This window comes from Diabrotica virgifera, chromosome 4, assembly GCF_917563875.1.
Source record: "Diabrotica virgifera virgifera chromosome 4, PGI_DIABVI_V3a".
Lineage (NCBI taxonomy): Eukaryota > Metazoa > Arthropoda > Insecta > Coleoptera > Chrysomelidae > Diabrotica > Diabrotica virgifera.
This window is the reverse complement of record NC_065446.1, coordinates 79576204-80046141: the sequence shown is the minus strand read 5'-3', so window position 1 is coordinate 80046141 and position 469938 is coordinate 79576204. Positions and strand designations below refer to the sequence as shown.

The 469938-nt window shown below is 33.3% G+C and overlaps 3 protein-coding genes and 1 long non-coding RNA gene across 5 annotated transcripts; 3 read left to right on the top strand and 1 right to left on the bottom strand.

Moving 5' to 3' along the window:
• Positions 1 to 22453: 22453 nt before the first annotated feature.
• LOC114325785 (ribosome quality control complex subunit NEMF homolog) lies at positions 22454 to 78070 on the bottom strand. The gene is made up of 14 exons (XM_028273913.2): positions 77864 to 78070; positions 77638 to 77809; positions 74806 to 75142; positions 71312 to 71475; positions 68078 to 68455; positions 67728 to 67957; positions 63723 to 63965; positions 59201 to 59335; positions 47439 to 47746; positions 43786 to 43951; positions 40268 to 40428; positions 40091 to 40215; positions 29903 to 30165; positions 22454 to 22691 (listed from the first exon to the last, which is right to left on the bottom strand). Exons 1-14 carry the CDS (start codon positions 77917 to 77919, stop codon positions 22493 to 22495), a joined length of 2937 nt encoding a protein of 978 aa, XP_028129714.1. The 5' UTR covers positions 77920 to 78070; the 3' UTR covers positions 22454 to 22492.
• Positions 78071 to 85033: 6963 nt separating this feature from the next.
• On the top strand, positions 85034 to 363125 carry LOC114325783 (unconventional myosin-VIIa). 2 transcript variants are annotated; one of them, XM_028273911.2, is made up of 23 exons: positions 85034 to 85214; positions 145000 to 145106; positions 171135 to 171197; positions 255961 to 256228; positions 258085 to 258275; positions 262562 to 262939; positions 269705 to 269947; positions 273062 to 273254; positions 278079 to 278392; positions 287281 to 288023; positions 292396 to 292729; positions 303061 to 303261; positions 304626 to 305036; positions 310796 to 311155; positions 316648 to 316877; positions 319823 to 320009; positions 325578 to 325742; positions 325798 to 326566; positions 327828 to 328113; positions 338426 to 338646; positions 346921 to 347216; positions 350555 to 350794; positions 360976 to 363125. In XM_028273911.2, exons 1-23 carry the CDS (start codon positions 85187 to 85189, stop codon positions 361327 to 361329), a joined length of 6582 nt encoding a protein of 2193 aa, XP_028129712.1. In that variant the 5' UTR covers positions 85034 to 85186; the 3' UTR covers positions 361330 to 363125. The 2 variants fall into 2 exon arrangements, with proteins under 2 accessions (XP_028129712.1, XP_028129713.1); XM_028273912.2 differs by lacking the exon at positions 303061 to 303261.
• Positions 363126 to 374883: 11758 nt separating this feature from the next.
• LOC114339666 (uncharacterized) lies at positions 374884 to 376536 on the top strand. The gene is made up of 2 exons (XM_050649187.1): positions 374884 to 375024; positions 375602 to 376536. Exons 1-2 carry the CDS (start codon positions 374894 to 374896, stop codon positions 375834 to 375836), a joined length of 366 nt encoding a protein of 121 aa, XP_050505144.1. The 5' UTR covers positions 374884 to 374893; the 3' UTR covers positions 375837 to 376536.
• Positions 376537 to 377986: 1450 nt separating this feature from the next.
• Positions 377987 to 385807, top strand: LOC126883555 (uncharacterized). Its single transcript, XR_007697709.1, has 2 exons — positions 377987 to 378429; positions 378913 to 385807. It is a non-coding gene; the product is annotated as an uncharacterized LOC126883555 (long non-coding RNA).
• The last annotated feature ends 84131 nt before the right edge of the window (positions 385808 to 469938 follow it).

The window sequence follows — 469938 nt, the reverse complement described above, 5'->3', positions numbered from 1 at the left end:
AAGTCTTATGAGTCACACTTTGAAGTTATTCCTACGTATCATCCACAGTAGAACAAGGAATAAAAATGAAGCAGATCAAGATAAAATGCAGTTTGAATGTAGAGATTAATTGGGAACTGGAGGAGCACTTTTGTACTGAATATTTTAAGACAGAAATGTCTAGGTCAACATAAAGATGTATTTGTTGTTTTTCATTGATTATGAAAAGTAATTTGATACGCAGTATATCATCACAATTCAATTAAAATATTAAGAGATAACAGAGTCGATAGCCGCGACGTCAAGATCATTGAAAAATTATATTGGCATTAAACAGTTATAAACAATTATAAGTATTCGTACTATACAGTGTAGTTCGACAGAAGAGTCAGGAAATCAAGCAGCTATCCCCATTGTTGTTTCATTTGTATTCAGAGGGAATATTTAAACCGTTTTGTGCAACTTCGAATATAGTGTAAAAATTAATTTAAAACTAATAAATACCATCAGATATGCAGATGACACAGATATATTGAGCGATTACTGAAATGGATTGCAATGTCTTTTAAAATCTATTAAAACCATGTAATGAGAAATGGGACTAAAAATTAATTGTTCTAAAACAAAATACCATGGTATTTGGTCGCTTACCTTATCAAAATACGCAATTATAATTAGATGGAAAACCAATACAAAGAGTAGAATAGAAGAGTAGACAAAGAATTTTAAATAGCCAGGTTGTTATACAATTAGATGTGAATTGAATAATTAGATCCAGATAAAGAGATAAAATGTAGAATTGAAATTACTCGTGCAACTTTTTTAAAAACGAGATCACTCTATGTAACGATAACTTGAACTTCGAAAAAGCATGATTAAATGTTACTTATGGTCAGTTCTCTTATATGGTGTCGAAGCATGGATCTTAAAAATAGCTTCTATTAACTGCTTAGAGGCTTTTGAAATATGTTTGTATAGATGAACACTAAAAATACCACGGACGGCTAAGCAGACAAATGGAACAGATTCCAACAGAACAGAGGCTACTATTCAGCTGGCTTAAATCCAGGAAAATAGCAGAGAGTAAATTGTGATACGAAGAGTCGAACAACTGTTGAGAATAACTCAAACAGAGAGGACTTGATAAGTCTTCTTAGATAAGACTTCGTTTGCTGCTAATATAAATGTGTCATCTGCGCATCTCGGCCTACTCATTTTTATGCCTCATGGTGATTCCTCCATACCGTTCTTCTATGTAGTACTTTTCTCATTATATATTCAGAATATATGCTGTATAATATTGGTGATGGTATACCTACATGCTTGCCTAGTTCCTTTTATTTTTGGTTTTGAACACATTTGAATATATTCAGTATATTTTAACTTTGGCTGAGTTTTTTCATACAGATTTCTTATTTAGCTTAATTAGGTAGTTAGACACTCCCATATATCCCATTATACTCCAGAGGAGATCCCATTTTACTGAATCGAAAGCATTTATGTAATCCACGAAACAGAGCAGAATTAGTATATCTTGTCCTCCCGCTTTTTCTATTATCTGTTTGATTTTCACTATCTGCTCAAGAGTCCTTTTCTCTGGTATGAATCCGCATTCTTCCTCGGCAGTCTATAAAGTAAAAATATTTATTGCCCTAATATATTATACAGCCCTAATAGCACACGACGTCCTTTGGACGTCCAAAATAGGTCCATTTTTGGTCCTTACGTCCATGGACTATAAACGGACGTCCTTCGGAAGGAATAAATATGGACGTCCTTTGGACGTCCGACGTTGGACGTCCTTCGGACGGAATAAATATGGACGTCCTTTGGACGTCCGACGTTGAACGTCCTTTGGACGTCCATACTGGACGAAATACGGACGTTTTATGAACGCTTATATATTATATTGGACACATTATACCAATTAACGGGATCAAATAGCAAAATAATTCAATAAAATATTAACTTAGGCGTTAACTTTACGTTAATGAAATACAGTCAAACCTGTCAGTAACGGCCACTAAAATGAAAGAACTATTGGCCGATATAGAAAGGTGGCCGTTATTGCCAGTTTTTGTAGTCTAGATATACAGTAAAACTTGTGTTACTGGCCACCTGTACTAACGGCCAGTTTAAAAATTCCCCAAACCAATTATATCTAGACTACAAAAACTGGCAATACCGGTCACCTTTCTATATCGGCCAATAGCGTTTTCATTTTTAGTGGCCGTTACTGACAAGTTTTACTGTAATTGGTTTGGGGAATTTTTAAACTGGCCGTTAGTACAGGTGGCCGGTGTTTGCAGGGGGCCGGTAACACAGGTTTTACTGTAGTTTAAATCGAAAAGATTAAATCTTAATTCAAAATTGTATATACAATTATTACAATTATAAACTATAGTTTAATATCCAAAACATGTTTTTGATTTTATGTAATGTAAAGAAAATCTTATTTGTAAATTATTGGTTACAATGTTTAACAATAGGAAATATTCAAGAATAAATAAAATAAAAGTTTAATCCTAACAACACAAAACATTCCAGGAATGTAGGTACTACCGTTCTATTCCGTGAACATCTATCTGATTAAATTATGGGTGGAAAGTTACCACAAGAAGATTTTGTACAATGTCTTCCTGGAGGGGTAAAATTTTCCATTACAAGATTTTAAGAGAGGCCATTTACTGTTCAATTTGCGTTCATTTTCAAATTTGCCGCGCGAATATCTATGTAGCGTCGCGTGGTCATTGGTCATCACATTTCATATAATTTCATTTTCATAAGGCGCGTTCCAAGTGACATGAAAACCGTCCTTCGTACTGCCCTCGTCATGCGCATTATAAAAAATGCGTTCCAAGCGAACATGAACGATGATTGGTATCGTACACCGTGTTGTTCCAAGCGATCCATGTACCGCTTCGAAATCGGTAACTGAACGGCCCTTTTGATACATGCCTTCAAGCAGAAACTATTTGTACTGACTTGCGCAGTTAGGATTGTTTTCATTTTTACTGGTCACTGCTATGAGATCAGCTGATGATTCAATAATAGAATAATCCACAATTTACGCTATTAGTACCTGTGAATCTTGATTTCCGTTTAAATAATTATTAATTCTTTTTTTTTTCAAATTAATCTTATAAAAATGGATAATTTATTATTTTCTTTTTTCATAGAAGACAACGATTTAATGTCAGATATCGATTCTGGGGAAGGTTTTGAAGCTGAAGTGATGTTTAATGAACATGTTAAGTCCACTTTACATCAACAATAAATTGAACAAGAAATTGACAAAGTTATTTAAGGTCAAATTTGGCTTATACAAAACACAATTCTACATCCAATTTTGCCGTGAATAAAAAGAAAATTGACAAAATAAAACATATCCAATTGTTCTATTTCATCAAATTATTTCACTTTCTTTTACAAACCATACATTTTGTACTCGTCAATTTATTGTTGATGTAAAGTGGACATTAGAAATATTAATTTCTAACCATCTAGCAAACTACTATTATAGTGGTACAGTGGTACTCGCACTGAAAATGGCTCAGGCGCAACTCGAACTTGAAATGGTACACGAATTCGTTCCAAGAGGGTTATGTACCGGTAATCGGATCGAGATCGAAAGAAAACCGTTCAAGGGCGATTCTGCGCATTAAAACAGTCCAATCGATTTCGTGGCGGTTCAAGGGATCGTACAAATGTGTCGTCTTGGAACGAACCTATAAGATAACCGATAACCTAAAAATTTAGTAAAAATTTTGATTGGAAAAAAATGCATCGATAAGGGGGTGTGGGAAATGGAAATTAGTGGCTTTTTTGCTGTACTGTGTGCTAGTTTTTGCTCTGGGCTCTGGCTGGATCTCTTGTTTAAACAATTTTGTAAGTATTATAAGATCCGTTTTCAATTTTCTTTATTCTTTATGAAACGAATCATTTATGCATGCATATTATTACCTGTAAATAGTATCTATATCTTTTGATTTTTAATTGTAAAGAATAGAAAAATTACCGTTCATTTTAATTTTTTTTAGAATCAGCTGAAAGTGGTCTACAAAAAAAAACAAGAAGGAAATGTATAGCCTTGTGGCTATGATAAAGGCAAAAGAGAGATATAAAAAGTGTATTGGCTAGTTGGAAGAAAGTCCACATTGTCCATGCATAATAAGTTATTACTTTATCAACAAATATCAAGAAGATAGCAGGAAGTCACGAGCAACACGAGCAATTGAACAACTTCATAAGTTCAAGACTATCGAGGAAATCCAGCTCCTCGATACTACTGGGCAAACTAGAAGATTGAAGAGGACAAAGCCTTTTGAACTAGTTTGAGTGATAGGTGATAGTGAAAAACGGAGCATAGTGCTTGTGTGCTGTGCCTGTGTATGTTAGAATAGTGCACGATCTTGTTAGATTAGATAAGAGACGCTATGGGGTAAGCTCTTCATTTTAAGAAACAGTAGTCATTTAGGTTAAATTAAAATTGCTCCTTGGTCAGTTATGACCAGATTGTTTTTTTATGTTTGGCAAAAAAGGACTTAAGTCAGAATTGCACATTGATAATGTTTTGATGATTTCTGGACCAGAAAAAAACTGTTGTAGATGTAAACTGTATGTACAGTAGAATCTACTACAGTACTGTAGAAATCATCAAAACATTATCGATGTGCAATTCTGACTTAAGCCCTTTTTCCCAAACATCAGAGAATTGTAATGTACAATAATTCTCCTATCTGCTTTTTCATGAATTTTGTAGGAGACGAAAAACCATTTTTAGGATCATCTGCTTTCACATGTAAATTTTGACATGTTTTGTAGTAAATAGATAGTTGAATTTACTACAAAACATGTCAAAAAATATATGAAAACAGGAGGTGACTATAAAAAAAGTTTTTAGTCTCTCTTACAAGACTCATGAAAAAACAAATCGGAGGTATGTCACATCTGTGACTATATCCAGGGACTGTCTAAAAAATATACTTTGATGTCCCAAGAACCAAATATAACCTACAGTCCATCTAATTTACTTACTGTTGCACGTCATTATCTACGTCATTATCTACGCCAGAGATCTAAGTTGACATAGTTGCCAAAGTATAAAAAGATCATGAATCCATTTTAAATCAAATATATCACATAATTATTGTAAACGTGGATTATACAACAAAACAAATTAATATTCAATGTAAATAAGTAAAAACTTAAGAAATAGAGAACAAGAATTAAGTTATAATCTTTTAAGATTTGCAGTGCAAGCGTTTTTGCACTGCATTGTTAATAATTAAAAAACGGCTCCGAACTCTTGGCAAAAAGCCGGTAGGTTTCTTTGTATAAGTATGTCTACAATAACAACTAAAAAAGTTGTCAGATACCACGATGATTATTCCAAGTCGTTATAAAATTAGGTGAAATTTATATTTTTATAGTAGAGGATCTTTTTATAGTAAAGTAAATAATAAAGACAGTAAATATAATAAATAAAACAGATACTTATAGTAAAGAATATAAACAAATATGAAGTGTCATCACCACAACTGTCAAATAAATGTTACCAATTTATTCTAAAATGTCACCTTCGTTGGATTACAGTTACAGTGTGATCCATTTATCCATTTATACAAATTAAATGAAACATATTATTGTGTATTTCTTTAGGTTAACATTAATAGAAATCTTCAAATATTATTTCTACGCGTATATAATAAAGTATGTCTAGAGTCTGTATTTCCAGTGTACTCAGCAAAGTGATTCTAAAAAAGAACACACCTACCGCCTAAATATGTCGTGTTGGTATCATGCGACCTCACAGACTACGACGCGGATGACGCACAACAGTTAGTAAATTAGACGAAGTATGTAGATATATACAGTACGTAGACCAAAAATAGTTTGATTGGACCTAACTTACCTTAGTACAAATGTGCACACAAGAAAAGTTGCAGCCCTTTGGCTGCAACTATCTTACGAAAAAACTATAGTAAAATTTGGACACCCCATAAAAATTTTATGGGGGTTTTGTTCCTTTAAACCCCCCCAAACTTTTGTGCACGTTTCAATTTAATTATTATTGTAGTACCATTTAAACACAACGTTTTAAAAACTTTTTTGCCTCTTATTGCTTTTTCGAAAAGTCAATTTTTATCGAAATATTTTGAATATTTGTCAAATCCACCACATATTTGTATATGGTTAAGTACGATTATGGAGACTTGGTAATAATATGCAGACTTATTTATGCTTTACATTTTTAGGTATATTTTGAACCATATTAAAAAAGAAGCCAGATCTCGATAAAATGTGCCTTATCGAAAAAATACAAAGAGGCAAAAAAGTTTTAAAAACATTCTGTTTAACTAATGGTACCTCAGTAATAGTTTAATTGGAACGTACACAAACAGTTGGGGGGTTTAAAGGAACAAAACCCCCATAAAATTTTTTTGTAGACATGTTAAAAAAGAAGTCGCAACTCGATAAAAACTGCCTTATCTGAAAAATACTAAGAAACAAAAATATTGAATTTAACTAATGGTACCTACCACAATAATAAAATTGAATTGGAACGTACACAAAAGTTTGGGAGGATCTAAGGGATCAAAACCCCCATAAAATTTTTATGGGGTGCACAAATTTCACCATAATTTTTGTTTAAGATATTCCTGCCATAATACTGCCACATGTCCATTTTCAATAAAAAATCGCTAATAGTTTTCGATATAATCGAAAAAATCGATTTTCATTTTGTAATTTCAAAGGGCTGTAACTTTTTTTATGTGCATATTTGTACTAAGGTAAGTTAGGTTCATTCGAACTATTTTTGGTCCCAGAATATGTGATTTAATTTATGACCTGTATTTTTGTTACACCCTGTATATACAGCCGATTACGCACCACCTTAAAAATTGGGCATTTTTGATGTCTCGAATTTCCTAAACCTGTTGTTGCATCTAAGTGATTTTTTTATAATATTCTAGCCTAGGCCCTAGGCTATAGGTTAAGTACCTCCTTATGCTTGTCATGCACGGGGAGCTATACTGTAATATATATTATATCACATCGCTCTCTATAGTAATGAGTGAGCCTGTACATACGGAACCATTTGTTTCCTGTCTGCAGGCTCACTCATTACTATAGAGAGCGATATGATATAATGTACATATATTACAGCATAGCTCCCTGTGCGTGACAAGCTTAAGGAGGTAACCTATAGCCTAGGCTATAAGATTATAAAAAAATCACTTAGATGAAACAACAGGTTTAGAAAATACGAGACATCAAAAATACCCCATATTTAAGGTGGTGCGTTAATTTCTTGGAGAAGTGTATTGTAATTTAATGTAAATAATGTAATATCCAATAATTGTAATTTAATATAAGATGTAATATAAGTTCCTTAAAAAATATATTTTTTATTTCCCACGACATTAGATGGATGTTCGGCAGCAAGACATTGGACCAAACTGGGACGTCCTATGAAGGCTCAATTGACGTCCACCGAACGTCCCTTCGGATGTTAAGTGGACCTCCATTGGACGTTTGGCAACGTGGCATTTGGACCAAAATTGGACGTTCTGTTAATGTCCAATTCACGTCCCCTAGGACATCCGGTTAAGGTCCAATTTACTTCCGATTAAGGTCCAATTTACGTCCGATTAAGGTCCCATTTACGTCCGATTAAGGTCCAATTTACGTCCTATTAAGGTCCAATTTACGTCCGATTAAGGTTCAATTTACGTCCGATTAAGGTCCAATTTACGTCCGATTAAGGTCCCATTTACGTCCGATTAAGGTTCAATTTACGTCCTATTAAGGTCCAATTTACGTCCGGTTAAGGTCCAATTTACGTCCGATTAAGGTCCCATTTACATCCCATTAAGGTCCAATTTACGTCCTATTAAGGTCCAATTTACGTCCGATTAAGGTCCAATTTACGTCCGATTAAGGTCCAATTTATGTCCTATTAAGGTCCAATTTACGTCTGATTAAGGTCCAATTTACGTCCGATTAAGGTCCAATTTACGTCCCCTAGGACGTCCGATCAAGGTCCAAATTACGTCCGATTAAGGTCCAATATACGTCCCCTCGGACCTTAGATGGACGTTCGGTAGCGCGACATTTGGACCAAAATAGGACGTATAAAGGACGTTCCTCGGACGAAAACGGACGTCCAATGGACGTCCCCAAAGTCCGTGAAGGACGTCCAATGGACGTCCATTGGACGTCCTTGTGCTATTAGGGAGGGTGTTTGATAAAGAATGGGCCATAGCTTATTAACCTTAGATTCGTGAGGTTAAAATACGTCGATTTACGCTAACTTACCTTAGTACAAAAGTTGATAATAACCGAAATACAGGGTGTCAAAGTTAAACTTTTATTTTATTTATTTTTGAATATTTCCTGACAGGCATGGGACAACAACACGAAATTTGGGAAGTGGTGCTGGTATTTGTACAATCTACTAAATTATGTTAAACAAACGTTTCTGGCTACTACCAGAGGCGTACGACGGGGGAACGTGAATGGTTGACCTTTCCCAAATTCTACGCTACTGGCGGAATTGCTATTATTAGTGCAATTTTTTTATTCTCCAATACTTTCTATGTAAAAAACATACTCTTCATTCGTAACGATAAAGCCATTAGTTTTCGAGATATTTGAAGCTAAAAACGAAGGAGCATAATACAATAATCAAAATAAGTGTGCCTTTTCATTTTTAAATTCAATTATCTCTAAAACTAATAGTCCTGTCGCCAGGGGGGGTACAACGGCCTCGTTAATTCAGATGGACTTACTCAAGTTTTTTTTATGTATTTTGACCCGTAGAACACGAATTTTTTGGGTAACAGTTGATCCGGATGTCGATAAGATTGTTATAGACCAAGAACTTGAGGAATCAAATAACAGCGATTTTTGGCAAAACAAAACAATATTTTGTATTTTTTGGGCCATTTTAAGTAAAAAATATTTCTACAAGTTTTTTCGTAGGATGCACAGTTTTCGAGATAAACGCGGTTGAACTTTAAAAAAATCGAAAAATTGCAATTTTTGAACCCGAATAACTTTTGATTAAAAAATAAAATAGCAAGTCTGCTTACCGCATTTGAAAGTTTAAGTCAAATTATATCGGTTTTGATTATTTGCGTTGGTAAAAATTTATTTTTTTATTGTTTAACAAAGCTATAAACACGTAGGGTTTCCCGTGCTTTTACATGCGTTTTAACGCATGTAACGTAGAAATAGTCTTGATTGCACTAGTACCTATTCTACCTACTCGTTCGATTTTAAATGAGAAATCATAGAAACATCACTCACGCACTAGTTGTTTGTAGCTTTGTTTAACAATAACACAATAAATTTTTAGCAATGCAAATAATCAAAACCGACATAATTTGACTTGAACTTTCAAAGGCGCTAAGCAGAACTGCTATTTTATTTTTTAATCAAAAGTTATTCGGGTTTAAAAATTGCAGTTTTTCGATTTTTTGAAAGTTCAACCGCGTTTATCTCGAAAACTGTGCATCCTACTAAAAAACTTGTAGAAATATTTTTTGCTTAAAATGACCCAAAAAATACAAAATATTGTTTTGTTTTGCCAAAAATCGCTGTTATTTGATTCCTCAAGTTCTTGGTCTATAACAATCTTATCGACATCCGGATCAACTGTTACCCAAAAAATTCGGGTTCTACGGGTCAAAATACATAAAAAAAACTTGGGTAAGTCCATCTGAATTAACGAGGCCGTTGTACCCCCCCTGGCGACAGGACTATAATGACTTTATTGTTACGAATGAAGAGTATATTATTTGTATATAAAGTATTGGAGAATCTAAAAATTATGCTAAAATAGCAGTTTCATCAGTGGCGTAGAATTTGGGAAGGGTCAACCATTCACTTTCTCCTGTCCTACGCCTCTGGTAGTAGCCAGAAACGATTATTTAACATAATTTAGTAGGGTGTACAGTGCCTACACTTTCTGCCAAGTATCACACGGATATGTCAAATTATTCTAAAGTATTCTTTTTTTTTTAATAATTTATTCTTTATGTAAATCTTTAAGAACTATGTGTGCCCTTTACTATAAAACTATTTGACATATCCTTATGGTACTTAGCAGAAAGTGTAGGTACCGTAAAATGGGGTGTAGTTGACCGCTGGGGTGAATTTGACTAAAAAGTTCGAAAATGATTCAAACATGCTTATTTTTTTTTGTTATTAATATTAGTAAATTTTATGCTAATTCTGTTCATTGTAAATGTATGTTGAACATATTTTATTTAAAAATTAATAGTTTTTTCTTGTATATACCAAAAACGCCGCCTCGAAATTATTAACTTAATTTGTAAGAAAATGAATATTCTTAAACTTTGTTATAAAAATCATTATACTAAAAATATTATTGGCAATTGTTGGTAATATTTCAACGAATCATTAACTGTAGATAAAAACACCAGTTATTAATTTTGAATGAATTTTTAAGTTTCGTTACAATCTTCAAATTTGTCAACTTGTGCATTTTCGCTTAAATTTGGGGTGAAGTTGACCGCCGGGGTGAAGATGTCATCAGGTCAAAACTTGCAGGACCTACATTGAATCGACGCTGCTTTATTCGTAGTTTGAAATGCGGACGGGAGCTGACGCGTAAAATATTTTTAAAGATAATTACCTACTTATCGAAATAAATTTGTAAAATGCCGAGGGTGTATAAGCATAAGGATAAGAAGACCATGAATTTGCAGACATTCAAAGTAATATTGCTGAGGAAACAGAATACTTTCACATTAATAATATAGAAGCAAATTCATGGGTTGTAACAGAATATCAAACCAAGAAGAATATTAAACATTTTGTAGGACAAATTTCAGCGATTAAAGATGATGAAGCTAATGTTAATTTCCTAAAACTCTCAAAATTGGGAAAATTTATATGGCCTGATATTCTTGACGAAGACAATGTTCTTGCATCTAAGTAACATAAAAAAGTATTAAATGCGCCAAAAATTTGCCGAAGGGGCGAGCTGTGTTTTGCTTTGGACTTGTCTGCATATAATTTTAAATAAAGTAACTTTCCTTATGTAATAAAAAGTTGATTAAAATGTTTATTATAATTTAAAATCATTTTAGTGTGTTTATCTTCATCCCAGTTAACTAAAAATCATTTTTATTAAGTAAAACCATAGACAGTCAACTTCACCCCTTTCGGGGTGAAGTTGATTAAAGAAGCAATTTATTTTTTCTAAGTTTGGTTTTTTAAAATACCCGTTGTTTTATCTACTAAAATTAAAGTTAAGGCTTATACACATATTATGCAAAAATATATGATACATTTTATTTTGTTATTTAAAAGATATCTTTAGTTGAAGTTGAAAAACGGTCAACTACACCCCATTTTACGGTACTGTACACCCTACTAAATTATGTTAAATAATCGTTTGTGGTTAATACCAGAGGCGTACGACAGGGGAAAGTGAATGGTTGGCCCTTCCCAAATTCTACGCCACTGATGAAACTGCTATTTTAGCATAATTTTTAGATTCTCCAATACTTTCTATGCAAATAATATACTCTTCGTTCGTAACCATAAAGTCATATTCGTTTTCGAGATATTTGAAGTTAAAAATGAAAAGGCACACTAATTTTGATTAATGTATTATGCTCCTTCGTTTTTAGCTTCAAATATCTCGAAAACTAATAACTTTATCGTTACGAATGAAGAGTATGTTTTTTATATAGAAAGAATTGGAGAATCAAAAAATTGCATTAAAATAGCAATTCCGCCAGTGGCGTAGAATTTTGGAAGGGTCAACCATTCACGTTCCTCCGCCGTACGCTTCTGGTAGTAGCCACAAACGTTTGTTTAACATAATTTAGTAGATTGTACAATACCAGCACCACTTACCAAATTTTGTGTTGTTGTCCCATGCCTGTTAGGAAATATTCAAAAATAAATAAAATAAAAGTTTAACTTTGACACCCTGTATTTAGGTTATTATCAACTTTTGTACTAAGGTAAGTTAGCTTAAATCCACCTATTTCGAACTTATCGCCTTTTGAACTGCTTCCTTTTCGGGTACCTGATTCTTCATGTCGTGGACTTCTGGACATCTTTTTCTGTAGGTATCTACTTCTTGTGGCACCGTACCTACTTTCCTTACCGGTTGTTGCAAATACCTGGCTACTACCTGATCAGATGGTCGAGGTTATTTTTATCTCTGTACATCCTCTGTATTTGATTTCTGGCGAGGATGTCTCTTGTTTTTATGAGTCTTCTTGTGGCTTGGTGGAAGAAGTATCTGGTCCTATTCTCGGCCATCTCTCTCAGTGGTGTGTACTGGAGCCTTTCTTGGATGGTTGCATATAAGACACTGCTTTGCAATGTTGCGTTGTCTATTAAGCGGTAACACGCTGTTTCAGTTCTTTCTAGGTTCCTTCAGTTGGTTTCTGTCGTTGAATTTCATGCTGGGACTAGTTCGGCTGTCTCTGGAGTAGAAAGTTTTTTATCCGTTCATTGATTATATGTAGCTGGCTTTTGATTGCATGAGGAATAAGAGCCATGGTTTTATAATTGCTGCATATGGTTACTGGCCCTTTTTTTATCCGTTTTTACTTCTCCGTTATGACTTGCTGGGACTGAAGTTGAGGCTTGAATTCTCGGGACAGAATTATAATTAATCAATTAGCCTTCTTCGCAGTGGCGACGCGTGACTTTTTCTGAAGTGTTACCAAAACCAGATGCAAAAAATCTTATTTAAAAAAAATGAAGATATGGCTAAATTTATATATACACTCACCGGCACAAAATTCCGCCACAGAAAATGTTTTATTAATTTTGACAATCTATAACTTTATTATTTGTACTTCGATTTTAAAGATTCTTGCACGAGTTTGTAGGTACATGTATTGATGTCAATTGCTATTATTCCGGTAACAAACATTTTTTGCTTAGATGGCATTATACGGGGGTGGATGTAAGCGTTGTTTTTCTCCTAACTTTAAAAAATTCTGTGGAAAAATTGGAGGGCTGATTTTGTTTCATACTCCTTTTGTATTATGCTGGAGGTATTACTAAGGTCTTGTTTTTTGAATTATCGGAATATCTCTTTTCTTGTAAGAGCTGTAATTAAAAACACTGCTTTGAAGGTTTATTTAATTAAAAATATCAAACGCACTAAAATTAACAAAACAAAACAAATTTAACAAAAAAAAACAAAACAATTCAATAGCGGTTATGTCCACCTCTTGCAGCAACGACTGCTCGCAATCTGTTTAGCATCTAATAAAGATGTGTTTTCCTTGCCTGGGGAATATCCCGATATTCCTCTACCAGGGCCATAACTGTACCAAATTTTCTGGAGGCCTAAGATGACGGCAAATAGCTTTTTTAATCATCCCATAAATACTCAATATGATTGAAATCTGGGCTGCATGCGGGCTATTCTAATCTTATCAATCCAACCTCAATTGTATGAGTCAATCAGTGTTTTTATTTACAAAAAGTGGTACAGCTCTTACAAGAAAAAAAGTCATTCGGATAATTAAAAAAACAAAATGTTGGTGATGCCTCCGGGAAAATATGACAGGACTATGAAACAAAATCAGCTATTCCATTTTTCCACAGAATTTTTTAAAATTAGGAGAAGATACAACGCTTCCTTTCACCCCTGTACAATGACATGCAAGCAAAATTTTTTGTTACCGGAAGAATACCAAACAATATGAATACATGTACCTACAAACTGGTGTAAGAATAAGACTAAGTTTTCACTCTAATGGCATACAACATATCCCACCAGAATGAAAACAATGGGAACCTTCTCTGGTTACACCTCCGAGGCTTCTACAATTTGCAAGCCATACGGATGCTGAGACTAAGGAAGATGAGGGAATTCTACAATTTACAATTCACGTCACATCTGCTGAGCGCGGTAAAGTTCCAACGAGACTGGTTCCCTTCATACTCCACACAGAGTAAATGTAAATAAAAAATGAATAACCATTTTCAATTTCGTTGCAAAACGAAAATACAGCCGAACCATATTCCAGTCCAATCAGAGAGTGCTGCAAGCACCTCTACCGGTTTCGAAACTTATTAGTCTCTCATCAGGAGGCACATATGCTGCTCTCCCTGATCCAACCAAAACAAACCCCAGCGTGCAGTCCCGAATTGCAACGAACGAAATGGCATAGATGCCCTAGCGGCAACTGCTAGCAAAAGACTAAGTTTTCACTCTAATGGCATACAACATATCCCACCAGAATGAAAACAATGGGAACCTTCTCTGGTTACACCTCCGAGGCTTCTACAATTTGCAAGCCATACGGATGCTGAGACTAAGGAAGATGAGGGAATTCTACAATTTACAATTCACGTCACATCTGCTCAGCGCGGTAAAGTTCCAACGAGACTGGTTCCCTTCATACTCCACACAGAGTAAATGTAAATCAAAAATGAATAACCATTTTCAATTTCGTTGCAAAACGAAAATACAGCCGAACCATATTCCAGTCCAATCAGAGAGTGCTGGAAGCACCTCTACCGGTTTCGAAACATATTAGTCTCTCATCAGGAGGCACATATGCTGCTCTCCCTGATCCAACCAAAACAAACCCCAGCGTGCAGTCCCGAATTGCAACGAACGAAATGGCATAGATGCCCTAGCGGCAACTGCTAGCAAAAGACTAAGTTTTCACTCTAATAGCATACAACATATCCCACCAGAATGAAAACAATGGGAACCTTCTCTGGTTACACCTCCGAGGCTTCTACAATTTGCAAGCCATACGGATGCTGAGACTAAGGAAGATGAGGGAATTCTACAATTTACAATTCACGTCACATCTGCTCAGCGCGGTAAAGTTCCAACGAGACTGGTTCCCTTCATACTCCACACAGGGTAAATGTAAATCAAAAATGAATAACCATTTTCAATTTCGTTGCAAAACGAAAATACAGCCGAACCATATTCCAGTCCAATCAGAGAGTGCTGCAAGCACCTCTACCGGTTTCGAAACTTATTAGTCTCTCATCAGGAGGCACATATGCTGCTCTCCCTGATCCAACCAGATATAGGGCATCTATGCCATTTCGTTCGTTGCAATTCGGGACTGCACGCTGGGGTTTGTTTTGGTTGGATCAGGGAGAGCAGCATATGTGCCTCCTGATGAGAGACTAATAAGTTTCGAAACCGGTAGAGGTGCTTGCAGCACTCTCTGATTGGACTGGAATATGGTTCGGCTGTATTTTCGTTTTGCAACGAAATTGAAAATGGTTATTCATTTTTGATTTACATTTACTCTGTGTGGAGTATGAAGGGAACCAGTCTCGTTGGAACTTTACCGCGCTGAGCAGATGTGACGTGAATTGTAAATTGTAGAATTCCCTCATCTTCCTTAGTCTCAGCATCCGTATGGCTTGCAAATTGTAGAAGCCTCGGAGGTGTAACCAGAGAAGGTTCCCATTGTTTTCATTCTGGTGGGATATGTTGTATGCCATTAGAGTGAAAACTTAGTCTTTTGCTAGCAGTTGCCGCTAGGGCATCTATGCCATTTCGTTCGTTGCAATTCGGGACTGCACGCTGGGGTTTGTTTTGGTTGGATCAGGGAGAGCAGCATATGTGCCTCCTGATGAGAGACTAATAAGTTTCGAAACCGGTAGAGGTGCTTGCAGCACTCTCTGATTGGACTGTAATATGGTTCGGCTGTATTTTCGTTTTGCAACGAAATTGAAAATGGTTATTCATTTTTGATTTACATTTACTCTGTGTGGAGTATGAAGGGAACCAGTCTCGTTGGAACTTTACCGCGCTGAGCAGATGTGACGTGAATTGTAAATTGTAGAATTCCCTCATCTTCCTTAGTCTCAGCATCCGTATGGCTTGCAAATTGTAGAAGCCTCGGAGGTGTAACCAGAGAAGGTTCCCATTGTTTTCATTCTGGTGGGATATGTTGTATGCCATTAGAGTGAAAACTTAGTCTTTTGCTAGCAGTTGCCGCTAGGGCATCTATGCCATTTCGTTCGTTGCAATTCGGGACTGCACGCTGGGGTTTGTTTTGGTTGGATCAGGGAGAGCAGCATATGTGCCTCCTGATGAGAGACTAATAAGTTTCGAAACCGGTAGAGGTGCTTGCAGCACTCTCTGATTGGACTGGAATATGGTTCGGCTGTATTTTCGTTTTGCAACGAAATTGAAAATGGTTATTCATTTTTGATTTACATTTAATCTGTGTGGAGTATGAAGGGAACCAGTCTCGTTGGAACTTTACCGCGCTGAGCAGATGTGACGTGAATTGTAAATTGTAGAATTCCCTCATCTTCCTTAGTCTCAGCATCCGTATGGCTTGCAAATTGTAGAAGCCTCGGAGGTGTAACCAGAGAAGGTTCCCATTGTTTTCATTCTGGTAGGATATGTTGTATGCCATTAGAGTGAAAACTTAGTCTTTTGCTAGCAGTTGCCGCTAGGGCATCTATGCCATTTCGTTCGTTGCAATTCGGGACTGCACGCTGGGGTTTGTTTTGGTTGGATCAGGGAGAGCAGCATATGTGCCTCCTGATGAGAGACTAATAAGTTTCGAAACCGGTAGAGGTGCTTGCAGCACTCTCTGATTGGACTGGAATATGGTTCGGCTGTATTTTCGTTTTGCAACGAAATTGAAAATGGTTATTCATTTTTGGTGTAAGAATCTTGAAAATCGGAGCACAAATAATAAAGTTATAAATTGTCAAACTTAATCAAAAATTTTGGGTGGCGGAATTTTGTGCCGGTGAGTGTAGCTTCTATAATATCATTTTGTATATCACTTGAAACTCTCGAAAAAACAGATGTTTCTAGATGTTGACAAAATTTTTGATCTTTTTTGGCAATTAATGTTAACAATTCCCTGTAATTGCCTGGATTGTCAGAGTCGTCGCACTCAAAATGACCACGAAACGCTAGTTCTTGTTTGGCCCAAAAACATACAGTATCTATTATAAGTGTGCTAAGGATATATACCTATCTATTTTTTAACAAACTCATTATGTTTAGCAATATTTGCTTTAAAAGCTTGGTTAAGAGAACTTTTGATTTTTGTTTTGCCAAACTGAATAAAATTGGGTATACATCTTACATGTAGGTAACGGAGAAACTTCATGTCTCCTTTTTAAAAATCTAACACTATTTAAATCGTGAACCTGGTCCACACATTTTTCTGTAGAAACCAGAAGACATGGCCAACAATACAGTATATTTTTCTTGCAACCATAATATTACCAAGGATTTTCACTGTACCAACTAAATTTAAAATATCGAACTACTTTTGTTGATTCCTTTTTAAAGTTTTTTAAAATAGGTCTTTCATTTTTAATCTCATTTTTTTCTTCAAAATTATACAAGGAGAATTAGTTTTCAAGTAGTTGATCGATTAAGAAGCGACACTCATCCATGGTTAACTGCGCGCACACTTTTTATAGGTACTGTCACCAATTTTAAATCTGTTAACAGCGCTACTTATACACAGCGCGCTTATGCCGTCGCTTCTTCAAAAATTTCAGTCACTAGCCGGTCCCGAGCGCCAGCGTGGGTATATAACCATTGTAACCAGAAATGATCTGATAACAGAGTATTATAAAGTGCAACTGAGTCACATAAACTCGCCAATATTTTCGTGTCTACGAGTAGTTGGCTATTTACTGAGTTAGGTACTATTACCACATAATATAATAATATATTTCTATTGGTAAAAATATTGTCATCGTCATAAAATATTTATTTGCAAGATTTTTAACTGTTACCAATGGTAACAGTGGTTACATGGACGCTTCGCCAGTGCTTCTTCGGTCCATCTTTGGACATAGGCCTCCACAATCCTCTTCCATTCTTCTCTATCTGTCGCTACAGTTATCCACCTAGAGCCCATACTTGCTTCTTGATATCATCTGCCTATCCCATTTGCAATAGAACGAGGAGTACGACAGGGCTGTATTTTATCTCCACTACTATTCAATATTTACTCTGAATGGGTATTTAAAGAAGCTTTAGACGGTTGTGCGAAGGGAGTATTAATAAATGTTGAATGGTTGAATAACATTAGATATGCAGATGGTTTTTTCCGATCATCTGAATGATGTACAGATATTAAGAAATCGTATAACAGAAGTCAGCAACAGATACACGGACTAGCTCTAAACATAAAGAAGATCAAATTTATGACAATTAGTAAATAACCAATACTAAACGCTCAACTTACAATAAACCAACAGAATATCGAAAGAGTTGACCAATATACTGTTATATTTCTATTTGATATGAAAATTAAATTTTGATAATTATAAACAGAATTCTATTTAATATAAAATATTTTCAATTTTCTCAACCACGGGCATATAAATTTAAAACAACCTGTATACAACAAATTGTTATATGTAATTTTAAGAAGTGATTAGAATAAGCGTACGAAACTCGGAACAATGTGCTTAGAATAAACAAAGTGAATGACGCGTACCATTATCGTTTCTTCGCGGAAGGTCGATCATTAGCCTATGCTAAATAAAACTCAGTGAAATAGATGATAGTTCATTATCGTTTTTCGCGGAAGGTTTCGATCATTAGCCTATGCTAAATAAGACTCATTTGAAAGAGAGAATAGGTCATTAAAATTTGTAAATAGTTAGAAAGTATTTTAGAATGGGAATTAAATATTTTCTTTTGAAATCCATTAAGCATATTTAGAAAGATTAAAAATTGGTTTTGAGGAATATTACGAATGAGAGTTGGTGGTGGAAGATTGATTTGTGAATTTGGAAGGGATATTTAGAAAGTAGGGGAATGAATGACAAAGTGAGATCAGAATGTTTTGAGCTGTCGAGAAGTGAAGTCGAGTAGTAGACGGTAGTGTTCGAGGAGTGAGAAAGCCGGTGTAGTTCCGTGAGTGTGGAGTATCTATCGTGGAACGAGAAGTAGGCCATGTGGAGAGTAAAAGAACCTCCTTGAGCCCAGAGTGTCCCGGTAGCTGATAGCAGTTTCGAAAAAGGTAGAACACAGCATCACGACAAAAGCAGGAACGAGAGCTATTCGAGCTAGTTTTTCAAAGGAGAACATCACTGGAAGCCAGGACGAGGTTTGATCGCAGCCAAGGATAGCAGGAAAGGGTTTTGTGTGAGGACATTTTCAGTTCACCAGGAAAAGGTCAGTCTCATTTGTTTGGACATGAATGTATGGGTTTTTCGTATTAAATTCCATATAAAAAAATTGAATAACATAATCAATCATATCAGAAAAGCTTCATCAAACTTAAATAGAGTTGTTCCTAATAACTCCTAATAGTTAAATGTTAATAAAAACTTTCAATTGAAAACCAAAAGGAAATAAGATTCCCATTTGTAAATGTTATGTTTAAGAATAATAAGAAATAGCAAATATTAAGCATTGATTGCCTTTTAAATAAAATAAAAAATATTTTGATTATAATTGTAACCCATATGTGTATTTTTTTTACTCTTTTCTTTTCTATCCCGATTAGGAACCATTAAGAAATATTTAGAAGCCACGGAAGTAAGTAATTAATTTATAATTCGCCCTGAGATTGAAAACATATTGATATGTGATCTGGTTAATTAATTAGATTAGTATTAATACATTGATTAAATTAAGTAACATATAAGAATATTATCTCATATCAATAATCAAGATCACATCAATACATATCTGGGCACGAATTTAAATAGCCAATGGGACCACTCGACAGAAATTAAACAGCGAATAATAAAAGCGAAGGCAGCATACGTTAGAATGAGACCCATTTTCAACAGTCGAGATATATCATTAAAAACAAAATACCGTCTGTTGAAATGCTACATATTCACAGTTCTGCTCTACGGAATGGAAGCGTGGACACTAACTGTTGCATCTATGAATCGGCTCGAAGCTTTAGAAATGTGTGGTGTTATAGGCGTAGCTTACGTATATCCTGTGTTGACCGAATTACTAAGGTGAAAGTCCTGCGTAGAATGGGGAAAGAGTGTAAAATTCTCAGAACCATCAAAACAAAAAAATTAGAATACCTAAAACATGTAATGAAAAATCAAGAACGTTACGGCCTTCTCCAACTGATTCTCCAAGGGAAGGTAAATGGTAAAAGAGGACCGGGAAGAAGACGCATTTCCTGACTTCAAAATTTACGAAAGTGGTATAACACGACTACTACTGAACTGTTCCGTGCTGCGGTAAACAAAGTCAAGATAGCCATGATGATCGCCAACATCCGGAACGGATAGGTACTTTAAGAAGAAGATCCCATTTGGGGCCTTCCTCTGCCTTATTTATATTCCCACGGTCTCCAATTTATAAGAATTTTGTTTCATCGGGCTCCTTTTGGTCTTATATTGTGTCCGGCAAATCTCCAATTCAATTTTGTAACTTCTTGTCTAACATCCCTCACTTTTGTTTTTTCTCTTATCCACTATCGTTACTCTTTTTATCCATTAGTCTTATGTGCAACATTTGTCTTTCCATTGCTCTTTGCGTTTTTATGATTTTGTCCATGATTGCTTTTGTAAACGTCCACGTTTGGGAACCATAAGTGAGAACAGGGAGAACGCATTAATTGTATACGTCGGTCTTAAGATGTTGTGGATATCTTTTCTTTTTAAGGATGTAGCCTAGTTTGCCAAATGTCGCTCATGCCAGTCTTTTGATCTCTGCTTGGGACAAATAATTAACTTTTTTTTTAAATGGTTCATGACATTCATGGCAGTTTGTTATTGTTTCAGTTCTTGGCACACGTTATTTATATGATTATTTTATATCTGATGCATATCAACTTATTTAATAGGTATATAAAAACAAATATGTATATATTTCAGGGTTTTTTTCAAGGAAATAAACAGATGTAACAAGAAAACAATTTCAAAACAGAATGTAACTTCGCAGGTATTTGTATATTTTATCCTGTTTTCAAATGTAACGTCATTATTATACTCTTTTATGCATTTTTTATCCCGCTTTAGAGAATGCAAGATCCGCATTTCAAAAAATGGCAAAGTTATTCAAATGTCATGATTTGTCGATACCCATAAAAGTCAGGTTACTACGATGTTATATCTTTCCTATACTGTTGTACGGAGTTGAGTCGTGGACTCTCACAGACGCCACCTGCAAGAAAATTGAGGCTTTTGAGATGTGGCTTTATCGTCGAATCCTGTAGATATCTTATACCGACCACATTACTAATTAGGGTGTTTTGCTGAGAATGCAAAAAGAAAAAAAGCTGTTAATCATAATAAAAACAGTCAAAATCGAATACCTTGGTCACATCATGAGGAACAGTTAAATATATGGACTGCTGCAACTAATCTTGCATGGAAAAGTAGAAGGAAAGAGAGGACCAGGAAGGCGAAGGATTTCCTGGTGAAAAATCTACGTACGTGGTTCAATACAACCACTACAAATATTTTTAGAGCAGCAGTGTGCAAAGTACAGATTGCCATGATGGTCGCCAACATCCGAAACGGATAGGCACTCAAGAAGAATTATTTATTTAGCGTATGGCTATATTACAGTTTTTGTATAAAAATAAAGATCACAATACATTATAAAAAAAAATAATAATTAATTTTTATAAACGAAAATTTAGTTGATAAATATATTGAATGGAGTCATTGGTCGCCATTAAAAAATCGGACCAATTGCCACTGTACGATATGATGGGGCATTCCTCCACCAAATGCTTAACCGTTTGTCTTTCCGCACCGCAATTTGGAGAAGGTATTTTCCCCATCTAAAAAGTGAGTCAGAGCACCTACCACAGTTGGTTCTAATTCTATTTAGTGTCGCCCAGCTCCGTCTTGGTTGATTGAAACCCTCAGTCTTGCTTGTAATACATAGCATATTTCGGATGTCAGGTGGAGCATTCTTCTCCCAATCTTCTTGCCAACGGTCGGTTATTTCGAAATTCCTTTCAATTAGCATCCTTGCAGAATCCAGATGGTTTTTTCTTGAACGAAGCCTACTTATGTCTCTGTCGTTAATACCAACGTGAGAGCGGAGCACAGGATCGGCGTCAATTTTTCTATACTCCCTGACAAGGGCATGTTCTCGACGGATTTGTGAGGGGGCTATGTGGCTTAGTGCTGGTAGCCAATACGTTGGCGTGGCCTTGATTGTACCTGATATAATACGCAAAGCCTGGTTTAGCTGGGTATCAACACATTTGGTGTGTGGGCTGTTGAGTCATACCGGTGCACAATACTCTGCAACGAGGATACACGAGTCCCAGTGCTGTCGACCTAAGTGTAGTCGCTGAGGAACCCCATGTGGTACCGCATAACTTTTGTATAATATTGTTTTGTGTTCTAAGTTTTGCAGTCGTTTGTAAGATGTTCTTTAAAGCTTAGCGTTCTTTAAAGAAGAAGATTCCGCTTCACTCATTGCTCCTGTTTTTGACCATTGCCGGTTCCTCACTAATAGTTGCTTGTTGCCCATAAATTATTAAACAACAAATAAACTATAAACAATTTATTTAACAATACAATTAAAAAACTATTTTTTTAAATTCTGCAATTTTGGGGCGGAAAGTTTCACTTTTCCTGGTATGTTTCTGGCAAGTTGTTCATCTTTGACAGCTTTAAGTATATCTTTCTCCCTTTGGGTTATCGAACGATCCTTAAGGAACATGGCTACAGCTGTACGAGCAGCTTTTCCTCGTTTCGCCGTACCTGGTGTTAATTTGACTTTGAACCTTAAAAAAATAGAAATTTTACCAAATACACATAAACAACAAAATATAAACTACATAATAAGTTCAAACACTTTTTTGGCACATACATAGATAGTCATCGCTATTTGGTTAACCCACGATTTAAAGAAAGAACATATAATTAATAGGGCTTTTCATTCACAGTCATTTGTTTCGAGCTTTTGTGATGTGTCACATAATATTAATATATCTACGTCGTACGTTATTGGTATTACCAATGATACAAACCGAAGACGTATGACGTAGATATATTAATATTATGTGACACATGACAGAAGCTCGAAACAAATGACAATCGATGAAAAGCCCTATACGCTCTGAGCTTCGCTGGTGTCGCTCCTGGCGGATTACTAATTCAACTTTCACCGGTAATTTTTAAATTTATTATTTAATTGTTATCGCTTAATATTTACAACGCAAAAAAGTAATTAAATTGTAATCGATTTTTTTAAGATTTTGCTAATCATTTTGACGTTCTATTGATAAAATATGAATTTCTTACTTCGGATACTTTCACAATTATCATGTAGATGGCGCTAAGATTAATACATTAATTTATAATTACATATTACGGAACATTAAAAAAACTTAAATTCAGTATTTAAAACGTAAGTATATTTAAGGTAAAAATATATACCACAGCTTTGACCAACTAATATTTTTTATAAGTAATGTTTTTAATTTTAATTTTAAATTAATCACTTTGACATTTATGTCAAATTTCCGGTAAACGTTTACATACTTGCCACTACTGGCGCTCGCGAATTTGTAAATATCCCCTCTACGTACGAGCTCACAGCGTATAAAAGGAGATCATAAACAATTACTAGCTGTTCAATCAGTTTTGCGACTCGATAAGAGAGTGCGTTCCTACTAGTCTAATTTTATTTTGTTGTTGGTACACTCTTCATTTCAATCTATCAATGCATTTGTTGTTTACAAGCCATTTAGTATCGTCATGTCACAGTATTTTTTTACAATGGTAACAATCAAGTATCGTGCAGTGATTGAATTTTTATTTTTGGAAGCAAAGGAAAGACCCCGCAGAAACCTTATGGGAAATGGCTCTCTGTCAAATGCTCTGAAACTTTGGATTCTGGTAGTCTTTGATGTGTAGAACAAAAGACTAACTGGGCGCATAGCTCCAAAAAATCATGGTTTTAAGATGTAAGCCTCTGAAGTTAGGTACAGTGAGGAGTGAGGTTTGAGCTGGAATAAATTTATTTCCTCGAGAATGGGCTACTCTGGAGATAAATTACAAATCAGGTAGATTTTTATTTTTAAATTATAATTTTTTGGCATATATATCATACTAGTGACGTCATCCATCTGGGCGTGATGACGCAATCGATGATTTTTTTAAATAAGAATAGGGGTCTTGTGATAGCTTATTTGAAAGATTATTAAATTCTCTATTCAATAATATAAACATTAACAATATTATTTATACAGGGTGCCCAAACAAATTTTTTGAATTAAATTTATTGAGACAAAAAGAAAAATGTACACAATTTATTTAATTCGAAATACATTTTACTGTTGTCTGAAACCAGGAAATAATGTTTATTTGATAAATAAATATTGTGTTTCGCTTAAATTCAATATTAAAGCTGCCACCCTCCTGTCTCTTAGCAGTTTTAACTTTTAATTTAACCGAAAGGGGTTGTGTGATAGCTCATTTGAATGGTTATTTGATTCTCTATTCACTAATATAAACATTAACATAATTACTTATACAGGACTAGCAAGGACTACCAGAACCCAAAGTTTCAGAGCATTTGACAGAGAGCCATTTCCCATAGAGGCCAGGGTAATAAGACAAAAATATACCCTGTTCGTGACACTTCAGCAGCCAGGGTACTGAAGCGATTTTTCGACAGGTAATACCTATAGGGACAAATTATAACTATTTCCTGCCTAGGATCTGGTGGCCATTTTTATTTATAAACAATTAACTATCAAAAAATGGCATTTCTCCCTTATTTTCAAATCAACGGAAAACAGTGAAACTTTGATTTTTTTGGTACAAATATCTTAGAGACTTTTCAAAAAGCTTTAAAATGACGTATTACAAAGTTTGATATACTCATTTATTGTTAATATAATTGCGACAAAAGGTTGGAATTGCAAAAAAAAATATTTTCTCAATAACTGTTGTAAAAATTAGTGTACAGTTTTGAAATTTTTGTCAAATGAGGGTTCTTTGATGCTTAATATGTGATATAAATTTCAAAGCGATTCATTCAATTGTTTGAATTTTATTCAAATTGTTTATTCCAGAGAGCATTTTTTTTGCAATATCATAAGTCAGAAAAAAATGACCTTAGAACCAATCCACAGGTGTCAAATGAAAGAGCATGAGCTACATTTTCAACATGGTTTAAAAAAGTGAATAAAAATGCATTTATTAGTAATAAATAATTATGCAAAAGTATCGTCAATTTTTCTTTAAAAACTTTTTGAATAACTTTTTCCAAAAAAATTAACTTTTTACCCTGTCTTAAGTGCACAACTACCAAGAAATGTTATCTATATCATAATTGATAAAAAATTATAATAAATAATAATATGTATAATTTCTTATATAACAAAATAAAAAGTTTATAAGGAAAGATTTACGATACTTTTGCATAATTATTTATTACTAATAAATGCATTTTTATTCACTTTTTTTAAACCAAGTTGAAAATATAGCTCATGCTTTCATTTGACACCTGTGGAATGGTTATAACGTCATTTTCTTCTGACTTATGTTATTGCAAAAAAATGCTCTTTGGGATAAACCATTTGAATAAAATTTAAACAATTGAATGAATCGCTTTAAAATTTTTATCACATATTAAGCACCAAAGAACCCTTATTTGACAAAAATTTCAAAGCTTTACACTATTTTTTGCAACAGTTATTGCGAAAATATTTTTTTTTGCAATTCCGACCTTTTTTCGCAATTATGTTAACAATAAATGAGTATATCAAACTTTGTAATACGTAATTTTAAAGCTTTTTCCATAATCTCGAATACTGTTGTTTATTTGGGTTTATATGACTGCGGACACTAAATCCATTCGCCAAATCTCGAATATATTTGTACTAAAAAACCCGTAAGTTTCCCTGTTTTCCATTGATTTGAAAAAAAAGTGAAAAATGTCATTTTTTTAAACTTAATTGTTTATAAATAAAAATGGCCGCCAGATCCTACGCAGGAAATAGTTGCAATTTGCTCTTATATAGGTATTACCTGTCGAAAAAACGCTTCAGTACCTTGGCTGTTCAAGTGTCATGGAAAAAAACCTTATTAACCTGGACTAATAAGGTTTCTGCGGGGTCCTTTGTGAACGAATGTTGAAAGTACATCTATAAAGGAGTCTTAAATTAAAACAGTGGAAAGATAGGTTGCTGAATTTAAAAGTGGCCGTACAAGCCTTGAAGACAATCCACGTCAAGGACGTCCAAAAACAGCAACAACGCCAGAAATCGTCGAAAAAATACATGATATGACTAAAAGAGATTTAGTAGAAGCCGCATTCACTAACAATGGAACAAAAACACATTCGAATAAGACTTTTCGAAAGGATAAAGTAGATCTTATGCGTTGATTCATCACTATGGATGAGACTTGGGTATATCACCATGATCCTGAATCAAAACAAGAGGTTAAAGACTGGTATGAGCTAGGTTCCTTACCTCCGAAACGAGTTCGTGTCCAGAAATCGAACAAGAAGGTGATAGCATCAGTTTTTTGAAACGCAAGAGGAATTTTGATTGTGTAGACCGGTCTAGTTAGACTCAAAAATAGGAGTGAGGTTACAATAATTACCATCAAGCTGAAAATTGGCAGGATTGTTCAAAATACCATCATAAATGAAATCTAAAAAGTCATAAATCCGACCCGAGCTAAAAAATTTACGCGGGGTCAAAGGTCACCAAATATGGTTTTTAGCGATTTTTAGCTAAACGGTAAGTTTTATCATAAAATTAGTTCTAACAAAAAATGTAGATTAGATAATTATCTATAAAAAATATCTTAATACTTTTTTCCTAAGAGACACCGTTTTTGAGATACAACGATTCAAAGAGTTGAAAGAGTTCTAATCGTCATAATATGCATTAGTACACCACGTATATACATCATTGAAGCTGTAATACAAGTAAACATAATATTCTATCGGTCAACTTAACTTATAAAACACATAATAATATAAGATATTATAAATATGATAATGTTTCAACTATACAGCTTGCGGTCTACCGAGGGATGCAACGTATAAGCTGTACAGTGCCACCAAAAAATCTTTACAAAAGTGAATGTAACGCGAAAATAATAAGAATTATTATTTCAATTTTACGGCTTATTCCCAATAAAAATAGTTGATATGACAAAGTACTAACTTCCGGACTGAAAATAAGTGTTAAAGCTATATTTTTTAAATAATGAATGGGTTGCATGTGTGAGTCCATACTATTGTAGTAAAGAAAAGAGAGACGTTCTCACAAACAATTTATTTTACAACTGACGACCGGTTTCGCTGTCTACACTTTGCACAGCATCTTCAGGTCCCGGTTAAAACAAAATTAAATGCTACAAACAACAAAAAACCAGAGTTAGTTAAGTGGTCTGGTTTAAATCAAAAGTTAATGATCAAGCCAATATCAAAGTACATATATTTATGCATACACATAAATACCCACATGTACGTACGTATGGTGTGTAACCCTCACACTCACATACATGCACGCATTTATATGCAGTGGTAACAAAAGTATGTCAAGTATAAGATATATACTTACGTTCCGGTATAAGGGAAGAATATAGTAGTAGTATATATTTTTTAACCTATTTCGTGTTATTTTAATTGTTATAACAAAAATGTCAGAATATTGTTTTATTTGTGCTAAAATTTTAAGTGAAGGCGAAATTGTTGCCGTTGAACGTGGTATAAAAACATTAATCAATGCAAGTACTGAAAGAGCTGATGAATTTTTAGAATTTCTTATAGAACAGAAATCTGTGACCATACATGTGGAGTGAAGTTTTTAAAAAAACTAATTCAACTCCACAAGAAGTTATTTCCAACGGAATTAGCTTTTTTCTCTCTATGTATGGAGCGCCTAAAAAAACTACGTGCTTAGATAAGTTTCGATATGCATGTTTCTTTAAAAATACTCGAAATAAAAAACAAGTGCAGTTATCTTGCCTTCCTCCAACCTCAGCGGCTGCTCATCAACATCATTTTCGGGTATATTACCAAGTTCAAGTGTGGCTTAGTTATCAGCTAGATCCAAAAGACTGGGGATGGAAATTAGTCGACAGTTCATTAGAACCAATTCAAACTTTACTTCTACCTGCGCCGGAAAAACTCCTGAACACAATTTTTTGCAACTGTAAAAAGGGATATAGCGCTAAATGTGGTTGCAAAATGTTGGACTGTTTTGTTCGGTAGCATCCACTAATTGTCAAAACCGGTCGTGCTCCAAATCACCAACAATTGAGGATTCATTTGATTCTATCGAGGAGCCATGCGATGTGTCATTATTGGGGCAATTTACTGGCACCCAGGATGAACAAGAAGAAGAAGAACTAGAAGGTGAAGAAGAAGAAGAAGAAGAAGAAGAATAAGAAGAAGAAGAAGGAGAAGAGGAAGAAGCATTAGAAAATTATGAACCAGTTGGATAAATTTCCCTTTTTTTATTTATACCGCTTTTTATAACTTTTATCATTTTTAACCCTTGCCAATATCAATTAATTATTCAATAGCTTCAAATTAAACAGAATCATAACAGATCCGTGAAATAGGCCTACTGGGAAACCACGTTAAAAAACGCGCTAAGTATAACACTACCTCATAGGTGGTGTGGAAACGTGTGCGCATATTATGACGATTACAACTTTTTGAATCGTTGTATCTCAAAAACGGTGGCTCTTAGGAAAAAAAGTAATAAGACATTTTTTATAGATAATTATCTAATCTACAATTTTTGTTGGAACTAATTTTATGATAAAACTTACCGTTTCGCTGAAAATCGCTAAAAACTATATTTGGCGACTGACCCCGCGTAAATTTTTTAGCTCGGGTCGGATTTATGAGGACTTTTTAGATTTCATTTATGATAGTATTTTGAACAATCCTGCCAATTTTCAGCTTGATGGTAATTTTTGTAACCTCGGATTTGTAAGTTGACCGGAGTAGTGGATTACTTGAAAACTGGTAAACAATAAATTCTGAATATTATTGTAACCTTTTAGACCAGCTAAAGGAAAAGATTCTCAAAAAAAGACCTGGTTTGAAGAAGAAAAATAACCTTTTTCATCAGTACAAGGCACCGTGTCATATGAACATTTTAAAAATGGTTAAAATCCATGAATTAAAGTTCGAATTGTTGGAAAATTCACCATATTCATCACATTTGGCCCCTAGCGACGTCCATCTGGTTAAATTCCTAAAAAAATTCATGCGTGGAAAGCGTTATTCATCATCAAATGATGAGATCATAACAGCTGCGGAAGCGTATTTTACAGCCCTTGTATGTTTACTAATAGCAGGTACTGTACGAGACAATTAATAAAATCAAAAACAAGCAATAAACACTAATTATTACAACACCTGCTAATGAATTTTATACCTTCTGATAGCCAATATTGAGAGAAAGTGGAAGTTCTCCATAAGCGCAATACAATAATATTATACACAAATTCAAATTAAATTGGTTGGTAAATATTTCAAAAACAAAACAAAGGATATAGGTAATAACAAATAAAAGGTAAAAACTTACAATCAAAGCATCAACGGCGAAACCAATACTATTTCGCATGTGTACACTCGAGTGGTCTAGATGCATCTCATTCCTTATATCATAGGGGAAGAATCTTCGATTTCAAGTATGGTACCCGCTCGAGCGATCTCACATTCCAGAACTGCGATATCGATAAGAGGAACACAGGGGTAGCGGAAAAGGGATATGATTTCGAACTATTTAAACAACCAAATCAATTTTATGGGAATTCGAACAGCCCTCCTAGATTTCTTTTCAGGAATGGAATTTATACATTGGAATCTCGTTGGAACAAGTGCAATGATGTTCAGAGAGACTATACATTATAATAAAGTGTATTTCAAACCATAAAATTGTGTTTTTCTTATCGAACCACAGAACTTATTGAACAACCTAGTAGCTTAAAATTATAATATACATACTTATAATTTGATAGAGTATTATAAGGTGCTATGACAGGAACTGCAAATAATAATTCATCCTCCGCAACAGGTACTCCGGTTAGAGCATCGATCATATCTGTGTCAGCTTGAACTACCGTTTCGTCGTCGTCTATATCTTCGTTGGGTTCCTTGGGTGTGAAGTTTTTGGGTCCTCTTTGAGCTTGTTTCTTAATCTTTTCTATAGCTTCTTTATTTTTCTTCGTTTTCTTTGTTTCTTTAATCTCTTTACCCATACCTGAAGACTAAAAAATCATCTTAATGAGTAACATATTTTTATATTCATCATAGAAAATATTCAACAAATTATTACCTAATTTTTCTCACAGATCTAAAAAGTAACCTTGGCATTATAAAAAAAAATAAATTCAAATCAATTGTCACTTCCTCCTCCCACCTTTACCGTGTCCTTACTTTTAGTCTTACGCCCAGCATTTTACTATCTATACTAAATTTCAATAAGAATGCAGTGCATATAAACAACAATTTTAGTTGTTAAAGGTGTTCAAAATTTATCTACTCGTTCCATAGTAGCAGTATATTATTAACACCACTTCATGACTTTCTCTTTTCTCGATTATTAGTTTTTATTGTATAGTATATAAATTGTTGTAATTACTAAATACATAGATAGTGAAAAAATAATAAAATTAATTAAATTAATGAATAATTTACGCGACTACACAAGTAACTGTTATCCAAAAATACATATTAAAAAAAACATCTCGTTAGTTGTTGATGACGACATCGCTGTCAACTAATGTTTACATCGGCGTTATCTAACTGTCCCACGAACTACCTGGGCCCATTAATCCCAAGTACCTGCTGCCCCATCGCCGAGAAAGTTGGGAATTAAGTCTTAATGACCGGAAATTCCAAATTTGATTATAGTTGAAAGTAAGAATATAAATATTTTCAGTTATTCACTTCAGTTGCAAGTATTTTACGGTATAGTCTCCAGTTTTGTCCGTTAGTGTTTAACTTTTAAATGGCGAATCCAACGACTATGTTTAGTCAAAGGGAAGAACTTTTATTATTATTAATGAATATAAATATTCAAAGGCCCATGTCTCCAAAGATGGAAAAGTTAGATGGCGATGCATCAAAAAAGGGTGTCAACAAAAAGTGTACACAAGGAAGGTGATTAAAATTACGTTATTCTTGAAAAAGCATCGGTGGAGCATAATGATGCTCCAGATATCCACGTTGACCGGCAAATTTTTAGTAATTCTACAAAGAGGAAAGCTGTAGAAAATATATGTGGAAGACCTTTAAAGATTGTCCACAAGGAATTGAGAAAGGAAAATTTCAGCAATTTACCGCTGACCACGAAAGACATTTCTTGCGTTCGAAGAAATATCTATGATGCAAGACGAAAATCCACACCATCATTGCCCAAGTCACAGGAAGAAGTTCTACAAGTTTAGTGAACTTAAATTTAAAAACAAATACAGGTGAAAATTTTTTATTACCTACGAAAAATAATTCCGCAATTTTTAGTTGTTTCACAAATCTTTACTTTTTGTGTAATGTAGGTTCTTTGTATGTAGATGGAACTTTTCAATACTGTTCTAAATATTTTTGTCAGATGTTTACTATACATGGCTACAAAAATGGTTTTTATGTTCCTCTAGTATTTTGTTTGTTACCAAATAAATCACAGCAATCGTACAAAAGTACTTTTGATACATTAATAACAAAATGTACAGATATGAATTTAAATTTCAAACCGAATAATTTCTGATTTTGAAATAGTTAGTGTGCCCCGACATTATTATTTTTTGTTGCAAATTTCATTTAACACAAAATTCGTACCAAAAAATTCAAAATTTAGGTTTGTCCTCGGAATATAAAAATCAAACTGTTATTGGAAGATATTTAAAATTGTTTTTCGGCATTCCTTATTTAGATCCGAATGATGTTGGTGACTTTTTTCTGATGAACTTTTTAATATTATGCCAGAAGATGACAGAGTTTTGCAATTTTGTGATTACCTAGTTGATAATTATTTAACGGAAGATTCAACATTTCCACCTTACATGTGGGCTTCAAATTCATCATCTCTTATATTTACCACAAACGTATGTGAATCCTTTCACTCGAAATTTAACGAATGTTTTTATAAATCACATCCTGACATATTTAAGTTTACAGACATTTTGTTAAATTTTTAAGCCGAAGTATATGTGAAAATTAGAACTGCACATAGATTCGAAAAAAACTTGATAAAACGGCAAAAAGAAAAGTTGATTTTATTGAAAATAGGCTACATGAATATTACGTTAATCAAAACATTACTAAATTAGACTTCATTAAGTTAGTTTGCAATTATTATGCAGCTAACTTTTAAAATCTAAAATATAGTGTTCACTCTTACTTATTTTAATCACTAATCAGACATTAGAATTAAGCATTGTTATTGTTTAACTGTAGCTTTTGTTATTGTATATAAGTTAATGTAGATTTATAAATAAACTTTATTCGATTATATTGTTATAGTTTCATTATTTAATCATTTAAAATTTTCGCTCATGCTTTGGGAATTGGGTTCCTTTTTGAATACAATAAAGTAAAATAAAAACTATATATGTTCACAAAAATATTATCTAAGTACCTAGGTAGCGTGGGGCAGTTCGTAATCGCTTTTAATCCTACTATAAAACTGAACCCGTTAAAGTCTAGGTAGCGTGGGGGAGTTCGTAGTCGCCCGTTTACATCTAGTGCATAGCTTATGCGAATAAACTGTAGGGCTCTTTTCGGCAATTCGACGGCCTCCATTTTCACTACAAGCCTGTGAAGTTTAACGAATTCTGAGATCGGTGCCTATTTGAATAGTTAGTAGAGTTCAGGGTTGTATCTGGATCTGATTAATATGTGCAAATAATTTCCTTAGTACTTTTCTTTCAAAGACTATCAGATTTCTTTTTGTATTTCCTGTTATCACCCATGTCTCTTATGGTCTGATAACAGTTTTGTAGAAGCTGATATTCGATCTCCAGTGTGTGTTTTTGGAGCGGAATATATAGGCGAGTGAAAAATAAGCTTTGTTTCCCTTTACTATTCTTTGAATTTCTGGTTTTTCTGTTCCGTCCGTCCTTAATGCAACTCCCAGATATGTTAAACTTTCTACCGTTTGAATATCTTCCTCTAATTCAACTATGCGCCTGTTTCCCCAATTCTTGCCTGTATTACTTTTTTATCTTTTGGATATATACAGTCGGAAAAATGAAAGAATACCCGTGAACGATCACATCAACCACTTATTTTGCATTTGCTATCTTTTTCTACAACAAATGTTTGTTATTTATAGAAAAAGACAGCAAATACAAAATAAGTGATTGATGTGATCGTTCATGGGTATTCTTTCATTTTTCCGAATGTATTTCTAGTCCCTTCTATTTTGCCCAGATTTTAATTATGAATATATTTTTGCCGCCTCTTCCATCCTGCGAGACATAATACTGATGCCATCGGCATATACGGCAACTGTATTGTTTTATTTGTTAGGACTTTAGCTCTACCTATATTCAACTGTCTTATCAGAGAGAGAAAGAGAGGTTAAATTAATATTGTCGGTACCAGCCCGATCTTAACTATTGAAAAGTTCTCAGTGATCCCATTGTGTATTCTAGCCGTTGCTGTTGACAATTCCATTGTTGATTTTACTATTAGTCGGACGTATTTTGGTAATTTCCAATAATCCATTTGTATTTTCGATATAATGCTCCATTAAATATACACCACATCCAAACTTATAAGCAATCATCTGATATTTCTTCCTATTTCGTGCGTATTTAAAAAAACGAACACTCGAAGTCAAACAATATTTAGTTAAAAGCAATTTAATAACAAATACATAACAATTAAATAAAACAATAAACTATTTAACAAACAAATTGAAAGTAGTTGTTTTAAAGTCAATACCATACAAAATTTCAATGCTAAACGAATAATGTTTAAATTGTTTTTATTTATTTTTTTCTTGTATTTTGTGGTAGTCAGTGTTATCACCTCTAGTCCTTAAGAAAGCTTCAGTTTGCGTGGGCACGCTCCTAATCAAATTATCAACATTTTGTTGTGGTAGGTTGCTTCAACCTTTAAGCGCAGCTTATACTAGCCGTGCGGTGTTTTGTGGATTATTCCGGCGAGCTCTAATTTTTCTTTTAAGCATATCCCACAAATACTCTATAGGATTAAGCTTGGGTGAGCAAGCAGGCCACTCTAAACAAGGCTGCTTTAATGATTTCTGTAGTCACTCTAATGGTATGTAGAGGTCCATTATCATGCAATAAAATTAAATTTTCTCCTGTTGCACCTCTTCAGAGCCTGACTACAGGTTATCAACATACCTGTGAGCAGTTAACGTTGATTGGATGAAAATTAAAGGAGTTTTTTTACGGATCACAATTCCTCTCCAGGACATTACACTTCCCCTTGTATATTTGTAAACAGATCTGACAGTTTTCGTTCTTGCTCGTCTTCCTCGACCTCTAAGTACACGATTTCGTGGATCATCTGATTTTACACAAATCGTGACTTTTTTTGAAAATAACACATTTTGTCAATTTCCAATGTTCCAGTTTTGGTGGTGAAGACACCAATTCAGGCGATCAATATTGTGCTGCCTGGCTAACTCGGGAACCCATAACTGTCTCCTGCTGTATACTTCTTGGTACGAACTCTTTTTCTTATCATTTCAACTGAAACAGTTACACCTGTAGCTTCCAAAAGCTGCCTTTGGAGCTGCACGTGAGAGATGGTTGGCTATCTTCCATCTGATTGGACAATTAAACGATCGTGGAGATCCGTTATTACTTTTGGCGACTTTCCCTTGCTTTATTTTTCAGCTTTCCTGGTTCCTGTTACCTAGCATAGGTTTTGGACAGAACGCCCTGTATTACGCCTAGCTCTACAGCTATGTCCCTCTGAGAAGATTACTTTCTCCACAAGACCAATAATCTTTCCTCGTTGTAAGTTCTATAACCCCACATGAGGCATATTTTCGTTTTTTAACGCAAAAGTTAGTTTATTTATTTTCGTTCAATTTGCAACTCAAGCAAATAACCTAAACCGTACCGAGCTGTACTATCTGATTGTCTTATAATATATTTGTTTATTTTCAATAAAAACCTTTATTCTTCGCAACAAGTTTTTTCAAATGAAATAAATATTACTTTGAAATACATGGTGATTACATACACTGTGTCCGTAAAGTATGGAACAAATTCTTTTTTAGCTAAACAGAGCATTTTAATAAATAATCCTGAAACACGTCGATTTTTTATTTTAATTTACCGTATTTTAAAATAATATTCTAATATAAAGGGTGAATTACTTTCGAGTAATGACGTCACCGTCATTTTTTTTAAATGGAACGCCCCCATTTTGTTTCAATTTTCGGATTACTTTAGCTGAGCTGATTCCAAAAATGTATCACATGTTGATTCAAATTGGTACAGGGTGGACAAAAATACAATAGCTTTGTGTGTGTTCATAAAGTAACGCGTTAGTTAAATTAACAATATTATCAAAAATACTTATTGTATTTTTGATATTTTAATTAATTTTTGATTTTAATTAATTTTTGATATTGTTTAATTTAATATTTTAATATAATATCAAAAATTAATTAAAATTTAATATTATGAGTACACACAAAACTACTGTATTTTTGTCCACCCTGTACCAATTTGAATCAACATGTGATACATTTTTGAAATCAGCTCAGCTAGAGTAATCCGAAAATTGAGACAAAATGGGGGTGTGCCATTTAAAAAAAATGACGGTGACGTCATTACTCGAAAGTAATTGACCCTGTATAGTAGAATTTTATTTTAAAATACGGTAAATTAAAATCAAAAATCGACGTGTTTCGGGATTATTTCTTACAATGCTCTGTTTAGCTAAAAAAGAATTTGTTCCATACTTTACGGACACAGTGTATAAGTTTGGGTGTGTGTGTATATGTACCAATTACACTAGAACAGGGGTTCTCAATCTGTGGTACATGTACCATTGGTGGTACATTTCATTTTTTTGCTTAACAACAACATTTTTGTTTATTTAGTAATATTTTGTATTTTGACAACGGCACCCGATTTGGGCGTCGAAACGTTAATAAAATTATTTTTTTCATTTTAATTGTGGCTTATTTCCCATATAAATAATTAATCATAAAAATGCCACAAGGAAATAGCTTCAGAACAACATTTCATTAGGTGCGGTGGTACACAAAACGCGAAACCACAGCCAAAATCCAGCATATTTGTAGTTAATTAAATTACCTACGTCCATAGGTACTCCATTTAGGTGGTACCAAAAATAATTATAAGCATTTTGGTGGTACATGGCTCAAAAACATTGAAAACCACTGCACTAGAAGATTAATTGCCAAGTTTTTAAATTATTTATTATCTGTCATAAAAACATAAAAAAACTGCAAAAACTATCGAGGAATCAGCATTATATCGTCTATGGGCAGACTTTATGGAAAGGCCATAAAGTAAAAATTAAAAATACATATAAAAGAGAAAATCGGACAAGACCAGGCAGGGTTCACAGTAGGAAAAGCATGCTTAGATCAGATATACACGGTCGAACAAGTAATAGAAAAAAGAATGGCCAAAAATAGATATGTCCACCTGGCTTTCGTAGATCTTAAGAAGGCCTAAGCCTCGATTCCTAGAACCAGGTTAGGCAAAAATCAAGGTTTTTTCAAAAAAACCAAAATAACCAGGTTTTTTGTTTAAACCAGGTTTATTTGGTTTAAACCAGGTTTATTTGATACAAAGTATCATAAGTCTAAATACTTTAAAAATTAATAAATTATTTTATAAAATAATAGTAATAAACAATAAAAAAAATGATTAAGACAACTTTTATTTTTATTTACACACACAAAAAATTAACATAACAAAAAACATCTTCAAACGTATCAAAACATATTCAAAATAGCTAAGTTCGAAAGTAAAAACTTGAATTTATTTATCCTAATTTTCTTCATTTGCGACAGCTGTATAAAAAACTTTAAATAAAAACACCAGTTTGGAGGCTCAATAAAGAAACCAGGTTTTTTTTCTTAAAAAAACAGTTGATTTAAACCATGGTTTAAACCAAGGTTTTAAGCATGTTGGTTTAAATCTGCCAACCCTGCCTAGAACCAAACTATGGGAAGCAATGGAAGACATCGAAGTTCCACGAATATTAATAAAAGCAGTAAAAGCACTTTACAAGAAAAGCAAAGTAGCTATCAAACCGGACAATAGAATATGCAGTCCTTTTAAGACGATAAAGGGACTGCTACAGAGTTGCTCCACATCCCCTACCCTGCTAAAAATATTCATGGGAAAAACCCTGAAACCATGGAAAAGAAAAAACAAGGAATGGGCATATCATTAAGAAACTAATACCTGTATACCCTTGACTTTTGTTGACGACCAAATTAATAAAGATCGCACAAGACGAAGATTATGATGAGAAAAATGGAACAGGAATATACAAAGAATGGGATGGAGAATACAGAAATAAAACAGCTGGAAATAGACGAAGGTAAACAAATTAAAGGAACAGACAAGTACAAGTATTTAGGTTTCATAATATCAAGCAAATGAATAACTGAAGAAGACATAAAATATAGACTATGACAAACAAGAGACTGCATACGAAAATTGAACCCGGTACTGTGCGATAAGATCATCAGTATAAACACAAAAAGAAGAATGTATAACACCATGACAAGAAGTATCTTCACTTAAGGTATGAAAATTGGATAATAAATAAGAAAACTAAAAACAAAATACGACTAACAGCGCAGTGATGGAATTCCAGAGAAGGAGAAGCTGCAGAGCAACAAGCAGAGATAGAATAAATAACATAGAGATTAAGAAAAGAATGGGAATGACCTCAGGATATAATAGACTATGGTAGTTGGGGGTTGTTAAGTTGGGGGTCGATTAAGTTGAACACTATTTACCAGACATATATTTATTTGCCAACACTAAATATGCCAATAACGAGTTGGTGGACAAAGTCTATATTCTAACTACATTGATGTCTAAATAATGAGTGATGAATAATGAATGATCTCTCCTTTACTTTCTCCGTATCTATAAATAAACTCTCAATTGTTTTGTATTGATTGACGACACCGTTGCGACCGTGAAATACTCATAATATCAAAATCGCTGACTTGGGCGTTCTCGAAAACGAGTGGCCTACATTGCGAAATCAATGTCACCTATTTATTTACTATAAACAATACTTGTAGATAATGTTTGCGTAAGACCTTTAAAAATTAAATCGATATGGATTACTCTTATTTCTTTTGATGATAATATAAATCCTGTATAAGACTACATAGAACAGAAGAGATTAACCTGGTACATACATGTTAGAAGAGCAGACCAAAAACATTGGATAAACAAAATAACAGAGTCGGGCACGATAGGAAGAAGGAAGAGCAGCAGAGCCCGGAGATCTTTCACAGATAAAGTGGACGAAGCAATGGAAAGAAGAAATCTGCAGGTAGGGGCCTGTCAAAACGAAAATAACTGGAGAGAACTGTTGAGTGAAGGAATACAGTGAAAATTCTACTACTAGTCACCATAGATCTAAGAGCAAAGACCAAAGTCATAGACGTCATTGAAAGAAGCTGTAACTTAACCCATTAACGCCCAAGTTTTTTTTTATTTAAAAATCTTTACTTTTAGGGTCAATTCGATGAAAATCTTAATAATTTAATCCAAAAAAAAACAAGTTTTTCGGTTTCCCGTCTTTTTTTTTAATTATATGGTGTTACCATATGGTAACGCTGGGCGCTTAAGGAATTTTTAGGATCGTTGACACCAACATTTTTAATTTTTTTTAAATATTTATTTGAGAATATTTTCATCGTCTGGTGAGGTATCCTATAAAACAATTAACACACAAACCAACGTTGCATTTCTTACACATTTTTCGTCCAGATGTTGTACATCTGTCTCCAGCACATCGCCTTCTACTGCTTGATGTAACAAATGGTCGACGCGATCAAAACGAAGATCTGGCAAGTTATGTCTATGTAGACTAGGTCTTCCTGTATATAAGGGACGACTTCCATATCTTGAGAGAAGAACTTGGGCCAATTCTCTCCTAAACGATAGCAAGGATATATTTTTTTATATAAATGCCATGAATTATGGACTGCAAATTCCAACAACCATGTTACAATTTGCCAGTACCATTTTTTACTGCAAATTGCTACTCGGTATGAAACACCTTGACCCATCCAGTCGGTACCCACCATATTTTGTTGTATTCAGCAATATAGTGAGGCCGACTTACTTGAATGTGGCCTTTTTCTTCATGAGAAAATCTTTTTACCGTGCCCAATGCTGAACCATCACAACTCGTAGATGCTATTGTAACAACACAGTTATCTTTCCATCGCACCAGTAACACTATCGCTTCTGCTAACAAAAATCCACGACTGAAAAAAAAATAAGATTATGACTCCGTAAGCGCCCACCGCAACCATATGGTAACGGCGTACTTTGACTATTCCTACCGAATTCGCTACATTTAATTGTTGATAAAATACAAAAATTTATAATGAGTTGAGGTATAATAAATATGGGATATATAAATTCTAGTGAAAATAGTTACTAGAAGACTATCAAAAATTGCTTACGCAAAACGGACGTCCATCTTTTTCTATAAATTTAAACCACACCGTCATATGATTATCTCTCGACGGTTGAGAAAAGGCTAAAAAACGAATCCGTTACGTTTTATAGGTGCCTGAAGTATTCCTAGAAACGATAGTTCTCAAAATATGTGGCTGATTAATTCCATGGGCATACCGCAGAATTTTTAAAAATTATGTGTTTTACGTTACCATATGGTAACGCTGGGCGCTAATGAGTTAATATGGAAATGGGCTGGACACGTTGCCAGCATGAAGGACGGAAGATGGATTCGCAATCTAGTTGAATGGAGACCAAGAGTCGATAAACGTAGTAGAGGAAGACCACCAGCACGATGGCAAGACGACTTACGAAAGACAACAAAAAACTGGATACAGAAAGCACAAGATAGAACACTTTGGATACAAACAGAGGAGGTCTATGTCCAGCAGTGGATCGAGAGAGGCTGATGATGATGAATAGTCACCATAAATAAAAAAAGCATTACCTGCAAAATTTCCATTCTCAGCTTTCGTTCTTCGTCGTCTTGATCTTTATATTTTTCCTTGATTTTCTTTAACTTTCCCTTTTGACCTCTCTTAACTTGTTGTTTGCTATCTGCTTTCGTATCAACTAAAACGTGCATATCAACACTACAGTTTACTCTATTTTGCTTACTACTTACCTTTTTCCTCCTTTTGCGGTTTTTTATTTTTTGATTCGCTATTACCCCTATTTCTTGTTTGGTTTTGTTTTATCACAACTGGTTGGTTATCACCCAAGTACACAATATTCTCTTCGTTTCGCTCTTCCTCCATATTTCTGGATGTCTGTGTGACCAGATTCCTAAAAGAAAACAAAATAATATATTATGATAAACGATACTTAACTACGAAGAGCATATGGACATGCAACACATTGAGGAAGACACTGAAAATATAGAACACCCGACGATGGAAGAGGCAAAACAAGCGATACGAGCACGGAAGAATGACAAGGCTCCAGGTATTGACAACGCCATCTTTGAACTATATAAATTAGGTGGTAAATTACTATACTGGGTGGTGAATCGTAAAACGGGCCATAGGAAACTCAATGTAAAATTCTAAACTGTTGAATTCCTGCTTCCCTAATTATTTTACATCAAAAGCCATAAGAGAATATTTGTAGAGAATTAAAATCTGTATTAAAATCAAAAGTTAAAATTGTTCTACGATTTAAATGCATTCCAAAATTTTGAAAAATATAATACATTTGCCACAGTAGGTATGTGTGTAAAAGTTAGGCCACACGTTACTATTAACTGACAGTGCTCACACCGTTGACTGAATAAAAAATCTTTATTATTAATACTTTCTCCGCAACTGAGGGTATCTTATCAACTGTATTGTTTTTAAACAATAAATGATAAAATAAAAATATTGACAGTTCAAAAATGTGAAAATAATAACTTCATTGTGACACATTATTGCACTGTGTGTGGCCTAATTTTGGGCTAAAAAATTGAAAAATGTATTACATTTATACAAAATTTTGGAATATGTTTAATTCGCAGAACAATTTTAACAGTTGTTTTCAATACAGATTTCAATCCTCTACAAATAGTTTCTAATGTCTTTTGATGAAAAATAATTAGGGAAGCAGGAATTCAACAGTTTAGAATTTTACATTGAGTTTCCTATGGGCCGTTTTCCAATTCACCACCCGGTATAAATTACCTAGTAGGACAAATGCATGCCCTCATAAACAATATTTGTAATGATGAAAATACCCCTTCTTCTTCTTAAGGTTCCATCTTCTATCGAAGGTTGGATATCAACACGGCAATTCTTATTTTACTTACAGCAGCTCTAAACAGTTGGTTATATCCCTAGCGACTGGGAAACCGGGATTTTATCATCATAATTGACACGACAATCCTTTGTAGATATTGGCATACTCGCAGAAAAGTCATCAGTCCCTCTAGCGTCTTCTACCCGGTCGTTCTCTACTTCTTCTGCTCTCTGGGTTTGAGAATGTCAATCTCTTCGTATACTCACTATCTGATATCCTAGCAATGTGACCGCCCATCTTAGTCTGTGCACCTTAATAAATTTCACAATATCTGGATTTGCGTACCACGGCATAGCTGGTATAAATTCTAGGCGACATAGACCGTTTGCATTTACGGCCCCAAAAATGTTTCGAAGTATTATTTTGTCAAAGATACACTTATACAAAGTGAATTATTTGTAAGAATTAGAAATTTGTAAGTATTTAACATCTGAAGATCTGGAGAAAATGGGAATTAGTGGCACAGGACCGACAATTATGATGGAAAGCAATAGTAAACGCGACAAAGACTCACGAAGAGTTGTAACGCCATTGATGATGATGATGAAGTATTTAACATACGTTTATTAGGGAAACCAAACTCAAATTGTAGAAATAGAGGTAAAATGACTTCATTGTTGAAGTTATACTTCTTTACGATCGAGGGTGAAATTTTATACTTAACTGGCGCATGCGCAGACAGACAGTATGTAGTTCGTTGCTAATCTTAACAATTATGTATGTATCAGCGCAAATAAGTCATTATAAGAATATATTAGTGTTTTTAAAAAATGTATTATTTATTATAATTTTTGTGTCTTTGGATTTGTCTTCCTCGGGAATAAAATATTTTATAAATGTAAGTATACAGGGTGATTCATTAAGAATGTCCAATCTCTGAGATGTAGATTCTAGACCTCAAAATATTAAGATTTAACCCAAATCATTTAAATAAAATGTGGCTCGTTACTGAGTTACAGGGTGTTTTATTTAAAAATTTAATAACTATTTTTACCCAGGGCTTTAATACTATTTGACATATCCTTGTCATACTTGGCAGAAAATATAGGTACTGTACATCCTACTAAATTATGATAAATAAACTTTTCTGTCTACTACCAGAGGCGTACGACAGAGGAAAGTGAATGGTTGACCCTTCCCAAATTCTACGCCACTGGCGGAATTGCTATTTTAGCACAATATTTCGATTCTCCAATACTTTCTATGCAAATAATGTACTCTTGATTCGTAACGATAAAGTCATTAGTTTTCGAGATATTTGAAGTTGAAAATGAAACGGCATAGCTATTTTGATTAATGTATTGTGCCCCTTCATTTTTAACTTCAAATATCTCGAAAACTAATGAGTTTATCGGTACGGATGAAGAGTATATTGCACTAAAATAGTAATTCCGCCAGTGGCGTAGAATGTGGGAAGGGTCAACCATTCACTTCCCCCTGACGTACGCCTCTGGTACTAGCCAGAAAGGTTTATTTAACATATTTTAGTAGGTTGTACAATGTCTACACTTTCTGCTAAGTATGATAAGGATATGTCAAATACTTTTAAAATACTGGATACAAATAGTTAATATTTATGTGATAGGGATGTTTGATTTAAAAATTTAAAAATTATTTGTACCCAGTGCTTTAAAAGTATTTGAAATGGCCGTATCATACTTGCCAAAAAGTGTAGGTACTGCACACCTTACTAATTTATGTTAAATAAATAAGGATATGTCAAATAGTTTTAAAGTACTGGGTAAAAATGGTTATTAAATTTTTAAATAGAACACCCTGTAACTCAGTAACGAGGCACATTTTATATAAGTGATTTGGGTTAAATCTTAATATTTTGAGGTCTAGAATCTACAACTCAGAGATTGGACATTCTTAATGAATAACCCTGTATTTACTTTAAATTTTAAAGTATTTTTATACCTCATTTGGTCTTATTGAATTTGTCAGTATCAGTATGCATGAGAAATCTTGTAAGCTGTCAAAGCAAAGGGAGTTTGGCTCGGTGGTAGCGCGTTCGACCGGAGATCGAGAGGTCCCTGATTCAATTCCGTGTGTTATCTTTTTTTTTATTTTTAGTATTGTTTTAGTAAAAATTTTTGGAAAGTAGTAAGTAAAAATTAGTTTAATCTTTAAATACAAATAACCTGTTGAAAGTATATTTATTTCGTTGAAATCATATATAGAAGTATAACTTCTTACGTGCGTACAAAGTACACACATATTCTTTTCTTATTTCTGATAGAGAACAGTGTAAATGAATGGAGATGCTCTGAGAGATTTACATGACAGCGCAATAAATGAACAAATAAAATCGTTACATACACATTAAAGTTTATAAATATATAAATAAATGTACTTTAACCTACTTACTTGTTTCCCGAAGAATGTTGAATTTTGATCTGAGTATCGGGAAATATGGAGCTTTCTTCATCATCTGAATCGGGTGATACCTTGTCGGATTTTTCAACATCTATTTCTTTTGATTCTTCCGATATTTGAATCTCTTCCTGCTTTGAATCTCTAAGTAATTCATCTTCTACAACAAAAACAGTGGATTTAACAAAAAAATTAATAAAAGATGTAATAAGCTCGCCCTTTGATTGTCCTAGCCCATTTTTTTAACGTTAAAAAAGATCCAAAAAACAATAAGTTTGGCAACAATGTTGAACTTCTCTTGGACTACTTTCGACAAGATATTTCAGAGAGCAAACATCTCTATGCTCTTTTAAATATGTTTCTCTCAGTTCCTATACTGTATATTTCTTTCCTATACTGTATATCTAATAAAACATGTGTGGTTTTCCACCCTACATTTTTCCATAAGTGCGTCTGGCTACCATTAAACTAGTCACTGTTGTTAGCTAATAACTTGGTATTCGCGGTGTGCAAGTACTTGGAAGGGAATTGAGAAACGATCGTGCGCGAATAGCGGAGAAATATTGCAACTTTCTTAAATAATTCATATTGTCAATTGAAATTGTCAAATTGACGTACATTTCATATCTACTGTCACTGGAGAAGAAAAATTATATGTTGCTCCACAATATTGATATGATATGCAATTATTATATAAAGGTAAATTTAATTAACTGTATTTTGCTGGCAGTACTGCATTTTAATAACTAATTTTATTTACTACATACAATTGTTTACGTTTTAATAACATAACCTAAATCTTATTTTTTCTTCTTGTTATTTTTTTGGACTATGGCCTTGACAATTATCCAGTAACCAGGACTAATATAATTGGCCAATATAATTAAAAGTGCGAATAAAGTTGCAGAGCGTAGAAATAGGTGTCGCTTTGCCGAACTTGCACGGTCCCACTAGAGTGCAGATAAATAAATACGTACCATCCATCTATCCATTGGCACTACAGCCCAAACGGGACTTGGACTTGTTTCAGCATCTTCAGCTTCTCCAATCATCTCGATTTACTGCTTTTTTTGAAAAACCTGCTAAAAACCAGGAACGAGTTTTTAGGCGTTTAGGTTTTTGGCATTCTCATCTACTTCTTCCCATCTCTTTTTTGGTCTTCCAAGAGGTATTTTTTGCATTTAGAAATTTTCTAGGGATTCTGTTCTCATGCATGCGGATCACGTGCCCTGCCCACCGTAATTACTGCAATCTAATGTATTGTGCTAGTGCTGGTTCGCTATATTGTTCATATATTTCTTTATTATATCTAATTTGCCAGTTGTTATTTTCACTTATTGGGCCCACTCTCCTACGTAATATTTTTCTTTTGAACACGTCTAATGCATTGGCAGATTTCTGTGTTATAACCCATGTTTCACACCCATAACTTACTACGGGCTTGATTATTGTTTTATATACCCGGAGTTTTGTTTTCCGGTGTACGTCTCGCGATGTGAATATGTTGCCCATCGCGAAATAGGCTTTATTTGCCAGAATAAGCCTTCTATTTATTTCCGGTTCTTCTCCATTATTGGCGACGAGGTCCATTCTTAAGTACAGTGGAACCCCGATAAGTCGGCCCCCGATAACCCGGAAGTCCGGCTAACCCGGAGCGATTTTCATCAGACAAACATTTCAACAATAAAAATGTACTGTCCGTTGCAAGATAATTCGGATGGAATTCCCCAGATTATTTTGTGCTTGATATCGGCCCAGTCTCTTAATCTGGGGAATTCCATCCGAATTATCTGGCAAGGGATAGTATGTAATATAATATTTGAGAGATATTGTGTATTTGTGTAATTTGAACTATGTATACGATAGTAAAAATGACTCATGGCACACGGCTTCGGCGGCAGAGCGACGGTCATTGTCTCGGATTTATCGGAAACAACAGGCACATGTTATTCCTTTATTTATTTCAAACTGTCTTAGCATTGTTTAAAAAAGACTAAAAGACTATTTAAAAAATTATTTTTTAAACAATGGTCTTAGTTTTCACTGTTAATAACATCGTTCCCATTGTGACTGTATTGTGTGTAGTATAGTCTTGTATTGTTTGCTTCCGTTTGCTTAGGTTTGTGTTTGCGTGTTTTTAATAATTTAGATGTGTAGATACTGTGCATATACAGAGAGGATCTAAATTATGGAATAAATTCATTTTCTCTAAAATGGACGACTTTAAAGAAAAATCCCGAAACAGGTCGATTTTAATTTTCAAATTACAATTTTTTGGCATATTATATTTCATACTAGTGACGTCATCCATCTGAGCGTGGTGACGTAATCGATGATTTTTTTAAATGGGAATAGGAGTCGTGTAGCACCTCATTTTAAAGGGTGTTCAATTCTCTATACAGTAATATAAACATTAATATGTATTTATACAAGGTGGCCAAATTAATAATTTTTGAATTAAATTAATTGACGAAAAAGAAGAATCTATGCAATTTATTTAACTCAAAATACATTCTATCGCCGTCAGAAAATAGAAAAAAAAATGTTTATTTGGCAAATAAATTTGCTTTTCGCTTAAATGTTCAAACTGCCAAGAGGTAGGTGGGAGGCTGTTTGTGATTTAATTTAGGCGAAAAGAAATGTTTATTTGTGAAATAAACATTTTTTTCTATTTACTGACAGCCGTACAATGTATGTTGAGTTAAATAAATTACATACATTCTTCTTTTTGCGTCAATTAATTTAATTCAAAAATTATTTTTTTGGTCACCCTGTATAAATAATATTATCGTTTATATTACTGAATAGAGAATTGAACACCCTTTCAAATGAGGTGCCACATGACCCCTATCCCCATTTAAAAAACTGATTGATTGCGTCATCACGCTCAGATGGATGACGTCACTAGTATAGAATATATGCCAAACAAGAGAAATCGTCTATTTTAGAGAAAATGAATTTACTCCATAATTTAGATCCTCTCTGTATATATTTCATGTTATTTCAATTATAACGGAGTTTATCTGTAAGTATACCATGCTTTATTAATTTTTACCATATTCTCCGGCTAACCCGGATTTTCAACAACCCGGATCGGCCGCAGTCCCGATTAATCTGAGTTATCGAGGTTCCACTGTACGTGAATCTATTCATGTGTTCTATATCGTCTATAAAGTATTGTTGTTGCACCTACCTATTTGATCTGGTTTGTATAAGTAGTTTTGTTTTATTTGTATTTATGCTAGCCCTACAACTTCTGCACTCTGTTTCAAGTCAACGTAGGTTTCTTCCGCCGCATACTTTGTTCTGCTCATTAATTTTATATTATCTGCGTATGCTGCTAAAATTGGATAGATTTGTTTGTAAATATGTTATTTCCGCTCACCATCAACCGTCTAATTACATATTCAAGAACAATATTAAAAAGCGTTAGAGCCAGTCCGTCACCTTGTTTCAGTCCTTGCGGTATCATAAACACATCAGTGATCTGCCTTTGACAACATACACGTGCTTCTGTTACTATCATGGTCATTTGCACTAGTCTGATTAATTTTGACGGTATGCCAAATTCTTGCAATATATTAGGTAGTTTTGTTCTATCTACTGAATCACAGCCTTGCTTAAAATCTAAAAAGAGAAATACGTACCATCACTTTCATCTAATATTTCCACCTCGACTTCATCTTTGCTCATCTCACTATCTGCTACACTGAGTGCATCCTCTTCATTTGCAGTCAGCACTTTCCTCTCTCCTTTGTGTCTTTCGATACTTCCATCTTCTAAGCGAAACAGAAAACTCAATCCAAGAATAAGATGAGCAGGCGGTAAAAAGTTCTTTTTTCCTCTTATCATGAAACTACCAGTGGTTAGGTATTCACCAGTTGGTGCTGTCTTGCTTACTTGATCGCCCCACACCCAGTATGCATTTGTAACTACTTTTGCTTCCCAGGCAACACTGAAACAAGTAGTACATTTAATTTACTCAAATATAATATGATGACAAAATGAACAAAATGAATGCATGCATAATATAAATGCCCTAAACGAAAAGATCGTTGAAGCTATTCGAGAGGCTCAAGTAAAATGCTGTCCTAAGAGACGCCAAGACGAAAAAATAACCGCTGAAATAAAACAACTAATGGAAACTAGAAGAAAAATCAAAGGAAACGATAGAATTGACGAAGAACTGCGAAAAATAAAAAAAAGTATCAAAAGCTATAAGGAAAGATTTAAGGGGCTATCCTAATGTAAAAGTGCGAAATTCATATACTTTTTTTGGGAATTTCTAAAATAAAAAGTACTGTAGCAATCGTTATGAAAATTTGCATGAGCATGAGAAGTATATATGTAATGTAATGTGTAATGAGAAGTATATGTGTAAGTAAATTTGCATGAGAAGTATATGTAAAACAATTTTTATAAAAAAAATATTGAAAATTAATCGATTTATCCGCCATCTACTGGCACCGTGAAAATAAAAACATAGCTCCACTGCTACAGTGATTGGGACAAATAGAGATCCTGAAACATAAAATTTCAAAGTCATTATTGAAATATAAGATATTTCCCATACTATCAACTAGGATTATCCAAAAATATTAAAATTTGGAAAAATGATGAAGTGTTGAAATTTGTTTTTAAATTTGCTAAAACATTTTCAGTTTCAAAAACCGCCAAATTGACATTTTTATCCGATCAAAAAACCCCTAGTTGATGGTATAGAAAATAATTTATATTTCAATAATAACTTTGGAAATTTTATGTTTTAGGATCTCTGATAGTCCCAATCACTGCAGCAGTGGAGCTATGTTTTTATTTTCACGGTGCCAGTAGATAACGCATAAATCGTTTAATTTTCAATATTTTTTATGCAACTTAGTTTACATGTACATACTTCTTTTTATAATAAATGCTCATGCAAATTTTCAAAACAATTGGTACATTACTTTTTATTTTAGAAATTCCCAAAAAAGTATATGAATTTCGTACTGTTACACTAGCCCCTTAAAGAAATTTAAGAATGAGAAAATCCACCGAATTATAGAAGAGAATAAAAGTCTGAAAGTCCTGAGAAGACGCCTGAACAATGGAAAATGCGAAATACACAAACTAAAGAACAAAGAAGCTGTCCCAACATCAAATAGAGAAGAACTACTAACATAGTTAAAGACTTCTATCAAGAACTATACACAAGTCAAAGAGAAGACCAAACGAACTTGGAAGCCACCGCCTCACGCAAAATTATTAACCAGGGTTCAGAGCCCATGCCAGAGATCACACTAAGCGAAATCAACGACCGATGAAGAAGATGAAAAACAACAAAGCACCAGAAGAAGATGGAGTCATAATAAAAGCTATACAGATGGGCGGACGTGTTTTCCTTAACCAAATGAAAATTTTGTTTAACCTTTGTCTAACAGATTGTTGCATACCGGAAACATAGAACAATGCAGTAACAATTTTACTACACAAGAAAGGAGGCAACGTGTACTTAGAAAACTATAGACCAATGAGCTTATTGAACCACATCTATAAAATGTTTACCCGAATAATTATGACAAGACTAGAACTTGGATTTCAACCAGCCCCGAGAACAAGCTGGCTTCCGTTCAAAATTCGGAACAAACGATTACCTACAAGCAGTAAAAACCTTAATAGAAAAATCAATAGAATATAACAGATCACTAGTACTTATCTTCGTAGGCTTTCACAAAGCATTCAACACCGCGGAACTAGACAGTATTATAACTGCTCTGAACAACAGTATGCGCAATGAACAATGCGCGTAAAGCTACATGATACCACCAGAAATATACATATCAAGCGAGACTCTCTCACCTAAATTATTTATAGCGGCCCTCGAATACGCCTTTAAAATGCTAAAATGGGAAAATACAGGAATAAAAACAGATGGGGAAATGATCAATCATCTGCGTTTTGCCGACGATGTAGCACTTATCACCGAAGATCTGGGTGAATCACAACAAATGCTACAAGAATTAGAAAGCGTATGTTCAACAATCCTGTTTCTATGAGCTGTATGGTCTTAAATTCTATCACTAGGGTGCTCACCTGGCTGTAGACCCCCTCCTCCCTTATCCGGGCTTGGGACCGGCAACAGTTCTATCGAGCTACTCGATCCACCAAACAAAACTGCAGGCGGAGACGCATCAGAAACAAGACCTGATACAGCCACAACACAAAGACTACTGGAAACGGCAGAGATGAGAGTACTGAGAAGAATTACAGGAAATACGCTGAGAGATCGAAAGAGGAGTGAAGACATTAGAAGACAATGTAAAGTACAGTGTATAAACGAATGGACATTAAATAGAAAAAAAGAATGGAGTAACCACATAACCAGAATGGGGGAGACACGTGTTGTCAAAATAGCAAGAGATAAATCATTAATCGGTAGAAGAAGTATCGGCCAACCGCGCAAAAGATGGAGTGACAACCTTCCATAGAGGTATCAATCCGCCAACGAACAAGCAAAATTGCATATAAAGACGATGTTCAACAATAAGTCTAAAAATGAACCTCAGTAAGACCAAATTTATGACAAATTTAGTTCCCAGCTAACATAAGGGTAGTTTTTATGCTAGAACCGGACAGGAAAGAGTTATGTCCCTCAGGCCAATGAGTCTGATGACATTTGTACTGAAGACTCTAGACTTTGGAAAAATTGCTTAATAGGCACATTAGTATAATAAGTATGTTCTGGAAAAGTAAGGGAATGCTGGTTCTGAAGTCCTAGAAAGAACATTCGACAACATCTACGAAGCAATTACAAAGGAACTTCGTCTAAAAAGAATAGGTGAAACGAGCTGCAGACGGATAATCAGCAAAGGTCGCGAGAGGCTGTCCACGGGGGTTTTATCTTCTTTCTTGTGAAATCTTGTCATGGATAAGCTGATGAAACGACAGGTAAAGTGTCCTGATCCACACCCATGTCATCTTAGCCGATAGCAAATTTACTGACACAGTCATAGATAGACTAAAACAGGCTCTGACCCCTGATTATAATTCAAATTTCGACTCAAAACAAGTCGCAATCAATATGACGACGTTGAAAGGCGACTGTGCGAGCCTTGTGGATTTTGGCTGAACTAATGAAATGTCATGAAATAGCGACTTATCGAAATTAATTGCGACTCCAAAAATGTGGTTGATATTATAATTTCGAGTCGAAATTATTGTGACACGGACATGAATGAATGGCCGAAAGCGAGGTTAGGTTTAGTTGAGGAGATGTGTTTTGTTTGTTTCTTGCAAGGAAAACTAAAGCAAAAGGTATTAATATGGCTGGGTTTTATGGAAATTTGCTGGTTTTGAAGGAATTAGATAGAATAGTATTAAATTAGAAATATAATAATTGAGAATGTTCACAACTTGAACTATCAACTCAATGAAAGATGTAAGGTAATAATCTGGGAAAATTAGTATAAAACAAGGAAAATTATGTACCAGCTATTTTAATTGCTGGACATGCTGGAATCAAATCTTAAGATTTCATATATTAGTGATATAGCTATGCAAAGTCCGCAGAAAGTGGGCTATTTGGTTTATAAACAAATTAGCTCTCCGAAATCTTTGTTTTAATTGTTACTCTGTAACTCAGAAGATTTTAACGTTAAGGCTATGGGTACATAATTCGCAAATATTTTACGTGTATCCCTACTTTTTCTGTCTTTACACGGCAAATTACGCGTAGTAAAATTCACACTGGTATGGATATGTAAACATTACTAGAATGTCATTCTACTTGAAAATGTCATCATTAATTTAAAGAGATGGGTTTTGAATGTTCTTGGATAACTGTTATTTTTATAATTGGAAATTATTAATTCAGTTAATAAATGTGATAATTTTTTCACTAACTATGTATTCAGTGATTGTAATAATTTATTTGTACAACAAAGACTAATACTTAATCGAGAAAAGAGGAAAAGTGTTAAAGTGATTTTTTAATAATATACTGTAGCGTGATTAGTGTAATTACTTCTAATTACAATAAAACTAGCGGTTCGTAATTTATATACGACTTTATTTATATAAGTTACAGACGAATTTATCTTATACACTAAACTTATTCACAAAATATGCCCGTATTTATACCCAGTTGTTATTCTGGAACAATCGACTCCCATCTCGAGCTATCGGCTTGTTCCGCCTACGTGACGTACCTTCCAGAATTCTCCGGCGAGGCCTAGCACATCCGATTACGTCATTCTCGAGGTGTTTACTGTTATACGGGGATCGGCCAAGATTTCTCTTCCGCTACACTGCTCCCCTCTTAAGATCTGAGCGTCTCGATCAGCAACTCTAAATGAAGGCCCAGGATGGCGGAATCTACACGACTCTCCAGCTCTGCATACACCCTTCAAGAAGAAATAACAGTCTACTGTCTTTGAAGGGTACGACATCTTCGGGTTCATGCAACACACAGTGATTTGTACACCAGTTCCTCTGAAGACCACTTCAAGCATGCTTCTCACAATCTTCCAATCCAGATTTTCTACTGCATGGCCTATTTTTGGTAAAGCCAAATTTTTGATGTCATAATTACACACGATTTTCTTCAAATTAGTTAGAGCACGCCATATGTTCTCGTAGCTTGGCGTGTCCGTATAAGACTTTCTGGTCACCATATACAGCAAAGATCGAGGACCATCTTCCAATCGCAGTACTCTTCCAATTTTAGGTTGTTGATTCCTTAACTCGTCCAGGCGGCCGAACTTTCTATTGAATACGGACGAGATTCCTTTAGTCATCTCGAGGTCTTGGGCAACACAGTGGACCAGAGAGACGGTTTCTGGAACACCAAACAGATCTTGCTGAACTTCTGTGGTCACGCCGAATCTAGCACTCTTTCTCGCTGCGTAATTTGACATAAATTGATTAAAACTTGGCTGTGCGACATCTTTCATCTCCTGTTAGAGGACTCGTGCTTCTTCTGTTTCATTTGAGCCAGCATATGGTGCAAGACGATTTATGTGAATAATTTTTGGTTTACCGTTTGGCAACTTCTTAATTCTATATATTACGTCATTTATTTTCTTCTTAACTTCATATGGACCTTCCCATTGTCTTTGCAGTTTAGGACATAAGCCTCGACGACGTTGCGGATTATAAAGCCAGACAAGATCACCTACTTCGAAGCTTTCATTCTTGCATCGAGAATCATATTGATCTTTCATTCTGTCACTGGCTATCTGGATGTGTTGTCGGGCAAGTTCATGAATGTTGTTCATTCGTAATTTCAGGCGGTCAACGTAGTCTTCGCCTGCAACATGTTCCTCGGAAGGTCCGCAGCCAAACTCTAGGTCGCAAGGCAACCGAACTTCACGACCCAACATCAGGCAGGTTGGTGTTTGACCTGTAGTTTCATTTACGGCCGAGCGGTAGGCCATCAGGAATAAATGAATGTGTTGGTCCCAATCTCGCTGATGTTCAGATACAACTTTGGACAAGTGTTTACCCATCGTTCGGTTCATCCTCTCGACCATTCCATCTGATTGAGGATGCAGGGGTGTTGTTCTGGTCTTATTGGCACCAATCAATTTACAAACGTTTTGGAAAAGAGCTGACTCAAAGTTTCGCCCTTGGTCGGAGTGGATCTCCAAGGGAACACCAAATCGGCTGAAGAATTCTTTAACAAGTACCTCTGCAACGGTAGCAGCTTTTGATTTGGTAATGCATAGGCCTCGGTCCATTTCGTAAAATAATCCATGGCTACCAGGATGTATTTATTTCCAGCATCAGTTTCTGGAAATGGACCTGCAATGTCGATTGCTACTCTTTCCATAGGACTGCCAACATTGTACTGTCTCATGGGTGCTCTCTTTTTACCAACTGGACCATTACCGGATGCACACAGTTCACATTTCTGGCACCATCTTCTTACATCATCTTTACAGTTCACCCAATAGAACCGTTCTCGAACCTTTTGCAGAGTCTTCGTAATACCAAAGTGTCCACCTGATGTACCGTCATGCAACTGACGCAATACTTCTGACACTTTACTTTTAGGTACAATCAACTGAAGCTTAGATTCTGTACCATCATCGTTCTCAAAGGTTCTGTACAGAAGATCATCTTTTAGTATCAGGCAATTCCATTGGCTCCAGTAGGCCTTGACTTCCGGACTACATGCACTAATGTTTTGCCAACTAGGTCTCTCACCTCGACGCATCCAATCCAATACTCTTTTTATACATGGATCGTCTTCTTGGGCTTCTTGTAACTGTTGTGGCTGCCATTGCTCATTAACGACGGTAGTTCGTCTCACAGGGCAAAGCTGTTCATCTACTTTAAGCCGGTGATTACAACTTTCACTGCATGGCCGTATCGAGGAAGCATCTGTATTTGAACCAACTCTTCCAGCCCTCTTCATGCGTCTCTTCGGCATCGTGTCACGAATCACCCTCCGTACCATTTCCACCAAACGTTCATCTTTTCTCTTATCGCCTTTTTCCACGGTTATTACTCGATTGTTTCGTGAAGCTTGGCTAGCTGCTTCGTGTTCCAAGGCAATAGCAAGTGCTTCATCTAAAACTTTCGGCCTTGCTAGTCGTAAAGCTTTCTGTAGTTCATTATCTTTCAGCCCATTGACGAAGGTATCTACTGCAATTTCTTCTAAAACGCTGTCTGGCACCTCTGGATAAGCCAACCGCACCACACGAGCCACATCTGCTTCAAATTCTTGCAGATTCTCACTTGCTCGTTGACTTCTACTTCGCAGTTGTGCTTTGTATACTTGTTGTAGATGGGCATCTCCATAGCGTTTTTCTAGACGAGTGAACAAGGTCTGGTAACAATTTTCTTGACCCTTGGGAATTGACCTTAATATATCTGCAGCATCACCTCGTAAAGCAGCAGTCAAGGAAACAGCCTTTTCTTGTTCGGTCCAATGATTGGCGGTCGCAATAGCTTCAAACTGTCTAAGATATATGGACCAAGAGGACTTTCCATCAAATGGTGGTAATTTGAATCTCATATTATGCGACGTTTCGTCTCTCGGTAGTTCATCTTTCACTAAAGGATCTAACGTTGCTGCATTAACTGATGGTTGTACTTTTGTATCGGTTATCCTGCTCTCTAGCTGTTTGATCTTTTCTTCTACGGTCTCTACACTTTTCTGCATCTTATCGAATGTTCTAGAAACTTCTTCAAATTTCTCATTGTTCTGTTTACAAACTTCTTCTAGTTTTTCGTTGTTTTGCCTACAGACCTCTTTAATTATTTGAGAAGTCTCATCGAATCTTTTAGCAACATTTTCGAATTTCTCGTCGCTTTTTCTACTAACTTCTTCAAGTTTCTCGTTGTTCTTTATAGAAGTTTCATCGATCTTTTGAGAAATGGTTTCGAATTTCTCATTATTTATCTTAAAAGTATCATCGATCGTTTCAGAAACAGTTTTTAATTTCGATAAGATTGCTTGTTCTGCTGACTGGAAGTGGAACGTCTTTGGGTCTTCTCCGTTCTTCGTGAGGACATCCTCGAGTCGTGCTTGTAGGACTATCTTGAGCCCACTGCTGTCCAGATCCCGTTCCTCGAGCTGTTCACGGAGCTGTTTTACTGTAAGTTCTCGTAGCAACATCTTTGGTCGGCACACACGTACTTTCCAAAATGTCTTTTAAAAGTCTTTCCGAATACCGAACAATCAACGCACTTTAACTATTCCCGACGAATAAAGTCCAAAAGTCTTTTAAAGTCTTTCCGAATACCGAACAATTAACGCACTCCGGTTATTCCCGACGAATAAAGTTCAAAAGTCTTTTAAAGTCTCTCTGTAATTCACTTATTTATATCGCACTAAGTTTACCGAACACCGACACCAACTGTAGCGTGATTAGTGTAATAACTTCTAATTACAATAAAACTAGCGGTTCGTAATTTATATACGACTTTATTTATATAAGTTACAGACGAATTTATCTTATACACTAAACTTATTCACAAAATATGCCCGTATTTATACCCAGTTGTTATTCTGGAACAATCGACTCCCATCTCGAGCTATCGGCTTGTTCCGCCTACGTGACGTACCTTCCAGAATTCTCCGGCGAGGCCTAGCACATCCGATTACGTCATTCTCGAGGTGTTTACTGTTATACGGGGATCGGCCAAGATTTCTCTTCCGCTACAATATTGTTATGGAACGCTTACAATTTTGAACATCCTTAACAACAAAATACTTGGTTCACAGAATATATTATCCTGATGTATTCTCTGCTTGGATCTTCCACAAATAATACACAATAAATAACTTTTTATTAAGTTCACGTCTTAAATCAATTATTTATCAAATGCACTATATTTCAATAATATTTAATCAATAACTCAACATATTCCCGATGCAATGTCAAATATTTAAAATTGTCACTGATTGTCAGTGTCTGACTGACAATATATGCTGACAATATTATATTCGGCTGAGTGCGTTGTAAGACAAAGATAGATTTGGAAAATATTACCACGGCATTGTGTTTATTTTTTTCAAATCCTGAAAAAACCAATAAATATTTTTGAAAAATTTAAAAGCAGAATGAAAGACTAAATTATTACCGAGGGCCGAAAGTCCCTTAGAATAAATAAAAAGTTTATTTTGAATGATATGTTTGAAATTAAAAATCACACTAAATTTTCTCTTAGTTTTTCACCCCTGTAACTTATTAAAATAAACATTATAGAAGTTCTCAGGGACTTTCGGCCCTCGCTAATAACGTGATCTTTCATTCTGCGTTTAAATTTTTCAAAAATACTACTTATTAGTTTTCTCAGGATTCGAAAAAAATGAATCCCCATTTGAATAGCATTGCAGCCGAAAATACGTACCAATCCTCTTAAACCAAAAACACTCACATAAAAATTCACTGTAATTTAATTCTGCACAGACATTTTTTTCGATTTCCTTCGGCGGAAATTTTCCCCGGAAAATTCGGGTTTACCAAACAAAATCTTTAATTTTCAACTAAAATTTTAGGGAAGTAATTATTTATCAATAACTTGGTGACATAAATCTTTTTTGTTATGAGTGTCTTGAAGATATGAAAATTTGTATGTACAAAGAGGACCGGAATAAAAAGGTAATGGTTCAAAGATTGAAATCCTGTTGTTTATAACTCTGTCGCAAATGCTCAAATTTGACCGGTTATACCTGGAACCACTCAATTCGATGTTTTTTCCTTCGAAGAAGAAGCCGTGCCCTTTTCAACAGCGTTAACTTAATTTAATTTAGTCTGATATTTTCTGAGGGGTTCCATTTGTTTATAAGCCAAAAAAATGTTTCTTTATAACATTCCTGAGACCGCTCGAATAGTCCAATTTCAGTTCTGTAAAGTACGTTGAATAGGTATAGAGCTTTTTTATACGAAAATCATAGTTGTTCTGGTGTATCATAATCTTTCTGGTTATTATATGGGAGCATCCATAAACTACGTCGTAAAAAATTAGAACTTTTTAATACACTCCCCCTTCGTCGTAATTCGTCGTTTAGAGACGACCCCTCCCCCCATGTCGACGTCGTCGTTGCAACTCACGACCCCCCTTTCATTGATTTAAAAAAATCAATATTATTTCTGTTTTTTCTTAATCAAATAGGGGGTAGGCGTAAAATCTTGGTCCAATGCTATTTAAATGCATTAATTTTTTCGAATCCTGAGAAAACTAATAAATATATTTGAAAAATTTAAACGCAGAATAAAAGATTACATTATTACCGAGGGTTGAAAGTCCCTTAGAATAAACAAAAGGTTTCTTTTGAATGAAATATTTGAAATGAAAAATCAGACAAAATTTCCTATTTTTTTTTTCACCCCTGTAACTTATTAAAATAAACATTATAGATGTTTTCAGGAACTTTTGGCCCTCAGCAATAATGTAGTCTTTCAATCTGCGTTTAATTTTTTCAAAAATCTTTATTAGTTTTCTTAGTATTCGAAAAAAATGAATGCATTTAAATAGCAGTGGACCAAGATTTTGCGGGGTAAGCTTTCTTAACTGCATCATATAAATCTTTCTATTTATTTTGTTTTGATTTCGATGCCATTTCTTCTACAGTATAAATACGACTTACTAACTAAATAGAAAACAATATTTTATTTCTATCCGTTCTTTCAGAACTGTTGTTTCACACACAGTATGCAGCACATAAATGAACTAACAATTTAATATTTTTTTGCTTCCAGACGTTGTTCTGTATATAGAAGCGACTGTTTAAACCCGAAGAACAGTGTCTTATTGTTTGTTGTCTTGTATAAAAGTGCTACCTAATATATTATTTTAACGCCGTGACTGATAAAAACGAAATGAAAAGTATGCGATAAACGTATCTATAATAGAATTATTCTTTTTAATTTTAACAAAGGTATGTTTATTCGTAAACGTTTTGTTTTATTTTCAATTTCATAGCAAAAACTATACGTGTTTATATGAATATGTGATACTTTAATGCTGGTAGAAGCTAGTAAAAAATTATTTTTATAGACACAATAGCGACAAATTTAAATATACCAATATATTAAACGACGTCGAATGGGCACTCATACCCCCCTCACCCTGTCGTACTCCGTCGTAATAAGCAAACCCCCCTCCCTCTTCTCAACGACGTAGTTTATGGATGACCCCTTTCGACCGAAATTTTTTAATTTACATTTTAATTATTGTTAAGCTATTGGTTAGATTATCGCCGGCCTCCTGATATATAATCTACTAGGTATAAAAAAATCTTTCATATTACCAATTTATTTAATTTTTGATAAATAATTACTTTCCTAAAATTTTAATTGAAAATTGCAGATTTTTTTTTTTGGAAAACTCTGATTTTCCGAGTAAAATTTTTGTTGAAGGAAACAGGAAAAAAATAACTTTGTGCAGAACTAAATTGCGGGGAATTTTTATTTGAGTGTTTTTGGTTTAAAGGAAAAATCTTGGGAGTACAGAGCGCTAATTGAAAAAAAAAAGAAGATTTGGGAGTGCTAGTTTGTTTATAAATAAAATAACACACTTTCTGCGGACTTGCCATACCCCATATTACTAATATATGTAATCTTAAGATTCGATTTTAGCAATAAAATAGCTGGTAAATAACTTTTAACAAAATGACATTTTTTCAATAATTTGCCCAGACTATCAACAAACGTTGCGGTGGTTGCATAGCCAATAAATCCAATAAATAGGAGAACCAACCCAAATTCTGAGCAGTGTCAAAATGATAACGTTAATATCCCCAGTTGGAACTAATATCGAAATGAATAAGAATCGCTATAAATTGCATCTGTCATTGCGGAGTCGAAATTAAATTGCGGCATCGAAATGAATTAGAATCAGGCCCCTTATTGTTCCTTTTTGCTATTTTTCAGTTATGGTGCAACTGCAGTGACACAAAATGTAAACCATTTCTTACCTGTAACATATAGCCATTATTCCCGCTTCATTTAAAGTTTTTGGAGGTATCGGGTTGCCAGTTGGATTCTTTATGATAACGCTACTGGCACCATGAATGTCAGCGTGAACATAAGCGTCTGTTGGCTTCATATATCTGTAATATATAATAGACATTTCTCATAATTACTACAGTCATTCGTAAACAAGATTTCCGTACACTGCTCTGAAAGAGTGCGACGCCGACGTGCTGGGAGAAAACTGGCAACACTGACTTCCACATCAACTCTCCCTCTCTCATGCCCCACCAGTTTCGCCTCGCTGCATTGCTCAGTGTCGGCATAGCAGCCTTCGACGATGGAGGACCCGTAGTGATGTTGATTATAGTTACTTTCGAGTATTCGTTACAAATCGTTACTTTTGTATAAAGTAATCATTTACAGTATTCGTTACTTTGATTACTATGATTACTTTTGTATTTGAGTACCGATAATCATATCGAGAATCGTATTTATCAGTAGGTAGGTATTTTGTATAGGTATTCCGATATAACAACGACCTTCGCCGATGTTTAAGGGATAAAAATGATTTAATTACTGTGATTACTTTTGTATTTGTGTACAGGTAATCATATAGAGAATCGTATTTCTCAGTAGGTAGGTATTTTGTATAGATATTCCGATATAACAACGACCTTCACCGATCTGTTTTTACTCGCTGGGATACGATTGATAGAAAGTGTACTGGTTGTAGATACAATAGTCGTTACTCGCTCTGATACGAGTGGTACGAAGTAAACAAAGTACAATGACCGGTACAAAAAACGGCCAACCCAAAAAATGGATAATATTTGATGTCTTGAATTTCCTAAACCTGTTGTCCGATTTAAATGATTTTTTTAATATGTTATAGCCTTATTCTTGAACAAAATTTCTGTAATAATATTCTTGCTGGACAGGTAAACTATCATTGTATATCGGATGTACCAATCAAACTGTGTTTTATTCTCAAAGTTCACCACACTTTATGGAATATTCTAGCATTTATAAAATACTGAAATCAAAACTGAACTATAGCCTCAGGTTTTAATAAAATTTTATTTTTTGATTCATTCGCTTATGTTGGATAATAAAAAAGTTAGGTACTTTAACAACTAGCAATGTTCTTAATTAATACAGGGTGTTTCTAAATAAGTGCGGCAAACTTTAAGGGGTAATGCTTCGTTTCCGAGATACTGGATGTTGAATTATTTTCTTACAAACTGACGGAAAAAAATTTAATAATTTATTTAAATAACAGCTTTCGAACTCTGAGCTTGTCAAATGATATTTCTCCTAGGTTTGATTTCATCTAACTTCTTCTACACTTGGTCGAACTATAACAGTTTTGTTTTTGGGAGAATTTTGATAACTTATAATATGCACGTTAACATTTCACTTCAATAGTAATAATAGTAATCTTTTGAAAATTTAACTTTATAAAAAAAATTTAGTATCTTAACTTTAAATTCATTTAACCTACACATGGCTTTTTAGTCATTTTCAATTTTTTAGTTAATATTTATGAATATAGAGGTCGCATAAGATTGTCGTTCCTTCTTTACCATTTCAATAAATGACAGTCTTCCTCAGCTGATCTGCTGTTCACGTGGGCTCAAAATGGTCTGACTCAGCCATGTTGCCTTGATAAATTAATAAAAGAATTTAGATGTGATTCTATTCACTGTAAAGGGTTATTACCCTATATCTGTGGCTTTTGCCCAGTATTCATGTTTTTTGTTGTGTTGTTAAGCAATTGCTCTTCTATGAAGGTATTTTAAGAGGACGTAAGTTTTTCACTCATTTTTTTATAGGAAAAAAAAAATCTTATCTTAAATATGTCCTTTTAGGAAGCTCTGATGATGACACGTTATGTGCTGAAAGTACTTAGCTGATATAAAATATATTTTTTTACACACTATCAAAAGTTTTTTGAAAACATACACCTGTTTGCCGTTTTGACCTATTCAGAAGTGTGTACAAGTCTTGCAGTCTTTTCCAATTGATTTATTTATTGCTCTAAAACCGGTTGAGATATGAAAATGAAATTGGGTATGATTTAAGATACAGGTATTGCATATTTTTTGACATGCAATTAAGAATTTTATATTCTCCATTGGCGCGCATACGGGTAATATGACGGGTAATATTACCCGCATGCACGCCAATGGTGAATATAAAATTCTTAATTGTATGTCAAAAAATGCGCAATAACAACCTCTTAAAACCTGCCAAATTTTATTTGCATATCTCAACTGGTTTTTAGAACAATAAATAAATCGTCAGTTTGTAAGGAAAAATTCAACATCCCGTATATCGGAATCGGAAACGAAGCATTTGCGGGCGTATGTTTATAAGCAAACGGTCAATATTTTTTTATGCAGAATTATTCCTTAAAATGTGTCGCACATATTTGGGAACACTCTGTATTAATGAAGAAAATGTATATATATATATATATATATATATATATATATATATATATATATATATATATAAATCGGTTTTAAAACGTCTTGCGACGTTGTCCGATGCCTAATTTCCATGACACTCTATCATCCCATTGGCCCTCTCTAAGATCTCTTGCGCTCATCGCCTTCGTTACTCCCTCTCTCCAAGATTTCTTGGGTCTTCCTCTCTTTCTGCGGTTTGGTGGTACCCATTGCATAATTATTTTAGGGAGTCTTGAGTTATCCATCCTCTGGACGTGTCCGTACCATATCAGCTGTTTTCTTTCTATGTCTGTTGTTAGAGAGCCGTCAACCCCCATTCGCTGTCTTATCTCATCATTACGTATTCTCTCTCTGCGTGACACTCCTACTGATCTTCTAAAAGCGTCCATTTCTACTGCCTCCAGTTTTCTTCTGTTGTTTTCGGTTATCCGCCAAGTTTCTGCTCCGTACGATAGACTGCTTTTAATAAGAGATTCGTAGATATTGTGTTTTCTTCTTTTTCCTATTTCATGATTCCACAGTACGCTGTTTAGACAACCTATTGTTTTTCTGGATTGTGTTATTCTTCTCTTTATTTCTTCATCATCTTTCCCCGTTGTGTCAAAAACGATTCCTAGATATGTGTAATGGTCGCAGGGCATGATGATTTCATTATTTTCTAATGTGATGTTCGATAGTTCGGTACCTATTGGCAGGTATTTTGTTTTTTCTGTATTAATTTCTAGTCCCCACTTTCTATATTCTTCTTGTAATTTCCTTGCCATGTACTCTAAATCATCTTTATCGTTTGCTATAACAACCTGGTCATCAGCAAACTGCAATGTATATAAGCAAATCTCTCCAAGGTCTACGCCCATGCCTCTGCATTTTCGTTTCCACTCTTTCAATGCTTTTGCAACATATATTTTAAATAAGGTCGGTGATACACAGCACCCCTGACGTAGACCTTTATTAACCAGGAAGCTTTGCGATAATCTGTTTCCAGTTTTTATTTGTGATGTTGATGTGATGAAGAAAATGGCTAGTGGTTAAAGTACCTAACTTTTTTATTATACAACATAAGCGAATGAATCAAAAAACAAAATGTTAAGAAAACCTGAGGCTATAGTTGGGTTTTAATTTCAATATTTTATAAATGCTAGAATATTCCCCAGGGTGTGGTGAACTTTGAGAATAAAACACAGTTTGATTGGTACGCCCGGTATACAATGATAATTTACCTGTCTAGCAACAATTTTATTACAGCAATATTGTTAAAAGATAAGGCTATAAAATATTTAAAAAATCACTTAAATCGGACAACAGCTTTAGAAGATTCAATACATCAAAAATTACCCATTTTGTGGGGTGGCCGTTTTTTGTGCCGGTCAGTGTAGATACAATAGTCGTTACTCGCTCTGATACGATTGGTAGGAAGTAACGTAGTAATCAGAGTAATCAAAGTAGATACAATAGTCGTTACTCGCTATGATACGATTGGTACGAAGTAATCAGGGTAATCAAAGTAATCAATTCGTAAGTAACGAGTACTTTGTAACGAATAGGTAGATACTTTTTCAACATCTCTAGGTCCCGGTCGCTGTTACCGCCAATGTGAAATTCATGCTGTGAAGGCAAAATGGATTTTACCTATTGACATTCATCGTCAGTTCACATCTGTTCAACATGTTCGTAAATGGTGTGAAGACCGAACGGAAATTCACGATGAAGATCGGAGAGAAAGGCCTCCTTCTCTACGCATACTCTACATAAACTTCGATTAACTAACAATGAAATCATGTCAATAGGTGAAATCCATTTTGCATTTAAAAATCGTATCACAGCATGAATTTCACATTAGCGGTAACAAAAACCGTAACCTCCACCTTCGCAGGCTACTAGGCTGACATTGAGCAATGCAGCGAATCGAAAGTGGTGGGGTAAGAGACAGGGAGAGTTAATGTGTAAGGCAGTGTTGTCAGATTTCTCCTAGCACATTGCACTCTTTCTCAGTGACATAGAGAACCTTTTTTACTAATGTTTCTCATACGTGAAAAATACTACGAATACTCACCTTTTTACTATAAGTTCATTTTGTTGTTGATCCCTTCCACCGATAACGAGGTAATTTTCAGAACTGATGAACCAGAAGAATTTTTCAAACCAGTAAGTCTTTCGAGCCTTATTAATGTTGATTATTGTTTGAACTTCTTTCAGAGTTTGTTTTGTTTTCTTTTCGGCAGATTTTAAAGCTTTGCTTTGTGACTCTATCGTCTTCTGTTGTTTCTTTGCCGCTGAACGTTTCTGATCATAATACCTAAAATTAACAATACATAATAGTATAATGAAGAGCATATACAAGTAACACACATAGTGCATGTGATGGAGATAAACCTGTAAGACTTTGGTAAAATAGTTGGCTGATTTGGGCTAAGTATTGGAATAACAATAGACTTGTTCCATTGTGATGGAAATTTATGTCATATCATCAGGCCCAGCTGCAGTATTTCTGGTATTAGCTAAGGCAGATATTAGCTTGTGGGTAGTAAAAGGGGAATTAAGGGATCTACTATATTTAGATGATATCTGATTATTTGCTTGTGGATATGTTACGGTTAAACTTCGAAAATGGTTAACCTCAACATAAACCGGTTCATCTTGACTTAACCGAAATGTAATGTTAATGCCGTACGAAATTCAGATTTATTGACATTAACAGGTTAATTTTGAGTTTAACTATTCTCCTTGGTTAATGTTGAATAATGTGTTAGAAAATAATACAACGTTGCCAATTGTATAAAAAAATACTTGATACTTATTCAAACATGACAAACTTCCGTGACACGTTGCATAAAATATTAGCTGCCTTACAGTAGCACTTTTTTTAACCACATTTGGTTTTGCACGAGCATCTTTTGTATCATTGACCACCACATAGAGATGAAGTAGCTGCAATATCACGAAGAGATTTTTCAACAACTGAAACTTTTTCGGTAGCAATAAGGGGAGCCGGACATACACTGAACTGATTTCTTGTAAATAACTGTGGTAATGTGTCCTTTTCTGTCCCGATTTTGTACTACATGTTATCTTCAACTGTCGTAACAATGCCTAATATATTCCTTGCATCAGCTCGTCCTCTATCAACATCGGGGACAGGTAATCTAATAGTATCACCAACTTTACAGCCGGTAATAACTTATTGGAATTTACAAAAATTGAAGAAAATCTTCTGTGTAAAAGGTATATTTATTTAAAACCCCAATAAAGGGCTACATTAAAAGACAGAACGTTTTCGCTCTAAAGAGAGCATCATCAGTGTTCTAAGCAAGCTCTACATGCTAAGCCACCAAAAATACATGGGTTAAAACCCTTAAAACGCCGACCAAAAGTCTTACATTGGCGTGTTATATATTATACCCTGGCGATGGGTGAAATTTAAACAAGATATACCTCAAAGCATCATATGACTATACCACGTGTATGTGGGTGGTTGAGTTGATTTCTCCGTCTTCACAAAGAGAAAGGTAAAAGCCAACAGGAAATTTTTTCTTATGGATTTTATTAGAATTTAGTTTCATTTTTTTTTGCTTGTTGAAGCAAACCATCTTTTGCTTGAAATCTATTTTCGATAATAGATTTCTTTCGGCAACATATTAGGCACCTTAAATCATTTTTATTATTTTCGTTAATTTCAGCACAACAGTTTGTATGAACAAACATATTGCATGAGATACTGACCCAACCGTTCGAACATTCAAACTCACAAACACCACAACAAATTAGACGCTTATTTGGTATAAGATTCTCATTTAACGTTTCGTTAAATTCATTTGAATCTTCAAAAGTTCCTCCGACTTCTGGGTTAACTGGAGTAAGAAGATTTACAGAAGACCAGCAATTGCTTTGTACTTCGTTTGTTTCATCGATTTCTGTCGTAACTGGGGGAATAATATTTACAGATGTCTTGGAATAGTTAGTTTCGTTTGTTACTTCATATTTGTCAGCGACTTTTGTGATAACTGGAGGAATAATGTTTACAGAAGAGCTAAATTTGTCATTTTCATTTGGTTTGTTTGAACTGGTTATAAAAGTTGTACCTGTAAGTAATAAAGAAACGAATAATTAATAACAATAATTATTTACTACCCATAGCTTTACAATTTACCTGTGGTAGTTCTCATATCATTGTTATGAGAGTCCGATGAATTTGTTCCAGCAACGCTGCTAATATTATTGCCACCTTCTGCACTATTTACTTCATCTAATAAATGTTGAAGATCTTCTTCTGTATCTATTTCATTAATATAGTCCTTTGGAAAGATAAAATCCGATAGACCAACTTTTATTTTCGACCCAAACATTGCTTCGTAGGGAGACTGTTTTATTCCTGCATAAAAGGCCCTGTTTTTCATTAATTAAATAAATTTAAGGCCTTCAGACCATTTAGATGTATTATTTGTTTGCATCCACGTTATTAGCATATATTGTCCTTTTCATGAGCATTTTTCAGTGCGTAACAAATGATAGGAAAAAGGGTAAGTCCGTGATAATACACATTTATGACATTTATTCTAACATGACATTTTAGTTAAATCTGACAGTTGTCACATTTTATTTTTAATTTGGAATAAAAACAAATCAAATGTGTTTCTTGCATTTATAAAATGGTATTTTCTTTGATTTGTATAGTCTTATAAATTATACAGATTATATTTGTAATATTATCTAATTAAAAAAAATTATTTTTTTTATTATGGCGCCATCTATCGACAACTAGAATAACTAGAATAAATGTTGTAAATGTCTGTAATCACGGACGTGCCTTTTTTCTGTCACATACAATTTAATGCGTTAGAAAGAAATCGAAAAACTGTGACGCACTGAAAGATGATCATGAGAAAAATAATATCCTGAATGTCACGATTAGCCCTTTCGACGCCCTTGAGACTGACCATGCCGGGGCTTTCCATGAACAATTTTTAAATCAGGCCACATATTTTTCAGTTCATTTATTATTGTGTTAACGAACTCACGGCCATTATCAGATTGGAGTATTGAAGGTGCTCCAAAAATGCAAAAAATTTCTACCAAATGTGTAGCTACTTCATCTGCCTTCTTTGAAGTTAAAGATCTTAATTGCACGAATTTTATAAGGTGGTCCTGATATACAAAGATGAAACGAAATGGTCCATCAGCTTCGGATTGCATGTCGATCAAATCAACTTTTCATTTCACCGACTATTCATTTCAGAAAATATCATAGGTTTTACAACAAGGCCTTTTCTTTTTGAACTGAGTTTTTGCTGACAGGGTATGCAAAATTTAAAAAAAAGTGTTACTACTTCTTGTGTTATATTTTTGTATTTATCATTTAAAAAATTTATCATTCTTGTTCTTCCTCCATGGCCAATACTTAAATGTGCTTCATAAAGAATATCAAATAATTGATAATATAATACGTAATATAAAAATGTCTCCTTACCTTCTTGCAAAGAAACAATAAGTTTGAAATCATTTCCCACATTCACTACATCGTATTTGGCCAAACGTCGATATGACAACACTGTTTTCTTAGCTTGTCGTTTTGCTTCTTTCACTTGATTACAAATTAAATAATATTTTTCACGAGATAAATAAGCACTGTTGTCATCCCTTTTTGGGGAAATAATTTTATCAAGATTCTCGTAAAACCGGTCTTTAAATTCATTGGACATATTGAATACTTACATTTTCACTTTGAAATAACTATACTTTTGCACGAATGCCACTTGATTACGCAACATTAACAAGACACATGTGTTAATGTCGAGATTAGCCGGTTAATGTCCGATTGAAGGCTGAAGATCGTTTATCATCGGACATTAACCAACTAGACTGGTGAATCTCGATATTAACTGGGTAATATTGAGATTAACATTAACCTGATTTCGGACGTTAACAGTAACATATATATTTCATAAGCAATATAATATTTGGAAAATCCGACTATTTTCTATGATAAGTCTAATGCACAATTTAAGTGAATACCCTTGTATGATTCTAATATTTAAGAATAAGAGTAAAAAGGACAACTTACTTTCTTGCATTAGCAAACGCGGACAATGCTAAATCCACATCAACAACCATTGTGGGTAAGGCATCATTCTCAACATCAGAATCATTGTCATCGAATGGATCAGCATAAGGATCACACAATTGTAAAGTGATGTGGTTTATTTCAAGTTTCAGTTGTTTGATGTGCTTTGCTACGGGATCTCCTTTGGATGCAGCTTCTTTTACCATATCAGTGATATCTTCCCATGATAACTAATTACAAATAATGACCAAAATTAAGAATAGTTATGGCACCAGGACAGAAGATTGATAAATATGTGATACACAAAAATTTGGAAGTAAAAGGTACAAAATACATGAAATAAAACATACCTGATTTGCTAAGAGAGTCTGTATAGCTACAATGGATTTATCTACCAATTCTTGATTTCTCGTAATCAATTCAGCTTTTTGTTTATCGACAGCTTGAGTTTGTTCCAAAGCCACCAACCTTTGATCGTGATCTTTCCTTACATTTTCCAATTTTTTCATTGCCTCCCTTTCCTGCTGAACAGCTTTAAGCTCTATTTTTTGACTTTCCAGCGAAGAGAAGAATTCATCTATCGCTTCGTTAAAAGTTGGGAATTCTTTAAAAGGCATTTCTTTGTGCTGTTCAAAGAGCATCGGATGAAATTCTTGGTTTTCATAAAATTCGCCATTTGGAGTTGTGTCTGATTTAGCTCGCTCAATTTTTTTCTGAAGAATATAACCCTACAATATAACAAAATTTAAAAATTATAGTAATGAAGTCAAATAAATGTCATACTCCAACAAAAAGGGAAAAATATCGTGACACGTCAAAATGGCCCGGTCAAAACAGCCCCGTCTAAAAAGATTGGTTACAAAATAGCCCCGACAAAATAGATCGCACACAAGACAGCCCCGGCTAAAACAGCCCGACAACACCCCCAATAAGTTTTACCTTTTAACGGAGTACCATTTATTTTAAATCACTATTCTAATTGGGAAATAAACCACAATTTAACTTAAAAAATTATTCTATTAACGTTTCGACTTCGACTTCGGACGTCGTTGCCAAAATATCAAATATTAATAAATTGAACAAAAATATTCTTGCTTAGTAAAAAAATTCTTCTAATAATTTAATTTAATTTGACTCATTCATATCGACAATTCAGACATAGAATATGATGCAAATGAAAGGAATAAATTCGTTATTTCGTAAACCGGCGACGTTAAAGAAAAATCCTGAAATAGGTCGATTTTTATTTTTAAAATTACGATATTTTGGTAAAGTATTTTTCATGAGCATTTTTCAGTGCGTAACAAATGATAGTTACATAAACACATTTATGACATTTATTCTAACATGACATTTTAGTTAAATCTGACAGTTGTCACATTTTATTTTCAATTTGGAATAAAAACAAATCAAATGTGTTTTTTGCATTTATAAAATGGTATTTTCCTTGATTTTACAGATTATATTTGTAATATTATCTAATTAAAAAAAAATTATTTTTTTTATTATGGCGCCATCTATCGACAACTAGAATAACAAGAATAAATGTTGTAAATGTCTGTAATCACGGACGTGCCTTTTTTCTGTCACATATAATTTAATGCGTTAGAAAGAAATCGAAAAACTGTGACGCACTGAAAGATGATCATGAGAAAAAGAACATATATGTCATACTAGTGACATCATCCATCTGGGCGTGATGAGGTAATTGATGATTTTTTTAATGAGAATAGGGGTCGTGTGCTAGCCTATTTGAAAGTTTATTTAATTCTCTATTCAGTAATATAAATATTTACATACTTATTTATACAAGGTGTCCAAAAACTTTTTTTTTAATTTAAATTATTTGACAAAAAAAAGAATGTGTGTGTACTTTGTACGCACGTAAGAAGTTATACTTCTATTATATGATTTTAACGAAATCAATATACTTTAAACAGTTTATTTATATTTTATTTAAATATTAAACTAATTTTAATACTCACTACTTTCCAAAAATTTTTATTAAAAAAATACCAAAAATTAAAAAAATAAAAGAATAAAACACATGTAAACACATTGAAAAATTAAACAAAGAAATTATTTCTGAACAATAATTGTTGACAAAAATTTTAACTAAATACGTATTTTCTGAAAAAAAAAATATAATAAATATACTTACAATCATAAAATGTATAAAAAATTAAAAAAATAAAAATTTGCATTGAGAATTGAACCTGCGTCTAAAGGTTGTTAGATTTTGAACTCACCGCACGCAGACTTAGCTAGCGAGACATTTGAATTATGTGGGAAGATATAGCAACTAAAGATTTTAAACTTTTTTGACAGTTGCTTATTCTCATAGTTTAATTAAATAAGTTTGATTCTTGCGGAATTAAAATATTTAAATACAACAAAATATAGGCTAAAAAAGCAATTTATTAGATATGAAGATTGGTAGAAATTGTATTGGTAATCAAATTATGTAAATCAAAGCATTACCTACTAATTAGCTAGGTACCTACATTTTACAAATAGGTATGTAGGTCCTAATCTTTTATTACAATACTGAAACATTTAAAATTACGTACCTGTTGCTTTTAAAAACTATTTAAAAAGTCACTACAATTATAAACTTGCTTTTTGTGTTTGTCCTCACAACAATAAAAACTAATATACTACATACAATTTGTTTACCCGCAACCATTGACGTATTAATAAAATAACCGACATATTGAACAAGTGTTGACAGGTCATTGTAATTACCCAATCAGAGGACGTATAACGTTTAAGCTGCGCCGGGTACCAAGATATTGATGATTTCGCGCACATATAAATTTACTCCCAACACGTCTAAAGAAGTATAACTTCAAAAAAAAAAAGAAGAATGTATGTAATTTATTTAATTCAAAATACATTTTACTGCTGTCAGAAATTAGACAAGAATGTTTATATCACAAATAAACATTGATTTTCGCTTAAATTAAATGTTCAAACTTACAAGAGGCAGATGGCTGGCGGGAGCTGGCTTGAACATTGAATTTAATCTAAAAGCAGAACACATTTAATCGAAACAGAAAACAACACAATCAAATTCTCATCAACACAAGATAACTGGCAACAATACACATCCGGCAGTGGATGCACCACCCAGTTTTACTATTTTAGAAATGGGTGGTATATTTTAGAAGTAATGGATTTTGAAAAGAGCTATGAGGCGTTACTTACAAGGTCATAGCTCTTATCAAAATCCATCACCTCTATGTATATTCTTTACTTTGTTTTTTCTTTTTGTTTTCTTTTCATATAGTGGTTTTCTCTTCCCAAAGTATAACAAATTTTTGAATGATAAAATTAACTTGAAACACAAAAATTTGCTTGTAATAGGAAATAAAAAACATTGTCCCGAAAAATTAAAAAGAAAATTGCTGGAATGAAAAGAATTATGTTTTATTAATCATCATACCCAAACGTGAACCAATATAACTAAGATAATTTTAATTGATTGTATGGTATAACATGAATACATGAATATGGTATATAATTTATGATTGACCCTACCATATCTCTAAGTTTATACAGTTAAAATATTACAAATACCTTACCTTTGTCTGACCAGCTTTGGAATTTTGAAAAATATTTTCGGCGTCTAAAATCGCTTGAAAAACTTTATCAAGATTATCAACAGGATCGAAATTCTTTCCAATTTTGGTAGAATTTGGAAAATTGTGCTGAACTAGGACATGTTCCAACAAAGCAGGACCATATTCTAAAAATTTAAATAAAACATTAAACATAAAACGAAAGTATGCACAGTAGATATAGTTAAATGTAAAAAATTATCCAAAGGAATTAGAAATACCAAGATGTATTTTTTTCCTATCAGACTGGCATCCGTGAGACTTGATTATAACATGCAGGGAGACACCTAATAAATAGGTTTAGAAATAAATGGGTTTTTTTTAACACGTTACTTGCGGGAACAGTTTTAAAATTACTTCCTATTTGACAGAACGTGGTCTTAAAGACCTTTCATAAATCTTCTTATTTGGCAGATAAGATTTTTTTAAAACTTCCCCTGCTGAGGCTTGTTTATTTTTGAACCATTTTTAGTGTTATTGGTACCGTTTACAATCCTTATAGAGTGCTCTAGTCGAATTATTGTAAAGAAATAAAACATGTATGAGGTTGATGTGACCTCTTACTCCCATAAAGAACGATTTTTACCCATTTGACAACTATGAGGTCAAATAAGCCTCATGTTTTCACGGCGTCGCCATCTAATTGTCTTAACGGCATCTATTTACAAATGTTTTAAGAAAACTACACCTTGGCAACAATAAATGTTTAAACTATCAAATATCCCGGAATAATAAACTATAACAAAGTTATTTTAAGATATCTTTCAGTTGTTTTTTAAATAAACTAATTTTGGAGTCAAAACATTAAGGGCCGGTTGTTCGCACTCTAATCAAAAATGGAATCAACTGATCATTATCAAATGTTTAATTACTATTATTTTTCTCATGAGCATCTTTCAGTGCGTCACAGTTTTTCGATTTCTTTCTAACGCATTAAATTGTATGTGACAGAAAAAAAGGCACATCTGTGATTAGAGATATTTATAACATTTATTCTAGTTGTCAATAGATGGCGCTATATTCGAAAAAAAAATTATTTACGAATTATACAGGGTGTAACAAAAATACAGGTCATAAATTTAATCACATATTGTGGCACCAAAAATAGTTCGTTTTAACCTAACTTACCTTAGTGCAAATGTACACATAAAAAAAGTTACAGCCCTTTGAAGTTACAAAATAAAAATCGATTTTTTCCAATATATCGAAATCTGTTAGAGATATTTTATTGAAAATGGACATGTGGCATTCTTATGGCAGGAGCATCTTACAGAAAAATTATAGTGAAATTTGTTCACCCCATAAAAATTTTATGGGGGTTTTGTTCCTTTAAACCCCCCCAAACTTTTGTATACGTTCCAATTAAATTATTATTGTGGTACCATTAGTTAATTTCAATATTTTTAAAACTTTTTGGCTCTTAGTATTTTTTGCAGTTTTTATCAAGTTGCAGCTTCTTTTTTAATATGTTTACATAAAAATTTTATGGGGGTTTTGTTCCTTTAAACCCCCCAAATATTTGTGTACGTTCCAATTAAACTATTACTGCGATACCATTAGTTAAACACAGTGTTTTAAAAACTTTTTTGTCTCTTTGTATTTTTTTGATAAGACACCTTTTATCGAGATGTGGCTTCTTTTTTAATATGGTTCAAAATATACCTAAAAATGTAAATCACAAATAAATTTTCATATTATTACCAAGTCTCCATAATCGTACTTAACCATATACAAATATGTGGTGGATTTGACAAATATTCAAAATATCTTGATAAAATTCGACTTTTCGAAAAAGTACTAAGAGGCAAAAAAGATTTTAAAACAGTGTGTTTAACTAATGGCACTACAATAATAATTAAATTGAAACGTAAACAAAAGTTTGGGGGGTTTAAAGGAACAAAACCCCCATAAAATTTTTATGGGGTGTCTAAATTTCACTGTAATTCGATTTTTCAGATACTACTGCCATAAGAATGCCACATGTCCATTTTCAATCAAATATCTCTAAGAGATTTCGATATATTGGAAAAAATCGATTTTTATTTTGTAACTTCAAAGGGCTGTAACTTTTTTTATGTGCACATTTGTACTATGGTAAGTTAAGTTCAATCGAACTATTTTTGGTCCCAGAATATGTGATTAAATTTATGACCTGTATTTTTGTTACACCCTGTATAATATATCTACGAATATAATCTGTACAATTTATAAGACATTACAAATCAAAGAAAATACCATTTTATAATTGCAATAAACACAATCGATTTGTTTTTATGCCAAATTGCAAATAAAATGTGACAACTGTCAGATTTAACTAAAATGTCATGTTAGAATAAATGTTATAAATGTGTATTATCACGGACTTGCCTTTTTTCTTACATTTGTGACGCACTGAAAAATGCTCATGAAAAGGACTTTATCAACTTTGATTGTGTTGCTGAAATGTCACTAATTGATTAGTTATTATTTGATTATATTATATTACTTATTGATTGATTATTTGTTGCATAAACGTCAATTTGATTGACGTTTATGAAACGCATCACAATGAATGATTAGTGTTTTACATGTATTTGATATCTCGATTTGATTCCCATCAAAAAAATTTATTACGGCCAACTGATTGGCGTACGAACAACAGATTTTGTTATTTTATATTAAGGGGACTTGATTATAATCAACTTCTTGATTAGCATTCAAACAACCGGCCCTATGAGGTTAATAATTAAAAATTCTTTCACACTAAAAAGCCTACTAATCAACTTAAATCTCACAAAAATCTCGCCAAAAGCTAAAAAATTGATAAAAATCACATTATAAACATATGTATTACAACAGCGGCCACTATCATAGTGACGTCAACAGAATACTGCCTACTTCTTAATATGTTTAATGTACACGAAAAAAAAATGAACAATGAATGTATAATTCATGAATTTTTTTACAAATATTTGTATTTTTGAGTTTTATTTCAATAATAAAATAAAAATCTATAAAATTTTCATGGAACTTAATTATGAACTATTTACCATCTAGAAATTGTGAAAAAGGAATATTGTTGGAAAGTTTTACATTGAATTCCCATAAAAAATATTCAGTTTTCATTTATTATAACAAAACAATTTTCAAAAATACATTATATCCTCTTCAGGGTCATATATGCTCCGAATCTCCAGAGGAGAAAGTTTCTGACGAGGTCTATTAAATAGACCGCCATATTTGAAGTCCTATAAAAATTGATTCCGCCTTATACGAAGAACTTTGATGGGGCCAAATAGACCTCGCCCTTCAGGTAATGTGTTAAGAAAAGAAGTTTGATTGAAGCAATTTCAATCACTTCTTAATTTTATGATTATTTCATGTAAAAATTACATTGTGATACATAGTGTCACCCAAATATAATATAGTATTATCCTACGTATACCTCATTTTGTAGATATCTATCATGAAGAACTTACCCAAATTGGAAACAAGAACTTTCTTTAGTTGGTCTCCAGCTTTCGCCTTGGTTAAAACTTCTAAAAGTTGCTCTTTAGAAATTACGCCACCTTCTCTAGCCCTGCCTTGTGGATATTTTTCTTTTACAGCAAATTTTAATTTATCCCCTTCAACATGAGGTCTAAGGACATACAAAATTGTGTGTTCATAATCTGTCAGTAAAATATTACCCCTATCGTATAATTCCAAAATGACGTGGTAGGCAGCTTCTCCAGTTCCAAATTGCAAGTCTACAATCCTATCTGTTCCCAGTTGCATCAGAGACTCCAAGCGTTTATTTTTTAAATGTTTTCTCATCTAAAAGTACACAAACAAAATAAACTACCAATGTAATTCATCAAATATGGCCTAAAAATAAATTGTAAGACGCCAAAAATTATGATCAGTCTCTGACTGCCAAAATTATGATCATCTATCTATATAACTTTAAGCCTTCGAAATTCTAATGCAAAAATTGCCAAAATAACATTAGGTAATTAGGTACCAAACTCATCACAACCTGAACCATCGGATATTCAGTTTTGTTCATTTTGCCCTCACTGCAAAAATAGGAAAGTAACAAAAATTGTAATTCTTGTCATCAACCAATAATTTGTCCAGGGCATTCTTGTATACTTGTGTAAAGTGCGGTGCCGTAAATTATGAAGATACAGAGATTGATTAATATTGGTTTAATGCCGATCATTTTTTTCTATATCTTATCATATTATTATGTATATTACAGTTGAGTCCGCGAGTCTTTACCCGTGCGTCATCACTTAAAGCATACGAAATAAGTCGGAAATCTATTTCACGCCACAACAACTGACAGAAAGTGGCTACTGTTCCGATTACGGGTTTTATTATAAAATTTTGACGTTATCAAATATATAGAATGTCAAATGTAAGTTTTGCTTCAAAATTTTTGCGCAGAATTACAGCTACATTTGAAGTAGCTTAATAAATTCTTTTATTATTATTGATTAATAAATAAATAAACAATTTATAAAAAAATCCAATAACATATTTTATTTTTGTTATTTTATTCACTTTGACGGAAATCTAAACACAGTCATTTCTTTACTGTGTGAATGACGTTAGCTTTGTATGTTTTAAATATTAATTGCCTAAATATAATTATTTACCTTAAAATTTCAAAGCCCAATATAAAATTAGTTGTGAAAACAACTGTTTGTGTAATATAAAGAAACTTCAAAACGCAAAAATTCAACAAAAACCGCAAAAAGTTCAACTGACTGACAGCCACAAAATTAAACAAATCAGAAACGTCAAACAAATTGTTCTTAAAATATGAAAACTTACCGAATCGTCTTTTTTTGTACCTATCTCTTTTCAATGCACTGAGTCTAGATGGTTCATAAAAATAACATGTGTTGTTACTTAATAACAAACGGCAGCTAGTTTGTCATGAGTTTCATGATTTGAATTATATTACAATACCAAAAAAGTTACATGCAATATTATAGTCAAAAATATAGGCCTCTACTGTAAGTAAAATTAACTCGAAAATATCGACCTCATGACAAAAACTGTTAAAAAGAAATTGTAATAATTGTAAATACGATTTATTTGGAACAATTTCAGTTCCTACCATTTTTGTCGAAAAGTTAAAAATGGCGGAGCTATTGAGCAAAACAGGTTCTCCTTTAAAATCAAGATGGCGGCTAACGTAACGGAGGAATTCATTCGTGATTTCGTGATTTGACTCCGCTAAAGATCAGAAAAATAAAATTTTGGGCAGCTCGGCATTCAAGGTCAAATGCTATCCCGACTGGACTAATATATACTTTTGAGTCTGATATTACTGCATGTAACTTTTTTGGTATTGTAATATAACTCAAATCCTTCTAACCACTTAAAGTCCTATCTTTTGGCTATATGTGGGCAAATTTTCAGCCAAATCGATGATGATGTACTTTGGGAATGGAGGAAAATGTAAAATACGGTATTCTAACGTTTTTCCACTTTAAAATTTGATCAAAAACTTGTTTTGATTCAAAGTAACTTGTTATAATGCCATATAATGACATTTTTGAGTCCTTTCTATTAAATTATTATGTTTTTTATTGATACTTTATGACAGAAAATGCAAATTTGTTTAAATAAACACCAAATCACTGTAAAATCGCATAAAATAACATTTTGAGAAAAAAAGAAGAAGATTTTTTGACCTTAAATATCTTATTTTTACGTCCCGCAGAAGCTATATACCAATTTTCAGACAAATCGGAGATCCAAAATTTTTTGCCTGAGTGATTTGACATGGAATGTACCGATATATTATTTAACAAAAAAAAGTTTAAAATCTGTTTTAAAAATTTTATTTTATAAATAATGACAAAAGTTGCATATGTGAGAGAAAATCTCATGCGCGGCCACTCACGTACAAACCTACCTAGCAACCAATGCCGGGTTATGGGTCTCATTATAATATACACCACACAACTAACATAACTATTCTCCAGAGGCTAAGATAAGACAAAGAAATTATTAAAACCGTAGAGAACAGAAAATAGGCTTACTTCGGCCACATTATGTGTAATAGACATACCTACATACCACTGACCTCTACAGTTGATTCTACAAGGTAAGATTGAGGGCAAGAGAGGCCCTAGACATAGACATATATCGTGGTTAGCAAATCTTAGGAAGTGGAATGGTCTAATGTCAACTGATCTATTTCGAACTGCTGTGAATAGAATAGGCACATTTACAAGAAGTAGTTCTTTAAAAGCACATGCTTTACTTATAATGTACTATCGTCGTACTATTGCAATGATCATTTTACTTACTTTCATGCTGAAACCAGAAGGAGCAATATTTTTAGGCCATTCGAAATTAGTTAGATGGAAGCGATTACCAGATTCAAGTAGTAACACTTGTTTTTCTTCAGTCCTTTGTAGTCTTATTAAGTAAGTCTTGTTATCAATATCATATATATTATTAACTCTCATACCAATAAGCCTAAAAAACAATGAAAAAATAGATATGGTACATTATAATTTTATGTATTCTTACTTTTGCAATTCTTCTGTAACACATACGATATCGTATGTGTTAAATCGAGTCTTCATGGTTGGTTAAGGTGGAAGATGGAAAGAAACAAAAATTTAAATAGTTTTTAATGTGAATCCAAAACCATTCCCAACAAGTTATTTATTTTATATTTTGACTGACTTTTTGCTGCTGGCAAACATAACATAACCTTCATTTGACATTTGACTTGTCAACTTGACAATCATTTGACAACACGCTACACGCTACCAACCTACAAACCACACATCACACTGACATGGAACCACGTTGTGCTCTGTACATGAAACTGTCACTCACTCAACACTCAAAATTCAATAGGAACGGCTTAGGCCCGAACGCACACACACAGCAGTCCTCGGGACCTCTAAAAAGGGCTCAGCCTTCATCAGCTATGTTGCAAAATTTTACCCCGTTAAAGTATATAGGTAAGTAAAATTGTATATTGGTCGTTAAAGGCCAATATACAATTTATTTTTCGTCATGAATTACAATACACATTGGGCACTTTTTGGTTTACTAAATGATTTTTGGCGTTATTTTTGCATTGACACACGTTGTCATGTTTTTATTGGGACCGTGCAAGTTCGGCAAAGCGACCCCTATTTCTACGCTCTATACTAAAATTCGTCCTGGTTACTGGATAATTGTCAAGGTCATAGTCCAAAAAAATAATAAGAAGAAAAAATATATATTCAGGTTATGTTATGAAAACGTCAACAATTGTATGTAGTAAATAAAATTAGTTATTAAAATGCAGTACTGCAAGCAAAATAAAATTAATTAAATTTACCTTTATATAATAATTGCATATCATATCAATATTGTGGAGCAATATATAATTTTTCTGCTTCATTGACAGAAGGTATGAAATATCAGAGATATGTAAAGAAAATAGATCAGGCTAGTCAGTCATATGCATATGCCACTCAATGCATCGGGGTGTAACGCCCATAGATATAACAGAATAGATTAGGCCAGTTCGAAAAATAGCGTAACGCGGAACAGTTCGGGTCGGTGGTCTATCTATCTCTCTCTACCGGCGCTTAGCTTTCTCTCTCTAGCATATGATGGCCGCCGCCTGTGTGTCACTGTCGTTCCGTTATTCCCACCTCTTGGTAGATACGCTCACACTCGCACGACAGACAAAGATAGCTAGCCCATCGTACTTAATATCGGCGTTACACCCCGATGCATTGAGTGGCATATGACTAGCCTGATCTATTTTCTTTACATATCTCTGGTAACGCCGATATCAAATACGGTGGTCTAGCTATCTTTGTCTGTCGTGCGAGTGTGAGCGTATCTACCAAGAAGTGGGAATAACGGAACGACAGTGACACACAGGCGGCGGCCATCATATGCTAGAGAGAGAAAGCTAAGCGCCGGTAGAGAGAGATAGATAGACCACCGACCCGAACTGTTCCGCGTTACGCTATTTTTCGAACTGGCCTAATCTATTCTGTTATATCTATGTGAAATATACGTCAATTTGACAATTTCAATTGACAATATGAATTATTTAAGATAGTTGCAATATTTCTCCGCGACTCGCGCAGGGTCGTTTCTCGTTTCCCCTTCCAAGTACTTGCACACCGCGAATAACAATAATGACCCATATGTTATATAACTACATAACAAAATAAATAGAAGGATAGAATGGCAAAACCGTAATCTTAAGGCCGCGTCTCACCATCAAATAATTTGATCAAACAGTATGAGCAAACTCCGGAAGTACGTCAAAGTGACGTCACAATTGCAGTTTTTTGAAATTCTAAAAATCTGTGCTCTCACTATCAGTCTAGTTTGATCAAATTTTTTGTATTGAGTTGTCTAACTTGTTTGTACTTTATTTAAAATTAAAATTTTTCATTATTATCCACAATGAACACTCAGGATGTGACGTCACTAACTGTCACTTTCAGTTTGCTCAAACCAGTTTGATCAAATTATTTGATGGTGGGACGCGGCCTTTACCAAGACAAAAGAAGAATAAAAATGGTTTAAAGTTATTGTACCCTCGGAGATCGGTGGAAAAAATTTAAACCCAAAATAACAAACTTCAGTTTGGCAACACTCTGTGAATGTTAATAGTAACATATCCCTTTTAAGATAAACAAAACTGTAATTTAGTCCAGAAAAATTAATATATTTTTGCGCCAACAAAAATGAGAATTTTCAACCAAATAATGTTTCACATATTATGATGTGCAAAATAATTTTGAATTGGTTTCTGCTAATGAGCTTGCCTTTTTGTAATTAAAGTAGAAAAAACTTTATAAAAAAAAAAATATTATCGTCCAGTTCTCGTCTTATTATTTTCACTGCAGTAATATCCGTCGACTAATTTACAATGATTAATGCGATGTTAAAACATTTTATCGTTAGCGGCTTCTGGAGTGTCTGAGACGTATCTAATTTCATTGATAAAATGCACAGTCCCACCGATTTCCACTTGAACATTACCTATGAAAACAAAATAAAAAATATAATAAAACTAACAAGATCCTACTGTGAATAAGTTGGAAAAAAAGTAATGTACAGGAAGAGATTTATCAAAGTCAAGACGCAGAAAAACCGCACTACTAAAGAGATATCTTTACATGTTTGTATGGTGCTTCTCGAGAGGCTTTTTTCAGTGCGACACAAGTGACAGAAAAAAAGGTACGTCTGTGATAGATAAACATGTATAACATTTTTTCCTGCTGTTGATAGATGGCGCTATAGTCGGAAAAGAAATGATTTTAGGTATTTACCTATTATTTACATATCTATACCACTATAATTTAAAGTTCTTCTCAGTCTTTCAGTGTCATTAATGACGTAATATATGATTTTAAGAATGAAGAGAATCATTATTCTCCAAATCAATTATACTCCAAAAAATTTTCCAAAAAAATGAATTTTTTTTTGAATAACTCTATTAATTTTTTAATATCAGGCACATCCAACTATTTGAAAGGTAATTTCAAGAGTTATAAAACTGTATTACATTTTTCAAATACTTTATTTTTTAGGATAATAGTAAAGGGCTCCTGTTACATTGTTCTCGTAGTAAAATTTAGGCTTAAACGTTTCTATCTTCGTTATTTTGATTTACACAGAAATCAAAAGACAAGTAAAATTTTTGCTAATAAAAAAACTAAAATTCCGTTACCTATCATTTTTTACGTGTGTCGAGTATTGTTGGAGTTATTATCAAAAGCAAATAATTTACGAAAATTTCAAAAATTTTGATTTTTTTAAATCATATTTAAAATAATAACTCCAACAATACTTAACTTTTTCTACTGACTACAAAACCACTGACCAATTTTCGTGAAAATCGATGAAGGTTCGCCGAATTTGAAGGTAATCGTTGATTTTTACCGTCAGTGACTGCACTATACAAAATAAATTTCAATTTACTGATCTAAATGTGCGTAATTTGGGAGCTCATAAATTATTAAAAATATGTAGTCGCCAAATAATTAATTTAATGCATTTTAAGTACAATTTTCTCTTAAGCCGGGAAGATGGGGTAGTCTGCTTGCGAAGGGGTTGTAGCTAAATAATCGAAATGCACGTGATTTAATAGTTTATTCTCAGAATATATAAGCTATAGGAATTATATCCGCAATAGGATATATTTTAAGTTTTCTCAGCATTTTTCTCTTAAGTTAAATCAATTAAAGGGTTGTTTGGGGTGAAGGGGATGAGCTCAAAAATCGAAACTATATCATTTCAAGAGCTCATAAATAGCTCGTAATTCTGCCGCAAAAATTGATTAAATATTCCTATTTTTAAGTAGTGGGGGGCTGACTCAGCCCCCCCCATTAAATATTAAATTCCTGCTCAGTGGAACGAGCTCAAAATTTTTAATTTGCGGAATATGAGAGCTCATAAATAGCTCATAAATAAGGGCTATTTGTTTTTTAATTTTTGCAAGTGGGGGGCAGCTCAACACGGGTTAGATCCGCTTATTACGAGGTAATTAGTCCAGCATTTCAGTTCTAGTTATAGAGGGAGGCTACTGTATTTCAATTGATCAGTTCGATTATTTTCAAGTCTTAGTATTTTTCATTGGCTTCTTAATTTAGAAATTTCACTATTTGAAACTATCAGATAATGACAACACAGCAACAACAATATTTGTCTGCAACATAATCGACCTTCACCTGTCTTGAGGATTCCCAGATGATGGAATGAAAGGCGTGGGTTTATCGGATGACCGCTGCGATCACCCGATATGAATCCTTTAGACTACTTTCGATCGAGTCACTTAAAAACACCGTTTATAAAACAAAATCTGTCAATATTCAGGGAAAAAAACGATATGATTAGCGTAGAAATAAGAATTGAGCAGGCAGGTATGTTGCAAAATACATTGCAAATATTTTGAGCATCTGGTGTAACTTCCCTTACTTTATATATATTTTCTAAAATTCTCTATTCCTCTGCAACTAAATGTGAACCATATTTTAACAGGACAAAAATATCTAAAAATATCTTCGCAGATTTTCTACGCTATGATTTGAATAAATCTGTTACTGGACCAGTTCCGATAAACTATTTTTACTAATGCACTGAGAATAGACACTGTTTTGGGCTTTCTGTTAAGATCATCATCATATCATTATCATCAATTTTAGCCCTGGCTTCTCCATTGTTGAACGCACGTCTCCTCCAGATATTTCCATCTTCTTCTGTTTTGCGCATCTGCTATCCAATTGGTCACCATTCTTTTGAGGTCGTCGGTCCTTCACGCGTTGGGAGCCTTCCCCGGCTTAGCTTGTCTGCCCGTGGTCTCCACTGAAGCAACTTATTTGTCCATCTGTCTTCTTTCACAGGGCTTTTCATCGATTGTCATTTGTTTCGAGCTTGTGTCATGTGTCACATAATATTAATATATCTACGTCATACGTCTTTAGTTTGTATCATTGGTATATACTACGAATAACGTACGGCGTAGATACATTAATATTATGTGACACATATGACAGAAGCTCGAAACAAATGACTGTGAATGAAAAGCCCTATTCTTGGAACATGTCCCGCCCATCTCCATCTTTGCCTTGAAATACGTTCGATAATAGTTATTCCACTCCGGTTCGTATATTACCAACTCTTCCTACCAACTTCCTCGTTTTTTATTCTATTTCTTAAATATCTTCTGTTAAGATATACCTACATTTAATGAAGATTATTCAGATTAAATGAGATTGTTGTTAATGTATTATTTTAACATATTTATGGGGAAATAATATAAATTCAGCTGTAACTCCGAACTCCGAAATTATATATTATGGGGGTTCCTGTTTAAGATTTTAAAGTTACACCCAGCCCCCCTGCAGGGGGAGGGGTCGCAAGTCATGTTTGGTGGTATTTGATAGGTTTTTGAAAAATATTAAATACGTATTTTTTGGTTTTTCATTTCGAAGTGCATTTCGCGAGATATTAGACCGTTTCTATAATTTACCTATGGTATCACGATAATTCGTTTTTTCCGATTATATCGCCATCTATCCACAATTCGAAAAAATCTCAAGAATAAAAATTGCTTACTTTTACGTTTGTAAGGAATCCACCTCTATAATAAAACCAGGGGTTTCTATTTAAGATTTTAAAGTTACCCCATGTCCACCTCCAGGGGGTAGAGTGGGGGTCATGTCTGGTGTCATTTGGTAGATTTTTGAAAAATATTAAACACGAATTTTTCAGTTTTTCCATCCGATGTTCATTTCGCGGAATATTCGACCATTCCGCTACTTTTGGGATACTCTGTATAAATTGAGTACAATAAATAGTCGATTTGCTAATCTGAGACATAGACACAACTTTGAAGATGCTTGGTTTTGTAGAACGTAGTCTTTCTGATTTTAATAATATAAATTGTCTTAAATCTGTCTATTGTGCATTAGTTAGATCAATATTAGAATATTCAAGCTGCATATGGACACCCTACTACAGATGCCACATCGATAATATATAGAGAAAGTCCAAAAAAAATTTCTAAGATTCATTGCACATAAACTAAATATACCATCTGAAAATATCAATTATAGTGAAATTCTCAACTTATTAGATCTATCATCACTGGAAAATAGAAGATCATTTCTTGATTTAGTTTTCTTATATAAGATTGCTAATGGATTGGTTGATTGCTCAACACTTCTTGAGAAGATAAAATATAGAGTTCCTCAATGTAATACTCGTAGTAAAGAACTATTTTTTGTAGACTTTCATTGCACCAAATATGCACAGAACAAAGCAATTGGAAGAATGTCTAAGAGGGCCAATAATATCGATATTGACTGTTCATTGACTAGTTTTAAGAAAAAATTGAAAAAATGCTAAATTGTATTTAAGATGTATGTATATTTTTAATTTTTCAGTCTTTATATAGTGATATTGTTCTATATTTTAATATGTATTTATGGTTGTGATACTACCTATACCTATTGTGATAAATGGTATTTTTGTAAATTGGATTTTTGGCCGTAAATAAACTATTTATTTATTTAACTGTCTACTGATGTTAGTAATTTCTTTTTTGGGAAGTTGGGTTGCTAGATGTGACTGGAAATTATTACACAACCAAACATACCTGCTCATAGCCAATACTATTAATAGTAAACAGACATAAATAACATAAACCTTACGCCAATCAATAATTATTTATTTACACCATTATAATGTATTGATAACAAATGAGAAAATTATTAATTGTACAAAATAAAAATATTTTGAAGAAATAAAATTCCACAAAATTTTATGAGTTATACACTCCCACTATTTACAATAATTCCTCTTTTTTTTAATGAAAGCTTAAGTTGATTTCAGCAGTTATAATAGTGTGAACTGTGAAGTAGGAAATTTTGTGTTGTATGCTTCCTACTTTGAATCTGTCAAAATGAATCTCGGCTAAGCGAATTTAGTTTATAATAAACCACAGTTTAATGCTTAAAAGAATCTATGCCTAAACAATTTCCGTAATATATGATGCGCTCCATACTTATGACTCACCCTGTATGTATTATTTTCTTGACTCAGCCTAAATATAGGTGACCAACATTTCATTTGCAGCAGCTTCATATTCCACGAACCGGGCTCGATCGGAAATGTCAGTCTACAAAATTCCGAGATTGGATTAGTCATAGTCAGTCAGCGGTGATCGGTGATCGGTCTTGGAGGTTTTGACAGTTTCAACTATTATGTTTCTGCTCGTTTCCTCTGATCTTATAATGTAGTTTGGACTTGTAGTGTCGTTTTTTTAAAAATTCATGAATGAAAATTTGTGTTAGAATGCTCTTGGATTAAAACTTAAACATGGTCGAGCTGGATTTTTCGTGCACGGGTAAGTTTACATCAAAAACTATTAATTTGCTACCACCCTTTAGTGAGGGTATGTATTATTGATATTTTGCATGCTTGGTTGCAAAGAAAATTGTTTGTGATCTTAAAATTTAATTTATGAGAATAAAAATGGGTATTTGCAACGAACTTATAGTATTTGTTTGGAAAAATTGGTATTTTTTCAAATGAAAAGGAAAGTCTTCAATATTTGTTACAACTTTGATTTATTTGTACAATACATATAATAATTCTATGAAAACATTATCCTCTGTAGATATTTCTATAGGCGATAACATTTCGACACCAAGATCAACCCCCTCAATTCTCAATAATATATTTCAGTCACGTATTTGTTTTCCACCCTTATGTATTTTTACAATACCTAGGTATGCGGTATGCAGGTTAATAAATTAAATTAATTTGTATTAAAGCTTTTAAGCATAATAAATTAGATTCAGAATGTCAAGTCTTAGAAATGGGAATCAAATAAGGCAAATACATATTTCAAACTTGTCTTAATAAATTTTTAGGGTTGTTAGGTTTAGGTTGTTTTATTATTTTTCACACATTTTAATTTTATAATGTCCTAGGATTTTTAATTTTCCAGAAATAAATTTTTTCATTTGATCATAATTTATACTTAGGCAGAGGCGGCTCTAGCCCATGTAGCGCCCGTGTGCAGTCGATGCCTTGGCGCCCTTTGGTAGACGCACGTCAAAATGGAATAGTCGAATAGGTACCTACCTAGTAGTAGTACATAGGTATTAGGTACGCTTATAATGTAAACAAAATCCAGATGCAAATAGTGTAATATTAAATTATGTCGGGACCCAAAGGTATTCACAGCGCCAGAACAACCTACCCAAATGTATTAAAAGTATTTAATTAAAAATGAACTTCTTTATCTATAAGATCAGCAGGTAAGGTTGGAAATAGGTTGAGGAAATTTGACAGCTTTCGAACAGACAAAATTTGACAAAAGAGCATGAGGGAGGGCAGGTGTGAAAAATTCTGCTATTGCCTCGACTTCTTCTGCTTCAGTTTTCGCAGTATTAATGAACTTCACAAAAGCATACTCATTGTGTAATTCAGACAAACTTATTTTTGCAGGATCCATCATTTTTACGGCTTCTGACAATACGACATCTGACTTTTGAAGAGCTTTGCTAACTATATTTTATCTTGCTTAAAATTTCAAACTAAATAAGCAAAGAGGAGATGAATTTAAATAACTTAATTTTTGCCAATATTGAATTTGCCATATTTCTTGACTTTGCATCTTTGGTGTTATCAGAATATATTCTAAACAAGGCATCATACATTTTTCCCAGATTAAAACGGAGAGCTTTTACTGCTTCAACTCTACTCTCCCATCGAGTATTTGAGAGAGGTTTTAGACTTAAAGTTGGCACTTCTTTAGCAAGTATTTGCCAGCATGCTGTTGACCTAGAAAAAAACATAAACTTGTACAATTGAAAAGAAATTGACAATTTCTAATAATTTAGCTGTGCGTTTTAGGCGGGCGGTAAATACCTACTTTGTAAAATTATGTTTCATAGTATAATAAACAAGTCTTAATTATCTTTCAAATCAATTTCCCCGACGTTCACATATGAAAAAAATGGATATACGGATGGGGTGCAACTGCACCCCGCACCGTCGTTTACGTAAGAATCTAAGCACCGCCTTACGAGGGTTAATCGATTTAAAGCATATTTTATGTTGAAACAATGTAAATGATCCGCTCTTTGGCGTTCGGCGCCCCCAACATCCCGACGCCCGTGTGCACCGCACACCCTGCACAATAGGTAAAGCCGGCTCTGTACTTAGGTGATGAGTACCTAAATTAAAATTTTTAATATATTTTTCATAAAGTAGGTACATATTTACATGATACTCTCTCATCACTCTTCACATAAACTATAAGATAAGGTATGGTATAACCTACTAATAATATCCGTTTTTAAAAAGGAAAATTATTATAAAATTGTAAAATGAATTACAAAAATTAGCTAAGTAGAAACTGTATTGATCCTAAAAGATTTTTCCAATGGTTGGCCATATGTCATATGTTTTGAGTGTGTATCCTGTTAAATAACAAAAGTTGTCTTTATTTTTTTATCAGATAACATTTTTTTTTGTTTTCTAAACTAACCATGTAATTTAACAGAAATGTGCAAAAAGTGCATTAATTTATTCTGTAAAGCAGTGGTGTAACAAGGGGGTTTTGGGGGCTGTAACCCCTCCTCCATTGGGATGTACTTGAGCTCTATGCGCTTAACACCATTACTATTTTATACCCCCTAGAGACCCTCCAGTAGTTGTAACCCCCATTAGGATCATCCTGGTCCTGGTTATACCATTGCCGTAAAGACATTGTGTTTTTGTCTTTCAGTGAAAATGGGTCCATCACCTATATATCAAGGCATAAACAAAAAGATAGATAATAAATTAAATCATATATTCTGGGACCAAAAATAGTTCAATTGAACCTAACTTACCTTAGTACAAATGTGCAAAATAAAAAGTTATAGGCCTTGGAAGTTACCTAAATAGATTTTTTGCAATATATCGAAAACTGTTTGAGATTTTATATTGAAAATGGACATGTGGCTTTCTTATGGCAGGAACATCTTAACAAAAGTAACAGTAAAATTTGTTGAACTTATTTAAACACAATGATTTTAAACATTGAAATGAACAAAGGTAGTTGCCATGAATTTATAATATTTGTTTGGAAAAATCAGCATTTTTTCAAATGAAAAGGAAAGTGTTCAATATTTGTTATAACTTTGATTTATTTGTACAATACAATAATTCTGTGAAAACATGTATCCTCTGTAGATAATATTTCTATGATAACATTTCGACAACAAGATCAACCCCCTCAGTAATAGGTATATTTCAGTCATGTATTTGTTATTTTCCACTCTTGTTTTTTTTTACAATAGATATACAGGTTAATACATTGAATTAATTTGTATATTTTAAGCAGAATAAAATAAGATTCAGAATGTTCAGTAGTTCAGTCTTAGAAATGGGAATCAAATAAGGCAAATGTTTCTTAAATTTTTAGGGTTGTACCAATTATTTTATAATTTGTAGATGTTTATGTTTATGTTTATTTAATTTTGTAGATATAATTGTTTTCATTTGATTCTAATTTATACTTAACTGATGAATAAATTAAAATATTTAATACTCTTTATATGCGTATACAGGGTGGAACAAAAAGATAGGTCATAAATTAAATCACATATTCTGGGACCATTGAACACAAAATTGAACTTAACTTGCCTTAGTACAAATGTGCACATAAAAAAAGTTACAGCCCTTTAAAGTTACAATATGAAAATCGATTTTTTCCAATATATTGAAAACTGTTGAGAGATTTTATATTGAAAATGGACATGTGGTTTCATATGACAGGAACATCTTAAAAAAATATCAGTGAAATTTGTGCACCCCCTAAAAATTTTATGGGGGTTTTGTTCCCTTAAACCACCCAAATGTTTGTGTACGTTACAATTACATTACTGTTATGGTAGGTACCATTAGTTAAACACAATGTTTTTCAAACGTCTTCGCCTCTAGTGGGTACTTTTTTGATAAGCCAGTTTATATCCAGACATTTTGAACATTTTATAAAATCCACCGCATATTTGTAAATGGCTACTAAGTGACATTATAGAGACCTGGAAATAATATGAAAATTTATTTATAATTTACATTTTGTTATGTATTCAGAAATGTTAAGAAATGTTCAGAAATATCCTTATTAAAAAAGAAGCTGCATCTCGATAAAAATTGGTTTATTGAAAAAGTACTAAGGCCAAAATTTTTAAATACATTGTGTTTATCTAAACTAAAGGTACCACAAATACCACAATAATAATTTAATTGGAATGTAAACAAACATTTTCACTGTTACAGTTTTCAGTATATTGGAAAAAATCGATTTTCATTTTGTAACTTCAAAAGGCTGTAACTTTTTTTATGTTCACATTTGTACTCATGTACAGCTGGTTCCAAAAAAAAACTGATACGACTCTTAAAGCGTATTTTGTAGAAAATTGAGCAGTGTATTTTGAAGGATGACTACTTATTATTTACATGCTGTCAGTGTCACTGCCAAATCTTAAAATTTGTCAGATAACTTATTCTGTTCAACCTCAAAAAATGGCTGTTTGTTTGTTTATTTTATAATTTGTCTGTCATAATAAATATAATATAATGTCAGACCTATCATACACTGCTCAAAATGATCAAATCTTACTAAGAGTCGTATCAGTTTTTTTAGGAACTAGCTGTAAGTTAGGTTTGATCGAACTAATTTTGCTCCCAGAATATGTACAGTAGGAAAAATAAAAGAATACCCATGAACGAACATATAAAACACGCTGTATTTTCCTGTCACCGTGCCACACAAAAAATTGGCCAGCGTAGGTACATGTAATAATTATTGTTACATGTCCTTGCACTGGACAATTTTCTTTGTGACACGGTGACAGGAAAATACGGCGTGTTTTATATGTTCGTTCATGGGTATTCTTTCAGTTTTCCCACTGTATTTGATTTAATTTATGACGACTTACCTTTTTGTTACACCCTGCAAAATACTCTCCACTCTTCACATAAACTAATTAAATAACAAATCATAATAGACCAGGGCAGATCTGTTTTGAGGTGGATGTGCTTTGAGGTGCATTTGGATTTTTGCAGATAAAATTAAGTGACAACTTCAGTAATTATAATTGACTTATGCTCCTTCTCAAATATGCCCGGAACATTAATACAAAAATTAAAATATTTCAAAATTTCGAAAAACATCGATTTTTTTCAACTTTCATTGCTTATAACTTAAATACGATTCATTTTGGAACAAAGTTGTACCAAAATAAAATAAAGATAATTTCATTTTGTATGATATACGACTGGTTGAAAATGTCTTAAATTATTACTTTTTCTGCAAAATAGCCATAAATACAAAATAAGGGGCAAAATAAGCCTGTTTTTATTCAGTGTTTTTCAACCACTTTGGTTGCACTTAGAACCTTCGTAATTCGTGTAGAAAATTCTTACAACATACTTAATCCGCCCACCAAATTTCATTAAAATCAATATAATAGATTTTGCATAATAATTTTGCAATCTAAATTTTTTTTTAAAAGTTCAAATTTTTTAAAAATGTTCTGAACAAAAAGTAGATCATTTAAAAGTTTGCTAATTTTTTTACACATCAAGAGGCGCTCTACCTATCTAATAAACTTTACAGAATTAAAATCGGATTATTTAAGCGGCCTCAGCACTGTTTTAAAGTTATAAACAATTTTTTGGCTTATAAACAAATATAGTGAGGACGTTTGAGTTGGAATAAATTCATTTTCTTGCGACTCCGGAGATAAATCCCGAAACAGGTCGATTTTTATATTTAAATTATAATTTTCTGGCATATAATATATCATACTAGTGACGTCATCCGTCTGGGTGTGATGACGTAATCGATGATTTTTTGAAATGAGAATAGGGGTCGTGTGCTAGCTTATTCGAAAGGTTGTTCAATTCTCTATTCAATTCTCTATTCATTAATATAGACATTAACATAATTATTTATACAGGGTGCCCAATTTTTTTTTCATTGAGACAAAAATAAGAAAGTATATAATTTATTTAATTCGAAATACATTTTACTGTTGTACTAAAACAGAAAAAATGTTTATTTGATAAATAACTGAACAATGAAATTATTCCAACTCAAACGTCTTCACTATATTTGTTTATAAACCAAAAAATTGTTTATAATTTTAAAACAGTGCTGAGGCCGCTTAAATAATCCAATTTTAGTTCTGTAAAGTGCATTAGATAAGTAGAGCGCCTCTTTATATGTAAAAAATTAGCAAACTTCTAAATGGTCTACTTTTTGTTCAAAAAGTTTTTAAAAATTTTTAACTTTTTTAAAAAAATTTAGATTGCAAAATTATTATGCAAAATCTATTAAGTCGATTTTAATGAAATTTGGTGGACGATTTAAGTATGTTGTAAGAATTTTCTAAGCGAATGACGAAGGTTCTAAGTGCAACCAAAGTGGTTGAAAAACATTGAATAAGAATACCTATGCTTATTTTGCCCCCTTATTTTGTATTTATTGCTATTTTGGAGAAAGGTTAATAATTTAAGACATTTTTAACCGGACGAATATGATACAAAATTCAATTATCTTTATTTTACTTACCCACGACTTTTTTTCAAAATGAATCGGTTTAAAGTTATAAGCAAAGAAAGTAGAAAAAATCGATGTTTTTCGAAAATTTTTAATTTTTTAATTTTTTTATTAATGTTCCGGGCATATTTGAGAACGAGCATAAGTCAATTATTATTATTGAAGCTGTCACCTAACTTTATCTGCAAAAATCCGAATGCCACCTCGCACATCCAAAAATAGACGTTTTTTCACAGATCCGCCCTGGTCTACAAGGTTTTTAAAAAGGAAAATGTTATGAAATTTTAAAATGAATTAGAAAAATTAGCTCGGAGCTTAGTATTGATCTTAGAAGATTTTTGTAAAGCTTGGCCATATGTTTTGAGTGTGTATGATGTTAAGAAAAAGAAAAGGTGTCTTTATTTTTCTTTATTAGAGAACTTTTTTTTTCTAAACTAACAATTTAATTTAACAGAAAAATTGTATTATGACATAAAAATAAAACGTAGAATAGCAATGACTAAAACTACTTTTATGAAAATGAAGTCATTTCTGTGCAATAATCATCTCAGTTTAGAACTAAGACAAAGAATGGTTAAGTGCTGTGTTTGGTCTGTACTATTTATGGTGCAGGAGTGTGGACACTAAAAGTATCTATCATGAACATAATTTATTCATACGAAATGTGCATTTATAGACGGATGCTGAAGATACCTTGGACAGCAAGAAAAACTAATGAAGAAGGGTCAACAATCTAAGGAGGGTCAACGAAGATAGAGAACTGCTAAAGACTGTTAAACACTAGAAAATGTCTTATCTGGGATGCATAGTGAGAGGAAATCGATATAAACTATTACAACTGATCCTTAAAGGCAAAATAGAGGGCCGTAGAGGTGTGGGAAGAAAACAAGCTTCTTGATTAAAAAATATTCGTGAATGGACAATGGACTCAGATATCAAATTCAGGACAATTATTGTTCTGTATTGCAGAAGATTGAGAAGCCTTCGCAATGGTGATCGCCAACGTCAGATAATTCTGATAGGGTACGTGTAGAAGAGAAAAAGAATTAAAAAATAAATAATTTTTATTGTTGATAGATGTCACAATAATGTGAAAAATGTTGATATCCTAAGAAAATTATGGAAACACTCGTATTACACTGCCAAGCAAAGAAATCGGGTCACTCCATGAAATTACTTAACCCGGCACCTGCCACGTGGCTTTGCAAGGCGCCAACTGCCACGTGGGGTGCTCACAGCACCCCTTAAAAATTTTCTGTGATCTGCTTGTTTAAAAAACAAAATAATGTGTTGAGTAACACAAGAATATAAAAAACATGTTTTATTAACTTATTAGCCACTAATATGTTATAAAAGTTAAAAAATAAAATGAAAAAGGTGTTATAAGCAAATTAATAAGTACCAAGCGAAAATAAATGAAGTCAAGTAAAATATCTAAAAAAATTAAGATTTAGTGAGTATAGAGTCTATATTAAAAATTTAAATCAGTTATTTCAATAAAAAATGTAAATTTGACCTGTTTGACCAAAAATACAAAAAAGATTTAAAACTTAAAGTGCCAGATGATGACACCCCAATTCAACTTTATAGGTCTGGCAGGGCCCCCGCTACCATATGTGCAAAGTGTGCAATGCACACGGGCGCCATCCTCTAGGGGCGCCAAAACCCGGGGTCAAAAATTGCAAAAAAAACAAAAATTAATTTTAAAATAAAAGTTAAGAAATTAAATAGGATTAGATATAAATATACACGAAATTTTATTAATATATCATCCAGTTACTGCCGATTCACATTTGCGAGAACATGTCGGAAGTCAGACATTTTAATTTATTTTGTTATTATTTTATTCTGTTTGTTTCATGTTGATATTTTAGTCTACAAATAATCGTCCATTTACTCACGGTTTTTGGTGTGAATTTTAAAGAACCGCTTAAATTGACATGAAATTTATCATATACATAGCTAACAAGAAAAGGAGTGATATTGTGCCGATGTGTGCTTTTGTCCTGGGGGGTAAAAGGGGTATTCTCAGGGGAATACGCCCGAGAATACCTGGGGGTATTCTCGGGGATGAAAAAACATACGTTCAAAATAAGTCCGTAATTGGATAAACTAATTCTAAGCAACTTTTGTTCTATAGAGATTTTCACTAAGTCAATACTTTCCGAGTTATTTACGATTACGAGTGAATATGTTCATTTGTCTACAAAAACCCCGTTTTTAGAAGATTTTTCGAAAATAACTCAAAAACTAATTATTTTATCGAAAAATATATTCTTAGCAAAAATATAGCTTACAAAAAAGTGAAAAAAAATAATTTATATATGAAGGCTGCAAACCCAGTAGAAGCAGAGTTGTAGCTAATGAAAAGTAGGTTCTTATTCATCAAATTCCAAATCTAATATTTCGACGTGAAATAAACAAAAAATTAAGCAGATTTCGGGGAAAACTCATTACAACTTCTTTAAAGTGCTTAAAAACTTTATTTTTGATAAAAATTCTAGCAACAGGAACATGCAACAAGCAACCTTTTTTGGTAAAACAAATCGTAAAAATCACCCCCTCATTAGCATTCCAATTGAAATTAATCGTTACCGCTTTACCATTTACTTTTATAATATGTATTATTTATATGATCTGTTAGTTTCATCGGTTTAAAGGGCTCATTTTTGAAAAAATTTGGAAAAAAGGTAATTTTTTTTTAATCTTGAAAAAATTCCTTTTTTCCTAACAACTTAAAAATTATTGGTGATACCAAAAAATTTCAAGCATTAAAAAATGTAGGTTTTGCTTTTCTGAATATTTTGGATGTTTTGTTTTCCTGTAAGACAAAAATTGGTTAAGATATGGCTGTTCAAAGTTTGCATACACTTGTGATTAGTGACTCGTTCAAGCCCTCTTAAGTACAGCCTTTTGGGTGAATGGACTATATATATGACTTCTAAAGTTCAGTTTTTTGTTTTATTTCAAGCACCTACCTACCTTCAAAAAATAAAATAAAAACATGATCCAAAATGCCTTAAGGGGCGCCAAAATACTTTTTTGCGCACAGGCGTTAGTAACCCTTACGGGGGCCCTGAGGTCTGGATCCCGCGTATGAAAAAAAAGTTGATTAATAGCAAGCTGAAAATTTGTTAATAGCTTAAGGGTGTCTAGTTGGATAAACTTTGATATATGGGAACACTGGAACAGGGGCAGTTTTAATTGTGGAACAGGTTAAAAATTTGGAACGGTCAGACCACGAAAACGGCACATTTATTTTGTCCGACAGAACAGACTTAAACTCTCCGAACAGAGATTAAACTCTCGTGCAAAAATCAGACTGCTATTTATCACCTGTCATAATTCCTGTCATTTGACATATTCTACATGTTCCACTCATTAAAACGCTTATTTGGTGATAAATAGCAGTCTGATTTTTGCATGAGAGTTTAATCTCTGTTCGGAGAGTTTAAGTCTGTTCTGTCGGACAAAATACATGTGCCGTTTTCGTGGTCTGACCGTTCCAAATTTTTAACCCGTTCCACAATTAAAACTTCCCCTGTTCCAGTGTTCCCATATATCAAAGTTTGTCCGACTAGACACCCTTAAGCTATTAACAAATTTTCAGCTTGCTATTAATCAACTTTTTTTTCATACGCGGGATCCAGACCTATTAGAGCTATAAGTTCAGAATGATACTAAATAACCACTTCAAACACTAACACATCTATGTTATATAATATTATAGAAAGCTACTATGACGCACAGCTCGGTTACCAAACTTGAAATACCAAATATTTGATAAACATGTGTTATGGGGTGCTGGCAGCACCCCACGTGGCAGGCGCCGGGTTAACATGTTTGATGTCTCGAATTTTATAAACCTGTTGTGCGATTTTAGTGATTTTTTTAGTATGTTCTAGCCTTATTATTTAAGAATATCAATGTAATAATATTGTTGCTAGATAGGTAAATGTCATTTTATACCGGGTATAGCAATCATACTGTGTTTTTTCCTTAAAGTTCGGAACACTCTGTGGATATGGAATATTATAGCATAGATAGAACATTGAAATTGAAACTCAATTGTAGCCTTAGACTTTCTTAACATTTTCTTTTCTGATTCATTTGCTTATGTTGGATAATAAAAAAGTTAGGTACTTTAACAACTAGCCATGTTATTCATCAATAAGTACAGGGTGTTTCTAAATAAGTGCGACAAACTTTAAGGGGTAATGGACAGCCTAAGTCTGACGTCACAGATGTCACAAAATTGGGAGGAGCTTATATTGACTCCAAACAATTTTGTTTGCAACGTTAAATTGTCATAAGGATTTTTTCATTTATGTGCTTTGTCTGGCAAAGTAAGACTTCATTTAGGTATTTCGTTAAAGAAACGTGTTAATTAACAGATTTTTATTCGTTTTTGCTCAGGTGGTCTTTATTCGTTAGTGGTTGAAAATAAACATAACCTCAAAACTGTTTACGTTCTTATCATTGCATTAAATTAACTCACCTGGGCAAAAACGAATAAAAATCTGTTAACTGACACGTTTCTTTAACTAAATACCTAAATGAAAAGTGTTATTTTGTCACACAAACCACGTAAACAATAAATGAAAAATTCCTTATGAGTGTTTAACCTTATAAACAAAATTGTTTGGAGTCAAATATAAGCTCCTCCCAATTTTGTGACGTCAAGACTTAGGATGTCCATTGTGCATGACAAAACGGTTGCATGACGGTTTGCTTTATAAACATATGTCCACAAATGCTTCTTTTCTGAAATACCATTTTCATAAAATTCTGCCGCCTGGGACTTCAACCAGGTGTTCAACGCTGTCCCGTAGCTCCGCATCGTCATCAAAGCGCTGCGTTGCAAGCTAGGTCTGCATTGCTCGAAACAGGTGGTAGTCGCTAGGTGCAAGATCCGGACTATACGGCGGATGAGGAAGAAACACTTCCCACTTGAATGGAACAGACAAAGTTCCATCAGTTACAATGCTTGTGCGCCCACTTCGTTCTTCATCGCGCACATGCCTTTCTACATAATCTCTCAACCAATTCAGGCACTTATCATAGCGGTTAACTAGCTTTGAAACACCATTGTCATAAAATTCTACCACTTCAGACTTCAACCAGGTGTTCAACGCTGTCCCGTACCTCCGCATTGTCCTCTAAGTGCTGCGTTGCAAGCCAGGTCTTCATTGCTCGAAACAGGTGGTAGTCGCTAGGTGCAAGATCCGGACTATACGGCGGATGAGGAAACACCTCTCACTTGAATGGAAGAGACATGTTCATCAGTCACAATGCATCAGTCACCTTTCCACTTCATTGGTTTGGCTATTTTCGAATTTAATGCATCATTGCCGCACTCCACCTTCAGTGATCACATTGTTCCCATAAACAGCACAAATTTCGCGATAAAGGCTATAGCGGGATAAGATGGTCAAAAATGCCCCCGCACCGATCAGCGCCGCTACTTATGTTTTCGATAAAGGATATAAAATTATGCCCTCATGCAAATTTTTATCTTCCCAGAGGTCCTAAAACCTCTTAAATCGAGAAAAGAAGAATTTTTAGGCTTTATTTTTTTGTAAGCGCAATTTTAATTTAAAAAATCTGAAAAAATTCAAGAGGATGTATATTTTGAATACAAAACAGCCTGATTTTTTTCAGATTTTTGTAATAAAAAATGAGCCCAGGAAAATTTTTTGAAATTTTCAAAAAAATTTTAGGTTATGTAAATATAATTTGGCCAACTTGTAGATAGTATTTTTTTATGTGTTTTTTATCGTTCTTTTGAATGGCAGAGGCATAATTTTTAATATCTGAGCGGAAAGAACGAAAAAATTGAAAAAACCGTTTTTGGCTGTCTCGAGATGCATCTCGGGAGAGCCAATTTTAGGATTTAGGATCCTGACTACAACAACAGATAAAACGCTAAAAGTGTGAATTTTGTCATAAAATTTGGTACGTGGGCTTATAATAATATTTGGAACAGCTTTTCCAAATAACTTTTTTCGATATCTCTAACGCGAAGCAAATCGAATGCATATCGAAAATTCACCCTGTTTGTGGATATAATATTATCAATTTGATAATTTATTGCAGCGGTGCTCAAATGGTCGATCGCGATCGACCGGTCGATCGCCAAAGTTTTTGAAGTCGATCGCGATTCACGAAAAAAATACAAAAAATGGAAAAGATGGGAACTGCGCTAACTTACCACACGCGCAACTTTACAACTTTTTATAAAATAGAAATGTGCAATCAAAATTTTTATTTTCTAAATTTTCGTGGGTAGGAGTTTTCTAATGCGACCGATATTATAGTGATAATTACATTGTTGTCAGATCTTCCGTTTTTCTAAAAATCTAATAAAATTTTTTACTTCAATTGGAATACCTTCTATATTTTCTGCGTTTTGAAGTCCTTAAAAAATACTAATTATTTTTCATGTTATATTCCCCATACCTAAAGGTCATACTTTCGGAGTTATTGCTACATTTATAAAAAAAATTTAAGCAAATTATAAAAATCAATTTTTTCGGCCCGGATAGACATTATTTTACGTTCTTTGGACCATTGGGAACAAAAAAGTTCATTTGTAATTTTTCCCTAAAGTTAATCGTTTTCGAGTTATAACCAATTTAAAACTGAAAAAAAATCGAATATTGACGATTTTCAAGGTTCAACAACACAAATCAAAAATATTATTTTTGTTACTACCCAGTATACAAATTCAAGTTCAAGCCTTATTTTATCAGTTACCAATAAATAATTTAAGCTTGTTTCATTCTAAAATATTGTTTTTTAGTTGTTAATGCAGCCCGATCGCCCGTCCTCTCATATGCGCTTCACTAACAATTATTAAAAAGCAATGTTTTAGAATAAAACGGGCCAAAAAAGTTTATATCGAGCGCCTAGAAGAAGGGTTTAGCTTGAATTTGGGTACTCAGCAGTTTCAAAAATAATATTTTTTATTTTCAAGGTTCAAAAACACAATTTTTGAACCTTGAAAATCGTCAGTATTCGATTTTTTTCAGTTTTAAATTGTTTAGAGCTCGAAAACCATTAACAGAGAAAAATTACAAAAGACCTTTTTTGGGTCTATAATATGAAAATATAACATAAAAAATAATCGGTATTTCTTAAGGACCTCAAAACGCAAAAGACATACAGGGTGTTCCATTTGAAATAAGAAAGTTCATTAGATTTCCAGAAAAAGCTGAAGATCTGACAACAATGTAATTATCACTATAAAATCGGCTGCATTAGAAAACCCCTACCCATCAAAACCTATAAAAATCGTGCAAGACGTTTCCGAGATAATTGAGGGTTTTTATACATAAAACTCATTCTGTATATTATAATTACATACTATAATAATAATATGTTAATACGCATTAATTGGCTCAATACTTCAATGCAATCAATTTGAACTTTTTATGATAAAATTAGTGAATTAGTCAGTATTTCGAATGTATATTTTGAATCAAGGTATAAAAATACAACTATATTAGTTGCAATAAATTATCAAATTGATAATATACAGTGTGTCGCATTTAAGATGAAGACACCCCTATATTTCGGCCATCAAAATATATACAAATTTGAAATTTGGCACAGTCATACAGGTTGATGGTTCACAATTTTTAAAATACATAGTCAACTGAAATTTAAATTTTAAACGCAATCTACTGCGAATCCACAAACTGGGTGAGTTTTCGATATGCGATTCAATTTGCTTCGCGTTAGAGATATCGAAAAAAAAAAGTTATTCCAAATATTATTATAAGCCCACATACCAAATTTTATGACAAAATTCACACTTTTAGTGTTTTTTCAGTAGTTGTAGTCAGGATCCTAAATCCTAAAATTGGCTGTCCCGAGATGCATCTCGAGACAGCCAAAAACGGTTTTTTCAATTTTTTCGTTCTTTCCGCTCAGATATTAAAAATTCTGCCTCTGCCATTCAAAAGAACGACAAAAAATACTATTTACAAGTTGGCCAAATCATATTTACATAACCTAAAATTTTTTTGAAAATTTCAAAAATTTTTCCTGGGCTAATTTTTTATTACAAAAATCTGAAAAAAATCAGGCTGTTTTGTATGCAAAATATACATCCTCTTGAATTTTTTCAGATTTTTTAAGTTAAAATTGCGCTCACAAAAAAATAAAACCTAAAAATTCTTCTTTTCTCGATTTAAGAGGTTCTAGGACCTCTGGGTAGCTAAAAATTTGCATGAGGGCATAATTGTATATCCTTTATCGAAAACATAAGTAGCTGGGCTGATCGGTGCGGGGGCATTTTTGACCATCTTATCCCGCTGTAGCCTTTCAATTGGTATGTTATTTTTAGTCAACAATAACCGTATTATCGCACCCCACAACTGGCGGGGTTTTCGATCGCGGTCCACATTTAAAAAAGCTGTTGTAAAATAACTAGAAGAGACAGTGACTTTGCGCTAGCACGGCTGGGTAACTATACTGACTGAACACTAAACGGAAGAAAGCCACGATGCTAAGTTGGCCGCGCTAGCCCCGCCCCTAGCGGTTACAGATCAAAACGTAACAAAGTTTCTAGATAGCCCTCGTATTAACACAATAGTTTATATATAAGGGGTATATTGATCAAATAAAACAAGGAAATGACAAATAATGTATTATTATATGCCCCTGATACAAAACTATTAAGAGTTCTCCTTTCCTTGGCTTACACTTACTCTTACTACTTATTTTGTCCATTTCTGAATAATAACAATAATTTTATATATTGCCATTAAAGCTAAAATTCGTTTACTATAGTCCATTTTCCATTAATTCTTCTTACCCTATGATGTAAACATTATTTGGTGATTCAAATATACCCAGAATTGCATTTTAAGTATGTATTACTAAAATTATGATTCACTGTGCAGGAGTTTTAATTAAAAGAAAATCAATTAATAAAATGGACTAACTACAAAAAGCACAATATTGAAGTGGGCACTTTTATGACTATATTTTAATGAATAGTATTTATAGACTCGAAAATGTAATGTTTGTTATACAGTGTGACCCATTTAGATTGGAAACACCTCTATAAAATTTGAAGTTGTTAACCGATTTTAACCAAATTTTTTTTAATGTCATGTAATAAAAGGTCTATTGCGGGACAAAATATGAAATATTTAGTTAAATTTTCAGGGCATTCTACGATACTTTTTCTTTGTCAGTGGCGTAGAAATTTTTTTAATAAAAAAATCGCTAATACAAATTCTCCATTTTCGACGAAGAAAAAGTGTCGTAGAATGCCCTGAAAATTTAACAAAATATTTCATATTTTGTCCCGCAATAGACCTTTTATTACATGGCATTAAAAAAAATTTGGTTAAAATCGGTTAACAACTTCAAATTTTATAGAGGTGTTTCCAATCTAAATGGGTCACACTGTAGGTATTCCTTTGTTGTTATTGATTTGTTAATGGAAAATTAAGATATATATTTATGTATATTTTATTTTCACCCATTTTGAAAAAATGTGAAAACATTGAACTATCCATGTCTGTTTGTCCCATAAACTTTATAAACGCAACTCTTCCCTCCGTCATTATATCAGATAGAATGACAAATGAGTTGTCGAATGAAAGCTTATAACCCAAAGATAGTATTTAAGGTGAGAAATTTTACATCGGGCTTCCAGTTTTAGAGTTGCAATCGGAAGTACTGTTTTAAAGTCGCCGAAATAGTACAAGCGATATATTATTCTACGCTCGTTAGCCAGACGAGAATAAATATGTACTTCCGGTTTATATAGTACTTTATAGTCACATTATAGTCGCAGATGTAGTACATGTGATATATCAATCATCGCGTATTGAAAAGTCAAGCTCGAATATCTAGTTCCGGTTTTGATAATATCATTTCCGATTAAAAAGTTCCACCGGAAGTTTGGAAAAAATGACTCAAAATTAGTACAATCCTATTTCAATTGACGCTCGGGCCTATATGGCCCGAGGTATATACTATATACGTTGACCAAAAGCGTTATTATCTATAATACCCGTGGTGCCCTTAACGTTTAATGTCCGACTAAATTCTTCTTTAAATACAAAAAATTTGAATGAATTTTGAATTAATTAGTTTTCAAATAAGTACATTTAGCAGCAATAGTCGTAACGTGATTGTGGTTACCATAGTTTTACTTAGGTTTTTATTTGTCAACTTGACAGTATTTAACTAGTTATTTAAATTTAATGCCCAAGGGCGTTATTCGAAGGGCGTTTTTCAAAATAACGCCCTAGGGCACAGTGGCGACGCGTGACTTTTTCCAAAACCAGTTGCAAAAAATCTTATTTAAAAAAATGAAGATATGGCTAAATGTATTAATGTGATCTTGATTATTGATATGAGATAATATTCTTATATGTCATTTAATTTAATCAATGCATTAATAATAATCTAATTAATTTACCAGATCACATATCAATATGTTTTCAATCTCAGGGCTTTTTATAAAATTAATTACTTACTTACGTGGCTTCTAAGTATTTCTCAATGGTTCCTAATCGGGATAGGAAAGAAAAGAGTAAAATAATACACACATATGGGTTACAATTATAATCAAAATATTGTTTATTTTATTTAAATGGCAATCACTGCTTAATACTTGCTAGATCTTATTTTTCTTAAACATAACATTTACAAATGGGAATCTTATTTCCTTTTGGTTTCCAATTGAAAGTTTTTATTAACATTTAACTATTAGGATTTATTAGCAATAATTCTATTTAAGTTTGATGAAGCTTTTCTGATATTATTTATTATGTTCTTCAATTTATAATGTGGTATTTAATACGAAAAACCCATACATTCATGTCCAAACAAATGAGACTGACCTTTTTCTGGTGAACTGAGAATGTCTTCACACAAGACCCGTTTCCTGCTATCCTTGGCTGCGATCAAAACCTCGTCCTGGCTTTCAGTAATGTTCTCCTTTGAAAACTAGCTCGTATAGCTCTCGTTCCTGCTTCTGTCGTGATGCTGTATTCTACCTTTTTCGAAACTGCAATCAGCTACCGGGACACTCTTGGCTCAAGGAGGTTCTTTTACTCTCAACCTGGCCTACCTCTCGTTCCACGATAGATACTCCACACTCACGGAACTACACCGCCTTTCTCACTCTCCGTACACTACCGTCTACTACTGGACTTCACTTCTCGACAGCTCAAAACATTCTGATCTCTCCTTTCAGTCATTCACCTACTTTCTAAATATCCCTTCCAGATTCACAAATCAACCTTCCACCACCAACTCTCATTCGCAGTATTCCTCAAAACCCATTTTTAATCTTTCTAAATATGCTTAATGGATTTCCAAAAAAAATAGTTAATTCCCATTCTAAAATTACTTTCTACTATTTACAAAATTTAATGACCTATTATCTACTTCAACTGAGTCTTATTTAGCATAGGCTAATGATCGAACCTTCCGCGAACAACGATAATGACCTATTATCTATTTCAACTGAGTCTTATTTAGCATAGGCTAATGATCGAACCTTCCGCGAACAACGATAATGGTACGCGCCATTCACTTTGTTTATTCTAAGCGCATTTTCCCGAGTTTCGTTTAATCACTTCTTAAAATTAAATATAACAATTTGTTGTATACAGGTTGTTCTACATTTATATGCCCGTGGTTGAGAAAATTGAAAATATTTTATATTAAATTGAATCCTTTTTATAATTATCAAAATTTAATTTTCATATCAAATAGAAATATAACAAATCCCCGCCTTGTATTCGATAACATTTATCTGCATTTTTAAATAAATTTTCTCGAGGCAAAACCAACTCCCTGTATATTTCCTTACTTTAATCTACGTCTTATACCCCTTCTTCTTGTATTACTCTAATTAGTCCCACCTGTAGAGTAATTGTTTCCTTATTTTCAGTGTCCTCATCCTGTGTTAGAGTGTCGGCTATTATGTTGTCTTTCCCTTTTTCCCATATACATCTTCTGTCTTTTTCCTCAGATTTTTCACATACTTTTACCGTGCATTCTGCATCCTCGTTTTCATATGCCTCCTCTTCAAATGCCACTGTTTCGATTATATCTTTTTCGCTTTCATTTGTTAGCTTTATTTCTTCTTCTCCTGAGATCATCTCTTCTTTTGAGGAATCCCAGTTTTCTTTTGCTTTTGATACTCTCAATTTTTCTTCTTCTGGGCTCAACTCTTCTTTTGAGGAGCCACAGGTTTCATTTTCTTTTGTCTTTTTCTGACTTTTTCTCCCTTTTCTTCTTTGTCCTTGCTTCGTTGCCAAATTCATTTCCACTGTTTGTTCTTTACCTGATTTGTCCGTATTTTGTTTCTCCTGTTCCTTGTCCTGTTCTTCTTCTTTTTCTTCTGTTAGATTCATCGTATTATTTTTCAAATCTATCACTACATGTTTTTCTGCCAATTCGTCAACTCCTACTATCATGTCATGTGACATGTTTGGCATTATTACACATTGTAGTGCATACATCTTCTTACCCAGTCGTACCATTACTCGTATGCCTTCATTTATAGTTGCCAATGTCCGTTTGTTTGCGCCCACTAAATTTACCCTAGGTATTTTGTAAATTAAATTTGTTAAGTTAACTTCTTCTATTAGTTTTCTGTTGACCAATGTTATTTCAGATCCAGTGTCTATCATAATTTTAATTGGTTTCTCGTTGATAAATCCATCCACAAATTTTAAATTAACTCCATTTTTCTTTTCGTTGTTTCCTGCCAATTTAATAAACTCCTTGGGGTTACAAAAGATTCCTGTTTGATTTTTGGTTTTTAGTGAGCGCCGTCGTGAAAAAACGCCGGTTGCTCATCGTTGTGTATATTTTCGTCATAATGTCTCTCTCCGTCATATTCATCTGTCTGGGTATTATTTACTTCTCTTCTATTTTCTCTTGGTCTGTCGGATCTGTTTCGGTTTTCTCGATATCCCTGTTCGTTTTGTCTACCATTATTTCTGTTTTCTTGATTTGAGCGTGTGGTGTTTCTATTCTGGTATTCTCGATTTCTGTCCTCATTCCATTGCCTATTTCTTTGTTCATAATTTCCTCTTCCGTTGTCTCTATTTTCGTTTTCCCTTCTGGGATTAAAATCTCGTCTTGTATAGTCCATCCTATCTTGATTTCTATCTTTGTAATCTTGTGTTTCTCGGGGCCTGTAATCTTCTCGCGACCTTCTTGATTTTCTTTCTCTTAGACGTGATTCTCTTATTTGTAGGAATTGGCATAAACTATCTATGTCTTTGTAGTTTTGCAATGTGATATGGTCTTCCAGCGTTTCTTCGAAATGTCTTGCAATCAGTTCGACTAATTGTTCCGATGAGTAATTGTATTGTAAATGTTTTGCGTTATAGTAAATTTGTAATGCATATGTCCTTTCTGATATACCCATCCTATCATTGTATTTCCCATTTTGCAATTCCTTGTTAATTTCCAATTGTTGGACTTTTCCCCAGAAATAATTCAAAAATTTTTGTTCAAATTGTTGCCAACTGTCAAATTCTTCTTCTTTGCAATCGAACCATAGGCTTGCTTCATATTTTAGATGGTTTCTGATAGTTTCTTTTGCTGTTTCGAAATTTCCGATGTGCTGTATTTTCTTTTTCAGGCTATTTATGAACGGCACTGGGTGTAATCTTCTTACGTCCCCGCCAAACCTTATCTTCACGTCATCTGTGCTATGTATAACCATTTCTCTTCTTTCTCCGACATTTTGTTGAGTATTGATTTCCGCAATCTTTCTTTCCACTTCTTCTATGTCTGCTTGAATAGCGTTTTGCAACTTGTTTTCCAAACTTTCCATTTCTTTTTTCTGGCAATTCGTTATCTCCTTTATTTTGCTTTTGATTTCTTTAATCTCTGTCTCTTGTTGTCCCATATCGTTCTTGATTATTGTCAAACATCCTTTTACTTCCTTTTCATACTTTCCTATGCGTTCCTCCATTTTCTTGTTGTTCTCTTCTATTGCTTGTTTCATTTTTTGTTGTGTTTCATCCATTTTTTGATCCAATTTTTGTTGTGTTTCATCCATTTTTTGATCCACTTTATCCATTTTCTTTGATGCTTCATCCATTGCTTGTTTTGTTTCTCTTTGATTGTCATCCAGTTTTTGTTGTGTTTCATCCATTTTTTGTTGTGTTTCATCCATTTTTTTTGATGTTTCTTCCTGATTTTTATCCATTGTTCGTTTTGCTTCATCCATTTTTTGTGACTGGAGTTGCATAAGTTGTAATATCTTTTCTAATTCTGACAATTCTTTTTTTCCTGTTTCCGTGATTGTTGTGTCTAAAATATCTTCTTGGTCTGAATTATCCTCTTGATTTGAATGTTCTTTTTGTTTTTTATTGTCTTTGCTTTGGCTTCTTGTCACAGACATTTGTTTTCAAGAAGTACTGTCCCCGCCAAATATGAAATTTTACTAGTATGTTACCAAGACGACTTTTTCTCACCCAAATATTATAAATTGTCAATAAATATATCAAATGTAAATATCGTAAAAGTAAATTATTAAATCAGTTATGTAAAATTTGTACCTAAAGAGATCTAAAATTTTATGTTATCAAATGTAAGTATCTCACTTTTTACCACAGGCATATAATTTTTCAAACACCGGCTTTACTCTTTCTATCCTTCAAATTTGCCACTAGAAATACTTTTCAATGCTTTCCACGTTGGACGACAGTTGATGTGATCTTGATTATTGATATGAGATAATATTCTTATATGTCATTTAATTTAATCAATGCATTAATAATAATCTAATTAATTTACCAGATCACATATCAATATGTTTTCAATCTCAGGGCTTTTTATAAAATTAATTACTTACTTACGTGGCTTCTAAGTATTTCTCAATGGTTCCTAATCGGGATAGGAAAGAAAAGAGTAAAATAATACACACATATGGGTTACAATTATAATCAAAATATTGTTTATTTTATTTAAATGGCAATCACTGCTTAATACTTGCTAGATCTTATTTTTCTTAAACATAACATTTACAAATGGGAATCTTATTTCCTTTTGGTTTCCAATTGAAAGTTTTTATTAACATTTAACTATTAGGATTTATTAGCAATAATTCTATTTAAGTTTGATGAAGCTTTTCTGATATTATTTATTATGTTCTTCAATTTATAATGTGGTATTTAATACGAAAAACCCATACATTCATGTCCAAACAAATGAGACTGACCTTTTTCTGGTGAACTGAGAATGTCTTCACACAAGACCCGTTTCCTGCTATCCTTGGCTGCGATCAAAACCTCGTCCTGGCTTTCAGTAATGTTCTCCTTTGAAAACTAGCTCGTATAGCTCTCGTTCCTGCTTCTGTCGTGATGCTGTATTCTACCTTTTTCGAAACTGCAATCAGCTACCGGGACACTCTTGGCTCAAGGAGGTTCTTTTACTCTCAACCTGGCCTACCTCTCGTTCCACGATAGATACTCCACACTCACGGAACTACACCGCCTTTCTCACTCTCCGTACACTACCGTCTACTACTGGACTTCACTTCTCGACAGCTCAAAACATTCTGATCTCTCCTTTCAGTCATTCACCTACTTTCTAAATATCCCTTCCAGATTCACAAATCAACCTTCCACCACCAACTCTCATTCGCAGTATTCCTCAAAACCCATTTTTAATCTTTCTAAATATGCTTAATGGATTTCCAAAAAAAATAGTTAATTCCCATTCTAAAATTACTTTCTACTATTTACAAAATTTAATGACCTATTATCTACTTCAACTGAGTCTTATTTAGCATAGGCTAATGATCGAACCTTCCGCGAACAACGATAATGACCTATTATCTATTTCAACTGAGTCTTATTTAGCATAGGCTAATGATTGAAGACATATAAGAGACCGATTTTATTGTCACGAATACTTATTATGATCTGCCGACCAGGAGACTCTATACATGGAAATCACCAGCAGACAACCAACATAACGTCATCAGAAACCAAATTGACTACCTTCTCATCTGCAAACGATACCGAAATTCCATAAAATCAGTAAAATCATACCCTGGAGCTGATGTGAGATCAGATCACAACCCAGTTGTAGGAAGGTTTAGAATTAATCTAAAGAAGCCTGTGGTTAAAACTAAAGTAGAGACGATACAAGTATCTCGTTTGAGAGATCCATCAACAAAAGAGCAAGTCACACTAAAAATTAAAGAAGAGCTCACCAAAATAGAAATTATTCCTACTGAAGATGCGAACAGGAAATGGCACATGTTAAAAGATGCTCTTATCCGCACATGTGAGACAACACTTACACCTAAACTAATTAAGAATAAAAATGAATGGATGACCGAGGAGATTCTAGATCTCATGGAAGCAAGGCGATCTTATAAAACCAAAGACAAAAACATGTATAATATTATACACACAGAAATAAGGAGAAAGATCAGAGAGGCAAAGGAAAGATGGTATAGTGACAGATGCGCAGAGATTGAACAGTTGGTAGAGAAACATGATAACTTAAACCTTCATAAGAAAATTAGTGAAATAACAGGCACTAATATTAAGGAAAAATACACATACTGCTGGATAACAACGGAAAAATAATTATAGACGTCGGTGAAAGGCTTAAAAGATGGCAGGAATATATTCAAGAGCTATTTAAATACGAACGGACTGAAATAGTACTAGAGCAGGAAAAGTTCGACAACGGCCCAGACATAACAGAAGATGAGGTACTAGAGGCGATAAAGCGAACAAAGAACAACAAGGCAACAGGTCCTGACCAAATACCTGTAGACATAATACGGTTAATAGAGGACCAGCAAATTGGAATATTGGTCGACTTATTTAATACAATATACAGTACAGGAATCATTCCCAGAGATTGGCTGCTGTCAACGTTCATAACACTGCCAAAAAAACCAAATGCAAAAGAATGCCAAGACCACCGGATAATAAGTTTAATGAGTCATACACTCAAAATATTTTTAAAAATTATACACCGGAGAATACATAACAAACTTGAGCAGGACATAAGCGACACGCAATTTGGATTTAGAAATGCAATGGGAACGAGGGAAGCCCTGTTCGCTGTAAATGTACTTGTGCAAAGGTGCATGGATGTTAATCAGCCAGTATATATGTGTTTCTTGGATTACAACAAAGCCTTCGATAAGGTCAGACATAACCGCCTTATCGAATTACTTGAAAAGAAAAACTTAGATATGAGGGACATCAGGATCATTAGTGCTATCTATTATAATCAGATCGCTGTGGTAAAAGAGAACAACGCCTTTTCAAATGAAATACGTATTGAGAGGGGCGTCAGACAGGGCTGTGTCCTGTCTCCTACTTTGTTCAATTTGTATTCAGAGGAAATAATCCAGGAAGCACTAGAAGACCTAACCACGGGAATAAAAGTAAATGGTCGACCAATCAATAATATACGGTTTGCCGACGACACTATTTTATTAGCCGAATGTCTTGAGGATTTACAACAAATGGTTGACAGAGTGGTAGAAGTCAGCCAAGAAAACGGACTGTCCCTAAACACAAAAAAGACACAATTTATGGTAATCACAAAAGTTCAACAGCGCCAAGAAAGCATAACAATACATGGAGAACAAATTAAAAAGGTTGAAAAATATAAATATTTGGGTACAATAATTAATGAAACTAATGAGTACACAGAAGAGATTAAAGCAAGAATAGGACAGGCAAGAAATGCTTTCAACAAACTAAAAAAAGTACTCTGTAGCAGGGACATTACAATTTCTTTAAAGATAAGACTTCTGAGATGCTACGTGTTCTCCGTATTATTCTATGGGTTGGAGGCTTGGACATTAAAGAAGGATGTTTCGGACAGATTAGAAGCCTTCGAGTTATGGGCCTACAGAAGAATATTAAGAATAAGTTGGGTGGATAGAGTCACGAATATCGAGGTGTTGAGAAGAATGGGAAAAGATAAAGAGGTTTTAAATACAATTAAAGTCAGAAAACTGCAGTATCTGGGACATGTTATGAGGGGCGAGCGTTATAACTTGTTACAATTGATAATGCAAGGAAGAATACAGGGTAGAAGGAGTCGCGGAAGAAGACGCATCTCCTGGTTAAACAATTTGAGAGCTTGGTTTAATTGCACTTCTGCTGATCTCTTTAGAGCAGCGGTATCGAAAGTGCGAATTGCCGTGATGGTTGCCAACCTTCTTAGAGGAGATGGCACATGAAGAAGAAGAATGATCGAACCTTCCGCGAACAACGATAATGGTACGCGCCATTCACTTCGTTTATTCTAAGCGCATTTTCCCGAGTTTCGTTTAATCACTTCTTAAAATTAAATATAACAATTTGTTGTATACAGGTTGTTCTACATTTATATGCCCGTGGTTGAGAAAATTGAAAATATTTTATATTAAATTGAATCCTTTTTATAATTATCAAAATTTAATTTTCATATCAAATAGAAATATAACAGTATATATAGCTTCAATAATATCATTTTGTATATCACTTGGAACTCTCGAAAAAACAGTTGATGTTTCTAGATGTTGGCAAAAATTTTTGATCTTTTTTTGCAAATGTTAACAATTCCCTGTAATTGCCTTGATTGTCAGAGTCGTCGCCCTCAAAATGACCAAGAAACGCTAATTCTTGTTTGGCCAAAAAACATACGGTATCTATTATAAGTGTGCTAAGGATATACCTATCTATTTTTTTTTAACAAACTCATTAGGTTTAGCAATATTTGATTTAAAGTTAAGAGAACTTTCGATTCTTGTTTTGCCAAACTGAATCAAATTGGGTATACATCTTACATGTAGGTAACGGAGAAATTTCATGTCTCCTTTTTAAAACTCTAAAACTATTTAAATCGTGAACCTGGTACATCCATTTTCTCTGTAGAAACCAGAAGACATGGCCAACAATACAGTCTAGTTTTCTTGCAACCACATAACCAAGGATTTTCACTGTACCAACTAAATTTAAAATATCGAACTACTTTTTTTGATTCCTTTTTAAATTGTTTAAAATAGGTCTTTTATTTTCAATAATCTCATTTTCTTTCTTCAAAATTATACAAGGAGAATTACTTTTCAAGTAGTTGATCGATTACGCAGCGACACTCATCCATGGTTAACTGCACGCGCACTTTTTATAGGTACTGTAACCAAATTTAAATCTGGTAACAGGGCTACTGATATACACAGCGCGCTCACGCCGTCGATCCTTCAAAATTTTCAGACACTAGTTGGTCCCGAGCGATAGCGATGATTTAACCATTGTAACCACAAATGAAACTCGTAACAGAGTATAATAAAGTGCAACTGAGTCACATAAACTCGCCAATATTTTCGTGTGTCTACGAGTAGTTGGCTATTTACTGAATTAGGTACTATTAACACATACATATATAATAATATACTGGGTTGGGCTAAAGAATGGAACCAAGCAAATATCTTTGAAACGAAAAGAACAATCTTTTTGAAACTTTGCATGCAAGTACAGTGACGCAAAACGCATCTGTTGCTATACTTTTTGTTACTAGTTCACTTCCGGTTTCACCGGAAATACCCTTAACTTATTTATTTTAAATGGGACACCCTGTATATTTTTGCAGATTTTGAAAGAACTTATTATTTTTAATTCATACATACCAAATTTAGAAGAAAAAAATAGTTAAAAAGTGTCTGTAGATAATTTTTTGTATTAAAAATAAACGAGTACTATTGTCCATACTATAGACTAAAACTATTGTTGTATTTATTTGAATTTAGCATAGTAGGTAACTGTTACTGAACTAATTGACAGAAATAAGTTCTATTCAAAATGGTTCATTTAAGTGAAAGAGATCGCATTGAAATATTATATTGGTCATGGTGATCGTGTTAGAACTCATGACGAGGTGTGTAATATTTTTAATGAATTGAACGAAGTTATTAAACAAATATTGCAATTGATTTAGAGGAATCACCTCAAACTATCATTTTCAACATTTTAAATGATTTTTTTTATTTTTATTATCGTTGGTCTAACGTAAATAAATTAACCTATTTTTTAACTGTAAAGAGATTTATTTCTTGTTTTAATAGTTTTTTCTTCCAAACTTGGTATTTATGAATTACAAATAAAAAGTTCTTTCAAAATCTTCAAAAATATACAGGGTGTCCCATTTAAAGTAAATAAGTTAAGGGTATTTCCGGTGAAACCGGAAGTGAACTAGTAACAAAAAGTATAGCAACAGATGCGTTTTGCGTCACTGTACTTGCATGCAAAGTTTCAAAAATATTGGTCTTTTCGTTTCAAAGATATTTGCTTGGTTCCATTCTTTAGCCCAACTCTGTATTTCTATTGGTAAAAATATAGGTAAATGGAATTATGCATCGTCATAAAATATTTATTTGCAAGATTGTTAACTGTTACCAATGGTAACAGTGGTTACATGGATGCTTCGCCAGCACCGGTGCCCATATAAAAATATAATGTTGCACATTATATTTTGTATACTTTGGATAACTATATATAGTTTAAAGCACCCGAAAAGCTAGGGGGCCACGCCCCCCCCCCTTCCCATGGGTATGAGCGCCAATGTTCGCCAGTGCTAGGGCATTATATCATATTTAACTGACTTCGAAATCATGTCATTATTTGTCAAATAATATACCAGTCGGACATTAATTCAATTTAGAAATTACTTGTTTCATTATTTCATTACTAGAGCAATTTACTTTTCTACTGCTCTAGACAGTAGAGTGGGAGTGGAGTATTGGCTGTCGAATGTCTAGCGATAATGGGTGCATTCAGCAGACTCAATCGATGACTAATCGCTTAGTGATTTTCTGCTGAATGCCACATAAATTGTCGATTAGTTATCATTCGATGACTTATCGGTCGCCATTTTAAACATCGGTTTTGAAATATGATTACTTAGCAAATCAAAATAAGATTGACGTATGACGTGTGTAACACGTATTTTTAAGTTAGGTATCTTTAAAAAAACATGAATTGAAGGCTGAAAGGCATATAAATCACGCTGATAAATATCTGAGCTGCTTTGTTGGATTATTCGTATGTACCTATGGTTTACCTATGTCGCAAGAAATTCAAGAATTTGAAACTATGTATGAATTAAACGGGGTTATCGATAAATTACCATTTCATAATAATTTTCATTTCTGTTCTTGAGGTGTCTTTCACGTATTTGCAAATCATTTTGAAAAATGTGACAGTTGTCATAACCTATTTCGTATGTACATGAAAGTATACCATTCAGAAGAATCGTTAGCGATTACACATCGCTAAGTAATCGATTAGTCATCGCAGTTTTCTGCTGAATGCAGCCAATAATCCAAAACAATCGCAAATTCGTGAAATATACTTTACTTGTTTAATTTTTTTCAAATAAAATTATAAAAATTAAATAACATAATTGAAAAAATTACAGCAAACGACTCAAGACAGACATCCAGTCACCTGTTTGTTTTTCTAAGTAAAAAATAAAAGACCATGAAGTCCCTTCCTTACAAGCAGATGGTGCTGCTCATCCCATTCCCTAAATAATCTTGTCTCGACAGAGAGTGATAAAACCGGCAAGAGTAGCACGTGTCAGACAACCAGAGGCGTAGAATCGAAAACATGAAGGCATGAGTGATTACAATTTGACAGATTGTTTATTTGAAATTATAAATTCACCGCATCGATCATTTATTAAAGCCTACAGACGCGTATGGCGTAACGCTGTACGCTGCGTTTATTCGAGACCAACGCCCTAGGTTTTGTACATATGCGGGCGCTTTCGCCGCGTTTTACCCGTTTAACGCCTGCTTGCATGTGTATCGGCGAATGTTAAGCCACAATGACGACCTCTCCTGGATTTTGGCGGAACTAAAATTGAGGCTTTTTTCTTTTTATTGCCCTGCTATAATCGGGGTTTTTAATGTCAAATCGTTGTCAGTATTTTCGAAAATCAATAAAGTGAAAAATTTAGTAGTCCCATTCAGACACCGCACACATCTTATGCAAAATATAATGTCACTCAAATTCAATAAAATGTATATGAATAGATTCGTTTTAAATTAACGGTCAATTCTTATCATTGCGCCAACTCTTAATTATGATTAATTACGGCGCAAATTGCAATTAAAGTTTATCGAAATCACATTTTTGGAGTCTATAAATCTGTCAGTTACAATCACCTTGCTCTGGGTGCTATTCAAAACAGCTTAAACCCCGCTGGGCCCAAGCGGATTAGTGAAACTAATCCGCTGATTTATGGAATACCGATAATTTGGGTATTTTAAAATATTTTTTCTCTCTCTAACTTATGTACGTACCCATTTCTTTCAGATTTATTTATATCAATTTCTGATCTTATTACTGAAAATACAGAGTTGGCGCAATGATAAGAATTGACCGTTAATTTGAAACGAATCTATTCATATAAATTTTATTGAATTTGAGTGACATTATATTTTCCATAAGATGTGTGCGGTGTCCTTTACTCCAAATATTCTGCAACACAACATACAAATAAGAACACTTTTGATAAAAGGTTTGTAAGCTTTTAATTAAACCTTTTGTATTAAAATTTATTAATTATATTATAACGATTTGACATTAAAAACCCCCATTATAGCAGGGCAATAAAAAGAAAAAGGCCTCAATTTTAGTTCCGCCGAAATCCAAGAGAGGTCGTCATTGTGACTTGTAGTCGAGGAAATGAAGCTGAAAAAATGGCAAAACCTCGCAGTTTTTCGTCCAGCATCGATTTGTACAAAAATTTGGGTTTAGGCTCATTACACCCTCTAGTTCATTTTCTATATTGAACCGTTGTACGCTTTTGGTTTTTTAAGGGTGAAAATTACCCCTAATTGTAAAAAATTGTAAAATAACATTTTAAACTTTAATATTGTCAACATTTGGTTCTTATTAGTTACATAATGATTGTTTTATGCTTTAAAATATACTATCATAATATTTAAACCCTTAAAACCACCCTTGTTGGAGCTATATATAAAAAATTTACTTATCCTAAAAGAATAATTTCGGCTTGCATCGATTTACAAAAAAATTTGGGATTAGGATCATCTTACCCTGTACTTCATATTCTATATCATGCTTAAGAATGTTGATTATTTTTAGGGGTGTAAACTACCCCTTATTATAAAAAATTATATAAAAACATTGTAAACTTTAATATGGGTAAAATTTGGTTTTGATTGGTTAAATAATGATTGTTTTATACTTTAGGATATAATATCATAATATTTCCACCCTTAAAAACCACCCTTAATAACATTACAGTTTTTATAAGCAGATATTTTAATAGATCTATACAGAAAAAAAAGTAGAATTAAAGAATTACAAAAACATTGATTTACACAAAAATACGAATTTACAAATACGTACAAATACAAATACAAATAGTTTTTTACTCATCTTTCAGTATACGAACCGGTTCTGTGGTATTATACATACATACATTCAAATTATCCATAAGCGGACTATCCGAATTTTTCGAAAAAAAAATTCGTTTTATAAACATAGCTTCTTAATTTTTGGCGATAAAAAGTTTTTTCCAAAAATGACTTTGTAGGATTTTTGAAGAGTTATAAGACTGTGTGAACTAAACTTCGTAAGATCCCTTAGTTTTTAATTAGGGTGGGTTTAAAGGGCTCGAATAAGGGGGTGTTTGCTCGTAAATAGAGGTTTTAAACAGCCATATCTCGCTAATTGTTCACTGCAATGAAAATCTATACACAAGGAAGTTTTAGTTATTAAAAAAGCTACAATTTAGTAGTCCATCATTTTTTCCGTATCTCCAGTATTTTCGGAGATATTTTGAAGTAAAAGGTAAAGATGGGAAATTCCAAAAAATTAATTTTTCTTTAAACTCCAATTTTTCTAAAATTAGGCCTTTTAAATAGGTCAAACTTCTTGGGTGCATTTATAATACAAATTTAAAAGGAATTACAGAAAGGTGAAGACCAATTTTTAATTAGGAGGGTAGTTAGGGGATTGTTTTCACTGATTTTTTCATAGAGAAAAGCAGGTACCGACCTTTTTTTGATCATACGTCGCTTAATTTTCAGGCTAGAAACTTTTTATTATTTTTTTTTTGAAAAGGGTAACTGTATACTTGAAAAAAGATTATTTAAGTTTTTTTCGAAAAATGCAAAGTTTTTCCGTTATTTTACTTTGAATATTTCAAATTATGCATTTGACGAAAAAAGCTAACTTTTAACATGCCGTATCTCGGTTTGTATTAGTCTTAAAGATATAATAGAAAAAGGATTTGGTTTGTGTTACTAAAAGATACAATTTTGATATCTACAATTTTTTGATTAAATGCATATTTTTCGAGGTATTCTCAAAAAACCCTTTAAAAAAGTCGATTTTTTCATCGAAAAACTGTTACTTTCAAGCGCGAATAACTCGAAAAATATTAGTTTTACGAAGAAAATGTAAAAAACATTTTTTTCTTGGAATTACTTTTTACATCGATTTTCATGGTTAAAATGTAATAAAAAATTCCCGCCCCCGAGATGGGGTGGCAACCACCCCCAAGGTTTTAGCGTACAGCGGCATGATATAGAAAGTGATCGTTGGACTATTCCCTGCCTTCTGTGAAAATTTCAAGTAAATCCATGCTGGACGAAAAAATTGCGAGCCAAAATGCTTCATTTCCTCGACTATTAACATTGCCAATTAATAGGTAATGGATTTTAGGAAGAGCTATGACCTTGAAAATTTCACATAAACTTGTACTAAATCGGCAAAATTCATATAGCTCTTGTCAAAATCCAATACCTTAATAATATAACTATAATAAATATTTTCGATTCTAAAATATTGTAAAAGACTTTAAAAAGTCTGAGTAAGAAAAGAGATATTAAGTTATATTCTTTGACATTTTCAAGGTCATAGCTCTTCCCAAAATCCATTATATATACGATACCATTTGTTCCTTGGTAACTAGAAACGGTAACATCAAACAAAAATAAGGCTCCTTAAATGTTACGTGTACTCAGTGCTTCTATACGGAGTCGGAGTAGAAACGTGGACATTGAAGGCGAAAATTCTATCAAAACTTCAGTCTTTTGAGCTATGGTTGTACAGAAGGATCCAGAAGATGCCATGTACAGACAAAGTCACCAATGAAGAAGTGCTGCGGAGGATCAACACAACCGCAGATTTGGTCAACATCGTGAAGCGCTGTAAGCTGCAGTATTTGGGACATATAATGAGAAATCAAGGCAGATACGAGCTACTCCAATGCATTTTGCAAGGTAAAATTAAAGGAAAAAGAGCCCCAGGACGAATAAGAATATCCTGGCTTGCTAACCTGAGAGCATGGTATAGAAAGATGTTAACACAACTATTCCGTATAGTAACCAACAAAATCATCATAGCATAGCCAGAATGATTGCCAACGTTCGGAACGGACAGGCACCCTAAGAAGAACTTAAAACGCGGCGAAAGCGCCCGCATATGTACAAAGCCTTAAACGGTGATCTGATTGACTGCTTAACTGCTTAATTAGACTACTGATGATGAAATTATCGATTCTGTACCTCAGAAAATCGGTTGATGATTTAGGTGACATAGATGGTTTGAATAATACTACATACCCTCGATGGGTTTACATCAAAGCAAAAACAGCATGGAATACTTTAATAACCCTTTCATTCCTGACGAAACATGCCTAGCCCGACCTGGGTGCTAACTCAATTTTTCGCTGCATTTACATTGTAGTGTTTTGGTCGAGGTGGCTCTGATATTGCTTCATCCATAATCTGAATCTAAACTGACGTTATAAAAACACTTTTATCTACGTACTCAATAGAAATACAACTTGTTTTAGTCCAAGTTAAACTAATACTAACCTCTAAATTAATGTTGTGCATGCCAAGCAGTGGCGTGCGTGCTGGCCATATAAATGAATCGGTGCAATCACCGAGAGGCCGCGGCCTCTTGAGGCTGGTCACATAGGTTTTCACAAAAAATTTTAGATGTAATAAAAAAATATTTTTTTAATTTCTCATCGGATGTTAATTTTGCTAATAATATTAATAAAACATTTAATTTTTTTTTTAATTGTGAAATACAGCTTTAGTAAATGAATAAGACTCTATAGTCTATATACATAAAAATAGATTGCTACAGATAATATTATTTATTTTCAAACATACAAGTATATTTATGGTTTTACAATTTACTTCAAACATGTATGTACTCTGCAGAATAAAAAATGAAAAACGTCTTGCACATTTTTGACCGAATTATTGGAAGTATCGAAAAACTATTTGATTAAGATTAAATCGTTTTATGATGATCTAAGCACACTACTAGAAATTTTGATACAATAAAAGATGATATACTGAAAAATTAAGAAATTTTTATCCTACCATATCTGCGACTGCAAATTAGAGAAGAACTCGTGGATTTTTCTGATAAATGGATTGTATTAAAATAGGATTTTGCAAAATACATACTGAGATTATAGAATATCGAGTTAATGATGAATATGTTCAGTCTGCAGAAAATATGAAGGATGATAATATAATATTATTAATCTAAGTGATAATGAACATGAAGTAACAAATGACAATGTTTATATCGTGAAAACTTCAGCTCCGTGTGGTACTAAAAAGTGTAAAGATTGTATAGCTTGCTGTTACGCTGTTTTGCATAAGTACAACTTATATCAGTGTGCTGTGTGCTTATCCAAATTTAAATGGTATAATATAAAGCATTTATTAAGTCTTTCAGTGACACCAGTATCTTGCAAACAAAAGCTTTAAATACATAAAAAATCGGCTAAGAAGTACTTTAACACAAGATCACTTTTATGCTAATGGCTATAGAAAAAGAAGCTTTGTATGAGCTTAAAAATGATGGAATAATCGACGTATTTGCTCAAAAATCTACTTTAAGGAGGGGGTATGGTTTGAAATCAACATATCAAACACATTTTTGTGAATTTTTTTCGAAACTATGGTAGAATTATTTTCTTTTAAATTAAATAAACACATTAAGTACAATTCAAAGAATATTTAAGAAAAAATTCAATCCAAAATATTGAAAAATAAGCCATTGGCGACAAATTTTGGCAGGCAGCTCAAAAAAATGGATTTTGCGGTAGACATCAGAACTCATCACTGGATTATACGAAACAAAAAATTCAAAAAAATTTTATTAGCTTATGAGTTTCACGAGGTAACAACGTCGAGTTTTTTTATTTTTAATGATTTTTGAAGTTTTGGTATCACTCAAAATCAAAAATACGAAATTTTTGATAAAAAATTTGTGAAAACCAACAGACTTAATATTGTTGAACAAAAAATATGCACAAAACGAAAAATATCTCGACGTTGTTACCTCACGAAATGTCTAAAGAAAATCTGTGCAAAATATCAGGTAGATCTGCCGAGTAGTTTTTCAGTTACAATGTCCACCGCATTTGAAAAAGCAGTTTTGAGAAAAATGCGTTTCAAGTTTTGACAACTGCATCTTCATCTTCTTATTTGTCTGCCAAATCGTAAAGTGATGAACATTGGAATATGTTTTTTAAATTGGGGAGTAATCTACAAAAGAGAAGGCGAACAGTTGTTTAACGTTTCTCACTACGCTCCGGCGTGCTGGCGCGAAGCCGCGGCAAAGCGAGTCGAAGGTAGGGATATTCAACACCCTGTATCTCTGGTAATTTTACTCCGATTATTTTGAAAATTTCAGAGAGTATTCTTGAAAGTATGCACTTTTATTTGAAATAATAAAAAATTTAAATATTCCATACCATACCCCCTCCTTAATGAGGAAATTATTGATCATGAGTTCAATAATTATTTTATAAAATAATCGCAAAAGAATATTTAGATTATTGCGTTGTATTAACATTTTAAATATTTTTAAATTAAAGTATTTGCACTGTACTTGCATTTGTACTCTCTTGTATAATTAATTTACTAAAATTGAGCTTAATATATAATTGAAAAATTCTCAAAATTTTATTTTACTTTTATCTTAATTACATCAAATTCATATTATATTTATTCAGGAAATTATGGTTCCTGCGTTACTGCATACAAAATTGTCATAAATGTCATTTATTATTTGCAAGATTTGTATTCTTAAATGAAAAAATATAGCAAATTAAAAAAATCAGTCAATTTGAAGTTTTATGTTTGATTCAAAAATAATTTATATTTTTGTTTTTTTAAATAACGAATAAAGCATCCTGATAATAGAAGGTAAAATGAGGATGGGAGGCCGCTTTTCTATAAAATCACCGGGGCGCTGGAAAAGTTCCAACACGCCACTGTCATAGAGGTAAATATTAACATAGAATGAGCCTACCCTCCGCGCTTCCTGACGACAAGATCTCTTGCACTCATTGCACTGGTTTGCGGTATCTCTTTCTAACACATTGTATCAAGAAACTAAGATGACATTCAGTGTGAGTATAGGCACGGAAGGGGATGACCACTGCATTGTCGCAACTTTACTATGCGTAAGAGTGAAACAGCACTGAGCCAAATAAAAAAGATGGTGTCGTCACTTCGCTCTGAATGACACTCTATGATAATACAGTCTATGGTGAATATTTGCAATTTGCATTTTTTGCACTTGACATGTTTTTAAGGTTCGTTTTTTATTGTAGCAGTAGCTGTCGAAAGGGCTTACAGCTTGTCCACATGAGGGCGGTTTGCCAACGTCGACGTCGCGGTTTACCTGAAAAACCCAACCGCCGCGGTTCAAGTTGCAAGGAACAAATGGAATCGTACATATGCAACCGCTCTGTCGTCGAACCGCGGCGGGTGTAAGTTTACTAGGGGAGGAATGCGACCGCCAGTCAACTGCTCTCATGTGTACGATACAAACGTCGGCGTGGGCTAACCGCGGCGTCAACCGCTGGCAAACCGCTCTCATATGGACAAGCGCTTAGCTAAAGAAATAAATACTTCTTACACACTTTGACATAATATTACTATGTACTATTTTTTCACTTCCTTGCTTCATTCAAGTGTGTACAAAATCAGTCTTTCAACTTCTTATTAATTTGTTCTTCTGAAGCTATTTTCTTGTGGCATTTTTTACAATTTTAACTATTTATAATGGGAAATAAGCCACAATATTATTAAAAAATGATTTTTATTAACGTTTCGACGCCCAAATCGGGTGCCGTTGTCAAAATACAAAATACTACTAACATAAACAAAAATGTTATTGCTTAGTAAAAAAATTCTTCTAATAATTTATTTAATTTGACTCATTTATATCGGCAATTCAGATACATATGATACATTTTAAAGTAGAAGACTTTAAAATGATATTGCCAATATTTATGAGTTGCGTTCCTGGGACGACTTTACTGAAAGATAGTTCATTCGATTATATGAAATCAGCCCCAACTCAAGAATATTCGTCACAAAAAAATCATAGCATGTGATCTGTCTTTAAAAAGACAACCACATGCAACGGTGACATTAAAATTCTCGCGTTAGAGATCTCATAGTAAATGACGAGGGAAAACCAGGAAAAACCTCGTGATACTATCCCGACATCGTAAGTATTTGGTCTTACATTTAATTTACTCTCAAAATTAATACCAAATTCTGACTTTACTATAATTTTGTTTAAATTATAAATAATATCAATAATACATGGATATATAAGTAATACTAAAATATAAAATATGTACTAACTCGACTATTGACTTATTAATTGTGGTATTTTCTTTCTATTGACTTCCTCTTTCAGTATGGGTATCCACATCCTACTGCATTCCACCGAGGAATTTGCGACACAATTGGTTTCGTTTAGCATAATTAGAGCCGCTTCTTTGATTTTTTCTTTTTTTACTATCTGTTTCTTTCAGGACTATACTTGAATCTCTCCACTGAACTCTATGTTCATTATCCCATGCGTGTTGACATATTTGAGATCTATCAAATTCTCTATTTTTAATATAAGATTGATGTTCACTTATTCTAACGTTTAATGGTCTTGATGTCTCACCTATATAAAACTGTTCGCATTCACAAGGTATTTTATAAATACAATTCTTTGTCCTTTCTTGTTCATTGTTAGGTTTAGTTTTAGATAGAATAGATCTCAATGTGTTGGTTGTTTTGAATGTTGTTGAAATGTTGAATTTATTTTCTATTGTTTTAAGTTTCTCGGATAGTCCTTTTATGTATGGTATTGATATTTTCCTCGTATTATTTCTTGTGAATGTTGTAGGATCCCGTTCTATGTTGTTCTGTTCCATTCGATCCAATCTTGACAATTCCTTATTTATAAACGATAAAGGATAATCATTTTTTAATAAAACAGATGTTAAGAATTGTTTTTCTTCTAAAAATGAATTTTCGTTAGAACAAGTAATTTTGGCTCTATCATATAAGGATTTTATGATTCCCTTTTTAACGTTGATGTTGTGATTTGATTTGTAATTGAGATATCTGTTGGTATGTGTTGGTTTTCTATACACTTGAGTCTCATATCCAGTATCCTTCTTTGAGACTAAAACATCGAGGAAAGGCAGGGTGTTATTATACCCATATTAAGCTGCACCCCCCACACCATAGCGAATAAAGTTCGGACTAGGCAAAAAATTTAGTGCTATTTATGTGCTAATTAGTTGCTCTATTCCGAATTTTGTTGCTCAAACCGTTTACCAGGAAATCGCATTGAAAGTGGGGGGTGCAGGTTAATGTAAAGCTGCACCCACCCACACCGAAAAAAGCTCAAACTTCTTGATTTTTTTTGGTGATAAATTTAGTGCTATTTATGTGCTAATTAGTTGCTCTATTCCGAAATTTGTTGCTCAAACCGTTTACCAGGAAATCGCGTTGAAATTGGGGGGGTGCAGGTTAATGTAAAGCTGCACCCACCCACACCGAAAAAAGCTCAAACTTCTTGATTTTTTTGGTGATAAATTTAGTGCTATTTATGTGCTAATTAGTTGCTCTATTCCGAAATTTGTTGCTCAAACCGTTTACCAGGAAATCGCGTTGAAAGTGGGGGGGTGCAGGTTAATGGCAAGCTGCACCCACCCACACCGAAAAAAGCTCAAACTTCTTGATTTTTTTTGTGAAAAATTTAGTGCTATTTATGTGCTAATTAGTTGCTCTATTCCGAATTTTGTTGCTCAAACCGTTTACCAGGAAATCGCGTTGAAAGTGGGGGGGTGCAGGTTAATGAAAAGCTGCACCCACCCACACCGAAAAAAGCTCAAACTTATTGATTTTTTTTGGTGATAAATTTAGTGCTATTTATGTGCTAATTAGTTGCTCTAATCCGAATTTTGTTGCTCAAACCGTTGACCAGGAAATCGCGTTGAAAGTGGGGGGTGCAGTTTAATGGCAATCCTGCACCCACCCACACCGAAAAAAGTTCAATCTTATTGATTTTTTTTGTGGTGATAAATTTAGTGCTATTTATGTGCTAATTAGTTGCTCTAATCCGAATTTTGTTGCTCAAACCGTTGACCAAGAAATCGCGTTGAAAGTGGAGGGTGCAGGTTAATGGCAAACTGCACCCACCCACACCGAAAAAAGCTCAAATTTCTTGATTTTTTGGTGAAAAATTTAGTGCTATTTATGTGCTAATTAGTTGCTCTATTCCGAATTTTGTTGCTCAAACCGTTGACCAGGAAATCTCGGTCAAAGTGGGGGCGTCCAGCTTAATGGCAAGCTGCACCCACCCACACCGAAAAAAGTTCAATCTTATTGATTTTTTTGTGGTGATAAACTAAGTGCTATTTATGTGCTAATTAGTTGCTCTAATCCGAATTTTGTTGCTCAAACCGTTGACCAAGAAATCGCGTTGAAAGTGGGGGGGTGCAGGTTAATGTCAAGCTGCACCCACCCACACCGAAAAAAGCTCAAATTTCTTGATTTTTTTGGTGAAAAATTTAGTGCTATTTATGTGCTAATTAGCTGCTCTATTCCGAATTTTGTTGCTCAAACCGTTGACCAGGAAATCTCGGTCAAAGTGGGGGCGTCCTGGTTAATGGAAAGCTGCACCCACCCACACCGAAAAAAGTTCAATCTTATTGATTTTTTTGTGGTGATAAATTTAGTGCTATTTATGTGCTAATTAGTTGCTCTAATCCGAATTTTGTTGCTCAAACCGTTGACCAAGAAATCGCGTTGAAAGTGGGGGGTGCAGGTTAATGGCAAGCTGCACCCACCCACACCGAAAAAAGCTCAAATTTCTTGTTCTTGATTTTTTTGGTGAAAAATTTAGTGCTATTTATGTGCTAATTAGTTGCTCTATTCCGAATTTTGTTGCTCAAACCGTTGACCAGGAAATCTCGGTCAAAGTGGGGGCGTCCAGCTTAATGGCAAGCTGTACCCACCCACACCGAAAAAAGCTCAAATTTCTTGATTTTTTTGGTGAAAAATTTAGTGCTATTTATGTGCTAATTAGTTGCTCTATTCCGAATTTTGTTGCTCAAACCGTTGACCAGGAAATCTCCGTCAAAGTGGGGGCGTACAGCTTAATGGCAAGCTGCACCCACCCACACCGAAAAAAGTTCAATCTTATTGATTTTTTTGTGGTAATAAATTTAGTGCTACTTATGTGCTAATTAGTTGCTCTAATCCGAATTTTGTTGCTCAAACCGTTGACCAAGAAATCGCGTTGAAAATGGGGGGTGCAGCTTAATGGCAAGCTGCACCCACCCACACCGAAAAAAGTTCAATCTTATTGATTTTTTTGTGGTGATAAATTTAGTGCTATTTATGTGCTAATTAGTTGCTCTATTCCGAAATTTGTTGCTCAAACCGTTTACCAGGAAATCGCGTTCAAATTGGGGGGGGGGGGGGTCAAGCTTAATGGCAAACTGCACCCACCCCACACCGAAAAAACTTCAAACTCATTGATTTTTTTTGGTGATAAATTTAGTGCTATTTATGTGCTAATTATTTGCTCTAATCCGAATTTTGCGATAAGCAAGATAAAGCGATTACAAAAATTGCAATTCGGCATTCTTCAATATACATTATACAATAACTCACACACAGCCAACGGAATTGACAATGAGAGATACCTTGAAAACAATAAAGCTCTGTTTTTATGGGGCAGAGAATAGATAATAGGTAAATATGATTTATATAGGTATACATAAAGAATCCACTACACCAAAATGTTGATATCCAAACAACGTACACTGTTTCAAAGCGTTTTAATAGTGAAATACCTGTAGAATATTTAGTTCAATCTTTGCAAATGGAATTTTGTTTCGACACGCCGCGATGGGGTCCTTGAATGTCGGGGGCCCCTTGAATGTCCCCTTTTTTCGGTGTGGGTGGGTGCAGTTTGCCATTAAGCTGGACGCCCCCACTTCGACCGAGATTTCCTGGTCAACGGTTTGAGCAACAAAATTCGGAATAGAGCAACTAATTAGCACATAAATAGCACTAAATTTTTCACCAAAAAAATCAAGAAATTTGAGCTTTTTTCGGTGTGGGTGGATGCAGCTTGCCATTAACCTGCACCCCCCACTTTCAACACAATTTCTTGGTCAACGGTTTGAGCAACAAAATTCGGATTAGAGCAACTAATTAGCACATAAATAGCACTAAATTTATCACCACAAAAAAATCAATAAGATTGAACTTTTTTCGGTGTGGGTGGGTGCAGGATTGCCATTAAACTGCACCCCCCACTTTCAACGCGATTTCTTGGTCAACGGTTTGAGCAACAAAATTCGGATTAGAGCAAATAATTAGCACATAAATAGCACTAAATTTATCACCAAAAAAATCAATGAGTTTGAACTTTTTTCGGTGTGGGTGGGTACAGCTTGCCATTAAGCTGGACCCCCAATTTGAACGCGATTTCCTGGTAAATGGTTTGAGCAACAAATTTCGGAATAGAGCAACTAATTAGCACATAAATAGCACTAAATTTATCACCAAAAAAATCAAGAAGTTTGAGCTTTTTTCGGTGTGGGTGGGTGCAGCTTTTTATTAACCTGCACCCCCCACTTTCAACACGATTTCCTGGTAAACGGTTTGAGCAACAAAATTCGGAATAGAGCAACTAATTAGCACATAAATAGCACTAAATTTTTCACAGAAAAAATCAAGAAGTTTGAGCCTTTTTCGGTGTGGGTGGGTGCAGCTTGCCATTAACCTGCACCCCCCCACTTTCAACGCGATTTCCTGGTAAATGGTTTGAGCAACAAATTTCGGAATAGAGCAACTAATTAGCACATAAATAGCACTAAATTTATCACCACAAAAAAATCAATAAGATTGAACTTTTTTCGGTGTGGGTGGGTGCAGCTTGCCATTAAGCGGGACGCCCCCACTTTGACCGAGATTTCCTGGTCAACGGTTTGAGCAACAAAATTCGGAATAGAGCAACTAATTAGCACATAAATAGCACTAAATTTTTCACCAAAAAAATCAAGAAATTTCAGCTTTTTTCGGTGTGGGTGGGTGCAGCTTGCCATTAACCTGCACCCCCCACTTTCAACGCGATTTCTTGGTCAACGGTTTGAGCAACAAAATTCGGATTAGAGCAACTAATTAGCACATAAATAGCACTAAATTTATCACCACAAAAAAATCAATAAGATTGAACTTTTTTCGGTGTGGGTGGGTGCAGGATTGCCATTAAACTGCACCCCCCAATTTCAACACAATTTCTTGGTCAACGGTTTGAGCAACAAAATTCGGATTAGAGCAAATAATTAGCACATAAATAGCACTAAATTTATCACCACAAAAAATCAATAAGATTGAACTTTTTTCGGTGTGGGTGGGTGCAGCTTGCCATTAAGCTGGACGCCCCCACTTTGACCGAGATTTCCTGGTCAACGGTTTGAGCAACAAAATTCGGAATAGAGCAACTAATTAGCACATAAATAGCACTAAATTTTTCACCAAAAAAATCAAGAAATTTGAGCTTTTTTCGGTGTGGGTGGGTGCAGCTTGCCATTAACCTGCACCCCCCACTTTCAACGCGATTTCCTGGTCAACGGTTTGAGCAACAAAATTCGGAATAGAGCAACTAATTAGCACATATATAGCACTAAATTTTTCACCAAAAAAATCAAGAAATTTGACCTTTTTTCGGTGTGGGTGGGTGCAGCTTGCCATTAACCTGCACCCCCCACTTTCAACGCGATTTCTTGGTCAACGGTTTGAGCAACAAAATTCGGATTAGAGCAACTAATTAGCACATAAATAGCACTAAATTTATCACCACAAAAAAATCAATAAGATTGAACTTTTTTCGGTGTGGGTGGGTGCAGGATTGCCATTAAACTGCACCCCCCAATTTCAACGCGATTTCTTGGTCAACGGTTTGAGCAACAAAATTCGGATTAGAGCAAATAATTAGCACATAAATAGCACTAAATTTATCACCACAAAAAATCAATAAGATTGAACTTTTTTCGGTGTGGGTGGGTGCAGCTTGCCATTAAGCTGGACGCCCCCACTTTGACCGAGATTTCCTGGTCAACGGTTTGAGCAACAAAATTCGGAATAGAGCAACTAATTAGCACATAAATAGCACTAAATTTTTCACCAAAAAATCAAGAAATTTGAGCTTTTTTCGGTGTGGGTGGGTGCAGCTTGCCATTAACCTGCACCCCCCACTTTCAACGCGATTTCTTGGTCAACTGTTTGAGCAACAAAATTCGGATTAGAGCATCTAATTAGCACATAAATAGCACTAAATTTATCACCACAAAAAAATCAATAAGATTGAACTTTTTTCGGTGTGGATGGGTGCAGGATTGCCATTAAACTGCACCCCCCACTTTCAACGCGATTTCCTGGTCAACGGTTTGAGCAACAAAATTAGGATTAGAGCAACTAATTAGCACATAAATAGCACTAAATTTATCACCAAAAAAAATCAATAAGTATGAGCTTTTTTCGGTGTGGGTGGGTGCAGCTTGCCATTAACCTGCACCCCCCAATTTGAACGCGATTTCCTGGTCAACGGTTTGAGCAACAAAATTCGGATTAGAGCAACTAATTAGCACATAAATAGCACTAAATTTTTCACCAAAGAAATCAAGAAGTTTGAGCTTTTTTCGGTGTGGGTGGGTGCAACTTGCCATTCACTTGCACCCCCCCCCCTCACTTTCAACGCGATTTCTTGGTCAACGGTTTGAGCAACAAAATTCGGATTAGAGCAAATAATTAGCACATAAATAGCACTAAATTTATCACAAAAAAAATCAATGAGTTTGAACTTTTTTCGGTGTGGGTGGGTACAGCTTGCCATTAAGCTGGACCCTCCAATTTGAACGCGATTTCCTGGTAAACGGTTTGAGCAAAAAATTTCGGAATAGAGCAACTAATTAGCACATAAATAGCACTAAAAATTTATCACCAAAAAAATCAAGATGTTTGAGCCTTTTTCGGTGTGGGTGGGTGCAGCTTGCCATTAACCTGCACCCCCCCCCACTTTCAACGCGATTTTCTGGTAAACGGTTTGAGCAACAAATTTCGGAATAGAGCAACTAATTAGCACATAAAGAGCACTAAATTTATCACCAAAAAAAATCAAGAAGTTTGAGCTTTTTTCGGTGTGGGTGGGTGCAGCTTTACATTAACCTGCACCCCCCCAATTTCAACGCGATTTCCTGGTAAACGGTTTGAGCAACAAATTTCGGAATAGAGCAACTAATTAGCACATAAATAGCACTAAATTTATCACCAAAAAAAATCAAGAAGTTTGAGCTTTTTTCGGTGTGGGTGGGTGCAGCTTTACATTAACCTGCACCCCCCCACTTTCAACGCGATTTCCTGGTAAACGGTTTGAGCAACAAAATTCGGAATAGAGCAACTAATTAGCACATAAATAGCACTAAATTTTTTGCCTAGTCCGAACTTTATTCGCGATGGTGGGGGGTGCAGCTTAATATGGGTTGTTATTATAGTCCTTGTCCATTGTAAATTTTATTGTCTCTTCTTGATCGTTTATGTATTTATTTAATATCTTAAATAAATTAATTAAATATTTAAGATATTTATTTAATATCTTAAATAAATTATTAGAAGAATTTTTTTACTAAGCAACAACATTTTTGTTTATGTTAGTAGTATTTTGTATTTTGACAACGGCACCCGATTTGGGCGTCGAAACGTTAATAAAAATCATTTTTTAATAATATTGTGGCTTATTTCCCATTATAAATAGTTAAAACTTATTAATTTGGTTGTTCATATTATTTCAGAAGACATAAAAGTATAAACGCATATTTAAAAACAAACTCATACAAATTATTACTGTTTTTGTTTTTGTACAAAACTCAACAGTAATAATTGTTTATTAATAGAGATTTTATTTCCCCATAAAACGAAAACAAATCCCTTTACCTACGCTATTGACGTAAGTACGAAAACATCTGCCACTCGCTTTTAGATTTCTCGAATAAAACGCCCACTTTACTGGTGCAGTTGTGCACCAAAGTGCAGGTAGTTTTTGCAGTAGCACATTTTTTCATGCTTCGCTATCAGCTTTTCGTCAACATTGACAATGAGTTGCTCTTTCTTTTTTTCTATACATAACAATTTCGTTGTTATTACCTAATCTCTGAGTAGATGCTATTGTTAATGACAGGTACAACGACAACAACATGAGCACAAATATTATGCTTGTTAGCAGCAGTACTCCAGGGAAATAAGGCAAAAATGTACCATGTTTGGGACACTTGACCAGCCAGGTTGCAAATAGGTTTTTTGGGTACTACATCCTAATACATTATAAATACAAAAATGCTCGTCACAGTTCGGACGATGGTTTTAGTTATTAACAAATAAGAAATAAGGGTCAAAAATGGCAGTTTTTTCGTTTAAATCGCTACAGATAAAAATAGGGTAATTAAATATCTTATTTAGAGTATTCACTTTTTAGCAGATGAGCAAAGGTTTAAAATGGCAGTTTTTGAATTTTGTTCTGATCATTTGTTGCTGCGTAAATTGCCAAGCAAGACTAAAATTTCGAAAATCAAAAAGTTGCTATAACTTTTGCAAAAATTAACTTAAGATTTTGATATTGCACGAAAAATTAAGTAAAATAGTCCACATAATATGTACACAAAAAATTTCAAGACGATTCGTCAATTACCTAGTTTAATTTTATTCAATTTGTTTATCCCAAAGAGCTTTTTTTGCAATGTTATTGCTCAGAAAATAATAATTATACAGCAATTTTGTGGAAACTAGTTGAAAGAAGAAGACCAATGTTTAAATAAAAAAAAGTGGATAACTTTGACCATAATTAATCTAGACAAAAAGTTTTTTTTGAAAATTCGTGTAAAAATACAGTATAGCCCGATAAACAGTACTGAAACTGAAACATGGTTTCTCTTTCTGCACGCTGTCGTGCCCAAATTAACTATAATTATTAATAATTAATTCTTAACAATTATTAATTATTAATAATTGTTAAGAATTACTTCGCAGGTCTATACAAGTTAATTTGGGTATGACAGCGTTCAGAAAGAGAAACCTATGTTTCAATTTCAGTACTGTTTATTTCGGGCTATACTGTGCTTTTCAAATCCTAAAGTAGATTTAGTCCACGGTCAATATTAACATAGGTATTCAAATGATTTATAAGCCAAAAATGACTACTTTAGTAAAATGTTTTCGGAATGGTAAAGATGACTTTTTATTGATTTTTTTAAATAGGTTTAAAATGTATTGAAAATGTTTCCACAAAATTGCTGTATCATTATTATTTTCTGAGCAATAACATTGCAAAAAAAGCTCTTTGGGAAAACCAAATTGAATAAAATTTAAATTAATTGACGAATCGTCTTGAAATTTTTTGTGTATTGAGGACTATTTTACTTAATTTTTCGTGCAATATCAAAGTCTTAAAAGTTATAGCAACTTTTGATTTTCGAAACTTTTAGTTTTATTTTGCAATTTCTGAAGCAACAATGATCCGACCAAAATTTAAAAAATCTAATTTTAAAGCTTGGCACATCTACTAAAAGATGAATACTCCAAATACGATATTAATTACCCTATTTTTACCTGTAGCGATTTAAACGAAAAAACTGCCATTTTTGATCCTTATTTGTTAATAACTAAAATTCTCGTCCTAACTGTGACGGGCGCTTTTGTATTTATAATGTATTAGGTATATATTACCATTGGTTAAGGTATTGGAGGGCCCCTAATACCTCAATCAACGATATTACCCAAAAACCCATTTAGTCCAGGAACCGAAGCTTTTCACCCCGCAATTTTTACAGAATGGATCGATTTGCTTGAAAATTTGAGAATAAGTAGTGGATAATCAAAGGATCAAAATCTATATGATGCCGAAAGTTGCTTTTACCATGGGGTGGTTGCCACATTATCTCGGGGGTGGAATTTTTTTTATTATATTTTGACCGCAAACGTTGATAAAAACATTTATTTTATAGCAAAAAATGTTCTATACATTTTTTTGATAAAATTAATAGTTTTCGATTAATTCGCTATCGAAAGTGTACCTACTCATTTACGATTTACTCAATTTTTGCCGTGGAAAAATTTTTTTTAAACCAAATTCTTGAGAATTAAATAACCTACAATTTCATATTTAAACATTTTTTCGTATCTCTGATGCTAATCTTTCTATTCTGGAGAAAGTGGCATTTTTTACCAAGCTACAAAAATTCGTAATTCGCATTTAACTCCATTTTTAAAAACTAATCATTCTAAACCAGTCAAACTTCTAGAATCTATTAATAATACATAAATAAAGAAGAATGAATAAGGATAAATGACTAAAAACACCGCTAACTTACATTATTATGCTTCCAATTGGATTTTTCCTTAAAAAAAGTATATTGATTTTTTAACCGTAAATTTTTAATTTTTTAGGTTTTAACAGGATCTATAATCTTAATATTAAATCTTTTTAAAGTCCTTAGTCGCAAAAAGATGTGACTTTGAAAGCGTTGCTAAAGGTGGTTTTTGCATGTTATTACAAGTTTTAATTGTCAATAGCTCACTCAATTTTTGCCGTAGAAAAAATTTTTGCAAACCAGGTTCTTAGGAATTAAATAAATAAGCTACAATTTCATATTCAACAATATTTTTTCGTATCTCTGAATCTAATCTTTCTATTCTGAAGAAAAGGCCATTTTTTCCAAACTACAAAAATTGGTTATTCGCTTTTAACTCCATTTTTTTAAATTAATAATTCTAAGCCGGTCAAACTTCTAGAACCTATTAATAATACATAAAAAAAGAAGGCCAAATAAGGTCAATGACTAATTTTAATTAGGGTGATGATTAGGGGGTTGCTTCCGATAAATTTTTCGCTGAAAAAATAGGACTGACATTCTTTTCATCGTAAGTCACTTAATTTTTGAGCTAGAGACGTTTTTTTATTTCTGGAGATAGATATTTTTAAATACTTTAAATTAGTTTGAACAAGTTATTTTTGGAAAATGCATAGTTTTCCCGTCTTTTGACTTTGAAACTACAATATTTAGCGTTTGACGAAGAAGAGCTAACATATAATAAAGTATAGCTCGATTACTGTTGGTCTTAAAGAAAATAAAAAAAAAACGGTTTCGTTTATTTTTTCAAAAGGTGTATTTTTGTTAAGTAAACTTGTTTTGATAAAACGAAAACTTTTGGAGTTATTAGCAGAAAACTTATTAAAAACATTGATTTTTTTCGATATAAAACTAACACTTTCGATAGCGAATAAATCGAAAACTATTAATTTTATCAAAAAAATGTATAGAACGTTTTTTGCTAAGAGTGGATGTTTTTACCAATTTTTGCGGTCAAAATATAATAATAAATTTCCAGCCCCCGAGATGGGGTGGCAACCACCCCCATGGTAAAAGCGCCTTTCGGCATCATATAGATTTTGATCCTTGGACTATCCACTACTTATTCTCAAATTTGCAAGCAAATCGATCGATCCATTCTGTAAAAATTGCAAGGTTTTTTCTTATTTTAAGCTTCATTACTTGGACTAATTTGCAACCTGTCTGCTCAAGTGTCCCGACAAAATTCTTATTTCTCTGGACTATAGGTACATGTGCCAGGTTTATTCAAATTATGTTGTCGAGATTCATTGGTTATTCATTGGTTCAAATATTCCCATGAGATTTTTTTCATAATCACATTCGTGAGACATTCCAGAATAAGATTCAAGAAGTCGCCCACGCGAAAAGTGGTCCAAATATTTTTTAACAATTTTTTTTATCAAATTGCAAAAAATCAATATTTTCGGTCCACACATTTTTTTAGGTTTTTTGGACCATTCTGGATAAAAAAGGTCTCTTATAATTTTCTCTAAAGTTGATCGTTTTTGAGGTAAAAGCATTTTAAAATTGAAAAAAAACGAAAAATGGCGATTTTCAACGCTTAATAACGGTGAAAAGTTGAAAAATGAAAGTCAGAAAGTGACTAAATCAAAGTTTAAAGCCCCCCTTACAAGATCCTGAAGAAATTTTTGTCATTATTTGATTACTAAGCTGTTATTTTAAAGTAATAATAATGAGCGCCATACACGTATAGGCGGTCGTCCATGATAAGTGCGAAAGAGATGCCATTCAGGCAGTTCAATGGCGCATCTCACTCGCACTCACATTACAAAAGACCTTTTTTGTCCCGAATGGTCCGAAATATCTAAAAAAATTGTCCGGGCCGAAAACATTGATTTTTGCAATTTGATTAAAAAAATCGTTAAAAAAAATTTGGACTACTTTTCGCGTGGGCGACTTCTTGAACCTTATTCTGGGATGTCTCACGACTGTGATTATACAACAAAATCTCATGGGAATATTTTTCCAACGAACCCGCCGTTTTCGCCTTGTCTAATTGAGGAACCGGCTTTCGACGTCTGTACTACTGTATCTGTTGTCATTGGGCTTATGATCGTTCCATTCTACTCTTCTCTTTCCTACTTAGTCCTTGATGTTCTTCACTTTGCCTTTCTCCTCTATATTTTCTCCTTCGTAAGGATGTAGTGGCGTCATGTAAGTCGTTTGACTATTTCTGTCCAATCTCTCTCTCTCTGTCTCTCTCTCTCTCTCTCTCTCTCTCTCTCTCTCTCTCTGTCTCTCTTGCGCCTGTTGTTTTGCTTCGGAGAATGAGTAACCGGTCATGTCCTTTATTTGGTCCTACCATCGTAATGGAGATCTTCCTCTGGATCTTCTACCCTCTACGTAATTTTGTGTTTTTTTGTAATGTCAGTATTCTTCCATATTTTTGTGAGTTCGGCTATTGCCGATCTGGCCATTATGATGCGCCTACGGATCTCGTCTTCGCATCGTCCACTGTTAGTAATAACGGAGCCTAAGTAATTAAATTGTCTGACCACTTCGTAACCTGCCAAGTCTCTTATCTCCGGTTGGTTGTTTCTGATTCTATCGATGATCATTACTTTGATTTTCAAACCATATTCCGTACTCACCGTTCCTAGCCTATTCATAATTTCTTCCAGTTCTTCTGGTGAAGACGCCAATATAACAGTGTCATCAGCATAACGTACATAGGTTTTTTATTTTTCTTCCTCCTATCGTTGCTCCACCTTGCCATTCCACAAAAACTTGACGCATAATGTGTTCACTATATATATATATATATATATATATATATATATATATATATATATATATATATATATATATATATATATATATATATATATATATATATATATATATTGAATAGAATGGGTGATATTATACATCCCTGCCGCACTCCAGATTTTAATTTGAAGTTTTTCGAAACAACAGTATTAACTCTTACATTAGCGGTGTTATTTACATAAAGTGCTTGTAATAGATATATTTAGATGTTCTGGCGTACCATTTCTCTAAGTACGTATATGCCACATTTTATCCCATTTTACGTTATCGAAAGCCTTGTAGCAGTCAACAAAGCACAAAAATATGTTTCTATGTTAAACTCTCGAGGTTTTTCGATAATTTGACGAATATTAAGAATGTGTTCTCTTGTTCCCCTACCTGGGACGAATCTGCATTGTTCTTGTGGAATTTGCGGTATAAGAGAATGGATTTTAATCTTTTATTGATTATTGTTAGAAGTACTTTGTTCGCGTGAGATATCAACGCTACTGTACGGTAATTACTGCAATCTGTCGGAGAACCTTTTTTGTATATGGGAAACGTGAGTTTACCACAGTCATTTGGCCACTTTCCGGTATTCCAGATCTCATTGCAAATTCTAAGCATTACTTCCGTCCCTAATTCTCCCATTTCTTTGACTATTTTAGCTGTTATTCCATCCTCTCCTTGTGCTTTTCTACATTTTAGCTTTTTTATTGTCGACTCAATTTCTGATTTCAATATTTGAGGTTCTTTTTGATAACTTCTTTTCTCTGTATTATGGTCTGGGTCGTTGTTAGAGAATAGTATTTCACAATATTGTTTCCACACCTCTGCGATACCGTCTGGGTTTGTTATGGTATTTCCACTATTATCTTTGATGATCTGTGTCTGTGGTTTGAATTCTCTCGCTAGATATTTGACTTTTGAGAAAAGTTATGTAGATTCTTGGCGGTCAGCATGTTCTTCTAGTTGTTCACATATGCTTTTTATATAATTATTTTTGTCCCTTCTGCATAAGTGTTTTATAGTTGTATTTAGGGTGCTTATCTCTATTTCTTTTTGTATTGAATTTGACGTGCCGTTTCTAAGTTTTCGTCTTTCTTCTACAAGGTTGAGAGTTTCTTCAGTCATACAATGTTATTTTTCCTATCTATTTTTTCTTTGGGGTTTGTGTTGTTGAGAGCTTCGTTGATCAACTTCTTTGTGTATTCCCACGTTTTGTCAGGGCATCTTCACTTTGCATCTCCGTCGTATTACATACCATTGATTTTTCGATTAGTTTTCATCTCTGCTGATTCTAGCATTTCTTTCGTTCTTTCTCAGTCAGGTCGTGTTTCTGGGCGTATGTCAATATTGGTCTGATGACTGTTTTGTAAATTCTGCCTTTCATTTCTTTTCCGATATTTTTATTTCTCCATATTGTGTCATTCAGGCAACCTGCGGCTCTGTTTGCTCTATTTACTTGATCTTCCACTTCTGTTTCGAGCTTTCTGTAGCTAGATAGTGTGATGCCTAGATATTTATCTAGACATCACACTATCTCCTATCATTTTTTGGTCTATAATATGACCCTGTAGCTCTAATTTACATCTTAGTATGTTCTGCTGTTGTCAGTGGTGCACCTATAATTTTGCTCTGGGGGGGGGTTTTGCTTGGGCACAGACATTTTTTTGTATTGTTTGTGAAAGAAAAGTTACATTTTCCTATTCTTTATATACAGTGATGAGCGCGCTAATAACCGGCAAAATAACACAAAAGATGGAAAACGTATTAAGTTCTGAGATAAACAGAAATGAAACTAGTCGAGCTGAAAAATTTAGCGATATTAACCTTAGCGATAAGATTTACATTATATTGATTGTTCCCACCTTTAGACGTATCAGAGGAGAATTGTCAACTAAAACTGTCACTGTGACAGTGGCAGTTGCCAAACTCGTTCGATACGTCTAAAGGTGGGAAACAATCAATACAATGTAAATTTTTAGGTTAATATCGCTAAATTTCCCAGCTCGACTTCGACTAGTTTCATTTCTTTTTATCTCACAACTTAATACGTTTTCCATCTTTTGTGCTATTTTGACGGTTATTAGCGCGCTCATCACTGTATTTTGGGAGGAGTTTTAACCCCTACCGGGTGCGCCACTGGCTGTTGTAACCAAGCATTTTGTCCCTTTTGGTGAAATTAACATGGGAATTAATAGATATATAGTGAAATGGTATTTCCATTCAACTCAATGACAGCCCATGGCGTAGTGGAAAGCAGTATATTACAAACAACATATAAGATAAATAACACATAAAACAACATCAAAAAATGTCATTCTACATCCTACCAGACTGAAAACAATGGGAACCTTCTCTGGTAACACCTCCAAGGCTTCTACAATTTGCAAGCCATAACGGATGCTGAGACTAAGGAAGATGAGAGAATTTTACAATTTATAATTCACGTCCCATCTCCTCAGCGCGGTAAAGTTCCAACGAGAATGGTTCCCTTCGTACTAAATTGTAAAATTCTCTCATCTTCCTTAGTCTCAGCATCCGTTATGGCTTGCAAATTGTAGAAGCCTCGGAGGTGTTACCAGAGAAGGTACCCATTGTTTTCAGTCTGGTAGGATGTAGAATGACTTTTTTGATGTTGTTTTATGTGCTATTAGATTGAAAACTTAGTTTTTTGATAGCAGTTGCCGCTAGGGTATCCCTGCCATTTCGTTCGTTGCAATCCGTGACTGCACGACGGGGTTTGTCCTAGTTGGGTCAGAGAGAGCAGCATATATGCCTTCTGATGATAGACTAATAAGTGTCGAAACCGGTAGAGGTGCTTGCTGCACTCTCTGATTGAACTGGAAAAGTGATGCGGCTGTAGTTTCGTGTTGCAACGAAATTGAAAATGGTTATTCATTTTTAAATAGAAGATTATATACTTCAAGTTAAAATTCAATAAATGTGTGGAGGAATAATATTTTTTCCCTTTGGCTTAAACTAGCGGTACACTTTTGCTGTTTCACGTATCGAACTCTCAATTAGTAATATGTATAAGGAATGGGGTGGGTTACAGAATACTTTGGTGCTTTGATTTGTAGGGATGTATTTATTATTTTTAGCCGCTTGACGTTGACGTAAAAACACTAGCACTAGAGAGTTGAAAAACAAAATTAGTATGATTAAATAGGTATTTTTAGTACCTTTCAAACGAGATATCACTAATAGTCCTGTCGCCAGGGGGGTACAACGGACTCCTTTATTCAGAAGGACTTATTAAAGCATGGATGGATTATTTAAGCAGCCTCAGCAATGCTTTAAAGTTATAAACAATTTTTTGGCTTATAAACAAATTAGTACTATGGCCAGGAGGGGGTGCTACTAGCTCCCTTATTTAGATGGACTTACCCAAGTTTTTTCATGTATTTTGACCCGTAGAACACGAATTTTTTGGGTAACAGTTGATCCGGATGTCGATAAGATTGTTATAAACAAAGAACTTGAGGAATTACATAACATCGATTTTTCGCAAACTAAAACATTTTTTGCATTTCTTGGGTAATTCTAAGCAAAAAATGTTCTTACAAGTTTTTTCGTAGGATGCATAGTTTTCGAGATAAACGCGGTGGAACATTTAAAAAATCGAAAAATTGCAATTTTTGAACGAGAACAACTTTTGATTAAAAAATAAAATAGCCATTCTGCTGACAGCATTTGAAAGTTTAAGTCCAATTATGCCGGTTTTAATTATTTGCATTATTAAAAATTATTTTTTTTTATTATTAAACAAAGCTATTTGTTTATAAGCCTAAAAATTGTTTATAATTTTAAAACATTGCAGAGGCCCCTTAAAGAATCGATTTTAATTCTGTAAAGTGTATTAGATAGGTAGAGCACCTCTTTATATGTAAAAAAAGTAGCCGGCTTCTAAATGGTCTACTTTTTGTTCAGAAAGATTTTAAAAAATTTGAACTTTTTTAAAAACATTTACATTGCAAATTTATTATGCAAAATCTATTAGGTCGATTTTAATGAAATTTGGTAGACCATTTAAGTAAGTTATAAGAATTTTCTAAACGAATTACTGTGGTTCTAAGTGCCACCAAAGTGGTTAAGAAACATTGAATAAAAACAGGCGCCTTTATTCAGATGGACTTATTAAAGCATGGATGGATTATTTAAGCAGCCTCAGCAATGCTTTAAAGTTATAAACAATTTTTTGGCTTATAAACAAATTAGTACTATGGCCAGGAGGGGGTGCTACGAGCTCCCTTATTTAGATGGACTTACCCAAGTTTTTTCATGTATTTTGACCCGTAGAACACGAATTTTTTGGGTAACAGTTGATCCGGATGTCGATAAGATTGTTATAAACAAAGAACTTGAGGAATTCCATAACAGCGATTTCTCGCAAAACAAAACATTTTTGTTTTGTATTTTTTAGGTCATTCGAAGCAAAAAATGTTCTTACAAGTTTTTTCGTAGGATGCATAGTTTTTGAGATAAACGCGGTTAAACTTTAAAATAATCGAAAAATTGCAATTTTTGAACCCGAATAACTTTTGAATAAAAAAGAAAATAGCAATTCTGTTCACCGTATTTGAAAGTTCAAGTCAAATTATATCGGTTTTGATTATTTGCATTGCTAAAAAATTTTTATTGTTAAACTAAGCTATAAACACATAGTGTTTCCCGTGGACAATACATCCGTTATAATGTATGCTACCGTTATGGTACGTAGAAATTTCCTCGCTTGCACTTGTACCTACTCGTTCGATCTTAAATGGAAGATTTTTAAAAATATCACTCAAACACTGTGTTTATAGCTTTGTTTAACAATAAAAAATAAATTTTAGCAATGCAAATAATCAAAACCGATATAATTTGACTTGAACTTTCAAATACAATTAGCAGAATTGCTATTTTCTTTTTTAATCAAAAGTTATTCCGGTTCAAAAATTGCAATTTGTCGATTTTTTTAAAGTTCAACGGCGTTTATCTCGAAAACTATGCATCCTACGAAAAAACTTGTAAGAACATTTTTTGCTGAAAATGGCCCAAAAAATACAAAAAAAAAATGTTTTGTTTTGCGAGAAATCGCTGTTATGTAATTCCTCAAGTTCTTTGTAACAATCTCATCGACATCCGGATCAACTGTTACCCAAAAAAAATCGTGTGCTACGGGTCAACATACACAAAAAAAAAAAAACTTGGGTAAGTCCATCTGAATAAAGGAGGCCGTTGTACCCCCCCCCCTTACCGACAGGACCATCCCATTTAAATATCGGTCAAAGTGGCTCTTAGACGCAGCGATAAATGCGAGTAATTATTTATTGTGACGATAAATTACTGCGATTTATTGATTTCTGTTTAGACGCTGCGATATATTGTGGCGATTGATTATAAACTAAAACAACTCGATCGTTACAATAAATTGATGCAATCTGATAAAAACTCCAATCCAACTCCAATTTCAATAAATCGCGGTGTCTAAACGCTGCCTTAGTACTGTATGATTGCTAAAAATAATATTTGTGCTTTCGGTAAAAATTGCATTGTAATTTCATATCGTTCTCTAACATTGCTGATCGAGAAACTCTTTAAACAGTCTCTATATTATAAGAACTGGAATATGGTTTTTATTTTATATTGAAAAAAAATTTTGTCATCCTCCATCATCCGCTTCTATGATTCTGGCGCAGTCGTTCTGCAAGTTGGGTCGTATCACTTAAAACAGGAAAGAATGGGGAATATACGGGAGCATATTAATTTGGGCGGTGCCAATGATCATACACGGACCTAAACTTTTTCACGTAGTCTGTCAGGCGGCAATTTATGTGTTAAGGGTTGAGAAACCGTCGGGTCCAGCTGAAAATATTTTACTACATCAACAAAAACAGATCGATTTGCAGGAATTTCAATGCATACGAAGACTCATGAATATATGGACATGTAATGCTAATGATACCGTTAAATAATCGACTAACAAAACGTTTGTTAATGGAAATATTTGTAGTGTCATTCTACACTTAAAGGGGAAAGGAACAAAATGCAAAATTTTGACGCCTGTCAAAATTTTCAATGTATTTTAAATGATCATTTTTTTCGAATCCTGAGAAAACTAATAATTAATTTTGAAAAATTTTAACGGTGTCTAAACGCTGCCTTAGTACTGTATGATTGCTAAAAATAATATTTGTGCTTTCGGTAAAAATTGCATTGTAATTTCATATCGTTCTCTAACATTGCTGATCGAGAAACTCTTTAAACAGTCTCTATATTATAAGAACTGGAATATGGTTTTTATTTTATATTGAAAAAAAATTTTGTCATCCTCCATCATCCGCTTCTATGATTCTGGCGCAGTCGTTCTGCAAGTTGGGTCGTATCACTTAAAACAGGAAAGAATGGGGAATATACGGGAGCATATTAATTTGGGCGGTGCCAATGATCATACACGGACCTAAACTTTTTCACGTAGTCTGTCAGGCGGCAATTTATGTGTTAAGGGTTGAGAAACCGTCGGGTCCAGCTGAAAATATTTTACTACATCAACAAAAACAGATCGATTTGCAGGAATTTCAATGCATACGAAGACTCATGAATATATGGACATGTAATGCTAATGATACCGTTAAATAATCGACTAACAAAACGTTTGTTAATGGAAATATTTGTAGTGTCATTCTACACTTAAAGGGGAAAGGAACAAAATGCAAAATTTTGACGCCTGTCAAAATTTTCAATGTATTTTAAATGATCATTTTTTTCGAATCCTGAGAAAACTAATAATTAATTTTGAAAAATTTTAACGCAGAATGAAAGCTTACCTTATTACCGAGGGCCAAAAGTCCCTTAGAATGAATAAAAAGTTTCTTTTGAATGAGATATTTGAAATTAAAAATCACACTCAATTTTCTCTTAGTTTTTCACCCCTGTAACTTATTAAAATAAACATTATAGCCCGATCAGGGAACACACAATTTTACGAAAACCTCCAAAAAAATAAAGGAGGGATGAAAATTTGGGAATAGGTAGTTGAAATGGTCTATTATTATATAAGAAAAAGTTTATAATTCTACATCCCCTCCATTTTACAAAAATTGGGAAATACGGGATGAAAAATATTTTCTCGGGAGTGAAAAAATAAAGGTTCAAAATTGGCCCGGAATTGGATACAATGACTAATTCTAAGCAACTTTTGTTCTATAGAGTTTTTTCACTAAGTCAATGCTTTTCGAGATATTTGCGAATGAATATCTGCATTTTTAACAAAAAAAAACATGTTTTTGGACGTTTTTTGCAGATAACTCAAAAAGTAAGTATTCTAGCAAAAAAATATTCTGAGTAAAAATACAGCTTATAAAAAATTGAAAAAAAATGGTGTACGCGTGAGGTCTGCAGACACTGTAAAAGCAGAGTTGTAGCTAATGAAAGTAGGTTCTTCTTCGTCAAATTCCAAATCGAATATTTCAATGTGAAATATCCAAAAAACAGAGCACTTTTCGGGGAAAATTCACTACAACTTTTTTAAAGTCTTTAAAAAAGGTTCATTTTGTTTTTTAAAAAAAACTTCTAACATTAAAAATAAGTGAGTTACGCTCAAAATATTGTTGGTCCCTTTTATTTTTTGGTACAAAAATCGCGAACATCACCCCCTAATTAGCTTCCCAAATAAAATTAATCGTTACCGCTTCACAAGTTACTTTACGTATGTATTGTTTCTATTATCTATAAGTTTCATTGGTTCAAAGTGCTAATTTTTGAAAAAAATTGGGTTTAAAATAAAACATTTTATTTTATTTTGAAAAAAAAAGATGGAATTGTTCATGGAATTAACTTAAAAATTATTAGTAATACCAAAAATCTTAAAGAATAAGAAAATGTACGTTTTGATTTTCTGAATATTTTTGCTTTTTTGTTTTCTTGTTAGACAAAAATTGGTTATGCTATGGCTGTTCAAAAATGTGCCTAAACTCATGATTAGTTACTGGTTCAAGCCATTTTAACTACAGCTTTTTCAAAAATAAGCACTTTGAACCGATGAAACTTACAGATCATATAAATAATACATAAGCAAAGTAACTTGTGAAGTGGTAATGATAAAATGTATTTGTGATGCTAATGAGGGGGCGATTTTCGCGATTTTTTTACCAAAAAATAAAAGAGACCAACAATATTTTGAGCGTAACTCACTTACTTTTAATTTTACAAGTTTTTTTTAAAAAACAAAAATAAACCTTTTTTAAAGACTTTAAAAAAGTTGAAATGAATTTTCCCCAAAAAGTGCTCCGTTTTTGGTTTATTTCACATTGAAATATTCGATTTGGAATTTGATGAAGAAGAACCTACTTTTCATTAGCTACAAGTCTGCTTCTACTGGGTCTACAGACCCCAAGCATACACTATTTTTTTCAGTTTTTTATAAGCTATATTTTTGCTAAGAATATTTTTTTTCGCTGAAATACTTACTTAAGTTATCTCCGAAAAACCGTCCAAATACATGTTTTTTTCTGTTAAAAATGCTATTGTTAAATCTGTTAAAAATGCTAAAATGTTAAAAACATATTCACTTGCAAATAGTTCGAAAAGTATTGACTTAGTGAAAAAACTCTATAGAACAAAAGTTGCTTAGAATTAGTCAGTTTGTCCAATTCCGGACTTATTTTGAATGTATATTTTTCACCTTCGAGGGGGGGGGTATCTTACAAAAATGGAGGGGATGTGGAATTGTAAACTTTTTCTTATATAATAATAGACAATTTCAACTACCTATTCCCAAATTTTCATTCTTCCTTTATTTTTTTTGTGGTCAGATCGTTCTTTGATCAGGCTATTATAAGTTTTCAGGGACTTTCGGCCCTCGGTAATAACGTAATCTTTCATTCTGCGTTTAAATTTTTCAAAAATATTTATTAGTTTTCTCAGGATTCGAAAAAAATGAATCCCATTAAATAACATTGAAGCCGAAAGTTCGTACCCATCCCCTTAAGAGCAAAAAATCGACTCAAAAGTAGAATAAATTATAGTTTTTGATTACGCTGTTTGGCAAGTGTCTATCCGCACACAGTGTAAATTTACAAGTAAAATATTGTGAACATAAGTAATTTTTATTGCAATGACAGAGTAAATCAAAATTAATATTGAGTATTGCCTGCTCTGCGTTGTATTAGGGTAAGAACAGAATAAGTGGGTCGAGGTGGAGGTGTAGGTCGTGGTGGATGCTACTAGTTAAGTCGCGGTGGATGTCGACAGCACATAGCAAGGAGGTCACCTGCGCTGTCAGTCGAACTAGAACCACTATCAAGTGAAGTAGTTTAATGAAATTTGAATGACAAAAAGACGGTGCTTTTGTGATGTTGTGTCACTCAAGTGATGATAGTGATGAAATGTCAGCTGTAAATAATCAGATCCTCCTTCATATTTCAAAAATTTACTGAATTTAATTACTTTAGAAATTCAAAAATAAACTGAATACAAAAAAGGGATTATATAAAAAGTAGGTATCAACTCAGATAGCGCAGTATCAATAACAGGGGAAGCATCCTTATAGGCCGCGCAGTAGACATCCATGTAAAACAAACTCATTTTATTTTCAAAAGCATCGATGTAAACCTCCTGGATGGCATCGCGCTAAACCTCCACCGCGACTTACCTGATCTGTTCTCTTCCATTCACTATAATGTGTTTGTTTTACATGGATATCGACATCGACCGCGACCTCCACCTCCACCACCACCGCGACCCACTTGTTCTGTTCTTACCCTTATACTTTACATGCGACCTTATTAAGTTTCTTACCGATTCCTGAATAATCGTTTCCCACTCTTCTTCTAATGCAGTTTTTAGCTCCGCCACTGTCACTGGTGTTGGTTTACGGACCCGAACTCTGCGTTTGAGCTTATCCCATAGGTGCTCGATGGGATTAATATCCGGACTTAATGAAGGTCAGTCCATTGTTGTTATATTTGCGTTGGCCAGGTAATTTTTCGTAATCCAAAACTCTGCATCATTGGCCAAGATCCCAATTGACGTGTTCTCGGCCTCGGGCAAACTAGTCGAGCTTGTTTCTAACGTGTGTTCAAATTGGGCCGTGTGTTAGCTCGCCTAGGAGTCAAAGTGGCAGCCTTAAGCCTTCTCCTAACTATCCACTGAGTCTATCCACATCTCGAACATTCCTCAAGGATTGTTGAAGCTCAACTCCTGTCACGTGCTGATTCCGCAAGGCACTCAGGACAATACATCAAGCATCCCTCTCTGTCATTACGCACGTCGCAGACCCGAATCTGGTCGTCGACTGTAGCTACCGGTCTCCTGGTATCGACGGTAAGCCTTTGAGACTGCAGACTGCGTCATAAGGAGGCGACGGGTGACAGTCCTCTGACTATATCCCTCTCGTAATTATGCAATTACCTGGACCGCCTGCACAGGTGAAGTATCCATTTTGTAAAACATTCACTTACTTCATTTCGAAGTGTACACAGGTCAACGTTTGAAAAGCAACTGAGATGACCACCGGCAAATTCATACAGGTCTAAATTGCGTAGAATGTAGAACATGCCCGTTACAATGTTTGATGCATTACCTATGCCATACAGAAGAAGACAAATTTTACAACACGTTGCCAATTTGCATAACACAATTAATTATTTTTTGGAATCTCTATAAATAATAGACAATATTTTTTTGCATTAGTTGTTTTAATTCAAAGAACACAACATTATTACTAAGCATAAACTCCAATTCATCGAGTCGATTTTTTTGCTCTCAAGTGTAGTTTAGTTAAAGGCTGTTTTATGGGCCGTAGAATAAAATGATCATACATGAGTTTTGTTTCTTCCTTTTAGTCTTCTTGCTTTAGAACTGAGACTGTCGGTTTTTATAATTTTCGTACATTTATAAATGAAGAATATCACCATTTACACCATACACCAGCGTGCATAATTGCGCATCTCCCTGGTGCAGTCCTCTGCTAGTTATAATAAAATATTTCAGCCACTCTATTTTGTTTCAGGAGCTGTTCCCGAAAATGGGGTACCCGATATGACTTGCCTCACCGTCCTTGACGAAGAAGTCATCAACAAGAATCTCAAGCTTCGATATGAAGCCAACAAAATATACGTATCCTTTTTATAAATTTATAAATACATTTATAATGATAATAAAAATAATCATTTCGTTGTGAAGCAAAACAAGAGCCGTCTTATTTTAGTTAGTTCAGAGAGCGCCAAAAGCACTCTAACTAGTTTCTACCCTTATTGGGGTTTCCTCAGAGAGGACATATTTGACTCTCTCTGAGCAACTAAAATTCAGGCCGCCAGCCTCGGTCCACAAACGAAAAATCACATGATGGCATGGATGCCGTGGCAGCAACTGCTAAATACGAACAAAAATTTTACCTTCAGTATTAACAATATTGAAAACAAAAATTTTACACCATTCGTGACTTCTAAAATTTGCAAGCCCTAAGAACGCTGAGGGAAATCTATAGGTTGCATCTCACTACTCGCCTGTTCAGCACGGTAAAATTCCAACAAAGATTAGTTCCCAATATTCAGAATAGGAGAAGAACTAATAAAAATAATAAATAATCATTTCGTTGTGAAGCGAACCAAGAGCCGTCTTATTTTAGTTAGTTCACAGAACGCCAAAAGCACTCTAACTAGTTTCAACCCTTCTTAGGGGTTGAAACTAGGGGTTGGCACTCTCTGAACTAACTAAAATAAGACGGCCCTTGTTTCGCTTCACAACGAAATGATTATTTATTATTTTTATTAGTTCTGCTCCTAATCTGAGTATTGGGAACTAATCGTTGTTGGACTTTTACCGTGTTGGACAGGCGGGAAGTGAGATGCAACCTGATAGATATCCCTCGGCCTTCTTAGCTCCGGCAATTCGTTGGATTGCAAATTTTAGAAGCCACGAATGGTGTAACCACAAGATTAGTGTTCTAATAATAGTCCAAGAGGCAACGCTGAAAAATCTCTTTGAATTTACTAAAGCTAGATTTTTTACAGTTGATTACTGTGATTGTGTAGAGAAACATACTGCGGTCGGTCAAGCGAAACGTAGAACAGGGGTTACTGAGAGGGTATCAAGGTTGCTTTCCTACGAAGGTAATTAAATCCATTCACTAAGGCTGAAAATCAGTACACACATTCTAAATTAAATATAAATAAAAGTTATTATAGTCGGTCAGCTGTATGACGGGACAGAGCCGGTCGGTCGGCCCCAGTGAATGTACCGGGTGTCCCAATAAGAATGGCTCTCGGCCATATCTCAGGAACCGTTTATAGTAGAGCTTTGAAATAAAAAAATTTATAACAAAAGTTGCCTCAGGAAAAGCCTGGAAATTATTTTCATAATTGTGGGACCACCACTAGAGGGCGTAATTGAATATCAAAAATTAAAAAATCTAAATTTTACAAAATTTTCCTAATGAAGGGGCACTGGAAATCCGATCGTCGTATTCTTCATAAAATTCTACGCATATTTGATTTGACAAGTTTAGGTCTACCTTTGGAAATAAGAGGTGGGGGTGAGTGGGAACCTTGTTATGAAAAACTGGCTGTGAGTCCGGTTCTGCTTAATCAAATTTTGCAAACTTGGTCTTGTTGAAGACAGATCTTTTTCGTCAATGTAAAAGTTATGATTTCGAACCAACTTACTGAGTAATATGCCAGCTAGAAGGCGTTATTTAATTTTTTTCAGAAATCTAGTGTTCCTTGGAAAATATTAAATACAAACATGCATTTTAATACCATATTACAAAATTAGACAAAATTAGCAACAGAATAGCGAAAACCGCATGTTAATACCTTTTTTCTATCTCGAGATATCTTACAAAACGTGTAAATTTAAAAATATAACTGTTACTGTCATCGGTAAACGAAATAATTCATTAAAAGTAGTGTGCTATGGAAACAACAAAGAAACATTTTCCAGCTGTCAACGTATATTAGGTCTTTTCAACGCTTCTCATTTGTTTCGAGCCTCGTTCATATCTCGTATATTAATATTATACACGGATTATACGGCATATGACAGAGGCTCGAAACAAATGAGAAGCGTTGAAAAGCTCTATTACAAAGAAATAAAAACAACTATTTAGTGATGACATAAACGTTCAAATTTTTGCCCATCATTTTCGTTGCAAACATTTACTCTTTCAAGAGTAGATTGAACAGCAGTCTCAATTTCTGCTCTCGATATGCTTTGAATGGCGTTTAGTATTCTCTGGATAATGTATTCTAGAGTAGTGTATGATGGGCAACAATTTGAATATTTAGGTCGTCACTAAGTAGTTCTTTTTGTTCTGTGTTATATTTAATTTTAATAGTATTGTTTCTCTTTATATTGTTGTTTTAATTAATTATATTTTTATACGTTGACATCTGGAAAATGTTATTTTGTTTTTTTTCCACAGCACACTACTTTTCATTAACTTAGTTTACCGGTGATAACAGTTATGTATAAAATTTACACGTTTCTCGAGATATCTTCAGATAGAAAAAATGTATCGACATGCGGTTTTCGCTATTCTATTGCTAATTTAATCTAATTTTATAAAGTATGATTAAAAATGCATACTTCTATTTAATATTTTTCAAAGAAAACTAGATTTCTGAAAAAAATTAAATACCGCCTCCCAGCTGGCTTATTACCTATTAGGATGGTTCAAAATTATCACGCTTACATTGAAGAAAAAGATCTGTCTTCAACAAGACCCAGTTTTCAAAATTTGATTTAGCAGAACCGGACTTACAGCCATTTTTTCATAACAAGGTTCCCACTCAACCCCACCCCTTATTTGCAAAGGTAGAGTTAAACTTGTTAAATCAAACATGCGCAGAATTTAATGAAGAATACAATAATCGGATTTCCAGTGCCCCTTCATTAGGAAAATTTTGTAAAATTTAGATTTTTTTATTTTTGATATTCAATTACGCCCTCTAGCGGTGGACCCACAATTATGAAAATAATTTCCAGGCTTTTCCTGAGGCAACTTTTGTTATAAAATTTTTTATTTCAAAGCTCTACTATAAACCGTTCCTGAGATATGGCCGAGAGCCATTCTTATTGGGACACCCGGTACATGTCATGTATGAAATTATTAATATAATTTCAGAGTTGGGGATTGTATCATTTAGTTTGGTGGTTTAAGTGGAATTAAGAGATGGTTATGATAAACAAACAATATTTTTAAGTTTATAAAAATCTTATTAAGTCCTGTTTGGTCACTTTTTACATTTTGATCAACCACATATGCCGGTGTCACAGGCAGATTAACTGGTCGGATTATCATCATATTTGGTAGAGATGTGTTGACAAACTAAAGATAACACACGAAAGAGAGATTACTGGTCACAATGTTCGTTTTAGATGTTCGTACTGAGATTTAGCCGAAAAGAAAAGCTCACGTATCTTGCATTTAAGCTGAGAAGGGAGTGAATGAAACCTAGAGTAGTTCATCCTTCGACGGATGATAATCAACAGAGGCTGAGATAGCTTCGCGTCTGGCGCGATGTCTCAGCATTGTCGGTATGGGTAAGTAAGAAGTGGAGAGAAATAGTAGTAGGGTATTGGTAAGGGATGCATTAAGGAATAATTTAAAATTAAGTAAATCTAAAAACTAAGTAATGCAGTAAAAGATTATTTTTTGCATGTGAAAAATTAAACAACGCAAATGGAAATATTTAAGACGTTGGTTCTAAATACTTTTGATTATTTTTTTTGTGATAAGATGACTTGCTCTCTTCCGAATGCATGTATTAACAAAATAAATATGGACCTTTGCTTTTTGACTCATTTTGAGTCCCTCACCATTTCCTACACTCGTTTCAAGGTTTGCCTTTCATCAGGGAAGACTTTGTGAGAGGACTGAAGTAAATCAACCCGCACCGTGTTTCAAGGTTACCTCTCAGCCGGGAAGACTTTGTGAGAGGACTCAATTGAATCGACCTACACTGTAAGATTTCAGGAGTGGAAATCGAAAAGTCAAAATCAGCTTATTTCAATTAAAGTTGTAGTTAATTTCCATTACATGTATTAGTGGGCATTTTGTTCCTGTATACCTAGAAGTAAAACAGGTAGCTTGCTCGTCACATATTGAATTACTTCTCAGCAAATGATACCCTCTGACATGCAGTCTATTATTACCGTTTTTGATCAATTACACATTCCAAGAGATTCCGCGAAACATCTCTGTGTTATTATCGAAAGTTCATTTCACTTTGTATATTTTTAGAATGAAGTATTGTTTGTGAGTTCAGTGGTTAATTTCTGTTCTTGTCGACATGTGAAACGCAAACCGTTTAGTCTGGATTAATATCTAAAACAACTATATTATGGGACCAAAAAAGTTTCGGCACAGTAATAAGATTGTCGAGATTAATGTGCTATGATAACGATAAAAAACGGAAAAATAAATAGGTGCCAATGTTTAACTGGTATAAGCGTACATCTTCACTCTCAAATGTTACCAAAAGTTGTATAAAAATACTGTTTATAGTTTTGATAATAAACCGTTCCTGGGAAAATCTTCGTTTATACAGAGTGGCATTACGAATATGAAACAGATGAATTCAGCCCTATTCTATAACTTTTAGTTAGTACCCTTTCAGACCAAGACACTGGTGTCTGACACCCAGGCCCGGCCCTAGGGATTTTGCCGCCCTGGGCAAGCTCGGCGACCGCGGCCCCCTGCCCTTGGTAGACCCAAAAACTCAAAAATTTCACCATGGCTCTTAATTTTCTGAAAACTATCACTTAATGCATTAACGGTTGTGTGTATAATTTTTAAATAGAAGTCAACTTTATATCGTGTTTTTGGATCTAGGTCCATACCTCATAGCCAAACTGTCTTTTTACTTTTCTCTTTCTTGCTATTACTGTGCTCCGATTTTCGGGTGCTCAATTTCTAACTTTGATGCTAGATTTTTGCGTCTGTCAAACAGCCTTGGAATTTTATTTTAAATCACTTCCGAGAGACTCAATACTGACACCTCGATACACTCTCATATCAATACTCTGCAGTGATTTGCTGACTACGTTGATGTGAAGTAAAATGTCATGTAATATTACCACAGAGCAAAGAAAAGTAAAATCACGGATTTGATTTGCCTCATAAGCCAACAGCTTGCCTCATAAGCAACCATTTTACCATTGTTTTTATTGACAGTGATTTCTACAAGAGCATTGTAGATTTCTTCAATTTGGTATCTGATGGGAGTAATTTCATCAATTCTACTTTCCCATCTAGTTTCGGACAAAGATTTCAATGTTAGGCTAGAAATACGATTTTTTAGTATAGCCCAACGATGAATAGATGCTGCAAATTGTGAGGCTTAAGCAGCATCGTTCACGACTAAGTTGAGTGAATGGCTAGAACAAGGGACAAAAAATGCTCTAGAATTCATTTTCAAAATTCTGTTTTGAACTCCCAAGTTCTTTCCTTTCAGGTTTGCCCATTATCATACCATTGTCCTTTCATATCTTCCAAAGGTTTTCCCAGTTCATTCAGTTTTTGCAAAATAACTTCTGTAAGTTTCAAACCAGTACAGTGAATCTAAATCGACACAACGTGCAACAATAGTCATCTGTTCCACCCCAGAAATATCAGGAAACTTTGTTGATTTCAAAAAGTTCAAAATTTTATTTTTGATTTGATCAATAATTTTGTTTGGAATACGTTTTTCCAAGTAGTGATGCTACTACCATTCGTTGTTCTCCTAATGTGCTCTTGTAAAACAAAATAAACTTTTCCAAAGAGCTCAACAAATTTTAAAATATTACCATTGTTGTGATGAAACATTTTATCAGAATCGTCCCTCGCTATTCTGATCCCACTATTCTTATGCGATGAAGAAGAAGGCGGTGTTGTCGATATCTCGTCGATTGGGCCTTGCAATTGTTATTGTTTAACTTATTTAATTCTCGTTTTTACAGTTGCATTTTTGCCGCTCTTGTTCATAATATTAAAAACGAATTTATTATTACTTCAATTTCAAAAATTGGCTGTCCTCTAAAATTTTCCGCCCCTAAAATTTGCCTCCCTGGGCAGCCGCCCAGTTCGCCCACCCCTGGGGCCGGGTCTGACTGACACCGGTGTCCGCCACCGGTTTTCAATTGCAGCAAAGCATGAGCCACTAAAATCAGCCAGACACCCAAAAGTGGCTCGTCTGCAAACGTTCATTTAAAACAATGCTTTACTGTCGGTGGCGGACACCGGTGGCAGACACCAGTGTCTTAGTCTGAAAGGGTACTTAACAAATCGAATAGAAATGACCAAGTCGAATCGTATCTAATTACCCGAAATCGGAATGTTGGATATCTATCGCGTCATTTTCGTGTTTGGATTGGCATTCCGTAACTCACATCGTAATCAGTGTAAATCGAAAACGCCAACTTCTATTTGACGCGCTCAGGAGGAGGTGGCAACACCGCACTGCAAAGTGAAACAAGTGTTCTGTGCGAAGAATTCATAAAAAAAGAAGAAATTTTGGTTTGTTTTGGATGGTTTTGGTTAAGTTTAAAAAATTCAATACGAGAATAAAAAATGGCAAATGAAACACCGATTGGGAACACGAACACCAAAGAAAAAACTTCTGTTGAACATTTAAATTACATAGTAGAGTTTATCTCTGAACATAAAATATTATTGCACGGTAAATAAAAGTAAATTTTTTTCCCTCAACACACTGGATACGTTCAAATCTACACATTCTTCCAGTAAATTAATTAGAGTAGCAATTCTTAAAATGTTTAAAATTATTTCTATTAACCTTGATGCTGTAAAATTACTATTGGTACATATACAGTGCATTCATAAAGTGTGGAAACGGTCTATTATCTCATGACTTAATTATTTTCAGAGTTAAAGCTCTGACAGCCTGATAGGCCGACTTTTATTTTTCAATTATGATTTTTTGACCTGTATCCCATAATAGTGACGTCATCGATTTGGGCGTTATGACGTCATCGATGATTTTTTAAATGGGAATAGGGGTCGTGTGGTAGCTTATTTGAAAGGTGATTCAATTATCTATTCAGTAATATAAACATTAACATCATTATTTATACAGGATGGCCAAAAAAATAATTTTTGAATTAAATTAATTACATGAGTTCGATTTTTTCATTGGCAAAGTGTACTCGTCTCAGTTGACAACATCTTGGTATAAAAAGGGGCACTTACGTCTCTTTCGATACTTAACACCATTCCTCCTTAATTCCAACTATGTTGTACTCTTAGAAGATCTGTATTGACGAGACAATCTCCTTGTTGATACACCAACCTAAGTTTTTGCTCATCTTGCTAATCTCTGACTTGTATGCACTAAATGTACGTGGTCTTCCACTTTCGCGTTCTGCTATTGTTCTAGAGATGGTTCTGCGTGAAATATTTTCATTCTGTAGTATTCGACATATTATTAGCTTTGTAGTATTCGACATATTGGGTACGCGCCCAACCAACTTGAAGATATTTTTCTTATTTCTTATTTGACATCTTAAATCGAAAACTTTAAACTAAATAAATCTTAACTGATTAGCATGATTAAATCTTACATTTGGTCAGTCCTCTTGTATGGTGTCGAAGCAGGGACATTAAAAATATCCACCATTAATCGTTTGGAGGCCTTTGAAATGAGCCTGCACAGACGTACACTGAAAATACCATGGACGGCTATGCTGACAAAAGTGGCAGTCCTTAAGAGAGCAAATGATGCCCGCGAGCTGCTTGATAACATCAAATATAGAAAGATGGCCTATTATAAGACGCAGAGGAATTGGTAGAAAGCAGGCCTCTTGGTTGAAGAATATCTGGGAGTGGACAGGGATAAAGAAAGCAGAACAACTATTATTTAGAATAGCTCGAGACAGAGACAGTTTCGCCATGTTAATCGCCAACGTCAAGGGGACTTGATAGGGCACGTTAAGAAGAAGAAATCTCAACTGACAGTAAACAAAGTAAACATACTTTTGTTTCCATAGGCAATTTCATATTATTTTGTTTTTGTTAAAATGAAAGCCAATGAATTTTGTGCCAAAACTTTTAGAACATACGTTATGCATTTTTGTGGCTATTCAGCGTCTGTGATTTTGTATTTACCCCTCTAAACAATGCTTCTAAACAATTTTATTAAAAATACATTTAAAAACATACGCATACAGTCCATTATAGAGTTAGTCACCATTTATATCTTTACAATTTCTATTTAACTTTCAAGAAAAAATAAAAATAAGGTCAGTGAGAGGTGGTGAATCATTCCAGTCAGGGTGTCGTTAGTTCCGTTTGACACTGGCCTTCTCATTGTGGAATTTTCGAATATCTGCCCTTCGGGCTATTTATGACTAACACTAGCAAGTAGCAAGCCATTAACTTTACAGATACTAAATCAGAACCGGCTTCTTCTCATCCAATAGATATACATATTTTAAAAGTCCTATTCTTAAAATAGGTATACATGTGAGGTCGATAAAACAATTTAACAATAAAGACACTTATTAAATACACACACCCAAACTTATATGGAGTCACCATGTATTTCAAAGCAATATTTATTTCTTTTGAAAAAACTTGTTATTGTTGCGAAGAATAAGGGTTTTTATTGAAAATAAACAAATCGATAAGACAATCAGATAGTACAGCTCGGTACGGTATAGGTTATTTGCTTGAGTTGCAAATTGAACAAAAATAAATAAATTAACTTTTGCGTCCAAAAACGAAAATATGCCTAATGTGGGGTTATAGAACTTACAATGGGGAAAGATTATTGGTCTTGTGGAGCAAGTAATGTTCTCGGAGGGACATAGTTGTAGAGCTAGGCGTAATACAGGGCGTTCTGTCCGAAACCTATGCTAGGTAACAGGAACTAGAAAGCACAAAAATAAAGCAAGGGAAAGTCGCCAAAAAGTAATAACGGCTCGCCACGATCGTTCAATTGACCAATTAGCTGGAAGACACCTACCCATTTCTCACCTTCAGCTCCAAAGGCAGCTTTTGGAAGCTACAGTTTCAGTTGAAACGATAAGAAGAAGAGTTCGTGTCAAGAAGTATACAGCAAGAGACAGTTATGGGTTCTCGAGTTATCCAGGCAGCACAAGATTGATCTCATAAATTGGTGTCTTCACCACCAAAACTGGAACATTGGGAATTGACAAAATGTGCTATTTTCAGAAAAAGTCAGGATTTGTGTAAAATCAGATGACCCAGGAAATCGTGTACTTAGAAGTCGAGGAAGACAAGCAAGAACGAAAACTGTCAGATCTGTTCACAAATATACAAGGGGAAGTGTAATGTTCTGGAGAGGAATTGTGATCCGTAAAAAAACTCCTATAATTTTCATCCAATAAACTTTTAACTGCTCACAAGTATGTTGATAACCTCTAGTTTTTAAGAAAACTAGAGGTTTTTTGAGAAAATTTAATTTTTATGCATGGTAATGGACCTCCACAGACCATTAGAGTGACTAGAGACATCATTAAAGCAGAAGGTATCCCTTGTTTGGAGTGGCCTGCTTGCTCACCCGAGCTTAACCCTATAGAGTATTTGTGGGATATGCTTAAAACAATTAGAGCTCGCCAAGATAATCCACAAAACACCGCACGGCTAGTACAAGCTGCTATTGAAGAATTAAGCAACCTACCACAAAAAAATGTTGATAATTTGATTAGGAGCGTGCCCAGCAAACAAGCTTGCATAAGGACTAGAGGTGATAACACTGACTATCAAAAAAAAAAACAAAAAAAAATAAAAATAATTTAAACATTCGTTTTACTTTGAAATTTTTTATGCTATTGACTTTAAAACAATTAGTTTCAATTTGTTTGTTAAATACTTTATTGTTTTATTTAATTGTTAAGTATTAGTTATTAAATTGCTTTAAAATAAATATTGTTTGACTTTGTGTGTTTGTTTTTTTAAATTCGCGCGAGCTTTTAATAGCAGATTGTAAATTTGCAAAATTTAATAAAAAAAAAATAATAAAATATCAGATGATTCCATATACAGTTGAGTCCGCGAGTCTTTACCCGTGCGTCATTAATACCTGGCGAGATAAAACACATACATTTTATCTAATAGCATCATTCTCTTCCATGTATGAAACTCATGACAAACCAGCTGCCGTTTGTTATTAAGTAACAACACATGTTATTTTTATGAACCATCTAGACTCAGTGCATTGAAAAGAGATAGGTACAAAAAAAGACGATTCGGTATGTTTTCATATTTTAAGCACAATTTGTTTGACGTTTCTGATTTGTTTAATTTTGTGTTTTGAAGTTTCTTTATATTACACAAACAGTTGTTTTCACAACTAATTTTATATTGGGCTTTGAAATTTTAAGGTAAATAATTATATTTAGGCAATTAATATTTAAAACATACAAAGCTAACGTCATTCACACAGTAAAGAAATGACTGTGTTTAGATTTCCGTCAAAGTGAATAAAATAACAAAAATAAAATATGTTATTGGATTTTTTTATAAATTGTTTATTTATTTATTAATCAATAATAATAAAAGAATTTATTAAGCTACTTCAAATGTAGCTGTAATTCTGCGCAAAAATTTTGAAGCAAAACGTACATTTGACATTCTATATATTTGATAACGTCAAATTTTATAATAAAACCCGTAATTGGAACAGTAGCCACTTTCTGTCAGTTGTTGTTGCGTGAAATAGATTTCCGACTTATTTCGTATGCTTTAAGTGATGACGCACGGGTAAAGACTCGCGGACTCAACTGTAAGTTTGGGTGTGTGTATGTTAAGAATCACTTACAACAGGTCGGCAATTTTGGAATATTCTTCTTCTTTGTGTGCCGTGCTTGTTTTCAAGCGTTGGCTGTTGGCGTATTAACGGGCTGATAAAATGTTTCTCGGTCGATAGCTATAGGAAACAATTCCTCGAGCGTTCGACCTGTCCATTGTCTCAGGACAGTTGTTGTTTCCTTCTAACCCAGCGTTTTCCTTCGATTTTGCCCTGAATGATCAACCGGAGTAAGCGATAGTAAGGTCCTCTCATTATATGACCGAAATACTGAACCTTTCCCATTTTTGTGTGTTGCTCTTCAACTGTGTGATCAATTCTTGCTCTTTATGCATGGTTTCCAGCAGACGTTCGTTGGATACGTGTGCTGTCCACGGGATTCTGAGCATGCGACGGTAACACCACAACTCGAACGCTTTAAATTTGTTAAAATACTTCATTTTTGTTGTCCAGGTTTCATATCCATAGATCAATTTTGGGATGAGTTCTTCAAAATAATAAAATAATAATAAATCCACCTTCAAATACGTGGTGAAAATAACACCGTACTGAAAATATCGCAATCAGCTGGGGCCTGTTCCAAGGAGATTCATTGAGTCCACTGTGGTTATGTCTAGTTATGAACCCACTATCTCAGCTATAGAACTCAACTGCCTCATCAAGCTTAATCATCTGTTGTATATGGATGATTTGAAATTAATGGCTTTCACACCAAACCGACTAGATCAGACGCTAAAAACTGTAATCCTTCTCTAATAAATGATATTGGTATTCAGTTCGGTATAGACAAGTGCCGTATTTTGACTATAGTCAGAGGAAAGAGTAAGTATCGAATCCGGAGGATTCGATATGCAAAATGGCTAGAACATAAAGGCCTTGGATGAAAATGAGGTATAAATATCTCGGAGTAAAGCAAGCGCGGAAAATTGACCATAAGCAAATGAAAACTGAGATAACTACCGAGTTTATACGAAGGGTACAACAGCTGCTTCATTCAGAACTTACGCATGTGCATGTTCCGCACTTAGCGATTCATATGGTATTGTTAAGTGGACAAAAATGGATACAGAAAATGTTCAGCGCAAAATACGACTGCACCTCACAAAGGCTCAAAAACACCACCTCGAAGTGAAGCAGAAATAACGACATTATGGCGGTATTTAGAAGGACGAAGACTTGTGGATATAAGTGAGCAATGGGATAAACAAATTGCTAATTTAACAACTTATTTTCAAATGCAGTAGATGACTCAACACCGATCAAACTGAAAGAACCAGAAATGCGCGTTGACCACCTTCCTAAGGACGAAAAAATGCGCACCTGGATGGTTAAACTTCTGCACGGGCGACATCCCAATGAAATCAGTCAATACTATGTCGACAATATAGGATCAAACTATTGATTGACATCAGCACAGACGTTCCGTGAAATAAAAGGTTCAATACTCGCCATTCAGGATAAGGTTATATCGACCAAAAATTACCTGAAATATATCCCTAAATACTCTCAGACTCAAAACAACAAATGCCGATATGGATAACAAGCCCAAAAAACCATCCAACGTCTTACCGGGGTAAGGTATTCCCCAGGTAAAGCACCCCAGGTATTTGCTGCAACTAAATATAAAGAACGGCATGACTCTTTAGGAAAGATCCTTCATCAAGAGATATCTATCAAATTGGGACTTCTGCAAAACAATCATATCCCAAATTATCAATACGTTCCTGAGAGTATGCTTGAGAATGAAAACTGCAAGCTATACTGGGACCAAACTGTGCGCACAGACCAGATAGTGGCACCTAATAGACCAGATATCAGGTGCTTGCAGATGACATCCATATTGGCATTTGCTATTTTACACCTAAGGTTCTTAGACAATATAGTTCAAGTAATTTTTGGTAAATTTTGGAATAACCTGATACTGAATGGCCAGTAGGAAACCAGTTTGCTGAGTTTGTTTAGGAAAATATTTTTCCTTATGTGAATCAATAGTTCGATGCTGTAATGTCCACATGGTCCAGGTTGACTTCATCGGTATGTCGCCCATGCAGAGCTTTTCCCATCCAGCAGTTTTTCTGCATTATCGATGATTTGTGCGCATTTCAATGTTCCCTTAGTTGAAGTTTTAGTGTGCCATTTACTTCTGAAAATAAGTTCTTAAACTAGGTATCTAATGTAACTATTGTTTTTCTATTTGTTTGCCGATATCCATGTCATGTTCTTTCTAGGTACCTCAGTAACTGCTTAACTATTATGTGAAAGTAAGACGAGTAATGTGAAAGTAAGCAAGTAAACCTTCTGGCTAAGGTCTAGTGTAGGATTTTCAGATCGCGCAAGCGACCCTAACATGACTTATCGTTAACTTTACGTAGCCAGGACATACGGCTTTGTGTGCCCTCCGAAACACGGTGACGCCTCAGTTAATAAGAAATAGAATAATTTGTTAGTGCCGGGTTTCGATCAGCATTAGTAATGTTAAAAGGTATTCTATTATTCTGATATTAATCTCAAATTATCCCAAATAACCGCATAGGTAAAAAAAAATGTACGTCAATATCAACTTTCACATAATGTTTTGAAGTTTTTGTTAATTAAAAATTCGAAATACATTCATGTTCGTTCATTTGAAAATTCATTAAATTTAAGCCCATCACTGTATCTGAAATTTCTGTTGTAAATATCACAATCGGTAGTTGCCCAATCGTTAATGACACTGACATTCTACCTAGAAAATGTAAATCGATAACAGACCAATCTGAATGTGAAAGCCTTCCATTGTCAACATTTGATTTTCGTTTATCAGACCTTGATACTTCAACAGCAGAGCGGTTTTTTAGAGTGCGAAATAAAACGAAAATAAAGGGACAAAAAGTTTGACTTTAACAAACCTCATCAAAAATAGCTTTTACGAAGCTATCAATGCTTTGGCAGTTAATAGGATAAAAGTGTGTTAAATAAATACAGAATTAATGCTTTTATGTATTTATGTATTATACCTACTGTAGTTTTTTATACTAAATCCTATACAGTGATGAGCGCGCTAATAACCGTTAACCTAACGCAAAAGATGGAAAACATAATACATTGTGAAATAAGAAGAGATGAAACTAGTACAGATGGAAATTATCAATATAAACTTATAAATTAACATTACATTACATAGTTTCCCACCTTCAAACGTCTGTGACAGGAGTATTTTATAAAATTCCTCTTTCATAGTGATAGTTGTCATACTCTTCGGATACGTCTAATGGTGGGAAACTATGTAATGTATTGTTAATTTATACGTTTATGTCGATAATTTCCACCTCTACTAGATTCATCTATTTTTACTTCACAATGTATCATGTTTTCCATTTTTTTGCGTTATTTTGCCGGTTATTAGCTCGATCATCACTGTATATTTCGCCTATTTTCATAGGCATTATCAGGATAAGTTATAATGATAGCTATTAGATATTTTACATAAGATGAATTAGTAGTAACTATACTTAATATGTGAGAATGTTTGTCAAGATTTTTGAATTTTAAGCAAATATAAATTAAATTAATAAACAAACTAGGACACAGAAATTATACAGTGTGTCTGCGTAACTTGGAACCATATGGGAAAATTTTTGTATTATCCACTTAACGAAAAAAATTTATTCTTCATAAACTGCTCTGAATAGTCTAAAACCTAAGATGGAATAATCAGATATCAAATTTTATCAATCTTTTACGAGGTATGTCAAAAAATATGAATTTCGATCAAGAGTAAAGTACCTTTATATTTCACATTATCGAAAATTGTTATTAAGGAAAGTTGTTTGGAATTAAAAAATTATGTCATAATATCCAATTACATTCTTCCAATTGAAAAAAAAATTAATTTCTTTCAAATTACAGATACCCAAATTCATTTTAAAACGTTTTTACACAGAGTCGGTATTTTCTTATCGATGGTATGCGCATTTAATAAGAGCAACAAGCCGAATTTGGAAATTATCAAAAGAAAATATTAAAGTAGAAAAAATAATATAGCTAACTTTTTGTAAACAGATATAATAAACAAATTATTTAAAAATAACAAAATATTGTTTTCACCCATTTTTAAAAACGTTGAATTATAATTCAACGTTTATTTTTTTACTTAATTTTTCTTTTAAATAATTTGTTTAGTAGATGTACTTGTTTGTTCACAAAAAATAATATAGGTACAGTAATGAGTGCGCTATTAAGAACCGGCAAAATAACGCAAAAGATGGAAAGCATAATACGTTGTGAAATAAAAAGAGATGAAACTAATAGAGATGTAAAATTATCGATAGGAACCTATAAATTTACATAACACTACATAGTTTCGCACCTTTAGACATATCTGATGAGTATAACAAATCTAACCGTGACAGGAGAATTTTATAAAATTCTAAATGTTTTCTGTCACAGACGTCTAAAGGAGGGAAACTATGTACCTGATTACTATGTAATGTAAACTTATAGGTTCCTATCGATAATTTTACACATCTACTAGTTTCATCTCTTTTTATTTCACAACGTATTAAGTTTTCCATCTTTTGCGTTATGTTGCCGGTTATTAGCGCGCTCATCACTGTATTTTTTTTTCTACTTTGATGGATAATTACGCATGTCTGTCTCTCTCAGAGACTTTGTAAACACAAATTTTCCGTCATTAGATAAGACAGGACAAATGAGCTGTCGAATGAAAGCTCATTACCCAACGATCTTATTAAGGTGAGAAATTTGACCTTGCACTTCCAGCTTTAGAGTTGAAACTTGAAGTACTATTTTAAAGTCGCCCAATAAATATTATAAACGACTTATTACTGGACGCGCTTTAGCAAGACGAAAACCATTATATTTTTCCGGCTTTGTGCAAGTCTGTCCGTCCGTCTGTCTATCGAATATAACTCCTACGTTATTAAAACACTCAACTCCGGTAGCGAGATAATATAGCAGGAGACCTGAAAGCTACGGGCGTGGAGAACTGGACAGAGATTGTCTAAGACAGAGAAAAGTGAAGGCATGCTGTCGAGTGGGCTAAAACCCACGAAGGGTTGTAACGCCACGTAGTAAGTAGTATGAGGTGTCGAATTAAGGATGGTATTAAAGCTGAGAAATTGGACTTCACACTTCCGGTTGCAGAGTTGAAACTGGAAGTAGTGTTTTAAAGCCGCCGAAATAGTACAAGCGACATATTATTCGATGCGCTTTAGCAATACGAAGACAAGGTATCAAATTAGATCTTATAACCCAAAGATGGTATCAGTTGCAACCGGAAGTACTGTTTTAAAATAACCGAAATAGTACAATACATTTGTTTTCGTCTTGCTAAAGCGTGTTAAATAATACATTGCTTGTATTATTTCGGCGTCATTAAAACCGTACTCCCGGTTGTAACTCTATAAACGGACGTCCGAGGTCAAATTTCTTACTTCTAATGCCATCTTTGGGTTATAAGTTCTCATTCGACACATAATTTGTCATTCTATTTTTTTGTCGGACGTACCGACTTGAATAATACCGGAAGCATCTTGCTACGGCGCGTCGAATAATATGTCGCTTGTACTATTTCGGCGACTTTAAAATAGTACTTCCAATTTTAACGCTCAAACCGGAAGTGCGATTAAGTTTCTCACTTTAATAACATCCTTGGGTTAAGAGCTTTCAGTCTTACACCTCATTTGTCCTTCTGTCTGATCTTATGACGGAAAAGTTGTGTTTACAAAGTCTCTGGGACAGAAAAACTTGCATAATTAAAGTAGAAAACATATTATATTAATTTTTGTTAACAAATAGTGTAGGTACTAACCGAGGTACTAACCAAATTATTTAAAAGAAAAAACTAATAAAAAAATAAACGTTGCAATATAATTCAACGTTTTCACATTTTTTAAAATTGGCGAAAACAATATTTTTTTATTTAAGTTTTTTTCTTTTAAATAATTTGTTTATTATATCTGTTTACAAAAAGTTAAATATATTATTTTTTCTATTTTAATATTTTCTTTTGATAATTTCCAACTTTGGCAACACTGTCTGACAAAGCCATTACCTACGACCCGAAATTTTTTGGTGACCCTTCCTAGTTCCGCCACGTTCGGCCGTCCCACATCTTCTAACGCGTTTTAAATGTATAATAAATACATGTCTCTTTGTTGCTCTTATTAAAGGCGCATACCATCGATAAGAAAATACCGACTCTGTATACTTGGCTCACTATGTCCGGCAAATTTTGTAATATAATCACAATTCGAAAAAATGTCTCGAATAAAAGTTGCTTACTTTTCCGCAAGGAATCCAAATCTGCAATAAAAACTGGCGGTTTCCATTTAAGATTTTAAAGTTGCCCCCACCCCTCCCCACCTCAAGAGGGTGGAGGGGGTCGTGTTTGGTGCCATTCGATAGATTTTTGAAAATCATTGAACACGTATTTTTCAGTCTTTTGATCCGATGTTCATTTTGCGAAATATTCGACCGTTCCGCTACTTTTGGGACTCCCTTTATAAGTATTGCATATAGATTGATACTTCTATCTTTTTTTTTATTGAAATACCAAATGTGCTCTACAGGGCAATGGTCTTTCTATAATAAAAAACGATAAGAAACAAAATATGGAACATCATAATTCAAAAATATTACAATGTGGTTCAAGCAATTTCCCAACCCATAATAATAATATACCACTCATCATTAAACAGCACAAGCAGATGCGATCCCGAAAAAAACTGTAATATTTTAAGCACATGCATGGTTTAGATTTAGATGACTAAATCGTAGTTCATTTAAATTAGATCATCCATTTAAGCTACTGCTTTTACCATATGATTAAATGTAGGGTTTCTAAGTATTTGTGAGCAATCTACCTTATAGGATTACTTAAAGTTTTTATGGATTCCGAACATTGCTTTTTTATTTCTAATGCATTAAAGTAGGTGGAAATGTTACTGAACTGAGATTTTTAGTGTAACAAGCTGATAAAAATGTAAACGGACACTTAATAAATATAGAGGGTTGATATAAAGTATCAGACCAACTAAATATTTTTGAAACAACAAAGATGCCATTCTTGAAACTTTGTATCCAAGTACAATAACGCAAAACGCGTCTAACGCCATATTTTTTATTATTACTTTAGTTCCGATTTTACCGGAAATACCCTCAACTTATTTAATTTAAATGGAACACCCTGTATATTTTTGCAGATTTTAAAAGAACCTAATTCATACATACCAAATTTAGTAGGAAAAATTGTTAAACGAGAAGTAAATCACTTTACAGTTGAAGAATATGTAAAGGTTACCCCCCTCCCCATGTCAAGATAGACAAAATGCCCTCACTCTCAGAAATCAATTTTTTCCTTTTTTTTATTAAATTATTAATTACAGCTAAACACTCAGCGAAATTTTAGTCTACCATCGCCCTCCCTCCTTGTCTTACCCCAACAACATCATTATTTCGTTAAGTATTTTTTTTTCGGTGAGTTGCAATAAATTTAAGAATTTCAAAACATTCACACACATTTTTTCTTTTACAAAGATTCTCCATCTTTTATAGACTTTTAATGTACATAACCTAATAATACCTACACTTTTTTTTTTTTCGAAAAAAAACGTATACATTTTTTTGGAGATGCCTGCGGATTTTTTTATTTTTTGGATTTTATGAAAAAATATATTTCTGATTTTTCCCGAATTTTCCATAAAGTGCGTTACGTTCAAAAACCCGACATATTGATATTTTGGGAGCTTTTGGGGATTTTCCCTATTAGTGCGGCCGATATGTGATACAATTGCACATTTAATGATACAAGCATATAATTTGGACCACATATACTACACATATAAAGGTTCAAATTTAGATATGAGGCCATCTCAGATTTTACCTTTTACAAAAATGGCGGGGATTCAAAATGGCGACTATACATATGTGACTAATAGCACGATAACTTTTGAACGAGAATTCAGATTTCAACCAAATTTGGTATATAGGTTCTTTTTTTTGATTTACAAGATGAATGTGGTGAACCAGAAGAATCGGTTTACCAGAAGTTGTGTTTTTACTGGTTGTTTATGTAAAAAATATGTTTTTTTTTTTCAATTTTTTCCCTCTGTATATATTAATTTTTCAAAAAGGTAATACCACAATTGAAATAAAATTATTTTGTAGAAAATATTTTGAAAATTTTAGTTATGTTAATTGCCATTTAATAAATGCATAATGTATCTTCACATGTACCTATGTGTGACAGATTCGTACAAATATTATAAGAATTATTGTGAATTTAATCGTAGAAGCATACAATTTGGACCACATATACTACACACATCAAGGTTCAAATTTAGATAAAAGGCCATCTCAGATTTTACTTTTTACAAAAATGGCGGGCATTCAAAATGGCGACTATACATATGTGACTAATAGCACGATAACTTTTGAACGAAAAGTCCGATTTCAACCAAATTTGGTATATAGGTTCTTCTTTTAATGTGCAAGACCAAAGTCTTGAACCGGAAGAATCGATTTACCAGAAGTTGTGTTTTTCCTGATTTTTATGTAAAAACATGTTGTTTTTCTAATAATTCTTTCACCCTGTATATATTAAAAGTTAATACCGGCGTTGAAAAGAGCGTAAAAATATTTTTAGGCAATATTTTGAACTCTTTAGTTACGTTAATTACCAATTAATAAATGCATAATGTATCTTCACATGTACCTATAAACCTATGTGCGGCAGATTCGTGCAAATAATATAAAAATTATTGTGCATTTAATGGATATATCATATAATTTGGACCACACACATTACACATACAAAGATTCAAATTTAGATATGAGGCCATCTCAGATTTTATCTTTTACAAAAATGGCGGGCATTCAAAATGAATCTGACGCACACAGGTACATCTGAAGATACGTTATGCATTTATTAAATTGTAATTAACATAACTAAAAAGTTCAAAATCTCTCGTAAAAATTATGTTTACACTCTTTTCAATGGCGGTATTGACTTTTTGAAAAATTGATATATACAGGGTGAAAGAATTGAAAAAAACAACAGATTTTTACATAAAAAAAACAGTAAAACACAACTTCTGGTGAACCGATTCTTCCGGTTCAAAACCTCGATCTTATTCATCCAAAAAACAACCTTGATGACAAAGGCTGAAATCGGACTTTTCGTTCAAAAGATATCGTGCTATTACTCACATATGTATAGCCGCCATTTTGAATACTCGCCATTTTTGTAAGAGGCAAAATCTGAGATGGCCTCATATCTGAATTTGAACTTTTGTATGTCTAGTATATGTGGTCCAAATTATATGCTTCTACCGTTAAATTCACAATAATTCTTATAATATTTGCACGAATCTGCCACACAAAGGTACATGTGAAGATACGTTATGCATTTATTAAATGGTAATTAACATAACTAAAAAGTTCAAAATATTTTCTAAAACATATTCTTACGCTCTTTTCAATGGTGGTATTACCATTATGAAAAATTAATATATACAGGGTAAAAAAATTGAAAATAAATTATTTACATAATATAAAATAGTTTTACATGAAAAACCAGGAAAAACACAACTTCTGGTAAACCGATTCTTCCAGTTCACGACATAGACCTTGTAAATTACAAAAAGAACCTATGTACCAAATTTGGTTGAAATCGGACTTTTCATTCAAAAGATATCGTGCTATTAGTCACATATGTATAGTCGCCCATTTTGAATGTCCGCCATTTTTGTAAAAGGCAAAATCTGAGATGGCCTCATATCTAAATTTCAACCTTTATATGTGCAGTATATGTGGCCCAATTTATCTGCTTGTATCATTAAATGTGCAATTCTTATAAATATTTGCACGAATCTGCCGCACTATATTTTATATTCTTCAAAATAGATCAAATCAAGGTTTTTTTATTGGTTATATATAATTTGAAGTAAACAAGTCCTGTAGAACATTCAAAAATTGGGCGGAACACCGTTAAACCCCCCAAAAACCACGTTTTTTAAAACTAAAAAAACTTAAAGATTTAATGGCGTTTTTCCAATTTTTGAATATTGTAAAGGACTTTAAGTTATATATAACCCAAAAAATATGGAGAAAATCCCCAAAACCCCTAAAATCCAGTTTTTCAGATTTTATGAAGGTGGGTGGCTCACTTTTGGGAAAGTCTGAAAAAATCAGAAATATATTTTTTATTTCAGAAATCAGAGTTTAACTAAATTATTAAATATAAAATAATAGATATTTTTTCTACAACCACTATTCAAAGTGCACTTTTCTGCACAGTTTTATGTTAACAAAGTTGATATTTTCTCACAGTATAAGATTTATCACATTAGTGTGCAGAAAAGTGACGTTTCTGTCCGGAAAGTTCTTTTCTGCACAGTACCATTACATTACACAATAAAATCGTAAACATAATAATTATAACATGTTTTGATGAAATGGTTTTATTTAAGATATTAGATTTGATAGAGCTCATGTCCGAGAAATCTGCAAAATTCGCTACTTTAACACATTATTTTTGAACTTTACATTTGGTATTTTACAAATGACTACCTCATTCTGAGTAACGTTATATATTCTATTTATATCTGTAGTTAAAATGTAGACAAATATACAATCTGTACGACAATTATTATACTTAATTATCGAATAGAAATTAAATTATGGATGTTACAACTGTTCTATTTTACAATTTTATTCTTAATAAACATTTTATAATTATTATCAATTAACCAATAAGGATTTAGCAACCTCAGCAAGATACGTCGAATGAAGTAGGTCTGTTTGAAATCCGTGACTGCATAAATATAACGTCAAATGTTACATTATTTTGTAATAATTTACTTAAAATAGTTTAAATTCAAACAAATTAAGGCAGTGCATTAATCTTTTAACTGATTTATGTGTAATTTGTTTCGGTATATGGAATTTAAATTGCTTAGTATTAATTAAATACAGTTTAAAATTTATAATTTATTATTTGATATAATAAGGGCCGGTTGCTCGAACGCTAATCAACAATGATCATTATCAAATATTTAATTACTGTCACCAAAACTGTCAATGTCAACTTTGTTTGGGTTGCTGAAAACATAATTAATTACATTTATGAGATTTATTATTAATTATGTTAATAATTATTGTTATATTAATTGATTATATACTCCACAGACTTTTTAACAACCCAAACAAAGTTGACATTGACAGTAATTAATTATTTGATAATGATCATTGTTGATTAGCGTTCGAACAACCGGCCCTAAATGTTCGTTTGGAAATTGTGATTTTTATTTTTAGCAATAACTGTGGTTGTAGAAAAAGTATAGTGTGTAACACGTGCAGAAAGGTAATTTCTCACTCGTTTGAATTGCGGCACTCGCTTGCGCTCATACCGCAACTTTCCAAACTCGTGAGAAATTAGTACCTTTCTGCACTTATTGTTGCAGAATATACTATTTCTACACACTATCACTATAATCTACATTATATTTTTAGTCCATTCTATTTTTTAACATAGTGGACTCAAAGTCCACACAAACAGATGAAATTTAAAATAGAAAAGGTCACAGTAATCATTGTTTTTAAAAACGGAAGCTTGCATTTTAATATGCGCCGTTTCAGGCCCTGTCATTTTTGCATAGAACCACCATCATATCCCGACATAATTAAAACCCATGGCAATATTCAGCAGATTGCTAATTAAAAAAACTCTTAATAGGGGCTGATTGTTTTTAATGTACATACTTCAATTTCATCCCACATAAATTAAAATCCTTTTTAAGGGTGCATATTATACTACAGTCTGCTCAAACTACGTGGAGCCGTTTCAATAAAATTTGTTTTACGAGGGTGTGAGCATATAGCTGGAAAACTATAAACTTTTTATGAGTTTGTAAAAAATTGAGGATATTAAAGATGATAGAACAGACTTTATATCTTTATATATACATAATTTAATTTTTAATTCAATTGTGATGACAAGCTGTTTTTAGCGCAAGTTTTTAACTATTGTATAGGTTTAATAGGCGGTTGAAGCGTAGCACTGGCCCTGTTACCTTCCTTGTATACCGTAGACCCTAGATAATCCCAGATAATAGCAGACTGCTCTTATAATAGATAATCCCAAAGCCGCGTTAGCGGTATATAACGGGAGACTATTATTATACTCCAGGTCCAGGTCACGATTTGACCTCTAAAAATCATATGAACAAGCTGCTACCAGCGAAGCAATGGAAAAAAGTTTTCCACTCATACCCCAGGCTTCTCCCTAAATCCCCCCCCTCGAAGGGGGGGGGGGGGAACAGAAATCATCGGTTTACCAAGAATCTGTACGCCGTAGAAAAAAGTTTCAAACAAGAACTGTAGCTGAGATTATTTTGAACAAAAATGTTTATTAGTACTTTTTGTGTAGGATGAACGGTTCTCTCAGAAACAACGCTTGAAGCGACCGGCAACTTTGAATTTCAGTTACGCACGAAATCAACTTTTTAAATAAAATTTGTAGCAACTTGACGGTGAAAATTCGATATCTTTTGATCGACAAAAATCAAAATGCGTTTTAATGGCAAGAGTACAGCTTTTGTATGCAATGTTTGTATTTTCTCGCAAATGAAGTCAGTTTCTATAAATCTGTTAAATAAATAACCGTTGTGCGTTTTTTGTCATTTTTTACGATTTTCATGAGATCAATAAAATGTATTACTTATATTAATCGATCACTATGGACAGACAGCCTGTGGAGTTAACGGAGACAGTAACAGCAATGGTTACCAGAATAACAAACGAGGAAGTGGCTCAAGCGCTTCAAAAAATAAAGAAAGGAAAAGCAGTCGGACCAGATGATATTCCTGGGGAAGTATGGAGAGCATTGGGAGAGACAGGAATAAGTTGGCTAGCAGGTCTATTTAATAGAATTATGGAAGTTGGACAAATGCCAGACGAATGGAGAAGCAGTATATTAGTACCTGTCTACAAAAACAAGGGAGACATACAACAATGCACAAACTACAGGGCTATAAAACTACTTAGCCACACCATGAAAATATGGGAGAGAGTAATTGATAGACGGATACGTGAAGAAACCGAAATATCCGATAATCAATTTGGCTTTATGCAGGGCAGATCAACAACAGATGCAATTTTCATTGTAAGGCAACTGATGGAAAAATACAGGAATAAAGAGACCAACGCTCATATGGTATTCATTGATCATGAGAAAGCATATGATGAGTTCCTCGAGAGATTCTGTGGTTGCCACTCAACAAGAAAGGAGTCCCTGGCGAATATGTAAAGATTGTGAGAGATATGTATGAGGGAGTAACGACTAGTGTTAGGACAGGTGTGGGAGAGATTGATAAATTTCAGGTAAAAGTAGGATTGCACCAAGGCTCGGTGCTTAGTCCTTATTTATTCTCATTAGTTTTGGACCAGATAACATCGAAACTACAAGGTAGTATTCCATGGTGCCTAATGTATGCTGATGATGTAGTGTTAATAGGAAATAGTGAAAGAGACTTAGAACAAAAACTGGAACAGTGGAGACAAGCTCTGGAGGAAAAAGGTTTAAAACTTAGTAGGACAAAAACAGAGTATTTGGAATGTTCATTTAAAGATGGAGTTACTACAAATAAAATGGTATCTTTGGATGGTAAAATGATTGTGAAAAGCAATAGTTTTAAGTACCTAGTATTGGTATTACAGAGTAATGGAGAAATAGATGGAGATGCATGCAGTAGAATTAGGGCTGGATGGATGAAGTGGAAAGAAACGAGTGGTGTGTTGTGTGACAGAAAAATTCCAATGAAGCTGAAGGGAAAATTCTATAAAACAGCCATAAGACCGGCTATGATGCACGGAACTGAATGTTGGGCAGTGAAAAAGAAAGAGGAACAACGAATGCATGTGCCGGAAATGAGAATGCTTAGATGGATGAGTGGAGTGACAAAGAAGGATAAAATTAGAAATGAGTATATTAGGGGAAGTCTAGGTGTGGCACCAATTGATGCCAAAATGAGAGCATAGGTTAAGATGGTTTGGTCATGTTCAACGTCGAGACGTTAATCACCCAATACGAAGAGTAGCTGAAGTGCAGATTCCTGGAAGGAGTAGGAGAGGAAGACCAAAGAAGACCTGGGGGGAGACGATAAGGCAGGACATGTTGGTAAAGGGGATTAACATTGCTATGACCCAAGATAGAGTTGTGTGGAGAAATGCAATTAGGGAAGCCGACCCCGCATAGGGATAAGGCAAACAGAATGATGATGATTAATCGATCACTATGGAATTTCCATTATTAGAGCCTAATTTTCAAAACATTAAATTTCGATTTCATTTTGAGTTTTGACAACAAAAAATATGAGGCATTCGAAATACGCCTAAAAATGTCGAATTTAAACTTTCACGAGAAAAATAATTGTAGCAAATCGCATTTGTAACAACGTCAGTCCGTACAATTTTTGTCGAAAAGTTTAAAATAGTCAGATATTGAGCAAAAACGGTTTTCCTCTAAATTCAATATGGCGATTAACATTAACGTGGCGGCGGCATTTAGTCGCGATTTTAAAGTTGCAGTAGGAACAGAAATCAGTCAGAATACGCAACAATGTGACATTGTCAATGTTTGGTATAAACGTTTAGGAAATTCCAGTAGCCGCTTTAAAGATAAGCACATGCCAGAACATCCCATTAATCATTGTAAATTAGTCATTTTTAGAACTTATAGTAAACTCGTGCATATTAGTACAGTTAAAATATAATTAAACTGTCTGTCCTCACAACAATAAAAACTAATATACTACATACAATCTGTTTACCCATAACCATTGACGTATTAATAAAATAACCGACATATTGAACAATTGTTGACAGGTCATTGTAATTACCCAATCAGAGGACATATAAAGTTTAAGCTGCGTTGGGTATCAAAATTTTGATGATTTCGCGCACATATAAATTTACTCCCAACACGCCTAAAGAAGTATAACTTCAAAAAAATCTGTCGAATATTACACGATAGTAAAAATAAATAAGAAAATAATGTTCCAATTGTATTCTCAAACTTGTTTCCATTCGGCAATAGTCACTCGAGCCCTCCAGTCTCTCGTCTTCGAAAAATTGTCGGATTGTTGTCAATTTATTCTCACTTTCTTGTGATATTAATGCTGACAATATTACCAGTAAATTATAAGTATTTTTATCAAACAACCTTGCAAAAAAAAATCTTCATTTATGACTCTATAGTGCGCCCGCCATAGGCAGAAGGTAATCTTTTTTTATGGTGGGAGCAAGGACTAAAGTGAACATGTTCATATTTTACAGCAAGCAACGCATCATTGTTTTCCTTAATGAGATTTAGACATACACTGGTACTATTCTTGTTGCAGTCAATCCCTACAAGGACATTGACATTTACAGTCAGGTAAGTAAAATGTTTCGTATTTTATCGTCCTTTATTCTTTGACTTTTATTACTACTTTAAGATATTGTCAGATTGCGCCGAAGAATGTGCGATAAAACTCGCGAACAACGGTGTACGGATACATCCGCCGTATAATTTATTAACATAAATCGTCATAATTCTTGGTTCATTATTATTCATGAAAAAATCGGACCACCAAAGGGTTAGCAAATTCATAATAAGTTTAATTCAACATTTTTATTGGTACACTTCCTTATTCTCTGCAATTAATACTCCAGCCTATCTGTACAAAAAACCATCTATTTCATGTAATAATCTTGTACAGGTTTTTGAAGGTTCTAAAAAATTTACGAGACAGCTGATGACAAATCTTTGAAGACATATAGGTGATTTTGCTTTGTTGTTTTTTAAATCACGCAGAATATCGTGACGTGGCTACGCAACCTGAAAGAATGGTACGGATGTACAAACATCAAACGAACTTTTCAGAGTACCCGTCTCTAAAATCCGAATAGCTATGATGATTGCCGACCTCCGACGCGGAGATGGCACTTGAAGAAGAAGAAATAATCACAAAATGTGAAAAAATAAGTTTTTGCCTCTAAATCGTTTCGGGTATCGTTCAAATAAAACTTGTAGATCTATAAAGTTTATTAACTTGCTAGTTTCTAAATTAAAATACTTATGTTAAACAATTGAGAGAGATAATTATTGCAAAAATCCCTCATTTTGCCTTTTTTTGCATAAAAACATGTAATATAACTACATACTTGAAATAATTATGGTAAGGATTGAGTTATATTAATGAAGTGTGCTAAATCTCAGGCCAAATAGTTTGTACATTGTTCAATTTGTTTATCCCGGAGATCGATCATCTATGCCTGGTTGCACCAACAAACCTGGTTCTTTCATCAGTAATAATATTATAAATTGCCCAAATAATATAAAAAGTATCGAAAACCTCCACTTTTCACCCTCCGTCACTCTGGAACAGTTGATTTTATAACAATTATGTATGGAACCTTTTTTGTTTTAAATTTGATGTACAACATTTTTGTATAGAACATTGTTTACGCTAAAGCATAGTTTTAGAAATATTGACGAAAAACTACTAATTTACCGACTTTTCCCCTTATCTCCCACCAAAACCGGACACTCAAAATGATGTAACTTTTTACTGATCAATATGTGGACCATATAGAACAATTTGGTATTGGAGGAAAACTTTTACTTTGGATGTGGTTATGCCTTTTTTGAACCAATTATACTATACTACCTCCGTAACTTTGGAACCGTTAATTTTAGAAGGATTATGATAGGACCTTTTTTATTTCAAATTTAATGTAGAACATTTTTGTATAGAAGGTTGTTCATGCTAAACCGCATAGTTTTAGAACAATTGACGAAAAACGTAAAAAACTACGAATTTACCGATTTCTCCCCCTCTTCCTCCCAAACCCGACGCTCAAAATGGTGTGACTTTTTTCTGAACATTATATAGTCTAGGCGCCAGAGGGGTCACCGTGTCCGTTTCAATTCTGATGGACAAACTCAACGGTTTCTTATGGATTTTTGGCTGCTGATTACGAATTTCGAGGGTGGATTTCGATCCGAGTGGTCAAAAAATTGTTATAAACAATTTAATTGTTTATAAATTGTTTATAAGGCTTTGGCTCATAAACTAAAAGAGATAAAAAAGAATGTTTCAAATAAAATTTGTTCGGTAATAAAAAACAAAGAAAAAAACGTTTACTAAACTTAAATCTAACAATTATAAGATATTGTAAAATTAGTGCACAGTGCAAATTGCAAATTGCAAAATAAGTATTTTTCGAAGCTTTATCGATTGTAACTCGGTTTCTACGCATGCAAATGAGCCTTAGAAGGTCCCATTTTAAAGCTTTATTAATAGGCTTCTAAAACAAGTTGGTTAAATTACTTTATCCTTATTTGTTTTAAAGTTATACCCGTTTGAAGTTATAATTTTCTTAAAAAAATTGTACATTAATTTGTTTATAAGGATTTCAAGCAAATTTGAGCTATAAACATTTATACTTTAATTATGAATAATGATAGAAGAACTCAAAAGGAATAATTTGAGCTTAAGAAAATGTTCGTAAGTTTATTTTTGGTCAAGATATCGATATTTTAATGGCGCGCTATGTCAAGCAGTCAAGTATTTTTCGACGCTTTATTGATCGTAACTCGGCTTCTACGCATGCAAATGAGCCAATATGTGATATCCATATAAAAATGGATCGAGTTATTTTGTAGCATCATCATTGCATATAAAACGAGCATTTATGTTGTGGCGGCATACACAAAATTAACGTGCCTTGATGATGCTGCAAAAGAACTCGATTCACTTTATATGAATACTATCCACTATCCACTGGATATCTATAAGCTATGGATTATATCTATGTCATATAGATAATTAGGCTCTGAAGCCCCAGAAAGTGTTAGTTTCACTGCCTACATGAACAGACTTAGTACCACCATGTAACTGTAAAAATTGCTCTAAGAACTTATGCAGATGTCAAAAAGCTGAGATTCCCTGTATATCTCGATTCAGATGCATGAAACAAAAAGTCTGTAAAAATAGTATTAATAAATAATATCAACTTACTTTTTAGTTCTATTTCTGAAATATTAGTATGTAATGTTTTTTTTTTCTCATTTAGTACAAAAAATAGAAGACAAAGTAAATAGAATGAAAGGTAATACGAGGTACAGGATCATGATTGAATTATAAGAATTATATAATAAAATTTTATTAGGATCTTCAAAAATGAAAAATGAAGATAACGTATATATACATAGAAATTATAATTTGCATCGGGAAGTTGGCGCGTGAACCTTTACGCGGTGAGCCGATCTTGCGCCTCAGAGCGCACTATTAAAATATCGATATCTTGGCCAAAAATAAACTTACAAACTTTTCGTAAGCTCAAAATGTCCTTTTAAGTTCTTCTATCATTATTGTTAGTTAAAGTATAAATGTTTATAGCTTAAATTTGCTTGAAACCCTTATAAACAAATTAATGTACAATTTTTTTTAAGAAAATTATTACTTAAAATGGGTATAACTTTAAAACAAATGAAGATCACGTAATTTAACAGACTCTGTTTGGAAGCTTATTAATGAAGGTTAAAAATGAGACCTTCTAAGGCTTATTTGCATGCGTAGAAGCTGAGATAGGATCGATAAAGCTTCGAAAAATATTTATTTTGCAATTTGCATTGTGCACTAATTTTACAATATCTTGAGTTCTAATTATTGGATTTACGTTCGGTAAACGTTTTTTTCTTAGTTTTTTATCAACGAACAAATTTTAATTCAAGTATTCTTTTTTATCTCTTTTAGTTTATGAGCCAGAGCCTTATAAACAATTTATAAACAATTAAATTGTTTATAACAATTTTTTGACCACTCGGATCGAAATTCGTAATCAGCAGCCAAAAAATCATAAGAAACCGTTGAGTTTGTCCATCAGAATTGAAAAGGACACGGTGACCTCTATTTGGCGCCTAGACTAATATGTCTACTTTTCATATAAATAAAATTTTGGTCTCGATCTTATGGACTCTAGCAATCTCTGAGTCTCTGGTTGAAAAAACATTGTTTGAAATGATGTTACTGCCACCAGGGGTATCAAATTATGACTGTTTCTGTGTTATTTTTTGTGTTAGTTTGTGTAATCTGTATCTTAGATGTGAAAAACAGAAAATAACACACAAAAACCGTCAGAATTTGATACCCCTGGTGGTAGTAACATCATTTCAAACAGTGTTTTTTCAACCACAGATTGCTAGAGTCCATAAGGCTACGGCTCAACGGGCGAGAAATTGACGCTAGCAGTAGCAGTAAAATGAACTTAAGGTTCCGCGGAACGGAATAGGAGTAGCCGAACTGTACCGACTACAGGACTTGTGCGTAGTCGGTTCAGTTCGGCTATTCCCATTCCGTTCCCCGGAACCTTAAGGCTACGGCTCCACGGGCTGGAAATTGACGCTAGCAGTAGCCGCAAAACGAACTTAAGGTTCCACGAAACTGAATAGGAATAGCCGAACTGAACCGACTACGCACAAGTCCTGTAGTCGGTACAGTTCGGCTATTCCTATTCCGTTCTGCGGAACCTTAAGTTCGTTTTGCGGCTACTGCTAGCGTCAATTTCCAGCCCGTGGAGCCGTAGCCTAAGTTCATTTTACTGCTACTGCTAGCGTCAATTTCTCGCCCGTGGAGCCGTAGCCTAAGATAGAGACCAAAATTTTATTTATATGGAAAGTAGACGTATTATAAAAATATCAGGTTATGATATTTTCCAAGAATTTTTAAACCCAATTTTCTTTTTAATTTTTCTGCGGACGATTTCCGGACTGGAAATCGAAACGTCAATCATTTGCTAATTAAGAAATGTATTTGAAAAAACCGCGGAGTGCTACCATTTAAATGGTTGCGTTTTTGAGAAAGGGGTGAACTAGTCCCTAGGCACAGAGTGAATTAGGGTGAATTCTATGGACTTTTGGTACAAACACGTCTACAGGAAAATTGTTCCAGGTTAAATTTGCTATCGAAATATTACATTTTAAAGTCAAAATAATTTTTTTTACAAAAATATATTCAAAAGAAAAGCAAGAAAAAAACACGAAAGAAAGCAATTTTGTTTTTTGCCCCATAACTTTTTCCACAGGGATATAGGTATAGGCGTTGATTCAGCGAAAAATAACTTCCATCCTTCCTCTTTAAAACGAAGTTTAGAAAAAGTCTGTAGGATTTATAGTTTCCGAAATAGGATTTTTCAAAGTTCGCCGCTCACAGCATTTTTGGACGATTTTCCCCATTATTTCGCAAACATTTTTCTACGTATTTCTAGGTATATGCAATGGTACATTAAAAAAAAAGAGAAATCAATTACCTTTAAAATGGTCAATTGTATAAGGCAGCAGCTCTTTTTATACGGCAGTCAATGAGGGTATTTGGCTCCGAATTTCATCCTACTACATCGATTTACTTGATATTTTCACAGTAAGTAGGGAATAGCTCAAGAAACAAAGTCTTCCCACCCCTTCTCGGGGGTGAAAAATGTTTTGGTTAAAATAGCCACGGAAGAGGCTAGAGAACCTAATTTTAAGCAAAAACTGTTCTATAATTATTTTTTGAAAACTCAATACTTTTTGAGTTATTCTTGGTTGAAAATTGGCCATTTTAATTGAAAAATGACACCTTTTCGGACGGATTTTTGCGAATGCCTTAAAAACTATGCATCTAACAAAAAAACTAAATAAAATATTTCTGTAGGTTATAAAAAAGCAAAGAGATTCGTTCCTTCATAAATGTTCTAGTTAAAATACAAAGAGGGATATGGTAGGTAAGAAGAGTTTTTTGCTGCATGCGCAAATCGGTGTATTCAACTTGAAATAACAGAGAAACTGTCGATTTTAGGTGTATAATGATACTAATAACTTTTGTAGTGCTTGAAAAGACCTTTAAAATGAGCAATATTAATGGTCGATTACATTCAAACTAAGCGAGATATTCTGCAAAAAAGTTGATGACTAATGTATTTTAAGAAGAAATGAGAAGTATATTTAACCCCTCATCCATCACAATTTAAATACATCGTTTTCCTTCTACAATACTTTTTAGTATAGTGTTATTTCTATGTTCAAAAAGTTGGACTGGATTAAAATGAATGGTTTTTGAAAAAAATAAGATCAAATTATAGAGCGCATTTTTAAAGTTTCTTAAAAATCTTTCTTTTTCTCCATGTAACTCGACAAAGATCAGAGATACGAAAAAAAGATTCAACACAAAAATGTAGGGCTTTTTCAGATAAAAATTTCCTTTTTATTTTTCATTACTGTATCTCTTATAATTTTCGTGTTACATGGAAAAAAAAAGGAAGATTTTTAAGAAAATTTAAAAATGCTCTCTTGAATTTGATCTTTTTTTTTAAACCATTCATTTTAAACCCGTCCAACTTTTTGAACATAGAAATAATACGATAATAAAGGTATTGTGGATGGAAAACGATGCATTTACATTTTGTTGGATGGGGGTTAAAATTACTTCTCATTTTTTCTTAAAATGCATTAGTTATCCATTTTGTTTGCAGCATATCTCGCTTAGTTTTAACGCAATGGACCTTTAATATAGCTCATTGTAAAGGTCTTTTCAAGCAATACAAAAGGTATTAGTAGCAGTATACACCTAAAATCGACCGTTTCTCTGTTATTTCAAGTTGAATACACCAATTTGAGAATGTACCAAAAAACAGACTAGTTTCACCTACCATATCTCTTTTTGTATTATAACTAGAAGATTTATGAAGGCAAGTGTCTCTTTGTTTGTTTATAACCTACAAAAATATTTAATAAAGTTCTTTTAGTTAGATGCATTGTTTTTAAGGTACTCGCAAAAAACCGTTCGAAAAGGTATTATGTTTCAATGAAAATGGCCAATTTTCAACCACGAATATCTCAAAAAGTATTGAGTTTTCAAAAAAATATATAGAACAGTTTTTGCTTAGAATTAGGTTCTCTAGCGCATTCCGTGGTAATTTTAACCAAAAAATTTTCTACCCCTAAGAAGGGGTGTGAACCACCCCCAAGATAAAAGCACACATCGGCATAGGGTAGACTTTGAACTAGGAGATAAGTAGAGGCTAGGCCGAAAATTTCATTAAAATCCATGCAGTAGGATAGAATTCGGAGGTAATATCCTATTCTTGCTTCCATTGACTGGCGTATTAAGCAAGTTACGCTTTTTCAAGGTTTTATACTTTTAATGATTTTTGATATTTTTAATGATTATTTTTTAAATTTTTCATTACGACTTTTTTCTTGTATATTTAGGTATATACATTCTGGAATAATAAAAGCTTATTTTCTTTGCTTTAAAATGGTGTACATATTGCAAAAAATTCTAGGACTATTTTTAAACAAGATATCCGTAGGATATCCAAGGGTATGCGTAATTTGAGAAAAATTTTAAATTTTAAATTTTTTTTTTCAATTAGAAGAATATAATTTTTAATTCCAAATAACTTTTCTTAATAATACTTTTCGATATTGTTAAATATAAAGGTACTTTACTCTTGAGCGAAATTCATATTTTTTAACATACCTCGTATACCATTGATATCATTTTATATCTGATGATTGGATCATAGGTTTTAGACTATGCAGAGCATGTTATATAGTATAATTTTTTTTCATAAAGTTAATAATAAAAAAGTTTTCTATCTGGTTTTAACTTAGTGGGACCTATTGCATGTGCATATTATGTCACATTTTGGAAAAGCATATTTTGTTTAAAAATAGTCATAGTAATCAAGTAAAGAAAATAAGCTTTCTTTTTTATTGTACAATGTATATACCTAAATATACAATAAAAAAGTTATAATGAGAAATTTAAAAATAATCGTAAAATATATCAAAAATCATTAAAAGTATGTATAAAATTTTGAACAATCATATCTTGCTTAAAAGTAGTCATACGGCCCTCTACAATAAACCAGTTTAAAGGTAATTGACTTTTCTTCCTATTAAATGTGACATTGCACATACCTAAAGCTATGTAGAAAAAATATACAGAACAATGTTTGACAAATAACAACGAAAATGGGCAAAAATGCTGTGAGCGGCGAACTTTGAAAAATCCTATTTCGGAAACTATAAATCCTACAGACTTTTTGGGATGGAAGTTATTTTTCGCTGAATCAATGCATATACCTATATCCCCGTGGAAAAAAGTTATGAGGCAAAAAACAAAATTGCTATCTTTCGTGTTTTGTTCTTGCTTTTCTTTTGAATATATTTTTGTAAAAAAAAAATATTTTTGACTTTAAGATGTGATCTTTCGATAGTAAATTTAACCTGGAAAAATTTTCCTGTATACGTGTTTGTACCAAAAGTGCATAGAACTCACCCTATTTCGCTCTGTGCCTATAGACTAATTTATCCCTTTCTCAAAAACGCACCCCTTTAAATGGTTGCACTCCGCGGTTTTTTCATATATAGAGGTCCATTGACTGTATGAAACAATAACACTCCGTTAACGTTGTAGTTACTTTCTAAAATACATAATCAATAGCCTAATGCCACAAGTTTTCAGAACCTTGCAAAGGGCCTAGCCGGGTAAGATGGTGAAAAGTGCCCCCAGCTCGATTTAAATTCCATATAGGCCACTTTTTAGCACATATAGAGGAACTCCTTTTCTGAAATTTTTAGCCCCCTAGGTGGTCACGTGACCCCCCTAGAGCCTAATTAGGCTTTTTATGTTTTTATTTTTTCTCTCAGCCGCGTCAAGAGCTAGTCAAAAACTTTATTTAAAAAAGTTGTAAGTTTCAAAAAGATCTATATGAAAATTTTTTTTTATTTTTTGGCGGGAAATTCGAATTTTTAGAACAATTTTAAACTTTTAAATAACTCTGAAAAAAAACTAAGACACTCGTTTTTACTAAAATCAATTATAATGTGTAATTTTGCACAATCTTTCACCAAGAATTTTTTCAGATTTTTAAAATTGGTGAAACGTACCTTTACAAATAAAAAACCGCATTTTTTCGGTTTTTTTTTTCGTTTTTTGATACAATTTTATACATATTTTTCAAAAAAGGTAACACTGTCACTAGAATAGGTAAAAGACTGAAAAATAATTGGGGTATGCTTAATAAAAATTTTTTGTAACGCCATCCATTTTCAAGATACAGGGCGTTGAAGAAAACAAAATTTTACACATTTTTTACGATTTTGCTGAAACTACTGGCAACATTATAATAAAACTTGGCGGGATTTAAGAGGTGGTTATTGTGCATGTTTTGACATACAACTAAGGATTTGATATTCATCATTGGCGCGTATAGGGGTAATGGTCTGAACTTTTTAAAGAATAAAAATAGTACGCCACTGACATATTTCAAATTAACAATCGTTTTTGAATTCCTCGTTCAATTTGTGACAAAAAATGTATCTTCTTATTTTTTCATACAACGCGCCATTTTTATTCAAAAAATAAAAGATCTTAACCCTTACAAAGTATTCGAACCTCTAGTAGTTTCTACATCTACATAATAAATAAAACTCGTACATCCATTATCAAAATTAATTCGAATACTTTGGAAGCGTTAAGATATTTTATTTTTTTGCAGCAAAACGGCGCGTTGTATGAAAAAATGAGAAGATAGATTTTTTATTGCAAATTTAACGAGGAATTCAAATATGATTGTTAATTTGAAATATGTCAGTGGCGTACTATCTTTTTTTCTTTGAAAAGTTCAGACAATTACCCCTATGCGCGCCAATGATGAATATCAAATCCTTAATTGTATGTCAAAACATGCACAATAACTACCTCTTAAAACCCGCCAAGTTTTATTACAATGTTACCAGTAGTTTCGGCAAAATCGTAAAAAATATGTAAAATTTTGTTTTCTTCAACGCCCTGTATCTTGAAAATGGATGGCGTTACAAAAAATTTTTATTAAGCAAACCCCAATTATTTTTCAGTTTTTCACCTATTCTAGTGACGGTGTTACCTTTTTTGAAAAATATGTATAAAATTATATCAAAAAACGAAAAAAAAACCGAAAAAATGCGGTTTTTTATTTGTAAAGGTACGTTTCACCAATTTAAAAATCTGAAAAAATTTTGGGTGAAAGATTGTGCAAAATTACACATTATAATTGATTTTAGTAAAAACGAGTGTCTTAGTTTTTTTTTCAGAGTTATTTAAAAGTTTAAAATTGTTCTAAAAATTCGAATTTCCCGCCAAAAAATAAAAAAAAATTTTTTCATATAGATCTTTTTGAAACTTACAACTTTTTTAAATAAAGTTTTTGGCTAGCTCTTGACGCGGCTGAGATAAAAAATAAAAACATAAAAAGCCTAATTAGGCTCTAGGGGGTCACGTGACCACCTAAAGGGGGCTAAAAATTTCAGAAAGTGAGTTCCTCTATATGTGCTAAAAAGTGGCCTATATGGAATTTAAATCGAGCTGGGGGCACTTTTCACCATCTTACCCGGCTAGGCCCTTTTATTTTAACTTGCAACTTTATTTTTGTGTAACAATGAGTAAAGTTTGAAGTTAAATGACAAATGTAGATAGGAGGGGGGTTGTCTAATAACTATTGGGGTTTGCCCGAGATTGTTATTTAAAATGTGGTTATTTTCTTACGGTTTAACTAATCAGTGTCTTGGCTACCTTAATTAAATCTTTATTTGTAAACAAGCGGATGGGAAATTTGTTTTGTCGGTATAATTATTTCGTTACACCTCTTGCACAAAATGCGTTTTCTCACGGATTAAAGGAAATGAAAGATTCGCTTTTTGACGACCTTTTCTTTCTTTTTTTAACCAAACGAAACAGCTGCGAATTGCATTATTATATTTTATAAAATTATTTGTCCAACATGAAACATGAAGGAGAATGCTGGTACATATAATTAATTTGCAGAAAATAATGTAATTTTTAATATTTGTGAGTAGTATACATGCGTCACTCATTTATTTTAGATGTTAGATGATTTTTACTAATGTCATTATAAAAGTTTAAGGCGAATTTTTTTTAGTTTCCTTTGTTTTAAGTTTTAAGTATCATCTTTTAAACGGCGTTTTTGTAACGTTAATAAATAATATACACTCGGGTGTAAAAAAATTGATGCACTGAAAATTTGGTTATTTTTGAAGTCTCGAATTTCCTAAACTTGTTTTAAGTGATTTAAGTGATTTTTTTACCATGTTATAGCCTTATTCATTATCAATATCGCTGTAATAATATTGTTGTTAGACAGGTAAACTGTCATTGTATACCGGGTGTACGAATCAAACTGAATTTTTTTCTCAAAGTTCGTATCACCATGTGGACTATTCTAGAGTTTATAAAATACTGAAATTAAAAACCAACTATAGCCTCAGGTTTTCTTAACATTCTGTTTTTAGATTTATTCGCTTATGTTGGATAATAAAAAAGTTAGGTACTTTAACAACTGGCCATGTTCGTCATCAGTACAGGGTGTTTCGAAATAAGTTCGGCAAACTTTAAGAGGTAATTTTACACATGAAAATAATGACAGTTTGCTTGATAATCATATGTTCGCAAACGCTTCGTTTTCGAGATACGGGATGTTCATTTTTTTTACAAACTGACGATTTATTTATTGCTTTAAAACCAGTTGAGATGTGCAAATCAAATTTGGTGGATTTTAAGACGTAGTTATGGCACATTTTTTGACACACAATTAAAAATTTAATATTCACCATTAGCGCGCAAACGGGTATTATGACCTATCATATTACCCATATGCACGCCAATAGTGAATATAAAATTCTTAATTGTATGTCAAAAAATGTGCAATAACTACGTCTTAAAACCAATGAACTGTCAATACGGATGGAATAGGCACAAAGACAACTAATGCAGCCACGATACAAGAGAGAAGTCCTAGAGAGAGACAGACAAGGTGGTGGAAACTTTGACAGGCCGTGTAATTGGAGTTGCCTATGTCAACTTAAATCGGGGAAATATAAAAGTAACATAAAAACATAATCAAGGACTTCTTTCACTTTATATAAAACAGTCACTAATTTAGTATAATTTAAATAGTTTTAAAATTATTTAACTCCCAAATACTTTAGGAAAGTAGGTATTTGTTTTGATAAATACAAATAACAATTCTGAAAAGTATTTAAACACCAAGTATGGCACTGTGTACTCTATTTATCCCCTAAATATAAAAAAGTGGTTAAATTTTGAAATATGTACTGCCAATCAGCATTAGGCCTTAGCCAAGTTAAAATATAAGTTAAAATATTCAACGAACTGTAAATACTGATTCAATCGGGTCCATTTATATAGGCAACTCAAATTACACGGCCTGTCAAATTCTCCACCACCTTGTCTGTCTCTCTCTAGGACCTCTCTCTTGTATGTTGGTGTCAATCTTGCTTCACTATTTGAATGGGACATGGCCATTCCATCCGTATTGACAGTTCATTGCTTAAAACCCACCAAATTTGATTTGCATATCTTAACTGGTTTTAAAGTAATAAATAAATCGTCAGTTTGTAAAAAAAATTTAACACACCGTATCTCGGAAACGAAGCGTTTGCGGACATATGATTATAAAGCAAATTGTCATTATTTTCTCATGTAAAATTACCACTTAAAGTTTGTCGCACTTATTTAGAAACACCCTGTACTGATGACGAACATGGCCAGTTGTTAAAGTACCTAACTTTTTTATTATCCAACATAAGCGAATAAATCTAAAAAGATAATGTTAAGAAAACCTGAGGCTATAGTTGAGTTTTAATTTCAGTAATTTATAAAGGTTAGGATAGTCCACAGGGTGATGCGAACTTTAAGAAAAAAACACAGTTTGATACGTACACCCGGTATACAATGACAGCTTACCTGTCTAGCAACAATATTACTACAGCGATATTGTTAATGAATAGGGCTATAACATGATAAAAATTTCACTTAAATCGGACAACAGGTTTAGGAAATTCGAGACATCAACAATGACCAAATTTTCAGTGGATCGATTTTTTGCGCGAGTGTAGTACTAACGTAGGCATTTTGGGCCCATAGCTTGACAATTATTGTTCTCCAAGCTTTACATTCATCATAATTTTGGCTGTTACAACTCTTCGTGAGTCTTTGCCGCATTTATTATTGTCTTCCATTGGTTCCGATCCTATGCTACTATTTTCCATGGTCTCACTTCCATCTTCTTCGGGCCTTCCCTGACTGCATCTTTCCACATTTTTCTAGGCCATTCTATCGATTTTCTACAGTCTGGTCTTTCCCAAATTACATTGCTAATCAGTCTGTCCTCATAACTCCGTACCACGTGGCCTGCCCATCTTAGTCTATTGGCTTTTATGTATCTCACGATGTTTCGCTGCCTGAAGAGAGTCTCTAATTCATTGTTGTATCTGCTCTTCCATTCATTTGTCACACTGTCCCTGCAAGGACTATACATATAACTATACTATATACATATAAATATACTAACTAACAGGATTTTGCGTTCCCATACCAATAGTTTATTAATTTTTTTCTCTCTCAATGTCCATATTTCATTTCCGTATGTCACTGCTGGTAGTATTATAGTTTTGTACATTTGGATTTTGGCAGTCTTGAGAGAAGCTTTGACATTATTACGAGTAGATGTTGAACGGCAAAGCAAGATTTATTCCAGTATTCGTATTTCAACCTCCCGTTCTTCTGTGTTGTCACTGGTAATTGCTGTTCCTAGGTATTTGAATTCTTAGACCACCTCAAAATTATAATCGTTTGTGGTAGTGTTTTGTCTTACTCACTGTCGTTTCTTTCTTGACACGACCATGTATTTAGTTTTTTGTTCGTTTATTTTCAGGCCGACGTTTAGTGTTGCTTCTTCAAACTTCGAAACTATATCCTTCCAGTGTTGTCTGTGCTACTGCATCTACGTCATCTGCAAATTCGAGAACAATCTTTGCTCCTCTGGCAGTTATATTTGGTTTGACTCTGGTATAGATTTTTCGCATTGCATATTTCAATGCAATTTAAATATATAGTAATGGGGACAGCGGGTCTCCCTGTCTGAGTCCGGTGTTTACGCAGAACGCCTTTGAAGTTTTACCTTCTATTCTAATTTGTGCAAAGGAATTGTTTACACACATTCGCGCAAGCATGGTCAGCTTCTTTGGTACGTCTTAAGTCTATGAAAATCTGTTATGTCTTTATTATACTCCCAATACTTTCATTCTTTACATTGGAGAGGAAAAACTTAGTTTTGCGCCTTCCCAGGGTTTCAGACTAGGAACTACTTTCTTTAGCCATTGTTTACCAGCACTATCTGTAAAACCAACTATAATACCCGATACTCTGGCTTGAATGTGCTCTGTGTGAACCTTTATTTACTCTCTCCAGTCTCCAAAGTGGAAGTTTCTATAGCCTTAAGCTTTGTTCGATTTGGACTTAGGAGAACCCTTCACACACTACCGCCACCTTTATCGAGGACGTTGCCTTCACGATGGAGAGCTCCTTTCTTGGCCTCTTTTTGGCGTCGTTAAGCATTTTGACGTCATATGACCCGTATGCGCTCCATTGGACAATATAAAATATTTCTTAATTGTATGTCAAACAAATGATGAATACAAAATTGTTATTTGTATGTCAAAAAATGCGCAATAACTACCTCTTAAAACCTACCAAAGTTCAATTGCACATCTCAACTGGTTATAGAGCAATAAATGAATCGTCAGTTTGTAAGAATAATTTCAATTTCAACATCCCGTATTTCAGAAACGAAGCATTTGAGGACATAGCTTTATAAAGCAAACTGTCATTATTGTTTCATGCAGAATTACCCTTTAAAGTTTGTCGCACACCCTGTATTGATGAAAAACATGGCTAGTTGTTAAAATACCTAACTTTTTTATTATCCAACATAAGCGATTGAATCAAAAACAGAATATTAAGAAACGCTTAGGCTACTTATAGTTGGTTTTAATTTCCGTGTTTTATAAATGCTAGAATATTTTACAGGGTAACTTTAAGAAAAAACACAGTTTGATTAGTACACCCGGTATACAAAGAAAATTTACCTGTCTAGCAACAATATTTTTACAGCGATATTATTGTTAAAGAATAAGGCTATAACATATTAAATAAATCACTTAAATCGGACAACAGGTTTAGGAAATTCGAGACATCAAAAATCACCCATTTTTAAGGTGGTGCGTTAATTTTTTGGAGTAGTGTACATGTTTGTGAACATTTTTATTTTAACCGAATATCATTGCCGAATCTGAGCTTATCAATGATGATAAAATGTTCGGCAAATACCCAAATTCCCAAAAACGAATCAATAACCTAAATTTTTCCACCTTGACCAAAAACTGGGGGAATACTTTTTACACTTGTTTATTGTTTCGATAAGAACACATGAGAGGAAACGTTTTAACAAAGCCATAATATATTTTAGATAATGTATAAATTGATAATTATTGTTTGCAATCAAGAGGATATCCGGAAGATGAGGTTATGTGGTAGCGGTTGCTAATAAACGCATAGGAATTTACCACAATTGATAAAGAGTATCTGTTAAGTTAAACTATTCTCTAAATTATTAATAGGTATCTTCCCCTTTGCTTCTAAAATAGACCACAAGGCGTTTATACTCAAAGGAAAGTTTTGAATAGATAAAAATGAAACAGTTCGCTTTGATGTAATTTATTCTTTCATCTATCTGAATTTATTTGTAATATACAGTGCGCGTAAAGTATGGAAACAAAAATATCTGTGACACCCCGTTTCATATAGTAACAAAATGTTCGTTATACAGTGATGAGCGTGTTAATATCCGGCAAAATAGCTCAAAAGATGGAAAACATAATACATTGCGAAACAAAAAGAGATGAAACTAGTGGAGGTGGAAATTATCATTATAGACGTATTAATTAACATTACTTTCCATAGTTTCCCACCTTTAGACGTATCAGAGGAGTATGACAACTGTCACTGTGACAGTAGAATTTTATAAAATACTTCTGTCACAGACGTCTAAAGGTGGGAAGCTATTAGGTCTGGATCCCGCGTATGAAAAAAAAGTTGATTAATAGCAAGCTGAAAATTTGTTAATAGCTTAAGGGTGTCTAGTCGAACAAACTTTGATATATGGGAACACTGGAGCAGGGGCAGTTTTAATTGTGGAACAGGTTAAAAATTTGGAACGGTCACACCACGAAAACGGCACATGTATTTTGTCCGACAGAACAGATTTAAACTCTTCGAACAGAGATTAAACTCTCATGCAAAAATCAAACTGCTATTTATCACCAAATGGGCGTTTTAATGAGTGGAACATGTAGAATATGTCAAATGACAGTAATTATGACAGGTGATAAATAGCAGTCTGATTTTTGCATGAGAGTTTAATCTCTGTTCGGAGAGTTTAGGTCTGTTCTGTCGGACAAAATAAATGTGCCGTTTTCGTGGTGTGACCGTTCCAAATTTTTAACCTGTTCCACAATTAAAACTGCCCCTGTTCCAGTGTTCCCATATATCAAAGTTTATCCGACTAGACACCCTTAAGCTATTAACAAATTTTCAGCTTGCTATTAATCAACTTTTTTTTCATACGCGGGATCCAGACCTAATGTATTGTAATGTTAATTAATACGTTTATAACGATAATTTCCACCTCCACTAGTTTCATCTCTTTTTGTTTCGCAATGTATTATGTTTTCCATCTTTTGAGCTATTTTGCCGGTTATTAGAGCGCTCATCACTGTATAATAATATTATACAGGGTAGCGAGAAAGTATGGAAACACGGTAATTTCTCGGAAAATTTTATAGATTTTGGTGGGTAAGGGTGTTTTAATGCGCCCGATATTATAGTGGTAATTACATTGTTGTCAAATCTTCCATTTTTCTGGAAATCTAATGAACTTTCTTATTTTAAATAGAACACCCTGTATATTTTTTACGTTTTGAACTCCTTAAGAAATACTGATTATTTTTCATGTTATATTCCCTATACCTATTTGCCGTAGTTTCAGAGTTATTACCACATTTATTAAAAAAAAAATTAAACAATTTATAAAAATTAGTTTTTTTCGGCCCGAGTAGATATTATGTTAGGTTCTTTGGATCATTGGGAACAAAAAAGGTTTTTCATCATTTTCGTCTAAAGTTAATCGTTTCCAAGTTATAAACAATTTAATACTGAAAAAAATCGAAAAATGACAATCCTCTAGGTTTAAAAATACAAGTAAAAAATATCATTTTTGAAACTACGAAGAGCCTAAATTTAAGTGCAAACATTATTGTATTAGATACCGATAAGTGATTTGGTCTTATTTCATCTTAAAACATTGTTTTTAGTTGTTAATGCCCGTCCACTCATATGCGCTTCATTAACAATTAAAAAAACAATGTTTTAGAATAAAACGTTCCAAAGATTCTTATAGTGAGCTGATAGAAGAAAGTTTGAACTCGAATTTAGGTACCTCGTTATTTCAAAAATTATTTTTTTTTCTTGTGTTTTTGAACCTTAGAAATCGTCATTTTTCATTTTTAAATTGTTTATAACTCGGAAACAATTAACTTTACAGGAAAATTACAAAAGACCTTTTTTGTTCCCAATGATCCAAAGAACCTAAAAATAATGTCTACCCGGGCCAAACAAATTTATTTTATAATTTATTTAAATTTGTTTTTTTATTAATGTAGCAATAACTCCGAAATTACGGCATTTAGGTATAGGGAATATAACACGAAAAATAATCAGCACTTCTTATGGAATTCAAAACGTGATAATAATACAGGATATGTTCCATTTAAAATAAGAAAGTTCATTAGATTTTCAGAAAAACGGAAGATTTGACAACAATGTAATTACCACTATAATATCGGCCGCATTAAAAGACCCTTACCCACCAAAATCTATAAAAATCGTTCTAGCGGTTTCCGAGAAATTACCATGTTTCCATACATTCTCGCTACCCTGTATATGTACAGTGTGTCGCATTTAAGATGAAGATATCCCTATCAGTCCAGAGAAATAAGGTTTTTGTCGGGACACTTGACCAGCCAGGTTGCAAATAGATTTTTTGGGTACTATATAGTGATATCCGGCCAAATAAACGCAAAAGATGGAAAACAAATTAAGTTGTGTGACGTGAGAATAAAAGTGATGAAACTAGTAGAGTTGGAAGTTATCAATATAAACTTACAAATTAACATTATATTAGATAGTTTCCCACCTTTAGATGTCTGTGACAGAAGTATTTTATAAAATTCTCCTGTCACAGTGACAGTTGTCATACTCCTCCGATAGGTCTAAAGGTGGGAAACTATGTAATGCAATGTTAATTTATACGTTTATATCGATAATTTCCAACTCTGCCAGTTCCATCTCTTTTTATCTCACAACTTAATATGTTTTCCATCTTTTGCGTTATTTTGCCGGTTATTAGAGCGCTCATCACTGTATACCTAATACATTATAAATATGTACAGAAATGCCCGTCACCGTTCGGACGAGAATTTTAGTTATAAAAAAATGGTCAAAAATGGCAGTTTTTGCATTTAAATCGCTACGGGTAAAAATAGGATCATTAAATATCTTATTTAGAGTTTAGAGTATTCATCTTTTAGTAGATGAGCAAAGGTTTAAAATGGCAGTTTTTGAATTTTGCTACGATTATTTGTTGCTTCGCTAATTGCAAAAGAAAACTAAAATTTCGAAAATAAATAATTTGCTATTACTTTTTTTTCCAAAATGAACTTAGACTTTGATATTGCCTAGAAAAGTAGAGTCAACCAGTACATATAATGCCAAAAAATTTCAAGACCATTCGTCAATTAGTTTAAATTTTATTCAATTTGTTTACTTTTTTTGCAATGCTATTCTTCAGAAAATAATAATGATACAGCAATTCTGTTGGAACCACATGGAAGAAGAATAATTTTATTTTCAAAGTATTTAAAAAATTAATAAAAAGGCATTTTCCGAAAACATTTTACTAAAGTAGAGTAATTTTTGGCTTATAAACAATTTGAATAGCTTTGTTACTATTGACTGTAGAGTAAATCTACTTTGGGATGTTAAAAGCTAATATTTTTACACGAATTTAAAAAAAACTTTATGCCTAGGTTAATTACGGTCAAAGTTCGCCAATTTTATTATTTGATTCCCAGTTACTTCTATATACATAAAATTCTCCTGTAACATTGTTTGTTACCATACCCCTCAGATTCAACTTCACGATTTTTATGAAATTTTACACGTATATCCTGTAGGACTGAGAATAGATTTGAATCTATTTTTCATACCCATCAGTTATAAGGGGGGTTGCCCCCCTAACAATTTTTTTTATTTTTTTTTTGTACAACATTTGTCTACCTTAATTATACAGGGTGTTTGGTAAAGAACGGGCCATAGCTTAAACTTAGATTCCTGAGGTTAAAATAGGTCGATTTAAGCTAACGTACTACCGTAGTACAAAAGTTGATAATAACCGAAATACAGGGTGTCAAAGTTAAACATTTATTTTATTTATTTTTGAATATTTCCTGACAGGCATGGGAAAACAACACGAAATTTGGTAAGTGGTGCTTGTACTGTACACCCTACTAAATTATGTTAAACAAACGTTTCTGGCTACTACCAGAGGCGTACGACGGGGGAACGTGAATGGTTGACCCTTCCCAAATTCTACGCCACTCCCGGAATTTCTATTTTAGTGCAATTTTTTGATTCTCCAATACGTTCTATATAAATAGCATACTCTTCATTCGTAACGATAAAGCCATTAGTTTTCGAGATATTTGAAGCTAAAAACGAAGGAGCATAATACATTAATCAAAATAAGTGTGCCTTTTCATTTTTAACTTCAAATATCTCGAAAACTCATAACTTTATCGTTACGAATGAAGAGTATAATATTTGCATAGAAAGTATTGGAGAATTTAAAAATTATGCTAAAATATCAGTTTCATCAGTGGCGTAGAATTTGGGAAGGGTCAACCATTCACTTTCCCCTGTCGTACGACTCTGGTGTTAACCACAAACGATTATTTAACAAAATTTAGTAGGGTGTACAGTACCTACACTTTCTGCCAAGTACCATAAGGATACGTCAAATAGCTTTATAGTACCGGGCACACATAGTTCTTTAAAGTTTTAAACAAAGAATAAATTATTAAAAAAAAAAGAATACTTTAAAATAATTTGACATATTCGTGTGATACTTGGCATAAAGTGTATACACTACTAAATTATGTTAAATAATCGTTTGTGGCTACTACCAGAGGCGTACGACAAGGGAAAGTGAATGGTTGACCCTTCCCAAATTCTACGCCACTGATGAAACGGCTATTTTAGTATAATTTTTAGATTCTTGAATAGTTCCTATGCAAATAATATACTCTTCAGTCGTAACGATAGTCATTATTTTTCGAGATATTTGAAGTTAAAAATGAAAAGGCACACTTATTTTGATTAATGTATGTATTATGCTCCTTCGTTTTTACCTTCAAATATCTCGAAAACTAATGGCTTAATGGTTACGAATGAATAGTATGTTTTTTTACATAGAAAGTATTGGAGTATCAAAAAATTGCACTAAACTAAAATAAAAATTCCGCCAGTGGCGTAGAATTTGGGAAGGGTCAACCATTCACGTTCCCCGTCGTACGATTCTGGTAGTAACTTCAAAAATAATGACAGTTTGCTTGATAAACGTATGACCGCAAATGCTTCGTTTCCACGATAGGGGCTGTTGAAATTTTTCTTACAAACTCACCATTTATTTATTTCTCTAAAACCGGTTGAGATATGCAAATGCAATTTGGTGGGTTTTAAGAGGTAGTTATTGTGCTTTTTTGACATACAATTATAGTCCAGAAAGCCACTGCGCATCCGCTAGGAAAAATATTTTAATTCGGATTTTTTGCACAATCTTACTCAAAAAGGAATCCTTTTAACAAATTTCCATGTTGCCAGGACCAAAAGGTGGTCAAAAATTTTTTAAACGTTTTTTTTTTGTTTTTTTCCTAAAATTATTTTTATTGCATGGAAAAAAGTTTTTTTTAGGTTTTTTGGATCATTCCAAACAGAAAAGGTCTTTAGTGACTTTTTTCTAAAAATGATAGTTTTTGACATATAAGCGATTAAAAATTGAAAAATTGCGAAATCGGCCATTTTTAACCCTCAAAGACTATGTGAAAAACTGAAAATTTGAATGTTGCCAAGGTAGGTAGATATTCTTTAAACATCGATTGATGAAATCCCGAAGAGTTTTTTGCAATACAATATTCAAAACTCCTTTGTTTTTTAATTGCGAATCAAGCGTGCGCGACACTATTTTCCACCGACAGTATGGTGCAAATGAAAGGAATAAATTCGTTATTTCGTAAACCGGCGACTTTAAGGAAAAATCCCGAAACAGGTCGATTTTTATTTTTAAGTAATGATATTGTGGCATATATGGTATACTAGTGACGTCATCTGTCTGGGCGTGATGACGTAATCGATGATTTTTTTAATTGATAATAGGGGTCGTGTGGTAGCTCGTTTGAAAGGTTCTTCAATTCTCTATCAGTAATGTAAACATTTACATAATTTTTTATACAGGGTGTCCTTCTACTTCTTGTTTTGTCAAATAATTGAATTTAATAAAAGTTTTTTGGACACTTTGTATAAATAATTATGTAAATTGTAATATGTAGTTGAAATAATTATGTAATATGTAGAAGCCTCGGAGGTGTAACCAGAGAAGGTTCCCATTGTTTTCATTCTGGTGGGATGTAGAGTAGCATTATGTTGCTTTGTATGCCATTAGACTGAAAACTTAGACTTTTTATAGCAGTTGCCGCTAGGGCATCTATGCCATTTCGTTCGTTGCGATCCGTGACTGCACGCCGGGGTTTGTTTTGGTTGGATCAGGGAGAGCAGCATATGTGCCTCCTGATGAGAGACTAATAAGTTTCGAAACCGGTAGAGGTGCTTGCGGCACTCTCTAATTGGACTAGAATATCGCGCGGCTGTAGTTTCGTGTTGCAACGACATTGAAAATGGTTATTCATTTTTAATTATGTAAATGTTTATATTACTGAATAGAGAATTAAAGAACCTTTCAAATGAGCTTGCACACGACACCTACCTATTCTCATTTAAAAAAATCATCGATTACGTCATCACGTCCAGATGGATGACGTCACTAGTATACCATATATGCCACAATATCATAACTTAAAAATAAAAATCGACCTCTTTCGGGATTTTTCCTTAAAGTCGCCGGTTTACGAAATAACGAATTTATTCCTTTCATTTGCACCATACTGTCGGTGGAAAATAGTGTCGTGCATGCTTGATTAGCAATTAAAAAACAAAGGAGTTTTAAACATTGTATTGTAAAAAACTCTTCGGGATTTCATCAATCGATGTTTAAAGAATATCTACCTATCTTGGCAACATTCAAATTTTCAGCTTTTCACATAGTTTTTGAGGGTTAAAAATGGCCGATTTCGCAATTTTTCAATTTTTAATCGCTTATATGTCAAAAACTATCATTTTTAGAGAAAAGTCACTAAAGAACTTTTCTCTTTGGAATGATCCAAAAAACCTAAAAAACTTTTTTCCGTGCAAAAAAAATAATTTTAGGAAAAAAACAAAAAAAAAAAACGTTTAAAAAATGTTTGACCACTTTTTGGTCCTGGCAACATGCAAATTTGTTAAAAGGAGTTCTTTTGGAGTAAGATTGTGCAAAGAATCCGAATTAGAATATTTTTCCTAGCGGATGCACAGTGGCTTTCTGGACTATTAAGAATTGTATGTTCACTATTGGCGCACATAAGGGTCATATTACACGTATGCGCGCCGATGGTGAATATTAAATTCCTACTTGTATATCAAAAAATGCGCAATAACTTCCTCTTAAAATCCACCAAATTTCGTTTGCATATCTTAACCGGTTTTAAAGCAATAAATAAATCTTCAGTTTGTAAGAAAAATTTCAACCTCCCCTATCTCGGAAACGAAGCATTTGCGGACATACGTTTATAAAGCAAACTGTCATTATTTTTTCATTTCGAATTACCCCTTTAAGTATGCCACACTTATTTAAAAACATCTGCATTGACGAAAATCAAGGCTGGTTGTTAAAGTACCTAACTTTTTATTATCCAACACAAACGAATGAATCAAAAAACAGAATGTATGCTAGAATATTCCACAGAGTGACGCGAACTTTGAGAAAAAATCACAGTTTGATCGGTACACCCGGTATACAATGACAGTTTATCTGTCTAGCAGCAGTGTTATTACGGCGATATTGTTAAAGAATAAGGCTATAACATATTTAAAAAATCACTTAAATCGGACAACAAGTTTAGGAAATTCGAGACATCAAAAATCACCCATTTTTAAGGTGGTGCGTTAATTTTTTGGAGTAGTGTACATGTTTGTGAACATTTTTATTTTAACCGAATATCATTGCCGAATCTGAGCTTATCAATGATGATAAAATGTTCGGCAAATACCCAAATTCCCAAAAACGAATCAATAACCTAAATTTTTCCACCTTGACCAAAAACGTTTATTTCATCAAAAATGACCTATTTTTAAGGTGGTGCGTTAATTTCTTGTAGAAGTGTATGCCTAGTAGTAGCTGTAATTCCTGTGTACATACTTGGCTAAAAGATTCTAAAAACGAACAGACCTACGACTTACATATTTTGTGTTGGTATCATGTGACGTCATCTGCTGTGACGTGCAACGATACTTAAAATATATCCCATACTGTACGAACCATATATCCCATTTAAATACACAATAATTTATCGCATGCAATTACCAGATTGACCATTCGCTTTACTACCCTCAACTGCAATAGATCCCCTTAAGCTTCCATTAGGCACTTCAACTGGAAAATGAACTCTGATCCACTTGTTTCCATTACCGATTGCAAACACTGCTACCAATTTCCCAATTATTTTATAAAACGTGCATCAAATGGTTGGTTAATGAAAAGTTGTATAAACAGTTGGAAAATTTTATATTCAAAAGTTTATATTCGACAGTGTCGAATTAAAAGTTTTAGAATTGGTAGTAAGCGGGTTATTGTAGAAAAAGGTTATTTTGGCTGCAATGGATACGATGTTCTATTATTCTATTGGGACCGTGCAAGTTCGGAAAAGTGACACCTGGTTTCATTTTTCGCACTTTTAATTATATTGACCAATCATATTGGTCCTGGTTACTGGACAATTGTCAAGGCCATAGCCCAAAAAATTATAAAAAGAAAAAGTAATATTAAGGTTATGTTATTAAAATGTAAACAATTGTATGTAGTAAATAAAATTAATTATTAAAATGCACTACTGCAGCAAAATACATTTAATTAAATTTACTTTTATATAGAGTTGGGATAAAGTATGGAACCAAGCACATATCTTTGAAACGAAAAGAACAATATTTATGAAACTTTGCATGCAAGTACGCAAAAGGAATCTGATGCCATATTTTTTGTTACTGCTCCACTTCCGGTTTCACCGGAAATACCCTTAACTTATTTACTTTAAATGGGACACCCTGTATATTTTTGCAGATTTTAAAAGAACTTGTTATTTTTAATTCATACATACCAAGTTTGGAAGAAAAAACTATTAAAACAAGAAATAAATCTCTTTACAGTTAAAAAATAGGTTGATTTATTTACGTTAGACCAATGATATTAAAAATTAAAAAAAAATAATTTCAAATGTTGAAAATGTTTGCTGTTCACCTCCTGACAACGTGCAAGCCTATAAATAAATTCGTGAGTCACTTTTTGCAAGATTTCTCCACGTATTAGTTCACATTCATCAATAATTATTATTCTTTGTCTCAAATCCTGCAAGCATGTTGGTCGCCTAACGTAAACACGTAATTTTAGATAACCCAAAGAAAAAAATCTAACGGGTTGAGGTCCGGAGAACGAGCGGGCCACTCTATGAATCCTCTACGTCCAATCCATGGATTTGGAAAATTCACTTCCAAAAAATGAAAATTCGCCATAACCTATTATCATTAATATTTCAATACGATCTTTTCCACTTAATGAACCATTTTTAATAGAACTTATTTCTGTCAATTAGTTCAGTAACAGTTTTACCTACTATACTAAATTCAAATAAGTCGTGCAGTGCATGTAAACAACAATTTTAGTCTACAGTTTAGATGGTACTCGTTTATTTCCTATTACGTTGTATTAATACAAGAAATTATCTACAGATACTTTTTAACAAATTATCTCTACCAAATTTGGTATGTATGAATTAAAAATAACAAGTTCTTTTAAAATCCGCAAAAATATATAGGGTGTCCCATTTAAATTAAATAAGTTAGGGGTATTTCCGGTGAAACCGGAAGTGGAATAGTAACAAAAAATATGGCAACAGATGCCTTTTGCGTCACTGTACTTGCATGCAAAGTTTCATAAATATTGTTCTTTTCGTTTCAAAGATATTTGCTTGGTTCCATACTTTATCCCAACCCAGTATAATAATTGCATATCATATCAATATTGTGGGGCAACATATAATTTTTCTTCTTCATTGATAGTAGATATGAAATATACGTCAATTTGACAATTTCAATTGACAATGAATTATTTAAGAAAGTTGCAAGATTTCTCCGTTATTCCAAGTACTCCAAGTACTTGCACACGGAGAATAGTAGGGGAGAAAAGTATGCTAAATTTAAAGTTATTCGAACGTTATGGGGATCTATTGGGTTGCGAAGAGAAGGTCCTAAAACCAAAAAGTTAAGTTTTTCATAAAGTTTAGGACTTTCCATTTTTTAATTTAATTTTCCATTTCCAACAATCGTTTTTCCGATTATAGCGCCATCTATCCATAATTCGAAAAAATATCTCGAATAAAAGTTGCTTATTTTTACGTAAAGAATCCAAATCTACAATAAAAATTTAGGGCTCCTATTTAAGATTTTAAAGTAACCTCCCACCCCACCTCCGTGGGGGGTTGTGTTTGGTGTCATTCGATAGATTTTTCAAAAATATTGAATACGTGTATTTTGCAGATTTTCGATCTGATATTCATGTCGCGAAATATCGCGGGGTTCGTATTTAAAATTTACCCCCACCCCTCTCTGTGGGGGTCATTCGATAGATTTTTGAAAAAATATTGAACACATATTTTTTAGTTTTTCGATCTGACGTTCATTTGTGAATCGCTTATTTCCGTACGCCCCGTTCAAATCGTCAGCTTTTGCTAAACATCTTACAAAAAAAAGATAAAGTGAAATTTGTACACCCCATAAAAATTTTATGAGGGATTTTGTTCCCTTAAACCCACCCAAACTTTTTTGCCTCAGTACTTTTTCGATTAGCCAGTGGTTATCGAGATATTTTGAATATTTGTCGAATCCACCAAATATTTGTATATCTATGGTTAAGTACGATTATAGAAACCTGTTAATAATCTGAACATTTATTTATAATTTATATTTTTATGTATGTATATGTATTCTGAAAAAGAAGCCACATCTCGATAAAAGGTGACATATCAAAAAAGACTAGGAGGCAAAAAAGTTTTAAAAACACTGTGTTTAACTAATGGTACCGCAATAATAGTTTAATTGGAACGTACACAAACATTTGGGGGTTTAAAGCAACAAAACCTCCATAAATTTTTTATGTAAACATATTAAAAAAGAAGGCGCATCTCGATAAAAACTGGCTTATCGAAAAACTACTAAAAACGTTGTGTTTAACTAATGGTACCACAATGATGAATTAATTGGAACGTCCACAAAAGTTTGGGGGGTTTTAAGGGAACTAAACCCCCATAAAATTTTGATGGGGTGGACAAATTTCACTATAATTTTGTTTTAAGATGTTCCTGTCATAAGAATGATACATGTCCATTTTCAATCAAATATCTCTAATAGTTTTCGATATATTGAAAAAATCGATTTTCATTTTGTAACTTCAAAGGGCTGTAACCTTTTTTATGAGCACATTTGTACCAAGGTAAGTTAGGTTCAATCGAACTATTTTTAAACCCAGAATGTGTGATATAATTTATGACCAATCTTTTCGGGACACCCTGTATGATAAAAAAAGTTTTGATGAGAAATTTAAAACTAATCGTAAAATCGTAAAAAAAGTATAAAAGTTTGAACAACCATACCTTACTTAAAGATAGTCACACAGACTTCTACAGTACACCGTTTTAAAGGTAATTGACTTTTCTTCCCATTAAATGTAACATTGCATATACATAAATAGGGGAGTGCATTTAGATTTTCACTTCGGAAAAAATCAAACAAGATAAAACTTGTTGTAATTTCATTAAGAAATGTTTAATAAACAACATATCAAAAAGTTCTACTCGAGAAGTGGGTGCTTCATTTTTTATTAAACAAATGAACAGCGAAGTTAGATGTTTTTTTTAAATAACTCCGAAAATATAATTTTTAGAAAAAAACTGACTTGACCATTAAAAAATTCAGAAAATTTTACAAAAAAAACCTTATATAAAGATTTTTCTAAAATTAAATCTCTAGCTCCTGTAATTTTTTATTTATAACGCTAAAGTCACCCTTCTCACACACATTGGCGCACTGTAAACTAGCGTTGGAAGAAGTGCACGGTTGAGTTTTTTTAATGTAATTCTTTAACTAATGGATCAAAAGAGTTTTTACAAATTGGACATGAAAGAAGATGAAATAAGCTATCTTATGGTTGTAATAAAAAGAAATAAAATGTATGGACATAAGTACGGTGTGGGCGGAAAGTGAGCCTTACATGAATTTTGTTTAAAAATGATTTAAAAATTTGTAACTAATACAATTTTACTTATAAAACTCTCAAATTTGCACAACTTAACTCTCAATCATCTTACTAAACGATGTTTTATTCAAAAAAAATCTCAAAAATTTAATTCAAATAATACGATGTCTCAAAAAATGTAATTTTTGAAAACTTCGTAGTTTTACAGAATTTCCACCACTTTAAGACGGTATTACTCAAGTTTGAATAAATCTAATACAATTTTTTTGCTATTTTTTCAAAGCTTGGGATGCAATCTTTAAAAAACACTGAATTATTTTAGTTTAAAAATGAAATAAACAATTTATTTTTGAGAAAACTAAGAAAGATAACAAAAATGTAATACAAAAACCGAAAATTACTAGCTGAAAAAATGTATATACAGAGTGATCAAAACTTTTTTCTGTAAAATTTACCTAAAATACATTTAATAATAAGCTTCAACAATAATAAATGTTCAACAAAAATTTTTTTTAGCTCTTATACAGTATATCTGCGTAACTTGGAACCTATTGATAACTTTTTTAATATCAGTTTTACGAAAAAAAGTTATTCTTTATAAAATACTCTTTATCGTATATAACATAAGATGCAACCATCAAATATCAAATTTTGTTAATTTTGTACGAGGTATGTCAAAAAATATGAATTTCACTCAAGAGTAAAGTACCTTTATATTTCACAATATCGAAAATTTTTATAAAGAAAAGTTGTTTGGAATTAAAAACTATGTTCCAATATGTAATTATATCCTTCTAATCGAAAATTTGTTTTTTTAAATACTCTTTTTAATACATTTTAATTTTTAATATTATTTTGAAAATTATTTGTTTTATCTTTTTTAAGAATGAAATTCCATATTTGTTTGATTGGATTCTACTTGTTTTTCATTTAAATATCCGCCACTTTGGATCCGCCATTTTGAAATTTAAATTTTTAATCTTTAATTCAGATTCAACAACCTGTTAAAAATAAAGACAATAAATGTTTTAGAAAAATGTTCTTTTTTATGTTCTTTTATGAAAAGCCGCATTTTGGATCCGCCATTTTATAGTTTATAATGTTAACATTTAAGTTAGGTTTATCAAAGCACTCGAAAATAAATATATGTAGAAATAAATACATCTTGTAAAGAAATTATGATTTTACAACAATTTTTTAAGTTATCCGCCATTTTGGATCTGCCATTTTATAATTTAAATTATCAAAATTTTATTCAGGTTCAGCAACCTCTCAAAAATATCCACATACAATATGCAAACAAACACATTTTATAAAAAAAATTCGGATTTTACAACTACTTTTTATGGATTTTTAGGAAAAAATCCGCCATTTTGAATCCGCCATTTTGAATTTGCAAATTGTAATGTCAGATTCGGGTTCAGCATAATCAAAACTGAAATAAAAACATTTTTTATCAAAATAAAATGTTGAATTCACCCATATTCTTAACATTATTTATACAAAGCAATTGTTATTGTTTAAACAATTAATAAACAATTAGCGGCAAAATTTGTAAGTAGAACATTTTACTTTAACATATTTATAAACTAACAAAAAAAGTTTTAGAAAAATATAACCTTGTTTGATTTTTTCCGAAACATTGTATCTTTTTGTTCTAATTGCACTCCCCTAAAAGCTACGTAGAAAGAAGTTACAGAGCAATGTTTGAGAAGTAATAAGGAAATGGGCCAAAATCGCTGTGAGTGATTTTGAAGGAATTGAATGAAAAATCATATTTTGGAAATTATAAATCATAGAAGCGTTCTCCAAACGTCATTTTAAAGAGGAAGGGTGGAAGTTTTTTTGTGAAGTAATGCCTATACCTATATCCCCGTGGAAAAAAGTTATCAGGCAAAAAAACAAAATTGTTATCTTTCGTGTTTTTTTCTTGCTTTCCTTTTGAATATATTTTTGTAAAGAAAAATATGTTTGACTTTAAAATGTGATGTTTCGATAGTACATTTAACCTGGAACAATTTTTCTGTAGACGTGTTTGTACCAAAACTGCATAGAACTCACCCTAATTCGCCCTATGCCTAGGGACTAATTCACTCCTTTCTCAAAAACGCACCCCTTTAAATGGTAGCACTCCGCGGGTTTTTCATATTTAGAGGTCCATTGACTATATGAAGCAATAAAACCCCGTTAACGTTATAGTTCCTTTCTAAAATACATAATCAATAGCCTATTATAGTAGAACCTCGATTATCCGTCAGGACACCGGACCAAGGGTATGACGGATAATCGAAAAGACGGTTAACAGAACATTAAAAAAAATAAAAAATTTATAGAACAACTCTCAAATTTCATTTGTATGGTTTGTTTGACAATATAAGAGGGATTTGAGTTTATACAATCGAATCAATTTCGAATTTCTTAATCAGCGTAAGATCATGCAATCTACTTTATTGGCTTCTTCTTGTTGAGAATACCACTAGATGAATTATTGCATATGCGATGCAGCTTCTCTAGATTCTAGTATTGCATACAACAGTTAAATTCCAAGTCTGTGTCACCTTCTAAATCTGTTTGGTCCGCCTTTGTTTTGTTGCCATTTCAACGATTTCTTTATCTATCAGCAATGGGTAGCTGCTTGTGTCCTCATCACAAATCAAATCGACTTTTTTTTCAAATTTTTTTACATCAAAATTTTTGCTTATGTAGTCAATACAACTTCTGTATGTACCCTGACGGTTAACATAGGTGACGGTTAATGGAGAGACGGATAATCGAGGTTCCACTGTATATGATTAACCAAAATCAACGGTGCACTGAACACAAACAGTGTCACAGATCGACTTGTGCAAGACATGATTACGTTATTCAAAACAATCTGCGTAGATGCTCAAGAAAAGTGACACATTTATCACGCATTTATCTTTCCTTTTTGCAGTATTTTTATTTTAATATTGGTACTTGTATTTAAAGTTACATCATTAAAAAGTGTAAGTCTGTTAACCAGGTAATAATAATGATATATTATATTCTGTACTGCAAGAGCCACTTTTGATAAATAACTACAGTAGAGCGTCGATAATCCGAACCCTGGTAATCCGAACGTTCGCTGATCCGAACGCAAAAAAAAATTATAAAATTAAAAAATATGACCGAATTCTTGGATTTAATATGACAATATGGGCAAAATATGACCGCGGACTTTTGTTTTGTTTATGCAGAAATACATACAATTATTTGTTTATTATGTAGGTGTTTTATTCCTTATAACTAAAACGTATGTACATATGTACTATGTTTATGAGCTTTGTATGTATTTTGAACATATGTTCGATAATCCGAACTACCCCTGTACCAATTAGTTCGGATTATCGACGCTCTACTGTATTTCCTAAATTTTTCGTTATTTTATCTGTATAGTGTCGCAACTCAAATTTTTTTTTTAAATATTTTTAGCAGAATTAATACACTGTTTTGTAGAGCTTCAAAAAACTTTGTAACTTACTAAAATATTTATTATTCTAATTTCACAGTTTTTCAATTAAACCCGGAAAAGTTCTAATACAAATTATAAACGTCGTTTTCTCGATACTTTGCTTTTTTGACTTACGACATTGTTTGAGCGGAGGTGCGATATGTAAATCCAGCCGTTTCCCTGGACTATTGGTAGTAGAAATTCTAAATCGTTAATTAAATAAACTGCGCGTCATAGAAAACGGGCACCCTAAATAATGGGCAATTTTTGAAGTTGCGTATCTCCTTAACCTGTTGTCCAATTTAAGGATTTTTTGAATATGTTATAGCCTTGTTCTTTGTCAATGTCCCTGTAGTAATATTTTTGCTTAACAGGTAAATTTTCATTGTATACTGGGTGTACGAATCAGACTGTGTTTTTTTCTCAAAGTTCGCAACCTCCTGTGGAATATCCTAGCATTTATAAAATACTGAAATTAAAACCTATAGCCTCAGGTTTTCTCAACATTTTGTTTTTTGATTCATTCGCTTATGTTGGATAATACAAAAGTTAGGTACTTTAACAATTAGCCATGTTGTTTTTCAGTACAGGGTGTTTCTAAACAAGTACGACAAACTTTAAGGGGTAATTCTGCATTAAAAAATAATGACAGTTTGCTTTATAATCATATGTCCGCAAATGCTTCGTTTGCGAGATACGGGATGTTGAATTTTTTCTTACAAACTGACGATTTATTTATTGCTTTAAAACCGGTTGAGATATGCAAATAAAATTTGGTGGGTTTTAAGACGTAGTTATTGCACATTTTTTGACATACAATTAGGAAAGTCATATTCACCATTTGTGGCGTTCACCAGATGCAAACACATTCACAAATGTTTGCGCTTTGATTCTAAACTTGTTGACAGCGAACTGAACGGTTGGTTGTTTAGGTTAAAATTTGACATTTTGCTTGCTTGGTTTGAACGTAACCTAAAATAAATTTTCTCAATAAATACGTTTTTGAATTTATTTTTTTTATTAAAGGAAAAAAGAAAATTTATTTAATAGATAATAACGTAGCAGAATGTCTTCAGTAGCCTTTATTTTATATATAAAACCCTTATCAATATATTTTACAATATATACAATTTAAATTCCCGCCATATTTCAACACGTTTGCAAAGTTCAACTTAAATATCTTATGTTTGCAAAAATGGCGACCGCTTTCCAAACATGTTTGACGTTAGCAAGTCGTTCAGAACCATAAAGCGCAAACTGATTGCCAACGTTTGCATCTGGTGAACGCGCCCATTGGCGTGAATACGGGTGATATGATCGGTCATATTACCCATATGCACGCCAATAGTGAATATAAAATTTTTGATTGCAAGTCAAAAAATTTGCAATAACTATCTCTTAAAACCTGCCAAATTTCATTTGAGTATCTCAACCGGTTTTAGGGCAATAAAATAAATCGTCAGTTTGTAAAAAAAAATTTAACATCCCGTATCTCGTAAACGAAGCATTTGCGGACATAAGTTTATAAAGCAAACGGTCATTATTTTTTCATGCAGAATTGCCCCTTAAAGTTTGTGGCACTTATTTACCAACAACCTATACTGATGAAGAACATGACTAGTTGTTAAAGTACATAACTTTTGTATTATCCAACATAAGAGAATGAATCAAAAAACGGAATGTTCAGAAATCCTGAGGCTATAGTCGGGGTTTCATTTCAGTATTTTATACCGGCTAGAATATTCCACAGGGTGTTGCGAACTTTGAGAAAAAAACACAGTTTGATTCGTACACCCGGTATACAATGAAAATTTACCTGTTAAGTAAAAATATTATTACAAGGATATTGACAAAGAATAAGTCTATAACATATTCAAAAAATCACTTAAATCGGACAACAGGTTAAGGAGATACGCGACATCAAAAATTACCCATTTTTTAGGGTGCCCGTTTTCTATGACGCGCAGTTTATTTCACATTTCCGATGCCGTGCAGATTTTATTAATTCCTTCGCTGCATAACCATAATTATTTAATGCATTTTTCAAATTATACATTCTGAAACGAGCTCTCCTGATAGTTACCGCCTTGGTGAAGGAAGTTAGGAACATTAAAATATAAATGAAGACGAGCAATATATTTAAAATAGTCACGTATTGAGTTTCGGTATCCTGGTAAATAAAAGAAATACCAACTATTTATTTTGGTCGGAACTCAGAAGGCAATGAGTGAGTGGTATCATGTTAAAAATAAATGAATGCCGCTTTGCCGGAAGACTAAAATAAAACTATTATTTCCCCGAAAGAAAAAAGTCACAGTATCTAGTGTTACAAATTTGCGTCATAAGTCAAAAGTCATTAAATAGTTTATTTCGGCTTCGAACTTTCACAGGAACCAGGATGACACAAGGCGTTTTTATAATGTGACAGAAAAAGACATCTGGTATCAAATATTAGGTGTTAACTCTAATAGTAGGAGAGATGGCAGTTTTGAGTAGGTATTTGAGGCATTCTGAAAATTTTTCAGATAACTAGATCAGCCAGATCAGAGAACAGAAACAGATCTTAATACAAAATAATAAAAATACCAGCGAGCTATTATAATAATATACAAATAGGTTATTTCGAGAATTATCTAGAAGGGTACGCCCATCTCTATTCATTAGGTACGCCATCAATCGTACTCCTGGAACACCTCATCCCCGCATCATACCGGGATGCTTCGTAAACTCGCTGTCGAGTTAGAACAGTTATATGGGTTAAGTCCGAAATAACCTTATTAGTTACACTGCTCCCCTTTTAGATCTGAGCGTCCCGATCAGCAATTCTAGATGAAGGCCCAGGATGGCCGAATCTACAGGACACTACAGTGCATGTACCCCTCAAGAATGAATAACAGTCTTGTCTTTGTGGGCACGACCTCTTTGGGTTAATGCAACATACAGTGATTCGTACGTCAGTTTCACGGAAGATCACTTCAAGCATGCTTCTCACTATCTTTGGTAAAGCCAAATTTTTGATGTCATAACTACACAAGATTTTCTTCAAATTAGTTAGAGCACGCCATATTATATGCTCTCATAGCTTGGCTTCTCTGTATATTTCCTGATCACCATATACAGCAAAGGTCGAGGACCATCTTCTAATCGCATTAGTCTTCCAACTTTAGGCTGCTGATTTCTTAACTCGTCTAAGCGACCGAACTTCCTATTGAATAGATGCCAAATCCGTTCAGCAAACATTGTTTTTTTGGTCGGTTCATTTTCTGCTCCAACTTTACCTACACTCCTGGCCAAAAAAATCGGGACACCTTAAAAATGGGTCATTTTTGATGTCTCGAATCTCCTAAACCTGTTGTCCGATTTTAGTGATTTTTTTAATATGTTATAGCCTTATTCTCTAAGAATATGGATGTAGTAATAGCATTGGTAATAGTGTTGATGAACTGGTAAATGTCATTGTATACCGCGTGTAACAATAATACTGTGTTTTTTCCTGAAAGCTCGTAACACCCAGTGGAATATTCTAGCATTTAAAAGATATTGCAATTAAAACTTGATTGTAGCCTTAGCCTTTCTTAACATTCTATTTTTTGACTCATTCACTTATGTTGGATAATGAAAAACTTATGTACTTTGACAACTAGCCATGTTCTTCATCAATACAGGGTGTTTCTAAATAAGTCCCACAAACTTTGAGGGCTAATTCTGCGTGAAAAAGTAATGATCGTTTGATTTATAAACATATGTCTGCAAATCCTTCGTTTCCGAGATACCGGATGTTGAATTTTTTCTTACACACTGACGATTTATTTATTGTTCTAAAACCGGTTAAGATATGCAAATGAAATTTGGTGGGTTTTAAGAGGCAGTTATTGCGCATTTTTTGACATACAATTATGTATTTTATATTTACCATTGGCGTGCACACGGGTCATATTACCCGGTCATATTACCTGTATGCACGCCAATGGCGAATATAAAATTTTTAGTTGTATGTCAAAAAATGTGAAATAACTATCCCTTAAAACCTACCAAATGTTATCTGCATATTTCAACCGGTTTTAGAGCAATAAATAAATTTGTCAGTTTGTAAGAAAAAATTCAACATCCCCTACCTATCTCGGAAACAAAGCATTTGCGTACATATGTTTATAAAGAAAACTGCCATTATTTTTTTCATATAGAATTACCCCTTAAAATTTGTGGCACTTATTTAGAAACACCCTATATTGGTGAAGACCATGGCTAGATGTCAAAGTACCTAACTTTTTCATTATCCAACATAAGTGAATGAGTCAAAAAGCATAATGTTAAGAAAGACTAAGGTTACAATTGGGTTTTAATTTCAATAGTGCGGCAGATTCGTGCAAATATTATAAGAATTGTGCATTTAATGATAGAAGCATATAATTTGGACCACATATACTACACATACAAAGGTTCAAAATTAGATAGGAGGCCATCTCAGAGTTTTCCTTTTACAAAAATGGCGGGGATTCAAAATGGCGACAATACATATGTGACTAATAGCACGATAACTTTTGAACGAAACTTCAGATTTCAACCAAATTTGGTATATAGGTCCTTTTTTGATGTATAAGATAGAGGTCTTGAACTGGAACAATCGGTTTACCGGAAGTTGTGTTTTTCCTGGTTTTTATGTAAAAATATGTTGTTTTTTTTTTCAATTATATCAACCTGTATGTATTAATTTTTTAAATACTTAATGCGGCCATGAAAAAGAGCGTAAAAATATTTTTTAGGAAATGTTTTTAACTTTTCAGTTATGTTAATTACCATTTATTAGTACAAAACGTATCTTCACCTGTACCTATATGCAGCAGATTGGGGCAAATATTATAAGAATTATTGTGCATTTAATTGTAGAAGCATATAACTTGGAGCACATATACTACACATATAGAGGTTAAAATTTAGATACTAGGCCATCTCAGTTTTTATTCCTTTTACAAAAATGGCGGATATTTAAAATGGCGACTATACATATGCGACTAATAGCACGATAACTTTTGAACGAGATGTCAGATTTCAACCAAATTTGGTATATAGGTTCTTTTTTTAATGAATAATATCAAGGTCTTGAACCGGAAGAATCGGTTTACCAGAATTTGTGTTTTTACTGTTTTTTATGTAAAAATATGTTGTTTCTTTTTCAATTCTTTCACCCTGTATATATTAATTTTTCAAAAATGTGATACCGGCGGTGAAAAGAGCGTAAAAATATTTTTTAGGAAATATTTTGAACCCTATAGTTATACTAATTACCATTTAATACATGCCTAACGTATCTTCACATGTAGGTACCATGTGCGGCAGATTGGTGCAAATAATAATATAAGAATTATTGTGCAATTAATAGTAGAAGCATATAATTTGGACCACACATACTACACATACAAAGATTCAAATTTAGATATGGGGCCATCTCAGATTTAGTCTTTTACAAACATGGCGGGCATTCAAAATAAATCTGCCGCCCATAGGTTCATGTGAACATACGTTATGCATTTCTTAAATGGTAATTAACACAACTAAAAAGTGCAAAATATTTCCTAAAAAATATATTTACACTCATTTCAATGGCGTTATTACCTTTTTAAAAAATTTATATATACAGGGTGAAAGAATTGAAAAAGAAACAACATGTTATTACATAAAAAAACAGTAAAAATACAAATTCTGGTAAACCGATTCTTCCGGTTCAAGACCTCAATATTATTCATCAAAAAAAGAACCTATATACCAAATTTGGTTGAAATCTGACGTTTTGTTCAAAAGTTATTGTGCTATTAGTCACATAGGTATAGTCGCCATTTTCAATGCCCGCCATTTTTGTAAAAGGAACAAAAACTGAGATGGCCTCGTATTTAAATTTGAACCTTTATATGTGTAGTATATGTTGTCCAAATTATATGCTTCTACCATTAAATGCACAATAATTCTTATATACGGCGGCGAAATACGAATAACATTGGCAACAAAAATATGTACAGAATAAGAAATAAAGACAACAGCATTGCTACGGATAGAGCCGAAATCCTTAAGGTTGTCGAATCGTTTTATCGCGAAATGTATGAGAGCACCAACGCAAGGCAAGATCAGCTCCTGTCCAAAATCACAAACCAGGGATCAGAATTAATGCCAGAAGTAACACCATACGAAGTTAAAAAGACACTTTCTGAAATAAAAAATAATAAATCCCCTGGCGATGACGGAGTAGTGATCGAGGCAATCAAACAAGGTGGAAATAAAATTATCCAGGTTTTGGCCAAACTTTTCACCGAATGCATTTACCAAGGAAAAACGCCTTCTCAATGGAACAATGCAGTCATTGTTTTATTGCACAAGAAAGGTGACATAACAGATCTAAAAAACTACCGTCCTATCAGTCTGCTATCACACATATATAAACTTTTCACAAAAATTATCAAAAAGAGACTGGAGGCTAAGTTAGACTTCTATCAGCCTAGAGAACAAGCTGGCTTCAGATCCGGATACAGCACTAACGACCACTTACTGGTAATAAAAAACTTGATCGAGAAGTCTGCGGAATACAACAAACCATTGGCACTGATATTCGTTGACTACGAGAAAGCGTCCGATACCATAAACCAGCAGAAAATGTTAAAAGCATTGACAGAATGCCGAATAGATTATCGCTATACTAACATGATAAAATATATCTACCACAACGCAACGGCTAGCGTAAGACTATCTGATCAACAAACAAATAAATTCTGTATACAGCGACGAGTACGGCAAGGAGACACCATCTCACCAAAGCTGTTCACAACCCTTTTGGAACACAGTTTTAAGAAGGCAGATCTGAACGAATATGGTATCAACATAAATGGTGAGAAGCTCAGTCATTTGAGATTCGCAGATGACATCGTTCTTATAGCCGATCGTATGGATGATGCAATAATAATGTTGAACAAATTATATCACGCTTCCTTAGAGGTCGGACTAAATATTAACATCAACAAGACGCAAATAATGACTAATCTGGTGCTAAATCGTAATATTGTTCTTGATGGAATGAATATTGAGCAGACTGCATCTTATAAGTACTTGGGACATGAAATTCGATTGGGAAGAGATAACCAGACGTGCGAGCTCCCACGTCGCATAGGATTAGCCTGGGCAGCGTTTGGTAAACTGAGCTATGTATTTAAATCGGACTTACCCATATGCCTGAAAAGGAAAATCTTTGACCAGTGTGTATTGCCTGTACTCACTTATGGAGCGGAAACATTAACACTCACAAAAAAGGTAGTGAACAAGATTCGCATAACTCAAAGGGCTATGGAGCGCCAGATGTTGGGTGTCTCCCTGAGGGACCGAATCCCAAACGAAGAAATACGTCGTAGAACAAAAACAGCGGACGCCGTCGAAAGAATCGCGTCGCTCAAGTGGAATTGGGCAGGACACGTCGCCAGATTGTCAGACAACCGATGGACAAAACGTATTGTCGAGTGGAGGCCACGAGAAGAAGCACTACGGAGCAGAGGACGACCACCAACCAGATGGGCTGACGATCTGAAACGTATTGTCGGCAACTGGATGCTAGCCGCACAAAACAGAGAAAGATGGAAAGAGCTGAGGGAGACCTATGTCCAGCAGTGGACGCGTACAGGTTGATGATTATGATGATAATGAATTCTTATATTATTATTTGCACGAATCTGCCGCATATAGGTACACGTGAAGATACGTTTTGCATTTATTAAATGATAATTAACATAACTAAAAGGTTAAAAATATTTCATAAAAAATATTTTTACGCTCTTTTCAATGGTGGTATTAACTTTTTGAAAAATTAATACATACAGGGTGAAAGAATTGAAAAAAAAACAGCATATTTTTACATAAAAACCAGGAAAAACACAACTTCTGGTAAACCGATTCTTTCAGTTCAAGACCTCGATCTTATACATCAAAAAAAGAACCTATATACCAAATTTGGTTGAAATCTGAAGTCTTGTTAAAAAGTTATCGTGCTATTAATCACAATGTATAGTCGCCATTTTGAATCCCCGCCATTTTTGTAAAAGGCAAAATCTGAGACGGCCTCCTATCTAAATTTGAACATTTATATGTGCAGTATATGTGGTCCAAATTATATACTTCTATCATTAAATGCACACTAGTTTCACATATCGGCTGCACTACAATATTTTTTAAATGCTAGAATATTCCACAGGGTGTTGCGAACTTTCAGGAAAAAACACAGTTTTATTGTTGCACCCGGTATACAATAACATTTACCTTTTCAGCAACACTATGACTACATCCATATTTTTAAAGAATAAGGCTATAACATATTAACCCTTAACTACAGACATCCGGTATTTTTTACCGGCGGGCACTCCCAAAATGTGGATTTCATGGTAACCTCGCGACTTACAAGTTCATGTGTCTCTGTACATCTCGGGTATTTTGTATAACAATGCTAGTCAAAGCGTGTAGTGTGTATTGTCAATATTTTCTTTTCTAGCACACATCAAAAATCTTAACCGGTAAAAATTACCGGATGTCTGTGTTAAGTAAGTATTTTTATATGGGTACTATATTTGTAAATCTGAAATGTTTATATTATTTTTTTAAGTTTTTAGGAAAAAAGTAAAGAAATGGACTGCGGAAGTCATCCTGGACCTTAAATGAAGGTTAAATTTGACGATAAAAATTTTGAGGCCACTTTGCAAAAATGGAATTGCCATTTAATTCTGTGATAATTTTACCCCTTGCAGATTTTTTCTCATGGATGTAAAAATTTTTGTAAATACTATTTTATGTTTCCTTTGTGATTCTATGTTACGTTTATTTGTTAAAAAAAAGTCTAAATTTTTGTTCATAGCATTTATGGCCGTTTGTTTCGATAGACCAAAAATGTTACCAAAATTCTGGTTTAATAGATTATTCTTCAAAAATCTTGTATTATATTATTAAAATCACTCATTTTACCATTTTTCCCATATATAGAGACTACAGAAAAACTCATAATGCAATTTTTTTTGTTTTTTATTATTAACTTTATATTTTGACTCTATTTTATAATGACCGGTAAAAAATACCGGGGATCTGTAATTACGTGCTAATATTGGGATGTCTGTAGTTAAGGGTTAAAAAAATCACTAAAATCGGACAACAGGTTTAGTTGATTCGAGGAGATTCATTTTTAAGGTGTCCCGATTTTTTTGGCCAGGAGTGTAGTTAACAAAATTTATTGTATCCTTAATAAGCTGTATGTAACCTCAATTTTGAACAAATTGTTTTAAAAGGAGACAGGTTTTATGCTTCACGCAATCACTTCGCCAATAAAATGTTTTACACCGTAACACCGTTCCACAGAAACGACAAAAACTACATAAAATATGTCCTTTACATACAAACAATAATAACCTCAACAAACGATGCGAATAAAATGTCCAGGTGAAGAGCAATAAAAGAACTACGCCACAAAAACAATTTTATTAGTGTCTTAGGACTGGGATCTAGTCCATGTTGTGAGGCCCTTCGTATGTAAAAAATTCTGATTCCTGTTTAAAAATGTCCCCCTTGAACAACTCATAAGAGTGTCGGGCGAAATTTTTAGGCAGACATTTTTGAACAATTTTTTTTAAACAAATTCAAAAGATCGCTCTTTTTGCTCCGAAGAATATTTTTTTAGATTTTTTAGGTCATTCTTATTTGGATCATTCATGTTAGAGAATCAAAGAATTGAATACGTGGATTCGTACACCTAGTTAGGGTCGTTTTCTCATACCTGCGTTAATCTATGGTTCAGTTGATCGAAGTTCACCGGTGAACTTCGGTTTTGTTTGGAATTCATTTCTCATTGCACGTTCATGTATGTGCACGTTCTACAGCTTTCGAGAAATGCCAATAGATGGCAAAAGGTAGAAAACTATCGCCATTTTGTACGACCTTTTTTATGCTGTTTTTGAATAAAGTTAAATTTAAGTATTTGTAGTCAAATAGTCATTTTAATAATTATAAATAAATGTTATAAAAACTAAAATAATGTTATCGTTTATCGTTAGGCTTAATATAATAAAATTGGTTATACATATTTATATTATGACAGCGTTTCGTGTTAATACAACGCATACGTAATCCATGAAATCATCTGAACTGGGTTCTGAAATCTTTGAACGGCCGAATTCCAGCATTCAAGTATCGTTCAAGTTTAAACTGCCATCGGTTGAACGTGAATTGAGAAAGATGATTTTGACTTTAAACTTACGTTCACTAAGGGCCAATTTCTCATATCGAGTTCAACTCCAGTTTAACCTGAACTTCTAGTAAACGTCAGTTTAAAGTCAAAATCGTCTTTCTCAATTCACGTTCAACCGATTGCAGTTTAAACTTGAACGATGCTTGAACGGTGGAATTCGGCCGTTCAAAGATTTCAGAACTCAGTTCAGATGATTCCATGGACTACGCATGCGTTGTATTAACACGAAACGCTGTCATATAATAAATGTATCCTATTTTATTATATTAAGCCCAACGATAAATGATAACATTATTTTTGTTTTTATAATATTTATTTATAATTATTAAAATGACTATTTGACAATAAATACTTAAATTTAACTTTATTCAAAAACAGCATAAAAATTGTAGTTCAAAATGGCGACAGTTTTTTTACCTTTTGCCATCTATTGGCATTTCTCGAAAGCTGTAGAACGAGCGCTGACATGAACCCACAATGAGAAATGCATTTCAAACAAAACCACAGATCACGGGTGAACCTGGTTCAACTGAACCATAGATTAACGCAGGTATGAGAAATCGACCCTAAAAGTTCAGGTTAAACTGGAGTTGAACTCTTCTTCTTCTTCTTCTTCTTCTTCTTCTTCTTCTTCTTCTTCTTCTTCTTCTTCTTCTTCTTCTTCTTCTTCTTCTTCTTCTTCTTCTTCTTCTTATTCTTCTTTTTGTATAGACATGACTGTCTGTTTTTTCAATGTGCCTCTGGTAAGTTGTCGTTCCATCGTTTTCGTGGTCTTCCCACTGATCGTCTTCCTATTGGGGAGCCGTCTCTCGCTGTCCTGACTACCCTATTTGTTGTCATTCGGCTTATGTGGTCATTCTATTCTATTCTTTCGTTTCTTACCCAGTTATTAATGTTATCCACCTTGCATCTCCGTCGTATATCTGTACTTCGAGCTCTGTCCCATAGAGTCTTACCATCGATTCTTCGAAGGGTTTTCATCTCCGCTGTTTCGAGCAATATTTTTGTCCTCTCTGTGTCGGGTCGTGTTTCTGCCCCGTATGTCATTATTGGTCTGATGACTGTTTTGTAAATTCTGCCTTTCATTTCTTTTCCGATATTTTTATTTCTCCATATTGTGTCATTAAGGCAACCTGCGGCTCTGTTTGCTCTATTCACTTGATCTTCCACTTCTGTTTCGAGCCTTCCGTAGCTAGATAGTGTGATGCCTAGATATTTAAACTCCATCAGTTGTTCTATTATCTGACCTTCAAGCTCCAATTTACATCTTATTGGATCTGCTGTTATAACCATGCGTTTTGTCTTTTTTGAGGAAATTAACATGTTAAATTTTCTGGCGATTATATTGAATTGGTGCAGCATACGTTGTAAATCATCTTCACTTTGAGAGATTAGTATTGCATCGTCCGCATAGCAGATTATTTTAAGTTGTTTTTCTTCCATTTGGTATCCTTTTTAAATCTTACTTTTTTTATTATTTCGTCCATGATCAGGTTGAACAATAAAGGACTCAAGGAATCCCCCTGTCTTATCCAATTGCCGGCTTCAATTGGGTCAGTTAGTTCATCTTCCACTTTTACTTTTATTGTGTTGTTCTGGTAGATGTGTTCTATCGTTTTAATTATTCCCAGAGGTACCTCTCTCGAGTATAACAAGTGGATAACGTCCTTTAATGTGACCCTGTCAAATGCTTTCTTAAGGTCCACGAAACATAAATATACCGGTTTGTTGTATTCCAACGATTTCTCTTGAACTTGCCTCATTATAAATAATAGCGTCAGTGCATGACCTTCCCGACCTAAAACCTTGTTGTTCTTCTGCTAATGTTATAATTTCATTCAATTTGTTTGTTATCACTTTTGTTGTTAATTTTAATGTTGTGGTTAATAAGTTAATCCCTCTGTAACTCTCCGGGTCTGATTTGTCTACTTTGTTGAAGAGAGGTATTAGGATTCTTGATCTCCATTCTTGTGGTATTCTGTTTTATTCTATTATTTTTTGTATTAGTTTTACTAGTTGTTTAGTTAGATCTTGTCCTCCGTACTTTAGGAGTTCGTTCGATATTCTGTCCTCTCTTGGAGATTTTCTATTTTTTAATTTTCTTAATGCTTCTTTTACCTCTCCTTCCTCGATGTTTATTTCGGAATTTTATGGAGTTGAACTCGATATGAGAAATTGGCCCTTAGGAACAACAGTTAATTCAAGTTGGGATCTAGCGAAGGAGATACGTATAAGAATAGAAAAAGCAAGAACGTCGTTCACTAGCATGAAGCAAATTTTCGCCTCTAACTACCTCTCAAAATCCGACTTCTCAAATGTTATGTATTTCCAGTTTTGTAGTATGGAATGGAGGCGTAGACAATGTCGCAACATGGAAAATGAAACAGGTAGAGGCCTTCGAAATGTGGGCTTACCCAGGTATATTACGTATATACTGGACCGAGCACGTGATCAACGAGGAGGTACTACGCCTATTAGGTAAAGAGAGCGGCGTTATCTAACTGCCCCACGAACTACCTGGGCCCATTAATCCCAAGGACCTGCTGTCCCATCGCCGAGAAAGTTGGAGATTAAGTCTTAATGACCGGAAATTCCAAATTTGATTATAGTTGAAAGTAAGAATATAAATATTTTCAGTTATTCACTTCAGTTGCCAGTATTACGGTATAGTGTCCGGTTTTGTCCGTTAGTGTTTAACTTTTAGATGGCGAATCCAACGACTGTGTTTAGTCAAAGGGAAGAACTTTTATTAATAATTAATTGAATATAAATATTCAAAGGCTCATGTCTCCAAAGATGGAAAAGTTAGATGGCGATGCATCAAAAAAGGATGTCAACAAAAAGTATACACAAAGGAAGGTGATGAAAATTACGTTATTCTTGAAAAAGCATCGGTGGAGCATAATCATGCTCCAGATATCCACGTTGATACGGCAAATTTTTAGTAATTCCACAAAGAGGAAAGCTTAGAAGGTATATGTGAAAGACCTTTAAAGATTGTCCACAAGGAATTGAGGAAGAAAAATTTCAGCAATTTACCGCTGACGACGAAAGACATTTCTTGCATTCGAAGAAATATCTATGCTGCAAGACGAAAATCCACACCATCATTGCCCAAGTCACAGAAATAAGTTCTACAAGTGTTAGTGAACTTAAATTTAAAAACAAATACAGGTGAAAACTTTTTATTATCTACAGCATGCATACAGCAATCGAACAAAAGTACTTTCGATACATTAATAACAATATGTACAGATTTGAATTTAAATTTCAAACCGAAGCGAATAATTTCTGATTTTGAAATAGCAATTCAAAATGCAGCCAAGTTAGTGTGGCCCGACATTATTATTTTTTGTTCCAAATTTCACTTAACACAAAATTGGTACCGAAAAATTCAAAATTTAGGTTTGTCCTCGGAATATAAAAATCAAACTGTTATTGGAAAATATTTAAAATTATTTTTCGGCTTTCCTTATTTAGATCCAAATGACGTTGGTGACTTTTTTTCTGATGAACTTTTTAATATTATGCCAGAAGATGACAGAGTTGTGCAATTTTGTGATTACCTAGTTGATAATTATTTAACGGAAGATTCAACATTTCCCCCTTACATGTGAGCTTCAAATTCATCATCTTTTATCTTTGCTACAAACGCATGTGAATCATTTCACCTTAACGAATGTTTTTATAAATCACATCCTGACATATTTAAATGTACAGACGTTTTGTTAAATTTTCAAGCAGAAGTAAGTATATGTGAAAATTAGAACTGCACATAGATTCGAAAAAAACTTGATAAAACGGCAAAAAGAAAAGTGAAAATAGGCTAAATGAATATTACGTTAATCAAAACATTACTAAATTAGACTTCATCAAGTCAGTTTGCAATTATTATGCAGATAACTTTTAAAATCTAACATATAGTGTTCACTCTTACATATTTTAATCACTGATCATACATTAGAATTAAGCATTGTTATTGTTTAACTGTAGTTTTTGTTATTGTATATAAGTTAATGTAGATTTATAAATAAACTTTATTCGATTATATTGCTTTCATGCTTTGGGAATTGGGTTCCTTTTTGAATACAATAAAGTAAAATAAAAACTATATGTTCACAAAAATATTATCTAAGTACCTAGGTAGCGTGGGACAGTTCGTAGCCGCCCAAAGAGAGAGGTAGGAATAACTGTAAAGAAAAGAAAGTTGGGTCACGTTATGAGGCACAGTAAATATAGAGTACTACAGCTAATTATTCAAGAGAAAATAGACAGCAGAAGGAGTCCAGGGAAGAGGAGACTTGCGGTAGTGATTTGAATTGTGATCTGTCTAACTGTTCAGATTTGCCGTAAACAAAGTCAGAATAGCCATGTTAATTGCCAACGTTCGGAACGGATAAGGCACATGAAGAAGGTCATTCTCTTTTCATTTTTCTCAAAACTTGATAATTTTGGAGTTATGTATAAGCCAGTTATTTTGGAGTTATCTTGTAGTGATTTAAAATATGAAAAATGACAAAATACACATTTTAGAGATTTTAAAACTCATATCGAAGGTCTCATTCTAATACCCCGTATCTGTCAAAATAGGTTTTTAGTATTAGATGACCTGTTTGGTATGTTTGAGTAGTATTAGATGACCTGTTTGACCTGTATGGTATTAGATGACCTGTATTAGAGTTTCCTAGAATTTTTTGTTTAGATCGGGGTTTGTGTATAGATGGATAACTGTTTCGTTAACCGTGTTCCGCGAAAATCGAAAATTCAGTTTTTTTGCAGATAGGAGGTATTAGAATGAGACCGTCGATATGTAAATTATTATTTTGTAGAGTGCTAGGTGTTTAAATTGAATTTTAAACATTGAGGTTCAAGATTCTGAGGAGTAATCGGAGCTTATTTCCATTTAGACCGTTGTTATCTAATTGTTAATTATGCGCTTCCACTTGACATTTAAACCACCGCGCCGCCTCGCGTTGCACTATATGGTGCGTCTCTGTCGGACTATAATGCTTGGAATATTTAATTAGCACAGTGGCAATAAATAATTGAATAAATAAATAAATTATTAACAAAAACTATGTTAATAAACAATAAATTTTTTAATAAATATCAAGTATTTGTTGGGGATTTTTCGCATAAGTACGCATACATACATACCTCAAAAAATACTTTTGAGTTTGTTTAAGAAAATTGTTTAAACAACTTCTGTTCAAAAATTTCCTCGACACTCTTCAGATTTATTTAAAGGGAACATTTTTGAACAGGAATCCGTAAAGAAACCGAATCAGAATTTTTTTTCATACGGAAGCGGTCTCAAAACCTGAACTAATAAAAGAATTACGCCACAAAAACAATTTTATTAGTGTCTTACGACTAGGATACGGTCCCATTGAGAACAGTATCATCGATCGTCTCGCTGTGATTCATAGAACCGCAGCTTTTTTCCGAAGTGGCGAAAATAGCAGACCTTTTCCAAAGAAAGGGTTTATATGGAGGTGAATAATTAATCACTGTTTTAAAGGTTATTTTGACAAAAATTTTCCACCACTGTAACAAGAATAGAACGGTTGACTGTCTTCTTGTTTAATATAAACCAAAGAACCATTTGCATACAGTATTAATCATTTTTGGTTCACTTTTTTTGAAGAATATGCAGGGCAAAGAAAAAGGAAAGCAACATATATATTATATACAGTGCGCGTCTGGAGTCTCCCCTGAATATTTTATTTGAATCAAAAAGTTAATAAAACGTATTATATAATACGTTTATAATACGTAATATTAATGTATACAGGGTGTCCCAATTTAGAGATATGACGTCATCGTTGACTTTCTTAAATGGCAACACTGTCATTTTGATAGATATTTTGATAGTGTGTGTAAAGTTATACACAACTGCAAAATTTCAAATTTCTATTCCCTACCATTTACAAGATAATAACAAAGTTATGAAAAACAAGTAATCAAATAATAATTGAATTTAATTATTTCAATTAAGCAAATACTCGTAATGTTGCCCTCAATTATTGTCAAATTGTCAATGAGCAACGTTATGAGCATTTGCTTAATTGAAATAATTAAATTCAATTATTATTTGATTACTTGTTTTTCATAACTTTGTTATTTTTTATTATCTTGTAAATGGTAGGGAATAAAAATTTGCAGTTGTGTATAACTTTACACACCCTATCAAAATAGCTATCAAAATGACAGTGTTGCCATTTAATAAAATCAACGATGACATCATATCTCTAAATTGGGACACCCTGTATACATTATTATTGTATGTCAAAAATGTCAATTTGAAATACTAATCGAGGGGTCTGAGCATTTTTCAAAAAATCGATTAGTATTTTAATTATTGAATTTATTCCAAATTACAGACATAACTTTGTTATTTTCTATTATCTTGTAAATGGTAGAAAATAAAAATTTGATATTTTGTAGTTGTGTATAACTTTACACACCCTATCAAAATAGCTATCAAAATGACGGTGTTGTCTTTTAAGAAAATCAACGATGACGTCATATATCTCTAAATTGGGACAACCTGTATACATTATTATTGTATATCAAAAAGGACAATTTGAAATACTAATAGACGGGTCTGAGCATTTTTCAAAAAAACAATTAGTATTTGAGTTATTGAATTTATTCCAAATTACAGACTCTCTCTGTATATTCCAATGTATACTTTTAGTAGACTTGGATCACAGGCTTGTAGATATTTATGCAAATAATCTATTATATTATTTACATTAATATAATACCTACATTTAATTATAATACATTAATCTGCTACGCTGACGATGCAGCGTAGCAGATTAATGTATTACAATCAACTATTTTCAATAATTATAAAAATACCACAAGGAAATAGCTTTAGAACAAGATTAATGTATTATTTATTGTGTCCCTTCATTTTTATTTTCAAATATCTCGAAAACTAATTATTTTATCGGTACGAATGAAAAATATATTATTTACGTAGAAAGTATGGGAGAATCGAAAAGTTGCACTAAAATACTAATTCCGACAGTGGCGTAGAATGTGCGAAGGGTCAACTATTCACTTTCCCCTGTCGTACGCCTCTGGTAGTAGCCAGAAAGGTTTATTTAAAATATTTTAGTAAGGTGTACAGTACCTACACTTTCTGCCAAGTATGATAAGGATATATTAAATACTTTTTTGCACGATTGATCATTTTTGACTGTTTACCGTGACAGATTTTACGTCAGTAGGTGACATTTACTAGCAACTCGACGGTAAGTAATCCAACTCGACGGTAAGTACTCCAACTCGACGGTAAGTAATTCACTTACCGTCGAGTTAAAAAATCTCTTAATTTTAATTTATTTTTTGAAAGAATAAAGAAAACTAACGAATTATTTATTAATATTGAAACTTATGGTACAATTTGTTAAATTATTTTGCAGAATTTCTAAATATTTTATCGTCTGGTTTATTAACGACTGTAAAAGTACGCTGGCTGTTCGTTTTTGTATTGGGTACTTTTAGAATCATTAAACCATCGGTTTATTGGATGTCATTCATAGTAATATTATATAATTCTTCTCTTCTACAGGCACCAGATATTCCCAATATCATTGCGACCTACAAATTATGAAAAAATCTTCATTAGAGTATTTCTTTTACCTAAACTAGCTTATATTACCTTGTGAACTAGAAATTCTTCATCCGGTGCTTCCATCAGAAATTTTTCAAATTGCTCCCGTGTAAAAATGCTCGCTTTCTTAGGCCTATAGCCAACATTTTTTCTCTTCAAATACGCGATCAAAGTTGAAAACTTGGAAATATCAATGCCATCATAAAGAAAAACGGTGGATTTAATCATTGAATATTCTGCCCAGAGGCTTCCAGGAGCTTTAACTGCATATGTCTTTGAACGAAATATGCCAATAGAGTCTTTTCTTCGATTCTTAAATTCTTGCCTTCGCACCATTTTTTAAAACTTTGGTAGGTATTTTGATAACGGATTTTGGATTTTTCGGGAATAATTGTTGAACACCCTTCTTCCCAAGCCCGTTCAATTTCTTCAAATTCACTTTCGCTCATATTTTAATTTATAATAATCAAAATTGTACTTAAAATTATTAACAACTAAATAAAAACTCAATTCTCCATTGTTGTTATGCACCCTAGTTACGACCTAACAACCAAAGTATCTATCTTGATAAAATAAATGAAACTAGTCAATATGACGAAAATGTTTAATTTTATAATTTATAATGGTATCAATCGTGCAAAAACCGTTATAAGCATGTCGAACGTTAAGGGTAACCCATCTCAGACAAACAATTGTCTTCGATCGGTATAAAACCCTGACCGTTCTCCATACTTAATATACTATTAAAGTACTAGATACAAATAGTTAATATTTATGTAATAGGGATGTTTGATTAAAAAATTATTTATACCCGCTACTTTAAAAGTACATATTTGAAATATCCTTATCATACTTGCCAAAAAGTGTAGGTAGTGTACACCGTACTAATTTATGTTAAATAAACGTTTCTTGTTGCTACCAGAGGCGTACAGGGGAAAGTCAAGGATTGACCCTTCCCAAATTCTGCGCCACTGGCGGAATTGCTATTTTAGCATAATTTTTAGTTGTAGTAAAGACATTAGTATGGACTCACACGTGCAACTCATTCATTATTTGCATAATTTTTAGGTTCTACAATACTTTCTGTGTAAATAGTATACTCTTCATTCGTAACTATAAAATCGTTAGTTTTTGAGATATTTGAAGTTAAAAATGAAAGAGCGCAGAATCGAAATATTGTGCTAAAATAGCAATTACACCAGTGGCGTAGAATTTGGGAACGGTAAACCATTCACTGTCTCCTGTCGTACGCCTCTGGTAGTATCCAGAACCATTTGTTTATCATAATTTAGTAGGGTGTACGGTAACTACACTTTTTGCAAAGTATGACAAGGATATGTCAAATAGTTTTAAAGTACAGAGTAAAAATAATTATTGAATTTTTAAATAAAACACTCTGTAATTCAGTAACAAGGCACATTTTATTTAAGCAATTTGGGTTAAATCTTAATATTTTGAGGTCTAGAACAGGGGTTCTCAATCTGTTGTACATGTACCACTGGTGGTACACATCATCATTTGCGGTGGTACACAAAACAGAAAAACACAGCAAAAATCCAGCATATTTGTAGTTAATTAGATTACCTAACTTTATAGGTATTTCAGTTAGGTGGTACCAAAAATAACTAAAATGACATGACTCAAAAAGGTTAAGAACCACTGGTCTAGAATATACAGTATGTCCCTGTAAGTTGTATCCATATGGAAAACTTTTTTATTATTAATTTTACGAAAAAAAGTCATTCTTCATAAAAAGCTCTGCATGGCCCAAAACCTAAGATTTGACCATCAAGTATCAAATTTTTTGAATATTATACGAGGTATGTCAAAAAGTTTGAATTTCACTCAAGCTTTATTTTTCACAATATTGAAAATTGCTATTATGAAAAGTTGTTTGGAATTAAAAACTATATTCTAGTATGAAATTACATCCTTCTAATTGGAAATAATTTTTTTTTTTAAAATATTAACTTTATTTTCAGTTATTCCAATTCAGATAACTCTTTTATTATTAATTTTACGAAAAAAGTGATTCTTAATAAAAAGTTCTGCATGGTCTAATACCTAAGATACAACCATCTTATGTAAAATTTTATCAATTTTATACGAGGCATGTCAAAAAATATGAATTTCGTTCAAGAGTAAAATACGTTTATTTTTCACAATATCGAAAATTGTTATTATGAAAAATTATTTAGAATTAAAAACTATGTTTCAGTATGTAATTATATCCTTCTAATTGAAATATTCTGAACTATAAAGGTACTTTACTTTTGATCTAAATTTATCTTTTTTGACATACCTCGTATAAAATCGATAAAATTTGATATAAGATGGGTGTATTTTAGGGTTTAGACCATGCAGAACTTTTTATTAAGAATCACTTTTTTTCGTAAAATTAATAATAAAATAGTTATCAGAATTGAAATAACGGAAAATAATGTTAATTATCCATAATTTTTCAAAAAAAAATTTTTTTTTAGTTAGAAGGATGTAATTGCATATTAGAATATAGTTTTCAATTCCAAACAACTTTTCATAATAGCAATTTTCAATATTGTAAAAAATAAAGCTACTTTACTCTTGAGTGAAATTCAAACTTTTTGACATACCTCGTATAACATTCATCAAATTTGATATCTGATGGTTGAATCTTGGGTTTTGGACCATGCAGAGCTTTTTATGAAGAATAACTTTTTTTCGTAAAATTAATAATAAAAAAGTTTTCCATATGGATACAACTTACAGGGACATACTGTATAACTCAGAGATTGAATATTCTTTAATGAATCACCCTGTATAATGCGCAAAACGCAACTTTACATACCTATCGTTTTATCTTGCTGCAGGTCACCCAAAAGGTATCTGATATAATTCTTTTAGAATTTTCATTTGTTGTTCTTCGTGTATTAGCATGTGCGTCAATACTTTTAAACAGTAAAGTATTCTTACTATTAACCTTTAACTTATTATTATTTAATTTATTAACCACACAAAATTGAAAAAATGTATCCATGAATATTATAACACACTGTAAATTTAGATTTTAAGTAGGCTTAGATGATTAAATTAATTGTTATTGTAATACCATACAAAAACACACAGTCTGACTAATTGGCTAAGCCAAAGCCATTATAAAAAAAACCTTTAACTTGTTAATCAAGAATATTATTATTAAATATAATAAAATGATAGAATGAATCATTTTCCTTCCTTCTGGATTAAACCTTTCTCCGCACTTTAGACGCAATTTTCGTTAGACAGTACTTCAAGATTGGGATTTTTAGCATTAATTTCTTTTTCTTTATATGACATGTAATTTTCTCCTCTTTCTCTAGCTAATGCTGATTTTTTCCTTTTCAAGTAAATTTAATGAAAAAATTATAAATTATAAAAGGTATATTTAAAAAACTCTTAAAAGGGGCTACAAATATCACAGAACGTTTACGCTCTCTAAAAAGAGCATCATCAGTGTTATAGGCTTGACTTGCTGATCCACCCAAAAATACAGACGTTGAAAGGTTTTGGGTGGCTCAGCACGTCAAGCCTGTAACACTGATGATGCTCTTTTTAGATAGCGAAGACGTTCTGTGATATTTGTAGCCCTTTTAAGGGTTTTTTTAATATACCGTTTATAAAGAAAAACATAAACTCCTGGACAAAATTAACGCAATGAAACAAAACACAAAACAAAACTAAGTTACATTAAAATAATAATAAACACCTACAAAAAAGTCCAGCATGAGTTTATCATGACCCTAATTTGCCTTATTGTTTCTTTAAAATTTTTTGCCGGAATGCGTAAATAAGCTAGCATAACTCCAAATTGCAAAAAGAAAAAAATCAGTAAATTAACACAATAAAATGCATCTTGGTCAACACTAATACAGTGTAGGCCCTCCTCTACTTCTTATGACTGCATTTATACGTCGAAGCATGCTTGATATCAAATGTTCAACAAAAGCTTGCGGAATATTCTCCCATTCTTCAATAACGGCCTCAATGAGTTGGTTGTGATTGGCAATAGGGGGTCTACGACTTCGAATCTTTCTTGAGATAGTCCCATAGATGCTCTATAGGATTCATGTCTGGACTGTTAGGTTGCCCCTCTAATAATGGAATATCAACATCATTTAGGTAGCCAATAACCTGTCGAGCCACATGAGGACGAGCGTTGTGTTGCATGAATAAAAAATTAGGTCCAAGAAACGGAGCAAAAGGCATTACATGTTCGATAATAATTTTGTCTAAGTAATAATGGGCATTCATAGACCTCCTACTTATGGGGAATCTTGCAAAATTCAATCTCTGAACCCTGTGTTCTCTGGTAAGCAAGGGTTTTTTGACCGGATTCCTGTTGCTCAATTCTGCTTCATGTAAACGTCTTCTAACTGTTCGAGACGATATCGCGACATTTCGAACATCTGCTAGTTCATTTTTTAGCAAATTGCTGGTGACTCTCCTATCTCTGAGAGCACGTTGTCTCAAAAATCGATCATCAATTTGATTAGTGCAACGTTTTCGCCCTTGCCCTGGTCTTCGATGGTACGACCCTGTTTCATTATATCACCTCACCTTGCGACTGATGCTGGAATGATGTCTTCCTAACAAACCTGCAACTTATCGCATTGCATATCCTTCATCTAGGAGAGTCGATGCTCGCGCTGCCTCCTCCATTGACAAATTTCTTTGGCGGTTCATTTTTTATTTGATTTTTATGTAAATTAATTTCCAAACATGCATGTGATAAAAAATATCACAATAAAAAGCTTGTTTTTCACAAGCACTTTGCTTTAATCGGCACTTTTTATGAAAAGTTTAACTCACTTTTAGTCTAAAACGAAGTTAAGGGCCGGTTGTTCGAACGCTAATCAAAACTGATCATTATCAAATATTTAATTACAATTATATTTGATTAAGCGTACTTCTGACATTTTGAGGTTATGTTGACTGATTTATTTTATTATTTTGGTTTTAATTTAAAATAAAACATAATTAAACTCTTTCTGATGTTAATTTCTTGTTTTTACTTACAAATCAATAATAATAATAAGCAATTTTTTAATAATTTAAGAGCTGCGGCTATATTTTAATTACTGTTTTACCTACAATCAGTAACTGATTAGTGTTTTGTATTTTTCATGTCGCGATTTGATTCCCATCAAGAAAATTGATTACAATAAATGATTGATCATAATCAACTTCTTGATTAGCGTTCGAACAACCGGCCCTTAATCAATGAACTGTCAAACGGATGGAATGGGCAAGAAGTGAATGGGCAATAAGAACAGGGAAGGAGGGAAGATAATCGCAATTTTTCGTAAACAAAAAATTGATAGTGGTAGTCAGGCTTGCCAGCTTGGGGTATTTTTCCATAATTTTGGAGTAATTTGAAAGCGTCTAGAACAATTTTTCTAATCAGAAATGGTTGGGGAGGGACAATTATGAGATATTTTAAGGGGTCATGGTAAATTAAATTTGCATATATACATAGAACTGTATAATTATACTCTCATATAATCGAATACGATAGGACCTATGAATTATTTCCAGGGCCTTCTGTTGATCATCATCATTCTCTTTGCCTTATCCCTATGCGGGGTCGGCTTCCCTAATTGCATTTCTCCACACAATTCTGTCTTGGGTCATATCAATGTTAATCCCCTTTACCAACATGTCCTGCCTTATCGCCTCCCCCCAGGTCTTCTTTGGTCTTCCTCTCCTACTCCTTCCAGGAATCTGCACTTCAGCTATTCTTCGTATTGGGTGATTAACGTCTCGACGTTGAACATGACCGAACCATCTTAACCTATGCTCTCTCATTTTGGCATCAATTGGTGCCACACCTAGACTTCCCCTAATATACTCATTTCTAATTTTATCCTTCTTTGTCACTCCACTCATCCATCTAAGCATTCTCATTTCCGCCACATGCATTCGTTGTTCCTCTTTCTTTTTCACTGCCCAACATTCAGTTCCGTACATCATAGCCGGTCTTATGGCTGTTTTATAGAATTTTCCCTTCAGCTTCATTGGAATTTTTCTGTCACACAACACACCACTCGCTTCTTTCCACTTCATCCATCCAGCCCTAATTCTACTGCATGCATCTCCATCTATTTCTCCATTACTCTGTAATACCGATCCTAGGTACTTAAAACTATTGCTTTTCACAATCATTTCACCATCCAAAGATACCATTTTATTTGTAGTAGCTCCATCTTTAAATGAACATTCCAAATACTCTGTTTTTGTCCTACTAAGTTTTAAACCTTTTTCCTCCAGAGCTTGTCTCCACTGTTCCAGTTTTTGTTCTAAGTCTCTCTTCCAGGGCCTTCTGTTGATAAGTAGTATAATTTTGGTTTACTGTTCTCTACATTTGACTACTAATTTATTAAAATGCAGCAAAAATTTAAATTTAAGGGGTTTGAGCTTCAATTTGAGGGAATTTCAGTTTCTAAATGGGGGATTTATAAAATCACATCTGGCAACTCTGGTGGTATGTTGTAGCCAATTTTCCCTGACAAGCTGTCTCTCTCTAGGACCTCTCACTTGTATCATCTTGTATGTTGGTCGCAATCTCGCTTCACTGTTTGAATGGGATGGGGCCATTCCATCCGTGTTGACAGTTCATTGAGTTTAATACAAATTATTGTTAAAACAAGACTATTATTAGCTTACATAACAACTGTCATTGTCAAACAAGGTCCATTGGCAACTTGTACAGTAAATTATCAATAAATAAAGATTATTGAGAAAACTAAGTGGTGCCGGTGGTGCGTTAATTTTGTCCAGGAGTTTATTTCATTAAATTTATTTGTAATTAATGGTATACAGCCAGCTAAGGAAACATTTTCCTTTTCAATTTTGCCTCATTCGGATGAGGCGGAAAATACGGATGACTTCTTGGCCTCGTTCTGCTGTGTAATTTTCATTAATCAACCAACCAATTGTGGCTTAATCCTAAATAAACATTAGACAGAGAACTGAAAACAGAACAAGAAAACATAACCTTTTTATAAAAATATATGTTTAATGCTAATGACCATCTATATTAACAAACTACTCTTTCTTTCTTCTTCCTTAATTTCTTTGGATATTATTGTATGTAACACACGAAATCATCGATTTTTCTGACAGCACTAACGAACTCACACGTAACTAATATATTGACGCTCATGTTTTTCTTTGTAGGCCTTATTTGCTCGCAAATCATATTAGTATACTACCATACATGATTTAGTTACAGAACAGGAAGATAATTATATAAATGCATCCTTGAGTTTTTTTTTATTTAAAGATCATTTTCTAAATTGCCATAGTCTAAAGCTTGTTACATACCATTAACAGCTCAATTGAAAAATTGCACTCAATTACAATAACTACTACTATATTAGTAGTCCTGTCGCCAGGGGGGGTACAACGGCCTTCTTAATTCAGATGGACTTACCCAAGTTTTTTTTATGTATTTTGACCCGTAGAACACGAATTTTTTGGGTAACAGTTGATCCGGATGTCGATAAGATTGTTATAAACAAAGAAGTTGAGGAATTACATAACAGCGATTTCTCGCAAAACAAAACATTTTTTTGTATCTTTTGGGTCATTCTAACCAAAAAATGTTCCTACAAGTTTTTTCGTAGGATGCATAGTTTTCGAGATAAACGCGGTTGAACTTTCAAAAAATCGAAAAATTGCAATTTTTGAACCCGAATAACGTTTGAATAAAAAATAAAATAGCAATTCTGCTTACCGCCTTTAAAAGTTTAAGTCAAATTATATCTGTTTTGAATATATGCATTGCTAAAAATTAATTTTTTGATTGTTAAAAAAAGCTATAAACACATAGTGTTTCCCGTGCCTAATACATGCGTTTTAATGCATGCTACTTAGAAATAGCCCCGCTTGCACTTTTACCTTCTCTACGTACTCGTTCGATTTTAAATGAGAAATCATTGAAACATCACTCAAGCACTAGGTGTTTATAGCTTTGTTTTAACAATAAAATAATACATTTTTAGCAATACAAATAATTCAAACCGATATAATTTGACTTGAACTTTCAAATGCGGTAAGCAGAATTGCTATTTTATTTTTTAATCAAAAGTTTTTCGGGTTCAAAAATTCCAATTTTTCGTTTTTTTGAAAGTTCAACCGCGTTTATCTCGAAAACTATGCATCCTACGAACAAATTTGTAGGAACATTTTTTGGTTAGAATGGCCCAAAAAATACAAAAAAATGTTCTGTTTTGCGAGAAATCGCTGTTATGTGATTCCTCAACTTCTTGGTTTATAACAATCTTATCGACATCCGGATCAACTGTTACCCAAAAAATTCGTGTTCTACAGGTCAAAATACATAAAAAAAATTTGGGTAAGTCCATCTGAATACAGGAGGCCGTTGTACCCCCCCTGGCAACAGGACTATAGGGTATGTACCTTTTTTTAATCGGTAATTATAGACCAGCGATATTAGCAGAAAAGCTTTTTTATGACACTCTTTGATTTTTTAGTATTTATTTAATTTATTCATCAAAATCAACTTAAACCCAATAGACCAGGGCGGATATGTGAAAAAACGTCTATTTTTGGATGTGCGAGGTGGCATTCGGATTTTTGCAGATAAAGTTAGGTGACAACTTCAACAATAATAATGGACTTATGCTCCTTCTCAAATATGCCCGTAACATTAATAAAAAAATTAAAATATTTAAAAATTTCGAAAAACATCGATTTTTTTCTACTTTTTTTGCTTATAACTTTAAAACGATTCACTTTGGAACAAAGTCGTAGGGAAATAAAATACAGATAATTGAATTTTCTATGATAAACGACTGGTTAAAAATCTCTTAAAATATTACCATTTCTGCAAAATAGCAATAAATACAAAATAAGGGGGCAAAAGAAGTTTGTTTTTATGCAATGTTTTTCAACCACTTTAGTTGCACTTAAAACTTTCGTAATTCGATTAGAAAATTCTTACAACATACTTAAATTGTTCACCAAATTTCATTAAAATCGACCTGATAGATTTTGCAGAATAATTTTGCAATCTAAATTTTTTTAAAAAAGTTCAAATTTTTTAAAAACTTTCTGGAGAAAAAGTAGACCATTTAGAAGTTTGCTAATTTTGTAACATATAAAGAGATTCTCTACCTATCTAATACACTTTACAGAATTAAAATTGGATTATTTAAGCGGCCTCAGCACTGTTTTAATGTTTTAAAGAATTTTTTGATTTATAAACAAATACAGTGAACGTTTTGAGTTGGTATAAATTCATTTTCTCGAGAATAGGCGTCTCTTGAGATAAATCCCGAAACAAGTCAATTTATATTTTTGAATTCTAATTTTTTGGTATATATATCATACTAGTGACGTCATCCATCTGAGCGTGAAGTGATGACGTAATCGATGATTTTTTTAAATGAGAATAGGTGCCGTGTGATAGCTCAATCGAAAGGCTATTCAATTTTGTATCCACTAATATAAACATTAACATAATTATTTATACAGGGTTTGAATTAAAAAAAAAATTTTGAATTAAATTAATTCCAATATTTAGATTACGTTATCACACGCAGATGGATGACTGGATAGTGATTTATCTCCAGAGTCTCCCATTATCAAGAAAATGAATTTATTCCAACTCAAACGTCCTCACTGTATTTGTTTATAAGCCAAAACATTGTTTTTAACTTTAAAACAGTGCTGATGATGCTTAAATAATCCGATTTTAATTCTGTAAAGTGTATTAGATAGGTAGAGAACCTCTTTATATGTAAACAAATTAGCATACTTCTAAATGGTCTACTTTTTGTTCAGAAAGTTTTTAAAAAAATTGAACTTTTTTAAAAAAATTTAGATTGCAAAATTATTATGCAAAATCTATTAGGTCGATTTTAATGAAATTTGGTGGACGGTTTAAGTATGTTGTAAGAATTTTCTAAGCCAATTATGAAGGTTCTAAGTGCAACCAAAGTGGTTGAAAAACATTGAATAAAAACAGTCTTTTTTGTCCCCTTATTTTCTATTTATTGCTATTTTGCAGAAAGGGTAATAATTTAAGACATTTTAAACCAATCGTATATTATACAAAATTCAATTATCTTTATTTTCTTTCTGTGCGACTTTATTCCAAAATGAATCGTTTTAAAGTTATAAGCAATGAAAGTAGAAAAAAATCGATATTTTTCGAAATGTTTAAATATTTAAATTTTTTTATTATTATTCCGGACATATTTGAGAAGGAGCATAAGTCAATTATTATTGTTGAAGTTGTCACCTAACGTTATCTGCAAAAATCCGAATGTCACCTCTCACATCCACCTCAAAACAGATCCGCCCTGGTCTGCAAACAAAATTAGTATGATTGAATAGGTACATATTTTCAATATCTATTTTGAGATATTACTTGCTATACGGTCTCATTTAAAATTATGGGTCAATGTGGCTCTGTAATGTCATCTGTCATCTGTCACTATTACGTCACCTGTTATGACTATTTGAGAAGCCGATGTCCGGTTTTTCCTCCCTGCAAATGTGTCTATTATAAGTATAACGGCTTCAAAAGATACGAGGGGGAGTGTACTTTTGGCAAGCACTGTATAAACAATGTTAGATTGCTATTGATTTTAAATATTAAAGGTGAATACCGGTAAATTATATGAAAAAATGACACAATTTTACAGAAAAACTATAGAAAATCCTTTACGTGCGATTTTGTGAAGTTATTTTGGTGAATTTGTTGCTTGATTATTGCAAAAATAGTTTCAAAGTCAACTTTTTGAAAATTATTGATAACCTTTTCTAATATAGTTCTTCCGCTCTTGCTTTTCCCATGCATGAAATTATTCATGAATTTCTATACTACTTACATCTCTTTTTTACTCACAGAAACTAGTATTGCAAAATTAAGCCGCTGCTGGTCCAAAGAAACCACAATAAGTTAACAAGGATAAACATTATAGGTCTGGATCCCGCGTATGAAAAAAAAGTTGATTAATAGCAAGCTGGAAATTTGTTAATAGCTTAAGGGTGTCTCGTCGGACAAACTTTGATATATGGGAACACTGGAACAGGGGCAGTTTTAATTGTGGAACAGGTTAAAAAATTGGAACGGTCAGACCACGAAAACGGCACACTTATTTTGTCCGACAGAACAGACTTAAACTCTCCGAACAGAACTTAAACTCTCATGAAAAAATCAGACTGCTATTTATCACCAAATGGGCGTTTTAATGAGTGGAACATGTAGAATATGTCAAATGACAGAAATTATGACAGGTGATAAATAGCAGTCTGATTTTTGCATGAGAGTTTAATCTCTGTTCGGAGAGTTTAAGTCTGTTCTGTCGGACAAAATAAATGTGCCGTTTTCGTGATCTGACCGTTCCAAATTTTTAACCTGTTCCACAATTAAAACTGCCCCTGTTCCATATATCAAAGTTTATCCGACTAGACACCCTTAAGCTATTAACAAATTTTCAGCTTGCTATTAATCAACTTTTTTTTCATACGCGCGATCCAGACCTATTATGGCATGTCGTTTATGCTTTGTTTACTATGAATTTTGACAGCGACATTTTAAGTGACAGTGACATTAGCGCGTTTGTTGGTTATTATTTGAATTCATTGTTTACCTACTTGGATTTTCAAATTATTTAACTTTACTCTCAAATTATTTAACTCTTTATATACCCTAGGGTGTCCCGAAAAGATTGGTCATAAATTATACCACACATTCTGGGGTCAATAATAGTTCGATTGAACCTAACTTACCTTAGTACAAATGTGCTCATAAAAAAGTTACAGCCGTTTGAAGTTAAAAATGAAAATCGATTTTTTTCAATATATCGAAAACTATTAGAGATTTTTTATTGAAAATGGACATGGGGCATTCATATGGCAGGAACATCTTAAAACAAAATTATAGTGAAATTTGTCCACCCCATAAAAATTTTATGGGGGTTTTGTTCCCTTAAACCCCCCAAACTTTTGTGTACGTTCCAATTAATTCATTATTGTGATACCATTAGTTAAACACAACGTTTCTAAAACTTTTTTGCCTCTTGGTATTTTTTAGATAAGCCAGTTTTTATCGGCATGCGGCTTCTTTTTTAATATGTTTTCCACCTACCTCTACCGAAAGTATACTTTTCCGGACCTGATTGTAGGGAGCAAAGTTGTACTTTTCCTCCCTAGGGAGGAAAAATATTTTCCTCCCTAGGGAGGAAAAGTAAAAGTGACGTCATGGTATTTCATTCATGAAATATAACTTATTGACGCCCTGTACAATATCTATTTTCTATTACGTAAGTATCTATACATTTTAACGTTTATTTATAAAACACCCTGTATTTTGCAGGATGGTAAAAAACAGTAAATTGTTATTTTGATTTAACAATGTTTACATTAATAATTTGACTTATATTTGACAGTTGACAGTTATATTGTACCTACTTGTTAGTTTTAGTTCTAATAAATTTTGTTGGTTAGTTACATAAATAAATTAAGTAAAAATGAATAAATGAATTGTTATTTGAGGAAGGTGGAAAAACCATATGTATAACATGGGAGTAAAGTGCCTTTTCCTCCCTTGAATGATTACTGCCCTCCGCTACGCGTCGGGCAGTAAACTTCATTCTCGGGAGGAAAAGTAGCACTTTCCTCCCTTGTTATACAAATAGCTATTATGTACATAAAAATTTTATTGGGGGTTTTGTTTCTTTAAACCCCCCATATGTTTGTGTACGTTCCAATTAAACTATTATTGTGGTACCATTAGGTAAACACAGTGTTTTTAAAACTTTTTTTGCCTCTTAGTTTTTTTTTGATAAGTCTCCTTTTAGCCAGATGTGGCTTCTTTTTCAAAATATACCTAATAATGTAAATTATAAATAAATTTTCAGATTATTAACAGCTGTCTATTATAATCGTACTTAACGATATACAAATATGTGGTGGATTCGACATATATTCAAAATATATCGATAAACACTGGCTTATCGAAAAAGTACTAAGAGGCAAAAAAGTTTTAAAAATATTGTGTTTACCTAATAGTGCAACAGTAATAATTTAATTGGAACGTACACAAAAGTTTGGCGGGGTTTAAGGGAACAAAACCCCCATAAAATTTTTATGGGGTGCACAAATTTCACTTTAATTTTTTTAAGTTGTTGCTACTATAAGAATGCCACGTGTCCTTTTTCAATAAAACATCTCTAAGAGTTTTCGATGTATGAAAAAAAAATCGATTTTCAGTTTGTAACTTCAAAGGGCTGTAACTCTTTTTTTGTGTGCACTATTGTATATAGGTAAGTGAAGTTCAATCAACCTATTTTTGACCCCAGAATCTGTGGTATAATTTATGACCAATCTTTTCGGGACACCCTGTATAATTTTATTGTCATTTTTATTTTCAAACATAATTATTGTTAGAACGGCTAACTCCTGTACTCTCTTAATTTGATTACTTTCCGGTAAGTACCTATTTATTTTTTTTACGGAAACGTGACAAATAATAATTTGAGTGTGGTTATACCTAGTTCTGTCGAATGAAAAGTTATTTGTTTATTTTCGAGATTACTGTTTCACTTTGTTTTTTTTTTTATTTATGTATTACTCTTCTATATTTATTTTGTACTAGTATTAGTCGGTATGATGTTCAAGCTGTTTAATGTTGAGTCCATCAGTCTCCTTAATAGTGAAAAATGATTAAATATTTCAATAAAATAACTTCCACGGGATAATAGCCACTTCCTAATTATTACCACTGACAGTACAGATCATCCCAAACCCTTTTTTCAGTGGGTCACAGATTATCGAATTCTCTTTAAGGCATTACAGTTGGAAGGGACAAAAAAAACTTACCTCTGTGATTATTATACATTGAACCATTGATTATAAACTTACCCATGTGTTTATTAATCAATTATTGAACTTAAAAAATGATGTATTCCTTGACCGGTGTATTCCTTGACCGGTATTTTCATATTAAAATGACTTAAACTTGTAGATGTATAATTGGTTGGCGATTACAATACTCTAAATATATAACCAATCGATGATGCGAATAAAGATAATTTGACACAAAAGTAATCGATTGTGACAGTGTTTTCCCAAATCGTATGGTACAATGACAATTGTAATTTCTAGGTTAGTATTTTTCAGCGATGTAAATATAAATATTTTATGTCATTGGTATATTCGAACATTGTATAGTGAAATTTGAATTTATATTTATTTTTTTTACATAAACATGTTTTAAATATTAATATTCTGTTAAATATTTGTATGAATATTGATGTTCATATAAATATTCTGACAACTGCCAGATTTAACTAAAATTTCATGCAATGATTTGCGACATTTTTTTAAAACCCTATATGACGTCAAAATTAATGACGCACTGAATAAAGAATTTGGGATCATCCGATCATCTGTACGTATCAATGATACTGCACATCGACGTACGTTTCACTTTATGTTTTGATTTAAGTAACTTGTTTAAATAATAATAATATCGTATGGCATTTTTGCCGGGGAGATCCTTTCGGATAGTTCCAGCGCCAATCACGGTACACAGAGAACCGGTATGCCGATTGTCGTCGCTAAATTTGGTTTCGGCCGCGCAGCACGTCACGTGGGAACCTAACAGATATTTTTTGCTTATTGTTTGGATGCATTATTTCGTATGTGGTGGCGTTGAAAGTGAATAGATTGAGCCGGTTTTAAAATATTAAGCTGTTAACGATTGAAGTAATTCTATATTTTAGTTACAAATTGTTGTTTATTAGCATAACTGTGTATTTTTAAAACTATTATAATATAACTATTAGTTTTATAGTAATTTATTAAAACCGAGACAATAATGCCATTTGAGGTGATATTATGCATGTGCAGAACACGAACATATATTAGAATGAAGGATATTAACAGAAAAAAGTTTTAAAAACTGCCAGAGATCACTTGACAAAAAGATATCTAAATTTTCTAATTTTAAAAAATGATTTTATTTGTAGATACTTTATAATTCTAATATTATTAATAAAACTTTTCCCGCAAATTTGTTTTTTTAATAATATACATAATATGTATTATACATAGTATTAATATAGGTACATAATTGATTTAAAGTTAAACCAGGTTAGAAATCTAAAAGTTTAAAGTGCGAACATTTTATACATACATATACAGAGTGGGCCAAAGAAAACAGTCCACCTCGATATTTGGCAGTATTTATTAGATTCTAAGGAAATGAAGAAACAGGTCGATTTTTAATCTAAGGGGTATGCATTTTTACGGTACATACATCTGTCATTTGTCAACCCCCTCCCTTCCATTTACCCCACCCCTTATTTTTAAATAGGGAATACGGGTCGTGTGCTACCTCATTTGAAATGTTATTAAATTCTTTATTCAGTAATATTAACATTGACATAATTATTTATACAGGGTGTCCAAGAAAAATTATTTTGAATTAAATTAATTGGCACAAAAAGAAGAATGTATGCAATTTATTGAAATCAAAATACATTCTACTACTGACAGAAAACAGAGAAAAATGTTTATTTGATAAATAAATATTGTTTTTCGCTTAAATTCAATATTCAACCTACCAAGAGGCAGATGGGTGGCAGCTTGAATATTGAAATTAAGCGAAGAGCCATGTTTATTTATCAAAAAACATTTTTTTCTGTTTTGTGACAGCAGTAGAATATATTTTGAATTAAATATATTACATACATTCTTCTTTTTGTGTCAATTAATTTAATTAAAATATTTTTTTCTTGAACACCCTGTATAAATAATTATGTTTATGTTTATATTACTGAATATAGAATCGAGTAACCTTTTAAATGAGCTAGCACACGACCCCTATTCCCTATTTAAAAATAGGGGTGGGGGGATTGGAACGGAGGGGGTTGACAAATGACAAATGTATGTACCGTAAAAATGTGTCCCACTTAGATCAAAAATCGACCTGTTTCGTCATTTCCTTAAAATATAATAAATACTGCCAAATATCGAGGTAGACTCTTTTCTTTGGCCCACTCTGTATATTATGTATGTATATTACAGTCTAATAAAATGTTCGCACTTGAAATTTTTAGATTCCTAACCTGGTTTAACTTAAAATCAACATTTTTCTATTTTGTAAATCAAATTTGAAAGTCATCAAGTAATTGGTTCTATTCATCTAAAACTTCAAATTTCTTAATTGATTTGTGGTTAAGTTTTTATTTTTAGTCAAATATTTTCCAACGATCTAGAATAACAGTAAGTAGACACAATTTTATGTGAAACATTTTTACAGACCCAGTAGTAAAGTGAATGTTCATATTATTTCTGTTTTATTTTTTTTTAATATACTATGGTAAATGTATATTGGACAACAGATACCTAAAATCTTTATTTTTCAACGGAAATTCATGTTTAAATTAAATGCACATTGGAAAATGACAGTAAAAAGAATATACAATACAATTACTTATTTAAAAAGCAATGATAGGTACATAATTTTAAAATTCGAACAATATTACCGCTTCATTTAGCATTGCCGGATGAAAATTAAGGTTCCCATATGACGTCACGCGTTCGCCTTCCATGCGTGCGAACATACCGGTTCTCTGTGTACCGTGGCGCCAATTACATCTTTAACCCTGTTTCAAGTAACTAGTGTCGACGTACACTAGCCCAGGGGGACCGACGGCTTAACGTACTCTCCGAGGCACGGTGAGACGGCTCGTGTCATTATTGGAAATGAAAATGGTTTGTCTTTGGCAGGGATCGAACCCACGTCTACTAGCGTATGAGGCCAGCGTTTATGCCGTTACCCACGGCCGCTCACGCGTTTAAAAATTAATCATGACACTGACACATATGGGCAGAGATAAAATGGAACAACTATAAGGCACAAAAACTTTAATTTTGGGTGAGAGAATGGGCAACAAATAATTGCAAAATTGAAATTATTTATCCCAGATAGCTTTTATCTACAACGGTATTATGTGTAAATTATTGGGTGTACCTATTGTACTAGAGTTCTAAGAGCACCAAATTGAAAAGGCTTATCTTGTCAAATTAAATCATTATCATTCTCTTTGCCTTATCCCTATGCGGGGTCGGCTTCCCTAATTGCATTTCTCCATACAATTCTATCTTGGGTCATATCAATATTAATCCCCTTTACCAATATGTCCTACCTAATCGTCTCCCCCCACGTCTTCTTTGGTCTTCCTCTCCTACTCCTTCCAGGAATCTGCACTTCAACAATTCTTCGTATTGGGTGATTAGCATCTCGACGTTAAACATGACCAAACCGTCTCAACCTATGCTCTCTCATTTTGGCATCAATTGGTGCCACACCTAGACTTCCCCTAATATACTCATTTTTAATTTTATCCTTTTTTGTCACTCCACTTATCCATCTAAGCATTCTCATTTCCGCCACATGCATTCGTTGTTCCTCTTTCTTTTTCACTGCCCAACATTCAGTTCCGTACATCATAGCCGGTCTTATGGCTGTTTTATAGAATTTTCCCTTCAACTTCATTGGAATTTTTCTGTCACACAGCACACCACTCGCTTCCTTCCACTTCATTCATCCAGCCCTCATTCTACTGCATGCATCTCCATCTGTTTCTCCATTACTCTGTAATACCGATCCCAGGTACTTAAAACTATTGCTTTTTACAATCAGTTCACCATCCAAAGATACCATTTTATTTGTAGTAACTACATCTTTAAATAAACATTGCAAATATTTTTTTTTGTCCTACTAAGTTTTAAACCTTTTTCCTCCAGAGCTTGTCTCCACTGTTCCAGTTTTTGTTCTAAGTCTCTTTTGCTTTCTTTGCTCTCTATTTGGCTATTTTATATATCTTCGTTTCGCCTTCCCTGATATCAAGTTGATCGTATGTATAGGTTTGAATACGCTTCTGCTTTGGCTTTTGCTACTGCTACTTTCGCTTCCTTTTTCGCCACCATATAGATTTGAAGATCTGAGTCAGATCTGGTTTCTTGACACTTTTTATATCATTTTCCCTTGTACTTCGTTTGACCACCACCAAGTCTCTTTATCCTCAAACTTTTTTCCTGCCGTTTTCCCAAGTCTTTCAATAGCAGTCTCTCTAATACTACTGGCAATTGTTCTCCAAATTGTATTAGAGCTTCCTTTCATGTTCCAACATATTTTGTCTACTATTCTTTCCCTGAATAGGCCTTCCTTCTCATCTTTTAGCATCCACCACTTGATTTTTTGTGGTCCTCTCCGATATTTTGGTTTAGCTTCCCTTTTTACTTCAATGTCCAGAACAAGCAGCTTACGTTGTTGGCTTACTGTCTCACTAACTATTATCTTGCAGTCCTTGCATTCACGTATGTCTTCTTTCCTTATCATGAAATAGTCTATTTGACGAGTTTCTTATAATAAGATGAGTTTCTCTCTTTTTAAAGAATGTGTTAACAATCGCCATATCTAGTGCTGTTGCTAATTCAAGCATATACCATCTCCAGCTTCATTTGTAGTTCCAAAGCCTAATCCCCCCATGTATTGCTTCGTATCCTGCCTTGGCTTGGCCCACATGTGTATTGAAATCACCTCCTATTATAACTTTCTCCTCTGACGGAATATCACTCAGGAGGCCTCCTAATTGATCATAGAAAGCTCTTCTTTCATTCTCACCCAGAACTGTTTGAGGAGCATACACATACACAACATTCAATACCTCTTTATCAATTACAAAATTCACTGACATCATTCTATCACTCGTTCTTACAACTTCCACTACGTTATCTTTCATTTCACTATCAGCAATTATACCAACTCCATTTCTAGTGTTACTGCTCCCTGCATACCACAATTTGTAACCTTCACCTAGTTCTTTCGCCCTTTGTCCTTTCCACCTCGTTTCTTGTCAAATTAATTTAATTTTGTCAAATTAAATCATTTAACAATTAAAAAGTTGATGATAAATATTGTTAAATGGGTTTGTATTTGCACGTAAACAGTGATAAGGAACTTTTTTTTATTCAAAATCCTAGAACCTGAGTTAGGGATTTTTTTTTTAAATTCACCGGGGCTTTGTTTATAAACGTTAAGAAATTTAAAAAGCACCAAAAACGTTTTATCACAATTAATTGTGGCTTAATCTCGTCTAATAGATACATACAATATTTGATTTATTAGCTAGTCGAGAAAGTTTCAATGTTTATTTAAAGATTCAAATTGAGATAATGAATTCAATGTGTTTTTGATATCTGCAATGCGTACTCTTTATTAATAAATCGTTTGTTGTTGCGATGCGATTATCATAAACTCATTAACATTCTTCTTACCATAATAACAATAGTTATGGAATATCGACAATAACAAATCTGTAAAACAATAGTCGTTAGCAAAGTTTATCAGAGGATGTTGAAGACTTTTTTGTAAACTTGTGTATTGACCTTGTAATTCAATAATAACGGACACTTAGGAACATTGAACGGACATTGGAAATGTGCCCATATTTTATAGTACACTGAAATATTCTCAAATAAATAAGGAATATTTATTGGAGACATTTTTTAAAATTGTTGATAGGTGGCGCTGTAATTGGAAAAATACGATTTATTAGCGGCATCTATCAACAAATCTAAAAAGTGTCTCAAATAAATGTTACTTATTTTTATGAGATATGGCCTTCAAAACTTCAAAAAACTCTTAGGGATTTCATTAATCGATGTTTAAAGAATATCTACCTACCTTGGCAACATTCAAATTTTCAGTTTTTCACATAGTTTTTGAGGGTTAAAAATGGCCGATTTCTCAATTTTTCAATTTTTAATCGCTTATATGTCAAAAACTATCATTTTTAGAGAAAAGTCACTAAAGACCTTTTCTGTTTGGAATGTTCCAAAAAACCTAAAAAAAACTTTTTCCCATGTAAAAAATAATTTTAGGATAAAAACAAAAAAAAAACGTATAAAAAATTTTTGACCACCTTTTGGTCCTGGCAACATGCAAATTTGTTAAAAGGAGTCCTTTTTGAGTAAAGTCGACTTTACATTACATGATTTATCATGTGATTTGTCATATGATTTGGTCATGGAGTGAAATTTACATGTTTACACTGTGTGATTTGTCGTATGATCTTGCATTGTTAATACGGCTCGTTTTGTCATAAGCATTGTCATGCGGCTCGTCATGGGAAAAATCATATGACAAATCACATGATAAATCATGTAGTGTAAAGTCGACTTAAGATTGTGCAAAAAATCCGAATTAGAATATTTTTCCTAGCGGATGCGCAGTGGCTTTCTGGACTAATAATAAATAGTTAAAATTGTAAAAATGCCACAAGAAAATAGCTTCTGAACAACATCAACAGCAGAAAATTTCAACTCGTAGCATTACAAGGATTTTTGACAAATGCCAAAGGGTGTAAGTTTGATAAAAGCTAATTTATCAGAATAAGATGTAGAGGTAATGCTTTTCCTAAGTTTTTTTTTCAATAAAATATTATTGCGCTTTCCGTGGATATTTCTGCCAGAGCCGCACCCATAGCCGCACCTACTAAGGAGGCAAAGAGCCACATGCGGCTCCGGAGCCGCACTTTGACGACCACTGATCTAGGGTATCAGGATAAATAGTTTTTTCCCATAATAGCGCCATCTATCAACAATTAGAAAAATTGTCTCGGATAAAAGTTACTTATTTTTGCGTAAGCAATCCGAATCTGCAACAAAAATTTGGGTTCCTATTTAAGATTTTAAAGTTACCTCCACCTAGGGATTGCAATCCGGTATGGTTTCGAATCCGGCCGGATCCGGTCGGATTTACGATAATCCGGTCGGATGCGACCGGATTGGCAGTATACCTGATTATATTTGCAATTTGCGGTATTGCCATTGGCACTGGCAAGATACACTAAGTAAAGTATTATATATGATTTAAAACATAAAAACATAAATACAACATTAATTTTTGCATAAGAACATAAACTTTTTATACTTTAACTATAATTAATAAACAAAAACAAACACATAATTAAAAAAGTCAATTTGATTTTTGCATTTGAAAATATGAACGAAGGAAACATATTGTATTAATTGTATCGTCTCCTAACCTACTTCTTAAAGAAGTACAAATATATCCTGCAGCCGAGAAGGCCCTTTCTGCCTCAACACTATTTGGCTTAATGGTCAATAAATAGTTATATAGAAGGGTTAAATACGTTCCTTTTATTCCATCTAATTCGTAACATGTCATTTCCCTTTGTAATATTTTTTCAAAATCGAGGGCTGTTTTGTAATTTGTTTGCTTGCCGTATTTGTAATCTTTCATTTCGTGATTGATTTGATTTTCTAATTCTTCTTTTAATGTTAAATTAGTTTTCACCAATTCGGAATCTGAATCAGAGCTGCCATCTTCTTCTTCCGAAGTTTTTACATTTTCCTCATCATTTGTTGTAAGTCTCTTTAAAATTTCTGTCATTTTATGTCGCATGAAAGTTTTCTTTGGCATATAAAATGTATCATCAGATTGTTTTGAATATTCATTATACTTTGCTGGATTTTGTAAATAAATTAATATACCGGTCATAAAAGTCCGGCGTTGTTTTATTTTTTCACGTAATGTGTCTGCTAATTCGCCACTGAAGGTCGTGCCTTGTTTGTTTAATTGTTCTAAAATAAATTTTAAGGTTGTATCTGCAGTCAGAAGGGTAGACTCTCGTCTGCTTAAGGCTTCTACAGCCAGTTTACATGGCTGCAGACTGTCAATTAAACCTTTAATTGATGACCATTCATGGTCCGTAAATTTGATACTGGATTTTATGTCAATTAAAGATTTTTCGATACACTGTTTAAGCTTATACGATTCCAAAATATAACGATTCCAAAATACAGTTTGAGTTCGAGACCATATTCAAAATTCTATAGGAAAATAACTCTTTCCGTAGTTACCGGACCGGATCCGGCAAAATTTGCCGGATCCGGTAGTGGTGAAAAAATACCGGATCCGCCGGATTACCGGATCCGCCGGACCGGATTGCAATCCCTACTCCACCCCACCTCCAGGGTGTGGACGGGGGTGTCGTGTTTGGTGTCATACATATTTGGATAGATTTTTGAAAAATATTGAAAACGTATTTTTCAGTTTTTTGATCCGATGTATATTTCGCCAGATATTCGACCGTCCCGCTACTTTTGGGATACCCTATACAGTATAAAGTGATGAGCGCGCTAATAACCGGCAGAATAACGCAAAAGATGGAAAACACATTAAGTAGTGAGATAAAAAGAAATGAAACTAGAGGAGGTGGGAGATTTAGCGACAAAAAACCCATAAATTTATATTCAACTTATTGTTTCTCCTTTAGACGTATCGGACGAGTTTGGCAACTGCCACTGTGACAGTGACAGTTTTAGTTGACATACTCCTCTGATACATTTAAAGGTGGGAAACAATAACTAGAATGTACATTTGTAGGTTTTTATCGCTACATCTCCCACCTCCACTAGTTTTATTTCTTTTTATCTCACAACTTAATGTGTTTTCTATCATTTGCGTTATTCTGTCGGTTATTAGCGCTCTTATCACTGTATAATTATTACTATAATTATCTATTTTGTAATATTTAAACATCTACTTTTATGTAAAATCCGATAAACACGATGGTTTAATAATTATTTTTCGGCTAGCTATTGTAGTTTTCGAGAAATTTTATTTATTTTTCGATTTTTTCGAATTTCTCGGCATTTCTCGCAAAACCAATTTTGTATTCGGATTCCTGAGGGTCGAAAACATGTGTACAGGAGGTTTTCGTCTTCTCTACCAATTTTGAGCAGTCGACAATATGTCAGTGGACTATTAAAACGATATTTTAGACAACCAATTTTTTTATGGCATAGACTGGGTGAATTTTATCTTACTGCTGAAAAATGGGAAAAGAAGACTATTTTTGAGGTGTGTAAAATTGACTAATTACTAGCTGAGCTCTTTCGGTTTACAAAGTCATCTTTAGGCTATGGTCAAATGTTTAAGTATACTTGTCATCAAATCATTGCATAAATCGTATCTTCACCTCATTACAAAGTCATTTGTATTTGAATGGGGTCTGTAAGTTTCGAGAGGTACCTAAACATACTGAATATCAGGTATAATAATTAAAGGGACAATAGATTAAGGGGATGGGTACGAACTTTCGGCTTAAATGCTATTTAAATAGGATTCATTTGTTTCGAATCCTGAGAAAACTAATAAGTATTTTTGAAGAATGGTTTTTCACCCCCGTAACTTATTAAAATAAACATTATAGAAGTTTTCAGGGACTTTCGGCCCTCGGTAATAATGTAATCTTTCATTCTGCGTTTAAATTTTTCAAAAATACTTATTAGTTTTCTCAGGATTCGAAAAAAAAATGATTACATTTAAAATACATTGAAAATTTTGACAGGCGTCAAAGTATTCCTTTCCTCTTAACATTTATTACTTTTCCACCTGTGCCAGAAGCTCAACCACCCTGTCAAATACAAATGACTTTGTCTCTTTAGATAAAGATTTTTTTAAATAACTTGATGGCAAGTATATCACTTCCATTTGTTTTGTCCTGGTCCTGCAAGTTTTGCTCCTGGTTCTGGTTCGCCCCGAGTATTTCATTTCCCCGGTACCACCCATATCTGGAAGGCTTTTCCCTATCCGCCATCTGGGGAGGCGCCCCACAGATTTAACAACCACACAAGAACTAGATTATCATGGGCATCATTTGGTGAACTATCATATATTCTAAAAAATAAAAAGTACCCTCAATATAAATGTGAACGAAAGTATTCAACCAGTGCATGTTACCAGTTATCACATGTAGCTCAAACATGGACTTCCACAAAGGAGAACATCGACACGATATCCAAAACACAAAGGGCAATGGAACAACATATAGGGTGTCAATTTGAAAAGTTGCCACCCCCTATAATTTGGTCCCTATAGAAAATCTAAAAATATACAAAAACACGTCAAATTTATTTGTGAGGGGGACATTTTATAGACCAGTTTTCAACCAAATTACACTAACCCTCTAGCGGGGACGGACACAACCCCCAAAATCTTTAATGGAACGGGGGGTTGAGTGATACCTCATTTTAAAGCTCGTTCGATTACCTTTTCAAAAATACCACATACATTATATTTCTCTTCAGTAATTTTGGAAAAATCAAGTGAAACCGTACATTTATTAAATAACTCCAAAAATTTTTTTGGAGTATCTATTGAACTCCAAATTGAATTTTTTTTGGGTGTTGAAGTATTTAGAGTGTTTTTTTGAAGTATTTTTGAAAAATTCAAGTAAAACCGTAAAGATATTAAGTATCGAGTTCAGAACTCCAAAATTTTGAGTCCAAAAGTACAGAAAAGAAATATAAGGCATGTGGTATTTTTGAAAAGGTAATTTAATGACCTTCAATATGAGGTATCACTCAACCCCCTTTCCATTAAAGATTTTGGGGGTTGTGTCTGCCCCCGCTATAGGGTTAATGTAATTTAGTTGAAAACTGGTCTACAAAATGTCCCCTCACAAATAAATTTGACGTGTTTTTGCATATTTTTAGATTTTCTATAGGGACCAAATTATAGGGGGTGGCAACTTTTCAAATTCAGGAAAAGAAACTCATGGATCAGAGAAAAAACAAACGGTGAACGATGTATCAAAGACAGGTTGCCAAACTTAAATGGAGCTTCGCCGGTCACACTCTGCGGCAACAAGATGGAAGATGGAATAAGCGAATTCTATCCTGGCGACCATGGAAACAGAAAAGAAAAAGAGGAAGACCACATAATATGAGATGGACGGACGACCTTAAGAGAACGGTAGGAAAGGACTGGATGTAGATCGCCGAGAATAGAGACCAATGTAGATTAATAGGAAGACCTATGCCCAGGAATGAGCGCTTAAGGGTGAGAACAGAACAAGTGGGTCGAGTTGGAGGTGTAGGTCGCGGTGGATGCTACTAGTTAAGTCGCGGTCGATGTCGACAGCACATAGCAAGGAGGTCACCTGCGCTCACCCAGTCACCCAGTGGTGGTCACCCAGTGGTGGTCACCCAGTCGAGCTAGCACCACTATCAAGTGAAGTAGTTTAATGAAATTTGAATGACAAAAAGACTGTGCTTTTGCGATGTTGTGTCAGTCAAGTGATGATAGTAATGAAATGTCAGCTGTAAATAATCAGATCCTCCTTCATATCTCAAAAATTTACTGAATTTAATTACTTTAGAAATTCAAAAATAAACTGAATACAAAAAAGGGATTATATAAAAAGTATCAACTCAGATAGCGCAGGTAATGACAACTTGGCTTCGAACGGATCAATCACAGGGAAGCATCCTTGTAGGCCGCGCAGTAGACATCCATGTAAAACAAACTCATTTTATTTTCAAAAGCTTCGATGTAAACCTCCTCAATGGCATCGCGCTAAACCTCCACCGCGACTTACCTGCTCTGTTCTCTTCCATTCACTATAATGTGTTTGTTTTACATAGATGTCGACCGCGACCTCCACCCCCACCGCGACCCACTTGTTCTGTTCTTACACTAAGGCTAATTAAATAGAGATAGGTAGAAGTATACCACTATAAAGAGAGGAAACTCATTGTTTGTTGTATTGAATCAAAGAATAAATTCAACTGCTCGTTTACTGCCAATTTTACTACACATTGTATTTCCTGTAAATATTTTATAATCATATGTCAAAATATTCAAATATCGTTTTAAATGCCAATGACTTGACTTATGGTCATGGTACGTCAGCTGAATATTATTATTATTAGCTTCTAAACGTTATGGTACATACCTATTGTAATTTAAGCATTAATAAATGAGATCAGTAAAATATGTAAAGTTTATTTCCACCTATATCGTGCTGTCACCGTGTCCCATTTACAGGAAGTGACATCACACTTCATGTAAATAACATAATTAATTCAGCCTAAAGGGCGTGTCTTGAAGAATTATTTTACTCTCTAATTAAAGTACAAAGCCGGGAATGAGGCGAATTGTTAACGCTAGGTACAGAAATTCTAACAGATATGTTTTTTATCCAGAAACTTGTCGAAGCAGTTTACTAAAATTTATTAAGTTAGCTACATTGCCCGAAAAAATTAACGAACACAACATAACATAAAAATATCGAAAGTAATCATGATTATATACAGGGTGAGTATTTAGTGCGAGATCGGTCGATAATTCCATTATGGTATAGAATATCGAAAAAAGTTATTTAGGAAAAATGTAGGCAATGATATTCTCCAGGCTTGAAAAATATTACAAAAGATTCTACAGGGTGATCAATAACTGCGTGGTATAGCAAACATATAATTTTTTAAATGGGACACCCTATATACATTTTCATATTTATATTCCTCTCATAATTCTTGTTCATATAATATAGGGTTTCACATTACTATTCAGAGTATTAACAAGTTATGACCATTTTTATTTCGAAATCCTTATGAGATTACCACCTTGTATATCAAGAAGTAATTCATTAACAATCATTTATTTTATATAATAGATAAACAATATACTGTAGTTTTTAAATTAAGTTTAAATGAAATTATCGATGAATTCTGGGCATCTTTCTTCGTCTTTTATTCTAAGATATTCTGTTTTGCTTATATTGATTGTGAGTCCCCAATTTTCGTATTCTTCGGTCAACTTTCGAAAATCCATGTCTTCCTCATCATTTGCCATAATCACTTGATCGTCTGCGAAGCAAAGATTTGTTATGTACTTGTTTCCAAGTTCTATTCCCATTCCTGTGCATTTTCTCCTCCAGTTGTTTAATGCTTCCTGAATATAAATTTTAAATAGAGTTGGGGACAAAGAACATCAACTTTGTTATCATGATTGAGTTTGAGAAAAACCCACAAACATCAAGTAGAGAGTGATCCACTACATTCAGTGTTAGCCATACCTCGATAGTAAAGTTAAAAGTTATAAAAATAATATAAATCCCTATAAAATGATACCTACTCAGAAGCTCATGGAAGATGATTTTGATAGAACTTATTTTTGTGAGCGAATAATGGATATGTTGGCTAACAGTATTAATCCAATTAGAAGACATTATGTTTTCGACTTATGCAAATTTATATCCTGATCCAGGAAACCTTCGAATACAATATGGTTTCAGCAGGATGGAGTACCATCACTTTACCGACTTAATGCCAATCAATACCTCTACACTATATTTCCGGATATGGATAGTGGATAGTTGTTTTGGATTCTCTTTGATATATTCAAAACATTTAAAATACTAAGGCTAAATGAAGCGCAAATAATGGGTCCTATCCTATGTTGTTGCGCAATATTTTACAGCTCAGTTTGGTCATCCACTACACTCACCGTGGGACCCATTTTCGCGCTTCATTTGACTGCTCTTACAGTGCCGTAAATTATCGTTTATCTGGCCGTAGCCTTTTCGCAGTCGTCGAAACAGGACGGATTGTAGGCATGAAAGAGACTGATTTTGGTTTACGGGAAATTTCACGAAGAGTTGAAGCTATATACAGTGATGAGCGCGCTAATAACCGGCAAAATAGCGCAAAAGATGGAAAACATAAAACATTGCGAAACAAAAAGAGATGAAACTAGTGGAGATGAAAATGATCGGTATAAACGTATAAATTAATATGACATTACCTTGTTTACCACCTTTAGACGTATCAGAGGAGTATGACAACTGTCATTGTGACAGTAGAATTTTATAAAATACTCCTGTCACAGACGTCTAAAGGTGGGAAACTATGTAATGTAATGTTGATTTTTGTACGTTTATAACGATCATTTCCATCTCCAATAGTTTCATCTCATTTTGTTTCGCAATGTATTACATTTTCCATCTTTTGCGTTATTTTGCCGGTTATTAGCGCACTCATCACTGTATAAGCATTAGATATATACGGGGCAGTATACATCAAGTAAGAGATGATTTAGTTGCTGCTACAGGAAGGATAGTCTCAAGAAAAACAGTTAAACAAAGATTACTTGGAATGGGACTGAAAACTTACCATCTGATTTTTGTTTTACCTTTGACACCACAGCATAAGGCTCGACACTTATAATGGTGCAGACCTCGCCCAAATTGGAATGGCCAATGGAATTTTGTCTGCTTCAGTGATGAATCTAGGTTTTGTTTGGATAGATAAATCAAGACGTTGCCAATTCTTTTATGTTATCACCAAAATAATAAGAATATTATAATGTATACTTCCATAAATACACATTTAAAAAAATATTTGTCCTTCTAGGTCAGCGATACTCAACCTTTTTCAGCCCTCAGCTTGCGGGCCGCAATCAAGATGAAGTAGTATACAGGGTGTTTCATTGGGAAAGGGAAATACTTGAATGGTGAATAGAGGTAAATGAGGCGGTTCTAGATATAATAAATTTATTGCTCCACCGACTTTATAACCGAGTTACAGAGTGTTTTATCGATTTTGCCCATTTCTTTCTGGACCCATAACTTTAGAACTACCTTGTATATTTTTTTGATATTTGGTACACATATGTCTCATTTAGAACCCAAACCACCCAACTACTAATCACAAGAAAAATCCAAGGTCCGGATTAAACAAAAATTATAAATCCACTGTGATCTTGAAACAACATCCATTATATTGAAATCTTCAAAACCCGTTTGCACATTGAAAAGAGCTTTAATGGAGCTTCCATTTTTTGCGCAGACAATTCAATGATTTTAATTTTGAAATTAATAATGTCGAAATTTTTAAGAACTCGAACTTTCAAAACAAAAATTTCGATATACAGTAGAACGTCGATAATCCGGACGTCAAAAATCCGGACCGTCAATAATCCGGATTTGTATCTAGCAAAAATATCTGATTCTTTTAAAATAAATTAAGAACTTCGCTGCGAAAAACGAACCTCTACCGCAGTTCAAAAATATTTTACACATTTTTTTAAAAGCCCAAATAGTGTCTGATGTTTTTACTGTACACATGGTGCTATTATAAATTAATTACAATACAGTGTTTAAACATAAAAAATGTTTTCACCTCTAGACACTTTACAGTAAAAGAGAAAACATAAAATTTTAAAACGTTTGTTGTACTTTAATGTGTATACTGGCCTTTTTTGAGGTAATTTCGATAATCCGGATAATTTGATAATCCGGATGTGGTCCGGTCCCAATTAATCCGCATTATTGACTTTCTACTGTAATTTCAAAATTAATGTCACTAAATTGTCTGCGCAAAAAATTGAAGCGAGCAATTAAACTTAGTTTTTGTGCTCTTTTCAAATGTGCAGACGAATTTTGAAAATTTTAATATACAGGGTGTTGTTTCAAGGTCACAATTATTTAAAATTTTTTTTTTGTTATTCCGTACCTGAATTTTTCTTGTGATTACTAAATGCGTCGTTGCAATGTAGTAAATAAGTATTGATTATTATTAAAATGAGTATTTGTTCATTAATTTTAATAATTTATTATTAAAAGTTAATAATACCTTGCTTTTTAATCAGAGTTCTTAAAAATTTCAATATAATAAAATTAAAGTCATTAAATTGTCTGCCTCACTCCCAAACACGCCTCAAACTACTCAAACACATCGGGACACTATCAAATAATTTGAAAAGACACGTGACATTTGACAAATAGTTTGATCACAGGGCCCTTTAGTTAGCCTTCGGGCCGCATAAAAAACGCTAGAGGGCCGCATGCGGCCCGCGGGCCGCAGGTTGAGTATCACTGTTCTAGGTGTTGCATTTCTTTGGACGTCAGTATATAAACCGATGTTATATTACCAAAATCGCAATAAAATGCGTTTTTTAAACAAAATACTACGATACTACTAATGATGCAATCCGTTTAATTTCATATAATCCAATTAAAATCAGTGATTTATTTTCCTATTCCGTCGATTTTCCGACAGCAGTAGTTAATTTCGTATTCACCGTATCATTTTGTCAACGAACCATTATTTAATTGATTATATGCTTTGCGGCAATTATTGACTACCAATTATTTGTTTAATAAACTTTTCATTTAGAATATCATTATTTTGTCTTTGGTCAACGTTCTTGGCTCTCAAATATTTACATTAATTTATTTGATCGTGCAGGATCTGCTAAATTAATGCAAATATTTCAAAAACAAAATAGTCGAACTTTTAGAAAATGTTAAACTTCTATGGTGCTCTATTCATTTTAGATAATAATGTTGTTATTGTCAATAATAAATAGTAATTATATTATGCAAAGAGCATTTATTGATGGTCATTATGAAGCGAGTATGAGGGATAAGATATATAGAGTACGAGCTTGATAATGATAATTGAATGCAAGTTGTATACACGATTTTTTCTACGATCATTCACACCAAAAAATATATTCAAATTTATTAATTTTGTAACGCAAATAAATTAAGTAGTTTGTCAGTTTGTTTACATATTAAGAACTGTCAAAGCATATTTATTTGACTCGCCATTGGTCACTGTGCGTGTGCCACTTTCATCGCAAATGCCATATCGCGATTCTATTGGTTAAAAATCTGTATCGTAATGAAAATCTGCATCATAATGATACGGATACAGGGGGTCATCCATAAACTACGTCGTTGAGAAGAGGGAGGGAGGGGGGCTTGCTTATTTCGACGATATACGACAGGGGGGTGGGGGGTATGACTGCACATTCGACGTCGTTTAATATATTGGTATATTTAAATTTGTCGCTATTGTCTCTATAAATATAATTTTTTACTAGCTTTTACCAGCATTAAAGTATCAGATATTCATATAAAAACGTACCTATAGTTTTTGAAATGAAATTGAAAATAAAACAAAACGTTTACGAATAAATACACCTTTGTTAAAATTAAAAAGAATTCTCTTATAGATACTTTTATCACATAAATTTCGTATTTATCAGTCACAGTCACATTAAAATAATATTAGGTAGCACTTTTGCAAAAGTTTAGCACAGGACAACAAACAGTAAGACATTGTTCTTTGAGTTTAAACAAGCGCTTCTATATACAGAAAAATGTTTGGAAGCAAACAATATTCAATTGTTAGTTTATTTATGTGCTGCATACTGTGTGTGGAAAAATAGTTCTGAAAGAATGAATGGAAATAAAATATTGTGTTATATTTAGTAGTAAGTCGTATTTATACTTAGAGAAGATTTATAAGCAAAATCTTGATCCAATGCTATTTAAATGCATTCATTTTTTTCGAATGCTCAGAAAACTAATAAAAATTTTTGAAAAATTTAAACGCAGATTGAGAGATTACATTATTACCGAGGACCAAAAGTTTCTGAAAACATCTATAATATTTATTTTAATAAGTTACAGGGATAAAAAAAATATTTAGTCTGATTTTTAAGTTCAAAAATTTCATTCAAAAGAAACCTTTTGTTTATTCTAAGGGACTTTCAGCCCTCGGTAATAATGTAATCTTTCATTCTGCGTTTACATTCTTAAAATATATATTAGATTTCTCAGGATTCGAAAAAAGAATGCATTTAAATAGCATTGGACCAAGATTTTGCGCCTACCCCCTTAATTGTTCTTGTTGTGATACATTCGCAAATAAAGTTTCAAGGTTGATTAAAAAAAAAACAGAAATAACATTGAATTTTTTTAAATCACTGAAAGGGGGGTCGTGTACTGCAATGACGACGTCGACATGGGGGGGGGTTCGTCTGTAACCGACGAATTACGACGGAAGGGGGGGAGGGTATTAAAAAGTCCAAATTTTTTACGACGTAGTTTATGGATGCCCCCCAGGTAGTGAAATCATAATTGCAGTGGCGGCTCGTGGTAATTTAAGGAGGGTGTTCAATTAAAGAATGTAATTATACGAACGGTGAATACGCGCCGCAAGCGAAAAATTTTTGAGCCTCGCCAAAAGATGTTCTGTAAAATGAAACCTATCTTTGACCCGATTAGTCAGGATGTCACACACTTTTTTTGTTTTGTGCAGAATATGATACCTACTGAATGATGGCGCTTTTTCGGTGGTGAAGGTGGAGGCAGAAGTTACGAATAATGAAATGGCTTTGTCAAAACAAATCCGTTTATTTTAACGGCATCCAAAGACCGAGATTAAAATTATAGTTTTATTCTTCGAAAATACTAAACATGGAAAACAAAATAAAGAATGTAGTTTATCACACCCACACATAATCACTAAGTTTTTCTATATTGTTCAACTTTAAAACAATGTTTAAACTTTTTGTTTCTTATTGCACATTCTTGTACCAAGTTTATCTCCGGCCAAGTTAGTCCATTCTTTTTATAATAAGTCGATTTTCAAAACTATTTGCATTTTCTTTTATATTCACTGAATAAAGCTCCACCATTCTAAAAAAACTACCTACCAATATTGTATTTAATAAAATCCCACCACAGAAAATGCCAAACTGTGAATCGAAACGCTTCGCCCCGGTCTCTGTGTGCAGTGCACAAATCGTCAATGTTTTAAGATAGGAGAATCCCTGGTTCACGGATTTAAGAGCTCTCGTTCTTCTATAGGGTTACTGTATAGCTGGGTTCAATTTGAATTCTGCACTTACCACGTGCATCTAGCGTAGCGGTGTTGTGCAAACAAATTATGTGATTAATAAATACAGTTATATTTTAATGATAGGTACTAAGATATTTATGAGATTTAAGAAAAAATATTTTAATGATATTTATGAGATTTTTAAAAATATGTATTTTAATGAAATTTGGTTGGGTGTTCACTGCACAAATGAACCAATGGAGAAACCGCCCCTGCATAATTGATAATATATTATTCGCGGTGTGCAAGTACTTGGAGGGGATACGAGAAACGATCGTGCGCGAATAGCGGAGAAATCTTGCAACTTTCTTAAATAATTCATTGTCAAATTGACGTATATTTCATACCTACTGTCATTGAAGAAGAAAAACTATATGTTGCTTACAATATTGATATGATATGCAATTATTATATAAAAGTATATTTAATTGTATTTTGCTTGCAGTACTGTATTTTAATAATTAATTTTATTTACTACATACAATTGTTTACCTTTTAATAGCATAACCTAAATCTTACTTTTTCTTCTTATAAGTTTTTTTGGGCTACGGCCTAATTATCCAGCAACCAGGACCAATATGATTGGCCAATATAATTAAAAGTGCGAAAAAAGTTGCCGAGCTATGAAACCAGGTGTCGCTTTTCCGAACTTGCACGGTCCCATATATGTATGAGAATAGAAAAACAATATTTAGCATCTAAAATTAATAGAGTAGGTACCATGGAAGTTTTTCTGAAATTTAGGGCCAAACCAGACGGGCCACTCTGCAGCGCTACTCTGTGGATCCACAGGCACAGAGTGGCTGAAACAGGCGATTTTATAGCGCCGGCGACTACGCTGCGAAGTGAATCGTTTGGAAGGGTGCGGCGTTAAATGTAATGGGTAAGAAAAAACAGTAAGTTTAATCAAATAATTAAAAACTTGGCGGCTAATACTTTTTTAAAAAAGTGTGTTCGTCAAAATCTGTGTTTGTAATGTCTATAGTTTTAAATACACTAAGCGCCAAAATTAACGCACCACCTTAAAGATGGGACATTTTTAATGTCTGATATTTCCTAAACCTGTTGTCCGATTTTAGTGATTTTTTACATTTTTATAGCTTTATTTTTCAGGAATATCGGTGTAATAATATTGTTGCTAAACAGATAAGTGTCATTGTATACCGAGTGTATCAATGATAGTGTGTTTTTTCCTCAAAGTTTGGAACACCCTGTGGAATATTCTAGCCTATATAAAATATTGAAATTAAAACTTAACTGTAACCTTAAGCTATCTTAACATTTTGCTTTTTAATTCATTCGCTTATGATGGATAATAAAAAAGTTAGGTACTTTAACAACTAGCAACGTTTTTCATCAATACAGGATGTTTCTGAATAAGTGCGACAAACTTTAAGGGGTAATTTTGCATGAAAAAAAATGACCGTTTACGTTATGAACATGTGTCCGCAAATGCTTCGTTTTCGAGATACCGGATGTTCATTTTTTTCTTACAAACTGACGATTTATTTATTGCTCTAAAACCGTTTGAGATATGCAAATGAAATTTAGTGGGTTTTAAGAGGTAGTTATAGCGCATTTTTTGACGTACATCTAAGAATTTTATATTCACCATTGGCGTGCATACGGGTCATAATACCCGGTCATATTACCCGTATGCACGCCAATGGTGAATATAAAATTCTTAATTGTATGCCAAAAATGACCAATAACTACCTCTTAAAACCTACCAAATTTCATTTGCATATCTCAACCTTTTTTAGAGCAATAAATAAATCGTCAGTTTGTACGAAAAAATTCAACATCCCGTATCTCGGAAACGAAGCATTTGCGGACATATGTTTATAAAGCAAACGGTCATTATTTTTCATGGAGAATTACCACTTAAAGTTTGTCGCACTTATTTAGAAACACCCTGTTTTGATGAAAAACGTGGGTTAGTTGTTAAAGTACCTAACTTTTTTATTATCCAACATAAGGGAATTAATCAAAAAGCATAATGTTAAGATAGCTTAAGGTTACAGTTGAGTTTTAATTTCAATATTTTATATACACTAGAATATTCCACAGGGTGTTCCAAACTTTAAGGAAAAAACACACTATCATTGTTACACCCGGTATACAATGACACTTATCTGTTTAGCAACAATATTATTACATCGATATTCTTGAAGAATAAAGCTATAACATATTTAAAAAAACACTAAAATCGGACAACAGGTTTAGGAAATATGAGACATTAAAAATGTCCCATTTTTCAGGTGGTGCGTTAATTTTGGCGCTTAGTGTATTTTATAAAATTTCAACGCTTTTGAAACAATACCAATAAACTCCATAAATGAAATTAAGAAGAACCAGACAAAAACAGCTATATCACAGAAAGAAACACATAAAAAATCAACCAGTACATCTGGTATCCCACAGGCGTAAAATAGTTTCATACAACCTGACAACTGAGTGAAAGTGAAAAACATGTTAGCTTGCAACCCCCTTTTAACTGATATCTTATTGTTTTGTTTTCAACAACAAACAATAAAACCATTTTTGACCTAGGATGGGACCCCACTATTTAACATAAATAAACAAACAACATTGTATTTGTTTTGTTCAGTTCAAATGCATCCAATGTATAATAAAATGTAAATATAAATAGAAAAAACATTGCTTATGGGATTTATTTTTTTCGATAGGACTACCTTCTTTAAAATCAGAAACAAATAATTCAAAGATGACGTCCCACGCTTTTCCTTTTAATGCCCTCGGGTTCTTGTATTACATATATCCGGTCTGTTTTGCACTTCAATCAAAAACCGTTCCGAATCGAAATTCATTTTAGGTGCTCACCCTATAAATTCTTGTAAACATCTGCAGCAGCTACAAAAGTGGTCCGTCTGAATGGCGTTTGCCACTAGTTGACGCCACTGCCACTAGTGGACGCCACTAGCAGTGAGGCTCGGCGACTGTGGCTGGCCACAGTCGCTCGTCTGGGGTGCGACGTCCACTTCACATAAGAACCCACGGTAAATCATCGGAAGCTGCTTTGTGGATCCACAGAGTAGTGCTGCAGAGTGGCCCGTCTGGTTTGGGCCTTTGTCGTTTAAGATGCAAAAGCTCGTAACCCACAAATGGCTTTTGTACAGGAGAGTAAAAAACATCTGCATGCGAAAGTCGGTAGACGTAAATGACGAAAAGTTGATTTAATATCAGGGTATTAAATACCTTGATATTGAATCAATAATTCTCTATTTATGTTTGGCGATTTTCGCATGCACATGCAGGTAATGTTTTTAGAGTAATATCCAGTATCATCTTTTGAAAATATTATAAATATTAAAATTAGAAGTTAATATTAATATTGAGATAAATTAAATGTAAAACCAAGTACCTACTATGCCAGGATAGTATTATGGGTTTTTCCCTGATTTTTCCTCATGGTTTAAAATGGGATTACTAACGGGAGAATTTCACTGTCATGACATCAACATCAATAAACCCAAATTTATACTTTACAAAATTGACTTTTTCTTTTGTTTCAGTATTACGTGAACCAATATCATGGCAAAAAAATGAGAGATGTGGAACCTCATGTTTTTGCCCTGGCAGAAGCTGCATACAGTTCTCTTCAAACTCATAACCCTGCAAGAGGGCATATAAACCAAAGCTTAGTGATAAGTGGTGAGAGTGGAGCTGGTAAAACGGAGTCTACTAGATTTATCTTGCAGTATCTTTGTTCTGTTACCAGTGGCGTGTCTACATGGGTGGAACAGCAAATTCTGGAAGCCAATACCATTCTAGAAGCGTTTGGTAAGTAGTTTTGTTTAAGTTTTTTGTATTAAGGCTGTTGTTTATCGCTTTCTTTGAATAGCAGCACTAGTTCTCCATTCTTCCGGCATTTTTTCCTTCCTTCTTCACGTGCCTTGTCCGTTCCAAACATTGACAATTAACATGGCTATTTTGAATTTGTTTACGGCAGATCTGAATAGTTCGGAAGATGACAGCCCGAGCCATTGCCGCAAGTTTTGGAGCCACGAGTGTCCCCTTCTCCCTGGAGCCCTTCTGCTGTATATTTCCCTGTTTATAATTAGATAAATATCTCGGATCTATAATATCTAAAGAAAACACTACCAAACGAGTGTTACAAAACTGACTTTTCTATGATCTCTTAGACACTAATGTTTAGTTTTAGGTTTTAGTTGACTTTATTTATTTTTAATAACTTACTTCTAAACAAATGAAAAACACTGAATTTATATCCTATATTTTACAAACTACGATATCTAATTTATTTATTACACTAAATCCAATAATTTATCTAATAACAGATTCAAAAATATACCGCGCCCGTTACATACCAAAGTACTCCGACGTTTTCAAATTCACAACAACTGCTAATTACAAAAACCTACTATTTATACAACATTCAATGTTCTAGAAATAAATAACATCTCGAATAGTATTTACACGAAACAAGAAAGAATTTACTCCAAAAGTCGAGAAGGAATAGAACATCATAAATCATAAAAAGGTTACTTGGTAAACAACTTCGGGTCTGTTAGGCCGGGGTTGAAAACAGTCTGTGACATAATTATGTCACACGGGACATCGAAAACAGAACGCAGCAGGGCAAAAAGGCAGTAAACATTCTAAGCTCTCTATTATGGTCTTAAGATATAAGACGAAAAAACGAAATTGACAATTTATAGAACCTTGGTAGAGCCTATTATGACTTATGGAGCAAAAGTTTAGCAGATCACGAAAAAATATAGAAAAAGAATAGAAGTAGTAGAAATGGATTATCTAAGGAGAGCGTGTGGTATATCCAAAATAGATCACATCAGGAATGAAGATATTAGAAGGACAAATACTGTATATTCCAGTGTAGATAGAATTGAAACGAGACAACTAGTGTGGTATGGTCACGTGAAACGAATGAATGAAGATAGATGGCCAAAGATAGGTTTAAATTACACACCACAACCAAGACGAAGAAGGGGAAGGCCTTCAGTTGTCTGGGAAGAAAATGTACGGCACATAATGAGAGATAGAGCCATCAAAGGAGACGAATGGATGGACATAAAACGATGGCGGTTGAAATGCGAGAAGCGGCAGAGGCTGTTGGAACCTCGCTTATAGATAGAGATAATTAGCTGAAGTACTCTATCTTAACTGTGCCTGATAACGTGACCCAAGTATTCCAACTTTCTTTTCTTTATAGTTATTCCTATCTCTCTTTCATTACCTATCCCGCCAAATTTCGAAGACCTCTACTTTCTTCATTAATGTTGCGGTCATTGTCCACGCCTCCATTAGTGGAATAGATTCCTAGCATCGCCTCATGGTTCTAGCATCGTCCCATGGCTTCATTAAGCATGGGTTTACAGTTTACTTTAATCATTATCGCCACTAACTTCATATGTCCTCGTTAGAGGTCGCTAAAGGCATGCGTTTGTATAATATTTCAATATATTTACCAACCAATCGTTGCATTTTGATTCAGTTCAGCCTTTTTACGAGTCTCTCTGATGACGGGTAGACCTAAAAACACGTGTCAGAGGATGGTAAGAGACTCGAATTGAATCGAAACGCAACTGTTTGCATTTATATAGTATTTAGTTTATTTAAAATTCATGGATGAATTTTTAATACATTTACATTTTTAGGTAATGCCAAAACTGTTCGAAATGATAATTCAAGTAGATTCGGTAAATTTATGCAAGTATGTTTTGATTCAAGATGGATGATAGCGGGATGTATAGTGCAAGATTATTTATTAGAACAGTCCAGGATAACGTTTCAAGGATCGGGCGAACGAAATTACCACGTGTTCTATCAACTAGTCGAAGAAGCCAAGGTAAAGTATAGTTGGGGTAACTTATATTATGGAACGGCTTTAAAGGCGGCTAATTTTTGATCCCTTCTTGTTTACGATTGACCGACATCGTTTTATTAAAACAATTTTTACAAGACGGTGACTCATTGTCTCTCGTCATTCGATATTGGCCAAAAAAGTGTAACAGATGCAGTTTGTATAATGTGGTTTACAAGACGTAAAAACCGACTTAAACCACTTAAGAGTCTTCTGATGGCTCCTCTTCTTAACCGCGACCATTGAGTGCATTTATCCAACTGTAGTGTCAACTACAAAACGCGTGTTACTCTTAAGTAATTAATTTGTTGCGTATCAGATAACAGAAATAACGGTGACACCCAAAATCCCGACAGCGAAAATCCCGACAGCCAAAATCCCGACGGCCAAAACACCGACACGCCAGAATCCCGACACGCCAGAATCCCGACAGGCCAAAACACCGACACGCCAGAATCCCGACACGCCAGAATCCCGACAGGCCAAAATCCCGACATGCAAGAATCCTCGCATAAGCAAAAATCCCGACCACTACATTTTGAATATTTATTGTTTCCTTTTCAAATGCAATACCAAATCATATTATAGAAATGAAATTGAAAAATTAATTACTTACTAATTAGTACGGGTACTAAATTATTATGTATTTTAAAAGAAAAAATTATTAAAGACTTAATTTTATAATATAAAAGCTATACTTACTGAAATGGAAGGTTTTAAGTGACATGATAATATCTATTATATGAAAGTAAACTTGAATTCAGGATTTGATTAGGTATACATTTATTATTGGACTATTGGGAAAAAATAATTTAATTCATATACCCTTGTTAGAAATTTTATTTAGAAAATTAGTTCATATTAAATGGTAAATACTTTTGTTTAGTAACAAAAAATAAAAAACAGATGGCCATAAACAAAAAACCTGAAATAAATGTAATTAAATGTTAAAAAGGAACTTATCAAACCTGTCGGGATTCTGGCGTGTCGGTATTTTGGCCTGTCAGGATTTTGGCGTGTCGGGATTTTGGCTGTCGGGATTTTGGGGTAGACCCCAGAAATAAAATGTATGCGCCACCGGCTTCAGATTCTTGTCGGACTAGTCGGACTGCTTTATAGTAACATAGCGGAATAAGTTTTAGTTCGGAAGCAGGTTGTTAATAGAGTGTATAGCGTTGTTTTGCATTCAGATTAGATCATTTTATTCCACGTGATGTTATATAAATAGAATAATTCCTGAACCTGTAAGGTGAAATGTAAAAAAAATCGTTTTAGCACATAGGATATGTTCTACTTAAACGGTATATACCTAAGTAAAAAAAAAACAATATTTCAGTCGCCGCACTACAGCTTCAAGCCGAACTACCAAAACCTACAAATCGAACGTTTCACTATATTCCTTACTTAGACTATAATTTCTTTGTTTTAATTTCTGATAATGCAATATAAATTTAATCAAAACTGAAAGGTTTTTCAAAATATAGGTACACAAAATGAAAGAGAGTATTTGAGCTATGAAAACATGTTGGATTAGTTTATTTACCGTCAAGCTTACGTTGTATTGTCCAGTAAACATTTTTCTTTTTGATTTCTGATAATCCAATATAAATTGATTAAAAACTGAAAGGTTTTTATAAAATATAGGTACACAAAATGAAAGAGAGTATTTTAGATTTGAAAACATATTGAAGTCGGTATTTACAGTCAAGCTTGCTTTTTATAGTCCAGTAAACATAAATTTTTAAAACAAAGAGAAGTCTAAGATCTAAAAATCTAAAACTTCTAAAAAAGACCTTCTAAAATTTTCAAGGTAAACGAACTATGAATAAATCATAGTAAGGGGAATCTAAGATTGCATTCGACAACTCGTCATTTCATCTAGAAAAGATTCCATCGAATCTTGATTCATTGTACTTAGATAGAAGTAAAGCTAAAAGAAAATGAAAAACAGTTTGCGGACTGTATGAGGTTTGCTGGTTCAAGTGGGAATTTATAGAGAGGTTATGATAAACAGACAATATTATAAGTTTAAAAAAGTCTTACCAAAATCCTGTGTAGTCACTGATCGCGTTTGCCGTCTCTAGAAAACACATGTGCCGTTCACACGCGAATTAACTGCTCCGTGCGCGAATTTTAAAGTTCCTAACGGTTTAATGGTTATTTTATATCGAATTATTGTATTTTGCAGAGATGTGATATTTGCACTTTTTGCGGGTCAGCAGAGAAGAGTTTGAAACTAAAAGAAAGGTTCAAGTACTTAGATTATTGTGTCCTCAGCGGAGAGTGACACTTAATCGAGTCTGTAAGCAGTTCCGTCCCATTTGCGGGTTATAGGCCAGGGTAATAAGACAAAAATATACCCTGTTCGTGACACTTCAGCAGCCAGCGTACTGAAGCGTTTTTTCGACAAGTAATACCTATAAGAACAAATTGTAACTATTTCCTGCGTAGGATCTGGCGGCCATTTTTATTTATAAACAATTAAGTGTCAAAAAATAGCATTTTTCCCTTTTTTTTTTCAAATCAATGGAAAACAGTGAAACTTATGGTTTTTTTAGTACAAATATATTTGAGATTATGGAAAAAGCTTTAAAATGACGTATTACACAGTTTGATACACTCATTTATTGTTAATATAATTGCGAAAAAAGGTCGGAACTGCAAAAAAATTATTTTCGCAATAACTGCTGTAAGAATTAGTGTACAGGTTTGAAATTTTTGTCAAATGAGGGTTCTTTGGTGCTTAATCTGTGATAAGAATTTCAAAGCGATTCATTGAATTGTTTAAATTTTATTCGAATTGTTTATCTCAGAGAGCATTTTTTTTGCAATAACATAAGTCAGAAAAAGATGACGTTAGAACCATTCCACAGGTGTCAAATGGAAGAGCATGAGCTATATTTTCAACTTGGTTTAAAGAAAGCGAAAAAAAAATGCATTTATTAGTAATAAATAATTATGCAAAAGTATCGCAAATCGTTCCTTATAAACTTTTTGAATAACTTTTTCCAAAAAAATTAACTTTTTTCCCTGTTTTAAGTGCACAACTACCAAGTAATGTTATTTATATCATAATTGATAAAAAATTGTAATAAATTTATATATATATATATATATAATATATATATATATATATATATATATATATATATATATATATATATATATATATATATATAATTTCTTATATAACAAAATAAAAATTTTATAAGGAAAGATTTACGATACTTTTGCATAATTATTTATTACTAATAAATGTATTTTTTATTCGCTTTTTTTAAACCAAGTTGAAAATATAGCTCATGCTCTTTCATTTGACACCTGTGAAATGGATCTAACGTCATTTTTTTCTGACTTATGTTATTGCAAAAAAAATGCGCTCTGGGATAAACAATTTGAATAAAATTTAAACAATTGAATTAATCGCTTTGAAATTATTATCACATATTAAGCACCAAAGAATCCTTATATGACAAAAATTTCAAAGCTGTACACTAATTTTTACAACAGATATTGCGAAATTATTTTTTTTGCAATTCCGACCTTCTTTCGCAATTATATTAACAATAAATGAGCATATCAAACTATGTAATACGCCATTTTAAAGCTTTTTCCATAATCTCAATCTCAAAGATATTTGTACTAAAAAAACCATAAGTTTCACTGTTTTCCATTGATTTGAAAAAAAGGGAAAAATGCCATTTTTTGACACTTAATTGTTTATAAATAAAAATGGCCGCCAGATACTACGCAGGAAATAGTTACAATTTACTCTTATAGGTATTACCTGTCGAAAAAACGCTTCAGTACCCTGGCTGCTAGAGTGTCATGAAAAAAACCTTATTAACCTGGACTATTAATAGTAAGAAGCATTTGATGTGTCCTAAACGGAGAGTGACACTCAAAATTTAAGTGGTTACCCTTAGACGGCAGTACTAGAAGAGGAAGTTCCTCCCTCGCGACGTCCACTGTCCAAGCATAATTGTCTGTATTGGGTAGGGATGGAATGGTACTATTCGCCAGGCTTGGGAATTATTTAAAGGGATTGTAATTTATGGGTTTCATACAGTGAAAAATATAAGATTATTTTTTGCATGTGAAAAATTGAACAACAGTTTAACAACCACCATCCTCTTACGTGCGTTTCACTTGTTTGGGATCTTCAGAGAGACCTATGGTATGCTCTGAATCGTAAAGAAAACCAACCGTCTTACCACGATTTAGATACAATTTATTATTCAGATACTTTATTACAAAATTTTCTGTTTTAGTTTAACCAAGAACTAGCCAAACAGCTCTACCTGAGAGATGCCAAATTCTACAACTATCTAAATCAATCGGATTGCATCAAAATAGAGGGAGATTCAAGAAGACTTGATAGTTTAATGTTAGCCTTTAATGTACTTCAAGTACCTGCAAACAAATGCAACGGAATATTTCAAGTTTTGTCTGCCATCTTGTGGTTAGGCAATCTAACTTTCGAAGACATCGACGGTGAAAGATGTCAACTGACCAAAGACGATGAGGATATTATCGAAATTTTATCCAAGTTATTAGGATTAGAAATGGACAACATTAGACAGGTTGTGCTTCTGAGACAGATTAACGTTAGAGGGAATATTACAGAAATACCGCTAAAACTGCAGGAGGTAAGATTTTTAGATTTATTGGTGGGTTCCCTATGTTTATTTAAATACAGTAAAACCTGCCATATCCGGATCAATGTGGCGACAGACCGATCCGGATATGAAAAAATCCGGATATCAAGACCACTACTTCTTTTATAGTCTCTGAAATGTTTTCTCCTTCATACATTCCAGTAATCAACGCCGTCAATAACTTTCGTCGATAGACACGTTGTATAGATTCTATAATACATTATTTCGCCAACTTTTAGTGCGTTGTCCAACAGCAGGACTGCCTTTCTCTGTAGATTTCGGTAGGTCCGGACGGCGCAGAACCGTCCGGATATGGGGAGGTCCGGATATGACAGGTCCGGATATGGCAGGTTGTACTATATCCTTGTGCTACAAGAATTAGTAGACTTCTTATACCTTGAATATTAAGAACAGCACAGTGCGAAATACTTGGTGTATTGAAGGTCTATTTTCATTATCTGCTTAATTGTTTTTATCAATTGATATGGCTTGAACAAACGCAAAAGTACCTTTAGGTAAAGGCTGTGAATTAAGAAGTAATAACATTCCATGGTAGAATAAACGTATGTGAATGTTTGACATAATATAGTAAGATCTGCTAAGCAGCAGGAAATTCTTCTTCCTTTATTTATTTTTAGCTAATGATTAAAATTAAAACTTTAATCTTTAATAAAGAGGTCAAGGACACAGTTAACCTATATAATTATCTGCAAAACCTTTTTTGAAAATGGAGGACATATAATAGATTCGTGGACCTTAAGATGGCATTTAACAGGGTTGCATTAAAGAACGTTTTCCATTTATTGTACGCAAGAGAGACACCTCTAGGAACAATCAAAACCATCGAAAATATCTACCAGAACACCACAATAAAAGTAAAAGTGACTAATAAAGAGAAGAGAACGACGATAATTATCCTTCGAGGACCATTCCTCAGAGTCGGGAGCTTTATTGGGGTGGGGGGTTGAATATATATATATACACCGTTTTTAGGCGTCAACGCCCTTCCGGTAGGGATCTATGGAGGAGTGTCACCGAGCCACAAGCTATCCCTTGCCGTACCGCTCCTCCATAGGCCGATCAGACACCAGCTTATTCCAGACCAAGTCGTAGATTCTTTTTAGAATTTTAGACTATGACGTCAGCCTTTTTATTTTTCTATTCACCGGGCTGGGGCTCGAACCTCGATCGCCTCGGCCGCATATCGGTTTCGGGGGGTTGAATATAATTATTAGAACTATAACAGTTTGATAACAGGTAGATATCAATTTAGTTTGATACAAAGAAAATACAAAATACTGAATTATAGTAACTGCGAAATCGTAGGGCGCCAGAAAAAAGTATCAAAGGATATAAAAACATAAGCTACACTGACATATTTTTCTATATGCTGCAAAAAATTATATCTTCAATAAAATGAAATCATCAAAAACAGTGAACTTCATAAGAATGTATTTATTCATTGCTTAAAAAAAATAAAAAAGACAGATACTAACATCAATATCTTCAGTTAAATATATTGCAGTCCTTGATAAAATCGAAATAAATGATTATTCAAAATTAATTACTGCTTAAACTTCATAATAATTGAGGACCACATCTTTCAAATCGAAAAAATATTCCCTTTCTTTCCTCGTAGGCAAAAAGACGAAGAAGGGAAATTGGTAACATATTAATGGAAGGCGGGTTCTTAAGTAGCCTTTCGTTAAAATTGTATAGTTGGTGATACATTGATCGGTACAGCAACTGGATGCCGGCCTCGGAGAAAGAACTCTAGGAAGATAAGAAAATCTTTGTATATTTTATGCTTCAAGGAGAGTGACAAAAGAATTTCAACTTACCGCTTTAAATGCGAGTTCTTGATCACACAACCATAAATTTACGTTAGCCGACATGGCGACAGTGAACTATGAAACGAGCTTAAACCGGTGGTTGGCTTCTATTTATTACAGATCTCCAAACTAATTAAAAATTGAATGGTATCATTAACATTTAACAACTACAGGGAAATTTCACTAATCAGTATTACATATAACACGTTGGCTTCAGTGGTACTAAAGCCATTACTGCCATATACAGAGGAAATTATTGGCGATTACCAGTGCGGCTTTAGGCCTGGAATATCAACAATCGACCAACTAGAAAAGTATTGGGAGTATAATAAAGACGTACACCAGATCTTCATAGACTCCAAACAAGTATATGATTCCATAGATCGCTTAAAACTGTGGAATGCAATGGTGGAGCTAGGCGTACCAAAGAAGCTGACCATGGTTGCGCGAATGTGTGTAAACAATTCCTTTGCACAAATTAGAATAGGAGGCAAAACTTCAAAGGCGTTCGGCGTAAACACCGGCCTTTGACAGGGAGACCCGCTGTCCCCATTACAATTTAATCTAGCATTGGAATATGCAATGCGAAAAATCTATACCAGAGTCAAACCAGACATAACTGCCAGAGGAGCAAAGATAATCCTGCGAATTATACAGGGTAGCGACAAAATAGAGAAACACGGTAATTTCTCGGAAACCGCTGAAACAATTTTTATAGGTTTTGGTGGGTAAGGGTCTTCTAATGCGGCCGATATCATAGTGGTAATTACATTGTTGTCAAATCTTTCGTTGTTCTGGAAATCTAATGAACTTTCTTATTTCTAATGGAACTCCCTGTATATTTTTTGCGTTTTGAAGTCCTTAAGAAATACTGATTATTTTTCATGTTATATTCCCTATACCTAAATGCCATAATTTCGGAGTTATAGCTACATTTACTAAAAAAAAAATTAAACAAATTATGACAATAAATTTCTTCGGCCCGGATAGACATTATTTTATGTTCTTTGGATCATTGGGAACAAAAAAGGTCTTTTGTAATTTTTCTCTACTAAAGTTAATGGTTTCCGAGTTATAAACAATAATTTAAATTGTTTATAATTTAAATGTGGGATCTGTACTCACCGGAGGGACCGCAGACGTTCGGATACAATTAGCGTCTCTTTGCAAAGACAATGACGTCGACTTTGCAAAGTAACAAAACACTTAGTCAACACACACACACACTACACATTACACCTGAGTTACTGATAAGTTATACAATTACGTGGCTAAAGGTTCTAGTTCTAAACCAAGGCCAGAATCAGAGAGAAAAAAAAAATAATTTAAATCTGAAAAAAATCAAAAAATGACGATTTTCAAGGTTTAAAAACACAAAAAAAAACATTACGAAGTACCTAAATACAAGCTCAAACTTTCTTCCATGAGCTACCTGTAAGAATTTTTGGCATGTTTTATTCTAAAACATTGTTTTTTTAATTGTTAATGAAGCGCATTTGAGAGGACGTTCGATTTTAACAACTAAAAAACAGTGTTTTACACTGAAATAATCCCAAATTACTTATCGGTATCAATCTGATAAAATAATGCTTTAATTTGAATTTAGGCACTTCGTGATTTAAAAAATAATATTTTTTACTTGTGTTTTTAAACCTAGAAAATTGCCATTTTTCGATTTTTTTCAGTTTTAATTTGTTTATAACTCGGAAACCATTAACTTTAGAGAAAAAATACACAAGACCTTTTTGTTCCCAATGATCCAAAGAACCTAAACTAATGTCTACCCGGGCCGAAATAATTGATTTCTATAATTTGTTTAAATTTTTTTTAATAAATGTAGCTATAACTCCGAAATTATGGCAATTAGGTATTAGTCCAGAAAGTCACTGCGCATCCGCTAGGAAAAATATTCCGATTCGGATTTTTTGCACAATCTTACTCAAAAAGGACCCCTTTTAACAAATTTGCATGTTGCCAGGACCAAAAGTGGGTCAAAAATTTTTTAAACGTTTATTTTTTGTTTTTTTTCTAAAATTATTTTTTTTTGGCATGGAACAAAGTTTTTTTAGGTTTTTCGGATCATTCCAAACAGAAAAGGTCTTTAGTGACATTTCTCTAAAGTTGATAGTTTTTGACATATAAGCGATTAAAAATTGAAAAATTGCGAAATCGGCCATTTTTAACCTTCAAAAACTATGTGAAAAACTGAAAATTTGAATGTTGCCAAGGTAGGTAGATATTCTTTAAACATCGATTGATGAAATCCCGAAGAGTTTTTTGCAATACAATATTCAAAACTCATTTGTTTTTTAATTGCTAATCAAGCGTGCGCGACACTATTTTATACCGACATGCGACAGTATGGTGCAAATGAAAGAAATAAATTCGTTATTTCGTAAACCGGCGATTTTAAGGAAAAATCCCGAAACAGGTCGATTTTTATTTTTAAGTTATGATATTGTGGCAGATATGGTATACTAGTGACGTAATCGATGATTTTTTTTTTAATGTGAATAGGGGTCTTGTGCTAGCTCATTTGAAAGGTTCTTCAATTCTCTATTCAGTAATATAAACATTTACATAATTATTTATACAGGGTGTCCTACTTCTTTTTTTGTAGAATAATTTAATTTAATAAAAATTTTTTGGACTCCCTGTATAAATAATTATAAATGTTTATATTACTGAATAGAGAATTGAAGAACCTTTCAAATGAGCTAGCACACGACCTCTATTCTCATTTTAAAAAATCATCGATTACGTCATCACGCCCAGATGGATGACGTCACTAGTATACCATATATGCCACAATATCATAACTTAAAAATAAAAATCGACCTGTTTCGGGATTTTTACTTAACCCGGCATCTGCCACGTGGCATTGCAAGTCGCCAACTGCCACGTGGGGTGCTCACAGCACCCCTTAAAAATTTTCTGTGATCTACTTGTTTAAAAAACAAAATAATGTGTTGAGTAACACAAGAATATATAAAAACATGTTTTATTGACTTATTAGCCACTAATATGTTATAAAAGTTAAAAAATAAAATGAAAAAGGTGTCATAAGCAAATTAGCAAGTACCAAGCCATAATAAATGAAGTCAAGTAAAATATCTAAAAAAATTAAGATTTAGTGAGTATATAGTTTATATTAATAATTTAAATAATTTATTTCAATAAAACATGTAAATTTGACCTGTTTATCAAAAATACAAAAAAAATTTAAAACTTAAAGTGCCAGATGATGACACCCCAGTTCGATTTTAGAGCTATAAGTTCACAATGACACTAAATAACCACTTCAAACACTAACACATCTATGCTATATAATATAGAAAGCTACTATGACGACTATGACGAGCTCCGTTACCAAACTTGAAATACCAAATATTTGATAAAAATATGTTATGGGGTGCTGGTAGCACCCCACGTGGCAGGTGCCGGGTTAAAGTCGCCGGTTTACGAAATAACGAATTTATTCCTTTCATTTGCACCATACTGTATACACATGCAACGGTGGAAAATAGTGTCGCGCACGCTTGATTAGCAATTAAAAAACAAAGGAATTTTGAATATTGTATTGCAAAAAGCTCTTCGGGATTTCATCAATCGATGTTTAAAGAATATCTACCTACCTTGGCAACATTTAAATTTTCAGTTTTTCACATAGTTTTTGAAGGTTAAAAATGGCTGATTTCGCAATTTTTCAATGTTTAATCGCTTATATGTCAAAAACTATCAGTTTTAGAGAAAAGTAACTAAAGACCTTTTCTGTTTGGAATGATCCAACAAACCTAAAAAAACTTTGTTGCATGCAAGAAAAATAATTTTAAGAAAAAAACAAAAAAAAACGTTTAAAAAATTTTTGACCCACTTTTGGTCCTGGCAACATGCAAATTTGTTAAAAGGGGTCCTTTTTGAGTAAGATTGTGCAAAAAATCCGAATCGGAATATTTTTCCTAGCGGTTGCGCGGTGGCTTTCTGGACTATACAGGGAATATAACATGAAAAATAATCACTATTTCTTAAGGACGTCAAAACGCAAAATATACAGGGTGTTCTATATAAAATAAGAAAGTTCATTATATTTCCAGAAAAACGGAAGATTTGACAACAATGTAATTACCACTACGATATCGGCCGCATTCGAAGATCCTTACCCACCAAAATCTATAAAAATCGTCCTAGCGGTTTCCGAGAAATTATCGTGTTCCCATACTTTCTTGCTACCCTGTATATGGTCCTTGCAGAGACAGTGTGACAAATGAATGGAGGAGCAGATACAACAATGAATTAGAAACTCTCTTCGGATAGGGAAACATCGTGAGATACATATAAGCCAATAGACTAAGATGGCAGGCCACGTGGTACGGAGTGATGATATTGATTAGCAATGTGTTTTGGGAAAAACCAGACGGTAGAAGATCGACAGGACGGCCTAGAAAAAGGTGGAGAGATTTAGTCAGAGAAGACGTGAAGAAGATGGAAGTGAGACCATGGGAAATAGGAGCACAGGATCGGAACCAATGGAAGACAATAGTAAACGCGACAAAGACTCACGAAGAGTTGTAAGTAAAAGTCAAAGATGATGATGATTAACTTTCCTAGTTGTTATTGCAACTTGTGCGTCTATATTACACGACTCTTTTCAACTTAAGAAAGTGACTACAGGGCATAAGTATTACGCATTTTTCTAATTAGACTAAACACACGCAAGTTAATGATACACAAACTCAAGAAATAATGCGGCTGAGTACAACTCTAACCAAAAGTTTTAAGGGCTAGAAAATATAATGCCATAGAAGAGCTAACTAGACCTAATTTAAAGACATTAAAAAATAGTAATTTTATTTTATAAAAACGCGCTAAATAACAAATTTTGTTGTGGTAATACTCCAATAACACTTGTTTTGTTGTTTTTCAGGCTAGGGAGAACAGACACGCGATGGCCAAAGCGTTGTATTCTCGTACGTTCGCGTGGCTAATAAATCACATCAACAACTGCACAAACCCAGGTCAGGATTCGACAAGATTTATTGGCGTTTTGGATATTTTTGGCTTCGAAAATTTTGCGGTAAACTCATTCGAACAGTTATGTATTAATTACACGAACGAGAAACTACACAAATTTTTTAACCATTACGTTTTTGCTTTGGAACAGGAAATAGTAAGTATCACTTTTAATAAGTACCAGTTTCTTATATTTTTATTATTATTTTGAATTTAATTCATTCTCCTTCAAGTGTTATGTTCTTGAACGTTGACAACCAATTGGATAATCTTCATTTTATACAGTGATATCAACACGCTCTCCGTTCATGTCTCATGTATTGGGCTTCCTTCCTTCCTCACATAGCCTACTCATCATATTCCACAACACATCAAATCCTTTCTATCTTGAGCCTTTCAAACCTCCACAGGTGTACCATCAGGTATACCTCACCTCTCGTCGTCCCCGGTATTACATTCTCATTTGAGGTCTCGTATTTTCTGTCTGTTCTCTGATATTTTTCATGTAGCAACTTTCTAAACTACTGATACCATCTTTGCTTCATTTCATCATCGGATCTTAACACCCTTCCAACCGCGCTCTTAATATGTCCCAAGCTCTCAAGTTTTTGATGACTTGTCCCTTGCTTTAGCAATGCTGTATAACTTTTTCATCCCCTTAGGTATTTCCAGCTATTCATACTGATTTGCAGACGATATTTCCTACAGCGCGCTTTGCTTCCCTCTTTGCTACCGTGTATATCTCCTTATCTTCCTCTCTTTTAGACTTCTCATAGCTCTTTCCAGCCTCCTTCTTCTCCTTAACCTTCTGTTTCACTTCATCGTTCAACCACCAAGTTTCTTTATTCCTTTACCAGATGTTTTTCCTAGCACTTCCTCTCTCCCTCGTACCATAATTTTGCTGATAGATTCCCAACAATCATTTACCGTATTGTTTTCCTCAAATTCTTCCAACACCACTCTTGAATACTTTACTTTCTGATGTCCTACTTGCTTTCCTTTCCGCCTGATCTTTATCTCCGTATCTACTATCACCAGTCGGAGTACTAGCTTCACATTCACCCTTTATCACTTTACAGTTAGGAACTCCTTTTATCTGGATTCTTATATACAGCACAAAATCTACCTGACTTTCCGTTCTCCCGCTGCTATACTAACATAGTTGCCGTCAGTCTTCATAAAAAACGTATTTCTTCTTCAAGTGCCTCATCCTTTAAGGACATTGGCGATCATCATGGCATATTTTACTCTGTCTGCAGCGGTTCTGAAGAGTTGTATTGTTGAAGTGAAAGACAATTTATGTTTCATTTCGATTCAGAGGCGATGCACAATCTACAGACAGCTGTTTCTGTTTACAACGTCTTCAGTGTAGCTGCGTGCCCGAATCTGAATCAAAACGAAACGAAATGGTCTGTTCCAGGGGAATTTTTTTTCGTACCTTTTTCTAGACGAATGAAAGCGGAATGCGATTGTATATTGAAGAATCCTTTTCGCTTTCTATATTCGTCGTCTCTATGTCTTATAAGTTGTAAAGGACAGAGATTTAGGATGTTAACAGAAAGGGGTTCTAATAAGGAAAGTTTCAGATTTAAATAATTATCTATAATTTATTTTTAATAATTGATTCTGTGTCTGGGACTTCCATATTTTCTTCATTTCTATTATTGTTTTTCCACGCCACTGCTTTAAATTTTTCAACCAGGACATGCGCCGCCTCCCCGGTCCTCTTTCTCCTTCTGATTTCCCTTATATTATAACCAATCGTATCAACTCATATTTTTCACTTCTTATAGTCCATGTGGTGAGACCGCTCCCGTCTGAAAAAATTTCTGATTCGGTTTCTTTGTGGATTCCTATTCAAAAATATCCCCTTTAAACAAATCCGTAGGGTGCTGGGCGGAATTTTTGGGCAGAAATTGTTTAAACAATTTTTTTAAACAAATACAAAAGATCACCTTTTTGCTCTGGAACATATTTTTTAGGCTTTTTGGGTCATTCTAAACAAGAAAGGTATCCTGTAATTTTTCTCAAAAATTGATAGTTTTCGAGTTATAGGCGATATAAGATCTAAAAAATGCGAAAATTTTCGCAGTTTTCCATTGCATAATACTGATTTCATTCTATAGGACTTTTCATCGACTGTCATTTGTTTCGGGCTTCTGTCATGTGTCACATAATATTAATATATCTACGCCATACGTCTTTGGTTTGTATCATTGGTATATATCAATAACGTATGACGTAGATATATTAATATTATGTGACACATGACAGAAGCTCGAAACAAATGACTGTGAATGAAAAGCCCTATTGAAACCGCTTCTGGTCATCTCAATGCGTCGTTTTATTTCAAGGCTGTGGTCCCATTGTTCATTCAGCTCACATCCTAAATAATTGTATCTGGGTACCTTCTCTAAAGCTTTTCCTTTAACGTAGATTGTTTCGTCTTCTTTCACGATCATGATTTCTGTTTTTTTTTGTGTTCACAGCCATTCCATACCTCTCGCAGTACAAAATTTCTAGCCCCTCTCTGCTGTCCGCAAGGAGTGTTGTATCGTCTGCATATCACCTAGGAGATTATTCACTAGTGTTCCGTTAATTGATATGCCTTCATTGATGTCTTCTAGAGCATCTTTAAACATATCTTCTAAACGCATATTAAAAAATAGAGGGCCTAGTAAACATCCTTGTCGTACTCCTCTTCTTATTGGAATCTATTTAGATTTTTGTTGGTCTACTCGGATTGTGGCTTTCTCACAACGGTATAAATTTATATAAATTTACAACAAAAATAAATTTGTAATTATTTTTACATATCCAAGGCTTTCTCAAAGTCAACCAGACAATGACATATGAATACGTCACAGTTAACGTTTAGACTCCATTCTATGAGTGTTTGTATAGGAAATAATGCTTCTCTAGTGCCAAAGCCTTTTCTAAGTCCCAGTTGGTTTCCTGTTATGCTATCGTCTAGTTTTTTGTATCACGTTCATGAATCACTGGCAAGAAAACTTTAAAACATGGTACATCAAACTAATCGTTCTATATTCCTCACATTTCATTGCGTTGGGTATTTTGGGCATTGAGATGAACTGACTGGCTCTCGGTTAGTAATCTTAAAATTTCTGTAGGTATTTCATCCGATCCCATGGCTTTATCATTTTTTATACGTTTTAGGACTATTAATCACAGCCAAATCGCATGCCACTGCAAAGTAAATCACACTAAATTTATAAAATATTGCTTACCTGTACATCTATTTTTATTTTAGTATATTCAAGAACAAATCCAATTTAACCACATAGCTTTCACTGACAACACATTATGTTTGGAATTGTTAGAAAGACCACCACGATGTGTTTTAAGGCTGTTATCAGAACAGTGCCATTTACCAAGAGGTTGTGATGCTTCCTATATAACCAATCTTCATTCTGAATTCGATAATCACGAGAGATATGTAAAAGGTAAGTTGAAATTATACATTTTACAAGTTGTAAAAATAATGTAACATGAATGAAGTCTTGAGAAGTACCGAAATTCGAGAGTATGCATCTGCGAACTCCATTGGAAGAGTTTCTAGTATATTGTGAAACTGGAAGTAAAGCACATTATGCATATCCAACAATACACGACAAGAATTTTTAAAAGAGCTACAGGGTCTAGAGTTGAGTGCATAATTTCTCACCTGTAGGTTTTAACATTCGTGAATGGATTCAGACACGAAATGCAGCACAATTATTCCGTGTGGCAGAAGATCGAGAAGCCTTCGCAATGGTGATCGCCAACGTCGGATAATTCTGATATGGTACGTGAAGAAGCAGAAGAAGGTTTTAACATGATGGATCGGTAATAAACGAGGATTTTGGCGCTCCTATGAAGAGAGAGGTGTGGGAAGAAAGACCAGAAAGTAGTTCGCCTACCAGAGAGATACTGAATAAGGATTCTTAATGATTTTAATAAAATTTTAGTAAAATATTAAAGTATCATTTTAGTAAAAGTATCATTTTAGTAAAGTATCATTTTAGTAATTTTAGTAAAATATTAAAGTATCATTTAGATTCTGTTCTTCACGTTTATCATGAATCCATATTAAAAATTTCTTTTCCTGTCATTGTTTATTTCTGTTTAGTTTAATTTTGTATAAAAATAAAAAGGTAACCGCTCTGGAAAGAATTCAAACCTGTGCGGACAATGCCTAATTGATTTTAAATGTATCTACTTAACCAATGGGTTAACGTCTTCTCCTTTTAGTTCCTTCTCCTATCGGAGGTTGGCTATCATCACAGCTATCCGTACCTTATTGGCGGCTGCTCTGAAAAGATCTACGAGCTGCAACTATACCACTCTCTTAAGTTTCTCAGCCAGGAAATTCTTCTTCTACCTATGGATCTTTTCCCCTTAATTTTGCCCTGCATTATGAGCCTTAATATCTCATATTTCGTACCTCTAGTAATGTGGCTCAAATATTCCAGCTTCCTTGTTTTGATGTTCTTTATCACCTCGCAATCCTTTTGTAGCCTTCTTAACACTTCTGCATTCGTAACTCGTTGGATCCATCTCAAATGCTTCCAACTTCTTTATGTTGTCTACTTTCAGTGTCCAGCTTTCCATTCCATACAACAAAGTCGAGAACACGTAGCATCTTAAGGCTCTTATTCTCAGCTCCAGAGGAAGGTCTCGCTTAACAAACATTTTTTTCATTTTTATGAATGCTTTTTTTGCAATTTCGATGAGTATCCTGATTTCTCTACCTTGGTCGTTGTTTTCTGTTACCCAGGTTCCCAGATATTTTTAGTTATTCACTCCTTCTACTTGTTTTCCCTCGACATCTAGCCTTCCCACTGTGTGTTGTTATAGTAGGCGAGCGAAGTATGCTAAATGTGCAATCACTCGAGCGCTTTGGGGACCTATTGGGTTGTGAAGAGTAGGTCCTAAAACCAAAAAAAGTTAAGTAAAGTTTTCCATTTTAGTGGGGACTTTCCATTTTTAATTTAATTTTCCATTTCCAACAATCGTTTTTTCCGATTAAAGTGCCATCTATTCATAATTTGAAAAAATGTTTCGAATAAAAGTTTCTTATTTTTACGTAAATAATCCAAATCTGGCATAAAAATTTGGGGCTCTTATTTAAGATTTTAAAGTATCCCTCCACCCCATCTCCGTGGGGGTCGTGTTTGGTACCATTCGATAGATTTTTCAAAAATATTGATTAAGTGTATTTTGCAGTTTTGTGATCTAATGTTTATTTTGCGAAATATCGCGGGATTTGTATTTAAAATTTTAAATTTACCCCCCATCCCTCTCCGTGGGGGGTCATGTTTGGTATCATTCGATAGATTTTTGAAAAATATTGAACACGTATTTTTTAGTTTTTCGATCCTACGTTCATTTCGCGAATTATTCGCTTTTTTTTGTGAAACTTTTTAACTTGCCCATTTCCTTACGTCCCGCTCAAATCGTCAGATTTTTGAAATATACACTGTTTTGCATGTCCTTAACGTACCTTATCTAAATCTGACAATTTCGAGTATTTTTGAGGTTAAATTTTTTTTTCGGGCCCTTCTTAACGAACTCCCCTGTGTTAAGAGCCAATATATGGTAGAAGTACATCTGCAAGGCACCAGGTTTCTCCCCATATGATAATCTGACGCGCTCGAGTAACTGCAAAAATCCCTGCTTGGGCTCCCCTTCCATTAGAAATAATTATGAACGGCCCCATGAATAATCATGGGGCAACGTAGCTTAAAAAGTGGTTTATCATAAACAACAATAGTGAAAAGGTATTCGCTGTGTGCAAGTACTTGGAGGGGATACGAGAAACGATCGTGCGCGTATAGCGGACAAATCTTGAAACTTTCTTAACATATATTTCTTAACTAATTCATATTGTTAATTGAAATTGTCAAATTGACGTATATTTCATACCTACTGTCATTGAGGATAAATTGGATTTCGCAAATGATGTGTTATAAATTGTAAAAATTATATGTTGTTCCACAATATTGATATGATATGCAATTATTAAAGTGAATTTAATTAATGGTATTTTGCTTGTAGTACAATGTTCACCTTTTAATAACAAAACCTCAATCTTACTTATTCTTCTTATTCTTTTTTGGGCTGTGGCCTTGACAATTATCCAGTAACCAGGACTAATATAATTGGCCAATACAGTAGAACCTCGATAACTCGGATTAATCGGGACCGCAGCCGATCCGGGTTATCGAAAATCCGGGTTAGCCGGAGAGTATGGTAAAAATTAATAAAATACGGTATACTTATAGATAAGTCCGTTAAAATTGAAGTAACATGCAATATACACACACCGGCAAAATTAGCCGAACACGTTAAAAATGGGACATGTTTGATGTCTCGTATTTCATAAACCAGTGGTCCGATTTGAGTGATTCTTTTAGTATGTTATAGCCTCATTATTTAAGAATATCGGTGTAATAATATTGTTGCTAGACAGGTAAATGTCATTTTATACCGGGTGGAACAAGCATACTGTGTTTTTTTCTTAAAGTTCGGAACACCCTGTGGAATATTCCAGCATATACAAAATATTAAAATTAAAACTCGATTGTAGAATTATGCTTTCTTAACATTTTCTTTTTTGATTCATTTGCTTATGTTGGAAAATAAAAAAGTTATGTGCTTTAACAACTAGCCATGTTTTTTATCAATAAATCCTCATAGTAGGGGAGAAAAGTATGCTAAATTTGCAATTACTCGAGCGTTCTTGTGACCTGGAGTGGATTGTGAAGAGTGAGTGCTACAACCAAAAAAAGTTAAGTTAAGTTTTCCATAAAGTGTGGGACTCTCCATTTTTCAATTTAATTTTCCATTTCCACCAATCGTTTTTTCCGATTATAGCGCCATTTATCCATAATATGAAAAAATGTTGCGAATAAATTTTTTTATTTTTACGTCAAGGATCCAAATCTACAATAAAAATTGGGGCTCCTATTTAATATTTTAACGTAACCCCCCACCCCACCTCCGTGGGGGGTCGTGTTTGGTGCCATTCGGTAGCTTTTTGAAAAATATTGAATAGGTGTATTTTGCAGTTTTACGATCTGATGTTCATTTCGCAAAATATGGCAAATATGGTAAAAAAACTCAGTCAGTTTCGGTTGTGTCAATTTCATCTGCCATCGGAACGATGTTATGTTATTTAAGAACACTTGCTCTTTCATTGCTTAAAAGACCATTGTTTAAAAAGAATTTTTTAAATAGTATTTTAGTCTTTTTTAAACAATGCTAAGACAGTTGGAAATAAATAAAGGAATAACAGGTGCCTGTTGTTTCCGATAGCCCGAGAAAATAAACGTCGCTCGGCCGCCGCCGCCGTGTGTCATGAGTCATTTTTACTATCGTATAGTTATAATTACACAAATACCTATTATCTTTCAAATATTATATTATGGTCGAAGCGAAGATCGGTGTGATATGCGCATTTTATCAATGAAATTCGATATTTTTAAGACATTCCAGAAGCGGCTACAGATAAAATGTTTTAACATAATACATACACTTTTATTGTTGAAATGTTTGATGGAAATCGGTCCGGGTTAGCCGGACTTCCGGGTTATCGGGGGTCGACTTATCGGGGTTCCACTGTATAATTAAAAGTGCTAAAAATGTTGCCGAGCTATGAAACCAGGTGTCGCTTTTCCGAACTTGCACGGTCCCAATAGGCTACTGTAGATGTATAACAATACAATTAACAATCAAATGAGAATCTCATAAAACAAACAGTATAAAAATAGTATAAAAACAAACAATAATACATTTGGCGAGAAATACAAAGGAGAGGATGTCTTGATCCCGCATGTACCGATGATTCCAGCGGACTCACCATTTGATGTTACGAATTTACAATTTCCCTGCGTTTGGCTTTTGCGAAAATTTCGCGTTTTAGCACATCGGAAAATCATCATCGTTGCACATTTACATTGCATTTACGCACATCAAAAAAATAAAAAAAAATATTAAAAGATGAAGTAAAGAAAAGATGAATAAAATTTTTATTTTATTTTAAAAAAAAATATTGTTTATCACGAAGCATAAAATTGATTGAATTTTTCGTCCAGAATGTTTTTTGTTATTGGTTTTTTTTTGTTGTCTGTTAATTTTTAGTCATTTAACTTTGACACATTATTTAATTATAAGGCGTTATGAAGTTCGCCGAGTCAGCTAGTACTTACTATGTATTTAAAAAAGAGTTTGTTTGGATTGTATATGTTCACTAATAATCAGATATATACAAAACATATGATTTCTAGGTGAAGATAGAAGAAAATGGGAAACAGAATTTGGAATCAAACATTATGCAGGCTGTGTTACTTACAATGTCAAAGGATTTGTAGACAAGAACCGAGATGTTCAACAAGATGTATTTTTTGACATTCTTTCTAGAAGTAGTAATGAGTTTATTCAAGAGTTGTATACTTTCCAAGATCTTTCCAGTACGCTAGCCCAGAGAACATTACAAGTGAATGGAGTTACTTCCACGGTATCGAGAGGGACAAGTAAGGGCAAACCTACTGTTTCAGATACTTTTAGGCATCAACTTCAAGCACTTGTTGATGTTTTGCAGGTGAGATTTATACCTAATATAATAATTGTTTGACTAAAATCAACCATGTTAGGTTTTTAGCCAAATTGCATGCACATGTACGTCTTCATGAGTATGTTTTTGTGAATGTGTATGCAGTAAATATTGTCCTCTTTGTTTAAGTTCAAGAAGTTGACGCTCTTACTACTCCGACATCGAGGGGTTCAGTATTTGTAATATATTTCTTGTATTTAGTTGTCCAAGATACAGAGTCATAGTTAAGAATTTTGATCAATTATGCTGTTTCTTTTGTTTAAACATAAATAATTTAAAGATCTTATAATTCTATCTTATAATACTTGCAGTCATTTGAGGTTTACCCTATGCCATTTATCAACACTTCTTAGCGAAGTTCAGCCTTATCAATCGGCTAAAGGCGATATAATTTTTCTTTGAGTTCTGGATCTAATGTTTTGTTATAGGTACTGGTATGTATTGTGAGCCTTAGGTCCTTTGCAACTGATTTGGTAATAAAATGGTTTCGCAAGTATTATATTAACTCGTTAAAGATATGGAACGTAATGATATACGAACGTAATGCTAGGTTAAGATTACTTTACAGTCAACAATTCTACTGATCCGAATCAAACTCCACGTCGACTTCTCGACGTGGAGTCGATAATTTATTTTATTTCTTTTTTATTTTTTTTTAAGTTTATTTTGAACATGGCCCACCGTCCGAAAAAGGTTGCCGACCCATGACTACCCCAACAGCGCAAATCTTTTTAAGTGTCAATATCAAATTGCCATTCAAATTTTTTAAGTCAAATTCAGGTTGATTAGTGGAAAACGTAGTCAGTGTGATAGACGTTTCAGCCTTAGTATTTTTTCTCTGACTAGTACATTCTTTCACGGTTTTTGCTGTAAATTTTAAAGAACCTCTTGGATTGACATGAAATTTGGCACACGCATAGCTAACATGCCAAAGAAAAACAGTGATATGGTGCCGATGTGTGCTTTTGACATGGGGTGTGTTTCACCCCATCTCGGGGGTGAAAAAATATATGTCCAAGATAAGTCCCGAAATGGATAAATTGACTAATTTTAAGCAACTTTTGTTCTATAGAGTTTTTTCACCAAATCAATACTTTTCGAGTTATTTGCAAGCGAATATGTTCATTTTTCAACATTATAACCACGTTTTTATACGGTTTTTCGCAAATAACTCAAAACGTAAGCATTTTGTCGAAAAAAGTATACTTAGCAAAACTATAGCCTATAAAAAAGTGAAAAAAATGGTGTATATATTAGGACCCTATACCTAGCAAAAGCAGAGTTATAGCTAATGAAAAATAGGTTCATATTCGAAAAATTCCAAATAGAATCATTCAATGTGAAATATCTAAATGAAGCATTCTTTGGGAAAACACATTACAACTTTCTTAAACTGTTTAAAAAAGCTTTATTTCTGTTTTTATATAAAAATTTTTAGCATCAAATGTAAGCAAGTTACGCTTAAAATAAAGTTGGTCCCTTTTGTGGTGGCAAAAAAAGATCAGGAAGATCAAAGATCACCCCCAATTATTCATTTAAATGAAATTAATCGTTACCGCTTCACAAGTTACTTTACTTATGTTGTTTTTATATGTTCTATAAATTTCATCGATTCAAAGTGCTTATTTTTGAAAAAATGTGGTTTTAAAGTAAATTTTTTAAAAATTTTAATTTTTAAAAAAATTATTTTTTTCAAAATAACTTAAAAATTGTTAGAGGTACCAAAAATCATAAACAATAAAAATACTGAATACTACTCGGCTTTACTTTTCTGAATATTTTCTATTTTTTTGTTTTTCTGTAAGACAAAATTGGTTAAGATTCGGTGTTTCTAAATTTGCATACACTCGTGATAAGTGACTCGTTCAAGCCCTTTTAACTACAGCTCTTTCAAATATAAGGACTTTGAACCGATGAAACTTACAGATCATATGATCAATACATACGCTAGTAAAAAACTTGTGAAGTGGTAACGATTAAGTTCATTTGAAATGCTAATTGGGGGGTGATTTTCCCGATTTCTTACCAAAAAAAAGGGGACCAACTTTATTTTGAGCGTAACTTGTTTACTTTTTAGGCTAAAAAATTAAAAAAAAACATTTTTTAAACACTTTAAAAAAGTTAAAATGAGTTTTTATTTATGCACGTTAAAATTTACGATTTGGAATTTGATGAATAGGAACCTATTTTTCATTAGCTATAACTCTGCTTCTACTAGGTATAGTGACCTAATATAAAATATACACCATGTTTTTCACTTTTTTACGTGCTATATTTTTGATATAAATTTTTTTTCGACCAAATACTTACTTTTTGAGTTATTTGCGAAAAACTGTTTGAAAACGTGGTTATTTTGTAAAAAATTAACATATTCACTCGCAAATAACTCGAAAAGTATTAACTTGATGAAAAAACTTTATAGAGCAAAAGTTGCTTAGAATTAGTCATTTTATCCATTTCCAGACTTATTTCGAACATATATTTTTCACCCCCAAAAGGGGGTGAGACTCACCCCTAGGGCAAAAGCACACATCGGCACAATATGACTTTTTTTCTTTGACTTGTTAGCTATGTCCATAGCTGGGGCGGGTACTGATAAATTGTACTCGGGTACAGACTACCGGGTACTTTTCATATTTGAGTAACGAGTAGAGTACTTATTTCGAGTACATTCGAATATAGGACCCGAAAAATAGTAAGAAGGTAATAATTAGGGAGCGGATTTATATGCGATCAATTTTGATGAAATATGCGCATACATATATGCAGTAAAAAATTTTGAAATATGCATAAGATTTTCACAAAAATTCAAAGAATGCACATTTCTTGAAACCACATATTTTCTGTTCTATTCAGTGAGTTTTATAAAAATATTATCTTTCAAATAAAAACATTATGTTTTATATAATATAGATACGCAACAGGTAGAATCTTGAAAGTACCTATTTAGAATAAAACACAATATGACCATATAAAAATTTGTTTCAAACGATTTTCTACTGTCAATGGATAACTGAACAACATTCGATTCGCTCATCTTTTTGAATTTTGACTTTCTGTCCTGACGTGTTGTGTGACCGAAAATTTTCGCTATCTACGACAATAACACGTACTTTTTCAATGTGTTTAAACTTTGAAAGATGAGGATGCAGTAAACTATTATTTATTAAAGAAAGAAGAGGAAAAAAGCAATGTTAAAACCCACGTTGGTGTAAAGAATAAACCAGGCTAGAATCTTTTCGCATAATGCACTATTCACAAACAGAAGTACTTTTACACAAAAACTAAGCATTCGGATTGACCGACTAAAAGTGGCTAATTTTACTGGCTGATTTACTTTCCCCTTTAGCAAATTATTACCCATCATTAGCATTATACCCATTATTAGCAAAACCAACGGGTGTTTTCATACATTTAATAATATCCTCTTTAATAATAATAACATCCCCTCTTATCGGCTTGAAAGACTTTGCAGTTAATCTGGTGGTCAATAGATACCTACTCTCAATGGGTGGTCAGTACTATTTATTCGACGAATAAAACGGGACCTGATTTAAATCATATTAAAATTTCCGCCAAAGAATCGTAAAATGATGGTTAAAGGGCTATTACATCTTCCTAAATTTGGTGTCCGATATTTAGAACGTCCTGAATTCAGGATAGTGTAATCGCATTTAGTCAGTTAGCATCCTAATTAGGATGGTTTTCGACATTCTAAATGGCTAAATAGTCGGGACTATAACATCGCCCCCGTTAGCGAAATTATTCCGACTCGATTTTTTTGCACAAACTTTCTCAAAAACAGGTCCGTATAACAAATCCACAGGGTGCCAGGCGGTGCAGTGGTCGAAAAATTGTTTAAACAATTTTTCTATACAAATTCGCAAAAATAATTGTTTCATTTCGAACAAATTTTTTAGATAACTTGGGTCATTCTGAGCAAAAAAGGTTTCTAGTCATTTTTCTCTAAAATTGATTATTGCCGAGATATACGCGATTTAATATTTGAAAAATGCAAAATGCGAAAATGGCTATTTTTAAGGCTTAATAACTTGATTAAAAATTATTATTATGAAAGTAAAAAGTGATCAACATTTCAAAGGCAAAGTGGATGGCAGTTGGAAAGATTAATATAGATCAAGGTCAGCTTTCTCTTGATGGATAGGAGTTAGAACGGGTAAATCATTTCAAGTACCTTGGCAGCTGGTTAAATGTAAATTGTGACTCTGATGAAGAGATAATAACTAGGATCGAAATATCACGGAAGGCTTTTATGACCTGGAAACCAGTTTTATGTACCAGAAACCTGTCGATGAATATTCGAAAGAAGGTGCTGAAATGTTATGTGTGGTCTATTCTATTGTATGGTTGTGAGACATGGACGTTAAAAACCACAATGCTAAACAAAATAGAAGCATTCGAATTGTGGTGCTATCGACGAATCCTAAAGATATCGTGGATTTCGCACACTTCCAATGAAGATGTTCTTCAAATGCTGAATTCAGAACGTCTGCTCATAAGCATCATAAAGAGAAGAAAAACAGAATACTTCGGCCATATAATTAGAGGACCTAAATACCATCTGCTTCGCCTTATAATACAAGGAAAAGTGGAGGGAAAGAGATGGATTGGTCGATTGGAGAAACTTTCATGGCTGCGTAATATTAGACAATGGTGTGGCTGCACAGTAGAAGAATTATTTCGCGCAGCAGCCGATAGAGAGAGATTTCAGGAAATTGTAAACATGATGACGGCCAACGTCTGAATACAGACACGGAACCTAAAGAAGAAGAAGAAAAAGTGACCAAATCAAAGATTAAAACCCCCTCTTTCAAGATCCTGAAGAAACTTTAGTCATTATTTTATTACGAAGCTGTTATTTTTAATTACATATTAACAATTAGCGCTATTCGCGGTGTGCAAGTACTTGGAAGGGAAACGAGAAACGACCGTGCGCGAGTCGCGGCGAAATATTGCAACTATCTTAAATAATTCATATTGTCAATTGAAATTGTCAAATTGACGTATATTTCATACCTTCTGTCATTGAAGCAGAAAAATTATATATTGCAATTGTTTACGTTTGCGTAACATAACCTGCATCTTATTTTTTCTTCTTATTATTTTTTTGGACTATGGCCTTGACAATTATCCAGCAACCAGGACTAATATAATTGGCCAATATAATTAAAAGTGCGAATAAAAGTACAGAGCGTAGAAATAGAGGTCGCTTTGCCGAACTTGCACGGTCCCAATAGGCTGTATCGTCTCCCCGGTTAGCGAAATTATTTCGATTAGATTTTTGAAGTTATACTTCTTTACGATCGAGAGTGAAATTTTATAATACCGGGCGCATGCGCACATAGACAGTATGTAGTTCGTTGCTAATCTTTCAAGATATGTATGTATCAGCGCTGTCAGCGCCAATAAGTCATTAAAAGGATATATTAGTGTTTTTAGTAAATGTATTATTTATTATAATTTTTGTGTCTTTGGATTTGTCTTCCTCGGGAATAAGATATTTTATAATAATAGTAAGTATATTTAAAATATTTTTGTATACTTCACTTGGTCTATTAAATTTGTCAGTATGTATGAGAAATCTTGTAACCTGTCAAAGCAAAGGGAATATAGCTCAGTGGTCGAGCGTGTGACCGGAGATCGAGAAGTCCCGGACGATTCATATTCTTTTTTTTGGTATTGTTTTAATACAAATTTTTTAAAAGTGGTAGGTAAGAAAGTTAGTTTAATATTTAAATAAAATGCAAATAACCTGTTAAGTATATTTATTTTTTTGAAATTATATAATAAAAGTATAACTTCTTACGTGCGTACAAAGTACACACACACACATTCTTTTTTTTTGCACAAACTTTAACTTCAAGTATTACGTACCGCAATTTTTGAAGATTTTTGCCCCCCCCCCTCCCCCAACCTGCGTTACGTAATACTTGAACGTCCCCTTATAACAAATCCACAGGTTTTTTCACTTTGGACAATATTTTTTTGATAATTTGGGTCATTCTGAGCAAAAAAGGTCTCTTGTGATTTTTCTTTAAAATTGATTGTTGTCTATTTACACGCGATTTAAAATTTGAAAAATGCGGAAATAGCCATTTTCAACGCTTAATACCTCGATTAAAAATGATTATTATATAGCGCTAATTGTTAATAATTAAAAATAATAGCTTTGTAATAAAATAATTACAAAATTTCTGCAGGCTCTTGAAGGAGAGGTAAACTTTGATTTGCTCACTTTCTGACTTTCATAATAATAATTATTTTTAATTAAAATATTAAGCCTTGAAAATAGCCATTTTCGCATTTTTCAAATTTTAAATTGCGTATAACTCGACAAAAATTAATTTTAGAGAAAAATCACAAGAGACCTGTTTTGCCCAGAATGACCCATATAATCTAAAAAAAGTATACGAAGTGAAAAAATTGATTTTTTGAATTTGTTTAAAAAAATGTTTAAACAATTTTCCGGCCTCGGCCCCTCCCAGCACCCTGTGGATTTGTTATAAGGACCTCTTTTTGAGTAAATTTCGTACGGGGGTGACGGTATAGCACCGTCTAAAATCGGATGGGTGTACAATCAGAGCACATCTGGTAGTACAATACCTGTACCTGTACCTTTTGTACCCAAAACGATAAACATGTCACCGACACGTAATTATTCACTCAACACGTCCGTCACTCAAGCTGGTTGTTCAAATATGATTCTTTTGTTTTTTACCTGCCTTTTAAAAGTTTTACGAACCCCTGTGGTTTTAACACTTGGTTTTCAAACCCTGTCTTTGTGCTGTCTTTTATAATTTACGATCCTAAATTTAGGATGGTGTAATCGCTAGCTTTTTTGACTGAATTTAGTGTCCTAAATCGTATCCTGAATATCGGTCCTGAATTTAGGATAATGTAATACCCACTTTAGAGGTGTAAATATTCTCTTAACAATAGGGTACCTATTTAAAAGAATCGCCAAGATTATACCTACTAAGTGTAATAAAATTTAAATAAATCCGAATTTCCGGATCCTTACAATAATTTTATGACGGCGTACTATGCGGTCTTTGTGGGTAAAGATCGGGTGTTTTCTAAGAAAAACCGTGAAAAACCGAAAAGGCGGTGAATTAGCCGTTCCCGAAAAGATACGACCGCATATGTGCAAGGGAATATTTTGTGTTGAATTAAACAATTTTAGAATTTTTTTTGTATGGACAGAAATGTTTTTAAATAGACACATAATATATGCATGTTTCTTTAAAAATATGCAAAATTTGGTAAAGTTCTCAAATAGGCGATATATGCAAGCAATCTGCTTTTAGCATAAAATCCGCTGCCTAGTAATAATTATTTCTGCACCTCTAATAGTTATTTATGTATTAAGAGCGAAAAGTGATACATTATTGCTTGAGAGTAAAATACTCGAAAGCAATAATGCCACTTTGCGCTTGTAATACATACAACATTTTTTCTATAATCACTTAATAAAATAAAAATATTTTTAAATCATTAACTTTATTGTGGCTATTTTATATCTGTCATTATAATGTCATAACATTAACTTTTATATCTATCAGTTTGAATGTTCAATGTGTTTGTATAGGGCTTTTCATTCACAGTCATTTGTTTCGAGCTTCTGTCATGTGTCACATAATATTAATATATCTACGGCATACGTTATTGGCATATACCAATGATAAAACCAAAGACGTATGACGTAGATATATTAATATTATGTGACACATGACAGAAGCTCGAAACAAATGACAATCGATGAAAAGCCCTATTGTATGGTTGTACGGTTACTACGGACAACGCGCGTAAAAAATCAAACTTTACGCGCTAGAGTGATAAAGTGACGGTACTCAGTAAACGTCAACTTTTCGTTGCCATTGACAAGCGAAAAAGTCTTCTTTATCAAGTGATTCTAGAAAAACATATTTATTTATGAGCCATGAAAACATAAAATACCGTAGAATTCCAACTAAAATAAAAAAATAAGAATTTTACAAATCAATCATCGATTAATAATCAGTATAACACCACTATCATTCACTGATAAATTTTATTGACTTTTAAGATAACTAATTTTTCAAAGTTTAGCATCAGTTAGAGCATTTGTTCGAGGGCTATTAATTATTGTAGCACAATGGACTCATACTGATTGTGTATCAGTATCGTTTTTGCGTGTTGCTATTTTTGCTCTTCCACATGCAGTGACAAGTTTAGACCTGCAAAAAGTACTCGGAAAATGTACTCGTATAATAAACGCGGGTACCGGGTATTTTACCCATATGCTACGGGTACGAGCACCCAAAATGTACTCAGAGTACAAAATTCGGGTACTGTACCCGGGTATTGCCCAGCTCTGGCTATGTCTATGCCAAATTTCATGTCAATCCAAGCGGTTCTTTAAAATTTAGAGGTTTTGCAATATTTTACCTTTAAAGAACGTACTAGATCTAGTGTTCCCAGACTGGGAGCCTGCGTGGTTAATTTGCAGTCACCCCTTTGTTTTGTCTTCTTGAATAACATCACTTTATAACTGAACCGACTGTACTTCCATAAAGCAATTCGTACGATGACAACAATAATTGGGAATAGATAGAGTAATTGGTAACAATGGGAGGTTAGTAGAGAGACAGTAGCTGGCGTAGGAGCAGGGTTGCCAAGCCCTGCAGTAGTCTGTCCTTTACTGAGAACTTTAAAAGAGTACTACCGGCTATCCCCAACCTGTTAGTAGATAATTTTATCAGTAATAAATAGAACAAGCATTTTTGAAACCAAACCAGTAGTTTAAATTTTTAGTCTAATACCTTCTATGAATATTTATGGCAGGACTGGTTAATCTGTACTTTTGTAATTTTTAGTCAACTACTCCATGGTACGTGCGCTGCATCAAACCTAACAAACATAAACTTGCAGATAACTATGACGATCAGTTAGTATTAGACCAGCTCAAATATTTAGGAATGTTAGATATAATAAGAATACGAAAGGAGGGCTTCCCAATCCACATGAGCTTCGAAGATTTTGTGATTCGATATCATTGTCTGTCCAAAAATAGGCTGCCTCCGGATATGACCAACGCATGTCTTAATCTTATCGAGACCCACAATGTGCCAAAGACGGAGTGGCAGTTAGGAAAAACCAAAGTATTTTTGAGGCCTCATGTTCACGAACCATTGGAAGAAGCTAGGAACAAATTAGTACGATCTCAAGCTATATTAATACAAAAAACGTTTAAAATGTACACCAAACGGAAAGATTACTTAAAACTTAGAAGTGCTGTACTGAAGATACAACATGCCTATAAAGGCTGGAAACTGAGAATTGAATTTTTAAAGAAACGCAGAGCTGCCATCGTCATCCAAAGTCATCTAAGAGGAGCTTTTGCTCGTGAAGTTGCGGCAGCGCTGAGGGAAATGCGTAGGGTCGAAGAAGAGATGAGAAAGAGAGAAAAGTTAGAAGAAGAACGGAAACAAAGGGAAGCTGAAAGAAAACGAAAGGAAGAGGAGGAGGCTAAGAGATTGCAAGAACAAAATCAATTAAACGACATTCCACCACCACCCTCGTTTGCTCAGGAAACTGAAGATTTAGAAAAGTGCGAAAAGTAAGTATATTTTCTATAATTTGTTTTTTATTAGATAATGTTTAGTAATATTTGACCTCGATAACAATTGGTATCCCTTCTGTTGCGTTACTTAAAAATTGATATTAGGATACTAGGAGGTTCCACTTCATAGATCATGTGTTCGTTGACAGCAGTTTTGTATCAGCTGTGACATTCTGTCACAAAGTGACAAAAAGTGACAAAAAAAGGCACGTCCGTGATACATACACATGTATAACAGTTATTCCAGTTGTTGATAGATGGCGCTATAAACGAAAAAAAAAAGATTTAGGTTTACCGATTTACTGACTATTTACCTATTACATATCTATGCGACTATAATTTAAAGTTCTTCTCAGTCTTTCAGTGTGTCATTCGTGATGTAATATATGATTTTAATAATGTAGAGAATCATATCATAGCATGACATTTTAATTAAAACTGACCGTTGTCAGAATCGTAATTTGGTATAAAAACAAATCAATTGTGTTTATTTCATTTATAAAAAGGTATGTTCTTTGATTTGTATAGTTTTATAAATTGTACAGATTATAGTCGTATAGATAATACATAAATAATTTTTTTTCGATTATAGCGCCTTCTATCAACAACTAGAATAAATGTTATAAATGATATTAATCACGGACGTACCTTTTTTTCTGTCACTTCCAACTTAATGCGTTAGAAAGAAATCGAAAAACTGTGACGCACTGAAAGATGCCTATGAGAAGGAGAACAGTAATTTAATATGAATATTTCCAGGATATGGTGATGTACAGATAAACAGATTTAACTGCAACCCTCAAGGTCACTGGAACTGCATTAACGAACCTCTATCGTGCCTTCTATTGGCGGATAAATCGGTTTTACTGTACTAAAGCTGTATTCTGCATAGTGTGGTTTTAAATTCCTCGGTTCGTACAATTACATCTCTGTATGTTACTTCATAATTAAGTAGCGGATCTTCAGTTGTGCTATACGCTCTGAGCTTCGCTGGTGTCACTCCTGGCGGATTACTAATTCAACTTTCACCGGTAATTTTTAAATTTATTATTTAATTGTTATCGCTTAATATTTACAACGCAAAAAAGTAATTAAATTGTAATCGATTTTTTTAAGATTTTGCTAGTCATTTTGACGTTCTATTGATAAAATATGAATTTCTTACTTCGGATACTTTCACAATTATCGTGTAGATGGCGCTAAGATTAATATAATTACATATTACGGGACATTAAAAAAAACTTAAATTCAGTATTTAAAACGTAAGTATATTTAAGGTAAAAATATATACCACAGCTTTGACCAACTAATATTTTTTATAATTAATGTTTTTAATTTTAATTTTAAATTAGTCACTTTGACATTTATGTCAAATTTCCGGTAAACGTTTACAGACTTGCCACTACTGGCGCTCGTGAATTTGTAAATATCCCCTCTACGTACGAGCTCACAGCGTATATGCATACACCTAGTGCGGTATGTTTTTTCAACTAACAGATTTTTTTAAATCCTGGTAAAGGCAGTAAATCAGTGACCGTAAAAACATCAAAATTCTTCACAGTCCTTTTCGGCTGACACAAATAAAAGTTTAATCTAAATCGAAACGTTAAATAAAGAAAATTTATTTATTAATGTTAATGCTAAATGGCAGCTTAAGTGAGATATATGTATGAGGGAGGACAGGCGTGGGAGAGACTGATAAGTTTCATGTGAAATTAGGATTGCACCAAGGCTCGGTGCTTAGTCCTTTTATTCTTATTAGTTTTGGATCAGATAACAGTGAAACTACAGGGTAACATTCCCTGGTGGTTAGTGTATGCTGATGATATGGTATTGGTAAGAAATAGTGAAGGCGACTTAGAACCAAACTGGAACAGTAGAGACAAGCTCTTGAGGAAAAAGGTTTAAAACTTCGTAGGAACAACAAATGCATGTGACAGAAATGAGAATGCTTAGATGGAGTGGAGAAACAAATAATGATACAATTAGGAATGAGTATATTAGGGGAAGTCTACGGGTAACCGGGGATGTACAAATGAGGGAACCTAGGTTAAGATGGTTTGGTCATGTTCAGCGTCGAGACGTTAATCACCTAATACGATGAATTGCTGAACTGCTGGTTCCTGGAAGGAGTAGGACAGGAAGACTAAAGAAGACCTTGGGGGAGACGCTTAGGTAGGACATGTCGGTAAAGAGGATTGATGTTGATATGACCCAAGATAAAAACTTATGGAGAAATGCTATTAGGAAAGCCGACCCCGCATAGGGATAATGGCAAGGGGAATGATGATGTTAAATGGCAGCTTACTATAGAAAACCTTGCTCAGGAAGCACAACATTTAAAAAAGTTGGTTTGTCTGTTAAGAAAATAGTTGAGCATGGCTCACACTTACTTTTAGACATGTATGATGCCTCACTCAAATTCAGAAAGCCTCAAATATTCAGTTGGCTAAAACGTATCGGTTTAGGATGTATCTCGTGGCTTTTCCAAAAATAAGAAAGTGTCGATTGGTAAAATTCTGCCAATGGTAGAGGTATTCACGCGGCATCTAAAAACAGTGTATTTAGAAGTTCAGACTTGGTTGTATGGAGAAGGAGTTTTGAATAAAACGGATTGGGGATGGGAGCTTAAAGAAAATTCCTATATGTTGCAAAAAAGACTGCGGTAGCTCAAGTGGATGTAGATAGAATAACTTGGTTTGCAATTTACCATGTAAAAAATTGTGCTGGTCCAATTGAATGAATATGGAGAACTATCAAGAAAATCAATGATAATACAGAAGAAGATTAGGAAGAAAAAAATTTGAATGATACTCTCGCCGTCGATAACCTTGGAGACTATCGCCTTCGCAATATTCGTGTTCAGCAACACCAAAAACCCACGAGTAATGACCTTTGATTGATTTCGAATGAAAATAACATAAATCTCTAGGAGATAATGTCCAAGCTGGCCACCAGGTTGCCCGAGGACGCCCAACGTAAATACCTCGGGCCATAGGCCCTCGGTATATACACCATTGACCTCAAGCGTTATTATTCCTATAATACCCTGGTACCTTAATAACTATAATGTGAAGTAAACACTCCTTGGTGTAGTTGGTATAAAATTTAGTCAAGAATTAAAATTCTAAAAATACAAAAAGATTACATTCATTGTTCAGAACGAACGTTTTCGGACTTATCAGTCCATCATCAGTGAACCTAAAAGCAAGTAATCACACTCAATAAAATTGAAAAAAGGGGTGAAATTTTGACTGTTAAAAATTGAAAAATGTGGTTAAGATTACTTACTCCGTGTCCTTGCAAAATAGCCACAATGCCAAACACTGGTTGGATTAAATGTTCAAACTACATTATAAATACAAGAAAATAAAGCGACTTAAAATCGATGGCAATGGATTGCCTCCACAAACATGTGAGTACGTTTACATAGTTTTTACGTCTTCTTTGGACCACGTTAGTGTGCCAGATGTTTTAATGCAGAAATACTTCAAATGTCAATGACACTGACATCCAGGAAGGCAAGTTTTAATATGTTGGCCAAGGTTAGGATCCAATATAAATATGGAAAATTAAGTTTGACTATGTATTGAAACGAACGTAAATTTTATTTTAATTTTGATTTTAGAAATTTTAAATTTTTAATTAGTTACAATAATTAAAAGGTAAAATATAAAATATAAAATTAAAAAAAAAAAAATTTCTAAAATCGAAATTAAAATAAAATTTACGTTCATTTCAATACATACTCAAACTTATTTTTCCATATTTACATTGGATCCTAACCTTCGTCAACACATTAAAAATTGCCTTCCTGGATGTCCATGTCATTGACATTTGAAGTATTTCCGCATTCTTGAAAATATTTGGCAGACTAACGTGGTCCAAAGCAGACGTAAAAACTATGTAAAAGTAGAGTACTCAGATGTTTCTGGAGGCAATCCAGTGCCATTGACTTTAAGTCGCTTTATTTTCTTGTATTTATAATGTAGTTTGAACATTTAATCAAACCAGTGTTTGGCATTGTGGCTATTTTGCAACTACACGGAGTAAGTAATCTTAATCACATTTTTCAATTTTAAACAGTCAAAATTTCACCCCTTTTTTCAATTTTATTAAGTGGGATTACTTGCTTTTAGGTTCACTGATGATGGACTGATAAGTCCGAAAACGTTGGTTCTGAACAATGAATATAATCCTTTTGGATTTTTAGAATTTTAATTCTCGATTAAATTTTATACCAACTAAACCAAGGAGTTTTTACTTCTCGTTAAGTTATTTAACTAGATGGTATACAAGGAACTTTAGGGAACTATCCCGTTTTATTTACGATTAATATTACTTATTCATAATAAACATATTTTAACAGAGAGGCCGAACAAGAGATAGCCGCCCTGTCACAAATGGCTGAACAACTAAAACATAACAGACAAGAAGGTCCTGCCGAATCCGTAGATTTGGATAATCTCTTCGCCTTTCTTTCCGATGTTCAACCAGCCAACCGTAATAAAATCATTGAAGAAATCGGAGAAAAGATGGATGAGTTGGTCGAGGATCTTGACGTTGAACTAGAGACGGTGATTCAACAGGAGCTAGAAGGATTGGCGCAAGAACAACAACAACCTACACCACCGAAGATGGGACTCCCGACCCTTCCGGAACCAACAGGTCCTCCTCCACCACCACCTCCAATTGATTTTCAGGTAAGAAACTGGAACTGTTGAGTTACCTTAGATTTATTGACTAACACATGGTGGTATATATTGACGCCCTAATAATTTGACTGGTTAAAGACGTATGTGCTCTTTGAATTGCTTGGATGCGGCTAAAATCTGTAAAAATACGCATACTAATAAATCATTATTAAGTATCCAAAACATGTTCATAATATGTACAGATGCGGCCATTGAATAGTTTACACCTTTTGTTACATTGTAATACTGTATAATCACAGTATCCTACGGATTTGCTAAATGTCAAAGTGTTTTGTCAAAAATTTTGCGCGCATTGAAAAATAAAACAAAAGCTATTAAACGCGCTCAAAATACCTATACCTAGTTTTTTTTTAATAGGAGGAGTAAACTTAAAACACAAATTCACACCCAATTATGTCACTAGAAAAATTCATCTTATTTGATTGATCATTTGAGTAATTCATAAATATTGTATTAAACTAATACGTCAGTAAAGAGTTCTAAAAACAATTGTTATTTATATAAATGTAGACTAAAAATCAAAAGGAATAACGCAGAAATAACAAAAAATCGTCGATAGAACTTAATTAACCTATTAATTTTAAATACCAATAGTGTCAAAATTTCATAAATATCAATAATATCAAAATTTCATAAATGTCAATAGTATCTATCAACATATTATACAGGGTGTTTCATAGGGAAACGGAAATACTTTAATTGTGAATAGAGGTCACCGAAGCGGTTCTAGGTATACTACATTTTTTGCCCTATCGACTTTTATAACCGAGTTTTATCGATTTTGCCAATTTCTTTCCTAAGCCATAACTTTAGAACCACCCTGTATTTTTTTTTTGATATTTGGTACACATGTGTCTCATCCAAAACCCAAACAACCGACATTACTAATCACAAGAAAAATCCAGGTCCGGATTAACAAAAAATTATAAAGTAATTGTGACCTTAAAACAACACCCTGTATATTGAAATTCTGAAAATCTGTTTGCATATTTGAAAAGAACACAAAAAACTAAGTCTAATCGTTCGCTTCAATTTTTCGGCCACATAATTTTATGACTTTAATTTTTAAATTATATTGAATTTTTTAAGAACTCAACATTAAAAAGCAGGTATTATGTATTAACTTTTAATTATAAATTATTAAAGTTATGGAATAAATACTCATTTTAAATTGAATCAACACTTATTTACCACATTGGAAAGACCCAATTATTAATCACAAGAAAAATCCAGGTCCGGATTAACAAAAAAACAAAGTAATTGTGATCTTAAAACAACACCCTGTATATTGAAATTTTCAAAATTTGTTTGCACATTTAAAAAGACCACAACAATCTGAGTTTATCGGTTTGTTTTAATTTTTTGTGAAGAAAATTTAATGACTTTAATTTCGAAATTACATATATTGATACTTTTGATACGCTGAAATTAAAAAGCAGATTTTTAAAGCACTTTTAACAATAAATTATTAAGGTTATTAAATAAATACCCATTTTAAAAATAATCAATACTTATTTACAACATTCGAATGACCCACTTACAAATCACAACAAAAATCCAAGTCCGGATTAACAAAACAATATAAAGTAATTGTAACCTTGAAACAACACCCTCTATATTGAAATTTTCAAAATCCGTTTGCAAAAAACTATGTTTAATCGTTCGCTTCAATTTTTTGACCAGACAATTTAATGAATTTAATTTTGAAATTATGTTGAAATTTTTAAGAACTCGGGGAACTCAATGAACTCAATAAAAATTTCTTCGATATAATTTCAAAAGTAATGTTATTAAATTGTCTGCACAAAAAATTAAAGCGGGACATTAAACTTAGTTTTTCGTGCTCTCTTCAGGTGTGCAAACTTATTTTAAAAATTTCAATATACAGGGTGTTTTTTTCAAGGTCACAATTACTTTGTATTTTGTTGTTAATACGGACCTGGATTTTTCTTGTGATTAGTATATTGTTAGTATTAGTAAGTGAGTCCTTCTAACGCAGTAAATAATAAATGATTATTTTTAAAATTAGTATTTATTCATTAACTTGAATGATTTATTATTAAAAGTGCTTTAAAAACCTGCTTATTAATTTCAGGGTTCTTAAAAATTTGAATATATTTAATTTCAAAATTAAAGTTAATACATTTTTGCACAAAAAATAAACGTGAACCGATAAACTCGAATTTTTGTGGTCTTTTCAAATGTGCAAACAAATTTTGAAAATGTCAATATACAGGGTGTTGTTTCAAGGTCACAATTACTTTGTTTTTTTGTTAATCCGGACCTGGATTTTTCTTGTGATTAATAATTGGGTCTTTCCAATGTGGTAAATAAGTGTTGACTCAATTTAAAATGAGTATTTATTCCATAACTTTAATAATTTATAATTAAAAGTTAATACATAATACCTGCTTTTTAATGTTGAGTTCTTAAAAAATTCAATATAATTTAAAAATTAAAGTCAAAAAATTATCTGGCCGAAAAATCGAAGCGAACCATTAGACTTAGTTTTTTGTGCTCTTTTCAAATATGCAAACAGATTTTCAAAATTTCAATATACAGGGTGTTGTTTTAAGGTTACAATTACTTTATAATTTTTTGTTAATCCGGCCCTGGATTTTTCTTGTGATTAGTATGTCGGTCGTTTGGGTTTTGAATGAGACATATGTGTATATGGACCTGTGGGAACAGGCTGGTTTTAAAGTTATTGCTTAGGAAAGAAATGAGCAAAATCGATAAAACACCCTGTAACTCGGATATAAAAGTCGATATGGCAAAAAATTTAGTATACCTAGAACGGCCTCGGCGACCTCTATTCACCATTAAAGTATTTCCGTTTCCCAATGAAACACTCTGTATAATTTAGTGAAATAAACTTGCCTGCGGTTGGACTAATTACAAATAAGCCTTACAGCGCGGTAAATTTGAATTACTCCTATCTAAAAAGCGAGGTACCTATAGCAAAAAACAAGAGCAATTGCCAAACTCAAAGAAGGTTGGATACTAAGACAAGTTGCTGCAGATTTGAACGTGAGTCATATGATGTCATATGGCAAATCAAACGAATATGTTATTTTCACTCTATAGCACGGTTGTGTAGCTCAAGAGGGCAGAAGATATCCACAGAACAACAAGATGAGGTGTTAGTAGATTATCTGAGAAAAGCTCCTTTTGCCACAGCTTGCCAAGAGACAGCGTTTCCGGGCAGCACCCGCACTGCACGTAGAAGCATTAAAGCAAGTGAATTGATAAATTGTGCAGCTGCAAGGGAACCTTTTTTGACTGAGGATCACAAGATGAGACGAGTTGAATTTTGTAATCAATTCATAAACCGTGAAGACAAATTTTGGTCTAACGTTACATTTTCCGATAAAAAAGTATTTCAATCGTATAGCAACGCTCGAATAAGAGTTTATAGGCCAAGAAATCATAGGTTTGATGAACGGTATACTCACCATTGAAGAAATGGTTAAGGATTCTCGGTCAACGTATGGGTATGGATAAGTGCTGAAGGCTCGGGATTTTGTTCTCATATAGAAGAAAAATTACGAGGATTATATTACAAACATATTATTGAGAACGTAATGTTGCCATCAGTGATCCAGATATTCCCCAATAAAAACCTCACCTTCCAACATGAAAATTGCCCGGTTCAGACGAATAGAATAATTGTTCGAGAATGGTTGGAAGAATCTCATGTTAATGGTCTTCCGTTGCCTTCCCGGAGTCCAGACCTTATCCCGATCGAAAATGTGTGGGCAGTGTTGAAAAATAAATCAAATGAATCAATGTGGCAAATTTCTCTCTGTTGTGGGCTTGATGAATTAAGTCGCTTCCTGTTGCGTGGGTCCAATCTCTGATATGCGTAACCAAGATTTTTTTTCTTCCTCTACCTCTTTTACCTTCGATCTTGCCTTCTAATATTACCTGGAGCTGCTCAAATTCCCTATGGCGCATTATGTGTCCTAGATATGACGTCTTTCTAATTTTGATTGTATTGACTATGGGAGCGTTCAAGTATTACGTAACGCGATTTTTGAACATTTTTGACCCCCCTCCCCCCGTACGTAACGCACTGTAATGAGCGTTTAACTATTGCGTAACGCAATTTTTGAAGATTTTTGACCCCCCCCCCCCCCAACCTGCGTTACGTAATACTTGAACGCTCCCTATGACCAGAAGAGGATGTGTGTTCATTCTTTCAGTACTTCTTCATTCTTAGTTCTGCTTATTCTTAACATTCGACGATGCATCCACATTTCAAATGAATTCAATTTGTTGACGTCATACTATTTTAATGTCCAAATCTCACAGCCACATCGCAATAGAGACGACAAGTACCTAACACTTTAGTAAATCCACGAGGAAAATAAACTTTCTGTAGCTGACTGTATACCATAAATCACAAAAATACTAGATTTGTTGTAAAAGGTATGTTTTAAAATACCCTAAATAAGGGTCACATTAAAACAGAACGTTTTCGGATTAAAAAATCCATCATCAGTGTTTCTAAAAGCCAAAAGATAGCCTATGCCATCAAAATGTTTTGTATATTATATATCAAAAAGAAACCTACCAAATATTAATTGTGTTAATGTTTATCATTATTTAATATAAAGTAGATTTAAAATAAAATGGATATTTTTAACCCAGACTTCCTTATTTTCGTTATTAAGAACATAATACATTTTATTCAAAAAACTTGTTTCTATAATTTCTTGTTTCTATAAATTTATTTTATTTTTACTTTTTAATTTCAATCACTATTCTGAGTCGGCCACTGGTAATTAACGTCACTTTGACGTAAAATTTATGTTTAAAGCTATCGGTACATAATTCGCAAATACTTTACGGCTACCCCTACTTTTTCTGTCTTTACACGGCAAATTACGTGTAGTAAAATTCACATTGGTATGGATATGTAAGCATTAATAGAATTTTATTATACTTGACAATGTCATCATTAACTTTAAAAAGATGGCTTTTGAATGTTCTTGGATAACTACTGTTATTTGTATAATTGCAAATTATTAATTCAGTTAATAAATGTGATTATTTCATTCATAGGAGATTCTGACCAATAGACAGCTGCAGAAATAAAAATTAAACTGATAATTTTTGATAATATCCCGTCGCGTCGTCAAGTATATTACGTCAGATGCACTTCGTTGCTACGAAAAAATACATTCAGTGACATTAATGACAATTAATGTTTTAAAAATTATAAAAGTGATGACTTTCAACCGTCAAATATTTATAACAACTGTGTGTTTAATTGTACTAATATGTATAAATAAATTACAATAAAATTTTGGTTTTGAACAGTTTTATTCATGAAATAATCGCAACAAATTGCACTCGATCTCTAAAACTTTTTTTTTTCGAAGTTTTGTCCTCGTGACACTTTGACATAATTTCACTCCCCTTCGGGTCGTGAAATTAAAACTGTCAAAGTGTCACTCGGGAAAAATTCGATAATTTTAGAGCTCTTGTGCAATTACTACTGATAATTTTTTCACTAACTATGTATTGAGTGATTGTAATAATTTATATGTACAACAAAAACTAATACCCTTTCGAGAAAAGAAGAAAAGTGTTAAGTGATTTTTACTACGGAACGTTTACAATTTTGAACATCTTTAACAAAAAAATAATTGGATTACAGAATATATCCTGATGTATTCTCTACTTGGATCTTCTATAAATAATAAACAATAAATGACTTTTTATTAAGTTCACGTCTTAAATCCATTATTTATCAAATACACTATCAATATTATTTAATCAACAACCCAAAATATTCCCGATGCCAATTCAAATATTTAAAACTGTCACTGTCTTGTCATCATATTCTATTTGACTCAGTGCTTTGTATGATAAAGATAGCGAATGTTCGATTTGGAAAATATCACCACGGACATGGTGTCCATTTTTTCGAATCCTGAAAAAACTAATAAATATTTTTAAAAAATTTAAACGCAGAATGAATGACTTAAGTTATTATCGAGGGCCGGAAGTCCCTTAGAACAAATAAAACGTTTCTTTTGAATGAGATATTTGAAATAAAAAATCACACTACATTTTCTCTTAGTTTTTCACCCCTGTAATATATTAAAATAAACATTATAAAAGTCTTCAGGGACTTTCGGCCCTCGGTAAGAACGTAGTCTTTCATTCTGCATTTAGAATTTTCAAAAATACTTATTAGTTTTCTCAGGATTCGAAAAAAAATTAATCCCCATTTGAATAGCATTGCAGCCGAAAATACGTACCCATCCCCTTAAACGAAGTAAAAATTCAAGAAATCAGCTACTGTATATGTAAGGGTGTAAACTATTCAATGGTCGCAGCCGTACTACGAAATTTAATTCTATACTAGATATACATTTATTTATTAAGATATATTCGGTGGTGGTATACAACTTTGATTAGAAAGTTTTACTATTATACCTAAAATATACATATTCAGGTACGCCTACGAAATTACTTCAGGTGATTGGTTTATTACTGTGCGTAATTCTTTTACATATTTTAAAATTATTTACCAGTACTGCTTAAATTTCACCACATATTTTTATTAAATATTTCATCGCTTTGTAACTCTTTTCATAACGCCATACTATTTAAAGATGTGTATAACTCAATATAACAAATCATTTTATTATCACCGAATGGTGCGACAGCCAGAAAAGTTTAGTAGCAGAAGTTGGAAAAGTTTTTAAAACTAACGTTTATGATTTTTCAGAAGACTTTCAAGAAATATGTTTAATAAATAATGGATGATTCTAATTAGTAGGAAATCTTGTTGAAAAGATAACGAACCTACACTTCAATATTTTAGATTGTCTGTACTACCTTGGTCCCTTTCTTATAGATCACTTTTGTTTATAGTTTTTCATTTTGTTGGCATGAATAGAAAATCTTAAGGATTTCACTGGACAATTTACTATAGAATGCATTTCATAGTATGTCCCGTTCTTGCTCTTTCATCCTTTCTTTCCTTTTCTGTTTGAGTTCTACCATTCTACCACGCCTTTGTAAAACGGATTTCTTTATATGAGTCGTCTAGTTTCAAAACCCGACAAATCCACTGAGGTCTAATGTAGGGAAATTCAAAAGTTTGAATTATATCCCGTGAAACACAAAAACAAACATTGTTGTTTTATCATATAATTGGTTTTATTTTGACAAAAAACATCAAATTTAACTATTAAATCCGGAATTTCGTCAATTGATTCACACAAATGGCCATTGTTGGTTATCTCTGGAATCTCGTTATTGTCTTCAACATTATCATATTTCTTGAAAATATCATCAAAGTATTTTAGAGTTTCAAGTTGTTGCCAATTTTCTACCCAAAGTGTTTCGAATAGGGCTTTTCATCGATTGTCATTTGTTTCGAGCTTCTGTCATGTGTCACATAATATTAATATATCTACTTCATACGTCTTTGATTTCTATCATTGGTATATACCAATAACGTATGACGTAGATATATTAATATTATGTGACACATGACAGAAGCTCGAAACTAATGACTGTGAATGAAAAGCCCTATAAGCTCTTTACGTTCTCAGGCTTTTCTTTTTTAGGACGTACACCACATGTAACTGTAGATTGGAACATACTTTTAACGGATTTTCCTTTTTTAATACATACTATATTCCCCTAGATCGCATTTATAAGACTGTCAGTTACAACTTTGCTTATAGTTTGCCCTCTAATAGTTACAACTTTGCCTTTTCCACGTCTTAATGGAAATCTTTTGCTCATATTATATCGAAAGTGCCACTGTGCAGGAGGTTTAAGTGCAGTTTGGCAATCCTTTTTCCAGTCGTACACCGTCACATCTTGACCCAAGATAATAGAGAATTCAATGGTCTTCTAAAATTTCAATGAACTCTTCTGGAGAAACGATGGTGTCTTTTTTTTAATCTTTGCAAATACACGTGTTTGGGAGAAGAAATGAATGTCCAGCGAGCGCTCTCTTTGTAGCATCATGCAATGACGTCACTGTCGTACCTGACTGTGATTGGTTGCGTCGGATTTACTGGCATTTGATTTTAACATTGCTTGGATTTGCCGGATTTTGAAACCAACCCAATATTTCAAATGCAAATTAAGATTAGATTGGGGGGGGGGGGGGTTACATGGGAAATTCAGTATAAAATTCAGAGGGCAAGATTACAACAAATCTGTTGACATAAATAACTCAATATTCATAAAAAGTGGATTTGCGGGTTTTGAAACTAGACGACTCATATGTTATTATAGGCGCATCTACACTCCACAAACAGATGGTGGGTGTCAATCCACATAATTAAATATTTCATATGTCATGTTCAGGGGAGTAATTCCTTTGTAGTTGTCACCATTATTTCATTTTATTTCTTGTGAATAGGTACAACAAGTACAAATAGGTACAACACTTCTTCTTCAAGTGACGTCTCCCAGTCGGAGGTTGAATATCATCATCACTATCTTCACTCTATCTACCGCTGCTCTGAAGAGTTCTATGGAACTGCATTTAAACCAGTCCCTTAAATTCTTCAACCAGGACACTTTCCTTCTTCCTATACTCCTTCCTCCTCTTATCTTTCCCTGCATTATAGTCTTAGCAGTTGATATCGCTCTCCCCTCATTACGTGTCCCAGATATTGTAACTTTCTCGTTTTTATTGTGTTTATAATTTCGTATTCTTTGCCCATTTCTCACAATACTTCCTGTTAGTTTTCTTCTGTATCCATGCTATTCTAAACATCCTTCTGTAACACCACATTTCAAATGACTGCAGCTTTTTCTTTATTTATTTACGCTGCAACCACAAGAGTTATTAGCGATCTAAAAAATATAACAAAGGTAAAGTTAGTAAAGATTATAATAATTGATACAGCCCAGAGTCTTTGAGAAGACTCTTTGAGAAGTCCAGAGTCTTTGAGAAAACTTATTGTGTTTTTAACGTTCATGTTTACTCCTAAGGCTTCCTTTATATTCTTTGGGATAGCGTTCTTCTTTCTTGTTGCTTCATGTGTTTTGCACTCAGTTAATATATGCTTCACGGAGAGTGTTGTTTCACAGTTTTCACATATAGGCGGCACAGTTCACGTAAAGAGGTGTTTATGTGTTAGGTTGCTGTGTCCCAGCCGTAAACGTGTTATTCTCACTTGATCGGGTCTGTTTGTTGTTGGTTGGAGCCACGGTTTCACTAATTGTTTGATTTCCTTGAGTTTATTTTGCGATGCACTCCACTTATTTTTCCACGCACTTAACACTTTATCTTTTATTTCTGACTTCAGGTCATCGGAAGAAACCTCGTTAATAAGAATGGAGTCCTGGCTGAAGGATGTTAAGTGGGCTAGTAGATCTGCTTCTTCATTTCCTTGTATATCTGAGTGCGATGGGACAAGCATAAAGTCGACAGTGACTTATTTTTGTTTAAGATCGTTATTTCTAATTGGATATTTGTGACAATTTGATTATTGGTGTATAGACGTTTGATAGTGTTAAGGGATCTTAGTGAGTCGGCTATTATGAGAGACGGGGACTGTTTCGACTCTTTTATGTGGATAAGTGCTTGTAGTATTGCATACAATTCTGCAGTGAATGACGAAGTTATACGATTGAATGTAAATTTTAATGATGTATTGGGTGTGAGGATGGCTGCACCAACACCGTCTGATGATTTGGATGCGTCAGTGTATACCTTATAGTGCTTTTTATAAGTTTCCATTTCTATTAAGCATGATTGTTTGATCAGGTCAATTGAATACAAAAAGATCAGGTCTATTGAAGTAGAGAAGTGTGTAATTATTCTTTAGAGGAATTTACAGATGAGTCGGAATCTTCACCCGACAATGAAGTTTTTACTGCAGAGAGTAAACCTATGTGTTTGCCAAGTTTTCTTATTAATCTGGTGCTTTTGGTTTTCATTCTTTTGTCGGTATAATATGGACTGCAGCTTATTTATGTGTTTTTGCTTCAATGTCCAGCTTTCAAGATCATATTGCAGTATCGAAAATACGTAGCATCTCAGAGCTCTTACTCTCAGTTCTAATCTAAGGTCTTTGTTACAGAGACTTGTTTTCATTTTTACAAACGCATTTCTGGCTATTTCTATCCTGGCCCTTATTTTTGTTGTTTGATCATTATTGTCTGAAATCCAGGCTCCTAGATATTTGTACTTATCAACCTTTTTGATAGGTACATTTCCCAAATAACTGTTTGTATATTTAGGTACAACACATACACTCCCAAATTTTGAATTCCATATAAAATTGAAACAAAATTTCTTCCTCCACAATCGTCACAATTAATTTCAGGTTGTACCAGAACCCCCACCAGTGCTGGTCGAAGCAGAAACAAAGAATACTACCGACGAACCGATCTATGAAGCTGTTCTTCCAAGGGAAGAACCAGTTCCTGTTTGTGTGTCTCCACCTCCTCTTCCAGCACCTCCAAGCCGATTATCTTCAGAATCTCCGAAACCTACTCCTTGTGTGTCGAGATCCAGTAGTGGAGTGGTAAGTATAAAAATGTAGGATGGGTTAATAAAGATGAGATGTGTATGTATATAGTTTTGTAGATGGTTGCTTTCATCGGTTTCAACTTTATTGCTTATTAATATAATTCAGAATAGTTCATTCAACTTTTACTAATATTTTCTTCCTTTTTCTGCTTTGCTTTTTGTTATATATTTACTTGTGTTTACATTTTTTTATATTCATTTATACAGTTTTTTGTATCTCACTGAATCATTGTTTCGGGAATATTATCGAGTAAAGTTATTGATGTAATAGAAGGAATAAATATAATTGAGTGAAAATAATTTCGTCATTCCCCGTTAGAGGACAGTCTAACCACACTCCGCTGCAAATATTTAATATCTGCGGTTCTTCTTCGTTTCGTTATGGTTCAATTCAGTCTTCTTGCGAAGCCTCTTTGAAAAGGGATAGATTCCGAAACATCAGGTGTCAGAGGATGGCAAGAGACTCGAATTGAATCAAAACGAAAACGATTATTTTGTTTTTTATAAATATAATTGCTATCCAATAACTTATGTAGGACGAACAGTATGAAGATAGCTGTATCTAGTATAATAAAGAAGAAGGGTCAAGGAAACGAAGTAATACAAGAATATGTTCATTACTACAGCGGTGTAAATAAACCGAAAGGCCTGTGATAGTGTCCCAGTTAACAAAATATGGAAAGCAACGGGAAATCACGGAGGAGATATCACCTACATACGTATGTGTCGGAAAATCACTTTACGAAGACAATTAATGTAAAACAAAAGTCTTTTCAGCAAAGACAAACGGGAGACCATCACCAAAGTGATGATAATCTCCCATTTGACTAGTCTCTATTATACCATTCAATCAATTTCTAAAACAGTTTAACCTATTTTTATATGTACTTAGCAAATATCCAGTGCAACGTGTATTAAAATATTAAAGGACACCCCACACATCTTATGGAAAATATAATGTCACTCCAATGATATAAAATTTACATGAATAGATTCGTCTCGAAATTTTAATAATTTCATATCATTGCGCCAATTCTGAATTTGGATTAATAACGGCATAAATTGATATAAATAAATCTAAAATCGAATGAGTTTGTAAATGAGTAGGAGAGAAAAGAGATTTTATGATTCGCCAGTTCATAAATATTTCTGCAAATATTAAGGCAGAGGCTTACTCTTATCTTATAGATTATAAAATAGGTATAATTTGGTCAGTCGTTCGAAAGTATATAGTTCCTCTAATGGGCGTAGCTCACGATGGGTAAAGTTGTTTTCAGTAGCCACTAGACTAATAGTATTTATGAATGAGAGTTTTATAGTATTAAATGTTTATCTTGTTTATCTTGTATTCGATTACAGCATCCAACTTGGCGATACTCACACGATCATCAACAACAACTACAGCTACAACAGCAACAGCAACAACAGCAGATGCTTCAACAGCAAGAAATGCAAAATAACGCCGAGAAAGAACAGAGACGCAAGTTCCGGGTAGAAAAGAAATTACAAGAACTTAACGAAAATAATGAAAACGAGAAAATCACCGATGATATTCAACTAGATATGGTGGAATTTGCTAATAGTTATTTCAACGCTCATGAAAGAAGTCCTGAAGGTACTATCATGGCTACTTTAACGAGGAAGAGACAAAGCTCAGAAATGATTCCGAAGGAAGAGATGGTTATATACTATAAAGGGAATTCGATACCAAATTCCCATATTCATTTATATGATCCCGACAATATAAATATTGCTTGTAGTATATTCCGGGTAAGTTAAAAATATCCTTTTAGTTCACGTTTATGTTTACTCTGATAAATGTTTTTTATGAAGCTTTTGCCCGATTTCACCAAAACGATGCCTAATTATTTAAGAATTACCTAAGTGGGCTTAGGTAATTCCTAACCCTAAAACGGATTTCACGATACGCTAAGAATTGCCTAAACTGCTTAAGCATTACCTTATCGTAGGATACGTTTTGCGATCTCTATAAACTTTTTAGGTATTACCATTGATTAATAACTACTACACAGTAGTAGTTATAAAAAGTTACCATTCGGCAACTAAGATCAGATAACGTCGCAAGAAAAACAAAATGCCAAATATACAAAACCTTAATAAGACCGGTACTCACATACGGCTCAGAAACCTGGGCACTCACTAAAAGAGAGAAAACATTGCTAGCCACCTTTGAAAGAAAAATCTTGCGACACATACATATACAGGGTGTCTGCGTAACTTGGAACCATATGGGAAATATGAATTTAGAATCAAACAAATCAAATAGAGAATGTGGAAAAATCCCCTTACGAACAATTCACACATCCACCATTTCAGGTTGGGAAAAATTTCTTGAATAGAATCAAAGATCCAAACACCTGTTCTTAGAAATGTGTTTCGCCCTCTTCAACCTCTCTGGGCTTATCAATAAAGATGAGAGGTTGAAACACATTTCTAAGAACAGGTGTTTGGATCTTTGATTCTATTCAAGAAATTTTTCCCAACCTGAAATGGTGGATGTGTGAATTGTTCGTAAGGGGATTTTTCCACATTCTCTATTTCATTTGTTTGATTTAGGTACGTTTGGTCGGTAAACCAATAACTTAGATCTTTTGATCACTGAGTGTGTTTCAAAGATTTACATCTTTTGTTTTTTTGTTTTTCAAACATGAATTTAGAAATTCTTTCTAAATTCATATTATTTGACACACCTCGTATAAAATTAACAAACTTGGATAACTGATGGTTGCATCTTGAGGTTTAGACCATGCACAGATTTTTATGAAGAATAACTTTTTTTCCTAAAATTATTAATAAAAGAGTTATTACATGTCTAATAAATAAAAATGATGTTCGGAATCGGTAATTTAGGAAAATTTCAGAATTTTTTTTTTCAAGTAGAAGGCTGTTATTGCATATTTGAATATGGCTTTTAATTACAAATAACTTTTCATAATAAAATTTTTTGATATTTTGAAATATACAGGTAGTTTGCTCTTGAGCGAAATTCATATTTTTTGACATACCTCGTATACTGTTGACAAAATTTGATATCTGATGATTGCATCTTAGGTTTCAGACTATGCAGAGCACTTTATAAAGAATGACTTTTTTTCGTAAAATTGATATTAAAAAAGTTTCCCATATGGTTCCAAGTTACGCAGACAAAATAGACGCAGACGTATAAGGGCACAAAAGAAAACGGAATTTGGCGAAGAAGGTACAACTTTAAACTATACAAAATATACCAGGATCTGGATATCATAACATTCATTAAAATAGGACGGCTGCGTTGGATGGGACATGTAGAAAGAATGGAAGAAGGCGAAATACCAAACAAAATATTCAAACAGATGCCAGTAGGAAAAAGAACAAGAGGAAGACCGAAGCTGAGATATTTAGAACAAACAGAAAATGATATAATAACCTTAAAAATAAAAAACTGGAGAAAAAAAAAGCACGAAACAGATCAGAATGGAGAAGAATCCTGGAACAGGCCAACACCCAGAAAGGGTTATCGAGCCAGTGATGATGATGACTTGTGACGTTTGTCAATAATTTGCTTCTTACCTTAATATTCCTATTGTTATACTGTAATATCATATTTATGAGGATATCAAAACCCAAAATAATAATGAAAGCTTGACAATTAAATGTAAAACTTTAGAACAAGTTGAAAACTACAACTATCTTGGCACAATAATTAATCACACAAACGATTACTCCAAAGAAATCAAAGTTCGAATAGAGAAAGCAAGAGCAAACTTCAATAAAATGAGAAAGGTACTTTGTGTAAGACAACTGAAATTAGACTTGAGAGTTAGGCTGACAAGGTGTTATATTTTCTCGACTCTGCTTTACGGGATAGAAGCATGGACACTTAACGCTTCGACTACTAAAAAGTTGGAAGCATTTGAACTGTGGGTGTATGGAAGAATCCTGAAGATATCATGGACCGAGCATGTAACAAACAACGAAGTCATGAGAAGAGTCAACAAAAGAATGGAAATATTGGAAACCATCAAGACACGAAAGCTGCTATACCTGGAGCATGATATGCGTAATGAGATATAAAACATACTTCAATTAATTATACAAGGGAAACACAAACACAAAATACAACATTTTGTGAAAACAATTAAAAACTACTTTTGTATGTAAATGTAACAATGTAATAAATAAAGAACGAAAAATAATTTATCATAAAAAAAATTTTACAAAAAAAACATGAACACAAAATACAACATGTTTGAAAAAATTAAAAGCTACTTTTAATAAAATATTTTAAATATTTAATTATATAAGTTGTTACAAATGACCTAACACAGCGGTTCTTAACCTTTTAGCACTGGTCCCCCTTTGAACACTGAAGATAGCTCACGCCTCCCCTCCAGTCAATAATTGGTTGGTTCAAGTTAGAACAGTGAAATTGTGAACCTGACAATGCTAACTCTACGTTAGCAAAAGCTGGGATGCAAAATAAAAATCCAGATATATTTAAATACGAAAGTTTATTTGATGTCTCATTAAACTTAACATTGTTTATTTATTTGAGAAAAATAATAATCAAAAAATCAAACACGCATATAAAGTTGAAAGTCTTATATGAGTGTTTTTGCACTTTCAATGAGAGGGTTGGCATTGTCTGTTCTTGACAAGTTTTTCGATATTCGGTTGAAACTGTGTCAGAGCACACCTCAAGTCACTTTCAACGTCCAGCCTTGAACGGTATTTTGATTTTATATACGCCAATGCAGAAAAACCAGATTCGCAAAGATATGTGGATGAAAACTGGACTAATAACTTCGCAGATACTAAAGCCACTTCTGGGTAAACAGGAAAGTAGGTTAACCAAAATTCTTCCAAGTCCATGTTTGCAAAATCTGCTTTTGCTTGTGAATCACATTTTAGGTCTGCTCTTGAAGGTTAATTGGAAGAATGTCAACTTCGATATGAAAAGGATCTCTTGTCAACTTAAATTCCCAGTTTTCCGAGCTAACATCTGGAAAGTACTTTCGAATTTGATTTTTCAGTTCTTCCAAATGCCGTGATATGACGTCTTTAAAATCCGAAACTAGATGTAGTGGAAGGGTTTGAATATCATCGAGGAAGTCGTTCAGTTTAGGAAAAGAGGAAAAGTTTGGCTTGGAACTGTGAAGGCGGCGTTGCCAAAGCGATATTTTTTCTATAAACCCCTTAATTGCATCATAAGTGTTTAAGAGGTTTTTACGGCCTTGAAGCTTCAGATTCAGGACATTAAGTGTCTCAAAAAAGTCAGACAAATAAGCCAAGTAAAAGATATTTTTATCATCTGTAAATTTTCTGTGAAGATCTTCTTGTTTTGAAGTTATTAACAAAATTTCAACTTCTGACTTTAAATTGAATAATCTTGCAAGCATATTTCCTTTGGATAACCACCGGACTTCTGTGTGAAACAGGAGGGTTTCCTGATCACTATTCAGTTCTTGACATAGTGCCTGAAAGAGCCTAGTGTTTAATGCGCTGGATTTGATGTGCTTAACTATTTTAATTGCTAAGTTTAATGTGACGTTGAGAGGTTCAGGTAAAGTCTGACTAGCTAAAGCTTGTCTGTGAATAATGCAGTGAGAACCAATTATCCTAGGGTTCTTATTTTTTACCAATTCCATAAATCCAGATCGACATCCTGTCATGGCTTGGGCCCGATCAGTACATATGCCAATTACTTTCTCCCATGGAAGTTCATTGATTACTAAAAATCTTCAAGAGCAGAAAATATGTCAATGGCTTTAGTTGTTGTTTCAAGAGATGTTGAAAACAGTATTTCCTCCAGGAACCGTTTTCTGTCAATAAATCGACAGTAAAACAATAACTGTGCATGCTTTGAAATATCAGTTGTTTCGTCACACTGCAAAGAAAAAAACTGTGAACCTTTTAATTTTTGCAGTAGTTGATTTTTCAAATTCAGAGCCATGTCATCAATTCTACGTTTTACGGTGTCGTTTGAGAGAGAAATTTTTTCTACTTTCTTACAACTGTCTTCACTAAGTACGGTACTACAAGCAGTAAGTAAACAAGGTTTAATTAGTGACTCGCCAATAGTATGTGGTTTCTTGTCTTTAACTATCAAAAGTGCTATTTTGTATGATGCTTCCACAGCTTTCTCATTTTCAACACGAAAATTTGCAGTAGAGTCAATACGTTTCAGACCTTTTAGGCTGCTTTTTTGGCAATAAAAAATTCTGGGCCTTTATCTTTCAAAGAAGAATGGTTTGTAATTAGATGCCGTTCCAAACGTCCGGGGCGCATTGCATCATTACTAAGAACAGCATGGCAGTTGACACACTGAGGTAAATGACTGCCGTTTTTCTCCATAAAGGTAAAACCACACTTGATAGAATCGTCTGAATACAATATTTTTTTTGGAAGTGACTTAGCCATTTTCAAAGCTGTTACACAACACTATTAAATAAGTCACAAACAATCACTCTGTTATTAAATAACGATTACACTGATTGCTACAAACAGCACACAGACGCTGTCCACTGAGACTGACGCGTGAGACGGAGTCACTGAACTGGAGCTAGGAGTGCTTGCAATACAGTGTTGGTAAATATACTTTGCGCTCCTACGATGTTGCCATATACAAGACTGTCGTGTTTAACTCAGGTTGTGTATTTGAGTAAAACGATTTTAATCACGTTTAAATAAAGAATTATTTCTAAACAAAATAAAAATACGAAATACAAAATATTTTGTTTTTTACCAAAATATATATTTTTTAATTTTAATTTTTTTTTCTTTGTACCCTCACGCCTCCCCTGAAATTCTCCCACGCCCCCAGGTTGAGAACCACTGTCTTAACACATTTATGCATGCCTAAAAACGGTCATTGAATGAGTTACTTACACTACGAAGCATTTGTAAATTACCACTTCAAAATACATTTTGTATTCTATTTGTATAAACTAATGAATTTCGACATAGGGAATGTTGTATACAAATTAAATCACGGTAATGGTACTTTTCGATAGTGATAAAATAAAGGGTGTTCTATTTAAAATTACTGAGAAAATAATGTACTTGCGTTTTGACTCACCCTGTATTCAATATAAAGAAAATTAGCAATATCAATCATTAATGAAAATTTCGACAATAAATAAAAAAATATGGTTTTAATAAACGATTGCCGTTGTGCTTATTTTTAATTATACAGGGAGATGAACTTGTTACGATTTTCATATAAAATTGGTTATAACTTTCTAAATACCCTGTACAACATAACAAACCTTTATATTTTTGTGATGGAAAAGTTAACAGGATTTTGAATATAAAAGGTGTTCCATTTAAAAAAACATAAGTTTGGTCTGCCACTATGTTATAGAAAACCCTGTAACATTCTAACTAATTTTGTAATTTGAAGCTCAAAGTTGGTTACAATTTTTGTTATTAACTTTTATCGCTATCTATTACTATAACGGATCCACGGAGTTTTATCCCACTAATCAATCACCATGTATATAAATATTTATATTCTTTTATATTTTTAGGATTTAAACAAATATATAAGAGGGGAACTGAATGGCGAACGCGAACTTCAAGTTATTCAGTCAATCGTCGGATATGCATTAGAACGAGAAGAACTAAGAGACGAAGTACTTGTTCAATGCATGCGTCAAGCCACAAATAACCCAAGCACAGAGGGAACTGAAAGAGTATGGTTGTTGTTGTGTCTGTGTGTGGTTTCCTTTCAGCCATCCAAATTATTATATAGATATTTTGTATCTTTCCTGAAAAAGAATATCGTACATCCCGGAAAAATCAGCCAATACGTTCAATGGTGCTTGGACAATTGCAATAACAACAAAGTTTCCGTTCGGGAGCACCCTCCATCATCAGTAGAAGTAGCTGTAAGTACATATAAATCCCCAACACTAGCAAATTGTCTATTTATAAATTTCATCAATCTAATTATTGTCCATAACCTAAGGTACAGTTGAGTCCAGGGTTCTTTACCCGTGCGTCATCATTTAAAGCATACGAAATAAGTCGGAAATTTACTAAACGCAACAGCAAGTGACAGAAAGTGGCTACAGCTCCAATCATGGGTTTTTTCTTCTTCTTTTTTGGCCTTTGGGAACTGCGCCCATTTAGCCAGCAACACTTCTTAAAATCAAATCCAATCGAACAATCAAGGGTCTCTCTCTCTCTTCAATCCTGACCCCCCGGACGGAGTGTAGTGGTCGACGTGATGTCGTGTATTGTCCGTCTCCAAAGATCTCTGTCTCTGGTCATTTCTTTTAACTCATGCATAGGTCTTTTGCATATTCATGTAATCTGATCGATCCATCTTGTTGGGGATCTTCTTCGTGATCTTCGGCCTTCCACCTTTCCTTGTATAATGAGTCTTTCCATGTTTTCTGTGTTGGCTCTCATAACATGTCCAAAGTATTTTAATTGTTGGAGATGGACTTTACTGGAGAGCCGTTGGCTAACTTTTAGCTCTCTTAAAATCGAATTATTTGTTCTATGGTCGGTCCAAGGAATTCGTAGCATTCGTCTCCAACAGAACATTTCAGTGGCGTCTATCTTTCTTCTTTCCGAATTTCTCAGGGTCCAAGATTCACATCCATAAGACAGTATTGGGAATATTAAGCAGTTAATCAACCTCATCTTTAACGCTCTTGAAATTTGATAGAATCAAGGGTAGGGAAGGGAAAAAAAAACTTTTCGCACCCATGTTGTTCAGGGTGACTAACCACAGACTAAGTAGGGATACGGGGTATTATTTATTTACACGACTAATTTTATGATCTAAAGTTTCAATTTACACGATTTAACATAATCTAGAAGAATCCTAAAGATTGACGGTTTATTCAAAGCTAGTAAGTTCATCAGATTATATGGGGGATAAACGTTTTCTTGTAATAGCTGCATATTCAATAGATTTCTTTTTGTCACATATTTGTCACATGCAAAAAATATATGATCCAAGTCACTTATTGTATTGAAATTTTCGCACAAATCCGACTGTATTACATTGATTTTATATAGATGTGCGGGATAACAGGCATGGCCAACTTTTAGTCGAGAGATCGTAACAACATCGTGTGTTGAAAAATCTAAATTTTTATGCCAATGAACTGTCGGGATTTTCGGATGTAAAAGAGTATACCTTGTCGGACAATTTATACAGTACTGATTCCATTGAAGTTTCCAGTTATCATGTAGTCTGGTTTTACTTATGGTTATACATTCTTGACACTATGGTCGACACCTTCATATACTTAGGCTCGCTGCTAACTAAAGATAACAATGTCAGTGAAGAAATTAAAAGAAGAATAGTGCTCGCCAATAAGTGCTACTATGGCTTAAGAAGACAGATGGCTTTAAAAATACCTAGAAAAGTTAAATTGACTGTCTACAAAACACTAATAAGACCAGTACTAACATATGGCTCAGAAAATTGGTCACTTACTCAGAATGACCAAGAACTGCTCAAACGTTTTGAGCGAAAAATTCTAAGACGAATATATGGTGGCATAAAAGAACAAGGTTTGTGGCGCAGGCGTTACAACTTCGAGTTGTATAGAAACTTTGGAGAACCTGACGTTGTACAATTCATTAAGGTAGCAAGCCTTAGATGGATAGGTCATGTAATCAGGCGAGAGGAAGATGCCATAGTCAGAAAAGTTTTTGACCGAAGAGGGCCGATAGAACAACGAGCAAGAGGAAGACCGAGACTTAGGTACCAAGGCAACCTAGAAAATGATTTGAAATCTATTGGAATTAGAGCATGGAGAAGAGTTGCCAGAGACAGGGGCGAATGGAGGATTGTTCTGAAGAAGGCTTTGGCTCATAAAGAGCTGTAACGCCACTGATGATGATGATTATACATTCTTGAAGTCCAACATCATTCAATGTTTCCTCGCCACTGAAAATGCTGTCTTTTGCCAACTGATCAAATATGAGTTTTTATCCACGTGAATCCTATATTACACTGCATAGTAGTTAGATTAGATAATAGTATTTTTAATTCTTTGATGTAGGGATTTACGTTAACAGAATTTTCGTCTAATTGACTAGAGAAACTTTTTAAAACTGATAATGAGTCGGATAATATGTTTATTTGTTTGAGATTTTTGTTTTCGGCGTATTCGCATGCTTTTATGATAGCTATGGTTTCTGCTGAAAATATTGATGTATTGGAATTAAGTTTAAACTTTTTTTTAACATCTAGTGATGGTATATAAAAGGCACAGCCCACACCATCACTTTGTTTTGAAACATCGGTATATATTTGCAGGTGATTAGGGTATTTTACAGTATAACCATTAAGGGTAGTTTTGCTAAGTGTGTTAATACACACTTATTTTGTGTTTAATCACGGGTTATATTTTAAAATTTGACGTTATCAAATAAATAGAATATAGTCGGTTCGCTAAACTCAGACACAACTGGCTAGTGATTTTAGTAGGTAATTTTTTTGTTTTTGAGCAATTTTGCCAAAATTGGCAAAATTACTAAATATTTAGTAATTATTAACTATTTAGTAATTATTTTTTTGACAATTTTACCAGATTTGCAAAACTTTTACTTACTAAAATCACTAGCCAGCTGTGTCTGAGTTTAGCGAACAGACTATGAAAGTTTTGCTTTAAAATTTTGGTGCAGAATTACAGCTACATTTGGAGTAGCTTAATAAATTCTATTAATATCATTAGTGATAAATAAATAAATAAATAAATAATTTATAAAAAAATTAAATAACATAATTTTGGTAGAAAATTAAACACAACCATTCCTTAACTGTGTGAATGAGATAAGCTTTGTAGGTTGTAAAAATTAATGGCAAAATAAAATACACTTACCATAAAATTTCGAACTCCAATATAAAATTAGTTGTGAAAACATCTGTTTGTGTACTATAAAAACAACATGCAAAAATTCGACAAAAAAAAAAATAGCAAAAAATTCAACAGACTGGCAGTCACAAATGTAAACAAACCAGAAGCGTCACAAATTGTACTTAAAATCTGAAAACATCCCCAAGCGTCTTTTTTTTTTGTACCTATCTCATTTCAATGTACTGAGTCTAGAGCGTTCATAAAATGATCATGTGTTTTTACTTAATAACAGGCGGTAACTGGTTTGTCATTAGTTTCATGTGTGGAAGAGAATGATGCTAGATAAAAAGTATGTATTTTATCTCGCCAGGTATAAATGGCGCACGGGTAAAGAATCGTGGACTCAACTGTAGACGTGGCCTCAAAGTGTGTTGCAAACATTGCAAACACTGCTGTAAAAAGCAGTGTTGCTAAATGATAAATATATCTACATCTCCTGATCTAATGCTTACCGTAAATTAGTACTTATAGTATGATAGAATTTATCCAAAAGATGGCATAACCCAGACATCCAAAGTGAAAGTTATCCTCCTACACCAAATTGTTCTATATGGTCCACATAATGTTCAGAAAAAAGTCACACCATTTTGAGCGTCCGGTTTGGGGGGGGGGGGGAGTGGGAGAAATCGGTAAATTCGTAGTTTTTTACGTTTTTCGTCAATATTTCTAAAACTGTGCGGCTTAGCATGAATAACCCTCTATACAAAATATACAAAAATGTTCTACATTAAATTTGAAATAAAAAAAAGTCCTATGCATAATCCTTCTAAAATGAACGGTTCCAAAGTTACGGAGGTAGTATACGGAGGCCTAACCCAGACATCCAAAATTTAAAGTTTTCCTTCTACACCAAATTGTTCTGTATGGTCCACATCTGTTTCAGTAAAAAGTTACACCATTTTGATCGTCCGGTTTGGGGGGAGATGCGGAGAAGTCGGTATTTTAGTAGTTTTTTTTACGTTTTTCGTTAATATTTCTAAAACTATACTTTAGCGTAAACAATGTTCTACACAAAAATGTTCTACATAAAATTTAAAACAAAAAAGGTCCTATATATAATTATTGTTATAAAATCAACGGTTCCAGAGTTACGGAGGGTGAAAAGTGGAGGTTTTCGATACTTTTTATATTTTTTGGACAATTGATGATAATTTTGGGTGGTGAGGTTGACGTTTCTTCAAGGGCTTATCACTAACATACCATCGGCCACTGAAATAGCAAATTTAATGTATAAAACACAATCCTGTTAAAGAAAATCAGTAGGGAATTGCCCAAAAAATATAAAAAGTATTGAAGACCTCCACTTTTCACCCTCCGTAACTATGGAACTGTTGATTTTATAAGAATTATGTGTAAGACCTCTTTTGGTTTAAATTTTATGTAGAACATTTTTGTATAGAACATTGTTTACGCTAAAGCATAGTTTTAGAAATATTGGCGAAAACGTAAAAAAACTACTAATTTACCGATTTCTCCCCCATCTCCCCCCCCCCCACACCGGACGCTCAAAATGGTGTAACTTTTTACTGAACAATATGTGGACCATATAAAACAATTTGGTGTTGGAGGAAAACTTTTACTTTGGATTTTTAGGTTAGGCCTTTTTTTGGACCAATTATACTATACTACCTCAGTAACTTTGAAACCGTTCATTTTAGAAGGATTATGCATAGGGCCTTTTTTATTTCAAATTTAATGTAGAACATTTTTGTATAGAAGGTTTATCATGCTAAATCGTATAGTTTTAAAAATATTTACAAAAAACGTAAAAAACTACGAATTTACCGATTTCTCCCCCTCTCCCCCCCAAACCCGACGCTCAAAATGAAGTGACTTTTTTCTGAACCATATAGAATAATTTGGTGTTCGAGGATAACTTTCACTTTGGATGTCTGGGTTTGGGTCTAGTTATACCGTACTATTATGGTGTCATATCAGCCACCAAACCAAATTAATATAGGATCATCTACAATCCACATGCTCGGAATATTCTTAAGAAATAGAGTAAGAAACAAAGAAGTTCGTAGACGAACCGGAGTGGAAGATATCATCGAACGTATTACAAGACAAAAATGGAGATGAGCGGGATATGTTGCAAGAATGGAAGACCATAGGCGTAACCAGGGAGGGGTTTTGGGGTTATAACCCCCCCCCCCCATTGGGATGGACTTTGAGCTCTATACGCTTAACACCATACCCCTCAGAGACCTTCCAGTAGTTGTAACCCCCCCTTTCCAGTAGTTGTAATCCCCCCCTTAGGATCATCCTGGTTACGCCTATGGGAAGACGACAGATTGTAGTAAACATATTTATTAAGTAAACAATTCTGAAAAGATGTTGATATGCATGTGTTTATGTTTATTTTGTGTTTAAGTGTATGTGCTCGCATTTTACAACGATACGAAATTGTTGTAAAGATCTATTTTTACTGTAGTAAAATTATATAAAATGAGTACCGTTCTTTTTATATTACACTATTTTTTATTATTTCCAAGGCCATGAAGAGGCTTGGTACAATAGTATGCAGATTCTTCTTCCTGGATGGTCGCACTAAAGCAATAGATGTCCATCCGACAGATACAGCTGGAGATGCAGCCAAAAAATTAGCAGAAAGATTAGGTTTAAGAAATTTGGAAGGTTGGGCTATTTACCAAAGTCGACCAGATGGAGAAGAACATGTTAGAGCTCATCATTATTTATATGACATTATTGCCCAATGGGAACTGTAAGTACTATTTTTTTAAATGAATTAAAGTTGTGATTGCATATTGTAGAATCCTTTCCGTTTTCTATATTCGTCGTCTCTATGCCTTGTAAATTGTGGAAGGCAGAGATTTAGGATGTAACAGAGAATGGTTCTAATAAGGAAAGTTTCAGATTTAAATTAGTGTACATTATTTTGAATAATGTATTCTGTATCTGAGACTTTCCTATTTTCTTTAATATACAGGGTGAGTCACCACTAACGCGACGGAAGATTATAGCGAAATGGTAAGAGATTTGAAAAAAAAATTTAATTAGTGGTTTGTAGGTTGTTAAAATCTACATTTTAAAATTATTTTGAAATATACAGGGTGTCCCAATAAATGGCGGCGTATAAAAGTTATATTTTTTCTTATGGAATACCCTGTAATTTATTGCATTTTTTAATTGTCCGCAAAAAATAAGGTATAGTTTCATAAGGCTTCCCTATATCTATGTACAGAGTGTTCCGAGTTATGTTGACTTTTCTTAAAATGTAAAGTTTTAAAAGAAGGCTTATTCTCAAGTTATTTAAGAAATTATAAAAAAAAATACTTTTACATCTAAATATTTGGATATTGGTTGAATGTATTCCATGATTGATTATTACACATTTATTTACAAGGTGTTCAACATTTACAGTTTCATTATTGGATTATTCAATGTGTCATATGATGCTTATTTTAAATAGAACACCATGTATACTAATTATTAATTATATTAAACGAAGTCACCTCTTTCGAATGGTATATGGATGTTCTATACCTAGGTCTAATAGTTTTTGCGCAATTTACAATTATTTAAATTTTTAATCTGTAAATCGATTTTAAAACAAAAGATGTATCTCATTGTATGACATCGTCATTTTATGACAGTACGGTCTGGTAATTATCAAAAATATAAACATCCATTATTCAAATTTAATTGTTCCTAAAAATGAATAAACACGTTATCTACGAAAGAGTAGACATGGTACTTTGCATTATGGAGTGTTTGGAAAATTGTATCTTACTTTCTAAAGTTTACGCTCAAAAGTAGGTATCCTGATAGAAGACACCCAAAAAAGGACGTTTTTGAGAAATTTCGGAAAGTTAAATAAACATAAACCAGTTAAACGTCAAGGAACTTGATGTCCTGCTTTCTGTTACGGAAAACCCAAATACTAGTAAAGAAAAAATTTCGGGTAAATCAGTCAAACGACTGTTAGAATACTTAAGAGAAACCACTATTATCCGTATAAAACTCAACTACACCAATATTAGACCGAACAGGATTATGATAAATATTTAACTTATCGTTTATGGACTTTAGACTTTGGAGCAGATCCTGATTTTTTTTTAAATGTATTGTATACAGACCAATCTACCTCCTTTTCATAATAATGGTCTAGTTAACAGACATAATTTTCATTTCATTATGATACAGTAAACAAACATTTATTTCGTACAGTTTAAAAATCGAGAGTGGATAAATATTATTTTTAAAATCAATTTACCGTTTAAGAAAATTGTAAATTACGCAAAAACTATGACTCCTAGTTATGGAACATCCCTATATCATTCTAAAGAGAAACCTGTGTTTAGTATAATAATTTTCTAACATACATGGTGTTTTATTTAAAATAAGCATCATATGACACATTAAATAATCCAATAATGAAACTGTAAATTTTGAGCACCCTGTAAATAAATGTGTAATAATCAATCATGGAATACATTAATTATAAAATAATTAACAGACCGTACTGTCACAAAATGACATAGTCATACAATGCCATTAATTAACTACATCTTTTGTTTTAAAATCGATTTACAGATTAAGAATTTTAATAATTGTAAATTACGCAAAACCTATGACACCTAGGTATAGGACATCTATATACCATTCTAAAGAGGTAGATTTGTTAAGTATAACTATTTATTAATATACATGGTGTTCCATTTAAAATAAGAATCATATGACACATTAAATAATCCAATAATAAAACTGTAAATTTTGAACACCCTTTAAATAAATGTGTAACAATTAATCATGAAATACATTCAACCAATATCCAAATATTTAGATGTAAAAGTATTTTTTTTATAATTTCTTAAATAACTTGAGAATAAGCCTTCTTTTAAAACTTTACATTTTAAGAAAAATCACCATAACTCAGAACACTCTGTACATAGGTATAGGGAAGCCTTATGAAACTATACCTTATTTTTAGCGGACAATTAAAAAATGCAATAAATATAGGGTGTTCCATAAGAAAAAATATAACTTTGATACGCCGCTATTTATTGGGACACCCTGTATATTTCTAAATAATTTGAAAATGTAGATTTTATCAACTTACAAACCACTAATTAAAATTTTTTTTCAAATCTTTCACCATTTCGCTGTAATCTTCCGTCTCGTTTGTGGTGACTCACCCTGTATATCGCGGCAACGTTCTCATAGTGGATTTTTGAAATTCACCTTAAAATGGCAATTTCGTTTCGTTTTGATTCAGAGGCGGGCAAGCATCTGCACTGATGAAGTTTATAACAGAAACAGCGCTGTCTGTAGATTATGCCTTGCCTCTGAATCGAAATTAAACATAAATTGTCTTTTAATTCACTTCTATCTTTACACAGAATGTGAGTCCTAAGAACCTTTTCTCGTATCTTTTCCTAGACGAATGAAAACGGAATGTGATTGCATATTGTAGAGTATAGTAAGGCAGAGATTTAGGATGTAACAGTGAATGGTTGTAATAAGGAAAGTTTCAGATCTAAATTACTGTATAGTATTGTTAATAATGTATTCTGTATCTGAGACTTTCCTATTTTCTTTTCTACTATTTTTTATCAATTTCCAACCAACACTTTTATCCTAACAAATTATCTTGCTTTGTTTAAAATGATAGGTTTTCAATTCATTATTATGTTATCTTTCATCTAGCAATCAAAATAAGTTGGTACCACCAAGTGGTTTATCGACGTTAGGAAGACGAAGCGGTCAAACCGTAAGTGGAGGAGAAAATAGATTTATTTTTAAGAGAAGGCTCTTCAAATCTAGTCGTGAACTTAGTCAAGATCCTGTAGAAGTTAATTTAATGTATGCTCAAGCTGTACATAGTGTTGTTAAGGTAAGCACTTTTCCATTCTTAATGGCCAAGTTATCTACTATTTTTAATGCGAAATAACCAAAGTGAAAATATGATTGAAAATATGTTTATTTATAGATTCGATTTCCACTTCGGAAATCGTTCTCAAACATAAATGAAACAATTCGTTGTTTTTTTACTTCTTAATACAAAAATATTACTGATATGTTATTGATATTTTTATCACTATTAATAAATCACTAACATATCTAGGATATAGGTATCATTTATGTTTTAAAATCATATACATATAAACAATTACAATTTCATAAATTCTTACCATGTTTGGATAATATCATGAGTTTTGTTCCTGGGTTTACTATGGTTACTTTTTTAATGACCAATTACTTGCTATCACGTTTTTGAAATCTCGAAAACGTCAAAATAAACGTATTTTAAAAAGTAGATAACATAAAAATGTCACAAGAAACTAGTTTCAAAAGCTTATTTTCTAAACATTTTTTCCACCATTCTTGCCCTGAATAGTCCTTTTTTGTCATCTTTTAATATCGACCACTTGATTTTTGTGGTCATTTCCGATATTTTGATTTAGTTTCGCTTTTTTTACTTCGATATCCAGCACAAGCACCTTGTGTTGTTGGCTTTTGTAGTCCTTATATTTACTTATACAGTAGAACCCCGCAAATCTGAACTAATTGGTGAGAGAGCCTGTTCGGATTCCGAAAAGTTCGGATTATCCGAAAGTTAGCCTAACTAATAATTCAAAGCTTTCGTTGTCGTTGATTTTGAGTTTCAAAACGTTCTCGCAAGAGTGTGGACAATATTTTTAAAATTAAGTTGGCTGCAAGAGGACCGACGTAAGTTTATATTTAACCTTTATAATCAGTACGTAGGTATAAAGTACGTATTCATTTTAAAGAAATTTTAAATATCAAAGTCCTATTAATCTTACATTGTTGAATTTTCTGGTTTTACTCTGTATAATAAACATGTTTTTAAGTTTTTGTCGTGAATTTTCACTTTCTGTTGGTTCGGATTTGCCGAACGTTCGGATTAGCGGGGTTCGGATTTGCGGGGTTCTACTGTATCTTCTTTTTTTGTCATCTTATAATCTGTTTGGAAGTAATTTTGCTCACTTTTGAAGTTGAGTTTCTCTCTTTTGAAGGAATGTGTTAACGGTCGGCATATTATCTAATGCTGTTGCTAATTCAAGCATATCATCTCCAGCTTTATTTCTAGCTCAAAGCCTAGTCCTCTATAATGCTTGGGTCTAGGACGTTGGACGTTTCACCGCGGACGTTTCGCCGCGAGTAGTGATGTTGATTATAGTTACTTTCGAGTATTCGTTACAAATCGTTACTTTTATATAAAGTAATCATTTACAGTATTCGTTACTTTGATTACTTTTGTATTTGAGTACCGGTAATCATATCGATAATCGTAGTTCTCAGTAGGCAGGTATTTTTTATAGGTATTCCGATATAACAACGACCTTCACTGATCTGTTTTTACTCGCTGGGATTGAACGGCCGTGGAGTAACGGCATAATCGCTGGCCTCATACGCCAGTGCACGTGGGTTCGAGCCCTGCCAAAGATAAACCATTTTCATTTCCAATAATGACACGAGCCGTCTCACCGTGCCTCGGAGAGCACGTTAAGCCGTCGGTCCCCCTGGGCTAGTGTACATCGGCACTAGTTACTTGAAACAGGGTTAAAGATGTAAATGGCGCCGGAACTGTCCGAAAGGATCTCCCCGGCAAAAATGCCATACGATATTATTATTATTACTCGCTGGGATACGATTGGTAGAAAGTAATCAAGTGTACTGGTTTGTAGATACAATAGTCGTTACTCGCTCTGATACGATTGGTACGAAGTAATCAAAGTAGATACAATAGTCGTTACCCGCTCTAATACGTTTCTTACGAAGTAATCAAGAGTAATCAAAGTAATCAAAGTAGATACAATAGTCGTTACTTGCTCTGATACGATTGGTACGAAGTAATCAGAGTAATCAAAGTAGATACAATAGTCGTTACTCGCTCTGATACGATTGGTACGAAGTAATCAGAGTAATCAAAGTAATCAAAGTAGATACAATAGTCGTTACTCGCTCTAATACGATTGGTACGAAGTAACGAAGTAATCAAAGTAATCAAAGTAACGATTTGCCTCTCTGTATAGTAATCGTTACTTTCGCTATTCATAAGTAACGAGTACTTTGTAACGAATAGATACTTTTTCAACATATCTAGCCGCGAGCCCATTTCGCCGCGAACCCGTTTCTCCGCGAGAACCTTACTTGCTAATTACTAAAGAAACGACTACCTATGTAATGCTCACACATACAGGAAGGTTTGATAGTTATAATTAATACATGTACGGATTGATATTGATTTTTCACTTCTAATAATTTTCGAAAATAACCACAAAGTTATACTTAATTTAATAATAGAATAGAATAATGAGATGCCACAGTCGACAGTAACCACCGGATTAGTACCTACTTTATAATTATATTCGGAGAATTAATTTTTTAAAAAAGGTTAATATTTTTATGAAATGTGTAACAAACATCTTACATACAAAACAGAAATAAGAATCAGTCGAAGCCAAACTATAATTAAGTGTGGGAAAATTATAAGTATTTTATACAGAAAAGTAAGGGTCGAAAAAAAAATTTTAACTTTTAACCGGACGCCATTTTTGAGAAAGAAAATTCAGCAAAAAATTGACTCGCGGAGAAACGTCCCATTCCCGTATTGCTTCATATCTCTTCTTGGATTAGTCCACATGTGCCTTAAAATTATCTGCTATATATTGTGATTTTCTCGTCTGATGTAATATCACTCAGTGTGTCTCCTTCTTGATCATAGAACACAATTCTATCATTCTCACCCAACCTGGTTTGAGGCGGATACGCACATAACAAATTTCATTGATATTATTCTATCACTCGTTCTTTCAACTTCTACTACGTTATCTTTTATTTCACTATCAGCAATTATAGCAACTCCATTCCTACTATTACTTTTCCCTACATACCACAATTCGTATCCTTCTAGTTCTTTCGTCCTTTGTCCTTTACTAGTTTCTAGAATGTAAGTAATTTGTACTCTCGTTCTTTTAAGCGCATCTACTAACTCCGCACCTTAGTTGTAAGACTCTCAAGATTCCAAGACCCTATACTAATTTTTCTAACGTGTAATGATGTTCTCCCTAGAATTGTCTTCATCCGGAAATCCGAACGGAGGCTCAGTTTACTTCCAGAACATTTTACCTTAGGAGATGCCATCATTTTAGTATTATTTTTATTACATTGGAGAAGGTCTTTTGATTATTGTGGCCTGAAAAGATTTTCGAATGTTTGATACCCGAATGCCGTTTCTATTAGCATCATGTCCTACACGATTTACCCAACACACTACCAATACAACCAAACACATTTTACTAGATTTGTTTATTTATTGTTTATTCGGACCACTGCGGTTTGATTTGTTTTTGGTCCTTTTTCTTCTTCTTATTTTGCCGTCTTCTAACAAAGGTTAGTCCACTAACCTTTGTTAGAACCAGTAGAGAGTCCACTCTCTGATATTCCCCAGCCAACATTTCTTCTTTCTTCCCAAGCCTTTTCTTCCCTCTACTCTCACTTGCATGATGACATGTAGCGTAGAGTATTATTTATGGTTTGGAAGTATGTGACCCAGTTGCGATGTTTTTCTTATTTTACTTGTGTTAATAAGCTTTCTGCCATGTCCAATTCGTCTTAACACTTCTTCGTTTGAGACTCTTGTAGTCCAAGGAATTTTCAAAATACTTCTATATACCCACATTTCGAATGCCTCCAATTTTTTTACGAGTTGTTTCCAGAGTCCGAACGTCTACCCAATATACTAGTTGCGACCAAACATAACATTCGATGTGATTCGACGAACCCCAATCTGATAGCCATACTCAATTTCTTATTTGTAAACATTGACTTGTATTTTATAAATCCTTTTCGAACTATTTCTATTCTGACCTTTATCTCCTCATCATGATCTAACTGTTAGTTTATAATTGCTCCAAGGTATTTATACTTGTCGACCCTATCTAACGGTTTACCCTCCAATGTCAGATGTACCTATGTTGTCAACAGGGGTTTTCGAGATCACCGTGTATTTGGTTGTATCTATATTTATTGTTAGTCCCATCTTTTTGCTTTCTCTGTTAATGATTTCTAGAAGAATTTTTAAATCGTCTATATTCTCTCTAACGGTTTACTCTCCAATGTCAGATGTATGTTGTCAACAGGGGTTTTCGAGATCACCATATATTTGGTTGTACCTACAGGGTGTCCAGAAACTCTACCGACAAACGAAGACAGGAGATTCCTCAGATAAGATATTTTAACCCAATTCACGTAGTCCAAAAATGCTTCATAAGGCAGCTGGAGCTGTTTGAAGATGGAGTCTTGTAACTAGTTTTTTATAATAACTCGAGAACACTTCTATTGAGAAAAACAAAAATTAGTACACATATTTATCTTCCAAAAATAAGTCGATTCCATACATTGCAAATTTCTAGCACCGGTCATAGGCGTCCGTTTTGGGTAGGGCGACAGTTATTTTATCGCATAACTTTTTTATCTTTAATTTTTAAGCATGTTTGACTCTGGATTGTTGAATTGTGAGGTATTTTACTACTAAAAGGTACTCTTGTTTTAAGTCGATAGGATACACCGTTTTCTAGAAAAATCGATTTAAAAATTTTTCTTTTTTTGAATTTCCAAAAAAAATAAAAAATAAACTATTTAGAAATCCGAAAACTGGTACGTTTATTTATATTTCGGAGATGAATCGATTTCATTAATTGTGAATTTCTAGTACGGATCATGCTTCCGTTTTGGGTAGGTCAACGGTTATTTTATCGCATAACATTTTTGTCTTTAATTTTTAAGCATTTTTTGACTCTAGATTATTAAGTTGGTAAAATACACCAAAAAGCGAAAAATTTTTAAATCGATTTTTCTAGAAAACCATGTGTTCTACCGACTTAAAGCAAGAGTACCTTTTAGTACTAGAATACCTCAAAATGTATTAATCCAGTGTCAAAAATGCTTAAAAGTTAAAGACAAAAAAGTTATGTGATAAAATAACCGTTGCTCTACCCAAAACGGATGCCTATGATCGATACTAGAAATTTGCAAAGGATGAAATTGATTTATCTTTGGAAGATAAATATACGCACCGATTTTCGTTTTTCTAAATTGAACCGTTCTGGAGGTATTTAAGAAAAACTAATTACAAGACGACATTTTCAAAGACCTCTAGCTCCATTTTCGGACTAGGTGAATTGAGCTAAATTGTCTTAAAATTATATGAGGAATTTTCTGTCTTCGTTTGTCGGTAGAGTTTCTGGACACCCTGTATATTCATTGTTAGTCCCTTCTTTTTGTTTTCTCTGTTAATGATTTCTAGAAGAATTTTTAAATCGTCTATATTCTCTGCCACGATAGCGGTATCGACTGCAAATCTTATGTTATTAATGATCTTTTAGAAGTTGATTAATGTTTCAGAAAAACAATTAAAGTTGCTTATTCTTTTTAGTGTGATGATTTTCCTGTAACAGAAAAGGTTGCTTTGCAATTAGCTGGCTTACAGGGACAAGTAGCTTTAGGAAATCCCAAAGATAATAACAAACTCGAGTACTATAATGATATTGACACATATCTACCTTATAGGATAAGTAGGACAAGAGGAGATGATGTGTGGGTACGTAAAACATATAATTTATTTATTCAATATCTAATAACACTCTGTATTTAAGGTGCCGATAATTGCTCAAGCTCACAAACAATATGGTGCAAACCGCACTGAACTCACAGCCAAAGCTCTCTATTTGTCGTGTGTTATGCAGTACCCGTTATACGGTACCACGATGTATCCTGTTACGTATCGCGGTTACTGGTCATATGGTAATGCCTTGACGTTAGGTGTTAATAGCGAAGGAATCATGTTAATAAAAAACGACGACAAATTCGTGCTAAACGAGTTTCACTATCAGGACGTCGAAAGCATCCTTCTTGACCCAAGTGATAGTTTTATTACAATAACTTTACAAAGACACCTCAACGACAATAATCATAAATGTTACGTGTTCGAAACACCACAAAAGAACGAAATAGGCTCTCTGATAGCTAGTTATTGTCCTTCTTTAGCTGGATGGCTGACAGAAAGCGAAGCTCCGACGAAGAAAGTTAAGCCGATCACTAACGAAGATAGAGTTAGACTCTATCATAATCTAGTCAACTGTAGACGAGCGTTGGTAGATCACGATATACTCAGAAAACCCATTGACACATCAGGAAACTTCTTGAGAAATACTTTAAGGAGGTTAAGCAAGCATAAGCTGGATAAACTAAGGCAGGAGCACGGAGGGGATACTGGTGAAACATATAAAGGATTCCACTATGCGTTTTGGGCTTTTAGTAGACAATTGTTACCGCAAAGTATCAGTAGAATTCCCGAACCAGATGAACAGATTATGTTACAAGTATTCCAGATTATTTTGACTTATGCCGGTCTTGGACAGAATGGTAAGTTTCCTTAATATTAATGGCTTGGTGAGCTAAGATGAGGAGATGTTGATTGGTATAAGGATATATGAAATATAACGTTATAATCTTCTTCTTCTTTTTGTGTAGACATGGCTCTGTCTGTTTTTCAATGTGCCACCAGTAAGTTGTCATTCAATCGTTTTCTTGGCCTTCCCACTGATCGTCTTCGTATTGGGGAACCGTCTCTCGCTGTCCTGACTACTCTATTTGTTGTCATTCGGCTTATGTGGTCGTTCTATTCTACTCTTCTGTTTTTTATCCAGTTATTAATGTTGTCTTCCTTGCATCTCTGACGTATATCTGCACTTCTAGCTTAATCCCATAGTGTCTTACCATCGATTTTTCGAAGGTCTTTCATCTCTGCTGTTTCTAGCATTCTTTTTCTCCTTTCTGTGTCAGGTCGTGTTTCTGCTGTGTATGTCGTTATTGGTCCGATGACTGTTTTGTAAATTCTGCCTTTCACTTCTTTTCCGATATTTTTATGTCTCCATATTGTTTCATGATAGTGTGATGCCTAGATATTTAAGCTCCATGACTTGTTCTATTAACGTTATAATCTGTATATCTATTTCCTAGAAATTTTCTCCTATAGGGGACGTTGTCTTAAAATGCCAATATCTGTTATCTATTCAGGTAAGATGATTTCTTTGAAGTAATTTTTGTCAAATTTTCTACTTAGTAGCCATCTTCTTAGTTTGAGAGTAGGTTGAATTGTTTCGGCGTTTATGAAATTTATGGGTTTGATTATGGTTTGAGATGCAAATTTGAAATTCCAGTCATATTCACGATTTATTGGGGGTCTATTAATTTGTTTGTTTTTGTGATTTTTATATCGGTTTACTTTAATTCATACTTCTCTAATTGGCATGTTTGGTTTAGATTTTGACAGTAGTCAATCCAGCTTTTTCTTCAGGTTTCTTTAGAAGTTTTTTAGGTACTGCATCAAGTATTTTATATTGTGTCAGATTAATCAGATGTGGAGTCTGTGTGTAACAGGAGAAGTGTTGTTTTCTTGCTATAGCAACTATATTACAGGTTTCATTCTACCAGCTTTTCGAACAGTGATTACGTTTTTGATGTCTAAATAACGTAACTAAGTTCTTTAGCAGCAGCTTTATTAATATTGTCGATCATATCCATTATGCTATTTTTGCTTTTGTAGCTTATCATGTACCTAGGGGTATACAGATCTCATTGGCAGTCTTGCATTTCCAGATGTAAATATTTTTCGTTTTTTTAGGTGAGGTTATCCGCAGAGTGGAAGATGAACACGTTACTCTTCTACAGACGATCCTGGAGCGGTGTATGAGGAAAGAATCTTTACTTTGCGAGCTTTATTTACAATTAATAAAGCAAACCACTGACCATCCCGATCCTAATTCCAGAGTTAATCTGAGACACTGGGCTTTGTTGTCACTCGCTTGCTCTGTAGTTTTACCGCCAAATAAAGCCATACGAAGATACCTCATTGCACATTTGAAACGATGTAGTTCTGACTTTGTTACAGAAGAAGGAAAATATGCAAGGTAAGTAATTGCGCTGTGGACAAATAAAAAAAAGACATTTTCGAAAAGTTATCTCATTTTAATGTACTTTATGCCTGCCAAAAGATTGGAAATAATGATAAAAACTTGTAACTATTACGTCCATATGGGTTTAATCCACAATTATTGATTGTAAGGAAATCGATTTTCGGTGTGATATTTTGTATCACTAAAGTTATTTGGCGGTTATTGTTTTCCAAAAATTGACGATTAACTTACTTGGCCTTGATGTTAAAGGCATATAGCCATATTTCTAGTTGACAATTCTAAGGTTATTGCCTGTACCCTCAGGATGATATCACATTCTGTTTGTATTGTGAAAAATAGCTCTGGTTGTCAATACTAAAAGAAGAAGCCAACAACAAAAACATATCAACATTAGCAAATTAATAAAAAGCCAGTTGTCTATCAAGTCTCTTAGTGATTAGACGTGTTTGATTTAAAAGTCGATTCACTAATTGCCGCAAAAAATACACAGTTTGTTTACCTTTTACTCATTTATTTGGTTAAGTTTTTTGGATTTCTACAAGTAAGTCGATTCATTACTTAATTTATCGTGGGAAATTATACTTAAAAATCCGACATCTGTCTGGGACGGATGTCGGGAACTTCACCTGGCGGCGGGAAGCCGCCGCGATCTTCAAATATAAGAATCGAGGATATCAGGGTTCTGGATGGCATGGAACTCGACGATTCAAATGTAAATATTAATCAAGATGGTTTTCGCGGATTTACAGAAGCCGATAAGAATAATATTGCAACAGGGGACAAAAATCAAGTTTTTCCAGCAGATAATGATAACAATAAAAGCTCATTAACAACAACAGCAAGTAATTTAGACCAGCCAAACCAGTCTTTCAAACGCGATATTTCCATTAATAATCGATTTACGTCAAGAGATACAGGTCCGTACTTAATTTTTGTGGAACACGAAGTTTTGAATGTGGGAAGATTGCATCCAATGAGACTTGGTGAAAAACTGTTAGCACTTTCGGAATACGAAAAATCGATCTTAGAAATTAGTAGCGTGGGTCGTAATAGACTTAAAATTGAAGTTAATTCAGGGTTAGTTGCGAACAAATTAGTGGAAAATTCGGTATTCAAAGACAATAAACTGATAGCTTATATCCCCTCACATTTAACTGAAAAAAAAAGGTATTGTGAGATCGGTCGATACATATCTGACTGAAAATGATCTTGTTAAAGTTATAAAATCAGAGTGTTCTGTTCGTAAGGTGCAAAGAATGTTTCGAAAAGTAATAAAAGACGGAGTGATTGAAAAAATCCCCCGTCAAATGATAAGTGTCACATTTGCAGGGAACAAAATTCCCCAATTTATTTATATAAATAAAGTGAGATGTCCTGTAGACACGTACGTTCATCCTGTTATGCAGTGTTACAATTGTCTTCGTTACGGTCACTCTGCATCTCAATGTAAAGGAAAAAAGAAATGCCGAAACTGCGGCAAAGAAAATGATAACGAATGCACTCAATGTGATAACTTCTGCATTTTTTGTAACTCTAATTCACACAACTCGACAAATCGAGATTGTTCAGAGTATAAAAAACAAAAACGAACTAAGGAAGCAATGGCACACCTTAATATTTCTTTCAAAGAGGCCGAAAGAGTTATTGACAATCCTACCTACACTAGTATTGTTCAAAAAAACAGATTTGCTCCGTTACTGTCATCCACTACTGAATTCCCTTCATTAGTTTCCAGGCCAAATACCTATTCCAATATTGCTCAAAGCTCATCAAAACATTTGCCTTCCATTGCAAATATTTCAAATACTGCAGCTTCTACTAGAAAAAAACGAAAAATACACCCATCGTCTCCTACGCTTATTACCGCTCCAAGCGAATTTAGCTTTTGTGCTAGCCCCGTATTCCAGTTCGGAAACTATAATAAAAATGTATCTAAAAATAACGATGAACATCTTAAAAATGAATTCGCTACTACTTTGAAGGATTCAATCAATAATTTCTTTTCAGACATTCCTGCTCGAAACCCTGCGATTAATAGTTCAGTTCCCTCTATACAAGATGTAGAAAATATAATTAACAGCGTGATTAAACATTTCTTTACCTGATATGGCCGGTTTAAAAATTGTCCAGTGGAACGCTAGATCAGCGTACTCTAATAAAAACTCTATTACGCAACTTTTTACAGAAGAACACTTTGATATAGCTCTTATTTCGGAAACTTGGTACAAACCTAAGTATGAAATGTTTTTACAGGGATTTAATATTGTTAGAAAAGATAGACGTAATAAACGAGGTGGAGGTGTTAGCATAATTATCTCTAATAATATTAAATACAATAATATAGTATTCAACCAAACATTTAATAAAAATATTGAAGTTTGTGGCATTGATATTGATGTCAATGGCACCAAAATATCTGTGGTTAGTATTTATCGTCCAGGTAGCATTGCAGTCACAGTGAACGACTATGTTTCTCTTTTTCAACAAATTCCGCATAATTTTATTATTGGTGGCGACTTTAACGCCCATCATGGAGCCTGGGGCTCTATAAACAATGATCATAGCGGTAACATACTCATGGAAGCTTTAGAATACTTCGACAACTTTATCATTGCAAATGACGGATCTCCTACCAGAGTATCTGCCCCTGGCTCTCCTCCATCATGTGTTGATCTTACCCTCATTTCGTCCAACTTTAGCTCACAATTCTCTTGGTCTGTTAAAGCAGATACGTATGGCTCTGACCATTATGCTATCACATTTGTGTTACAACAACTAAGAATTGATAATATTAATATTACCCCCATTCATAAATGGTCTATGCGAGAAGCTGATTGGGCATTGTTTCAAACAAAAATTGATAAAGATTTCTCCGAGATTCCGCTTTTCAACAATACTAACGAAATGATTAACTTTATCACCAATTCAATGACATCCTCGGCGGATTCAGCTCTTAAAAAAACTTACCCCTTCTCTCCTAAAAAGGCTCCTCATCCCCCTTGGTGGGATGAGGAATGTCAACAGTTAGTTACCCAAAGGAAGGAAGCTTACAAAACGTACAAGCGCAATATGATAACTTCAAATTATATCAATGTAAAAAAAATAGATGCGCTCTGCAAAAGAACCTTCAAATTTAAAGCCAAACAGGCTTGGGCAGACTATTGTACTCAACTCAATAGGAATTCAAATCCCTCGGAAATTTGGCGCCGGATTAATAGATTTCAAAAGAAGAAAAATGATATCCAACCATGTGAAGAAAATGAGGCGGAAATACTTTTTCATAAATTAGCTCCAAGTTTTGTTAGTCCTTACATTCACTACACACCCACCAGTAATCATGATCATTCTCTTCTAGCCCCAATTACACTAAGAGAGTTAGAACTTAATATCAAATCGTCAAAACTTACTGCTCCAGGCTTAGATGGCATCAATTATATGATGATTAAAAAGCTCCCTGACTCGGCGAAACACTTTCTTTGCAAAATATATAACAATATACTTTCAGGAGATACGGATTACCCCTCACTAAAACAGTGTCTAATTATTCCTATTCCTAAGGTCAGTGACAACAAAGCTCTGCGACCCATTTCTCTAATGTCTTGTGTATTAAAAACTTTGGAAAGAATTATCAAACTCAGATTAGAATGGTGGTTAGAAAATAATAACATCCTCCCCCAATCCCAGTTTGGTTTTCGGCGAGGTAAAGGTACTCTCGACTGTGCAGCCAATCTTGCAACGGAAATTCAGTTGGCTTTTTCAGAAAACCATTATTCAGCTGCCTTATTTTTAGATATCTCTAGTGCTTATGAAAGCGTGCTGTTGGATTGTTTATATGAAAAGTTAACATACATCCATATACCACCACAATTTGCATTTGTTCTTATTAATATGTTCCTCAGACGACAGATCTTTATAAAATGCAATACAAATACTCTAGGTCCTAGAGAGGTTAACTCGGGTCTGCCACAGGGGTCGGTGTTGAGCCCGCTTCTATTTAATATCTATACCCTCGATGTTCACAACCTTGGTATGAACGCAAGAATTTTACAATATGCTGACGATTTTTCTATATACACTACTAATAAAAACTACTCTCAATGTGTTAGTAATCTTAAGTATATAGTGCATTGCTGCTTTAAATACTTTCCTGAACAGGGATTTGAAATATCACCTCATAAATCTGCTATTGTATTTTTTACCAGACACCAATTGCCAGAACTTAATAGCCTTACAATTCAAAATCACACTATACCTGTTTGCAAAACATACACATATTTGGGTATCACATTTGATTGCAAACTGACCTGGTCCGATCACATATCAAGATGCATTAAGAAAAGTGAAAAAAGTCTTAATATCCTAAGAGCAATTAACAGATATCATTGGGGCGCTGACCCTAACATTAACTTGATTTTCTACCGAGCGTACACTCGATCTATCCTAGATTATGGTTGTTTCTTGTATGGATCAGCCACTAATTCCAGACTTTCACAAATAGATAGGGTACAGTTCAAGGCTCTACGCATTGTTCTTGGTGCATTTAAATCCACTCCCACAGCTGCTCTCCTTGCAGAGTGTGGCGAACCCCCCATGCAACTTCGACGACAGTTACTAGCTGAAAAATTCGTCGTTAAACAAAAACGATTTACACACAACGACCTTATTAAAAATTTAGGCATCTTAACTGCATATAGCTACACTAATAAATACTGGCACAACAGAAACTGTCCCCCTCTAGCTGATGCATTTGCAACAGTCTCAAACATCGAACTACGTGATGATTCTGGTTTGCCGTTCTTCACGGCTAAATTCGATATATGTCTTACACAACCAAATATTATTTTTCCAGAATATAATGATAACCCAGCAATTAATAACATATCTATGCAAATAGAATTAGAGAAATTAGGTAATGTACATAAATTTTTTACAGACGGATCCAAATCCCCTACTGGAACAGGATGTGCAGTGTATAGGGAAAACACAAACGAAAGTTTGTTGTTTAAACTAAACAAAAACTCTACAATCTTTACAGCAGAGGCACTTGCTATATTTAAGGCTTTGGATTGGGCAAACAATTCACTGCTACCCTTGTCAAACTTGGCCATAATATCGGATTCGAAATCTGTTTTATCAGCTCTGGTGTACCCGGTTACCTCCATATACAATAACTCAATAATCGTGGAAATTTTGACAACCTTAAGAGCCTTAGATTATAAACAGATAAATACATTCTTCATATGGGCCAAAGGGCATTCCTCCATAACGGGAAACGAAACAGCTGACAAACTGGCAAAAAGAGCTATCACTGATGGCAAACAAGCCCCCGAATTAACGCTACAAGACGCATTATCTATATGTAAGCAAAACTTAAGAACTAAATGGGCAGACAAATGGACAACAATTAGATCTAACAATGCATTTCAGTACTGCACGCTTTTTCCAACACTTCCTTCTACAAAGCTTTCTAAAAGAAGCCATCCCAATAGAAAAATTAACACCAAATACATTAGGTGCCTCTTTGGACACGGAGCAGTCAACTCCAAGCTTTATAAGATGAAATTGGCCACATCCCCCCTCTGTGACTGCAGTGACAGTTTTGACGACTTTAATCACTGGATTTTTCAATGCAGTCATAATTCTAATGCCACCTCTTACCTTATTACGGAACTAACTAAATTAAAAATCCCGTTTCCTCAAAATTATCTTTCCATTATGCTGGAGTGCATCCATAATCCCGAAGTAAGAGCTATTTTTTGTAACTTTTTGGGTCGTACGAGGAGACGCTTATAATTTCCTCAACTTTTAGGTCTGTATCAACCAATCCAAATTGTATTCAGTTAGGTATTAAATATATATGTATAGATTTGTAAAAACTGTATTTGTACCAAATCATTGTATTCAGTTACTGTATTTATATGTACAGATTTGTAAAAATTGTATTTGTACCAAATTGTGTTCAGTCATATGTATAGACTTTTAAATGTTATAAATTTTCGTGGCAAAACGGGTTCTTCCCAAAGCCAATAAACCAAAAAAAAAAAAAAAAAAATAAAAAGCCAGAGACACACCATCTACAATTAAATTTAACACATAAATCATCTATGTACAATTATAGTTAATACGTATCCATTACACAATCTAACAATAAAACACTGAAAACGTTAGTTTTCTATACTTCCACAAAAATTATTACAACTAAGTGACTACAGCTGTTTCGGCGGAGTGCCTTTCTCAAGTGTTTCGGCAAGTGCCTTTATCACTTGGGAAAGGCACTCTGCCGAAACAGCTGTAGTCACTTAGTTGTAATAAATTTTGTGGAAGTATAGAAAACTAACGTTTTCAGTGTATTATTGTTAGATAAAATGAACTTCCATCAAGTAACGGTCGAATCCATCAATCATTACACAATACATAAACATATAATACAGTTGTTCCATTTTATCTTTGCACAAACGTCATGTATCATTTGCAAACAAGTTAAATCAAAATATTAAGTGAAACGTATATACAGGGTGTAACAAAAATACAGGTCATAAATTAAATCACATATTCTGGGACCAAAAATAGTTCGAATGAACCTAACTTACCTTAGTACAAATATGCACATAAAAAAAGTTATAGCCCTTTGAAGTTACAAAATGAAAATAGATTTTTTCGAATATATCGAAAACTATTAGAGATTTTTTATTGAAAATAGATATGTGGCATTCTTACGGCAGGAGCATCTTAAACAAAAATTATAGTGAAATTTGTGCTCCCCATAAAAATTTTATGGGGGTTTGGTTCCCTTAAACCCCCCCAAACTTTTCTGTACGTTCAAATTAAATTATTATTGTGGTACCATTAGTTAAATTCAATATTTTTAAAACTTTTTTGGCTCTTAGTATTTTTTCGATAATGCAGTTTTTATCGAGTTGCGGCTTCTTTTTTAATATGTTTACATAAAAATTTTATGTGGGTTTTGTTCCTTTAAACCCCCCAAATGTTTATGTACGCTCCAATTAAACTATTACTGCGATACCATTAGTTAAACAAAATGTTTTTAAAACTTTTTTGTCTCTTTGTATTTTTTCAAGAAGGCAACTTTTATCGAGATATGGCTTCTTTTTTAATACGGTTCAAAATATACCTAAAAATGTAAATCATACCTAAATTTTCATATTTTTACCAAGTCTCCATAATCGTACTTACCATATACAAATATGTGGTGGATTTGACAAATATTTAAAATATCTCGATAAAAACTGAATTTTCGAAAAAGTACTAAGAGCCAAAAAAGTTTTAAAAATATTTTGTTTAAGTAATGGTACTACAATAACACTTTATTTGGAACGTACATAAAAGTTTGGGGGGGTTTAAAGGAACTAAACCCCCATAAAATTTTTATAGGGTGTCCAAATTTCACTATAATTTTTTGTTAAGATGCTACTGTCATAAAAATGCCATATGTCCATTTTCAATAAAAAATCTTTAATAGTTTTCGATATATTGGAAAAAATCGATTTTCATTTTGTAACTTCAAAGGGTTGTAACTTTTTTTATATGCACATTTGTACTAAGGTAAGTTAGGTTCAATCAAACTATTTTTGGTCCCAGAATATGTGATTAAATTTATGACCTGTATTTTCGTTACACCCTGTATAATACATGTAATAATTAGGCAATGGCTATAATCGGTGGACGTCTTTTATTATACATTTATATTGTACATTTATATTTAACTATGTATATTATAATATAATTATATGTTACAATATAATATTTAACACAATATAAGTTATAAATTCCAATAAACACAACAAATGCACTAATGTCACTGACAATGATAAACTTCAAAATTACTACTAAACAGAGTATATGTCGTATTGTTTATCTTTGTTTAACTTGTTGTGGTTTCTATGGACCAGCGGCTTAATTTTGCGATACTAGTTTCAGTGAGTCAAAAAGAGACCTAGTATAAAAAGTAATTCATGAATAATTTCATACATGTGCAAATATACAATGGAAGAACTATACATGAACAGATATTACAATCAGAATTTGATATCATCCTGACGGTATCTGGTACCTGCATCAACCTCAGAATTGTCAAATAGCAGCATGGCTATAAGATCGAAGCCAAGTAAGTCAACCATCAATTTTCGGAAAAAATAAGCGCCAAAACCTTTGGTGATAAAAAACATCACATTACATATTTTAAAATATTTTTCTTTGAGAACGATTTTGGGAGTGGAAATCCAAACATCAAATTTATAAAATGTAATTTTAGGAAATTAGGAAATGGCTACTATCCCGGTAAAACTTATTCTATTGAAGTGTTTGATCTTCTTTCACTATTGAGAAGATGGTGGACTCAACATTAAACAGCTTGAACATCATACTGACTATTACTAATATAAAGATGAATATAGAACTGTAATACATAAATTCAAGAAAACAAAAAGTCTAAAAGTAATCTCGAAAATAAACAAATAAGTTTCCGTTCGACTGAACTATAGCCAGACTCATGTAGTATAATGACAATTTGTAGTTTAGAAAATATTGTCTCATTAGCTTAAAAATAAATACACTGAGCGGCACAAAAAATGGCCACCCCACAAAATGGGTAATTTTTGATGTCGTGAATTTTCTAAATCTGTTTTCCGATTTAAGTGATTTTTTTAACATTTTATAGCCTTATTCTTTAACAATATCGCTGTAATAAAATTATTGCTAGACAGGTAAATGATCATTGTATACCGGGTGTACCAATCAAACTGTGTCTTATTCTCAAAGTTCACCACACCCTGTGTAATATTCTAGCATTTACAAAATATTGAAATTAAAACCCAACTATAGCCGCAGGTTTTCGTAACATTCTGTTTTTTTGATTCATTCGCTTATGTTGGATAATAAAAAAGTTAGGTACTTTAACAACTAGCCATGTTCTTCATTAATACAGGGTGTTTCTAAATAAGTGCGACAAACTTTAAGGGGCAAATCTGCATAAAAAAATAATGACCGTTTGCTTTATAAACACATGTCGGCAAATGCTTCGTTCCCGAGATACTGGATGTTGAATTATTTTCTTACAAACTGACGATTTATTTATTGCTCTAAAACCGGTTGAGATATGAAAATGAAATTTGGTAGGTTTTAAGATGCAGTTATTGCACATTTTTTGACATACAACTAAGAATTTTATATTCACCATTGGCGTGCATGCGGGTAATATTACCCGTCATATTACCCGTATGCGCGTCAATGGAGAATATAAAATCCTTAATTGCATGTCAAAAAATGTTCAATAACTGTATCTTAAAACCTACCAAATTTCATTTACATATCTCAACCGGTTTTAGAGCAATAAAAAAATCGTCAGTTTGTAAGAAAATAATTCAACATCCAGTATCTCGGAAACGAAGCATTTGCCGACATGTGTTTATAAAGCAAACGGTCATTATTTTTTTATGCAGATTTGCCCCTTAAAGTTTGTCGCACTTATTTAGAAACACCCTGTATTAATGAAGAACATGGCTAGTTGTTAAAGTACCTAACTTTTTTATTATCCAACATAAGCGAATGAATCAAAAAACAGAATGTTAAGAAAACCTGCGGCTATAGTTGGGTTTTAATTTCAATATTTTATAAATGCTAGAATATTACACAGGGTGTGGTGAACTTTGAGAATAAAACACAGTTTGATTGGTACACCCGGTATATAATGATCATTTACCTGTCTAGCAATAATTTTATTACAGCGACATTGTTAAAGAATAAGGCTATAAAATGTTAAAAAAATCACTTAAATCGGACAACAGATTTGGAAAATTCACGACATCAAAAATTAGCCATTTTGTGGGGTGGCCATTTTTTGTGCCGCTCAGTGTAATTACCGGAAGTAATCAAATAAGAGAGAGCAACAGTTAGTCGTTCTAACAATTATGTTTGAAAATAAAAATTACAATGAAATGTACAGACAAAGATTAAAAGTTTAAATAATATGAAAAGCATTTTTAAACACAAAAAATGCGCTAATGTCACTAAAAATAGTAAACGTCAAAATTCTTAGTAAACAAGCTATCAAGACATGCCGTATCGCTTATCCTTGTTCTATAACTTATTGCGGTTTCTATGGACAAGCGGCTTAATTTTGCGATACTAATTTCTGTGAGTAAAAAGAGACCTAGTATAAAAAGTAATTCGTCAATAATTTCATTCTTGTGCAAAGATCCGCCGGAACAACTGTAAACATAATATTTAACTTAGACATGCCACAAGAAAACAGTTTTAGAACCTTTTTAATAAAATCTTTAATTTTCAGATTCGCGGAAAAATGTCTGTCTAAAACGCAAGGTACTCGGAGAAGACAATGGCCTCCATCTAGAGAAGAAATTCTTTGCACGATAAACAGAAGACCTGTTTATGCTAGGTTCCACTTCATGGACGGACAATATCATTCCGTAGAATTCCATCCGTCTGCCACTGCCAAAGATGTTCTTGAAGTAGTTAGAGACAAAATTGGACTAAGTCAAGAGGCAAAAGGTAAAATTTTTCGGAATAGGCATATAATATTCGTTAGTTTTTCGAAACTGGTTTCTTAACGATTAAACAATGTTCCGATCAGCTCGTAGCTTTTATCAAAATTTAGTTGTTTTTACCTATTAGACAATTATCGAATTTGGTTTAATAGTGTATTAGATGGTGTTCAATCCAATTTTGGGACCAGACTGTAAGTTAGACCATCTTTTTATTATTACCTAGCCAACAAATAGCAAACAACGGCCATAAATACCAGTACATTAGTAATTAATTTGCTTAATTACCAATGAACCTGTTCAAGTAACAGGGCCGTAATCAGGTAACATAGACCCAATATGCAGGAAAATCCAGGGGAAGGAACTTCTGGACTTCATAGTTCTCAACATGTTACTCCTCCATCGAACACATCAAAATTATATTCTACTGCTGTAAACCAATCTAACAAAAAATTCCCAAGCAAAAACAAGCTATTTTGTTCAATTCAATTCCAAATACTAAAATTGAAGATTATTTAAATGTCATAGCTACTAAAATCTATCCTAATAAAATTCTCGCCTTTTCTAGGATGGTAAATTATAGTATTTGCATTTATTTTGCTACTGACAAAACAGTCGCAGAATGTTTAGGGACAGATAATGGAACAATAGTAATCAATCAGGAACGTATCCAAGCTAGGAAGTTAGTCACACTAAGCGAAAGACTGATAACTTCTAATGTCTGCCCAACAATACCTCACAGTATTATAGATACTGAGCTACAAAATATTGGCATTCATCAAATAACTCCAATGGATTTTCTAAGAATAGGAACAACTAACTCTTTATTTAAGCATATCTTGAGTCTCCGACGTTATACTTACATTGCTCCTAAAAATTTGGAAAACATTCCTGAGTATCTAGTAATTAATCATGAACAAATCAACTACCGAATTTATTTTTCAATTGAAAATCAATTATGCTACATTTGCAAACAACAAGGCCATCTAGCGTCTCAGTGCATAAATAATACAAACACACAAATATCTGTCGTAAATTCACCGCCTACTTCTCAACCAAATTGTATCCAAAATTGTCACCCCAATATAACATTATATTCAACCAATTATCCATTCTTAACAATCTCCACTACAATCAACTAGTTCACAATCGAAAGAAACAACCAATATTCCTTCATTAGATTCAAATTCCACACAAACACCTCTCCAGCCAGATAAGGTTGAAATTAATAATCTCAGACGAAATCAACCTCCGTCATCCTCTGCCACTCAATCGTCGAAACGAACGGTATCAGAAATAACGACTCTTCCGACAACAGTTAGTAGATCAGAACACATTTAAAGAACCTCTACGTAAATCTAAGAAACCAAAAACTGTACCTGAAGATAATAAGAATTTGGCAGAAGATCTTATTAATTGCCCTAGTTCTTTCTTTCAAGATAATTCTGAACGGATACTGAACTCAGGAAGAATTAATTGATTTGTTCAAGAATGCACACGGTTCTGCCGGTCCCCTCAGCATTGAAAAACGTATACAGAAGATATCGAAGGACTACTAAATTTTTTAACTAAAATCCATCCAGCACTAACCCCAAGTATCTTATCAGTCGCTGTACTAGAATAAAAAATATCATTATAAAACCGTATGTAACCTACATTTCTACTGATCAGAGCAGCGACACCGCTCCTGACATTTAATATAACAACCAATCATACGAACAACACCAATGATTTAATAAAAGAAGGAACCTCCTCCGATGTTTTATGTGTGTGATAGTGAACTAACAGTCTTTAAGTGAAAATAATTCATCTAAGACTCTCAATTTTGTACGTGCCATAGGACTGATTAACCAAATTTAATATTAACTTTGTATTTGATGTAAATACAGTTCAGTGCAAATAACCTTTTGTGGTTAAGTAATTACTTTTCTTACAGCCGATTTTTGATAAACGATTCATTTAAAATTCTCGTTCCAATAACGCTAAAGCTCAAATTGTGTTAATAATATACAAATAAGAAGTTCCGCACAAGATCTGACATTCAAAAAATTTTGAGTTGATTTTTCTGTCACCTCGTTCTTCCACCTTTTTTCGTTTTCTGCCTGCATTTTATTCTAGGGTTTTTCTAGGCAATCTGTATCATCCCTCTTCACTATATGATGTCGCCATCGAAGTCTCTGGAGTCTAGATGATTCGGGATAGGTATTTTTTACAAGTTGGTGTCACCCATACCTGTCTTTACAGATAAATAAAATCACTTGCATCACCAGATGCAAAATAACAAGCGAACAAATCTTTATTGTTACTAATTGAAAGAAAAGCGTTTCACTATTATATTAATATTACATACAAGATATCCAATAGACCTTGAGCCCACACTTAAAAAAATCATGATTACCTCCCTCATGAAACTTCGTTTATTCATTTATTCATGTTGAGTCAGACGATTTTTCTAATACGGAAAATTTTCGGGCGTTTCTTAAATATAGAGGTCTCTAAATTTTGGTGCGTCCGACAACTGGAGTACCTACCCTTAACAATTTGTCGGACAGTATTAGCAATGTTTATCAAATAATCCTGCAAAAATTAGCTGTGCTGATTGCAACTAAGGGTATAAATTTTATGAGTCCATAATTTTGCTCTGCTTGGATGGGGGGAGGGGGCACACACAAAGGCGCGGATCTAGAAACTTATAAGGGGGGGCAGACTTACCTCAAATATTATATTATCCAGATTTAGCCATACAACTCACACTTCCTCTAAGGATAAAATCCACTAATCCCAGATACCTACTGTATCAAATAGATTGAACTCTGGTAGGACTCTTTCCGTGCTATGAAGCCAATCTCCAATGAATCCCCCAAAAAATTTCTTACGCATCTGAATATTGAGTAGCACAGCTTTATTATTCCAGATTTAGCGATACGATTCACACTCCCTCAAAGGGGAAAGTTCATTCATCCCAGATACCTTCGGTATCAAAAGAATTAGGCTCTGGTGGAACTCTTTCCATATTACCGTGCCTTGGTACGTCGGAGTATCTCCCAAAAAATTTCTTACGTATCTGGATGTTGAGAGTAGCTTTTTTCGTGGTCTTATAGAGATATAGGGCTCTCATTCCCTTTAAGGGAAAAATTCACTCAACCTATATACCTAGGCATCCCAAGGATTTATGTTTGGCTAAAAGGTATTTCTTGTGTGCAGTTGAGCATCAATTGCGGTGTCCGGTTTCTTCTGCTGGGTCTTTCAAAATTCAAACCACAGGTGCAGCTCTCCTCTAATTTCTTGGATAGTTCCTGGTAGGTCGAATTTGTACATGGTAGTAGCTTGTATGATCTTATCAATATTGCTTTCAGAATCGCATGAAAAATTAGGAATTAAGGACTGGAATTTCATTACATGATTGTGTGTATCAGACGGAAATTTTCCAGATAATTCGCTGAGAAGGTGATCAACAAAAGAAAGAAACACATAGATGCGGTAATACTCTTTAAGACAATTGACAGGAATATTATTCCGATGCGTTTTTTAGATGCAACTCGGGTTACCTTCACTTCCATGTCTGGTGAATGAGCCAATGTAACAGCTTTATCAAAAAGAGGATTGTTCGTGTTATTATCTCGACTTGTCGGTAAAGTCTTTATTACACATTAAATCATTTGGTACCATTGACATAAGTCGAGATTTGGGCTCTGTAACTTCCGAGAAACACACATTGTTATTCCAAATATTTCTGCCAAAATCAAAAGCGAAATTATAAACTCGAACTTTGAAATGGAGTTAAGCACGAGATGTGCATTTGAACTGAGAGATTCAGCTTCTTTCAGAAATGATAAAATTTCTGGATAAATATTCAAGAACTGTAGCAATGCATCGTGTCTCTCAATCTACCTAGTTTCACAAAAAATCTGAAGTTTAGTTTCTTATATTGAGGACATACGTATTTAATTTTCTCTTTCATAAGGTTTGACCTCTTGCTGCATTCCTTAACAAATTTTGTTACTTCAGCTATTGTGTCAAGTGTTTGTCTAATACAGTAAACAGAGCATGATTTTGAAATTGACAGATTCAAGCAATGTGAGCCATATACAATGCTAAAGGCTTTTGTTTCAAAATTCGCGCTTGCACACCACGTGTAAAAAATCCACGAAAATAGAGAAGAATTTATCTTTAATTTTAACATGCGAAAGTGTATTATTTAAAAGGGATTTTGTGTATTTTCTGAAGCTGCGGTTGGTTCAAGGACATGACTTAATATGTTTGTACCAACACAATAGTTATTTATGATATAAGTGTTAAAAGTACACGTTTAAGAAGAATCAGTAGCGATCAACGGGTAGCGAAAACGCGTTCCAAGTTCCAAGATTGCGGCTGTAATTTTGAATATTGTTTCGAGATATTTGGCACACGTATTCGTAATATAATAAAGAATGGCGGTACAGAGCATAATTTGAAAAATATATTAATATATGGAAATTACACGGTAATTAAATACAATATTAAAAAAACGAGCCTGTACCGCCATTAAGAAGAACAAAAAAAATACACTTTCTTCAAATAAACTTTTTTATCCAATGCCTAGATTTTGTGTCATTTTGGAACTACTAATGAAATAAAAAATTTTAGTATTTCCAAAATGACACAAAATCTAGATCCGATAAAAAAGTTTATTTGAAGAAAGTGTATTTTTTTGTTCTTCTTAATGACGGTACAGGCTCGTTTTTTAATATTCTATTTAATTACAGAGTAATTTCCACATATTAATATATTTTTCAAATTGGGCTTTGTACCGACATTCTTTATTATATTACGAATACGTGTGCCAAATATCTCCAAAAATATTCAAAATTACAGCCGCAATCTTGGAACGCGTTTTTGCTACGTGTTGATCGCTACTGTTTCCCCTTAAGGCACGCATGTGAAAGTTTGCAGAATGAGCGAAGGGAGTTCTGCAATTCACATGAGTACCTTAAAAATGTACTTAAAACAATATCTACAAAAACTTTTACTTGAACTTGACTGACATTCCATTTTTATATTTTTTGACATTACATCAAAATTGCCTATACGGCCAATACGAACTGCAGTTCCTTAAAAATTTTAAAGCACTAGTGCCTTAAAGTAGCATTTTTAACGCTCATATGGAGTGCTAAGAATTGCATTTTTAACACGGTTGTAGAAAAAGTACATTATTTGACGGTTCTTGCTGTATATTTTAAAGAACCGTTTGGACTGACATAAAATTTGGCATACGCATAGCCAACATGTCAAATAAAAAAAGTGATATTATGCCGATGTGTGCTTTTGCCCTGGGGATGAGTTTCACCCCTTCTCGGGGTTGAAAAACATACGTTCAAAATAAGTCCGAAATTAGATAAAATGCCTAATTCTAAGCAACTAAGTTAATACTTTTCTGAGTTATTTGCGAGTGAATATGTTCATTTTTCAACAAAACAAACACGTTTTTAGACCATTTTTCTCAAATAATTCAAAAAGTAAGTATTTTATCGAAAAAACCGTTGTTAGCAAAAGTATAGCTTGTAAAAAAGTGAAAAAAATGGTGTACCTATACATGAAGTCTCTAGACCTAGTAGAAGCAGAGTTATAGCTAAAGAAAAATAGGTTCATATTTGCCAAACTTTAAATAAATATATTTCAACGTGAAATAACCAAAAAATGAAGAACTTTTTGGAAAAAACTCATTACAACTTTTTTAAAGAGTTTTAAAAGCTTTATGTCCATTTTTATAAAAAAAATATTCTGACATCAAATGTGAGCAAGTTACGCTCAAAATACAGTTGGTCCGTTTTGATTTGGCATAAAAAAATCGGGAAAATCACCTCCTAATTAACAACTTAAATATAATTAATCGTTACCGCTTCACATGTTGCTTTATTTATGTTGTGTCTATATGATCTGTAAGTTTCATCGATTCAACGTGCTTATTTTTGAAAAAAGTGGTTTTAAAATAAAAATTTTAAAATTTTTAATTTTGAAAAAAATATTCTTTTTCAAAATAACTTAAAAATGATTAGTAATACCAAAAATCTCAAGAAGTAATAAAATATACATTTTGCTTTTCTGAATACTTTGGATTTTTTGTTTTCCTATTAGACAAAAATCGGTTATGCTAAGGCTGTTCAAAGTTTGCATACACTAGAGATTAGTGACTCGTTCAAGCCATTTTAACTACAGCTTTTTCAAGAATAAACACTTTGAACCGCTGAGACTTACAGATCGTATAAAGAATAAATAAGTAAAGTAATTTGTGAAGCGGTAATGATTAATTTTATTTGATATGCTAATTAGGGGGTGCTTTTCGCGATTCTTTTTACCAAAAAATAAAAGGTACCAACAATATTTTGAGCACAACTCACTTACTTTTAAGGATAGAAGTTTTTTTAAAAAACAAAAATAAACATTTTTTGAACACTTTAAAAATGTTGAAATGAGTGTTCTCCGAAAAGTGTTCCGTTTTATGGATATTTCTCGATGAAATATTCGATTTGGAATTTGACGAATAAGAACCTACTTTTCATTAGCTATAACTTTGCTTGTACTGGGTCTACAGACTTAATATACTAGAGTCATAACTATAGGGACATAGACTAAGGACAGGTTATTTGGACCAAAATATGGCTACTGGGCCAAATATGCCTTAATAAAATGTTGCTGAGAAAAAAGATACAGGGTGTAAAAGTTAATTTTTGTTTTTCATTTTTTGCTAATAGTTTCCCTGTATATTTATAAATTGCTATCAAAATTGGCACAGAGGCATAATCTTATACAAGAAATAGTATTTTATCTACAATTTTACGTTTTGTCATAGAGGGCGCCACGTGGATCATTCCTGATGATCAAATTGAGTCTAAACTTTTTCTGATTAAACTTTTTAGTAATTTTTATTAGAAAATATGACGTAAACATCATTTTTACGTAAAATTGGTACTCTTGTTTAAACATGATAATTTCAACCGTTTTCGATAAAAACGCAGTCGAACTGCTTAGAGTCTTAAAAAAGGATTTCAAATATTATTTCGAAAACGGTTGAAATTATCATGTTTAAACAAGAGTACCAATTTTACGTAAAAATGATGTTTACGTCATATTTTCTAATAAAAATTACTAAAAAGTTTAATCAGAAAAAGTTTAGACTCAATTTGATCATCAGGAATGATCCACGTGGCGCCCTCTATGACAAAACGTAAAATTGTAGATAAAATACTATTTCTTGTCTAAGATTATGCCTCTGTGCCAATTTTGATAGCAATTTATAAATATACAGGGAAACTATTAGCAAAAAAACGAAAAACAAAAATTAACTTTAACACCCTGTATCTTTTTTCTCAGCAACATTTTATTAAGGCATATTTGGCCCAATAGCCATATTTTGGTCCAAATAACCTGTCCTTAGTCTATGTCCCTATAGTTATGACTCACCCTGTATGCACCATTTTTTTCATTTTTTTATAAAATATATTTTTATTAAGAATATTTTTTCGACAAAATACTTACTTTTTGAGTTATTAGCGAAAAACCGTCTCAAAACGTGGTTATTTTTAAAAATGAACAAATTCACTCGCAAATAACTCGAAAAGTATTGACTTGGTGAAAAAACTCTATAGAACAAAAGGTGCTTAGAATTAGTCAGTTTATAGAATTCCGAACTTATTTTGGACATATACTTTTTCACCCCCGAAGAGGGGTGAAACTCACCCCCAGGGCAGAAGCACACATCGGCACAATATCACTTTTTTTTCTTTGACTTATTAGCTATGTGTATGCCAAATTTCATGTCAATCCAAGCGGTCCTTTAAAATTTAGAGGTTTTGCAATATTTTACCGTTAAAGAACGTACTAACAACTAGAAACCGTCCATGTAACGATCACCGTCCTGCGCAGTACCATGGAACGTATTATTTCGTTCTCATGGAACCCATGAAACGTTAATCATCTAGTAGCGTGATCGTTACATGACGGTTCTTCGTCGTGTTGGAACAAACCTTATATTTCTTTATAACAGCTAGATTTAATACAAGAAGGGATAAAAGAATCTGTTTTGCGAGTAATACCAATAATACTGTGACGTGTGGGTGCATAACTGCCCAAGCAATTGCATTTTCAACGAAACGACACTTGTTATCAACATACAGTCTATTGTTCGATAATTAGAAGGATTTGGTAAGCGAAACTTACCAGACTAAATATACGAGTGGAAACAAAAATGGCAAAAAAATATGTTGACTTTTCAACAAATGTTTTTAAACTATTTCTTTTTCAGGTTATGCAATATATGAAGTGTTAGGAAATTCAGAACGTAGTTTAGCAGCTGAAGAAAAAGTAGCTGACGTAATGGCAAAGTGGGAGAGATATAGAGCCGCAACTACTGCTAATGCAGTTAATAATACTGGTACCGCTAAGAGAGCTAGACCTCAACACCACTTTTTCCTATTTAAGAAACATCTCTTCATGGATAACTTTATTAATTTAAACGATCCTGTCGAGAAAGAACTCTTATACCATCAAGTATTACACGATTTAAGAACCGATCGGTTTCCTATAACAGACAAAGAAGCGGTAAGTGTTTTGCACTTAAATTTGCTACTACAACCTATTATAACTAAAAACAGTGTTAATTTGTAGGTTTTCATATTTTTATTTACAAAGCTCAATAGGCATTGAAAGTTTAGCGCTAAAATAAAATTAATATAATACGTATCTGTTACAAAAATTCAAGTGAGGTGGCTTCTTGTCCAGTCATGCTCCTTCCCTACTAAATTGACTTACTACTCCTAGTCCATTGAAATGTTACATTTAGGGTTGCATTTCTTAGAGGAGTCAATATTATTTTTTTAATGTGTAGGGGGGTTCAGTAGAAGCTTAAGTTCAAGTTTTTGGGGTCGCCACCCTTGTCCCCCAGTCACCATCTTGGAAAAAGGGGTGCAAAGGGCTTTCGCGATGTATCTTCTAAACTAGCAACCCTACAGAAAATTTAATTACACATAAAATGTAGCAAATTAAATTTTCTACAATTTCATTTTTATTACTTTTTATCGTCAAGTGACCAAGAAAAAAGTTATAAACAAAAATAAGAGAAAATTTTGTAAAAAGTTTCCTTTTGGAGGTTATAACCTTATTTTTCGTTCATTTCACAATAAAATAACAGCGATTTTGTAGAGGATTTTTCAACGAACAATTTCCACTATAAAGTTGTTTTATTTTTATTTATTTATCTAGGTTTTACAGCGCTCCAATGTTGACCAGGCTCTCGAATTCTCATAGGAATACAATAAAAATAAAACCTTAGACTTACTTTTCTATCTATCTATATATTTATTATGATTTTAACATTCCTATGCTATTATTAAGCTATTTTTGACCCTTTTCCCCGCCACCTATGAGGTAGAGTCTGGCATAGGCGTAACCAGGATGATCCTAAGGGGGGGTTACAACTACTGGAAGGGGGGGGGGGGTTACAACTACTAGAAGGTCTCTGAGGGGTATGGTGTTAAGCCCATAGAGCTCAAGGTCCATCCCAATGGGGGGAGGGGGGTTATAACCCCCAACCCCTTCCCTGGTTACGCCTATGGAGTCTGGAGGCGCGTTTTTTGTGTGGTATCCCCAATAGGCATAATCCACGGACAATTTCTAGACAAAATAATATTATTTATTATTATATCTTGAAAAAGATCTATCATAGTTATTATTTTTCATTTTTTTCGATGGTCCAGGCTGCGAGTCAAGATCTGAATCAGTATCCGAGGAGAATATTTGTGATATAGAGTTAGAGTTGGCGTCATTGTCGGTAATTCATCTTAAAATTAATTTTCTTCAAATAAATTAATATTGATACTTTTTTTATAAACACAATGGCGCCCGAAAATCGTGTTTTTTTCAATTTTTGCTCTATAACTCCAAAGATTTTAACTTTACATCGTAATTAAATTCTGCATAGAGACATGTTTTCTCGATTTACTTCGACGAAAATTTTCCCCGGAAAATGCGGGTTTTTCCAACAAAATCTTTATTTTCAAGTAAAATTTTAGATAAGTAATTGTATATCAATAATTAAATAACTTGGTAATATAAAATCTCTTTTCGTATATATTATAATTCCAGAAGCCGATGGAAATTTAATGAACAGTTTAGCAACAATTGAATTGTTAATTAAAAATTTACGGTCGCTATAATAACCACAATAATTATGATACATAAGAATAACTATGATTTTTGTATAAAAAGACACTGTACCTATCGAATGCATTTTACAGAATTGAAATTGGACTATGTAAGCGGCCTCAGGAATATTTTAAAATTATAAACAATTTTTTGGCTTATAAACAAATAGAATATCTCGGGAAAGATTAAATTAAATTTAATCATGAAAACGGTATTGGAAAAAGAGCGACAGTCTTTTAAAAGAAAAAACGTTTAATTGTGATGAGTGGTTCCTGAGATACAACCGGTCAAAGTTGACCGCATTTACGGCAAACATATAAACAATAGGATCATAATTTTCGAACCATCACCTTTTTATTTTTGTCCTCTTTCTCCACAAAAATTTTCATATCTTTAAAATACTCATAACATAAATTATTATAATAAAAACTATCTATATTACGAGTGAAAATTGCCAAAAATAGCAAAATTCCAATCAAAAATTAGGTTGGAGAAAATGTAATCTCAAAGTTCAAAATCTTCATTCAAATTTTCTTCATTCTTTTTTGTTCCCAAGTAACTCGAGTAGAGCCATCTAACTAACGCATTATTAAATGTCAAAGTTGCTTTTGTTTTGATATAATAAATTAATTTATTTATTATAACAAAAAATTTTAATTTGTTTAAATAAAGATTGTTTAAATAATTATACAGCTTTCAAATAAGAATATTTGTGTTTTTAACGTTAAAAGGTACACTTGTAGAAAGTTTATCTAAAAAAAGTCTACAACTGGAGAAAATATGTAGTTTTCTTTTCTTATAAATAAATTAATCTATTATAACAAAACAAAAGCAAGTTTGACATTGAATAATGCGTTAGTTAGATGGCTCTACTCTAGTTACTTGGGAACAAAAAAAGAATGAAGAAAATTGCTCCATGGGAAGCCGAGAAAATGCGTTTTTTAACGTATACCGATTTTGAACTTTGAGATTACATTTTCTCCAACCTAATTTTTGATTGGAATTTTGCTATTTTTGGCAATTTTCACTCGTAATATCGATATTTTTTATTATAATAATATATGTTATGAGTACTTTAGAGATTTGACAATTAGTGTGGAGAAAGAGGACAAAAATAAAAAGGTGATGCCGTATATAAAAAAAAGTAGCACACTATCTGCGGACTTTGCATACCTATAATATTAATATATACAATCATAAGATTCGATTCTATGGTAAATAACTTTTCTTTGTATTTTTCTAATTAGCCCAGAGTATCTGTATTTCCGAGTATCATGTACTTTGACTTTTCCTGGTTTATTTTTAGGTCAAAATATTTTGCCTCCCTTTCTAATATTTTATAACATTTCTTAATTCTTTTCTTGTTTTCTTTAGAACAGTAAGATCATTGGCGAAAACCAGACATTTATGTTCATAGTTGAAGATGGATTCGGTCGTTTTAACTCAGCTATTTCTAATTATTGTTTCCAATACCAAATTAAAAAGCACCAAGGATAAAGGAACTCCTTGTCAAAGATCTCTGTTCACTTCAAATTCATCCGATGAGAATTCTCTCCGTATTACATAATTTCGTGTGCTATTCAGAGTCATTTTTACCAACCTAACCAGTTTTGCGGGTATGCCTAAGGAGCTCAGTGCTTGATACATTTTATTCCTTCTTATCCTATCATACCCTTGTTTGAAATATATGAACAGCAAGGTATGTATCTTTGTTTAAATCTAATTTAATATTCTAGATGATGCTGACGGCACTCCAATCTCAATTGGAACTGGGAGATTTGGAAGAAATTATTCACGACTATAGACCCATCGCTGCCCATTGCTTACCAGCGCGTATGGTACCGATGTTGCCTTGTGAAGGAGTCCAAATGCACCATCAATCGTTAAGAGGAATGACACCTTCTGAAGCAAAACAAGCATTTTTGAATCTCATCCAAAGTTGGCCGTTACATAAAGCGACTATATTTGACGTTATGGTAAGTTTTAATATATAATTATTGTTTTCATATTATATTCACTTAGTGTTCAAACACTGCTTGACGGTCATGGATTAATCCAATCTTTAACGTATTGGGTACATATATAGAGTGATCTACAGCTTACTTACTTACTTACTCCGTGGCGTTACAACCCTTCATGGGTTTTAGCCGACTCGACAACATGCCTCCACTCTTTTCTGTCTTCTGTCTACCTCTGATCTACAGCTACAGATTTAAAAACATTTTGAAATATACAGAGTATATTTATCATAAATTCATAACATATAAAAGTTTTTTTTTAATTAAATGCTCTGTTTCCGTTCAGTGGGTAACAGTGGGTAGTGTCATTTACTATTGGAAAATATTTTTTTTGTTTATGAATACTGGATACATAATTATTAAATAATCTTCTTCTTCTTACGATGTCTATCCGTTCCGTATGTTTGGTGATCATTATAACTTTGATTGCTATTATTCGGAATAGTCCGGTTGTCGATGTAGTGAACCAATTTGAAGCTCAGCTCAGGTATTAAAGCCAAGATATTCTTGTTCTCCCTGGCCCTTTCTTTCCAAATACCTTGCCCCGAAGAACGAGTTGCAACAAGCCATATCTCTGTACATTCCTCATAAAATGGCCAAGATATTCTAGTTTGTGATCTTTGATGGTGTTTATAATCTCGCATTCCTTGCTCATTCTACGCAGGACCTCAACATTAGTCACACGATCCACCCACGAAATTTTTAAAATGCGTCTGTAAATAAATGTCACATTAAAATTAAAAGAACTATTAAATTAAAAAGAATAAAAATTAAAATTAAAAGAACGTGCCTACAGAGTGGTAATAAGACATATCCATCACTCTATACCCACAGCAGATATAACAAAGGAGTTAGAAAATGCCGGCCAAGAAGTTCGCAATATAACCAACGTCCGTCACAAACAAACAAAGGAACCCTTATCCTTATTTTTCATAGACCTTGAACCCAAGAGTAACAACAAAGACATATTTAATCTAGAATTCTTATGTCACACCAAAATAGCAGTGGAAGCACCAAAGAAGAGAAACTCAATCATCCAATGCATGCGTTGTCAAGCTTACGGCCATAGTAAAACATATTGCACTAAACCACACTACTGCGTCAAATGTGGAGAACAACATGATACAAAATCTTGTAAAAAACCTAGAAACACTCCGGCTAAGTGTGCACTATGCAAACAAGATCACCCTGCTAACTATAAGGGCTGTGTTGTCTACATGGAACTAGTAGAAACCAGAAATATGCCAAAAAGAGGAAACCAACAGCCCCAAAGAACAACATTTAACAACCCACATGTAAGTAATGAAACAAATCAGCTAAACACTACTCTACAAAATCATCATAGAACATATGCAAATGTGACAGCACATCAAATCAACCACGACCAAGAACCTAAAACTAACATAGAACTACAACTAATAACATTCCTTAACGAGTTCAAAAACATGTTCTCACAACTCATGAGTCAAAATAGTATGATATTAAACTTACACAAGTCATTAACCGAAGGAATTGTTAATGTTAAACATACTTAGAATTGCCACATGGAACGCTAATGGCCTGCTAAACCATAAGCAGGAAGTAATCACTTTCTTAAACCAGAATAAAATCGATGTACTGCTTGTTTCATAAACCCACTTTACTGATCTAACTATTCTTTTTCTCATGATCATCTTTCAGTGCGTCACAGTTTTTCGATTTCTCTCTAACGCATTAATTTGTATGTGACAGAAAAAAAGGCACGTCTTTGAATACTTTGGTAATTATTCTAGTTCGGTGATTATTCTAGTTGTCGATAGATGGCGCCATAATCAAAAAAGAATTATTTATTAAATAAAATAATAATATTATCAATATAATCTGTACAATTTATAAGACTATACAAATGAAAGAAAATACCATTTTATAAATGCAATAGACACAATTGATTTGGTTTTATTCCAAATTGAAAATAAAATTTGACAACTGTCAGATTTAACAAAAATGTCACGTTAGAATAAATGTCATAAATGTGTATTATCACGGACTTACCTTTTTTTCTATAATTTGTGACGCACTGAAAAATGTTCATGAAAAGGAGAATACGTTCAATATTCCGCTCTATACTACATACAGTACACCTCACCCCGATGGTATAGCTCAGGGTGGCTCGGTCATAATCATACGAAGCTGTATATCACATCATGAATTGCCAAAATATACAAAGAAAAAATTCAAGCAGCAATTGTTCAAATGAATGCAACGCCATGGCACTATAACATATCTGCAATCTACAGCCCAACTCGTCGTGCAATTTCCACAGATGAATACAAAGCCTTCTTTCAATTACTTGGCAGTAAATTTGTAGCCGGGGGAGATTGGAATGCGAAACACACACATTGGGGCTCAAGACTCATAACAACAAAAGGTCGTAACCTTCTAAAAGCAATGACCGACAACAACTATGATTGCCACACCAACGGAATCCCTACTTACTGGCCAAGTGACCCCAGAAAACTTCCAGATGTGCTAGACTTTTACATAAGCAAAGGAGAATCCAGAAACAACTGTCTAATAGAATCCAGCTATGACCTTTCATCTGATCATACACCAGTTATTATGAACAAGAGTACCACAGTTATAAACAACACACCCCCTCCTCGACTAGCGTCAAAAAACACCAACTGGGCAGATTTTCAATACTACCTAGAAGAAAACATTAATCTTAATTTGCGAATCAAATCTTCAGACGAGATAGATACAGCAGCTCAATATTTCACCACCCTTGTGCAAGAAGCGGCATGGCAATCTACACCACGAAGTGAACGCAGACCGACACATACAACAAATGTTCCCCTGCACATTCGGCAACTCATTGCTGAAAAACGTCGTGCGAGAAGAAACTGGTAAAGATCTAGAAACAACATAGATCAACATATGTACAATAGACTACGTAGACAACTTGGAGTAGCCATCAAAGCTGCAGACAAAGAAACCTTCGAACATTACATTACAAACCTTACAGCAAATGATCAGACGCTATGGAAGGCGACTAAGAAACTCAAAAAACCATACACAACTATTCCTCCCCTCCATAAACCAAATGGTGAATGGGCTCGTTCCAACAAAGAAAAAGCGGACGTCTTTGCTGAACATCTTACGAGTGTATTTCAAACCGAGCCACCAGACCCCGATGAAGAAGTGGAAGAACTAATTAGCGCAGCATGTCAAATGTCCCTTCCAATCAAAAGTTTTACTCCTATAGAAGTCAAGAAAGAAATAACCAAACTCAACTCACGAAAAGCTCCAGGTTATGACTTAATTTCGGCACAAGTACTAAAACAACTTCCTCTTAAGGCCATTATTATGCTAACAGTAATATTTAATCGCATGCTAAGTTTATCATACTTTCCAAAAATATGGAAATTTGCAGAAATCATAATGCTCCTTAAGCCAGGCAAAGTGCCCAATGAAGTAACATCTTATCGACCCATCAGCCTACTCCCAATCGTTAGCAAAGTTTTTGAAAGATTGCTGCTACAAAGAATATACGCAGATCATGAATTCCTAACATTACTACCAGAACATCAGTTTGGTTTTCGGGAAAATCACTCTACTACACAACAAGTCCATCGAATAGTAAATGAAATATCAAAAACTCTCGAAGAAAAATACTGCAACGCTGTATTCCTAGATATCTCACAAGCGTTTGACAAAGTTTGGCACAGAGGTCTGCTTTACAAAGTAAAATTAGCACTATCTAGTAACTATTTCCTCCTAATCAAATCCTACTTATCAAATAGATATTTCTCAGTAAAATTCAAAGACCAACAATCCAGCCTCTGTCCTATTAACTCCGGAGTTCCGCAAGGTAGTGTTCTCGGGCCGCTGCTTTTCTCACTCTACACAGCCGATATACCAGAGTCTCATAATACTACGATCGCTTCCTTTGCTGATGACGTAGCAATACTATTGGTAAATGAAGATCACATACAAGCCTCACAAGACCTGCAACACCATCTGGACATACTCAGTGAATGGTACACAAAATGGCGAACAAAAGTAAATAAAACAAAATCATCTCAAATAACGTCTACAAACCGCCACAACACATGCCCACCTGTAAGAATGGAAAATGTACGAATACCAACAGTAACAGACGCTAAATACCTTGGCCTCCATCTTGACCAACGTCTTACTTGGAAAAAACATATACGGACTAAAAGAAGACAACTAGACTTAAAATTTCGGCAAATGTATTGGCTCCTTGGACGCAGATCAAAACTCAACATCCAAAACAAAATTCTTCTGTACAAAGCAATACTCAAACCCATTTGGTACTACGGACTACACCTCTGGGGCTGTGCAACGTCAACATCACTGAATATCATCCAAAGATTTCAGTCTAAAATTCTAAGATCAATAGTGGATGCACCATGGTATGTAACTAATCAAACACTTCACGAAGACTTAAATATACCTTTCATCAGAGAAGAAATCCATCGAGCCTCGGAATCACAAAACGAACGTACCATTCCCATGACAATGAGTTAGTAAGGGAATTACTTTAACATAAATAGAATAAGATGATACATCATTGGAAGTCTCTTCTTCATGCCCAAAAACATGGAACAAATTTACTTAATACTCTTTTAATGATGTAGATTGTAAATAAACATAATTACATAAAAAAAACATTAAAATTAAACACCACATCTCGAATGCCTCGGGTTTTCTGGGTTTTCTTAAAGAAGCTTCGGAAAGTGTCCAGTTCTCTACTCCGTATAATAACGTAGAAAATACATAGCATCTGATGATAGAGATTTTGGTACCAAGTGATAAACCGTGACTTCTGAAAAGAGACTGCATCATTATGAACGCTGATCTCGCTTTTCCTATACGTGTTTTCTTTCACTAGAGTGGTCCCATTGACTGTTTATGTTGGCTCTCAATACTTGGTTGTTGAGTAACCAAAAGCCGTGTATTTAATATTTCGCGCTTACTGACTACCATGTACTTTGTTTTTTTCGTATTGAGATCAAGTCCATGTTCTCTACTTATATCTGATATGCTCGACATTATTCTTTGCAATCCATCTGGCTGTTTGCAAAAACTACTGCGTCGTCGGCATATCTAATCTTGTTTAGACGCACTCCGTTGACTAATACGCCTTCCTGTAGTTCTCCAAGCGCTTGATCGAAGATATGTTCAGAGTATATATTAAATAACACCGGATACAGAATGCATCCTTTTCTGACTCCTCTATCTATGGAGACCACCCCCGTCAATTGGTTATCCATTTTAATGTTGGTAGTTTGGTTGTAATATAAATTATATATGATTCTCATGTTTCTATCATCTAATCCCGCTTCTTTCAAGATGGTTATGAGCTTATAATGTTTTTACTCATCAAATGTCTTTTTGTAGTCGATAAAATAAATATAGGTATATCTTACATTTTACATCACTGTACCTCTGCATAAGCACTTGGACAGAGAATAGAGCCTCTCGGGTGCCTAAGTGAGCGCTCACAACGAGGCGCCGCCCCTCGCTCCATAGTATCGCTCGTACCATAGTATCGATCGCCAGATAAAATAAATGCATTATTTTAAATGCGAGCGTTCACGAACATGGAGAGTACTATGCTCTACCCAAGGTTACGATGCGATGCATGGTTTCCGTTAAGAACGTACCCTTAGGCATCGCGGAATCCACACTGTGTCCATGATAGTTGTTCTTTATTATTTATACAGAGTGGGCCAAAGAAAAAAAGTCCACCTTGATATTTGCCAGTATTTATTAAATTTTAAGAAAATGAAGAAACAGCTCGATTTTTGATCTAAGGGGGACACATTTTTACGGTACATACATCTGCCATTTGTCAACCCCCTCCCATCCATTTCTCCCACCCCTTATTTTTAAATAGGGAATAGGGATCGAGTGCTACCTCATTTGAAAGGTTATTCAATTCTCTATTCAGTAATATTAACATTGACATAATTAATGATACAATTGTATATTTCTGTGTCCAAGAAAAATTATTTTGAATTAAATTAATTCACACAAAAAGAAGAATGTATGCAATTTATTTAACTCAAAATACATTCTACTACTGACAGAAAACAGAGAAAATGTTTATTTGACAAATAAATATTGTTTTTCGCTTAAATTCAATATTCAACTTACCAAGAGGCAGATAGGTGGCAGCTTGAACATTGAAACTGTTCCGTGGTAGTTGGTGTTGCGTGTAATAACCTTATTGTCCACGGAAACAATCAAATGAAATTAAAATAAATGTAAAAACAACAAACTGACTGTCAATAATATATTTATTTCAATCGGTAAAAAGACCGTGAAAATGTCTCGAAAGAGACCGTTATTTTAGCGAGGGTGTGACCGCACGGGGTGCCCGCTGTGACTACTAAACTAGACCACAAACACTAATCTGTCATTATGTAGTTCTACCATATGGCCAGACAGGCGACAATTTATTAGATCTGGTGTTTTAAAAACTGCAAAGGCATTTTACCGGAATAGGGATATATTTCGTTTCTTAAAGCTTAACAGGCCCTTCTATGTATATGGTTTGTATATTAGGAACGAAACACATGTGAATTTTAAATGACCCATATTATTTCGTTTAGAAAGGAAAGTTAGTAATTAAAATTAGCAATTAAAAAAATAGTAATTGAAGCGTGTCGCCACAAATCTAATAAATACTGCCAAATCTCGAGGTGGACTCTTTTCTTTGGCCCACTCTGTATATTCTGCTCTGTATCACTTTTAAAAACGTGTTAAATAAATGGCTCGTTAGGCTAATAATTATTATTCTGTATTCCTCGCATGTTTTTGCATTTAATTTTTTTGGTATAGTTATGAAGGTCGACTTTAACCAGCTTTGGGGTATTTTTCCTGTTTACCAGTCAATTAAAAAATAAGTAACAAGAACTTTGTAGAATTTTATTTTTATCCTCAAATTGCGCCAAATATGCGAAAATATCCCTTCATCGTTGTAGTATTCCCCGAGTTTTAATACTTCTTTAATTAACCTATAGTATTTTCTTTATATAACTTTCACTTGAACCCCTCTGTGGCTCAGTGGTAAGAGCGCCTACCTTTGGATCGAAAGGTCCGAATGGTCGTGAGTTCGAATCTCACCAGGGTCAGAAATTTTTCGTATATATATATAATAAGCGAGTCTTCTACAGCTGTCGCCGCTTCTCGCATCCTAATTTCCAGCGATTTCTGTCGAAGCAATCTTCAGTTTTTAAGTCTCTGGCGGTCATTGCATCTTCGACATCTTCTCTCCAGGATCGTCTTGGTCTACCTCGTTTTCTTCTTGTGGGTGGAGTCCATTTTTCTATTTTTTTCGGCCATCTATTTTCAGGCATTCTCTGAAGGTGTCCATACCAGTTAAGTCTTTTGGCTTCGATTGTGTCTATTATATCTAGATCGATTTCCATTTGTCTCCTAATATCTTCGTTTCTCACCCTATCAAGTCTAGTGAGTCGGCAACATCGTCTCCAATAGATCATTTCCATCGCCTTGATTTTTGACTTGTTTCTTTGGTTGATTTCCCAGAGTTCAGCGCCGTACAACCCAATACTTTCTATTATTCTTTTATACATTCTTCTTTTATTTTCTTTTGTTATTTTATTACTCCACAATAGTCCGTGTAGCTGTCTGGTGGCTGATCTTGCTTGGCCAATCCTGGAATGTATTTCGTCGTTACTCCCTGCTTTTGAAGATATTTGGACTCCTAAGTATTTGAAGACTTCTATTGGATTTATAGTTCCCATTGTAATTTGTAGGCGTTCTGGTGTTTCTCCTACAACTAAGTACTCAGTTTTTTGTATATTAATTGTAAGGCCCCACTTAGTGTACTCCTCTTCAAGTTTTCTGAGCATATAATCTATATCACTCTCGTCTTCAGCTAGAATGGCTTGGTCGTCAGCGAAGTGTATTGTGTACAATCTATCGTCATCGATTGGGATGCCCATATTGCAGCACTTTCTTCTCCACAGTGAGAGTGCCTCATTTAAATATATTTTAAAGAGTGTAGGTGCTATGCAGCAGCCTTGCTTTAGGCCCTTACTAGTAGGAATTTCTCTCGTTAATTTGTTTCCAGTTTTAATGTTTACCGTCATATTTTTGTAAAGCTGTTGTACTGCTTGTAAATTTTTTTTTGTTTATTCCTTCTTTTTCCATTGCTATCCAGAGCATTGAAAGTGGTACACTATCGTATGCCTTTGTCAGATCAATAAAAACTATATGGGTGGAAAGGTTGTGGGCTAATCTTTTCTCAATAACTTGCTTTAGAGAAAATATGCTGTCCATACAGGATCTGCCTGCACGAAAGCCATTTTGTTCTTCTACATCTGTCATCTCTTTTTCAATTTTATTTTTTATTATTTTTCCATATAGTCTTGAGAGTGAGTTTATGACACTAAGCCCCCTGTAGTTTAAACAATTTTTTCTATCTCCTTTTTTGTATATATTGTTAATATTATGTGCTTTTGTCCACTCATGTGGTAAATCATGACCTTTATAGAATAAGGTGAAAACATACGCAAGTAATTCTCGTAATACTTGTGGGCTGTGTTTTAGTAATTCGTTCGGTATTCCTTGTGGTCCGCATGACTTTCGATTTTTTAGAGTTCGTATTGCATTCTCGACTTCCTGTACTGTTATTTCATCGTCTTCATTGTATTCTACTTCATATGTTGTTGTACTGATGTTCGTGAATTGCGGTCTTGTTTCAGTTAAAAGGTGCGAGTAATGTTCGATCCAAGATCTTTCTTCTATTAAATCTATTCTACTAGTCTCTTTTCTGTTTGTAAATTTTTCGTTTATTATAAATTAATGAATGAAAATAGTTTCTGTCCTTTTGGGATCGGTACTCACCGGAGGGACCGCAGACGTTCGGATACAATTAGCGTCTCTTTGCAAAGACAATGACGTCGACTTTGCAAAGTAACAAGACACTTACTCAACACACACACTACACATGACACTAGCTACCTAACTGCAAAAATTCACCGTACCTACCATGCCAATGGCCATTAGTTGTCGAAGTATTAGCTAAATAAAAAAAAATGTGTGTGTACTTTGTACGCACGTAAGAAGTTATACTTTTATTGTATGATTTCAACGAAATCAATATAACAGTTTATTTATATTTTATTTAAATATTAAACTAATTTTAATACTAAGAATTACTACTTTCCAAAAATTTTTATTAAAACAAGACGAAAATTTAAAAGAATAAAACACACGCAAATACATTGAAAAATGAAACCAAAGAAATTTATTTCTGAACAATTGTTGAGAAAATTTTAACTAAATACGTATTTTCTAAAAAAAAAAATATTATAAATATACTTACAATCATAAAATGTATAAAAAAAATTAAAAAAATAAAAATTTGCATTGGGAATTGAACCTGCGTCTATCAGGTTAGATTATTTTGAACTCGCCCCACGCAGAATTTAACTACCGAGACATGTGAATGAAGTGGAAAGATATACCTAGCAACTAAACGTTTTAAAAATTTTTTGACAGTTGCTTATTCTGTTAGTTTAATCAAATAAGTTTGATTCTTGTGGAATTAATATACGACAAAATATAGACTAAAAAAGCAATATATTAGATGGAGATTTTTGTTGGTAATCAAATTATGTAAATCAAAGCATTACCTACTAGCTAGGTAGGTATATTTTCCAAATAGGTATTTACCTAATTTGTAATTTTTTATTACAATACTGAAACATTTACAATAAGGTACGTACCTGTTGCTTTTAAAATCTATTTAAAAAGTCACTACAATTATGAACTTGCTTTTTGTCACTGTCCTCACAACAATAAAAACTAATATACACAACATTTTGTTTATCCAGAATGAACAATTATTGACAGATGATTTTAACACCCAATCAGATCCCTCATAAAGTTTCCTACCATACTATCGGTGTGCGCATGCGCCCAGCAAAATAAAAATTTACCCTCGTGCCTAAAGAAGTATAACTTCAAAAACTTTCACTTGACATATGCACTGTCAACTGTGTCTGAAGTGTGAATATCACTCGCTAATTTTGTAATAATTTTGTCCCCTAATTGGAAGAGTTCATATCTAATCCTTTTTTTTTACTTTTTTTTTGCAGCAATCCTTTACATCAAACTGGCCTCGAGTCTTGTGGTTGGCCGTTGACCAAAAAGGACTTCATCTTCTAGAACACCGTTCTCGAAATGCTTTGTGCACATACGACTACAACAGCATCCTCAGCTACTCTCCTGCTCTTAACTGTCTCATGATCATCACAGGAAGCGATCGCAAACAGAGTAAAGTCATTCTTACAACAGCGCAGGCGTTCCAGATAGCAACACTTATTAAAGAATATACAGAGGAGATACACGGCTACGCGGTGGATCAGAGACGAGCTGAACAACAGCCGAAAACTCGCCCGATCAGCGGATTACACCACAATGCTCCCATGGTACCTCCTCAGCCTAGCTAGAAGAGGGTTACTTTCGCAGACCAAGTTGGTAAACCAAACTATTAAATGGAGTCGGGTTTACTCGATCAGTTGGTAGAAATATTTTTTATGAGGCTGAGCTCATTTTATTTTTGCCATTGGCATTTTAAATTTTATTCTCGATTATATAGATATAGAAATTTCCATTATTTTGCTACTCGCTGTATTTATTCCTTACTTTTTGACTGCTCCTGCAGCAGATATAATATACAAGCGGTGTGGCAAAGGTCGAAATGTTCTTCTGAAAGGCAACATCGTTGTATTCTTTATTTGTTATACAAATTATACATATAACGGTGCATTTCCACAATGAAAAATAATCGATCTACTCATACTTTGTCTGTCTTTATCTAGTCTTAATAGCTACCAAAATAGTATCTTCATTTTTATGGCAAGTGAGTTTCAGTCAGCTATTCTTTAAATATCTCAACATCCTTTGTGTTGCCTTCAAATTAATAATTGAAGCCATTGGTACATTTATGAGTTTTTAATATTGGTTGTTTTATTATCTTATCCAAGACTCATTAAAATATTATGTAGTTAATAGAAAAGTTAATGATAAGATAAAGTCGACCGATAAACATTAACTAGTTTTGAATAGAAAAATTGCAAAATTTCTAACTTTTTTTAGAAAAATTTTAACCCAAAAACTCAATAATTTAACCATCGTCTTTTACTAACGGCTTCAATGATATTATTTTAACAGGAACATATTTTATTTATTGTATCATTGTTCTACAAGTTTGTTACAGCTCATTTAAGTACTTCTACCGACTGTCTTTGCACATTCGTCGTTCTGCAATATTGCATAGTGCCGAATATGCTGGTCTGCGAAAATATTGTTTTTTTTGTGAAACGTGTTAAATATACTAAAATGTTTTAAGAGTACTAGTACCAATATTTACTAAGAGGACTTTGTATCAATAAGATTTACAACCAGTTTTTTACTTTACAACCAATACGCTGCTCCAAAAAATTAGAGACCATCATGCTATAAATCATATAACCATAGGTATCACTAAAGTATTTTGGATCTACTGAGTCATTCGTATGGTGCATTAATAAATTTGTTTGTTGGGGTATGTAATAGTTGCATATCTTATGAATTTAGGATTTATTAGAAACATAGATAAAATAAATATCATATTGAGCGATATTTAAATAAAACTAGCAGTTCGAGATTATAGTTCGGAATTATCTTATTTACTACTCTAAACTAACATCATCGTTCTTTATAAATATAATAATATCTAAATGGGGATATTTGAGAAATATCGAGAATGATCCGCCCATCTCTAGTAACGCTGTGTCGCTTCTCGTAATACGTCTCGTTCGCGGAACTCTAGAGCATGTCGAGTTGGAACCGTTATTCGCGGTCGGTCGAAATGAACTTATTTCGGTACAATATACACAATTTGCCCATTTACATCGGGCAGTGGACTACATTGATTTACAGGAATATGCCAGTGGATCTAAAATTTATTGCAAACCTCTTATAAATTTAACATTGGTGATTACAAGTAGGACACACATTTGGTATAAACGAAAAACAAAAATACTTACTAATTTCAAACTATCTGATCCTCCTTCGCCGATTAGAGCGCAGAGATCTCACAAAAAACATTAATTATATAAAATCTAACCTTTCTTAGGCATACATGCCAAATTTTAGCACGATCCATCTATTAGTATATACAGAGAGAGTCTGTAAAGTGGAATAAATTCAATATCTCAAATACTAATTGTTTTTTTGGAAAATGCTCAGACCCGTCGATTAGTATTTCAAATTGTCCTTTTTGACATTCAATAAAAATGTATACAGGGTGTCCCAATTTAGAGATATGACGTCATCGTCGATTTTCTTAAATGGCAACACTGTCATTTTGATAGCTAATTTGATAGGGTTTGTAAAGTTATACATAACTGCAAAATATCAAATTTTTATTCTCTACCATTTACAAGATAATAGAAAATAACAAAGTTATATCTGTAATTTGGAATATATTCAATAATTAAAATACTAACTGTTTTTTTGAAAAATGCTCAGACCCGTCGATTAGTATATCAAATTGTCATTTTTGACATATAATAATAATGTATACAGGGTGTCCCAATTTAGAGATATGACGTCATCGTTGATTTTCTTAAATGGCAACACTATCATTTTGATAGCTATTTTGATAGGGTGTGTAAAGTTATACACATCTGAAAAATTTCAAAATTTTATTCCCTACCATTTACAAGATAATAAAAAATAACAAAGTTATGAAGAACAAGAAGTAATCAAATAATAATTGAATTTATTTATTTCAATTAAGCAAATGCTCATAACGTTGCCCATTGACAATTTGACAATAATTGAGGGCAACATTATGAGTTTTTGCTTAATTTATTGAAATAATTAAATTCAATTATTAGTTGATTACTTCTTTTTCATAACTTTGTTATTTTTTATTATCATCTAAATGGTAGAGAATACAAATTTGAAATTTTGCAGTTGTGTATAACTTTACACACCCTATCAAAATAGCTATCAAAATGACAGTGTTGCCATTTAAGAAAATCAACGATGACGTCATATCTCTAAATTGGGACACCCTGTATACATTATTATTATATGTCAAAAAGGACAATTTGATATACTAATCGACGGGTCTGAGCATTTTTCAAAAAAACAGTTAGTATTTTAATTATTGAATATATTCCAAATTACAGATATAACTTTGTTATTTTCTATTATCTTGTAAATGGTAGAGAATAAAAATTTGATATTTTGCAGTTATGTATAACTTTACAAACCCTATCAAATTAGCTATCAAAATGACAGTGTTGCCATTTAAGAAAATCGACGATGACGTCATATCTCTAAATTGGGACACCCTGTATACATTATTATTGAATGTCAAAAAGGACAATTTGAAATACTAATCGACGGGTCTGAGCATTTTCCAAAAAAACAATTAGTATTTGAGATATTGAATTTATTCCACTTTACAGACTCTCTCTGTATATGTTTGACAACTGCATAAAGTTGACGTGCTTGGAAAAATGACGCATATTACGGAGAAAAACGATTTTCGATGTCTCTCAATAAACAATATTATTTGAGAAATAAAACGGCGAAGAAAACGAAAGGAAATCTGGATAAATGTTATGGTACTAATGCTTATTTAGACTACACTGTCAAATTTTGGTTCCATGAATTTCGTAGTGGCTATATCTACATTTGATGAACCACGTATTGGACGGTCCACTGATGCAGTTATACCGGAAAATGTGAAGAACGTTCACGAAATGGTTTTAGCTGATCGTGACGTAAATGTGCGAGAATTAACACAATAATTAGTAACGAGCGTACTAGTCATGTTTTGAAAGAAGTTTTGAATATAAAAAAAATATTCTGCTGATGGGTGCCACGTTTGCTGCTCATCGACTAAAAACATAATGGTGTGACCACTTCTCAGCAGTTTTTGGACCTTATAAAGCGCAATCCGTCGGATTTTTGGTGTCGATGGGTATCCTTTAATGAAACCTGAATCTATTACTACACACCAGAGAACAGAGCGCACGATAGTGGATTGAGGTCGGCAAAAGTGATGCGAGGCGGCCAAGAGTCAATCAATGTCTTGGAGAGGTCATGGCAATAGTATTTTGGGATTGCAAAGGCGTAATTTTAATTGACTCTCTTAAAAAGGGTAAGGGCCGGTTGTTCGAACGCTAATCAAAACTGATCATTATCAAATATTTAATTACAATTATATTTGATTAAGCGTACTTCTGACAGATGTCGCATTTTGAGGTTATGTTGACTGATTTATTTTATTATTTTGGTTTTAATTTAAAATAAAACATAATTAAACTCTTTCTGATGTTAATTTCTTGTTTTTACTAACAAATCAATAATAATAATAATTTTTAAGAATTTAAGAGCTGCGGCTATATTTTAATTACTGTTTTACCTACAATCAATAACTGATTAGTGTTATACATGTATTTTTCATGTCGCGATTTGATTCCCATCAAGAAAATTGATTACAATAAATGATTGATTATAATCAACTTCTTGATTAGCGTTCGAACAACCGGCCCTAAAACTATCAATAGCCAATATTAGAGAGTTATTGCCAACGTCTTTTAAGTCGACCTGTAATAAAAGATCCCTTATTTTGACATATAAGCATGCGCAGTATTGCGTCTTTTATTTTTGTCTTTTAATAAAATACAGGCCGCCTGTATTTAAGAAAAATTAGAGGACACCTTTATTTTAAGGTGATACAGTAGCGATCAACAGGTATCCAAAACGCGTTCCAAGATTGCGGTTATAATTTTGAATATTTTTTCGAGATATTTGGCACACGTATTCGTAATATAATAAAGAATGGAGGTAGAGAGGCCAATTTGAAAAATATATTAATATGTAGAAATTACTCTGTAATTAAATACAATATTAAAAAAACGAGCCTGTACCGCCATTAAGAAGAACAAAAAAATACACTTTCCTTAAATAAACTTTTTTATCCGATGCCTAGATTTTGTGTCATTTTGGAACTACTAATGAAATAAAAAATTTTAGTAGTTCCAAAATGACACAAAATCTAGGCATCGGATAAAAAAGTTTATTTGAAGAAAGTGTATTTTTTTGTTCTTCTTAATGGCGGTACAGGCTCGTTTTCTTAATATTTTATTTAATTACAGAGTAATTTCCACATATTAATATATTTTTCAAATTGGGCTCTGTACCGCCATTCTTTATTATATTACGAATACGTGTGCCAAATATCTCGAAAAAATATTCAAAATTACAGCCGCAATCTTGGAACGCGTTTTCGCTACCTGTTGATCGCTACTGTTTCCTCTTAATAAAAGTTCCTTTATTTTGACATAACGTGTCAAAAATGTGAAGAAAGGTCTAACTTCACTTGTATTTTGAATTTATCTTGTCGCTTCTTTGGATTGATAATTTATGTATTGTGAGATTGATATTTGAATAAACTTTCATCATTAAAGTTGTATGTTGGGTTTTAATTATTAAAAACAACTCTAAGTAATATTCTGAGATATAGATTATTTATGTTTTGACCCAAACGAATATAGAAAAGAACATTTTATTGAAGCTTGAGTTATTACAAGAAGTTGTAAAAAGGAATATTATGTAAATAATTTTAAATTGTTACTAATTACAATGATCAGACTTAAAATATCAGTAACTCATTTATTAAACTCAATATATTTTACATTTTTCTATAGAAATAAATATTTATTGCAGATATAAGAGATTGAAGATATAAGATCAATAAATTTTAATGAAAGTTAGGATTTGTTAAAATTCTAGATTCAAAATAGAGTTCTATTCAACAGATATATAACAACAGGTTAACAAAATAAAACAAAGGTTCAAGTATTTATTTTTGAAAATTTAATCTTTTATAGATTAGAATCTATAAAGTTTTTAATCAAAAGTATTAATACACTTTCATTTTCATGCCATCTTCTTCTTTTGGTTCTTATCCGTTTCGAATGTTGGAAATCATATAGCAATCGTAACCTTGCTAGCTGCGATTCGAAACAGTTCCATTGATATTCTCCCTCTACCAGGTCTTCGCTTACCTTTGACTGTACCTTGCAATATGTACTGCAGCAGGGAGTAACGGTGCTGATTTATCATATGTGTCCCAGATACTGCAGTTTTATGCGTTTAATGGTAAACACAATCTCCAATTCCTTCTTCATTCCTCCTTGTTCGTGATCCATTTCATGCCATCAGTATTTGTTTATTTAAACATTGCCAAAAAAATTAATAAAAACCAGCATAAAGCTTAATTCTTCTATTATCTTTTTGTATATCGGGAAGTTTATCTGACACATTAGAGGTATTTTCATTTTCAGATAACTAATTATTGGGAAGTTTATATAACAGTATCCTTAGTATCTGTCTTTTCAGCTCCGGATATCTAGTTAACGGGAAGTTTTTCTCTGTCAGATATCTATTAGTATCTAATCTGTCAGATAAACTTCCTGATAACTAGTTATCCAGAGGTGAAAAGAAAGAAAGAGAGGGCCATAATGGATAAAAGATCAAACGCCAATAGCATGTATGTATATATTTATAAATTTATTATTTCAAACCTGCTAATGATCATAAAATACTTAAAATCAGTCACCAATATAATATTTATATTTATTTATAAATTTATTAACAAACTGCAGTCCAATAAAAATAAAATTAGTTTAAGCGCTAGCTTTAAATGTCGAACAATAATTTTAAACAAACACACACACAATTTAGTCGCATTAGATTAGCTCCTGGTTGAAAATGTACTGCCACAGCTTCTATATCAATATCAACAGCACACTCATTTGCCAGTATTTCAACGTTTTCTCTATTATGTACTACTGCAATATGTAAAACTGAACAAGCTGATATTATTCTTTGAATAAAAGGTAACTTGCATCTCATTACATATGGTAAAATGGGAAATCTCTTCACAATACCAAATGTTCTTTCAATAACAATTCTTGAAGGGATTTGTGATGGATTATAAAAACACAACTTCTGTCTGAAAATTCTGGAATGGTGTCATTCGGTAGTTGTAGTTGAGGAATGGATATCCACTATTCCCTAATAATATATTCTCCAGAAATTCCCCATTACATATACCCATAATGCAAAAGTATTTAAAAACTCCTAAAATAGTATTTCCAATTTATTGCACTTCCATATTATTGAACGATGAGTATTATGGGATATATTATGTTGTTCTCTAAACATCTTTAAATGACAAAATAATTAAATTTAACGTTTTACTCTTCAATTATCTTATTTTAATTTATATCGACAAATGGAATTTTATAGGTTATTTTTATATTTACAAAAATATTTCATGTCATTTGTCAAAATAAAAGATTCTTTAACTGCGTCTGCAATACCACTCTTTTAGACCCGTCCTGTATTTGTCCTTTATTAAAGTATCCTGTAATAAAGGAACCTTTATTTGCCGGTGGCAATAACTCTCTATTGTTATGCATTATTGGACAAACTGAAGCAGGAACCTAGTGAGAAAAAGCCCCATAAGCAGAAGAAAAAAGTGTTGTTTCTCCGAGACAATGCACCGACTCACAAAAGCGTTACTATAATGGCAAAAATTCATGAGTTGGGCTTCGAATCATAGGCGTAACCAGGGGGTTTGGGGGTTGTAGGCCCCGCCATTTGGATGTACTTTGAGCTCTATTACGCTTAACACCATTGCTATTTCATACCCCAGAGACCATCTACTAGCTGTAACTCCCCCCTTATGATCATCCTGGTTACACCTCTGCTTCGAATTGCTATTTCATCCAGCTTATTTGCCTGGTTTGACCCCCTCCGATTATTATGTGTTCGTAAATAAATAGTGAATGACTCGTAAATCAAAATTCAACAATCTACAATCTCCAATTATGCGAAAATATTATTTCTAAAATATTCAAGATTTTCCAACAAGATATATCAAAAAATTGCATTATAATGCATTCATTTAAGAATAATATCTGGGATATTATTCTTGGTGGTGCTTTCATCATTTTTTGGAGCAGTGTATATACCAAACCCAAAGTAGATGTCTACATGTAATAGATTCATATTTCGTTGCCATATTGGAAAAAATTGTTTTTGTAAAAAGACTGAATAGCTGAAATATACACCAAACACGCTACATAACGTTATAATATTTAATAATGAAATCAGTTGTTTCCTTGAATATGTCTTCTTTGTACAAAATGGATGTACCTCTGTAAATATGTTGTTAGCCACTAATTTAAAGCTATTTAAAAACAGAGATCTACCTTATCTGATTAGACAACATGTAAGTCATAAATATTTAGACAATGTTATTCGATACTTAAAAGAGGTTGACTAATCGTTATCATTACCCTTGCTTTTCTTCCTTACGCGAGTCTACATAATTGGGTTTTTTCGTTTTATTTTTATATTTCAGGAGATTTCTGCAATACTGTTCTGTACAATTTAACGGTTTTAGCTTTCATGTTGAACTATTTGTATTACCCATTTAAACCTATGCTCCTCCATTTCATCATTAACTGGTACTAAATCTAGAGTGCTCTAAACTCATTTTAAATGTTATTTTTTTCAACGTAAACTTTTTAATCTATAAATTCGCAAAGTCTGTTTTGTTCTTTCCTTCGTTCGTTCATTCGTTTGTGCGCCGCCGCCCCTGCCATGCCATACTTGGAGCCGATCTACCGACGGATTCCTATGTAGTTTTGTCTTCTGAATCCAAGTGTGAAAACGGCATTTCGATATCTTGGACCATATTCGAGATCACGCAGTCGAAAAATCGAATTTTCGACTTGAGGCCTATGATATATCAATTCAATGTGTTTTTTATGTAGATTACGAATACTATAATATTGATAGTTCGATGGGCATCTTCCTCGGAGGATGAAGATGCCCATGATAGAAACAGATGGTGGTTAGCTGTGGGGATGCGGCGTCAGCCGATATGGCACCCCGTTTATATATATAGTTCGATATCTCGAATCAAATTCCATATCTTCTTCTTCTTTAAGTGCCATCTCCTCGAAGGAGGTCGGCAATCCTCATAACTATTCGAACTTTAGAGACTGCTGCTATCAAAAGTTAATTTGATAAACTCTCAGCTATTCTACATCTCCCTATGCTTATTTTTCCTTGAATCTTTCCCCGCCTAATCAATTGGAACAAGTTTTGTCTCTCTCCACGTGTAATACGTCCGAGATATTCCAATTTTCTTGTTTTGATGGTATTTAAGATTTTCATTCCTTTATGCATCTTTCTCCGAATATCTTTGTTTGTGATGTGTTTTGTCCACGATATTTTCAGAATTCTCCTATACATCCACAGCTCAAATGATTCCAGGTTTTTCATTTATGCCTCATTCAAGGTCCAAGCTTCCATTCCATATAACAAAGTCATGAAAACCTAGCACCTAGCCAACCTAACTCTTAGCTCCAATTTCAAATCTCTTGTGCAGAGCATTCTTCTCAAATTCGATATCTTCTTTAAGTACTATTTCCGCAATGGAGGCAATTATTATAGCTATTCAGACTTTAGGGACGGCTGCTCTGAAAAGTTCATTTGAGGTATCTCCGAGCCATGATATTGAACAGGTTGCGCAGCCATGATATTATACGTCTCCTTATGCTTCTTTTTCCTTGGATCTTTCCCTGCATAATGAGTTGAAGAAAATTCGATATAACCGATCTTAAAGTCGAAAAATTGAATTTTCGACTTTTCGAAAAATGATGCTTCCCTGTTGTAAACAAAAGTTTTCGTTATGATAATGCTCGCATTTTCAGCTTGTTCTTACTGAACTTATCGCACACATCTTTTGACTTGACTTAACTTTACTTATTTCATTTAATTCTCTGAGAATCATAGAGAATCCTGGAGACTCTGCCATCCGTATCTATTTCCAGGTAGGTTTATCAGCTCACCCCAAGTTTTTCCAAATGTTTCGTGCGTCCTTGTCAATGGTCCTCTCCTAGATACCTCGGAATTGTTTTTTAAAACTTTAGTCAAGTCTTCTCCACTTTCGTTCTCTTATCTTTATTTTAGCACTCGTTTGTCCTGCCTTAGTTTCCAATTTTTCGTTTGAACCGGTCTCGTACCTTTCAATATTCATGATTCACCTGAGACTACGTTTGATAAACACTATAAAAAGTCGACCTACATCCAAAGGCTCTTTTTTAAATTTTCTGAATTTATTCATATCTTCTTGGTCTCAGGAATAATAATCCGATGGCCTCCAGGTTCCCGCTTGAATGCATTTAATTTCAGTTTCATGTCAGTAAACCTTTCCAGGAAAAGACAGATGGCGTCTGCAAAATTCAGATGACTGGTTAAATCCGACTGATTTTTCTCTTCCAAACTCTACTCCTTCTTTTTAAACTTCCTCCACCGATTTTTGCGACCATCCTCATAACAGCGTTCAGTACTAACAAGAACAAAGTGGGTGAAACACTGCAGCCTAACCACAATCCAGGATCAAGGCGATGGATTTACCCTTGATAGTAGAGGGCCAGCAGATCGAAAGAGTAAAAAAGTACACTTACCTAGGAACACTTACAACAGAAAATAATGACTACACTGCAGAAATCAAAGTCAGAATCAAAAAAGCACGTTCTAATTTTATTAAAATGAAAAAGGTCCTATGTAGCAAAAATTTAACATTAGCTCTTAAAGTACGCCTAACAAAATGTTATGTATACAGTGTACTCTACTATGGAATGAAATCATGGACGTTTAATGTAGATGTTACCGTTAAAACCCGATTTCAGTTAAAACCCGAATTTACTAGGAAAAACTAGTTTTAACTATGCGCTTTAGACAATTCTAGTTTTAACTAGTCAAAACTAGATTTGACTGCTACATTCAGTTAAAACTAGAAATCCCAAACGGATTTCATTTAGAGTAATTTATACTAGTTCAAAGTAGCTTTTTTGGAATTACTGGCGAATACCAGTTAAAATTGTTGCAAGAGACAAGTATGTAGGTATTACGGCTTGTTCGGGGTAGTTTTAATGACGAAGGCGGCCGATCGGTAGCAAAGTAGTGTGTGAAACTGTTGATTATTTTGCATCGTTTTTATTGGTTATATATTACACCACTGTGTATTATTCACCATTAGTAATAATATCGAAGATCAGATTGAGAGCAGAGATATAAGAACGTGAAAAGAACGTGTTTTGGAAATTATTTTACAAATGAAAGAGACAAAGAAGAAAGAAAGTCACTACAATGTTGTGACCAAAATCATACATAATAAATTAATGGTCGAAGTACAAGATGCGGAACTGTCTGCCAAGAAAACACCATTACAAAATTGAAGACTAAGATGATTTAGAATTGTTGCAGTTGGCGAAATAAAAAAGATAGCTTCTAAAATTGATACCATCAAATATTATTTACCTGTCGAAAATATTTTTGGCATAATTGAAGCAGCCCATGTTGCTATTTTTCATGAAAATCGGGACAGGTTGAAAACTGAAACCGCCCGGAAATAGGCAAATATAACTTTTTATTGATATGATCAATACTTTTATACCAATAGGGCTTTTCATTCACAGTCATTTGTTTCGAGCTTCTGTCATGTGTCGCCTAATATTAATATATCTACGTCATACGTTATTGGTATTGCCAATGAGACAAACCAAAGACGTATGACGTAGATATATTAATATTATGTGACACATGACAGAAGCTCGAAACAAATGATAATCGATGAAAGGCCCTATGTGTGAAACCTGCCAACGGAAGAAGACTAAAAATATAAAAACGAAGAGAGGTCTTGTGTCCAAACCTATATTGCATTCAGAAATGAATAGTCGCTGTCAGGTAGATTTGATCGATATGCATATATGCAATCACAAGAGAATCGCGTATAAAATACTCTAAATAAAATCCGTTCGCGATTTCTAGTTTTAACTGAATTGAGCAGTCAAATCTAGTTTTGACTAGTTAAAACCAGAATTGTCTAAAGCGCTTAGTTAAAACTAGTTTTTCCTAGTAAATTCGGGTTTTAACTGAAATCGGGTTTTAACGGTAACATAGATACAATGGGACAACTTAAAGCCTTTGAAATGTGGACTTACAGAATAATTATGAGGGTTTCCTGGGTAGATAGAGTTACGAACAACGAAGTATTGAGAAGAATAGGTACAGAGAAGGAAGTTGAACTTACAATTAAAGAAAGAAAACTACAGTATCTCGGACATGTGATGCGGGGCAAGATTTATGGCATCCTGCGACTCATAATGCAGGGAAAGATAGACGGCAGAAGAAGCATCGGAAGAAGGCGAATTTCATGGCTGAAGAACCTGAGAGAATGGTTTGGACGCAGTTCAAAACAACTATTTAGAGCTACTGCCTCAAAAATTAAAATAGCTATGATGATTGCCAACCTCCGTAGCGGAGATGGTACCTGAAGAAGAAGAAGAAGAGTCGACAGTGAAATTCTTCATCCTCGTCCTCATTTCTTGAGCCCCTTGAGGATGTGGTGATACTCTAAATATTGCTAGTTTGCTGTCACCATTGGCTGCGATCCTGTGACATTTGGTCTACCCATCGTGTAGGAGAACTTCCTCTTTGTCTTAAGCCTTCTACCTTTCCTTCTAGTACCAATAGTTCCTTAGTCCCCGTTTTTGTAGCTGTGTTGCCGAAGTAATTTAGGTATGCTCGGTTTACTTTCTTTAATAGCTTGTCTTTTATATGAAGCTCTTCCAGACTTGACAGGTTGGTTGTATGTTCTATTCTGACAGGATACACGTAGAATTGTTCTGAAGACCCACATTTCGAACGCTTCGGTCTTAATTCTATCGATTTTTTTCATACATGCCCTTATAATGTTAATTATCGTCGTTTTAATTTTGAACTATACCACCTAGGTAGCGAACCAAATATCAAAAACAATTAAAATCAAGATTTAGATAAAAATGTATAAACAGTTTCAATTTCTTTGCAACACGAAAATGCAGCAGCTGCATAATACTCTGGTTAAATCGGAGAGTACAGGAAGAGTCTATACCGGTTTCGGAGGTCTTTTCCCCCTCATCAGTAGTCCCATATCCTCTTCTCTCAGATTTCCCCAGGCATCACACTTTGGGCCTTTCCGTATTGCAAAGAAAGAAATGTCACGGATGAACTAGAGATGAACTCTCCCGTGAAAAGGAAAAACCTAGTAAAGTGACTTACTAGGTTTATGCTTAGTATCAATTGTGTGAAACCCCATGAAGCTCTTTATCGACTGGTACTTAAAACTTGTAAATACTTGCATTTTTAAGAAAGTTATTTCAGATGGAAAATCCTAGCAAAATGGTAATTTCAATAAATTTGGTTGGAAAAACCTAGCATCTTGTTATTTTTTTAGAATAAACATAGCAACTTATACAGTGAACGATACATTTCTACTTATTTCAGAAGGAAAAATATAACAAAGGCTTTTACTAAATATTTCCTTTGAAAAGTGTATATATAAATATTTTTTTTAAATTGGAAGTTCCTAATAACATACCTTACCATTTTTAAGCCGAAAGACAAAAACGTCATATTTCTAAACAAAAAACTAGCAAAGTCATTTACTAGATATATCCATATTTTTTCCGGTCATTTAAACTCGGCGAATTATTTTAAAGTGTGTATGCTAGGTATTTCCAATTTAATTCCGCTTTGGCGCGAAAACGAAGGATCTTTTACTATGTTCTTCCAATGCACTTCGTTAAATTATTCAGTCTGTCGAGCCAGTCTCAACTGTGTATACCTACATACTCGTCTGGTGGTGAATTTGTTTTAATCTAATTATATAAAGTTTTGAAAACTATGTCTAAAAGAAAAAACATTATAATGGCTTTGGCTAAGGAAAATAAAGTAGTTTGTGTTCAGGAAGTGGGTGATCTTGAAAAGCGGTGAGTATTAGTTTTTACATTACAAACAAAGTACAATTTTGTTTGTTTGATTTTCAAAAAACAAACAATCAGTAAAATGGTAGATAATTCAAAAGAAATGCTGTAACGAATGCATTCTTTTTGTTATAGGTATAGTGAACTTGCGTCCTTTGGTCAAGATTGTTTGAAATCGATACAAGATACTGTGAAAGACGATTATTTGGTTGATAACCTGATGATGGACGGCTTACAAAATCAAAAGTAGGTTTCTAGATTTATTTATACGGACTTCTGATTATAAAATTAACATATTCTGAATAAATCAACATTTCTTGAAACAAAAAATAATATGAACCGACTTATTTATTACTGTAAAAGGTGATAGGTTACAACAAATTAATTTAGTTGATATTTAGAAAATTCGCATGTCAGCTGATTGTTAATAAATATTTAGGTTACCATTACTTATGTAACAAAAATCGTTATATTTGTGTGCAGTGGATATTCAATTACCAAAACATTTTTCTATTGACTATGTTTCGTGGAAATTATTTTAATTATCTTGCTCATATTCGTATACTAAAAAGTATTTCTTAAACACATTGTGTATTTATAGCAAATGTAGCAATTTTTAATTCTAAACTTCAGAAGTTAAAATATGTGTATTATCATTATTTTTAGAGTAATTTATAAACAAAAATCAAATAAACTAAGCATAACAGTTTATTCAGAAGAGCCTTCGAACTCAAAAGCTTTTGGTTTGGAGTATTATTACAATGATAATAATAATATGGACGTTTGTCGCTAGCATTTTTGATTTTTATTTTTTTATTTTTAGTGATAATGATAACCCCTCTACTAATGAAAACCATTTTTATGATATTCAACCAATATGTTTAGTAAGAGATATTAGGAAGGAAGAAAACACAAAAGTTTATACCGAATTAAAACCGCTACCATTAATTGATGGAACAAAGGATGGTAGTCAAAATGATACGGATGTTAATAATGAATGTCACAAAGAAAAATCGGTTGATGTTATAGACGTTTGTCAGCATAATAAAGGTTACTAAATAAAATATTAATTATTATAAACAATTAGACCAAACTTATACTTTTTAGATGACACAGTTGACGATGACTCAGATTTAGACCCTAGTTATGACCCACAAGAATCTGAAGAAATAAGTTATGAGACAAAGAAAAAAAGGAGAATAGCAAAATTTTTTCAAACTGAAAATGAAAAAAGTGTAGTTGGCACTGTTATGGAAAATGAAGGTTTAGTAGATAAACAATTGAAAGATATAAACCAGGAAACTCTGCCAGGTAAAAATGCTTTGTATTTTGTGTTTCACATGAATTAACTAATATCTACGTTTTTTATAGAAGCACAAATCAGTGATAAAACCGATGAAGGATACGAGAAAAACAGAAAAAAAAAGAGCAAGAACAGCGAAAGAGCAAATTGAGAGGCATCTAGAAAAATATCAGTTATTAGAACCATGTAATTGTAAAAAAAAATGTAGAGAATTTTTATCAGAAGAAAGAAGACAAAATATTTGCCAGTCATTTTGGAAAATGAGTTTTGGCGAGAGAAGTCAATATTTTAATGCCAGTATAAAGATTGGGGGTATTAAGAGAAGAAAAGTAGATAGTGAAAATAAACGTCAACACGTCCTTACATACTCGTTGCTCAAGGATGATGGTATTGAAATGAATGTGTGTAAGCAAATGTATTTACATACACATGGAATGAAAACTGATGGTATGATAACGGACTTCAAAAACAGATATAAACAATCTATGGGGTTAGAACTGGTTAAGGATAAACGAGGCTCGTCTGTTCCATCTAACAAGAAGGATCCCATTCTAATAAGAAACCATATTGAATCTTATAATCCGCAAATATCACACTATAAATTGCAACATGCTCCCAATAGAAGATATTTATCTCAAGAGCTATCTATTACTGATATGTGGAAACATTTTTGTGAAACTCATGAAAAAATATCTTATGACAGATATAGAACTGAATTTAATTCACTTAACATTGGATTTGATCAACCAAATCAAGATGAGTGTGACATTTGCGTACATCAAAAAGAGCACAAAAAAATATGTACAATTCCAGAGACTTGTGATCAATGTAATACGTTTAATGATCACCATATGGCATATATTGCTGCCAGAAAAGCGTATGATAATGACAGACAGCACGACTATCCAGACTCATTTAAAGTTTATTGCGCGGATATGCAAAAAGTGTTACTACTTCCAAAGTTATCTTTAAAAAAATCTGTCTTTGTTAGTAAATTAGTTGTGTTCAATGAAACTTTTGCTTCGTTAACAAAAGATGAAGAAAATATTTGCGTTTTGTGGCATGAAGCTATAAGTGGTCGCTCGGCGGAAGATGTGGCATCAGCATATTGCGGGCTTATTCAAAGATCCTCAGTTAACGTAGAGCACTACGAATTTTGGTGTGACAACTGCAGTGCCCAAAATAAAAACTGGAAATTATTTACGTCATTTGTGGTAATTGTCAATTCTAACTGGGGTCCAAACAGTATTACTTTAAAATACTTTGAAGCTGGGCACTCTTTTATGAGAGCCGACAGTGTCCACGGAAACATTGGCAAGCTATGGAAAAAGAGATCCAACATTTATGAAATGAACGACTTAAATGAGCTAATATTAAAAGCCTCTAGAAAAAATAAAACCTTACTAATGAAACATGATGATTTTTATCGCTTTAAAGACGGTGTAAAACAAAGAACAAAAAAAGATGAAAATTTCCCAAAACTTAACGTGATTAAAGTAGTACAATTTAGAAAAGGGTCAAGACAAATGTTTTATAAGAAAAGTCATACTGAAAACGAATTTATTAATTTTGACTTTTTAAAACCTAAATTTAATCTGGAAATGCCTGAGAGCAAAACTGAAGATAGGGGTGTAAATGTTCAAAAAAAACAAAAAATAATTACAGAGCTTCTTCCTGCAATGCTAAGCCAAAAAAGATTCTTTTGGGAGAAACTACCTGTTTCTGAAACATCAAATGATTTACTAAATAATCGAGTTTAGTTTTTATTATTTTTGTTTGTTTTATGTAATTAAATGTTGAATTCAAAAACTTTTTGTAATTTTTCTAATAAAATATATGTAAAAATTATAACTTTACCTACTTTTTATTTTTAAAAACCAAAATGTACCTAACTACTTGATTTTACATAGTTTTAAAGCAATCATAAAGTATCATATTAGCAAGTGTAATATAGTACCTACTAGTTTTTTCCTTGGCAAAAATAGTATGAATTAGGAACTAAGTAAGCATACTAGCTTTTTCCGCAGCAAAATCAATATTTCTTTGCATTTCAAAAATAGTAAGTGACATAGAATTAAAAAAACTGCAAATATTTGGAAAAAACTAAGTTACAGTTACAGGGACATACACTTGAAATCCACTGAACGAAAAAAAAAAACAAAAAATAATATAATTCTATTAAACGGCGATATACTTTTCTTTCTTTTCGTTTCCTGAAAAGTTATCAAAACTCAGTTACTAGGTTTTTCCTTTTCACGGGAGAACTACCGAAAAACATTATTTAAAATTCTCTCATCTTAATTTCCTCGGCATCCTGTATGATTTATAAATTTTGAAAATCTCAGGAGGTGTAACCAAAGAAAGTATTCCACCTGTTGTCAATGTGGTGGTATGGGAACGATATTTATTGTCGTTTTCTGTGCTACTTCGATTGATAACTTACTTTGTTTTTCAGTAGATGGCTCTAGTTCATCCGTGACATTTCTTTCTTTGCAATACGGAAAGGCCCAAAGTGTGATGCCTGGGGAAATCTGAGAGAAGAGGATATGGGACTACTGATGAGGGGAAAAGACCTCCGAAACCGGCATAGACTCTTCCTGCACTCTCCGATTTAACCAGAGCATTATGCAGCTGCTGCATTTTCGTGTTGCAAAGAAATTGAAAATGTTTATACATTTTTAATTCATTTACTCTTTTGTAGGAGTATTAAAGAATCTTTCTTGTTGGAACTTTTACCACGCTGAGCAGATGAGTTGTGAATTATTTAAAATTCTCTCATCTTAATTTCCTCGGCATCCTGCATGATTTATATATTTTAAAAATCTCAGGAGGTGTAACCAAAGAAAGTATTACACCTGTTGTCAATCTGGTGGTATGGAGACGATATTTATTGTCGTTCTGTGCTACTTCGATTGATAACTTACTTTGTTTAGATTTAGATAAGTTGGGAATGTCTTATTTCTTCTTTTTCTACTTCCATGACCGTTATCGATATTACCGATATTTTATCGATATCATGATGTTATCGATATTTTCAGCCATGACGTTTTTCTTCTACCAGGACCACCAGTGGCATAGCGTGGGTGTCGGCCGCCCGGGGCGGAAAACAATTTTGCCGCCCTCTTATTTAGGTATTTTAATTTCGTATAGTATACATTACATACATTAATTGTAGACAACTTTTCGGCAAAATCATCTTTCATCATTATTTTGCATTATACCGGTTAGATTTAAAATCACGTTAATACAAAAATTCTTTTACCTTAACCAATTAGATATATTGATATAACTTAGATACCTATCACTTAAGATTAGGTACACCTTGACGATTAACAAAATTAAATAATATCAATTTTTAATTAGAACTAGAACGATTAGGCAGGACATGTTAGTAAAGGGGATTAATATTGATATGACTCAAGATTGAATTGTATGGAGAAATGCAATTAGGGAAGCCGACCCCGCACAGGGATAAGGCAAAAAGAATAATGATGATGAACTAGAACGATATTATAATGTTATATTTTTATTTTTATTGAAAAGTGATATTAGTATTTTTGTTAGAATTAAAAACAAAACCTCCGTCTTCAATTAAAAATTTATACGTCTACTTTTTTTAAGAGCTAGTCTTTTATTGCACCATCTATGTCTATCGTATCACACACCTCTTAATCAATAGACAAAATAGCCAAATTAGTTAGTCTTAGGGCCGGTTGTTCGAACGCTAATTAACAATGATCATTATCAAATAATTAATTACTGTCAATGTCAACTTTGTTTGGGTTTTCAAAACATAATTAATTACAATTCTGAGACTATAATCAATTAATATAACAATAATTATTAACATAATTAATAATAAATCTCATAATTGTAATTAATTATGTTTTCAGCAACCCAAACAAAGTTGACATTGACAGTTTTGGTGACAGTAATTAAATATTTAATAATGATCATTGTTGATTAGCGTTCGAACAACCGGCCCTAAGGGCCGGATCACTATCAAATATTTAATTACTGTCACAACTGTCAATGTCAACTTTGGTTAGGTTGCTGAAAACATAGTTAACTATAATTATGAGATTAGTTAGTCAATTAACATAACAATTATTAACATAATTGATTAACTAATTTCATAATTGTCATCAATAATTATGTTTTCGGCAACCCAACCAAAGTTGACATTGACAGTTGTGACAGTAATTAAGTATTTGCTAGTGATCAATGTTGATTAGCGTTCGAACAACCGGCCCATAGAATACTCATTGTCGATCTTAAATAATTTTTAATCATTTTCAATTTTGAAAAACTCCTTTCACTGCTGGCATTGCTTATAGCAACTACGAAAAATATTCGGAACATTATTAAAATATTGGGCAAAGTATCTTGCAGCTTGGATTTAACAATAAATTTAAATAATTCAAGTAAGTCTGCATTATTCAATTTCGTTGCCTGTAGCAGCAATGAAAGTCCGCAGTTGAAGTTTTTCCAGCTTGAAACCCTGCGCGTCAATTTCGTCAGATGCGTAGTTTAGATTACATTTAGTGTTGTTGCTGTTGAAAATGCTCACGAATTTCTACAATAACTCTATCTAACGAAGAAAACAGCTTTCGTCTCAACTCATTTTTCCGTCATCGAAAAATATGCTTTCTTGTTATGCGCCTCTGAGGTTTTATGGAAATTCGAAGTTCACACATATTTTTGCATAACCTACAGCGCCATTTGCCTATTCCTCTCTTTTCTCTGTCAATATTATCTGCAAATCATTTACTTTCTGAGCGCACAGTCTTTTGTCAAGTCCCCTTGTTTGTAAATATTTTTGTGCATCGTTCATTTTACGTAGCACCGGTTGCCACAGGCACAAAATAATAAAAAAAGGAAAATGACGGCATCGAAACTAGTAAAGCACCTGCATCTGTTCTAGTGTTTAAGCTTTCGCCTTCCTCTGTCAGTTTTTCCAAAGTGACGAGAATGTCTTTGTAATGATGCCATGTCACATTTCCTGCATAGCCTCTTGCACTCCACCGCGCGTCTTGGATCCTTCTTTTGCCTGTAGCTGCTATCATAACTTCCCAACGATGTGACGATGAGAAAAAGAAAAGAATAGCAACTTTCTAAAGTGCCGAAAAAAGTTGCGCTGGTGCTGATTGTTATTCATAAACGGGGAGTTTCCACAAGTCAGTATAGATGTTGTTGCCAGTCGCAATAAATATCATTCTAAGCAAAGGAATTCCCCGAATTCGTCACAAAATAAGTAATGAAAAATTCCGTGCTCCTTTCAATCGGTCCGAATTTGCAGTTGAGATAAAAATAAAGTGGTTCACATATTTACAAAATATTTTTATTATTTATTGTTAAATTTTGCCGCCCCCTAAAAAGTGCCGCCCGGGGCGGGCCGCCCCTGCCGCCCCCACTACGCTACGTCACTGACCAGGACCACGTTTTCTTTGGATCTTTCCCTGAATGATCAGATGTAAAAGATCATATTTTTCAGGGTGTCTCATAATGTGACCGAATGTCTTATTAGCATGAAATTTGAAGACTTGTTGCTAACATCGATTTTTGAAATACCTCATGGACAAAGTGGAAGACAAAAAAACGTTTCCTGGACCATATGGAAGGAGATCTACGGGTACTCAGGTAGTGAGAATACATGAGAAGAAGACTGGATGTGAATAGAAAACACTGGAAGAATTTTTCAACGGACAAAGTTCATCAAGGGCTGTAGAGCTATAAAGCAGAAGAACTATATGTTGTTGTATGATATTGCTGTTTTAATATTAGACTTTACTTATTTATTTCACAACTTCAACTTCTCATTATTTTATGTAGTGTTTTCTCTTTGCATAATGTGCTAAATAATATGTCTAACCGATATAAACTTATTTATTCTTATTTATTTGGAAATACTTCAGGGATTCCCCGTTGAACGCAAGTTTATGGTTAGTAGTGATAATTAGTGTTTTATTAACTGGAGTTGATTATTGTATTGACCTAATTATTTATCTTAAAACGTGTGGTTTGTTCTCATTTTATCCAAATTGTTTTATTATAGAAGCAGACATTATAACAATGTAACGGAGTTATCGTTTTCTGTTGTGGGATTCCCAAAGCTGTATCTGTTAAAATACCATTTTAAACGTGGGCTATTATCTTCTGGTTATGACCTATTGGTTGATTTTCTCATGAGGGAAACCCAGATTGGCTGTACTTTACATAAGTAACTATCTTTGTGATTGTCATCCGCTTTATCTATATATAAATTAATATTTTATAACTAATATAAACATATCATTAATTGTGATAATTCCTTAATTTTTATTCTATAATGAAAAATTTAATATAATAATGTACTCAATATTTTTGTTATAATTTTTAGAGTTAAATATTAAATGATAATTCAAGTATTATTTTTAAAATAAAGAACATTCATTTTTGTAATCGTGTCAAAATCTCGTATTAAATTTTAATCTCTTTAAGACGCCTGCAGTGAGCCACTTCTTCTTCTTAATGTTAACCTGATGCAGATATCGTGAATCATGATCATGAAGCTATTAGCCGATTTTTCCAATGTTCCTCAATTTCTCCCTATTTTCTGGAATTCTAGCACTTTCTGACAATGGAGCGCCAATATTAGCAACAATATGGTCCGTCTATCGTGTGAGAGATCTACATTGACTTCTTTTGCCTTCTACGTTTCCTTGGATGGGTTTTGAAGACCATTTATTCGAAGCACCAAAATAGCCTATTATTTGTCTTTTGTTTTCTTTATGTTTAGCTGGTTCAGTATAGATTTATTTGGTCGTCGGGCCACCCATGGCATTCTCCTCATTCGTTTCCAGCAGTACATCTCAAATGCATCTATAATCGTTTTATCTTTCTCCATAAGGTTCCAGCATTCCGATGCATAAATGAAAACTGGAAAAACTAGATTTTACCAGGCTCATTGTCGTATCGATAGTTATATCATGGCTTTTCCAAATTATTGTTAATTTTTTTATCATCGTTACGTGATTTTAATTGTTGTTAGCTCTCTCAATTATCATGATTCTCGTTTTGCCAATCCTTGTAGCAGGTGTATCAGTTCAACCTCTAAACGAGCGAAGATGGTTGTATCATCTGCATATCTTAAGTTGCAAATCTTCTTCCCGCCGATAGTGATAGCATCATTTCAGTCTTAGTAGCTTTCTGCATTATCCATTCACCATATTTATAATATAGAATTGAACTTAGTATGCAGACGTTTATAATTTGTTTTCCTGCGCAATTTCATGAAGTAAAAATGGCTGTATCCTCTCTAGAATTTAGGTATGTGTAAAAGTATCTCATAGCTGCTACTCTTTCACTCCCTTTTTATGTATAGGGATATATTATAGTGATTTTGTCCAATTTTCAGGCCATTTACCTTTCTCCCTCATTTGACAAACTTGACGTATTATATCCAATCCAACGTGTTATTTGGACCAACAGCTGTATGGCTTTTTTGCCTCAATCTTTATATATATTTAAAGTACAATTTTAGAACTTTGCTGAAAAGTTATAAGTTCCAAAATTCTCCGAGTTTTTTGAAATTTTCGAAGAGAAAATTGACCATTAATGCCATGACATGTTCCTAAAGATGATTAGCCCGGTACCTAATTTATCTGACGCCGGTACTGAATAAATAAATATGCTCTCTAAAGACATCCTTCTGCCACAGATGCACTTTTCCATTTGTCATGCATTTTTAGGGTCTCAAACGACGTCCCGGCTCCAACCAAACGGGTTGTCAAAGTTCTTCTCAAACAGTGCCCAGTGTATTCATTTGCATTTTCTAATTTAAGGTATTTTGCAATTATGGAATGTACACGTACCAGTATATTTTTGCCAACAGGTTGGACAGTGTATCGACTGTTTTGGTATGTGGGAAAAAAATCTTCGCTCCGTTATATCTTTTGGACTTAATGATACACATTTCCCTAACCAGTTTCAAGGCACCCATTTAATCCTCCCCCACAAGAGTAAATCCTTTTAACGTACACGTTTTAGATACTGGTATTTTAACGAGTAAACAGGTGTCTTTATCTTCTATATCGTCCACGGTCATTTTCACAAACTCATCCTTTCTCAATCCTCCAAAAATGAGAACTACTTTATGTAAAAGCTAAATTTCATTTGGAGCTTTATTGATAAAATTTAGAACCTGATCCGCTTCCAAAACTTTACATTTTTTTTGGGATGTAACCTTTAGATTTCATTTTTAAAAACAATATTAGACGACAAAAATGGAAAATATCAGCATTTTCGTTAAGAATTAATGTGGATTTCAAAATGGAATATTTAGTCCACAAGGAATTTGGAGAATACTTTTCGGACTAAAATAATTTAATCAGATCAGAAACGTGAACGTAACATAAAAAGAACAAAAATTAACATTCCAATTCCTGAAAGTAAGCCAGTATTATGGTCTCATTTATGTCAGCTATTTTATTTTTCCATTGAATAAATATTTTGTACGTACAATGGCCCGGATTAAAGCGGCAATAAATTTTCTGCTGCCTTTATTCCACTTTGTCGAATATTTTCTGGTAAATCCATAACTGAATATAAATCCAACTGATAACTACATAATATAATCAACAAACGTCAAAATAACAACTGACGTATACTACTAAAAATATGCATATATATTTTCTAGATGCAGCAAAATAAAAAGTAAAAAGTCTCAATTTTAGTTTTAATATTATGTGAAGTGAAAAATAAAATCTTGTGTGTACCACTGGTGTTACCGGATGATTACACCCATCGAGCAACATCCAAACCTCGGGCCAGAGGCCCTCTGGCTAGATTATGTTGCTCTCCAGACATAATCATCTTAGTAACACTCTTGGTGCATAAATAACTATTTTCTATTGTCATACTATAATATATCAATTATGATTTCACTACCTGCATCATAATGAACTTCATTATGATACAGATTTTCATTACGGTACAGATTTTTAACTCCATAGAATCGCGATATGGCGTTCGCGATGAAGGTGGCACAAGCGCAGTGACCAATGGCGAGTCAAATACATACCCTTTGACAGTTCTCAATATGTAAACAAACTGACAAACTACTTAATTTGTTTGCGTTACAAAATTAATAAATTTGAATATATTTTTTGTTGTGATTACAACTTGCGTGTATACAACTTGCATTTAATTATCATTATGAAGCTCGTACTCTATACGAAACTCGCCGCTAGGCGGCTCGTTTCGTATCCCTTATACTCGCTTCATAATTACGATCATTAAATGCTCGTTGCATAATATACTATTAAAAATGTCCGATACGTCCGAAACATCATAAATTATCCATATATTATTGAAGTTTTTTATTGAAGGAAACATTTGATATCATATTTATATAATAGTTAACTATATACCAAACTAACATTTACTGTTTGACCATATATTATAGAAATGTTACAAACTAGTCAAATTGTATATATTACTGCCGAATACAAATGGTATATTTATTGTACAGCTTCCACTGTACGCACATTGTTTTATATTTTAACGTTTCTTGCATTGCTTGAATTTTATATAATATATTATATGACTTTTTGATGATTTTTTAACATTGTGATATACATTTTTTTTTATTTTTATAAGTTTCTGTTTTATTTAATGTCAATCTATAATTTATGTTGTGTAATATAACTATTTATATATCGCGGTAATTAAAATGATTACGTATTACATTGATTCTTTTATTTTTTCTACCTTTCCTTTGGTATTAGAATTTACATTCTTCGACCTTCGCTTGTAATTTTAATCCTGGTACAATTCGAAGTACGAATCATACCATCTTGATTGGAACCTCCTAACGGTTCGACTTTCTCCTATATTGTGGGATAGCACTCTCCAGATTGAGTATCACTTAACATACTACTACAGTAACCAAAAGTTATTCTTCAAAAGCCTGAAGAATCTAAGAACCGAAAAGTCTCCACAAACACTAAAGCAGATGAGAGACAAAGAAGGACACCTACTGCATGACCAGAGGTGTAACCAGGATGATCCTAAGGGGGGGGGGGGAGGAGAACGGTGTAGACAGCAACCGAGAAGAATCAAAAGAGGTAGAACAAGAGGAACAAAATCCAGGCGAAATAGCTATAGCAGAAATAAAAGAAATTATACAAAAACTTATTTATAAAATAGCAGCGCAAATGCTAAAAAAACATCGGCGACAAGGGCATTGAATTGCTAACAAAAGTTTGTAATAAGGCATGGAGTGACAGGCACGAATGTAGTAACTACAGAGGTATAACCCCGACCCCGCGACAAATGTGAACAGCGCTATTCTTATTCATAGACCAGCGACATCCGGCACGACTTTTTTCCGGGCGACGAGGGTTCGCAAAACAGCCGACGTTTATTGTCGGCGCCGACAAAAAATCTGTTTGCGATAAATGTAAATAGCTCCATATAAAATGCTCTGCCTCTGGAACCTCTGATTAAAATACGTATCTGACACACAAGGGAACGGGCTGTAACACTACTGAGCATACCATCCAAATTACCTATACTAGTATGGTATAACTAGACCCAAACCCAGACATCCAAAGTGAAAGTTATCCTCCAACACCAATTTGTTGTATATGGTCCACATAATGTTCAGAAAAAGTCACACCATTTTGAGCGTCGGGTTTGGAGTGGGAGAGAAATCGGTAAATTCGTAGTTTTTTACGTTTTTCGTCAATACTTCCAAAACTATGCCGTTTAGCATGAACAACCTTCAATACAAAAATGTTCTACATTAAATTTGAAATAAAAATCGCCCCATGCATAATCCTTCTAAAATGAACGGTTCCAAAGTTACGGAGATAGTATATTATAATTGGTCAAAAAAAGGCCTAACCCAGACATCCAAAGTAAAAGTTTTCCTCCAACACAAAATTGTTCTATATAGTCCACATATTGATCAGTAAAAAGTTACACCAATTTGAGCGTCCGGTTTGGGGGGAGATGGGGGAGAAGTCGGTACTTAAATTAGTAGTTGTTTTACGTTTTTGTCAATATTTCTAAAACCTAAAACTATGCTTTAGCGTAAATTATTTTCTTCATAAAATTTAAAACAAAAAAGGTCCAATACATAATTGTTATAAAATCAACGGTTCCAGAGTTACGGAGGGTGAAAAGTGGAGGTTTTCGATACTTTTTATATATTCCGGGCAATTTATAATATTATTACTGATTAAAGAAATTTTTTGTAAATAAAATTTGCTGTTTCAGTGGCCGATGGTATGTTAGGATAAGCCATTGAAGAAACGTCAACCTCACCACCCAAAATCATCATGAATTGTCCAAATAATATAAAAAGTATCGAAAACTTCCACTTTTCACCCTTCCTAACTCTGGAACCGTTTATTTTATAGCAAATATGTATCGGATCTTTTTTGTTTTAAATTTTATGTGGAACATTTTTGTACAGAACATTGTTTACGCCAAAGCATAGTTTTAGAACTATTGACGAAAAACGTAAAAAACTACTAATTTACCGACTTCTCCCCCATCTCCCCTCCCCTCCCAAACTGGACGCTCAAAATGATGTAACTTTTTACTGAACAATATGTGGACCAATATGTGTTTGAGGAAAACTTTTACTTTGGATGTCTGGGTTAGGCATTTTTTTGGACCAATTACACTATACTACCGCCGCACAGTGGTGAATTTCGCCGAAAACCTGGCCAAAATGTAAAAATCCAAGTTTATAGGTATACCCTGAGAAATTTTATATGAACCTTGCTCTGTAGGTTTTTGAGAATCATAAACGGCCGTTAATGGTAGAACAATACAAGCAGATCATGCATGGGCGCCCATCTAAAAATTTTTTAGGGGAGGGGCCAGACGTGAAGATGTTGCACATTACATTTTGTATACTTTGGATGGCAATATATTATAGTTTAAGGCAACAGAAAAGCTAGGGGGCCGTGGCCATGCCCATGGACATGGGCGCCTATGAGATCATATATTTATATTAGTGTAAAGTTGTGATTGAACGATAGCGGACCAAATAAAAATTAATAAAAATACAATAATATTGGGGCATTGCTTGGTTTTCATTTAGAACTATAGACGTGTATATATTATTTTGTTAGTTTATAGTGGATGCTATGTCTGGAGGTAAGTGGAGTATTTTAGTATACTTTTTAGACTTTTTTCTTTCTTCGTAAAATAGACTTTATTTACAACATGTTTGCAAATTGGCAAGAATTTTCAATCGTTTAAGTTTTCCAAATTTTAAAAAGGGAAAAGTAAAAAAGTCTACTTTGCTCAGCAAAGATATTTTGTTTAATAAATAGTTCAAAATCTATATAAATATTCCTCAAAAAATCATCTGCAGCCAAGTGCATCCTTAGCGGAATTTTTCATTTTAAAGAAATATGACATGGCTGGAAGAGAATTGTATATGAAAAGACTTCAATGTTATATGGTCAGTTAATAAAGTAAGAACAAAATATGAAGCATCTGATCCAGTAAGTTTACAGTTTTTTGAAGTTATACTTCTTTACCGGCGATAGAGGGTGATTTTTTTATATGTTAAAACCTATCAGCCCGGCGCATGCGCATTATAACTTTGTTCTGATTGGATGTTCAAATGACATGTCAAAAATTATCCGATATGGCAGCTGTGGTTTGGAGGTAAAGGTAAACAAATGTATAATATATTAGTTTTATTGTTGTGAGGACAGAAACAAAAAAGTTTATAATATTGTAGTGACTTTTAAATAGTTTTTAAAAGCAACAGGTACGTAATAATCGTTAATGTATCATGGGTATAAACCTACCTATTTGATCTGCCAAAATACATAGTATGTAATACTTTTATTTATATAATTTGATTACCATTAAAATTTCTATCAATATTCACCTAATATATTGTTTTTTTACTCTATGTTTTGTTGTATTTTTTCAATTCTAAATCATTTCAATTCAAAATTAAAATAATTTGATCAATTTTCAAAATATCAAAATATCACAAGTTTAATCCGTTTAGTTAGTCGATCTTCGTAAATAATGACACATAGTGTCCGTGGCTAAGCGGAGAAGGCGAATGAATTCCAATACCAACCGCTCTTATCAGCGCTGGTTCGAGTCCCAATAGAAACGTTCTTTTTTGTTTTTTTTAATACATTTTATGATTGTAAGTATATTTATTATATAATTGTATTTTCAGAAAATACGTATTTAGTTAAAAAAATTTTCGACAATTAATGTTCAGACATCATTTGTGGCTTGTTTAATGTGTTTGTGTGTGTTTTATTCTTTTATTATTTTAATTTTTGGCACTGTTCTAATAAAAATGTTTGAGAAGTAGTAAGTATAAATTAGTTTAATATTTAACCAAAATATAAATAAAAAGTAGGTATAGTCGGTTCGCTAAACTCAGACGCAACTGGCTAGATATTTTAGTCGATAATTTTTTTGTTTTTTGCCAATTTTGCAAAAATTGGCAAAATTACTAACTATTTAGTGATTATTAACTATTTAGTAATTATTTTTTGCCAATTTTACTAAAATTGGGAACATTACCGACTAAAATATCTAGAAAGTTGCGTCTGAGTTTAGCGAACAGACTATATATTAATTTCGTTTAAATCATATAATAGAAGTATAACTTCTTACGTGCGTACAAAGTACACACACATTTTTTTTACACAAGAGCCGCCGTTTTATGTTATTTTTTTTGCTTTCTTCTTCTTTTTCTTAATCTTTAAGTCCTTTTACTCTTATGTATAATCCTGTTTTTGCTTCCTTACTTTTATATTTTTTAATAATTTTGGTCGTGTGAGCAAAAAATTTTAATTTTTTAAAAATGAAATGCCTAAACGAAACTTTGTGTTAAGAAGCCACACATTGGTAGGTAATAATTATAATTAATCGGATCCATTTACAAATAATTAAGATGTATTAAGAGTTGACCTACCTGTTTTTGGCTTCTTAATATAAAGTATCGTTTATGCATTTTATTTTTAAAAAAAGGCAAAATTTTTGGACTCACACGAAATATAAAAATAAGAAAGCAAAAAGATAGATCTCCTATACATAAAGGTAAAATGACTTAAAGATTAAAAAAAAAAAAAACAAGAAAGCAAAAAAAAAATAACAAAAAACTGTTCTTGTGTAATAAAAAACCGGAAATTTTCTGGATCAACTGCTTCATATTTTGATCTTACTCTATTAACTGACCATAACATTAAAGTCTCTTGTAATCAAATATTTATAATGCGAAATAAGCCACAATTTTACCATAAAAAGATTTTATTAACGTTTCGAAGCCCAAACCGGGTTTCGTTGTCAAAATACAAAATACTACTAAAATGAACAAAAATGTTGTTGCTAAGTAAAAAAATTCTTCTAATAATTTGTTTAATCTGAAACGTTAATAAACTCTTTTTTTGCTAAAATTGTGACTTATTTCCCATTATAAATAGTTGATTAAAAAATGCCACAAGGAAATAGCTTCAGAACAACATTAAAGTCTCTTAATGTAGAAATTCTCCAGCATGTTACAGTTTTTTAAAATGAAGAATTCCGCTAAGTTTGCAACTTGTTGCAGATGATTTTTGGAGGAATATTTATATACATATTGAATTATTTAATAAGCAAAAAATCTTTGCTGACCAAAACTGACTTTTTTACTTTTCCCATTTTAAAACTTGGTAAACAGAAAACGATTGAAGATTCTTGCCATCATTTTGTAAATATGTTGTAAATAAAGTTTATGTTAGGAAAAAGAATCTCAAAAATAATACACGTCTATAGTTTTAAACGAAAACCTAACAATGCCTCAATTGTATAACACACTTTAATTTTATTCGGTCCGCTTTCGTTCAATCCCAACTTTACACTAATATAAATATGTGATATGCTTGTATTGTTCTACCCTCAACGGCCGTTTATGATTCATGTAAAATTTCTCGGAATATATAAATTTAAATTTTTTGCATTTTGGCCAGGTTTTTGGCAAAATTCACCACTGTGCGCCGTAACTTTGGAACCGTTCATTTTAGAATGATTATGCATAGGACCTTTTTTATTTCAAATTTAATGTAGAACATTTTTGTATAGAAGGTTTATCATGCTAAACCTCGTAGTTTTAAAAATATTGAAAAACGTGAAAAACTACGAATTTACCTATTTCTCGCCCCCAAACCCGACGCTCAAAATGGTGTGACTTTGTTCTGAACATTATGTGGACCATATAGAACAATTTGGTGTTGGAGGATAACGTTCACTTTGGATGTCTGGGTTATGCCAATATTTGGATCAATTTTATCATGCTATACGAGAAAATATTAGAGAAACGTCTGTTACAAAAAGTTAATTCTAAAATGGAACAATCACAGAGTGGATTCAGAAAAGGCAGAACATCCCAGACCACATTTTAACTATTAGAGATCTTATAGACTTAGAAAACGCAGGCGCGGATCCAAGGGGTGTCAATGGGGTCAATTGCCCACTCCTTGAGACCTCGCCTGGTGTCTACTGACAGTTTTTTTTAAGAAAGAGATAATTACGATTGAAAATAAATGGTGAGTTTTGTGTCCTGTTGATAACTGAATAACTGAAACATAACACAGAATTCCTTGGAATCGAAGAATAAGTATTAAAAGTCTTTAGAACATAATAAAAGAAAAATTCTCACAATAAATCTGTTTATTACCATCTAATGTCAGAGACCAGATATCAATAGTAATTTGTTTTTTCTTTGTGGCAAATTAATGAGTCAGTTTCGTTTCAAAAAAATGTCATTCTCATCTGAGGCTATTTTAAGATCTGAAGTACAAACAGTAAAAATTCAGTCATGCAAAGCTTTCAATTTTGCGATGAAGACGTGTTTCCACATTGTAAAATAATATTACAAATATTGCTTACTTGGCCTTTTAGTACATCACGTGCAGAACGATCGTTTTCTGCTTTTAAACGCCTTAAAACTTGGCTTAGAAACAAAATGAGTCAGGATCGATTGTTACTGTTAGGTCTATCTTTACTCCATGTTCATTTTGATTTAAAATTAATATAGAAATTAAATAAAATTGATCATATAAAACTAACGATCCTTTTCTGATTTTAAACGCCTTAAAACTTGGCTTAGAAACAAAATGAGTCAGGATCGATTGTTACTGTTAGGTCTATCTTTACTCCATGTTCATTTTGATTTAAAATTAATATAGAAATTAAATAAAATTTATTACAGTAGGAAAAATGAAAGAATACCCTTGAACGAACATATAAAACATGCTGTATTTTCCTGTCACCGTGTCAGACAAAAAATTGGCCAGCGCAAGTACATGTAATAATTATTGTTACATGTAGGTACTTGCACTAGAAAATTTTCTTTGTGACGCGGTGACAGAAAAATACAGCGTGTTTATTTATATGTTCGTTCATGGGTATTATTTCATTTTCCGACTGTATATAAAATTAACGATCGTTTTCTGATTTCAAACGCCTTAAAACTTGGCTTAGAAACAAAAGGAGTATCTAATAATCGATTGTTAGGTCTAGCTTTACTCCATGTTCATTTTAATTTAAAATTAATATAGAAAATATTATTAATAAATTTGTGTGATTTGTGTGCAGTAAGGATTTGCGAAAAAACGTCTATTTTTGGATGTGAGAGGTGGCATTCGGATTTTTGCAGATAAAGTTAGGTGACACCTTCAGTAATAATAATTGACATTAATAAAAAAATTAAAATATTTAAAAATTTCGAAAAACATCGATTTTTTTCTGCTTTCTTTGCTTATAACTTTAAAACGATTCATTTTGGAACAAAGTCGTACAGAAATAAGATAATTGAATTTTGTATGATATACGACTGGTAAAAAATGTCTTAAGGTATTACCTTATCTGCAATATAGCAATAAATACAAAATAAGGGGGCAAAATAAGTGTTGTTATTCAATATTTTTTAACCACTTTGGTGGCACTTAGAACCTTAGTAATTCGCTTAGGAAATTCTTTGTCACATACTTAAATCGTGTACCAAATTTCATTAAAAACGACCTAATAAATTTTGCACAATAAATTTGCAATCTAAATGTTTTTAAAAAAGTTCAAATTTTTTAAAATCTTTCTGAACAAAAAGTAGACCATTTAGAAGTTAGCTAATTTTTTTACGAATAAAGAGGTGCTCTACCTATCTAATACACTTTACAGAATTAAAATCGGATTATTTAAGGGGCCCCAGCAATGTTTTAAATTTATAAACAATTTTTTGGCTTATAAAAAAATAGCTTTGTTTAATAATAAAAAAATTAGTTTTTAGCAATGCAAATAATTAAAACCGGTATAATTTGACTTAAACTTTCAAATGCTGTCAGCAGAATTGCTATTTTATTTTTTAATCAAACGTTATTCGCGTCCAAAAATTGCAATTTCTCGATTTTTTGAAAGTTTATCTCGAAAACTATGCATCCTACGAAAAAACTTGTAAGATCATTTTTTGCTTAGAATTACCCAAGAAATACAAAAAAAGTTTTATTTTGCTAAACATCGATTTTATGTAATTCCTCAAGTTCTTTGTTTATAACAATCTTATCGACATCCGGATCAAATGTTACCCAACAAATTCGTGTTCTACAGGTCAAAATACATAATAAAACGTGGGTAAGTCCATCTAAATAAAGGAGCCCGTAGCACCCCCTCCTGGCCACAGCACTAATTTGTTTATAAGCCAATAAATTGTTTATACTTTTAAAACATTGCTGAGGCTGCTTAAATAATCCGATTTCAATTCTATAAAGTGCATTGGATAGGTGGAGTACTTTTTTATATGTAAAAAAATTGACAAATGTTTGTATGTTCTAGTTTTTGTTGTGCAAGATTTTAAAAAAATTTAATTTAAAAAAAAAAGTTTAGATTGCAAAATTATTATGCAAAATCTAGTAAGTCAATTTTAATGAAATTTAGTGTACGATTTTAGCACATTACAAAAATTTTCTAAGCGAATTAGGAAGGTTCCAAGTGTAACCTAAGTGATGTAAAATCATTGAATAAAGACAGGCTTGTTTTGCCCCCTTATTTTATATTTATTGCTATTTTGAAGCAAGGGTGATAAATTAAGACATTTTTAACCAATCGCATCTGATAGAAAATTTAATTATCTTTGTTTTACTCCTATAGGACTTTGTTCTAAAATGAACAGTTTTCAGGTTATAAGCAAAAAAAGTAGAAAAAAAAGGAAATTTTTTGAAATTTTTAAATATTTTATTTTCTTTATTAATGTTCCGGGCATATTTGAGAAGGAGCATAAATCAATTATTATTAACGAAGTTATCACCTAACTTTATCCGCAAAAATCTGAATGCCACCTCTCACATCCACCTAAAAACAGATCCTTACTGGTCTATACTGCGTTTTCATCTAATAGTGATAAAATAACAAATATAATTGGTTTTTATGGTACTACTGATAAAGTTTACCAAATTACAAGTTTTACTATCTTTTAGAAAATAATTATTAATTGTTACTTAGGTAACTTTAAATAAATTTATAAACTTTGGATGTATGCCCATTTTAATTAAGTATATTTAACAAAGCAGAGTTAGTTAAATCTATTTGATCATTTACTAAAAACTCTCCGAATAAAAGCCGCTTTTAGAAGGATGTCCAAATTATTATATAACATAGATCTAAAATTGGCATTAAGGATGCGCCTACTTCGCTGCTAAAAGCGAAGTACGTGTTCTTGGTCTTACTGTATGGTATACTGGGACTGTGGATAAAATCGATCTAAATCGCCTTAAGGCTTTAGAGATGTGGTGCTATAGAAGAATTTTAAGAGTTTCTTGGGTAGAGAAGATTCGAAACTCCACAATACTAGAACGTTTCAGTAAGACTACTGCGATTATAAAAGCATCAATAAGAGAAAGCTGGAGTATTTCGGACATGTAATAAGAGGTCCCAAATATAGGTTGCTACAAAATATTATGCAAGTGAAAATATAAGGCAAACGCAGTCCAGGACGAAGAAGCACTTCGTGGTTCATTTAGGGTGGCAGTGAATAAAATTAAGATAGCTATGATACTAGCCAACGTTCTGAAAGGATATGGAATATGAAGAAAAATAAAGTAATAGCCCATTCCTAAAAAGAATCCTGCCTACGCCAGTGACGAGAAGATTTTTATTTCGTTGCCCCCACCTTGTCAGGTTGCTGGATCCGCCGTTGAGAAAATGTATTTAATAGTACCTACTCCAAGGAAGGTGATAGACATATATTCTAAAAAAGAAAGGTGTGAATATCAAATTCAGGGAAGCCGTTACAGACATAAAAAACGAACAGGGTCAGAACCGATAATATGGAATCCGAAGAGTTCATAGTAAAGAGGGTTTACGTCAAGGGGGATGCCTAGGCATATATATAATAATATTTAATAGACAAGGTAAGGAATGGGCAGCTCTGTGCGTCGATGTGTAACGCCAATATCTTTGTCTGTCACATGCGCGGGATTGCGCGGTAAAGAGAGATAGATTGACACCTACCGACGGCTCCGCTTTACACTATTTTGTCCAACGTGCCCAATCTATTCATATTATGTCTACGGGCCTAGGCCCCATACTATTTAACATCGCATCGTCTTGGATGGCATAATTACATAAATCAGAGCATAAACACTGACATTATATGCCGGATATAGAAGTCTAGAAACTGTAGATCTCAGAGTGCGCATACGCAGACGATCTTGGGATATTTGGAATAAATGAAGCACTCAATCAAAATTCATAGGTATGGAACGCGCCAAACACGGCACTAATAAAACGAAATTTGAGGATAAATGTTCAGAAGACGAAAGTAATGGTATGCGAAAAAAAAAACAGAAAACGAAAGAAGATAAAAATTAACGGAAATGCACTTGAATAAATCGAAACTTGCAAATACTTGGGAGTGCAAATAGAGAACAGACTAACTGAAAATACTGAAATAAGTTCGAGAATAGAAAGTGCTGCTCGGATGTACCACGCAATCAAAAGTACGTTTTTGACAAAAACAGAAGTATTCCAAAAACACAAAGTGACCATCTATGGGCGTTTGTGCCGATTTTAACTGTTCGTAGTGAAAGTTGGACGCTTACTGATAAATTAAGAACTAAAATACAAAGCACAGAGATGAAGTTTCTTAGAAAAATAAAGGGCAGCTGTATAATATACGTAAAAATAATCAAAAATAACTCATACGTTGTTATTCGATTTTCATTTGTTTCCGCGATATGGGGTGTTAAAATTTTTCTTACAAACTGACGATTTATCTATTGCTCTAAAACCGGTTGACGTGAGCAAATGAAATTTGGTGGGTTTTAAGACATAGTTATTTCGCATATTTTGACACACAATTAAGAATTTTATATTGACCATTGGCGCGCGTACGGTACGGAGAAGGGCCTGAAATTTTTTAAAGAAAAAAAAAATAGTACGCCACTGAGATATTTCAAATTAAAAATTATGTTTTAATTCCCTGTTCAATTTCTGACAAACCATCTATCTTCATGTTTGTTCATACGACGCTGCGTTTTCATGCAAAAAATAAAATATCTTAACGCTTACAAAGTACCTGATTCAGTTAATTTGTACTCTACGAGCTTCCTACGAGTGGGAAAGTTTTGGGGTAGTTCTGATTTCTTTCATTATATATGGATTTTGGGCTGCTGAATCCGAATATGAGGTTTGCGGACAATATTTCTTGCCGGAACATTGAAAAAATCGCGAGAAAATCGAAAAATTTCAGCTTTTTTCCGCTTTTTTGCTCAAATCTCAAAAACTATTAACTTTTAGTAAATGGTCTGTTAACAGAAATTAAAGTAATTAAAATTATCTACAAATATCACTACTTACTTTTCTTTTCAGACGAACCATTCGGTCTAAAGTGCAAGTTGAAAATTGCCAATTTTTAACGGTCTTTTTAACGGTCTCAGCAAAACCCACTTTTTACATTCCAAAACTTTAGTTTTTATTAGAATGCTGTCATTTGATATATTTCTTCTAGTTTTGTGTACAAATAATAAATGTTAGTTCATAATATGAATATGGTATGTCTCTTCTCACAGCTTCCATGAATCCATTCCATCCTAAAATACCGAGAATGTCTCTGATTTTCCCTTACAGCCACAGAAGATCAGGCACAGATGGAGTCACAGTTTCAGTTGGTGTGAACATTCCCTTCGGATCTTGATTTCTGATAAACCTTGAGATTTTGTCCTTTCAAAATGTATTAGTTGAACATCTCTCTGACTTCCATAAACCTTAGGTGCGGGTTTAGTTTTTAGCCGAGGAATGGATTGGTTAGGAGCTATTGCATGTTTTGGTGCAATACAAGAAATGCCACCCATGACGTAAAAAGTATGGTATCCGTCGATTGTATGTACGTTAACCCTTTATGTCTCAACGCTGCATATATATGTTTTTGAAAAAGTGGGTCTGTATTCCCAGCCGCCGTATATATACGTTCAAGGTGTTATGGTCTCAATTTACCAAAGCCGAAAATATGCGTTGCTTATAAAATTTTAAACTAATTGGTGTCCCAATGCCGTAGAAATATGTCCAAAAATGTTAGATTATTGTTCCCAAAGCCTCAAAATGTTGGCACCTAAGACAGGTCATGCGGACCCATTGCCGTATATATTTGTTCACATATTTTAGATATATGTTATATTGTAGCACTGGTGGCAACGCTTATAGGTAGCTGCTAGAAGGTGAAGAGTTTGTAGCCACAGAAAAGACAAGAAAAAAAAAGAAGCGAATCGACATACATGTGTGCAAGATGCGGAGTCGGCCTTTGCGTAGTGTCATGTTTTGAGGAGTACCACACAAAAGAAAACTTTTAATGTTAATTTACATTACATTATTTTTTTAAGTTAGTTACATTTTTTCAAGTTGGCTTTGCTCTCTGATGAGTACTTTTGAAAAGAAAACTAGAGAACGTAAGTTGTTTAAAAAAATCTCATTAAAAAACATGTTTTGGGAATTTATTTGTTTATTTATATGCCACGTATATATAAGGCAATGGGACTCTAAGCATGAAAAAACCTTTGGGATTGAGGGACCAACATGCAAATTAAGGCCTGGCATAGAAAGGGTTAAAATCAAGGTTTTCGTACACCTGTTGTGTAAAGCACGGCTGGTCAATTTTCTGCGGATCGAGTGCGATTGCTGACACTTCCAGATAAGCAACGCGCTTGCTCAAAGTCTTGTAGCGGCAGTAAGGCCCAAAGAGTTGGTCTCATCATTCCTTGCAGGGTTGGCCGTTTTCTCTACAAAAAGTACGACTCAAGAAAATAGGTTGATGTAGTTTCTTCTTTGGGGTTTTGTTCCTCCTATACAGAAGCTGTTCGCCTGGAAGTGCCAGCATTCGCAGGCGATCCGCAGAAAATTGACCTGCCGTGCTTTACACAGCAGGTGTACGATAACGCTGATTTTAACTTACATACAATCGACGAATACCACACTTTTCACGTCATATGTGGCATTTCTTGTATTGCACCAAAACATGCAGTAGCTCCTAAGCAATCCATTCCTCGGATAAAAAAGAATATTCATACCAACTGAAACTGTGACTCTATCTGTGCCTGATCTTCTGTGGCTCTAAAGGAAAAGCAGAGACATTCCCGGCCTCTTAGGACGCAATGGACTCATGGAAGCTGTCACAAGAGACGTACCATACCTATGAACTAACATTTATTATTTGTACAGAAAACTAGGAGAAATTTATCAAATGACAGCATTCTAATAAAAAATAAAGTTTTGGAATGTAAAAAGTGGGTTTTGTCGAGACCGTTAAAAATTGGCAATTTTCAACTTGTACTTTAGACCGAACGGTTCGTCTGAAAAAAAAGTAAATGATATTTGTAGATAATTTTAAGTACTTTCATTTCTGTTAACAGACCATTTATTAAAAGTTAATAGTTTTCGAGATTTGAGCAACAAAGCGGAAAAAAGCTGAAATTTTTCGCTTTTTTCGCGATTTTTTCAATGTTCCGGCAAGAAAATTTGTTCGCAAACCTCATATTCGGATTCAGCAGCCCAAAATCCATATATATTGAAAGAAATCAGAACTACCCCAAAACTTTCCTAGTCAAAACACAATTTTCTTGAATCACTACCTATTCGAAATAAGTTTCTACACATTCATATAGAAACTTCGTCGAAAACTTTGTAAGCGTTAAGACGTTTTATTTTTTGCATGAAATCTAAGCGTCGCATGAAATAAAGGAAAGATAGATTTTTTGTCACAAATTGAACGAGGAATTTAAGAAAGATTTTTAATTTGACATATTTCAGTGGCGTACCATTTTTATCTTTAAAAAATTTCAGACTATTACCCGTACGCGCGCCAATGGTGAATATAAAATTCTTAATTGTGTGTCAAAACATGCGCAATAAATATGTCTTAAAACCCACCAAATTTTATTTGCGCACCTCAACCGGTTTTAGAGCAATAGATAAATCGTCAGTTTATAATAAAAATTTTAACACCCCGTATCTCGGAAACAAATGAAAATCGAATAACAACATATGAGTTATTTTTAATTATTTTTACGTATATTATACCGTCTTAAAGTTTGGCGCGTTCCTCTCCACTCACCCTGTATACAGGGTGTCCCAGACTAATTTAGCCACGCTATATCTCTTAAACGAATAAAGATTTTCGAATGGGGCAAAAAGTGGTCTATTCTACTTGTAATACACTTTAATATGGCGTAGAAAAAAAATTATCCTCTAAATATTCATCCCTTAGTTACAACCCCAACTTTATTTTATTTAAATAGCACCCTGTAAGTTAGGGATGAATATTTAGGGAATGAATTTTTTCTACGCCATATGAAAGTGTATTTACTACACAAATGAAATAGATCAGTTTTTGTCCCATTCGAAAATCTCTATTCGTTTAAGAAATATAGCCTGGATAAATTAGTCTGGGACACACAATTAACAAAAATAAACTGATAGTTTCTTGGTTATTTACGAACCGATTTTATTTAAAAAAATGTGTTGAATAGACGATAAAAGACCACATCCAAAACTATAAAAAATATACAGGGTGCTATTAAAAAAATTAAAGTTAGGGGTTGTAATTAAGGGATGAATATTTAGGGGATGATTTTTTTGTACGCCATATTAAAGTGTATTACAAGTAGAATATACCACTTTTTGTCCCATTCGAAAATCTCTATTCGTTTAAGAGACAGCGTGGCTAAATTAGTCTGGGACACCCTGTATAATGACTTTTTTATGATTTTTTTAATGTTGTAAATGTTGTGATATACATTTTTTTATTTTTATAACTTTCTTTTTTATTTCATGGCAATCTATAATATATGCTGTGTAATATAACTATTTATACAATTGCGGTAATTAAAATGATTAGGTACATATTACATTGATTTTTTATTTTTCGACCTTTCCTTTGGTATTAAAATTTATAGAACAGTTATTTTGATTTAGATTTTTTTGTACCTACTAAATCTGAATGTTTCACAATTAAACGTTAATAGTTTATAATGAAGTGAGCGGACAGCTAAACAAATGTATGAAAAAATCATGCATGGAGTACCTATGGGGATTTGTAGAATCGACATAAATAGAAAAAAAATTAAGAAAAATTTCAGCAAAAAAAGTTGAAAGAGTGAAAGAAAAGTTTGTACACACTTGAATGAACGAAGGAAGTGAAAAAATAGTACCTACATATATCAAAGTGTGTAAATCTGAGCGCTTTCGACATAAAGGTCATCATCCGAGCTAATGGTCAATTAGTAAAAAGTAGGTACCACTACTTGAGGCATATATGCGTGAGAATCTTGAAAATATGAATCTGCATTACAATGTGCAGTCATGTATGCTTTTGTTTGATTTCTCCAGCGTACAACCTCAAACAGTAAAGAACAGAAAAAACGGCTACATAAACGTTACACAAACACATAAAAAACTTTTATCATGGTGTGGGTGTATCACCCAACCATTTTGGCCTAGTAGTCAGTCAGCTGTGTCTACTCCCTTTATCGATTTATGGATTTTTAAATAATTTTCATCCACGAGAAGGCATGGTATCCATCCCTTCTCGTGGATGAAAAGCGTGCGCTTCTCTAAAAGCGCAAGTTGATGAAAATCGATGGAGGTTCAACGAAATCAGAGGTGAAAACCTTCAGTGACTGCATTATAAATTTATAGGAAGAAGTCTCTAGGAATATTTAGTTATAATAGATGTAATATACAATTTCCTTGTATGGACTATTTTTATAATTGAGATTATTAATATCACTTACGCAATGAATTAATAAGCAATTATGTGAATTGTATAGATTTTATGCCTAGCCCAGTTGGATAAACAGTTTTTAATTTTTTATAATCATACTTGATTGTTAGAAGTATCTGCAAGGTACCTGTATTAATAAGACAAGAATAAAAAACCGCTAAACGCCGTATGAGTGGCGCATACAATATTCCAGCTACAACAGATCTGATATGAATATTACGTGGCGCGAAAATGTATTTTCATTTTGATGCAAAACAAAATTTTAGTTTTATTTTAAAAGATTTTTCCATAATATTTGCTCAATTTGAAGTAAAACGCGCCACAAAAGAGTAACTTTGATACAGTTTGAATTTTGAAACTCTTGTGGCGCGTTTACTTCAAATTTAGAAAATATTATGGAAAAATCTTTTAAAAGAAAACTAGAATTTTGTTTTGCATCAAAATGAAAATACATTTTCGCGCCACGTAATATTCATATCAGATCGTCTGTAGCTGGATTATTGTATGCGCCACTCATTTTCACGGCGTTTAACGGTTTATTATTCTTGTATCAGGAGTTTTTCAAAGTTATTTATAAATTAAATGTATGAAGTTGAATGTAATGTTTCTGGATTATACGTTAAGCTTTATAAATGGTCGCCTTTGTCACATTACCTCCCAAATGATATAGTGTCCATCGAATGTACACTAGATTTTTTTTCTATTCGAAATAGATTGAACAACAATATTGGGATGGCCGGTAAATAAACTCGGATTACCCGTTGCCAGATCAAATTTAGCGGTAACCACTACAACTACATAAGCCATTTCGAAAATAATCGTTAATTGGATTATACTTTTGTAGCTTAATACCTTTTAAACGGCTTAACCGATTTTGATCACTAAACATGATTTTGAAACGTATGGACAAGTAGTATCAGTATCTGATGCATCTAAGGTCAAGTATGATAACTGAAGCTATTACAGGAATTATTGAGCTAGAAAAACCGTTTTTTTCCATAGATAATAGATTTGATCATACTTATGAAGCCTATAACTTAAAAACTCGAATTTTCCCGGATATGAGGTATACAGAATTAGATTTGTCTAGAGTCCTTCTACAAACGCTCAGGTATTGGCCCAATTCGTAGGTTGAAATTTTAAGTAATTGTTGAAAAACCAATATTTTCAAAGTTTAGTTTTTCAGTTTTTCGGTTATACTGAGCCGTGTGTATGTCTGATCATGACGTCTTACACACCATTTGAAAGCTTAACTCAACACTATTGATTTGGTGTATTTGCGGTTCTACTGTCGCTTCTTGAACCGAAGATATTTATATGCCCCCAAAAATATGCCGTTTTGTACCTACCAAGTCCTATATCTGGATTATGGGTGGTCAAAAGTCACAAACTACACCGGTTCTTAATCGGTCTTGACCCTCTCTTCAAACACAGAAAAAATTCAGATCGGTTTAACTTTTCCAGTCACAGACATACATACATATCCACAAACATTTTCCCTTTTTTAAATAGAAATTGAGTCACATTTCTGAGCTCGGTAACTTTTGAATGGTATAACTGATTTTCAAAATTAGACATGCGTTGGAAAGGTAATGATCAGTACTATTAGAAGCCGCAAAGGTCGGACTTAAATTTTCAAAGTTTTTGGGAGTTTTGGGGACTAGAACTAAAAACAGACGCTAAATAGGAAGGGCCGTAAAATCCACACCCTTGGACCAAAATGGATGGTTGACATAGGAATGGGTGAGTCTTTTCCTGAAATTTAAGATGGGAGTTGGCCCAATTTTCAATTCAGTAAGATTTAGAAAATCGAAAATTTCGTGTAAATATAGTGCCCCGTGTGGGGCGGGGGGGGGGGGGGTGTGGGTGTGCGCTACTGGTGAGAACTGCCATTCTCACCAATACCTATATACAGTGGGGAAGAGGAAAATGGAATAAACTCGTTATTTCAATCCCTTACTTTCTTCACATCCTTAGAGTCCTGTTTACACTGCAATTGACTGTTGAATGGAAGATTGAACTTTTATGAGTCATTAGTCATGGATATATCTAAAATGTTATTTATTGGAATTTTTTTATTTACAGTTATGTTAGAAGCGTAATTAAGGGTTAACAGCTGCCTACGAAGCCTTAGGGTGGGTTCACATATTATGCTCGTATGCTATTTATCGGAGTTGTTCTGTATGCTGCAAGAATAATACTTAGAAAGGTGTTATGTAACGTATCCAAAGGTTTTAAACGTGTTTTGCTAGCAGATACATATGCCACACATCCATAATCAATCTTGGAACGAATTAAGGATCTAGGTTTATTATAGCATGAGCGTGTTTTACCAGCGGCACCCCAAGTTCTGTGAGCTAGGTACACAATTTAAAGTAGATATCGGCATCAAAGAAGAAACTGCTAAATATAACGTTTCCAATTTAACTGTTGATTAAATATCATTTCTAGAAATTTTATTTCGTTTGTATAGGAAATATGTGAGGTTTGGTTTATCCTCGATATTTTTTTTTGAAAATATTATTCACTTTGTTTTAGCAGAACAACCACTAAAACCGGGGCTTAGGAATCAATATATTAGTTTATGTAAGTGTTCGTAATGTCATAAATGATTAACGTTCTTGCCTTTGGTGTAAAGAATCAAGTCATCAGCATATTAAATTGGGAGATATTATACAGAAGTTCAGCCACGATTTTCTAAGTCCTGCCTTTTGCAATAGTGGAAGGGTAGACGAGGTACTTACAATTTGTGGAAATATCCACTTTCCTGTGACATTTTCCTGTAAAAATTAGATTTTCCCAAAAAATAAAAATAATGTTTTGCGATGAATTTCGAGTCCTGCCATATCCGTAGAATGAAAAGGATACTATGGATTTTATGAAGAAAATTTGTTGGGCAGGAGGGTTGCAAACGGGCTAATGGAGTATATATGTATGCAAACATGTAAGGAAAATAATGAAATTAAACATATTTATTTCAAAATGATCAAAAAAAAATGTTGGCATGACGTCTCCTACTGTTTAAGTATACTGGTCCCTTGGAAAATTCTAAGAAAAATTTTCACCTTGATTCCGTGATTTTTTGAGCCCTGCCTTTAAAAAGTTATAATACTCAAATGCAATCAATACTTTTTCGGTACTCGACAGCAAGGTTAACCGGTTCTTGTAAGAAGGCAGGAGTCCTAGATTTGTAAGAAAATTCGTGAAAAATACCCCGATGTTCTGAGTCATGCCATTTTGCATATATTTCAATAATCTTAATATAAGTCTATTTACAAAAGGGCATGATGGTTTTATAGTTATTTCGTATACAGGATGGGGCATTAGTGTGACAAAGTCCACTCACTCGTTTGTCGTAAGAGATGCGAAAAAAAGTTATTTAGGTAAAACTTGGGGCAAAGATAGGATTATAATTTAAAAATATTTTCTAATATACAGGGCTAACCGTATTGACAGGGTGACACAAACTTATGCTTTTTTTTTAAATGGAAGGCACAATTGATAAAATCGATTCATCTCTGGAAGAGAAAAAAACGTACCAGTTTTCGTTTTTCTAAATAGTTTTTTTTTCAAATTCAAGAACCGAAAAATTTTTCAAGTCGATTTTTCAAGAACAAGGCGTATCCTACTGACTTAAAGCAAGAGTACCTTTTAATACAAGAATACCCCATAGTTTAACAATCCAGTGTCAAAAATGCTTAAAAGTTAAACACAGAAAAGTTATGCGATAAAATATCCGTTTCCCTACACTAAACGGACGCCTATGACCGGTACTAAAAATTGGCAATTGATGGAATCGATTTATCGATGGAAGATAAATAGGTGTACCAGTTTTCGTTTTTCTAAATAGAAATGTTCTGGAGCTATTTTAAAAAAACTAGTTAAAATACGCCATCCTTAAAGAGCTCTAGCTTCCTTAGGGTTTGTTCACTACGGAGACCATCGCATCGTATCCTAGCCTAGAGCTTAGTATCTTACTATTCATTTTGGTGAACGCTCGCATTTAACATAATGCATCTGGCGATCGATAATATGGTACGAGCAGTACGAGGGATACCAGGGAGTGAGGGTCGGTGCCTCGTCGTGAGCACAACTTTAGGAAGCGTTTTCGGACTAGGTGAATTGAGTTAAAATTTCTTAAAATTAACTGAGGAATCTCCGGGCTTCCTTTGTTAGAAGAGTTTCTGGACACCCTGGAATTAATTGTAAAATTATTGAGTTTCTTCCTATTACTTTTATTACGTTTACTTAGATACAAATATGATCTACTCGCTTAAAATAAAGATGTTACAGTTTGGTATTAGATTTGAAAGGTGTGTAAAAATCCGAGACATTACTCAGAAAAATATTACTTAATACCGTACGATTGTTTTAACGATATAAAAATTAATTTCTATCCTGCCACGCTGTAAACGGTTTTAGATGAGTGTTTTTTAAGCATATTTGACATGGCATGACTGAGAAAATTGTGGTGATATAAATATGTTTTTATAACAACCTGCAATAATTTTACAGACTTAAAATTTTAATTTTATATACGAAACATCTACACAATCATCCTGCCTCTTTGTAAATAGCTTTGTATTAACATTCTTGAGATATGTGCAAAATGGCATGACTTTTACAGAAGATCGTGTAACTTTCCATGCATTTTCTTACACATTTTTTAACTATGTATAGTAAAAAAGGTGTAACTAAACATCCTGCCATTTTGAATAATGTCTACTTAAATTATTTATTTTGTAATAAAATTAATTTTATGACTCAGAAAATCACGGAACCAGCGTGAAAATTTTCCACATAATTTTCCAAGGGACAGTTGAACATTAAGAGACGTCATGCCAACATTTTTTTCGATCATTTTCAAATAGTTATGTTTAATTTATTAGTTGGCAGGACTCAGAAAATTATGAAAATTTCATTATTTTCACTACATCTATCCTACTTCCTTAGTTCTTTTGCAACCCAAAAAATTTCTTCATAAAATTGATAGTACTCTGTCATTCTATGGATATGGCAGGACTCAGAAATTTAACGCAACTCCCCATTTTTTCCTCGTAAAAAATTTAATTTTCACAGGAAAATGTCACAGGGTACCCGTGGATTTTTCCATAAATTGTAAGTACCCTTTCTAACCTTCCAGTATTGCAAAGGGATGGACTCAGAAAATCGTGGTTGAAGTTCTGTTAATATCTCCCGGTCTATATAGTCTTGCCTGAACAGGGTTCGCAGTGATTTTTATTATATCGTTTATTGCTATTAAAAGTAGAGTAGAATCGATAATTGATAATTGTGGGATTCCGATTTGTTGTTCTCTAAGATAGGATATAGCGCCATTCGCTAGAACTTGAAATGTTATTTGATTTAAAAAATTATTTATGTACAGAATGGCTTCGTAAGGTAGAAGCTCTGTATGGTTTCACAACTCTTGTCCAAAAATGTTAGGACCAACAAAAACATCTTTTCGTCGCATTTATAGACTATGAGAAAGCTACAGCTGATTATGAAGGGTAAAATCGAAGGAAAAAGAGGTCCTGGTCGACGACAAATATTCTGGCTGAAAAATATTCGCGATTGGACTGGGTTAAACACACAGACGCTTTTAAGAAAAGCAGAAGATAGAGACGAATTTGCAATGGTTTGGTTATAGCCAACTTTCATTAGTGGAATCGGCACTAGAAGAAGAAGAATGTAGACTCACGCAAACGAAGCAGTTACCATTTGTAAGACTTCTCTAATAATTTTCAAAAAAGGACGGTGTACTGGGGGCTATATATATAAAATAGTTTCTAAAAAAATTAGATGTCCGACAATGCTTTCTACTTTAAAAAAAGAAGATGGAACATTTACAGAAAATTGGGAAGAATCGGCCGAAACATTACTTAATGTATTATTACCTCCAGATAAATTAGAAGGAGAAACATTAGAACAAAGAAATATAAGAGAATAAATGATACAAGAATACCAAATAGAAGAAGAAAGAGAAATAGAGGAATTCACAGAAGAAGAAGTATATGAAAGTATGAGAGAAATGAAAAGAAAGAAGGCACCTGGACCGGATAATATTCATGCTGAAATACTTCAAGCATTGTCGGAACAAATAATTCCAGTACTAACATCATTATATAATGAATGTCTTAGACAAAGAAGATTTCCCAATAATTTTAAACAAGCAGAAGTTATAATAATACATAAAGGGGAAGATAAAGATCCTGCCTTACCGAAATCATATAGACCGGTATGTTTATTGAATACAATGGGAAAATTACAAGAAAAATTACTATGTAAAAAATTAAATCAAATAAGAACAGAAATTGGATTACATCCTGGTCAGTATGGTTTTAGGAAAGGTAGATCAACAGAAGATGCAATAAATAAAGTATTTGAAATAGTAAATGAAAGCATAAAAAAGTATGTTTTAATGATCTTTATAGACGTGTCTGGGGCTTTTGACAATCTTTGGTGGCCGTTATTCTTTGAAAGACTTCGAAGAATGAGATGTCCAAAGAATCTGTACGGAAGTCTCAGAAACTACTGTCAAGACCGATATGCAAGCCTAAGCTGTCCAACAGGAAAAAAGACAAAACATATCACGAAAGGATGTCCACAAGGATCAGTATGTGGACCTATGTTCTGGGATGTAATGCTAGAGGAACTGTTGGAACAATTGACTATAGATCCTGAAGTGCTTGGAAGCATAGCATATGCAGATGATTTGTTGTTGATCATAGATGCAAACTCAAGAAGAGAATTAGAAAATAAATCAAATGAAGTATTAATAAGAGTAAATGATTGGATGAATAAAGTAAAATTAACAATATCAGATTCAAAAACAACATATAGTTTAATAAAAGGAAATTTAGAAAGAGATCCAATTATAAAAATTAGAGGGAAAACAATAAAAAGAAAAAAGGAAACAAGATATTTAGGTATTATAATAGACGAACAAAAATTATTTACAAAACACATGAGTTGTGTCTGTGAAAAGGCAACAAAGATCATGCATAGCATTGCTGGTCTAGCACAGAAGGAATATAGAATTTCGTTCCGACAGATGAGAATATACCTAAGTACAATACTTGCATCAATTGTAGGGTACGGTTCAAGTGTATGGGCACATAGATTAATAAAAAAAAATGCAGAAAAATTAAATAGAGCTCAGAGAGGATTTCTTGTAAGAATGACGGGAGCATTTGGAACAACTGCAACACAGGCACTCACAGTTTTAACTGGAGTAATGCCAATGCATTTAGAAACACAAAAAAGACCATATAATTATTGGCTAAAAAAAGAAAAATATAAAAAAATAATACAAATAATAGGATTAGATATAAGAAATAAAAGAGAATTAAAAGAAATAATAAATAGAAAAAGACAAAATGAATGGGAAAATTCAACAAAATCTAGACGTTTATACAATTTTATACCAATATTAGAAAACATTCCAAATTATTTTAATCCAAAACAAGGTTTAGTACACTTTTTAACAGGACATGGACCATACCCAACATATTTGGAAAGATTTAACTTAAAAGATGATGCATATTGTGAATGTGGAGAACTAGGTACACCAGAACATATAGTGTTACATTGTGAAAATACTATAGAAAATGAAGAACATAGAGAAATGAGAAGAAGATTAGAAAGAATTGAAATAAGATATATATTACAAAATGAAGAATATTTTGGAATATTAAACAATCTAACAGAAATAATATCTAAAAAACAACAAGAAATTTATAATAATAGAAGAAGACATCAAATAATCCAACCCTGATGAAGTTAAGTAAGATAAAGTTAAAATAAATAAAATAAAATATAAATTCAAAAATAGATATTCACAATTATAATAATAATAATTCAATATAAAATAAATAAATAAAAATAATAATTCAATAAATAATTCATTAAATAAATAAAAATAATAATTCAATAAATAATTCATTAAATAAAAAAAGAATGTGTGTGTACTTTGTACGCACGTAAGAAGTTATACTTCTATTATATGATTATAAACGAAATTAATATACTTTTTATTTATATTTTATTTAAATATTAAATTAATTTATACTTACTACTTCTCAAACATTTTTATTAAAACAGTGCCAAAAATTAAAATAATAAAAAAATAAAACACACACAAACACATTAAAAATGCCACAAATGATTTCTGAACATTAATTGTCGGAAAATTTTTTAACTAAATACGTATTTTCTGAAAATAAAATTATATAATAAATATACTTACAATCATAAAATGTATAAAAAAAAATAAAAAATAAAAGTTTCTACTGGGATTCGAACCAACTTACCACGCGGCTGGTATTTGCGTTGTATTGGGATTCACTCGCATTAAAACTTCGCCACAGAGATAGCTTGTCATTAAGTGCGAAGATCGTCTAACTAAACAGATTAACCTGTTGACATTTTTAACTTATGTAAATCAAATTATTTTGATTTTGAATTGAAATGATTTAGAATTGAAAAAATACAACAAAACATAGAGTAAGAAAACAATATATTAGGTGAATATTGATAGAAATTTTGATGGTAATCAAATTATGTAACTAAAAGTATTACATACTATGTACTTATGTATTTTGGTAGGTTCAAGGTAGGTATCGGAGCCCTTATAACGACTAATAAATTTCGCAATCACTTGCGTCGTGCAAAGTGGCTATGTTCAAATATCATAACAAAATTTGATCAACTATTTATAAAACACTTACCAGTGAAAGATTCTTTAGCTTTGAATAAGCGAGATCTGCGGCACTCATACTAGTCACAGTTTGATGAGCTTTCACATTGGCATGCAACAATCATCTCTTCTATGTAAATAAGTCCAAAAATATAATATGAAAACTATTTAAAAAGGCAGTATAACCATTAACTAAGTTTTTGTTTGTTGTTTCTCTTCCTACAAATTTTAAAACGCAACAAGCATACATTATAACCAAACCACAGTCCCAAAGCTGTGCCACAGCTGCCATATTGGATAATTTTTGTCATGTCATTTGAACATCCAATCAGAACAAAGTTATAATGCGCATGCGCCCATAGGTTTTACCATATAAAATTTCACCGTCATTACGCCCGTAAAGAAGTATAACTTCAAAAAAAAACTACCAACTCTCTTCTGAAAATAGAGGGACTGTCTTTATAACTTAGAAGGGAGTTGATAGTACCAAAAATATTTTAACAAATATATATTGTTTCTTTAAATTTGTTAAATGTAATTAATAGATTATGGCAAATTATTAATTGTAAAAATAGATTTAGTAGTTTAGTAAAAAATGTAAAAATATAAAAAAAAATCTGTAATCCCATCAGGAAAAAAAAACGACCTGGATTAGTCACTAGATGCCAGGTCATATGTATGAACAATAAATAAATAAATAAATAAATAAATAAACAATAAATAAATAAATGTACTGGGGCTATATTGGTAGAATTATAATTTAAAAATAAATACATACAACTTTTCCTTGATATCATATAAGGTGATCATATCCAAATATAGACAGAAATGTCAGTTTTCATTTCCTTATCAAAAACTATTTACTATATAAACTAGATCATAATTATCTATACCTACTATGTCTGCTATCATGTATTTACATATTTTTTTTTTCATTTCCGGAAACGATTGTTAATAAGATTCTATCGTAAATCTCATAATCTATTTGTTAATTTCTTGTTATTAAACAAATATAGTCAATATTCCTCTTATGTGCTCTGATCATAATAAATCTATAGACTTATAGATAACATAAAACTAAGTAAATTTAATTATCTTTCACTTATCTGTATTAGAAGGAATGAATAACGAAAGGATTTATTCCATATATAGAATATTCCTAAAATACGTATTCAAAAATGCAACTATGCAAATAAGTGTAGTAGAAGGTCAAAAATAAGCAAAATAAGAAAGGAGAGAGGAGTCATAAGAAAGGATTTGGAGACACTATGGGCCGGTTGTTCGAACGCTAATCAACAATGATCACTATCAAATATTTAATTACTGTCACCAAAATTGTCAATGTCAACTTTTATTGGGTTGCTGAAAACATAATTGATTATAATTATGAGATTAGTTAATCGATTAACATAACAATTATTAACATAATTGATTAAGTAATTTCATAATTATAATTAATTATGTTTTCAGCAACCCAAACAAAGTTGACATTGACAGTTGATGATAGTAATTAAATATTTGATAATGATCATTGTTGATTAGCGTTCGAACAACCGGCCCTTAATCTCCAAAATTATTTTACTCTTGCATTAGATGTGTTCTTCTTCTTCTCGTTGTCCTTATGCCCTATTAGATCGGCGGACTTTGGTATCACCTATCCATCTTTTACCCATTTCTTCCACGCCTTCCGGTCTCCTGCCATTTCCTTCATCTGTTGCACTGTTTCCCTCTCTTTGTCCCGATTTCCTCGATCTGCTCCATCCACCCATTTCTAGGTCTGCCCTTCTTCTTTTCCCCTGACTTTTGGCATCTGTCACCTTCTTTACTAGTCTGTTCTCGTTCATCCTAGTTATATGTCCAAACCAATTCAGTTTTCTTTTTTCAATTTTTTTCTCTATTGGTTCCTGACTTAGCATGTTTCTAATGTTTTCGTTCCTTTCTCTGTACATCTTCGTCTTTCCAGCTATTTTTCTCAGCTGCTTCATTTCTGCTGCATTTATGGCACTTTCATGTCTTTTATTTGTGACCCATGTCTCGCTTGCATATAGAAGAGTTGGTACTGTGATTGTATTATATACATGTATTTTTGTTTCCTGGCTGATTTCCCGTTTTCCTAGTATCGTATTATTAATCGTGTGATATATTTTCGTAGCTTTCTTTGTAATTTCTAGGTCTAGCTTTCCTTCACTCGATATTATCGTGCCCAGGTACTCGTAGGCCGTCACCCTCTCTAATTCTTGTCCTTTACAGAACACTCGTGTTTCGCCTTTAATCTCCTGCTTCTAATGACCTATTTTCATCGTCTTGCATTTGCTGATGTTTATTTTTAATTTCATTTTCTCTATTTCCTCAGTCCATACATCAGTTAGTCGCTGCATCTTTCTCGGGTTGTCTGTTAAGAGGTCGTCCGCATACAGTAAGTCTTCTATCATAACTGGTGTTAGGTGCGTGTAGCCTACTATTGTTTTTAAGTGGTCTGTTCTTCTTTTTACATTGTATCTAAAAATGTAAAACGATTACAACGGAACAACGCGGAATTAAAATTGATATCAGATTTTTAAGTCCTCTAAGATTATAGTACATAGATTATAGATTACATGGTACTCATAAACTACAATACAGAGGAATTAATCTACATACTAAAGGAGCTTAAACAAGTTTCTGAGAAAAACAGTTCAAAAATTAATTTAAATAAAACAAAAGTAATGACAAATAAAAATATCCTAATCGACTTAGATGGAAGTGAGATTGAAAGTATCGAAGAGGATATTATATACCTAGGTCACAGATCAAATTAGACAAACAGAATCAAACGGCAGAAATAACTAGAAGAATCTGAATAATTTGGGCAGCAGTAGGAATACTAAGTTCTTCTTTGTCCTCTGTCCAGTGGCGTACTGAGCATGGTTCCGCGGGTTCCGGGCCCCGCAGGGGCCCGCTCTAATATGCTTCTGGTTTCTTTTTTTTTATAATTTGATGGGGACATTTTGAACTACACAAGTACACACTAGGAAATGTAACTGCTTAATAAATTTAAATTTTTTGCGTAGGTAATTATAAATAAAAACGAATAATACCTATTTATCAAAGAATTTGAAAACACAATTTATTAAGAAACATAGGGAACGCTTTTGTCAGGTTCTGTACTCTTTTTACCTGCTTAAACCGAAGCCCTGGTTTCAACACTTGTTTAAAGAATATCCGACTGTGCCTACTAACCCAAACACTTGTGTTTATATCAGCACGATCCATGAATAGTTGTTGTAAACCACAAAGTTGTAGAAATTTGGAAATTGGGATATTTAATGTAAGTTTTATACGGGGGTTATAAAAATAAGTCCAAGACAATAAATTAGACGCTCGATGCTCCTTTTGTTCGTATTTATAGCACCTTCATTCTTCAGCTGTTACCTACTTTTAGGTAATTCTTATAAAATAACTGAAATTAAATTCTAAATATAGACAAAAATGAGGACAACCGAACTTACACGTACGTATCAGAACTTTCGCAGTTCATATGTGGATGTGTTCATATGTGCATCTTGTGTTGGAGGAAGTGAGAAGAGATTTAATACATTTTTGTCACTGTTTTAGCGAATCGTTTGTATCTCAGGGTTTCCAGAGAATCGTCTTTATTTCCGCCATAAAAAGGGACGAAAAACATTCGCCGACAACAGTGAGTAAAGCAACAAATAAAATAACCACCACTCATGATGTACCCATACAAAAAACACAAAATGCTTATTTAATCACAAAAATAAAAATTTTACCCACAAGACTCTCAATAGTATTATCTATAAAACTCAAAATACATTTCACAATTTTTAATACGACTGCACGTTCCCAAATAGGTAGCACAACTGTAAGAATAAGTTAAGTAGAGGGGGACCGACTGCTGTGCCACCTAGGATAAATTATAATAATAAAAGTAATAGCAGACAGATATTCAGTCCTGTACGGAAGACAAATGACGTAACTGCAAATTTTGTCAATTCCTGTTTGTTGCGTAATTAACTTCTAAAATACTATGTAAAGATACTATGTAAAGATGACAAAAAGACCGAACTGTTAAAATGTGCTGAGCCAATTTAGGGTAGTTGCGTCGTTACTGAAAGACGCGCTATGTTAGACCTTGTTTCAGGTGCATAATGACGCAACTGTAGATAGGGTTAAAAATGGGGCGATTAAATTAAGGTAATGAAATTCGAACCAATATCGATGAAAATAAAAGCCATCGTTGTCAAAAAACAAACGCCATACCGATGCTCCTGGACGATTACTCTTCATTTAATCCCTATTTTATATATTAAAAAATCGTTGTTTTGCTCATCCGACGAATTTTGCGTTTTGTGGTTGCGTCATTCTTCTTCTGGACCGGCGAATTAGTCCTCAAACAACTTCTTGGGACTTTTCTAGATATGCTCAGGGTTCTAAGTTTTAGTGGGGAGAAAGGTCAAAAATAGATTAAAAATAGCATAGGAATGTTAAAATCATAATAAATTATATGAATAAAAAAATATTAAGATAGAAAAGTAAACCCAACGTTTTGTTTTCATTGTATCCCTATGATCATTCGAGAATATGGTCAAGTTTGGAACGCTGTAAAACCTAGATAAATAAAGAGAAGTCAACATCTTTATAGTGGAAATTATTCGCTGAAAACCCTCTACAAAATTGCTATGATGTTATTTTATTGTAAAATGAACTGAAAAAAGTTATAATCTGCAAAAGAAAACTTGTTAAAAAAATGTTACTTATTTTTGTTTATATCTTTCTTTTTTGTTGGTCACTTGACGATAAAAAGTAATAGAAACAAAATTGTAGAAAATTTAATTTGCTACATTTTATGTTGTATTAGATTTTCCGTAGGTTTGGTAGTTTACGAGATATAGTGCGAAACCCCTTTGCACCCCTTTTCCAAGATAGCGGTCGGGGGACAAGGGTGGCGACCCCAAAAACTTGAACTTAAGCTTCTACTGATCCCCCTACACATTAAAAAAATAAACTTGACTCCTCTAATAAATGCAAGGTACGGCCTAAAAATGCAACATTTCAATGGACTACTCGTATACGTGTCCTACTCAGTTTCATTTCATTTGGCCAATTCTTCCAATTTCATCTTCCATCTTCGTCCTGCTTCGCCCGTCCTCATTTCGTATTTGTTCTCTCAAGCCGATGCCGCACTGCAGGAGGCTAGATGGTGGCTTGGAGGGTGGATTTTAAAGGTGGATGGTGGAGGGTCGCTGCATCCTGGACGCAGTGAAAGAGTGAAATGAAGTCAGAAGTCAGTATCCAACTGACTGCTGAGGAATCGTTTGTTTCATTTGTTACGTTACATTTGGTTTGTTTTTTAGCAAATCGTCATATTAGAGGTAAAACTCACTCACTAAACTTTTCAGAAAAATCGACTTAAAGGCAAAAATTGCTTTTTAAATTCACCTGACTTGAATATTGGATTTTTTTAATGCAAATGCAAAGAATAAATAAAACAGATATTTTAAGCCATGTTTCGTCACATAGTGGGTCTGCTGGGTCCCAAATTGCCCTTATTTTATACACAGCACTTATTACGCTGTCGTCCATAGCGAGGCTACTCGGATGGATTATCAAACACGAGTGATATGGGTGGATAGACGCCTGGCGGACCACCGGGTGCGTAGATGGTAGTGGGAGGCCACTGCGGCTACCGTCGTTGTATTATTCGTGGTAAGTCATAAGTAGCTGGATGGTCGCCAGGCGGGTATCTACCATCCACCATCCTAGCAAACTTGCTGCACTGCGGCATCGGCCTCAGAGATACTCCTAACATAGCTTATTCGAGGGCCCTCCGTGTCGTTCTCAATCTAGTGGCTGATAACTCAGGGTCTCTATTCCATAGGTCACAACTGATAGAATACAACTGTTGAATACACTTTTCTTTAGATTTATTGGTATCTTTTTGTTTTTCAACACATCGCTGAGTCTTCCCATCTATCTAATTAGCCTTCTTCGGCCATCTTTGGACATAGGCCTCCCCAATCCTTTCCATTCATCTCTGTCTGGATGACTGTTCTAGGTGGATGACTGTAGCGACAGACAGAGGCAGTAGCGTACTGATAGACCAGCGGGCACTGGTTCCAGTTGGAATGCAGGCCCCCTCCCAATAAAACACACATTGTATATCAAAAGTTTTTAATAGGATTAAATATAAATCAACATATAAAAACTCAAGCTAATTTTAAACAGTAAAATAATATTAATCCTATCGATTTTAATTATGGAACTTGTCAACCTGACACGTTTATGATTGTGAAAACTAGCAGGTTGTTTTTAAGTTCATTCAATAGCAAACTTTATGCAATATAATATGAAAAAATGTTTGTCCGACAAATATGTTAGGCATTTTAATAAGCCTGACACGTAGAACATGTCAAATGGCAGGAATTATGTTGGTGATACATAGCAATCTCTGATTTTTGCATGAGAGTTTAATGAAAGGGTAACAAATCAATTGGAAGTTCTGTCCGACAATCAATGGGAAATTTTCGTAGTCTGATGTTTGAAACCTGTAACCTGTTCCACAATTAAAACTTCCCCTGTTCCAGTGTTACCGCACATCAAAGTTTGTCCGACTAGACACCGTAAAGCTATTAACAAATTTTCAGCTTGCTATTAATAAACGTTTTTCTGGTACGCGGGATCCGGAGCTGGGATCCGCGGGGTCCAGTTATAATTAAAAACCTGAATATCGGAAAACAGCTTTTAAAAAATGAACATTAGATACAATTTATATATCAACAAAATAGATTCTCAAATTGAACATAATATATGTATAATATGTGTGATACATTTATAAATAAGTTAAATAATACAAACAAACCTCTAGGAGTAGGGAGATAAAACGCTTAAATAAAAAATAGCAAAAATAAAACCTTGGATAACGGTGGGGTAGATATCTTTAATAAAACGACGAGATTTTTTTAAAAAGAAATCAATAAAGCAATTTTCGCCAACACTTAGGGATAGGCGCGAATTTCGGCTCCAATATATTTTAAATGCATACATTTTTTTCGAATCCTGAGAAAACTAATAGGTATTTTTTTAAACATTTAAACACAGAATGAAAGACTACGTTATTACCGAGGGCCGAAAGTCCTCGAAAACTTCTATAATGATTATTTTAATAAATTAAAGGGGTGACAATAAAAAGAGAAAATTGAGTGTGATTTTTAATTTCAAATATCTCATTCAAAAGAAACTTTTTATTTATTCTAAGGGACTTTCGGCCCTCGCTAATAAGCTGGCGGAAATAAGATATCCGGTGGTATCTAATGTACGCCGTACAGCGTGTATTGGAGACCATAGCCTTAGATCACGGTCTTAGCTCTTAGATATTTCAAACTGTAACTGTACTGATTAAACTTACTAACTGCAGTGACTGATTAAACTTACTAACTGCAGTGACTGCTGCAAAATTTTTATTTTTGTGATTAAATAAGCATTTTGTGTTTTTTGTATGGGTACATCATGAGTGGTGGTTATTTTATTTGTTGCTTTACTCACTGTTGTCGGCGAATGTTTTTCGTCCCTTTTTATGGCGGAAATAAAGACGATTCTCTGGAAACCCTGAGATACAAACGATTCGCTAAAACAGTGACAAAAATGTATTAAATCTCTTCTCACTTCCTCCAACACAAGATGCAGCCCGTTTCCACAGACTCCGAGTGTATCACCAGATTCAGTCATGGCTCGGTAAACATTGTGATCCAGAAAATTGGGACTGAAAAAAGCATGGAAAATTTTGGATACCAATCCAAACTTCCAAGCCTCCAATACCCCCGAGCTCATGAAATTCATATTTATGCGATGTAATGGAACCTGGAAGTGCACGTGGTTGCAAAAAGCAGACCTCAAATGTTCAGCAGTGTGCCTCTATTGTGGTGGTGAAAGTTGCAGCAAAAACTCACCTCGGCTACTGATTCAGATCTTGACTAGCAGCCTGGACCATCGAAAAAAATTAAAAAATAATAACCATGATAGACCTTTTTCAACATATAATAATAAATAATGTTATTTTGTCTAGAAATTGTCCGTGGATTATGCCTATTGGGGATACCACACAAAAAACGCGCCTCCAGACTCTACCTCATAGGTGGCCGGGAAAAGGGTAAAAAATCAAACAGGCCTAAAGGCCTTAATAATAACATAGGAATGTTATAATTATTATATTATGCTTAATAATAGCGTAGAAATCATAATATATAAATACATAGATAGAAAACTAAGCCCAAGGTTTTGTTTTTATTATATTCCTATGAGAATTCGAGAATCTTGTCAAGTTTGGAGCGCTGTAAAACCTAGATAAATAAATAAAATTAAACAACTTTATAGTGTAAATTGTTCGTTGAAAAATTCTCTATAAAATAGCTATGATGCTATTTTATTGTAAAATGAACGGAAAAAAGTTATAACCTCCAAAAGAAACTTCTTACAAAATTTTCTCTTATTTTTGTTTATAACTTTTTTGTTGGTCACTTGACGATAAAAAGTTATAGACATAAAATTGTAGAAAATTTAATTTTCTACATTTTATGTAAAATTAAATTTTCTGTGTGGTTGCTAGTTTAGGAGATACAGTGCGAAAGCCCTTTGCACCCCTTTTTCCAAGATGGCCGCCGGGGGACAAGGGCGTCGAGCCCAAAAACTTGAACTTAAGTTTCTACTGAACCCCTATACACATTAAAAAAAATAAAATTGACTCCTCTAAAAAAGAAATGCAACCCTACATGTAACATTTTAATGGACTAGTAGTACGGCAAAACAACGAAAGGTGGACAAATACATTGTTCATTGAAAAACACGCGAGCACAGTCACAGTAGAGGAAGACCACAAAAACGGAAGCTAGACGACATCAAAGCAAAACTGGGAAGAAACTGGCACCGAATAGCTCAAAACAGAGAAGTGTTGAGAACTCTAGGGAGGCCTTTGTCCAGGAGTGGATGAAAATAGGCTGAAGAAGAGAAGAAGCCTTTTTTATATTTTTGTATATGAAACAGACTATGCGGTTCTCAATGTTCCACAGCAAACTCTTCTGCAGCTCTTTTCTTAATTCCATGGCTACTTTGCTATGGACTGTCCAAGTTCCTTTCATTTACCGTGACTTTAAGATTTGGTATTACATATCTATAGATATACAAATAAAAGTTATTCTTGTTACCAGTTTGAATTTCAATTGATATACTATTGACATTACGTCATTGATTGGATGAAAAGAAGGACTGTTTAAAAATGAATTAGTTTTTTTTAATATGGCTACTCCACCATATCTATCAACGCTACCATTCCTAAATATATTTTAACCGGTAAAGTTAATAAAGTAACTTTTATTTAACCATGTTTCTGATATAAGTCCTGTAACTAAGACATGAATATATACAGGATGATTTTTTCTTCGCCATATTAAAGAGTATTACAAATGGAATAGATCAGTTTTTGTCCTATTACAAAATCTCTCTTCTGTTAAGAAATATAGCCTGGATAATTTAGTCTGGAACACATAATTAAGAAAAATAACAAATAAACTGATATTTTCTTAATTATTTACAAACCGATTTTATTTTTAAAAAATATGTTAAATAGACGACAGACGACCACATCCAAAACTATAAAAAATATACAGGGTGTTATTAAAAATATTAAAGTTAGGGGTTGTAACTAAGGGATGAATATTTAGGGGATGATTTTTTCTACGCCACATTAAAGTGTATTACAAATGGAATAGACCAGTTTTTGTCACATTCAAAAATATCTATTTGTTTAATAGATATAGCCTGGATAGCTTAGTCTGGGACACCCTGTATATGTATATGTCGCTGGAGAAGAAATCGAACAAGTTACAAAATCAAATCGAACCGTGAGACTGTAATAAAGAGCAGAGGAGAATAAGTCGGCAATGCTTTTCTGAGGCTTCGTTAATTTCTAATTGATCGCAACTTGGATTTCAACTTGAGACGCAAGATTCTAGAGTGTTACGTTTCAATTGTTCTCTTGTATGCAATGGAAGTATGGACATTAAAGGCCAGATCCATTAACAAACTTCAAGTCTTTGAAATGTGGTGCATGCACCGAGTGCTTAGAATATCATGGACGGTCAGAATCAGGAATAAGGAAGTATTATGAAGAGCGGGCTTCCAGGATATAGGGGAGTGCAATTAGAACGAAAATATACAATGTTTCGGAAAAAATCAAACAAGGTTATATTTTTCTAAAACTTTTTTTGTTAGTTTATAAATATGTTAAAGTAAAAAGTTCTACTCAAAAATTTCGCCGCTAATTGTTTATTAATTGTTTAAACAATAACAATTGTTTTGTATAAATAATGTTAAGAATATGGGTGAATTCAACATTTTATTTTGATAAAAAATGTTTTTATTTTAGTTTTGATTATGCTGAATCCGAATCTTACATTACAATTTGCAAATTCAAAATGGCGGATTCGAAATGGCGGATTTTTTCCTAAAAATCCTTAAAAAGTAGTTGTAAAATCCGATTTTTTTTTTATAAAACGTGTTTGTTTACATATATGTGGATATTTTTGAGAGGTTGCTGAACCTGAATCAAATTTTGATAATTTAAATTTTAAAATGGCCGATCCAAAACGGCGGATAACTTAAAAAATAGTTGTAAAATCATAATTTCTTTACAAAATGTACTTATTTCTACATAATATATTTATTTTTGAGAGCTTTGATAAACCTAACTTAAATGTTAACATTATAAACTATAAAATAGCGGATCCAAAATGCGGATTTTCTAAAAAGAACATAAAAGAACATTTTTCTAAAATATTTATTGTCTTTATTTTTAACAAGTTGTTGAATCTGAATTAAAGATTAAAAATTTAAATTTCAAAATGGCGGATCCAAAATGGCGGATATTTAAATGAAAAACAAGTAGAATCCAATCAAACAAATATGGAATTTTATTCCTAAAAAAAAAGATAAACAAATAATTTTCATAATAATATTAAAAATTAAAATGTATTCGAAAGAATATTAAAAAAAAATTTTCGATTAGAAGGATATAGTTACATATTGGAACATAGTTTTTAATTCCAAACAACTTTTCTTTATAAACATTTTCGATATTGTGAAATATAAAGGTACTTTACTCTTAAGTGAAATTCATATTTTTTGACATACCTTGTACAAAATTAACAAAATTTGATATTTGATGATTGCATCTTATGTTATATAGGATGCAGAGTATTTTATAAAGAATAACTTTTTTTCGTAAAACTGATATTAAAAAAGTTATCAATAGGTTCCAAGTTACGCAGACATACTGTATAAGAGCTAAAAAAATTTTTTTTGTTGAACATTTATTATTGTTGAAGCTTATTATTAAATGTATTTTAGGTAAGTTTTGCAGAAAAAAGTTTTGATCACTCTGTATATACATTTTTTCAGCTGGTAACTTTCGGTTTTTTTATTCCATTTTTGTTATCTTTCTTAGTTTTCTCAAAAAGAAACTGTTTATTTCATTTTTAAACTAAAACAATTCAGTGATTTTTAAAGACTACGTCCCAAGCTTTAAAAAAATAGCAAAAAATTGTATTAGATTTATTCAAACTTGAGTAATACCGTCTTAAAGTGGTGGGAATTCTGTAAAACTACGAAGTTTTCAGAAATTACATTTTTTGAGACATCGTATTATTTGAATTAAATTTTTGAGATTTTTTTTGAATGAAACATCGTTTAGTAAAATAATTGAGAGGTAAGTTGTGCAAATTTGAGAGTTTTGTAAGTAAAATTGTATTAGTTACACAGTTTTAAATTATTTTTAAACAAAATTCATGTAAGGCTCACTTTCCGCCCACACCGTACTTATGCCCATACATTTTATTTCTTTATATTACAACCATAAGATAGCTTGTTTCATCTTCTTTCATGTTCAATTTGCAAAATTTCTTTTGATCCATTAGTTAAAGAATTACATTAAAAAAACTCAACCGTGCAATTCTTCCAACGCTAGTTTACAGTGCGCCAATGTGTGTGAGAAGGGTGACTTTAGCGTTATAAATAAAAAATTACAGAAGCTAGAGATTTAATTTTAGAAAAATCTTTATAAAAGGTTTTTTTGTAAAATTTTCTGAATTTTTCATTGGTTAAGTCAGTTTTTTTCTAAAAATTATATTTTCGGAGTTATTTAAAAAAACATCTAACTTCGCTGTTCATTTGTTTAATAAAAAATGAAGCACCCACTTCTGGAGTAGAACTTTTTGATATGTTTTTATTAAACATTTCTTAATGAAATTACAAAAAGTTTTATCTTGTTTGATCTTTTCCGAAGTGAAAATCTAAATGCACTCCCCTAATAGGGAACTTTGTGATTGTGTAAAAAGTAAGAAGGCTGCATACTTAGGGAACATATAACGAGGTGTACTATACACTTTTCAGTAACTGGTACTCGAAGGAAGTATAGAAGGTAAGAGGGGTCTAGGATGTAAAAAGATGTCATGGCTGTGTATTTTTCGCCAATGGAGAGGAATACACAGCTACGAAATGATTCGCAATGCTGCTAGAAACAGAATAATTTAAACCTGACTATCTAATATTTCACCCGACAAAACAATGTACGGTGGACACCTACGCAGAAATGAGCGGCACCTTAGAAAGAAGAATCTATTTTATTGCCATACAAGAATTTTTCTAAATAATCCTCTTGCTTTAACTGACATTGCATTCAATCGTAGAAATGATGTGTGATGTGTTAGCCATCACGATTAGTCCGTTTTTTAACGGTAAAATATTGCAAAACCTCTAAATTTTAAAGAACCGCTTGGATTGGCATGAAATTTGGCATACACATAGCTAATAAGTCAAAGAAAAAAAGTGATATTTTGCCGATATGTGCTTTTGCCCTGGGGGTGGTTTTCACCCCCTTTTGGGGGTGAAAAAATATTCGTCCAAAAATGTCGGGAAATGGATAAACTTTCTAATTTTAAGTAACTTTTGTTCTATAGAGTTTTTTCACTAAGTCAATACTTTTTGAGTTATTTGGCAGTGAATATGTTCATTTTTTCAACAAAATAACCACGCTTTTAGACGGTTTTTCGCAAATAACTCAAATAGTAAGTATTTTGTCGAAAAAACATTTTCAGCAAAAATATAGCCTGTAAAAATTTTTAAAAAATGGTGTATATATCACGTCTCTACACCTAGTAGAAGCAGAGTTATACCTAATGAAAAATAGGTTCATATTCGTCAAATTCCAAATGGAATACTTAAACGTGAAATAACAAAAATGAAGCACATTTCGGGGAAAACTCATTACAACTTATTTACAGCGTTAAAAAAAACTTCATTTTTGGTATACAAAAAAATTTCTAGCATCAAAATTAAACAAGTTACGCTCAAAATACCGTTAGTCCCTTTTGGTTTTGGTAAAAAAATCTAGAAAATCACCCCCTAATTAGTATCTTAAACGAACTTAATCGTTACGACTTCACAGGTTTTTTGACTAGTGTATATATTGTTTATATGATCTGTAAGTTTCATCGGTTCAACGTCTTTATTATTGAAAGGGCTGTAGTTAAAACGGGTTGAACGAGTCACTGATCACGAATGTATGCAAATTTAGAAACACCAAATCTTAATCAATTTTTGTCTAACAGAAAAACAAAAAAATACATGATATTCAGAAAAGCAAATCTGACTTTTTTTGTTTTTCGAGATTTTTGGTATCTCTAACAATTTTTAAGTTATTTTGAAAAAAAGCATATTTTTCAAAATTTAAATTTTAAAAAATTTTACTTTGAAACCAAATTTTTTCAAAAATAAGCACTTTGAATCGATGAAACTTACAGATCATATAAACACAACATAAGTAAAATAATTTGTAGAGCGGTAACGATTAATTACATTTAAGTTGCTAAATTAGGGGGTGGTCTTCCCGATTTTTTTTTGCAAAAACAAAAGGGACCAATTTTATTTTGAGCGTAACTTGCTTAAATTTAATGCTAGAAACTTTTTGTAAAAACATAAATAAAGCTTTTTTTAAACACTTTAAAAAAGTTATAATGGGTTTTCCCCAAAAAGTTCTTAATTTTTTTGGATATTTCACGTCGAAATATTCTATTTGAAATTTGGTGAATATGAATCTATTTTTCATTGGCTATAACTCTGGTTCTACGAGATCCAGAGACCTAACGCTCACGATATATTTTTTACTTTTTTATAGGCTATATTTTTGCTAAGAACGTTTTTTTCGACAAAATACTTACTTTTTGAGTTATTTGCGAAAAACCGTCTAAAAATGTGGTTATTTTGTTGAAAAATGAACATATTCACTCGCAAATAACTCGAAAAGTGTTGACTTGGCGAATTAGCTCCCTAAAAGTGAGAGTCATCCCCAGGGCAAAAGCACACATCGGCACAATATCACTTTTTTTCTTTGACATGTAAGCTATACGTATGCCAAATTTCATGTCAATCCAAGCGGTTCTTTAAAATTTAGAGCAAAACCCGTGAAAGAATGGACTAGATGTAATAATAATTATTGTGAAACATTGTTTTTCAATAATTCCAACGTTTTTTCCATTTATATTGTGATTAATCGTTAATTTAACGTTGTCGAAATAAAATTTACTATTATTGCTCCTATATTATTTTGGTTATAGTTTTGTATCTGCGTTTTATTATGATAAATGGGGTTGTTAAAATTAAAACAACGCTGACTTGTTTGCAAATTTTTTCTGTACATTTCCATTATTTTGTTGTCTACATTACTGGAACTAGAGTCCAACTACTTGTTGGTTTGTGTTTATATATGGCATATTTTTTATTGGAAGTACTTTTTTGTTCTTTACCTACGTACCATTGAGTAATTTGTATTATTAGATTCGTAATACAGTAGACTCTCTCTTAACCGGTCCCGCATTAACCGGCCGTAGAATTAACCGGCCACTCCCCCTTCCTATTGTTTTGCGTACCTCGGCGCTTGATGATCGAAATTCCTGCTTCTACTTTCGTTAAGTCTTGGCGAAAACTGTGGGCCAACATTGAGGAACTTGTTGAGTGTCAACAATCACATGAAGAAGATAATTCTACCACCATTCTTCAAGATCTCCAAACGTTATCCGAAAATGTCCAATTGCAGGCAGAAGATATCGAAGAATGGATAAACTGTGACGAGGAACTTGAAAACGAATTTTTGACAGACGACGAAATAATTACACTAGCAACACATGAAAAGCCCTATGAAAATGAGGATGATGTTGAAGGAGAAGAAAGGTCGGCCACACCGAATCGAGGGCTGCAATGGAGGTGACATTGAAGTATATTGAAAAACAACCTGGGTCATCTTCAATAGACGCCTTGGTTTTTAAAAAATGGAGACATATAGCTTTTAAATATTCATTTAATGTCAAGAAACAGAAGAAAGTTGCCGTTTTTTTTTTCAAGCAAGTTTGTAAAATTTTCAAATACGTACATACATAGAAATAAATTGTATTTTTCAACCGTATACTCCGTGATCTTTATTAATATACACCTTCCTGTACATATGTGTTTGATATATGTATGTACGTACTTGATTTTTCTCATGAAAATGCCTGCACATCGGATTAACCGGCCATTTGGTCAACCGGCCAGGCTCTGATCCCGAGGTGGCCGGTTAAGAGGGAGTCTACTGTATGTTATATTTTTAGCATTCATAATCGTTTTTATACTGCTGTTTTTGTCTTTCCGTACTATTTGTACCCTTGTCAAATCAATTGTAACAAGTAAATTGTTCGGAAGATAACAATTTGATTTATTATGTTCTTCGCCACATCTTTCACACCTATCTTTTCCTCTACATTGAGCACTTATATGCACAAATTTCATTTAAACATTGTATGATGCTGGAAGTGTATAATTTTTAACCTCGTACATTTTTACTCGTAAAGTTGGAGTATCTCGGACACATAATGAGAAACGGCACTAAATGCAGATTACTGAAGCTAATCCTTTAAGGAAAAGTATTCGGAAAGCGCGAGGAATTGGGAGAAGAAGAATATCATGGTTAAAGAACCTGAGGAAATGGTTCTCCACAACAACAACTAATCTATTTAAAGCATCAGTTAATAAAATAATTATAGCCAGAATGATCGCCAATATTTGAAACGAATAGGCACCAAAAGAAGACGAAGACATTTTTACTATTACCACGTTTGTAGGTATAGACTGACCTTAATTACTACTAAGTTACTATTACAGTTCCTGTTCTTACGTAGATAGTAGTTCCATGTTCTTGCAACACCTTCAGCATTATTCTTTTGACATGTAACACTTCGACTCTCATTCCCAACGTGTAGGTTCAATTAATGATAACAAATCATCCTCTTCTGTCTCTTTATCTACTGATTTATAACACTTTTCTTTTGAGTAAAAAACGTTGAAATATACATCCCTTGTACTGCTTTTTAGATTTTCTGATTCAATTAATTTATTAACACTAGCAAAATTAATTAGTTTTACCTTGATTTTATTCCGACCAACTACTGTGATTTACATCTATTATCAGAGTGAAATCTGGATATGCCTGTTATCGGTGTCCATCTGGCAAAACTTGGACAAAACAGAATTGTAAATTCCAATTTATGTGAAGATTCTCAAAAAGAAGCAGATTTAAACCATATTTTCTTTAAATGTACAAAATATATACAACAAACTGATGACTTAATAAAAAATTTAATCTAACATAAAATCCTTCCTCCTTATAACATTTGATGCCTTTTGCATTAAAAAATAAAACTGTATATGACTATTTAACCGAATTTATTTCGAAAAGTAACCTTAACTTTTGTAAGTGCAGTTAAACTAGTAACCTTTGTTTTACCCCATTTGTTTTAAACATACTCTCCGTGACCCAGTCTAGTTTGTACAGGCTCGTTTTTTTAATATCGTATTTAATTACAGAGTAAGTTCCACATATTAATATATTTTTCAAATTGGGCTCTGTACCGCCATTCTTTATTATATTACGAATACGTGTGCCAAATATCTCGAAAAAATATTCAAAATTACAGCCGCAATCTTGGAACGCGTTTTGGCTACCTGTTGATCGCTACTCTATCACCTTAATATTGATTAGTAAAGAGATTTCTTATTTTTTATTTGTTTAGTGTTTGTTTTTAAATTAACTATGCAGTATGGACAATTATTTAGTTGTTTTAATGAGTTTAACAACATTTTAAAACAGTATGAAAAAGTTAAGAGACTATAAATTAATACATATTTTTTTAGTTATAAGTGAAATAGTATTACCGTCCAAAATTAAAATAAAAGGAAAACCTAAAGCTTTCACAATAATAATTAACTTGTTCTAAAGCCATTTCCTTGTGGCATTTTTGTAATCAACTATTCTAAATGGGAACTAACCCACAATTTAACTAAAAAAATGATTTTATTAACGTTTCGATGTCTAAATCGGACGTCGTTGTCAGAATACAAATTATTATTAAATTAAACAAAAATGTTGTTGCTTAGTTAAAAATTTTTTTCTAATAATTTATTTAATCTGACTTATTTTTTGTATTTTGGCAATCACATCCGATTTGGACGTCGAAACGGTAATAAAATCATTTTTTTAGTTAAATTGTGGCTTATTTCCCATTTAGAATAGTTGATTTTAATAATTAACTTACGTATCTAAATTATTTTAACAATATCTTGTACGTGTCATGTCAACTAAATACATATTTATATTTCTTTGCTAACCTAAATATATAATTTTATATATACATTGATTTATTACAATTAAGTTTAAAACATCTGAATAGTTCTGCTGTCCCAAATATTTTTCTATCAAACAAACACTATACATATCAAAATAGCTTGTACCAAAATATACAGTCACTACGCACGCTAAATAATGACGTCACTGGCTTGATGAAGTCTAATTCGCGTGTACCTAACTTTTTTATTTGCGTACACGTTAGCGTGTACCTAGACACAGCGAAATATAACCATAATAATAACTAACGTAAAACTATGTGACGTCACGGGTCGTTTGAACTATTTTATACCGCAGAAGACTTTAAATATGTATTTCTAAGTTATTACGAGTTTTTGAAGCGTGAAATTTTGGAAATCTCATTTTTAAACAAAACTGAACATTATTATGCAATAAAAAAATGTGCAAGTTCCCTATTTCAGGTCCTGAACGAAAAATCTATCGGGGCGTGCCTATTTCCCGATATTACCGTTTTTATTTTCAATATGTACTATATACGGTGCGTTATCTCCTAATTGATATCTATTTTTTAATCTTGAATTTATTACTTTATTTAAATTTTGATTACCTGATCTATCTATTTTTTATTTAAATTGGTTAAAGTTGCAGCGTTTTTAAAATCAAATTGGTTACGTAAACTAAAAGTCAAACAATTAGGCATGCACGTCACAGATTTAATGACATCATAACCCACCGATACAAACTTGACGACAAACAAATTTTTCCTCTTATATTAGTTATTTCGCTACCGTCAAGTTTAACAGAAAAGCGCTGATGCCAAATAAAAAACATATATTTATTTACTACAACAGCTACCGGTTATACTGTTTCTTTTTGTTTTTAAGAGTGTGAAACAAAGATAACTATCTGTAATATAGGTGTCAAAGTCATGGTTATGTAAGATTTTTGTTTGCTTATTTTTTTCTCCTTCTTTTATGGCCTTTGGGAGCTGTGCCCATTTAGTTAGCAGCATTTCTTAAACTTAACGCCTAACTTGGTTAAAAAATAAACTGTCGTTAAAATATAAACTTAATAAATAAAATATAATTTAAAAACAATAAGTAATTTGACAATATACTTAACCTTAAATATTATGACAGACGTCAGTTACCATTTACCATCTCACCAAATATAATAATGACGTCATTACTCGTCACTACTTTTAGCCAATGCACTGCTCGCTTTAATAGGAATGGCATATGAAGAAAATCTAATCATTCCCTATTTATTTTTTCAAATTTAAAATATGGCAACAACGGGAAAATTGCGTGTGACTTTGACTTCGACCATAACTCGTTTGAGCTACTTGTCTGGGGTTTTTTTGTTTGTTACCTTATCATTTACCTAATGTTATTTTATTATTTGCCCAAATTCCGTCATCCTATCTCTAGAGACCAAGGCATTTGGAACGAACAACACCGAAATAAATAGCTTTAAGGACTGTCATCCGCCTATGCAATAAGCCTTTTATTTTTACTGGCTGTAATCTATGGCATCCTATTATTGTCCGTATTAGGTTGGTTCTTTCTCCAGTATATCTAAGCAATTCGTTTATGAGTATTATAAATAGTAGCGGTTTAAGACTGTCTCTTTGTTTGATGCCCCTTTCGCTCTTTCCCAATTGAGTTCTTCAGAACTTTTCTCCTGCTATCTATACACGTCATTTTACTACTCTGTAAATACTTTTAATTATTTTTATCGCCAACCGCCACTTAAGTCATTCATTATTGTCCTCATTTGCCCTCATTTGAGGCAGTAAAGTAACACATTTATTTACTAAAGAAATCTATATTATATTCTGCAATAAAACTATACAACCATCTCCCTCTACAACTTAAATCTGCAACATCTTTCCCCAAGTTCCGTAAAATGACAAAAGCCTATCTATCTGAAAGACCCAATAGCAGAGTTTCTTAACCAATAACTAAGAAACTACAGTATTCTTATGTATAAATAGAATTTTAATCTATATTTGAGTGTCATAAGTCATAATATGCTGCATTATGCAGCAGCTTAAGTTAACTTAATAAATTTCTTAAGGTAGATTATGCAATTTGCAATTTTTTTAAATTTTGTAATAGATTGTTATTGTTTTTTGTTTCACTTCATTATTTTTAATTTATATTGACGATTTATATAATTTTAGTAAATTGTATTTGTTATTGTTTTTATTTATGATTCTTGTAAGCTTTGTCTATAAAATTGTTAAATTTTCCATGGCAATAAAACATATTTCTATACGAATCTAGATTTGAATTTCATCCAGATTTTCGTCAAGTAAGACTGTGGAAACTATCTGAAAATGTAGAAGGCTTAAAACATGCTCAGGACGTTTACACATACAGAGGTGGTGCAGTAATGGTATGGAGTGGAGGAATAGAGGGTATCAGAACCTTCACACTATTATAAAACATATAGTTCTTCCGTTTGCTGACCCGGTCGGTCAAAACTTCCACCTCATGCATAATGCTCGTTCACATGTCGCACCTCCAGTGACATACTGGCTTACCGATGAAGGTATTGATGTGTGGCCTCGACCAGCACAATCCCCCGACCTGAATCCCATCGAGCATGTATGGGACATGCTTCAACGAAGAAATACTCCACATATGTGTAATATATTTGAGAAGAGTTGGCTAAAACAGGCTAGTCTGGTAAAACGGGAGACCGACGATAATTTAAAAATAAGGGTCGCCATCTAATGACTGGGGATGTTAATCACTACACAGATACAGTCTATTTTAATGTAGCAGGAGGTTACTCTGATTAATTGTTGATCTGTGGTTTGTGGCAAATGCTAGTTTGAAAAAGTAATGTTATGCTAATTAGTTTCATCCGTAGTTAGTTAAGATTTATCAAGTTTAAATCAAGAAAATAAATACCGGTGAGTATTTTTTTGTTTTTCTATGTAATATAAGTGTGTTTTGCGATATTTGTGATTATGATTGACTGTTTTTTTTGCTGAAAAATTTCAAAACGTTATTCAGTGTTTAGTTGGGTAAAATGGGATATTGAGTGGTTGGGTAAAACTGGATACCATCCCGTTTTGTCCAGACAAAACGTAGATACTTTTTAACAAACATATTAATTTTTTTTAGGGTTATTAAAAGATCGGAAAATATACAATAAGAAGTGATCGGCAGTCTTGGAAAGTATGGGCCAAGCAGTGGAAGAGGTTCTTGACGGAGAATGGGTTATCTTAAGGCTTCTAAAGAATTTGGGGTACCTCGAACAACTATGTAAGCCAGAGTAAAAAAAATTAAAAATGGAATTCTCGAACGGGAAAATTCAGCAAAGACAGGACTAGGGCGTCACAGACCGGTTTTAACAGCGGAAAAAGAGGAGGAGTTGGTGGAACACATTTTGTTAATAGAATCACGACTATTTGGTTTTACTTTGAATGACTTTCGAAGTTTGGCTTTTCAGTAATCTCAACGCAATGGATTAGATAATCCATTTAATAGAGACAAAAAATGGCCATTAAAGCTTGGTTATACAGATTTTTAAAAAGACATCCAACCGTTAAACTTCGTACCCATGAGCCAACATCTCTAGCTAGAGCCATGGCTTTAATAGGCCTTGCGTAAAAAATTATTTTTCCTTGCTTACTGGCTTGCTTAAAAAATATAAAATACCACCCGAACGGATTTACAACGTTGACAAAACGGGTATAATGACTGCCAAAGAAAAGAACGAAATGTTTATCATTGCGTGGGAAAAGGCAAATTGGGTGTATATCGTCAGCTGAACGCCGTGTTATTGTTACTGTGGAAATTTGCATGAGTGGTTCTAGTGTATTTATGACGCCTATCTTCATTTTTCCCAGGTCCAGAGCAAAACCTGAGCTGCTAGATGATGCTCCACCTCGCAGTAAAGCTTTCTATAATTCGTCAGGATGGATGCAAAATTTTTTTTTCTAATTAGTTTAGTCATTTTATTGAGTTTTCAAAACCCTCCAATGAACATCCTATTCTTTCACTTTTGGACGGACATACGACCCACACAAAAAATATTGACGTCATAGAGAAAGGGTCATATAGGTGTTGTAATGTTGTGGTTCCCTATCCCAATCGATACCACGCATCGATTGCAGCAATTAGACGTCAGTTTTATGTCACCACTCAGCACTTATTAAACGTCAGAAGTTCAAAAATGGATGCAACAACATCCAGGTCGACCAATCACAGTCTCCCAAATAGGGAAACTTTTCGGAAACGCACAAATGAAAGCTGCTAAAGTCCAAACCGCTGTGAATGGGTTTAGAAAGACTGGTATTCAACCTCTCAATCCGGAAATTTTTGAAGACTGGATGCCTGAACCCCCTGAAACCACAGAAACAGCGATGAACGATCCGATGATTGGCCCCGTTTTGGAAAATAATCGGCGCTCTTCACCTCGTACACCACCATTATCACAAAACCAAGTTGATGGTGACGGAATGGGACGTTTCGATGCCGCCGGTTCATCGCCGGCCGTTTCGATGCCGCCGGTTCATCGCCAGTCCATTTCATCGCCGACATATCTCGCATTTCCTAGAATTCCTAATCAATACTAAAAATAACTAATAATTGTAACTGTCGAAAATTCGGAAATATATCAGATAGCGATTAATTGACTGGCGATGAATCCGCCGGCATCGGCATCGAACTGGCGGCATCGAAACGGCGGCGATGAAACGTCCTAGACCCGATGGTGATGCAGAAAATGAGAATTCTCCAAATACATTGCCTTAAGATACTTTTACACCACGAAAATCTCCTAAGATGCTTGAAAATAAGGAAAATTGTCATATTACTCCTCCTCCTCTTTCTTACAACAAGTTCTATGCTAATGCGATATCCTCTTGTTCATACTATGTCAATAAATTTCAAGTCACTCCCAAAGAACTAGTTGCCCTTCCTTACGCAGAAAGAAAAATTAACCCTAATGATCAAAGGAGAGAAAAAATAGCTGTGTAACCTCAACAACTTATAAAAAAAAACTGGAGAGGTCTATAGGTAAAAAGTCCATCAAGAAACTAAAACAAAATTTGGAAGATAAACAAAATTGGAAAGACAAAGAAAAAAATAAGAAATATGTTCCAAAACCAACAAAAGAAACAAGAGAAAGAAACAAAAGGGATAGCAGTTCAGACGATGAAGACGAAGACTAAGTTTGCATTTATTGCTCGGAACTGTATTCCAAATCAAAATCAGATGATGGTTGGGTAATGTGTGAGCAATGTCGACTTCGGGCTCACGAAGCTTGCGCCGGAGTAGAGAATGATAGTGAGCCACACTCATGCGATTTTTGTCGGTTTTAAACTACAAATTTATTCAATATTAATGTTATATGAATAATGTTTTATTTTTCAAGTTAACATATTTAACTTCAATATCGTCTTTCTTCTTCTTCAAGTGCCGTCTCCTAATCGGAGGTTGGATATCATCATCACTATCTTTACTCTATCCACCGCTGCTCTAAAGAGTTCTATAGAACTGCATCTAAACCAGTCCCTTAAATTCTTTAACCATGACACTCTCCTTCTTCCTATACTCCTTCCGCCTCTTATCTTTCCCTGTATTATCAGTCTTAGCATTTCATATCGCGGTCCCCTCATTACGTGTCCCAGATATTGTAACTTTCTTATTTTTATTGTGTTTATTATTTCGCATTCTTTACCCATTTCTCGCAGTACTTCCGTGTTCGTTTTCCTCTGTGTCCATGCTATTCTAAGCATTCTTCTGTAACACCACATTTCAAATGACTGTAGCTTATTTATGTGTTCTTGCTTTAATGTCCAGCTTTCAAGTCCATATTGTAGTATCGAGAACACGTAGCATCTCAAAGCTCTTGCTCTCAGTTCTAAGCTAAGGTCTTTGTTGCAGAGAACTGTTTTCATTTTTACAAACGCATTTCTTGCTATTTCTATCCTGGTCCTTATTTCTGTTGTTTGATCATTTTTCTCTGAAATCCAGGTTCCTAGGTATTTGTATTTATCAACCCTTTCTATCGGTACATTTCCCAAATATATGCTTGTTTGTATGTTTGTTTTCTTAGTTATTATCATGTATTTGGTCTTTTTTATATTCATTTTTAGTCCATATTCCTTACAGAAATTGTTTGTTTTGTTCAGTAGTAGTTGGAGTTGTTCAGCAGAGCTTGCTATAATCACGGTGTCATCTGCATATCTTATGTTGTTAATAGATCTTCCGTTAATTATTATTCCTTCACTTTGAGATAGCAATGCTTCTTCAAAAATGGCTTCATTATATGCATTAAAGAGTAATGGAGACATAATACATCCCTGCCGAACTCCTCTCCTGATTTCAATTTCTGGACTGGGTTCGTTATCTATTACAATTTGTGCTCTTTGATTCCAGTAAAGGTTTGTTATTATTCGTAAGTCCCTTTTGTCTATGTTTTTTGTCTTTAGAATTTGGACTAATTTTTCATGTCTTACTTTGTCAAAAGCCTTCTCAAAATCAACGTAACAAACATGCACATCCACATTCATGTCCATGCATCTTTGAGCTAACACATTAAAAGCAAATAACGCCTCTCTGTTTCCTAGTCCGTTTCTGAACCCAAACTGACTATCATCTATTCCTTCTTCTAGTTTTTTGTTTATACGACCATGTATTATTTTCAAGAATAATTTGAGAATGTGACTTATTAATGATATTGTTCTGTATTCACTGCAATCTTTAGCGTTTGTATTTTTAGGGATAGCACAAAAGATTGAGAGTAACCATTGTTTTGGTATGTTTCCTGTTTTGTACACTGTGTTAAACAAGTCTACGATAATGTCTAAGGTTTCATCATTTATACATTTTAAGCTTTCTACTGGGATTTGGTCTGGACCTACTGCTTTACCATTTTTGCTGTTTTTTAATGCCGATTTAATTTCTTCTTTTAATATCTTCAAAACCGTATCATCTTCTACTTCGACTTCCATCTGCTCTGTTCTATTGTCTTTGAACAATTCATTTATGTATTCTGTCCATCTCTTTAATTTTTCGTTAGTACTCAACACAAGTTTCCCATCTGTATCTTTTAGTATTCCCGGTTTTCTTTTTCTGTTGATCTGCGTTAATTCCTTAATTTTTTTATGTGTGTTAAAATTATCATGTCTTTTCTGGTGTTCTTCTATTTCTGCGCATTGTTCTTTTAACCACTGTTCTTTAGCCTGTTTAATTTTGGATTTTATTTGTTTATCCACATTTTTGTACATCTGACTATCTTTGTTTTTATGCTGACGTCTTTCTTCCATTAAATCTAAGATTTCCTCCGTCATCCATTGTTTCTTTTTGTATCTGATTGGTGTAAGAATTTCTTTTTGACATTTATCTATTTCTGTCTTTATTAATAACCATTTTTTCTCTGTTTCAGTATTTTGCTGGATTTGTTCTTTAACATTCATTAAACGGTTATTAATTTCATCTGTCAGGCGTTGTTTTATGAGTGGGTTTCTTAGTTTACTTGTATCGATTTTTACATCTGTTGTTCTGCGTTTTATTATTTTCATTTTGAGCCTAATTTTGGTCACTATTGGATTGTGATCTGATCCTATGTCGGCACCTGGATAGGTTTTTGAAGATATAATTGCGTTCTTGTATCTTTGTCTAATCAATACATAATCTATTTGGTTTCTTACAATTCTCCCTTCTTGATCTGCTGGTGACTTCCAGGTATATAGTCTTCTCTTTGGCATTTTAAACAATGTATTAGTTATAACAAAATTATTGTTTTGGCAAAATTCGATAAGCCTGTCACCTCTTTCGTTTCTGTTGCCCAGACCATATCCTCCTGTACATTCTTCTACTTTTTCGTCTCCAACCTTTGCGTTAAAATCTCCCATTATAATTGTAACATCCTGCGTTTTAATGGATTTTAAAATATTGTCTAGGTCTTCGTAGAAAGCTTCAATATCGCTCTCTGGTTTGTCCGCAGTCGGAGCATAAACTTGTATTATGTTTAATTTGGGTTTATTCTGATTTAATTGTAAGAGGATAATTCTGTTGGAATATGGAATGAAATTTACTACAGCTTTATCCATGTGTTTGTTTAGTATTATCCCGACACCATATCTGTGTGAACCGTCTTGACTTCCTGAATAGTATATTGTTTTATTGTTGATTTTCATCTTTCCTGAGTCGGGCCATTGGACATCGCTGATTCCTAAAATGTCTACATTCAGCCTTTCCATTTCAATAACGGCATTATGTACTTTTCCAGCTTGATGTAGACTTCTAACATTCCACGTCGCTACTTTGCAAGGTTTTCGCATGTTGACGACCGGGGAGGCCTTGCAGTCTTGTGAGTTTCCTCCTCTGCCGGATCTTGTTTTCCGAGTTTCATGATCAGTAGAGTGTTTGGTTATGTTGTTAGTCATGATGATTAACTAGGGATGCTCTATGAGCCTTTAATGCATTGGTTTCCCGTTGCCTTATGCATCTCCACGCCGTTGACCATGCCTGGTTCGTCCGCCTTTAGAAATGATTTCTCATTTCTAGGACAAGAAGGTGCCCTTCCACTTACCGACTCTTCCACCCGAAGCTGTTGGTCAGTAAGTGGGGGATTGCTTATACCGGCAATCACTCGGACGTCAGCGCCTCGTTTGTTATCTAGCAGGATGTACCGGATGATCATGATCTAGATCATCTCACGGGCAGGTGAGGTTGACATTTGAATAGGAGAGGCTATGTATTGCGCATCACTATCCCTTACTATCCCTTAATATCGTCTTTATTCACATTCAAAAACCATCCCGTTTTACCCGACCAGGTGGACAAAACGGAATGCTTTGCCATTTTTTAAAAAAATTGACTTTTTCAGTATTATCGTCAAACTATTTAGGCGTAACTATACTTAAACATAGGAAGTGATCAATGAAGAAATTACAGTTAACAAGAAGTATATATCAATAGCATAGTCAAAGAGTTATAAGTCAAATAACGTTAGCTATCCCGTCTTATCCAACTCTCCATATACGCCGTTTCACTTCCGAGAAGGTCTGATAAAAGAATGGGCAAACGTACTTCAACAGGGTATCGACAATAGAGAGATATCGAAACCCTATTTAACATCGTCCTTTAATAAAAGATCCTTTATTTTGACATAAATAACCATGCTTATATGTCAAAAGTGTCAAAATAAAGGATCTTTTATTACCAAACGACGGTTTCGATATCTCTCTAATATCATTTTGTGTATGAACGATAGAAGTAGAGCCTTAATAAACCAGGGTGGACGCGTTACTTTGTTTTCATTTTATTTTCTCTTAGTACGACAATATTTTGTGATGCCCTATTTTCTTTTAATTGTACTTCTCGACATTTTTGACATTTCCGCAAGATATTCTCGTTATTTTTGACATTTCAACAAATTTTGTCCTATACCTATAGGGCTTTTCATTCGTGTATATTAATATTACACGGTCAATACACAGATTATACAACATATGACAGAAGCTCGAAACAAATGGCAATCGATGAAAAGCCATATTAGATGCTACTGATCACTAGTACCAATCGACTATAGTGCTTTTCATTCACAGTCATTTGTTTCGAGCTTCTTCATGTGTCACATAATATTAATATATCTACGTCATATGTTATTGGTATTTTACAATGATACAAAAATTTTTTTTTAAATATCCCTAGACTTTTCCATGTGTGTATTTTTAATTTAACATTTTATTTCCGACTTTATAAATTTAATATTTTTGCAAATAATTTCAGGTCGTACTTGTTTACTTTACTTATTTTTTCCCGATAACCTAATTAAATTTTTTAAGTTTCCTGGAATCCGCTAATACATATCAGTAAATTTCTTATCATAAGAGGCGTTAAAATTTTGTTTATATTGCTTAAGTATCTATTTGCTAAACTTTTTTGTAACTACTAAGTATTTGTTTTTGACTATTTGCAATACATTGCATCTCGGGGGATTCCCCCTGCAGCTTTTACTAAAAAGGGTTGCGAAAATCACTGAATCAATATGTGGTTCACTCATCGGACTTGGATGTCGATATAAATGCACGGAACCATATTCGTATTTTAAAGCTGCTTCTAGTTTACGGGTAGCATATACAACATATCGATCAAAGTGCAGTTAACAATAATGGATAGAAAAAGCGAGGATAATCGATCGAATCAAAAGAATCCTAATAATGATTCGTATTGGAAAAACAAAGGATATTCATCGAAACCATCTGATGCACAAGGTAGGTGAAAATATTTATATTTTCTGAACATATTACACATTTTTGTATCTAATATTTTCGAAATATAGTACCAGCGGTAAAAATATTAAAAACTATTTACTTCATTTAAATACCTACTTAATAATTTAATTATTATAAAATATTTTAATTTATTCATTGTTTGAATTTCAATAATCAAAGGTGTAGTTCAAATCCAAGAGCGAAAAAAATTGTATATTCAATCCTTTGTTAATAGGTATATTATTTATTTTTCTCCACTGTTTCCTATCTTTGGTTTTACTTTTCAATCCTGATCTCCATATATTATATCTTAGCCATTTTGCTCTTTGCTGTTTTATTTTACAAACTATATCTTCCTTAATTTCTTCTAGTAGCTCAAAGTTCGTTCTTTGTCTAAATTCATATTCAGTCATTTTTATTGATCCTAATATTGCTCTTAGTATTTTTCTTTCTTGTATTCTAAGGTTTTCCTGTTGTTTTTTTGTCACGCAAAGGGTTTCAGCCGCATACATAATCGTCGGTCGAATTATTGTTTTGTATACAGTCATTTTCGATTTCTTGCTCAATAATTTATTTTTTGGTAATTTTTTATTTGCATGGTAGGTCTTATTTGCTGTAATTATCTTTCTTTGATTCATCATGCTTCTCTTTTTCCATTGTTTGTTATTAATATTCCCAAATATTTTCGACTTCTTCAAAGATGTATTCTCCTATTCTAACCTTTTTGTTTTCAAAGTTTTTATCAAATCCTATTATTTTTGTGTTTTTCTTGGTTTATTTTTATTCCAATTTGCCTTCTGTTATCATTTCCTCTAACGTTCTTTCCATTGTTCTATTTTTTGTTATTAGCACAATATCATCAGCGTATGCTATTATTTGTTCCTCTCTTGTTCTTAGGGTACCTTTGTTGATTTTCATGACGATGTATTCCAGAGCTACAGGGGGTGATCGTATTATTAGAGCCACCTCAGAAAATTTTACCTTTGTTTAATAATGGTATGTAAGTTTTTTCTTCATACGGTCCAAGTTGCCTTTTAAACTTTAGAAATGGATGCTATGTTTCTGTTGGAGTGATCAGTATTGAATATTAAAGTTTTTATTTCTGCTATTTTCCTTCGTGAGATTCTTTGGATTTCCCATGGTGTTCTGGTACCACTAGTGTAACGAACTCGCAATTTTTACTAAATTCACAAAATATAGTATAGGACTGTCAGAATATCACTAGAGAGCAATGGAAACTCCCAAAGTTTATTATAACTCTAAACACCAAGAATGCAAAATAATAGGCACACGAGTTGCAAGCTAAGCTGGGCAGCACTGACGAACAATGGGATCTGAGTCACGCATTGCCACACATGCGTGTTGCCACTATTGTCAGACTATTTATTGCACTTTCATAAAGTGGAACAAGACAGCTAAATGGAAACAAACAAATTAATATATGATACAGCTCAATTAGATACCCTTCCTCTAAAACATTGAATTTTACTAGGTGGCTCTAATAATATGATCACCCACTGTAGATTAAATAGAGTTGCTGATAAGATAACCAATCTCCTTGTCTAACCCCTTTATTAATGACAAATTCTTCTGTGTCTATTACCTGAGTTTTCATAGTCACTACAGTTCTACTCATTGTAATTTTTATTAATCGTCTTACTTTGTTTCGTATTCCCATTTCTTTAATTTTGATCTTTTTATTGTATCAAATGTTTACTGAAAATCTACAAAAGCAGTTCAATTTCTATTTTTATATCCATGAGCTTTCTCGATAATTTGTTCAACTGTATATATTATGGCATCTGTTGTAGACTTTCCCTTAAAGGCATAAGAGGAAAATTTCGCGCCAATTTGTTTCAAATCATATCTAATCCTGAGAATACTAATAAGTATTTTTGAAAAATTTAAACGCAGAATGAAAATTACATTATTACCAAGGGCCGAAAATCCCTTAGAATACCCAAAAAGTTTCTTTTGAATGAGGTATTTAAAGTAAGAATCACACTAAATTTTCTCGTTTTTTCACCTCTGTAACTTATTAAAATAAACATGATAGAAGTTTTCAGGGACTTTCGGCCCTCGGTAATAATGCAATCTTTCATTCTGCGTTTAAATTTTTTAAAAATACTTATTAGTTTTCTCAGGATTCGATAAAAAAATTGCACCACCGCCCAATAAATCCGCATTGATATTAATTATCCTATGAATTTCGTCATAGCTTCGGTCAGTCTGCGTTGTATTAACCCTTAAACGCTCAAGGGTAAGTAAAAAATGTTCACCTAATGCATTTTTCCTTGTAACGTATTTATTAAGTGTTTAAAAATTTTCCAAAAATTATTTATTGTTAAAAAGACAGCCTTTTATCGAGGGTTAAATTTGGTTCTACCGATATTTTTGAAAATAAAAGTAATATCTTGAGTTAAATATGGGTGGGCATAAAAAGTACACCCTTGGCAAAACTTCTTACTAAAGGTTTCCATATAATTTCTCGTTGATAGGAACACAGTCCATATAATTATCGACGTATAATTACATTTTCGAGATAATTATCTGCCAATGAGGAGGTTGAAAGAAGAATGTGAAGAAAGTCGACAAATCTGAATTACTGGCTTTTACTGGTATGTTAATTTTGATGTACATTTTAATGTTGTTCTAAGGTTTGTAAATTGTTTATCTTAATATTTTAGAAGATGCTGTTTTTATTAAGCATAAGATTCTTAAGTTTAATCCATTTCCAACAACTCTCAATAAATATATTAGCTATTTTCGAGGTGGACATTTTTTACCCACCCTTGGGCATACAGGGAACCTAAAAAAGATTGGGCGTTTAAGGGTTAAAGTCGACATAATTTTATCTGCTGTGTCAGTCCCCTGTAGTTATTACACATTTGTTGATCTCCTGTTGTCTGAATCGTGATAATTTGTCCTTTGTACCATTCTTCCGGCATTTTTTCTCTGTCCCATATGATTTTTAGTAAATTGTCCAGTTTTTCTTCACCATATATTTTATAAGCTCCATATTGATACAGTCTGATACTGAGGCTTTACCAATACGGCTGCTATTTATAATTTCCTCAAGTTCCTAATTTGTTGTTCTTTCTAGCTGGTTTCCTAACATCATCGTTTCTTCTTCAATGTTTTCATTTAAATATTGATATTATTATAATATTTTTGCTTTCCACACTCTTCTCATTGGTATGGCATCTTTAATCCGATGTAAATGACCCCACCAACTCAGCTGCTTCTGTTCTATAAACTCCAAGGTGGATAGTATTTTCAGTTCATTCTTTATATCTGTGTTCCTTATTCAATCCATTTTGGTAAAGCCTTTAACTTTTCCTAAAAACTTCATCTCTATAGCCTGTATATAACCTGCTCTTAGTAAAGACAGAGCAGGTCTATAAACTGTTTGGAAAACTGTCATTTTTGCATTCCGTGATATTTCTTTTCTTCATATAATTTTTTTGTTTTTTGGATAATATAGTTGTACTTAGCGTTTTCTGTACTCTGCTATTAATTTCTGCTTCTAGGATCCTCTTTTTTCTATTATTACTCCTAAATATGTAAAAGATTTAACTTATTCTATTTTTGTTCCTTAAATTTCTATATTAAGTTCTTCTCTTGTTTTTCCTACCGCCATAACTTTTCATTTGTTGATATTTTTCTGTTTTCCGTTTTCGTTAAGTATTTCTTTCCATATTTCCAAATTATCCTGAAATATTTTTTAATTTTTTGCAATGAGCACCATATCATCAGCAAATGCTTCTTCCGATATTGCCACTCTTTGTAGAGATCTATACTCTGCGTTCAGTTGTTTATTCCTTGTGAATGTCTTAATAATTTCGTCCATATTTATTAGAAAATAGTGTTGTGCTTAACTTATATTCACTATTGAAGTGCCGAAGTAAAATGAATTCCTAGTTTATTTTTCCCTATAATTTTAATACATTTATCCTTTTTAAACTAAAAATATTTCACGCAATTGTGATCGCTACTGTTTGCTCTTAAAGCTAAGCAAATATTTTTTTAATGTTGTAATATTTACAATCTGTCCTCAACAAAGAACAATAGGTAAATTATTTGACAAAAATTGAAAATTTGACCTGTAGAGGGAGATCCAGTGATCACCCTCTTTACATAAATTAAATTAAAACAATTTTAAAATAAGTTTAGTTATCACATATTATTCGAATCTTCTTGCTAGGTCTACTACTTTGAATCTCTTCAGGCGTCGTACATCATTGTGGTCATCAGTGAGGTTGCTGGCTAACTCGTTTGGATGAGCTTCTAGTCTCTTGGAATATTTTTTGTAATATTCCGTTATTACTGTTTTTATGGATGGCACATTGAGGTCTCGCTCTATCACATAGTTTGGCACGTACCAAGGGGCATTCACCATTGTTCTAAGGACTTTGTTCTGGAATCTCTGCAATATTTCTAGGTTAGTTTGACTGGCTGTCCCCCAAAGTTGAATACCATAGGTCCACACTGGTTTTACTTATTCCCAAATTTTGGTGCACTCTCTCGATCATGAGCGTCACAAAAAAAAATAATAAAAACGGCGATTTTGACCCCTTAAAACTACCCTCATGCCCAACTCTGGTTTCCGGCTCTGAGGATTTTACTTAGTTATGTCATGGTCTACATATTACCAAATTTTGGTACACTCTCTCAATCACGAACGTCGCAAAAAACCCCTTATATTTTTTGTATTCACCCCTGCCCCACCCCTTTGTCGACCACGCAGCGTCCCACGCCTGGAGATTTTACTTAGTTACGTCATGACCTACTTATTCCCAAATTTTGGTGCACTCTCTCGATCATGAGCGTGACAAAAAAAAATAATAGAAACGGCGACTTTGACCCCTTATAACTACCCTCACCCCCAACTCTGGTTTCCGGCTTTGGGGATTTTACTTAGTAATGTCATGATCTACTTATTCCCAAATTTTGGTCCACTATGTCCATCACGAACGTCGCAAAAACCCTTTATATTTTTTACATTCACCCCTACCCCCACCCCTTTGTCGGCCACGCAGCGTTCCGCCCCTAGAGATTTTACTTAGGTACGTCATGACCTTCTTATTCTTAAATTTTGTTGCACTATCTCGATCATGAGCGTCAAAAAATAATAAAATCCGCGAATTTGACCCCTTATAACTACCCTCGGCCCCAACTCTGGTTTCCGGCCGTTGGTGAAACTCATGTACACAACTCATTAAACATATCCCCGTATAGTTTTTCCATATTACTTATCACGCACAAAATCCGCTCCCAACTCTTAGACTATAAGTAGCACTCTTACCTATTAGGCCTGGATCCCGCGTACCAAAAAAAGTTGATTAATAGCAAGCTGAAAATTTGTTAATAGCTTAACCGTGTCTAGTCGGACAAACATTGATGTACGGGAACACTGGAACAGGGGAAGTTTTAACTGTGGAACAGTTTAAAAATTTGGAACTTCAGATTACGAAAACGTCCCGTGTATTTTGTCGAACAGAACATCCAACTAATTTGTTACCTTTTCATTAAACTCCCATGCAAAAATCAGACGGCTATTTTACATGATTTCTGTCATTTGACATGTTCTTCGTGTTCCACTCGTTAAAATGTCCAGTTGGTGATAAACACCAGTCTGATTTTTGCATGAGAGTTTAATGAAATGGTAACAAATCAATTGGAAGTTCTGTCCGACAAAATACATGCGACGTTTTTGTAGTCTGACGTTCGAAACCTGTAACCTGTTCCACAATTAAAACTTCCCCTGTTCCAGTGTTCCCGTACATCCAAGTTTGTCAGACTAGACATCGTTAAACTATTAACAAATTTTCAGCTTGCTATTAATCAACTTTTTTTTGTCACGCGGGATCCAGGTCTATATGTGGATAATAAAAATGTTGAGTCATAAAAATGTATGGAAAAATCGATATAAGTTCAGTTATGGTTAAAGTCTGTAATGTGATTTTCGCCCTTTAAAGCTGGAGATGTGAGTATGGGTTTTGCCCAATATTTATTCAGTAACTTTGTGAGGACGTTTTGTATACTTTTCCCTTTTATCCTGACATGACCTCCTTTGTCTTTGAGATATTTTTAAGGGTTATCAGTCTTTGATTTGTAATTCCATGTAAGTTAATAAAAGCTGTTTGACATCCTTTCATTTCCTTAAACTGCAGCTCTTTCTTCTCAAAAAGCCTCACTTTGTAGCGAGGTGTTACCTTCCGCTAATGAGGTCACATATATGATGGTTTTATTCATTTCTGTCGCACATTAAATTGAAATTGATAATAAAATCACGTTTCTTCATATCAGTAATTATTACGTCAAAACACTTGAACGTTGATTCACCAATTTCATATGTGGTTTCTTATTTTCTTAGCTGCATCGTTAATGCAACTGAAAGATTTTCGTTTACTCGATTTATTTATTGATTCAGTATTACTATCGTTACTACTAACACTACCATCAACCATATTAGCAGAGCACGTGTACCGATACCCACTAATTATGATATCCATTTTACAAAATAAAACAAACATCAGAATCGGGTTAAGAGTTATTGTGGACTTTTCGGTTTTTCTTAGAACGCACGGAGTTTGATCGCTTTTCCATACAACACTTAGTTTTCGAAATTTTTAGTGACCTAATAGTGCAGTCACTGAAGGTTTTCACCTCCGATTTCGTTGAACCTTCATCGATTTTCATGAAAATTGGTCAGCATTTAGAAGATACCTCAAGAAATAAAGTTGACATGGTTTCAACTTGCGCTTTGTCCCTGGGGGTGGATGCCACACCTTTATAGGGGTGGAAATTATTTTATTAAAAATATCCCCAGAAATCGATAGAGGGACCAATTCTAAGTAAAATTTGTTATATAAAGCTTGTCAAATAAATCAATAGTTTTTGAGTTATTAAAGATCAAAGATTTTGATTTTTCGTGAAACTAATGCATGCTTGCAAGTGGTTTTTCATAAGTAACTCAGAAATAGTAAGTTCTTTTTAAGTTGTCATTACCAAAAATAAAGCTAATAAAAAATTGAATAAATTTCTTATCTGATAAATCTTTTAATATTAATTTAAAGTGCGGTATAGATTATTAAATGTATATCGTTTTTGGGTAAGTACTCAAATCTAAGTATTCAAGCTTAAATAACAGGAAAACGATGCATTTTATTAAATATACGTCCTAAAATTTTTTGTAAGTACATACTTATTACCTATCAAAAAGTCTATAGAAAAAGTCGATATCATCAAAATTAAGCAAGTTATGATGAAAATAAGTGGACCCTTTCGAATTTTTTTGACAAAGTAAAAAAGAAAACATACGTCATTTCCACAAAAATTAAAATTTATAGTAATCCTTATAAAAATTTCATTATTTTAACAGAAATAACCTGAAATATTTTTATTGTTTTAGAATGCATATTTTTGAAACTAAATATAATTTTAAAAAATCAGAATTTTTCAAATTTTCCCAAATTTAATTTTCTTTTGATAGTAACTCCAAAAATACTCGATGCACGTAAGAAATGATCCAGAATGAGATTTTAGTTTTCTTTTTAGCAAAGCTTTTACTGCTTTTTTATTTTTGTGTGATAAAAAATAACCGAGATAGAAACGTTTAAAGCCTAAATTTTACTGCGAGAACCATGTAACCGGGGCCCTTTAACCTTTTGTGTCTTCAAAAATAAGTGATATAGAAGATTAAATTTAATACAATTTTATAGCTCTTGCAATTACCTTTGAAATGGTTGACAGACAAACCTTATATTACTCATTTGTCGTACGAGATACGAAAAAAAATTATTTAGGTATGAGTTAGGTAGATAGGATCATAATTTTGAAAATATTTCCTTATAATACAGGGCCACCCGTATTGAAAGGGTAAAACAGACTTCGATGTTTTTTTTCTTAAAATGTAAAGTGTTTTAATGTTATATGAAGTAATTTAAAAGATAATTACCTACGTTTTTTTATTAATTTCATAGCAATATTCACACCCTGTTTAATTCTAGTGATTTGACTTCAAAAAATCTATTTATGGTAAAATAATTTTTAATCGTTTATTTTTGTTAAGAATTATTAATATAGCTAAATGTTTAATTTTAGTATACAGGGTTGGTCGAAACCAAGTATTTTCTGAGTTTTCTCAAATAGAGCACCCTGTATTTTAGCATTGTAATAAAATGTTATTTATGGTACTTTATTATTTACTAAGCATTCCACATACCTAACTCTTTTTATTTGTGAGTAATTGGTGATCCTTGCCCTTTCTTGCAACAGAAATTAAGTAGGTACGTGAAATTTTATTAGGTTGGCCGCGAAAATATTTAATAAAAAATAATTTTTTCATGATTTTTGATTTAAGGAGTGGTGGCTAAAAGGGTTGAAAAATTAAATGGAGTCATAAATTATGCATATAAATGTTAAAAACATTTATTTGATTAAACTAGATTACTCACGCCAGAATGATTAAATCTGTATTTTTGCCATTTATAAAACGGTAGATTTCACCCCTAAAATGCAAAAAGCGCAAGTTAGCACCATATCACTTTTATTTCTTGAGGTATCCTCTAACGACTCACCAATTTTCATTAGAATAAAGTGAGGTTCAACGAAATCGGTGGTGAAAACGTTCGGTGACTGCATTTTCAGAAATATAAAAAAAATTTTAAACAGGGGTGGATTGCACCCCTAAAATGCAAAAGAGCAAACTGAAACCATATCACTTTTGTTTCTTGAGATATCCTCTAAGTACTTACCAATTTTCATTATAATAAAGTGAGGTTCAACGAAATCGGAGGTGAAAACGTTCGGTGACTGCACTTTCAGAAATATAAAAAATAATTTTAAAACATTGGTGGATTTTACCCCTAAATACAAAAAGTGAAGATTGGCACTATGTCACCTTTGTTCCTTGAGATATTTTCTAACAACTCACCAATTTTCATAAAAATCGATGGAGGTTCAACGAAATCGGAGGTAATAACTCAAATCCATCTTCAGTGACTGCACTATATCGGTTTTTTGGTTAATTTCAAGTGCACCAGTGGCAAATTTAGACATTTTCCTTGGGAGGGGAAAGTTTCCGTAGCAAGCGGGAACTTCCAATGAAACACCAACCAAAAGATATAAAAAAGATAAACTCAAACTAAATAAACCCAAACTAAATAATAAGTTATATGCATTAAGTTCCCTTAATTTTCCTAACTATAGTCGGTTCGCTAAACTCAGACACAACTGGCTAGTGATTTTAGCAAGTAATTTTGCCAATTTGGTAAAATTGGCAAAAAATTTTCCAAAAACATTAGCTTCTCTCGAAAGTTATTTTAAAAACTAGAGCAACTATGAAAAAATAAAGACATCCAGTTTTGAAATCAAATGATCAAAAATATTTCAATTCAAAATGAATTTGGGCTGTAACAATTATCAAACACATTCCCCACAATTGCAAAAAAAAATTTCGTAATATAGAAATAATATTAGGATAAGATTTTAAAACATATTTACAATAAACTGAATCAAAAATTGGAATATACCCAAATATATAATCCTATACTATTTATCAGAAGCATGGTTTCAGAAAATCGCAATTTCTAATTTGCCCACGGGAAATCTGATTCTCCCGAGTTGGTTTTTTCATCGATGCTCCGAGATTACAGCTAGGCCTTAAGGATCATTCAATCCAGTCGATATCTACGTTTATGATATTCTGATTTCTTTCAAATAAAAAGAACTAAATGAAAGAGCTTTACTGGTGTATATACCTAAATAAATCAAGGCTTAAGAATAAATTTGAAATTGAAGGGATTTCCAGTTCATTAGAAACTTCTTGAAACATCTCATTAGGCATAGTATACAATTTCCCCCAGAGAGCAGGAGTTAGTTCTTGCTTTTAAAATCTTGATAATATTATCAAGTTTATGTTATTAGGCATTTATATATTATAGTCTGGGCTGATTATCGGAGAATAGGCCATTTTCGGGAAAAGTTATTTACCAGCAATTTTATTGCTGGAATCGAATTATAAGATCCTATATATTAATAATATAGGTACGCAAAGTCCTCAGATAGTGTGCTACTTTTTTATAAACAAAATGGCGCCCGAAAAACGTGTTTTTTTCAATTATTGCTCTATAACTCCGAAGATTTTAACTTTACAACAAAAACACGCAAATAAAAATTCACCGTGATTAAATTCTGCATAGAGATGTGTTTTTCCCTATCTGCTCCGACGAAAATTTTCCTCGGAAAATGCGGGTTTTCCCAACAAAATCTTTAATTTTCAAAGAAAGTTTTAGATAAGTAATTATCTACCAATAATTAAATAATTTGGTGACTTAAAAGCCTTCTTGGTTTAGATTATAGTTCCAGAAGCTGGTGAACATTAAACTAATATTTTAGCAACAATTCAATTGTTAATTAATAATTTTCGGTCGCAATAATAACCAAAATAATTATGATACACTGACCATACTTTGAAATCTTATAAAGATGAAGATGCCTATTTAACATTTTGTCGACAAAATATAATTTTTTTTATTTTTTTGCAAAATCTTTAAATGTTTAAAAAATAGTTATAAACAAATTAACGTTTCTCAGAAAGTTTTTATTATATTATAATTTAAAAAATAGCTAAAATGCGTATGCTTTAAAACTTTTTTGCAACCATTTGCAAAAAAGTTATGAAACAGCAAAATAAACATACGATTACTACGGTCTTTATAATTTTTTTAAAATTTTTTCAAAGCGTAGAAGTGAGTTTAAAGTACAAGCTAATTATTTACAAAAAAATATCGATTATCAGTTTAATGGTTATATTTTAATTAAAGATTATAAATATATTTTTTTGTAATTTACACGTGTGAAAATAGACTAATACAGTACTGTAGCTAAAATTTTCACTCGGAGCGACGACCGGCCGCGCAACGTACACTTTTAATAAATAATGTATGCTGCGTGTCAGTCGGTTCGAGTGAACATTTCAGCTCCGACTCTGTATCAGGTAAAAATTACAAAAAAAGTATTTTTAATCTTTGATTAAAATATAACCATTGCACTAATTTTTGACATTCTTTGTGAGTAATTAGTTTGTACCATAGACTCACATTTAAGCTTTGAAACAATTAAAACAAATTATAAATAACGGAGATCTCGTATATTAACTTTGCTGTTTCATAACTTTTTTGCAAATGGTTGTAAAAATTTTTTAAAGCATTCATTTCTAAGACCTATGAAATACGCATTTTAAGTATTTTTTAAAATTAGAATATAATAAACAATTTCTGTGAAATGTTAATTTGTTTATAACAATTTTTTTAAACATTTAAAGATTATGCAAAAAAATGAAAAAATTTATATTTTGTCGACAAAATATTAAATAGGCATCACACCTTTATAATCTTTCTAAGTTTGATCAATGTCTCATGATTATTTTGGTTGTTATTGCGACTGTAAATTGTTAATTAACAATTGAATTGTTGCTAAAATATTCATTTCATTTTCACCGGCTTCTGAATTTATAATCTATAAGTACCAAGAAAGCTTTTATTTCACCAAGCTATATAATTATTTATAAATAATTACTGGCCCAAAAAATTTATTTGAAAATTCTAGATTTTGTTGGGAAAACCCACATTTTCCGAGGAAAATTTCCGTCGGAGCAAATCGGGAAAAACTTGCCACTATGTAGAATTAAATTGGGGTGAATTTTTATTTGAGTGTTTTTGGTGTAAAGCTAAAATGTTCGGAGTTATAGAGCAATAACTGAAAAAAATACGATTTGTCGGCGCCATTTTTTTTATAAAAAAAGTAGCACACTATCTGCGGACTTCGCATACCTACATTAATAATATATAGGATCTTATAATTCGATTCCAGCAATAAAATTGCTGGTGCATAACTTTTCTTTGTACTTTACTAATTAGACCAGCGTATTATAACTATTTTTTTTCAAAATTTAAAGATTATGCAAAAAAAAGAAAAATTTAATTTTGTCGATAAAATATTAAATAAGCATCTCATCTTTATAATTTTTATAAGTTTGATCAATGTATCATTATTATTTTGGTCATTATTGCGATCGTAAATTGTTAATTATTAACAATTGAATTGTTGCTAAAATATTCATTTAATTTTCACCGGCTTCTGGAATTACAATCTATACAAAGAAAGCTTTGATGTCACTAAGTTATTTAATTATTGATTAATAATTACTTACCTAAAACTTTACTTGAAAATTAGAGTTTTTGTTAGGAAAACCCGCATTTTCCGAGGAAAATTTTCGTCGAAGCAAATCGTGAAAAACAGATCTCTATGCAAAATTTAATTGCGGTGAATTTTTATTTGGGTGTTTTTGTTGTAAAGTTAAAATCTTCGGAGTTATAGAGCAATAATTGAAAAAAATACGATTTGTCGGCGCCATTTTGTTTATAAAAAAAGTAGCACACTATCTGCGGTTTTTGCATACCTATATTATTAATATATAGGATCTTATAATTCGATTCCAGCAATAAAATTGCTGGTAAATAACTTTTCCATGAATTTTGCTAATTAGCCCAGAGTAATATTATATATAGCTTAAAATTTATCGCTTAAGCTAACTTAATTTAATACGAAAGTTGATAGTAACCGAAATACAGGGTGTCAAAGTTAAATTTTTATTTATTAATTTTTGAATATTTCCTGACAGGCATGGGATAACAACACGAAATTTGGTAAGCGGTTTTTTTGGGACAAGAAATGTAAATTCGCCACCAAAAATGATGTATTACCCAGAGGGCGCCACATTTGTTTTTCAGCGCTCATTTAATACGTTTAATTTTTTTATCCCCTACTGTACATACTTTTTGAATCAAAACTGTTAAAGTCGATTCTCACTATACGTTCCGTTTACTTCCCATACCCGTTTCATACACCTCCCATTATTTAACCCCCATTCTGATTAGACGTCGCGTTTACTTTCAGTCTGCGTTTCATATTGTATTTTGTTCCAGTTTGGTATCATTTTATCCTAAGGTTTTGAGAGCAATACGTGTATTTTTTCCGGCTTGATAAAATGTGGACTGAAGAAAATTTAATATTATATTGGATGGAAAAAAGATGAGAACTAAAAAACAGTAATCAGTAAAGAACCAATCAGATATAAAATGGAAATTGATGGCATCAGTATTAAACAAGTAATGGAAATAAAATACCTTGGAATTACATTGACCAGCTACGGAGGCCTGGGCAAAGAAGTGAGAAATCAAGTACAAAAAGCAAATAGACTGGTAGGATTCCTTAAGAACATTATTGGGCTAAACCGACATATATTAACATTGAGATGAAGTCAAGAATTTATAAAAATAATGAAATAATATGCACCAGAAACACGACCCGATACAACCACAATACAAAGACTACTGGAAACGAGACTACTAGAGATGAGATCAAAAGAGGAATAAAGACGTTAGAAGAAAATATAACGTACAATGTATAAACGAATCGAAACTAAATAGAAAAAAAGAATGGAATAACCACATAGCAGAATGGTGAGACACGTGTGGAGAAAATAGCAAGAAATAAATCACCAATCGGTAGAAGAAGTATCAGCCGACCAATAACTAAAAAATGGAGTGACAATCTTTCATAGAGGTTATCAATCCGTCAATGAACAAGCAAGATCAGAAGGCATTATTATGCCTGACAAATTCTATAAATTGTTTGTCGTTCATACTACTCATATCAACAACTTAGACCGAACCGCGAAGTATAACAATATTCACACTATCCATCGCGTACCCGAGATATCGCCGAAAAATACTTGGCCGATATTGAACGCAAGGCTTCGGGAATGGGAGGTAAACAGAACGGAAAGTGGGCATATTATACTACATAATATAATTTGTATTTAATAATATTTTAGGTGAACGGTATGCCACTGATATGGAAAGTAAACGGAACGTACAGTGAGAATCGACCTTTATTCTCTTAATATTTTTACTTAAAAAAGACTACATCCATCCCGCTAAATTCAACGGTTTTAAAAATAAACGCATTTTTTAAATCTGCGATGCAACATAATTTTTTTCATGATATCATTGTAGTTACACCCGAAAAATAAACTTGAAACCATAATAATTGTGCTAGTTCTCATATTTTTGTCATTGCATGGCAAATTTCATTTGAACGAATGTACGATACATTTTTGTAAATTATTATGATTTTATGTTGATTTTTTGGGTGTAACTACAATGATATATTATGCAACAAATTATATTATTTTGCAACGCTGCTTTAAAATGCAGAGAATAAAGTAGATAATGGAGTAGAAGCTCCAACTGTAGAGGAAGTTCTCGAAGCTATTAAGGCCCAGAAAAACAATAAAGCTCCGGGAGTTGTCGAAATACCAACAGAACTATATAAGGTAGGTGGCGACCACCTAGCAAGTCACATCCACGCGCTCATCAAAGATATATGGCAAGAAGAGAAAATACCCGACGACTGGAAGAAAAGTATAGTATGCCCGATCTATAAAAAGGAGACAAACTCCAGTGAAAAAACTACCGTGGAATCTCTCTGCTATGTACAGCATATAAAGTCCTCACGTATATTATAAACCAGTGGCTCCAACCACTAGCAGAAAATATTATTGGAGAGTATCAGACGGGCTTCCGACGGGGAAGATCGACACTGGATCAAATATTTACAGTCAAACAGATCTTGAGTAAATCATGGGAACACGATATTGATGTTCACAACGTGTTTGTAGATTTCAAACAGGCATACGACTCAGTCAAAAGGAACAAACTATACTATATATTGGCTGAATTGGCAATACCACACAAGCTAATAAGACTCATTAAAGCCACAATGGATGAAACTCAGGCATGTGTACGAATACAAAACCACCGGACAGACTTTTTCAAAATTTCGCAGGGACTAAAGCAGGGAGATGGGCTGGCCCCAACATTGTTTAACCTGGCACTGGAGTATGCGGTTAGGCAAATGCAAACTGGACGAGGAAGCCTACTGACCAACCGAACGGTTCAGCTGGCCGCTTATGCCGATAATATTGATATTATGAGTAGAACATCAACAGAAGCACAGGAAACATAATACGCAGAGTTAAAAACACAAACAAAAATGTTAGGTCTGGAAATTAACACAGAAAAACAAAAATAATGACTCAGACGAGAAGAAATATAGTCTATATATAGAAATATAGTATAAAACATTATACATGAAGATTACATTGAAACGGTTGGAAAATTTACATACCTGGGAGTAGAAATATATGCCGACGGATCAGAAGATGGAGAAATACGGAAGAGAATAACGCAGCAAACAGAGCTTATCTTGCCCTCTCCCATATTTCGGTCTAAAAGTGTCCACCGAACTACAAAGATAAGAATCTATAAAACTTTAATTCGACCAATAATATGCTATGGCAGTGAAGCCTGGGTCCTGAAAGAAACATCCAAAAACAGACTCAACACATTCGAAAGGGAAGTACTGAGGAGAATACTAGGACCTGTGAGGGAAAACGGAATCTTCAGAAGTCGATACAACAACGAACTTTATCAACTTTATAAGGAAGCAGACTTCATTAGAATAAAAAGATTGCAATGGGCTGGACATGTGATAAGAACGGGAGAGGATAGGCTACCAAAAAGAGCACTGCAAAGGTCGGACTTAAATTTTCGAAGTTTTTGGGGACCAGAACGAAAAACAGACCCTAAATAGGAAGGGCCGTAAAATCGACACCCTTGGACCAAAATGGATGGTTGACATATGAATGGGTGAGTCTTTTTCTGTACTTAAAGATGGGAGTTGGCACAATTTTCAATTCAGTCAGATTTAGAAAATTGAAAATTTCGTGCATATAATAGTGTCGCGTGTAGGGGGGGTGTATTTCTGCGCCACTGGCGAGAACTGCCGTTCTCTGGTAATTTTTTCGATATAAAACTAACAGCTTCGATAACCACTAAATCGAAAACTATTAATTTTATCAAAAAAATGTATAATGAACATTTTTTGCTTATAATTAATATTTTTACCAGCATTTGCGGTCAAAATATAATACAAAATTTCCACCCTCGAGATGAGGTGGCAGCCACCCCATGGTAAAAGCGTATTTCTGCATCATATAGATTTTGATCCTTGGACTATCCACTACTTATTGACAAATTTTCAAGCAAATCTATCCATTCTGTAAAAATTGCGAAGTGAAAAATTTCAGTTCCTGGACTAATTATACATTTGGAGCTCTATAACTTCTGAATGGCTTACCTGATGTTGATCACTAAACATGAATTTGAAACGTATTGACAAGTAGTATCTGATGCATCCAAGATCGAGTGTGGTAACTAAACATATTACAGGAATTATTGAGCTTAAAAAACCGTTTTTCCCAAAAGAAATAGATTTGATCATACTTATGAAGCCTATAACTTAAAAATTCGAATTTCCCCAGATATTAGGTATACACCGTTAGACGCGTCCTGACTCGTTCTACAAACGCTCAGTTATTGGCGCAATTCGTAGGTTGAAATTTTGAGTAATTGTCGAAAAACCAAAATTTTCAAAGTTTAATTTTTCAGTTTTTTGGCTATGGTGAGCCAAATCTCGTCTCAGCTTGATCGCTTAAACGCCATTTGAAAGCTTAACTCAACCCTATTGATTTGGTGTATTTATGGTTTTCCTGTATTTCCTTGAACCTAAGATATATACGCCCAAAAAATATGCTATTTTGTATCTACCTAGCCCTCTAGCTGGCTTAAGGGTAGTCAAAAGACAAAAATTAGACCGGTTCTGAATAGGCCCTCACACCTTCTTCAAATACAGAAAAAAAAATTCAGATCGGTGTAACTTTTCCACACACACATACATACATACATATCCACAAACATTTTCCATTTTTTAAATAAAAATTTAACATGCGTTGGAAAGGTAATTATCTGTGCTATCAGAAGCTGCAAAGGTCAGGCTTAAATTTTTGAATTTTTTGTGAGTTTTGGGGACGAGAACGAAAAACAGGCTTTAAATGGGATGGGCCGTAAAATCCACACCCTTGGACCAAAATTGATGGTTGACATATGAATGGACGAGTTTTTTCCTAAATTTTAAGATGGAATTTGGCCCAATTTTCAATTCAGTCAGGTTTAGAAAATCGAAAATTTCGTGTATATATAGTTACGCATGTAGAGGTGTTGTGCGCCACTGGTGAGAACTGCCGTTCTCTGTGGATGTGTTCAAACTTGTCAAAACTTATCAAAAATTACCTTTTAAGACTGTTCAACTGTGAATTATAATTTTAAATAAATAAAGTATATAAATATTAAGAATATTAAATATCTATTTGAATATATGTATTTTATTTCAATTTAGGCATATAATATACCTAGAAGCACCTAAATTATTTAATTTTGAAATTTGAACTCTTGACGCATCCATAGAAAAACACAATTCCATAGAAAAACAGAAAATGGTACAACACAAGAGAAAATGACATATTTCTCTCTCGCTTGATTTGCGGCATATTTAAGGCGGCATATATAAATATTCTTCTTCTTCATGTGCCGTGCTCGATTATCGAACGTTGGCTATCAAATTGGCTATAGTAATTTTGTTAACGGCAGCTCGGAAAAGGGATGCAGAGGATCTGTTATACCATTCTCTCAGGTTTTTAAGCCATGACGTTCTTCTTCGACATGGCCCTCTTCTTCCGTCTACCTTGCCTTGTATTATTAAATGGAGTATATTATATCTCTCTGGGTGTCGCATAACATGGCCAAAATATTCAAGTTTTCGATTTTTAACTGTTCTGACGACTTCTGTGACTTTTCCCATCCGGTGCAAAACAACTTCGTTACGAACTCTATCCACCCAACTTATTCGTAGGATTCTTCGGTATACCCAAATTTCAAAGGCTTCCAATTTCTTGAGAAGAGTATCTGTTAAAGTCCAACCTTCGACACCGTACAAAAGACTAGAGAACACATAACATCTCACTAATCTAATTTTAAGATTCAAAGTAATGTTGTTTCCACATAAAAGTTTCTTTATCTTAAAGAATGCAGCTCTGGCCTTTTCAATACGTATTCTAATTTCTTTGCTCATGTCCCAGTTCTCATTTAGATTACAACCAAGGTAGGTGATACTGTTAGTTCTTTCTAATTGTTCACCATAAGCTGTTACTACTTCCGGTTGTATTGGCGTCTTACTGACAACCATCACCTTGGTCTTTGCGGTGTTTAGCTTGAGTCCATATTCATCACACGTTGTGGTAATCCTATTAATCAGATGTTGAAGTTCTTCATAATTGGTCGCAATTAACACCGTGTCATCCGCATATCTCAAATTATTAATATTGACGCCATTCATTTTGATACCACATTGAGCATTATCCACTGCTTTATTGAAAACAAACTCAGAATAGATGTTAAATATTAGTGGGGACAAAATGCAGCCCTGCCTTACTCCTCTTCGTATTTGAAGTTCTTCAGACGTGTCCCAGCCAATCCTGATGTTTGCACGTTGATGCCAGTAAAGATTTTTGATAATGCGTAGGTCTTTATCATCAATACCCACTTTCTGAAGAATAGCAATCATTTCCGTATGTTTTACCCGATCAAAGGCCTTCTCAAAGTCAATGAAACACATATAAACTGGATGTCCGACATCTCTGCATCTCTGTACCATAACCTGAATACTAAACAGTGCTTCTCTGGTCCCAAGGTTATTGCGGAATCCAAACTGTGTATCACCAAGCTGTTCTTCTATTTTTTGGTACATCCTAGAGTGCAAAATTCGTAGAAATATCTTTAAAACATGACTCATCAAGCTAATGGTTCGGTAGTCACTACATCTTTTCGCGTTTGCTTTTTTAGGTATCGTCACAAAAGTCGACAGCAGCCAATCCGTTGGTATATAGCCAGTTTGATAAACTTTATTAAAAAGATGAAGGAGAGATCTTTTACCTGAATTTTCGAAGAGCTTTATTATTTCATTCGGTATTTCGTCTGGTCCCGTCGCTTTTCTGGTCTTTGCTAATCTTATTGCTTGTTCAATTTCGTCCATAGTTATGTCAGGTCCTGTAACTACTTCATTAATTTCAAGCTCGGGCCTTTCATCATTAAACAGTTCCTCAATGTATTCTTTCCATCTGTCTATTTTATCCAAATCAGTGATAATCAGTTTTCCGTCTCTATCAACGATGTTATTCGCATGTTTTTTGTTCTGACCGGTGAGTTCTTTTATTTTTTTATACATATTAAATGAATCATGTTTTCTCTGCAACTCTTCAATTTCTAAACATTTTTTTTCAAAGTATGTTTCTTTTGCCGCTCGTATTTTAGTCATTATCTCTTTATTAATGCGTTTATATATTTCGATGTTTTGATTCTTAAATTTGCGTCTTTTTTCCATCAAATTCAAAATCTCATCGTTCATCCACTGTTGCTTCTTTTGATTTTTCTCTTTGAAATTTGGAGTTGAGTTGCTTATAATCGTTTTGATTTGGTTCCAATGATCCTCGATGGATTCTTGTTGTTCGCTATTCTCAAAATTGCTCTCTAAATTGTTTGAAATCCCCTGACTGTTGTTTCTAATAAAATCGGTATCCAGTTTGTTAGAGGATCGTGGTTGTTTTATCCGTTTAAGTTTTAATTTTATTTCGGCTAACAATAGATTGTGATCAGATGGCACATCGGCGCCAGGATAGGTTTTTACAGACTTTACTGCATTTCTGTAACGCTCACCGATGGTTATGTAGTCAATTTGGTTTCTTACGATATTATTGGGGGTATCTGCTGGAGATTTCCACGTATATAATCTCCTTTTAGGTAATTTGAAAAAGGTATTCATTATACATAGATTATGTTCTTTGCAAAAATCTGCGAAATAGTCTCCCCTTTCATTTCTATCGCCCAGTCCATAACAGCCAATAATATTACTTTGTCTGCCTTTTCCTATCTTAGCATTAAGGTCACCCATCAGAATGGTGAGATATCTAGTCTTGAGTTGGTCGGTAACAGTTTTTACATCGGCGTAGAACTTGTCAAGTTCTTCCAGTTCACTTTCCGCTGTCGGTGCATACACTTGTATTAAATTTATGTTTCTGGGTTTCGCGTTCAACTGAATCATTATGACTCGTTCAGATACCTGGCATACCGCTCTAACACATTTGCTAACCTCGTTTGAGACTATGAATCCTACACCATGACGATGGTAATTACTCTCTTCTCCTGCATAATATACTTCATGATCATCCACATGGCATTGGCCAGATCTGGGCCATCGCATTTCACTGATACCCAGAATTGATATTTGCAGCCTTTTCATCTCATTTATGGCATTGTGTGTTTTTCCTGGTTCATATAAACTCCGCACATTCCATGTGCCTATTCTACAACTTCTCTGTATATCAAATTTGGCCAAGCGGGAGATTCTTCGCACCCCTGCCCCATTTAAGAAGCGCCCGTACTCGGGGCCATCGTTTATTTCCTCAGCCATATTGATTAACCTGGGAAAAATAGTGTAGTAGTCATTCCCTTGGCTTTCTACACCGCTGTGTACACGCTGTTTAAGTGGTTGCCACTCCAAGTTTAAGTGGTTGCAAATGACTTCCGCTCAATACAGATACTGAAAAACCAGCTGCCGATTTCCAGGTTCGATTTTATACAAGCCCTAAAACCAGGGGGCTGCCACCTCCGTCCTCCAGACCGTTGTGAAGACCTTCTTCTCCGCCCTGGATGCCGTTGTGGACTTCATCCGTGACCCTGGACAGGGGACCCTTAGCAGGTACTAGTTTCCCGGGTCAGGAAACACCTGGAATCTGCAGAAGGCAGGGATTGATTCAATTTCCCTGATAGGACTATCCAAAAGGAGTTCCTACCTGCTACCGGTATATAAATATTAAGAATATTAAATATCTATTTGAATATATGTATTTTATTTCAATTTAGGCATATAATATACCTAGAAGCACCTAAATTATTTCATTTTGAAATTTGATCTCTTGACGCATCAATAGAAAAAGTACAGTGTACAACACAAGAGAAAATGACATATTTCTCTCTCGCTTGATTTGCGGCATATTTAAGGCGGCATATATAAATATTAAGAATAATTAATATCTATTTGAATATATGTATTTTATTTCAATTTAGGCATATAATATACCTAGAAGCACCTAAATTATTTAATTTTGAAATGTGAACTCTTGACGCATCCATAGAAAAAGTACAGTGTACAACACAAGAGAAAATGACATATTTCTCTCTCGCTTGATTTGCGGCACTCGCCTCGTGTCTCGGCTCGTGCCAACAAACTTCTGCGCTCGTGAGAAATATGTCTTTTTTCTCTCTTGTTGTACAATATACTATTGATTCAAAACTATGTAGAGTGGGTAATCAAAAAAAAATTGAACGTATTAAATGAGCGCATGAAAGACTATGTAGCGTCCTCTGGGTAATACATAATTTTTGGTAGCGAATTTAGATTTCTCGTCCCAAAAAACCCCCGCTTTCCAAATTTCAAGTTGTTATCCCATGCCTGTCAGGAAATATTCAAGAGTAAATAAAAAAAAGTTTAGCTTTGACACCCTCTATTTCGGTTATTATCGGCTTTCGTACTAAAGTAAGTTAGCTTAAATCGACCTATTTTAACCTCAGGAATCTAAGGTTAAGCCATGACCAATTCGTTACCAAACACCCTGTATATAAATATTATACATAATATATACCTACGTATAAATATACTCAACTAAACTTATATGGAATTAAAGCCGGTATCCTGTGGACAACTCCTCGATCTAGTGTCCATTTTCCGTTATGTAGGGGCCAAGGTATTTAAATTCTCTTACTCGTCCTAATTTTCTCCCAGACATTCCATCTTCACAAACCATTTTGGTTCTTCTCAAACGCATATACTCCATTTTTGATGGGCTAACCAGTGCTCCCTCTTCAATAGCTCTTCTCCAAACTTCCAAATTTTGGTTCAAACTTTCTTTGTTCTCCTCTACTAACACGATAGAATCAGTAAAGTGTATTGACCTAGGAGCGCCCTCCCTTATCTTTTCTGTCATTACATATCGCACATACGCTCAAAGAGTGTCATAACTCAAAAAAAATTACAATCGGTTTTATTGCACCAACAGTTTTATAAAACTCTAAACTCCTATCTCACAAAGTGTCACGTCTATGGGTAAAGTATTTATCGTTAGATGCCACTAGTGTCATTATACGATTATCCAAAATCAACGACACACCGGACACAAACAGTGTCACATATCGACTTGTGCAAAGCATTTGTCCATCTAAGATGTGTATAAAGCTTCGTTTGTCTAGTTAAGATAGCATATGTGATTACTTTATTCAAAACAATCTGCGTATGTGCTAAAGAAAAGTGACACATTTATCACCTATTTATCTTTCTTTTTCCGGTATTTTGTGTTTAATGTTGTAACTTGTATTTAAAGTTACATCATTAAAAAGTATAAGTCTGTTAACCAAATAATAATAATGACATTATATTCTGTACTGCAAGTGTCACTTTGAGAAATAATCTTTCGTAAATTTTTCGTTATTTTATGTCACAACTCAAATTTTTTTAAATATGTTTAATATAGCTACTTAATACGCTATTTTACAAAGCTTCAAAAACCATTGTAACTGACTAAAATAGTTATTATTCTAATTTTAATAGTTTTTGAATTAAACCCGAAAATATTGTAGGAAAAACTTTAAATGTCGTTTTCTCGAAACTTTGCTTTTTTGACTTATGCCACTCTTTGAGCGGAGGTGCGATATAGTGGGCATACATACTACAGTATGTACCTAAATGATACAAGAATTTCTTACCGTATACATAATTACAAATTTTACAAAATTACACTGGGGAACAATTTGAAACTTAATTTCTGTTGAGTTAGATTTTTTAGCTGTTTTCTATAGAATTAGGTATGCTGGTTTCAAAACTATTTTTAGTTTTCTTCTATCACGTCACGTTCGTTTTCTATGTGGGTGGAAGGAATGACGCGCTGATAACTCCAACTGGTCTAGACATGCCTATTCCTGTTCAGTTACGTCTGTTATACTCAGTTAATATTGTGATAAAACGTTGTGTGTCGCTTAGCAGTATTTAGTATTTCGTTACTGAAGTGTATAGAACTACTTAGTGTGTTTGAACTGGATCGTTTCCTTATGGCTACCTCTGCTACTACACGTCGTAAGTGCGAAAACAGACCCCATTCGTTTTGTTTAATATGTGGCAGTTTTACCATTTCCAGTCAAAAGACAAACATCAGTACATTTGGCAGATAAGCATATATTGCCTATTTTAAAGTGAAACTTGGTGATAAAAATAGAGCATGGGCACCTCATAACGTAAGATATGGCCACTCAAAATTAGCGAAAAACAAGTGTCAGATCTAACTCAATAAAAAATGTGTTCCCCAGTGTTATCTTACCAAAAACCGGCTCCTCCGCCATTTTTGATGAGTACATTACTGACATGTAAGATAATTGGACAGATCGCTCACTGAGTTCTATAGGGGCACAATCACAAAAATGAATTGAGATAATTGACCATGAAATTTCATGACATGATAAATACCATTGAAAATTACAATTTATGGATCAGAGGTCGACAGAAAAGAATTTTCTAATTCTGTAAATAAAGCAGTTTAGAGGGGGTCAAAATATAGTGAATAACCCTGTACATTCATTGGGGTCGACCGATCGGCTCTGTCCCGCCATATAGCTGACCGACTATAATAACATTTATATTCAATTTAGAATGTGTCTACTGATTTTCAGCCTTAGTAAATGGATTTAATTAAAACAAACTAAGTTATCAATCGAAGTAGCGCAGAAAACGACAATAAATATCGCCTCCGTACCACCAGATTGACAACAGGTGGAATACTTTCTTTGGTTACACCTCCTGAGATTTTCAAAATTTATAAATCATACAGGGTGCCGAGGAAATTAAGTTGAGAGAATTTTAAATAATTCACAACTCATCTACTCAGCGTGGTAAAGCTCCAACAAGAAAGAAAGAAAGGTAGATGGCCCTAGTTCATCCGTGACATTTCTTTCTTTGCAATTCGGGAAGGCCTAAGCTATAGTAAATGGTTGGAGCGGAGAGAAGAGGATATGGGTTTACTGATGAGGGAAAAAAGATCTCCGAAACCGGTATAGACTCTTCCTGCACTCTCCGCTTTAACCAGAGTATTATGCAGGTGCTGCATTTTCGTTTTGCAAAGAAATTGAGAATGTTTATACATTTTTGGATTTAATTACCTCCGCAGGTAAGCAAATTTGACAAGCTGTCAGTACCACCTGTTCTACGTCTCGCTTGACCGACCGCAGTATGTTTCTCTACACAATCACAGTAATCAACTGTGAAATAACTAGCTTTAGTAAATTCAGAGAAATTTTTTAGCGCTGTCTCTTGGACTATGATCTGGCTGGGACGTGCTTCCTGTTGTACATTTGATAAGATTGTCCAGTGTCGTCGGAGGCGTTTAATTCTGTTTTTTATTCACTAAGAAGGTCGAGCTTTCCTTTTTCTTGTTTTCTTCTTACATTCTAAGTGAAACATAAGAAAAAGTAATTCTATACTGACATAACTTTGTTCTTTCATGGCATACAGTGAATTTGAAGTAAAGTAAATTCTATACCGACACAACCCTACATTTTGGTAACATTAATAATTAATTTTTGGCAAACAATTCCGGTATAGACTAAAAAATGACCGATCATATTACCCGTACGCACGCCAATGGTGAATATAAAATTCTTAATTGTATCTCAAAAAATGTGCAATAACTACGTCTTAAAACCCACCAAATTTTATTTGCATGTCTCAACCGGTTTTAAAGCAATAAATAAATCGTCAGTTTGTAAGAACAAATTCAACATCCTGTATCTCGGAAAACGAAGCTTTGCGGACATACGATTATAAAGCGAACTGTCAGTATTTTTTCATGCAGAATTATCCCTTAAAGGTTTTCGCAATTATTTAGAAACACCCTGTACTTATGAAGAACATGGCTAGTTGTTAAAGTACCTAACTTTTTTATTATCCAACACAAGCAAATGAATAAAATAACAGAATGTTAAAAAAACCTGAGGCTATAGTTGGGTTTTAATTTCAGTATTGTATAAATGCTAGAATATTCCACAGGGTGACGCGAACTTTGAGCAAAAACACAGTTTGATTCGTACACCCGTTATATAATGAAAATTTACCTGTTTAGCAACAATATTATTACAGCGATATTGCTAGAGAATAAGGCTATAACATGTTAAAAAAATCACTTAAATCGGAAAATAGGTTTAGGAAATTCGAGACATCAAAAATGACCAAATTTTTAAGTGGGCCGATTTCTATGCGGAATGGGACGTTTCATCGCCGCCGGTTCATCGCCGCCGTTTCGATGCCGCCGGTTCATCGCCAGTCCATTTCATCGCCAGTTAGTTAGTTGATCTTGTATTATGGGAGATGACACGACCCGACGTTAAATTCAGTTCAAAACTTATGACAAATTAATAGATAAAAAATATTATTATATTGATTTACTGTTCTATTTCTACGTCCCCTAAATTTGATACTAAATAACATTAAATTTGTAGTGTTAAATTATATTTTATATTATAAAAGTTTAAAAGTCTATTAAAAGATTAAGTATGGCAACGGGAATGGTCATATCTCGCATTTCCTAGAATTCCTAATTAATACTAAAAATAAATAATAAATGTAACTGTCGAAAATTTGTCGAAAATTCGGAAATATATCAGTTAGCGATTAACTGACTGGCGATGAACCGGCGGCATCGAAACGGCCGGCGATGAATCGGCCGGCGATGAACTGGCGGCATCGAAACGGCGGCATCGAAACGGCGGCGATAAACTGGCGGCGATGAAACGTCCTAGACCCATTTCTATGCACCCAAGTTTATTATAACGTTGGCTATTGAATAAACTAAAAAACGACACGTTTATCATGTTCCACAATTAAAACTTCCCCTGTTCCAGTGTTCCCATAAATCAAAGTATGTCCGACTTGACATCGTTAAGCTATGAACAAATTTCTAGCTTGCTATTAATAAGCTTTTCTTTGGTACGCGGAATCCAGAACTAGCACATAAGTTCGGTAATCAAAACCCGTAATCACAAGATCGCAAAAGTGACAGATGATGACCACAAAAACAGGACCAAAAAACGAGGAAATGAACACATTTAAAACTGCTTGAAGAAAAAATGGCTTTTCTATGTATACGATTGAAAAGGCACCGAAATTCCGAAACACAATCAGAGATCGGTAGAAGAAGAAAAACCAATTGGAAAAACTAGCCTGTCATATAATTATAAAGCACCGTCGATTAGGTCTTTTCTGCGGTAAATTTCACTCGTGACGGTTGGCGCAGCCTTCACTAAATTAGATGTTATTTTGTTGTTCATTATTACACTGTACAGGGTGTTTCACTTGGAAACGGAAATACTAGAATAGTGAATAGAGGTCACTGAAGCGGCTCTAGATATAATATATTTATTGCCCCAACGATTTTTATAACTGAGTTACAGGGTGTGTGTGTGTGTGTGTGTGTGTGTGTGTGTGTGTGTGTGTGGAAAGATAATGGCATGGAATCAAGTCCATTTGCCACAGAAAGTTGTAAAAGGAATTTTCCTTATAGAGTAGCTACAGAGTTGTGGGGTATGTCGTTTTAAATTTGTATTTTATTTTCTTTAATAATATTTACTAAAAGCTATAAGGTGTTTTTATTGGCAGCTAATAAAATTTGTGTGAGATTTAATGGAAGAAAATATTTCATTTCAATAAGTGTACATATTAAGTCATTGGATTTTTTAAAATGATTTTTGCAACCGAAAAATATTTGATTTAGATCTCCGTAAGAGTTCTGATCACAACTACAGGTCGAGGACTCTATAATGCCCAGCTTAGCAAGATGCGATTGACATCGCCCATGATTTGTTTTAAGTCGAAAAATACTTGCCGAAAAGAATTTTGAAGTAGGGTAGTTGAAAATATATTGAGGTGGAGATGGTAGGGTAGGATGTATTTTAAAATAGGTAATTTGGTAGTTTTCTATAGTATTTTTCCACTGTCGTTCCCATTTTAATCTTATTTCATTTTTTATCAAATTAAGGACGTCTGGTAATGTATGAATATTACAAATACCTCCGTTATCTACTGCTTCCTTAGCCAAACTATCAGCTTTTTCATTACCTAGTATACCTGTATGACCTTTAACCCATACAAATGTTATATTTAAATCTGCTATCAAATTTTTTAAATTGCATAATATAGGACATTTCATTATTTTAAATTTTATGCTTTTTATTGACTCCAAAGCAGACTTAGAATCAGTTAGTATTACTCCATCTCGTAAATTATTTGATGTTAACCAAGTAATGCCCTTCTAAATTGCTATAAGTTCAGCAGTATATATGCTACATATTGATGGTAATTTAAACATGAATGCTTGTTTTGTATTTTGGATAAAAACTGCACAACCAACTCCGTGTTTTGTTTTTGATCCATATGTATATATAAATGACTTATTGACTAATCCACCTAATATGGATTTTAGAACGGTGTGATTTATATGATGGTATTCTGTATCACAATATCTATATCTGTATCAGAATATATGACTCTGTGTGGTTTTAATAGTGATCTATAGAGTGTGGTATACATAAACAATGTTTTATTTTTACCAAAAGAAATGTGATCATCATTGGTCTGAACGAAAGCTTCTGACAGTGGAGGAGAATTCTTAATTTTCCAATAGCGGTTTGTTAAGTCTACTTTTGCAATATCACTTAATTTGATGATCATGTTTGACTTTAAGGATTTTAGTTGTAACAGATATTTTTGTGATAATAGCTGCCGACGCAAATCTAAAGCTAATTCATTACATTCTGCCAGTATTGCTTTCACCGGTGATGATATCATCCCACCGATGCAAGTTCTAAGACATTTATATTGATGAGTTATAGGGTGTTTTATCGATTTTGCCCATTTCTTTCTGGATCCATAACTTTAGAATCATCTTTGTATATTTTTTGGATATTTGGTACACATATTTCATTTAGAACCCAAACGGCCGAACTGTAATTTTGTGATCTTGAAACAACACCCTGTATATTAAAATTTTTAAAATCCGTTTGCATATTATTTGAAAAGGGACAAATAAGTTAGTTTATAGGTTCGCTCCAATTTTTTGGGCTGACAATTTAATGATTTTAATTTTGAAATTATATATTGCAATTTTTAAGAACGATAGGGTTATTAGTCTTCGACTATATGCAAACTTTCAGGACTACATAAAATTTTTCGATTTAGGCCTAGTAAAAACATTTCAAAAAATTAATGGTTTGACTTAATTTCAATAATAATTTTAAAAATATCACTCATAATCTCAATTATTGCAGAAACCACCTAAGTGCAATTTTTTCAAAAACTTACAACTCAAAAATTTTAACGACAAAAACAATTAAAAAAAATAGATCATTCCAATACCATGTTTTGAAATATTTGAAAGATACTAGGCCTATACTTAAGCTGCAAAACAGTTTTTTTAGTTTTCTGAAAATTGAAAAAAGCGCACTTACGTGGTTTCTGAAATAAACGATTCGAATAAGGTTTCAATTTTCTCTATTTAAATTGTCAGTCCATATTAGTATGGCATAACCAGACCCAAACCCACACATCCAAAGTGAAAGTTATCATCCAACACCAAATTGTGCTATATGGTCCACATATTGTTCAGTCAAAAGTTACACCATTTTGAGCGTCGGCTTTGTGGGGGTGGTGGGGAGTCGGCAAATTAGTAATTTTTTACGTTTTTCGTCAATATTTCTAAAACTATGCGGTTTAACATGAACAATGTTCTATACAAATATATTCTACATTAAATTATAAACAAAAAAGATCCTATGCATAATCCTCCTAAAACTAACAATTCCAAAGTTACGGAGGTAGTATAGTATAATTGGTCCAAAAAAAGGCAACCGTCATTCAAAATATAAGTTTTCCTCCAACATCAAATTGTTCTGGATGGTCCATATATTGTTCAGTAAAAAGGTACACCATTCTCAGCGTCGGATTTGGGGGTAGCAGAAGGGGAGAAGTCGGTAAATTCGTAGTTTTTTTACATTTTCCGTCAGTATTTCTACACCTAAGCGGTTTAGCGTGAACAATATTCAATACAAAAATGTTCTACATTAAAAAAACGAAAATTTTACTGTTCGCAAGATATTTATGTAACATTGTCCATAGACAGTTCATAGTGGGTTTCTTCGTACCAGAGATTTATATGGTCTAGGCCTGTAGAAACCTCTTGAAGGTGGTGAGGTTGACGTTCCTTCAAGGGCTTATCAGTAACATACCACCGGCCATTAAAATAGCAATCCTGTTAAAAAATTATTTTCCACAGTAATAATAATATAATTTGCCCAAAAAATGTAAAAAACATGCAAAGCATCCACTTCACACCCTCCGTAACTCCAAAAGCGTTGATTTTAGAACAATTTTGCATAGGACCTTTTTCGTTTCAAATTTAATGTAGAAAATGTTTGTATAAAATATTGTTCACGCTAAACCACTTGCGTTTAGAAATATTGACGAAAAACGCAAAAAACTACTAATTTACCGACTTCTTCCCTCTCCCTCCCCCAAACCCGACGCTCAAAGTGGTGTAACTTTTTACTGAACAATATGTGGACCATATAGAAAAATTTGGTGTCTAAGGAAAACTTTTAATTTGGATGACGGGGTTAGATAAATACTATGTCCGTAACTTTGGAACCGTTCGTTTTAGAAGGAATATGCATAGGACCTTTTTTGTATAAAATTAAATGTAAAACATTTTTATATAAAAAATTATTAGCGCTAAACCTCATAGTTTTATAAATATTGACGAAAAACTTAAAAAACCACTAATTTACCGACTTCTTTCCCACCTCCCCCCAAACCCGACACTCAAAATGTTGTAACTTTTTACTGAACATTATGTGGACCATATAGATCAATTTGGTGTTGAAGGAAAACTTTCACTTTGGATGTCTGGGTTAAACCTTTTTTGGATCAACTGTATCATACTATTTTTTTGCTTTTAATAATACCTAATGCAACTGTAAATAACTCTTTTCAATTAACCTCCCAAACAAGAAATAATTTAAATAGTAAAACATATTGGCCTTAGACTTGCATCCCACATTCTCAAAATAAGGAAACATTCCTACTAGGATTTTCCTTTTAACGAATTTAATTGTTAACATCTCGTAAATACCGTTTTCCGGTTTCACCCAATATTTCTGCAATATATTTCGATAAATTGCTAACATATTTCGCTGCAGAGTTGCGGCAAAGAAGTTTTCATGGCCATAGAAACTTTTGCTAAAACAATTTTCCGGCAAACGAGGGTGACAAAGCAAAGGAAATCACTTGAGACGTAGCTGCTGTGCACGAAAAAGTCTTTCGTCACATTTTATCCACTATTTAGGAAATTATTGTGTTCCTCTGCTGAAACAAATAGGCTCATTTGCTTATCAGAGTGCGAATTTAAGGAAACGCATTTACTTTTGGGAGTGGCTCTAACTCCTAACGTTTCAAGATTATTTTACTTTAAGAGTCAATAAAGATAAGATTTTTAAATAAAATTAACATGAAGTAAAACTCCCTAGTGTAGTTGGTATATTTAATAAAAATTATAAAAATTTTTAAAAATCTAAACGGATTACGTTCAAAACGTTTTCGGACTTATCAGTCCATCATCAGTGAACCTAAAAGTAAGTAATCTCACTTAGTAAAATTGAAAAGGGTGAAATTTTGAATGTTAAAAATTGAAAAGTGTGGTTACGATTACTTACTCTCTGTCCTTGCTAAATAGCCACAATGCCAAACACTGGTCAAGATGTATGTTCTAACTACATGGTGAAATCTGATCTACAATTTGGCTTACATTGGATGCCAACGGATTAGTACTAGGAACATGATGCTCTACTCCATTAATTAAGAGATTTTTTTAATATTAGGTCTACATTGAACTACGTTTAGTCTGTCAATGATTTAGAAGGAAGTTGAAATACTTCAAATGTCAGTAACATTGACATCCAGGAAAGGGAATTTTTAAGGTATTAACCAAGGTCAAGATCCAATGTGGTTACGGAAATTTAAGTTTAATACCTTAAAAATTTAAGTTTAAATTAAACTTAAACTTAAGTTTAAACTTAAATTAAATTTAAGTTTAATACCTTGGTTAATACCTTAAAAATTCCCTTTCCTGGATGTCAATGTTACTGACATTTGAAGTATTTCAACTTCCTTCTAAATCATTGACAGACTAAACGTAGTTCAATGTAGACCTAATATTAAAAAAATCTCTTAATTAATGGAGTAGAGCATCATGTTCCTAGTACTAATCCGTTGGCATCCAATGTAAGCCAAATTGTAGATCAGATTTCACCATGTAGTTAGAACATACATCTTGACCAGTGTTTGGCATTGTGGCTATTTAGCAAGGACAGAGAGTAAGTAATCGTAACCACACTTTTCAATTTTTAACATTCAAAATTTCACCCTTTTCAATTTTACTAAGTGAGATTACTTACTTTTAGGTTCACTGATGATGGACTGATAAGTCCGAAAACGTTTTGAACGTAATCCGTTTAGATTTTTAAAAATTTTTATAATTTTTATTAAATATACCAACTACACTAGGGAGTTTTACTTCATGTTAATTTTATTTAACTAGATGGTATACAGCCAACCTTCGGGTATTATCCCGTTTTATTTTTGATAAGATTTTTCTTATGTACCGCTTTCTCTTAAGTTTGAATAATGTTTAACTCTCTATCTGAAATTTATTTGTGCTATACAATACAATGTTTATGTTATATTT

Coding starts and splice junctions, on each gene's coding strand:
- LOC114339666 (XM_050649187.1), top strand. CDS start 374,894: ATGCATTCTTTTTGTTATAGGTATAGTGAACTTGCGTCCTTTGGTCAA. Junction 375,025..375,601: donor GACGGCTTACAAAATCAAAA/GTAGGTTTCTAG, acceptor TTTTATTTTTAG/TGATAATGATAACCCCTCTA.
- LOC114325783 (XM_028273911.2), top strand. CDS start 85,187: ATGGTCGAGCTGGATTTTTCGTGCACGG. Junction 316,878..319,822: donor ATTATTGCCCAATGGGAACT/GTAAGTACTATT, acceptor TCTTTCATCTAG/CAATCAAAATAAGTTGGTAC. Junction 347,217..350,554: donor CTATAACAGACAAAGAAGCG/GTAAGTGTTTTG, acceptor TTAATATTCTAG/ATGATGCTGACGGCACTCCA.
- LOC114325785 (XM_028273913.2), bottom strand. CDS start 77,919: ATGAAGACTCGATTTAACACATACGATATCGTATGTGTTACAGAAGAA. Junction 77,810..77,863: donor GTTACAGAAGAATTGCAAAA/GTAAGAATACAT, acceptor ATTGTTTTTTAG/GCTTATTGGTATGAGAGTTA. Junction 71,476..74,805: donor AGTTCTTGTTTCCAATTTGG/GTAAGTTCTTCA, acceptor TTAAATTTTTAG/AATATGGTCCTGCTTTGTTG.